The sequence below is a fragment of the Phoxinus phoxinus genome (genome assembly GCF_949152265.1).
Source record: "Phoxinus phoxinus genome assembly, chromosome: 25".
NCBI lineage: Eukaryota > Metazoa > Chordata > Actinopteri > Cypriniformes > Leuciscidae > Phoxinus > Phoxinus phoxinus.
The window spans coordinates 22,101,175-22,673,212 of record NC_136900.1 but is presented as its reverse complement, the minus strand read 5'-3'; the positions used below and the strand labels follow the sequence as shown (position 1 = coordinate 22,673,212).

The window sequence follows — 572,038 nt, the reverse complement described above, 5'->3', positions numbered from 1 at the left end:
CAGTACAGACATTATGGCAGAGTCTAAAGTCCAATTCACACTGCACCAATAGACGGGGACCAACGCCGACAATCATAAGATTACAGTGCTTTATGAACGGTGGCAAGTTAACCTTTAAGAGAACATTTTCCAAACCCCCAAAGTTCACAACACCTTTTTTTAATGACTTTCTCTGTTCTGTATAACACAAAATAAGAAATTTAGAAAAATGGCATATTTTTGTCCGCATTTCCTTTCATTGAATGGACAAAAACAAAACTTTGATTAAATATCTGCTTTATTTTTTCTTTTGAAGAAAAAGTCATACACATTTAACACTAGAACACAAGGTCCTTTTGACCGCTAGATTTCAAACTCTACCTATATCTTTAATGATAAATACCCAATTGAGAGATTAATGCATTTATTGTATTAGGATATCTTTTAAAAACAAAACAACACCAAACTGTACATTTAAACAAGTTTGATAATACATTTATAAATAATAATATCATTAGTAGCCTACCGTAATTATCGCATGTTCACAACAGATAGGCTATATTTCAATATCCATTCAACATAACTCAGAACAAGATAACAACAACTAAAAGTATCTTATTTAATTATGAAACATTTTATTTTAATATAACAACAGAGAAAATAGTCTAATAACTTGTATGTAATAGAGAATATCTACGTAAATATGTAACGTAGTAATTATTAGCCTATTTCTGATCAACAAATTTAATCGAATATACTTTTTGTTTGTAGAAATTAGCATTATGCAAACACCAAGGACCGCTACTGACCTTTCTGTTGACAGCGAGAGAGACAAAGGTCAACCGCGGGAAATGTAACAAAAGAATACCGCGAAATTCAGTGCGGTCAATATGACCGTCTATGGCCGAAATAGGTAAATATGTTAATTTGTTTTTTGCCTCATGTGTAATTTATATGAAAAACATTTCAAATGAAAATACAGACACTTTTAGGAAAAGTCAGGACTTTTAGGACTAACTAGAAGTTATTGTATAGATATAAAAATTAAAACGGTCAAAATGACCGCCATGGCCGTTCTAGGGTTAAAACGCCGCAAGAGTTAGAAAAAACTTTTGTGTGAACTATCCCACATTACTGTCGACTTATTCACTTTTGTTATATTGTATCATGTATATTTGCTCGCTTAATTGTCACTTGCACGTTTCATAATGTGTTTGAAACCGACTTGCCATATTGCTTTTTTACCTTCTATGATTCAAACATCCAAAAATAACCAAAACATTGCAGAGACCTAAGGTAAAACAGTTAAAAAACATCAGTTTGGCAGTGCATACAGAATCATCACTACAGCTTTGTTTCGTTTGAGAAAATGTGCGGATCGGTGACAAAGTAATTGAGTCCCATGAGTGACACCATGAGTGACAGATAAAACCGCACCCAGTGGCCTTAGACTGTTATTACTATACTATTACATGTTATTACATATTAATTACTGTATATCATAATTCAAACCAGTGAGGAAAACAACGGGATGAGCTGAACGAGTGAGAAGAGAGGTAAGAGGTCAGGAGCAGATCATTGCGCTGGTGGGCTCCCGCAGAGAACTGTCTGTTTAGACCAGCGATTATTTATGAAAGCCATCCGGCCCCTGGGCCACAGATGCCACCGGGCTGAAGGGGATAAAAAGTTGGTCATCAGGTCAAGGGCCAAGGGGAGCATGCAGAGAACAGGTGGGGTGTACAGAGGCTTCTGGAACTGACTCAGGATGGCCCACACCTGCCCTGACTGTCAATCAGCAGGAGCCGAAAGACAAGAGACACTGGAGTACTACTGTACTTGTACATGGTGTCTTCTCTGGATTTTCCCCTTTCGCTGGTAAGTCTGACTGACTGAGTCATTGAAGAGCTGGAGTGAACATTGGATTCTTCTTAAATGTTTTTACAGTGGACATGGCCTTGTCTTGTTCTCTAAGATAAGTATATCTAATGGGTAACCTCCAGAGATGTAATATGAAGAAAAACTAGAGTAATATTGAAATATTATGTGAAAACAAATAGTTTCCAAAACTTCTGCCAACTTTTCAGAAGGCAAATGTTGGTTTTCAGAGATTTTTATTTTTTTTGTTAACCCTGTGTTTAGAGTATATAACTTTTTTTGGAATTTTAAAGAAACCACTAATAATAAATCTACTAAAACAACTGAACTCTACAATAAATGCGTCTTTTTGTGATAAAAAAAAAAAAAAAATACTGGGGAAAAAAACTCTCCAGTAGGAAAAGGTGTCCTAAAAATAGGCCAGTTTCCCTTTTAGAAATTATTATTGCAACACAATAAGACATTAAACCCAAAAGGCGAGGGATCAAGAAACCATTGACAACATCAAAAATACCATCCATGAAACAACAATGCCATTAATGCATTTTTCATGCAAGACTTTGTAAAGCACATCTTTTAAAAACACTTTCAGAACAAATCCCTGATGGTTCCTTGGCTACAAGGAGGTTATAACTTCTCATTTTCTTTCCTTCTGCATCCTGTGAATCACTCATACATCCATGTATCATCCATCCATCAATGTGGGACATCCAGCCCGGGCCACGGTAGCAGTTCCCATTGGTTTCGGACAGCTAATGCCCCTCGTGAAACGGCACCAGCTCTTATAGAGTTGCCCGAGCTGCCGGCCGGACCCGTGTGTGCTGGGTGGGCAGCAGGTGCGAGCGTGAAGGACAGCTCAACTGCTGCACTCTACGACACACACACACAGTACATACACACACGAACACATGACTCTCAAAGTGAAACTAAACTTTCTAAGAAGCTACTTCTGCAACATCAAAGTACTTTTTTATTGTTGGATGCAGGTTGAAGGGAATAAGTCTGAATGCAAGCCCACACTAATATATATGTGCACAACATTAAAGTTACTTAGTTCTGTCCGCTGTTTACATTAGCACATATTTATATATATATATTTAATTTTTTACTTAAAATATATTAAAATTATCTGCAATAATATAATAATATCATATTTTAATAATTTATATGCAATTTTACTGTAATACATTTTTTTAAATGTATTATATATGTATATATATATGAACAGTATATGCAATTATCTACAATTATTACAATAATATAATAATATAGTACATGATTATTACAAGTATGCATGGTTGTATTATTCCAGTTGTTTTTGTTTAAATAAATAATAATTTAATATAATGATATGCATAAAACAAAATTTCCAATTATTTCTGATGATCTTAGACTCGTGGACCCCGCTGTGTATTCAGAATGTTTTTGCTTCATCACTTTGGAAACATGGAAGAAGTTTCAAGGCCTCTGTGGGTGTAGATAACGCCTCGGGCCCTAGAGGGCGCTGTTCCATATTTGTGTTGGCTGGTTTTAAGTCAGTGTGTGGTGTTGAGGCCATGAGGGACTTTGGGATTCTCCAATTGCAGGCAGGCAGACTGGCTGGCACCCCAAATGTAGCTTCTTCATCCTGGAGACAGCTGTTGTCTTTGTGACGACACTAGTGGCCAATGAGGTTTGGGTCCGAGCTGGGGGTGGTGGGGTGGAGATGAGGCTTATGGGTTTGAACACGATCAACTGCTGCAGAATCGGAGGGGGCTGTTGGCCGTGGACAGTAAACACCATTCGAAGCCCTGCCGTACACTGGAGAGCAGCTTCACCGAGCGCAAATATACATCTTGACACTTCCTCCTATGAGAATACAGTCTATATTTTATCTATTCTCATCGTGTCAACGGGTGGTCCAGGAAGTTCCTGTCAGATCCTTCAAATCAAATGGGATAGTTGCTATATTTGTCATTTACTTAGATGGGACTTCACATCGACAGAGTAATAATACCATTGAGAGATGATATTAGTACAGATGGATTTTATACATTTAAAAAGGTTTTTTTATAAATATATTTCAAATGATGCACACTTTATTACATATCAATGGCTCAGAAAAGCTCAGAAAAGCTATTTTATTCTACATACTGTAAAGTGGGTAGCCCCTCATGGTGGCAGCCATTTTGAAATCACATGACCAGGCATGTCTTGAATAATTCCTGGTGTCTTGAGTTCAGGGATGCACCAATATTAAAAGTATGTCCAATACTTATTAGATAAATAGCCTATTTCAAAATTGTATACTTCTTTATCTAAATTAAAAATCCAGCACTACAAAATGCAATCTAACTAAAAATGTAATTGCTTCTATATCAGTGTACGAGTGTAATGTATGGTATATGAAATAAAATCTATTTAAATATCCAATTTCAGTTGATACCAATAAATTAAAAAAATCTCCAATATTCTCTGATAACCACTATTATACCAATGCACAATATTGCAAATTGTTACTTGAGTTAATACACATAAATTACCTTATTACCATGCATTATTATACTGTAAAATGTCTAAAGTGTCAAATTTAATTCTCTCCTCACTCCTAGGTTAAATGTTGTCAAAAGCCTTCAAACGATCAGGCTTCCTGATAGGCTTCCACTTCTAATTAATGAAAATGCTACATGAAATCTTATTGGTCAGTCATAAAATGTATGTTTAATTTATTTAGTTTTACATTGTTTAATAATATTAATCAAATGTATCTTAGAAATGGGCGATTAGATGATTTGTACATAAATGATATATATATATATATATATCGGGTTCACGGTTTGAATAGGAAATACAATAGGAAAATTTGTCACACTTTAAGGATCAATTCTCACTATTAACAAACTATTATAATCGGTTAAATGATTATTAGGCTGCATAAATTAGGTCAGCCGGAACCGGGAACACGTCCTATAACACCTGATGTACTCGTTACATAATATGAAGAATGGCATCTACGCTAATGTTAGTCTTTCTGCTTATTCCGAGGTTTACTGTAGTCAGCCGGATCCGGCCCGTATCCAGATCAGATGGAGGACCTGCGCCTAGACACGACCACAACACATCCCTGAAGTGTCAGCAGAGATTGTGTCAACTAGACTCTCCCCTGTGAAGGCCTCATCGACACGACAGCCATCGGCACTGATCCTCAACAAACCCGTCTCCACACCGGCATGACTCCGATCTTCAACCAGATGGAACTGGATAATATTCTGATTGTTCTGACCTGTAAGGCTCGATGATTTGCAGTTGAAAAAAAAAGCAACTCCGAGTGGAAAAAGCGCCCGACAACATCGCGTTTTTTTCCGCTGTCCAATCGAATGAATGAAGAGGCGGGCCTTCCGTTGTAGTGATTAAAGCTACAGTTGCTTTGAACGACGGAGAGTGCGATGATGGAGGATAAACTTGTGGTGCTCTCGCGGGTTACCAGAAGCTTAACGACTTCACAAACCGTAACTACCACAATGTTAACAGAAAGTAAATAAAGTGAATAACTGATTTGAGGTTTACTTGACTGGACGGACAGCTGTTTTGGTGGTTGCCTAGCAACATAAAAAAACGCAGCTCACTGCTTTTTCTGTGTGGTCGGGGCCTAATGCTGCCTGAATCATAATCATAATCATAATCATACACTGTTCGGTCATTGGCCAGAACCCCCGCAGACAACTCAAAGGAAAAACTTCCCTGTTTTAAGCATATCTTTGTCGTGTAAACGTACACTTAGTCCCCCCCCCCCCCCCCCCTTTTTGACAGCCTCTGTTTCGCGAATTACTTCTGAAGGATCATGTGACACTGAAAACTGTAATAATGCTGAAATCTCAACTTTTGCATCAAACTAGATTTTTTTTTTTTTTTTTACTGAAATAATATTTCTCAATATTACTGCTTTTACAGTATTTTTGATCAAATAAATGACATTTTTCCAGAGAATATTTGACTAGTAAAAGCCAATTATTTTGTTTTGTAAATAACATAATAGCTTTACAATATCCCATTGTTTATTTCAAACATGAAAATATACTACTGCCTTTATAATTGGGGTCTTACAAGGAGGGATGTAAAATGTTCAAACCCCCCTTAAAATAATTAGTTAATTATCAGCAATCAAAAAAAAAAGTTCCAACAACTTTCTGACATCAAATCCAGAGCTTAATCCCATCAGGCGGAATAATCCAGGGAACAGATCGAACCTGTGATCCCCCAAGCAGCAAGTCCTCGGGCTGCACCTGCCTAAACGATGAGGCCGGCGCTCTCTCGCACTCACAGAGCTGATGCAGTCCACAGACGCTCTCGCTCTGGCTCTCACTGCGCTCATTGTTTCACGGTGAGGAGCATACACTGTCCTCTCTGATTCCCGTGACTATAACAGCAGCTGGTCGAGGCTTACTGCCTCAAAAACTTCATAAATCTTATCACTACAGTCTATCTAGCTCTGCATCGCACACGAAAAAAGAACAATATTTGCAATGATCATCCTCTGATATGTTGCATAAGAGTCCAGCATAACACTTTTCTGCAAATCTTCTATTCATTAATCACAGGATAGGGATCTATAATATAAATAATGATTTATTAGCTGTCTGTCATCATTAATGTAAATAAATATCTAATATATTTCACAAATATTACGTATATAAAGTTGAAAAAGGATGCACGCCGACTCAAGGCCAGTTAAAGAGACAAGAAGTGAATTGAAACTGAATTAAAGTTAATCAAAGTGAATGTGAACAATTATTTGACCCTTACACAATACACAATTACTTTATGAATTACAATAATAATCAAATATAATAATTGTAATTTACTACCATAACATATGTTATATAATATATAACATGCCATGATACTTAATTTTATTTTATTACATTCTTTATTAGTATTATTATATTTGGTATATTATAACAATGTATTATTTATATACGTTAATATACATTCTCACATATAGTATGTATGTATACATTATTACTGTACATTACTATTATATACAGTATGTATTTATATACATTATATATGTTAAATATTATTACAATTTAAAATGACTAATTTATATATTTTGATATATTATATTTAGCATAATTGTATCACACTATTCCTCAGAAATGCCTCTAATATGCTTTGATGCTCAATAAACTTTTCTAATTAGTATCAATGCTAAAAATAAAAAATAAAAAGTTTCCGCTGCTTCTTATTGTCGATGAAACAATGAAACAGTTTCCCCAGGATTCTTTGATAAATAGAAAGTTAAAATGACCAGCATTTATTTATTTTGTAACACTCTAAAATAATTTACTGTTACTTCTGATCAATGTAATGCGTCCTTGCTGAATAATACATTTTGAAAGAAAAAATACTGTCCCAAATTCTTGAATTGTTAATATTTATTTATCCTTTACACACACACACACACACACACACACACACACACACACACACACACACACACACACACACACACACACACACACACACACACACACACACACACACACAACACACACACACACACACACACACACACACACACACACACACAATTAACTAAATAACGTATTAATCCGTTATTATAAAGTGTTTCCAATTTTAGAACCTAGTTCTGTAAATAATTCAATTGTAGATGATGATAAATGTCAATAGAAAATGTTGGGAAAACATTTTATTTGTAACTCAAATGTGTACCGTATATTTTGCATATTCAATCAGGAATGAATATTCAAACAGCATAATTAACTACCACAACACATGCATAAATGTTTATTAAGCTTAGTTTGTTGTCCTTTCAAAGACAACGAGTGAAAAATCCCCTCAATGACAAGTCACTTATCAGAGCCCACTTTCACAGACCCTAAAAGTGCCTGATTGGGGTCATTTACAAACAGGGGGAGGAGGGGTCAAGCGTGGGAACACACCCTAATGTTAGAATCAGGTGGAGCTGCTTCTTTAATGACCTGAGCATGGACAGCACTGTGAAGAGCAGGCCTGCTGTTGGCAGCGCAGAGAAATGGACTGACCATGTGACAGGAAAGAGAGTGCATGACATCTGTCCCCCGTACACCTCTGAGGAAGTGACCTGCCACCTCTCACACACCCACAGGACAAGTTCCTTTTTGTGGAGGTCGTCTTTAACACACTATTTTGACAGCAGGAGAGGCAATGATGATCTGTGAGGACGTACATGGTCTTTTGATCTTCACAAGCTTTGTTTAAAGGCTGAGTGGAAATCTGTGGGCCAGAGATCTGCTAGCAGCTATGCTAATGTAGCTTTACGCATAAAAAAGCAGATCTGACCTATGTCTTGTAATTTGTAAAGAAAAAGACTGTAAAAATGCAACAGTAATTGGTTAACTGTACGTTACTTTACCATAGGCTACTGTGGAAAATGTAAACAGTCTAACATTATATTAGCATTATATATACACGCAGCTAACAGGGAATGTTCTCAGAACTTTAGTACTACCACAAATGTTATTTCTCGTGCCATTTATACGGCAAAAATAGTTTTTGCGTGCATATAATACACAGTTTTCGCGTGCATATGATACGCACTTTATGGTGTGTAATACGCACGCAGTCCCCACCCCTAATCCTACCCAAGGGGTTTCAGTGCGTAGCATATGCACGCAAAAAACATTTTGTCGTATAAATGGCACGAGAAATAACATTTTGTGGTATAGATATGCACTTCCATGAGATCGTGTATGACATTCTGGCAAGGTTCTCTCAAAATTATGAACAAACTTTCTTCCTTCCTTTTCACAAGATGTAAAATAAGTCTTTGATGTCCCCAGAGTGTGTGTGTGAAGGTTTAGCTCAAAATACCCCACAGATATTTTTATATAGCATGTTAAAATTGTCAATTGAGCAAAAAGGCACTGTTTTGTGTCTGTTCCTTTAAATGCAAATGAGCTGCTGCTCCCGGCACAGGGGGCGGAGCTTCAACAGCTTGCACTCACACAGACATGCACTGAAAATGTCACAAACTTTTAGCCTTTTATGTTCAAACCGGAGTCAGACAATGATGGAGAGACTCAAGAAGAGTGACAACACGCAGATGTTGTTTATGCTCAAACCGCAACATTACACACTAAATAAAGTTAAAAAAAGTGAAATCATAATCAACCACCCATTTGACAAAAGTACATTCAAGTACGTTCAAAAGTAGCATTCCCATAATTTTTGAAGAATGATAAAATGGAAGGTTCCCTTAATGTTCATATTACCATTAATAAAAAATACAAAAAAAAATATTTTAAACTGGATGTTTTGAACGTTCAGAGAACATCCAGAAATAAAAAATTTCATTAATTAATGGAAATGTTAGCAAAATCTACCATATAATTTATGGTGACAACACAAAACAGTAAAAGAACAATCCCAGGAAGCCTTGTGTGACACATGACATAAATCACGTAAATCACATGTGATTATATTTCATTATCATATATTTGATTGTTTCGTCTTATTTTTTATAATTAATGTACATTAGGGTGTTTTGCAATAGTCATCTTGTGGTTTGTGTGTATTTAAAACAAATTCAGTTTCTTAGTACTATTACAGAAATCGTATTGTTTCATAAATATATTACTGACAAATATGCATCACATTAAATGTACTAGTTTGTTATGTTAAACTGTAATCCAGATAGATGAAAATGTTATATGCAATTCAAATACATAATCTATAGGTGGGATTTCTTTCTCTTTTTTTTTTCTTTTTTTTTTTGCATTTTATAAAAGCAAAAAACCACTTAAGTTCACCAGATTTAAACTTTTGAACGAAACAATATCCATTCATATTTATTCACACTCAATTCAAATTCTACATCAATGCACCAGGTCACAGAATTCAGCATTTGATCGTTATTTTAAAAAGTATTATTCACTGTGATAATTAGTACTAATTAAATTAACTATTTATTGAAGATCAGTGTCTTTTATTATCTTTTATTGCACTTGTGACTGTTGTGAAAACGATATCAACTGAAGCTTGCTTTACTATGGTAAAACCACTGTAACACAAAGTCTCTTAACAAACTGCTTTAGTAAACAATAGTCGGCAACCATTAGCCTAGCATTAAATATTGTACTTTCTCGCACAGATAAAGTTCGAATTTGAGAAATCCACACGGCCTAAAATGCTACAATCGTATCCTTTCATCTTGTAAAAAACATATTTGTTGATATTCCAGAGGGCAAATCCCAGTTCCATTTGCAGGAGGTCAAGGCATCTTTCCTCCCTCTTGCTGTATGTGTTTCTGATGATTTGTGCAATTAGCTCACTGTCAGCGTTGACAGGCCTATGACAGACTCTGTCACTATACGCCCAATGCAGAGGTTTTCAAGAACACAGCGGTACAGGAGCACTTTAGCCGCCCCATCTGGTCCGTCTCCAACATCACAGGGAGTGTTTGCTTAAATTGTTAGTCCATTAAGGGAGCAGAACAGAGAAATTTGAAACTAATGATCCAGGAGGAGTGGGACTATGAAACGCTAGAGGCCACCGCGCTAAGCTATACTGGAATAAACAGAAAATAATGTATTTTTGATTAGCTGTGTTAGATTTGCTCTGCCCTGGACCTCGCATGTGTGGATGTCCTAAGGGTCCTTGATAAAGAAAAGGAAAAAATAGGGATGTTTGTGGGTTATGTGGAGTAGGTGCTTCTGCACGGTGGTTCCCTCCATCACTGCCTGTTAAGCAGAGTAGGACCTCGTCAGCCCCGCACCCTCCAAGGATCCAGCAATGAAGACCGTACCCACCACGGACCCTGAGATAGACCCCACTCCTGCTATGGAGCCAGAGCCAGCCACCATGTCCTTCCTGGTCATCATTTCCATCCCAAGCCCAGAGACTACCTCCAGATCCACCCAGGAGTTAGTGATTGTGGCACAGTCCATCCCCAAGCCAGAAGCTGAGCTCTGGCTCATTGATTTGTGGACAATGGAGCCAGTTCCCAACCAAGTCCCAACCCCCAAACTCTCTCCTCTTCAGTCGGACCTATGGAATTACCTAGATGACCCGAACCCGCTCAAAGTCTTCCATACCCCGTTATTTGCGTCCACTCCCCTGGATCTGCCTGCTCAGGTGATGCCACTCAGCTCCTCAGCTCTGGCCTCTCTGCTATCTCTGTGCATCTCTCTGGCTCCGCCTCCCTATTCCTCGCTCGGCACAGGGATGCAGATTCCCTGGCTTCACTTCAGGCCTCCAGGCCTATGACTTCACCTCGGCCCATAAGCCCGTCGGCTCTGCCTTGGCTCTAGGGCTGGGACAATAAATAGATGCATCGTGATTCGTGGTTTGATTCCAATATTTTTTCGAATGCATTGCCTTTATCTCTCGAATCGATTCTGAGCTTAGTTTTTAACCACACGCTCAAATGCTCACGAAGAAGATCGCTCGTACGTTCGGCTGAGTCTGAGAATGTACTTGCACCTCAGAATGCTTTTATGACGTGAGATTAATGTAAACATAGTGTATTTTATTAAAAGGATAATTTTAGTTAGCTTTTATTTCAATACTTTCAGTTAGAGTTCATTTTATTTTAGTTTAGTTTTGGTCTTAGTAATTTAGCTGTAAATTATTTTAATTTCAGATTTAGTTGTAGAAAATTACACAGTATAACTCAAGTTAAACAACTCAAGTTTGATTTTTTGTTTTTTACCATTATTTCAATTAACAAAAATACTTGTAATAGTTTTAGTATATAATAACAACACTGGATTAAACTGCATTTTTCTTTCATTTCTAAATAAATGAATAGAACCTTGGCGATGTTATGACAATTTGGAACGGACATATGTCTGACTTTTAAAGTGAATAACGTATGTTACCCGGTGAATCATTAAATGTTCTTTCTACACACACCCCTCACAACCCTCTTAACAACTGATCTCAGGTCAGCGTAAATGGTGATTGACAGACCGAGTAGGTGTTTGATGCCCAGCACATTTAAGCATGTAATGCATGCATCATGCAGAGAGTCTAAACAGGCTGTAGTGTTGGCTTTGGACCATCTACACCACATTGGATGTGATTTCACCCTAGCTAGATCTAAAGCTGCAAACCAGAACAAACTGTAGTTTTAATGTATTTCACAGCAATTTCAAAACCAGCTTTACAGCTAACATACTTCGCAATGCTATTTCTAAACATCAAGGAGAACATCAGAGAGGGTTTTCCCACTTACAAAGCATGTAGAAGTCTGTAATTTGTATCATACTGTAGGTACTCTTCAACTGTGAGTGACGGAATCTAAAACAAAAATTCAAAAAATCACATTGTATGATTTTTAAGTAATTAATTTGCATTTAATTGCATGACATAAATATTTGATACATCAGAAAAGCAGAACTTAATATTTGGTACAGAATCCTTTGTTTGCAATTACAGAGATCATACGTTTCCTGTAGTTCTTGACCAGGTTTGCACACACTGCAGCAGGGATTCTGGCCCACTCCTCCATACAGACCTTCTCCAGATCCTTCAGGTTTCATAGGGCTGTCGCTGGGCAATACGGACTTTCAGCTCTCTCCAAAGATCTTCTATTGGGTTCAGGTCTGGAGACTGGCTAGGCCACTCCAGGACCTTGAGATGCTTCTTACGGAGCCACTCCTTAGTTGCCCTGGCTGTGTGTTTCGGGCCGTTGTCATGCTGGAAGACCCAGCCACGACCCATCTTCTTACTGAGGGAAGGAGGTTGTTGGCCAAGATCTTGCGATACATGGCCCCATCCCTCAATACGGTGCAGTAGTCCTGTCCCCTTTGCAGAAAAGCATCCCCAAAGAATGATGTTTCCACCTCCATGCTTTACGGTTGGGATGGTGTTCTTGGGGTTGTACTCATCCTTCTTCTTCCTCCAAACAGGGCGAGTGGAGTTTAGACCAAAAATTCTCTATTTTTGTCTCATCAGACCACATGACCTTCTCCCATTCCTCCTCTGGATCATCCAGATGGTCATTGGCAGACTTCAGATGGGCCTGGACATGCGCTGGCTTGAGCAGGGGGACCTTGCGTGCGCTGCATGATTTTAATCCATGACGGCGTAGTGTGTTACTAATGGTTTTCTTTGAGACTGTGGTCCCAGCTCTCTTCAGGTCATTGGCCAGGTCCTGCCGTGTAGTTCTGGGCTGATCCTTTACCTTCCTCATATGATCATTGATGCCCCACGAGGTGAGATCTTGCATGGTGCCCCAGATCGAGGGAGATTGGCCGTCATCTTGAACTTCTTCCATTTTCTAATAATTGCACCAACAGTTGTTGCCTTCTCACCAAGCTGCTTGCCTATTGTCCTGTAGCCCATCCCAGCCTTGTGCAGGTCTACACTTTTATCCCTGATGTCCTTACACAGCTCTCTGGTCTTGGCCATTGTGGAGAGGTTGGAGTCTGTTTGATTGAGTGTGTGGACAGGTGTCTTTTATACAGGTAACAAGTTCAAACAGGTGCAGTTAATACAGGTAATGAGTGGAGAACAGGAGGGCGTCTTAAAGAAAAACTAACCGGTCTGTGAGAGCCGAAATTCTTACTGGTTGGTAGGTGATCAAATACCTATGTCATGCAATAAAATGCAAATTAATTATTTAAAAATCATACAATGTGATTTTCTGGATTTTTGTTTTAGATTCCGTCTCTCACAGTTGAAGTGTACCTATGATAAAAATTACAGACTTCTACATGCTTTGTAAGTATGAAAACCTGCAAAATCGGCAGTGTATCAAATACTTGTTCTCCCCACTGTATAAGTGTGATGTGATGTGATACTTAAGTGTACTAGTTATTATTAGAAACTTTAATTGGTATTTTTATTTTAGGGGGAGAAAAATCTTCACAAAATCCATGACAGCTGAAATAACACTGTCACTGACCAAGATAGGATTCAAATCTAATTGGGTCATTAACAGATCCACATAACTAAAACACAGGATTAAACCATAATGAATTTCAGCAAACCATTTGGTAAAGTGTGACATCATTAATTGAGTTCTTAAAGGGACAGTTCACTCAAAAAAATATTCAGATATGATTTACTCACCCTCATGTCATTCCAAACCTGTGTGGTTGTGTGGAGAGCAAAATAAGATTGTTTTGTAGAATATCGCCACAACTCTTTTTTCATACAAATTAAAGCGAATAGTGACTGAAGTCTAGTTTAATGACTTCTTTGTAACAACATTTCTGTATGTTATCATACAAAGCTGTCATGTGGCTTCAGAAGAACTGGAATATAGAATGTGATTTGAGTTAACTACTTACAAAATACCTTTTTTGGAGCTTGAAAGCACAAGTCTCCATTCACTTCCATTGTATGGAATAGAGCCACCAAGACATTCTGCTAAATATCTTCTTTCCATCAAAGAATAAAATATGTTTGAACTGCTCATTTTACTTTTTTCATGTGTTTAATAAAACATTTTTTGAATTTAGAATTGCCTCTGTTTTATTTACAAATTGTACGATCTAGGTTTATGGGTGTAAGGGAAGGTCAACAGTGTAATTATAGATGTCATTACAGATGTCATTAGATATTTAATTTAAATATAGGTATCTAAATGCATGTACACGGTAAGTGTATTGTATTAGATTATTAATTTAAATGTTATTACATAGTAATGAAAGACAAAATATAAAGTGGATCCAATCTTTTTCCATACTTTGCATGACAAAGGACTTCTAACTTGATAACTCATAGTTTTAATATTTTCTTACAAGGTTCATATGTACAGAAATCTTCCCCAGTTCAGCGTTTCTCCAACTTCCTGTTCTGCGGGTCATTTGTCAGCATTAACATGGATCATGTCCAGAGCAGTTGAGTAAATAATGGCTAGAATCATCGTGGCATATCCATTTCTACACCTAAATCACAGAATGACTTTACCTAAAGATAAACAGAACAATGAAAGAGAAAGGAAAATATCTGTTCTCAAAATGTATCTACATTCAAAATTTTAATTTTTGTGTAACTTGACAGTTAAAAGACCATTACCCTAAGCCAACGGTGAGAGTTTGGGGGCGGGGCTATCGGTTTGGTTGACCAATGGCATACAGAGGGTAGGAACAGGAAATCAGATTGGGAAAAAAAGTAGTTTGTAGATGCTAACGGCGGCAAACGTACACACTTAAGCTTAAAGGTACTTACTTTGAATGATAATTTACATGGTTTTGCCATTAAAACAAAAATTGTTATGATTTGAATTAACATAAAATGCGACAATAGTATCAAGTCTTTTTTGCTTTCCTAAACCCAAATCTTTAATCAAATTTTCTCTCGATGAAGGCATGTGCTTTATGTACTTGTAGCTTGTTGATGCCAGTGTATTTACAAGCAGAAGATTAGAATGATTATAAAGCTTCATCCCTGTCTGGTTCCTGACTGGGTGTCTGACCCTCAGCCCTGATTCCACCCCTTACTGGCTTTCTCAGCTGCTGATATGCGTGTTATGTGAGTATGACTTGACTGTTCTTATTTTGGTGCATCACTATCAATCAAACTCCTGGATGGGGAAGGCCAACTTGACCCCGATGCCCTGAGAAACCTGAAGCGAGGTGAACAGGAATCTCCCCGTTTTTTAAAGCCAACTGGACCAACAAGAGTCTTGAAATAAACTGGAATGGACTGGTTAGGAGAGGTTCTGAAGAAACTTTGAGGTGTTTCTTTGACAAAATAAATTATTAAAACATAAATTTCTCATTTTCACTAGTTTATTTGTCAATTACCAATGTTCAACAGTGTATACACATGAATTACAATTATGTCAGTTTTCTGCCTTTTATCCCCTGAAAGTTTAACAACATTTAAAATATTATGTTTGTGATTGATGGCAATCATTCTGTGGTGGAAATGACATTTGGAATGTTTTTGAAAAAGAATGGCCGACTTCTTTGTCTTGTTAAGCATTTTATGTATCCTTAAAACACAAAATTAATATATTATCTATAGATATTTTATTTTTGTATAATTTCACAGTGTGTAAATTTAATTGGAAATCAAGCACAATAAAAAAAAACATTGGGTAATACTTTAGTTTAGGGTTCAATTCTCACTATGAACTAGTTGCTTATTAGTATGCAAAGTACTAGCATATTGACTGTTTATTATTAGTACTTATAAAGCACATATTGATTGGTGTGATTGGTCTACTCTGCTCTGATTGGTCAGGTGGCCCAGTCTGTTATGATTAGTCTACTCTGCTCTGATTGGTCAGATGTCCCAGTCTGTTGTAATTGATCGACTCTGCTCTGATTGGTCAGATGGCCCAGTCTGTTGTGATTGATCTACTCTGCTCTGATTGGTCAGATGGCCCAGTCTGTGGTGATTGGTCTACTCTGCTCTGATTGGTCAAATGGCTCAGTCTGTTGATTAGTCTCTGCTCTGATTAGTCAGATGGCTCAGTTTGTTGTGATTGGTCTACTCTGCTCTGATAGGTCAGATGTTTTTAAAATGTTAATAATTTTAATAAAAATCAAATGCAGGGACATAAAGGTGCCCAACATTTGTAGATTCGCTACTTAGTCACTTCCACCACTGCATTCTAAGCGAAACCTGAATCATGTTGCTCACGCATTTGCTCAGTGATTATCACCATACCAGAATCTCAAGCAATGGGGTTTGGGCTTCATCACACCATAACACACTCATGGGACTATTTATCATGTGTCTTGTGCCACAGAAGGTAACATTTTTTTCACACTTTCATTCGAAGTGTTGAAAATGTCCTGCTTAAAATGGAGTAGCCAGACGGAGCATTTAAACGGTGTTTTCATCAGGTTCCACTGCGTTTCCACCTCTCGGGTCCTCGCTGTTGATAGCTAAGAGGATCTTTAGCTTTTTTGTTTGGAGCTAGACTGACTCAGATTGATGTCTTGGAGAAAGTCACTAGTTAATTAGAGAGAAAGCTGTGTAATGTCACGGTTCACATTGTCCCGAGGGGCTGGAGTGAGCGAGGGGTATAAAGTTGAAGGAGGGTGAAAGAAAAAACAAGGATATGATCATGACTTTGTCACGTTCATGCTTTATAATCCGTTTAGACTCCAATCGTTCAACAAAGTTTCAATGAAAGTTTGCTTTTAGGACATATACGAAGTGTCCTGCCTATAGAAACTGATTTTTGAGACATTGGCTTGATTTGCATGCAACCAAACAATCTGTTAGTTTTCAGATAGATGGCTCAATCGGACTGAAAAACCTTCCTACAAACACCTTAATGGAGCCGATTGAGCTTGATCTGAATAAAATTGCAATCGGATTGAAAGTGGTGGTGTAGATTTGAAATAACCCAATCAAGTGGAAAAAAAATAAACATGTACACACTTGAATCTGATTATTTTCTAAATCGAATTCGAAAATACCTTGTGCACATACATGCGCGTATCTGCAATGTTGTCATTGTCATGTGACCTATCCATCAGTTGCGTCGAGATCCTCTCCCGTAGCCTCAAAGTAAAGTGACCATCGAATGCGCACTTCAGAATCTCGCAGTAGGACCTCCAGGTAATTTTAGCCTACTCTTTTATGAGTACTGTGAATTCGGACATACTACTTGGCTCACATACTGTTTTTTTGCCTACTATGCAGTAGGTATGCGAAAGTATATGAAAGTCAACGGTGTCAAATATTGCTTTGGACCCCAATGGCTTTCACTGTATGGACAAATCCAGTTATCTTCCTAAGAACATCTTTTTTCTCCCCCACAATAAAGAAAGTTTGAAACAACATCAGTGTGAGTAAATGATGACAGAATATGAATGTTTGGGTGAACTATCCCTTTAAATAAAATATGGCTTCACAGTCACTAATATGAACATTTGAAAGAGTGCAACAAATGCCCACCTTAAACCTCTCATCCCCAGTCAGGGGCCACAACTGAGACCCAGCTCCTGTCTGCAGACTCCTGGTAACTGAAACTACAGCACAGTTGGACAACACAGCATGATAATTGGAGAATTACAGCTGTTAGTCACACGAAATACATTGCAGTTGTAGGTCTGGGACCTGGAGGTCGAGGCACAGGAAGCTGAAGTGTAATTTAGAGGCAGCCAGTGCCAATTTCATACCCACAACCCCCTTCATGAAGTCCACCTGTTAACTAGACCCTTGTCAAGCAAAGACTAAACATAATCAATGAATAATTAATAACAATTCATTTTTGCTATCTTGGCATGTCTCTCGTCATTTCTATTGAGATTAATGAGTAAGGCTTGTCTGATGTGTGCTATGAAAGAAACGGTTAATGTGCCACAATAGCTGCCCGACGAGCACTTTAACCAGAAAGAATTTGCTCTCAATGTCTGTTTTGAAGATGTGTAGTTACTGGTAACCAGACACACTTTATAAACCTAAATATATAATAATGTTGTGTATTGTCCTATCCATTTTATGTAAAAAATTATTTCCTCACCATTACAGCTCAGAGAATCTGAGAGGAACAGTATAAAAAAATAATGCAAGTGTCTCATGGGCTTTTTTTCTTTCTTTCCTGTTAAAGTAGTTGATCCTGAATCTTAAAAATGCACAAGACAATGACAAAATGGAAAGACCAAACAAAAGCCACAACATCTATTTGTATGTGTAACATTTGTAAACAGTGATATATGAATATATAATTGTCAAAGTTATGTTTAGTTTATCTGTGCTTTAGGGCCAGTTTAGGCCTGTCTTTCCTGGTTTGTCTGTCTCCATGGTTTTTCATTGATTGGTTAGTTGAACACCTGTTGCTCGTACTGTAACTTTGATTGGTTTGGTTATAATGGAGCTTCTTTTCTGTCAGTCTTTGTTCAATCTACATTTTTTTTTTTAGTTGGTTGTTCTGTTCTTGTTTTTGGAAGCCCAGTATACTGAGAACCTTCGTTTAATATTAACTTAGTAAATAAAACTTAATCCTACTCTACCTCTTCTCTGCATCAGCCAACTGTGACAATAATAAAAAATGCTGTGTTGTTTCAACCCAATTTTGGGTCAAATATGGACAAACCCAGCCGTTGGGTTCAATTTTGAAATTAAATTTTTAACCCAACGTTTGGGATTTGTCCATATTTGACCCAAAATTGTGTTGAAACAACCCAGCATTTTTTAGAGTGTAATAATATGTATTATCTTGGTCTCCTGTCCATGCCACGGTCAATAAAAAAATTAATAAATTTTTTTAAATAAATAATATTAAAAAAATGTATTAAATGAAGTACAAATGCAAATAATTGAGTACAGCAGAATAAAAACAATTCAGAATTCTTGAGGGGTCTTTTTTTCGTTAAACAACTTTTAACTTGATCCTGCAGATTCACAATGTACAAGAAACTGACAAAACGGCAAGATGCAAAGCAAAAACTAAAGCATCTATCTGTATGTGTAATATTTGCATATATATACTGTATATATTTGCAATTAATCAGCATATCATGACATGTTTCCTTTTTTACATAATTTCATTTCGATTTATTATTGTGAAACATTTTCTCTTGGTCGCTTATCCATGGAGCTGTCAATCACTGGTAAATGCATACAAACTTAAAAAAATCAAACCAATAAATAAATACATAATATTTTTTTAAACTGCAGTTGTGCAAACTCTGTTGTTGTACTTGTAATTTTGTTGTACTTGCTGAGCTTTAATGGTGAGAAAATCCGGTAGGGTCCAATTCTCACTGTGTTAACTAGTTGCTTATTGCCATGCATATTAGGATATTGGCTGTTTATTAGTACATATAAAGTTTATATTAATACCTTATTCTGCATGACCATATTGTACCTCCCTTAACCCTATCTCACACCTAAACATAACCATTACAACAACTTTCTTACTTACTATCAATAAGCAGTAATTATGGGTTTATTGAGTCATAGTTAATAGTTAGTTAATAGTGAGAATTGGAAGTGTGACCAAAGATCCTTATTATAAATATGTATGCGGATCAGAGGTTATGATATAATGTGCAAATCTTTTTTTTAAACCACCTTTAAAAAACAATGAATTGTAGTAAATGAACACATTAAACTCACAGGCCTAATGGTGTAATATTTATTTTCTGTATTGCATGGTCTTATTGAGCTGTTTTGTATGTGTTTTGCAGATGTGTTCAGACCACCTGTTCGGCTTTCCTGTTTCAGAGTAACCTGTCCAGGAAGGTCATTGTGCTTTCCAGTGAACAACAAAGCACAATAGTCCTCAGGTCAAGGGTGAGGGGAAGATCTTTAGTCATAGCGCTTGATAACATCAATACAATCTCACTTCAGAAGATTAGCAATAAGTAAATCATACATTATGAGTCATCTGTGTATTATAACGGTGGTGATAATTGCGAAGAAAACAAAACAGCAAAAACTATAACGTAAACAAAGTAGTTCTTGGGGAAAACCCCAGAGCTCATATGGAAAGTTAATCTGATGGCACCTCTCTATAGTCCCTTCGTTCAGCCTCCCCTCTAAAGACCCCCTGCAGGCACAGGGCAGGGTGGGGACAGTCCGACGTGATTAACACCCAGGCGGGAACAGCATGTTGGAACATGTCTCTTCCTGGGTGCCCTTCCTTTGACTGAAAAGACAGATCTAAGGTCAGTTCTCTTTTCCGTTTGCTAACACATGCGTCTCCGAAGACTGTCCTCAGATCAGAGAGGACGGGAGCGTTGTGACAAGCGATTCTCAAGTCAGCGCTGCAGCGATTGGGAAGAAGCTGGAAGTGTCGGTCCCACAGAACCAAACCTGTCGAGGCTACTGAGGGTGATCTAATTAGGGTCAAAGATTTGTTTGCAGAACAACGCAATGTGGTGGACTAATTCAGAGCAAGCTCATGAGAAAGCAATGAACTGGAAGTTCTGAGAGTTGAAAAGTGAGACAACTCGTTTTACCATTGAGTTCATAGATCAGGAGAATTTCAACACAACACCTACACCTACAAGACACATTTATTTGAGATGCAAACTGGCTGAAGATATTAGTCTTGTTCAGTTGAATTAAGTGAGTTTATGCTGAAAAATATCTGCAAATGGAGTAAGACATTTTATTTTTGTAGTGAAAAGCTATGGATCATCAGAAGTGCTCAAGATCATGTGCTGCTGTCATCAATAGTATAAAACATGTACTAACACGTAAAAATAGTGTGATTTATTTACAATAAATAATACATTTAATTAAGTCAACCAATACGAATTAAAATCATTTGTATTGCTCTAAAATGAGAAAAATTAAAAAATGTAAAACACATGAAAGTATCATAAAAGTATCATAAAGTGGTCCATATCACTAATGCACTACATTTTGGGTGTTTTGAAGCCATATGATAATTTTGTGTGAGGAATAGGGTTGTTTATTGTCAAGGATCTGCCGATACGATACAAATCAGGATGGGGTTATGATACGATATGTTGCAATACATTGCGATATTTCTTGTTTTTTAATTTTAGAGAAACTGTCATTAAGAACACAACACATATGCATTAAACAAACCTGAGAAAAAACTTCATTTAATCAAAACAGTGTGATCTGCAGTTTCATTTATATAATGGTTTGTGCAATGAAGGATTCTTTATATATCAGTCTTTCCAGGATTTTGCTATTCTGTGATTGCAGAATTTAATGGAAAATCAAAGAAACTCCGCAATTTTTCTAATGATTTAGACGCCTAGTGTAACGGGGTGGCTTCAAAATGCAATGCAAAGCAATAGGCCTACAATGATGATTGAAAGATAAGCATTTAAGCATCCCTCAAAAGCCTGTTGTATTATTAATTGATTAATTTTAACATGATTGGTATAATGCTAATGATTTTGCTGGTAGAGATTTTTCAGCAAAGTTGTTCATGTTGATGATTTATGATAAGTCCTTAGAAATTCATGTATTTTGTACAGTAGGCTTTATATGGATAAGAGGACAACACTTAAGTTTCTCTTTTTTTTATCTCAGTGTTCTCTTTTAATAAAGGCCTTCTGAAGTGAATTGATGTGTTTATGTATAAAGATATCCATATTTAAAACTTTATCGACTAAAATAACGAGCTTCCAGACGGCTGTACGCATCGATTTACGATAGAAGAGGTCAACGATTTACGACCCCTGACCCGACGCACAACGCAATGATGAACGCGGGAGCGCAGAGGATAGAGCAAAAATTTTTTTTTTTTTTTTCTTTGTAAGGTAACTGTATTTTAAATATCTACAATTTAAAGAATGGTTGTCCTGGCATCTGAAGTTGGACCGCTCACATAATCCTTACCAGGTGGATGGGGAGGTGGTGGTGGTGGGATGGACCCCTAATTATAAGCTATTGCTTCTTGGGAGTCCATTTTTTTCACAATAGGACACAATTGTTTTTCCTGATCAGTTGGTTAGGTTACATGAACCGTGGTGAGTACTATAGTAGTATTCCTTGGCTGCTGAAAAGTAATATGTAACTTGTCACCCTTGTTATGTTGGTACTTCCAACATGTAGCGACATATGCAATGTGTGAAATTGTGGGAAAATAAAAATAAATAAATAAAAAACACCAATCACGAATTAGACGTCAAAAAAGACAATTTTTTTAAAGAGAAATGTCAGAGGACCTTGAGTTTGTTGCCCAGCCTGGTTTGTTTGAACCGCGAGAGGCGTTTAAACTTACGATACTCCTTCATACGTCATACATGCGTCACTGGTTACTCTTGTGGCGTAAGTCGACTTGCGTAGGCCGTCTGCCGGAAAAACTAGTTATTTTAGTTGATAAAGGTTTAAATAAGGATATTTTTCTTACACAAACACACCAAATCACTTCAGAAGGCCTTTAATAACCCCACAGAGCCGTGTGGAGCACTTTTATCATGGATAGATGCTCTTTTATCATGGATAGATGCACTTTTATCATGGATAGATGCACTTTTATCATGGATAGATGCACTTTTATCATGGATAGATGCACTTTTATGATGGATAGATGCACTTTTATCATGGATAGATGCACTTTTATCATGGATAGATGCTCTTTTATCATGGATAGATGCTCTTTTATCATGGATAGATGCACTTTTATGATGGATAGATGCACTTTTATGGACAGAAAATGACATTCACTGCCATTATAAAGCTTGGAAGAGACAGGACATTTTTTAATGTAACTCCGATTATATTCATCTGAAAGAAGAACGTCATATACACTCCTAGGTGTGAGTTGAGGGTGAGTAAATCAGGGGCTAATTTTCATTTTTGGGCGAACTAACCCTTTAAACCTGGTTATACATCAGTGATGTCAAATGCCATTGCCTTTCATAAGTCTTGTGGCTAATGCGTCAAGTTTGAATATCTTTTTTTTAATGTGATTAAAAATGATGATCATGAATATTTGACAGCCGTGGAAAAGGTTCCGGGGCTTAGAATATCAATATAGTCTAATCTAATTACACTATAATTTAATATAAATACAATAAAACATATTGCACTTGAAGTCACTTCTGTGTTTTGCATTATTCAAAGTTGTAATATTCACCCTAGAACATTTCCAAGGCTTTGCCAGAACTCTCTGAAATGAGGAAACTGCCAAAAAGATAAAGTATTAAGCAAACCCAAACTGATCAAACCTGAATTTGTATACAATCAAAACAGAGAAATCTCTACTAACGACAATTTTTCCCACATGCCTTGGATGTCAAAACATCTGGATATCTGGTTTCGATTTTTTTTTAAATGGATTAAAGAAACACAACTACATCCCAAAGACCAGACCAACCAATTTACAGCCCCGTCTGCCACCCAGACTAAATACACCTGGATGTGGCGCAATTATCCACACTCGCTCACATTCCACCGTACATGGGGCACAAACGCTTTATAACGCTCTTTAGGCGCACCAAGCATACAGATATACAGGTTGATATTAAATCTGATACCCAATGGTGTTTATCCTGCCAGACAGGGCAATCCAAAGCTGTAAAACACATTGAGGTTTAACTACACGCCATTGTTATCCAGTATGAGACTGTGAGAAAGGCAAGGTTCAGCGTGTTTAGTCCTGAGCTCGAGCACGGGTTGTGTTTCAAGTTAATTAACTCGATGGCAATGATCACAGTAAATCTGTGAAGTATACATTTTCAGTGTAATACATATTTGAACAAATTCAAGAAATAATTCAATTAGAATAACAATTTCCTTAAATTGTGATATTATAAAGCCTGTAGCTTATTTATATTGCTTATATTTTTTAATTAAAATGGCAAAAATCTTGTTAAAATTATAAATTATAAATGATATATTATATAATAATATTATAGTATAATAATTTTAAAAAAAAAAATTGTGTGTGTGCGTGCGTGCGTGTGTGCACGCGTGTGTGCGCGCGTGTGTGTGTGTGTGTACTGTGCATAATTATTTTGGATATATAAATACACACACATGCATGTATATATTTAAGAAAAATGTGTTATTTATATACAGTATATACATGCAAATATTTTATATATATATATATATATATATATATATATATATATATATATATACATTTTTCTTAAATATATACACATGCATGTGTGTGTATTTATGTATGCAAAATAATTATACACAGTACACACACATATATTATGTATATATAAATGTATTCCTGTGATGCAAAGCTGCAAATCATTAGTCCAGCCTTCGGTGTCACATGATACTTCAAAAATCATCCCAATGCTCAAGATACATTCCTTATATATAACAATAATAATAATGTGTAAATACAATAAAATAATATAGATAAATTAAACATAAATTGACCAGAGGAAAACCAGTTTGAACACTTGACCATTTTCGTGAAACATGCATTGGAATGCACTGTATAGTTGTGAGAGATAAAGTCAAATCCGACTATATGGCACTGAGCATAAGAGCTCATGTAGGAGTGGATGTGCAGGATATGATCGCATGTTAATGGGCCGTGTGAATGCAGCGTGGAGGATGGGATTGGGCATGGCATGGACCCTTGCAGAACGTCCCCTGTCAACACCTCACAGAGCCTTTCCATGCCACCCCACATGAGCGGTTAACTCTTTAAGCCATCGAGAAGCATTGTGCCAAGCATTGTGGAGCAGATCAGAAGACTCATCCTGTTTTCATTCTGATCAAAACAGAAAATCACACAATGAATTGGACTCTTTTAAGTGTATTTTAAAATATTTACCACAAAACAAAAAAATTCTGATTTGACCATAAAAAGTAAATTTCGCTTTGTATTCCAAACAAAACACAGCATTGAACGAGTTTGAGCAAATAAGGATGAGTAAATAATTCTAAACTATTCATTTAATGTAGATCAAGCTTTTGGTCTCTGACGAAACAAATATGAACTCAGCCATATCTCTTCCACGGCATCAAAGCTTTTCTCTTCGTGACCGGCCCTATTGGGACAGGGGTTGGTGGAGGGCCATGACCACAGCCCCTCAACATCTCTCATCGTTTAGACCCGATCGCCACTTCGTTGACATTCCTCCCTCTCCCGGCAGAGCGCGTTCCCATTTTCCGAGCTCAGTGCCAGCGGCGCAGACCCCCCACCCTGAGGCTGGCATCGTGCCCACATTAAGTGCAGAACAGGCTGGACGGCGCCACTGGCGCTTAAAGAAACATTTAATGTTTCACAAGGCTGTAGGAGTCAGGATTACACTCTGCCGTTCTTTAAACCCTGCGGTGCGGGAAACAATCAGCTCATGGCTATTTTGCTTCGGTACATGAGGGCACGGCTTGTTACGAGACCCGGCATTGGGGAACGGATCCAGATCTGGTAGGGCTACACCTGCACCTGGCATGGGCATGAAATGACCAATAAAAATCAAGAACTTAAAAATGTTCCCAGTGCAGCCAGACATTTGATCTAACCGAATGCAGCCCAATGCGTTTACATTTTCAAACTGCTTCAGAAATCATAATAAAAAACATATCTTTGAAAGGCTGGACTGGGTCAGGGAGCCCCTCAGAGGAGACACCAAAGATGGCATTCAATGACAAATGACGGGAGCATTGCAGAATCCAAATGGCGCTGTCAGAAAATGCACAGAAGTTCTGCCAAAGCACTCAAAATCCCCCAAAACTATGCCCACTCATTGCATGTTGTACTTAGGATAGTTATCAAGTCATTGCCATTCCCATTTCCCCCTTTATCCTTACAAATTTGTTTTGGAAAAAAAAAAAGCTCCTATTTCACCTCTTGGAACCTCAACAGTGCCTCCAGAGTTCAGCTTTGCGCTTTAATGTGCAAACTCGGTTCAGACTCTTTTGCTCCGTTTGACCGAGGCCAGTTGGGGAGATTTGGCAGATGGAGCAAGTGCTGATAGGACAAGGTCCATAATGTTGCACACGCACACCAAAGTTTTCAGTAATGGCAGCACTGACAAAAGGAGAATTATGAGGAGATGGCGTAGCTGAGAGGTTGCCAGAGGGGAACTAGCATTTTGGACATGGGGGATATTAGATGTCAGCATACCAAAGGGACTGAATTCAAGCTATCATATAATACATGACCTACACACGTAAAGGGATAGTTCGCCCAAAAATGAAAGTTCTGTCATCATTTATTCATCCTTGTGTCATTCCAAACCAATAAGACACAACAAGCAAAGTTGTCAACCAAAGGACATGGGATATATATATACGGTATATATACTTTATATTTCTTTCTGTTGTGTCAAATTGAACTGGGGATCAATTAAGGAACATCTAAAGTATATATCATATATCTGACCACTTGACTCATGGATTCATTTTACGATGCCTTTATCAACTTTTTGGATCTACTAAGTTTTGGCTTCCTGAACTTTCAATTGAGGGATAGAAATGTATATAAGTGCATATTACCAATTTGGAATGGCATGAGGGTGAGAAAATTATGACACAATTGTCGATTTTGGTTAAAGTAACCCTTTAAGATAAACTGTCAATCATGGCATTGATCGTTACTTGTAATTCAGTTTGAATCCAAAAAATGGCCACTTTTTGGTTCTTTGTAAAACTCAAAACTCAGGGCACCTTAAAATAGTCTTTTCACAATCTCTTTCTCTTACTTTCTCTAATTTGTCTTTTAATATTGTCTATCAGTGAGCATTCATGCGTTTTCTAACCCAACACCGTCATATCCACAACAGTGTCATTTCCATTACATCTCAAATCATGTTTAAAATGGTTTAATAGCATTCTGTTGTAGAAATTACATTTGAATCATATTTGGAGCAAAAAGCTGAGGCTAATTTCATAGCTAGCATTTGATGAAGGCCTAAGCTAAATACACACATTTAAACCAACACTTTTTTGATCAATTTAGAAAAAGTGTATTCATTGTGGTGGCAAGGATTACTGAGAGACAGAATTAGACCGGGTTAATGAATCAAACTGGTTTATGTTTTTTCTATGTTTTACAAATTATTAGAAAATAAGAAAATAATTCCAGATAGTAATTTATAATGGCATAGTTTAAATTAAAGTTTTTTTTTTTTTTAACAATCCATGGGACATAAAATGTCATACATAAGAAAACACACATACATGTTATTCTACTTTAAGTTGTAATTTACAGCATTAAATGGTTACATGAATGCATTGCATGCCAACTTTGAATTAGACTTCAGTCAGAAGATAATTATGTTAATGACCAATGTTAAACACCTTATGTGTATTTTTAGGCCCCAAAACCTGAATGCTATTGTGAGGTTCACCCTGCATGCTCGTGTAACCTAAGCTAGCAGTATTACAGGGGTCCCGACACCTCGCATTAGGAGGGGAACTGCATCTCTCTGGCTATAAACACCAAGGTGGACTCATAACTGTCCACACCAAGCACATTCCAGGGCTTTTGTCACAGCCACGCTTCAGATTAGCATTAAATGATTTGGGTACTGAGAAAGTAAAAGCAGGAACTCTGGGAATTAAGAAGTAAAACGTATATGATTTAAGTGATTGTGAATGGACAGAAGATTAGGCTTGCAATCTTTATGCATTGCCTATTCAAATGCATGTAGACTAGAGGATGGTGTGATGCTGCCATGCATTTAACATTGATCGTAGAAAAGTGTGTACGTTTGATTTTATTTAAAGATATTTAAAAATTCCTCTGGACACACACACACACACACGCACGCACGCACGCACGCACGCACGCACACACACACACACACACACACACACATATATTAGTTACTGACACAAAATCATTTTTAAGTCTCAATTGTCATTTATAAAATTTTCAGTATAATGGTGTCAATAAGAAATGACGCAATCCAATGTAACTAGGACACATATGTAAACTATAACATAAAATAAAATATTCAACAACTGCACAACATTTCACAATGACTGAATTCCTGAAAATGGGAATTGTATACCTGCATGCCAACAATCAAAATCAAATCTTTCAAAACTGTGCCACTTTGTGTCAAATACCCTTAACACACACTTAATTAAATTCGTTTTTAATTTTTTTCATCTTGAGCCAATGATTTAAATTTTTATCATGAAAAAAATAAATATATGTATATTACTAGGCTAAGTAATAATAGACAATGTATTATTGTAAGAGTAGTTTCTCACTGTGACAACAAATGTTTCAATAAAATAAATGTTGTGCTTAGTTAGATGTAACTAACAATGGGAACCATTTATATCTGATGTCCTTTCTAAACAAAAACCCCTAAAATGATCTATGTAAAGTTCAAACACTTCTGTAAAGTGACTGTCCCTTTAAGGACGCACCCAATGTTAACAGATTGTGCCAAATGTTATCAAAGACCTTCATCTCAGCTCTCTCAAACTGTAGGTGACAGAATCAAGATTCTCTCTTCCTTCCATACGATTAGTGACAGCCAGTAAACAAGCCGAGGGGGGGAGAGATATGCCCACCTCACTAATTACTGTAAATTAGTGTAATTAGCAAGAAACACCTTCTGTTTCACACAATCCCTTCTCAATATGCATGTGACATCCATTTAGCATCAGTCTGTTAATGCTACAAATGAGCCTTTTAAAGTTAAAAGTGCTAACATCTTACTAGGATACTGCACATTTTTAAATTACAACATGAACTATTTGTCAAGTTTAGGGCACTGGACAAGCATTTCTTAGAATTCTATTTTTAGAAAGGACCAAGCTAAATTTCAGTCATTTCAAAATACAATTAATGACACCATTCATTGCATTCCATTCCATTGGCAAACAATTAAGACACTCAAAGGTGTGAATCTTGCTGAGTGAAATTGCCACTGGTAGTAGCACACATTCCTTACATCACCTAAAGCCTACATTTGGGCCACCATGCATCTCAAACCCTTCCACCATTTGCATGTGACAAAAAAAATGTTGCAAAATGGACCACCAAGACAAAAGCAACAAAGCTTTGGAGGTGACAGCAGCTAACTACAACAGAGACATCACTCCGGGCCATCTCCTCCTCATTCTTGGCCTCCAGTAGCTAAATTTGGCAGAAGTCGGTGTGTCTTCAGGCTGGTTTTCACACCTGTCACCCTGTCACCATCCAGGTCCCAAACTCTTACGTTTTAATGTCCTGTTGTCGCAGGGCAGAGTCTCTGTGTGTGTTCCTCGGGACTCTCCCCATGGCAAGCTTACACAGGGAGATCAAAGAGAGAACACTATGAAAATATTGAAGCGCTGTGATCTTGGTCAGACCGTTGAAGGGTAGACAGTGGCCCCAGCAGAGAGACACTTCTGCTACAAGTGTCTTACAGCGGAATCGAAAGATGGAAAGCTTGAATGACTTCCTTTCTATTGCTGGAGATTCTCAGGACAACTGTATTATAGTGCATTTTATGCACATACATACATGAACGCAATGACTTCCAAAATGAATGCAATGAGACATGTTTTTGCCCATTGGTGTGTTGATTTGTTAGATCTGACTAAAATTATGTTTCTTTAATGGATTGCCTTTTCACAACTGCCAGTATCTCGCCACCCAAAAGTGCCACCCAAAAATATATGAAATAATATTTCATAAGAAAGGATATTCTGAAAATGGCTGTCTCAACATGGTTCCGAAATTCTGATTTTGCCATTGCCAGTTGTCTGGCAATCAGAATAATGCATTAACATGATGCATATAATCAGAATACAACCAAATTTGAATTAACATTAAAATAATCTTGTGCATGTAATTGCTTTTACTGATTCAACTATAATCAACCTCTTCAATACAATAAGATGCTAAAGAAACCAATGGATGTTCAAACAATACTATTGTGGATGTTCAAACAATACTATTGCGCTTGTGTTGTGATCTATCTATCAGCAATTTACTGATATTACAATTATAATTGAGAAGATGTGCCCTATCAGTGCTTTTATGTCTGAGCTGGTATGAAGAGGACTTTGGAACCACTAAGAGGTGAAAGACCACACAGAAAGCACCCTTTCTCTTTCACACGTACCACACATTGGAATGACCTCATGCCTAACCTATAATGTAACGACGTAACTCTCATTCAAATATTCTGGAATATTTGGTATGATTTTTATGGAAAAAGAGTCCCTCTTGTCTTGTCTAGTTCGGTGGTGAAGATTGGGGTGAGTATTATACCTCATTACATCAAAAAGGTATTCTCTCTGGTCAGATAAGTAAAACTTAGAATAGACCAGTGATGTATCTGATGCTCATTGACAAGCATCGATGCACATGATGTTTGTGTCAACAACCTGGACTCATTTATCTGAACTGGACGAACATGAACACAGCAAAAACAGTGACCTATGACAGTTCCCAGCAGAACTGGTCTCTGGGTGGGCCAAACTGAAGGTGTATCTTGATGACCACTAGTGTTGTTTTCATAGGGCTCCTCTTCAAAGCGCATGTTTACAGGGGTGCCAAAGATTGGGCACAGAGCACCAGGGATTCTGACACATAGGGACACACACAGAGAGAGAAATAGGACGGCTTTGGACCCCATTGCCAATCCACATTTCTAGCTATCCACATTTTCCACAAAGTGTTCAGTTTCATTCATGTATCTCATAGAGTTTCCATTTAAAGTCCTACTGAATTCACCTTCCCCCAACTATCCTCTGGCCATCTGACAAACATACATCCACACCATGACACTTTATACACCTTTGAATGTCCATTATCATGTGCTGTTGCCCAATACGTTTAAGTCTAACGGACACAAGAAACAAGTTTTGGGCACTGCCAAATTCTTGTTGCCAGAGAGAAAGTGTTTGTTGAAGTATGTTGTTCTCTTGTTCAGCTTTCTTCACCTTACGAGTTCACACTTACATATAATTTGAGGGGGTAAAGTTTAATGCGTATTTGACGTGCTGTCCGGGGGGGGGGGGGGTCCGAGCTCGGAGTTCGGCCCGAACCCAGAGTACTCCCCCCGTATGTAATTGTTTTCGGACTAGAAGCGTGGAGAAGGGCTGGTGGAGGGATGCTGCAAAACTGTCAATGGAATGAGGTGAGACTGCTGAGTATATACCTCTTAGCTACCATTGATTGCTGAGTGCTCCCCACTTGCGTTAATTTATCTGAACGTGCTCCTCCCGAACTTTGTTAATAAAACATAATTTCATGTTGATTGCAAAATCAATGAGAAACAAGAAACAACAAGTATTTTCCATAAGATTGAGAGGGCTAACAAATTCTAAGCTAGTGGCTACATGGTCATTAATAAGCAAGGTATAATGAAACTCATGAGTAGGAAGTGGGTGGCTTGAATCCCCACAATGCATTGACAGAACAGCTATGAAGCTGAGATAACTTTCATATGGTACAGGCGTCATCATCACTATTCACAGAATCTCTACTGAAACCTGAGCCTGTGATCAGGGCAGCGGTGCCAGAGCTGTACCTTCCCAAACATCCCCCCCGGCCTGGGCCAACTCTTTCCTCCACAACATTCAGCATGACTCACATTCTACTCAACGTCAGAGAGCTGGAGCCTTCGTGCAACTTTACAGCCAAACGAATGGTGTACATGTTCATGTAGCACCTCTAACATGCAAACATAGATGTATTACATCAGTGAATCTTGGTTATTGAAGTTAATTATTATATTTGTTGGTATAGTGAGGCATTAACCTATTGTCCCAGTTGGTACAGTGATGGATGCTAAATTTAACTATTCAAAACCTTTGAATGTTATTTTTTAATAGTGAAAATAACTTTCTAAGGCAAGCATTGGCTTAGGGTTAGGGATTTGAGCAGATCCTTAACATTAGATACTAAACTCTGGATTGTAAGTTCTTCTGTACTGTATGTGCTACAGACATGAATGATACCTCAAATCATGTGGCTTGTTGAGGAGAGGTGATCTATTACGTTTCAAAGCAATCTGGCATACAGCTTTTGCCTAGTGGGCCATTAAATGGGGGGGGGGGGGGGGGGTAATGACAAAAAAAAGAACCTGTTATGGATACAAAAGCTTGTCAGTGAGGCAGTGCCCTCAAATATATATCTTTTCAACCTTATCTACCACTAAAGTGTGCATTTTGTTACTATAAGAGTAGATGAGGGGGGGGGGGGGGGGGGGACAAAAGTGTACTTTTGAGGGTATTGCCCCAATAACAGGTTAAAAAGTTTTTTTTTGCACACTTTTATGACAGTGTAGCATTCAATGGGGAGTTTCATAAGAGTTAGCTTATATAAGAGTTAGCTAAGTAGTAACTCATAATACTGAAAACAAGAAGGCATCTGATCACCTGAGATCTGCGATTCTACTGTCACACTTTATCATTCCCTAATTCGTAGCACGTAACGTGGAGGATTTCATTACACACAGTGAAATGCTGTACTCTATATTCGTCTCTTTAATGAGGGTCCAGCGTTCCACAGAGCTTTCAGCCTAATCATTGTGTCTCGAACAACTATGCCTGGACACCCTCTTGCGCGCACACATATCATATCCCCATAACGCACGCTGGTCGTCAACAAGACGGCATGCATCTGACTCACAGTGCTTTTAACTACACCTTTACCAACACTACAAACGACAGTCACGAGTTGGAGACGCACACTCCGAAACCCCCTTACACAACCATAAAGGCCCCCATAACAGAGTCTTTCCACTGGGGATGACTTTAGGGATGGTGTCAAATGCCAGCCATGAAAGAGCGTGCCGACCGAAGGATTAGCTTTGGAGTGTTATGATCCACCATTGTATTTTTCTTTGCCCTTCTTTCCACCCTGTTTAGATGGCAATTAGTGAGCTGCCAGGCTGGGCCAAGTTGTGCGGGTGACGTTACCGAGTATTGTTTATAGACAGCTGCTGGCCCCGATAAAAGCTAAGGCCCATTGATGTATTCACCAGCTGTGCTTGTAAGCTACAGCCTGCCTCCACTACTCTGTCAAGAGCTGTCGAACCTGAAGAGTGACCCCTCATTTAGCTCGCCATACTTAGCATTGACAATTTGTCCGTTCATTTTGAATAATAAATGTGCACAGTATGTACTGGGATTCATAGTTTGAACAATTGGTTTATTTTGAAGGTCCCCTTTAGACATTGTGTTGATTATAAGTAAAGTTGCACCTACATGTCAACTAACTCTCATTAGAGTTAAAGTTGAGTATTAGTAGACTGTTAGGAGTAGGGGTAGGGCTGTGTAATATAAGGGGTTCGGGTTAATAGAATAAGTTGACATGTAAGGGGCTTTCGCACCGGGTGGTTCTAGGAACTTAGTTCAAATTGGTTCCCTGAGAAATAATGGTTCCCTTAGGAACATTTTCCTGTTTGCATTCGCACCGCCAGTAGGAACTCTGAAGTTACGTAAGCCGCACTTATTTTGACGGCGCTGAGAACGCAAGCAGAGCCTGAGCACACAGTGCTCCCATTCTCCGTGTTCATTAGTTTACGATCTGTCTAACAGTCCTGTCAAATACATAATTAGATAGAACTGTTATACATAGAAAGTAGACAGTATATGAAAAGGTATTAGTGTATGCCGTGTGGGTGATGTCCAGTGTTGCTAGCTGAGCAGAAATACATAATCATGTTTCGTTTGTCCCCTCAAAGTTTTGTTGGATTTTCTCCTAAGCGTAAGGGTTAAAAGGCTGATCTATCACTGTTTTCAATGTTCGTAGAGTTAGTTTCTGGAGTAAATATATAGGCTATAATCTGTGTGTTTACACTGCTTTTTTTAAATGGCGGGTGTTGGTGTTTTGCATGCGTTCGGCCAATACATGTACACTAACATCACTGGTAGTTCCTATAGTGCTGGTTTAGACACTGGGAGATAAATTAGTTCCTCCAAAAGGAGTTCCTAGAAATGAAAGCTTTAGCGTAAGTTCTGCCAGGAAGACTCAATCAGCGCGTCATAATACTTCACTTCTAACCAATCATGTGCTAACACTCACAGTATAAAATATTGGTACTTACATTCGTCTGAGTTCGCAGATGCTGACGCTGCCAATGACCTCCATCCTCCCCAACCACCACCAGGATGGTCCCTTCCCCTCCATCCTCCCCACCACCACCAGGATGGTCCCTTCCCCTCCATCCTCCCCAACCACCACCAGGATGGTCCCTTCCCCTCCATCCTCCCCACCACCACCAGGATGGTCCCTTCCTTACCTACAGGGGGGTCGGCTGCGCCCCTGCCTTCGTCTTCAGGCAAGATATGCAGATTCCGCTACCCTCGCATTGCTCTCTAAGGACAAAGAACTTTATAAATTCATGCTTGCTGGGCGTTTAATAAATATACGCTGTTATATCAATTTATCTCCCGAGTCTTTCTGGTAGAACTGACATGCAGTGAATGAACACTCGATCACTTTACTCGCAGCCTCACAGGTTAATTAGCTCACTTATACTATATGCAATCTATATAAGATTAATAAAATACATAAGCAACACAAATTTTATATTACTATTGCATCTGTACAAAATAACACCAATTCACAAGTTGTATGCTATAGTTGGAAAGAGTAAATCATATATGCATTCATTACTGTTTAATATTGATTAAGATTATTTAATATGACAGATGATATATTGACCAAATGTAAAGATACACAAAATCGTCAAATCACAAAAAACTGTAAAAAATGAGCAGTGGTTGCTAGGGTGTTTTGGCTGGTCGCTTACTGACTGAAGTCAAACAATCCCTATACCCCACATTTCGCATTTCATTGCTATTTTTGATTTCTGGATATAGCTTGGATATAAAGCTATACACCCACCCACACACACACACACCAAATTAAGACATGATTAAATAAAGATAATACTATACACAACAAAACTGTTGTTAGGTGCAGTTCCACATTTCTCTCCATTTTGGATTTAACCAAAATAAACCTATAAATATGAGTCACGCCCAATGTGTTAATGCGTCTTCTCTGTGAAAAACAAGTTCCTTGGCGCTGTGATAAATTCTTAAGTCTCAGATGAGCAGGAGCTACATCTTATATTTTGAGTCGTGCGATGAGAGACGGGCATTAAAAGCAAAAGGCCACATTCCGATGCTAATGCAGTATGAATTTACACACACACACTCCCTGATGCCCAGGATCAACAACCACAAAAATAGCTCCACAAATGAGATGGTAAACTATAAAGGATCAGACACCCTCATTAATCTGAAATAAAACACTTGGGTGATTTTTAAAGAATGTATTAGAAATATGAGACAATATCCTTTAACAATTTAGACTGTAATTGATAAAACGGGGCGGATTAACATAGCGGGAATAATGACCCAACTGGGCAGCCCGTCCAGACATCTAAAGAGGAACACTTCTGAAAGGACTTCCCCTAATTACTGCGACTAGCAGGATTTGGGATGGTACAACAAAACTGTTTTTTTTTTTTTCGAACTGCAATACTATGCTTAGTATATTAAAAAATGTCACTGAATATTGATTACTTTTTTTTTATAGTATGTTTAACTATGCATTATATAATACATAAAATACATGAATATTTATATTATACATAGTTAAACATACAATTTATACATTATATAAATTTGATTAATCGCATCCAAAATAAAAGTTTGTGTTTACATAATAAATGTGTGTCTACTGTGTATAATTATTTTATATATATATATAAATACACACACATGCTTGTATATAGCCTATTTAAGAAATATTTGCATGTATATACTGTATATAGATTTATATAAAATTTATATTATATATAAATATTTTATATATAAATAAAAAAATCTTAAATATATACAATACAAATATATTTACAAATACAAAATAATTATACACAGTACACACAAGTGTATTATGTGAACAGACTTTTATTTTGGATGTGATTCATCGCGATCAATCGTTTCAAAGCCCTAGTCAATATATATATTTGTGACTTTTGGTGTAAAAGGTGTTCCTCATTGTAGCTTTTAAATTTATATATATATATCATTTTAAAAGCTTCAATGAGGAACACCTTTTACACCAAAAGTCACAAATGTATCTGCATGGTTCAAAATAACCACAGAATGATCACAGCTGGAAGATAATTAGCATCGTTCTACACAAGAACCTTTAAAATGATTTAGCTCATGCTAACCACCACACTAATTTTCAATAATGGATGCCAGAATTGTCCTCTGCCTGGTCAGAAAATGATATCCCAATGGGTTAAACAGTTAAGCCTCTGCTGCGTTTGGGTAACATGAAGGGGGAGATGTCTAGCCAGGATGAGCCACCCTAGACTATCAATAAGTAAAGACAATACTCAGTCTTTAACAAGGCCAGACACTGCAGCTATAGAGGCCTCGTCCCTTTAAGCCGACAGAGTTGAAGTTATGCAAGACAAGCAGCGACTTTGACCGACTCCTGGATGACATATTCATAAATCTGTTTTTGGGGCTATAATCCCTGTAATGCTGCAACACGGACGAGCCCACATGTTCAACAGAACCCTCTGTCCACTCATTGTCCATTGTGTAATCCATTGGTAATGTAATCTAGCGCTGGGCCTGTCCAAACACAGAGTCAGGGTTGTTGTAAAAATGTCTCGTCAGGGCAGTTCACTATCTTTACAGCTCAAAGCAGGTGTGGAAAGCACTCGTCCAACTCAACTCGTCCATCACCAACACGCATCAGAGCAGCATTTGTAGGCCTATGCATGTCAATATGTGCTTAATGTTTGTTGTCATGATTGTTGGACGTTGATATTCCATGTGATGCTACTGTAATTGCAATTGGTGTCATACGAGTTTACACACACACTCACACACACACATATATATATATATATATATTATTGAGCCAACATGAGCAAAACTTACTTTAAGGATGAATGTCACAAACACATCAAGAATCAAGAATGGATCATATTTCACATCAAAAGCGAAATAAAAAAATAAAAAAGGTTACATAGCCTAATGTATATACTGTATTGTTATGTTATGTTTGTTATTGACACAAAATATATATTTTTAAATAAACATTTTTGTTTTTATTCAATTGATCTAAAGTGAAAGTAAATACATTTATGTTACAAAAGATTTAAAATAAAGATAAATAAATAAATACAAGATTTTCAAATAAATGCTATCCTAATCAAAGAATCCTAAAAGTTCAGCTTAGCCTTTACAGGAAAACGTTTTAAAATAGAAAACAATTATTTTAAATTGTAATAATATTTCACAATTTTACTGTTTTAGTGTATTTTGATAAAATAATTGCAGCCTTTGTGAGAGAAAGCAATCATAAGAGATTCCAATAGGTTGAATAATTGAATAAAACTATGGAATTAAACCTGACTGAAACACCAGATAAAAAGGTTAAAGAATAATCAAATATATATAAAGTCACACATTGTGGTCACTGGATTCACACAACTGTATAAAGAGAAGTCAAAATAATATTTAAAAAATGTATGGAGAATATTTCAGGTGAGGCGATGAACAAGAAAAGGAAAAGACCGAAAGACTTGAGTGCTTTTGGACAGCTGCACTAAGAAACTCACAGACAAAGACAAAACATGGACAAAAGGCAGGTGGTATCCTTGAAGGAGGTCTACAGCAAGCTTCCCAAATGTATGACAACTCTGTAGCATAGTTATCTTAAGGAATACAACACATACCCTCCACACTATAAGGCCCACAGGTTGTGACCTGGAGTAACTCAGAAATGTGAATCACACTTGCAACCTTAATTCCACATTCAAACTGAAATTTAGCCTGATCCAGCTCTGTTCCCCCTGAGTGTGTCTGTAATTTGTTACACTTAAGTTCAGCTCAGGTCATTGTATATGTGTCTGAGAGGTGCAGAGGTCAAGTCAAGGGTGCAGGTCCTGTTGACCCAATGCTCCATGTACTCTGAGTGTTCCCCTTTCTTCCATCCAGACCCAACTGGCCCCCGGGGATTTCCCAGTCCCTCGTGTCAGTCATCCGCACTGAGGAGGGCCCAATGACACGGGCCACTGATGAAACAAGAGACGAGTCCACCAGGGAAGAAGGGAGGGAGGGAGGGAGGGGGGGGGGGGGGGGGCATAGCGAAGACCCCAAAGACAACCGAATGATTTGGTTTGAGTGGAAAAGGAGTGTGTTGTCATTCACATTGCATGACTCTTTTTGGTGTTGTGCTAATACTTGTTGCTTCATAAAGAGGAACTAGACTTGATATAAATTACTAACACAAGTCAAATTTAACTTCTTACAAATGGACAAAATAGCGGCAAAAAAAAAAAGATTGGATGGTAAACCAATTCATCCATTAAAGATGGATGAATAAGTTTGATTGAGTATACAATCCAATCACACAAATGTGAAGTGAACCCTTATTTAAAGGTCTCTAATGATGTCCGGGTGTTGCTTCTGGAAGTTGTGTTGCTCTATTACTGTTAATTCTTACCGCGGCATTCGGCACTATTGATCATAATAGTCTCATTGATCACCTTAGAGTTTGGTATTCAGGGTTTAAGCCTTGGATTGGGTTTCCTCATATTAAAAGGATAGGACTTTCTCAGTTAGTTTAAGGAACTATTGTTCTTCTGTTGCCCCTCTTGTGTGGAGGGTTCCTCAGGGCTCAATTTTGGGGCCAGTCTTGTTCTCCCTTTGCTTCTTTTAGGTACGCTTCCATGACATTCATTTGATGATTCTCAAATGTATCTATCATTGAAACGTGGGGAATTTTCTCTGTATAAATGTCTGACTGAGTTTATTCTATTTGGTAAAAAGGAATGTGTGGAGGATGTTTATGATCGCCTGGTTGCTTCCAGGGAAAAAAAAACTTTCTAGTGAAAAAACCTTGGTGTCATTTTTGACTCTGAGCTGACTGTAATGTATTGTATCTGGGTGTGATCCAGGTCTCTCTCACACCCGCAGCTTGTTCAACATTCAGCTGCTAGGTTTCTAACTGGCACTAAGAAGAGAGGGCACATACTGTAACTCCTGTACTAATCAAACTATACTGGTCACGTCACTGGTCATTATATGTTACAGAAATCATTATCAATTGCTGTTATATGTATTCAAAGCTTTGCGTGGCTTAGCACCTGAGATTTTTTTTTCTGATATAATCAGTCTGCATCAATCAAATAGGCTAGGTCTCTTCATTCAAATTATTATTATCTTTTATATCTTACTGTTCATTGATATTGTTTGAAACGTAAAGATGACCAGGCCTTTTCTAGAAGCTCTTGGAATAAGCTTCCCCTGTCCTTAAAAAAACTTCCCATACATAAAATGTTTTTCAGAGTGCATTAAAAACATAGTCTTCTTTAGCATTTAAAAAAGCTGTGTAGCCTAATAGTTGCTTGTTGTTTTGTGGTAGCTACTTGTTTTTACGCCTGTTTTCATTTATATTTCTTTGTACAGCACTTTGGTTCCACATTGGTCTTTGAAAGTGCTTTAGAAATACAGTTTGAGTTGAGTTGAGAACTTGTGCAAAAAGCATGAGATAAAATTCCACCTGAACATATTCTATTGTATATAGAAATGGACAATTAACAATATAAATGTCATTTTTATTATATGAATGTGTCCTTGCAGAACAAGCCCTTGATTTCTGTCAAAAATGTGATGAAATATTATTTTTATAGTTCATGCAGGATAACGAAAAAAGACAAATTTATTGTTATTGAAAAAAAATAGACTTAAAAACAAAAGATTCGGGAAAAATTGGGGAAAAACCATGAATGGCTTACCATATAACCATGTTTAAATCAATAAACTATTAAAACACATTATGTTATGTATAATGAAAAACAGTAGCCTATAGAACAGAATAAACCCTGGCTGGTTTACTGGTCTCCCACACCAGTCAAATTTAGTCATCTCAAATAACACAATACAGTAAGCTATATAATCATGTCATTAAATCAAATGACTATCAAAGTAATTTACATGTTTAGTATGTTAGTCAAAACTTCAAAGTGCACTTTAAAGCATGACACAAGATTATTGAAACACAATGATTATTCACATTCAAAACAATTATTATTGTTGCGCTTTTCCCCCATAAGTGCAACAAGATTCAGAATGGAAACAGCCATATTAATATAGGCTAATGATAATACAACTAGATCCCGTATTCTATATAATTTTGTATCAATATTGAATCAATATAACAGTCCTACACCTAAACTACAGTAGCCTACCTAGGCTAAATGTTTGTAGGGCAGCTTGTCTGCTTATCCACCCACATAATACCGGATGAACTTGACAGAATGAACGGGAAACGCTCGCATGTTTAGTCTTTCCGCGTCTACTTTTATCCAGCAGCTATCGACTTTGAATATTGGTTCATCACTTATTTCTTCACAATACGGAAAGACGACGTATAATAGCGTCATGTGAGGATATACGAAACGCCTGAGATCACCGAAGACAGGACATTCAGTAGTCTATTGATGTCCGTTACAGCGGGTAAAATAAACATGTCGGAACCGAGTGTAAAGCGAATAAAAACTTGCCTCCCTCTCTGTAAAACACATTTATCTACTGCTGGGAGTCAGGTCAGACAAAACTTCCCGACTGGTGTGGAGGAAAGTCTGTGTGGAGTTTCAACTTTACTCATGGAGGTCTCTTACAGACTGGAAGGGCTGGTAAGAAGAACTCGTCTACTGTAAACATGATGCTCATTGACAGTTATTATAACACCCCAAATAATTCGTGTACTAGTAGGCTATTGTAGAATAAACTGCATTCATTTACAGCATTGCTTTATGAAGTTAAAATAGCCTATCAAATGGGAATATCCAAATTATGGCTACAAAACACTTTGCCTTGTAGTGTGACAGCTTAATGGTTTGTTGTTGTTTTGGTGGTTTGTAATGTAGGCCGATTCTTTTTTTTAACTTTTTTGACAAATATGATAAATCATGAATATCAAATCTCACCACAGTCAAGAGGGTCTAATGGGGTCCTCTCTGTTGGCAATGAAATAGCTTATTATCACATGACAACAAATGTTTTTGACAAAACTGCTTTTACATAATAATAACAACAACAATAATAAAGTTCTTCTCTTGCCAAATTTTTGTGTATCCTAACATTCCTAAATCTTTTACTATGGCACTACATATTTTTAATAAACCAGTCGAATTTGTCTAAGTAAAGTCCACAATAACATGTAAATATGTACATATTTTTTCTAACAAACATGTAAATATATTCCCTGAAAGTAGAAATAATGGACTGACAGACTGACCCATTTCCTTCACTTACAGGAAACTGTGGTTGCCAAAATCATTACACTGTTTTCCAGTTACTGTAGTTTCGTTTTGAATCAGATCTGTCTTCCTTTCCGTTTTAGGCCAAAATCTTTGAGCAGAGTGACTTGTCTTTACCCAGAGTGGCTGCGTATTTTCATCAGGAATCAGTGAAAGAACTAGAACGGGCAGAGGCAATGCTGCAGTACCTGTCCCAGCGGGGAGGGAAATTCTGCGGCAAGAACATTCAGGTATATCGCCCACCTGTTAACCTGAGGACCGCCACAAGACTGGGCACAAGTGACCCCCATATTGTTTCTTAAAAAATAAATAGCACCTTGTGGAGCAGCCCAACAAAAATATTTTCTAAGAACAAAGACTTTTCCTAATATTCCCATTAAGTTATGAAAAAATTATTTCTGAATGTTTAAACCGTTCCGTTTTTGAAATGTTTTAAAAACTTTTTTTACTTGGTTATGTGAACGTTGATAAAACATTGCCTTTTTATCATCCTGCAAACATTTTGTGATTGGTTGATTGGTGGTTGATTGGTGTATTTACCAGTAAAGTCATTCTGGCAATTTTACAGTAATTTACCGGGATTGCGAAAGGGGCTTTTGACAGAACGTTAGGTTAGAATGTTCCTTGTTATCTGGATTAGAAGGCATCTCATTCATTTAAACTCATGTTTAAAAATGCGAAATAGAAAACTCAGATCCTAACAAATTGTTAATCATAAGCCTATTTTTTCCCAAAAAAACCCTGAAGATATCCTTTTACTCCTGTTTGTATGGGGCAGCAGCACTTAAGGGGGGTGGAGGGCAGGGAAAAAGAGAGCGATGGGGGTAAACCGGCAGGGGGTTTTGCAGAGATCTCCCCTTTAATGCCTGTTAGGGTATACGTTTCCCCTGAGTTCCAGAAAATTGGGGAGATTAATGTGAAGGCGGAAGGACAGTGCATTAATTGTAGTTCCAGATGGATTCCGTGGCACTTGCAATGTTGTCACTTTACACTGTGTCCTCTATACTGTTTTCTCTTCTTTCTATTTTTTTTTTTTTTTACTATCCAGTATCCACCCTTCCCTGATTTTATGACTCGTGTAAAATTGATCCGGACTGGGACTGGTGAGGGTCCATCAGCAGCGATTTTGAACACCTTGTTATCCGCTCCTCCGTGCTGGGTGATGGTTGTGCACACTTGGAAACAATTGTGTGCTGTCTTCGTTAAGTGTAGCTCAATTAAAATTTTACTGATTTGAGGATTAATCCATTTAGATCGTTTTTGAGTTTTTTTTATCAAAGCTCTTGAAACTATTTTAAGTTACTTAAATTACTTAAGTTAACGCCATTGTATTAAAAACATTATTTCTTTGATCAAAAATACAATAAAACAGTAATGTTGAGAAATATTAAAATATCTATTTGAATATATTATTTAATGTAATTTATTCCTGTGATCAAAACTGAATTTTCAGCATCATTCAGTGTCACACGATCCTTCAGAAATCACTCTAATATGATGATTTGCTGCTCGGGAAGCATTTCTTCTTATAATCAATCTTAAAAAAAGTAACACGTTGGTCGAAATAATACAAAATAAAGGGCTGCATCTAAATGCAGTGAAGGTACACTTAGAAAAGCTGGAAAAGAACAACCAAACTAATAATGACAAGGTCACACAATGAACAGAAAAAAACACAAGGCTTAAATATGCAGAGAACCTAATGAACGTCAGGTGCAAACGATAATCAAACAATGAGTAACCAAGGAACTGAAAACAGGAATCTAGTGAAAACCCACTGAAACATACACAACACAGATCTCCTATAACAGAAAACAGTTGTGCTGCTTAATATTTTTGTGCAAACTGATAAAAAAGATTTTCAGAAAGTATTAGGGGCTGTTTACACAAAACTTTTCAGTTTTTAGTACATTGCTGCAACTGTCCTATCACAATGAAGAAAATAACATAATTAAAAGAATGACAATCTTATTGTTATTATTTATTAGAAAAAAATACTTTCACAAAACTTATTTTAAAGGGCACCTATTATGACATTTAAAATGTTCCTAATGTTGTTTAGGGAGTCCCCAACAACAGTTTTACATGCATGCAATGACAAAAAACACTTTTGTTTTCGTATAATATGCATTTATTTTTACCTGATTTGCTCACTGACTCCCAAATGAATCGTTCAACGACTCGTTTTTCAAACCCCTCCTTTGCGCGACGCTAATCTGCGTTGATTGGTCAGATGACCCAGCAGTGTTTACAGAGATAATACTTATTTTTAACACGGAGTGCAATGATGCTTTTATCAATTAAATTGTATTATAATAATGATTATAGTCCACTGCTTTATAGTTTGTAGTAAAAAACGAAAAATAAGATGAAGAATTTAATGTTATGTTAGCGAGCATAGCCCAGAGTTCATATTGTAAAAGCACAATCAGTCTTTGTTTGCATTAGCCCGATGCATAAACATAACGTTTTTACAAACAAAAAAAATGCAGTTACGTTACTACGAGGTATTACTCTATTCTTTAGACAACTCCGAAAACAACGACAAACACTTCACATATCTCAATACAATTGCCATTGAAGACCTAGAAGCTAAACGGTGCTTACACAACAAACAAAATAATTATTAACCATGCTACATAAAATATAAAAGCAAAAATTATTAATAACACTTACAGGTTGTGATACGGAGGAGGAAGCTGATGCAAATACCAAATACACTTGGAACTGAACCTTCCTTCAATATCAGCCAGCTCGCGAATCCAAGTTTGATTGCATTTAAAAAGCAATATTCTTCAAAATGACGCGAACAAAGCACAAGGCTCGGACTATACTTCTGTGGTATAGTGAATTGTAGCCACTTAGTCTTCAAATGCTCCTCCTTGGGCAGATGAAAAAAGTTGGCTTTTGAGTCGCACTTCAGAACACAGCGTCTCGTCGCCCTGATGTTTTCCCTGCTGGCCTTGGAGCGCAATAAGTGGGCGTATCGTATTCAAATAACTTGACAAGTTGACGTCATCTAGTCAGAGAAAAAGCTTCGGTCTTCTAACGATTCATAAAAATGACTCAGAGTCGACTCTCACTTTTGAAAGACAATAACTTTATATACGGTGCACTTTCATATTTCAAACTTTGCAGGATGTTTTTGTTCACTTAGATCTATGTTACACACTACATGAAAGGTACATTTCAAAATTCCATAATAGGTGCCCTTTAAAAGAATTCTTGTACAAGAATTGTAAAATGTCATGTGGTACAACTTTTTTAATAAATCATTTGTGATATTTGTTTAAAAAAATCTAAAATCTCACCTCAAAAATCAATTTTTACCTTTAAAATGTATTATAAAACTTGGCACATGTGTTTAATTTTTTTCTTTCTTTATCATGGACACATTTATTTGCCATGCAGTGATTCTAACATGAATGAATGAATGAATGCCAAACCAATTGGTCAGAAATTTAGTTGAGAAAATCACATGTAACTTCAATGGCACTCAAAGCTGTGCTATATTGGCCTTGTCCCAAATGGCACACTTGACATAGACCTGCGTTCTCACATGCGTCTGTAAAGTCCAGAAGCCTGTAGGGTGTTTTAGGGTGTGTTCACACTTAGCAGGTTTGTTTTGATTAAAATGAACTCTGGTGCGATTGCTCTGTTAGTGCGGTTGATTTGAATAAGTGTGAACGCTGCCATCTGAACTCTGGTGCGCACCAAACAAGCGGACCGAGAACGCTGAAAAGATGGGTCTCGGTCCGCTTCTTAACGAAGTCTGGTGCGCTTCGACTGAAATATAAACGCAACAAGGACCAAAGACATGAAATCACAAGATGCTGTTTTTTTCTCGTCATTTACACTTCGGTACAGGCGTCAGAAACACCGTCTCCTCGCAGCAGATCTTCATTTGTGTGTGTGACGGAGGGATTCCAGCTGCTGTTTTGACTCCTTTACACATTTTATAAGCTCTTCATGATTTCCCTGCTGGTCAAAATACCATATTATGTACACACATACAACGAGCGCATTTAGTCCAGCACACAGCTTGTTTTGGATGTTTGGAAACATCCATCTTAAATATATGTTTTTTGTTGTTGTTGTTGTTTTTTGTATCTTTAGATTTGGTCTTAAAAATGAAAAGTGAACCAGGACGAAACATATCATTCTCTTTTTTTGGTCCAGACCTAAAGAACCAAGAGAACCGAGCTATAAGTGTGAACACTCTGTACTGACCAATCAGCATCCAGGACCGGAAATTATATTTGATAACACTTTATTTGACAGTGTCCTTGTTACACATGTTACATGTATACAGTTACTGTAGTAATATTATTCATAATTACATGCAACTAAACCTAAAACAAACCCCAACCATAACTGTAACTGTATAGTAAGTATATGTGGTTAATTATTATTACTCTTAAATGCATAATTACACTGTAACATTAACATGGACTCCTTAAAATGAAGTGCAACCCAAAGGTGACATAGTTACATTGTCTTACTCAAATAAGTACTGAGTAATATTAATTTACTACATGACCTTACTATAGAGTTATAGTTAGGGTTAGTTAGATTGTAATTATGCATAGTAACACTTTATTTTACAGTGTCCTTGTTACATGTACTTACCATAGTAATAACAGTAAATTAGGCATAATTACATGCAACTAACCCTCAATTACTCATTACTTAAATGTATAATTACATTGTAACAATGACACCTTAACATAAAGTGTAACCGCATACTGTTATTAGTACATGTAACGTGCTTAAAAAAAATGTTACCTTATATTACACCAGTTTAGCGTGTACTTCAGCAGCTTTTATAGGCTTATGACTAACTGTATGTTTGTGCGCAGAGGCCAGTCACTGAAAATGTGTGCGCCGTCCTTCCCGGTCTGGAGATCATGCTTGACCAGTGGAAGGAGGAGATGAGCGTCATGGTGGAGTTGAATCAACTGGCTCGCGAGTACGGAGATCCACACACCGCCAGCGTGATCAAAAGTCAGTTCATTGAGCCCCTCGTCCCAAAGGTCAAGCTCGTCGGTGACCTCTTGACCAGCGCTCGCAGAGTGGGCTGCACCAGTGACAGCACAGGTGGCTTCGGCGAGTACCTCATCGACCAGCTACAGGAGACCCTGACTACTGCCTAGACTTCCTCTTCGAATCATAGGAAGCATGCATGTGTATATAGCACTTTAACAGGCGAATGGGATTACGTAAAGGGAAAAGATGCACTCACAATAATGCAAGTTTTGTATGTAACAAGGAGTCACTCCAATTGTAGGCATAACTATGGTCGCACTTTAGATTAGAGAATACATATTCACCAAGTTATCATGCATATTACTAGAATATTGGCTGTTAATTAGTAAGCACATATTAATGCCTTATTCTGCATGACCATATTATAGATCCTTTAATCCTACCCAATACCTAAACATGACCACTACAACAACTTCCTTAATTACTATCAATACGCAGTAATTAGGGGTTTATTGAGGGAAATATTGAATATGTGTCCCCTAATCTAAAGTGTTAACATTATAAGGAATTCTTCAATGACAAGAATGAGAAGTTTTGATAAACTTATTTTCTCTTCATGTATTAGTGCTTCAGAACATACATTTAGATGCATTTATATATGGAACACTGCTTTTATTATCTGTGTGAGAGATTTATTTGTATTATTTTCTCAAAACTAAATATGTTATATTTGCGTATGAATTTGATTTGCGAACATTATTTCACACGAAAATGCTGTTTTACGTAATGTTAAAGTTTTCACTTTTGCATATTATCCTGCAGTGGTTTTAATAAACAATGTCCACATTTCATATGCCATTGTGTATTTTTTTTCTTTATAGCATACAAAAAGATTTTTGTCACATAGTTGTCAGGCTGATGGAGTTATTGTACACTTTTTAACATACAATCTTACTTAACAAACTCCATAGCCTGTATTCAGGCAACAAGTACTAACACCAGACAGATAACGCAGCACATTTGGGGCTTTTGAAACAGAATTGAAGGTTTTAACTCTCATCCTGCTCTTTAACGCCCCCTATTGAAGGACTGTTGTGTGTCCATCTGCTATTGTAAGAAACGCTTAATAAAATGGGCCAAATCATAACCACAGATCATGAACGGCAATTCCTTTACCTAGAAGTATTTTTTTTGTATAAATAATCAATTAATTGATTAAATAAAATAATAAAAAGCCTACCAATTTCTTTAAACAAAATAATACAAGCTAAACATTATTCAGTGTATGTTTTTATTTCATTTCTGAACAACATATAGCCTACTGATAAGCTTGTTAACATTCAATAGGCCTACATTTAAGTCTAAACTATTATTCACATGCGCATGCATATATTTATTGTTCAAGTTATGGTATTTTTATTTGTATGTATTTTATTATTTATTATTCACGTTTGTTTGAGATTCCCGATGAATGATTGAATTTAGTGTTCGCTTGGCATTGTTAGCCTTCTAGTGTTTTATTATGGAACACTTGGAAGAAAACATAAAGAAAAAAGAAAAAAAACATTAACGCATGGATTTTTTTTTTCTGTTACATTAGCCTACTGAAATCCCCGTTGTTTGTCGTCTTATCAAATACAGTATAACACAGTTATTTACTTATTTATTAGAAACAAATAACCGTGGAAAGATGCCCTTAGAAAACATAAAGGAAAGTCCTTCCTCGATTTTTTTTTTCCTGGGAAAATTCAGGAAATTGTAAAAGTAGAAGTGTTGAAAAAAAGCTGAAAAGCTTAAATCTTTGATTTGATGACAAATAAAAAAAAACATTCAGTCCAAAGTTCACGCGACAAAATAAGTAAGAGCAACTTATATCATTATTTATAAATTAATTTGTCATTTTAACATTTTTATGACGCTGTCATTAGCTGCAGTGTGCAGGCCGTCAAAGCCACGCCCTCTTTCTCAGCGCACATGATCATTGGTCAAACTGTCATCTGCAGGACACGCCCCCAGACTGGCTGGACTGTATATAAACAGGCCGTGATCTCTGACCAGCATCAAGTACCTGAAGGGTACAAGCAAAGAAACCTTTTGAGGGCTTGCGGTTATACAACAGTTGTCTCGGGCAATATATTGTTTTAGGATCTGAAGGAATTTGTCTTAATATTCCTAAATCCTTAAAAACTTTACTACTTGGGAAACAATCAAGTAGGTTAGCCTAATTATAAGCCTACTTTTTTTTCTTAGCCTAATACATAAAGATGGAGTTGTCGGATATCCCCTTCCCCATCTCATCAGCGGATGATTTCTACGACGATCCTTGCTTCAATACCAACGACATGCACTTCTTTGAAGACCTGGACCCCAGGCTCGTTCACGTGGGCCTGCTCAAGCCCGACGAGCATCACCACATCGAGGACGAGCACGTGAGGGCACCCAGTGGGCATCACCAGGCCGGCAGGTGCTTGCTGTGGGCATGCAAAGCCTGCAAGAGGAAAACAACCAATGCTGACCGCCGCAAAGCCGCCACCATGAGGGAGAGGAGACGACTGAGCAAAGTCAACGATGCTTTCGAGACCCTCAAGAGATGCACGTCCACCAACCCGAACCAGAGGCTGCCCAAAGTGGAGATTCTGAGAAACGCCATTAGTTACATCGAGTCTCTGCAGGCGCTGCTTAGGGGTCAAGAGGACAACTACTACCCTGTTCTGGAGCATTACAGTGGAGACTCGGACGCCTCCAGCCCGAGATCCAACTGCTCTGACGGCATGGTGAGAAGCCTATTTAGATGTATTGGTTTTATAATATTAGTTATTCTTTACCTAGCCTATTGTAGGCTATTTTATTGTATAGGCCAATATTACGGTAATTTGTCCGTTCATTCATTAATGGTTTATTCATTATTTATTACTTTGGCAAAGTAGGCTACATTCTAAAAAACGCTGGGTTATTTTAATGGTCAAATATGGACAAATGTAAAAATGTAAAAGTAAAAATGTAAACCAACGAACTCGGTTTGTCCATTTTTGAAGGTTGCAACAATCCGGCGTTTTTAAGTGTAGCCTATAGGTGTTTTTATTTTATTAAACATTGGAAACGTGACATTTTTTTCATTCAGCAGCCAAAAGAAATATCTCTATTGAAATATCGCTAATTACAGGCCTAAGTAAATTATTTGTTTATGTAGCTACTTTGTTAATTATGTGTCTTCATTGTAACTAATTTTCTTTTCGTGTTTTCTAGATGGATTTCATGGGCCCTACATGTCAGTCGAGAAGACGGCACAGTTATGACAGCTCTTACTTCAACGACACGCCAAATGGTACGAAAAATGTCAAGAAATACATAGCCTATAGGCTATATAAATATCGACTTACTAAAATCGTCTTAATTAAAATTATTTAAAAAATAAACATTTGAGTTGAAGTTAAATAAAATATTTGAGTTGAAGTTAAAATCTGTTATTTTGTTTCGCAGCTGACGCACGGAATAATAAAAGCTCGGTGGTGTCGAGTTTGGATTGTCTGTCCAGCATCGTGGAGCGGATTTCCACAGAGACCCCCGCATGTCCCGTGCTGTCGGTACCGGAGGGGCACGAGGGGAGCCCGTGTTCTCCGCAGGATGGGTCTGTCCTGAGTGAGAGCGGGGTCCCTGCACAGTCCCCGGCCAACTGCCCTCAGCAGCAGCCTCAGGATCCCATCTATCAAGTGCTTTAAAGATCCGCAACATTTCAAAGCAAATTGAAAGAGACAATCTGAAGCAAGAAACATTCAAATCCGATCTTAACGACAAAAGAAAGACTATTTCGATCCACTGCTGGAAACTAGGAACGAATGATATTTCTTTCTTTCTTTCTTTCTTTCTTTCTTTCTTTCTTTCTTTCTTTCTTTCTTTCTTTCTTTCTTTCTTTCTTTCTTTCTTTCTTTCTTTCTTTCTTTCTTTCTTTCTTTCTTTCTTTAATGCTGTGGAAAATCTAATTCCTTTATGAAAATGGCTCGGCAGATCAGCAAGTGAGTTTCTTAACTACGCTTATTTATATTATTGTATATCCATGTGAATATGTGACCATATTTTTTTCTTCCCTTTGTGGATATATTTTCTGTCACCATCACCTTTTTATTTCCTAATTATTCACGAGAGAATCGTAATCCAGATACGGATAGTAGGACCACTTTTGTATATGTGTAAATAAGATCTGTTTTGTTAAAGCGACGGAAACGAACAAACATATTATTGTATTTAATGATGATGCCTGTTTGAAACACTAGCTTGTTGTGTCTTGTGTTAAACTTTATATTTATACTTCTTAAATGAGTGAATGTCGGATTAATAAAAAAATATAACTATTTATACTCAAATATTTGATGGGATTTTGTGATTTATTCCATGAAATTAAAATGACACTGTTGAAAAACAAAAAATGATTTAGCGTGATAGGGGGGGGGGGGGGGGGAAGACTTGAATTGGTTTTCAGTTGAGCTCTTTTGAAGAATTTTTTATTTATTTTTATTACAAAAAGGACATTTACATTTTTAGCCTACATTTTGTCCATGCCGTTCCAGAGAACCCTGCCAACTTGAGTTTTTCTTTTGATCTTAATCAAAATAAGCGTAGAAAGCTAAACATAAAAGTTAGAGGGAGTAATTTTCCCTGCTCGAGGACTTTTGAGGGAATACCTGTTCAAAAGGGGTAAAAAGTTTTCGTTTCACATTAATCGAATTTCGACAATGCTTCAACATCCATAACCGAGTAATTTTATTCAGTTAATGTAGGCTACATTCAAATATGAATAGCCTATATGCAATATTGTTTACAATACCGATGTAATACGAAAATGTTTGATTATGTTAATAAAAATCTACTTTTTTAATAACAGATTTTTTATATCTCAGGGATATATAGGCCTATATTTCTCGCGTAAGAAATTAATAAAAAGAAAAAATAGGGCTACAGACATGATATTAGCCTATAACAACAGCACCATCTTGTGTAGCCTATTGAACGATAGCGGTAGCCTATGATGCACATCTCATATTTGTAGCTAACTGATCATCATATTGTGCATTGTCACACTGTAAAACTTATATTAGCGAATACGTTATTTTTTAGACTGTACTTTCTCATCAAAATAATTTAACCAATTTCAAATTCTTTTTAGAATTTAAATTAAACATTTTATTGACAGGATCTGTGGCTGTCGATTACCACAATATAATTTCGACTCGTACCTCAGCGTGTAGCCTAAAAACAAACTAAAAACTGACTATGCACCATGAGACATTTTGAATACTGGAAACTTGGATTTTGTTGGTACTAGCCTACTGTCGAAGGCGGAGGAACATCTGGATACGCGTGACAGGTTACACTCATGAGAGTGGATAAGTCACTGTTATTCTTCCGCCTGTCAAAGTTACATTTTACCGGCGTGACAGGAGTTGAACATTGAATATATTTGCACAGACAAGGTAAGAATCTCGAATTTAATCACTTACTTTCCACATACGAGACAGTGTAACATTATTTAGAAACCGTGCGTTTTCATTTTTAACCGTGTGGGATATAAAACTCGCGAATTTTACGCGACAGAATTTTTTTTATTGAACCTTGTTTCTGCACTCGTGGAATTAGAAAGAAAAGGTCTTGGGTGACAACCTCCAAAAACAACGATTTTATTGATGTTTAAATAAGAACAAGTACTAAGGCTTTAAGTCACACTTTATTTACATGACATGAGGAAATAAACTACAGTCCAAGACGATGAAGAGAGGGTTGATCAACATCTAGTCATGTGCAGTCAGCACAGATTGAGGGTGCATCTTGTCCATCATCATTGTGGAGGTCTTGGCCTACAGCGCAGGACGACGCACTTACTTTCTGCGACGAGCTGCGGCGCCCTTCTTGCTGCTGCAATGTCAGAGTAGTCAAAACACAACATGTGAGCAAAATTATGCTTTTATTTAACACTCAACCGAATTGAAACACACGAATATACATGTCACACCACAGCAAGCATAGCAGCTCGTTCAACCTAGGCTTCACTACGGTCTCATAGGCCTAATGTTATTTGGCAGCTCCAATCAACAATGAATTCAACAAAACTAGTTTAAACTAGTCTGCTCATCAGTCCTGGAAATCCCTACTGTTTTTTTTTCTTAGTTAGAGTTTCAATTTATTTCCATGTATTATTAAAATTAAACGATCAAAATATATAGGCCTATTATTATTTTTATGTATTTTTTTTTCATTTTTATTATTATAATTCATATTATATCTTTACTTTTTTCTCATAAACCTCCTGTCTTGTCATTTAGACCTTATAAAAAATTATCCATGCCTTAAAATAGCTTGAATGTAACTCTACACCCCTTGCCTCATTTAATATACATGGTTCTATGAATATGCAAATTAGCCCTGCCTCCACTCACTCACACCAGCTCAGAGATCCACTCGTAAACCGCATATTTGAGACTGTCTTTGGTTCACTGCAGTTTTAAGAAGAAAATACTCAACATTTTTTTATTATAAAATGAAAAAAAAAAAAAATTAAACTTATGAAAAAATTATGTAGCTAGTTGTTTTACAATAAGAAGTAATAATGTTTTCTGTGACATTAAGCATGTTATGACATCTCATAGCTTATGCATTTTATTAATGGCTTTACATGCAAAGGCAGCTTGGTGGAAAATAGAGAAACACAATGAACGATGCTAATTTTCAATTTCTGCATATTGATAATAATTGCAAAAATGTATTTCAAATGTCTCCTTGTATCTGTAAATCTGCAGATTAACATATTGCTGTTCTCGGAAAGCGAGTGCAGTGTTCTTGCTTGTTAAGGAGCCGTTTTTACACAACACCATTTTCAACTAAAAAAACGTACTCTGCGCCATTCTACAGAATTGGTTCAAAGTCAGAGTTGGAAACGTCTTGGAAAAAAAGGTGTCTTTTCCCACATTTTTTTATATATGCAAATTATATAATATCCAAGGTACACATTTCTAGTAATTGTGCAGTTAATTATCATGTTTTTTTTCAGAAAGTTTTGGAATATTTTTCCTCTCCCCAAATTTGTCACTACCGAAACAAAAAAATAAATAATTTCATAAGAAGGCTTATATTGACCTATTTATATTTTGTTTACATCTACCTTGTACATATATAATTGTTGCTATTTTTTTATTTTTTTTACGTTTTAAAATATTTCAAGTGTAATTTATAAGATTTGTTGTATTTTGAACCCAATCTTTCTTTGTAAAAGGCATTAAGTTAATCATACTGATTTCAAAGTTAAGGATTCATTTGTTTGAATATACATTGAACCAAACACTATAATAACGTCTTAGTTGATAATTTTGTAGCCTATACTTTATTTTAGACAAAACATCCATGTTTCGGTCGTGACGACACATTTTCTGTAGTGACAGTAATGTTTCGATAGCGACCAAATCACATTACAGAATTTTAGCTCGCATACTTTAACATAACTAAAACATACTAAGATACTAATGATGAAATTGTGTTTATTTCCCCCAAATAACTGATTATGTGTTCCCTTTTGTCACTACCAAAACAATGATGGCATGTTTCGGTCATGATTGTTTCGGTAGTGACAATTTAAGATACTTTCGAGCCTAGTTCAAAGATGATAACCAGCACATGGTTACCGACCACAGTTCTGAACAGGGGTGCGTTTCCCGTACAACTATATTGCTCACTGCTTAACTACCATAGTATGATGCATCGTTGGAGAAATCAACTAGCTCGTCACGACTGTTTCCCGAAACCATATGTCGCAAAGTATCGTTCAACCACGCTGGTTTATGACGTCTCGCACGTGGTGGACTAATAAATTATTTTAATTAATCTGTTTGAGATCGAATTAACGCTAGATTTTGTCATATAAGTTACAGACATGGCATCTGAAGACCATTTCTAATTTTTCTCAGTTATTTTGCTTTATTACCAGACTCAATATTTGGCTCGTTCTTACATAGTAGAGCGCGTTCGCACATGCGCAGTCTTCAAAAACGGTGTTTTAAATCTCTTGACAAACTAAAAGACGTAAATTACATTTGTATGTATTCTAAATAAATAACACGGGTTGTACTGAATGTCAGCTTGCTTATTTTGCTAAAGATAAGGATTTATTCAGTCTACATCTCATGTAAACTAGAAACTATGCTTCTAACCACAGCTCGAGAGCTGTCGCTCCAACCACACAAGTTTGCGATGCTGTTTGCGAACGTTCGTTGGAACGATGGTTTCGGGAAACACCAAATCGTTGAACTATGCTGATAACGACGGAACTTGCGACCATAGTTGGCTAACGATGCTTTCGGGAAACGCACCCCTGAACAGTTGTACGTGCATAAAAACTCAATTTTATGGAATAACAGCCAAAAAAAGTTTGCTTAATTGCAGAAAAAAAGTGTTTGGTAGTGACGTCCCTTAAAGTTACACACATATGTTCAGACTTTTGAACACATTTCCCTCAAAATGATGGTACCTATCTACAATAAAAGAGAGGCTATGAGAGAGAGGCACACAAGAATATTTCCTGATCAAAAATGTAGGGGTGTGGTTAAAATCAGTCTCAGCCAATGGACTAAAACACACACTGGTTTGGATAGAGACATGAAAATGGACATTTTTTTCATTATTTAAAAATAAAATATAAAATGGATGTGTTTTTTTGTTTTGTTTTTTACTTTAAAAATATCTTTGATTTCTTTTAAAAAGTAAAAACAGCAATGGAAAAAATTTAAAAGAAATATTTCAATATCATTATCACAAGTTGAAATTGAGGGGTTAGGGTTCGGGACAGCACCTCCCATTGAAAGTACCCAATAAATTATGATTTTATAAAGGGCTTGGACGATACACCTATCTCCCGATTCGATACTATCACGATACTTGGGTGCCGATACGATATGTATTGCGATATTATTTTTCGATTCTACAAGTATTGCGATTCGATATTGCAATATATTTTTCTTTTTTTTTAGCACTAGATCATGGGGAAAAGTTCAATCATACCCTTATAAACTGTATATGATGTATAAGATGAGTCATAGTTACAACAACAATTCATCACATCCTTCTGACTTATTTTAGAAGCATCTTACAGTATTACATTCTCTTCAATAAATGATTTATTAATAAATAAAAAATTTAACAGTCACTTGTTGCCATCTAGTGGCGAAACAATGTAATCGATAAACACGTTATTTTAATCGGCAAGTTTCTATCAAAAGCTGATTTACTTTATTTTGATCACTATCGTAGACATCAGTTTTTATATTTGAACTTTAAACTTTTTCCCCAGATAATTTGAACTATTGTATCACAGAAATAATGATACTATGAGGTTGAAAAGACTGCCGTTTCATGACAACTCTCTCCGGGTCAGCGGCAGCGCCAACACAGCTTTGAATGTTACGATAGGATTTTGTCAAAGGTTTAATATACAGACGAAATGGAAGAAGATTTTCAGTGCATTCAGTCTCACGTCGCTTCCACGCGTCCACTTGGGATATTACGTCACTCAACACTCATAGATAACGACACATTTCATCCTCTGTTGAAACGAAAGTTGCTCACTTCTGTCAACCTCATCTCTAAGCAAGGACAAAAATAAAGCAATCTAATTTGAATTAATATCGATTCTGTAATAAAAAAAATCTATTTTAAAATCGTTTAAAAAAATTGCGATACCTAGGTGAATTTTTTATATATTAAGCTTATATTTTAAACATTAGATTCAATAGATAATAGAAGGATCTTAGTAAACATCTACAATTTGTAATGCTTAAATGCTTTTTAATTGTGTTTTTTGGTTGTCGGACAGCAGTTTGCACCAATTCTGTAGAATGGCCCACCCTAGGTTCACTTTGTTTTCACCATCACAGAAGAAGATCGGTCAATGCACTGAAGCGGTCACACACAGGCCATGCACAGCAGGGGGCGCCATAACATTCAAGAAACATGCAACTTACAATTTGCCGAGCTCCTCCACTCTCTTGCGCAGTGTAGTAATCTGTAGAAGATCAGAGATGTATCAGTGATATCAAAATATACCTCTAGGGAAAACATACTGCTGTTGACAATTGGATGTACAGGTTCATAAATGTTTCCTGTCCTCTTATCTCTTTCGCTATTTGTTTTCTCACCTCATACTTTTGTTTCTTCAACCTCTCTGTGTGCTCAAATTTCTCAGATTCCAGGGTTTTTATCCATTCAAACAGCTCCTGTGCTTTATCCCTGAAGTCCAGGACACAAGACATAAGTAAGTTCACATGGCCTGGTCTCCCTTTAACAGTTTATAACAGAGTATAACTCACTTCAGTTTGTCCTCGCTGAGATGGTCGACGTTGAGTGGCTTGCGTCTGTCAGCCAGGATCTTTTTCTTCTTCTCTCTCTCTGTCTGTTTTTTGCCACCTTTCTTGGAGTCAGCCTGAAGGACAACAGAACCTAGGGTTTCAGTCATTGTTGTTTCAGTTCATTGTCCTCCGCTCATTTTTACTGTTTTAAATGGTTACCTTCTGCAGGTAGCTGCTGTAGTTGGAGCCCATGTTGGAAAGAGCTGACTTCTTCTTGGCATCTTCCTCTTGTTTCTTCTTAGCATCAGCCTCCTCTCTCTTCAGCCTCTCCTCCTGTGGGAAACATCAGGACACTCTGCCAGTTAGTGGTCGACCCATTATTTATTTTATTGTTTTGATGGCCGGTGCCGATCTCTCTGTGCCGAGATCGTTTGCTTTGTTCCGAAACAGGGTTCGGATCACTTTCACAAGGCAACAATTTGTACCAATTTTTTACCAAAATGTGTTTATGCAAGTCACATGTGAGTAAAGATGTCCTCTTATTGGTCAGAGTTTCCACTGCATCATCCATCAAGATGGATTGAGAAGTTTACTTTGCGAGCTTATTGCGGCTTTATCTGTAGCTGTAGCACAAACACTTGTGCGTCATTACGGAATCAAGGCTTGTTGCAACGCACAGAGAAAAGCAATTACCTTCACAACATTTCAAGTAGTTAACTATAACTAATGTGCTCACTCACAGAATCAGACACTGCTGATTTTTATGTAGCACATTTCCAGTTATGAATTATTAAAGCGCTTGATTTGCTGGGTAGGATTGCTTTCACACCTCAAGCGAACCGCCACAGAGTTCGTTTGCAATCGATCTCATTTTTGTCGTTCTGAACGTTACAAAACTGCGTTCCCGAACACCAGGCGTCCGCCTCCGAAAGCAAGATAACATGACCGCGTTTATTGCGTTTCGCACAAGTAATTTATTACATTTATATATGATAATTACTATATGTGGCTTGTCCGACTTCAACAACTTCCATTTTTCTTATATCTTTCTGATATTTAGCGCCAGTTTATCAGGAATTGCCGATTTTGTTCTCTGCAGCTCACCGGATGGAAACTGGTTTATTCGTTTATATGTTTTATGTGATATTCCAATTTTGCGCATAAATTAAATGAGCAACTTTGGATGGAAACCGCTAGTGCTACACACCTCGCGTCTCGCCTGGCGCTCCTTATCCTTTTCAGATCGAATCCTCTGCTGCTCTGCTCTCTCAGCTCTGCGCTTCTCCTGTTTAAAGACAGAAAACATCCACATGTTCATTTACAACTTTCTGAAGAAAGTCAAGCTAGGCTGACGATTTCTTGACTCTTTTACTTCTCGGTTTATGTTCACTCACAATTCTCGACCTGAGGGCGATGAGTTCCTCCTCCTCCTTCTTCCTGTGCTCGAAGTGAGCATCGATGAGACCCTGCAGCTCTTGTGTATCCTTGTTTTGACGTTTCTTCTGAATGTCCTGCGTTCAGACACACAAGAAACTATGTTGTTACCTCACTAACAAATACATGGCCATTTTAAAGAGCACCAAAGAGGAACAAACTCTTACATCAAAGTCCACTTTATCACCATCTGGGATCTTGGGTGCTGATGGCCTGGAGTCAAAGAAATAAAATGAACATTATATCATAGATTAAATTATTTTGATTAATGTGCAGTAATGTGCAAATATAGGCTATAGTTTCTAATACTTACTTGAACTTTGGCTTCTCATCTGTATTAAGAGTGAAAAGGAGACAAGTACATATGTTATTGTGAAATCCACTCAGGACAATTCAGTTAACGGAACACAGCAAACGTCGGAATTTTTTTATTATTATTAATTTAAAATCATTAGTTATTAAAATATTAAAGTTATTACATATCTACATAGATTTTAAAAACAAACAAGCACAGCCTTATTTTATATAAAAAAGGGACTTGTTATAATCCCAATTGAATACATTTTAATATTATTAAAGATAAAAAAATAAAAAATAAAAAAAAAGATTTTAAATAAAAAATATAATATAATTTTTTTTAAATATCAAATTATTAAAATATTTAGAGCTAAATGTGTCCAATTCAAAAGTCCTCCTTGAAGAGGCTTCTTCTTCTGAAACAGCAGCTCTGCTCCTTAAAATGAGTTGGTCAGTTTTCGGGACATGCCATGCAGAATTCAAACAGCGCGTCACTGCACGGTTGTTATCATTTAATATTATTTCACCCATTTCATTTCATAGCCTAATCTGTGAATAGGTTATTGCCCACAGCATCATAAATGTTGTCCACTAGGAGTGAATAGGTTATTTTCCACAGCATTATAGATGTTGTCCACTAGGAGTGAATAGGTTATTTTCCACAGCATTATAGATGTTGTCCACTAGGAGTGAATAGGTTATTTTCCACAGCATTATAGATGTTGTCCACTAGGAGTGAATAGGTTATTTTCCACAGCATTATAGATGTTGTCCACTAGGAGTGAATAGGTTATTTTCCACAGCATTATAGATGTTGTCCACTAGGAGTGAATAGGTTATTTTCCACAGCATTATACAGTGCTATGCATAAGTTTAGACACCCATGCTAAAGTTGCCTAAAAAGTGGAATAAAAAATCATCTTTTGGAAATGTATCTTAATGCCTTAATTTAAAAAATGAGGAAAACTCCAACCTTTAAGGACACCAATTTTCTTTGTGAATGAATAATGTATCGTAAAAAAATAAATGTTCTTCCTTAAAATATAGGGTGCATAAGTCTGGACACCCCTATGTTAAATTCCCATAGAGGCCGGCAGATTTTTATTTTTAAAGGCCAGTTACTTCATGGATCCAGGATACTCTGCATCCTGATAAAGTTCCCTTGGCCTTTGGAATTAAAATATCCCCACATCATCACTTACCCTTCACCATACCTAGAGATTGACATGGGGTACTTTCCATAAGATCATCTCTCAATGCAAATTAAACCAGCTTTTAGGCTAACTGAAATAAAACCATGCCAATCTCTAGGTATGGTGAAGGGTGTGTGATGATGTGGGGATATTTTAATTCCAGAGGCCAAGGGAACTTTATCAGGATGCAGAGTATCCTGGATCCATGAAGTAACTGGCCTTTAAAAATAAAAATCTGCCTGCCTCTATGGGAATTTAACATAGGGGTGTCCAAACTTATGCACCCTTTATTTTAAGGAAGAACATTTATTTATTTACGATACATTATTCATTCACAAAGAAAATTGGTGTCCTCAAAGGTTGGAGTTTTCCTCATTTTTTAAATTAAGGCATTAAGATACATTTCCAAAAGATGATTTTTTATTCCTCTTTTTAGGCAACTTTAGCATGGGTGTCTAAACTTATGCATAGCACTGTAGATGTTGTCCACTAGGAGGAGACTGCAGACAACTGTAACAAGTCCCTTTAACACTGATAAGGTGGGATACATCTGTAATCAACATACCTTCCCCTTCAGTGACAGCAAACATTAAACAAGAACAGAAAACAAGAACATAATAGATATTATTATTAACTATAATATCGTGGGGGACCGAATCCGCCAACATTAAAAATAAATGGATTTATAACATTTTTATAAAGTTTATGCTAAGTCCTTGTTTATGTTTTTTTTTTTTTTTTTTTTTACATTTATTTCTACATTTATATATATATATTTTATACATTAATCTATTTCCACATTTAGTTATTTATACATTTTTATGTCTGTATGGTAATTAGTGCATGTTTCCACTCCACATTACAATGTATACACTAAAGATTCAGTGCAAAGATAAATAACATATGATTTGCCTTATTGTGTAATAAAATCAATCAAATGCAATGCAAAAATAAAAACTCAAAGATGGAGAATGCAGACCAGGATGTTCTACATAAATGTATTTAAAATTTCATATTATTTTCATAATTTGATTTTCATAATTATTTTATGACCAGTGCAGAAGTATCACACATTGCACAGTTATTATTTATGTCCCATTGTGATTGCCTACTTTCACCACGTTCTAACAAGAAGAACGATTATAGGGAGAAATAGTGAACGGATACATTAAATCGTTTATAATTGTTTTTAAAAATGCTCTGGCAACAAGATTTTACAAGAAAACGTTGAAAAATTGTACTCACCCTCGAAATGCTCACTGTAAAAAACAAAATAAAAAACAGAAGTTTGATTATGCCCCCTTAGTGCACTTCATACACATCCAGTTCAATAGAAACTGTATGATACTTACACCTCCTCTGTGTCTGACATGGTGATAGTGGACTTTGAGACTAAAAGAAAATGAAATAACGATGCACAAATCAGAACCTCAAGTAAAGACTGCAATGAGTTCTAATAAATACTTACAAAAATAAAGTCTCTCTCTCTATATTTATATATATTCTCCCTTTTGCCCCCTTAATTCTGAACTACTGGGGCTTTTTGCCAAATTAAATAATCATCAATAATCTCAGTGAGGTCTGGGAATGTAGGATGCCAAAACTCCCTCCAAATATGTTCTGTATAAATTATAAGGCAACAATTAAATTTTGTTTATAGTAGTCTGCTATGTTTTTCACTTTTCAGTTTCTCAGCAGATGTGCAAAGTCATTTAGCTAAGTACTGACCTAATTTTATTATTAGCTGACATGTGAACTGGCTGTGGCTGACACTTGATCAATCATAAATGCCCTTACCCATACTTATACATGTAAAAGTTTGTTTCCACTTTGCCTGATAGATCATTGGCCTCGTCAGGACGGTAAAAGTAATCGAAAAGCTCAATAGTAAGGCACTTATATTCTTGTGTAGACAAACAAGTAGTAGAAAAACACATATCTTTGAAAATATTGTGTTATTTGCATCTTTGTAGATGATGTGTGTTGTTTCTCAATTTCAGAACTAACATTTTTATATATATTATTGCAGGACTCAGATTTTGTAACAAATCAATACAAAATCTTTTATAATTACAGGGTTTGATTAATTTAAAAATACAAATTAATCAGTTGTTAACTTCTAAATAATAATCAGGAAATGGATGTGAGCAATAACTAAAAGCATCTCGGGTCAAAAATAATTTGACTAGACAGCTGCACTTAATAGGCCCAAACATTGTTCAGGATCTAGTTTCCAAGTTCCATCTCAAGTTTTTTTTTCTTCTATATTTGGACATAGAGCGTTACGATCATATAGATTGACTAGATAGGTATTCAGACAACTTAAAATAAATTAAATGTAAATTTAAACATAATTTTAAAGCTATCCAGCTTTAATATATATATTTTCGAATTAAGAGTCCATAAATGATATTCTAACTAAATTCATTAGGTTATAAGATTTCCGCAAGTTTGTGTAAAACCTGATGAGTTCACACGCTACTTATCACAAATTGTCTTAGTCTAAACTGACTCACATCTACACACAAACTTTCCTGATTTCACAATTTCCTCACACTCTGCACTCATCCCCTCTTCACCCTTACCTCAGAAAGCTGAAAGAAGTGAGCTCCCTGCCTGCGAAGACTGGCTGTAAAGTGCAGCAAACATGCATTTCTGTTATAGTGACACCTGATCTGTGGAAATCTCCCATTGGTGGAGATTCTGTAGTGGGAAGGGTTAAAAAGGGAAGGTCCAGAACTTGGCCCAGGCGCTGAATAAGGAGCTGAATGAGGGTTTGAGGAAATGTAACAGAGGCGTAAGTTTGGAGGAGTGAGTCCAGGCACTGTTGCTATATTTGCTGTGGTACTACGTAAGCACAATTAACACATTTTCTGAAAGGGCCGAACGTGAGTGGGTTGAACTTAGCTTTTGGTGTTATTTTCATAATAGATAGATGCGTCGGATGAGGTTTTGGGGTGTGCCCCAGAGCTCGCTCCCAAGTCCACATATGTGTGACAAACACCTTACCTTTTTTCATTATAAATGTCTTGAGGTCACTAATATGCCAATACATTTCTGTAAATGATTTTAAATTGAATTCGATAATTAACTTCGCTCTCTTGGTAAAAGACATTCAATGTGGTTACAATCGTAGCCATTCCAGCCTGACAACATTAGTTAATTTGTAGAAAGATAAACACAAGAACAGGAAATACGATAATAAATAGTAAGCAAATTAATAAATAATCATCAATTATAATAAATAAATGGTATATTATAAATTGGGGCTGTCAAAATTTGCATGTTAATTTAGCAAATTTTATTTACATTTTTTAATTAAAATTTGATAAAACACACATACACACAAAAAACTACCTGAAAATCTCAAAGCCCTGTTTACAAGGTTACATGGGTCAAAAACAATGAAAACAAAAACGTTTTTTTTTTACAGGTAAAAATCAGAACCGGCCCGACTGGACCAGTAGAAAAAACCTTAGCGTTGAGCCCTGATATATTAAAGGGACAGCTTATTGTGAGATTTATGTGGGTTAATGTGAATATTTTTTTAAGTTCACTTAAATTGTTATATTTTTTAAAGCCTATTAAATGTTAAAATTGCACACTTAAAACTGAGGGAAAAAAATTATTAGAGACATCAGTATCAGTGCTGGTATCAGTGATTCTACCCTTTATTTATAGCGCTTAGTAAAAGATACCATTAAACAAATATTTCAAACACACTGTATGTTGTTTCTGTTATTTTAGATATTTAATGTGAAAATATTACAATATAAAATATATTAAAAACGTTAATGTTTGGTGCGATTAATCGCAATTAATTACAGAAAATTGTGTCATTAATTCGTTATTTTTTTAATTGATTGACAGCACTAATTTAAATATGAAACCTCTCAAACCACTGTACATACAGAGGATTTGTGAATTTCACCAGTTAGTTACATTCTGAAATGCAGTGTTTAGATGAGTTTCATGTCTGAGAGACGCTAACAAGTCAGTCACAATGTTCTCTTTTATTGTAAACAAGTGTAAATGTCAACTTCATCATTTTTGTCAGAATGATTGACGTCTGTCATGTAACACATGAGCTTATTGGTGTAATCAAATCAGTCTGGCTTTTTATTCCAACCCTTACTCCTTGCCAGAGACTTCCGTAAATATTTGGTGTGTTTAATTACGGGGTTAAGTTTCAACTTAAGTTGAAGAAAAGTTCAACTTAAAAAGTTGAATCAGCCTTGGTGCTTGTTTGCACTACAACCTTTGCCAATCAATATGAAATGTGACAAACTCTGTTTCAAATATCTTAAGAAATTGAAATGTCTCGCAAACGACAATTCACAGGGGTCTACTTTAAAGTCGACATCAACGGAATTTGCTTTAGCTTTTTCTTCCCCATTGTGACGTATATCTGAGTGAAACTGCTTCTGAAACTGCACTTGATTTTGTTCATCAGGAATTGATTGGATCATTGAATCATTGTAGTTTGCTATTTCTCCAATTTCATGGTGACTTTAAAGATTTAACCTGAAATATCCCTTTAAAGGAAACAACTGCTTCTTCTTCTTCTTAACTGTAGGGGGCGCTGTGCTTATAGATGTGTAAATGAGGGTGTGCATCTGGTGTCATGGGGGAGGGGGGCACTTGGTAATATCTAAGGTGACCTGGATCCCCCCTGCTTCGCTGACGGTTCCCTCTACACCGTCACCAGTCAGTGTGCATTCTGAGTAACGGGCTCAGGGTTTTATTTTTGGACTGCTATGGAGCCTGTGCCTTCCATTTGAAGGAAGGGGGAATAGTTGAACTCAACATGAGTCTCCCGTTCTGACAGTCCAAGCTGGGACAAGCAGGCAGCCGCCGGACACCCCTGAACAGCAGACACGCAGGTATAAAACCACAGCAAAACCGCTTGAAATTTTATTTTTGTCTTCTGGTTATTATTATATGAATACCTAGTGTGGAAGTGCATGCCATGTCTGTCCTTTGGGAAAAGGCATTAACAGTTGTAGCAGGCTAACTTTCTGCATTAGGGAGTGTAATATAACACTGTTAAAATTAAATTAGTACTACCAATATATGTTTCAATGCAACCATATTTTATGTCTAATTTATATATGTCCTTTTCATTAAAATACAGTTGCATAATTCATGCATGTTTATGTTTACAGGGGACCTTGTCTGAACTGTCTTCAACTGTCTTACAGTCATCTCTTGGTAAGTTTAAGCACACACATACAAGTGTGCATATTGTCGTAGACCATATGTCTTTACATGTACAAATCCTTTTTTTTTTTTTTTGCTAAGAAGCAATTAGGCAGTGCATGATTTTACTGCTTTGCTATTCTCGCCCTTTCCTCTTTTGAACTTGCATCTTGGAAATTCTCCAAACGGCCCAGCCTACCAGGCCCTTAAAAGGATGACCTCCTCTCATATGTGTCTCTCTGGGCTGGAGACTTCTTTTACAAGCTCTTACAGGTGGCCTACATTTGAACTGTTGCAAAAAATTGTGTTATACAGACACAAAATAAATAAAAAATTCTCTGTATTTTACACTGTAAATAATATTTGCTTAGTTTTTGTAATTTGTAGTCAAATATCTAATCATTCTTTAAATAAGATAAATGTACTTATGAAGCAGAAATTGCTTATGTTAAGAATTTCTGTGTTTGGAGAAAATATATATTAAATTAAGATAAATTTAGTTATATTTATTTATTTTTATGCAAATGCTAATAAACCCATGGATTCATATATATTATACTATATTATTGCATAAATTAGCCAGGAGATTTCATGAATATGAATACTTTTTTTAATAGTCCAGTAATAATCAATACTGTATGAAAGAGCATAAAAACAGTTCTTTGATATATGATCTTAGGTTGTGCGTCAACAGACAACACTGAATCTGATTGGTAGTACATTTTCAGTGATTTATTATGTAATTTAATGTAGCTGTCCCACCTATGGCTACAGCAGTGGCTGCCCCCTTGGCATTGGTTTACAGTGAGGGTGGAGAGTGGCACCACACTCTGTGACAGAGCAGATTACTTGCTCATTTGCTTTCACCCTAAAATTAGGCCAAGGAGCCACCCTAGATTTGTGGTGGAAGTTTACTGCATGTGAATGTGTCATAAACTTGAGTTTTACAAAATCAAAATGAAGAATCATACAAAATATCAAGTTTATTGAAAATAAAAACGTTAATGGACTATAAATCACATTCTTTTTTAACCATGATACCATTGGGTAGAAAAAAAATTAATAACTAAACAAACAGGATGATATGAATATTATAAATATGATAAATGGACTATTTCCAGTGTTTTCTTGAAAACCAAAAAAGTGTAGTCAATTATGTGTTATGCAAAACGATGAACAATAGCAAAGAGGTAAGAAAATCAATGTCATATTTGTAATAAAATATAACACACCAAGGTGTAAAACAGATTGGTAATGACTTAAAAGGCATACGAATCAGCTTCAGGAATTTGGATTATTCTACTATTAATCTATTATTTTTTTAATTCTATATAAATGTAACAATATGTCAGAGTATAAAAATAGCATAGAAAATCAATACAAAAACGTAGTTGACAAAAATCTTAACTATCTATTTGACGTTCACATTCAGTTCACACTCATACATTGTTAAAGCTACACTGTGTAGGATTTTCTCCTATCTAGCGGTGAAATTGTATATGACTACCAACTAAATATTATTTTCTAGCCCCTCCCATTCCGAGGGCGTTTTAACTCCTACGGTGGCCGTATTGATTCAAATCTGCCGGCAGTCACGAGTAATCTCCCCCTTGCATTCGTCACGGTGCAACTGAGTGTAAAAACGTGAAAAGCGAAGCTTGAATTTCCAGGTATGTCCCTCTTTGGCTAATGTATTTTCAAGATGGAGGTGCAACATGGCTTCCGCCATTCGAGCAGCTCACCCATATTATAAATGGCAGATTCTACGCTTACGAGCATACTTGATTAGTTGTAGAGCTTAGATTCTCTGCCCGAACCCGAGCCCGAACTTGACCCGACCTGGCCACTATCCTCGGGCTGGGCCCTTGATAAAAGCACGTCATGTTGTATCATGCGCAGCGTCTCCTTCACTCGCACGCACCACACCGGGACTGCTGTGCTGTAGCTATTGTGTAGCTCAAGTGCATGAAGCTTGCAGATGTAAAGAAAAATAAATAAAAACAGGAGAATTAACTTTGAGCAAGTTTGGTGGAAAGTCGGAGGTATGGAACCATTTAAACAAGTCGTGGGCAGTGACAACATATGTGTTGGCTTTGTCGAGTGCATTGTGTGTGCGCTGCTCGCCTATGACAGCAGCGCCGAACGAGAGAGAGCAGAGGAGAACCGCTCTAAAACCAGCAAGTGTGGACGCAATTTTGCTTAAAAAATATTTTATATTCTAAAACCTTGTTGAATTATATTAGAGTAGTAGGTCCAAAGTTCATTCTTGTTAATTTTCTGTGTTCATCATTGTTCACATTTTTTTTTTACGTTTCTTCATTCAGATCCACTTGCGATCCATTCTGAATAAACAAACAACGCAGTTTACATGCATTCCTCCTTGTTGCATTTTTCATTAAGGTAATTCTAAACAGATTTCTGTAACGTTAGTTCAAACAACTCGGAAATTGTAGTTGAAAACGTCAGTTATAACGGCCCACGTTTAAAAAAAATGGTCGGGTTTAAATCGGGCTCGGGCTCATAATTACAGTTAATGTGTCGGGCCGGGCCGGGCTCGGACACAACGTGCACGGGCTCGGGTAGGGTCGGGCTTGATTTTTTGGGCCCGATCTAAGCTCTAATTAGTTGGTAGAAGTAATTATCACATTAATGAGCACATATCATTTTGAAAGAACAAAGTGGTTTTTGCTAAGAATCAACTTAAAAAATTACACAGTGTAGCTTTAAAAGTGGACATAATATCAGCACAAATACTGCTAAAAAATACTGAGGGAAAAAAAATAATTCAGAGAAAAGGTTTTTTTTTATTTTTTTTTGCTTTTTCCATTATATGACAAATAGATATTAAGAAAACAACCCAAAGCCTTTACATTAGAACGTTAAAAAAAATTAAGCAATCATCAAAAATCATAGACAGATAAGCACATACATTGTATACATACATTTCAATTGTTACTTCCTTATGTTGTTTTTTAGGTATATATATAAATATTAGGGGTGGGGCGGGGGGGTATTCGATTCACATAATTAAAAAAATCCATACTCTAGAGTGTTACATTACATAAACTTCGCTGTACTACTTAAAGCTATTGACGCATTAGAGTGCTAATAATTACAATAAAGCCGCGAAAAAGGACTCAAATACTGCCTCTTAAATGCATGCGAACAGCTTATTGCGCTTGAATGGTCAAATACACACACTATAAGAAAAGTAATACAAAACCGTAATTTTTTTTTTACAATCGAATCGAAATTTGATTTAAAATTGAGAATCGAATCGTGAGTAACCAAAAGATTCCCACCCCTAATATATATATATATATAATATATATATATATATATATATATATATATATTATTAGGTGTGTGTGTGTGTGTGTGTGATAATGTATAATGTTCTTGGTGAATCTGGAAAGATGCTATTGCTGAATTAAATTCCTCACAAGTCATCGCTGGACAATTCATCTGAAAGAAAAAGAAAACAACAGTATTAGTGAACAACAAGCTTTTTTTCTGATTTATTTTAAAACTGTCTATTTTTGGAATGGTTTGCACTTTGCTACCATTATTAGCAAAAACAATCATTATTGTCATGTTCAAAGTACACAATATCTATTATTTGTTTCAGGGGGTTGACGATTTTATGGCTGGCAATATCGCCAATGCTGCCCAGGCTGGCCTGCTATCCCAGCAGTACCCACCACCTTTGCCTCCCAAACCTGGGAAAGAAAATGTCCGGCTCCAGAAACTACTCAAGAAGACAGCCAAGAAAAAAGCTGCTGCGCAGGCCTCACAACCATTGGTCCCCTTCCGCTCAAGTCTCTCTCCAGTAAATGAAGCAAGCCCTGACTTGGAGCGCAGTGATCACTCAACTCCTCCTAAAACTCCAGAGGCACCTTTCTATATTGGCACGGTACATCCGCGCTTTAACGTCCGACCACTGTATCAGCATGTTGCGTCCCCTTATCCTCATCACAGAGGATTCACATATGGGAAGACAACAAGGTTTTCACCACAACCATATGTGGCTCTGGGCCACAACGCTCCCCAACCCCTAGCTCCAGCATTTCCATACACAGCCTCACCAATACCAGGACTTGACACACATGCTACGGCTCCAATAACTATTCTGCATACTACACAAAGAGCGGAAGTCAGCTCAACTCTTACCACCCATGTAATTACCTCTAAAACTCCAAGCCCTCAGCCAACTGTTTTAAATGATTCTAGAAAAACAAAACCATTGTTTGAAGTTCCTCAGATCACCAATTATACGGCAAAGTCAGCAGGGTTGATAACACCTTATGCATCACCAACAAGGAGTAAAACATCTACTGCAGAGTTAATGAGAGGCCCAACACCAACATTTGAGGTTAGAAGGATAGTGACACCAACAACGGAAATAAGAGACAGAACACCAACCAGAGAGATCAGAAGGGTTGCAACACCGACGGTTGAAATCAAGAGGATTACCCCAACTTCAGAAATTATGAAAACCCAAACTCCAACTTCTGAAATCAAGAAAGAGACAATCCCATCGTCTGAAATGAAGAGGGTCAGTACTCCTGCTTCAGAGATTAAACAAAATGCAACACCTACACTCGAGACAAAACAAGGTACAACTCCAACACTCGAGATAAAGGGGGTTGCAACACCAACTAGAGTAAAAACACCAACATATGACTTAACCTCAACAAAAACATCTTCAGGACGACCCAAGACACCCTCGGGTAACGCATCACGTGTTAGAGTATCTGTGATTGAGATTTCAAGACCAAATCCACTTTTATTTGCTGTTTCTCCTGTTCACATGGAGGGCAGACGATCCAAAACGCCAACTTCAAGCATGGCTGGTCCACATGATGAAATTCATAAAATTTCAAATCAGGTGAATAACACCAATCATTCAGGAATATTCCAAAATGGGGACATAGATGTCAAATCAACTGAACTCTTAAAAGAAAAAACAGATATGGCCACTTCAGAAAACCTATCAAAAGTCGAGTCATCAAAGCCAAAGACTCCAATGCAGGAAAGCCGAAACCTCAATGCAAATCTACATCCAAAGACTGAAACCCCAACAGCACCCAATGTTGAACTCGCACAGCATGGTTTGTCTTCAGTTGGCTATCAAAGAACGTTATTTAGAGTCCCTCTATTTGCAGGTCAAAGACCAAAAACACCAACAGCACCTAAATCCCAAACAACATATTATGGATTGACTCCCGTTGAATATGTTGCCCATGGAGGAATAAAGAGTTACTCACCCGGTTTTAGCATTTCTACACCAACTGTACTACCAAGTGTAGAGGAAACTCATCTTCCAAAACAGGAACCATTAGTACCTCAACCTGATGAAAATGTGACCATGACAAATGATAAGTCTGAGGTAAAGCCTAAAGAGCGAGATAAAGTCCAGCCACCTCTGAATGTTGTTGTTAAAGATGAAACCGCTGTGGTAGCTCCACCTCCAGAGGTTCCAAAGGCAGCATCTAAACCAGAAGCTAACTCTGTAGAGGATGTTTGCAAGACACCTGTGCCAAAAATTCCTGATGTTAAAATTCCAACCATTGTGATATCTGTAGCTGACGCACCACCATCAGAAGCAAAAGCAGAGGCTATAAGCACTGTGACGCCAAGAGTCAGAACTCCAACCTATGGATCTCCCAGACTTTCCCAAATGACACCAACCCCTCCAACTACGAAGGAAACTCCAAAACCTGAAAGTAAGGCTGTGCCATTGCCTGACATAGACATGGGAAAGCCAGCACTTCCAAAGCTGTCGAAAGGTAAAGTTAAAGCGGAAACAACCAGAGTGCAAGAGAAACCAACCGAGGCAAACATATCTTTGTTAGAGAGAATTAAGAAGCAGAATCTTGCATCTGAAAAACCTCCTGAAAATGGAGAGGTTAAAGATGTGGTTAAGCCTCTGGCTAAACCAAAAGAAGACCAAAAGCACCTTGAAACAAAGGACACTGAACATGTAAAGGTTGAAAGAGGGGAGACAAAAGCTAGTCCCCAACAAGTGATCAAGCCTACAGTGGATATGAAGGAGGGTGAAGGCTCTTCCCTATCTGCAGAACCTCTCTTGAAGTCAAAACTCAGTGGCTGGTCTCGCCTTAAAAAACACATGGTAGTCGAAGCAGAGGAACCCAAATTTCCAGAGGGGGAGCCTGGGTCAAAGAAAGATGTCCATGCCAGCGCTAATCAAAATACAAGTGAAATGCAAAATAAGTCTGAAGACGAAGATAAGCTTAGTGAGAGCCAGGACAGTAAAGACTCCCCTAGGGCAACAAAGATGTGGGATGCTGTCCTCTTCCAAATGTTCTCCACCAAAGAGAACATAATACAACAAATTGAATCCAATAAAACTGAGGAGCAAAAGAAGATGGAGGCAGAACAGAAGACTGCAAAAGAGATTCCCTCATTTGCGCAGCGTTTGCCAGTTCTCCTGTACAGCCCGCGGTTTGATGCCAGAAGACTAAGAGAGGCAGCTTCTCGACCAGCAACAAAGATTGCAACAGTTTTTGAAATGGGACTCATTGGCCGCAAAAATAAAGACGAAGAACCAAAAGACTTTAATAGAACAGCCAAAGGCTTCAGTACTTATTAAACCACTGACATCTAAGTGGATAACACATAAATGATAGGCAAGGCTATCATTGCAATTGTAGAGTTCTGTTTATTATCTCACACAATTCTTTCCCTAAAACTTTTAATTTTATATCTTTATAACAGGTCAGTTTGTAATTAAACTAAATTACTCTCTGTCAAATGCACAATAGCCAGTAATTGCCCACTTGTCAGTTGGCATTGGCCATTTAAGTTAATAATGAATAAAGAAAATAAAAAAATATATATATTTTTGCTTAAGACTTTCAAAACTTATCTTGACCATTTTTTATAAGCATGTCAAATATGGTAATATTTTACTGATACTTGCATCCCTGAACATCTTTGTCAAAAAAAAAAATATAATAATTTAATAAAAAGAAAAATGATGACTCCAGCCTGCCACAAGTCACCAAAATCTAAGAAAATCAAGAAAGTGTTTTTGGGTATACAAATATGAAATAAATGCATCTTTTAGCTTTTAAATATTACGTTATCTTACGGCATTCTTTTTTTGACATTACAATAAATAGCACCACACCTTTTTCCATAGCAAAAATATTTTTTACAGCCAAATGTAGCTTAATGAAGGATAAAATTTATGGAGAACAGCATAACAAGTATTGTGAATATAAGCCATATATATGTATATATATATATATATATATATATATATATATATATATATACTGTATATATATATACATTTTTTATAATTCTTTCCTGTCGATCTTTAAAGATAACATGGTGTCAAGGCCAAGGGACAAACTGCTAATGTATGTTTTTTTTAAGGTGTATGAACAATTGAGTGTAAGTTTTAGGTGGGTGTGCAAAGTGGAACTGGTTAACTGTGGAAGAAAGAATTAAGAGATAGTATAAGAGAGATGTAAACAGTAAGTATGGTAAGTTTTGGAATTTGTTATAAGCCTTATTAGTACTGAAAGCAAGGCATGGTGCACTCTGCCGATTGCATACTTGGTGCTCAGTGTTGACAAATGGCTTTCACTGATGGAGCCCTAAAATAGGCCTTACAAACCTAAAAAATATAAATGCTCTGGTTTTTCCATGTGATTAAATGAATAAAAGTGAATGCTGATTGTCAACTCATGCATGTTCTCATTTCAGGCTTAGATCATGTTAAGTTGTAGGCTTGGCCTTTTTTGCATGTTTGTCTTTTGTTGCAGAAACCGTCAGACTGAGAATATTTTCTCTTTACTGACAGTGATGTGTATAATGCTTTGCATTCTAAGCTGCACTGTACTAGATTTAATGTTATTTTATATATTTTTCTAATAAAATACATGTTTTAAGAGATTATATTATTCTTATTCTTTTGTATTACATCACTTTTATGGCACTAGCCATTGAATGAAAACATTTGCATTATGTTAGCAGCTTGCTGTGATTTGTTTGAGATACAAGTGTCAAATATATGATCAAACAGTCATATGAAAACCCTGCAGATTACAAGACTTAAAAAGGTTTAAATTATTTCCAGGCGTTTTCAGATATAGCTTATTTTTAACAGGCATTATATTAGCTCTCCATAGTTTAGTTTAGATATCATACATTGGTCTTCTTAAGTATTTATGTTATATACAGGTGAAACTCGAAAATTTTTAATATCATGCAAAAGTTCATTTATTTCAGTAATTCAAATTAAAAGGTGAAACTAAAATATTATATAGACTCATTACATGGAAAGTGAGATATTTCAAGCCTTTATTTGTGATAATTTTGATGATTATGGCTTGTGGTTAATGAAAACCCCAAATTCAAAATTAGAATATTGTGAAAAGGTTTTCATAGCTGTAAGCCATAAGCATCAAAATTATAACAAATAAAGGCTTGAAATATCTCACTGTGCATGTAATGAGTCTATATAATATATTAGTTTCACCCTTTAAGTTGAATTACTGAAATAAATGAACTTTTGCACGATATTCTAATTTTTTGAGTTTCACCTGTATGTCAGGCTTTGCAAACTTTTACTGTAAGATATGAACCCGACTGTTATGCCACAACATAAGTAACAGTGTTCATTCTAATGCCTGATCTGTGGTCAGTGATATCAGATATGTAAGGATTCATGTACAGTCAGACGTTCTTTGTCTCATAATAATTTTTTGCTGTTTATGCATCTGTAAATACAGTGACTAAACGGTCAACTTCACATTATTTTTCTTAATAGCATTAAAATAATCTGAATTGTAATTCATTTACACACTGAAAGTTATCAAAGAACCCTCCCTTTATAATCGCTGGAGCTGTCAATAACACAATGCGAGATTATCAGAGTTCAGGACTCTCACCAAAACCCCCATTAATCAATGATGCTGTCTACACTGCACAATGAATTTCTTATTTACATCATGTTTGCACTGTTGGTTATGATGAAATTATTCATTACGAGTGCAGAAATTGAGTTGTAATGACGAGATCACTGCATTCATGCGCTCAACAGACATGTCTGTCATCGGCTACAATGCTCATTGCTGCAACCTTTTATGCGGCGGCAGTAGATCTAAAAGTAATACTATAATTAACACTTTTCATGATTAGTTAATCTCGACAGCTGTAACAGTAAAAACTTAAACGTTTTCAAGAGAGTTCCAGATGTACAACCCCAATTCTAAAAAAGTTGGGACGCTGTGTAAAATGTAGATAAAACAGAATGCAATGATTTGCAAATATCATAAACCCATATGTTATTCATAGAAAACATCAAATGTTTAAACTGAGGAAATGTACCATTTTAAGAAAAAAAAGAAGGTGATTTTGAATTTAATGGCCACAACACGTTTAAGTGTTACTAAAAATAAACTGCTGGGGGGAACATTTAGCAACTAATAAGGTTAATTTAAACAGGTCAGTAACATGATTGGGTATAAAAAAAGAGTATCTAGAGACTTCTCTCAGAAGCAAACAATATTTATCTCCCAAAACTCCATGCAACTGGTCTCCTCAGTTCCCAGACGTATACGGACTGTTGTAAAAACAAGAGTGGTTGGTAAACATGGCCCTGTCCCAATTTGTAATGGTCAACAAATTCAAAATTACCTTATTTTATTATACAATTTCCTCAGTTTAAACATTTTATTTGTTTTCTATGTTCTATTGTGAATAAAATATGGGTTTATGCAATTTTCAAATTCCATTCTGTTTTTATTTATATTTTACACAACTTTTTTGGAATTGGGATTGTACTTATTTCATATGCAAAGATGCTAGCCAATCATAGCAGTGGGCATTTACTTAGTATTCACTCATTATTTAATTGACATTCACAGTAGAGGCACTCCTTCCAACAGAGCATGCAAATTAAAGGACTAAAGGGGTAGAAAAATTGCCTTGTATTTCTAAATTATGACAATTTTGCTGTAAAATCATACTAACATTATAAGTGCACCTCAGGAAACATGAAATACTAATAAAAAAAATCATGACCCATTTAAACGTTCTCTCAAGGACTTTTTTACTTTAAAAAGCTTTCAAATTTGAGATTTATTATGTAAAATAGTGGAATGTGTCTCACTTGGTTTTCCATTTGGGTAGACACTGCAATGATCACCTTCAGTGGGAATCTTGTTGTATTTGCCATGGCCTGTCACAACAAACTTGTACCGTTTACCTGAGGATCCCTAAAAATATAAAAGGTGATTAAAATAAATGTTAGAGAAGGGCATTAAGTAAGTGACTCATTCCCAACCTATTTTTATGATTTTGAGGTTTATCAGTACAAGATTCTTTGAATATTTACCTTTCCTCCCAGTCCTGGCTTCTCTGCCGCAGAACCTTCTCCTATAATTTCCCACATGTTCTTTTTCTGCAGAACATCTCCAAGTTTAAGATCCTGTGAATGATAATTAGGAGGAACAATAAACATTGCTGAGAATTACTTTATTCTCCCAAATCTGCTGTTTTATTCCTGGCTATAACACCCTTTTATTGAATAGTTTACCTGCAATTTAAGACGTTCACTAAATTAATGTCTAGATCATTATCTGAGAACGTATCTGTTACGACAGTAACTCTGGCTAATATTACCCTGTCCCAACTTTTTTGAGATGGCCATCAAATTCAAAATTACCTTATTCTTTCCTTTAAATGGTATATATCTACAGTTTAAACATTTGATATGTTTTCTATGTTCTATTGTGAATAAATATGGGTAACGTTCACTTTCGAGGGAACTCTACACATGCGTCCGAATGTTGGCCCTGTCTCAACAGAATTTTGATGCTTTGAGAACAATAATACCCTCTGTGCCATACTGACAAATGCATGTCATAGTGTGAATCATGACGACCACAGCCTAGGACATAAACACCCGAGACCCTGGTGTAGAGTCTTGATCCAGGCTGTAAAATCTAATGAATGTGTGTGCCCAGCCCGCTGCATCATACACTTGGAGAGAAACTCCTGACAGTAAAGTCTTAGATGCTGCCGTACTCCTAATAGAACGGGGCCTCACAACTAGAGGCAACGGAAGGTCATGTGCCTCATAAACCATAGAGATAGCCTCAACAATCAATTTGGTTATTCTCTGCTTGGACATCGAGGAACCCCACCTGGGTAAAACGGTAGATAACACCTTGTCAGTCTTAAGCCACTGAGCAGACCTTTGGATGTAACACTCAAGAGACCTAACACTGCAAAGCACATTAAGCCTCTCTTGGGTCTGCCGACAGAAATGGAGGATGATGAATTGCCTGCAAGACTACTGAGTGTGCTACGTTAGTTGAAACTTTAGGGACGTATCCTGGTCTAGGGTGAGGGAGCAAACTCTAGGAAGGAGGAGGCAACAGAGATGTAATAGCATGCAAGAAAGCCATTTTAAGAGTAAGGAACTTCTCTGAAATAGTTCCAATAGGTTCAAAGGGTGCCTGGGACAGCCCCTTTTAGAACCACGGTCAAATCCCAGACCGGGACTCTTGCATATACAGCAGGCCTTAACCTCAATGTGCCACGAAGGGAACGAGATACCAGATGGTGTCACCCCAAAGATCAATCGCCTAAAGGTGCGTGGTAAACCTTCAACGTGGAGGGGGATAGACAAGCAGAAAAACTATTCTGAAGGAACCCCAGAACTGAACCAACCGGGCAGTAAACAGGGTCCAACTGAAGTTCTTTGCATCATAAATATAAAGTGTAATATAGTGAAGACTCTCCACTTTAAAAGCGTATAGTTTTGCCGTGGAGGGAGCTTTTAGAATTTAAGATGGTCTTAACAACCTCAGTTGAGTTCAGCATTTGAACCTTCTCAGAGGTCAAACCCACAACTTCCACATGTCCATCCGGGGATATTGGTAGATTGTGCCCCCAGCCTGTGACAAAAGGTCACTCCTGAGGGAAATCTCCCAAGGAGAACCATACAGGAGAGACAACAGTTTTGTGAACCATGCTTGGGCCGTCCAGAACGGCTACTAGCAGTAGACGAACTCTGTCCTGGCGAACTCCGTCTAGAACTCCTGGGAGCAGAGCGATCAGTGGAGATGCGTATAGGAGCAGGCTCGGCCCCGTCTGCACCATGTCATCTAAACCCAGTGAAGCTGGATGCGTGAGGGAAAACCAGAGCAGACAGTGCATCATCTCCTCGGATGTGAATAAGTCCGCTACCGCCTGGCCTAACTTCCTCCAAATCAACTCCCAACGTCCATAGTCGTGGGAACGTTTTCTAAGCTCGGGGTCAAATAACTTGCCCACCTCCCCCACCGTTGTTTTACAAAATAGTTCATTTGGACACAGAAGCAGCGCAGAGACTCAGTTTGTCTGTTTTAATGTTGTTGTTTTCATAAAAAAAATATTAATGAACTACAAACTAAGCATTCATTTTAAAGTAAGGGGGAAATGCAAAGATCTTTTATTTGTGTGTGTTACTATGTGGGTATATATCATCCATCTTATTCATTTTGTTAATAAAAGTTTGATGTTTAATATAAGCAAACTTGTCATAGTACTATTTTATTGGAGATGTTTTCATTAATAATAATGAACCGCAAAATAAGCACTAGTTTTTAAGTAAGGAGAAAAACAAAGACCTTTAATTTATTTGTGTTACAACGCGCGTATACCATGTCTTTAGTCTTATTGGTTTTGTTAATAAAAGTTCTCTGTTATATAACTGAGATTGTCATTGTACTATTTTGTTGTTTTGTTTTTTTTCATTAAAAGTAACATTGAATCAACCTTTAGCATTTGTTTTGTTCCAAGAAAGGAAAGATCTAATGTTAAAGATTAAAATAAGCGCTACAGACCCTGAGCGCTGTTAACAAATATATTTTCTTGTATAATATGCAGTGTAATCGGTAACACCAGTGTTGTTACAAGTTTGTTAATCAATAGGAAAATTTCCTCATCGGCATATCCCTTTGTGTACAGCTTAGATATCCTTAAGTAAAATGTTTATAAATGACTAGAATACGAGATTAGTTGCTGCTGAGGGACAATAGACCCTTGCTCTTTGCAATGACTGTGATGGTAGTTAATTCTTAATGTTGGCTACAGACATGATACAGGTTTACTGTTGACCACATATTGTAACGTTATAGGCTTCTTAAGGCAAGCTATTTTTGATTTATTTTTCATTTTTGCTTTTATACTTTTAAGTTGATTTTGATTAGTTATTTTTCAATCTCAAAAGAAATATTTTTATTTGTATTATAGAGAGGTTTGCACAAGAGTTAGCTCTAAACTGTGCAAACATTAAACTTGCTGAAATTGCTTTTGTCTACTCTGGAAGTCTTCCGTTAGCTCTGCTAAACTATAATTACTGTAACTGAAACGAAATATATAAAGACTAAATACAACAGTGTTAACAAAATAAAAACTAATTAAACCGAAAAAAAAAAACAATTTATTAAACTAAACTAAAATTTATAGCAAATTTGAAATTGATATTAAAATGAAAAATAATTTAATTCATTTAAAATTCCAAACCTATAATAACCTTGGTATGGATTACTTTAATAATATGTATATGCTGCTTTTGTGTCCTTTCAGAAACTGGAAATCTCCCATTCCCATTCATTGTAATTGCATGGAAGAGAGACCAGCACAGGCTTCAGAATTGCTTGTTTAGTGTTCCACAGAAGAAAGTAAATCAAACGAGTTTGGAACAACGTGTTGGTGAGTAAACGATTGTTGGGTGAACTATTTGTTTGATATAAACCAGGGGCTGTGATGTTAAACTTACATTATCCTAATGTACTTAAGCATCACTTGATTAATGATTCAAAGATAAATTGCTGTTGTGTAGCTTAATGATTTTTCTTTTGTAAAGAAAGTAACAGCAATGTTTTGTCTTCAAAAGTCTTTACATTTGACAGAAACAATGTTCATTACATCTGGATGTAAAGATTTTTTTAGACCTTAACCACTAACATTATAAAACACATATCCACATCAGAGAATATTGCAGTTTATATGACATAATGATTGATTAACTGGATTTTGTGAAAACAAGGGAAAATAAGTGAAGGTGCAGTAGATCATTCTGCCACAAGGAGGCACTATAAATGCATTATTTTGTGATTTTACTTGATTACAATTGGTATTTTTACTTTATTACGATTAGAATTTGTATTCCACCATGGATCAAATACATTTAACTCCCCAGCCCAGTGGTTAACTTTACCCAGGATCATTAATAGACTCACAGTCACAGATGGTGTGGAAGGGGAGTGTCTGTTCCCGCCTTCTGGACTTCCTTTCACCCAATGGTTGATCAGATTTGCTACTCCGACTTTCACAATGTCTGTATCCTAAAAATATAAAACCGTAGGCTACATAAATTAGGACACTTGCAAAAAAAATAGCCAAAAAATGTATTACAAATAATTAAAATGTTTTTTTTGTACGTTTTAGTTTTTACTTCATACAGTGGGGAGAACAAGTATTTGAAACACTGCCGATTTTGCAGGTTTTCCCACTTACAAAGCATGTAGATGTCTGTAATTTTCAAAAATCCCGAAAATCACATTGTATGATTTTTAAGTAATTAATTTGTATTTTAGAGATTGTAGAGATCATATGTGTCCTGTAGTTCTTGACCAGGTTTGCACACACTGCAGCAGGGATTTTGGCCCACTCCTCCATACAGACCTTCTCCAGATCCTTCAGGTTTCGGGGCTGTCGCTGGGCAATACGGACTTTCAGCTCTCTCCAAAGATTTTCTATTGGGTTCAGGTCTGGAGACTGGCTAGGCCACTCCAGGACCTTGAGATGCTTCTTACGGAGACACTCCTTAGTTGCCCTGGCTGTGTGTTTCGGGTCGTTGTCCTGCTGGAAGACCCAGCCACGACCCATCTTCAATGCTCTTACTGAGGGAAGGAGGTTGTTGGCCAAGATCTTGCGATACATGGCCCCATCCATCCTCCCCTCAATACGGTGCAGTCGTCCTGTCCCCTTTGCAGAAAAGCATCCCCAAAGAATGATGTCTCCACCTCCATGCTTGACGGTTGGGATGGTGTTCTTGGGGTTGTACTCATCCTTCTTCTTTCTCCAAACACGGCGAGTGGAGTTTAGACCAAAAAGCTCTATTTTTGTCTCATCAGACCACATGACCTTCTCCCATTTCTCCTCTGGATCATCCAGATGGTCATTGGCAAACTTCAGACTGGCCTGGACATGCACTGGCTTGAGCAGGGGGACCTTGCGTGCGCTGCAGGATTTTAATCAATGACGGCGTAGTGTGTTACTAATGGTTTTCTTTGGACTAATGGACTGTGGACATGTTGAACATGACCGAACTGAAAGGGAAAGTCTCGGTTACGTATTTAACCCTCGTTCCGTAGTCCCGTCGCCACTATTGCTGGACCACCGCTGACTCCGGGCTCCGCTCGGCTCCTCGGCGGAAAAACAAAGATGCGATGCACCTTCTGCTCATTATATGCTCGCGCTGCGAGGCAGAGCAACTGATGCAATTATCGCATGCCAATGTGCATTGGCTAGTTTTATTACACTCGAAGTAGATTGGTCTCTCAAAGCGATCCTAATCAGTACGGTACGTCCGACTACATCTCCGTTCCATCCATCAGGGAACAAGGGTTACATACAAAGACGTTTTCTATTATTTAGTAGGAAATACTTTCTTTTTTTCTTTTTTTTTTGGTGTGGGAGTAAATAAATGACCGTCTGATTTCTGACCTTTGAGGGCATTCCTTTTAGGCTGGTTTGACTCCAGGCCTCTCCAGCTTCAAAAATATTTTTTTTGGAGGCCACTGGAGCAGAGACACATGGCATATCCACTACCACTGGCTTAGTCATCTTTGCTTCTTTGGACGAGATCTGAAACACATTATGGCAGTCAGACTCAGTAAGTCAAGAGTGATATATTGTTTCTAAGGAAATGCAAATTTAACTATAGACTGTCTCAGGAGGCAGAGATACTCTAAATATAAACATCTAATCCATTAGTTTAAATGCTGCCAGAGACAGGCCTGGTAGCCCCAATAACGCTTTTACTAAGAGGCTGTTCTTAAAGGGGGGGTAAAATACTTAGTTTCAGTCAATCTCATGTTAATCTTGAGTACCTATAGAGTAATAGTGCGCCCTTCATATCTCCAAAAAGTCTTTAGTTTCATCATATTTATAAAATAAAAATACAGCTTTCCGATTCTATCCGGAAAAAGCCGAGGTCCTTGATTCTGGGCGTGGGCGGAGCTATAGAGTCAAGCGGGAGCGCCCGGGAAGGTTTGCTTATTATCGATCGTGGTGCGGTAGGCCATATTACTATATATATATATATATAAACCAACCGTTTTGCAAATCCAGCGACGACCTGGGCCTTGTTAATAAAACATTCGTCACTGAAATGACCAGAACACAAAACCGCACTTGCCACACTCCTTTGCTGTCCCGGAAATACAAACTGCATCCACTGTTCCAGTAACACTGGGTTCTTTGGGAAGCTGAACAAGGTAAACTTTCCCTCACATCCCAAAACACACTTTTTTGGAGACATTCTTGACATCAACCATTCTATTTAGCGCTGCTGATGATGATTTCCGGTAGTAGCGCGTCGATGAGCGCGGTCTTTCTCTCCTCTGGTCGACATGTGCGTGAACGCGCTTTTCCGAGAGCAATGCTCATATAAGGAGTTCCACTCTGGTCTACGTCATTAGATCTACGATAGAAAAAAACCAGCCGAAACGTGTTGCAACCCGGAAGTATGATTTTCATTACAGAAATTCTCTGTTATTCGTTCAAAATAACTTTTCAAACTTTGGCCATTATTAGCATGAGAATCCATCTCTTTAACACTGTAAACAACTCTGAATACATGAAACACCATTGTACCCCCCCTTTAAACCAGACATTAGATACTAAAATAAGAAGTTATAGTGCACACTTTGACTAGAAACTAATATATACAGATACATGAAAGCATAACATATAGTATTATGAGACTATAAATTGTACCTCGATTGCATGCGTGTATTGTTCCAGTTTGTCATCAATCTTGGGCAGGAGTACGGGTCTCTGGGACTTCTTGAAACTGTTACTGTTTTCAATACAAAAAATATTGATTGATACATATGAACCAGTGTTGTTATTGTTAACTAAAATAAAATAAAAAGAATTGAATTGAAATAAAATAAAATATACATATTATATATATGTATAAAAAACTTGAAAATTAGAAATGTTGTATTGGCAGCTAACTGAAGTAGGTTTAAGTTAAGTAATATGATTACTAACACTGAAATAAAAATAAATTAAAGCTATATAGAAATATAAAAAAAATTATAAATGCACATTACAAGCTTGAACTAAAATTACAATTAAAACTGAAAAAATAAAAATAAAATCTAATTCAAAATACTTATACAAATATAACAGTATAACACTGAAATTCAGGCAAAATGCATAAAACATATTCAGTCGTATATAATGTGTATAAGGCTACTATATATTGTACATATATAATATTTACATTTAAAAGTTACAAAATTGCAACAAGAAGGTGTAACAATTTTTTTAAATTATTATTTACATAGTGTCCTGAACTTTTTGGTGTATATTGGTGATAAGACTTGTTTAATCCACCACAATATCTTACTAGACATCAGGAAAAGCATACAGTCCGGTTAAAGACACAATCACATAAATCATTGCTGACAAGGCGATGGACAAACAAAGTATTTAGTGACCTAGGCCACCTATGTCAATATTTACGTTTAGACAACAGCCATTTTGCCAACATACTTGTAAGAATCTGCCATTTATAGCAGTCACTGAGGCCAAAAAGGTCAAGTACTTTACATTGGCCACATGCTCGTTTGTTGTGTCTTATTACAATGTTATTTTGTTGAATGAACTCACCTTTTCTTTAAAGATCGATTCAGTGATTCTGTTCTCTCTGTGATCTAGAATTTAACAAAAAAAGTTTCATATTAAAAAAAGTTGCAAGCAGAGTTGGAAAAAAAAATCTTAAAAAATTAAGCAACAAAAGGTAGTAATTTCCCCTAAAAAATAAGCACCTAAACTTATTCTAGTACAATAAACCTAACAGCAGGGAGTCAGGGACTATGGCTTTTTTCCAGCCTTTAGAATGCCATAATGAACTCCTGAGAGATATTTCACAATTCAAGAAACGCCTTGCGTTGTATTAGGATGTGTAAATCTGCTTTGTCCTCAAGAACTTCACATAAAAGTTCAAGAGGTTCAGATATGGTCACTTGTCCACACTAATACATTTTCGTTTAAAAACGCATGTTTTTCTCTCCATTTACGCCTTCCGTCCACATTGAGGGTTGTTGCAACGAAGACAGAGCATTTTGAAAATGCTCTCTTGGATAAATTTGAGAACTTTATTATGTCTGCTCTCTCAGTCTTTTATCTTGTGAACTATTTAGTATTTATGCATGTGCAGTGAGGTGATTTAAGCATTTTCAGATGTTTCAATGTGGATGAGCAACTTTTGAAAACGTTAGTGTGGACAGGGAGAGCGCGTTGAAATGAAAACGCTGGTTTAAAATGTATCCGGATAATGTAGATTTAGCGTTAAAGGCCAATTCACACTGCACCGACAGACAGCAACAGTAACTTTGATCAGTGTGTTACCCGTCAGAGTCTGTTGGCGTCTATCAAAGCTTGTTTTCTCCGACTAAACATGCTAAATCGGAAGTAGAATGTGTGAGAAGTGACGTGCTGTTCCTTGGTGACTGACGGCGTTGGTTGCGTCTGTCGGTGCAGTGTGAATTGGCCTTAAGACCTTTAGATCTTGCAATGTAGGAAGATGACTCATAAGGCTATATTACTTTTTTTCCATTTCTCAGGGGTCTAGGTTTTGTGCCCCTCACACTATGTTCTGCATCTGTGTGGGTTGACCTTGGATACCAGTGGATAAAAGCCAGCCTAGCTATAAATTCCAGCTTTGCTAGGCTCATGACCTACAGTTTGTGTTTAGACTGAACCACTAAGTGTCTGAGTAATCTTACTTTGTTTATATTGGTAAGATTTGACTAGAGACCGATCCCCCAGACATTAAAGGGTAACTAAACCCCTGTTCAGAGCCTGACTCCACCCACTGGCAATATTTGAAAAATGCTGGAAAAGTGGGCAGAGCCCAACGGACGAACCGAGGGCGGGGCTGAGCGGGTGATTGACAGACCCGCAGTGACGCAGTGATTGACAGCTGCTGTCAGACTCGCTAAGATGGAGAGTGACTGGAGTGACGCAAGTAGCTTTGCAACAGAGCGGTCATTTAAAGTCGAGGACTTTTCTCCCCCACCTTCCCCTGAAGTGGACGAATTGTCTGTGGACACAGAGCTAAAACCATATAAATTCGAGCCGCGAGCTCAGACTGCCGTGTCGCATCGCATTAACTCCCGCATCGCGATCGGCATCCGACGATGCTAGCGAAGCAGCCGCGCAAGAGAGAATGGGTCCAGTATCTGAGTGGATTATTATTACTATTGACCTACGTTAAGCATATTTTGCCGCTATGTGAAAAAAAATATCCAGCAAAACGCGCCGGCGGTTGTGGAGTCCATGCAGGAAGAGCAGCGTTTGGCACACAAGTGCATGTAAACACTAGCGCCTAATTTCCAAGTCTGGGGGAAAGTTATACAGTCCAGCAGTGCTGTTGCAACCGGCAACACTACACCTATACCACCCTAACCACTGTACTAAATACAGATAAAGCTGATGCTAAAAATCTACACTATTCTAACTGATGCAATACTATGCTACTAACTAACTATGCTAAATAACTACCTAGGCTACACGAAATAATCTAAATAACTATATAAATGCTATGCTAACTAGATGCTAAAATACGCAATCCTGATCGTTTTCATTAACGTTACTCGTGATTCCAATTTCCAACTCCTGACTCGCTACAGTGGTTTTGACGGAACCAGATGCTTTTATACTAGGGGCTGCCAGGGGCGTGGCAGAGTAGCGTCACAGAGTACCCTACGTCAGAGAGTACCCCTACTTCAGGAGATTCCGTTTAACCTGAAGAGGGCAGCACTCAGACGTTTTTACACCATATATTTAAAAATGAAAACACTTTATACTCAAATGTTAAAAAAAAGTACTCGAATCAATGAACAGCATTTATGAAGCTCCATTCTTACAGATCATTAACTAAAAAAAGTTGGTTTAGAGTTTAGTTACCCTTTAAAGAGTCTGCAGACCTATTGCCTGTGCAACCTCACCGCCATAATGCTGGGTAGTTGCCAGGGCGTTGCTATGTGGTTTTTAAGATGGTTTGTTTGGTTTCTTGGTGGTTGTCCATGCCACAAGTCTCTATGATACTCTGGTCTCTAGTTAGGGTTAGGAGTTTGTTTGTTGTGCAAGCACCACTGGATATGAAATCTACCATTATGCTGTTTTCATTTTATTCCAACTTCTGGATGTATGATCCTTTTTTTAGAAAATCTAGGACAGTTCTTTAATGAATATGTCTATGCAAATGCTTAATCATCACAAAATGTCATGTTGATTTTTTTCTGGAGCCTCTAAACGTGTGTTTTTCCATTTATTGATGAAATTCAACTCATCGTTTGTGTCCGAACTGATGAAACATCTTCAAGAAATGGAAAAATGTGTCAGAATACATTTTACAAGATGTACAACAATAAAAGTCCCATAAGTGCATGTGTAAAACACAGCTGTTTTATAATTCACTGTAAAGCAAATGCTGCAAAGAAACAAATAACAATTTCGAACACTTTTGGTAGTTCAAGCTAAGAAACAAAAACTTTAAAAAAAAAAGAAAATGGCCTAAAAAGGAACTAAACCAATTTAAAGGAATATCACAAGTTCAGTAATGAGTCACTAATGACAGTTACCAAATAAAATGACATATTTTTATTAGTTTGATTTTACAAAGGACAGGTAATAATTATTTTCTGTGATACTTAAAAACATGTTAATTTGTTTTGAACCTGGAATATTCCTGTAATTCTTATCTGGAGATCAACATATGAATATGCATGCAGATCACTTGACTCAAAAGATGTGTTCAACCACTTATAATACGTACACTGCAAACAGGTTATGATCACAGCACAACAAGCACAAGCAACTTACAAAATAAGATGGGGCTTGTATTCTGAAAAAAGAACAGGATTATTTATCATAATGTTCATAATGTTCACTGTCTGAGAATTGCTTATTTGTTGTGGTTGCGAAAGCATTTCTAGTTTTTCGTAGCGATGCAATTGAAGAAATATTTTCAAAGATTATTTACCCAAAAAATTAATATTTGCTGTTAATTTACCTACCCTCAGGCCATCAGCCCAAGATATATTGTAGGTGACGTTTTATTTTCTTCAAATGAACAGTAAAGAAGAAAACTGGTCCTTGGTGATTTGTATAATGCAAGTCAATGGCTCCTGTCACTTTGAGGGTAAAAAATAAACATATACAGGCAAAATTAAATTAATACCCATGGCTCCTGACGATACATTGAGGTCTTGTGAAGCGAAATGATCGGTCTGTGCAAGAAACTGAACATTATTTACAACATTATTATTACCTGTAATCCACAGCCTCAGCAAATGGTCCTGAGCGCATTGCACGACAGTCTGAAGCGCGAGCTTCCTGTTGCATAATGGCGAATGTGCGGGAGCAAACTTACACTTGTGCTGACACTGTGTTTGTTTACAACAGAGAGGGGGACGTGTGTGTTGTATTGTTCATCAAACTCATACTTTGTGCCTATCCTGGATATAACAACCTATCGGGAACCTCAATCAGGGAGATTGGCTTGTCACAGATTCTCAATGCTTTGAGCTCCAGTGCATACGTCACAATGCGACCGATCGTTTCACTTCAGACCTCAATGAAAACGTCAAGAGCCACGGGCATTAATTTTGTTTTGCCTGCAATATGTTTTTTTTTACTCTCAAAGTGACGATATAGCCATTGACTTGCATTATACAAATCACCAAGGACCACAGTTTCAGCTAAAAATCTTCTTTACTGTTCTACTGAATAAAAAAAGACAACTACATCTTGGATGGCCTGATGGTGATTAAATTAAAATCAAATATTTATAAATGTTTGGGTGAACTATCCCTTTACGAATATTTATGAAGATATTTACAGTTACCTTGAAAGTTGGACTGATGGGGCTTAGATGGTTAAATGGGTCATCACTATCTGTGGAAGTGATGTTTATATTCCTCGTTCTCTTCTCTGCCGCTTCCATCCTCCTCTTCTCAATGTCCTCCTTCATCTGTCTCTTCTCCTCCTGTAGTTATTAATACAAAATTAAATAGAACCTTTAAATAATGTTCTGCTTCTGGAAGAAACCTGGACAGTTTAACATTCCCACAACCAACACAGAGTGTTTGAAAAGCATTTAAAGACATATATTTGTTAACTGGGCTAATATTTGTGTTTTTAAATCAGCCACCTCTTGTTTGGCTATTTTCTGCTGTTCCTCTTCATCTCTCCTCCGCTCCTCCTCTTCACGTGCTTTGCGGCGTTCCTCTCTCTTCCTTTTCAGTTCCTCTAGCTCCAGCTCAGCCTCGGCCTGACGCTGCCGTAGGTGCTCCATTTCTTGGCTCTCTTTTTCCTGGTGGCTACGTCTAATATTCTCAAGCTTTAGCTCTGTCTCCAAACCAGCGTGCATGTTTTTCTTAGTTTCAAAGGCCTGATCTACATCTACAGTCCTGCTGGAGAAGAGTGGAGAACAGGAAAATTGGGTTAGTCTCAAAGATGGCATATTTGTTATTGCTGTGAAACAATCAGTACGTACTTTTGGACAGGCAGATATTCTGATCATCCAGTCATACATTTTTGACATTTTTGGTGCTTGTTCACAGTGATTATTTCCACACATTAGAATATGAATATATCTCTGAGAACTTTAAACAGCACATAAATATATAACAAACTGAGGTTGGTCGCTTTACGTATTAGTCAGGCTGTCTCTTTCTGTCAAAGTGGATAGTTTTTGGCCAGAATAAGCAGTTGAATGGGCCAAACCTTACGGTTAAATGTCTGGCTATACAAGAGTCGATATTAACCAGCTCCTTTAACAGCCCTTTTAGAAGCTTCCTGGCAAGACTTTTTGGCAGCTACAATATTAGGTCACGTCTATAACATATATGACATAAGCCTCTAAATTTAACAGGACTAAATTCTACATTAATTTCCCCCCTAAAAACTTATAATGTTAGTCAAATTTTCTTTTAGGCAGTTATGATTTATCAAATACAGTGACTATTTTTCAAAAACATAAATAATGACTCCTCAAAAACATTTAGTCAATACATAATTTTCCTTTTCTTTGACTCTTACAGTTAAAAAGGCTGTATTTTTAAAATAAATATATATTTTTTAGCTTTCTCATTAGTTCAGCAAGGACATTGATCAAAAGTGACAATAAAGACTTCCCTTTCAAGGGAACTCGAACTGCGTTGCAACGCTGTGGGATTGCGTTATGAAGCACGTATGGAATCAGTCCAATAGCGTGACGGAACGTAATAGGCGGGTGACGTCATCGATCAGGAAACTAAAGCACACCTGAATCAAACAGCGTCAGCTTCTGTGTCTTCAGCATGCACTCTGTGTGAATCATTGTCTCTGGTGTTTTTGTCTCTCCTTAGAAGTTGTTAGGCAGGAGTTTGCCAACGCAGCATGGCGGCTTCAGACGTGGGGTTCGCAAATGGATCTGATAGAGGGGTTTAACACGGCCCCAGCCAGTTCCCTGTCAGATCCAGCGCCTCAGTTCAGGGTTTGTGCTTTATGTATGCACTGCGGTTACTTTCGCCCAGAGTGAGACATCGGTACTGCAACTATCCAGTTCTGAGGAGCTGGATGTTGTTAGTATTTGTACAGTGTGCAGTCTCCTGCATGTGAGGAGCTTGTGGAGCTCCTCACTCGTGCTGTAGCTAAATTAAGCATTGAGTGACCAGCAGATAATCAGGAGACCAGGCAGAAAAGCAAGCTTGATAAACGCTTTCTGCACGTTCGTGTGCAGCCTCCACCGGTGCTTGCCGTTTTTTCCCAACCTCCACACTGAGGTGTCGAAGTCATGGAAAAGACCAGTTTCACACCGTGTGTTTAGTCCACAAACATCTAAATATTCAAATATTTATGGGTCTAGACAATACGGTTATGGGGCGATGCCAAGGACCGAAGAGACGCTTGCGAGCCATCTCTCCCCTGAGTCTGCATTGTCCTTTAAATCACTGGCATTACCCACCAAGCCACTCAGAAACACATCAGCTTTGGTTGGTAAAGCTTATTCGGCAGCAGGTCAGGCCACGGCATGCCTGCACACTATGTCAATCCTGCAGGCATACCAGGCCGAGCTATTAAAAGACATGAGTGAGAGTGAGGAGGTCAGCACTGACGTGATTCGAGATTTAACTCAGGCAGCAGATTTATCTCTCCATGCCACCAAGGAGACGGCCAAGTCAGTGGGAGCCCTGATGGCCACAAAGAGGCATTTAGGGCTGAACCTCTCAGGAATGAAGGAGAGAAAAAATACCTTCTTTCTGGACGGCTCTCTTTCCCCTGCTTGCCTTTTCGGTGACTCAGTAAACATGGTCATCGTAAGGTTTCAGGATGAAAAAAGCATTCCAGAAATTCCTGCCACTCTGCACTCATGTCTCAGGGGCTGCTGGGCGGGAGCAGCCCCGGCCGTCGACTTGCTTCTCACATCGGGCGCAACAAAAGCAGAGCGTCAAAAAAAAGACGGGGATGTGGTGCGGCTCTGAGGACCGTTATTGTTTAGAAGAGGGCTTCCTCTAAAAAGAAGTCCTGACACCACCAGTGTCAGGCTTCTGAGGGTAGTCCCTGCCGAGGGAAACCGCTGTTCACCTCATTATATGCGTTCAGAGGGGTCCTGTCCACAGTGGTTGGCCCTGAGCAGGCTCTGGTAATGGAACAAGAAGTAAAAGCTTTTCTGCAAAAGAAGGCTATAGAACGGGTTCCTCCTCCCAGTTGGGAGTCCGGGTACTACAGCCGGTACTTAATTGTCCCAAAGAAGGATGGGGGGTTGCATACGATTTTAGATCTGTGCCTGTTAAATCGCTCAGTAGGGAAGCTCATATTCAAAATGTTCACCCTCAATCAGACCGTGTCACAGATCAGGTCAGAGGACTGGTTTGTCACAATAAATCTAAAGGACGTGTGTACTTCCATTTATCCATCCTTCCACAACACAGGACGTTCCTGAGGTTCGCTCTCGGGGGCAAAGCGTACCAATATCGTGTTCTTCCGTTTGGCCTAGCTTTATCACCCCGCACTTTCACAAAGTGTGTGGATGAAGCCCTGGCTCCGCTGCGACTCCAGGGCATCCGCATACTGAATTATATCAACGATTGATTGATTCTAGCTCAATCGGATCATCAGGCGGTTCGGCATCGAGATGTCGTTCTCGCTCAGATGAAAAAGTTGGGGTTGAGGTTGAATACCAAGTAAAGTGTGCTGTCTACATTACAGAGGACCACTTTTCTGGGTGTGGTATGGGATTATGGGGGTCTCCTGCTCGTATTGCTTTGATTCTCTCAGCCATGAAACAAGTAAATCTAGGCCAGCCACTCACTGTAAAGCCGTTTCAAAGACTGTTAGGCCTCATGGCAGCAGCATCCAACGGTATACCTTGCTACCTGTTGTACATGAGACCATTGCAGTGGTGGCTCAGGACCAAGGGGAAACCCTCTCCGCATGATCAAGGTCACGCGGCGCTGCCTTCGCGCCTTAGTCATGTGGAAAGAACCTTGGTTCCTGTCCCAAGGGCCCGTGCTGGGAGCTCCTCGCGTCACACTAACAACGGATGCATCTCTCACGATTGGGGGTGGCGATCATGAGTGGTCGCCCAGCCCAGGGTCTGTGGCGGGACCATCATCTCTCGTGGAATATAAATGGTCTAGAAATATTGGTGGTGTTCCAGGCTCTGAAACACTTCCTCCAAGACCTGAGGGGCCATAATGTGCTTGTTCGTTCCGACAACACATCGGTGGTCTCTTATATAAACCATCAGGGGGGTCTGCGATCCAGATCCTCCTGTGGGCACAAGGGAAGTTGCTCTCGCTGAGGGCAATTTACATCCCGGGGGTATTTATATTAGGGAGCAGACATGCTGTCGAGGCAGGGGCCAAGGCCCGGGGAATGGAGTCTCCACCCCGAGGTGGTGGAGCTCCTATGCAGTGGGGGACATAATTTTGTGTTTTATATTGCGGGTCTTGCTGAAATACTTCTGTTAATCAGCTGTGGGCCAATATTATCTAAAACCGTGTCTATTAATGCAGATTTTCTGTTGTTTTTACTACTTTGAGTAAAGATAAAGGATGGAGCAAGATTACTTTGACAAACTTTAATGTTACATCAGTCATTCTCGTCAGTGCTCAGCTAACGTATGCACCGTTGTTGATAAAGATATGATGCAGTTCCCACTTGTGCACCGCAATAAATTAGAAATATACACATCTATTTGTTGATGGACAAAAACTTGTTAATGCTGATGGAATGCTGTGAGGAATTACAGTTGTTGCATCTCATAATGTACCTCAAACTGAGTAGCGTATCACTGAGAAACATCCTGCTCATGTCATCCTTGCGATAAGGGTTCGGGTTGAATAACTAGTTCTTCCAATGTTTCATAATCGGACTCATCCTCGGATTGATATGGTAAAATCAACGGTATTGTTACTGTCTTTACATTGTGTACAATCGCTGAGTTTGTCAGTGAGTCAGTGAGTCACCACTGTGCCATCTGACCAATCAAAATACAGCGGGCTTTTGGAAAGGAGGGATATAGAGAGATTGAATCATTGGACGAGTCCTTTTAGAATCAATGAAAAATGTGGTAATGTGCAATTTATATAATGAGAAAATGGAAGGGTTTTTTGATTTTTGATGTATGTAAATCTGTTGTAGGAGACCTCCAAAACAAAATTAGGCATAATAGGGGCAACTGTAATTATGAAATTACAACTTGAAAAACATAAACGGTGTTCATATTTTTGTAGAACTCGTAATTTGAACTTGTAAACGGGGAAATTTGTGAGTACTCCAGCTGGTACCATGTGACCGCTGTGCCACCTGACTGCTGCAGGTTCATGTTGACGTTGATAGTGTTCCCATAGAAACGCATAAGTCAAAGGATGTGAACAGCTCTTAGTAGAACGTCATGGGATGGTAATTACGTTAATTAAAAACATGCCGTGCATGAAGCATAAAACCTATGGGTAAGAAAGTGTGTAGAATCAAGTTACCTTGGTGATCTTTTGGTTTTAAAAATATGTGATGTAATTTCCTCTGCAGATGCCTCTCCATTGCTATTAGGTGTTCTGTCTTGCTGTAGGAAGACTTTAGATGTGTATGACACCTTTACCTCGTTCCTCTCCTCTTTTATCTGTGAGTGATGGTTATGATTTAGACATAGTAACATACATGGTAAGATGTACTGTACTTCTAATATTGTAACAATTCTCCTGGTACCTTGTTCTCCATTGGTGGTTTTATTTCCTCTTGTCTTTTGCTGTCGGTCGTGTCATCATGCCATTCCTCTGGTCTTTGACTGCTCACCCTTTCACTGATCTCCATTCGTCTCTCAGTGCTCCTCGTCTCTGGTCTTTTCTCCTCTTCCTCCCTGTCCTGAATTTTCTGATTCTTTTTGGAGCTGGGGAAGCTGGTTTTCTCTCTTTGTCTAGATCTTGCATTCACATTTTTCTCCTTCTCTTGCAACTCTTCTCCACTGCCATTCTCTTCCATTTTGTGTCGCATTCTCCGTTCCAGCTTCTGGGTCCAATCGCTGAAACCTTCATCCTCATCCACAGCAGTAGTACTGCTGGGTTTGAGTTCACTTTCGTAGCTGAAAAAAAACAACAACAACACATCTATGAGTAAAAAATCTTAGAGGCATTGCTTAGCAAATATAGCATGTGCATTTAGCTGTGGTGCTCACGTGGGAAACTAATAATTGAATATTGCTAATATATTTGTAATCACTATTTATTTTCTACACTTTAAAATAATGTGAAATGTATGTATGGTTAAAAAAACGGAAAGCAAACTGATCGCAACATTTTAGGTTTTACAGATATAACTTAAATTTACTGTTAAATTATTTTTATTTTTTTGTGTTTTTAACTGAAATAATGTAATTTACCAAATCCCACACACCAAGTCCTGCCGTAAATTTTTTCTTGTTCAAGAAGCTGTTTAACTTGTATATATGTCACAATGGATTATTGCAACTTCCGACTTTAAAAAAAAGATGGTAAAGAGAAAGTCATGATAAATCAAAGTTCATCACTAGTTGATTTTCAGCAAGCTGAGGGAAATACTATCATACACACAAATACTAAACACCATCATGATAACAAATATAAAACTAAAATATTGCAATAAACATCAATTAAACAACATAAGATGTAACATAAAACTCTAATGTACATAACTGATAAAAAACAACAACTAAGAACAGTTATTTAAACAAATAAAAAAACATCAAGTGACCAAGTGTCACCAAAGACTTTATATACAAAGACTGCACTCATGTTACTATGAACAGGAAAAATTAGCAATTTGCTAAATGAAATGTTCTGAGACGCACGCTTTATGACTGCACATTGGCTGGTCTAGCCTAAAAAATAAGTTTTTTAACACTTTTTGAGAAACAGCATTTATGAGATAGTTGTTTGTCAGATTTCATTGTTGATTTCAAACATAAAGTTGAATCCTAAATTTGGTGAACAGCTTTGGAGAATTTGATGTCTCCACATTCATAGAGATTGAGGCTGTGCTTGCATGACTGAAATAGCTGCCCGAGAGGTGTTTCAAAGATGGCGCTGAGTGAAATGACTTGCCTGAAAGAGAAGGTGACTGAGAATGTCAACTTACACTTCTTCACATGTTATTTTTTACTTCCAAAAACCATGTAACAGTATTTTACTGTAAAAAGTTTGATGACAAACCTTGATATTGGCTAGACAAAGCCTTATCTTAAAGTTGGAAATAACTTTGAAACGCTTGAAGTTTGAAGATTTTACTCAGTCAATAAAATGTTTTTAACATGTTCTTGCACATTGCTAACATGTTTTAGCAAGTTGCTAACATGATTTAGGACACTGCTGACATGTTTTATTCATGAAGGTTTTGTTCATGAACTCTTATTTTAATATAAATTTGTCTTGTATTGCCTGTGTTCAGTTTTTACATTAAATGAATATATGTTTCAATTCAATTTACAAAATAGGTAAAGTATACTCGATCATGCACTCCCAAAACGAACAAAAACTTGGCCTTTTCTTTAAGATGATTTAGACTCCATTACTTTGGGGTGAGACACTGGAACTTTTTACTAGAACGACAGGCAGACCTATATAATCACATTCATAGGGAATCTGGGCAAGTTAACAGTCAGTCAGGCATGAACGGCTCAAGTCAGTGAAAGCACCGCTTGAGCCCACACACCTGTGATGGTGTTACTTTGATGAAAGAAACTATGCGCTGAAGTCACTGTGCCAGCCTATTAACACGAGAGGCCGACTTCAAACACGTTCCTCAGAAAACAGATGTTTGAGGTGCGTGTGAGGATCTGACAGGTGGTTGTTTGTTATTGTTTTCTTTCATTTGCCATGGGCAACCAGAGGATTTTGATGAAATGCATAATGCTCCATAATGTGATCTGTTTCATGTAACTTTGAAACAAAAAACAGGCAGTAAGCCGTATGCTAGTTTAAAAAGTAGTGTAGATTAAATGCAATGCATCCCAGGATTGTGGATTGTCGCTTTACTGCATAGAAACTGTTAGAAAAGGGGGAAAAGCTTCAGTGGGGTTCATGACTCAATCTTAAAGAAGGCTTTATGACAAAGATGTTCTATATAAGGCAGTGGTCTCAAACTCAGTTCCTGGAGGGCCACTGTCCTCCTCCAGCTAATCAAGGTCTTCAGGGTTACTATAAACTTCTCGGCTGGTGAGTTAAAGCTGGTTGGAGCTGAACTCTGCAGGACAGTGGCCCTTCAAGAGCTGAGTTTGAGACCAATGATATAAGGATAAATGTCTTAAATATTTGAATAATACTTGTTTAAGGGATTATTTGTTTATGTATTTTTAGTGATAAAGCATGTTTCCGATCTGTTTAATTCATAAAAAAAATTTTTTTCAATGAATTAAAACATAATTAATTCATTAAAGCTAAATCTGTGAAGTTACCTCATGATGGGAAACATATAAGGTTCTATATGCACTTGATAAATCTCTTTAAGGTCCTATAAGGAACTCTTTCTTCTAACACCGTGTACAATTCAGACGCATTGCGATAAGATTCCAGCGACAAACTATTTTTTCACACCAGATGCGACGTGACTATCGGGTTTTAACAAAATCAATCAAAAATCAGAAGAGCATTTGGGTGGAGTCTATCTACAAGCGCACTGCACTCGCAACGAAATGGATAAGCACATAAATAATTTTATAATACAACACCATTTTAACATTACACTGAGTGGCTGAAGCAGTCTTTGTCATAGAATACACTTTGTTCACATTAAGTTGACAGTTTGGACATTCTCTTTTCCTTTAATTTATTTTCAAGATCTGAGATGAATTATCCATTGTTTCAGTATGGCAATTAAGGTCTCACATTAGAAACGTCTAACATTCAATAAAGCACATAAACAGTACCTGAGATTATCATTGTCATAGTACTCTGTGTGATGTGTTTGCAGCTGTGACATTGACTTCTGTGTGAGCTGCGCTTCAAATATTGCAACATTATTGAACCATATACTTTGGACTTTTTTGCCTAATGTGACCGCACTTTCAGAAATGCACTTTTTGTATTCATGTTGGTGTCATATGGTTTTGAAAAACTATTTTCAAGAAAAGTTCCATTTTTATTTTAAAAAGTTTTGAAATTCATTGTTCAAGGTAAAATGCAAATATCATGGATTACTAATTCATAATTATCCTTTTCCGTTTTATGTTTTGTTTTGTTTTATATGGATGTTGGTTGGAAAGTTGGTTGGTTGCTCGGATTTGGCTCGGACATGGATTTGGTAGACATACATTTTTCAAATATTTAAAATATTTGTTTATATATATATATCATTATTGTAATTGTAGGTATGAATTGCTTTTTTAATGTATTTTTGCTTAACAGGTCATGTCACTGACCCATATACTTAGGTGAAAACTATTCTTACCGTGGTAAATTTATCTAAGGGACTGTTCAAAGGGTTCGAATAAAGTTAAACACACACACCTGCACTTGAAAATCTCAAAATAGAGATAAAAAAAGCTGTTTTCACAGACACCATCAGCACCTCTTACTATTTTCTGTTCATTGCAACGCCTTGAATTAAAATCTACTTCATCTGCCCAGGAGCTGCCGGAAAGGAATGCCAAGCACATTCCACACGATTATTAAGCAGATTTTCAGCAAAGCATAACGACTGAACATCAACAACCATTCAATACAATTCAATGCAGAATAGCCATGCTTATTTACTTCCACTGAAAGCTTATTGTGTGAGTCTAGTTCAAAAACTCTTGCACATGCATTACTAAAACACACGTTTCATGTTGAACCACTCTAAAAAGTCTTAAAAATGATTCATGTGTATCTAAGCCAAGTTATCTTCTAATCTCTGATCAAGGATAATTACAAAGTGGCCCTAGACGACCCTATTTGTGCTTTGAACAGGTTGACTCAGACAGCTGTGTTTAACTTCACACATATAAAATGTGGTATGTGTGTGAGGTCCATAATGTTTCTTTGATTAAAAGCAAAGCACTGTGGTGTGGGATATGACATAACCCTTGTTCCAAAGGCATGCCCTGCTGAAAATTCTTCAGAGATTAGGTAATGATGAGAGACCAGCTGTGCCGCCCACTGTACATGTGCACGTCTTTGGTTGAGAGAAAAGAAGAGAGAAAGAAAACTAAACAGACATTCTGCTAAGTCCAACCTTACTATCAATGACGCTCCTTTTTTTCAGATATGTAAATCTAGCCTGGATGCCAGCCAAACTTAGCCCTGCCCACACTATTTTTAGGTCGGGAAGTTCGGTCTGGACTCGATCCGTTGAGGAGCTATTATGCCCGAACAAAAAATAGTTCGGACCAATCAAATTGTCAGGGCGGGCTTTATACGATGATGGACAGATGAGCAACGGTAACGTAATCATCCACGTCATCAAAAAGCGCTTGGGTTGAATTCATGGCTGCCGCTGGAGAATTGAGTTGTGTAGAATCTGCTGTTATAGAAGATATAGACAGCGCATTAGTTTTAAAAGAGGAACAGAGAACCGCGATCAAGGCATTTGTCGATGGGAAATATGTGTTTGACGTCCTTCCTATGGGTTTCAGCAAAAGTTGAATCTATCAGCTGGCCCCAATGGTCGCTAAGAAGATGGGGAGCAATGAAAACCCTCCTTAAATTCTTTTTTACAACGCCGGCAAATATAATTTACACTCATCTTCTTCTACTTCTTCCAGCGTGCGTGGAGTTGTGTTCTGTTGACAACTAAGCGTCACTCAACAAACTTCACTTACTCCGTTGCTCTGATTGGTTCTAGGTCTATCCAATTGAGTGCAGAGGCCTTTTATTTCCTGTTTCGGTTGAAACCCGCCCCATAATCACAGCCCAATGGAGCAGAATCAGACTCACATTCTGACTAGAATCTGAGTATGACGACGTCAGGCTAATGTAAATCTATTCAAAAATACATTACAAATGCAACTCACACATACTTGAATATATAATAAAATATATTTTATTCTTAGATATTGTATATTTTTATTTCAATGAAAAGCATGTTTTAAATTTCTGGTTAAAAATGTATGTAATTTTTTTGGCGGGAAGGGTTGGTGCTGGTACTCTCATAAAGAAAAAAACTTGAAATGAGCTTTAAGCCGAACGTCAAATGAACAAACAAACAGGAAAACGAATTACAAGTAACTCGAGTTATGTAATGTATGTATATATGTATATATGAGTTATGTATATATATATATATATATATCCCATGATAAGGTTTCTTTTCAAGAATGCGGGTCATGTGCAACACATTTCTGTGTGAAAAAAAAATGTATATAAATAACGTCTTAAAATATATTTTTAACATAATATATTTTAAAAGTTTTTTTCAGTATAATGGTTAATATGTATTAATGTTTTCAATGTGTAAGGAAAATATGTTGTTACTTTTTACTTGATGGTTACACATGTTTTTCAAAATCATTTGAAAACAACATGAATGCAAAGATTACATTTCGAAGAACATGGCACTTCTGTTTTAAACTAAAATATTCCTTTTATTTATTATGGACATTCTTTTTTGACCCATAAACTAAACAAAGACTGCAGTTGTTTACATGTCGCTCAGACGTCTCCTTCTGTCTAAGTGGACAGCTCTTGGCCAGAACAAGCTGCAATGAGAACCAGACATGTTGCAAGTCCACATTTCCACATTTCCATATTTCATATGGAAATCTGCCAGGCAACAAAACAAGCTTAACAAATACCAGGTGAAGTGTGAAGTATAGAATGACGTTGACACTTACAGGCTGGCCTCAGGTGGGTTCACACTGTCCTGAGGGGACCCGGCAGATCTAGACAGGCTGTGTTGATTGCGGAAAGCCTCCCGGGCCCGACGTCGCCTTTCTCTCTCGATCTCCTCAGCATCTTCGACACTTCGCTGGGCCGTCACTCTGCAGGAAAAGAAGTGTGAATGAGCCCCTTGTTATACCAGATACATTTTTCTTTCTTGACCCAGATGAGAATCGTGGTCGAATGATAAATGACCCCCTAGCCTAGAGTGTGGTTGACTATGATACATGGACCTCTTCAAGAATAGTTTGTTTAGTCCCTTGTTTGAGATTTAGAGCCGGTGGAACATCTGCTCTGGCATTCGACACCGCCAATGCTTGAGTGACAGATGGGAGGCCTATGCACACTCTCACTCAAGATACTGAGGCATCTCTGTGTTTATCTAGCCTGTAAACATACACAAACATGCTCTTCGTGTCTCCAAGACTTGGAAAAGTAGGCCAAACAAACTAATTTAATTTGCCACATGAAGCTTTATTTACTAATGTATTAACTTTGCGCTTCCTAGATCATAAGGGGGTCTATGTTATTGCAAAAATGAAAACTCTATAATCCTTTTCTCACTTTCCAAACCTGTATGACTTTTTCTTCTGTGGACCACAAAGGAGATATTTTGACGTTTGTGTGTTGTTTTGTTATCCATACAATGGAAGTCACTGGGCTCCAATACTGTGTAGATGCCAAGTTTCGCCAAAAGATATTTTTTGTGTGTTCTGTAGAAGCAAGAATGTCACACAGGTCTTGAAGGACACAGTTAGTAAATGATTTTTGGGTGACCTACCCCTTTAAGCACTCAGTCTGGATTGTGGATCAATGAAGGGTGAACACAGGTCACCAATGACCCTCAAAAGAATTTCAGGCCAGATTACATCTGAGGTCACAGGTTGCTCCAATGGCTTTACAAATTGCCGTAAAAGCATGTCGACTGATCAATATTGTCTTATCGTCATTCAAAAGAGGTTCCAGCTTGATGCCATTTGTGAACATTTTTATGTTCCACAACTTTTTATTTCAAGTTTTTATTGAATGATCTACAATATATAGTGGTGCTTCAAAGAACCAGAAAACAACATGTTGAAATTAAGAACTTATATCTGTATAATATAATTGAATAATAACTTGTAATTGCCAAAGAACCACACAGCTACACAGGAATCAAAGTTCTTCAATGAACTCCTTGATCAAAGGACCCTATTTAAAGAGTCATTGTTGTCACTGAAGAAGTTCATTGAGGAACCTTTACTGTTTTAAAGTTCTCAGAAGATTCTGCTGACTAGAAAAGTCGCTTTGCTGCAGAAAAAAATCATACTTTAATGTAGGAATTTGACTTTTTGGAACTGTTTTCACTAGCAAAGAAAAATATACAATCTAGTTGGTTTTAAATACAAGTTACAGAATAATAGTTTCTTATTTATTGAACTGTTGTAGAAACGCACATGCAGCTGGGTCATTCCCTGACAACTCAAGAGGTCCTTGATCGGCTAAAAATGTGTTTCTGATATTTTTGCTGGTGAAAGAAATACATAAATGAAGTAGAAAGGCTAAATATTAAATGTCATAGATGTATATCTACTGAGTAATCCACTAGGGGGAGGTGGGGGGCGGGGTCAATAAGTATCAGCTGTGTGCAAAGTGACTTTAGTGAATTTAACAATTTACTCGAAGCGCCATTGAGATCCCAATATCTCTGAAATTGAACCATATAGGGCCTTACAAATATGGATACCAAAAGAAAAGTTTGTTAAAAAACTAAATGTAAAAGGATATTTAGAATTGAATACATCATGAGTTACAGGCATGCACATTACAGGCAAAAACACAAGAAGTGCTTTTTCATAAACCTTTGGCATATAATGAAAAAAAGATTGCTAAAGTCAACCGATTTTACTAATAGACCTGTCAATCTCTGTGTACAAATATAATAATGATGCTATAATTTTTCTAAAGTCATTTATACCCCTTTGTAATTTGACTCCAAATCTCAGGTGAAAATTGTCATTTTATTGGTCTTCCTCAGAAAAAATATGAACAAAATCAAAAAATGTAATTTGTTCTCAATTTTTTTTTATTTGGCACGGAATCACCTAATTATACTTGCAATCGAGATGTACCGAATATATCAGCATGGCTGCTGTTACCTGTGGCTCTCTGCCTTCAGCAATACTGGTACAAACCAGTTTACTCATAACCCAACTACATCTTGAAACCAACCATACAGTTTCACAAAGGGCTTATGGCAGGATCTGATCTGTCACACACCGTTCCCGTGCCTCTGATTATAGGCTGTTAATCACTCAGACGGGATTACTTCATTTTTTGGCAGAAGCCACTTGAATGATGTCAATCCTGCCAATGATGTCATTCAACATCAGATTTATTTACCACTATCGGTCTGATTATGTAGCCTTTTTCCTTTATGTCTGGAAATACCCTTTTTAGTTATGGAAGTGAAAACAGATTTTCAGTGAGTGTGTTGTCAAACAGAGACTGACCAAATGTTTCTCAGACCCATTTCTGAATTACATGGAAACAATAAAGTGGGAGAGAAAGAAAGGAAAAAACAAACAAGAGCCTGGCTTATATTCAGCATGTATCACCTCCCCTGACAATGTGTTGACTAAACTTCCACAGCCTGCTGCCCTGGGGCAGAAAGGATTTTGGAAAGCTTGATGGATTGGGAAATGTTTTTCGCCATTGTTGCCCTAATTTAACACGGCCAAGTCTGGTCTTGCAGAGCACAGGATGAGCTACATGGGTCAGTCACAAATGGGTCACATGGAAGTTGATCTCCGACCTGAGTTTCCCTTTTCAGCTCTTAGCCTTAATTATTCAAGTCAAATCAGTGATCAGTAAATGCCAATTGTCTGCTCTCCAGACAGGGTGTCATTATCATTGATTGAAAGTATGTATGACTTTCATTATACTGTGGAACACAAAAGAAGATATTTAAACTGTTTTGACCATATAAAGAAAGTCAAAACAAGTCCAAGACATCCTATTTTTCATGTTTTAAGTCACTTTTTTTTTTTCAAAATACCTTCAATGTTCCACAGAAGAAAGAAAAGCATAAAGGTTTGAAACAACATGAGGTTGAGTAAATTATTTTTTGGGGTAAACTACCCCTTTCAAAGCCCTGTTTGCACCAGCAACTAAGCAACTGGAAGTCGATTTCTGGCAACATCAGTGTGAGTATGCTCTCCCGTGGCTTCATGGGATACTGTGCATTTCAGAATCTTGCCAGAAGTGCAATCTGGGTACTTTTTTCCTTTTATAAATTTTAGACGTATTTCATATACTGGTTTTCACCTACTATATAGTAGAGAAGTATGCACCTTTGAATGCAGCCAGAGCTTACATTTTGGGGTTAAATAAGCCCTGTTTACACTGACAGAAACTAGAAGTCGTTCATTGTTCAATAGAAGACAAGTCAAAATAGCGATCAGGTAAATGTTACTGGGATTTACAGGGATTTCACGGTTCTAAACGATGTGTCTCTGCCCAGTGTGCACATCAAAATTGTGCATAGAAAGATTATTATGAAATTCAAACAATAAATGTTGTTTTGGGACTGTTCAATGTGTATCGATACGTGAACACTGATGTAGAAACACCTCGCCCTGGTTGTAAGACTATAAACCTGACATAAACTGTAAACTTGTCCCTCAAATCTGATTGGTTGATTGGAATGTTGTTCCAGGATCAACAAAGTTGGTGATCCAAGAACATGTTGTACTCTGTGTAATCAGGTTCACCTAAAAGGTCCTAAAAGATTGTGTGACCAACACATGTGATGTTACATTTACCTCAGCAAAGTCCTTCAATCTTGTTAGCATGAAAAAAAAAAAACTGTTATAGAAAAATATCCTTGTTTTGTGTTTGTTTACAGGGAAGCAAATCCTTCTGTTTGTTATTTGAATGATGGATGCTGTTATTTTCTTCCTCTCTCATTTTATATCTGAATTGAAGGGCAGCTGTGAGGTTTATTGACTCTGTGAGTCAGATGATGTCATCCTAACGACAGATTTAAAGAGCAAAGGAGAGTTATTTTCCCAGGCATGTTAGTATCTCCCTGCTGTCAGTGTGTGGTCACATCACTGCAAACCTCACATACGTTTTCCAGTGTTCCCTAAACGGCTGAAGACATATCAAAGCACTGATCTAAGCTGTGGAAAGTGTGCCGTTATGAATCATGAGGATTGTAACATCTGTAATTATGTCATTTTATCAGAAAGCTCTAAAAATTATTTTATTTTTTTAGCACACTATAAAATGAGAGGATAGATTCAAATTACTCACACTTAAGGTTCCAAAAGAGGGGTTTTACACACTTTATTTCCCCAAAGTTTTTTTTTTAATAATTTGTTTTTCTTAGTGTGAAGGACATTTAAAAAAAATCTAAAGAACCATTTTTTCAGTATATTAATAGTGATGTTGAATGGATGTTAAAGGTTGTTTATGGAACAATAGATGCCAAAAAAAGAACCTTTATTTTCTACACTTTAGAGTGTAGCTGGTATTTGAAAATGTGCATAACATGCAACAAAAAGGCTCTGGAATGGGATTGTGTATTTGCAAATGTATTCATTTTGTATGTTTAGATTTTTATTTGAAATGTATATTTTACTTTTAAAGTGAGCTTTTTAAAAAAAAAAATTATAATGTAATTTATGTTTCTCTGTATTTCAATGGTCCAGGAATAGACACATTCTTCTAATTTCAAATGATTGACATCCTAAAATATACAGTACTAACCTGAATTTTACCTCTTATCACATTTCTCACCTAAGTTCGGTGGCTCATCTTACCCCACTCCCCCTATATATACGTCTTTAATTCTTATCTAAACATAACACAGTGCCCTCAGTGTTTATTTTACTCTGCTGCCTAAAACCTTCGGAAAAGCATACTGCCACAGGGATGGTAAAGTTTATTCCCCCTTTCATTCAAACGGCTAAGCCTTCTGCATTCCAGCAGCTCTTATCAGAGAATCGTAAATAGAAGAGCGGCTCGCGTAAAGTCCACAGATCAGGGGGTCACGGCTTTGACCACAATGAGAAAGATGTTTCGTGCAAGATACAAACATTACATTTGTACATTACAGAATCAACACCACAAAACCCAAAATGTGCATTCTGCCAAATCTAAAACGATTTTGCGGTACGCGTCAGTGTGACGTGCTGTGTGTACTGTACAATCTGTAGAGGTTGTAATGGTTTTCAAAATACTTTTACAAGTGTATACAAAATACTGCATACACAGTGTTGCAATTGATATATCCGGAACGTGTCGCAGCGGTTCTGATGAATGTAGGCCGTTAATAGATAAAGTAGCTTGATGAGTGTGAGAAAAAGCTTATTTTTGGCAGCTCTGAAAAGCCTTGGGGGAATAAATCCTGTATGCCATTAATGCAACCTGTTTGTGTTTGACAAAGCACACCTGATCCACCTCAAATCCTTTTTGTACAGAAGTGAAAAATTGTTTTCCTGATTTATCACAACATTTTTTTTCTTTTGTCAAATCAACTTATATAATTGATGTGTATCAGGTAACATAATATTTTGAGTTTCTGTTGATTAAACTAATCTCCTTCGTTGCATTAACTCAATTATTTTAACTTAAATTCACTTAAATTTGTAAGGCAACCAGGTCACATACTTTTTTTAGTTAAACCAATAATAACTTTTTACAGTGTACACATCCTGAGAGGTTACACCATGTTTGTCCTTATACAAATTGTGTGTCTTATCTTTAAACCACTCCTTTTGTGTTCCACGGGAGAAAGACAATCATGCAGGTTTTGAAAGACATGAGGGGTAAACAGTGACTATCATTTTTGGTGAACTAAGCTTTTTGTGACTCATTTTCAGGGGAATTGACAAGACCGGTTTGAAAAGATGTTGGTACACTCAAAAAAAGTTCCTTCTTAGATATGACACATTTAAATGTTGGTTGCTTTACTTAAACATTTCTAACTAGGAGTCATACGTATTTATTGAGTCTAAAAAAGTGTAATTTATAAAATGTATTTAAGTTTTATCAACTCAGTTTAATTAGATTAAGGAAAGAGGATCGCCTTCTGTGCATACAAAACAGCTGGATGTTCACCAGTGAATTTTTTGGTGTTAAAATTAGTTCATTATGAAATGGCAGTTTCATTGTTTACAGTAAATAAACAAACAGTTTTCTACCTAAATTATAGTTTGCTTGTAACACCTTTAGAGATAACCGGTCATATCAATGTGTGTCATTGCCAATGAATGTCAACAGGTCACATCTTTAATTAGGTGCCCTCAACCCTCTCCTTCCTCCCTTCTCCTGTCCCGTCATCTATCCACAATCCCACAGCACAAACAATAAACTCTCATCTGGAACCCTGACAAAATGCCAGCTTATAAAAGCCACAGTAAACGACACATCATGCATTTCTCTATAAAGACAACAAGGCGTGAAGGTGTGACAAATTGCTAGAATGTAGTAAACCGTGCTGAGAGTTAATTATTGTATTTTATATACTACATGTAAATCAATCTCAAAACGAAATCTTTCCCCTCGAAAACGAGACGACATCTCAAGGGGTTTTCCTCTTAACAATAAATTCAAATCTTAGTATGTGTTCAGGTCTTGTTAAGGTGTAAACATCTGTTTTTGCCTATTTGTTAAGCAATCATAATCACAATGTTGGCATTTACATACGTGTCGTTTCAGCTAATTTTATCAGCTCATATTAATTGAGAGACATTTGTGAATTGAGGGATTATCCATAGTTTTAAAATTATGTTTCACCAAAACCCACATTTAACTATTAAAGACAAATTATTAATATCTTCCCATAACAAAGGATGACAGGTTCTTAAAGAACACAACATGGCATTTAATATGTGCATTAAATATTTACATGAATTACAAAAACTTCAATTCAAACAATAACCCTATCATTGCCCACAAAACGGACATTAGCAATTGCAAAAAACAACAATGAAAACAAACTATATGTCCATCATCACACCTGGGATCCCAGCTGTAAACCTTAAATTTGATGCGAAAGTCTGGCACACAAATTCCTCACCTCAAGAGGTTCTGCAAACCTTCCTTGCTGGAGTTTCGTCTCATGAATGCACTTGACATTGTTCTTTCTTCTCCGAGCTTCTTTTTTTTTCTGAGATGTTTTGAATTCCGTGGAATCTGATTCACAAAGACTCCCTCACGCTCTTTCCTTGGACGCTCAGCTTTTGAGGAGAGATCCACGCGGCACTCGGTCTCGTCTCAGAGACTGGCTTTAGTCACACACTGTCCCCTCCCTCTCTCCTCCTCTTTTTTCCCCTTTCCTGCATGTGGTTCTCATTGAGAGAGCTCAGACCATAACCTAACATCTTTTCCCCCTCCTTTTCCCTCTTTTTCGGGGTCATATGGCCGTCCCAGGGGAAAATGTAAGTTGATACCCCTCACCCCATGCTATGAATCCAGCCCCCCACATGACTCCCGTCCCAAACCCAGAATTCAGCCTTTCTTTTACTCTGTTTACATTGGTAACAAAGCTCCCAGACATGCTTGCAAACAAACTTCAGGAAGCACTTTGATTCTCCCCATTGCTTCTCTCATATACTTGCAGGATCAATAATTCTTGATTATGACATAATTACACTACCGTTCAAAAGTTTGGGGTCAGCATTTTTATTTATTTTTTGGAAAGAAATTAATACTTTTAATATTAATACTAATACTTTTATTCAGCAAGGACGCATTCAATTGATCAAATGTGTCAGCAAAGGCAATTATAATGTTACAAAAGATTATATTTCAAATAATATAACTTTTTAACTTTCTGTTCATCAAAGAAATAAATCCGCAAGAATATAAAGGAGGGCATTCAGCTTTTCCATCACAGGAATAAATTACATTTTAAAGTATATGAATATTGCATTTTCATCAAATAAATGTAGCCTTGGTGTTTTTGCTCTTCATCTGTTTTTATATTTGTCAATGGTCTAGAAATGGTGAAATGGTGACCAGTCACAGCACATAAATATATAATTTCCTAAAACATTAATTCATCTAATAAGACTATTATATTGTTTTATATATTGTACTATTATCATCTTATATTATATAGCTTGAAACATTCTTTAAAGGTGAAATGTGTAATTTTCCCATTGGTCGGAGAAGCCATTTTCCCTGCCCCAAACTCATGCCATTGGTTCAGCCATTGTTTTGTTAGGTAGCTCAAAAAAACAGAGCAATGTTTTGTAACCACCACAGTCACACAGTGTTTACACTTTTCAGAAAATCAACTAACGAATAGCTTGTTTATAGTTCTCTTACGGGAGTACTCTCGTGTTGCGTAAGCTGGCTTAAAAAAAAATGCCTCGTGTTTCCAAATGCGGCCCGTGTAGAGCCCCTCTCAGCGACGGGGACCGCCACATTCTGTGCGCTTCCTGCCTGGGACGTAACCATGCGGACCACGCGCTTTCCCAGGGCGGCTGCCATGACTGTGTCGACCCTGCGGGCTTGACTAGCCATTTTTGACGTGGACCGCCATCGAAAGCAGCACGCTTCGCTCTCCCAGTTCCCACAGCAGAGGTGACTGGAGGAGTGTATTTTGCAGCCAACGAGCCTGTTATACAACCCGCTCGCCTGTACCCAAACGCCGTTTTCACGGCGACCCAGATGAATCTCAAAAAGAGCATTATGTCTGTTTGTCCGGCTCACGCGAAAGTGTTATAAATGTAGGAATTGTGCCAACTTCTCAGTGCTCACCCCTACACATAAGCACGGCCCCTTCAGTGACACAACTGATACCCATTGACCTCCCAGTAGGAGTGTTAAACACGATTACGCAGGCTAGAGCGCCCTCTACTAGACGGCTCTGTGCTTCCAAGTGGTCAGTGTTCTCCGGCTGGTGTCAGCTCGAAACTTGGATCCACAATACTGTGGGGTGTCGGAGCTTCTCCACTTCCTACAAGAGCTTTTGGATGAGGACAGGTCCCCCTCCACGCTCTAAGTGTACGTATCGGCCATAGCTGCGTTTATAAAACTAATGCATGGTCAGTCACTGGGGAGGAACGACCTTATCGTCCGCTTCCTTAAAGGAGCTAGGAGGTTAAACCCTTCTCAACCCCCTTCGGTTCCTGTATGGGACCTTTCCACGGTCCTAGAGGCCATGAAAGGTAACCCCTTTGAGCCACTACAGTCTGTGGAACTAAAGTATCCCTCACTTAAAACCGTTTTCCTGATGGCTCTTGCCTCGGTGAAATGGGTGGGTGACCTGTGAGTACACGCTCTCTGTGAGTGCTACGTGCATTGAGTTTGGGCCTAATGACTCCAAAGTCATCCTTAAACCAAGACATGGTTATGTCCCAAAGGTGCTTGCCACTCCTTTCAAAGTGCAAGTTATTTCCCTGTCAGCTCTCCCTGGGTCTGAGAGCGAGAATGACGTGAATCTCTTTTGCCTGGTCAGGGCGCTGAGAATTTACGTTGAACGTTCTGCTGCCTCCAGACAGTCAGAACAGCTCTTTGTTTCTTTTGGTGGCCGTGCTAAAGGGCTAGCTACCTCGAAACAGAGCCTTTCCAGGTGGATAGTAACCAAGACGTTTTTTTTTCTGCATAATAAACTGATATTTTAAGCAGAAAAATGACACAATTCACTTTTACTTGTCAAACTAATCAGCGTATTTCTAGCAGATTTCAAAATTAATATGTTTACACCCTCTCTGGTCTCATTTACTTCCTGGCTCACCACACACAGACACATTCACACACATAAACACATCTACTGAAGCAACAGCCTTGTTAACCCGGTAACTATGGTAAACTACGCACCATTCAGGCCTGTATGACTCTTTAGGTCTCTCTCCAGACAATAACGGCACTCAGAATTTGCAGCCCTCAACACTTTACTGAGCCTTGTTTAACAAGTCCGGCCCTCACTTAAACACTGGCCAACAAGCCCACACAGAGAAAGGGGAATTTGTGGATATCAGGAAGAAATAAAGTCATTCAGTTAAGTTATCTGAAGTTTATATTTGAGTTTCTATTATACATGTAGTTTCCATATAGGATTGTGATGATGTTTTGAATTAAAGGAATAGTAAAAAAAAAAAAAAAAAAAAAAAAAAAAAAAAAAAGGATACACAACAACAAGCTTAGTATACTTAGTTAGAATACTTAATTATACTTTTGAGTATAGGCCAAATATAATTGGGGCCCTATCTGTCAGGGTTCTGTCACTTCTGTCTAGTCTATTTCTTGGTTTTGTGACAGAGCCCTGACACTCCTGTTTTGTCTTGTCTGTGTGCCTTGTTTCATGTACTTTCATGTCATGTTTTTTCTTGTGCAGCACAGCTTGTGTTTTCCACTTGCTCTGTGCTTTCATGTTGTCATGTTTTGTGTGAACACGTGGCTTATGAGTGTTCTCATTGGCTGCGTGTTCATTTCTCGTTTAGTGTGAGCACATGACTTGTGAGTTGTTGTACTGGCCATGTGCTTGTGTTTTTTGTCATGTTTGGTGTGAGCACATGGCTTACATGAATGTGTATAGTATGAAAGTAATCTGGACGTACAACATCCGTCATGCGACTTACAGTACAGCATCAGTTGCTATTCACAACTCTCGTGGTCTCATGGGACAGTAAAGTATCCACTGGATGCACACTTCAGAATCTTGCAGAAGTAATAGGTCATCCCGGGTACTTTTCGCCTAATGTTTTATGAATAATAAATTCGGACATACTACTTTTCTCACATAGTTGTATCGCCTACTATATAATAGTTCTCAAATTAGATTGTCTTTTGTGGTGAGGATTTTCTGCAGGTTACATTGTTACACAAGGTGACAACAAGTGATTGTCTTATGAGTGAGACAATAGAAAATTAAAATTGAGCGGAAGTACGTAGGAGGGCGGAGCCAGGCTAGGACAACGAACCATCTCTGGAAGAACATGCAGTCCACTAAAATTTCCCTGGACACCTATTTTACTGATGTCTGTCAGTTAGTGGGAATATTGTATGTGTGATATTAGCTAATAGCACCTTGTTATGGAGCATTTTGAGCTAGTGGTGCTGGGGTTTTAGTAAGTGTAGTAAGTGTTAGGGCAGAAGCTGACCATGTATTTCATGGTCAATCGACCTTTCTCTTTTTGCTTGTCTCCACTAACAGATAAAATGAAAATGCTAATAATCACAGGAAATTGGCCCTGTCATCTTACAGGACTATGGGCTGACCTATGTCTCACCATTGGAATGCAGAGTTCTGCACTCCCTCACACACACAAACACAGAAAGTTTCAAGCCATTACCCACATTCCTGTTGTCTCCCACTTACACAGTCCTGCCCTCTCAAATACACATGAACACACATAAGCCAGTCTTGTGGTTTTACAGTTTTCTTTGGCAAATAAGTAACTACCTAACAACCACCCATTTTCTCCTAGTGACCACTTGAAACCCCTAGAAACCACCTCATGTTTTGCATGGAAATGCAATTTTGATTTGGAGCCAGCCATTTTTAGATGTGCAGATAATAGAATAGGGCCCAGAACATAATCCTGGGGGTCTCCGGTGAAGATATGGACTGGCTGGTTAAGTACGCCATCTTGGTTGTGACTGTCCAGATATTATGCTCCACTTACATATGGATAAATTCAGGTAAAGGTTGTTGAGTACTGAGATAGGATGTCCTGCAAAAATATATACCATCTCAATAGGATGCTATCAATCAGCTCTTTATGGGAAAGTGACTGGATGTAAGTTACTTTGAGATAGGCTAATGACAAGCCCCCTGGAGTTTGACAAAATGGCCTTTATAGGACCCTGAGAGCAAGAGGAAAACATTCTCTTCCCTGATGAGACAAGAATTGAGGTCTTCAGGGTAAGAGATGACTCAGAAGACTATATAACTTTTTCCATTGCTCTCAGGTCATGCCATAAATTCTAAGGTCAGACAGATTTGTGACACTGGCTGGTAAAGTGTTCATTCCTTTACAAAAGTTCTTTGACAACAATTGTTCATTTTTGCCAACACAGTTTTTGTCTATTTTTGAGAAATACATTTTGTCATTATAATGTTTGATATCTGAAATAACTACTTCAGCTTCAGTAATAGATTGAACTGCTGGTTGAATACATTTACCTGCTGGTTAAATTATAAATTATAGTTTATAGTTAAGGAAAAAGAGAGTAAAGAAAGAAATTGTACATTGTGCACAACTCCAATAGGTTCAATTCCCAGGGAAAGCAAAAACTGATAAGAATACAAAATGTGTTCCATGAAATTCAATCTACGTCGCTCTGGATCAAAAATCTGCCAAATGCTTAAATGTCAAAAAACAATGTCAGTCAACCTCTATCCACAAACAAAATACAATCAGCCTTTTTTAAGCCACTACATCAACACCTCTCATAATGGGGAGTGGGGGAAAGGATTCCGACATCTGTTTTTTTTGTTGTTGTTCTTTTCCCACTGTATTTCTTAAGTTGGAAGTTGGAGAGTTTTTTTTTTTACAGGGGGGACAGAATCCGACGGCAAAAAAACAGCCGTCGGAATCCGTTCCCCCTGTATTTCTTACACAAGGAGGATCTTCTAATATCTATCAAAGTGCCAGCAATGATTAGGCCCCCACAGCCTAGTGGTCAGTGCACAAACATTAAGAGCAGATCATTTTTAGGTGACGCAAGTTCGAGTCCCGGCTCGTGGACTTTTTTTGATACCATATTTTCATATCATAATAAAAGGCAAAAACTCCAAATATATATTTTTAAACTGGTACCAGGTAAACTCCAAAAAGTAGAATCAGCACTTTTTAAGCCACTACACCAACACCTTTCATAGTTGGAGTGGGGGAACGGATTCCGACAGCTGTTTGTTTTCTAAAGGGGGAACAGAATCCGACGGCAAAAAAACAGCCATCGGAATCCGTTCCCCCTGTATTTCTTACACAAGGAGAATCTTCTAATATCTATAAAAAGTGCTGCTAGTTATTAGGTCCCCACAGCCTAGTGGTCAATTCACTGACATTTAGAGCTGGTGATTATTAGGTGACACAAGTTCAAGTCCTGGCTCGTAGACTTTTTTTAATCCCATATTTTCCTATCATAATTAAAGGCAAAAACTCTAAAATATATTTCTTTAATCTGGTGCCAGGTAAGCTCCATCCCCACACAAAATAAAATAGGCATTTTTTTAAGACACTACACCAACACCTTTCATAGTTGGAGTGGGGGAACGGATTCCGACAGCTGGGCGTTTTTTTACAGGGGGAACAGAATCCGACGGCAAAAAAACAGCCGTCGGAATCCGTTCCCCCTGTATTTCTTACACAAGGAGGATCTTCTAATATCTATCAAAGTGCTGGCAATGATTAGGCCCCCACAGCCTAGTGGTCAGTGCACAAACATTAATAGCAGATCATTTTTAGGTGACGCAAGTTCAAGTCCCAGCTCGTGGACTTTTTTTGATACCATATTTTCCTATCATAATAAAAGTTAAAAACTCCAAATATATATTTTTAAACTGGTACCAGGTAAGCTCCAAAAAGTAGAATCAGCACTTTTTAAGCCACTACACCAACACCTTTCATAATGGGAGCGAGGAGACCGAATCCGCCATGGTCTCTCAGCGAGATTTCCATCCGTCAGTTCATCTCTGACGTACATCTCTGTTCAGGGAACGAGGGTTACCATACGTAACCGAGACGTTTCTCATCAGAAATAAAAATGAACAATAATTTGGAAAAAGTATCTAAACTCTTGATAATTCTATTTATTATATATATGTATACCGTAAAACTTCAAATAATAGCCGAGTCCCAAATAGACGCCTGTCTCTTTTACACGCCTGGTGTGGCTACAGGTTTGGATAAATAAAGGCCGGTCTCAAATAGAGGCCGGGTCTTTTTTTTAGTTTCGGGTTGTATTTAATCTTCTAAAACCCGTCAGATCGTCTGTTTAAGCCAGTTATATGGTGTAGATTGGGCACGCAAGAGAGCCCTGCGCATTTGGGTGGGAGCTGTTAGCGCAAGCAAGGCAGTAGGTATCGCACACCGGACGAGATGCGCCGCGCCGCGTGTATCGCACACCGGATGAGAAGCGCCGCGCCGTATCGCACACCGGACGAGAAGCGCCGCGCCGCGTCTATGTATCGCACACCGTACGAGATGCGCCGCGCCGCACACCGGACGAGAAGCACCGCGCCGCGTCTATGTATCGCACACCGGACGAGAAGCGCCGCGTCTATGACGAGTTATCACACACCGGACGAGAATCACCGCGCCGTGTCTGTGACAACTCGAGTTATCACACACCGGACGAGAAAGCACCGCGCCGCGTCTGTGACAACTCGCGTTATCGCACACCGGACGAGAAGCACCGCGCCGCGTCTGTGACAACTCGCGTTATCGCACACCGGACGAGAAGCACCGCGCCGCGTCTGTGACAACTCGCGTTATCGCACACCAGACGAGAAGCGAGCGCGTGCGGCGTTTATGACAACTCGAGTTATCGGACGCGCACTTTGTCAGTTTATGGCCAGCAATATTGTTATGTTTAAGGACATTATGGAATTAAGATCATGTCTATGTTATGATTGTACTGTACAATTAAATAGGCTACAATCGTTGCTTAGTCTACACTACAGTCTGAATTCACTTTACCTCAGAGCGTCCGTTAACTGAATTGAGAATATCATCTGAAAATCCGATAGCAGCTAGCAGCAATTTTCATTCAACCAGCTGATTTCTTTAAATGAATGTAAAGCTAAATGTATATTGCAGCGCAGGGTGAAGTCTCAACACTAAATTAAAGGCCTGTCTCATATAGACGCCAGATTCTGTTTTCACTAAAATTATATATTAGTGAGCTGAAGGTTGATATTGATTTGATATTTAATATTGATTCCTGGCCAAATTTACCCCTTGGCCTCTGTCCAACAGGCCCTCCTAATCATCCCCATATACTGATTGGCTTCATCGCTGTCTCCTCTCCACCACTAAGCTGGTGTGTGGTGGGCGTTCTGACGCAATATGGCTGCCGTCGCATCAACCAGGTGGATGCTGCACAATGGTGGTGGTTGAGGAGACTCCCCCTTCCCTATGTGAAGCGCTTTGAGGTCCCAGAAAAAGCGCTATGAAATGTAACAAATTATTAATAATTATTATATAACATAAGAAAATTCTTCCGAATTTTTTTCAGCTGTAAATGTACAACGGGTTTGATACAATTACACCGGTGAGTTTTGATGCAATGTATGGATCAATGACATGCAAAAACTTCCTATCATTACTGCCATGTTTTTTTTTTTTACACCAGGAGGTGAAGATTCTCAGATATTTGACCTGACACTGACCTTTTGTATATATTTATTATTGGGCAATCAAACTGGAGCAACCTGGGGTTAAGCTGGGTTACTGGGGTTACTCTCTGCTCGAGGCCACACTGTGATATACATCAAGCAGGAATTGAACCAGCACTCCACTCTACCACTTCAGCATCTCTCCTTCCTAAAATGCATCATGGCCCTTATATTCAGATTGTGTGGGCCAATTTCACTGCTCTCTATTTTTCCATAAATTCCAGCTTGTTTGGACAAAGCTGCTGGACAATTTTATAGTCTTTTAAAATGGAGTGAAAACCAGAGCCCATGCCATCAGCTTGAGCTGCAATCTCATTAGAGACTCCAAGAATAACACAAATATGTTTTAAAGGAATACTCTGACTAATAAGTCAGACCATCCCTGATGTGCACTGCACGGCAACACTGTAGGTACATGTCCATAACTTGTATTAAAAGATATGTTACAAATATATGGAACCAACCATGTTTAATATATTTATATCATTTTGCAATTCGTATATATAAAAGATTTAGAGACAGACATTATGAACAGAAGTTGTCAGGGTTCTGCCACTTCGGCCGGGTTTTATTCTTGGTTTGGTGAAAGAACTCCCATCGTCTGGTCTCTGTGTGAACATGTATTTTGAATTTCCCTTTGGCAGTACGCTCTTTTGTCTGTGTATTGTTGTATTGTGTAGCATGCAGCTCCTGTTTATCATCGGCCGTGAACTTTTATGTGTTCTGTGTAGCACATGGCTCATCGTTTATCTTCGACAGCATGCTTTCATATCATGTTGTGTGAACGCTCTCACTGGGTGCGTGTCCATGTGCTTAGCTCTCTATTGTCTTATCCCTATCCTTCTTGTTACCTGATTATTGTTTCATTTGCCCCACCTGCTCTCCCTCGTTACCCCCCTCATTTCCTTCCCTATTTATTCTCCTTGTGTTCTCAGGCTACGTCTACATTAATCTGGATACATTTAAACACTGCGTTTTGGTTTAAAAACGCTCTACGTCCACACTAGCGTTTGCCGACGTTTGAGTGTGGATGGGAAACTTTTGGAAAATGCCTAAAAACGCTAAATACACCTTACTGCGCATGCGTAAAAACAAATGATAATGTTATCGTGCAATTCTTCTGGCAGGATAATTTTATTTAGCAAAATATCTCAGGTCGCACACAGTCACCATATGTTTGGTCTAAAATGCAACTGCTCTCATGAATTGCCGCAGGACAGCAAATGTGAGTACATTTTCTGTCATCTTTGCAAAACTGTGATATGAAGAGTGTGTAAAGTATTTTAGCAACAGTGTGAAAGTGAATAGCACATAACCGGCACAATACTGGTATAAACATGAATATCTATTGGTACTGTACAAATATGCATCACATGACTAAACTTATGTCATCGGTTTAAATACCTCCGCTTTGACAGGCCACACTACAACGCAAAAACGGCATTTTCAAATGTATCCACTTTTCAAAAATCGTAGTTTTTCACTAATAAAAACACCATCTCAGTGTGGAAGGAAGGCCAAAACAGAGAAAAAAAATGTTTTCAAAAGAAAACGTATTAGTGTGGACAAGGCCTCAGTCCTGTTTCCTGTTGTGGACGTTTTTCCGGTAGATGTTGCAGTGTATTTTCATGCCGAGCTTTGCTACACTGTGACTGTTTCCCCTTGGGTGTATTTATTTGTTTGTTTTATTTTAGTTATTTTTGAAGTCCAATAAAAAAGCTCATTAACCTCTGCATCATTGAGTCCTCCTCACATCCCTTACCTCACTTGACAATAAGTAACATATTTTCAAAATACATGTTTTTCATAAATTCCATTGATATATCCCATATATTTATCAAATATACATTATACATGCATTTCATTTTTATGAATGAGTACTAATCACACACACACCTGCACCTCCATCACTATCATCACCAGCACTATAAAGACACACTCTTCACCTCAGTTCACCGTCCGGTCTCGTTTATTCATGGAGGACTACTTACCTTGATGTCACAAACCATTGTCTCGTCTCTCCTGTGTCTCCATTCCTGTAAGAAGAACTATTCCAATCATCACCTGCACACCGCTCTCCAAAGTATATTCATAAATCACATTATGAAATAAATGTTTTTCTCCAAAACACGTTGGCCACAATTATTGGCACCCTTTTATTAAATACTTTTTGCAATCTTCTTTTGACAAGATAACAGCTCTGAGTTTTCTCCTATAATGCCTGATGAGTTTAGAGAACACCTGACAAGAGATCAGAGACCATTCCTCATTACAGAGTCTCTCCAGATCCTTCAGATTCCCAGATCCATGTTGGTGCTTCTCTTCAGTTCACTCCACTCATCGGGTCAGGGGACTGGGACAATCATGGCAGAAGTTTCATTTTGTGCTCCGTAACAAATTTTTTTGTTGATTTTGATGTTTGTATTGGATCGTTGTCCTGATGGTAGATCCAAACACGGCCCGTTATAAGACTTCTAGCAGAAGGCGTCAGGTTTTGTTTTTTTATCTGTTGATATTTGATAGAATCCACGATGCCATGTATCTGAACAAGAAGTCCAGGACCTCCAGCAGAAAAATATGCCCACAACATTAAAGATCCAACGGTATATTAAATTGTACACATGAGGTACTTTTTAGTGTGCACCAAACCGATGTAGCCTGTTTGCCGCCAAAAAGCTATTTTTTTAGTTTGATCTGACCACAGATCCTGTGCCGTTTGAAGGTCCAGTCGTATCTGACAACTGAATTTGCTGGAGTTTGTTTTTTGGATGAGCGAGGAGCATTTTTCCTGAAACCCTCCCAAACAACAGGTGGTGATGTAGGGGTTGTTGTTTTGTGTTTTTTATAGGCTTTCTGACACCAAGACTCAACTAATCTCTGCAATTCTCCATCTGTGATCCTTGAAGACTCTTTGGCCACTCAAACTTTCCTCCTTGCCGTCCATTAAGGCAATATAGACACACGTCCTCTTCCTGGTAGATTCGTAACATCTTTAGTTTGGAACTTCTTAATTAATGCCATGATGGTCAAAATGGGGATTTTCAATTCTTTAGCTATTTTCTTACAGCCACTTTCTATTTTGTGATGCTCAACAATCTTTTGCTGCACATCAGAACTATATTCTTTGGTTTTACTCATTGTGATTAAGGGAATTTGGCCTTTGTGTTTCCTCATATTTAAACTCCTGTGAAACAAGAAGTCATGGCTGGACAATTTCATGTTCCTAGTCACCCTGGTGTGCTAAAAAAGGTAAATATGAATGGGTATATACTTCAGAATGTACTTCAGAGATATTTTATGGGGTACCACTAATTGTAGCCAACGTGTTTTGGAGAAAAAGTTACAATTACCTTTTTAATTGAGTTTATATCTCACAATTCAGTCTTTTTTTCTTCTTAAAATTGAGTTTGTGTCCCACAATTCTTCCAAAGTAAAGCGTTGTTAAAAGCGGTAGTTTTCTATGCACAACAAACTAATGGATAAGAGTTGACTATTTTCTTTTTCTTATGATTATTAATAATTTGCCCTATTCACCTTGACATCAGGTTATATCACTGACGATTATCTCAGAATATCATTCATGATTCTGTTTGAACTAATCATTCTCATTCATTGATTAGTTTCTTGTTTCCACAGCACAAATACAAATCATCATGTGCTGACAGACGAATGCCCCAATAATCTGTCCCCAGTATGAGGAATTCAGTTTCCAGAGGTTGTTAACCCTGCTGTGTTTTGGGAATAGCGTGAAGTGCATTCCAAAAGCCTGAGATAATAGCTCAGAGGTGATACTTTTTTCTAATAGAGTAATCGCATGCCATGTGGTTTACTTCTTACAAGTGGGCAAATAGGTGCAAATGGGGTTGTTGACGTCAGTGGATGTTTACAACAATTTGCTTGCTGATCGAGGCCAAGGCCAAATCTGTGCAAGAATTTTGGTGAGAATGACGAGTGTGAAATGTAATTAGTTCTAAGAGAATAAGAGAGCATGCGGTCAGGAGGCTGGGTATTTTCATTGTCAGATTCGGGAGATTTGATGAGAAACATACATGTTTAAGTTCTTTATTAACTTTATTTGTCATAAGTGCTCTTAATTATGTTTTGTTCTAAAACTAAAACAATTTACACATATTTGTACCTCAAACATGAATTCTGAAACAATCTAAATGTAAGTTGCTAACATGTTCCTATTTTTCACCTGTTTGCTTGTCTAGTTGGAAATCTGCTAACTGAACCCACATGCTAGGAATTGTTGAATAAGGACTTTGAATTCCCACCATAGGACTAAGATAAAATATATATTTTTTAAATCCCATGACATCTAAATCCCATCATTCTTTTCTCTAAATCACCATCTCTAAATGCCCTCAAATGTTTATAAAAATGTTTATGCCTCAGTTTAAACTAAAATATATTTATAGTCTGAGACTCAGTATGAGGAAACAAGTGTGTTTGTTTTCTTATGCTGGAGTACAATTTATTTTGAAGCTGTTTATTAATTGAGATCTCAAAAATATATAGATGCTTATAATTAATTAATTAATTATAATGAATTCATTTTAATTTCATGGATATTTCATAACGTGTTAGCTCACAGCCATGATAAAAGATTTGTAACTTGTTAGCTACCAGAGACATATGAGCATCCAACAACCTAGAAATATTTTCTCAAAATGCACCAAAACTTCAGACGAGAAGAAAAATGCAGAAAAATGATGCCAAAATTGTTTTTGTTTGTTTTGTTAAAAACATCTTAAAAAGTGACCACGCTCCATTTTTACGAGCATGTATACATCAGGAATGGAAAAATAGTTAATATTGCTTCCTTTCTGTTTTATTTTTGCTAAAATATGTAATTTGTACTAATCTTGTTTTGACTCCTATATGTGGTAACGAAAACACACACATATATGACATGACTTAATCTGCCCTCTAATGGCCAAATACACAAACACCAGATGAGACCCAGGCACATTCCTGTTTTGCTGATGTAATCACAATCCCACTTTCCATGGGAACAGAAGATCCATTTTTTGATTCCCAGCAAGTGCAATATCCACAAGGTGACATTCTCATGGCCTGCATGATGGCACACTCAAGACTGCAGAATCATATTTTTAATTTGAGAAACTGCATCTGTAATAATCAGGTTGTATGTTTACATGTATTTGCCACTGACACATTGGATTTCCAGTTTTTGGTTTTATATACGAACCAATGAATGGCAAGTAATCATGACAAATGTTGACATTGGCAGAACGGACAGTTTAGGTTATGTACTCATGACATCCTGTATGGAAAACTTCCTGATCTGATGTCTGTGTTATGAATGACCAGATGGTGGTAGAGTTGACCAGCAGAGTGAGTCTGGCGGGCAGCAGTCCAGTTGAAGCTGTCACTGAAACCACACTACTGTACATGTGCAATTAAATTCCTGTTCTCTCTTTAAAAAAATTATATATATTTTCTGTTATAAATGTAAGACAACACCTGTCAGTCATTGGTTACATGTGGTTGCTAAGGTGTAAGCTGCCAGGTAACCTAACAAGATGTGTTGTGATAATCCAAAATTAAAATAACGTAAGCCTATATGAAGACCGATTCAACCTGAATACATTTTGTTAATCTAAAAAAGTAATGAATTACTAGCTAATTACATCTTGAACAGTGTAATTAAATGACTGTACTAATTACTCTCTCTTAAAAGTATTGGATTACTTATTAGGCTACTTTCTAAATCCCATATCAACTTAAACCATGTTGAGTAATGCACGGATTGATATGAAACTCCACTTTTAATTCTTTTAAATAAACAAAATTCTGAATGTGATTCTAACAATAATTAGTTCCTTTGTTTGAAAGGCCATTTCTGCCACATAAGAAAAAAATGTATTTGATAAATCATCATTAGAACATTAAAAGTCAGAATTATGACATACTAACGTTAGATATAAGTCAAATCTGAGCTGTAAAGTCGTAATTCTAATAAAGTCTGAATTATGAGGTAAAATCATAATAATGAAAAACGTTGAAATTATGAGATAAGTAATAATTGTGACCTACTAATTCATTTATGTAAATTTTTGTCCTAATATGATTTTTATATTATAATTTTGACCCTTTGTCATAATTATGACATTTTATAATTGACGTTTTACAGTATGACTTAGTCAAAATTATGACTCTGAATCATTAAAAAGTCAAAATTATGACTTCTAAATAATAATTATAAAATAAGTCTCATAATTATGACAAAAGTTCTACATTACTATATAAAAGTCAGAATTATGACATAAGTCAAACTTATGAAACACTGATTTATAATTCAGATATAAAGTCACAATTCTGATCTGTAAAGTCATAATTGTAATAAGTCAAAATGATTAGTTACTAAGTCAGAAGTGTGACATAAAAAGTCAAACTTATGAAACACTGACTCATTCAGATATAAAGTCACAATTCTAATCTGTAAATTCATAATTGTAATAAAACGTCAAAATGAAGTTCAGTTTCAAAGTTGAAATTATGAGATGTGTAACAATTATAACAAAACTTAAATGAGATAAGTCTCAATTGTGTTGCCAGTCGACATTTTGTCATAATTGACATCTCTTTATTGTGACTTTTTAATTTTATGATTCTGACTTTACAATTGACACTGAATCATAATTAATAGATTAAAAGGTTGAAATTCTGACATACTAGAAATTATTATTGTATTATAGAGTTGAAATTATTAAATAAAAAGTCAGAATTATGACAAAATGTTCATAATTATGACTTAGTATGTCACAATTTTATCGTAAAGACTCTTTTTTTTTTTTTTTTTACCAAAGTATTTTTTTTTCTTATGTGGCAAAATTATACTTCTATACCTCCGTGTCTTAACTTTACCCTTATAGTTATTGTCTGTGGTGAACTGAGATTCTACAGCTCTGCAAAACCTCCGTGCAGTGCTGTGATAGTCCTGCAGTCTGCATGTTGCCTATATGTGCCAGTCAAAGGCAGCTGTTTCTCAGAAGTTCATGTGACTGAAGGGCCAGAGACAGCAGATGGGTCGTGGCATTACTGACATAATAATGCGTCACAGGAGTGGGACCTCATTAGCCAATCAAAACTCTTTCCATTCAGACCATTTGATTATAATGCAGTGTTCAGAGGGGTCAAATAAAATCAATGCCAACAATACTGAAAATATACATAAGTGATTGTTTTAACTGAAATTCAGTCTCCTGGTCCCAAGGGACACCAGATCTCATGGTGGCATGCAGTTTTCCAAATGTTATAACCCTTGTATTGGGTTTCAGGGTTTCTTGTCTACGTGCCCTTGGAAATGATGTGCCCTCGACATAGTTTGGCATCTTCTTGCATGTAGTGCAACAGGGTCAGGAGATATTCTTAGCAAGTCGACTCCTTGCAGTTCAACACTTGAGCTCCTTGGAGAAACTTAAGAAGGACCCTGAACATGGACGGCCCACACAAGCTATTAAATGCAGAGCGCCCTGACCTTACATGGAGGGAGTTGAGAGCCCTGGGTCCAGAAACAGATGTTGGGTGAGCCGGGTGTGAAAGTGCGAGCCTGAAATGGCTCAGGGTCTCGTATAGTGAGAGTGCTGGGGGTTCCTCTGTTGTCTTTGTGAAAAATGAAAAGGCCCAGTATTATTCTAAGTAAGAACAGCTGGGATGATCGAGATGGAGAGTTTATTTTTTAAATCTAAATATTTGCCGCAAGTTATACTTAAAAAGTCTCGGGTTTTACAATGGACCCCAGAAAAAATTGCATTTGCAATAATAATACACCCATTAATGATACTAAAACAAAGCATACTTATAAACAGGGTATTATATTTATATTATATTATATCTTATATTAATTAGTGGCTCAATATTGTTTATATTATATTATTCAGTGGCCCTCAAGATGACATAATTATTTAAAATAAATGCAAAAAATAGCCTGTAATTGGACCATTACCAGCTTTACCATGGGAATTATTTTTTTTATTCCATGTTTAAAGCATGAAATATGTATTTTTAGTATTTTTAACAAGAAGCATTATTCCATATTAATAACCAGTGGTTACTATCAGTATTTTACATCAATGGTTAGAGTTTGTTCATTAATGGTTTCAAAAGCAGACTGAAGTAAGACAAAATAACAAATGTACCACATAATTCATGTTTTATTTTTGGGCCATGATACCATGGTATTCTCAAGGGACCATGGAAATAAAATGGTACATGAATATGGTACTGTAATTAATAGCATTTTATATGAAAATGTGCCATTGTATTACCATACAATACCATAATAACTCTGATAATTCAGTCATTTTTCAATACATGAAAATGAGTTTAAATATGAATTTATGCCTTTCAGGATCTTTCATCAAATAAACACATACCGCAGACAAATGTATTAGTAAATCTGTTTTATTAATAGATCAAATAGATGAAAGTAAGTTTTATGTAGGCAATTGTATTAAAGTTTACATGAAGCCTATACCATTCAAAAGTGTGTCTTTTTCGAAAGAAATTTTGTTTTGCAAGGATGCATTAAATTAATCAAAAATAAATGATAATGTATACATTTCAAATAAATGCTGTTCTTTTGAACTTTCTATTTATCAAAGAAACCTGAAAACAAAATATGAAGCAGCACAACTGTTTTCAACATTGATCATAATCAGAAATGTTTTTGAGCATCAAATCATCATATTAGAGTGATTTCTGAAGGATCATGTGACACTGAAGACTGGAGTAATGAAGCTGAAAATTCAGCTTTGACATCACAGGAATAAATTACATTTGACCATATATTCAAATAGAAAACATTTATTTCAAATGTTAACAAAAGTACTGTATTTTTGATCATAAAATGCAGCCTTAATGAGCATAATAGTCTTCTTTCAAAAACATTTAAAATATTACCGACCCCAAACCTTTGAACAGTAGTGAACATGCGAATGCTATTGGCTGTTCAGTAGAGCTACAACTCTGAGCAAAAACACAAAGGCATATATGTATACACTAATCTTTAATGCCATGCCATTCAACACTCAGACAATGTACAATGTGCAAAAATAGTCCAGGAAAAATACTTTTTATTTGAACGGGAGGTTCACAGGATAGAAAGATGTTTGGCAGAGAAAATGTGAGACATATGGGAGAATAAAAACGATACATCTTAAGCCTCGGACTCAAACATCTTCTTCCTGCCACCCATACCAGCCTTGTCCTCAACGTTCTTACGCCAGTCGCCGACTTGTTCTACAGACTGTGGAACGCAAAAACATCAGACGTGAATACAATGTGCTGAGAAAGCCCAAATACATCACACTTGGAGATGTTCCCACAAAATTATAAACATGGCCAAACAAAGGAAAGAAGCATTTCTGAATCTGCAACCCACCTCTTCTTTGACCTCCTTCTTGACTTGTTTCAGGTTGGCTCTCAGATCCATGGAGACCTTGTGTTTGGAGCCCAGAAGAGCCCCAAGCATCTGATCGGCAGACATGCGTACTTTCTTCAACGCGGGTTTCTTGAACTTGCCAATCAGGTCGACCACCTTGAGCTTCAGATCCTCAATCTATATCATTATATTTTAATAAATAACAATTGGAAAAACAAATAAATGGTTGAATCACTGATCAAATTATGACACTGATGTGTCGTGGTCTTTACCTCCTTGTTTGCCTTGGAAACCTTTCCCTCCAAGTCGTATCTCTCCTCATCAATAGTGTCGATCTGTTGGTGCAGCTTCTTGCAGAGGTCCTAATACATGATATATGATATTGATTATCAAACATACAAAAATTATATAAGCATTCTATAACCTTCCTGTAGCTCAAACCGTGGAGCATGGTGTTCATTGCTTCAGTTCACAATAAAGCACCTAAAAACGTGTACATTGAATGCAATGTAACTTTATATAACTTTTAGGTTACACTGGTCTGCTTAAGACATTCTACTAACTGTAAGTAACTTAATTAATAATTTAATAAATGTGTATTAATATGTGGTCACTTAACTACACATGATCTAATTATATATGAAAGTATAATAATATGTGGTCATATATATATATATATATATATATATATATATATATATATATATATATATATATATATATATAATACAGATGAACCAACAATAAACTATACATTTTTTAATAAACAAAACTGCATTTCTTAGTCAATACTTAGTAAATACTAGACTAATATCAATATTTGCTAAAACATTTTAATATCAAAAGTTGTGTCAACCTTAGTGAACTAGCATGAGCACACATTTGAACTAACATTAAAAAGGGTTCATTAATGCTATAAGAATACAGTTAGAAAAAATAAAATATTTTTTGAGTAAGTGTATATGTTAAAGCAATGTAAAAACATGTTGACATAAATTACTGATCATATCATTTTTACAGCGTTATTGGTGAAACTATGACGTGTTCACCTGCAGCTCTTGCTGGGATCCAGGCAGACTCAGATCAGGGCAGTGTTCACTCATGTACGCCTCCTTATCAACGATAACCTGCTTGGCTTCAGCTTCCAGCAGATTGAAGGCGATGGAGAGCACCAGGCTCTGAGGGGTTAGAGGAAGAGAAATTAACAATACGCTTTACAAAACATTTATATATATAAAAAAAAAACATGTTTTATGAAATGACAGTAAAATTGTCTAACCTTCAAATGATGCCTACGGCTGGAGGTCATCTTTTTTCTGTTTGTGAAAACAAGTTCACCATGAGCATCAAACGGAGCTCTGTACTTACTCAATGGATTCTATTATAAACTATTCTATTCAAAACAAACATAACTTCATATAAAATTAAACATAGTCTATAATGTTTTACACTTTGTAAAACGTTATTCTAAACAAACAAAGAGTCCACTGCAATCAGAATCACAATACTTACTCTGACATCTTGGTGGTTTAGTGTGTTTTCACCCTGGATTGGATAGAAATGACTCATTAGATGTAGGCAGTTTAGTTAAGTGGTTAATCCAAGACAATCGCTTCTATGTGGTTTTAAACTGGTAAAGTTTGGTAAGAAATGAAATTCAATCAGGGACACCGAGTCTGTAAGTTTAGCTCGACAGTCTGAGATGCTTGAGTGAGTCAGTACATTTGACACGACTTCAAAAGGTCATAAACATGATACCAGCGATCAGCTGCTGTATTCAGAGGCTAGAAGACAAATGCGATTAAAGATTATACTATTTTATACACTGTACTTAATTTAAGGTAGTACCCTATTTAACAATCAACTTGGATGTTTAAGTCATTTCAACTTAAATTACATCAAACTGACTTAAAAAGTTAAATTAGAGTTCAATCTTGTATAACATTTAAAACAAGTTGAACATTTCTTAACTTTTTTTTGAAGAGTAAAGCAATGTGAAAACATGTTGCCATAATTTATTGATCAATCATTTTAATTATAAAAATATGATAAATATATATTTTATCAATAACAACTAGTCTAACTCGTGTTATTTAAACAGAATAAACTGTCATATCAATTAGAGCATAGAACATTTAAATTGATATTTAACTTTGAGAAAGAAAAAATTATAAATTGTATTGCTGTTGTAATATTGTTTCCTTTCAATATATACATTTGAAATCCATATAAATCTCTATATATCATTTAATACAGAAATACAAAATGTATACTTTATCAGGTAATTCATAACTACATTTAAAAGCACACTTATCAACATATTCTATGTACTCATGAATATTAAAAAAAGAGTATTTGTGTCTGGATATATATTGGATGCAAAAATCAAGCACTTAGAGCACAGTATGTCTCTAAACAACAGGAAAGATTCATCATTAACGTAATTGTTTTAGTAGATAAATAGTATCTAAATCTATGCACAAATGTTTGCATTCAAAGATGTGCCTCTGTCCTTTACGTACAGATCTACAGAGAGTTCTGGAATGACGCTCACCTAATGAGAAGAGGAGGAACACTTGGAGGAAGAACTGGAAAGACTGGTGAGCCACAGAGAGAGAAAAGTTAAATAGGATATATATGTTGGACTCTGATGGGTCAGCAGATCTTGGAAGTCCTGTTTATGGAAGTGGGTTCCAGCCTAGACCAATAAGCCGCTGAGCTCCTGAAATATCCCGAGCCCATCCTCGGCAGGGCAAAATTTCCCTTCCTTCAAGACGCATATATATGTGTGTGTGCCGTAAACGGGAGCAATGCTTAACACACCAAGATGCATAACATATCTGACAGAACAAATAAAGGCAAAATAAGGCATAAAAAAAGGCATAGCAAAATAATGAGAGATATTTCACCCAAAAAAACACAACAAAAAAGTATTTTAAGTTACTCACCGTACAGCAAAAGAGGAGATCTCCATAAATGTGAATTGAAATGCCACCCATATTTCTTCTGGAAGTTATACCGACCAAATCAAATTAAATTAAAATGCCACACATATTTCTCATGGAAGTTATGTACCAACCAAATTAAATTAAAATGCCACACATATTTCTTCTAGAAGTTGTGTACCGACCAAATTAAATTTCTTTCAATTGTATTTCAATTTAATTTAATTAAAGGAAAACAAATAGAGCAATGAAACTGATAAAAATAGAAGAAATTCAGCATACAGTAGCACTATTTATTCATTCCAGTCAAAACAAAGCACTAGTGTAATTGTGTAAGGGAGTGAAAGAACCAAACCATGCGCAATAAAACAAACAAAAAAGGGATTTTCCTCAAAAGCATTGATTTAATGGTCGTGGCTCAGCGATGATACACAATTCTCTTTCAGGACATATACATACTGCATGAAACAAATGCTCATTTGAGGCACTGAAAGCTAAAGACATAAAACTATGGCAAAAAAAAGATAAATGATAGCGTAGCAATGACGAATTCCTGCAATAATTAAACAAAGAAATGTCTAGGAATTTAGGCATCGCCCTCAAACATCTTCTTCCTGCCGCCCATACCGGCCTTGTCCTCAACGTTCTTACGCCAGTCGCCGACATCTGTAGTCTGGATTATGAGAGAGGAATTGAGTGTGAAGGAATGGTAGTTCAATTAAACATAGGCATGTGTACTGTGTATATATCAGGGCTGTCAACGTTAATGCGTTTACACATACAATTAAAGAAAAAATCCTTAACGCGTTAAAATAATTATGTGGTAACCTTGGTAGCACGCACAATTGCGTCATTAACAGAATTTACGTCACGCAGTTAGATGATCTTATAGTCAGGAGTTTATCAGTGTCGGATACTATGTTGCTGTCTGGGACGTTAGCATGGTTTTTGCCATGGTAACGGTTGATAACAGCTTCTAATGGCTTATTTGTTTTAATAATAAATATTATTTTTGATCATATCTATGTGATAAGTGATACTAAGTGATACAAATATTCATATTATTGTTTAAATTCTCACCTGTGCTACAACCAATAAGCGACAGTTAGGAGGATTTACCCATGGTAAAATCACTGTAATGCACGGCCTCTCATTGCTTATGGCATTATTATTTCTGTCAGGACCACTATCGTCAAATACGATTGACAATTAGCATATTTGGATTGGCGGTATGGTTCTGTTCTGGGCAAGAAGTTGTCCCTGCGCATCCATGCAGCCTAGCATAGATAAGAGCAGCAATAACCCCCCTTGGGGTAGACAACAGAACCAACATTAATGTACGCAGATATCATTAATTCTAGATTTTAAAGTACAGCGTAATTCGAGAATTTATTCTGATTCTACGGGAATCAAAATGCCATCCTGACGGATGAAAGGAGGAGCTGGGGAGGGAGGAGGGGAATTCGCTCCTGAGAAACGCGATAGCTGCTGATAATACTGAAGAAGGAGCTTATATATGTATACAGTGATAGACGTCGCATTCCTATAGGTAGACGTGGATCAGCTGAGAGTCAGGTGATGAGAGCTTGACTAACGTGACCTGCCAGAACTGACGCTACGCTTGATTTAGAGAACTATTCACATCTGCTCTGTACTATAACCATTCACTCACCTCCTCTTTGACCTCCTTCTTGACTTGTTTCAGGTTGGCTCTCAGATCCAGAGACACTTTGTGTTTGGAGCCCAGAAGAGCCCCAAGCATCTGATCGGCAGACATGCGCACTTTCTTCAACGCGGGTTTCTTGAACTTGCCAATCAGGTCGACCACCTTGATCTTCAGATCCTCAATCTATACACACATTAGACTAGAGTCAAAACAGACCTCAGAGAACCCAATATATAGACTCAACAGTAACATCACCATCATCTTCATCATCATCATCATAAGGTAAGTTTGAGTATTATAGTTTATAAGTTACCTCTTTATCTCCCTTGCTCACTTTGCCCTGCAAGTCATATCTCTCCTCATCAACCGTGTCGATCTGATGGTGAAGTTTCTTGCACAGTTCCTGAATGGCAACATTGAAAGAGTCAAGCTCTCTTTTCTAACCATCTTTTGCATCATAATGTTTCAAGAGTGTGCAATATAACTTTCATCATCCCTAGTCACATATACATCACTGAGACATCAGTTAAACATCTGGACAGCACTATCAACTCACTTACCACTAGCCTACAATAGTAAGAACATATTTGTTCGTACACAACCATAAATGTCAAGAAGAAAATATTTTGAATGCCATTCTAATATCCAAAAGTTATCTAAATAACATGATGATTACATAAATGTTCAATATTATTTTATTTTATTGTATTTTATTATTTTATTATATTATAAAAAATGACACAAAAGTGTAGCATCAATAAACAATATTAAGAGCATATTTGTTCGTTCACTTCACAACCATAAATGTCAAGAATTTTTTTTTTAAATGCAATTAAAACATAAAAATCGAAATATATTCCATTTGTTTTCCAGAGGTTTTCTTTAAGTATTTTCGAAGTGGCATGTATACCATGAGTGCTTCAGTTGTTTTATTTTATTTTATTAATATTATAGTTTATATTAAATTGCGAATTACTTTTCAATTTTTATATTTTCAGTTTTTTTTTTTTTTTTAGTAAATATTTTATATTTTAAGTTTTAGTAAATGTGTTGCGTTTTGTCATTTTTTGTAGTACTTAAAAAAAAAAAAAAAGTTTCTATATTAAAATGTTGCCTTGGCTACTACCTGAAATGATATATATTAGTTTTAGATAATGATAATAACCCTGAAGTTCATGAGTATGGTATTGATATAATGATATATTCATCGAACTACTGTTTTTGTAAAGAATGTACTTAAAAATTCTGTCTTCCAAATGAAAACATAAACAAATAAATATCTAAGTGATGTACATGTGCTATGAGAGAACAAAAATCATATTTTCTGTAGTTTCAAGGACTTTTAATTCATTTAGCATTCTGAACATTTGGTGAATGTGGAGACAGACCTGCAGCTCCGCTGTAGATGAGGGCATGGACAGAGGAGGGCAGTTTTCTGCCATGTAATTCTCCTTATCTACAATTGCCTGAGCAGCTTCTTTCTCCTGAAGGGTCTTTGCAATGCTAAGCAACAAACTCTGTAGGGCAAATACATATGTTAGACCCTGAATTTCATATAACACCATTACAGTGATTTTATCAGCAACACACATACTGACAAACATAAAAGCAGTCAGAAAAAATTACGCTATTGTAAAGACCTCATGTAATCACATGATGTGCACAGATTATTTGACATGTTTCTTGCCACAAAAATTATGTTTTATTTTTTATGGAAAGCCCATACTTATATTATATCAGACACAAAATTTAAATATAATTTCATGAGGTCTTTATTAAATATTTTATAATATATTATATAATATAATATCAAAAGACAAAATTCAAATATAATTTCATGAGGTCTTCATTAAATATTTTATAATATATTATATAATATCAAAAGCATCTGTGCATTATTTACTCTACCTTGAGATGGTGCCTGCGGCTCGATGTCATCTTTTTCCTGTGATGGAGGATGAAGGAATTACAATTGGAACAAAACAAGAATAGATTCCCATTTCTTTGATAATGAAATAAATTAAATAAATAACAGAGATATTCATATACTCACTCAGACATTTTGGCCCCCTGTTTTTTTCACCCCTCTACAGAGTCCAAAACAGAGCAAAAAAATGTAAAGACATTTTTAGAAAGATGAAACAACTTTTATACATTATCCTTTTGATATACAATATTTAATCTTGATTAATTCAAAGGTTCTTATGTGATACGCATTAAGAGAGATTGTGTATATCGAGTGGGCTATATTTTCTGCATTATAATTTGAAACCAGCACTTGGAAATGTCTTGTGATCCAGAGGGGGGGGGGGGGGGGGGGGGGGGGGGGGTGAATTTCCCCCTCTGATATCCAGTATCTCAGTCTCCCTGCTTCTATGCATATGCCAACAGTACCTGTCTGCAGACAGCTGTATAAATCACACAGATCGTGCTTTGCTGTATTCAGATGTCTTGCATATTCATAACAGATCCTTTAAAAGTTTAGGATGGTTCGACAGAGATATCTAAGGGATGGTTTATTTTCTTCTCTTTCTTTCTTTTTTTGTGCAAATTATTTGTTATAGTATTAAAGGGTTAGTTCACCCAAAAATTTAAATTCTGTCATCATTTATACTCACTCTCATGAGTGCGAGTTTCTTTCCTCTGTTACAAATAAAGACATATTTTGAAGAATGTTTGTTAACCAAACAGTTTCTGGGCCCCATTGACTTCCATTGTATTATTTTCTATACTATGGAAGTCAATTGGGACCAGCAACTCACAATATATGTTGAAAATATCTCCTTTTGTGCTCAGCACAAGAAATACAGATTTGGAACAACTTGAGGGTGAGTAAATGATGACAGAATTTTTAACTACGGTATCCCTTTAAGGGTATAAACAATAAATGTATTAGAAATACAGTTCTGTCATCACCTGAGTGGCATGTCAGCATACTGTACATATTCATGTTCATACAGTCATTTAAAATGTCATTTTTGTGCCAATGCTCATTTTGGCAGTCCAACACGCATTGCAAGATATTCAACTGGCATATCATTCAGTAGCAATAAAAATGTATCTTATCTTTACATGCACATTTTGAATTAAATAAATTGTCCACAATACTCTAAAATGACATATATTTTTATATAAATTAATTGAAAAAATAATGCAAAAATAATCACTTGATAAAATAAAAATATTATATAGGATATTATAAAAATAAGATATTCCTCTGAAGTTATTTTATAGTTCCAAATCACTGCTTACTGCAAACTGCTTACAGAAATACGTTTGTCATCCCAAAAATACAATCCAAAGTTCAGTAAATTCCAAGTGAATAACACCTCTAAAACAAGTCAAGCATCTTTGGATGAGACTAAAGGTAATCAAACCATGAAAAGGTAGACATTGTCCTCACCTCTATGAGAAAGTTAAGCAGCAGCTCAGCCCTGAAAGAAGAATGTCTGAAGGAAGAAGACCACTAGCAGCAGGACTACACTTAAGGACGGTATATAAGCCTGGCGTCATCATTCATTTCCCCTCTTTATGGTAAGGGACTAACCAGTTGGTTTGCCAGCCTCTTGAAATATCCACTTCTAATGTCCGCCAATCACGCTGCTTTAAATAGACTATTGGAGAAAACAAATTTCCAGATGTCAGGATAATGAAACGAACAAGAAGAATTAGGTCAAGTCAGTTGTTGAATATGATCTGATAAGGGCTGCCAGGAGTCGTTCATCTGCCAAATGAATTGATTAACATACCGGGTGTTGGAGAATAACACTTATTTGTGTGTTTATGTTTCTTTACCTTTTTTGGTTATATCTAAGAAAAACTGATTTTAAAAAAAAAATTGAGAAGGCAAGCTGACATTTCTGCCTTGCAATGATCAAGTTTATTATATGTTTAATTAAAAGAAACAACCCATTTATTGTGTTTTACAGAGGTAATGTTGTACATGTTTGACCTAACATGATCCTCTAGTTTGCAAAGTCAGCAGTGCTTACTAATAAACATAAGATCATTTACAAATACTTACTCAGTTGTTAGTGTACTATTTACAGAAACTTCTAAGGCTGCTTCTGTTGGTCATAGAGATGCTACTGCCATTTTAATCAATTCCAACAGGATATGATATACATTATGTAATGTTTTATGTTCTTATTTTCATCAAATTACAATTATGAGTTATTTTCAGTTGAGGAAGATTCTCCACGACCTTAGTCAGATGATTTAGATGACATAATAGCATGTTCATTAGACTCTACAGTTAATAAATCTGTCTCCTGCTTTTGACACAGTTAACCACCAGATCCTCCTCTTAACCCTCATGAAGAAGGGCATCTCAGGAACCGAACTCCAATGGTTCAAGTCATATCTCTCAGGTACAGTATTCAGGTTTCCAGTCATGAAAATGTTAACTTGACATAACACAGTCACTATGTTAACTTAGGTACCCATCTATTACATCGTTACACCGACTGCCCACCATGCTGACTGTAACTAATGTTTGTTTGTTGCCTCTGTTTCTATGTTTGTATTGCAAATGTAATGCGATTTGCAACTGCAATCACTCATTACTTGGACTGGGCAAATGTCCATTGTCCGTTGATGTGTAAACTGCTTGTTATTTACTATTGTGAAGCGTCCTTGAGCTTGGGAAAGGCGCTATATAAATTAAACTTATTATTATTACAGTAGGTCCTTTAGGTTGTCGTGGAGGAGTGAGGTCGCCACATCTACCTACGGGGGTGCCTCAGGACTCAGTGATTGGACCACTTCTCTTCTGCATCTACATGTCATCACTAGGATCTGTCATTCAGAAACATGTTTTTTCCTATCACTGCTATGCTGATGACACACAACTCTACCCCTCATTCCAGCCTGATCTGACGGTAGCTGCTCGCATCTCAGCCTTCCTGACAGACATTTCTTGCTGGATGAAGGACCACCACCTTCAACTCAACCTTGCTAAGACAGAACTGCTTGTGGTCCCAGCCAACCCAACACTCCAACGCAACTTCTCCATTCAGCTAGGCTCGTCATCCATAACTCCATCCAGGACAGCCAGAAACCTTGCAGTTGTGGTTGATGATCAGTTAAACTTCACAGACCACATTGTTAAAACTGCCTGGTCCTGCAGATTTACCTTATACAACATTAGGAGGATCAGTCCTTTCCTATCGGACAATGTTACACAATTTCTTGTCCAAGCTTTTGTTTTATTCAGACTGGACTTTTTTAATGCTCTCTTGGCAGGCCTTCCAGCATGGAATTGCCAATAGCCGCTCGCATCAAATTCCAGGCACTGATGTTTGCCTACAGAACAACCACTGGCTCTGCACCCCTATACCTAAACTCACTTCAGAGCCCTCTAGAAGCTTGTAGAAAGCTTGTGTTCTGCAAGTGAACGGCGCTTTGTGGTGCCATCCCAAAGGGGCACAAAATCACTTTCACTGTCCTTTTCCTTGACTGGACCATGCTGGTGGAATGACCTGCCTATCTCAACCTAATCTGCTGAGTCTTAAGCCATTTTCAAGAAAAGGCTGAATCTTTTTTGTCAACGCTTGACCCATTAATACCAACACTTACTATTTTATATATCTATTAAAATACAGATTTCTACATGTAGGTAGTATAGTATACATTTTAGTATAGAATAGCTACTAAATGTCGCTTTTATACTAATTTCCCTTCTAAACCAGTTAAATTGACTTATTTAACTTAATTATATATATATTTATTTATTTATTTGTTGTTAATTTATTTAACGATTACAATCGTTGGACGATTACTTTTGATAATCCAGCATTTAGTTGATCCTGATAAGTGCTCATTGTCACAGTTGTAAACATGACGGCTTTCTTCTTCCATGAGGGGGTTTGGCGTCACAATGGCTTTGTTTCCACATTTCACGTAGGCTACAGTATCAAATTGATTACAAGAAATCGTAGTCAGTATCCTGTTTTATCAATTGCATGTTATACAGTTATTGTACAGTTATATTGTTCATGTTATGTACAATTATGCATAACACATGGTCATGTAAATCTAGTTACGGTTTGAAGATGCAGATTACCTGCAGTTCCCACCATGACCAGTAGACATCGCTAGAGACTTCTGCAACTCTCCTTCCAGCTCTCTTCCTGATTATGTTCATCATTAATCCTTGATAAGAAGAATCAAAGGTTATGTTATTTAAAAAAAAAAAGTCTTTTAGTCTGGGACTAGGCTTAAGCCTTGTCTGTGTAACCGGGGGAAAGGGTTAGTTTTAAAACACCCAAACCAATGCCACAAGCGTAAGGTAGGAGTTTAGTTGATATTTGCACTGATATTTTTGTTTTCCACTTTCCAGATTGAGTCCCAATTCAAAGGCTGCATCCATTGTGTCACTGCGGCGTGACTAAGGCTGTCCCAATTTCGAAGGCTCCTTCAAATGCGTCCTTCGTTTCCCGTGAAATGAAGGATACAATAGACGGATCCTTCGCTGCATTGCGTACGCCTGAGTTCATTGCGCACCGGTAACGACAGGATTTTTTGCTGAATTACACTTTTAAATGTAGGTATTGGGTTTCATTATTTTTTAAAATTATAATTTTAATTTTAAACCAGAAAAGTGTCTTGTACTTGTTTAGCTTAACAGGTCAATTATAATTTATGTATATTTAATTTTCTATATTTGCTTGCTGAATGTAATGTTATAGTTATAGTGTGGCGTTGCCTATAAACCAGGGGCATATATGTGTACTTCAACCCTTTTGACATGTTTGTCTTGGATTTATTTTGACCCCCATGATTTGTAACCAATACTGCCATTTGAAATCGATATTGACATAATCATTGAAATACAGTTTTAAAAAGTAATATATTAATAACCACCATAAAGAACACTATAAATTGCATGAAAACTAGAGGATTTTTATATTTGTATGGTATGCTTAAAAAACTAAAATAAATTAGTGTCTTTATATCAGTGTCAGTTTCATAGTAAATATGTTAAAACGTATTTGAACGCATGGTGTAGTCGTACATGGCTGAAGATCCTGAACAAAAAACACATAATAGTGCAGGCCAAGGGAAACATTCAGATAACAAATACGCATATATATATGCTATCCCTTTCTTTTTGTACATTTTGTTGCAAACTTTATGTACATAATTTTTGAGCAAATGCAAACCAAGTGAAATCATATCCCAAATATAAAATTATTTTATTTTATCCACTTACATTAAATGTCCTCTAAAGGTATCAAGCACATATTTATTTATTATTTATGGGATATTATATAATACCTGTAATGCCTGCATGGATCCAGGTAGAGACAGAGGTTGGCATGTTTCTGACATGTATCTCTTCCTCTCCACCTCTATGTCCTTCACTTCCTGTTCCAGTAAACCTTTAGCGATAGCAAGCATCAAGCTCTGGGACACAGAGAGGCAGGGTGTCATTATTAATGGTCAATGGAAAATTGACCAATCAAGGAAAAAAAAACTAAAAAGGCTTCATTTTAAATCATACTGTACCTTCAGATGATGCTTGCGACTCCAGGACATCTTTTTCCTGAGGTGTTCTGAAATTTTGGGATCAAACAAATACATTGTGTAAAGCAGTAACTAATAACCACAAGACTGCACTTTTTCACATTAATATTTTATATTCAACAAACACGAACCTGCTGATCTAACACTCAAATCATGACATCAACTTTTTCCACATAAACCCCTTTCTCACGGTTTTAAATTCCGTTTATTTAAACGCTGAGCCTAACTTGAATGTATGACCAAATTATCAATTTATTTCCAATTGGATGGAAATTCTGTCATATACTAACTCGCATATTATATTATATCAAATATCGTTTAAATGTGTCAAATAACATTAAACTGCATTTAATATTTACAAATTAAATGTCCCTGATAGGATCAAAAAAGTCTGTTATAATTAGTTAAAAACAGAACAATCAACTCTTCAATTCTTCTTCTGTGTCAGGATTACTTTTAGGATGCAAATTGCAATGCCAGGTCAAAAGTTTGACAATGAGAACCATTGTGATAATGTGAGTAAATATGTAGTAAAGTCCTTTACATTTGAACAATGCTAACATCCCAGATTTAAGCCATAGCATCATTGTCTAAAGCACCAAAGAGATCCCTGAGGGTCATTTTAGACACGCCAGCTGAAGTGCTATTTATTTATTTTAAGATTCGGTCTTGACAGCAAGATAAACATTGGCGTATCACCATCTAGTCCGAACAGCCAAAACGAATCGAGTTTCCAAATCTCAAATCAACACATTATATTTCTTCTACCAAGTGTGTGTCAAATAGCGCAGTGATTTTTCAGTAGCAGTTTTTTATATTCACAAGAATACAGATTTAATGTCCCATGATAAATAAAACATAATAAACTAATTGATTTCCCAACAAATCAATCCAAGTCTGAACAAACTTTTGGTACTGAAAGGTACTGAAAAATTATATCATGCACAAACTACTTTTCACAATTTATGCTTATAAAATTGAAAATAAAGAATAAACAAGCAGTAAAAACACCTTTCAAATGCATCACAAATTTGGTTAAAATATTAAATCATCTGTCAATGCAGATGTCAAAATTTGGTCATAGGGGAATAGGGATTTGATCTCTTTCTTGACTTTCTGAGCAAAGCCAGGCATGTCTTGAAAGACAGAAACACTTTTTTTTATGGAAGTGGGTTCCCTTCCTTCAAGACGGATATGCACGTGTTGTAAACAGAAGCAATTCTTAACACACCAAGATGCATAACATATCTGACAGAACAAATAAAGGGTTACATAGAAAAATAATGAGAGATATTTCAGCAAAAAAAAAAAAATTAAGTTACTCACCATACAGCAAAAGAGGAGATCTCCATAAATGCGAGTTGAAATGCCACCCACATTTCTTATGGAAGTTGTGTACCGACCAAATTAAATGTCAGCACTATAGTATTTTTTCATTACAGTCAAAACAAAGCACTAGTCAAAGAGTGTAAGGAGTGAAAGAACCAAAACATGCGTAATAAAACAAACAAAAAAGGGATTTTCCTCAAAAGCATTGATTTAATGGTCGTGGCTCAGCGATGATACACAATTCTCTTTCAGGACATATACATACTGCATGAAACAAATGCTCATTTGAGGCACTGAAAGCTAAAGACACAAAACTATGGCAAAAAAAGATAAATGATAGCGTAGCAATGACAAATTCCTGCAATAATTAAACAAAGAAATATCTAGGAATTTAGGCATCGCCCTCAAACATCTTCTTCCTGCCGCCCATACCGGCCTTGTCCTCAACGTTCTTACGCCAGTCGCCGACATCTGTAGTCTGGATTATGAGAGAGGAATTGAGTGTGAAGGAATGGTAGTTCAATTAAACATAGGCATGTGTACTGTGTATATATCAGGGCTGTCAACGTTAATGCGTTTACACATACAATTAATAAAAAATCCTTAACGCGTTAAAATAATTGTGTGGTAACCTTGGTAGCACACATAATTGCATCACACAGTTAGATGATCTTAGAAGTCAGGAGTTTTTCATACTGACTCTGAGCATCTACAATGAAATCCTGTTTTCGGTCGAAGTCCAAACTAGTCAATTGTCGAGTTCACGCACGTGATCATAGGTAACTAAACCTATGCGCGTGAACTCGATAATCGACTAGTTTGGACTTCGACCGAAAACAGGAAGTAAATACAGGTATTTGCGCTGGCTGAAATAACATCATTTTTATTCATATCTTTCACATCTACTGCAGTCAGATTCACTCGTGTTCACTCTGAAGGAATCACTCAACATGGCTGGGCACTTGTAACGACCCATCAAGGATGTTAAGAGGCTAAAAGCAGGTTTAAAACTTGCCCCATTGAAGTGAACAGGGTGCAAATTTTAAAAAGAGGATAACACTGATTTTTGTCGTTGTTCTCTGTATTGACAGCACTCCAAATTTACTCCTTTAACACTGTTTATTAATGTGAAGCTGCTTTGAAACAATCTGTATTGTATACAATAAAATGTGACTTGTACAAATAAATGTTACTTGACAAATAAACCAAAGGAATACACACAAAAATGCATTATTAACTGCTTACTCATTTTCAATATCAATACACATATTTATTTAAGCAGCAAATCATGAGAGCTCATGATTTTTTGCCATGGTTAACGGTTAATAAGAGCTTCTAATGGCTTATTTGTTTTAATAATAAATATTATTATTTTTATTTATGTGATAAGTGATACAAATATTTATATGTTAACCTATGCTACAAGCAATGAGTGACTTGAGGCCAGTTTTACCCATGGTAAATAACCAATGCACGGCCTCTCATGGCTTCATGGTTTTAGATACTGTGACTATTCACATCTGCTCTCTATTATAAGCATAAAGGAATAGTTACAGCGTCATATTTCACTCACCTCCTCTTTGACCTCCTTCTTGACTTGTTTCAGGTTGGCTCTCAGATCCAGAGACACTTTGTGTTTGGAGCCCAGAAGAGCCCCGAGCATCTGATCGGCAGACATGCGCACTTTCTTCAACGCAGGTTTCTTGAACTTGCCAATCAGGTCGACCACCTTGATCTTCAGATCCTCAATCTATACACACATTAGACTAGAGTCAAAATGGACCTTCACTGCGTCATGAAGCATGTATGAAATCAGTCCGATGATGTGACAGAACATCATGTGACGTCATCGACCTGGAAACTATAAAGCATACCTGGAACAAACAGTCACTAGCGTCTGATAGGCTGAAACAAGTCGCTCACAGGCATGCAGGGAGTATGGCAGGGCAACGTAGCGTCTCGTCCCTCCTCAGGGAACCAGGGTTACAGTCGTAACCCGAAACATTCCCTTTCAAGGGAACTCGAGCTGCGTCGCGATGCTGTCGGAACACTATACCCGCGACACCATAGTAACAAGTGCCTGTCCGTGTGAGAATCTCTGCCTGTCCGTGCCTGAGAATCTCTCTTCAGAACTCCCGGGAGCAGAGCGATCGAGGGAGTGACCTCAGCCATGTCTGCACCATAGCGTCCAGCCCCAGAGGAGCTGGCTGACTGAGTGAGAACCACAGTGGACAGTGTGTCGTCTCTTAAGCTGCGAACAGGTCTACTTCCTCTCAACCAAAGTTTTTCATAGGAGCTCCACCACCTCGGGGTGGAGTCTCCACTCCCCGGGCCTCGGCCCCTGCCCTGACTTGACTTGCCTTGCCTTTAGAGAGAGCAAATTCCCTTGGGCACACAGGAGGATCTGGTGAGCCAGTTTATGGTTGATGTAAGAGACCACCGATGTGTTGTCCATGCGGACAAGCACATGATGCCCCCCAGGTCTAGAACGAAGTGTTTGAGAGCTTGAAACACCGGCATAATTTCTAGCTGATTTATGTGCCAAGAAAGTAGATGGTCCTGCCACTGACCTTGCGCCGAGCGTCCACTCATGATCGCCCCCTAACCTGTGAAGGAAGCATCTGTCATTAGCGTTACGCGACGACAAGAAGCCCCAAACACTGGGCCTTGGGCGAAGAACGTCTCGGTTACTAATGTAACCCTCATTCCCTGAAGAAGGGAACGGGAGACTAACGTCGACGTGACAATGCAATTGGGACAGCCTTGAGAGACCAATCTACTTTGAGAGTATTAAAACGAGCCAATGTACATTGGCATGCAATAATTGCATCAGCTGCTCTGCTTGCAGCGCGAGCATATAACGAGCTACAGGTGTGTCACATATTGTTTAACGCCGAGGAGCCGAGACTTGTTCGGCCGTACAGCGATGGTCAGCAACCATGGCGGCAGGACGTTATGTCTCCCGTTCAGTCCTTCAGGGAACGAGGGTTACATTAGTAACCAAGACGTTCCCTATCAGTCGCTCACGTTCAACGTACCATAACGTCGACTTGACAACGTAATTGGGATCCCTATGGAAAACGCCACAGTTAATGCCACAACCAGCGTCCTACGCAAGACTCTCAGACCCCCAATTGGCTGGAGCGGAAGGCCAGCGTAGAGGGAGTTCAAACTGCTGTTCCGTTATACCCCACACAGTGGAACTTTTTAACAATGTGAAAGCGTGCCTTTCCAGGGGAGAGGGACGCTGCAGAAGCCACATCCTGCCTGAAGGGAGGACTGGCCGGTTAGGGGCAGTGCAACATATGGAATGTCACTGGGGTGGCTCCAGCCTGAGAAGGGGAAGGCTACACTGGACAGTGATGGCAGAACGGACTCTGCCAAGGAAAAGAAACGGCCTCAGCACAGGGAGCTGGTCGTCGAAGAATCGGCGCAGGGATCACCCCATATGGAACCCAGCCTATCACAAGTTACACAAGCATACGAGCACTAGGCCTGGCGTCAGACGCTCCACAACGTCGGACTACCGAAGGGGTGCGGAGGTACTCAGCACGTATCTGCTCCATGTGGAAGGGGGTGGCGCAGCAAGCCGTCACTAGAGCGGGGACTTCGGTGTTACCGGCTGGTTGAAGCGAAGGTTCCGACCACAAGCTTAGAGTTTGGCGACAGTGCGTGGTAATTTGGACCCATCACAAGCCGCTCTGCCACACCCATCTTAGGACTCTATCGTGGAGCCAGTGTTGGAGCGACCTCGTATGAAGCAAACCAAGCGGCGTACAGCCGCTGCAAATGCCATATGTCCAAGGAGCCTCTGAAAAAGTTTCAGTGCTGCCGCTGTTCTGCGTCTGAGCGAGCTCATGCAGTTCAACACTGACTGGACACGGGCCTCTATGAGGCGCGCTGTCATTTTGATCGAGTCCAGCTCTCTACCGAGAAAAAAGATCCTCTGCCCGGGGGTGAGTTTGCTCTTTTCCCAGTTGACCTGAAGCCCTATGTCCCTGTGTTCACACAACTGCTCTCTCAACTGGGCGAGGATAAGCCAGTCGTCGATGTAGTTGAGGATACGAACACCACGCTTGCACATGTGGCAGAACAGAATGATTCAACAAAAGTTATCCGACCGGCCCTTCTCCGGGGAGGAGCAGCTATACAAATCTGGGTTGCCCATCTCAGGGCTGTACCTCTTGCTCCATAACCAGAGCCTGCTTGGTGTCCACCACTGTAGGGAGGACTCCTAGAAATCTGGGCGGATGAGAACCGAACTGAATTCTGTAACCCTTTTCTATTGTGAGCAGGACCCAACGATATATATTTGGCAGTAGTTTCCACGCTGCCAGAAAACCTGCTAAGGGGACCAGTCTCTGTATTGATCGAACAGCCACCTCAGGGCCCAGAAACAGCGAACCGGGAGGGAAAAACCGAACTGACTGTTCTACGACCCTCCTCGGAGGATCGTTGGGAAACGCTGGCATCTTGGTGCCCTGAAGCAGCGAACCAGCAGAGAACAACCAAACTGCTGCACTCGGAGGGTCGCCCCCTAGAGGGCGCCGAAGAGAAACGTACATATTTAATTTTCTCAAAAATTAAATGCAACCAAATATCAACCAGACAAGAATGCATGGTCTGAATGAAAGGGTGAATATTCATATTATAATCTCAACACAAAAAGAACCATAGCCTAAATAAATTCAAATTTATGAACACTGTCAGTCCCCTTTTACTAGAGCTGACTATGCACGCCATTGGACTGATTTCATACGTGCTTCATGATACAATCACGCAGAGGCTTTCTCGATGCAGATAAGGAACTCAATATATAGACTCAACAGTAACATCACCATCATCTTCATCATCATCATCATAAGGTAGGTTTAAGTATTATAGTTTATAAGTTACCTCTTTATCTCCCTTGCCCACTTTGCCCTGCAAGTCATATCTCTCCTCATCAACCGTGTCGATCTGATGGTGAAGTTTCTTGCACAGTTCCTGAATGACACCATTGAAAGAGTCAAGCTCTCTTTTCTAACCATCTTTTGCATCATAATGTTTCAAGAGTGTGCAATATAACTTTTATCATCCCTAGTCACATATACATCACTGAGACATCAGTTAAACATCTGGACAGCACTCATATAGCCTACAATTTTAAGAACATATTTGTTCACAACCATAAATGTCAAGAAGTTTTTGAATGTCATTCTTATATCCAAAAGAGAAGATTGTAACAAACTGTTATAATTATATTATATGTATTATATTATATTATTAAAAGTCACAAAAGTTAAGCATTAATAAACAATATTATGAGCCTATTTGTTCATTCACAACTATAAATGTCAAGAAAAACATATGTCAAATGCCATTCTAGTCAAATCAAAATATATTCCATTGGTTTTCCAGATGCGTCTATGGTGTAAGACTGGAAAAACTGGAAGAGAGGGCTACTCTCTGAGAAAATAAAGGAAATTAACATTTGAAATCTCTTGCTATATTACTTGAGTAAAATATAAACATAAACAAATAAATATCTAAGTGATGTACATGTGAATGACAGACCTGCAGCTCCGCTGTAGATGAGGGCATGGACAGAGGAGGGCAGTTTTCTGCCATGTAATTCTCCTTATCTACAATTAACTGAGCGGCTTCTTTCTCCTGAAGGGTCTTTGCAATGCTAAGCAACAAACTCTGTAGGGCAAATACATCTGTTAGACCCTGAATTTCATATAACACCATTACAGTGATTTTATCAGCAACACACATACTGACAAACATAAAAGCAGTCAGAAAAAAACTACACTATTGTAAAGACCTCGTGTAATCACATGATGTGCACAGATTTATTTCCTACTGAAAAGGGAGGGTGGGACATTTCAAAGGGTCAGATTTTACTTTTAATTTCGATGCCATGATGTGATGTGCTACTTGCTGGTCTATTGTAGATGGTATTAGAATGAGGGACATTCTCATCCTACAAAGCATTTGATTGGACAAAGCCATATATTTTCTTGCTCCATATTCGCAAGAGAGTAAGGAAAGTAAAAATTCCTGATAGCCATGCTGTGATTATATTATATTATAATCAGTCACAAAAGTCAAATATTATTTCATGAGGTCTTCAATAAATATTGTAAAATATTATATATAGTATCAAAAGCATCTGTGCATTATTTACTCTACCTTGAGATGGTGCCGGCGGCTCGATGACATCTTTTTGCTGTGATGGATAAAGAAAGAATTACAGTTGAACAAGAACAGATTCCCATTTCTTTGATATGAAATCAATCAAATAAGATTCAAATACTCACTCAGACATGTTGGGCTCCTGTTTTCTTCACCCCTGTAGAGAGTGCAAAACAGAGCAAAAAAAAATGTAAAGACATTTTTAGAAAGATGAAACAACTTTATATATTTACCTTTCATGCTATACAATATTTAATCTTGATTAATTCAAAGGTTCTTTTGTGATATACGCATTGATAGATTGTGTCATATCGAGTGGGCTATATTTTCTGCATTATAATTTGAAACCAGCAATTAAAAAATGTCTTGTGATCCAGAGGGGGGGGGGGGGGGGGGGGGGTGAATTTCCCCCTCTGATATCCAGTATCTCAGTCTCCCTGCTTCTATGCATATGCCAACAGTACCTGTCTGCAGACAGCTGTATAAATCACACAGATCGTGCTTTGCTGCATTCAGATGTCTTGCATATTCATAACAGATCCCTTCAAAGTTTAGGATGGTTCGACAGAGATATCTAAGGGATGGTTTATTTTCTTCTCTTTCTTTTTTTTTTTGTGCAAATAAATTTTTTATAGAATTAAAGGGTTAGTTCACCCAAAAATTCTGTCATTATTTACTCACACTCATGTTGTTCTAAACCTGTATGAGTTTATTTCCTCTTTTGAATATAAAGGAAGATTTTGAAGAATGTTTTTTAACCAAACAGTCATTCATGTTCATACAGTCATTTAAAAAGTCATTTTTGTGCCAATGCTCATTTTGGCAGTCCAACACGCATTGCAAGATATTCAACTGGCATACAATTCAGTAGCAAGAAAATTAAATATTTAATACGAATTTAGGATTAAATAATTTGTGTACAATACTCTAAAATGATTATTATTACAAATTAATTTAAAAATGAATGCTAAAATAATCACTCAATAAAATAAAATATGTATTATTTAGTTTAGTTTCTAGTTCCAAATCACTATAAACTGCTTACAGAAATGCGTTTGTCATCCCAAAAGTACAATCCAAAGCATGAGTTCAGTAAATCCCAAGTGAATAACACCTCAAAAACAAGTCAAGCATCTTTGGATGAGACTAAATGGAATCAAATCATGAAAAGGTAGACATTGTCCTCACCTCTATGAGAAAGTTAAGCAGCAGCTCAGCCCTGAAAGAAGAATGTCTGAAGGAAGAAGACCACTAGCAGCAGGACTACACTTAAGGACGGTATATAAACCTGGCGTCATCATTCGTCTCCCCTCTTTATGGTAAGGGACTAACCAGTTGGTTTGCCAGCCTCTTGAAATATCCACTTTTAATGTCCGCCAATCACGCTGCTTTAAATAGACTATTGGAGAAAACAAACTTCCAGATGTCAGGATAATGAAACGAACAAGAAGAATTAGGTCAAGTCAGTTGTTGAATATGATCTGATAAGGGCTGCCAGGAGTCGCTCATCTGCCAAATCTGTTGGAGAATAACACTTATTTTTGTGTTTATGTTTATTTATTTATTTATTTATTTTGGCTATAACTAATAAAAAAAAATGTTTAAACTTGATTTTTGTTTTCTGGAAGAAGACAATGTGCCATTTCGGCATTGTAATGATTAAGTTTCTTGTGTTTAATCAATAGAAACAACTGATTTATTGTGTTTTATTGTGCTCCCCCCATGCTTTGACCTAACATGATACTCTGGGTTGCAAAGTCAGCAGTGCTTACTAATAAATGTAAGACTGCTAGTGGACTATTTTCAGAAACCTTCAACTCAACCTTGCTTAGACAGAACTGCTTTTGGTCCCGGCAAACTCAGCACTCCATCACAACTTCTCCATTCAGCTAGGCTCGTCATCCATAACTCCATCCAGGACTGCCAGAAACCTTGCAGTTGTGGTTGATGATCAGTTAAACTTCACAGACCACAGTGTTAAAACTGCCTGGTCCTGCAGATTTACCTTATACAACATTAGGAGGATCAGTCCTTTCCTATCAGAGAATGCTACACAACTCATTGTCCAAGCTCTTGTTTTATCCAGACTGGAATATTGTACTGCTCTTTTGGCAGGCCTTCCAGCATGCACTGTCCAACCTACGCAAGAGATCCAGAAAGCTGCAGCCAGAGTGGTCTTTAACAAGCCGAAGAGAGCACACGCCACACCTCTCCTCATAAAATTGCACTGATTGCCAAAAGCCGCTCGCATCAAATTCCAGGCACTGATGTTTGCCTACAGAACAACCACTGGCTCTGCACCCCTATACCTAAGCTCACTTCAGAGCCCTCTAGAAGCTTGTAGAAAGCTTGTGTTCTGCAAGTGAACGGCGCCTTGTGGTGCCATCCCAAAGAGGCACAAAATCACTTTCACTGTCCTTTCCCTTGACTGGACCATGCTGGTGGAATGACCTGCCTATCTCAACCTAATCTGCTGAGTCTTAAGCCATTTTCAAGAAAAGGCTGAATCTTTTTTGTCAACACTTGACCCATTAATACCAACACTTACTATTTTGTACATTTATTTTGAAAAACACCTTTCTATGTGTACTGTGGTAGTATACATTTTACTTCTTTAATGTGACATTTCTATAATTGAGACTTAATTTGATTCTGACTGGATCACGAATATTAGGCGTTACATTCCAAAATTAACCTAACCCTGAATCCAAGTTTGCTAAAACAATGGCTGAATATCTGCTTGGCTATTATACAATTTTTCCTTCTAAACCAGCTAAAATTACTTGGTTATCTGTTTAGCTTAACCAAATAAATAAAAAAAATGGTATTTTCTACATTTAATTTTATATTTAATTTCATTATATTTAATTGTGTATATAAATTCGTTATATTTAATATAATTCTATATTTAATTGTACATGCAACATTATACATGATATAGCCTATAGGGCAATTTAACATCTATAGATAGTTTGTTTTGTTCCGAAACAGGGACTTTGTTTGTTACAATGTTGCATTTTCTTCTTGGTTCTGTTCGCTTTCATAAGGCAACCTTTCAAAGTGTACTAAAATGTGTTTGTGCAAGTCACATGCGAGTACGACTGACCTCTTATTGGTCAGAGTTTCCTCTGCATCATTCATCAAGTTGATTGACAAGTTTGCACCATCAGCTTATTTTGGCTTTATTTGTAAATGTTGAGACACACGCAAACACTATATGAATGTAGCCGTCACTCCCGCTGTTAAATTATGTACTACATTCGTATTAATATATTACAGCAAATTCAAACACGCTCTCTCTGGATCTCTCAGCGCTGTCTAGAGGTTAACAGAGTCAAGATAAGTTCGCACCATGAGCTTATTGTGGCTTTATTTGTAAATGTCAAGACACACGCAAATATTATATGAATGTAGCCGTCACTCCCGCTGTTAAATCATGTACTACATTCGTATTAATAATACAGCTAACTTTAATGAATAATAACTCAGCTAAGAGTCAAGACACACGCAAACACTATATGAATGTTATAATCCAGCCAGAGAAAGAATCAAGGCTTTATCGGGACAGCATTCTAGCACGGAAAAAGCACAATTACACAACTTTTTAAGATGAGGATGTGCTCTTTTGGTTTTCAAGTGTGATAACGTCTCTTGATAATTGCACTTTTATTGAAGTTTGGGTACCACTGACCGAGAGACCAGTGGCGGAACAAAAAGAAAGGGTAACAAAAGATTATCCGCCCGGCCCTCCTCAGGGGGAGGGAGTTGTGCGGTCACCATTTCCCGAAGAGCAGTAACTTCGACCTCCGGGTTGCCTGTCTCAGGGTCGCTTGCACTTCTGCTTCCCATCTGGTTTGGCAACGGCCTGGACGGGCTGGGCCGCCTTCCTGCTACCGGCTCTCCGCTGTGGCCTGGTTGGAGGCTGCTGCTGAGGCTTGGTGGGAGCGGAGGACGCCGCAGGAGGGCTCCCTCTGCGACGAGCAGGTGGAGTATCTGCGGCCAGCAGACGGGCAGCAGTCCGCCTCCATCAGCTTCTAGGCAGCCTAGAACTGTTGGGTGAAGCTCTCGACTGTATCGCCGAATAGCCCAGCCAGAGATGGCGCCCCTGGACAACCATGGGGGACATTGCCTAAACAATCGAATGTGCAGTCTCCTTCGCCGCTCGGAGAGTAAGGTCAGTCAACGCACGTAGCTCCTTCGGGAGCTCTTTGTCAGAACCACCCTCATGCATGTCCATGAGCACCTGGGCCTGGTGAACTTGCAAGAGCGGCATAGCATAGAGGGTGGAAGCAGCTTGTCCACAGGCTCTGTAAGCCTTGCCCGTGAGACCGGACAAGAACTTGCAGGCTTTGGACGGGAGCCGCTGATTACCCCGCCAGGAGGCAGCGGACACTGGTCTCATTTGCTTTGCGATGGCCCGCTTCACCGGGGGGGATATCCACGTACCCCTTAACTGCCTCCCTATCGAGGGTGGTGAGGAGGGAGGAGCCACTAGAATGGCTTCGGGCAGAAGAAGGTGCCGTGCATGTCCTAGTAAACTCCTCATGCACCTCAGGGAAGAAAGGCAACAGGGCGAGATGCTGAGAACCAGCGTGAGCCGCCCCGAGAAACCAATAGTCCAGCCTAGAAGGTTCCACATGAGTCTGACCCTTTTCTGCAGCCCGGGATAGCATAGCCGTCAACTCTGGGTCCGTCTCGGGCAACGCCACTCTCCCAGGAGGCAACGCAGCCGAGTCTTCATCCCCAGAAGACTGAAGTTCCCCCTCCGATGCTCCGATATTTGATCGTCAGCCGGAAGCCCCGAAGGAAACGGCCATGAGAAGAACCAGCGCTCCAACGGCAGCTTCACGGTTGCAGTGTTGCAGAGGCGTGAGGGGCCCACGAAGGTTGACTCGGCGGAGAAGCCCTCACGGTGATCCTCAGGTCCTTCCCACGAAGCAGATTCTTTTTTTAGTCTTGAACACACTCTGGAGAGAACAGAACAGCTCAGCTCCGAAGCGAAAGACAAAGGTGCGTGCATCCGCTTCCGTATTTATACCCGCACTGCAGGGCGGCGCGCGAGATGCAAATCTCGCACGCCAATATGCTTTGGCTCATTCTGTATATACTCGAAGATGATAGGGCTCCCTGAAGTGATCCCAATTATGTCAGCACGTCGACGTAACATAAATCGTGACTGACTGAAAGAACTTCTTTCTTACTGAACTTCACATTCAACAGAGGATGAAATGTGGTTAATTTGGACTAGTTTGGACCAGCACATAGCTTTGTTAACCGTAAAAAAAAGTTGTACATATTTAATGTCTAATATGATGTTTAATTACAGGAGATGAAGACTACACTCATGTAAGTATCTGTTTTTATTCTGCAAGAGGAAGGTCGCCCTCACATGGAGGCTGCCATTTTGAGATCACTACTCACTTTATCTTGATAATTCCCCTGTTTTCAGACACTTTTGGTTGAGAATAAATTAATTTGCCTGTGATGGGATAACTCAAGGCCTTGCCTTGCCTTGCCTTGCACAAATGTCTGATGCATAAGGCACACAAAATGTGAAACACTTTGGGAGTTTTGAAGTCACCATCTTATTGGTTGAATTCTATTTCTACAGGATTTTCAGGAGAAATCAATGTCTCAATCTGGCCATTGCCAAAGGCCAAACCACTTCATGAAGAAGAAAGCCGTCATGTTTACAACTGTGACAATGAGCGCTTATCAGGATCAACTAAATGCTGGATTATCAAAAGTATGTGAAGTATGTCAAGTTTGTGGTATAGACTCTTTAAAAGATGTCCATGAGGTTTACATGCCAGTCTGTTAATGTAGGGACATTGACTTTACATTTTCACGCCCCTAAACATGACGCTGAACAAAACAAACTGGGATTGGTTGCTTTACAAGTCAGTGTGGTGGTCTCTTGGGTGGTCCTTGGCTAATGGAGCCATCAGTCTGAAGGTCTGGCTACACGAGACTAAAACTGCATCCATATCAGCAGATGGCAGTATAACGTCCAAGACAATTGTCCACAGCCAAAAGTGTCAAATCAACAAGTGAAATAATAATAATGGTGAAATTTGCTGCCAATTATTCATTTACACCAGAACCAAAAGTGTCGAATCAGCAAAATGTAATATACTTTTGTTAAAAAATATATATATATTTCGATCGAGGCTTTTGTTTTTTTGGTAACTCTTTAGCACTCTTTGGTAACAACTTTAGACTTTGCTCACACTTTATCACACTGGCAATGTTTGGAACAGCATACTCAACATTACTTTCCATTTACAGTGTGATACATAAACCGAAAGTAACATCAACCCCCTGTTTACCAAACCAAATTTTGTACACATGCTTAGTTGGAATAAAAAAGTTAAATAACCATTCAGTATCTACTTCACTGATTTAAACAGGTAATTGACTCCACTGACTTAATTAAACAGGTAATGTAATGAGGTATGCATTATGCAACAATGGGAATACTAAAATTGACACATTTCACATAGGCTACAGTATCAAATTGATTACAAGAAATAATAGTCAGTATCCTGTTTTATCAATTGCATGTTATGTACAGTTATATTGTGCATGTTATGTACAATTATGCATAACACATGGTCATGTAAATCTAGTTATGGTTTGAAGATGCAGATTACCTGCAGTTCCCACCATGACCAGTAGATATCGCTAGAGACTTCTGCAACTCTCCATCCAGCTCTCTTCCTGATTATGTTCATCATTAATCCTTGATAAGAAGAATCAAAGGTTATGTTAAAAAAAAAAATAATAATAATCAAGGCCTAGTTTCCCAGACAGGGCTTAGATTAAGCCAAGATTCAAATAGGCCTTAGTTCAAATAGGGCACTTAGCTTTTTTTAAATGTGCCTTAGAAAAATATAACTGATGTGCATCTTGATACAAAAGTAACTGCTTTCAGTTAAAACAACTCAAACATAAAGCCTTGTCTGTGTAACCGGGGAAAAGGGTTAGTTTTAAAACACCCAAACCAATGCCACAAGCGTAAGGTAGGAGTTTAGTTGATATTTGCACTGATATTTTTGTTTTCCACTTTCCAGATTGAGTCCCAATTCAAAGGCTGCATCCATTGTGTCACTGCGGCGTGACTAAGGCTGTCCCAATTTCGAAGGCTCCTTCAAATGCGTCCTTCGTTTCCCGTGACTTGTAACCAATGCTGCATTGAAATCGATATTGACATAATAATTTAAATACCATTTTAAAAAGTAATATATCAATAACCACCATAAAGAACACCAAAGATATAAAATTTCAGGAAAACTAGAGGATTTGTATTTCTAATATGTACTGTATTATGGTATGGTTGAAAAACAAAAATAATTTAGTCTTCATATCAGTGTCATAATAAATATGTTGAAACATATTGTAACGCATGGTTTAGTCGTACATGGCTTAAGATCCTGGACAAAAACACATAATAGTGCAGGCCAACTGAAACAATCAGTTGACAACAGTTGACAGTTGTTTTTGTACATTTTGTTAAAAACTTTATGGTAGCGTATATAATTTTTTAGGAAATCATATTCCAAATAGGCTCCTCACAGGATGATTTGATTTCTAAGTGTCAAATCATCACTTCATAGGTCATCGAGCAACACTGCACTGAAACCAAGACACACGTTTATTCTTATAATAGATTAGCTTCATTGCATTCATAATTCATACTTATTAAAAATCATTTTAGAATTGACTAAAAGTAATTCCTACAGTAGCATGTTAAGTAATGTCATTAAGTGCACAATCACATCCAGTAAAATCTAAAAACAAACACACATTTGCATGACTTTTACAAAGGCAATAATAAAGGACTTTTATTATCGCAGAATTAGTATTTGTATCATCACGGGCCTACCGTACTTTATTACTCCAGTAGACAAACACCACTTGGCAGTTCATAAATAATCCTGCTCAGATTTCATGGTGAATTTTTGCTCTTCTCAATACAGTGTTAAATAGATTAATAGCGGCATCCAGAAAGCAGGTCCAGTATAGAAGGAGCATGTTAAATCCTAGGTAAGATCCAAGGTATGATTCAGGGGAGTCAACGGTGCTCACCCAAAGGCGGCTGGATTCACACGTGCTGTTGACATGACAGGCAATGAGGGTTTATAATGGCATTCTTTGATGGCTCAGCAAAACCTCAGATTTCTCTTTAAGGAACTGCTGGGTTGCTAAGACTAGTGGATCAGAGCAGCACACATATGAAATTCACACCACAAATTGTCCCCTTCTTAAAAATACCTAACCTTTAAAGACATTCTTTTTATTTTATTTAGAATGAATAGAATTTTATAGAATTTTCACCTCAGTAATGCCTACTTTCACTTATTACATTAAAAATGCTTTGTGTGGGTCTTGACATTACTCACCCGATGATCCATCAAGACATATACGGGACATCATTCTGCAAGAATTATAAAATATAATCATTATATTTTACCCTCACACTTGATATTAACCTTTTAGAGACAAAAAAAGTTCTGTCATGACAACTCTCTGAGTGTTTGGCATGATAATGTGTATGACAATGTTAATGTGTTTGGTATTGGCGGAAAAGATCTGCTACGCTGCTGTTATTGCTGATGCTGTAGGTTGTTGCTGCTACTGCAGAGTAAGTACGGGACTTGCCAATACACACACGACACGATGATGTGAGCAAGTAAGACATGTTGCTGGTTTACAATATAACGTACATAAATGACCTGTAGCATATCTATGCAGGTGGAGCTGGGGAAGGTGCATGGTCTCCGAAAGCACGCTGCACTGTTAAGGCATATGCTAACCAAGTATTTGAAAGTTGAGTATGCAAGCTCATTGGCTACTGATACAGCAGGAACCAATCAGCTGTGCCTTATAGAGAATGATGTGATTGCAGATTGAGTTAAGGACCGATCAGCCTGTGCCATCTAGAGTTTCATGACAGAACTTTGTATTTATTTATTTAAAAAGGAAGGAATCTTACCTTGATAATAAAACAACAAGCAGCAGTTGGTTTAGAATCAGAGTTAGTTATATTGAATTAGTTTAGAAACAGTGCTGTGTGTAAAGTCAAAATTAAACCTTATTGCTACCCCTTTTACTTCCGTAAAAAAAAATGTTGGGTGGGACTTTATGAGATATAGATAAATACCAGTAAAACTGGTATCAGGTGGTTTGATGATGGAAAAATATGAGGGCTTGGTCAACTGAAACTGAGGTGGCGTTTAAATTTAGTAAATACAATTTTCTTTTTAACAACATTCACAGATGTTTAATTTGCATTAAGACATAGAAAGTCTTTTGTCTAATAAAAAGTAAAAAGTGTTTTGATTCCGTGTTACTTAAACAAATTCAAGATTACAGTGATAAATAAATTTTTTTAAAAGAAAAGAAAAGAAAAAAGCAGAGAGCAACAATTATTACAGTTAGGGTGTTTATTTAGAAAAGTTATGATTTTGGCAAACAGTCAATCTGTGGTATTTCTATGGACTATAAATTAAAATGATCCTACAGAACCTTTAAAGTAGTACATTTTATTCAGATGTAAGTCAGGAAATGATCATAGCGGATCACTCATAATCGTCTTCAAGATTCAGTTTCAAACATCTTCTTCCTGCCGCCCATACCAGCCTTATCCTCAATGTTCTTACGCCAGTCTCCAACATCACGCAGTTCTTTATCCTGTAAGAAAAAAAGGGGTTTTCAGTGACCTGGAAGTTGTCTGATCACCTAAAAATAAAAATGTGGTCATCTTTTGTTGTCACCTCTTCTTTGACTTCCTTCTTGACTTGTTTCAGATTGGCTCTCAGATCCATGGAGACCTTGTGCTTGGAGCCCAGAAGAGCCCCAAGCATCTGGTCAGCAGACATGCGCACTTTCCTCAGCTTGGGTTTCTTGAACTTGCCCTTCAGGTCAACGATCTTGATATTTAAGTCTTTGACCTAAAACACACAGATAATCTCGCTGACCACCTCGGTGATGGACCACATTGGAAGGAGATGCACAAGAAACATCTTACCTCATTAACGACCATGATGGCTTTGTGCTCAAGAATATATCTCTCCTCATCAATAACATTGATTTTTTCATGTAACTCTTTGCAGAGCTCCTGTTGACAGAATAAAATGCACGCTAAAGCCTTGAACTTCCCAAAAACCTTCTAGAAGTAATAATAACCGGATTGGACCTGTAGTTCTTCTTTGGAGCTTGGACATGAAAACGGAGGACAATGTTCTTCCATGTATCTCTTCCTCTCCTCCTTCTTCTCGATGTTCTCTGCTTCCAGTAAGTCTTTTGCAACCAGGAGCATCGCGCTCTACAAGAAAATGTGATTCATTGAGAATCCTAGTATACTTTAATTTTTTAATGGAACTTTTTTGATGTTGGTTTAGTTCAACTAATAAAACAGGAGCTCTTACCTTCAGGCTGTGTTTTTTACTACTAGACATTCGTTTGCTAATAAAGAGGAGAAATAAGGACATATTTTACATTAGGATATTCACCTCTGTATTGTGCCATTGTAGTAATATTTGTACTTTGTTTACATAGACACAATATTTACCGTCCTTGCAAGGAAGCACAGCATTGATATTCGTCAACTCTTCTAATTACCGTTTGTTCTAAAGCATTATCCATAAATTCTTAAAATTTTGCAACTAATTCAGCAGCAAAACATCCAATCACACAGAATCCCTTATTTAATTGTTTCTCGAAACATGCATTAGACAGACATGTTTGACTGTTGCAACTAATCTTGCTGCTTTTTTATGATGGCGTATCATGTTAAAATGTGTCCTGCATTCTGATGCTGTGCCTCGAATAAAAATTATTAAGGCTGGAATCCACTAGATGACTTTTAAAATCTGAACAGATCTTTAAACACTAGGCATCATACACTTGCTGACTTTGTAAATGATTACCGAGAAAAACTGGGCATTATATACACAAAAGTCTGGTAGTGTGTAATTCTCAGTCGTTCAAACTCACACAGAAACATGTTAGGAGATGCATGACAATGGGCCAGATTTACTAACAGCTTCCGCCAACGCAAACCCTCTTTTGGCGTTAACAACTACCATCAGGACTTTACTAAAGAAACACAGTGAAATATTTGCGGAAAAGACCACGTTAGGTTTACACAACAGGGTTATTTTTGCGGCTGACCTTATTGCATATGTCTTTGTAGAAGTTTCCATTTCAGACGCTGGGAGGAGAGTATTTAAAAGAATCATGCAAGGTGACTTACTAAAGTTTGCGCTAGTCAATAATATGTGCGCCATTATTTAACGCCTAAAAAATCATGTCTTAAACCAGAAGCTACTTTGAGCTACTCTTGGTAGAGTGCGTTGGACATTATGAAAATGATCCGGCTGCGTCTGTGTTCTTTAATTTGCGCATCACCAGTAGATCTCGCGCAGATCTTTCCACTCCCATCATACACTATGCGATTTTCTTTTAGATATGTCAACTTTGATTTCCCAATATATGTAGACTTTCATCCATAAGGACATCCACAAGACTGCAAACCAAGCTAAACATCTGTGCAAAAGTCACGTAGTGCGTTCCAGCCTTTAGATTAGCCCCTTAGATTCTTTTTGAAGAAATGTAATATTAGAATTTGAAGAATCTCTTTTTACATTGATAGAATGTTAGCCATTCAAAATATAAAATATTTGCATTCTTTACTATAGCAGGATTATCTTTTGCGTTTCCTGGCAAAGAACTCCTGCCTTACAGGCACTGGTATATTCTTCAAAATAATGAATGGATTGTATACTTACTCAGTCATTTTGGAGAGTGTTCTTTACAACTTTTTGACAGGAAGAGAAAAGAGAAATGCATCAGAGGCCAAAAAATACACTTTATGCAAGTATGAGAACACAAATGCTTCTAGGTACACAAGCATCCTTTAGTTTCAACATTGTCACAAAGGGCTCTATAGCATGCATTAGTACAAACTGTCTTCTACTGTCATGGTGGAGCAGCAGTGATGAGAAATTTAATTTAGCACTAATTCATTAATGCATCAACCCCCAACAATACCAAGTATATCTGTCCAACAACTTCCGGTTAAGGATTTAGTAAAGCCCAAGGCTAATTTCTAGCAGGGTTTGAACCTACAACCTTTCGGGTAACCACTGCAGGTGGACACCAAATACATAGACCAGGGGTGTTTCTCAAAACCAAGAATGCAAAGAACGGACTTGTGTTCTTGGGGAGAACGCTCTTGCTAGTTGTTCTTGGAAGAATGAACTCACAAGGTGACGAGCACACAGAACGCTGCTGACAGTTTGAGACGATGTGTTCTTGCTGGTATTGCGCAATATTACCCCCGCAATATTATACATTTTAATATTTAAAATCTACACAGTTGATTTCTCGCATCAAATGTTCTCAAAAGTGAATTTAGTGATGAAATAGCGTACAAAATTGTAGAAAAACGACTTTCTGTATTGACCTGCCTCTCCTTCCTCGAAATCCGAAATGAATGCTGGGATATTTCTCCCGTCAAGTTCACACAATTTACCAACCGATGCATCCTCGGTAAAATGGACGTGTCAAGAACACTTCCGGGATTTTTAACCGTTCTAGCTAAAATGCAAACTTGTGTATTGGGACAGTACTTGGGCCACAAAAGATGACGTTTCACAAGAACACAAGAACACAAGTACAGACAAGAACACAGATTGAGAAAGGCCCCAGGGTTCCTCAAATCCGACCCTGGAGAGCCACTGCCCAGCAGAGTTTATCTCCAGCCTTAATCAAAGACACCTGAACAAGATAATCAATGTCTTCAGAACTACAGGTCATTGAGTTTGATCAGGGTTTGATCTAAACTCTGCATGCCAGCGACCCTCCAGAGCCAGATTTGAGAAACCCAGCCATAGACATTCTGATCATGTGAGCTTTTTTGCATTACCCTTAATGTCACCACATGGTCCCCAAGCCTCTTTGACTGATCCGAGAGGATTTTCTCTAGGAGGTCACTGCAATATGATCTCAAGGCCAGTACATCAGCTGCAAACACAGCCCCATACTCAAGAGCATCTCTGGGATGTCAAAGATATGACAACACAGCTCTCCTTTATTCCCAGCTAAACAACTGTCTCAAATGTCTTTCTTAATATACTCCTCCTCTGAGAGACAGACGGGACTAACTGGCTAACCGATGACAAACCGATTGACTAATTTAGTACACTTAAATGGACTCTTAATGCCTCAATGACATACTTAGAAAGCTGTGAAGACAACAGTCAGTTCTCATACGTCTATTTGAAGAAGGACTATTCTAAGTAGCCATAAGGTGAATGAGGACACATTTTGCAAAAGCATATGGCAGAATAGATCATATAGTCTAAATGCCTTGTGTGAGGGTTTGGTAAAAGAGCAACTTAAGAACTCTTAAATGTCAAGACTAATCAGTTGTCTTATCATTTAATTTCTAATTTCATGCAGAAATATGTTCCAGAGCTTCCAGATGGTTAAGGCAGTTCAAACCATTACACAATAAGAATAACTAGAAGGTCTTTGTGAATGACAGCATTGTCTTTCAGATGCAAAAGTTTATACGAAGACAGCATCGTAAATCAGTTGTTGTTAAGGAGGACCATAAGAAAGTGTTGACAGGTGGAGTAAGACTTAAGGATCAGTCTCAAATTCATTCTCATGTCGGTGTTCCCTTTCAAATGGCAGTAAACTGACATCAGCAGGCAGTATATCAAACCTGGCTTCCCTTCAGATCCCCATTCAAAACGATTTCTCTTTTTTTTAGCATTGTGTTTCCAGAAGGAAAGACTTCAGTTGAGATCAAAAAACAGAAACTTTACACGAGTTAAAATCGCCAATAATGATCATACAATGTTGTGACGACTATTTGAAGATATTTTCACTAATAATTCACAAATCAACCTGGTCTAAATGCACAATAGCTACAAAACTATCCAAACCACAGTACAACAACGAATCTAAACAGAACATATACATGTATGATCTTTGCAGATGCCTTCTTAACATTGCAAATTAAAAAGAAGAACCAATCCCCGTGACAACCTTCTCCATCACCTCCATTATCAATCCCACAAACTACGTTTTACAACTTCTAACAAATATCTACAAATAAAAATGGCATTTACAAAACTAAGACAACGAACCGAGGGAACTGCTCTCACCTTTCTTGAAGAACAGCGGAACGTCTTCTAGGGGCAGATGGCTGTCAAACCGAGACACAGGCAGCAGACGTGCTAAGAAGATATATATTGCATTCTCTGATCTCTCTGCAAATCCATGGTTTCTCTTTATGGAAGTGGATTACCCACCAAACCAATGAGCTGACAAGGTCATGAAATACGGCACTATCCCTCCTTCGCTGCGCCTTAAGTATAAATATCCTGTCCTTCAAGATAGTTATTCTTTTATTCTAAGAATTACTTTCTCACAAAGACCTCTTTGCTTCACAATCATCTATATCCATCCATCCATTGTTTCTATCTATCTATCTATCTATCTATCTATCTATCTATCTATCTATCTATCTATCTATCTATCTATCTATCTATCTATCTATCTATCTATCTATCTATCTATCTATCTATCTATCTATCTATCTATCCATACATTCATAAATAAAGAATACATTTCATAATGTGAATTACCTTATGTATGTGTGTTCAGCATCGTCTGTGTTTCCGGACAGCTGCTTCTCACAGGTGCCAGGAAGGTCACTGTACCTGTTATATTTAATCATAATAAAAACATGTTATAAACTTGTATTTACTCAGAAACCAATAATACAAACTGACAATTAATACTTACTTTTTCCACAGGTTGCTGAAGAAATAGCATTTAAAAAACTGGTTACAAGTGGTTTATGCATCAAAATGAACACAGAACATCATTCCTGCTTATACGTTTTAATGATTGTGTAAGACATTGATACATGGTTGAGAATGCACATTTCAGGTCCAATATTGAACAGAAAACTAAGTGATCACATTTACTTTCCCACAATAGCAAATGTAAATGAATGTGTTTAAAGTACAGTTTCTCGCACATTAAAGACAAGGCCAATTATGTTTATGCAGCACATTGAACTTCAAAAATATATATAATAATTTAAGCCTCAGTTTCAAACATCTTCTTCCTGCCATCCATGCCAGACTTGTCTTCAATATTCTTACGCCAGTCTCCAACATCACGCAGTTCCTTATCCTAGTATGAGTAAATAAAAATAAGATTTAGTCAGTGAGCCAATATACTTAGGATTTGAGAACAGGCCGTAACAAGGCAGTAACATGAACTGCGGAGAAAGGAGAAGAATGCAGTTTAAACGCTCACCTCCTCTTTGACCTCCTTCTTGACTTGTTTCAGATTGGCTCTCAGATCCAGGGACACCTTGTGCTTGGAGCCCAGAAGAGCCCCAAGCATCTGGTCAGCAGACATGCGCACTTTCCTCAGGACGGGTTTCTTGAACTTGCCCTTCAGGTCAATAACTTTGATATTCAGGTCTTCGATCTACAATCAGTCAGTGAGGGTTACCAATATAGAAACTACAAGATAAAACACAAATTGGATTGTAATATAATTTAGATGACATCTTACCTCCTTTGCACTCTTATTGACTTTCATTTCCAGGTCGTATCTCTCCTCGTCAGTGACATCAATTTTGTGGTGAAGCTCCCTGCACAATTCCTATAAACAAATAGTATTTATTTTATTTTATCCACTTACATTAAATGTCCTCTAAGGTGTCAAGCACATATTTATTTATTATTTATGGGATATTATATAATACCTGTAATGCCTGCATGGATCCAGGTAGAGACAGAGGTTGGCATGTTTCTGACATGTATCTCTTCCTCTCCACCTCTATGTCCTTCACTTCCTGTTCCAGTAAACCTTTAGCGATAGCAAGCATCAAGCTCTGGGACACAGAGAGGCAGGGTGTCATTATTAATCATTAATGGTCAATGAAAAATAGGCTTTCTTTTAAATCATACTGTACCTTCAGATGATGCTTGCGACTTGAGGACATCTTTTTCCTGAGGTGTTTAGAAATTTTGAGATCAATCAAATACACTGTGTAAAGCAGTAACTAATAACCACAAGACACTTTTTCATATTATTATTATTATTATTATTTTATATTCAGCATACACAAACATAAAAATAGACCACCACAGCAACTAATTTCTGTTAGTTGAACAGAAATTCCCCTAAAAAGGGGAATTCCAAATATTTACTTACTCCGACATCTTGGCTGAATTTTACTTTTTGCCCCCTGTGAAATAATACAAAATCTACAATTAATGCAAAGCACTCGTAAATTATAGTATGCAATTCATGTAATAATGAATATATTTTTATCAGCAAGGAAAAATGACTGTACATGGACTATTTAAAATGTGCTTTGTTAGTTTTTAAGCCTTATGGTTTAATAAATAAATAAAAAGTTAATGTATGGATGCATTTTATTATTTTCTCATCATTTATTCAATTATTGATTCATTCAGTTTAATAAGAGTGTTTAATATAATATAATATAATATATAACTATTTGGGAGGCTGTAATGATCGCACAGTGCAGAAAATGCAATAACAAGTCTTAATTTTGGCAAACAACATGATAGTACAGGGGAAAAAAAAACTCATAGGACACAACCACTTCAACACACATGACATGGAACAATGACACTAAGGGTTTAAATACACACACAGAGTGTGGCAAGCAGGGTGGGCCGAGAGCCGTGGGAATGAGCGTATCACCTGCGCGCTACATCAGTCTCATGTGCGGCAGTCGTCCGAGAGGGGCAGCAGCTTTACTTTTGTTTTGTTGTTTGTTTGTTTATTTTACAATAAATGATTACATTGATCGTTCATCAGTTCCCGACTCCTTCTTCCCTAATCAACGAACCTTGTTACATAGATTAATCAACAGAACTAAGGCTGTGTGTCGCATTTTTCCAGAGACTAGAATATTTATCCAATTGTTTTCAATGGGAGCACCGCATTTTTAAAACGACAGGAGTGTGGTGAGGTGCTGAGCAGAGAACTGAGCGATCTACGTTTTTGCCAGTCACCAAGATTTCAACAATGTTTAAGTTTGGGTAAAACGCAGTGCTGAATGCAGATATCACTTTTTACCCAGCCGTCCAATCACAGTGGAGGAGGGGCAGGACAAATACCACACAACCAACCGTCACTTTCTGCGTGTATAACGATAACAAATGACAAAAACAAGCACTCTTTATCCAAATGAGTGCCAGAGCAAGTATTTTACATTGTGTCAAAAATGTTATATTCAGAAATAAACTATTTGCGAAATCAGATACTAGTTACAGTTCCACGGATATTCAATATCATAGCACATATATTGTGACATCTCAACTGAAAAAAAAAAACGTTGCACCGCCAAAACATTCTCAAGCGCTCGCAGCAAGGCATTTTAACAAGAGCACTGGTGAACGCTTTGGTGGCCTAAGAACAGGCGAGGAACTAATGAGTAGCTACGGAAACTAATAATGACCAGTAACACAGGCAAAAACGAAACCAAAACACAATGAAATGAAACAGATCCTGACATTACACCCCCCAATAACAGGCCCTGATTTACTAACAGCTTGCACCAGCGCAAACCCTCTTTTGGAGTTTAAATAACTACTGTCAGGATTTACTAAAGACATGCAGTGAAAAATGTGTGCTAAAAACGCGTGGACAAAGTTATTTTTGTGGCTGAGCTTATTGCATATGCATTTGTTGAAGTTTGCCTTTCAGACGCAAAATTTATGAGAGGAGAGTATTTAAATTAATCATGCAAGGTGATATTCTAAGGTTTGCGCTCGTTAATTTACTGGTGGTTGCGCCATTATTTACCGCCCAAAAAAAAGCAAGTCTCCAACCAGATGCTAGCGACATTATGGAAATGATCCGGCTGCGTCTGTGTTCTTTAATTTGCGAGTCGACAGTAGATCACACATAGACCTTTCCACTCCTAGCATTTTCTTTTAATTGCACTCTCATGCTAATTTGCCCTGTTTAGTAATTTGGCCCCAAGTGAGGAGGGAAGGCAGAGGCTCTGGAAGCAGAAAACAGTCCAGGAAACAGGAGGAGATAACGGCGGGAGAAACTAGGGAAGTGATGACGGCAGGAGGAGCCAGGAAGGAGACGAGAGCAGGAAGAGCCAGGTTGAGACCCAGAGCACAGTCAGGATGAATGGCCATGGCGGAGTCGAGGGAAGGAGGAGCCATGGTGGATACTTGGCAGGCGGACCCAGGGGGAAGACAGACTGAAATGTAACCGATGGAAGTGGAGACCCGGATGGAGACGAAAAGTCGATGAGACTAAGCAACACTGATGGATTTGGAGGCAGAGGCGGAGCTACAGCGACGAGTGTCCGAGGAGGAGTGAGGGTGCCAGAGGACTGAGTCAGAGCCGATGGGACTGAGGACCAAGGTGGAGCCAGAGGGCAGGTGGAGCCTGATGGACCCGAAGGGGAGGAGGGACGAAGTGTAGTTGAAGGCCGTGGTGCAGGCAGAGTGACGACTGTCTAAGGCAGAACCAGAGGGAAGGTGGAGCCTGATGGACCCGAAGGGGAGGAGTAGGGATGTTAACCGATGACCGTTTGACCGATGGTTGACCGTATCACCGTTAACCGATCAAAGTTGTTGGTAGTCGGTTAAAAAAAAAAAAAAAGTGATCTCTAAATTAGGTTATTATAGACAGTGGACTAAACGCTACTACAGTTAGCCGTCATATTCCAAGATCTTTTTGTGTGAAGTGAACAAATCCCTCTCACTCAATTTTTCATAACTCGCCTGTTTGTACTTAATAAGGTTTGCAGAAAGTAAAGGCTACAGGCTAACACACTCGAGGTTAGCGCCAGCGCAGACGACAGGAGGAAGCGTGCAAAGAAGAGTAGTGTGTGGGACCATTTCACCAAACAGAATGACACAGATGTAACGTAAGTTGCAACTTGTGTGATACAGTGTTAAATATGGAAATACATTACATCTACATTTCAGTGGTAACAGATAAGGTGATGATGATCATCATCTTTCTTTATTATTGTTAGCACTAACGTTACCTCAAACTAAAGCGGCGTCTCTTCGGTTCGGAGCTGTCATTTTCTGAAATGAGCCGCGGCAATGTTTCAAATGAGCTTCTAACACTAGACAAACGCCTTTATTTTCAACGCGATCACCTTGTACCCGAACCATTTCGAAACTAAGGAACCATTTGTCCGCCGATTACATACAAGCTCCTCGGCGCCGCGTTTGCGGGACTCGCGCTGTTGGGGATTTTAAAAAAGTGACGTGAGTGGAAGGGCTGCGCCGGGGTGTGTGTGTGTGTGTGTGTGTGTGTGTGTGTGTGTGTGTGTGTGTGTGTGTGTGTGTGTGTGTGTGTGTGTGTGTGTGTGTGTGTGTGTGTGTGTGTGTGTGTGTGTGTGTGTGTGAGCGGGAGGCAGAGCGGCAGAGAAGATGCGACAGAGTTGCGAAATTGCAGGCGCGACTCGAAATAGTTATTTCAAATAGCGTAGCATATTTTAAACTAATCGGTTAACCGGTTTCAACCGGCTAATGAGGCTCGGTGGTCGGTCAAGAATTTTTTTAGTTTTCGCCATTCCTAGGGTGGAGGGGCGAAGTGTAGCTGAAGGCCGTGGCGCAGGCAGAGTGACGACTGTCCAAGGCAGAACCAGAGGGACACCAGCCCCAGGTGGAACTGGTCGACTAGCTGAAAATCCAAAGCGAGTGATCCGGGTAGTGATTGAGCCACGCCAGGTCAGGTGAACAGGTAGACTTCTGGAAAGTCCATTTATAGAAACGGCATTAAAAAAAAAATCTTATCTTTCGATTCCTTGTTCTGTAACGATTTAGGTGGCTGTAATAATCGCACTGAAATGCAATAGTCTTTACTTGGAAAACACGCAGGAGTATACAGGAACAAAACTCATAGGACACAACCACGTAAACACAAACAACACAGAACAATGAACAGAGGAAACTAAGGGTTTAAATACACAGACAGATTAATCAACAGAACTAAGAACATGTGAGGAACTAATGAGTAACTATGGAAACTAATAATCACCAGGACACAATGAAACTAAGCAGAATTAAACATAACTCTGACATATAATATATTCATCATTATGTTCAAATAAGGCAGTGATTGAGTCTTCTGGAAGTGAATCATCTGCTATTTTTGGGCAGAAGGTATAAGTTTTCCATCTCCTGAGATCTTCTGTGCTAAGCCTGTTTCTGGGTGATCATCAAAATCTTGACCCCACCTCAATTCCTTCCTTTCCAATCATCTGCATCTGATCTAACATAATGACTCAAATCATCACATTAACTTTTTCCACGTAAACCCCTTTCTCACGGTTTTAATTTCCATTTATTTAAAGGCTAAGTATTACCAAATGATCAAAATTTATTTTCAATGAAATAAATTACTTTTTTTTCCCAAAAATTCTTCAAAATTCTGTAATTTACTAACTCACATATTATTATATTATATTATATTATATTATATTATATTATATTATTGTTTAAATAACTGTGTCAAATAACATTAAAATTAATTTAATATTTACAACATAAATGTCCCTATAGGATATTTTTATTTTTTTATAATTAGTTAAAAACAAAACAATCAACTCTTCTTTCAATTCTTCTTCTGTGTCAGGATTACTTTTAGGATGCAAATTGCAATGCCAGGTCAAAAGTTTGACAATGAGAACCATTGTGATAATGTGAGTAAATATGTAGTAAAGTCCTTTACATTTGAACAATGCTAACATCCCAGATTTAAGCCATAGCATCATTGTCTAAAGCACCAAAGAGATCCCTGAGGGTCATTTTAGACACGCCAGCTGAAGTGTTATTTATTTATTTTAAGATTCGGTCTTGACAGCAAGATAAACATTGGCGTATCACCATCTAGTCCGAACAGCCAAAACGAATCGAGTTTCCAAATCTCAAATCAACACATTATATTTCTTCTACCAAGTGTGTGTCAAATAGCGCAGTGATTTTTCAGTAGCAGTTTTTTATATTCACAAGAATACAGATTTAATGTCCCATGATGAATAAGACTAAATAAAACCAGATAATTGATTTCCCAACAAATCAATCCAAGTCTGAACAAACTTAAATCATTTTATCATTATATCATGCAGAAACTACTTATCTCAAATTATGCTTACAAAAATGAAAATACAGAATTAAATAAACAGCAAAAACACCTTTCAAATCCATCACAATTAGCTAAATTTGGTTAAAATCATAAATTCCACGAAAAAAATCATCCGTCAATGTCAAAACTGTATACAGGGCAGTTGGTCAAGATTCACCCAGATGCTATTACAACATTATCAACAGGATAATGAAAGGAAAAAGCAGAGAAATCCGCATCTCACCAATGAGCTGAGGCACACGCAGCCAGAAGAATGGAGGAAGGACTGGGTCTCTGCAGGGAGCGGGCATCAGAAGTATATATTGTATTCCCCTATGACCAAGAAAATCCCACTCTCTCTTTATGGTAGTAGATCCATTCAGAGAACCAATAGAACACACACACCTGAAACACAATATCAAATCCCTCATCTCCACCCGAACCCCGTCCATATAAATAACCCCTCTTTAGATTGTGCAATTTATTTTTAATCTAACAAACTGAACCCCACACAGTGTTCATTAACCCAGGCAGTGTTCAAAAAATTGCATTTGCAAAAAATATAAACTGTTGATGTAATTGTATTACATCTTTTATAATATTCAAAATATCATATTAATCTTTTCAAGCAACAGGAATGGTGCCCCAGAAATGAAGATTTTTCCTTTTCGCAATTTAGGCCAGTCTGACAAATTAAACGAAAGGAACATCGACTGCGATTTGATCCCTTTCTTGACTTTCTGAGCAAAGCCAGGCATGTCTAAGAAGATGGAACGGTTTTTTTATTTTTTATTTTTTTATTCAGTATGCCTGTGAATACATGAGGAGTAGCAGATTCGACTTATGTTTCCAAACAGCTGCTCTGGTGCTGATGGGTACCTGGGACTGTCCCACCCCAGGCACTCAAATAAAGTGGTGTAATTGGCACAGCTGTCAAGCTAAGAGCATGATAAGCATCTGAAAATGTTCAAATTAAGGAATAATGATTTTCTGTGCGTTTGTATTATTCCTATGGGTGCTGGAATGAATAGAAAAACAATTATAATCCGTTCTTTAAAGAAATTGCTAAATATACGTGTCAACTGAAAAGAGAAAATAGATAACTCAGTTGATAACAATTACAATTGATATCCGTTCACTAGTAACTCTTTCATAACTATATCTCTAATATGCAAATCTAAAAAATGAATGATGCTTTGGATCATTGTCATGCTGGAAATTCCAACCACAGCCCAGTTTATGCTTCCTGACAGGGTCAGTCTATATCAGTTAATATCTGTACTTGTTGGAGTTTATGATACTGTATATCATAACTAGTTGTCCAGGGACTTCGGAAGAAAATGATCCTCACAGCGTTAAAGATCCACAACCATTCCTCACAGTGGGGATGAGGTACTTCTCTACATGGCAATGTTTTGGTCTATTCCAAAAAGCTTAATTTTGATCTCATCTGACCATAAAACCCAGTCTCACTGAAAGTTTCAGTAATACCAGTGGAAATTAGTAGGCCTATTCCAACAATTCAACTCATCGTATAGCCATTTTGTGATTTGTGCAGCTCAACAACCTTTTTCACACATCATATTCTCAGGTCTTTCCATAGCGATGGAAGACTATAGGAATTTCACTTCATATTTATAGCCCAGTGGAACAGGAAGTCAGGACTTATCACTTGTGTTCCTGATCAATAAGGTGAACTTAAATTCATACCATATGAATGGGAATATAGTTCAGTTAGATTTGTACTCATTAGAATGTTTAGGGGTGCCAATAATTTTGGCACATTTATATTGGAGAAAATATTGTTAAATTATTATTACACATTTATATTTTGTGTAAATTAACTTTAAATTAACTTCAAATAAAGGTTAGATTTTTTTAAAGGTTGGATTTTTGTGAATATTTTGAATAAAAGATTAAGAGGAGAAATGGCAAAAACTAATTGTCACAGTAAGTTTTGCTCATATTTACCAACGGTGCCAATATTTGTGGAGCCCACTATGTGTGAAGGTATTGGGTAAATGAGGGGGTTTTGTGTATATATGGATATATGTGGTGGTAATTGGTATACAGTACCCATTATTTGTGGCACAGCTTATACAGTATTTGGGTGTATTAAGTATATGTGAGAATATTGGGTATATAATGTGATATTGGGTGTATGTGGTATTGGTGTATTTGTGTTATTGGAGATATGTGGGTGTACTGAGTATATTTGGGTATATATGGCAGTAATAAGTATTTGTGGTACCATGTATATAAGGGGGTATGGGGTATATGTGTTGGCATGTGGTAAATGTGGTGGTATTTGGTGTATATGGTGTTATTGGGTGAGTGGCATTGGAAATATGTTGGTGTATTGGGTGTACGTTGCAACATTTGATATATTTGGAGTATATAATTTTGATATATACTCTGGCCCTTGATGTTCACTTTCCTGCAGTTTTTTGCAAGATTCAACCCTAATCAAACACACCTGAATAAGCCAATCAAGCGCTTCAGGATATCTAGAAAGTTATATATGGGTAAGTTTGATCAAGGTTGGAGATAAATTCACCATGTGGTAATATATGAAGCGATATGGGTTGTTGGGGTGTGTTGTGGTGTTTGGTATACTTGGTGATGTTGAGATTTGTGGTTGGAAAGGGTATATGGGATTAGGTATGTTTATACAAGTGAAATACGTCATAATTTCTTTTACCTAAATTTATTTTCCATGCAATACATATTGAAATGGTTTATGATTATATCACTTTGTTTTAATAATGTCATATATTTTTGTAATACATGTATAATATATTGATGCATTTTCATAATTGGAGCTCAAAAGTCTGGGTCTAGAACAAAGGTAAATTATAGAAGACATTTGCAAAGTATTAAAAATAAATGTTAAAGGTATGTTAAAAGGTTTCAAGGCAGTTTCAATGACAGCATTCTGTATTTAAAAAAAGAAAGAAAAAGAAAAAAAAATTAAAGCAGTTTTAATAAAATAACCCCCTTGAAAATAAAATTGCCCAAAGGAGATGCAGTTACAAATATTATTTATGTTGAATCTATTCACCCCAAGGTTAATTGTCTTCAGTAGAGTTAAAAAAATTGCTAATAAAGCCAGATATCCAACAGAAATGCTCCGGTCGACTAGATGCAGTTATTCGTGAAATTACGCACTTGTATCTACATCTGTCATTTATAAACCTTTACAGCTTAAGTTGTGCATTAGGTCTTCAGCTTACAATTCCAGCTTGTATGTTGTATAACATTAGAAACACTTTGAATAAAGTTAGTAAATACTCAAAAAGACATGATCTCATGGATCATTTTTTCCTAGGATTCACATGACTTGTATCCTACTCAAACAAATCACATATGACAAGAAAGTCAGTGCATTAGATTCTCTTTAATATCAACAAGTACAAATGCATTTTCTTCAAAAACGTGATACAGAAAATACATTGCCTCACATTATTCTGGTTTCTAACGCATTGAGAATGTCTTCTAGGCCAATAAAGTTAACCTGAGAATTCATATTGTTAGACCTTTATACAGGGTGAGATCAGCCATCCAAAAGAACAAAAATATTTAAATAGGCTAAGGAATAAGAATAAAGCAACAGTTCTATTTGAATCTAAATGCAGCTTTGCTAATGTTAGAAGCTAATTGCTGGCCCGTAGAAGAAGGTAATGAACACACTGATTGACGTCACCACCACACTGATTGAAGTACAGGCACTATTCACTGTGAGCACTGCTATGAAAACTTTACAACAGCTTATTCAGATGGAACTGATCTCTGCCATACATCACAAAATTACACCGACATGGAGCATTTCCTGAACATTTCAAAGCATAAAGACAACATATTTGTCTATACCTGATGAGTGCATACAGTGTGCGCGTGTGAATGTCACAATAATCACACTGGGACAAGTTCAAACAAAAGGCACCAAAACTCAGGAGGGTCTTTCTTACCAAATTGTGCACTAAATATCAAAATATAATAATCACTGCTGACAAGCACAAGCCATGTCATATATTTGAGAGCTGTTTTCCCAGGAAGCAGACGTATGTCACCAAGACACATCACACACATTTGTGTACAAATATCACAAAAACATGTTGTTGTTTTTTAAATACCCAGCAGATTCACTTACATTTAAAACAATAAATGTTGCACTGCTAGCATAGTTAGCTTTAATGATTCTAAACAGAGATATCAAGATTTGTTGCATTGGGATGTTCACTTTCCATTTAAATTGGGTTTCATTTATATCATGGAACATAAAATGAAATCGCGTCCAAGATGTCTATGTGACATACATGTGCAATCAGGGTTGTTGCATTTTTCGAAATGGCAAAATAAAAATTCAATAGAAACCATGAACAACAATCATTATAGATAAGCATAAACATTATCATAAAAATATTTGTATCTATATTCACTGCGTAACATTAAATCAAACTAAGCCATGTGTCAGCAAACTTTCCTTGTGCATTTCCTTGTGGTTAGTGCAATATCGAGCCTTTGCATCTGAGCATTGCTCCACAACTCACTTCAATTCACTTTCCAAATACCAACACTGCATAAAAGGTACAAAGTGGGCCAGATTAAATTACATAATCGCAAAATTCACATTTTCTTCCAAGCACTGAAATTAGTATTTGATCAAACATGTTGAAAATTACACATTTAATAAAAGAAGCTTAGTAAATGAAATGACTCCTCATAGAGGACTACTCTTACTGTGTATCTTTCAACCCTGGATAAATGCAGAGAAATATCAACCAATTTTCAAATGAATAAGGAAGCTAACAAAGGTTGTGCTTTTTACTGCCATATACAATGACTAATCATGTTTAGTCCTCAATCTGTTAAGAAAGTGTTTGAGATGTTTAGTTGATAGTACTCCAGTTTGACGTTTCAGCCTCAGTAGTGGCGTTTGCAGTCATATATGACATCGTTTCATCTCCTGAGTTCCCACTAAATTTCTTCCTCAGCATAAACCTGCACAGCATGGCTATGTACCCATGTGAAGAAGAATAAATAAGAGATGTACTCCCAAACAAATCCCATTGTTTAGCAGCTGCACAAAGCGTGTTTGTTCTTGTTTCATTTAGCCAGAAGCAAAATGAATGACTAAAATTTTCTATAAAATGACCACTTAACAGCACTCACACCATGACATCCAGCTCAGTTAACACACCAAAAAGCTGCCTTTCACTATTAACAGAGGAAATAATGTACAAAGTAAAAGCACAAACTACAAAAAGTTCAAATAAAACTGAGGTTCCCCAAGGTTCTCTATCAGGTCCAAGCCACTTTGCGGGAGATGGCCTGTTTAAAGCACTCTGGGTCCGTGTTCCCGCCCGGTCGAAGTGCTCTTTCGAGACTTACCAGAACGTTCTGATGGGACTCGCGAATGTTGATGGGGTGTTTGGCTCGGAGCAGCTCATAGGCGGCAATAAGCCTCATATTTTGTTTGACCATGAGGTACTGAATAATACAAGTGGGGGCGAGGGAAAAACCATCACGACAATGCACCAACACTCGCTTCCTCTTCTCCGTGGAGGCATCAATGCACTCATTGATGTCCTCGAAGCAGCGGTGCTTGAGGGCGAGGCCTTCTTGGACGGTGTCCGGAAGGTCGCTCATGTCCACTTTGAGCCGAGACCAACTATGCTTGACACCCCTTGAACAAGTGCAAGGAATGACTCTCAAACAAGTCTCCCCAGGCAGGCTGCTCATGTCGATGATGCTATCGATGTTATTTCGGCACAACGTACGTCCGCTATAAGCCGCGTTCAGGTTGCCCACATAAATGTAGTCTGTAACCTTGGATATGACCGGATCCGAGTACTGGAAGTGTTCAGAGACGCTCTGCTTGGGTTCTGGAGTCTCTGGGCCCGTCTTGGCACTGCCGGGAACTGCTCTGCGACTGTAGTTGCGCATTTTCTTGGATCCGGAGCGGGAAGGGGGGTTAGAGTCAGACTCAGAGCTGCTGTTCCAAGGAGGGGAGAAGAGTGAAAAGCGACTAGAGGACTTGCTCTTGGTGAGGTGCTCCACCGGACTGGAGAGGCCAGAGCTGGAGGTGGTGGTGGAGCCAGAAGCGCAAAAGAGAGACGCTCTTTCCAGGGAGCCTGTGCTGCTGGCTGCTCCGGCACTATGGGCCTGCTCCATCTGACAAAAAAAGTAACACCATTAAGAAAGGGGTTCAAAATGAACATCCTTCTTTGCAACAAGTTACGAGCAGCTGACTTGAAAGTACTTCCACCTACCTGAGCTTTGAGGTTGTTCTTCCATTCCTGGGTCTCCAGAGCTTTAAAGCGTCCATTGCTGTCGGAGGACACTGAGAGACACAGGGGCCGATGGGTCCTGGGCGGAAGCTGGGGCGTCAGGGCCATGGCTAGCGGCCGGGAGTCGGGCTGCTCGTTCCTATTCATCAGGTCTGGACAGGAGCCTTTGATACACAGAGTAATTGAACAGCAACTGAGACTTTTTTTAACTTCTTTAACAAAATAATTAATGTGCAGGTTTAAGCTTTGTCTGTGAAACCAGCCACTAATGTAATGGCAGAGTCCCTCTTCAACCGTGACCTAAAGTGCTCAACAAGCTGTTGAGAAACTGCTCTTAAAGGGTTAGTTCAGCCAAAACATTTTATTATTTACTCACTGTCATGTGGTTCCAAACCCGTAAGTCTTTCGTTAATCACAAATTAAGATATTTTTTATGAAATCGGAGCGATTTCTGTCCCTCCATTGACAGCTACGCAACTAACACTTTAAAGCTTCAAAGAGTTGTTCAAGAGGTTAGTTCTCGCCCATCAAGCAGGTTAAGTTGAGCTTCTGTTTATGTTCGCTGATCAATGTTTATATGTGAATAAAAGCCTAGATTCAATCTATTCATCATATAAAGCGATCATGTCTCTTCAGAAAAATTGGACTTAAACCACTCAATTTATATTTATTAGTTTTATGATCTCTTTATGAACTTTTAGAAGCATCAACGTGGTAGTTGTGTAGCGGTCACTGGAGATCACAAATTCATTTGTGGTCCAAAGATGAACGAAAGTCTTACGGTTTTGTAACAACACGAGGGTGAGTAAATGACAGAACTTTCATTTTCGTTTGAACTAACCCTTCAAGTTTCTCCCTATAAGGCACCCGTCTGTCAGTGAGCGTGTGTTTCAATGAGGACACTCATTAATGGAGCTGAGAGTTTGATCCAGGACAACACGACTCAGGCATTAATACTCCCACATATCTCACTTCAGACAGCCATTCCATCGTGTCATTGTTCCGCCAATTGACTGTGTATGTTTGTTTACACGACACAATACTAAAAAGCAGTTTAGCTTTTAAAATTTAGCCAGCTGCGACTACATTTTAAGTATCTGCACATTAGCAAAACAACCAGTCAACAGTGCTGAAAGACATTCAGACTCATGAAATAATTGCCAATTTAAATAAATTAAACAGTTCCATGCAATGGGTTCTCGTTTTAAAGAAATTAGGCATTTACAAGCATATACAATTTGTGCCCCAGATTCTCAATATGAAATTCCTTGTTATTCCGTAAGCTTTCTTTTATTTATTTGCAACACAATTTATTTCAATTTACTCTCATTACTATACTAAATCAAGTTTGTTAAGATTATATTGCCATATGGACGGAATACCTATGGAGAACACACCAATAATATATTTAACAGAAATAAATATTTGATAGACAGTGACATCCAGTATGTGAATGTCAGCAGCACAATACAGAAATTATGTCCTGAAAAATCCAAACACATGAACACAAGCTGTAGTACTTACCAGTGGCACATGCTGAACGAGAAATTGTCTGGAGCTGTAAACGATTGCGAATCTTGAGAGAGTTCAGTAGATTTTTTGCAATCATGCCTGGATGAAACAGAATAAAATACTACGGTTGTCTGAACCAGAAACAAATCACCAGTAGGGTGAAGAAAAGCAAAGATCCTATGAAATCAAACTTGGAGTTGTGTGGTTTTAGTCCATGTTTACGTTCAGGGGTGTATAAAAACTTTTATCCAATCAAATGGTCTCTAGAAAATAACAAATCATGGTTCACGGCTGTGGCGTAAACAAAAGACATCCGTATTTATTTATTTTTTATAAAAGTGGCATCGGCCAACAAATCACAAATTTAAAACAGCAAACTTTTAAACATTTTAAACTAAACTCAGAGTCTTAAAATATAAAATGAACAGGGAAATATGCTATACAGGATTCCCACACCTTCTGACCAATGAATCTATTCACTGAATATTGTAGACAGTACTACTTATAAAGTTATTAATTACATATTATAAAATCCAGGCTTTTCATGGACATGAGAAACCCTTATAATAACATCTTAGATTGTCGAAAGATAAAGATACACACTTACACCGTAAAAAAAAGTAAGATGCTACAGTAAAACCATGTTCGTTTTAAGTTACCTTACCATATGCAGTAAAAAAAATTATAGTAGATTTAACAGGACAAGTAAAAGTAAAGCAATAAGTAATAAGCAATATCAAAGACCGAAACAAACACTGAGATTTATTCCCTAATGTTTAGGCCCAAACAGTTAAAGTCAGTTCAATAAAAGCGCAAGTTTTTATTCAGACACCATAAAAACAAAAGTATGAACAAAAAAATGTGCACAGTGCAAAGACAAGGCGTTTTCGATATCACATCATCAGTGTCTTTGCATTGTGAACATTTTTAGAAGTAAAAGGAACTATCAATAATTTACAGTGGGAAACTGTAACTTTTAATAGAATTAATATTGACAGAATTATTATTATAATTAATTTTGACAGAAATGTCCCTTATAAGCCTTAATCTGAGAGAGTTCTCTTGCGCTTTAAATCCCCTCACATATTGTATGATAGTTCGATGATCTCCTTTCAGTTTTCACACAATATAATATCTTTCTTCCTCCCCATATTGCATGACTTGCATAACAATGTGGAAAACTATTTAACAACCCTGTCGGAAACTGATACCAGTTATCTAAAAAGATATGGAGAAATAAAACAAACAACTTTCTTTGAAACACTAAAATGGTTTCTTGTACTGAAATCCTATGTCGCGTGCAGAATAATTAGGAACACAGTGAAAGGATGAACTTTAATTACATGCTAATTAACTTTCTTTTTTGGTGATCATTTCCTATATTTTAAGGCACACTTGTTTCTAGTAGTCCAAGAATGTTGGTATGTTTATATTATACACATTAATTATCTATATGTGGTAGCTCCTGTAATGCCTAAAACCTTGTAATAGATGTTACATTTACGTTAAAATCCACATATTTACATAGAAGCGTGTATATAACATTGAATTACTGTCAACTGCAGCTGCTTCTATGTAAAACTGTGAATTTTACCGTAAATGTTACCATATTTAGGCTATTAAAAGTAAAGATTTTTTAGGAAGGCAATTCATCTCATATTCAAAAAGGCAGGTTTGATGAAAATCTCACCATTTTGTTTGGAATGATTTTTCTTATCCAGCTGATGAGGTGCCATGATGTCTCTGCTCCATTTTTCCAACGTTTCCATCTTCCACCCCCTGTAAACAACATGAGCAATCACGTTTATTTCTCATGATAAGTGATATTTGCAGTGTGAGGCATGCATGCATGCATATGCTGGTCAGATGTGCGACTGCAGTGAAGGGGACAGACAGACACCCCCGCACTCAAGCATTCCAGGACAGTCTGTTACAGAAATATATGCTGTGGTTTCACGATCACAGGCTGCCGAACACAGGCATTATTATATAAACGCACAGTGAATGGCTCGGGTAAAATCATCACTGCGTTAAATGAGCGTTTATGTCTCATCAGTTGTGTGTGCAGATCCATCCGGATGGATGTGCTGTATCCGAGCAAGCTATCGACTCATAACAACAGACAGTAACATATATATGACAGACATACAAGACATGTATAACGTTTCAAACCAGGAAATAGATTAAACATAAGATTGTTTTAAACAAACCCCAGCCATTCATCTCTGCAGCGCTCAGCTGAATGAAGCTCACGTGGATAGTGACGTCACGCAAGCGACATGCTACGCATCATGGGAAATGTAGTGGATATGTGGTTGGCCAAAGTGGGTAATGGGCAGACAAAACTTGAAGACATATTCATTTAAATAAAATTTAGCTTAAAAAAATACATACATAATACACACACACACACACACACACACACATATATATATATACATACATATACGTTATATATATATATATATATATATAATATATGTGTGTGTGTGTATACACAGGTTTCTTGTATACAAACAATACCGGATGCGCGCGCATCCAAGAGGCAAGACCGCTATATGTTATGCCGAGTTCTGTAAAAGAACATTGTAATTAACGTAGATTTCGCATTGTTTGTAAATTCTTGTTGACTCAATAATAAACTGAAATTTCAGAGTTGGATCTGTTTGCTTGTGTTTCATTTGCATATTAATATAACATTATATAAAACGTTAGTTAGTTGACTAGAATGAAATTGTCCAACTAAGTTTGCGAATCATAAAAACATGACATACCCTATGCATTTAGGCTAGTTTACGGCACAACAGCTCCGCGTCATCTCTGCTTCTGCTAGATATAGCCGTAAAGACTGTTGCTTTCTGCCTCTTAGATGCGCACATCTACGTGATGACGTTGCACAGAAACCCGTGTATATATATATATATATATATATATATATATATATATATATATACGACTTTGCAGGCGTTTGGCAGGTCCCAAGTTGGAATAAAACGGGGACGAGGCAGATTCAGCCTTCTGGACCCCTCAAACGACTTCTGGGCTGCAGTGAAGCGTTAGAAAGAGTGGATCCGAGCCACCAGGTAGGGGGCGCACCACGTTATAGTTCTTTATTAACCTCTGAAAACAACGGAGCAGGTCTGTGCCGCGGGTCCCGTTGGCGGCACCCTGGCAGGAACCACTCATCAAGGCAGCTGCTGGCTTGTTCTCAAACTCTGAAACCTGTTGTATGCAGTACATCTTTTCATGGAGTTTATCTTTGGTAGGGAGGTAGCCTGGGAAAACCCAGACCACTTCCGGCAAATTTAGATTTGCGCAAGTGGGTCTGGCAAAGAGCCCATTGAAACCCATTTCCAATCCGTCGAAATCGCGGCACCAATCAGAAACGTTGGGGCGGGCTTTACACGATGACGACAGAGCAGCGACGGTGACGCAGATTTTGTACATTACAGAGATGGATGCCGCCGTGGAACATCACTCGTTCGAATCAGCTATCGCGTCTGTTTCAAGCAATTTAAAATTGTCATTTACAAAAACGGTAAAAGTCGTCAGAAGCCATTGCTACATCTTCCTGTAAAACACAAACAGAGAATTGCTGAGAGTCTCAGATCTTTCTCCGTCGCTCTGATTGGTTTTAGATCTATCCAATTGCGCCCAGAGCCATTTGAGCGACGTCCGTTGGTGACGCCCCTGTGGAAATGAATTGTCTATGGCGCTTTGCCAGACCCTAACTCAGTTACAACTGAGAGTGGTCTGGGTTTTCCCAGGCTAGTAGGGAGGTGGATGCCAATTTTGTTTGTGAGTATACTTGTTTTCTCCTGTTTATTGGACAGGGACAGTAAGGGAGTGAGGGAAATATATTGTATTTTATTTTGGTTTTCTTATCTTTTCTAGGAAAGTTATTTCTAAACCCCCTTTTAGGAAGATTGATCTTTTGTTTATATTTTGGCCTTGTCCCCTCCCAAAGCCTTATCACCACTTATGATTTTGAGAAACAAACATAAAATATTTAATTCACGCCAACTGAAATTAAAAATAATCCACTTTTTGTTTTCACTAAGCTCTTGTCTACTTGTGTTTGTTGAACTGAGATCTGGAAATAGGATTGTTTATGTGTTCTCTACTTAACTGTTTTGTTACCTGCCTTCTAACTCCTAGACTTTTAAAGCTACACTGTGTAACTTTTTAGTTTATTCTTAGCTAAAAACACTTAGTTCTTTCAAAAATATATGTGCTCATTGATGTATATTTACTTCGTTCAAGTAATAAAGTATTCTCGTGAGTGTATAATATGCCATTGAAAATACATACGGGTGAGGGGTTCGAATGTCGGTCGCCATGTTGCCCCTCCATCTTGAAAGTACATTAGCCAAAGAGGGACATACCCGTTAATTCAAGCTTCGCCTTTCGCGTCTCTGCAATTCACTGGCACCGGCCCTGTTTTTATTTTTTCCTTTCCCTCTCCCTCTCCCTCTCACCTCCGTCACATCAACTGATCTCTGCTCACGGAGAAAATGATATAGCCTACAATGTAAACGTTGCCTTACGCTAGTGATGTCGTACAATATACAGAATAACGATAGCACTGATAAAAGTTACTTTACTAAGATACTGTAAGCTTGCATTCGTCTAGGAACCTGATAGCTGATGTTAGCAATGAAATGGTAAAAAAATAACGAAAACATAAAACTATTATTAATTTTACATAGATGTCATAACCTATATGTTAACTGACAAATTAAATTACTGCAAATTATAATAGTTTTCTAAAGTAACCTCATCACTTGAAGGAATACTCATGGACGAGGTCAAACTGGAAGCCATGTTAATCTTGGACTACATTGGCCACCGTAGGCGTTAAAACGAAATCGGAATTGAGAGGAACAGAAACTAATATTCACTGGATGGTCATACACCTTTTCACCGCTAGATGGGGGTAAAAATCACACAGTGTAGCTTTAAGGAGACTCGTAACAAGTGGGGGCTTGTCCGGGACTTGAACCCGGGACCTCACTGTGCTCATCTGAAGTGTGCAGAGGTGTGGCACGACATTTTGAATCAAAACGTTGCACAAATTTGCTCTAATTTTGCTCTTTTAATCTCGCCATATAGTTGCAGGGGAGAAGTGTTGAAGAGTCTAATCCGCGGCAGGAGAGCGTCAACGGTGAGAAGCCTTCTTCCTTCGTCGTCTTCGGAGTCCAGCAAGGAAAAGATCATCGCGCTGAAGGAGAAAGTTTTCAGTTTTGTTCCTTTAGTGGGTGGACTGTCACGATGTGACCAAGACAGCACACCACACATACCCCTTTTCCACCAAGGCAGTGCTGGTGCCAGTTCGGAGCCGGTGCCTACTCGCGAACCAGTTCTTTCTGTTTCGACAGCAAAGAACCGGTTCTCGGCCAGGAAAATTGGTTCCAAAGCGGCACCAACTCTTTGCTGGACTAGAACCGTTCTTTTGCCACGTCATGCTGGGGGCGGGGTTATAATTACCCTTTTTCTCGAACGTAACCTCCGTCTGTAGTAATCCAGTCGAGCTGCACAAATGTGTTCTATGCGTCGTCTTCTAATCCCAAGAAAGGATCGCATAGCCAGGAGAAACATTTGCAAAAAAACGATGTAACGTTAGTCCGCCATTGTAAATGTTTATGCTTGAAGTTGGCGCAGCCGCGCAAGCGTTTCTAGGAAAGCTAAGACGTATGGCAACGTAAATAGTGACGTAACGACGTCGTTCGCTGGGCTCTCTAGTTCAGTGGAAAAACAAACAGGTTCGGAGAAGGTTCGCAAGTTGAACCAACTTTGAACCAGCACCAGTTCCGAACCAGTTCTTTTTTGGTGGAAAAGGGGTAACACTGGGAAATCCTACCCAACCTCATGGTAATTCATAAGAATTTTACAAGGTGTTTAATTCGTGTGAATTCATACGACCTCACTCGTACGAATTAGTAAGATTTTTGCTAAATCGTACATATTTTACGAGTTGCCCAATTTGTATGAATTCGGACGAATTATCTACCCCTGAACCCGCCCCTAAACCTAACCATCACATGGGTTTAGACAAATCGTACAAATTCGTACAAGTGAGGTTGTACGAATGCATACAAATTAGCCACCTTTTAATCACTGAATTGGTCGTGAGATAGCGTTGGGAAATCTCGTAAAATATCTCGCGGTCAAACGTGATTTTAGAGTAAACAAACATGGTGGATGACGGTCTAGAAGACAGAGTGCATGCGCGATTGTCGTGATTTCTGATGGTAAATATTCAACATTTGAGATCAGTGTAGCCAATGACATTCTTCACACTCTTAACACACCTCACACCACAGGAAAATCTGATAAAATAATCTGCAGAACCATCAAGATAATCAGGACTTTACCTAGGATTGTCAGAATGGGAGAATTACACAACAATTATCTTGGATGCCTTTATCTGACCCATCTGTTTCAGGTTCTCAATGTTATATTTGAGTATAGAGTTAAAGGTGGGGTAAGCTTTATTTGAAAAACGCTGTTTGAAAGTTGTTCGGACCGACACAACAACAAACATGTACTGTAGCCAATCAGCATTAGAGGGCGTATGACTCTGGAGGAGAGTAGGGCTGGGTAACGAGTTCAATACTTTACTTTTTAGGCACCGACCGAATTGCCTCGATAACATAGAGTATCAAAAAAACATGTTAAAAGTTGTATTTCTTTGGACAAGAGGTTTATAAATGCTTCTGATGTTTGGAAATATGTTAACAACAAAAGCTTACAACAACAAAAGCTTGTTTCTACAGAGACTTTCAGCATGTTTCCTAACATCTGTCACGTTTTATGTGACGTGAGAAAGTGACATAAACCATGTGAAATCCGATTAGAGTGGTCAGACTGAAACCACATATGAATGTAGCTCAAAATAGATTTGAAAAAAATTTTTTAACTAAATATAATTGAATCCCAATTGTATATGAACAATTTCGTTTTTTTTTTTTGCTCCCCACATGGATAAAACCTATGCAACAACAACAAAAATCAGATTTTTTTTCTGCCAGTTTGAAGATGACATTGGAGTCTCTACTAATGAGCTGATGAGTTGAATCAAAGTGTTTGATTAGGAAGAGTTTAAAAATGTGTACTGTTGGTGTGCCTCCAGGAAACAGGATTGGGAAACTGAGGCTATAACCACAGTACCATGTAGAACCAAGATGCTTTTTTTGGTTATTGACTCATTGTCCAATTACATTTGCAAAGCACTATACAAAAACAAAACCTCTTGAATATATGTAAATTCAAATATACATCAAATCAAATCTCTCACCTTGTTTTGCTGCTACAGCAGATGCTCGTGTGAGAAGGCTGAAACTGCTTGTTATCTGTGCTCGGGATCATCAGAGAGCGCGATCACTTGTGAGACGCTTTCTCTGTCCTCACAGTTTAACTGAACAGCTTCAGGTTGCTGCAAGTATCCAGGAAACCCCTCCAAAGCATGATGTCACACACACCTCCTTCAAGGTTCAGTCCATTCCAACATCAAATTATCGTTTAAAACCGAAATGATCTAGTAGCCTTTTGTAATTTGAGAGACAGATAAAGTCAAGAAAAAGTGCATTGACTATGCTGCCTAAATGGATGCAATCTTCAACAAACATAGCAATGAGACAGCTTGGTATAACGGACCCTAATAAATGCAGGATCAAATGCGGTATAACACTTTATCTGCATAACAAAGGGTCGGTCTGTGTTCCTCCTCCATTCAATTGCATACAAGATCTGAATTACTTATGACCTGGTTCTCTCATCTGCTCAAGTCCGGTCCTGCACAAACACTCGCTGTATGATTCCCACCTGTTTCAGAGGTGTGGTCTCCTGAGCACAAAAGACAAGATTTCAATTACAGACGTAAGACATGCAAATGAGAAGATGTGTTTTATAAAGGCACTTAGGACTGAATCATTCAGATCTGGAGTCCAGTCGTTTGCATTACCATGTATGGCTGCGTTGTAGCTAAAGTGGGCAGTATGCAGTGTCAGTTGTCGCTTGTTGCATAACCTAAGCTGGTTATGATCAAAATCACACACATAAGCAATTCTGAGCAATTAATTAAATTGCATAAAATTTAATAAAATTAAAGTCATACAGATTTTTTTTTTAAAGTGTTGTTGAGAATGCTTTAAAGGTGCTCTAAGCGATGTCACGCATTTTTTAGGCCAAACATTTTTTTGTCACATACAGCAAATATCTCCTCACTATCCGCTAGCTGTCTGTCTCCTGAACACACTCTAAAAAAACGAACACACTCTAAAAAAACGCGGTCTCTGTAGACACCCCAGGCTCCACAAACAGCAACAAAAACAGACTGGACTAACCCGCACCACAACATAACAAACAGTGTTCCAGCCAATAACCAACAAGAATGATGTGGGGGTGGGGTTTGGGTTGTTAGTGCGCGGATGAGGAGGAGGGAGGGTCTAGCTAGCCTCTGTTTTGTTTGGCAATAGTTCGAACGTCAACAAGAAGTGACGTCACCCAGGATCACTTAGAGAACCTTTAATTATTTAATTACTGTTTTACGATAGAAGTTTTAAACAACCGACATAAATAATCAGTTTGCAAAGACTGTGTCAATCAAAGCTCAGCTTTGAGAAGGGGAGATTTACAGGTAGCCTAAAGATAAAGAGACTGAGAAGAAGAAGAACGAGAGATGGAGATGAGAGAGGAGAGCAGGTAGAGGAATAGCCTATTGCATACTGTGCTCAGAATGAGAATAACTTTATTACAATGGATTCCTATTTAACACAGATATACATAGCCCATGTTCTTTGACAATGACAGTGGAAAAATAATATGCCCCCGAACCCCCTAGCCAGATCACGTTTGGGACCTTTGTACAGTATTTATAAAACCCTGTGTACGGCTATTGCACTGAATAAAAAATTATATTTTGAAAAATACAATGAATTACAAGGCTTTACAGAACAGTGCACTATTGCAGACTTATATACTGAGGGTTTAATTACATTATTTTAAAATATAGTCAGTCGGGAACTAAAGTGGGCCGGTCTAAAGCATGAAACTCCAGGGCTGAAGGGTTATAGTGCAGCCTGCAGTGTGCCAGTCTTTCCGAAGAGCACTGCACTCATAATCTTCACTCAGGTAACTGGACAAAGCAGGAACAAATGAACCGCTAGGCTCTAAAGCAAAAAGGAGCGTGCGATGAAAATCTCGCACACCAATGCATTGGCTCGTTTAGTTTACACTCAAAGATGATTGGGCTCGCAGGCCAGATCCCATTACGTCAGTCATTTCGACATAACGTTGGAGCTTTGGATAATTTGATGTTTCCCCATTCAAAGAGATAGGAGCTGTGCTTGCATGACTGAAATAGTTGCCCAAGAGGCGCTACAAAGATGGCCGACAAGTGAAATGAATTGCCTTAAAGCTGCAGTCCGTCGTTTTTCCTCTTTGTCGCCATCTCTGTTAGAAATCTGCAATTGCAGTTATTCGCGGAATTATTAACTGTGCGTGGGTAGTAAATCGGCATGAAACAGCGCGGATGAACACAATGTATTGAGGAGAACCTGTCGCGTCGCTGTGGATACTGTACTGTCATCAGCAATGTTAGAGTATGCCTTTTGAAAGTGTCAACATTAGAATTTTCATCGGTAAATGTCATCTGAACAAGTAAGTAACATTCACTTTTGTTCTGACCAAATTCGGGGGGTGGGGGGAAGCATTGCAGTAGGCTAACGTTATATCATGCTGATTAAATCTAACGATTGCTTATATCACGTCAAAACGTGAAAAATATATTTTTTCTGTAGCCACTCTGAAGTCCGAAGTCTTTGGGTTTTACAACTGGTGAATCTCCAGTTGTCACTGGTGATTGTCGCTTTAAACTTTCGGGATCCGCCATACCAAGTGGATAAATCTCCTCCATCATCCACACACGCTAGCCGGGACTCCTTCTCTATGTGTACAGAAGTGACGTAATGACGCAAAGACATGCTCGAAATTCCCGCGGAAATCCACCAGTACCACTGGAATTAAAATCATTATTACAAGATTACCGTTTTGAATCGAGGTAAGGCAAGCAGATCGTTTTGAACACTGGCTGGTTACGTTTTTTTTCAAAAATGTCTTTTTTTATATTTTTAAACCCAAAAAAGTGCCGGACTGCAGCTTTAAAGAGACTTTAGTTCAACACTCAATTTTTGCTTATTGGTATGAATGAATTGTGTCATTGATGGTCAGAAACAAAGACATTGCTTAATGAAGTGAGATTAAATAAGTATATCTGTATTCTTTACAATATGAATTATTGCAAGTTTGGGTAATATTTTGCATTTGCATTTCAATCTTTTTATTTATTTTGAGGAATATTGTATCTGTTTTTGTGCATGTGAGGTGAATAAATGCCTGCTCACATGTAGCCTAGAACTACAATAACATCATGTTCACACACAACTCCCACTACTCCCGATATCTCTTAACATGGGGACAGTCAAGTCAAGTCACCTTTATTTATACAGTATAGCTCTTTATACAATACAGATTGTTTCAAAGCAAATTTACAGTCAGTTCAGTGTTGATTCGGGTCTGTTATTAAATGTTCATTCAGCCTGTTCTCACCCAAATGCGTCTCTATAGCACGCAGTGTGTTTATCGTGCAATTTATACGCGAAAATGAGTTTTTACGTGGATATGATACGCAGTTTTGCGCGTGCATATGATACGCACTTAATTTCGTGATATACACACGCACCCCACACCACTAATCCTACCCAAGCGTATAATACACACGCACCCTACCCCACCCTAAACCCAACCATGTGCTATCCATGCGTATACTATGCACGTAAAAACTCATTTTCGCGTATATATTACACGATAAACACACTGCGTGCTATATAGACGCATCTATAGGAAAGGTGTCAGGAAATAAATGGGAAAGCAAAGTAACTTGCTTTATTTATTTGAAAAAGTAACTCTTTTTTGTTGTAAATTTAAAAGTAATACGTTACTTTACTAATTACTTGAAAAAGTAATCTGATTACATTTCTACCATTATCCCAATTCCTTTAATCCTATGGCAATTGCTGGATTTACAGGTGGCTATATTCTGCACAGCATGGTGAACTGTAGTAAGGAATATGTCTTTGATCGGAGACCAAAGCTGCACTATGATCTCTAGAAGTAACGACTCCAAAGGTCATGTCAAGTGTGTTTACCATCTCTGCTGATCATAAACCTGCTGTGTGGTTTCCTTTGTGAAGGTTAAGGGAAATGGTCTGGATCATGGAAATTGGTCCCAAATCAGATGTAAGTGTGGTTTATATTGTTCCTTTCGAGGGCTATTTTTCCTCAGAGTGGCTTAGGCTGTGAAACAAATTAAAGCATAAACATTGTTTTTTACAAGCCACTTGCTTTAAAATAGAATCAGTAAAATTATAAGGGTTAAATGTATAACTGTTCAAAAGTTTGGGGGTTGGTAAGATATCTTGTGTTCACCAAGGCTTCATTTATTTGATCAAAACAGTAAATAAAAACTGTTTTCTATTTGAATATATTTTAATTGAATGCTAAAGCTGAATTTTCAGCATCATTACCCCAGTCTTCAGTGAGCCTCCAGAAATCATGCTGATTTGCTGCTCAATAAACATTTCTGGTTATTATCAATGTTGAAAACTGTTTATGCTGCTTCATATTTTTGTGGAAACTTTTTTTAAGATTCTTCGAACAATAGAAAGTTAAAAAGAACTGTTTATTTGAAACAGAAATCCTTTGTAACATCATAAAAGTGTTTACTGTCGCTTTTGATCTATTTGAATACATTTTAAATAAATTGATAACTATTTATAATAAACCCTTTATTTTTAAATAAATAACAGTTTTTATATTTATAATATAATACCCAGAGACCAGAATATTATTACTGTTTTTTGACTTGGGCCAGTAAAAAAACATCTAGCAGCAATTCAGAACAACTTAGCAACTGCACAAAAACACATAATGGGCTCACATTTTCTTCAGAATGTTTTTACATTTTTATTCATGTAGGCTAATATTGGAATTTTTTTTTTTTTTTTTTGTTTCATTCAGATAGGGATTTCAAAATACAACAAATTTTGGACATGTGGAAAAAGGTAAATAATGTTCCCTACCATTTTCCAGTGTACTTGTTGATGAGATGAGATGAATTCTGAATTATGCATTTCAAAATGTACCTGAGTGTTTAAAACGTGACTGTGCAAAAGCAACTAATGAATCCTCCAGCCTTTAGCATTCTGTAAAGTTGCTCAAAGGAAGAAACCTCATTAAAATGCTGTAATTGGCCCACACGTGTGCTGACAGCCTGATACTCACACCCTTATCTTGTGCTGACTGTATTCACAAGAGAAATCAACATGTGTGTGCGTGTGTGTGAACACGGCAAACCTGATACAACTGTCTCGCGTCTGTTTTCTAAACCTCAACACTGAATGCAAGGGTGTAGAATTTAACAAGGACACTAGGGACTTTCCCTACCAATATCCAGCGACTACTGAATCGTCTCTACCAGTATAAGTTTGATCAAACGATTCAAATGTATTTATATGTAACCACTGTTGGGTCTTTCCATTGACATTACCTGAGAAGTCAAAGTAAATATGTTTAAAAACTGCTCTCTAATGTGCATTTAATGCATGGACAGAGTACGAACATAAAGTAAGTGTTCAAAACACACGTGCACAGTTCAGTTGAATGATAAAGTTTAACAACTTAATGTTGTTAAACCCTGTATATCAACAGTAGCCTACACCCCAGTCAGATTTTCTTTCAGACTCATCAATGGACATTCATTTTTTAAGTAATCTAGCGTCATTAAAGTCACCATGAAATCCTTATTTAATAAGGGAATATATATATTTCATGGTGTGTGTGTGTGTGTGTGCGTGTGTGTGTGTGTGTGTGTGTGTGTGTGCGTGCGTGCGTGCGTGTGTGTATAACTATATGAAATATTGCAGTGTTTAATAAGAAATTATTTATCCATGCACATTATTTTTTTATTCATGTGTCCTCATAATATTTAATCAAAATAATTCCCCTCCTTCTTGCAGCGGCATCTCTTCTCTTCTCTCATGATGTGTACAACCTGTCACTCACAGAGATCCACCAATAGCAAACACAACCATCCAACCAATTAATAAATTCCCAGTTGACAAATTCAAGTTCGAAATCTACATTTTGTTTTGTTGAGAAGACATTTCACACTGATATAAGTCCCAATAGGGAAGAAAAGACTCTCAACTTCCATTTCATGCCGAATTTCATGACTCTAACCCCCTAAAAACCTGTAAGTGCTCTACATGCACAGCTATAACATTACAGAATTGATTCATTGAAGTCAATGTAGACTAAAAACTTGAATTTCAGTCCCTGAATTACATGTGTCTCTCAGTTATGAATGCATGCTTTTAGCTTTTAGATATTCCAGTGTAAAGTACAGAAAGCTAAATTGTAATGTTGTTGTGTTGGTTTACATAATCAAAATGTTGTTATGAGTTATGGGTTTGCAACAAAATCTACAGATAAAGGCTCTGAGATCATGAAATTGATGAGAACATAAATATCACCAATGTCAAAATCAAACTTATGCTCTTGACTGTATGTATATATTTTTTTATTCCAAGCTTTAAAACATGAGAAGAGCTTTGATCTCAATTAGGGTTTTATTTATACAAACACATTTATGTTAAGACTGACTTGAAATACAGCAGCAATATAACTACAAAAAAAAGGAGATATAAAATAGATACATGTAGCAGGAACTTATGTGCAAGAACACAAATGAATCGGCGAATCATTCTTTAAACCGCTTGATTTACATGAACCATTCATATAAAGATTGACTAATTAACAAACACCATCGCACACCTGTATGGAGGTGTGTAGGAAAAGAAGACCAAATCGGCAGGTCGACAAATCTGCACACAAGGAACTCCAGCACACTATCAGTACTTGCAAATTAATATAAAAAAACTTTTATTAGCAACGATATGCCTGATGAAAGTCGAGACCGAAACGTTGCTAATAAAAGTTTTATATTAATTTGCAAGTACCGATAGTGTGCGGGAGTTCCTCTGAAAGATTGACTAAAATGTATTGGACTTCCAAACAACTACATATGTTGGAGAAGACAATGTAGGAGACTGAATGTGATTATTCTCTTGGCTCACTACTGTAACTGTAAAGCGGTGTGCGTAATTATTACAATTACTCAACCCAAAAAAAAAAAAAAGCTTTTTGTCATTAGAATCACTACTTTTAGACATTATGAACTGTCATAAATACATGAAAAAGAATGGCAAGAAATAAGTTTTTTTTTTTCTTACTGGTCCTTAGTCTGGCATAAAAAGCATAAAGGAATGGGAACAACTTCTGGTTGTGAACATTGTGTCATGTTAGTAGAGGTTACTCAGAAGTTTTTGTTTGTAAATGGGATCTTTAACGTGTGCTTCAAGGCCAGCGTTGTGTCCACCTGTTCAGCAGAGAGTAACGTGTGCCATTGAGCCACAGGTTTGCGTGGGTTGGACAGCATATCCGCCCAGTGACGCAGCTGGTTTCCTGTCGCATCACAGCCCAGGTAGATCTTGCCAATCGCATCATTTCTGCTCATTTTGTCATGATCCCACACTGAGATGACCAGCTGGACTTTCTGTATGAGGAATCATGAGTGAAAACAATTTCCTTTCACAAATCGCCTTTAAATGAAGTGAAATTGACATGGTTGAAATCACAATGTAGGGATGATATTGTGATATTACAACCTTAGTTGTTGTTTTATATTCACAGAAATGAATCAAACCAAAGCAATAAAAACACAGCCGTAGAAAACTCGCCCAAAATTTGAGGACGAACGAACATCACAATGGTACAAATCTCCTAAACGGACATGAAAATGGAAAATATGAGAAGGGGAGGGAATTTTCAATGCTTTTGCGTTCACTTTCAAAACTTTTCAACTTTTGCCTTCCTCTGACAAACAAAGCTGACAAAGAATGCAAGAAGTTTTGTGAGCAAACGCAAAGTTTCTCTGTGGAACTCAAAAGTTTGCCAGCGAATGCAAACGCATTTAAATAAAATCCCCTCCCCCCCATCTGTTTGTCCCTTTAGGGGTCCGTACAATGATCCCTGAAGATCTGTACAATGGATCCAGATGTTGGACCCTTGATTCATCTAAGCAAGCAGTGTAGGTATTACTCACCTGAATCTGTTCAAACGATACTTCGAAAGTGAAAGATTCGTTAAAGTATGGATTCAATGTTCGCTTTTTCACTGATGTTTTCCTCTTCTTCCACTTCTTCTTATCCAGAACCAGTTGAACTTTCACATAAGGGTCTACAGAAGAAGAATTTTTTTTACTTTTAATCAATTTCTATGCTAAACCTACTCTATGGCTGCTTGAAAAAGCAAGGCTGTAACTGTAGGCTGTATCTTGAAAAAAGGAATAAAGAGGAAATAAGAACGGCAAAAGAAGTTCTAGGCCTAATTATAGCCTATATTGTTGTGAAGTAACATTTAAACTCTTTGTAAATAATATTTGATTTAAAAATATACACTCATTCACTCTCTTTTGAATGTCTAATATGTCAAAAATGTCAAAAAATTTATTGTCTCATCACAATCGGTTATGAATAATATAATTTAAATGAAATTACATTTAAAAAGTTGAGTAGTTTGCATCACTGTAAGTTACTGTGGGTCGTTAATATCCATCGTAAAACAGTTTTCAAATATTAAATGTTTAGCTACTTATATCTTACCATGCACGCACTTTTTCACAAAAACTTAAAACGTTGTGTTGGAATTCACACTCATCTTCAGTGAACATTAAGCCCCGCCTTCTTGATCTGATTATCCATAATTTTGATATTGATGAGCGCTTTTAGACCACTGAGGCAGACCAGCCTAAAAATGTACATTTTTGAACTGTCTGCCATCCTAACAAAAAATGGAGCAGTGCAGAATGGAAAGCAGCATTAAGAAATATAAAAAATATTATTGGGGACAATTTAGCCATTTCCAATTTTTTGTGAGGGAAATTTCCCCCTTTAATGCCTATTGTGGTTACGGTCCTGCCTGAAAGAATGCAATGGCTAAAAAACGTGAGTATATGACACTTTTTTCAACCCACTCTTCAAAAAAATGGCACCTTCATTGTCTTATAAGTGTGATAAAAGAGCATTCAGGTTTATCAGAAACAAATTAATGTGAATTTTATGACATTGGTTGTTGACATATCGCAGCAGTTCAGAAATGAAATGTCCAATTATTGTTATATTGCGTTTGAAAAGAACTTACCACCTACACTAAACCCAAACCGATAATGTTAACAAAAGCAAATGCATAGATAAAAACACATGTGCTAAAGGACATTTAGTTTGCTTCTACAAGACTTTGAGCTCGTTTATTGTGTACCAACGCTGTACCAGACGAGCTACCGAACGAGTTTACTAAATCAGAAACCCATACTTATAGAGCTGATTATGTGATGCAGACCTGAAAATTTATTAGTTTACAAATCATTCACTTTGGTAAACATGTTTTGAGGTCATAACATAGTTTTGTACAAGGAGCCACGCAAAAATGTAGATAGAGGCATGGTTTTCCAAAGAGTCTATGTCGTATAGTGTTGAGATGCAATCAGGAGTGATTACAGACAAGACTTTTGAGGATGTAGGACATGTGAGTGTCTCACCTGAAGAGCCTCCTTGGTCCATTCTCTTCAGGTTTTTGGCTTCCAGTACGATCACAGTGAGTTTACTACTAGTCGGGACATACCGAAGAGAAAAGCAGATCTCTCCCAGATTTTCTTGCTATTATATGGGCACAAGATGAAAGATGCCGTTAGCAGACACGTTATGCATGCTTTTAGCCTATTGACGTGCATGGGGTCAAATCGTGCATGGGGTCAAATAGACTTCATAGACAAATTTCCAGGGTGTCCTGACCCAACCAATCATCTGGTCTGGACAAGGGTTGACGCATAACCTATCACCATTGTGCCGTTGAGTAGGACCAAGGCATTCTCATCCTAGGGCGTCATATACTGACACTTTTGACATTTCGTCTACATCCAACGCACATGGCACCCTTTAGCGTCAATATGACATGCACAGAGCTTTGTTCGGTTATGGTTGGGTTTAGGTCTGGGGTAGGGTTAGGGTTAGACCGCTAGGAGGCGCCTTTTGGCCCTTATCTATCTGCGTCTTATATTGACGCTAAAGGGTGCCATGTGCGTTGGATGTAGACGATATGTCAAAAGCGTCAGTATATGACGCCTTGGGATGAGATCGGGCTGGTAGGACACTTAACATAAGGTTGCTCCAGAGGGACTCGCTGTAATTTTGCATGATAGATGTTCTATGGTGATGTGATGGAAACAAAATCCACCTGCTGAAGTCATTGTTAAAAGATTCGGTTCTTTCAAAATTCAGTGTAAGCCATACCAAAGCAATAAAAAGAGAAGTGGCAAAACAACTCTCTGGGACTCCCAACTCATTTCCCATTAGTAGAGGATGACACTTTGCACTGCAAATGAATATAATTAATGTGAACTAGCCACATTAAAAACGACATTGAACTTGACAACATGTGGATTGAAGCACTGAACTGAACCTCATGTTTGGAAGCTTTGCTCAGATCCCTCCACTCCTCGATCACATGATTCCAGTCCACTGTGGACAGATTCAGTCTGATCTCACCGATAATGTCATGTTTGGAGAATTTGTTAAAGTCGTAGACTTGCATCACCAATATCGACTCAATCAGCTCCTTCTGAGGGATCTAACATAAAAGTGGTGAAAACAACATATCAGTGTTTAGTTACTCTAACTAGGCTGTAAATGTAACTCTTTCCCCGCCATTGACGGAAATGTCCGGCTTTCTGTGTTTTCACTGTTATACGGTAGGGGGCGCTATTACGCATCTTCTGAAAGAGTACTGAATCTCCTGATCAAAACACAGGTGACGAAGAAGCAGAAACAAGCGATAGCATATGTAATATGCATATGTAAAATAACGCGATCATCACCATTTAACAGCATATAAATCAAAACTGCCTAATGTTACTGAATGAAATGTCGACCCAGGAAAGGTTAATGACTGTAAAGCTTTGGGGATGTTGATGGACTTGATCTAATCCATCTATGCTTTGATCATCATTCTGATGAAGTCTTTGATAAAAACTAGTTTTTATCCGTTTTGTGCTCAAAATGTTGCTTTTTTCATTTCATCAAATGTTGATATATAAAAAAAGCATGAAGCTAGAATAAACAGGCGTTTTGTTTAATAGCAGAGGCTCTGTTCTTTCTTTTGATATATTGCATATTCAGATATTCAAGCAAAAAGTGTCTGGCGACTTTTTTCTTTTTTTTTTATGGCGGGGAAAGAGTTTTTTCAACTACATTTTAATGAGCTTGACAAAGCTTCAGGTCTTTGTTCCAGTTGATAACAGTTTTGACCACATGAATATATGACCTTTTCATAGTGAATGGTTTATGCTTCATGGTTTACCTGATATTTGAAATGTTCATTGAACACAGGGTTAAGGGTTTTCCTGAAGACTTTCGTCTCAAATGTTTTGGACTTGTTGGGAAGTATGTAGATTTTCACATAAGGGTCAGATGTCCCTCCTGAATCCATCGCTTTCAATTCGGCAGCTTCTTTTATTCCTACGGTCAGCTGATGAGAAATATGGTACAGTACATACAGGTTTATGATCTTAAAATCAGTTTTATCTAAATGCTTATTCTTAAAGTCCACATGAATTCAAAACCCTATTTACTTTGTTAGTGCCCAAGTTAGTGCCCAACAAATAATCCACACACAAAAATAAATGTTTGTCTCTGTAATCTTTAGTCAAAATCTGTGAATGTCTTCCTCACTGGAATGATGTTCCTGTAGCCCCACCCTTTATTTTTCATAATTCAATATGTTTCACTCAGAAATATGTCACAATACTGAAGTAAAGTTGGTCGCAACCTCCGGTTCATCCAGACTTTACAGTAAATACAATTAACAGGCCTACTGCATACTGTCTATGTATGGTTTTCTGTGCTAAACAAGTTTTAATGGTTGGACTGGAAAAGTTTAATTCGGTTAATTGATAGAGTGTCTTGAGCAATACAATTAAGACAAATAATGCTGACTTAGAAGAATATAAAACATAGTTTTGATTTGGTTTAATACCTTTGGTCACTACATATTTACTTTCATAGATTCAGTGAAGATCTAAGTGTCGTTCGGGTTATTATGACAGAATATCAATGTAAATATAATATTTTCTAATACCGCTTTATAATATTCAAGACATAGCTATTTCTGTTAGTGCATTGTGCATACTTCTGATTATTTCCTCAAAAGATATGTGCATTTTGTTGAATGAATCCGAAATCAACCCCTATACCCTCAAATATGCTTCCTTTATTTGAGCGGACAGCCATTTTTTATGGTGTCCGAAACCATAGTGGACTTTATTGAGTGCACACTTTCAATCCCACATTAAGTGATTGAGGGTTTAGGGGGCACCTTCAGATTCAGCCTAGGTCAGGGGTGTCCAGTTCTGCTCCTGGAGGGCCACCGCAACAACGAGTGTACAACCGGCGTGTGCTCAACCGCTGTCCGAATTCGCTCGCTCATTTTTCATTCACTCCTTCAAACTGTATTAGTGGACTAATGTAGGGAATAGTGATTGAGGGTTTAGGGGGCACATTCAGATTCAGCCTAGGTCAGGGGTGTCCAATCCTGAGGGCCACTGTCCTGAAGAGTTCAGCTCCAACCCCAATTAAACACACCTGAACTAATCAAGGTCTAACTAGACTAGAAACTTCCAGGCAGGTGTGTTTAGGTACCTGGAGCTCCCTCCAGGAACAGGTTTGGACACCCCTGATTTAGGTGAATGAAAGTTAATAGTTCATACTTCCTGCCAGTTGAGGACACCGCTGTAAAATCAATGAAAGTGATGCATTTACCTCTGAAATGGATGCGTTGAACTCCAGTGAATACTGCAGTTTTCCCCTCTGTTGGTCTGATCCATACTCCGGATCCTCTGTGTCAAGCTGGACCTGTCAGTACATCCAGAATTCCCTTAGTGAATGCCGCCCAGAGGAGTTATTTATTGCTCAGAGGTGGATTTTCATTAACTTAACCTGTTAACTGTCACCCCCCTTTTTTTTTTATATGAAAATGCACATTCCGAACTTAAATGTTTGTAATTCAAGAATGCTTTGGAATATAGACATGAGATGGGTCTTGTTTTAAAGAAGACATTTGGCAGATTTTTGTAGAAGTGAATTAAAGATTTGAGAAAGTGAGAAAGTGAAACAGAAAAAAAGTTATAGAAGTTTAAATTTATTTTTTTATTATTCATATTTTATATAAAATATATTTTTTCAAAACCTGGGTGACTCTAAAACTGCCCAAAAAAATCAAAAACAAAAATCTGAACAAGTTGTGTTTCAAATTTTAGGTGGATATCTCAAAAAATTAGCTTTCAGTGAGATTTCGTTTGGGCGCAGTACCAAACTTTTCCACTAGACTCCATTACTGCCCATATAAGGGCGTCTACATTTCCATATATGTTTTTTCTTTATATTTAAAACATTTTCAGACCTTTTTTTCTAAAATAATTGAATGGATGCTATCTTTTGAACTCTTGGCATGAAAACAAACTGAGGTTTTTACCATTCTTTCATGATTTTTCATTCATCACTATTTCAAAATAAAGGTCTGAACACGCCTTAGGAGTATGAAAATATTCTTGTTGCAAATTGATAAATTACAGGTTCTCTGTAATTTATTTTGAAAATCAGTCACCAAATATGAAAACTAGAGACTGTAAGCTTTCAAATGATATATAGTTTGTCAAGATTAGTTTAGGTTTAGTATAGGATATTACTATTTTAAATATGTAATGACTTTGGCCCCACCTGTGGGCCCAGTGACAGTTAACAGTAAAGAAGCTCAGATATGTTTAACTCTTTCCCCGCCATCGATGGTATTTTTCCGTCATTTATGACACAACCCTTTCCCGCCATTGACAAAAATTTCAAGCAATCCATGTTTTGACTGTTATATGGTAGGGGGCGCTATTACACATATTTTAATAGAGTACAAAGAAAGCATGAAGCTAGTAAAAAAAAAGTTGTTGCTTAAAAGCAGAGGTTCTTTTCTTTCTTCTTTTTTTATATATATTGCATGTTCAGATATTCATACAACAAAATATTAAATCTGGGGGCCAAGAAAGTTTTCTGAAAATGATCAAAAATGCTGGTGGTGGCTGACAACTTAAAAAAAAAAGAAGAAAAAATTAGTATCAACTTTGTCTCTATTCTGCTTAAAGGTGAAGTAATCCCTTTGGCGTGAATGGGAAGGCTAACAGATAGCGTTCCGAGGTATTAAGCTGCATTATTATTGATCTTTTGATTAACCTCACATAGCAACAGTGACAGCCAATGGCGCTGGTTTGGAGGCGGGACTATGGTTTTTCAACCAATAGCAGATGATGGGAGTGTTTGAGGAAACCTGTTTAACAACAAATTTATTTTCTTTGCCATCTTGCCACAGAAATGACGCACCTCACATTTTAAAATCTCTCAGGAGAAATAAAAACAGACACAAATAATACATTGATATACTGTAAGACTATAGAGCAATACATGTAATGTTAAAAGCATGGAAGTATTTGAGGAGAACTATTTCACTTTGACTTTAAACAACTTTGGTTTCTTAGAAAAACTGAGTAGAGCTTGTGACATGTTGATATCTCTTCTCTAAGATTACTTTTGCTCAGACTCCATTTAAACGTATTGCTGACTAGAAGAACAAATGATCCAGCATCCACAAGCATGGACGATCATCTCTCACCAGTGATGCGGTTGTAGTTCCTGAGATCCCTTTCATACTGATCTTCTGTTCCAGCTTCTTCTTCCTCTTCTTTTTCCCTTTGCAGCAGCATTTTACACAGCAGCATATCATGCAGATGAGAATGAGCAGGAGGACGGCGGCAAATATAGCATAGATGGCCCATCTTGGCACTGTTGTGACAAAAACAACAATATTCCATCTTTCATCACGGTAACAAAGCAGCGGTCCATGTATAGCCCCATGAAACACGTCTGGAGGATGAGGCGAGACCACGGCCAGGAGACTCAGGGCAAGTTAAACTTGTAGCGAGTGAAAATTGAGAAGCAAGAAATGTGCACAAGGCGTGGAATTAGATCGGGGCCCGTGGAGCAGGTGCTGAAAAGAGGATTCATATGATATACTCACAAGGAATCCTGTCCAGTAAAGAGGGCAGGAACCCCGGCGCAGCTGTTGTGGTTTTAGTTGGTTTTAATGGCGGTCTTGGTGTCATGGTGAAATGGATGAGACCGGTGGATCACTAGAAATGCACATAGAAAAGAAAGTGGGTTGCTGGCAAGAGTTTTTAAAAAAGTTATGGTTTGAGTAGTAACTTTGTTTTGTGACACCCCCTACTGGTTAGAATGGTATTGCAACATTTTAGTCATCCTGAAAAGAATAGTTGACCAACAATGAAAGGGAGATGGAATTAGATGGGATTGGATTATTTCCCATCTGCCTTTTTTGTTGTTATCTCGGGAAGCCAGTATGTTATGCCCTAAATTAATACATGATTAACTAACTGTATTTTTCTATGTACATTTCTGAAATTCATATTCTGTAAAGGTGCTTTGAAACAATATACTGTAAAAAAAGATTAGTTGACTCAACTTAACTAATGGCGGGCGTACACGGTGCGATTTTTTACTGTTTTACGAGCTCGCAGATTATTTTTTCACTCGGGAGAAATCGAGTGCAAATCGGTGATGCTCGCATGGTCGCGGCTCGCAGCGTGTGAGAGGAATTACGAGCCGAGCCGAGCACGTTATGAGCACCTCCCCGACCTCCCGATCATTTTTAAACATGTTTAAAAAATTCGGGGAGTCGGCCCGATTTTCACCAGCGTATAGATAGGTTTACGATGACGTCACATTTCTTGCGCATCTCATTACGGCGCCATCTTGTGTGTCAAGCGTTTGTGTTACGGAGCATGATAATATCCTGAAGCAATGGGTCACAACTGTGTTGTGTGGGGCTGTACGAATCGTGCTGATCCCGACACGACGAAGAGACAATATTTCGATATTACAAAAGTGATTTATCACCAAAGAACAGAGATGGAAAGGCTTTTCGTACAAGAGATGTAACGTTTGGCTGGCGAGAATAAACAGAGAGGGCTTCGATCCTGACCCAAACACTATAAAGTCTGCTTTTTATTTCAGGGAAATTGATAAACAGCTGAGTTCCTTTAATCGCTCCGTGCCTCTGCTCTCCATCTCTCTCCTACACTAAATTAGTTCGGAGCGTTGTGGTGGTGTAGTTTTTTTACCCAGATGGTGTTGTCTTGACACTGACTCTAAATGTATCGTATAATAAGGGCTGTGCATATCAGCCGCCTGGCTACAGCGATGTGAACCGTCAATGCAGGGCTCCAGACTAACTTTTCCACGAGGGAGAGAGAGCAAGACAGCGCTTAGTTTGGAGACGGTGAAGTCTTGTTTACACTTTCGCCTGGCTACAAAGAGAGAGGGAGTGCGCGCGCGCGACCGGCTCTCTCTCTCTTTCTGCTCGTTCTCTCAGTTAAACATGCGCCCTGTCACAAGCGCAGCAGTTCGTCTACATTACTCACCGATCAAATAAGACTTTGGCGGGACAAACATTCACTTTGGCGGGCGCTAAAACAAGTAAAATGCAGGAGAATTAATGCGTGAATTTAACCGAGTAACGTTAGTAAGTTACATGACCATGCACTCTCACAAATACGACCACATACAATTTTAACTCGCACATTCTCCAAAAATGGTCGCAGTCGAATGTGTCCCTGTAAATAACCTTAACCTTGTCGCCAGGTTTGGAGGAATTTGTCATTGTTATCTCAACACAAGAGTCAAAAATACTTAAAAGGCGGTTAACATGCATGACAGCTTTGACACACAACATGGCGGCGCGCCGCAGAGGATAATGGGTAATTCGAGAAACGGAAACCCATCTATAGGCTGTCCCCTATTGCCAAATCATACACAACTGCCTCACAGGCTAGATCGATGGGGCTATACCTCAGTGGCAGCAACCACACAGCGTGCGCATACACTGTCACACACACACACACACACACACACACACACACACACACACACACACACACACACACACACACACACACACACACACTCTCTCTCTCTCTCTCTCTCTCTCTCTCTCTCTGTGCGCATGTGCGAGCGTTTGTTGAGCAGAGTGAGTGGTGCGGTGAGTGTGTGGTCTTTTTGTGCCCGCTGTGGCTTTAAAAGATATTTCCCCCCCCTTTTTTTCTATGTTTTTGTTTGTTTGTTTTATTGTTGTTTGTTGTGAAATTAACAGAGAAGCTTAACTGAGCGCCTAAACCCAGTCTTCGTACTGGGAGGCATGGCGACTCAGGGAGCTAATGTTCTCGATTCACTCACGCGGCGCCACGGTGTGAAGGTGGTAGCGGTCGGGAGCGTGGAAGAGTGTAGTGTAGCGGTTGGTGATGTAGTGGGTCATGAATGTGTGTTGGCGGCGTCCAAAATGAACAACTCAATTGTACTGTTCTTGAGTACAGTTGAGAAAGCGAATGAAGTCGTTGGAAAGGGAATAAACATACGTGGTTTATTTACCCCAGTCCTACCTCTTTCCACCCCCGCAAAAAAAGTCACCATTTCAAATGTACCCCCCTTTATTAAGGATGAGATGTTGGCGAAAGAATTGTCACGCTTTGGCAAAATGATTGCTCCCATAAAAAAGATCGCTATAGGATGTAAATCGGGGTTAGTGAAACATGTAGTCTCGTTCAGGCGTTTCACGTATATGATTCTGAACGGAAATAGAACTGATCTTGACGTAAATTTTAAATTTAAAGTGGATGATTTTGATTACACTGTCTTTGTAACTACAGACACGATGAGGTGTTTTGGTTGTGGAAAGTCTGGTCATTTGATCCGCGGGTGCCCGGAAAACAGCGCTCATCACGGCGCGCAGAATGATGGTGTGAAAGATAACGTTAACGCTGAGCAAAGTGAAGACGGAGAAGTCGCCAGTACTTCCAATGCGCCGAATTCCAGTGTGCCAAAAATAGTGTCTGTGGAAAAAAATATTGAATCTGATCTAACTAGACAAAGCGTTGAATTTGATGAAAGAAACGCAAAAAAATCCGAAATTGTAACCTGTGTGAGTGTTGAAAGAAACAGTATTGATGGTGGACAAACTGGTAACACACAAACGAGGTTAGTTCAGTCTTCTGGTACTGAGCTACAAGTGGAGAGTGTAATTCAGAGTGAGGACACATTAATGGATATGGATCAGGTGGTTTTTAAAGCACCTCTGAAGAGGAAAAATAAAGACACAACCATGGCTTTGAAACAGGCTAGAAAGAACCAAGAAGAGAATAAAGTGGACAATGAAACCAGTGAGAGCGAGTGCTCTGATTCCAGTGCCTCCGTTTGTTCTCAATCCAGTTGGTCATGTTTTGATTATGGAGTGGATGAGATCAAAAAATTCTTGAAAGTGACCAAAAATATGAGAGGAGTGCAAATTGATGAATATTTTCCAGATCTCGGAAGACTTTTGGAAAATATTAAGTGTTTAATGAGCGAAGGAAGATTTACAGATAAAGAAGTTTATCGCTTAAAAAAAATTGTCACAAAAATTCAACTCCAATTGAATAATGATGTTGAAATGGTTTAGTTTTTATGTCCTTATTGGATGTTTTGCTCTCTGTGCTGTAGTTTCTTTTTCATTTTTATTTATGAGTGAAATTCGCATTGCTTCTTTGAATGTGAATGGGGCTAGAGACTGCAGAAAGAGAGCTCAGATATATGAAGTAGTGAAACAGAATAAAATTGATGTCCTGTTTTTACAGGAGACACATAGTGATGTGAAAATTGCTGTTGAATGGGCTAAGGAATGGGGCGGTCTTCTTTTTCTGAGTCACAATACTTCACTCAGTGGAGGAGTTGCAGTTTTGTTTAATAAAAATTTTGCTCCCTCATCTTTTTCAGTAGAGGAGATTGTAAAAGGTAGACTCTTAAAGATAAAAGCTCAATTTGAAGATCATGTTTTTGTTTTTATTTGTGTATATGCACCAACCTCACAGATAGAAAGAATGTTGTTTTTAGATAAATTAAATACAGTAATAGAAAAATGTGATAATGGAGAATTTTTGGTTGTGGGAGGAGATTTTAATTGTGTTGAAAAAAATATAGATAGGAATCATGTAGAACCACATATGGCTTCACGCCGAAAACTGATACAAATGATAGAAGGGAATGAGCTTGGTGATGTATGGAGAAATTTTAATCATGATGTTAAACAATACACATGGGCGCATGCTCGTGAAAATGTGTTGTCAATGGCACGTTTAGATAGATTGTATGTTTTCAAACATCATCTTAGTTTCTTTGTAGATGGCTCAATTCTTCCAGTAGGTTTCTCTGATCATAGTTTGGTTGTGTGTAGAATGATTGTCAGTTCAGTTAAGTTAAGCAGTTCTTATTGGCATTTTAATGTGACATTGTTGTCAGATTTAAAGTTTAAAGATGTTTTTAGGTTTTACTGGGAGTCTTTTAGAGAACAAAAAGATCATTTTTCCTCTTTACAGGAATGGTGGGACATTGGGAAAGTAAATATTAGGCAACTATGTCAACAATATACTCTAAATGTCACAAAATGTTTAACTCAGTCTATAAAGAAGTTAGAAGAGGACATTTTAGAAATTCAAGTTTTAATTCAAGAAACAGGAAATCAAGACCATTTAGATTCTCTTTTTACAAAAAAATCGGCCTTGTCTGAATTCTATAAAAGAAAGGCACAGGGGGCATTGGTCAGATCACGGTTCCAGGATGTAGAACAGATGGATGTTCCATCAAAGTTTTTTTTCGGATTAGAAAAAAAGAATGGTCAAAGACGGTATATTCAGAGTTTAAGGTCTGAAGCTGGGGTTTTGTTATCAGACCCAGTCGAAATGAGAAAAAGAGCAGTAACATTTTATAAAAGTCTTTATAGTTCTGATCATAGGATAGATCAAGATATTGATGGTTTCTTCTTTGAAGATCTGCCAAAAATATCAGAAAGTGCCAATGCAAAACTTAGTGAAGATATAACATTAATTGAACTGTATGAAGCTCTCCAGAGTACGCAAAACGGGAAAGTTCCAGGGATAGATGGGATTCCCTTTGAATTCTATAAGGCATATTGGGGCATTATAGGACAAGATTTGCTTACAGTTCTTAGTGATAGTTTAGTCAGTGGTTTTTTACCACTTAGTAGTCGGAGAGCGGTTCTTACACTCCTCCCAAAGAAGGGAGATTTGAGTGAAATAAAAAATTGGAGACCAGTGTCTTTACTGTGCTCTGACTACAAAATTCTGTCCAAAGTATTGGCGATTAGATTAGGGAAAGTTTTAGATGAAATAATCAGTACTGACCAATCCTACTGTGTGCCTAGAAGATCTATATTTGATAATATTTTTTTAATTCGAGATTTGATGGATTTTTCGAAGATTGGTGGTGTTAATTTTGGCTTGATTTCCATTGATCAAGAAAAGGCATTTGACCGTGTAGAGCATGATTATTTATGGAAGACTCTAGATGCCTTTGGTTTTAATTCAGTTTTTAAAGGTTATATTAAAGTATTATATAATGACATTGAGAGTATGTTGAAATTTAATGGTGGCTTGTGTTTTCCTTTTAAAGTTCAGCGTGGAGTGAGGCAAGGTTGTTCATTATCAGGTATGCTCTATACATTGGCAATAGAACCACTTTTACAAAGAGTGAGAAGGGTCTTACATGGCCTCACATTGATGAACTGCGAAAGTACTTTTGTTTTATCAGCTTATGCTGATGATGTTGTTGTAATTGTAAAAGAGCAAAATGATGTGAACATTTTAATGACAACCTTGGATGATTTTGAAATGATATCAGCTGCAAAAGTGAATTGGTCAAAAAGTGAAGCTGTTTTAGTGGGAGAGTGGTCAACAGTGCCCCCCAGACTCCCTGGTGGTCTGACATGGAAAAAAGATGGGTTAAAGTATTTGGGAGTTTATTTGGGGGATGAGTCTTTTCAATTAAAAAATTGGGAAGGGATGATTGAGAAAATAAAGGGCCGCTTGGATAAATGGAAGTGGATCAAGAAAATATTGTCCTATAGGGGTCGAACCCTTATTATCAATAACCTTGTTGCTTCGTCTCTTTGGCATCGACTGACTTGTGTTGACCCACCACTACTTTTTCTTGCTAAGATACAATCGATGATGATAGACTTCTTCTGGGATAAGATGCACTGGGTGATCCATAACATCCTGTACTTACCAAAGGAAGAAGGTGGACAAGGACTTGTGCATCTACAAAGTAGGACAGCAACTTTTCGTGCTCAATTTATACAACGTTTCCTGACAGGCCCAGAGTCTGTAAGTTGGAGACCAGTGGCAAGTGCTATTTTAAGAGCTGCTGCAGGTTTAACTCTGGACAAATCCTTATTTTTATTGGATCCCAAAACTTTAGATGTGGAGAAATTTCCAGTTTTTTATCGGAATCTTTTTAAAGTATGGAGGCTTTTTAAACTCCAAAGGATAAGCAATCCCACATCGTTGCATTGGCTGCTGGAAGAGCCATTGCTTTATGGTGCAAGACTGGACATTACTAATGCATCAGTATCACTGACAGAAGCCTTTATAAAGGCTAAAGTGGTGACTCTTCGTCAACTAATGAGGCTGGCAGGACCAGATCTTATTGAAGTGGATGCGGTGGCAACACAATTGGGGTTTAGATCCACTCGAGTGGTTGAAAAACTTTTACGAAAGATACAGACTATCCTTACAGTGGAAGAGACTGATTTACTCAGGAAACATTGTGAGGGGGAAATTACTCCCAATGATAAAGATCGGTTTCCAAGGTTGATGGTTTCACCTAATTTAGAGGAGGATGGTGGAATCTTTCTGGAATCAGAAAAAGTAGTGGACATGGACTTTGAAGAAGTGAATGGCAAGAGATTGTACAAGTCATGTGTGAAATGTTTTAATAAAAAAGCTTTACATGGAAAAACTGATACACCTTGGAGAAGTGTGTTAGGTTTGGATGAAGGCTTTAAGCCAAATTGGAGAACTTTTTACAAGCCACCATTAAACAAGAAAATTGGAGATTTGCAGTGGAGGATTTTACATTGTATAATTGCTGTAAATGCCTTTATATCTGTGTTGAATCCTGATGTAAGCCATGAATGCCCATTTTGCTCACAAAGGGAGACGGTTTTTCATGTTTTTATGAGTTGTCATAGACTTAAACCTTTATTTGAGGTTTTACAAAATTTGTTTATTTCTTTTGATGAAGTTTTTTCAATGCAAGTTTTTATCTTTGGTGTTAAATATACAAAGAGACGACAGAGAGAGTGTCAGTTGTTAAATTTTGTTTTGGGCAAAAGTAAAATGGCAATATACATGAGTCGTAAAGACAAAATTGAACAGAATCAGGAATTTAATCTGGTGTCTATGTTTGTTGCTATGGTGAAGTCAAGAATTTTGATTGATTTTAAGTTTTATAAAGCTACTTCATGTCTTGCCATGTTTGAGGATGTTTGGTGTTATGGAGGGGCTTTGTGCTCTGTTGTAGATGACAATCTTTATTTTACTCAATTCATGTAATTTATTTTAAATAGTTTGTTTTAAATGTTAAAACACTTAAGTTGTATTAAAGGTGTTTTCAAATTCAATTCTCTCTCTCTCTCTCTCTCTCTCTCTCTCTCTCTCTCTCTCTCTCTCTCTCTCTCTCTCTCTCTCTCTCTCTCTCTCTCTCTCTCTCTCTCTCTCATGTTTTTATGTTGGACGGAATGGCTACTGTTACAGTATCTGCATTTGCACACACATTTCTGTCATTTTTCTATCTGAAGCTATTGCCTGAAACATTGAAAGCTCTCACAGAGACTGTGTTTAACCGCCAGCTCGGGATAAAATTCGTGCAGGAGGACAGTCGTGCCGTGTACCAGCTGCTTTGACGCGATTATCAGTTTAACTGACTCGTAACGTGTGCAATATCTCACGACCTCCCGAGTGTCCGAACTCGCACCGTGTACGCCCGCCTTAAGTCAAGTCATCTTGTTGCTTTGACTGAGTTAATTTGAGTCAACTTATTATAGTGTCAAGTTTATTACACTTCAAAACACGAATTGATGCATAAACTTGACAATTAACTCAGTCAAAGCAACAAGATGACTTGACTTAGTTAAGTTGAGTCAACTAATCTTTTTTTACAGTATATTGTGAAAAGCGCTATACAAATACATTTGAATTGAATTGAATATGGATAGTTCACTCAGAAATGGAAATTCTGTCAGTATATCATTCCAAACCCTAGGGAAATATAAAATTAGACAAAAATTGGAAATGAAAATGAAAAAATTAAATGAAAAAATACAATAAAAAAGGCCCTGTCTTTTGAAGCCATATGATAGCTGTCGGCATTCTGCTCCTATTCTCATATTGTGTTCTACCAAAAAAAGAAAAGAAACTCTAAATGTTTGAATCAATATGAGGATGAGTAAATAATGACAGAATTTTACGTTTGGAGTGAACTATTCCTTTAAATAGTTGAAACAAGAAAACATGAAACAAGACGGAAAAATATCCTGTCGCAACACACAAATGGCCTGCCATTAGGTTTCTGTGTGTGTGTGTGTGTGTGTGTGTGTGTGTGTGTGTGTGTGTGTGTGTGTGTGTGTGTGTGTGTGTGTGTGTGTGTGTGTGTGTGTGTGTGTGTGTGTGTGTGTACCTACCTACTATATTTTTGGGATAAATGTGTACCCAGAAGTGACCAAAACCTGACAAAGACTCCAAAAACCTCTGTCCTCATTTGTAAATCTGGTATAAAAATAAAGTAATTCAATTTTAAAAAATGTAAAAATGCAGAAAGTTTTGTGTGATGGCCATGGGGGTAGGGTTAGTGTAAGTAAATAGAATATACAGTTTGTAAAGTATAAAAACCATCACGTCTATGGAATGTCCCCATTAGCTAAGTAAACGTGTGTGTGTGTGTGTGTGTGTGTGTGTGTGTGTGTGTGTGTGTGTGTGTGTGTGTGTGTGTGTGTGTGTGTGTGTGTGTGTGTGTGTGTGTACACATATATACGGTATAGTAACTCATTCAACTCTCAGTTGCCTGACAAAAAGAGCGTTTCGTCACCACCAAAGTTAAACAACCAGTTGCAGCCGCCCATTAAAACTGGGTGTACATAAAGTGTACCGATAACATTCTTTTTCAGTGAAACAGTGATAAAAATTAAACAATACTGCATTGAGAATATTGCAGTAGAAACATTGACTATACCACAGCAAAGTAATAAAGTAGTACGAGTCCCAGTTTCGAGATTCTTATCATACCCTCAAAGAAATACGAGGAAATACTGATGCAACAAAACACACTATATCTGAAAATGACATGAACAATAATCTAGGTATGATTATAGTGGCACACAATTGCTACAAACTGAGCATAAAGAAACCGTGAACCACAATATAAAAAAGAGCCTTACAGTGACACTCACGGTTGACTGAGTTCAGTTCCAATCTTGACTCCTCGGTTGTCGTATAAAACGTAAATATTAATATTCTGAATGGTATGATATGAACACACTCCTAAAGTGTGTGAGCGAGCGGTCCAGCCACGGAGAGGGGAAGGAAGTCACTGCCCACTGAAGCTGGACCAGCTCAGGAAAGAGCCATTAGAACGAGCACTTTTACTGGTCAACAGAAACGACGACTGAGGCTTTAATCATGTGGTCAAACTAAAGCCTGCTGTTTATCTCAGTTTAGTCTTCTGCTGTTCATACAATTCAGTATGTTCAATATCCAACTCTATTGGGCCTTTTTCCTTTGAAGAGCAGCTGCCTACATATTTAATCACTTTTATGACATATCACATCTTTTTATGACAGTGATTAAAATATGAACAAGAGAGAGACACTACAAAAGGAGGGGAAAAGATGAAGAGAGACAAAATATAGGGGTAAAGAAAGTTAAATTTCACAAAAAGACAAGGGGAAAGAAGTCTGTATTATATTGTATCATCCATCCACCCTTTTTCTAAACCGCTTGCCCCATGTACAGTACAGGGATAAATAGTGCAGAACAATAACAAAATTCACTATTATGTCTGAAAACTATATGGAACTATAATTGAAAGTGGCACACAAAGTGAGCATTAAGAGCATTAATTTACTACATAAAATTGAACGTTATTGAAAAAACAGGGCATTATAGTGACACTTTTGTCACTATATTAGTTCAGTTTGGCTATTGACTTCTCGGTTGTAAAGTTTAAAACATAAAGATTTAGTTTCCAAACCACTTGTCCTGTATTGTCTCAGGGATGCTGGATCCATATGCAGGGAACACCCTGGAAGTCCATCACAGAACCCTTACAGAAAAAACACATGAACTTCACATGTGCGAAAACACAAGTGACAACATGTACATGTGCAAAAACACAAGTGACAACATGCACATGTGAAATTTAACATGTGAAATATGTGGATCACATGTGAAACGTGTTTTGCACATGGGAATTGTGTGCTTTTGGAACATTTTCGTGTGAATGAAACCCATGAGATCACATGTGAAACCTGAAAATCATGTAGTTTTTCTGTAAGGGTTATTATTATACACACAAATATTCACACTCATTGACAATTTAGTGTCTCCAATTCACCAGATCACAGAGGAAACCCACGCCAACACATACAGCAGGAGTCAAACTTATCAACCTATATTATATTATATTATATTTAGGGCTGTCAAAAGATTAATCGTGATTAATCGCATCCAAAATAAAAGTTTGTGTTTGCATAATATATGTGTGTGTACTGTGTATAATTATTATGTATAAATACATACACATTCATGTATATACATTTATATAATTTATATTATATATAAATATTTTATATATAAATATAACCAAATTTTCTTAAATATATACATGATTGTGTGTGTTTATATATATATAAATAATTATACACAGTACACACACATATATTATGTAAACACAAACTTTTATTTTGGATGCGATTAATCATGATTAATCTTTTGACAGCCCTAATTATATTATATTATATTATATTATAAAGTTCCCTCTTTTTGATGAGCCTGTATCACATATGCTCCCATTCACATTATACCTTGTCAAAAAAAACTTGTGTCCTAATTTTGTTAAATGTCATCCAGTGTCATAAGAAATACTCCCAACATGTTCTTTTGAGTTCAATCTGACTTACGTGACAACTTCTGAACACAGGCCTATACTCAACATTTAACTAGAACTTGTTAGACCCAGCTGAAACTTATCAAGAAAACATGATGAAATACACAAGAATTGAACTTGCCTTTTTCACCCTCGACTCTCAGTCCCAATTCTCCAGTTCTGCGGTATTAAACAATTAAGTCATTGTCTTGTGCTGGAATGCAAGAATAGTTGGAGACCGAGGCCAGGTCCGCTCCTCGAAGTGTTCCTTCAGTATGGAGAGAAGTGTTAGACACCTGCACCACACCTCAATAATACACAAAACTGTTTCTGCATATGCCCTAACACAACAAGCTGCACACCTTATGTGAAGACTGGTGGAGGAAGTCAAATATACATAAAGTCAAATATAAAATATTCAAATACTTAAGGAAGATCTAAATAGCAGTTGTTTAAGGACTGAACAGCTTTTTTTTATTGCTCTTGAAATACACTGTTATGCTAAAAAAAAAAAAAAAACATACAGACATGCCTGGAAATTACAACAGAAACCAGTTGTAAAATAAATATTATGGTAACCTAATTTATGTGTTGAAATCTTTGTTCGGATAATGTACAACATTTGATAGGCTATATTCCAACTATAGCTTATATGTGTTTGAACCAAAAGTTTAATTTCATGCCAACTTTAATTAAAAGTGTTAAATAGTTCAAATAATAAATTATTAAGGTTATTTTTCTAAATAAATATTTGTTTATCTGAAGAAAGTCATATGCTTTTGGAATGGCATAAGGGTGTATATATTTATATAGCGCTTTTTCTGGGACCTCAAAGCGCTTCACATGGGGGGGGGGGGGGCGGGGGGGGGGGGGGCTCCTCAACCTCCACCAATGTGCAGCATCACCTGGATGATGCGACGGCAGCCATATTACGCCAGAACGCCCATCACACACCAGCTTACTGGTGGAGAGGAGACAGTGATGAAGCCAATCAGTGTATGGGGATGATTAGGAGGTCATGATGGACAGAGGCCAAGGGGCAAATTTGCAATTAGGAGTTACACCCCTACTCTTTTTCGAAGGACATCCTGGGATTTTTAATGACCACAGAGAGTCAGGACCTCGGGTTAACGTCTCATCTGAAGGACGGCGCGCTCTTTGACATTATAGTGTCCCCGTCACTATACTGGGGCATTAGGACCCACACAGACCACAGAGTGAGCGCCCCCTGCTGGCCTCACTAACACCTCTTCCAGCAGCAACCTGGTTTTCTCAGGAGTCTCCCATCCAGGTACTAACCAGACTCAGCCCTGCTCAGCTTCAGTGGGCAACCAGTCTTGGGCTACAGGGTGCCCAATTTATACATCGGTCTGCTGTTCCTCGCATTATAGCTTTATCTACTGGACTGCTTAATCTACCAAATAAAAATTAATTTACAAAATAATGATAACAGAAGTTTAAAAAAAAAGTACACAGCAAAGTGTAGTTTGATTCTCGAATAGTCGACTCTTCTGATAAACCGTTTAAAAGGCTCACGAACTCACGACCATTGTGAATCGTTCTGAGGAATTTTTCAAAGGATAAAAACGCTGAATTATGGAAACTTGTTTAGTAGTAGGTTAGCCCACGCCACGGAATCAAAAATTAAAAAGATAATTGCAACTTTTTATCTTGCAATTCTGACTTCTTTTCTCTGATTTTATAACATGTTGACTTTATAATGTGATTAAGTCAGAATTGCAAGAAAAAAAAATCAGAAACATGCATTTCTGAGAAAAAAAGTCAGAATTGCAAGATGTAAACTCGTAATCGCGAGAAAAAGTCAGAATTGTGAGATAAAAAGTTGCAATGCTATTGGCTACCTTTTTTATTTTTTATTCAGTGGCAGAAACAATCTTATAAGTATAAGTGTAAAAAAGTATAAGTGTAAAAGTACAGCCTACGGTAGCCTATTTAATTTGTACTTTTTTTTAAATAGGCTAGGCTACTTTTTTTTATTGCGTGCAGGGTTATCTATTTTGAGTTATAAAGTCAGAATTGCGTGACATAAAGTCACGAATCCAAGTCTCACAATTACGAGGTCATCCAATTCTGAGAAAGAAAGTCAGAATTGCGAGATAAAAAGTTTTAAAAATATTTTAATTTTGTTTATTCTGTGGCGAAACCCTCTTCATGCTATGCATCATCCATAGGTGTGGTTACTGAATCAACATCTGACTCACTTTGAAAGGCTTCCGAAATTAAGCAAGTTTCTGCTCTTGCCAAATGTATCATCGACGGGTTGTTTATATGACAGAGTGGAAAGATGTGAATGTTTAATAATGGGTATTTTAATAAAGAAAAAGCTGATCAGACTGATGTTGTGCCGCTCCGCAGCGCGAGGCGGCGGCGGGTGACATTAACAATGTTGACAGTAGTCACTATTAGGACAATGCTGGCGGGAAGCACATGATGTTCTCACATTTCACTATTGCAAACAAACATATTTTATAAGTGTTCATGTAATGCTAAGCTACACGCAGGTTTGTTTTGTTTTTGTTGACGTCACGGTCGTAAACTTTTCTTCACTTCCGCATTTGTTAATAAGCGAAGGACGGATGTTTTGAAGGGAATGGAGGATAACAAGGTAAAGTCAGAAGTTACTACACTGTCCGCTAGTGAGAGCTGCAGTAATCGACGTAACTTCATAATGCGCTTGATTTACACTCATTCATTGCTTAATCTAGGCTACTCGTTTTCTACAGATTTGCACAGGTCCTCTTATGATTGCGCTGCAATATAATGACCTATTCGACTTGGACAAACTCTCAACGTCCACAAACACAGATGCACTACCCAAAGGCAGAGCATTCACGTTTATTAAGGTAGGAATACAGTTATTGGATAGCCATACTGTAGATGGCCATATTCAGATGAGATTTTATCATGATTTTGAAATGTTTTCTGAATATATAGGCAGTGCAAACAGTGAATGAGAGACTTGTGGACCAGAACAAGACTGAATCTTTGCTTTTTGAAGTGATTCTCATTGCAAAGGAGTGTTCAGAAGAATTCAAAAGGAAGATAGTTGAGAGTGTTAAGCATTATGGTAAGTTCACTTTGGCAAGGCGATTTTAATGTGGGCACTTACATATAAAATTATAATTTTTTCCCCTAATACTAGGTGCACCTAAAAATGTGTAATATAAAATATTACTCAGCCTTGCTATTTTGTACGGAGCCCCTAAAGGGACATTTGGAAGAGAAAAAAATCTGAGATGGGAGAAAAAAATTACTTGTCAATTATTTTGCGTTCTCACAAATGTTGTGCGTTCCTCTGAGAATTGAGAAACTTTCCATTTGCTTGCAAAATGTTTGCGTTCCCCCGTCGAAACTTATCCTGGTCCTACCAGACTCGTACATTTCATTTGTACAGAGAGTCTGGCCTCTCTCCATTAACAAGCGTTAACTTCCTTGAAGGCTCTGTTGAAGTTTAAAACATTGGATCTGCCCAGAGCCACTCTGGATCTGCCATTACCAATCGCTAACGTTTGGTCGTGACGCACGACTAGCGCACGACCTCAACATCATCTTTCTCAGCCACTCCCTCTGTTCGCTGATTGGACCGGTAAAAAATTGGCCGGAGAAAACCCGCGAATATACCGCAAACCCAGACGAAGTACTGAAGGAAAATGAAAATTGAGCGGAAGTACGTAGGAGGGCAGAGCCAGGCTAGTCGAAACTTTGCGTTCCCTCACAAAATGTTTGCGTTCTCTTGCAAAGAACACAAAAGTTCTCTTGAGCAAACGCAAAACTTTTTGTGAGGGAACGCAAAGGTTTTCCTTGCAAACGCAAAGTTTGTCACCTTTGGGGCTCCGTATATTTGCAATCCTGTTACAGGTTTTTTTTTTTATATACAGTTTTGACTTTTTAGTCATTTTATAGATATTCTCTAATATTTTTGTAATATTCAAACATATTTAAATTAAATTCGGGCCAGAATTACTTTTTCACGGCAAGTGATATACATTTAATGTTTAAAATTATCAAATTTTCATGCTATTTTTATGTTATGTAATTTATCTAAATATCTAAGATGTCTCATAATAATAATAAAAACATGGTATTTGTGCTGTTAACTTAATTTTATACGTTAAAATATATTTTATTTTTTACACCCTATTCTCTTAAGCAATTTTTGTTCAAATATATGCTTATTTCTTACGCTATATGCTTTTATTGCTTTGCTTTTTTTCTATCACCAGGTCTAGAAATAGGCAAATTTTACTTTTGCAAAAAGGAAGAACTCATAAATACTCTTCAATCAAACAAAGTAAAGCTGTTCGTCTCTACTGACAGGGATGCTGTCTATAATGCTCTGCATACTGGTAGATCACCTCGTGATGCATGAACATTTAACACATTATTTTTAAAGTTATTGCAAGATTTTTAAAAACCTCATCAAAAAACATTAATGTTTGCACTCTGTGTTGAGTTTAGGAATTCCAGCTGCTTTGCTGAATGATCAGGCTGATCATCACATCCTCAATAAGCTGAAAGTCATTTTCTCAGGTGATGTTATCGGTTTCTCTGAGGATACACTTGATAGTCTTTCAGATTTTGGATTCAGTGAAACCCAAATAGAGACCTTCAAAGCAGCAAAGGTAAATCGTGTAATATTTGTATTTCTACAACTTAATATGTCATATTTTTTGCTCTAATACTATGTTGTTGTTTTTTAATTAAAGACCATTAGTCTTATTAACCTAGTCTTATGTTATCAGATCCGCATGAAGGAGTTTGCCGTTCTGATTGGTCAGATGAGAAGGAAGTTCGGGCTTGAGAACAGCCCTCTCTGCACATGTGTCTTAACCGTGTGGGGCTCTCGAAACATCTGTGCCACTGCCCTAAAAACTCTTCGTGAATGGGGTCTGGATGCGGACGAGGCGTTTTGTCTGGCTGGAGCTCCTTGCAGACCCATATTGGCTGTGGTCAAACCTCACATACTGTTGGACGGTGGCCTTCACAACATTCCTGAGAGTCAGTAGCACTAGGCTTGGACACACAAGTGTGGCTTTCCTTTTTATTTTAATCAGGTGCCAATTCTGTTCTCTTGCTGTTACACTTGACTTTGTATTTATTACTCAAAAAGATTACGGTATGTTGTAAAATAAGGAGCATTCATACGAGGTGATTTGGCTTTAATAGTGATTCACATCGCTAAATATATACGGTAGATGTTCAGGGGTTTATATGAACTGTTTACAAAAAATATATATAGTATATGGTTGACAATTAGCAAACTCCACATACTGTAGGAAACAATTTAAAACAAGTTTAGACACCCCTAAACTCTGCTGTGCTCAAATGCAGCCATAAGTACAAGACAACATGTAAGCTAAATTTGAGCATTAAACATCATAACCACCAAAATCTAATTCACAGAGTTAACATGCTTGCACCATCATTAAACTTGATCCTAACATGGCTTCGGTTGAATTTCAGTAAGGCACTACTGTCAGCTAAATAGCTGTTATTTAAAAATTTTTGGCTGAAACAAATGATGTAAAACACATGTAATAATATTAAAGGGATAGTTGACTCAAAATGAAGTCTCAAAACACTGATATATATATATTTAAATGTCTCCTTGTGTTCGATAGAAGAAAGAAAGTCATACAAGTTTGGAACGACACTTGGGTGAGAATTTTCATTTTGGCCGAACCATCCCTTTAAGAGTAAAAGTACATTTCAAGCAATAATACTTGTGTATTTGTCAATATCAGTAACATTTTATGCATATATCGACAATAATGACATTGGTTAAAGTAAAGCAAAGAGTATGGTATTTTGCAGTCATGCAGTAACATTGCAACTAAAATAGGTGATTGTTCTTTGGCTCAACATAGTAAAACACTTACAGATTGATAAACATAAAAATCAACCACAGTATGAAATATAAAAAAAACGAAATAAACGTAAATATCACAGGTTTGAAATCATAGATTGATCTCTACTACTTAACAGTAAACACAATTGTGAAAGTTGCACATTCATACAAACATTTTCAGAGGCTAAAATAATACAAAAATATATTTAAGCTTCCAAAGTAAGTCATCCTTCATCTGATAGTTTTTGTGTGACAAGGCTACGGGTACCACTTTCAAATAGCAAACACTGCAATGATCAGAATACTTTGTTTGTATTTGAAATGGTATACAGTTACATGTGATCAAGTATTGAAAAACCACTCGACAGGTGTTTAACCACTGCTTCTCCTTTATGCTGAGAATATCTGATGTAGCGAAGAATAAAAATAATTCAGCCGAAAACATATATGGAGAGGTTTTTAAAAACCTGAAGTGATTTATGGTGCTCAAACGTAGATGCCTTCAGGATTCAAACCTGAGGAGATTGGACTATGTAGTCCACGGATGCTGCCAACCACAGGATAAGATAAACCCGGCCGTTTCAGAGAGCCAGTTAATGCAGCGAAGTCTGGGAAATGAAAGAAAACAATTAAATTACATATTATTAAATAACTTTGTCTAATATCTCATTTCACTAACAGGGATCTTAAGAATATTAAGTATAATCAAGGTCAAATGGGAAATTTGAAGAAGACTAACTGAAAAAACAGATATTTACATCTTTTCTTTATTACAATAACAGTTGCTTATGAATATCATACTACTATTTATGCAGTGTATATACAATGCATAGTATGCCACTTTTCTGGCTACATGAAATATGCAAATACAACAGGGCACACTGAGTTAAATACAGTACCCCACAATGCAATGCACTTGATGCATTTCCAGTGTGACTCATTTGATCAGATAGCAAAAAGTAGTATGCAGGATAATATTTCATTCCTATGTAGCCAAGCCTTTGGATAGTGTAAACCAATGGTGTCCAATCCTGTTCCTGGAGATCTACCTATCTGCAGAGTTCAGATCCAACTGTATTTTAGATTTTAATTTGCTGGTTCAGTTGTGTTCGAGCTGAACTTTGCAGAAAGGTAACTCTACAGGAACAGGATTGGGCATCATTGGTGTAATAAACTGTTTGGCCATGACTGCAGAAATAACACTTACAATACCAACTCCAACCACAAGGGGGCACTTTGGATTAGCAATATAAACAAAACAAAAAGGAATCACTTTGAACTTAGTGACATCTACAAACAGAAAGTTTGCAAGTTGCAACTAATGTTTTTTTTCCCCCGTCCAGGATTGACGTCATTAAAGTTAAAAAGAAATAACAGATTTTTTTGAACTAGACAGAGTAAATGACAGAGGTAGGACTGTTGAGTCAATCATTGCAACTATAATCTGTCACGGCACAACTCTCAGCAGTGCTTTTGAATCGCCCTCAGACTTATATGGTTTACAGGGAAAAAAAAACATTTAGCTGTCCTACCCACAAAACCCATTATTATTTTTGCTTTTTAAAAAAGCAGATACTACAAGGGCCTGCTGTTTTGGCACTGCACTAAATTGAAAACAGATGTGGTCTTGCTATTAATGACACTTGTAAAATGCACTCATTACTCATTATGGTTGAGGTCTTGTCGTCATTCATGCTGAAAGCTAACAGTATCCCTTCTGTATGGAGCAATTCTGAACCACAGACTATTTGGTTCTGATATGCGGCTTTGGATATGTTGTCAGTAAAACAGATACCTTTATCATCTCTTGTGTTGCTAGAGTCCTCATCGCCGGGCTCCACGGGCAGAACCGTGACTTTGGTGCCTGTTTGTTGAATAAACTGCTGTAGGTTTACCTGCCTCAACTCTTTAGTCAGCTGCTCCAGCTCATAGTGACTCTCCTGGTGGAAAGAGGGAGGAGAGGGTACTGAGGAAATGCTTGTGTAGTGTTGCATCTGGCATTCAGCCTGCAGCAATGCAATAACAACTGGCTAGTAACAATTCTCCAATGTACTTCCACAAAATTAGCTCAAGAATCCAAACGCATGCGTCATTTACAGCAATCACAGTTTTAGACAGAACCCTGCTGATAAGAGCAGCTAAGACCAGCATGGATTTCAATGCTAGTTAATGTCAGGTTGGTGCTAGTCTAGTTGACCATTTATTGAAGCCAGTCAACTGGCCTGGTTTAATTACTTGAGAAGTCTGATGGGGGACACTAATAAGTCAAGGTTGACTTGACTGGTCAACTGGCCAACATGCTTGGTTAGCCTGGTCCAGTTAGTCCCTGCTGGTAGATGCAAATTTGTTTTTGGCTGGCTCGTTCGTTATCGTAAATGCGTCGTTAGCACGTTCTCGTGGAGCCTTCAGATAATGCTATTTAACATCATTGTCAACACGTTTAAAGGGTTATTTTACCCAAAAATGAAAATTGTCATCATTTACTCATCCTCATGTCGTTCCAAACCTGTAAGGATTTTGTTCATCTTCGAAACACAAATGAAGATATTCTTTATGAAATCTAACCGATTTCTGTCCCTTCATTGACAGCTACGCTTTGACTCTTTAAAAGGTTCATAAAGAGATCGTAGAAATAATATATAGGAGTTGAGCTATTTAGTCAAACTTTTCTGCAGAGATATGATCACTTATAAGATGAATAGATTAATTTTAGGCTTTTATTCACATAAACAGCGAACATAAACCGAAGCTCAACTGAACGAGCTTGACGTGCGAGAACAAACAACTTGCAGAAGCTCAAACGTGCTGCATAACAGGAATGAACCTCATTGATTCTCACAGCTTCCGTTTACTACCACTGGTGTGTGAGTTCTTGAATGTTTATATGGGAATAAAAGCCTAAATTCAACCTGTTCATTATATAAAGCGATCGTTTCTCTTCAGAAAATTTGGACTAAGCAGTTCAATTCATAAGGATTAGTTTTACAAACTCTTTATTAACTTTTTGAGCTATCAAAGTGGTAGTTGCTTAGCTGTCAATGGAGGGACAGAAATTTCATAAAAATATCTTCATTTGTATTCCGGAGATGAATGAAAGTCTTACGGGTTTGAACAACATGAGGGTGAGTAAATTATGACAGAATGTAAATTTTTCAGTGAACTAACCCTTTAAGGCTACAATACAAGGCATCATACACTTTGTAAATGGTTACAGAGAAAAACTACACTAATAACACTAATAACTAACTCTAATACACTACACGAGATGAGATTCACACACTACCAGACTTTCGGGTCATTCCCAAGACAACAAATTTACACAGAAACATGCACTTCATTGCTAGGAGATGCATGAAAAATAAAAGAAATGTGTTCTAAAGTTTGCCCAAGACATGTTTGATATCCTCCGATTGGATGGACTCATAGTCTGGAGCTAAAAAATCGGCAAAATCTGACATTCGGCAGCTAGCGTTGACTCAGCCAGACTGCAAATTGATGTAAAACTGTGGGCAAAAGTTGTGTAGTGTATTCCAGCTTTAGTGCCAATGAGCAAAAATTGCGTACTTCTGGGGATAATAGTTTAATCCGGGTATTGTAGACTTCCTTGAAGCCAGAATGCAACGTACACTAATGAAAAGCAATGCTTGTCTTTATAGCAGAAATCAGAAGCACAAGACTATTGATTACCATTGCGCTCTTCAATTCTATATTTAAAATTTCATATGCATTACTCAATTTTTTGAGTTAATCTTGACGTACCTGCATTCTCTTGCACGACTCAGCCAGTGAGCGGTCCACAGCTCTTGAGCTGTTTTCAAGCTGGGCCGTGTGTTGAGCCTGAGCCTTGAGTTCTGCTTTCACTCTCTGAAGTCTAGCCTTCACTTCCCCTTCACTGGCCTGCTGGGTCTCTCTGGTTTCCTTACGCTGCCTTTGAGCCTCTATCCCTGCCTGTACACCCTGCAGAGACACCAGCCGCTGATCCAGATCCCCCTCACAACTGCGCAGCCGACTGCTCAACTCCTGGATTCGTTCCTGCAGCTGCCTCTCGCTCTCCCGCTCAATCTGGAGCTCAGTTGCCCAGAATTCCTCTTCCTCGATCTCAACCTTGTTCCTTCGCACCTGCTTTTCCAACCTTGAAGCCTCCTCTGTCATCTTCACATACAGTTCATCATCCTGTAGTCCAACTCTTTTCTCAGTCAACATCCGAAGCTCTCCCTCGTATGCATCCATCCTGCTGTCTAGAACGGAAAGAGTCTCCCTTTGCAGCCTCACCAGTTGGGTAAGATCCTCCATCCGGTTGCCTGATAAGCGAGGGGACATTGACGGCGAATTGTGGGCACTTCTCACTAAAACCTCTCGTTGTTTGGCACTACTGTCGCCGAGCCTGCCTCCACTCAGGATGTCCCTCAGACTGCGGGGCACGCCGGTGAAGGTCAAAGATTTGCGCCGTGGCTCGCGCCGACGGAGGGAACGGTCACCTGGAGCTCGGAGCTTGGCCATCAGTGGAAGGCTCTGCCGATGCAAGCCTCGCTCTGGGCCCCGAGGAGTCAGACCTTCAGTTGGGGGGTACTCGTTGAGAGAGGGGCCCGTGCGGTGTAGGATAAACTGCACGTCACCGGCATACTGCCCCCACGTGTTCAGAGAGGCCACCGGACTCTCGTGAGGAACAAGATGCCGCTCGGTGTCCCTCCATTTTTCTATCAGTGTGTAGCGACCTGTGCGACCTATAAAAAAAGAATAAAGTTTGCATTGCTGAGTAAGACTAAGATTGGAACCATAGATATGAAAATTGCACTCAGTAATTTGTTGCGCTGACTAATTACTTATTTTACTATCTAGTGGTGTCAGTGTTGTTATTGTACAAAACAGTAACGTATAGCTCAAAAGTCAGAAAATCCCTCTTTATTTTAATCTATCTGCTGTCAGACATACTAAGACTTTGTTGCTACAGATTTGCATCTTGATTCAGGCTTGACTGACGGATGGGCATTCTGACACCACTTGTTTGCTAACCACAATTCACTCTTTATTTGTTGTTGTTGTAGTTAATCTGCTCACTGTAAAAGTAAGATAGGCTATAAGGAGTTTATGTCAGTAGTTGCATATCCAAAACTGTGACCACACAGTCGAGCGATCGAGAACCGTGCAACCATATATGGCTCTCTCAGGGTTTGCGTGGCTTGTGTCGATTCACTTAAAAATCCACATTTTACATATTTACAAATATTATATAATTCATTGATGCCCATTTGTCATGTATAATACACCAACCAATCGTGATGTGGACAAAACAAGCTCAAATTTTATTGGACAATACGAAGGGGAGTAATTTCTTGGTCTTATTCATAAATCGGTTAAAAACTACATAGACACTGTTGTTGTTTTTTGTTTTTTTTAAAGGGGACATATCATGAAAATCTGACTTTTTACGTGTTTAAGTGCTCTAATCAGGTTTCTTGTGCATCTACCAACCCAGTAAACATGAAAAGGGACAACCCAGTATCTTTGTTTTGGTACTCTTTTCTCTGCAAGCATGTAAACAAAATAAGCAGATCAGATTTCGCTCCCCTTCTGACGTAGGAAGGGGATCTTATTATACTATTACAGCCCCTTGTTCTGCACATTTCCACCCACGGCGCCGCCATGATTTTTGCAAGCTACAGCAGTGTAACCAGTTCTAACGCAATGGCAAAAGTTCAAGCAAAGCATACAAACTGTTCTGTCTTCGGCTGCACAAACGAGCACGACCAAAACATTTAACAGCTGTCTTATAAAGACCTCAGGGTACTGTGTCACCTTGTGTAAAAGTTAAACATGACGGCACATGCAAGTCGATGAGGTGAATCAATGTAACTCCACAGCTACATAAATATATCCACTAACCATTCAGAAACGTCCAGGAGAAGTCAAAAAGTTGCAACCTCTTCCTGAGGCTCTCCGCAAGGCTGCACTCCACTACTGTTATTTTATTAAATTTAATTGAAATAGCGAAAAGAAAAAGACAAGAAAGGAACAATTTGCATCTGTGGAGCAATCTGGATCTGCGGTTTGTCTCTTTACAATTAAATTGCGTCGGTTTATAATCGGATGTAAATTGACTACAAAGCACTTCGCAAAACCTTTATTTTAACTAGTGTTAATTTACTCTTATTTATGTGTTGAATATTGATTTACTATTTGATGAAACTATCCTAGTTGGTTAAATTAAGTCTAAGTGTGATCTATTATGTGAAATGTAGGCCGTTAGGTCAAGAACACACAAAATGGTGACGCGGAATTACGTATAAATATATAATTATAGTGATAGATTCCCCTTTTTTTACATTTGAGACCGTGAACTCTCTGCACATCTCTGCTCCACTACCATATAATTTGCTACTTGGCAAAACAACCAAATAATTTATCTTAATATGGTTAGAGCACTTTATTTGAAGATATACTGTGTTTGAAATAATGAGAAATTATATTTTGTACTAATATTTACCCTCTGTAAAAACATAGGCATTATTCCCAAAACTGTGAAAGAGGATCGAGGTGTTCTTGAGAGTTTTTTCTTTCAGTAGAATGAGTCAGATTTTCCATGTCAGCGGGCACTTTGGTTGCGCCAGCGCGTTTCACACTAATACAAGAGGGGGCCCTTAGATTATACCAGTCTGAGTGCAGCTGAAAATAGAATCAAACGGTGACGTCGACAAGACAGGTTTAAATTAGGGGTTCAAAAACAAATCGCTTTGGGTCCCACTGGTGATGTAATTAACTGAGATCAGCATTTGTGCCTCTCCTTAAACTCCATAAAATATGCCTGATGTCTTTAGACAAGCTGTTAAACTAGTCTCAAGCCAATACAAACGCTCCTATACTTAATCTTCTTTTCAATTATAAAATGGATGATGATTACTCAATCAACCTGGATGCCAGATGGTTTCAGCATCACTGAGAATTTATGGCATCTGTCAGCAATATAGTCTCCCATTCCACTGTTGGGAAGTAGTTGTTTTGGTAGTAAAAGCTCTTTTCCAGTAAAGACCTATTTTTTCAACAGATAGCAATAGCATGACAGAATCCTTTATCACTCTTTTAATGTCATATTGTGCTACTCCTTGTACGTTGGGAAGCCTTATTCATTTTGGTGAATCAGTTTTTTCAGATGATTCATTTCATTGATCTATTCGTTTGAAGGCTTGTCCCAATTGGCACTAAGCCTGCACTTTAGTGATGCAAGGCCGCTTTTTACTGTCAGGTAGACGTCTGCTTAGCATAAGTGCACAGACTTTCAAGTGTACTTATTTATTGCAAAATAAATATTTACGAGTTAAATACTGCTACTTATAAGTATAGCTGCATTTCCATTACCCTTCAAATTGCGCAAATTGAAAATACTCCCAGTGGAAACACGTCAATTTCGCAAAAACTCCCATATATCGCAAAGTTTTTACGTCCGCATTAGGTGGTTTTTCAAGCAATTAGAAATTTTCGCGAAACTACAATGGAAACAGTTTTTCCGCATTTACAGTCACCTGGCGTACGTAAAAGTCGATCATTCTTTGAAGACGACGCGGTGTGTTTGGGCAGAAGACGAGACTGAGTTATTTATTAAACTCATTTAAGACAAAATAATTATGGGAATATTGGATTCTAAACAACAAAGAAATGCCACAATTTATCAAGACCTCGGAGCAGATAGGAGGGAGAAACACCCAGAAACAACTTATATGTGGCCGCTCCCAAGTATAAGGGGCTTTCCTTGCCATTAATACTTGGATAACACGCCTACGTCTCCATCGATTGAAAATGATGGCTTTTTAAAAAAAAATATATGCGGTGCCATGATTTTTGGATTGACTTATCGCGAGAAGAAAAAGAATCGCATAACATCATCAATGGAAATGCCGTCATTTCAGTCAATCGACAAATTTTTATCGACATTTAGAAAATATCGCAAATGTTTTGTGCAAATCTGTCATGAAACCAGGCTTATGTTTCCAATCATGAATATCAATTAGGTTAAATCAGTTTTATTATTTGTTTCATGTAACTAAGTGTTCAAGTTTGATAATGTCCAGTTTGTTAAGCCATACAAGTTTGGAACGACAATGAGGGTGAATAAATGAAAGTTTTTTGTCTTTTTTTTTTTTTTAGAGAGATTAGATTTGAATAATGTTTGCATCATTATTTTCCTGTTTATCACTGTAAAAGCTGCTTTGAAACAATCTGTAAAAAAAAAAGCGCTATATATGTAAGAGCCCTTGCACACTAAGTCCGAAATTCACGTCCGAAAAGTTAACGTCACGAGTAATCATGCTTACACACTGCCTCCGAAACTTTCGTCCGTGATATAATAAAAAAAATTTGCGTTTTTTGCATTCTTAGCAAGCATTTGAATGGTATTTTGATAATTCAGAGCCACCGAATGACGAATACGAAAAAAAATGCAAATGAAAATTTCGGACTCAGTGTGCAAGGACCTTAAAGGTGATGATTTGAATGTTCCATACAACTTCTTACAAAATTAAAGACTATATTGAAGGAGCAATTGAGGCTCCTTACCAATGGCTTGAGCCAAAGCGATGACCACTTCCTGGCAGGTTGTGGTCTCTGTGACCCCACAGACCACGCGCTGAACTCCATCGACCCACACCTTCAGCTCCATCCCGGGTCAAACTCTGCAGGGTCTGGGGCGGCTGGTCTGTGACGTCATTCCGTTCTGCTCCAAGGGTCCAGCGCTACAGCTGTCAGGCCCTCACGCAACTCTGCAAATGTACAACAAGGGTTAGGAAACACCTGGTAAGATATGTACATATCTCACTGCCTTAGGGGCCGTTTACACGACACCATTTTCAACTAAAAACTGAATACTTTTTATGCGTTTTGGTGGCCTGAAAACGCAAACTTTTGAAAACGGGTTTCAAAGTACAAGTTTTTGAAAACGACACCCTTATCATCTCTGTGTAAACTACAAAAATGTAAATCCGTGAAACGATGTCATCCACATGCATATTACGTGTTTAGTCTACAGGCTTTTTTGCAAATGAAAGTATACAGATATTAACAAGTTTATTACACAAATCTACACAATATAACATTTTGTCATGAAGAATGAAAGGTTCCTAACAACAGACCTCAAGGATGTGGTATGTTTTTCGAAGACTTTGAGTTCAAAGGTTTTGATATTTTCTTAAAGAAAGTAAAAAGGGACTTTATATCAGAGCAGAACTTTCTAAAATTGGGATTGCAGTGAATGGTTCTGGCTTTGTGAAGATTAAATTTATTCATTTTTAAACAGGACCTATTATGCTTTTTTTACATTTTCAACTCTTATTAGTGCGTAATGTTGTTGTCTGCAAACATATCTGAAAAGTTACAAAGCACAAAGTCACTCGAAAGGGAGTTATTTTCTATATCAGTGCGCACTGTTTCTGAACTCCCTGAAACGCCTCCATTGTAATCTTGAGTTTTCTTCTGGGAACGAATCATCACAATATTTCTCATAAATTATTCCCGCCCAAGGCATACACACAAATAGAGGTGAGGCTTGGTTGAGTTGCGTTAGTAGTGTGTTGAAACTTGTGGTTATGGTTAGGGGGGTGACATTTCCCAAACACACTCGAAACACTTGACCAATCACAACACACTGATCCAGCCGACCAATCAGAGAGCATTGTGCTTTTCGGAAGAAGGGTCTTCATAGAGACAAGAACTAAACAAAGCGTTACTGACAGACTGGGAAGAGAGGAGCTGCAACAATGTAAAATGTGTGAAAAACTATGGGTTTTTTTTTCATTCAAGCATGAAAACCTATTCTAGTAGACCCCAAAAACAAAATCAAGACTTTGTTAAAAGGCACAATATGGCCTCTTAAAGTCAAAGACACCATGTTGACTGGTATTTAAAGGGTAACTAAACCCTAAAACAACTTTTTTTTAGTTAATGATCTGCAAGACTGGGGCTTTATTAATGCTGTTCATTGATGCAAGTAATTTTTTTGATATTTGGGTATAAAGTGATTTAATTCTGCAATATATGGTGTAAAAAAGTCTGAGTGCTGCCCTCTTCAGGTTGAACGATGGCTACTGCAGTTGAATTTTCCTATTGGAAGTTGTGGGGCCCTGTGACGTAAGAGGGTACCAGCTAACCAGCCGAGTCAGGCTCTGACCAGGGGTTTAGTTACCCTTTAAATTAGCAAGTCTGTTCATCACACACATCTTTTGTAAGGCATCAGTGTACTTGAAAAACACAAGACATATACTTATATAGTGTCATTTCTTAACTTAACAGCAAAAGAAAGTCAAATGGGTTTGGAAAAACATAAGGGTAAGTAAATGATGACAAAACTTGGGTGAACTACCACTTTAACGCTATTCTTTTGCTGCTTTATTTTATTTTACGATTGATTCCCAACAAGAGTTCAGAACTCTCTGTTCTTCTCAACTGAATGTTTACTTTTAATGAAGTATCAAAGTGGCATTTGTGGTTAGAAAGCTATTTAAAAAACTTAACCTTTTTTGTTTACTAAAATATATAATATCCACTAACTTTACAAATCTGAAAAGCATCTGGCTAGGAACAAAGACGAGTTTTATAAAGAGAGCCTTTCCTAATCAGGAAACCTTTGTAAAAGGAAACGACTGTGCTGTTAGCAGGAGACCTCTGTGCTTCCAGATGGACACATTTCCTTCCTCAGATTTTGGACTAGTTTTCATCAGCTCTTTTTTTGTTGTTTTTAAACCAAGAGACTTCTGTCTACAAAATGATTCATTCTTTTTGAAACAACAACAACTCACACGTTCCAAAAATAGCATATTTTCCAAGAAATGAATTGGCCATGAATCCGCACTTTTTGTGGAGGTGTGCCGAGGGTGCGAAAAGGAGGAGGAGGAGGATAACATGAAAAACAGTTGGCCGCAATGTGGACGTCCCGCTGGATACAGTGAGACCAGCTGGACCTGACATTATGTTCCTCCCACTTCTGCGAACAGGTACAATTTTAGGACGATGGATTGGCAAACATGCACGCCTGAGCAGATCTTCAGGTTTGCAGAGAAAATTCAGTTTATTTTCTTAGCAAAGAAAAAGTTACACATCTGGGACTGGGTGTAAGATCCATTTGCAGATTTATTGAAGCAGTGCTGTTAATAAGACAAGGCAAACAGTTAGAGGAATATTTAAAGTCGTTCAACATAAATCAAGCTTCGCAAATCAGAAAGGCATAAGACGAGTGGAATCAAAAGAGTAAGTTGAGAGGACACACCGATAACACAACTAGAATATACAGTATAGTGCAATATATTAGCCCAATTTTGTCTCCAAATGAAAAATAAATTGAGACCCAAAACAATCTCAGTGCAGGCAAGGGAAGAGGAGCAGAGGATTGAAATCACAGAAGATTTACAAAACCCCAAAAATGCACACAAGAATGCAATAATCAAAATAGCTTAAAGGGATAGTTCACTTTGAAATAAAATTTTGGTATGTTTTAGCTTACCTGAAGTGCATCCAAGATGTAGGTGTCTTTGTCTCAGCAGTAGTTTCAATTTTTATATTTTTAGGTCAAACCGTTCTTGTCTGTCAGTCATATAATGCAGGTCTATAGGCACTGTCTCAAATAGCATGCAGAGAAAAGTCCAAATTAAACAATTCCCCATCGTAAGTGCACATTGATGGCCTAAGACACGAAACAAGTGGTTTGTGTGATAAAACGAACAGTATTTATATAGTTTTTATCTCTTTTATACAACCACGTCCATCTGATCTGTTTACTTAGTCTGCGCAAGCGCCGGAGAGCGCCGAAAGTGGTCTCTCGCGCGTGTACGTCCCTCATTGTTTACACCAGAACCTATGCACAGAACAGAGATTGTAGGTAGGACGGCTAATAGAAATGGTAGTTTGCACTTATCCGGGATGTTTAAACCGATGTAAAAAAATACATTTACATAAGCTCGCGCGAACTCATCCGGGAGATCACTTCTGGCGCTTGCGCAGACTAAGTAAACAGATCAGATGGACGTGGTTGTGTAAAAGAGATAAAAACTATATTAATACTGTTAGTGTTATCACACAAACCGCTTGTTTTGTGTATTAGGCCATCAATGTGCACTTATGACTTACGGGACTTTTCTCTGCATGCTATTAGAGACATCTCTGCATGCTTTTTGGAGACAGTGCCTATATACAGTACCTGCATTATATGACTGACAGACAAGAACGGTTTGACCCAAATACAGTGGTTTGAGAAGGGGTTCTGGGACGCAGACTATAAGATGTGTCAAACCCCCTCTCGAACTCGAGGGTTGTCAGTATTTGGAGACGGTGAGTTGGAGAGTTCGGTTTGATATTTCGCTAACTACACTACAATAGACATGGAGCAGCTAGACAGAGTTCACCCGTTTGGGAGTTTTTTAATTGTTCTCTAAAGTGTATGTTTGTAGGTTGATTTCTCTGTCATGTCATTAGCCTACTTACTTTGTTATTTCTTGGTGTCAAATCTGGAGAGATGATATAAAGAGAGGAATCGATTCAGCCCGATGACAGGAACAAATACCGTTTTTAAACACAAATTAAGGCTTTCCCTCTCGTGTTTCACAAACGCTTCCACTGCCCTCTGTTCAGTCCACTTTCATCTTTTATCCAGTCTAAAGGACTTCATCTCGCCACAACTACAGAACCACTATAAAGAAATACTACTCCACTACTTCCTATAACCCAAGGTCACTTACAGAAACAGTAGCTTGTGATTAAATATTTATTTTAAAAAGTAACATCAAATTAATGTTAAATTGACAGCGGCAGTTTTATGTAGGCTATTAGAATTGGAAAAATATAAAAATCTGATAAAATTCACCAGCTATGTTTCATTTGGTGCCACTAGGAGCAGAAATACTTTTTTTTGCATTTAGTCCATTTGTTTGAAAAGCTGCTGCTTTGTTTTTTAACTCCCCTTATTAACATTCAAAGCAATTTTTTTGTTAACGGCCAAAATGACAAGATTACACAGTCTACTTTCAAACAATTATTAGTCTTAGCTCTCCCTATTTCTTTGAAGAAGTTCTAAAATCAATACAAATCTGTTTTTTTTTTTTATTCACTCTGTTTATAGAGCTTTGAGTTTGGCTCCAGAGGCGGGACAGGGACGATTTACAGACTCTATGGGGCACTGTGCTGGAAAAGTAAAGCAGTGCAGTCGCCAAAAACCACAGTTTCAAGACAGAGCTCCTCTCTGAATGAAATACTACACCCGTCCTGCACTAATAAAATCTCCAAGCACACAAAATTATTTTTTGCACACAAACTTAAGTCTTCACTTGAAGATTCTTTGCAATTGAAAAGTCTAAATTGTTTGTTTGTTTATAGTTTTACGCCATGCCAGAAACCATGGCTATATTCATGGCAAGAAAGAGAATTTAAAAAAAGAATGATTAAAATATTGTTAATGCAATTAAAATTGCAATTACGAGGTTAACAGGTGTTTTTGGAGTAAGATACATTTCTTTTTCATGAGATTACTTCCTCTTCTTGGCCGGGTTATGTTTCTCCATGTCGTGAGGCTTCATACGCTGATATGGCATTCATTACCGTACGATCATTCGTACAATGGCAGCATACGAATGTTTCATGAATCACACGTGAACCTTGTCGTAAGTTGATTTCTGCACATTTAAATTGATAAATGGGGCCATTGTGTTTTGGATTAGTTCTGTTCCTGTTGTTCCCAACAGGAACCTTGTTTCTTTGAGTATTTAAGCCCTTAGTTATCTTTATTCTGTGTTCAGTCACTTCTATATTGAACATTGTTTTGTTATGCATCTCCAGAGTTTCTCCTACGCGTTATCTATTAAACTGTTTGTTTCTCTGAATCTCTATTGTCTTTCTTTGACTATGACCAAATCTGACAATGACAGACATTTTTTTTGAAAGGTTTGGATAACTTATTTTTCATAATTCATCTTAAAAATAGCTAATTTAGCTTGATATTAAAACAAAAATGCTTTTATCCAAAGCAGCTTAAAGATTTTATCATCAGTATTATTAAACATTTCATATACGTGTTTCCTAGGAATCAAACCTATAACCATGCTATCGCCATGCTCAGCCATTTCTGCTACAGTAACCCAATCATTTACATACAAGATATAATAATCTTGTGTTACTTTGCATTAAAATAATCAAGCCAATATTATATATGTACAAATACATGCACTACCCAACAAAAAAGTGCCTTCTCAAGTAAAAGAGGCAGTACATTGAATGTCTCTGGTTTAGTGAAGAGACATATGGTGCGGTGGAACCCCCATGAGCTCTTCTGTCGGAGCCAAAATGGAAAAAATATGGTTTATTACAACTGGAGCCATTGGGTTTCTTGCCAAATTTCTAATTTTTGATTTATACAGGGCTTGGAATAGTTCAGAATCCAGGCTGCCAAATGCGAGGACATTCAAATCACATTTTAAATTGGGCCATAAATTTATACAAAACTTCCCCACTTGGAATTGTCATACAGCATTTGCCATTTCTTCATCTCTATTCAGGAGTGAGATACTCAACAAATGTCAAAGATGCGACATTTGTAGCATGCTGCATATAATTTTCCTTCCATTTTCCCCTTTGGTGAGCAGATAAGTACTTTGTCCTTCATTTTTTACTACCCTTTAGCGTCCACGACAACAGATGGAGTCCTGCAGCCAATAGTCAGATGCATTGTGGGGGCCATTTTGTGTTATTTTGCTGCTAATGCAAAAGTGGCCTGCAGCCCTCTGTATTTTGACATTTTTCCAGGAGCGATCACTGAGGCAAGGAAGCCCAGTTAACGGATGACTTCACGTCTGCTGCATGCATATATGTTTGACTAAATTAGCCAAAATCACAAGGGAACCGTGGTCGTCAGCACAAGATGTGATATCAAAATGTGTGTAATTTAAAATTTGACCTCTATAACAATGACACCTCAGTAACAATAAATGAGATCACAAGACCATAGTAGCCTATTTGTTGGATTTTTCACAATACAAGAGCAGAATAAAAAGTAAAAACACAGAGGCTAAAAGAGCCACAGTCGCCCAATGAAGCATTAAAGGGGTGGTTGAATATAATTTCACTTTTCTAACTTTATTCCTCCCGGGTTAGTGATATCACCAACCCTAAAATTTACATAAAATTTCTCTGCCCTACATTCTAGGGGATGTCATGAAAACACAAGCATATGTCTACGTCAAGTGTGGACATTGAGAAGTACTGGAGCTACACAGGGCATTTTGAACTGTTTTGTTCAGGTCACCGATCTTAATCAGGAAGAGACGGTGTTAAATCTGATTGCCGCCTCACTACAAGCACTCCATTCAAACATCTGCACATCATGCCGAGCACAAGTGATCACTTAGTCGGTCTAAAACGAGCCCTGCAGAAGTCAATCAAGCACCATTTGTGAATGTCATAATGAAGCACTTGAGTAAACGACTGTCCATTTGGTGACTACAGTGCTGGATCCAACTCTGAGTTCATCATGAAGACTATACTGAGTTTGACTGATACAATGCTGTGTTAAATAGGACAAAAAATTGTGAACATCTCAGGATATCACATTAATAAACTACTTATGTCTATTTATACTGTAGTTGCTTTCAGACCAAGGATAACTATTGAACTGCACATCTCAAATTAACTCAACTGAGTAATATCCTCTTACCATTGCTCATACTTTCAGGCATTTTCATATGATTCAGGCATTCACATTTTCCCTAGGGAATCACTGAAGTAAGATACCCAATGTTTTCCTGCCAATTTAACTATAATCCTTGTCCAATTTTGTGTGTAAATATAAACAACACACTTCATTTCAACCTGCTTATTAAAAGCATTTGGCAAGCATTTTTCTCTTCAGCTTTGTCCATGAGGTAGAGAATAATTTGAGGTGCTTGCTAAGAAAAACAAAACTTATTATTATAGCTCATTTGTGTTAGTGATTTCAACAGAGACTTGAATTCCAAAGTTAAATTTAGGAGTAGATATTTTGTACGAGAGCTCACATTTTCTTCTTCAACTGCATAAAGGCTAATATAGAAATATACCCTCCAAATATTCCTTCATATGGGAAGCTAACTTTACACATGTGTTATGAAACCTTACTTTTGGTTGTTAAGAATCAATTGAGCTAAACCTTAAAGTCTGAGGAAAGGATCAAATTAAAAACAAATGATAAAAGATTCAAGCTTCTGCATTAGTGTCTATTCAAAACCAAAAGAGAATGAGATACATTCTTGAGGAATGAAAGTGTGTCGCTATTGCTGAGCTATTTTGGATTAACCTTTTATTCTGCTTGTACTTGCATTAGCTGCCATGCTACATGTAATTACTAGCAATTTCTCCACTCTCCCATAATTAGTTGCAGGCCTCGGCTGAAACCGTTCCAAGAGTGAAAACACTCTGAGAAATATCGACAGGGATGGCTGGATGGAGAAAGAGAAGGATGGATGGCATGAAAAAGGGATGGATGGGTGGATGGAGAAAGAGATGGATGGCATGAAAAAGGGATGGATGGGTGGATGAAGAAAGAGATGGATGGCATGAAAAAGGGATGGATGGCTGGATGGAGAAAGAGATGGATGGCATGAAAAAGGGATGGATGGGTGGATGGAGAAAGAGATGGATGGCATGAAAAAGGGATGGATGGGTGGATGGAGAAAGAGATGGATGGCATGAAAAAGGGATGGATGGGTGGATGGAGAAAGAGATGGATGGCATGAAAAAGGGATGGATGGGTGGATGGAGAAAGAGAAGGATGGATGGCATGAGAAAGATGGATGAATGGATGGATGGAGAAAGATGGATGGCATGAGAAAGATATGGATGAATGGATGGATAGATTGATGGAGAAGAGAAGAATGGCATTAGAAAGGAATGGATGGATGGATGGCATGAGAGAGGGATGGATGGACGGATGGATGGCATGAGAGAGGGATGGATGGATGGATGGCATGAGAGAGGGATGATGGATGGATGGAGAAAGAGAAGGATGAATGGCATGAGAAAGGGATGGATGGCTGGATGGAGAAAGAGATGGATGGCATGAAAAAGGGATGGATGGGTGGATGGAGAAAGAGAAGGATGGATGGCATGAGAAAGATGGATGAATGGATGGATGGATGGAGAAAGATGGATGGCATGAGAAAGATATGGATGAATGGATGGATTGATGGAGAAGAGAAGAATGGCATTAGAAAGGAATGGATGGATGGATGGCATGAGAGAGGGATGGATGGACGGATGGATGGCATGAGAGAGGGATGGATGGCATGAGAGAGGGATGGATGGATGGATGGAGAAAGAGAAGGATGAATGGCATGAGAAAGGAATGGATGGATGGCATGAGAAAGATGGATGAATGGATGGATGGAGAAAGATGGATGGCATTAGAAAGATATGGATGGATCGAGAAAGAGAAGGATGAATGGCATGAGAAAGGAATGGCTGAATGGATGGCATGAGAGAGGGATGGATGGATGGATGGAATGAGAAAGGGATGAATCAATGGATGGAGAAAGAGAAGGATGAATGGCATTAGAAAAGGAATGGCTGAATGGATGGAAAAATGGATGGCACGAGAAAGGAATGGATGGATGGATGACATGGGAAAGAGATAGATAGATAGATAGATAGATAGATAGATAGATAGATAGATAGATAGATAGATAGATACTTTCAAAGGTCCAAAAGGACATAAAAGTAGCATGAAATCAATCCAGACTTGATACTCTAAATGAAGTCACACAATCACTTAATATGATTGAACAGATCAAAATTGAAGGTCAAACCTCGGCATACGTGACCAAAGAAGACATTTAGGTCTGAGGTCGATCAATGTTTTGATTTGATGTGCGAGTGATTTAAGCCGTACATTTTGATCTGTTCTTCATATAAAGTGAACATGTAGCTTCAAACTATTTAGAATATCTCGAGTCCCTTGGATTACCTTCATTCTACCTTTGAGCCATTATTGAAGCTTGGAGGTTTTTGAGTCCAATTGACTTTCATAATATGTACATAAACAGCGGAATAATTCTTCAAAATATCTTCCATTATGTACCAGAGACGAATGAAAGGCACACAGGGTTGGAATGACATGAGGCGAGTAAATAATGACAGAGTTTTCTATTTATGGGTGAACTATCCCTTTAAGCGTCTAATACTGTACAGTTACTAAAAAGATTAGCAAGTGACTAAGCCATTGTGGAGGATTGAAGGCATGCAGGTGGTTATCCGAAGACTTGGGCCTTGATTTGACACCATGGAAACTGATAAGAGTGAGGTTACACATTCCACACAGCTGGCCACTGAAGGAGATAAGACGTTTCTGGTTCCCTCTCGCTCTCTCTAATCCAACACATGAAGTTATGTTCATCTTACACACGTTATATGGCTAAGAAATGTTATTTTTAACCACGTTTTGATACTAAAGGTATAGTTTTTTTTCCCCTGGTATACTCTGAGCTACAACAGAGTACGGATGGATATTTAAACCTCGTGTTTTGAATCTTGTTGCTTCCTGAGGGAAAATGAAGGTGCCAAACAAATGCAAAGTAGAGAAACCACACAATCAAACTGAACCTTGAAAGACCTCCCATCTGCCAAACACAGAGGAGAACTGTGTCCTCACCGAATCTCCCATCTGGGACGACGGAGGAAGAAAAACAAACCTTTTTCCCCCACCCCAGTAAAACAATAACCTGAAGGTTTGGAAGAAAGTGAGTGAATTCACAGTGAAATCTCTAAAATCTTGCTCCTAAATCCCTTGGGTGTCCTAGAATATACTTCGCTATGCTTGATTCCTTCATGCAAGTTTGGCACATTTAGCCTGTAAGAGTAAAAACAATGAGGTGCTTTCATGGAAGGTAACAGGAAAACAAAGCTTTCCAAGGGAATAAACCTTGCCAGGTTTTAAACAAAGTCCTACTCTAAGGACGTTAGATGCATGCCAATAACAGTCCACCTACTGTGGTATTTAACTACAAACCAGCAAGAGTTTGTTGAGTCTCAGCTGAGACTGTGCTTTAATAAACTTGAGAATATCCATCGACCCCCCCCCAAAAAAAACCCTCCGCACCCACAGCTAGGACGTCGAGACTGGCAGAATCACGAACATCTGGATGGCACGTTTAGCTGGATATAATACCGCCTTTGTTCTTTTGCCATGCTTGTGATCAGCAGGCTAGCTTTGAAGGACCAGCCAAAAACTGAGTTACGGGGTACTGGATGAAGTGTCAACGTGACTAAGTGGTTTATTAATAATCTCTCATCCTACCACTTTCAATAAAGTAGTTACACACTGTGATGCATTTGCATACTTGAGGAAAACATAAAAAGTGCACTAAAGAAACTGAATGAGTATTTTACGATCAATATAAAAGACAAATAACCAAATGATGAATGAACCATTAAACTTTCAATTTACATACTAATTCATTTTTACAAATATTTAAAGGATATTACATGTTTATTAATTAGCTAGATTATGGGCTGATTTGGTCCAGAAATAATATTGTCAAATAAACAAGATTAAAAAGTCTTACAAATATTGATGTTCTTCTGAAGCAGACTGATACTTCAAATATTAATAATCAAACATAATTATGTGGCAAAAAGCTGAAAACAACTAAAGTAGATTAATAATATAACCACATATATGCAAGTATACTGGTTCAAACCACTGAATCCACATATAAAGGACTTAAAAGTACTAAATAGCTCATAATGTAAACTCGCGATTTGTGTTGATGTTAATTGATACGATGCTTTTGTATACAGAATACTAAAGACGTGCTGTGTAAATACTGTTTTTAGTTAAATAACAACGAATTTACAATACAAGCCATAATAAAACTGATAAAACTTTAGATATTTAAGACTTCAGCTGTAACGTTGCACTTTAAATATTTAAGGTTGTGATGCTGAATGCGCATGATGGACAGACCTCAAACTAGGCTACTATATTTTCATTTACATTTATTAATATTAAATTGTTCCGCATGCGAAATCTTCTTACCTTTTTTTTTGTGCCTAAATGTAGAAAATATTTATCCACTTTTTGTCCGAGACGATGTTACATTGACCAAAGTTTGAGCAATAATTTAAAGGACACTATAATGTTCAGGTTTTTGTCCTGTGTTAAGTCTTACTATAAAGCTCTGTTCGCTAAATATAAATGAAAAGCTCTTGAATTTTGTCTTTGTTCACATCGCTAAAGTCTGAGAAAAGAGCGGATTTCATCCGTTGGGATCGCCGCCCCACAGGAAAAAGTTTCCTCGCTGTGCTGCCGCTCCATCCGTGCTAGTATGTGGAAAACACGACCATCTGATCTCACTCGCCGTATTCCCTCAAGTCCCGCCCTCAATTTGATCATTGTTTGCTATGATTGGTACGTCTTGCGAATCTTCCATTATCTGTCCAATCAGAGGCAGCTGTTGAGAGGCTCCTATTGGCTCATCCTGTCGCAGGAGGTGGGACTTGTGTGAATACTGGTGGGCGGCAGCTCTTCCTCAAGAGGGCGCCTGAACGACGATCTGATTTAAACTTTTTGGTATTAATTGTATTTATTTGCATACTAAGACGTATTTTAATTTACATAATTTAAGTACCAAGGAATCAAAACTTAAATATAAATAGAAATTAACCCACGGAACCTCTATTTAAAAGCATTCCCTAATATCACGCGGTGATTGGGACATTCTGCAGCGATTTGAACCACGTGACAATGACGCCAATAGTTTCTTTTTTTTAACAATTTTTTAAACTCTTTTTTCATCTTTAATAGAAATATATATATTTATATTAATGCCATGAACCAGAACAATACAATGATACATAATAATCCAAAGTAAAAATACAAAGTAACTAAAGTAAAATAAAACAGTGCCAGAGGAGAAGAACAAGATTATAACAAACAAAAGAAAAAGGGTGCTACTGTATACAACATCATAACTGTTTACAATGCTATAAGCTCTAATTGCCTTTTTACTCGTGCAATTACACAAAACAGAACAATAAAGCTTGAAATCATTTTTAAAGCGTCAATGAAGCAGTTTGAATAATACTGTACAGCTTTTATTTTTCTGCTGGTTTTATTATTATTATTATTTGTATTATTATTCCTTTTAGTTCGTTTACTTTCATTATTTAGTTTATATATCATACATATTCTATTTTTCTACTTGTCTGTTGTCTGAATGTGTTCAATATTTTAAACGACTATTGTCATGTTCATTGTTTGTAATGTGACTGGCATTTAAATAAATAAATAAATAATTATTGTTAATATTTACAGCAGAATAATAAAACAAAATCGTTTAAAACGTTTAAATACAGCTAAAACTACTTTACAAACAAACCCACAGATATACTGACCCCTTGTGTCTTTTTTAAAATTTATTTTTATTTTTTATTTCACCTAAAATATAAATTCCTGCTTTTTTCCAAAGTGTTGACGTTATTTATTTAAACACTTTGAAATATATGAATGTCTTCATTGTTCATAATGTTTTACTGGATTTTTTTATGTGTTGGCATAGGTTTTGTTTACTACTATTATGTCATTATATCGTATTGCTGTGAACTAAAACATTTCTTTGTAAGTTTTGCTCCTTGCATTTTTTTTCATTTTTTTTTTTTTCATTTTCAGTTAATCATTACATAAATACAATACGTGTTTTGTTGTTGGATTTCCCCCCATATTCTTATCTTTGAGTTTTGGTTTCCAATTGTGTGTATCAGTGGCCTATATTTTCATTATTAAAGTTACTGAAGAAGAAACAATTTATAGAGTGAAGTATCGAGTCAAACAATAAATAGGCGGGTAATTTGTATTATTCGATAATCATAGACGATTGGCTCTTGCACACCGTATGCAAATGACCTAATTGTGACTGACAAGTGGTACATCCAATAAGAATGCAGATACGCGCTGACGTACGCACGTACACGTTCCGGTTATATTTAGGGCCTATATAAGCACCAAGCCAGTCCATACCAATACTGCCCTAGAGCTTGTTGTCAAAAGCCGGTCATAGCCTAGTATCGAATATGTGGTAGCACATTCCCGTGTGCTGTTACACTAAAATTAAAGTGCATTTATTATCCGTCGTATAACCATATTTAGACTGGACTCGCCAGTGTTGATTATCGGCTAGTTATTGATCAAGCCCCACACAACATCTCACTGAAAAGGACACCGATCTGGATTATTTGTATCTACAGATGTTTCGTCTACTATAATGCAAGATGCATGCTGGTGCTCGGAAAAGGCTGCTCGACTGCTTAATACTTGTCCTTTTAACCGCCTCCACCTACTGAAAATAACCGTAAACAGCTGAAAATCGTTGATATTTTGGGGTAAGTGATGATTTAGCAGGACGCAACAGTGTGTCCGCCCATATTTGTGTAAAACAGCCTCCGAGCGCAGGCCATGTCGCCCAGAAAAAGCGTAATTGATCTGTTTTACGTGTGATATTGTTGGGTTTCAATCCTTGAAACACTGTGGCGGGGTTGTCCATGGATATATGAGGCTTTATACACGTTTTTTAAATGGATAATACCATTATGGCAAGGTCATGAAAAACGCTTGAGTCAATAGAGGCTTTTCAGACGCGGAACTTACTGCAAACCCAGATGTAAAAACAATAGAAAAACTGTTAACATATATGTTTACCGTGGCGATTAATTATATAAAAGTTAATGAGTGAATTGGTTCAATGTGAGTTATGTGTATATTTAACGTTATTTATTCCATTGTATTATTGTCATATCACGCCCAAGTGAAATTGGGGCCCTGCGATGGCGCTTAACTATACTTCTTAACACTGAACTTGTCTTAACTTGATTTAAAACTAAATCACTTTGTTTTGTTGGCATAAGTCCTTTTTAACCTGAAATGCTGCGTTTAAGATTTAACGGGTTCAGGTTCGTGTAGCCTGCTGTTGAATCTAACTTACTCGTCTTAAATTAAACAAACACGATTTAAAAAAAAAAAAAAGATTTAGTTAAGTTTTGTTTTTGTGCACCGTGTGTTAAAATATTGTGCAATAGTAATCCCCCTATTCACTATAAATTAAAGAGATTGCTACAGTGTCGAATTATGTCAAGTTGTGGTATTCTAATCGGTTTTATCGAGTTATAAATACGACAACAAATAAGTTGATGTAAAAAGCTTTGTAACATTTTAGATGGTAGCCTACTAGCATATAGATAAATAACTTAAAATTGTTATATTTGTGGACTCTACTATAGTGTAATGTCTATTGAATTTATTATGTTCACTGTAGATTAATCGGTTATGAGTTAAAGTAACGAAAAGTAGGTAATTCAAAATCGTGGTATAATATAATTAGTTGAATTTGTTTAACTGGTTTCTTTTAGTTGTATTAACAAAGTGACTCATTAAAGATGAGTCAGAGTAATATATAGGCAACTTCTATAGGCGTTAACAAATCTTATATCAATAATATGTAACTGAATCAACATTCGCAACAGAAAACAATTCTCTATAGTTTGCAATATTTTATATAGATACACATACATATACATATTATTTTATAATCTATTTGTTGTATTTTTAGAAGTAAATGCTTCAGCTTTAGGGTTGTTTACACAACACCGCTTTCGACTTTCTATGCGTTTTGGCCGTTCATTTACACAACCGCTTTGGGGGCCTGACAACGCAAACTTTTGAAAACTGGTTTCAAAGTGCACGTTTTTGAAAACGATGCCTTCATGTAAACAACATGGGCCCTGTCCCAAATGGCACCATGAAGTAAATACTCTTAGTCTTCCTACCAGTCTGCACTTTCGTGACGTAATGGCGCTTTGACTGTCGGGAAGAAGTGTGCTGTGGATGCGGGCTCAGCAAAAGTGCGCGTCGAGGGCGCATATCGGCCACAAAGGGGGGCGCTCGCAAGCACCCTCCTGAAACCTAAAATTACAAATGGGACACCCTACGGTCTAGTGGACTAAATGGACACGAGGCAGCCATTGCAAGTCCACACGATTGAAAGTGCATATGAAGTGTGCCATTTGGGACAGGGCAATAAAGGTGAATTTGTGACATTGGTGACGGGCGACATGCATATGTGTTTGCGGGGTGTTTCTTGTCAGTGACACTGCCAACTACTGTCCTGGCATGCATAATACAGCCTTTTTGAGTATTTTTTGCATATCCATGTGAATGGGGATTGCTTTGACAATGTTGTCGTCTGTTTTTAGTACATTGTTGTCGTGTAAACGTACCCATAGCTATTAATATAGTAAAACCGAAAGAGTGTATAGCTAATGCTTTAATAACAGCGTTTAAAGTCTCTCGTTATGTTGTCAGTTCAGTAGACCTGGCGTTTTAAGTGTAAATGAGATCTAAACCTTTAGTATTGCCTAACTGTATGATGTTGTAGTAGTTAAACGTAAAGGTTGTAGGTTCAAATCCTAAATGGCTTTATTAATGAACTCTCACTGTTGTGCCAAGAAATCTATACCAATAAAGACATTTTGGCAAAATAAACCAGTCATGTTTGGATCAATTCTTTATCGAACTGCTCATTGATTTTCACCACGTTGTTTTTCTGCTGCAGGTGAAGAATGACAGAATATAAGCTTGTGGTGGTGGGTGCTGGAGGCGTGGGCAAGAGCGCTCTCACCATCCAACTCATCCAGAACCACTTCGTGGATGAATATGACCCTACCATAGAGGTGAGCCATGGGTACCGCTGTCAGGACGCTTGCTTTCTACCGCCACACAAAGTACTGTTAAATGTTCAAGAGTGCTATCCGGTTATTCAGGTTTTAAAGAAGGTGGTTACAGCTGGAATGCCTTTTGTGTTTCTTCCTTTTCAGTTTTCTGGCATAGCGTCAATTTTAAACCTCTGGCCGAAAAGTGTAGTTTGTATGTTTTTTAAATGTTATTTTAGTTGTAATTTTGGAAATGTTTGTTTTGTAGATGCATATGTTACCCTGGACCACAAAACCAGTCAATTGCAATTTGCAATTGTGATTTATTGATCATCTGAAAAAGCTGAATAAATAAGCTTTCCATTGATGTATGGTTTGTTAGGATAGGACGATATTTGGCCGAGATACGACTATTGAAAATCTGGAATCTGAGCGTCCAAAAAAATCTAAATATTGAGAAAATCTCCTTTAAAGTTGTGCATTTGTTCACGATTGTGCTGCATTCACTCTCAAAAATACATGTTTTATATATTTACAGTAGGAAATTTACAAAATATCTTCATGGAACATGATCTTCATTTAATATCCTAATAATTTTTGGCATAAAATAAAAATCGAAAATTTTGACCCATACTATGTATTGTTGGCTATTGCCACAGATATACCCAATGTGACTGGTTTTGTGATCCAGGGTCACATTTTCTTTGGAATAATGAATGAACTGGTCAAAATAAGACCAGGTGCATGCATTTCGTTCACCTATTCACCCATTTTGCTAGAATTAATCAATACTAAAATTAACACTTTAAGGGGCCATTATACCATTTTTAACAAAAAAAACTCAACTTTTTATGCCTTTTGGCTGTTCAATTACATGACAACGACATTTAAACGGAGTTCAAAGAGAGACGTTGAGCTCGGGGTCTGTATGAGACTACTCTGAGACTAGAGTATTGTCATACGGTGATACATTGACATTACAGGACCATTAGAGTTTGGCTTTGTTACACTGCTCAACATGCTCGATGTTTGTCTCTTGTGCAGGACTCCTACAGGAAGCAGGTGGTGATTGACGGGGAGACGTGTCTTCTGGACATCTTGGACACTGCAGGTCAGGAGGAGTACAGTGCCATGAGGGACCAGTACATGAGGACAGGGGAGGGATTTCTTTGTGTCTTTGCCATCAATAACACCAAGTCCTTCGAGGACATTCACCACTACAGGTGAGCTAGAGTGCAGATTCAGGGGCCTCATTTATAAAACTGTGCGTAGGATCCTTACTAAAAGTGTACGTGCGCCCGAAAGCCAAAAATATTCAGATTTATAAAACCGTGCGTACGCCAGAACCTGCGCATAATTCACTTTATAAATCCCAGTCAGCGGAAGATTGTGCGCACATGCGTCTCCTCCCCGAAATAACCATATATGGAGCTTACAACGCCTAGTTTTACTATGCATATCCTCATCTGCATATCATTTGCATATGATTATTCATCCACGTGATAACATGTTTAACGGTACAAGACATAAGGAAAATATGAAATACGGATGTGCCGTCACATTACATTAATACAAATAGGCCTAATTTACCGGTAGTAGCCTATCCTTGCCTTGTTTTTGAATAAATAAATCAAATAGTGTACAATGCATTTCAGAGAAAGTTTTTCTCAATCTTTTCCACTGGCCAAATAGTATTTTTAATTGATTTATATTTGTAATGGAAACAGATAGACCTTGTTGTGCATTATATTTGCACAATCTGCTATTATCATGATAAGCATTATCTCTGTAGCCTAGTTAAAACATTAAAACACAGCATGCCAAATGAAAAGTTAAAAAGCATCGCATGCACAACAAATATGTATAGGCTATATATATTTTTAACTTTTCAGTAAATGTCATGAAGTTTAAGTGTTTAACTCCATTAATGAGCATATTTAATCTAAATGTGTATATAGTAAAACATATAAATCATTATTTTATTTAAACTGTTATTGTGAATGTGAACATGCACTGTAGCCTATTTATGATTAGGACTCATAATTAGGGTTGGGCATCGAGAACCGGTTCCAACTTGGAACCGTTTAAAAAATAACGATGCCATTGGAATCGTTTAGAAAAAAAAAATTCGATTCCGATCATCGGTTCCGCGCAAGTTTTGGTTTCCATAGTGGCCACCGTTTTTTTCGAAAGTGCTTGCTGCGCCCGCTTGTTCTGTTGCAGCCTTGGAGCACGGTAAGCGGCGCTCAAAAGTGTGGCTTATTTCATTTTTAAAAAGCCTGAGTCGGCACTCCACAGTGCAACACTTGACAAACTGCATGGTGTACAAATTAACAAGGAGTGTCCAGTGGCGTAACTTTGTTTTAAAAAGTGGGTGGGACAGGTGGGGTGGGGGTTGGTAATACAATGCTAAATCACATATATGTACAATAACATTAAGTCCAACAATCGATTTAAATAGTACATGGGGTTTAAGTTGTCGTTTAATGAGATGTAATACATGTTGTCAGTGCCAATAATTATTGTATGAATAAATGCATAAATCCGCTGCACTTATTTAACGTGTACCTTAATGGTCCAGTGGTAGAACTTTCGTCAAGCGTCTCAGATGTTCTGGGTTCTAAACCGCACTCGTATAGTTATTTTTTTCTCATCAAAACCGATTATGCTCTTCATCAGTGGTTGTATATCAAGCAGGGACACGTTTGTGTGCATTATATTTTGTGATTTGACCGGAACGAATAGAGAGTCTCCTCAACGAATTGAAGCGCGCGTCCGAGTGAAATCCGAGTCCGGTGTGCGCGAGCCAGAAGAGAAAACACTGTATCCGCGCCAATGATCGCACATTTCAGTGCTAGATCGTCTCTTATTTATCAAACGAACGACATGAATGCTCTGCTAGTTAACTGGAGATGTTTTATTTATATATGTATTGGAACATTCGGATCAAAATAAAATGACTCCGCCCCTCAAAGAATCGGAATCGAGAATCGAAAAGAACCGAAATCGAAAGGAAGAATCGGAATCGGAATCAGAATCGTTCAAATCAAAACGATGCCCAACCCTACTCATAATGAAGATTTACAGTTTTACTTCATCTGCCGTTAGATATGCGTCAGTTTCACTAACGGCCCAACGGCTTGGTGAGTGAAATTATATTTGTAGCTATTATCTTTCTGTAGATGTATAATTTTATTTTGATTTTCTGTCTAAAAGTGACCAAAAAGACATTTAACTCCAGCTCACCATCGGTGTCGCCAAACTGCTCTGTCTCCAAAATGTGCGTACGCATGGGTCAGAGTTTGCGTGGAGGTGCGCATATTTTCACGTCAAGTTTTTCTTTATAAATCCCACCTTTTGCGCAGGAACTGGCGTACGCATGTTTTCAGCCCGTTTTGTGCGTACGCACGCTTTATAAATGAGGCCCCAGGTCTGTAAGCACTAAAACGCCTCACAAAGTCAAATGAATGGTAGATGTGTGATATTCTGTGTGCTTTTGCAGAGAGCAGATAAAGCGAGTAAAGGACTCTGAGGACGTCCCAATGGTCCTGGTGGGGAATAAGTGTGATCTTCCTTCCCGCAGTGTGGACACCAAGCAGGCTCAGGATTTAGCACGTAGCTACGGCATTCCTTTCATAGAGACCTCAGCAAAAACAAGACAGGTATGGAAAACGGGGACGGACGTGTGTTGAATACAAGTGTGTTGGACAAATCGATGAAAATAATTTGGTAGTAAAATATAAGCTATTCGCATTCCCCAGTGCACAGCACAAATCATGAAAATGCATACAGTAGCTGTTACTGGCCACTTTGTTACAAATGCATTTCTATGGACGTATTGTTTTTTTTGTTTTTTTTTCTGGGTGACCCTCCTAAAAATGTCTTCATTTCAACTTTTTCGACAGTCAATATACTGCATTTCATTCACGTCATGCAACGTTGTCAATTTGCTAGGTTTTCTTTCAGCACCCCATAAATGTAATGCTTTCTCTGTTTAAAATCTGCATATGCGAATACGATTATGAGCTTGATCGCATCAGTTTGATTTAGAGCTGCACGATTCTGGATCAAATGAAAACAACAACAACAACAAAAATCTAATGGATACGATTCCACCACGATTCTGAATGGTCAACTAAACAAAATAACATGTAATTTACTAGAGCTTCTGACAAAATGTTAATTGCAGACTATTTAAAATGTTTAATCTGAAGACTTTTAAATGGTTCAATGACTCACTCACACATACTTGTTTCATTACTGTATAAATCACTTGAATGAGTGATTTAATGACAAAAAAAATATTGAACCATTACTTGTCGCCACAACAATGTAATCGATACAATCGTTTTTTTGTTTTTAAATTATGAAGGCCCAAGTTACTTTCAAAAAGATGATTTACTCCACTTCCATAGACCTCAATGTTTATGGAGCTAAACTTCTATCCCAGAACTTTTTTTTTTTTTTTAATGAATATTTGTAATCTAAATAATGACACTGTGTGGTTGGAAAGACTGTTTTTGAAGCAGTTTCATACCTACACAGGAGAACTGCTCTCTGGGTAACCGACAGCGGCAACACGGCTAACAATATTCTGGTGTGATTTGTCAAAGGTTTAATAGACGCCGGTGAATCGTTGACTTAGGAGATCATGATCTTTCAAAAATAATCGTGCAGCTCTTGTGTGATTAAAATATTGATTGCGTGAGGTAAAGTTAAATCGCAGTATTGCCTAAATCACGTTATAATTGCATTGAGGGTGCATGTAAACCTGGCCATTGCAAGACTTTTGTTTTTGACTGATTTAAAGCTGTTTAAAAAAAATATATTTTCTATAATCAATTTCCTCATCTTTTCTCCACCTCTACAACTTTTATGCTGATGCAACCAAGGCCACAATTAAAATGAACCTATAATCTGACAGTACAAAATGCTATTCAATCAAATTCTACGTCCTAAATCTATATTATTTTGCTTAGAAATGCATCATTATGGAAGTTAAATGAGTTTTGAAAGTTTGTCTTTAATATATTGTGGTGTCAAATGTGATTTGAAATCTCATTTATAAGCAAATCTATAATCGGTCGACAAAAAACAAATTGATTGAGTCTCCCTTTCAAGAACATGTCTGGGTCCCATTTCACATGCAATAAATAAATCTAATTTATTCCCTCTCAGCACATTTAATGTACTTTAATTCAAATAGATTTAGATGTAGGCCTATACTGTACATCATTGTAGCGTTTCTTGTACTACTACTTTTCTCTTTTTTTTTTCTTTTCTTTTTTTTCTTTTTTTTTGAGGTGACCTGGACTTTGTTTTGTTACATTCACACACCAGATTAAGGCATTTCGAATGTGTATAATTGTATGAAAGTTGTCCAGTGCGTGCTGTTGGTTACACTGGCTTCATGCATGAGTTTCTGACTAGCTTTATGAATGATTAATCGGGTGTACAACATCACAGAACACAACTGATCTGGCTCTGGGTTTGTGCCTGGTCTCTCTCGTGCATTTATTATCATTTGTCTGTGTTTGATTTCACCTTAAGATTAATGAATCCTTTAATGACTAAGAATGCAGATTGGATTGATTTGATCAAGGGTTCAATCACTATAAATCAGCTGGGGATATTAAACTGCTCTATCTGTCATGTTTAAGAACCAGGGCAGACGCTCTGTTCCTCGCTCTGCAGTGCTCGAATCACAACTCCTGGTGCTGGGGAACAATAAAGGCTTCTGAATTCATTTCTTTTCTCTGTTTCGAGCCACACATGCTACCCACTGGTACCACACTGCTGTCTTCAATACTCTGGCTGCAAGCTCAAATGGTGCATTTGTTTAATTTCAAATTACTTTAAATCTCTATTTTAAATCCAGTGGTGTTCAGGGACACAACTAAGGGTACGTTTACACGACAACAATGTACTTAAAACATACTAAAGTTTTTTTTTGTTTGTCTATTTATGAAGTTTCACGAGTCAAGTCATCTTCATTTATATAGTGCTTTTAACAATGTAGATTGTTTCAACGCAGCTTTACAGAGATAAACGTATAATTTAAGGTAATAGATTTTTTTTGGCTTTATAGCGGTTCTTGAATAAAGATATTTTCCAGCTAAAGTTTTGATTGATTCACTTCCGTCGGAATGATCATCAGTTATTAGATTAGAGGCCGCTAAGACGACACCGTTCTCTCTACACAGACTTTAAACACAAACCTGTGAGAAACGCTGATGGCGCTCACGTGCGCATCAAGAACTAATTCTATAGTTATGTGCGTTTGAATATATGTGCGCAGGTTTGTAATTCCCAACAAACCAAGCATTAACAAACTACTTGTCTGGCCTTAAATTTTAGACAGAATTTATCACTTCGGGGTAGAAACGCGAAACCAAAATTATCCCAACAACGCTTTATCTGTAGAGTGGTAAAGGGATCCTCCATAGGGAGAGGATAGTTGGCACTTTAGCACTGCGTTGTCATCGGGTCCAGGAGAAGGTTCTTCGTCAGATCTGGATCCGGCAGGCTGCGGGAAAACCTCGGGATAAACAAAGAGACTAAAATTAGCGTAGATGCCAATGTTGGTAAAACGATCCCAGTTCACACGGATCCGTGAGAACGACTAAACGTTATTATTCACATCAGGTCAGTAGATGGCGCTGTCACTTTGTAAAGAAAGAAACACGACCTGCTTATATAGACTGAACATGTAATACGCATGTCACAGTTTTCACAAATGTGCGTTTTTTTTTTTTTTTTTTAAATGGAGATGACTGTTTTGTTTTTAAAAGATTGCTTTTTCAGGACCCCAAAATGCTATTTTCATAACTGAACGGAAAAACGCATAGTGTTCCGGTTTTAGTTGAAAACTGTCGTGTAAACGTCCCCTAATTGAGAGACTCTTCTACAATAGTGCGAAGATGCTGCATGCCATCGAATAACCTGGCTTTTTTGTGTGTGGGAAGTTGATCTAAAAACATAACTATGCCAGATTCCCTTTAAATTTCCGGGTAAAAAAACCCACTATTAATTATACCAGCACTATGTGGGAAAACTTAGTTTCAGTGGATTCCTGAAACGCGCTGTCCCTTCTCAGTGATGATGGCTGTGCGTTCCTTAACACTGAAGGGAGTTGTGTTTTGCACTGCAGAGAGTGGAAGATGCCTTTTATAACCTGGTACGGGAGATCAGGCAATACCGGCTAAGAAAACACTGTAAAGAAGAAAAGACGACACAATGCATCAAGCTTAAAAAATGTGTTTTGATGTGAGAGGGGTAAGTTTGAAGCGCTGGCCATCTGCAGTCCAGGTGTTGGGTTCCACATCTGCTGTACACCTTTCACTTGTTCTTGGTGAATCTCACGAAAACGGTCAAAGAAATAGCAGCGTCATATTTTACCCCAAAATTATACCGTTTCATTGGGGAAAAGGCCATTTTTAAGGTATTTTGCCTGAAAATTAAAATTTATTTACTCTCACGTCGTTCAAAACCCGTAATTCTTTCGTTCATTTTCAAAATACAAATGTTTTTTTGTTTTTTTGTTTTAAATCTGGGAGATTTCTGTCCTTCCATTGATAGTCTATGCAACTACCACTTTGATGCTTCAAAACAGTTCATAAAGATATCGTAAACCTAATCCACATGAATTGAGCAGTTTAGTCACACATTTCTGAAGAGACTCGGCTTTTATTCACATTTATTGATTATAATTGTTGCACTGAATTTAATCAATTTGAATTAAATGCCTTTCCAGAATTGTTTACTTTTTATTTTTGTCCTGAATTTAATTAATGCAAATTAATACATTCCTAACAATTTTATCTATTTATTTGTAGTATTTTGTACTGAATCGAATTAAATTTTAAAATACAGGAGGAATTTGTATTGCACTGAATTTAATTTATGCTAATTATAATATTTATTTAAATGATCATTTGAGAGTAATGTGTGCTTGACTGATTATCATAAAAATGTCACAATGCAAAAAAAAAGAAAATGTATCTTTTGTTTGATTTTTGGGATGAAATATGACCGTTTCTTTGAGATTCACACTCTTATTTAAAACATCACTTCATTTCTCTTACTTATTTCCCTATTCTTTCAGGAAGGGTTTGATGAACGTGGTCTTTTTAACACTGATATGAGAACAGTTATTGTGTCTAATGTGTGGAATATGTCTTGCAAAAAGTTGGGCATAGATCTGTGAATCATCTTTGCTGTAATTCTGTACATAATCACCTGAAGTTCTTGTTTTCCCTTTTGTTTTGAAGGGTGTGGACGACGCGTTTTATACTTTAGTCCGAGAAATCCGGAAACACAAGGAGAAGATGAGCAAAGAGGGCAAGAAGAAAAAGAAGAAATCCAAAACAAAATGTGTATTGATGTGAAACAAGCCTTTCCTGTCGTCATCATAGACTCAAAAAGAAAGAAAAAAACAAGTTCCACAACTGCATTTTGTACATTACACTAAATTATTAGCCTCTCCAGATTACAGAATGGATCCATATTCTACTTGCTTTCTTAAATGAAATAAGCTTTACTTCTCGTTCGGTGCCAGTTGCCCCAAAAGTGTTGGTCCCTTGACGCCTGGTATGGCTTATTTTATCGGGTGGGCTGTCAGAACTGGTTTTTATTTTGCAGTTGGTTTTTCTAGAGTAGTTTTATAAAGGTGTGGATTTAAAAGCACTCTTTTTGGTGTGCTATACGAGAACTAGCGGTTTAGACGGGAACTTTGCATGCGAGTCGCTTGATTTTACAGGAACTGAAACTTTAAGGAATTATTTTTGAGGACCAACACTTCCTGGGTGGTGTTTTGATACATTATCACTGTGTATGACCCTGCCTTTGGATGTCCCAGACTTCCAAAAAAAAAACACACCTGCATGTGAACTTCCATTGTAGTCGGATTAACGCCCTCTCTAAAGCCATGGTAATGTGTATATGGTGAAATCTTAACCACGTTAACCTTATTTCCCTGTTTGCATGCTGTGTTCTGTTCTTTAAACTTCCAGGGAACGGTAATGCGTCGAATACTGTATAATAACCACTGTTGTGTAGAGAGGATTTTCTCAGCTGGTCCGAACTGGCCATTATTAATTTTTCAAATATTTTCCATTCTTTTTTTCTTTAAATTAAATGAATGAAATGACCTCAGTTGGTTTAGATACCATGCGGTGAAAGCAACTCAATCTAAAATCTATGATACTTTCTCATTTTGGTGCACAGGATTGTGTTAAGGGATGATGTAAAGTAACAAAAAAATGGTGATTAGGCTCTAGATGCAAAAACATGTAAGAAGAAAGAAATTGCAGCAAAATAAGACTAAGACAAAATAAGACAAAATAAGAAAATAAGAATGAAATGGTTAATTACACTTTATCGATCACTACAGAAATGCAAAAGCTGCAGTTGACCAATCAGAATCAAGTATTCCAGAGAGTGTGTAATAACGATTCGAAACTCTTTTCTGTAAAGATCTACACTAGTGAAAGCCTCACTTCTGCATTCAGAGGATGATTTATATGACGTATGAATATTTCCCTCTTGTGCCCAGCCAAACTGCGCCTTAGAAGTCTGAATCATTACTTTGAACTGTTTTTTTGCTAATGGGGCGTTTACACGACACACTTTATGCGTTTCGGACAACGACCGTGGCGGTTTGGGAACAAGTGTTTGAAAGCGATACCGCTATAGTCTCCGTGGAAACTACAAAAACGCACATTTGTAAAATCGGTGACGTCATTCGCATGCGTATTACGTGTTCAGTCTGTAAGTGTGGTTTGTCTTTACAGAGTGGCATCGCCATCTACTGGTCTGGCATGAATAATACAGCGTTTTTAGTCGTATTCGCGGATCCCTGTGAATTGGGAACTTTTCTGCCTGTGAGGACAAACTTTTCTCAGTTTGTAGTGCGCTGTCGTGTAAACGCACCCTAATTCGAGATTGGCGAACATCACTATTAGTTATTCTGATGCAAATGTATGTGGAAAAATGATTCAAACAAATGCCTTGTTGGTTTCTGCTGCCATCAACCATCATTACTCAGTTGGTTCTTCAAGCCCAGTTATAATTGATTCAAAGCTTTCCATTTCATAGAGGCAGTCGTGGTCCAGTATACCATGGTAAAAAATGTGGTTCTAGCTAGGAGGGCAAATTTCCAGCCATCACTCAAACCAAAGAGAGTGATATAAAGACTTCTTTTGTGTGGCAATACTTGTGATGTCTTTTATAGGAGATTTACAACACACAAGCAGAATATTGCTTTAAAACCTTTTACCATGCGTCCTTAACCGTCACTAGTTTTGCTTTTCTGATAATTTGACTATGACTAATACCGAGAAATCGAAATGCTCAGTAAATCAGGATGTCCGCTCTTATGCAAAGTTAAAAGGCTTTTAAGTGATTTCTGTTCCCTTTAAGTCGTTGGTTTAATAGCAGCCTGTAAACGCAAGTAGCGAAGTTATTAGATATGTTTTGAATCATTTCTGAAATGTTCTCTGTCTGTTTGTGTGCCAATTGCAAATGTTGATAAAATGGTTCATGTATATACTGTATGGACCTTGTTTTAACAGCCTTTGTACGGTTGTGATAAAGATGAATATTTTGTAAATTGTGCTTTTTTTTTTTTTTTGGTTTAATGAATTGAATGACGCTTAATTGTAATTAAGGGTCACGTGTTAACGTGTGAGAAAGTGCCGGTCTAAGGTCATCTTCTGCCTCTCCTGTTTCGGTGAATGATTGTTAGGAAGGAAAAAGCTGTTGTTAGATCAGCTCAGTTTTATAAATACAAACCCAATCTTGTTTTCCCCCATTAATCTTACCAGTCTTATTTAATGTAATTAAAAGAAGTACATCAAACCCACAGGAGAGTCTCTGTGTTGTTTTTTTTTTTTTATATATATATATATATATAATTAATGCTTTGTAAAATGATATAGAATACTGTTATGCTAATAGTCTGAAATGGATTTAAAAGTTAATTTTGCTGTTTAACGGGTTTTCTTTTTCTTGCCAAATCTCATAAAACCTCATTTAAACATGTCCAAATAATATTTCACCACCAAATTAAATTGTTTAACAATTTTGGTTACACTTTATTTTGAGGTGACAGTACTTAAGCCTAATAAACACAATGTAACTTGAGTACTTACTATAGAGTTACGGTCAGGGTTTGGTTTAGTGTTAGTTACTTGTAATTATGCATAATTTACTTTTATTACTGGTCAGTACATGTAGTAACGTGTAAATCTTAAAGTCGTACCGCAATTTTTTTTCTGCATTATAACATTTTCTTGCCAATTCACTTTTTTTTCCCTTTTACCCGTATTCTCAGTACAGTTTTGGATTTAATTTTTTTAAATAAGCCTCTTATGCTCTCCAGATCGGCATTTAATTTATCAAAAAATACAGTAAAAATGTTAATATTGTGAAATATTATTACAATTTAAAATAACAGCTTTCTATTTGAATATATTTTAAAGTGCAATTTATTTCTGTGATCAAAGCTGTATTTTCAGCACCATTCCTCCAGTCTTCAGTGTCACATGATCCTTCAGAAATCAATCTTTGACCAATTTATTGCATGCTTGATGAGTAAAAGTATTAATTTCTTTCAAAAATGTAACTGATGCTAAACCTTTGAACAGTAGTGTGTATATTTCGTATGTTTATTTGATCTGTGTGTATGTCTCTTCTGTGCCACACAGTGGCAGTGTTCTCTCATGCTGCGATATAATAGTTCCTCAGAAGCTTCTTCTGTAATGTCATCCTAACAGAATTAAAATTACAGGCACTCTCAATAACTCCCTGATTTAATCCAGGGCACGATATCATTCCTTCGGCGTAATTACATTCACCACGTGAAATTAAATATCGAGCTTGCCGTGGATTTGAAACCTACCTTTGTCTCTGGTGCCAAGATGAATAGGTTGTTCCATATTAGTTTAGCTGCCGGCGAAAAGGACACGTTTCATAGGATAAGCCATTAATAATGCAATTTTTAAATGTGATTACAGAGCTCGGATGTCATCTCTGGTGTCTTGGACGCAGTTTTACTAGGAATACCAAAATATACATGAATGTGCAGAAAACTTCGAGAAATCTCAATAAAACTGCATAGCTGGACCCTAAATTAATTTAGTTTTTTAAAATGTCACTTCAGTTAAAGTCAAGGTTCACCAATTAATGACCTTTTTTTAATTTATGATTAATAGATAATGATTTTTGGCAACGCTTTACTACTAGGTTTCATTTGTTAACATTAGATTTTTTTCATCTAATGGACTTTATTGTAAATGAGACTTTATTTATAAAGTGTTTCTGAATTGTTTGGTCCTTGGAATATTCCATTTGCATGTCAGGTTCTGTTATTTTTAATTCAGATATTTGAATGATTTTACTTATTAGTATGGAATTCCATTTCTGTCATATGAGAAAAAAACAAAGTTATAGTTAAAAGCTATAAACAAAGTTATAATTCTGACATAAAAATCAAGATTATGACATACTGTCATAATTATGAGACAGTTATTGACATAAAAAGTTGAAATTATGAGAATAATTATACACTTTTCATGACATTGTGACATTACAAAATGGACTTTTATCTCAGCTCTGACCTAATGTCATAATTCTGACTTTTTATATAATAATTGTAATTTTTTATCTCATAATTATGACTAATGTCATATTTATTTTGTCATAATGTTGACTATTTATCTTATAATTATTACTTAGTATGTCATATTTATTTTTTCATCATTTGGACTTTTAATCTCATGATTATGATTTAGTTTGCCATTGATCTTGTCGTCATTTTGACTTTTAATCTTATAATTATTACTTAGTATGTCATATTTATTTTGTCATCATTTTGACTTTTAATCTTATATTTATGACTTAGTATGTCATTGATTTTGTCATAATTTTGACTTTTAATCTCATAAGCATGACTTGGTATCTCATAATCATGTCATAATTGTGAACAAAAAGGCCATTGACGGATGGAATGATGTCATCCTGCTGACTGACAACACAAGCACTCACAGCTGATGAAATCTTTTTTTTTTTAAGAGCAAAACTTTTAGCGAAAAGCGTTACAAATTGTATTGGCATTGGATTTGCCAAAAGTAAAGACACACAGGGATGGTATATTAGTGTCTGTCCAAATGTTTTGGGGCCAAAATGGCAGAGCCCAAGTATATGATTCAGTCCCCAGCTAAATGTCGATCGTCCCTCCCCTTCAACTCTGAACTAATCCTGTCCTAACTCTTGAAAAATGTGTGTGTGACCGCAGTTGTTCATTTTACATCCTTGTCTTGTAGTGGACAAGCAGGTCACCTTAATACTCAATCACTGTCTTCTGGCTCTCAGGGTCCCCGAGACGTTTTTGAACCAAGGACCACTTTGTTTTCAGTCAGTCCCAAACTCTCTCCGAAACCCAATTTATGTTTGTTAAGGAAAGAATACATCTTGTTAACCTTTAATATAGGAACAACGGTGGCACCACCACTCTAGCAAAGAGCACAAATAGTGAGAGAAAATGGGAGACTCCATTAAATTATGCAGAAACGGGCTATTTCTACACTGTATCGTAGACTTGAGCCCCTGACAGGAGAGAGTGGAGAGGAAAATACTTGCAAAAGCAGTCGCTGTAAATCCTCCTCTTGATTCTCCTGGGTGCACCTTAGGCCAGTTTCTGTCAGTCAAACCTCCTCCACGGCTGTAATCTCTGGCCAACAACGAGAGGCCTGTGTGTCTGATAAAACTGCTGAAACTGAGAGATCCTCGTTCTCACTACCTGAGAGGACAGTGAAATGGTGGATGTTCAAAAGTTGACAGATTCATAACTCCCCAACACATATCTGTAACCACCACACTCCCAAACTGGGACAAAGATATCTGTTAACGTTGCGAAATGTTCCTGGATACAAAGTGAATTTTGAACAGTCTCTTCAGAAGTCGATACCTTCTTGCATTGTTGAGTAGACAGTAATGAGTCCAGTAAGGAGATAGTAAGGACCGAAAATAATGCAAAATCAAACACACACACTCACACAAACAAGTTGCATGGGGACTTCCCATATAGACGTATTATACTGTACAAACTATATTCTGTCCCCTAACCCTACCCATTACAGAAAACTTTCTGTATTTACATACGTCCAAAAAATAACAATCTGTAAAATGTAGACGCTATTTTCTTAATGGGGACCAAATAAATGTCTCCACAAGGTCAAAAATGACTGCCGCCTACTATGTTTGTGGACACGGACACACACACACACACACACACACACACACACACACACACACACACACACACACACACACACACACACACACACACACACAGGCTACTGCATAAATATATACCGCTAGTAAAGACATATTTATTTTATTATATTTCTAGCATGTTATATGTTTTTAGCAACAGTTCTTCTAACCCTAACTGATGGAGTGTGTAGCTTTTCATTTCAACCGTGTAGGAAGACACATCATGGCCATATTCCAGCATGGCAATGTCAAGATTCGTCAGGCTCAAATTGTGAAAGAATGGTTGGGAGGATCATGAAGAATCATTTTCACACGAATTGACACCTCTGAGTCCAGACCTTAAATTCATTGACCGTCTGTGGGTTGTGCTGGAGGAGACTTTACAGAGTGCTGGACGCTTGCATTCTATCACAACTGAAATATCATCACAACATTTATTTCCATCAATAGGTGCATACATATTTTTTGGCCTATTATTAGTGAGCATAAGTACACTGTAAAAAATTATTGTTGGTTCCTGGTTGCCTTAAAATTTTTAGTTCATTGACATTAAAACATTGAGTTAATGCAATGAAGGAGATTGGTTTAATCAATAGAAACTCAAAATATTATGTTATCTGAACTACATTAATTATCTAAGTTGATTTGACAAAAGATAAAAAAGTTTTGATTACAAATAATGAAAATATTTTTTTACAGTGTATATATAGTCAGTGCAAAGCCAGTCCTTTGGCACCAGTGGCTTTTAATTCAGTTCCCATCATTGAAGGCATGTCTCTGAGTTTAATGTATTGTGACAATGTTTCCAGAGGCAAAAAAGTATTGACAAAGTGGGTGTTCTCGAGGGGACGTATGGAAGGTAGAACAAAAATATACTAGTAGTTTAGCTGTTAAACAACTAGAAGAGTAGAGGAGCAGAGTTGTGGATGAGGAAGAGCATACATTTCATCACAGAGCATAAAGCAGCGGGACAGGGCAGTCATCAGAACAGATAAACACCAGAGGTGGACACAAGTCCATTACTTGAGCAAACGTATAGACCTCTGCTGATTCGTATTAATCCAGCATTACTGGTCGGCAGCACAAGGTTTGTTTTGCATGCTGGTTCCCAGCATGGGATGCTGCTGCTGGTTTGCTGGTCCCCAACATGAGAAGCGGGTGTACTGGTGGACCAGCATAAGGTATGGTTTGCGCGCTGGGATGCTGCTAAGAATATAGTTCCCACTATACGGTTAGAAGATGGCTGTGTCTCATGTGACCTTGTTATTTGTACACGCTGTGACTACACAAATCACACCATGTAAATAGGAAAATGTAGGCGTTATTTTGTCCCTTATTGGGGGCAGTATGCTAGCTGGAGCCGTTTACCTCCAGTCTTTGTGCTAAGCTAGGCTAGCGGTGGGTGTGTCAGACAGAGTTACGGCACGCACGGAGATGAAAAGGGTGTGTATGGACTTATCTAACTCTGGGGGATACGGTGAATAAGAAGTCCAAAAAAGTCGGCGTGTTCCTTTAAGAGCAAATTCCTGTTCAATTGAATTTTTTTAATATTTTTCTTTTTCATTTCCGGAGTTGTTTTTAGCACTAAGGTATCATTACTGATGCAAAGTATTTTGTTATGTAATTAATGCAATTTATATTTTGGAGAATGAGAATCATGGGATGATCTCCTTATAAAACAGCTAAAAATTAGTAGTGCGTTTGTGTCATGCTTTATCATTCTATACATAGGCTACAGTATCCTGAACAAATGCATACAAACTAAACTGTGCCGTCATACATTTTTAGCTTTAAAATGTTTCCGTCATGATTCTGCAATTGAATTGACACGCCCGCTTCCCGCCAATCACCATTCACCATTCACCATACTCAATGCACGAGGCAGCCGCCAGAGAAAATTATACACACACACACACACACACACAAGCACCTTCGTGTTCATAACAGGTTTAATTTTCCATAAATAATGTATATTACGGTGAACGAGTTCGTGAAAAGTATAGTTTTACAGAGAGAGAGAAAAAAAATCTAGTTTTGGTAAGTTGAAACGCAAGACAAACTAAGGTGAACCGCTAGTAGCCTACGAACTGTTTAGGTCTATTAATGCGACTTTACATGCATTTTACGTTGTTAATTCTTATGGTATGTTTATAATTTAATACGCTTATTTTGTGGACATATGTTGTGGATTAAGGAGAGTATAGCTAAGTTGTTGTTGCCTTTCATTCTGAAGAAGAGAAAAGAAGAGAATATTTGTGCATGTAGAAATAAAAATGACTGGATATAACTTTGAGAAATCGGTACTGAGAGTGTGATACCTGTATAATCAGCATTTCTGTTCATGTTATTGCCTGGTAAGATCCTGACCCGAGCAGCCTCTGTCTTATGAATGCAGGTCAGGTTTTATGGTAACCCCATCCATTTTGAGAAGAAGTTATTCAGTTCACGGATGTTTTATTGATGTCGAGCCACCCAACTAAGCCTGAAGATGCTTCACATAGAGCAAAGAAGATTCATAGCTCTGGAATAACACCTGGATCTCAAAACCTGTGGTAAGGTAGGACTTTATCATCCTCACATTATGCAACATTTACTGCTGGTAAAGTGGATTTGAACTCTCTTATTGCTTGTCTTGACAGATAGCTCTTGTGAAAAAGATTGCAAATAAGCATTGGGTTTTTTCTTTTCCTTCTATTTCTACAAGGCTTTAGCCTTGAGAGAGGGCGGAGAGATCACCATTAGTTGATGGATTTTGAGCATTGTTTGAGTATTGCATATTGAGTATGGTTTTGCTGCCTATATTAATACCTTTCAGATTTTTAAAGTCCTTTCACTTTTGCTGAATTGTCAATATTGCAAAAACTGTGGCGTTCAAGTCTTGACTGATTCACATTAAAAAATGTTGATTAATTTGTGTAACTGCAGTTGATATCACATTCACAATATCACTTTGTCATGTTCATTCATTTCTAATTGCTACAAAAGTTAAAATTAACTTTTGTGGTCAAGCAAATCTGATAAAACTGACAAATTGGGCAAAAGCTGAAAGGGGCGGCTGTCTAGCCAAAAATTGAATGTACATATTTAATATGTACATATTTAATAACCTTCATCAGTGCATGTGTGGATTGAATATAAGAACAGTCGGGGAGACTGGAGTTGGTTTGGAACCGGGTTAATTTCATGTTCATAATTGGATGCTGTCACAAAAATATGAATTTTTGCCCTCTTGATCCACACTTACTGATTCTATCATGACATAAGAAGATTAAAGTCTAGCTCGAGACAACTTTTCAAATTTGCAATGTCAAAACAAAAATGAACCCCCTCGGCTAAAAATCTTAGATAATGTGTGATAAATATGACAGAGTTTGTTGGAGATAGGAACCAGTGATAAGTGTGTGTCTGACATTTATAAATGATGTCTACCGGTAGTATAAGACTATTCACATTAGCACAATATTCACTTTTTAAAAAATTATTGTGGATGATGTGGTGAGAAATTCAACTGGAGGACCAAAAAATATCTGAAGTGCTATTTAATTGGCTATTTAATGGAAGAAGTGCTAAAGCATTATAAATAGCCTATTCGTTATCTTGTATAAAAAAAAGAAGAAAAAAAAAGATATATTTGTATATATATATATATATATATATTTGTATAATGTTTTTACTGTAATTTAATAAACATTTAATCTTTTTCCATTTGCTTTCCTTTTAAAATAAACAATTTGTACACTGCAAATGACAAAAAAGCTCCTTAAAAGTCCAGATGCATTTATTTTTGTATTATTTACATACTATTACTAATATTTATGCTAATATTTTTATTTATTTATCTATCAGTTTTCATTTTAGGTTTAGTAATATTGTTGTTTTTTTGTTTCTTTTATAATTTTCATTTTTTTTTTTTTTTGTAAATATTTAGCTTTAATCCTTTTTTTTATTTCAGTTTTAGTCATTTTGATACTTAAGCTTCAACTTATATTTTATATCAGTTAGTTACCAAGCAATATTTCTAATTGTCACTTAAAACATTTTAAGTTAAAGTTTAGGTAACACTTTACAATAAGGTTTCATTACTACTAACATGATCTACGAATGAACTGCACTTCTACAGCATTAATTTTTGTTCATGTTAATTTCAACATTTACTAATACATTATTAAAATCAAATGTTGTATTTGTTTACATTAGTTAATGCACTGTGAACTAACATGAACAAACAATGAAAAGCTGTTAACAAAGATGAACAAATACAGAAACGTATGTATTGCTCATGGTTAGTTCATGTTAATTAATATACTATCTAATGTTAACAAATGTAAAATTCTTGTAAAGTGTTGCCAAAGTTTTTTTTAAATATATACATGCATGTGTGTGTATATATACACAAAATAATGATACACAATACACACATATATTATGTTAACACAAACTTTTATTTTGGATTTGATTAATCGCGATTAATCGTTTACAGCCCTAATTAGTCATATGGACCACTTTTATTGTGCTTTTTTGATAACATTTGTATAGTTAGCCCTAGTCAAAATGACCTTTCATTGTATGTAAAAGTGCACTGTTCGCACTCTAGCAAACATTTCCTTTTATGTTCCACAGAAGAAAGAAGAAAATCACACTTGCTTGGAAAACTGTGAGGGTGAATAAACGATGAACCATTTATTTACGTGTTCATTTGCACTTTGTTGGGTTGTCATAATGTTCGTTCCACCAGAGAAGAATGAAAATTGTGCCAGCCAATTCCAGTCTCCCCTACAGATATTGCCTTTAAAAATACAGCACTGCTTTCCCCCGTGTTTGCCGTTTGTTTAGAGTAGTCAATCATGACTAATGTCAAAAACACTTCAAAACAGCACCAACATAACTATAAGTCCCATCACCCTCCTTTCACTCAGACCAGAATGATGATTGTCTGGTTGTTGGTGTCTTCTCTTTTAAACCTCATTGTTTTGTATGATAGTTCTGCTCTGCTGCTTTGTGGAAGTCATGACAAGTGTGCGTTTCGTTGTATTTGTGCGCCCGAGGGGGGCAGGGCTGGCCTCTGCATGTTTCTCTCGCTCCGTACAGCCTCAGATGGGTGATTCATACTGGTTCCTGGCTGGTAACAGGAGGGACATCCAGCTCTTTATTACCCTCATCCGTCACCATCAGTTCATCAATCCAAAGACCGGCGACTCTGACCGGTGGCTGTTCGTCCTCAGTCCCTCGTCGCCTCTTTCTGCGATGAATGGGGAAATTTATGCTGCCTTAGATGCACACAAACATGGAGGCAGAGGCCAGTCGGTCTCAAGACTGTGTCAGGGATGAGGTCCCTCGAGATTTCAGTGAAGATGCTGGCCGTTTCTTGCTCTCCAGTTTCCAATGTCCTTATTTCCTTCATCGTCAATTCGTTATCTTTTGGTTTAGTTTTAGAAGTATAACTGTTGCCAAATATTGCAAACTTGAGTCATTTTGTACACCACCGTTTAGGAGTTTAGTGTCTGTCAGTAAGGTGTTTTTTATTACAGAAAGTAATCGTGATATTAAAATGTGACGAGATTTCTCTTCGAGGTGAAAAGCTATCTCGCGATATCGCCATGACGGAGCGTGAGGGTGAAATTAGCATAGAATAGCCACCGCTATGCTCACATGCACTGGTTTTTTTCCAGTTGGATAACGGTTGTTTCAGTTGTAAACTATTGTAACCGCTAGCTGCAGTCTTTCAGTTGAGTGTTTTCTGTTAGATCGGTGTCGTGTTAGCGCCCCCCAAGTTAATAACTAATGACCTTTGCAACGGAAGTAAATCAATCAATCAAAACTAACTTTAGCTGGACAATAACTTTATTCTAGAGCTGTAAAGCCAAAACAATCTCTGTTACTGTAATTTTCTTATTATCACTGTAAAGCTGCTTTGAAACATTGTTAAAAGCGCTATATAAATGAAGGTGACTTGACTTAAATTAACACGTAATTACATTAAAGATGATTGTGAATAATACATGTAGGGTCAGTGAAAATGTATGTATAAACTGAGCTATCAGACTAATTGGGTATCTGTATGCTAAGCTAGTAGCTAACTAATACAGACATTACAGAGTTTGTTCACCCAAAAATGAAATTTCTGTCATTAATTACTCACCCTCATGTCTTTCCAAACCCGTACGTTTGTTTATCTTCGGAAGAAAAATTAAGATTCCAGACAAATCCAGAAAGCTCTCAGATTTCATAATTTGTGTTATGTGGATGAACGAAGGTCTTATGGGTTTGGAACGACATGAGGGTGAGTAATTAATGACAGAAGTTTCATTTTTGGGTGAACTATCCTTTTAATGGTCATTATAATAGTTCAGACAGTATTTATGATAACATGATTTTGTAGGAATTGTAATCAGAAGGTAAAGCGAGTACCTATTAAATGTAATTTGAGCCAATGGGATAGCTTTGAGTCCTAACAGAGACCTAATTTCGAGGGAGAACTTGATTTGTCACCCCACCAGTATAATTATATCATCTTCTGAGCTAAGTTTGCTCATGCTAATGCTAAAGATGCACCTTTGCGCTTCTCCACGTCACAGTTTATGTTCTGAGGTAACACTGGCATCTAGCAGTCAGGTTTAAACCGAAGACAAAGCCACTGGCACGAATCTTGGATGTCAACAAATAAATAAATAGCGATACATTGTTTTTGAGAATCGATATTTATGTGCATCAATATTTTCTTACACCCCTAACAAATACTGTAATTCATGATTTCAGATGTATTGTCAGTATAGTTTCTGAAACCACTGATGCAACTAATTATGCATTTGGTAAGACAAGAGCTAATAAGATGAATCAGCTGCAGTTACTGAGGTAAATACCTGAAGGACACCAAATCCTTGAGATAAATTAGTTCTTCACAAACATTTCCATCATCTTGTGGCATTCTTGTGACCTCGGCTAAGTGACTGGAATAATAATGCAAATATTGTTTCTATAAAACCAGTTCTGTGTTAGAGAATCCAACATACTTATTTGTTTTATTGTTTTCCTCCAGGTAAGTTTTAAGAAGTTCTGGTTTTCTCAAAATAATATGCACATTATTATAAATTGCATAGCCACAATGTTACGTTTTTGCAATGCAAAATTTTCCCCAATGCAGGATATGGTAATGAGTTCCCACTACAGGTACAGCCTCAAAAAAGGTTATTGGAAATATAAACATTTTATTTTAATGTGTAAATTGTGGATGGTGCTGCTGACTACTGCATAAATCCACATAAAAGTGTCACCTACAATGCATCAAGGACTTTGGCTCAATGTTCAAATTCAGACTTATTTTCAATCTCACCAGATAAAGCTCATCGCAGGCATTCATTTCAGAAAAAGATATGTTAAAGATCATGAAAACAATAGGCAAAAGTAAGCTGATTTAGTTTGTTTTGCCATTTTGAATGTTGTCCTGTAAAATGCCAACAGGCTACTTAAAATTCACATAGATCATTCATTTGTTTCTATTGCTCTCAACTGATTAACACAAGTGAACACAAATTAAAGAGGTAAAATGAGGATACAAATCACGGGACCTAAAGTTTCAATCATTAGCTTCTGAATTTGTAATTCATAAGCTCCTATAAATGGATGGATTCTGCCACAGTTTTGCCACTAATTGTTCATAAGGGGATCTATCCATGGAGACCACCGTGTAGCAGTGCACTAGACTGAATGTATAAATTAGTAGCTGCATCATGTTTACTCAACTGAAAGGCTAGTGGGGGCAGAGCCAGAGTGTGTATCCGCCAATGTTCCCTCATGAGGAAAAATTATGCTTTTAATACAAGTGACAGCGAGAGGAGAGTGTATTTGTGGGTACTGGTGGTTACCTTAGCGACAACACTGACTGCAAACACACGTATAGACTATTGCTCAACTGTGGTCTAAAAGGTTGTTTTTGGAAGAGCTATCAATTTAGTGTTCATTTAGTGCAATTAATTTTATATTTAAAAAGCAGGCTAAATTAACACATTTAACCATGAGCTGTGCACTATTACAGGTAGTTCGACTCACCAAAGCACACATACCGAGATCAGGCATCACGTTATGAGTAGAGCTGTTCACACAAGATGGGTTTTAACAGTTGGACTGTTTTATAAAGACACACGTCTTAATCATAGACTGTAAAAAAATATGGACGTAGTGTCCATGACGTCACCCGTAGGTTTCTGAAGAGCATATTTGAAGCCTAAAGTGGGCGGAGCCGGCCATCGCCTTCTTGGTCTCGCGTCACCACTCGTCACTCCCGGATAACAGAATATGGGCAAAAGGGCGGAGCTGAGGAGCCTGGCTATCTGAAACCACGCCCACCTAGCGCGACGTTATGGAGTTAGCTCCATTAGTGCATGTTCACAGAGGAAAAAAACTGGAATACAGCGCTGGTTGTTCTCTCGAACGATACTCGACGACAACGGCGGAATCCAAAGCCGCGGGCGAAGAAATGGGTGTATTAAATTATATGAAATCATCCCGAAAAAAAGCAAAAACACGGCAGAGATGGCAAGATCAGCGGCTGGAATTTGCTGAGGTGAAGTGACGGCTAACCCGCTAGCATTTACATCAGCGGGAATCCACCTGTCACTCAAAAGTGGACACACCCTTAATCTTGCAGAACTCTAAATATTAATCAACTAAACGGTTGAGTTATAAAAAAAATTCACCCCCCTCACAGTTGTTATGAAGGGCAAAATTAGTATTTGTATATTATATTTGGGGCTTTGCCTTGTCATAAGGCAAAGCTAAAAACAGGTTGCATTGATAGGCTACACGTTTTCCCATTACCATCAGTTACACTGTGATGAAGGTGAATTTCGTGTAAGATTCATAACATATACGGTGTTTGCATGTAAGAGCTTCCATGATGAAAGCACTGTTGACTCTGATGAGGACTAGACTAGAGAGACAAGTAACCTACCGCATCGTCTGCTCAAGGACAGCTCCTTGCCTTGTTTTTGCCTTGTTTGCCTTCGCTGACTGTATATGCAGTACTGGGAGTTTTGACTGCTCTTTCTCTGCCATAATTGTGATTCTTCCTAGCTTCCGTGCCTCTTCCCCTCCTCGAGTCAAACGGGCGCGCGCATGTGGGCAGTTCCTGTAGCGGCAGGGGTGGTAGCCATGGTAGCGAGGGAGAGTGACAGTCGCCCAGCCAATCATTTCATTCGTCCCGAATGGAAATAAGTAGCTGTGTTTATTGCAGCCCTGAGAGGACTACAGACACTCGATTTTTATACTCTCCTTTTCAGAGTGCTTACATTTTAATTATGTATTGGTATATAAAGACAGTTTAGACAAATTTGGGGAAAAGTTTTTTAGACAAATCCTGCCTACCCTGCCTTTAATGCAGGGAATGGTAATGGATTTTATTTCTCAAGTGTATTCCCACAGACTTCAACTACTATACTATGGGCAATTTATTGTATTTCACGTGTGTAGGGCTTTTGTGTGTTCGTACCCGTGTATGTGCACAGCAAATCTCTTCCTCATTCAAGTCATGTCACAGGCTAGACACTCCATTGTCAAACGATGCTTTCATCTGTTGGCTTCAAATATGGCTGTCATCCAGTCCAATTATACACAGAGAAATAGGTACCGTTACGCCTAAAGGATTGATTGAAGACGGAATAGAAAGGGAAGAAAGAAATGCCGACATTGATTCAAGGACACACACAGCTAAGAAAAATCAAGTGCTCTACAAAAGTCCTAATTTGTTTGGGAATTTAGGGCGTTTCTGCATTTCAGAGAGCCGATATGATGATCAATTGAAGGACTTTACTATGGCTAATTTCCAGAACCTTTAATGCAAGAAATCCACAGGCGTTACAGATGATAATAATAATATGCACTTGTGTAACTATGTTTGAAAGCAAATAGTGTGTAGTATGATAATGATTAATATGTTAATACTAGGGCTGGGTATCGATTCAGATGTTACATTTCGATTCGCAAGCTCTCAATTCGATTCGAGATTCGATTCTAAATTCAATTTTGATTCTCGATTCGACTCAATGAATATAGATTTAATACAAATCCTATATTTATAAAAAAAGAACAGTGAACATAAGTTTACAAGTGGTTAATTAATAAAAAGAAATTACCTGTATAGTAAACTTTTTTTATTTTAGGTACACTTGTACACTAAAGTACACTATTTAAGCAAAATGAGCTATTATGAAATATATTGTTATCAATGCAAACAGACGGGAATTAAAACTACTCGTTTTATGATAAGATTTTGGTCATATCACCCACTGGCCTGTACTAGCTATGTTTGAAACCGAATACTGTTCTGCCCTTATTTCTGTGGTAAATAGTATGCATACTGTGCACGTAATGAGAAATTGTTGGATGACACTGCACTTCGCAGAATACCGAATCCCGCAATGCCCGAAGAAATGTTTTGGACTTGTTGATTGGAATGTTAATAGATTTTTTTTCACCAAATGGGACACAACTTGCTGGATTAAGCAACGTTCAAAGTCATCTTACAATATTGTACAATACTTTTAATACTTTACTTTTTTTATACATAATGTGTTCTGTTTCACATACTATTAATAGTACTTACTATGTCTACAGTGTGTGCTGTTCAGTATTCAGCAAGTAAATATACCCAGCTTTAGAGAGTTCCTTATATTTAATTCTGAACTAAAGATGTTGTTACAAATCATTTAATGACACCAGAAAATACACTGTACTTATCACTTGTGGCCATTTATAATCGTCGCAGACACGTCACTCGCTGGATTTAGCGTGTAATTGCCATGAAACAAACCGATTTGAGCTGGTTTAGTGGCGTGGCATGAAAGAACAAATCCATTCATAAAGTCTCCATCAAAACCCCAGTGTTTTTATCCCTGACATCCTTAGACCTTCTTGTTTGTCTTGCAGTGATTGAGTACTTCCATCTACCACCCACTAGTCTGGATAGCAGACTCTTTTGGGTTTGTAATAGGTTCACATTTCTGCTGAGATGGCATTGATTGCAGAGGTGGGGGACTCGAGTTACGACTTGAGTTGCGAATTAAAGGACTTGTGACTTGATACACAAAAAAAGACTTTGGTACCAATGACTCGAGACTCGATTTGGACTTGAACTGCATGACTCGACAATGACTTCATAACTACAGTAATTATTATTATTTAAATCATTGCAACATCAGTTGATAAACAAAATGCAAGCCTCGGACACCGACACTACTGATCAGAGTCTGTGCGACTGCATGACAAAGAAAGAAAATGCAGTGCGCCAAATACAGAAGTTAGAAGAGAATCTCCCAAGATCATTTCTTTTGGGTATAAACACTTCAAAATTGACCATATTTATAAAGGAATGTTAAGGATAGTTCACCCAAAAATGAAAATTTGCCCACGATTTACTCACCCTCAAGTCATCCTAGGTGTTATACGACGTTCTTCTTTCAGACGAATACAATCAGAGTTATATAAAACAATGTCCTGGCTCCTCCAAGCTTTATAATGGCAGTGAATGGCCGTTTCTGTTTTGAAGTTCATCAAAAAGTGCATCTATCCATGATAAAAGTGCATCCATCCATGATAAAAGTGCATCTATCCATGATGAAAGTGCATCTATCCATGATAAAAGTGCATTTATCCATGATAAAAGTGCATCTATCCATGATAAAAGTGCATCTATCCATGATAAAAGTGCATATATCCATGATAAAAGTGCATCTATCCATGATAAAAGTGCATCTATCCATGATAAAAGTGCATATATCCATGATAAAAGTGCATATATCCATGATAAAAGTGCATCTATCCATGATAAAAGTGCATCTATCCATGATAAAAGTGCATCTATCCATGATAAAAGTGCATCTATCCATGGATAAAAGTGCATCTATCCATGATAAAAGTGCATCTATCCATGATAAAAGTGCATCTATCCATGATAAAAGTGCATCTATCCATGATAAAAGTGCATCTATCCATGATAAAAGTGCATTTATCCATGATAAAAGTGCATCTATCCATGATAAAAGTGCATCTATCCATCATAAAAGTGCATCTATCCATGATAAAAGTGCATATATCCATGATAAAAGTGCATCTATCCATGATAAAAGTGCATATATCCATGTTAAAAGTGCATCTATCCATGATAAAAGTGCATATATCCATGATAAAAGTGCATCTATCCATGATAAAAGTGCATATATCCATGTTAAAAGTGCATCTATCCATCATAAAAGTGCATCTATCCATGATAAAAGTGCATCTACGGGGGTTAATAAAGGCCTTCTGAAGTGAAGCGATGCATTTGTGTAAGAAATATATCTATATTTAAAACTTTATAAAGTAAAATGACTAACTTCCGGACAAACAAACATACGGATTCCACTTACGCCTAAAGCGCAACTTACTGTATGTGAGTAATGCGATGCACTGCTGATATTTACGCTACGCCATGACGCTCTACGCTACTTCCGACGTCACAAGTTTTGTAAGTTGCGCTTTAGGCGTAAAGACGTTTGGCTGGAAGCTAGAATTTTACTTTGTAACGTGTTAAATATGAATATTTTTTTATATCTTCTTTGCGTCAGAAGGCCTTTATTAACCCCCCGGAGCCGTGTGGAGCACTTTTATGATGGATGGATGCACTTTTATTGACTTCAAAACAGAAACGGCTTATAATCCATTATAAAGCTTGGAAGAGCCAGGACATTTTTTTATATAACTCAGATTGTATTCGTCTGAAAAAAGAATGTCATATACACCTAGGATGGCTTGAGGGTGAGTAAATCATGAGCTAATTTTCATTTTTGGGTGAACTATCCCTTTAAATACAGCATCGGACATGACTGTCACAACTTCAAACTGCATTCACCAATTTTTATGCACATGCAGTTTATGTCTGTGCAAGAGGGATACATGTGCAAAACATCATGCTTCTTTAAACAAAACTTCTTTTGACGTCTCCTTTGCCATCATTGAATTATATACAGTATGTTGGCATTACATTGGCCATCGTTCATTCTGCTTTCTAGATATTGTCATTAGGTATAGTGTTAAGATAAAAAATGGTAACAGCCAACAAAGGCTACCGTTTCATTTTAATTGGATTTTATTTTATTTTTTTTTACTTTTAAGTTGTTTAGCATTCCCCCGCTCAGATCTTTATAGCATAGCACATTAATAATTAATTGAGTTTTACCCCCAGGCTTTACACTTTTCAGCTGATCTTTTTGTGAGAACAATTTAAGAGCTCATCATTAGACCTCCTTGTTTGACTGAGGTGATCGAGCACCTCCATCTGCCACCCACTGGTCTGGGAAGCAGATAATAGGTTTGCAGTTTCCACTGAGAGAGGAAGTTGAAGCTACTCTGTGCTTTTCTTTACACTACTTCATGCTGTAATACTCTACAGATTTAAATTGTTTGGTGGATGGCGTTTAAAAGTGTGCATTTCCCTCTTTTTTTTTTTTTTTGATGTGACTTTTTTCAGCCAGATTGTAATCATGCAGATTTTACAGGGGGGTTTAATTATGCCCAGAGATGAAAAATAATAGTACCAGTCTGTTAATGAACAGCATTTAATTGTACACACGGTAATTAACACCAGCGAACGCTCCTCGCTGCGAAACGTCTATCCACGGCGACGCATAGTGCACATGCTTATACAAAGGAGGAAAAAGTGTCACTATGGAAACAAGAGAAGGAATTCTGAATGCAAGTCTCCTGAGAAACTGAAGTGGAGATAAAAACACAACCAAAAAAAAAAAAAAACAGGCCAAGCTTAGTAGTGTCTGCCACACTGGCAGTGTAATTTACAATGTCATCTTCATTTCGGGCTCTGTCTATGACATAAACAGAAAACACACCTAACCAGCTGTCATGTTTTTCTCCATGTAATTCCTTCCAGGGAATACTGATGCATCCATATGTTTATAGCACATGTGTCCATATTTACAGTAAACAAATTCAGGCAGCCATATTTGCGGCTCTCAACGCAACCCGCATTATGGCGTTTTAGCAGAGGCAATCTATTTTAATAACAGCTGCCACAGTCTTACCTTACAATGATAAATGAAAATCTAAATGACTTGGGACAGGAAAATTCCAGCGGGAGGGAGAGGTGATAGAGATAAGTGCGTGTTCGCGTGTGCTTGCGCATTGACAAACGTGGCTCTCGAGCGAGATCCTTTCTAAGAGTGTCTCCCGGTCGCCGGTCTCTAATAACCTGTGGCAGAAGCGTGGACAAGCACGCTCCCCGGTGCATGCGACCGCCTCACACTTTGACTTCTCAAACCTGTGGCTGCAGGGAATGCTAATGCTACTTGATCCCACAGCACACGCCGTGTTAGGAGACTTTGAATATAAAGCAGATTTGCTGCGCAAACAGTCGAGGCGGGCGAATTCGCTCCTTATTTTCTGTAACCAATGTATTTCGTTTATGAGGAAGGGCTCAGGGAAGTGGGGGCGTGGGGAGGGGGGGAATGGAGAGAGAGAGAGAGAGAGAGAGAGAGAGAGAGAGAGAGAGAGAGAGAGAGAGACTACGGGAGGGGTAAACGTGCGCTCTTGTAAGGATGATGTCAGTTTCTGCAGCTGAGCCCCAATCTGTACCTCACTGAGCTGAAGACTCACCAACTCATTCCTCATCTCAGATGGAGAGAGCGAGAGAGAGAGAGAGAGAGAGAGAGGGAGAGCGAGAGGGGGATGAAAGACAGAGGAAAGACACAGATGGAAGGCGAGTGGTGATGGTGGATGGCACAGGTGTGTATCAAAGGTCCCTTTTTTACTTCTCAGTGAGTTGATGCTGTAATGTAAATCAGTGACTAGATGTAATTCATGTTTTTTTTGTGTGTGTGTTGTCTATTCTGAATCATGCATGTCTGCAGGTGGTTGAGGTCCTTAATATTTATTTCAAAATATGAACAGGTTGTTTATTTAATTTTATTGCTAAATATACTCTATACGTCTGTAGTTTCAGTGTGTTGTGTTGAGTAAGTACTGTGTTTGTGTATGTGTGAAACTAAAAGTGATGTAATATGGTTTTGGTAAGTTTCTGTGGCTGTTTTTGGTATATAGTTAATTGTGAAATAGTGATACATCTGATACTAATGGTTAAACAGAAAGGCCTGGTTTTAATAGCCAAGAGCTTATTATTATTATATAACTCTTGAATATATATATATGTAATGTAAATGCAATGCTATATATACACGCAAAACTGTTCATAGTCGGTCTCCAGGGATGTCCAGCACTGTCTGTTATCTCACTGGAGGATAGAGACGAGATCAACATGCAAACAATGAATGTAATACATTGGTAACTGAGCTGATAAAAAATATAGATTTTTATTTATTTATATATTTTTGAGATTTATAATAAACATGTTTTAAAACTAATGTGTATTATATATACATTAAAAATCATATTTTTATATATATAAAATATATATGTTTATATATATATTATAATTTTTACATATTTAACATTTTTACATAATATATTTACGTGAATCAAACGGATGGATGTTGTTGTGTTTTCCTCCTCCAGTTATGGACTGTTTATCTAGCATGTCGAATGTGTTGCTAATCTGAGCCGGCGGTGTTTGTTCATCAATAGCTGCTCATTCACTCTAAAACTCTCCATTTTGTAATTGATGTAATTAAAAGTCAGTCTGTCTTCAGTAGTTTGCCGTGTACCCTGAATCACATCGCTAATCTGAGTGAGTCACAACCAGCACTGGGACTTACCATCAAATATGCCACCGCCACGGCCCGTGTCACTTCTGAGCTGCCTGACAGTTGGATTCCCTGACATTTTAAGTTGTCTGTTAGTGGGCTATACCCTTGTCAATTGTGATCTCTGACACACACACACACACACACACACACACACACGTTCACACTCAGACACATGCAATGCTAGTGCAAACCGCTCTACAGCAATCCACACTGGGGGGGAAACGCCTTAGGGCAATGCCAGTTAAGGAGAGGATGTAGCAGTGTTGAAACATGAACAGTTGCACTGTTTCAGGCTATGTCTATTAAGAATTAATGAAGTATGACATATTACCTCTGGGAAGAGACTAAACCGCACTGCTAACAAGCCAAAAATGTCTGATGGCCCTAAACGGCCATTTTTCCAATTGCGAATTAATCTTGTGCCGCTATAACTCCCAAACCTTTCAAATTGAGTTTTTAATTGTATTCACTGAGAACCCAAGCGGAGGTATTATTTTAGCTTTGAGGTGTTTAGCATTTCCCTTCGAGTCTTCTCCTGTTCTTTATGACACACCACATTAATAATTAATTGAGTTTTACCCCCAGGCTTAAGACTTGTTTTCCACTGAACTTTTCACGGGAACAATTTGAGAGCTCATCAACGCGTACCTTGGCCAATCTAAATGCGCAACCGATGCTAGATGATGGTGTCAGGGGCGGCAGCTCATTACAGAGACGGTGCTCGCTGTCTACTTTGCAGTCACCCCAATCTCAGAGGTCACGCGGCCTGATATACACCTGGTTTATTTCGGGGGGCAGCCGCAATCATCTTTAAAATCTATGTAGAACTTAAAACCAAGACCTTGAGTGAACCGTGTGCCACTGCATGGTCTCTTCAACTGCATGTTTTGAAATGAAAGACATGCACTCAAGTTCTCTTGCTCTGCTTCAAGAAGATCAAGGACTCTGTTTACCTTGGTTTGTTGCAGCGAGTGCTGACAGCAGGTGGCGTCTAATGCGACCTGCGAGACTACTCAAGATTGTAGCACCATTGTAGTTCAGATGTGCCTTTCAAAGCCCTGTGATGCAGACGCAGCTTCTCAAAGCTTTAAAGAAACATTGAGGAATAGTTTGACTGCGCAGGCTGTTGAGGGACCGTCACTTTTGTTGTCTTTACCACAGTCGCGTCTTCAAAGTGTTTTCCTCATGCTGACAGGTGAATCTGAAACTCATGAAGCACGGAGGATCGGATAGGTAGAGCTGTGACGTGGATCTTTGAAAACAATCTTTGGTCACACTTTCTATGAAGACTGCTTATGTTTTGAAGCATTATACGGTTTTAAGTAGAAATTATACTGTTTATAACTGCATTTTTATTTATGTTCACAATTTTGGGTCAAATATGGACCAACCCAAACGTTGGGTTAAAAATGTAACCCAACGGCTGGGTTTTTCATATTTGACCCAAAATGGGGTTGAAACTACCCAGCATTTTTTAGAGTGCAGTAATAGCAGTCATTTATTTTTAGATTTTCACAAGTGCAATTATGAATGCTGATAACTACCATAATAACACGGGTGGTAAAGCATTTCATCAAAAGTGGCTTGCCAATAAAAACACGACCAATACTCGCATATAGATGGTGCACATGGTAAAAACTTAATGTAAAAACAACTATAATTGAAAATTATATGGTAATTTTTTTAATATAACGTTATAGTAGATGATTAACAGTTTTAATGTAGCATTTTTACAGTTTTAAAATTAGTTTGTAACCCCCCCCCCCCCCCCCCCCAAAATTTTTTTTTTTTAATTTATCACACGAATACTTTTAATGACACTGACAGCTGTGTAATATAAAATACATTAGTTACTACTATTTATGCATTACTTATGCTCTAATTATAATGGTCTGGTTAGGAATTCTGTTTCACTTGCCATTCAATTATTAGATATAAATATTTCTATTATACCATTATCCAATTGGAAAAATATAAAATGGATTATATGTATTAAAATGGATTATATACTATATAATATACCTGGGTTGATTTACCAGAATTAGACATTATAAAGCATTATGAATAGTTTTCTAATGCATTGGTCATCATAAAAAGTGTTATCCAATTATGTTTTGCTTCATATTCAAAAAACAGTAATGGGTTGGAAATAAAACCCACTTAAATGCTGAAGTAGGACTGAGTTTGTTTTTTAAGGCAGTCCTTTGTTTGGTATTATGATGAAGTGCTGGGGGATTGCAGTGATGGCTTTTCATTCATGCCTTTATCCTGACAAAACACAATCATAACTCATGCTGGTTTACACAAGGGCATCCTCCATTGAAGGCATTACCTGTGTTGCATTTCCAGTTTTCCAGCACTGGGGAACCTTCTCATCAAATCATCTTTACTCGTTATGATGTAAATGGATGACAGCTTGGTATTATCCCCCAAATGAGCCATAAATTAACAGCAAAATGACTCACCCATCCCCCCTGATTAAATATTGTGTTGTGGCATAGGGAGCCGAAAGCTCTCCCCGAACCAAATAGTCACATTTATCATTTTTTCTCCCGCTGTCACTCTCCATCTCTGACATTGGGGCAATGTGATGGAATTCCTAGTAATTTTCCATCAGTGCCAAAGCTGTGAGTGGCACTATACGCTGCTGAATGGGGACTGAGGGTTGCTGGGATTGAAAGGTGAGATTGAAGATGGCCTCTGTTCCCTTTAGACTCCATGTCATTACCGCTGACCAGTCGCCCATTTCTATCTGGCCCTGATCTTCAGCCCTCTGTGAGTGGCAGTATGGCGAAACTGATGCTATTTTCAGGGCCAGCCAGTGATAATGTCACTCCACTTCAAAGAGCAAAGCTGTGCTGTCTCCCAGGAGATTTTGCTCAAAGATGAAATGATCAGAAAAGCCCTGACAAGGAGATGTACAATTATTGCTTGGCACCAACAAACAGCACTGGGAGAAAAAGCAATGAGAAGTTTTTTTGTTTTGTTTTTCTTGAGTGATTGTCAATAATGCAAATCAGCTGCCCTGACCATTTGACTTTTTTTTTATTTTTTTTTATTCTGCATATAAATTCACCCATTAGTAATCAGTTACTGTAGTTTAATGAGCACCTTGTATTGTGGTAAAATTTGCTCAGAATAATTGAACTAATCACTGTTTGCATTTTAAATTAATTAATTGCAAATTAACATTTTAATCATGAGTTTCGCTGCATATTTGCTTAAACCCAAAAGAGTAATCAGTGGCAATTACAAGATTCACGGCTCCAGAAGCTTTTTTTGTGCATCACATGGTATGATTGATTAATGCATTAGACCTCACTGAAATAAAGCTGTCTTGGAAATGCCTCGCTCTTGACGCTTACTGTGACAGATTATGAATGCCTCTATGATAGCTAAGATCATAATATCAATTTCACACTATAATATCTATCTTTCTGCCTGCTTAGCTTTGTCATCTCCTTTTTAAAGTTATCAATCCTTTTCCTTCCTCTCTTTCTTCTACCAGGTGCCTCCAATCCGGGCCCCTACGTCTTTGTTGAAAGCCGGGGAGTTCCCTCACTGCGGCGCTCTCATTACAGTTGTTGTGTCTTATGGCTTTTTATTCCTATGTGATGGTGAATACGGCTCATGTAGGGATACAAGCCACTAAACACACAGCCATAAATCAGCTTGAAAGGACTTGTGTGTTAGTCCTTTTCTGAACAACAAATAAGTAAAGTTAATCAAACTTTCAAACTTTATTTCCTGTTGTTTGTGATGTGCATTTGTTTAAACAGTAGAAGCTCTTATTTGGGTAATCATTGTGTATGGATGATTATGCAATGATGTGCCATTGTTTTTTTTTAAAGCAAAATCAGTACTGTTTATTCAAGACTCAAAAGAAAAACCCAGTTATTCAGAGTTATCGTCATTAGATCATAGTGTGGAGTGATGATCATGGCGGGGAAACTATTTAAAGCAAATTAATAGATTTATGAATTCAAGTTTGCATGAAAACAGTGGGGTTCAAAAGTCAGACCATACTGAAAAATTAGGATTCAAAATCTAATTTAAACTTGGAAATAATCAAGGTTACAAGGTCAAAGTTAGGATTTTGAGATACTTTACAAAAAAATGTGTTAAACAAATAAACAAATTTGTATACTAGGATACTATTTAGAACATTCTCAAATCATGCTGAATAACATGATCATCAGGTTTTACACAACACACTTACACAGTTCATATAAGCTTGAGTTTTTCACTCTAATTGTTATGCTTATGGTATCATTTAAAAAAAAAAAACTAGTGGTCTTTGTTTTGGACCCCACTATTCACCTTATTTTTCAGATAAGAGATTTGTTACACGATTGCTTTTGAATATGTCATGTCATATCTTTGTCCGGATCAAAGCTGTCATTCTCCCTACTAAAAACAGGTTGTCAACCCTTGATGGCTCTGATCTTCACATTTTCATTGTGAATGTCAATTTAAAGTGATCATTAAATGTGAATTCAAAGGATACAGTGCAGTTCTTGACTGATTAAAAAAAACCTTGTACTCTCCATTTCTTATTGCACACTTCACACAGTTAATTCTTATAAGTTATAAGCAAGCACACTTTCATTTTGACAGATCCACAGCATGAAATAAGGAAACCACCAGAATGACAAAGAAACAAAAGACTTGATGCAAAAAAATTTAATAACCAAGTTTATATGATGCACTTTGTGATCCACTCATAGCCTAAGCCTTCAGTAGGCTTTGTATTTTTTTTTTCTCTCTTCATCTTTTGCACATTATTAAAATAGAACTTTGACATTATGCATTGCACTGGAAATAATCAACCTACAATATTATACAATATAAGATACATATAAACATGATAAAGCACCTTTTGTTCTTGTAAATAGTAATTATTTAAGAACTGGGGGACATATAGATGATCATGTGTGGGGTTTGTGTATGGTAACATCAGTGCATGGGAAGAATTCTTAAGGGTTTCATGCGCAATAATAGCACCTGAGTTCATATTATAGATGAAATCAAACTAAATACAGTTTCGGAAAAGGCTTTTCCCTTGCCCTCCTCTGAACATATCAAATTAGGACACAAATAAACCCTTCCTTTTTGATTAATCTTACACATTATGTTTGTGTAATTTCCTCTAAATTTCCGAGTACCAGCAATGATTGAATGTGTAATTGCTACATGTTCCCTTCAGTTATAAGACATTGTGTTCACATTACACAAATAATAATATTTATAAAATAACATAGCACCAATTAGTGATGATACAAAAGCTAATACTAATGAGTGTCTCTGCAATACAGTAAAGTAAAAGAGTATGAAGGAGTAATTCTCTGAAGAATATATCAAATAAAATAAAGCACATTGACATGATCCAGACTTAGGATGTCTTTTGGTCCTGTTGCTAGGAAAACATCCAAGAACATGTAATGTTAAAGTGTCATGCATTATTTGGAAAACAAATATTCTCAGTTCATTTTCAAGTAAATTATTTCCCAAAAACGTTTCTTTGTTGCTGCTGAAATACAGTCTCTTAGAGATAATGCTCCACTATAAAATAGAGAAAATAAATTTGTAACCAACATATTCATCCTATATTCATACATTTTGTTGTTGGTCTTCACATATATGTAAATACACATTTACAAGAGGAATGCAATAAAGTGACTAAACAAGGAGTTAAATGATTTCACAGAGGAGGGCCATACAATCCAAGTATCATGAATACACTGCCTTAATCACATGCCTAGTGGATCACTTAATTACCTCCTCGTTAATAGCATTCATTTAATCCTTAATTGATTCAGAAGAGTCCTTCCTTAAAGGAATTTTAAAGCTAGTTAGTCTTTGGCCAAACAGCTGGCTGAGGAGGTTGTTCTGTGACTCTGCAGTACGGTATGAGTGAGTCTCTATGGATCTGACCCCTGGCTTGGACCGTGATTTGTTAAATGAATTGTTCATGGTGGAGATCCTGGAAGAAGGGGAATGGATGGGTCTCCTAGGAATGTTCTTTTTCCCTTTGCAATCTCCGGTGAAGTGACGTACAATCTCAACCTTTTTTGGTGAGAAACTATCTACAGAACCTTTCTTCATGTGAAGGCCCAGATTAGATGACCCTATTTTATGCTTGGAGATTATTTTGTTACTGACTGTGTCATCCTTTACTGATGTAAGCACTGGATAGTCATTGGGAAGTTCATTTTTCCTTTGTCCATCAACATTTTCAAACCTGCTGGGTCTGAACTTCTTTTTGGCCCTTGGGTCAATTCCCAAATTTTCCCTTGCAGTTGGAGATTGCGTTCTCTGAGAGCTGTGAGGTGTCTTGAGATCTTTCCTCTTCTTATGTTGCTTGGTTGAATCCTTGTCTTCACATGTATTAGAGATGTTGGTGTGATGTGCACAATCAGTGGTACTCAGGTTATTTTCAAGACTTTGTTTCATAGTTTCCTCAGATTTGACCATAGTCATGTGCTTAGTCAGAGCAGTAGTCAGCTGTTCACTGTGGTGAGTCTGAAAATCTTGTGTATTTTGATCCTGCTTCACAGGTGAGAGTTCAAAGTCATTACAAGATGAGATCCCTTGCATTCCTTGTTTTGGTAAATTTATGTCTGTTTGACCGCATAATTGAATGGTGCATTGACTTGAATGCCTTATTTCCCCTTGTTCACTTGCATTTTCAAGACTTAATGAAGGGTTTGTCTCCACTGTGTATTCGTTAAGTTCGGTAATGCTCGAAATGCCAATCTCAGAAACTAACAATGTTGTTGGAATGGTGGAACCGTCATCTTCTATTTTAACATCACAAGTCTCTGTCAGTGCTCTTTTGTCTGTTGTAATGACTTCCCCGGGCTCATCTGATTCCATTTCATAAGATGGAGAAGAGCTTTCATTTTCTTCCTTCAGCTCTGTTGATAGAAGACTCTGTTCCGCAGAATCTGTTTGCACTGTACACTCAATAATATCCCTGGCAGGGAAGTCCTCAGCCTCATCTTCAATTTTCACACTGGTATTGTTTGTTTGCGTTGAATGTTCCTCAGTACTGTTATTTACAGTGTCATCTATGATGGGCAACACTGATTTGATGCCTTGCATATGTGACACTGTGATGTCTAAGCTGCTCTCAGTTGCTTTCCTTTTCTTGCTTGGTGGTGTGTCAGATTTATCATCTTTTGAATTAAAAGGCTTACAAGGTCTCACAACTCCCCTGAACTTGAAGATCTTGTTCCCTCCAGTAAGGTGTTTCTCCATGTGACGATCAAACTGTTCCTTTTTTGAAAAAGTGTAGTTGCAGGTACTGCAGATGAACGACTTCTTGATTACATGCATGACATCAGCACAGAGTTCACAAGTATATAGTGTGGTGTGCTTTGAGTCTGGCTCATCTGTCTCGCCATGTTCATTTTCAAGGTGGTCTTTAAGCTCCTTTGCCTCTTGGTAGGATACTGGGCATTTGTGACAAAGGAAAATCTTTTGCAAGCTGTGGACTACTAAATGGCGTTGGAGCTTGAAAGGCTTTGGAAACTGCTTGCCACAGTGGTGACAGTCCCTTGAAGGGTCCTTGCAGTTAGGATGCATCTCAGCATTTTTAGAAGTCTCTGCTTTAGGTAGAACCTCAAGCGCTGTCAGTGCGCAATGCTTATTTCCTCCCCCAATACTCGTTTTAGTCTTCAGAATTGTGGAAGACTTCTCTGGAAGCTTTGGCTCTTGTCTATTCACATCAAACGATGTTCTTCTCTCTTCCTTAGATGATGGTTTAACATTGTCTCTTGCAGGTCTGCTGTGCCGATGCTGCATTATTGAAGATATGAAGTTCTTCACAGCATTTTCTTGCATGAAACACCCAGGCATGTCCAAGAGGGAACCCTGAGACTGCCCTCGTCGTGCAAACTGTGTGGCATGCTCACGCAAGTGTTCATTGTACATCCAGACATCTGAAATTTCTTTCAAACACATGCCACAAGTCCAAACACCTGCTTTGTTTTTGGCGTGTTTCTCCCTGAGATGGTCCCTAAGCTGTTCCCGGGAGGTAAACTTGCGCTGGACACACATATAGCAAGTTGGGGGAGGTGATGGATTGTGAGAAAGCTTGTGGAAGTCGAGCTCACCTAAGGTGAGAAACCATGTGAAACACACCTTGCATTTGTACTGCTTATCCTTTGGTTTGAGTCCAGGCTCTAAGCGTTTCCTACACTTCCGCTCCATAGGCTTTTTGCAAGGTCTTACAGGGTCTTTCAGTTCTGTGCTTGCAATTGTTGCAACCAAAGGCATATCTTTCTCAGGCTCAAAAAAGGGTACAGGAATCTGAATTTTAGTTTCATGGTTTGGTATCTCAATGCTTGGTGAACAAGAAGCAATTTTTTTAACACAGACTAGTTGGAGAGGGCAAGCTGTATCAGGAACCTCTGGTTTACAATCTTCCTGAGGAATTGATGACACTGTGTTTTCTGGCACAACACAATCATGTGAATCATCCTGGTGCTCTAAGGATTGTCTAATTGTGCCCTCATTCTCACATAATAATTCTTTGATCCCAGTTTCTGCATTTTCCTCGTAACCACCCTGGTGATCCATTAGGCCATCTTCTGAATGACAAGCGTTCTCTAAGCTTTTGGGAGTCGTCGCATGCATATTATCATTGTCGATTGATATGGTTTCATATTCACAAGGGTCATTTGTGCCGTTGGTGAACATGTGTCCCAACTTGTTTTCTTTAGACTCTGCATACTTGTCAATAAAGGCACCAGTGGGAGGACTGTCTAAAACTAAACAAGACAGTTGTTTTTGCTTTTTGTTGCTTTTACCATAGACCCTTGCACATTTCTTTCTTTTCCTGTCGTCATTTCTTGGGAATAACTGAGAAAAAGTATTTTCATCATCAAAGAAAGCCTTAAGATCAGGTCCCATTTCTAAAGTACCAGTAAGCATGTGACTGTCTTCTGTGGGAGAAGAGGTATTCTCACGCTTAATATCCACAGAAGAATCCCCAATTGGATAGTGATTATCTTCTCTCTGAACATATTTTGGGTTATCACAATAATTTACAACATCGTCAATGTCATATGTGTCAGCTTTCTTATGCAAATTGGAAGGCTCTGTGGAAGAAATTGTTTCTTCCTTTTGCTCTTCAGTGCTGATAGTTATCATGCTCTTCTGTTCCTCTCTCACATTGACTTCATGATAGCTGTGACTGCTACCCGGAATCTGTTTTTCAGGTGACTTAGGAGAGTTTTGTTGCACCATTGAGGGGGAATCTAGAGATATAGCCTGCAAAATATCTGTTTTAGGAGTACTGAGTATTTCATCTGAAAAAGTGTCTTGCTTTGCCAATTTTGGAGAAAACATTTCACTGCGTGTGTCCATGGTATTGATACCGTTATTTGCCCTCTCATTAACAAGAGTTGTCTGATCAGTATCACAACTTTCTGGGATCTTTGACATATCAGAATCACTTGCAATCCCTTCGAAGATCAAATGTGCATCTTTTTTCTGTCCTTGTCCATCTGAGATTTCATTTCTGTTTAAATGTGAAAGAACTGCTGGACCCATAACATCCATGCTATCTTTCAGTGCTTTTTCTGTTGGGTGTGACATATTATAAATGGGCTTAGACACTTGACTACTCATATTTACATTTTCAATGGGTGAAATCCCTTCAGTCTTGACTACATGCTTCATGGCTTTATGTCTTTTAAGTCCAGGATGTGTACGAAAGAACATTGCACATATTTCACACTGAAATTTTCCATGAATTGCATTCTGTGTACCACCCTTTTTAGGTGAGGATTTTGTCTCACTTGACCTTAGACTCTGTCCTTCATTTTGGACAGATGTGCATGCAAGACCCACAGATACTGCTTTTTCACAAGGTATCAGAAGTTTAGATGTCTCCTTAACATCTAACATGGTGGACCTCTGCATTGCATCATGCTCATTGGTGATTATCTGATTGTCCATCTTCTCAGAATCTACTTTCTTCAGAAGTGTGAGTTGCAGATCCATGTAATCAACAGTTTCATGTGGAACATGAGTACCATTAACATGAGTACCATTCATGTAACTCTGGTTAAGTTTTGAGACTTGTTCAGAGTCAATTGTAGTGACATCCTCAACATAATTACTGCAGGAAGCTGATACATTTGAATATTTAATATCATTTTGGATGTTTTCATTTATAGCGTTTTCGGCTATATCAAGTCCAATCAAGTGGCCCTGGATATTTGGCTCTGGTTCATTTGCATTATACGGTAGGCTTGATGACAGAGGTTTATCAAGAGACAAAGCACAGGCATTGCGCATGTAATTGTCTGTGGAGTTTGATTTTACATCAGACTGGTCATTTCCTTTGTTTAAACATTTAGAGGTGAAGTTGTAGTCATTGAAGCATGTTTCACTGTAATTCAGGGGGCTGAGTTTCAAATCATACAGTGGACCTGTATCCCGAGAGCCATCCAATGGCCTAGAATGCAGAGAAGTCTCACCAAAAATTTGCTTTGAGATGATGTCCTTCACAGCCAACAGTGTTCCAGAGCTAGAACTTTTACTCTCCGTGATTTTGACTAAATCCTGATGGGGAACAAATGAATGATCTAATTCTGGTGTTGCTGAATCAGAAGTATCTACTGACCCGCCAATTGTTTTGTGATCTGAGTTTTTGTCTTCCAGGTCTTGTCCGTTTTTGCTCAGTGCAGGGGTAACTGTGCCTGGTTGTGACCAATTATCTTTCAGTTCACAAGGGCTTTGGATAGAGTTGTGAGAAAACTGTGGTGCTTGTTGAGTCACAGTATGAAGTTGAGGACTTTGCTCAATGTTCTTCTGTTGATTCTCTTCACATCCTGATTGCACAGGAAATGTCATATCAGGCATGGCTCTCTCCACACTCTCTGTACAGTCATGTTCATCTTGAACTACAGGAAGATGTTTAGGAGAAACCACCCTTTGTCTATCATTTAATTGTGAATGGGTTGACAAATTGGCTTGACAAAGAGGAGACTTGATGTTTGAAATGGGTGTTTGGATGTTTGTATCAGGACAGTCTGTTGTTCCACCTGTTTTGTCAGATGCCTGCCTGTTGCATTTAGAAATGAGTTCTGGCTTTGCAGTTAGAGCTGAATCTTCATCACATTTCTGTGTTTTTTCAACACACAGCATGTTTTTGTCTTTTGGTATGGCTGGGGATGTTGAAAAGTGTGATATTTTGGAGAAGTCTGGACTATTGTTAATATACATTGAGTATTTTAAGTCAAACTGTGTATCACATTCAGCATTCTCGGTTTGGCTGACAGATGACTCACGCTTGTGTTCATATCTAGAGACGGAAGACTTCACTGAGTCAATTTCATTTGAGTTCACACAGCATCCAGTTTGTGGACTCTGAAAGGAGCTCTCAGCAAGCTGTTGTTCATTAGCTACTAAATCTTCATTATGAAGTGTTTCATTACTAGTCTCATTTAGGCTGACTTTTGTTTCATTTTCTGACTCTGAAATGTTACTGGTTTTCTCTTCTATTTTATCTGAAAATGCATTTGTCTCCACTGAAAACTTTGTGAGCTCTGCTTCTGTGTTTCTAAATTCTAAATATTCAGACTCAATGTGTTCTGAGTATTCATTGTCTTGTTTTTCATGTTCCTCTGGAACCACACACTCTTGATTAGGAGATGACTGAGGTGATGTAAAACCTGACGACAAAGAATCTGAGATTACTTCCAGGCTCTTCATCAGATTTTCTGTGTAGATTTCATGTTCAAGCATCTCTTCTGACTTGTCCAAGCACTCATTATTTTCTGTTTTGTCTTCTTGTTGCAGAGGTGAACTGTTTTTGGTGTTCAAATCAGTGAGCCCCATGCTGCCCTTTATATCCAAACGTTCATGTCCTGAATCAGTTGGTGTGTTGATAGTAGATAAATGTGTTGGTGTATGAAGACCTTGCTGTCCACACATCAACCCAAATGAGAGTGGACTAGACCATGGTAAGTCAGGTTCTGAGAACAGTGCTGAATTTGAGTCTACTGGTCTGGCAATATTCAGGTTCTCTGAGGAACAGTTTATCTGCAAGCTACTGCCCTCATCTTCACTTTCAGGGTCAAGTCTCAGTGGAGAGAATTTGCTCATGGTAAGCTGTTTTGTTAGCTCACCGTCTAATGGTGGAGGGCTGCTGAGCTTGGCTGTTTGCAGCTGACTCTCAAGCTCTGTAACAATTCTTTTAATTTCCAGATCATCAACTGACACGTTGTTGAGATTAGGAGTGTAGTCCGTTAATTTCTCTGACAAAACAAATGGGACATAGTTAAAATTGGTCTTATTCTCATTTGAGTCAGAGTCCTCTTTGTACTGAGAAATCTCATCTGGTAGCACAGGACTAACATTAACCATCAGATTCCAGTCTCTCTGTTCTAAGAATGGTGAGAATGACGACTCAAAAAGTTCCTTCTTATCGGTTGTGATTTCCAAAGGACTGAAGCTCTCTTTGACAAGCTGAATATCTGGATAAAGATTGTTCTCAAAACCTCCCACAGAAAGGTCGCCAAACATTGACGTTGTGTCAAAAGAAAGAGGTGATTTTATAAGACTTTGATCATGTTCCGAAGGATAGGGAATGAGACATTGCACATCCTTTTGAGCTGCATCATGGACTTTTGAAGGTGATAAGCAGTCTTTGTCCACAAGTGAAGTGCAAAAAGGTGGGGGTTCAGAGAATAGATAATTTGAGCTTCTGTTGGCTTCCTCACTTGACGTATTATCATTGATGGCTTTCTCAAAAATGGGTGCTACAAATTCAGAACTGTCTGTTCTCTTGTGGGATTTACCCTTTGATGCAACAGCGTCTTTTGTGAGTGTAAAAACATGGCTAGAATCTCTATTGTTTGTCGTTTCTATTGGACTCAGTGTTATGGCAGACCCTCTTGGTGATGTGATATTTTTTGGGTAATCTTTTTTGAATGGCTCCTCCGTGGTTGCAAGAATTCCTGCCTCAAAATCATAGTGGTCCCCTTTCCCCTCTATTTCCACTCTGGTGGTTTTGAATCTTGCGAGGCTGACAGTACTTTTAGTCATTGTATGCTCCGATGCAGTCTCTTCAGTCTTACAGATAATGCTTGAACATTTTGAAGTAGTGAATTGATCATTGTGCTCAGTGAGTAGTATCTTATCAGTGCTGTACCTTTTTGTATTTTTTGTGAAGGTCAAAGCAAGTGATGTGCTAGACTCTTTCCGTATCCTTGTCGGGGATTCCTTGTACGCATTCTGCTCAAGCGTGTCTTGATCTTTCCTCTGTACTTCGGTTCTTTTTTCAGAGTCTGAATCTGTATGATCAATACTTTTTGGGCTGCCAATGCTATCGCTACAAATACTTATTGATGTGCTGAGTTCACTGCTTGTGGAAGACCTACTGCTCCGTCTTCGTAGCCTTTTGTGACCTGGGTTGTCTTTCATCAAGGATGGAGAGACATCAAAATCTTTCTTGGGATCAAAGGACTCATTTTTGTTTTGTTTCCATGAACTTTCCCGGCTCTTGTCAGCACAAATCCTCCCCTTACACTCTTTAGTGTATGTGTATTTGCAGCGAATGCTCTGGCTGAGACGTCCCTGACTGGCTATCTTTACAGGCTCACAGTCGTCATCCGAGTCAGAAACGTAATCATATTCCCTGAAAGTAGGGTTCTGCACTGCGGGAGTCACTCTCTCCATCACAAGTGAAAACTGCATGTTTTTAGTGCCCTTTACATGGAGTTTATGCAACTTGTTCTTTTGTTGAACAATTTTGTGAATAAGCTCTTTACTCCAGCTTCCACCACCTGTCCTTTTCCTTTTTCCTTCTGTTGCTATTGGTTTCTGAGCTGTCGGACTTTTGTTGGCACAGGTGGATCTGGGACATGTTGTTTTAACTAAAGCTGTGCTGCTTTGCAGGCTTTTAAGCCCACATCTTGCAGAAAAATTGCTTGATAAAAGAAACTTAGAACTGTAATCATTTTTGTGTTCTGTTTGTTCTGACTTTCTTGCTTCCCACTCCAATTGTGTGCAATTTGACTCCTGTGACTGGGACTTGGTTGGAGAGGAGTCTGCTTTAAGGCCTTCCTTTCGTATCAACTCGTGTTGGCTTTCTTTGTAAGGGATATCTGTGTGTTTGCTGTCTAAACTAAGACTGTCTAAGTCTGAGTCAAAAGGATATTTGCAGTGAGCTTGAGATCTCTCACTAGATGTTGATTCATTGTTAGTTCTACCTTCAAATATCGTGGAGTCTTTTGTAGTCAAAGCCTGTCTTGTTGATGTACATTTAGTAGTGTTGAGGTCATCATCAACAAATGCATCAATAAAGCTGCTATCAATTTCTGCGTTGTCTGACTGATAGCCTAGTCCATTCAAAGCTTCTGTGATAAGGCTATCCAATTTGGGATCTTCCATATCTAAATCTGGTAAGGGTGCAGATGGTAGCATCAGTTTCATTGAATCATCTTTTATATCTCCTTTGGTTTCATTGTCTGGCACTATTTCCCCATTCTTGTTCAGTCCAAGCAGAGACAGATGCAAATCTGAAGAACTTCGCAAAATTTCATAACTGGATCCAGATGACATGGCTTTTGTGTGGTCCGTCTGAAACTTCCTTATTTCTTCCACTTTTGGCACATCTTTTAAGTCATTTTGTGCAAATGTTTGCTGTCCACAGTATTGCTTATGTTCAAGAAAAGAGACAAGGTTATTAAAATTCTGATCACATTGCTTGCATGTCAGAAGCACATCCAGTTGGTCAAGGTTTGCTGAGACTAAGGATGTGGCAAGTTGGTGGGCAGAGTATGGAGGCGGGGGATGGTTTTCTGTTCTGTAGGTCTCCAAACAACCTTTTCCATTGTCCATGTTGGACTTTGAATGCCTGTTATGTGGCATGAAACTTGCTGTGTTTTCTTTGGCTCTTTCTTGTTTATAGTGCAAGTCTCTGGAAGCTTCTGAATAGTAGATATGCTGGTTAGTGTTCATGTTATTAGATGATATCAATACTTTATCCTGTTGCTGCTGGAAAAACTGAGGGGACAGGACCTTTGAAATTTGGCTATCATCAGAGTTACTGTTGACAGAGTTTGTGGAGGCAGGGGAGAGTGATGAACACGTACTGCTAGATGCTGGATTTTGAGTGGGTGAACGTGAAGGAGAGTCATATGGTGACACCATCTTCAGCCCTAAGGGTGCTACATGTAATGGATGGTAGCTACAGTTTCTTGATGTCACTGGCACTGGGTGGTTAATACCAAAGTATAATGACTTATTCTTGGCATCACCCACCTGACCTTGATTTGTATCCACTTCATTTGTAAAATGACTGGGTGGAATTGTGTTGCAGCCTTGCTTGAAACTGTCCTGGTTTTGGTTTGAGAAGCCATCATTTTTATTTTTGTTGAGAAAGTTGTTAGAATCTTTATGGTTGATGTTTTTGTGTGGCTTATTGTTATCTTGCCAGTCTGATGGGCCTATCAAAAAAGTAAGCTGCTGATTGCTCAACTGCCTGGAGAGATCAATCCTGTTTTGGTTTGGTATTGCAGTTGTGAAGCGTATCTGCTGCCAAGGCATACGGCCATTAATACCAGTGTTTTGTCTTTGTTCTGGTGCAGGTTGGTACTGAAAGGGGTAAGGCGTGGAGGTCTGGTCTATAAGTGGTGGTGAAAAGGTTTTGTTTGTGCCTTCCCATGGGTTTGATACCCTGCCGTGGTGTTTACTGGCACTTTTGTCAAGAGGCCCTGGGCTGATGTGAATACCATTATGTGGGGGGCTAATTACATGTACTTGTGAGCTTGAACCTTGTGCAATATTTCTAATATGATGAACACTGCCTTGAATAAGAACTCTCTGGCTGGGAGTGCCATTTTTAAGATGGCAGCCTCTCTTGCCTACTACTGCGAAACCTGTGTCCCTGCTGTCTATTGGACTAAAAGACTCAGATTTATCTGAAACACTCTTACTCTGCTCTGTTTGCCGAGTACTTGATGCTGAGCTCTTGTCATTGCTGGCAACAGAAGATGACATACCATGTGGTGTCTGCATGTACTGGGGTGGTTTATGGTGTAACTGGTATGACTGTCTATCCTCTACCTGGTCATTGCCAAACTGTGCACTAATTTGCATAGCCTCATGACCCTCTGAAGAGGACGGAAAGGAGAATGAATTATGGGAAACCTGATTAGGGGCAAGAGAAATATCATTGTAGTCTTGAGACTGTGTATTCCGATCACTGTGAAAGGAATCAGAGGCTGACTCCTCTAACAATGGGTATCCATACTGAAATGGCATAGGCATAAAACTTCCATTGGTCTTGTTCATGTCCATAAGGTTGTTTGGCTTTTGTGAAGTAAGGGAAAAATTTGTGTTTCTGAAAGACCTATCTGGAGACTGCCACGTGTCTGTTTTACTCAGCTGAAAGTCGGGGAATAAAGTTTCATTGGCAGGTTGTGTACTGTTGCTCTCGATTGGGATGGGCTTCTTTTGCGGAGTAGATGGTGGATTCTGGTGAGCAGGTCCCCCAGAGGTGGCACCAACAGCCTGTGAGGTATAACTTTGGGAAGTAAGGTTAGGTGAGCCCTCATGGAAGTACCTGAACTGTAGTTCTTCCTGCTGCAGTTCGGCCTCTCGCTCTGGAATACTTGGCACATGGAAGCGGTAGCTGCCTGAGACAGGACCTCTGTTGGACTCAAGCTTCTTTGGAGGTGATACTTTCTGCTGGGGATATGCTATCCCAATTGTGGGATTTGAGCGTGGGTTAGTAATACTCAGTCTGTACAACTGCTGTGGGTTGCCACGCTCTTTCCCCGGCTTTCTACTCTTGTCCCTATTGCGACTCTTTCCACTTGGCGACTGAGGGCTGTCCTTGCCGCTGGGCCATGTCCTGTTGCTATTGAACGAATGATTCTGCAGTGACTTAAAATCAATCTTTCCAGCCTGCTGTGGGCGAATTACAGCCTCACGTTGCTGCGTGTTGTCCTTCTCTTTTTCTGCAAACTTAGCAATATTGTTCACAGCCTGTGGCTCCAGACTCACATTTTGAAAGTGCTTAGGGGACTCTGTTAAGCTTTTGTGCTCCACAGCCCCCTTATCCTGTTTTTTGGACTCATTATCCAGCTCTTTGGCAGCCAAGGACTGTTTAGTCTCTTCAGTCATGATGCCAATGTGGCTAGTTCAGCACGCTGGTCCTTATCTGCACAGGCTGTGACATGGACACATTGTGTTTCAGTCAGAATCAATAGACCTGCAGGAACAGAAGCTTGATGTACAGGATTATTTCCTCTCTCTTATTTCTTCATTTCCCTGATGATGGAATGTTCATGTCGTTTTTGTGATCTGAAAATAGAAGAGAAGGATAAGAAAATATTATTCTCACTTTAATTTTCACATTAGGTAATATTGCTTTACTTTACAAATATGTAATATACATAATGCTACAATACTTTACAATTCAATAATTATAAATAAATGTGAACTGTAATTGCATATGAATGCAGAAATCTTGCTCAGGTGGTAAAATGTTTATTTTGTAGCATTGGGATATAAACCGAGACAAGCAATTCCACTTCTCACCTGAGGAGGGCAGAATTGCATCAGTTTTTGCATATACAGTAGGTCTACATCTCAATCACATAAATCAACAAGAATTGCAATTTAAAACATGAAACTGTAAACAAAATTTACTGCACTAGATACTACTTCATTAAAGATTCAGTTAAAATACTTTTAATTGTGTATGACCTTCTTTGGGTGCTCCAGACATTGCTTATATTCAGGTTTACATTGGCTAAGAGTGTTTTGGCTGTGGCCAGACTATAAGCAGCTGAGATTTTGGCAGAAAATTGTAATTTCTCTGCTCGGAAAATCTGTGCATACAGATTTTCAACTGCGCAATTTCAGCAGCTGATACTATACAAAAAAAAGTTAGAAGTCCAGGGAGACTAGAAGTGCTTTTTGCTTTAAGACCATTTGGGCGTGGAGGAATAGATAATAACAGGACAATTCTTGGCTTTTTTTCCCTCGCTTAAACATATCCACAAAAGTAAAAGTAGTCAAAAATAGGATCACAGATATGGCAATTGAGGAAAGTATGACTTTGTGCAGTTTATTTTTTATTGGATTTTTTCTTCTTCTGTAATGTCCTATAGGCAACAAATTCTGAAATACAACCCACAATGTGATTGTTTGATTATTTTCCGTGTGCACCCAGCATTCATAATTGCATGGTGCAGGCTAGGGATGTCAGGGTGAGGAAATTTTCACAACGGTATATCGTATGTTATATCACTTTTCACTTTCGCTGTTGAATTTGCGATCATGCCTACTCTGTCTATAGGCCTATAACTTGCGGACCAGACATCAGGGAGACACTCTATATGCGGGGTACTGAATCGCATACTTGCACACTTGCTTTTCACTTTCGAATTTGTGATCATGAGTAATCTGTATAGGGAGCAGCAGTACTGACTGCACATTTTACAAGATGTCAATGATGCTCTGCTGCTCGTGCTGTATGGAGCAAAGCAGACAATTTCAGTTTATAATTGTAGCGTCCATTGTCCAACTGAACTAAATGGCTGAACTAACACTGACTACTGCAGCAAGCCTAGTGCAGGCCCGAAATTAGAGAAACCTCCCCATAACCTTTCATCTCATTCATACCTAACACAAATAAGTACATTGCTGTATGTAATTCAGAGATGGTTTGTATGAACATTTGCATGTGACAAAAAAGGCTTTAGGGAACTGTGTAATCCATCTTGACATCTATTTACTTCCATCATCTTAGATGTCAGTACATTACCTTTAGCCTCTCACACATAGTTCTTCCACAATCACTGTTTTTACTGTCAAATTTAATATGCTCTGTATATGCAGTGCAATCAACTTGTGTGTCCTTGACATGGCCACGGGCTACAGAGCTGGACTCATCTCTCATTAAAATGGCCAGGTATGAGAGCTCTGCTATGACTCGTTATAAAATGTGAATTGCGCATCAGACTTCTTTTGAAGCAAATGAGGCATTTTGATAGACGGGCAATTCATAATGTTGAGTATAGAGTGAATATAATCACTGGTAAAATATGACAGTATGACTGATAAGGGTGTGGCACAACATACCTGGACCAAGAACAACCCTCTGAGGCACTGTTAGAAAAAAAATAATATATATATGCCTATATATATGCCTATATATATATATATATATATATATATATATATATATATATATATATATATATATATGTGTGTGTGTGTGTGCACATACACGCATACACCACACTTATTGACTCCCAAGAGCGACTGATCTTAGTATCCCGTTGGCAGAGAGACCTGGAAATGACAGACCATCATTTCCAGTCAATCTCCACTGTTTCACCACTGAGAAAGGACATTTAGAGAAGGTTGCTCTTGTCTAAGCATATCAGTCTATGACGTTGCATAAATAATAAGCCCATTTAAGAATATTAAAGATGGTAAAGGAGTGAAGCCTGTAACGAACACCTAATGTTACACACTGTTCATGACATGAATGTTGATGTGCCTGTAAGATGACAACTTCTATGGTTTACGTTATTGTATGCATGCTGTTATTTTCTTTTCCTGTTTTATACTCGCTCTTTTACATGTATGTGAGGAGTGTGCAAACCATCTATAAAAAAAACTCATGGGACTACCAATTTATTTGCCTCTTGTTTTCCTTCTCGCCTCAGACGCCTCTTGTTGCCTATTTCATCTGAAAGACGTCACAAGCTGTTAAAAGAAGTACCTGCTCATTTTTGGAACTGACTATTCTGTTTGTTGTTGTTTTTTGCTGCTTCAGGTCTATCCTTACCTTATGCACCAGAAAATTAACACACCTATTTATTTCCTTTTTCTTTGCTCAAAAAAGGATTAATGTCCGTCTTAATATTTCAAGTAGTAACATAACTGAACCCAAGGTTGATTTTGGAAGGAATGCATTTTAGGGTTCAGCTAAATTCTTCTTTTACAAATACTGTCTGATCGCATCTAATCTCTGAAAATGATATCAGTTCAAAGCCTTGTTTCAGATGTGTTTTGTGACAGCTACGTTTTCTTCAGTGAATCGCTCTGCATTCAGTGTCACGCTTCTCAAAGGCTTAATCTCTTCCATCCTGTCGTCCACCTGGCTCTGGTATTTAGCAGGTTGGTCTGGAGTCCAAGCCCTGCCTGGGTTTGGATAGGACTGTGAAAAGTCACATCCCCCCTTCAGCTCCTGTCATAGTCAAAGCTAGTGTGTCTGTTCGTTTCCCTGCAGCCTGAGGGATGACTCAACTCCACTCGACTGCTGGGAGCACCCTGCAGAGGCTAAGCTTGATCTGGCCGGGAGCCATACATCACGTCTCCCTTGGTGTTTGCCCAGGCCGGCCAGCCCCCTGGAACGGCCACAGAGGGAAACACAAGCTGACTGTGACAACAAAGACCACAGTTGCAGGAATCGCAGGGGCCTACTAAAAGTATCACCAAAGCCAGAGCTGTCAGTGTACAAAGAATGCAGGGTCATTTATATCCTCACAACTGTCAGTTTGACTTCCCAACCCTATCTCCATTATTCTTGTAGCCAGTCTTCGCCACACGCAGACCATGGATTAATGCCCTTATCCATATGCCATTTAAAGTATATATTTAGTGACACTTTATCTCTCTGGTTAGAGAAAAAAAAAAAGTTTATGAGAACGTGGCCAGGAAAATAAAGTGTGCCCATCACACATTTCATTACAAACTATGACTTGATATGAAATCCTGTGAGAGTTGTCTGAAAATGGCTCCATAAAACAGCATTTTAGGCAGTTTTATAAGTCAATTAAGGCAAGCTTGTGTGTTCCACAGCCCTGGTGTCAAATCAGCCTGCCCACACACTACCAAAAGCTCCATATGGTTGAATCACATGCAGCTTAGGGTTCTTTTTGTTTGTGCATCAAATTATATGCATAAATATTTCTTGGCATGTGAACACAATCTCAAATATTAAGGTTTTGGTGTGTCTTTAGCTAAACAGGTTAAATGTCTGTGAGAGGACCTTAATTTCCTGGGATATATTTTTTCCTCTCAAGCAGGATTTACTGGTCTGAGCCACAATAAAACACTCCATTCACACCTCTGAGAAAATATCCTGTCAGTTATCATCTCCAATTAAACCTCCATTAGTTCTCTTCTGTCTTTTCCCCCTGGCGACCCTTCTATTTATTACGGCATATGGCACCCAAGCAATTACCTGTCCATTACTTCAACGTAAATTAATTATAAATCATATTTATAACCTTGAAGTGTGAACTCCTGCGACCTGGAATGATTTGTTTGTTACTAATGGTATTGATTTTACTCCTGTGTGTAACTTAAGACTAAATTCTGATAAATGTACACATGATTCACACCTGATTGCACCCTGATTTTCTCGCCAGCACTTGTGAATAATGTTACAGGAAGCCAAAATTATAATTTCCTTTCCACTGAGAAGGAAAACACTGGCTTTAGCTAAAGTCTCACACAAAGGACACTGACATGTTAAACAAAATTAAAAGCTTCAACGTCCATCTTTTATGCTGTCACACACTCACATTCTAGACTCATGTCCCCACATAAGTACCTCCACACACACTCCATTCCCAAACCTAGTGTGCTGCCTACATAGACAGGTTTGACTGATTTGAAATGCTCTAAAAAGATAGGAAATCTGTGCATCATTCTTGACATAAATGACTTTTCACGTGAAGCAGATGATAGACTCAACACTGCTATGCTAATGATGCAGCACTTTAATAATTCAGCCTGCCATTTTTCACTGAGCTCTGTGCACTGCATTATGGGATTGCTTTTATTATGTGAATGATACAGTATATGAGGGAATTTGACCAGGTGGTTGTGGCTACCTTCTGAAACAGCTTTTTTTCTGAAACGGCTTTTACAGTGGGATTGTGCCCATGCCTTAAAATGCTCCCTATATAGGTAGCTCCTTGGTTTTGGATCAGAGCCATACACTAAGTATGTATTTGCCATTTACAGGGAGCTCTACATGGGTTCAACTGGCATTTGTAGGAATGGTGAGCAAGCTTCCAGACAAAGCTACAAAAACAAAGAAGGGTCCACCTGGGACAGCTCTGCTAAAGTCGGCACATCCTCTAGATCCCTGCACCTTTAAACACAAAGGCTCCTTGTATCTCCCTGTAAGCCAATAAGGAGTGTTGGTTGGCCCCACTGACACTGTTGGCTTTTTCCAGATGCTCACTATGGCAAAAGATCTCCTCAAAGACAAGAGAAGGGGAGAGACAAAGACAACAGAAAGAGAGAATCTGAAGGGCTTTGAGGATTATGACAGACCCTCATGGGATAATGGGACTGCCTCTCTTCTCTCAGGTAGCAGTTAAATCGCTTTAAGTCTGCACTGCTCACGCCAAAAACACAGCGACTGGCTAACGGAGTGCCAGCTTTTACGCCCACACACCTTGGTGCTCTGCCAGAGAACGGGACTATTAGCTCTTTTTATATTATTTTTTGAAAATATCTATTATTTAAGCAATTTGCTTGAGTTTTTAGACACAAGCTAAAGTCAACAATGAGAGACGGCACTTTTCAGTGATGTGAATTAACCAGTATAATTTCTTGCGACACTTAAAAATAACTCCCATTTGGTCAAATTGATGTGTTTGATATGCAGATATTAAAGAATGCTAATAGTAGCTTGGAAACTAAACACAGCTGCAGTAGCTCGCAAACCCATTTATTTTTAGCTTTTGCCATGCACGATAGCTAACGGGTACCAGAAGGAAGTATGTAAGATTTTGTTCCGCTCTCAATCAGGGAGGGTTTTTAAAGGTTATATTTCAGGATTCTACAAGATTGCTGACATTTGTGCTAGACGGTTACCTCATAACCGTCCTATCCAGAAATATGCTGAGCAGTGTGGAGAAGAATTTTAGATAGGATGCATTTGTGCATGTCTGTGTTGTGGGGGTAGACCAGAGCATAATACCAGAAGCTCCCCTATTGCCCCCCTCCAAACTTTCCCTTTCCACCCCAGACCAGACCGTTTTTACTATGTAATTTCTGACCCTGTCTGTTTCCATATTGCTAACCACAGCATTCCATAAACATGATGGAATCTTTGTTGCAGGCAGTTTAAAAAGAGATTTTCCCCATTTTTGACACAATTTCCCGTAGGCCTACAAGGATATGGAACATTACTCATGAGTCGTGCAGCAAGCTAGAGAGAAAATGTCTTGCGTGAACAATAGATGTTTAAACTAACACTAACAGGACATTAATAAGTTGAGAAGGGGGTCAGGCTCCTGTTCTGTTATGAACCTGTTAACCTTGAAAATTATTAGCACTAATTAAACTCTTCAAAATATCAACCTCCACTGCTCTTTCCTCTTCCAGACTGGAGGAGTTTGTCACTGTTCAGAATCGGCGTTATTTTATTAACCGTAAAATGAACTTCATCAAGGACAAAGGAAGAAAGTGATACATGATCGCCGCTAATGACCAAAATGTCCCCAAATGCTCTTAACTGGATACAATAACTTCCCTTAGTTCAGTCACAAAGGTATAAAGGCATCCATTTGAGCCTTGCATGAGATTATATTTATTCATTAATATGTTACAGCTATTTCATTCATATATAATGTATATTCTCCACCTCTTCAACTCCACTTCTTAATAGACCTTTGTTTTCAGAGGAAATTCTCTTAATAGTTGATCATTTATTACACCGAAACCCTCTTCAAATAAAGCTAAAATCAGACTTATCCATTGTGATGATTGGCTTTCAGCCTAAGATCTTGCTTAGAGAGATTGAGGTAAAACACTGGCCAGTGGACATGACTCTAGAAGCTTCGCTGAAGCCAAAGATAAGTGAGTTCTAGAAGTTTGGCAACGATTGCCGTTTACTTCCACTTTTCTTTCATATCCTCTCAGCAGCTCTCAAAGACGTAGGACAGCCCAGCGCCACATGAGCTTAACTCCCTTATTCTTCGGCTCAGTGCCTGTATCAACTGAAACGCTGTATGTTCAACTGACGTTGAGGTTCAGTTAGGGCCAAACGGAGGGAGAGTGGCAGGGCAAATCACTCAGCGCCCAAAAGGGGAATTACCTTTCCCCAAATAAAACCACAATTATAAGCAGTCACATTACATCACTGTAAAGGATGTTTTTAAAAACTCAGACCCTTTATTTGGGCTTTTCTCTGTTTGTTAAACAGGTTCTATTAGACAAGAGTGGAGGAAGGGGATTGAAATATGTCAATGGCCAGATTTAAACCTGTATTTCCCACATGAACACCACAGCTCAACACATCTGGAGAACATGCTAAATGCTACACTATGGCTTCAATGTTTTTTTAGCACATATTTCAGCCTTGCTATCATGAGAGCAAGAAAATATGATTGTCAAAGTCTACAACTGAGTTTGGTGGGATGTTGCTTTGTGGTTGCTAAGGTGTTCTAAAGGGTTTTAGCCTGTTGCTACTCTATGTGGTTGATTAGTGGGTTTTAACATTGTTATGAACTAGCTTAGGTGTTTGGGGTTGCTGCTGAAAAAAAAGAGAATATTTTAATATTGTTAATATTGTAGCGTTATGTGCAAACTTGTATGCAATCACAACTGTATTGTATAGAGCAGGGGTAGGCAACGTCGGTTCTGGAGAGCCACTGTCCTGCAGAGTTTAGCTTTCACCATAATCAAAACACCTGAACCAGCTAATCAGTGTCTTCAGGATTACTAAGGATTAGTAGTAAAAGTAAAAAGGATTACTTTTTAGGGGTGGAGCTAGGGCTGGGCGATATGGCCAAAAAAAAAAAGATCACGATAATTGTTTTATATCAGTCGATATCGATAATTATCACAGTAAATGTCAAATCTTTATTTCTTTAAAGTATAAAGGCAGATTTTTGCTCCCAAGTTAAAGATGTAGAAACCAGAGCGTTAATTGTGGTTTTAAACTAGTTTGTATTGTCAGATCATATCATGTCAAACACTTGCCAAACAGGTGAACATTCATAAATCTGAGGTAGAACATTCAAACATTTGTCATTTTGTCAGTTTCTGGATGTGCTAATGGGGGATATTGTTTCAAGTCTTGAAACAGGTTTGAGGGACATAAATCTCTCGGATTTCATAAAAAACATATTCACTTTTGTTCTGAAGATGAACGAAAGTCTTACAGGTTTAAAATGGTATGAGGGTGAGTAAATGATCACAGAAATTAAATTTTTGGGTGAACTAACTCTAGATAGTTAGACAGGACAGATGTCTAGTGTTTGACTATCTGTACTATATGTGCCTTTGATTTTCACTATCTTCTCAATAAAGACAACAGTGCATCAGTGGTTATATTTTTGTTGGAAAGAGTGTGAGCATGAGGTCTTTGTTCTCTGAGTTTTAATAGATGTATTTTTACAGTATTGGCTTAATTATTCTGATGCATATATATGGCGTATTCCTTCACAATTGTTATTTAGTGAAATCTGAAATTTAACAACACAACTCAACATATTACAATGCACACATAACACAGCTCCACAACACGCATACAGTACGCATGCATGTAAACGTAGCATAATGTGTAATGCATTCAGATTCTATGCCTTTCCTATATTACCTGAAAGGATTGATGAACAGGAAGTCAGACATTTCCTATAAAGTCAGCATCATCAACTCTGATTAATGATGTGGGAAGAGGGGACAGGTAGTGAAAAAAGTCATATAATCCTACAGTATACATAGTATTTTCATATTATGGCTTCTGCTGAAAGATACAATCCTTCATGTCAGCTAATGACAAACTAAAAGAGTGCTACCTAATTACTGTACAACTTTGCCAAACACCATCTCTCCTTATCAGAATATTGGCTGATATTTTAAAGCACAATTTACAAGCAACAAAAGTGTAAAGACATTTTAATAATCTCAGCAGTGGGTTTCTATTAAACGTTCATACTTTTACCATCTAAAAGCAGTAATTCCTACCCCAGGAGGTAGTATGCAGGTACCGGAGAGGATACGTGGAAAGATTTAGATTTTGTTAATAACAATAGATTAAAACTAAAAAGACTAATCTTCTTTAAGTCAAGAAAACAAAATACATTTTATAAATTTGCAAGGATGGCAGTTGTAGCAAAATATATGTGGAATGTTTTATCTAAAATAAAACTTCAGCAACTTTAATTGTTAATCATAATGCTAATCAATATTGAATATAAATTTGAGTTTTTAGAAACACATTTCTAGTTTGTGTAGATTTGTTAGTTAGTTGTGTAGTTTGTGTAGGGGTTTGAGCCCTACTGATCGGGCCGTGGGGATGCAAAAAGGTTGTGAGATACTGATCTAACTTTGTGAAAATATGGATTGGCTACTTTTGTGTTTACTTTTAAATAAAGAATGGTACCTTTCAGGGCCTTTTGATTCATTAAAAAAAAAAAATCCCAGACTCACTAATTCAGGAATTCCTTCAATTCTGTGAGAATTAGCTCAGTAAGGTGGTTTTGAGTGTATGGGTCTTGGGAGGGGGAAGGGGTGGGGTGTTTGTGGCTTTAGACAGGTCAAGTTTATTATTTCCACACAGGACAGTTGAAGTACAATTCAGGATCAAAACTGTGGCATGCAGCAATGTACTTGCTGTTAAAAGTTTAAATGAAAGGGGAAGGGAGTGAAGTTTAAAGTGAGGCCTGAAGGTGAATGCTTGAAAAAAGGGGTGGTTAAGGAGAGGAATTTAATTTTGTAATTTTGTACAAATTCCAGGCCTGCCACTAAAGCAGCCTCTGACTCCTTAAAATAAAGGATGGGCGTCAGTGTGACGAGAGCCTCATTTAACCACTTGTCATTATTCAATATTTTAGTCACATTCTATTTAAATTGTTCCTGCTGCAGGCCAAAGAACAGTAGTCAACTAGCCAACAGTAGAAGGGAATTCCAGGCAATGAACGGGTGAGTCAGTTTGTACCCACATTTTCCTTAAGCATGCCTCCTTTAAATAGTCTAAGGAAATGTCCAAATGACCTAATTACAACTCAGCCTTTTCTAAGTATACCAAGTCAGTGTGTGATGCTTTATTGGAAGAAGATGACAAAAAAGTGCTATGCAGCCACCTAATACAATTTATTCCAGATAATTTTGGAACAACGGATCACTGAAACGTTTATGAGTGCTTTTCTGTCTGAAACCGTGTCTTATAGTAGTGAAAGCTTTGACTTTTTGAAAGCTTTGGTGGTATTTGAACTTTGAGAGCTGCTGAATTGAATAGCAAATCTCAATTTGGGCACAGACAAACATGTAATATGTGAATATACGCACAAACCCACATGTACATCTTCGATAAAAGAACCACAAAGTACCTCAGACGAATCTTGTTGGCCACTACAAGAAACAATAACATGCTTTAAACGGCTCAGTCATACTGCAATTATGGAATTTTGCAAAGTGTTGAGCTGGTGACAGATGCTGTATGAATACAAACAGGCAATGGGGAAACACAGTTATGAGACTTTCAAACCTATACGTCTAGTTTGAGTAAAAGACATACATTCAGCTTGTGACAGAATGTCATTTCTTTCTCAAAAAATTGGTAGTTATGCTGTATACTTCGGTGACTGAGTTTGCCAGCTCTGCTGCTGAATGGCTCTCTCTCACATGTTGAGTCTTTTGAGGCTGGCGGTGGGGTGCTGGTGCATGCTGGGATGTCCCTGGTGTGAGCTGCTGTTTATGTGGCCTGAGGACTGCCTGATGTGTCGCTGCGATGGAGTGAGAGACCACTGTTGAAAAGAGTCTCTGTGCAGTGCTGCAAGATCACCTTACACAGCCACTTCCTGCTTCCGCCCCCTTTCCTCACAAGCAGCCCAGTGTACCCACTTGGCCAGTGAGAAAAAAAAAAGTCAAAACAGAGGGGTTCAGTACGCCCGGCAGTGTAGCACAGGACCCCATTCATCTTCCTCCACTGCTCCAGGATGACTTTATTTTTCAAATTCACAAATATTTCCCTGTGAAAGCCCCTGAGGTTCAGGAGCAAGCATGTGCTTGACTTTCCTCTGTCTCTGATCTGAGGCCTCTGAGGCACCGCTTGGCTCCTCATTGTGTGTGTTATAAAAATCCTGTCATGAGGGTGATGTGCAGTGTCAGTCACTGTGAGGGGTCTTGAAGGGGCTATGAAGGTCTATGAAGATGTCTGTGGCAAGTCGAGGAGGTTGCCTTTCCCAACAAAGTGAATACTTGAAGTCACTCCAGACCTGGTGGTTTTTTGGGGTGAATGGGTGGTCACTAAAACGTGGGGGCGGTAGGATAGGTATGGTAACAGAGTTTGGTAGAAGGGGTATCGCTATTTCTGGAATTACAGAGCACCATCTGGGCCCAACCATAGCTTTAGAGACAAGACTGTGAAAGTGGGGCACACCTTATTTATGTAGAGGTCCTTGTCCAGGTGGAACAGGGAGTCAGGGGTGTTTAAGATTCCTGGGGAAATGGCAAAGTGGGTGAATAACTGGGAACACAAACAAACCTAGGGGCATTAATGACGAGGCTGGCGAGAGCCTGGATGTTTTTCCTTCTCTACTTAGCTCATCTAATGAGAGTAAGAGAGAAAGTGGGGGCTTTGAGAAAGAACCAATTTTTTTCTCCTTCACTACTGTTTCCATACTTTCCGTCAATGGACACAGCTTAGATTTCTTAAAGCTTAAGGCACATTTACACATAACAGCACCCGATACGGCTGCTCCTGATGGGGGGGATAGGAAAATATTCACCCAGCACTGTTGGCTTCCTCCCTGGGCTACCCCTTGGATGTCAGCCCCACATCACTGAGAGAAGAATGACGCTCTGTACAGTGGCTGCATGGGGCCATTCATAGCTGTGAGTCTGGCCACAGACAGCATGTACGACCAACTGAGATCTTCTGGCACAGAACTGGTACTGATCCACTCTCTGTAGCACAGAACTGGTATTGATGGTCCACTCAACACAGACAGACCCAGTAGTCATTCTCATACGCTGGTCTAGAGTCAGCAGGGTCCAAGTTTGCTGGCAGAGGCCTCATTCAGTCATGAGTGGACCTGTTTATTGACAGAGTGACTGGATTGATCAGATCCCATTAAAACTTCCATCATTCTCAGTTCTCTTAACCAAATATTTATCCCCATTATGCTAATAGCATAAAGTACTATGAATATAAAAATACTTTCTTGTGGAGAAGTCCAAGGTAGCAATACTCTCATGTAATGTGGAGATTTGTTGTGGTTCAAAAATGCAGCAAACAAAATAAGTCAATGAATCGAAACAGAATTTTTAAATGCTAATCATCCCAACCACAGGACCAGGGATGAGCAACTTCTTACTGGAGGGCCACCTTCTTGCAGAGTTTAGCTCCATGCCTAATAGGGGTGAACATGGCACATTCCGAACCGTACCGAAACCATGACGCAAAAACCGTGATAAAAAAACAACAACTGTGACTAATTTGAACTGTTACACCCCTAATACCTATTCAAATACACCTGCAAGCAATTTTCAAGTAATCCTGATGACTTTGGTTAGCTTGATTAGGCATGGCGCTAAACTCTGTAGAATAGTGGCCCTTCAGTTGCATCTTCCTGGGTTAGACACAATACAATGGGCTAGTTAAGCACAGACTCAAGTGTACTGTAAGTGGTTGCAGATAAAAAATTATTGTAAAGAGTTACTTGCTAAACATGTCTAACTTTAAAGAAATGTCACACTAATTCACCAGATCTGTGTTACTTTTCCTTCTCATATTAGAACAACTTTCAGGCAGCATTACTTGTCCGAGCCTAGGTGCCCAGAGGTGAGCCTCTGTCTGTGCCCCCCTCCCCCTGCTGCGTGGGCAGCTTTGGCTCATTTTAGGTATAGTGAGTATGAAACTGATGCCCAGCTGCAACAAGTGTCCTCTGTCTATTAGACCACTGTAGACTTTTGGTGGTTCAAGAAAAGCAGCCAAACCAAAAGCAAGGCCTGGAGCTAGATTGAAGGTAGAAATAGTTACTAATTCATAGTTTTCATGTTACGCATGCCACAAATAGTGCATACTCTTAAGCATCACTCAACTGTTTAATTTTATGGTATGGTCTAGTGGAAAAAAAAATAGATTCTCTGATGCATCACATTCCAGAATCGATTCTGAGTTTAGTTAACAGTAGATACACAATGGCACTTTGTGTGCTCTAGAAACAGCCGTAGTCTGCTTGCTTTCAATTCCACACACAAACACAAAAACCCTCGAACCATCCATAAAATAGTGTTCCATAAAGTTTGAAAAGGTTGAAGCGAAATACAAGAGCAATCGCGGGCTTTATTGCAGCTTTCCAGTGTTTTATTTTTTCAAATGCTCTACAAAGGCATCGTTTTTGTCGTTTGGAATGCAGTAAGCCTATTTCTATACATGAAACTCACTTACTGACAGCTGCTTTTAAAAGCTCACATGCGCTTTGCGAAGAGCACACGTGGCATGCGGCTTTGTGCTCGGAGTAAGTAGTTAAGTGCACTTGCATTTCAAAATGCCTTTATGATGCTTAATTAATGTAAACACAGTAAGTTATGTTTTAAGGGATTAAACAGACAGGACAAAACATCTGAATTCAGCCTATTAGATCTGCTCTTAGAATAGAATAGAATGAGAATAGAACCTCATTTATATAGAGCTTTTTTATATGTACTACTTTACACCCAAAGCGCTTTACTCTTGACTAGAAAGTGTTCAGAAATTTGAAGCACTCTGTTTTTTGCTTGTAATATATTTCTTTGTTTTGCTTTATTTACTAGTATTTGCTTTTCTGTTGGAAGCTATTTACAATTCAATGTTTAATTCTTATTTTTTTAAAGCTTAAAATGAGTAGTTAAATAAGAAAAGTACAGCTAAATGGAACATTTAAAGTCTAATTAAACTAATTCATAAGAAAAAAATATATAGATCAAGAATTGTTTAAAAATTGGATCGTGAATCGGATTAGATCGCGAGGTGCCTAAAGATTAAAAAAGAATGGTCTGGGCTGGTAACTGAAAGTTACTGAAACCTCACAAAGTGCCATCTGGGAAATGTGCACTGGAGCAAGGTTTCTACAAAACTGACCCTGTTATAGCTTACTGTAAAATGTAAAATAATTTGTGTAAATTTGTGTTTAGTTGCTTCCCAAATACCCATACATATACTGTAGCCAACCCTTACAAGGCATTATTTTTTTTTACCATCCCAGAAAACAATGAACAAAGCACCAAAGGGTATTCTTAATAAACACTGTGACCAATTGATTAATACTGCCACAATTACAAAACCTACTTATTCACAAGCCTGGAAGTAACATTTAGTTTCCATACAAGAGTGAGCAGTACTCCAGGCAGCTGTTTGCTGATAAGGACTCTAGGGCCTCAGGTGAGAGTCAAGAGACCCTTCTTACAACAAAAAGATCTGCACAGCAGGTTGTAATCCTGTTCCACTGCACATTATTCATACTTTCCCTTTCTTTTTATGCCTGTTTTTATAGCTGGACACTACACTAATCTGTTCAAGCCCTTGACTCCAGTGGATATCAAGGGAGGTTTCATAATTTCTCATTTTCTTCCCTCATAGTCCAGTCCAGCTGCCCACAATGACAAAATCAAAGTTACTCCTATACCTACACCTACAGCTGGTTAAATGCTTCCATATATGGCAGTGTGAAAACAATCAGTCAATTTGGGGAAACACCTCTACAACTCAAATAAAAATACAAGGTCTCAAGTCAAGATATTTATAGCCAGGACTGATTTGTTGATGAACTTTTGGATAAAGGTTGCCTGTCAGGCTGCCAAGCTCCTAGCCCTGATCCAACCCCAAATCTTACCAGTCTGTATATATTTCAAATCTATTGAAGGACATTTTATATAGAAAGTATCCTGTTAATCATCTACTGCATAGCACCAGAACAAAGGAAAATAAAGAAAAGGAAAAGTGAGCATGTTGTAAATGTTATCCAATGCGAAAGACGAACAGTCAGAATGGGGTCATAAGGTTAAAGGGCTGGCATAAAAAACACAAACCGACAACCCAGTAAAAATAGCTGTAAACATCACAAAGACATATGGATCTCAGCAAGTTAGTTGACAATCTTTATTATTCTATTTATAAAATCATTATTGTAGCTAGTTATGGTCAGGATCAACTTTGTTATTAGAATTCTGCAATGTTCTTGCAAGTCTCAGAGTTGTTATGTTAAGGTTTATGTGCAGGTTCCTTACGAAATAAATCTTCTGAAAGACAAACAGATCGGCTATCCATCCAATCAAAAGTGAGAAGTGAGGAATGCTGGGTGTAAATTATGGATCACCTCTCCATGTGAGCAAAGCACGCAGCGATCACACCCTGGAGCGCCGCTGATGAATAAACCATTTGCCTTGAGGGCCACTGAGGAAACGCTGTCACAGGCCATTACAGGGCTCAGCAGCAAGGACAAACTAGGGTCTGTGATTCCACTGCTCTCACTCTCCCTTCTTTCATTATGTGTATCCCTACCTCTCCATCCAGGTCAAGAAGTCACCCTTGTCCCACAGCTGCTTTTGTGCCTCTCTTTTTTGCTTCTACCCACGTTCTGTCATTCCCTAAGTCTGCTATAGCGTTGGCAGGATCGGAATCCCACGGCAATAAAGTTGTATACCAACTACAGTTAATTGGTTGAGGGTGGGGCCCGTGCTGGGCCAGCGAAAGGCCAACAGTCAGGCCCAAATCCAGAATAGATCCTTTTCATGTCTCTGCCCCTCAAATTTTCTAAATTTTTCCTTACCTCAGTTGGACAAACAGCTTTAACTTCACACGCAAATAGAGTTGCCGTCTGGGTACAGTAAGAAGTACACTACAAATTCAAACCACTTGTTCAAAGCTAATTTGACTTGAAAATGTGCAAAACAAGTTTGTCTATTTTTGTACTCTTTTTAAGAAGGGAGTAATATGAGGGGGGAAAAGGCTTTTAAGAATCCAATTTCTAGGGGAGTGACCCAACTAAAGTCTCAGTTCTCTATCAGGCACTCTGACTCCAAATGGGAAGGTGATTAAAATGATATACTAGCTCGTAAATTTTTTTGAGAGGTTTCTGAAATGTTAAAAGTGTCCAGCCACCCTGCAGTAAGAATAAGAGTACCTTCCCAAAGGCTCCTAAAAAGGGACAGGAAGAACTGCTTCATAAGATACTGATATGAGCTTTTATCTCTGCTGTGGGGTTTGGGTGGTTTGCAGGGGGTCGTTTAAATTCTGTACAAAATATTTCACTTTAGTTTGATGAATGTTACTACATATAGTCTTTTAAAAGCTGGGCCTGAATCTGTTCTCTGCAACTTTGTCAAGGAATTTGTGAAACCGCGGCTGAGCAAGTCATTCACTGCCAGTCAGCTCTGTAATTCCTCCCCACCTGTGATGCGGTTGATCCGTTCGGATGGTATTCCGTTTAAAAAAAAAAGAACAGATTCTTATGGTGGAAAGAATTACACTCCACCGTTATGAAAGTGCCACCTATGACCTGCGTGTCTGGAAGACTAGGAGTTTTAGCATAGCACACGTACTTTGCGTTAATGCCATTAAACACATTTATCAGCTAAGCAATGCTATGTTAGGCTAAGTCAGGCTATGCACGGTAATTGCATCCTCTGTAATCGAGTCCTTGGCAGGCGATGCACTGCTCTTTAAGTCTAAGCAGACGTCTGAGGCCAATGTAATTGCTGGCAATTGCAGCACCACACAGAGGACAGTGAGGAGGGGGAAGAGAGAGAGAGAGTGAGGAAATGAGGAGTCCTCACCTCAGCAGCTCCTGTTGAGGCTGGAATGTTGGGCTTGGTGCAAGAGAGGCTGCCAGCATTGCTATGCAGGTCAGTGGGAAGGAGAGGGAGGGAGATACCTGGGTAGATCCAGTGTTCCTTCTCTCAAAATTTCTTTCCACTCTCTGTCTTTATCTGTGTCCCTCTCAAAATAGAGTAAAAAAGGTTGTATTGCTGGAATGTAGTGCCAATCCATTCAAGGTACTTATGAAGTACACATTTACTATATGAAAAAAATATATATAAGTAAAAGAGGTCAATGATGGGGATATTACAAAAAAAAAAAAAATCATTTTGTACATTTTCAAGAAACAAAAATGTTTTGTGCTTCACCACAAATAGTTTTTGGATTGCTTAGTTTGTAAATGGTCATGGTTTGTCTTGCCCTGGTATTTTCAATTGTAATGAGATACTTTGCCAATTAATCTTCTCATTTTAGGCTCCAGCAGACCTTCTGGAAGAACTTCTGAAGAAACCAAATTTCTTTGGTTTAAACTGTTTTGGTTTTATTTCCCGTGTTCCATGTGCTTCTAGGTAGTTTCAGAGCTCCAGACTGAGACTAAATGGTATAGTATTAGCAACGTTTGTTATATTATTAATTTAGACATGCAATAAATGTATCAAACGAGTAATGGAATATAATTACAGTATTTTGTGTCAAGCAATATTTGTACATTTGTATTCATACTACTTTTTTTTTCATAACAAATAACAGAATCCATATAGTTTTTACCATTGCAATGAGGTGCCATGCATGGTTTTACCTGTGGTTATCATGATCTACAAATGTATGATGCAATGGAAGACCAATTTTAATAAGCAATTGCATTAACAATTTTAATTTTGTTAATGAAAAATACATTTACAACCGCATCCCAGCTCAAGCTACTGATAGTGTCAATTTAAGTTACTGTAAAATGTGCAATTTCCAAGAGACAAAACATATTATATTATTAACAACTCTTACTACCCTGGTGCTACCAAATCAGGTGCTGGTGCCATGATCTGTAGAACACTAGTGCCACTGCTCTGAAATGTTGTAGCAGTGTGACTTAATGGTCTCTTTCTATTCTCTCCCTAGTTTCTTTTCATTCTATTGAAACATTTTGTATGGGCTGGCAAAATGAGCTCTTGACTCCTACAGAGGTCAGGGCAATTGATAGATTTCAAAACCAAAACTAATCAGCATCTATGGCGTGCTATTTTTAATGTAATTGTTGATATCATTAGGGCCATTGGCTTCTTCGGAATTTAAAGATATTAGTCAATTTCCGGTTACCCATCAAGAACTATCACAAAACACTGTTATTATGGCTGCTCTTACAGAGTATTTACAGAGTATTTAGTTTTTGTGTGATGTGGTCATGGTTTGAATTCAGGTCTTTCATGGGATCTGTGTAAATTGGTTTCCAAAGTGCCTTTTTAAGATGATATTTTTTTGAATCAACAAGTTTTGTAGTGCATTTATGTCCCCTCCAGGCTTCTCTAACTAGCCTAACCAGAAGGACTTTCATAGTCAACCAGCTTCATAAGAAAGAAAAAGCTATTACAGCAGGATCAGCACCTAAGTAACCAGGACTAACTAGCCTAAACCAGCATGATAATTAGTTTCTGTTTTACTTTACAGCTGATAGGTGAAGGTCTTCTCTCTTTTACTCACCACAATTCAATGTCACCATCTGTGCTTATAGTTTCTGGTTTTCTTCTGGAACTTTTCTCAGGACTTCTGAGTAGTTTGTTGACAGAGTTGGTCTCCCTCTATAATAGGTTTGCACGGTATACTGACACTATATTAAAAAAAAGAAAGGGAAAAAAGGACTGTATCAACGTCAAAGGGTTGGTATCGGTCCAACTCTACTCTAAATCATCTTTGAGCTACTGGACAGAAGTGGAGGTGGTGAGAAGTTTAGGCTTGGGGAAGAAGATCAGATTACCTTTCATTTTTTCGACCATTTATGTATATAGTGTGCAAAAAGAATATCTCTGGATTTGCAATTACATATTCATTATGCCTGCTTGCTCTTGCTGGAAACTCAACTTCCTGGAATTATTCTAAGGCCCTGGTCGTAGCGGCAAAATGCTTTTTTTTATGAGAGAATTTCAATGTATATGCTAGATAAAACTAGGCCCAACTAACCTAAACCTAATTCATAATTTACAAATCCATAACTTATAGAGGTTTTCTGGCTTAATTCAGACTATTAAACTTTGTAGATGCTGATGGTTGCTGCTTGGCAGCTGCTAGTTTATTAGCAATTCAAGTGTAATAAAATCGTTGTGATCTTTAATCAAAATGTAATAATTAGCTTTTTCTCTAAAATAATTTTACTTTTCCATTTTTAAGACTGTGCCGGCTTATCATGTAGCCACTGTTCTAGCAGATACCCTGTTTTATTGCAAATACGTCATATTGTGGAAAAAATGACGCAAAGTTCGCAATTCAACAGAAATTCACAATGACCTTACAGCTAATTAGTCAACTAATCATTTAGCCAACCTACTGACTAGTTGATTTTAAGTCTGAAGTCTATTATTGTGCTTCAATAAGCTACAATCAAGAAAGCACTTCATCTCACTTTACGGTCAAAATGTCATCCAGATCATTATCTTGTTGTCTGCTATTTTTCTTCTCCTGTCTCTGTTTTTCTTTCTATCTGTCTTTATCTTCCTCCAGATACTAGCCCTGGGGGCCGGCCATGTTTATGCCTGTACAGGGTCCTGAGCTTTTGGATGTGTGACCTCAGATTTTCACAAAGGTCTATGAGCCAATTCAATGCTTAAAATGCTTGGCTAGCGGGCAGAAACAATGTGACATGTATTCCAAAGGTGTTCTTCAGTATCTTAAAGGCTGTGAAAATTGTTGGTGGGGAGTGAAAGAAAGAGTAAACAGGGGAGGAGAACGAAAAGAGACACATGGCTTGTAGTAAATTAAACAGATGGAGGGAAAACCAAGTGGCCTAAGATTCATAGCTACTTAGGGATGTAAGAAATGGGAGGTTGAGGGAGATAGAGAGAAAAATGGCTATGCCATTGGGTCTAATAAAACTGTGTCTGTTATTGCATGTTTCTAAGCACTAGGTGCTTTTACAAGAGTATAAAGACTCACAAAAAAACAGGTCAAAAGTAATGGTGTAATGGTGACTAATAATGATATTGGTTACTATCTATCAAGCTTTGACTCTACACTACCCAAAAAAATTATCTTAATATTATTTGTGTATTATAAAGAGATGAACATGTTTGATTATTGCATGCTGTAAATGTGTGGAAAAATAATGCAAAAATTGCTTGTTGGAGAAAGAAGCAATGCTACTAGAATAGGTAGACTGTTTTAAAAACAGCTGAGCCACTGTCTTGCTAATGAAAAATGTTTAGTTGGCTTCTCCCCTACACTGGCACACAGACACCATACAGACGCTCGATCAGAGAGACCAGACTTTAATAGGCATGCCAGTGGGCAGCTGGCACGGAGCAGGGTGGCTATTTTTAGACTGAATGGAGATTAATTTACGTAAAAAAAATAACTTTCTTTCTTTTTCTCATTCACCCTGTCTGTTTCTGCCTTTGCGATCAGGGCCTCTGTGGTGGTTCTCACGTTTCCCTTTTTCTTTCTTTCTGCCTCTGTCTCTTATCCACTTTCTTTCCATATTTTCCACACATTCCTGTTTTCCTCCTCTCTCTCTCCTTACTCAGCCCCTTTAAATCTGATGTAATGCTTACCCCCAGATACCCTCATACTCTGCTCGGCGCGAACCAGCTGCCAAGACCCCTGCTTGCATCTGTCGAGCGATCTGTATCCCTTCTTCGACACTCATAACACGAACGAGAGAGAAAATAATCTCTAAGGTGGTCAGAATATGCATAATGTTCTGGCCGGTTGCCAGGGCATTGTTATTGTTTTTTGGGTGGCTGCTAGGTTATTACTTGCTAACCCACACCTAATTTCTACTCTATTGTTACCCTTAGTAGGGGTGGGCAATGTGACCCAAATTCTTATTTCATGATAATGATATACAGGTGAAACTTAAAAAATTTGAATATTGTGCAAAAGTTCATTTATTTCAGTAATTCAACTTAAAAGGTGAAACTAATATAGTATATAGACTCATTACATGCAGAGTGAGATATTTCAAGACTTTATTTGTTATAATTTGAATGATTATGGCTTACAGCTTATGAAAACCCCAAACTCAAAATTAGAATATTGTGAAAAGGTTTTCATAGCTGTAAGCCAGACAGCGCGCACATATAGCGAAATGAGTTCTCTTTTGCTGCTTATTGCATTTCAACGGTTTAAAATCACTGCAAATGATAACGTCACATGAGTGTAACCGCGGTAGAGGCAATAGTCAGATTTCAACTGGTTAATCGTGCCTACTGGTATATCGCGGCCAACCCTTACGGATGGCTTCACATTTGTAATGATAATACATTTCTACTCTCCTTTGGCCTCAAATTATCTATTGTAAAAAACAGTGTACTAATCAAAACATACGGGACCCTGGTAACAGGACCAGTACAATTTTAACACTATAAAACATTATACTTTGTGTTTGTGCGAGTTTAGGCCTGCTCATATTACCATTTTGCCAGACTAAGAATTGAAAGTGATGACGAAGCTGACTTCTGCATTCACACACACATGCCATCATCTCACAAAACTCCTGTCCCAGGTGCTGCAACAGGGGAAACACGCTCCTTTGCCTTTTACAGGGCTCTTTCGCCCTGACCCGTGACACTTTATTGGGACACAGACTGCAGCTACTGTAGCAGTGCTTACTGGTTCAGGCTAGAGCCGAGCGAGCTGCCCTATGATTCACAACCGCCAACGATAACCTGCCAATCACAATCAACTTCTGCATGAAAAGTAGGGGTCGAAACTCAACTCAATGCAAATAATTGAAAGCACATGTTGTCATTTTTTTTTTTTTTTTTTTTACCACTGCAATTATTTGGGAATGAGCCGCAATATTTTGCTGAGTGCAACACACAGAGCTCCCCGCTCCCCGGGAGAGAGTGGAAAACTCCGCCTCAGCAGTACCGGTGAATATCTCTTATAATGATAGGGGCAGGATAAAATAGACGACTGCTAGCATGCTATTTAATAACCAGAGGGAGGATAGAGTCAGGGGCGTAGCAGCCATTATAACGGGCCCCCACCCCCCACATTTCGGGAGATAATCATTACAGTTGAGTTTTGCTTTGCTGCAGTGCAAATAATAAACTAGGTGGCCACTTAAATGACAGCTTTAAGACTAAGCAGACGTCTGATACACCCAGACTGCATTGGCAGTTGACCAAGCGAACAATCAGTAAGCGATAATATCTAAATAATATTAAAGTGCCATGCTGAAAAGTTTTATAATGTACCCCCGGCGCCGAAACCCCTGCTTACTGCTGCTCACGCGACGCTCCTGCTTGATCGGTATAAAATCAGCAAAGGTCAGACTGACCGGTCGGTCGCCGGTAATGGCCGATCAGCCAATTCCGGTCACCAGACGATGAATTGGTGCATCTCTACTGTAAAGCTTTTTTTGAAACAATCTGTTTTGTATAAAACACTTTATAAATAAAGGTGCCTTGACTTTCTAACATACTCGGCGTGTGTAAGGGTATACGGTGTGCGTGTTAGATAAAACCAACCCCTGCTCAGGTGCATCATGGCAGCTGTCACAACACGAAACCTTTTAAGCATTCTTAAGTATTCCTATTAGAGGCATCACATACAGAGCCGTTTGTGAACAAAACAATTCCATTGTCGAGGGAACTATGTCTAAGGAGTTTCACCTTTCTGGCTGTTTTTAAAGCACTTATGTAGTTAGCATTCTTGGAGCTATGTTTCACACATGGCATTTGCTACCTTAAAGAAGTTTTGAGGACTTCTTGTATGCCCTTTTTTGCCTTTGATGTAAATTGACAAATAAAGCTGTAACTATAAACTAGCCTAAATTGCATAATACCGATATGAATACTGGAAAATTTCAAAGGCCAACAAATATATGATTATGCTGTTCAAATGAGATGATTTAATTATAGTAGGTAAACATCTTCACTTCCTAGGGCCCCGCAAACACACCAAATTAAAAATAAGTTACCATAAATGGTCATTTTAGAAATGTGTCTATGGGACTAATCTTAATGTCCCGTCTCAGAGAACAGCTAAAGGCAAACACACTCCACTCACATGGACACCCACATACACAAGACAGTGGGACAACCGCAATCATCAACTCATCACTTTGGACTGTCAAAAGACCTAAGTGTACATTGATGTCTGATCAGATGGTGAGGGTTCACAAATTAAAGTGTTTATTCTGTGGCAGAAGCCTCTAGATAGCTATTAAGTTTTCATACCAACATCACATGATGGGGAAGTTTTGATGCCCATGTGTGTCCGGAAGAATCCAGTTCTTTTATCCTGAGCCATCTGTGTTGAGAAGTCACAGATGGTTCATATAACAAAAGCTTTCCCCCTCATATCCTTGGTTATTTAGAGCCACACATTTGATAGGAAATCAGACTTCTAGGGATTGTATGGAGATTGGACATTAAAGGGTCTTGACCTTAACAAGAGCCAAGATAATGCTAAATGTTAAAGATTGTCAATACAGATAACAGATAGAGTCTTGGTTTGGGGATGTACATGAATGTACAGCCTAAAAAGGATGGGAAGCCTAAAGTTTTAACTTTGAAAGTTTGAATAAACGTTGAGGCCCTTCTTTGCAAAGTTCTTTGCCATGACAATAGTTGACCTAAAAGTGAACTGACCGTAGAGAAAGATGCCCACTATATCTCCACTTGTAATGTGATGTTTTTCTGTGAATTTTGTACAATGTTATGGTTACATTTTATTCCAGAATTACTATCCTTAATAAGTCGCCTTGGAAAACAGAAACTGCCCCGTGAATGAAAGTAAACAGAAAAAGTTAATCTTATCTTCCCTATAGTGATGTACATCCAAGTTAAACAAAAAAGTAAGGCGGCACTTGATTTTATCCATCGGGGATTGATTGGATTGTTGGATCATCAATTTCTAATTGCTGCGATCTCATGTGAGTGACAGGATAAAAGAAAGGGATTATTGTCTAACTGGCGAACACGTCATCAGAGAAGAGATGTTGCAGGGGGAAGAAAGTTATTTTTTATGAGTTTATGACGGCATGTGATTTGTTCGTTTTTAAACGATGATGTGCACAGCTAAATAATTTATAATAACCACTGCTTTATTCCATAAAAAAAAAGAATTGTCCATTTTGATTTTATTGTGAGCAAGAAGTAGAAGAGTGAATAATCGCACTCCTTGACCTCATGACCTGGTCAGTCTACCTCAGGACACTCCACATATGGGACTTTAATATGAGGGCTTTTCCAAAGAAGAACCTGTTAGTACTTGTCATAAAAGCATCTAGGGGTGCACACATTAGCCTGAGGTAAGAGAGAAAGTGACACTTGTGGCCGCCACTCCCTCCCTCTGCTGTTAACCTTCCCTTTTACAATTTCACCCCTCCCTCCCATGGTATTCTACCCATCAGACCTGTTCACTTTGTCCCTTTCCTCATTTTTTTCTCTTGCTCCCACCACCTGTTCCTCCTTTTCTACACCTGCAATGTCATAAAAACAGCTATGTAAACTCGTTTACTTTCCATGCCCATTTCTTTCAGCTTGCACACAGATGGAGCATCTCCAGTCGCATCTTCATGTCATTAATGTCCTTAACACATTCCAGATCCTGTATCTGTTCCATCCATTGAGCGGCAAATACTGTTGACCAGTAACTTTTCTATAACCTCAAGTGGGTCCTTGGTGGCTTACAAATCCCAATCCCTCCATTGAGCCGCATTCTGATTTCAGGAAGTTAATTTTGATTACATTTAAATGTCAATATGTATATGTGAATATTTAAAGGATAATTCCGGTATTTAACACCTTGAGTCTATATTATAGTTTGTTTTGGATGAACAAGAGTGGTGGACAACATTTTTTTGACAAGGGTTCCTCTCTCGAGTTTTTGACTATAATAGAATTGGCCATGGACCCATTTAACATTGGAGTCAATGGGCATGTCCGAAAATGTCATTAAAACAGCCAATAATGTTCGTTTACAAAACTGTTAAACTCACCGAGTGGTTAGTGGTGTTCGTTGATGATTATAAACAATATATCGTCGCAATATATGATTCCAATCCGTTTATTTTGCTATAGTGGAACTATTTTTTCAGACACTTCACAACCGTGTAACTTCCGCTCAATATTTGAATCTGAAGCGTTAGCACACTCCCGACCACTTGATGGCGATAACCGATGTTTATGTCTCGCGGGACACTCACGGTCACAGTCGAGTTCAACTTCATATTGCACTGGTCAGTGGTCACGTCTTTCAATATTTTCAAGGTTTTGTTTGTTTATTTCGCTTACTCTCCCGGAGCACAGTTGCTCTGCTCGCTAGCCTTATGAGAAACGGAAGCGAGCAAAAAGACTACATCGACCAAATGTAAACAGCCCCCTTTCTGTTTCCAGTAGCGCATTTATATTAACGAGCACTCAGTCCTTCAACAGAATTCAATGGGATTTTACAAAATGACGACTAAAACACGACATAAACTGTATTTCGCAACACTTTTTGTTTCTGGAACATCAACTAACATCACTAATCACTCGGTGAGTTGCACAGTTTTGAAAACTAATGTTAAAGGTTGTTTTAATGACATTTTCGGACATGCCCATTGACTCCAATGTTAAATGGGTCCATGGCCAATTCTTTTATAGTCAAAAACTCGAGAGAGGAACCATTGTCAAAAAAATTTTGTCCACCACTCTTGTTCATCCAAAACAAACTACAATATAGACTCAAGGTGTTAAATACCGGAATTATCCTTTAAGTAACTGACATACCTAAGAAAGAATGTAGTAAGAAAGAAACTTCTTGCCATGAAATTGAAAATAAGCAATAAAGCTGCTGGAAGCCATTTCTGCAGCACTAGTGGGATGAACAGGTACTCCAACAACCCTAATCAAACAATTTAACCAGTTCATCAAAGTCTTAAGAATTACTGGAAAATTCCAGGCAGGTGTGTTAGAGCAGGATTGGTGTACAGCAACTACAGGACAGGTGGATGCATGAATACAAGTAGTGATGGACAGATGAAACAGCATTGAGATGGAGGTGCAAAAACAGAGTTGAAAGGAGAGGGAAGTCCGGGATTGAGTCTTTCCCGCAAAATCACTGGCGCTGATGTATGAAGCATGCTACACTGACGCTCCAAATCTATCACCAAAGTCATAGACGCATGATTCACTTCAGCCAAGAATCTGCATTTATGAATGATTGAATTGTGTGTGACTGTTAGAATATACCTCTTTGCATACTTGTATCTCAGAAAGCCTCTGATAGTCTGCTCTCATGTGAGTGAGTCTTGTGTATTCTATTCAGATTTTGGACAATTATCTTTAAGTGGGCAGTCCACATTGCAGTGTACTCTGGCCACGAAACACCTACTTACACACAAAGTGAAATCACATTTTGTTTATTTCTGCAATATTTACTCTGGTATATCTGAAATTGGCAATTCCTCAAACAATCTGAATCTACAATTGTGCTCAAGGACATCTCATTAACTTGCTACTGAATGTCTCGTATGACATTTGGACAACAAAATTCGGTGTGTAACTTGTCCTGCACATCAAACTCCATTGAGGAGTCTGCAATTACTTTTCTAAGCAATCAGACTTACCGTTTCAATCGACAAACAATGTAATAGCAGAAAGAAAAAAAAACTTGCATCCAAGGAGTGATCTGAGAAAAATCTACAGGAATATCAAAGACTTGGTGATGGGCTTGTTTTGACTTGAGCAAGTAAAGCACCAAAATAGCACTCGAAATACCCTAGCAACCACTCAGACCACCTTAGCAACTGCATAGCCCAACGCATGTGGCTCTTTTCTCTTTACAGGCAAATATCACTGATTTCTTCAGCTACTGACATTTGTAGACGCGAAACATTGTATAATGCCTTTTACTCGCCTTTGATTCCCTGTGGGAAGAGAATCAAAGTGGTGGTTCGCTATGCATCAAGGGATGTTTTCAAAGATTTTGTCTACACACAACCGCTTGCTTCCTCACGGACTGTGTGAATGTTTATGAATGAGAGCTGCTCGAGGGTGTGTACAGGATTTGCCAAAATGGCTATGTGGTGCACATTTGTCTCGTTTGGTGTGTGCCAGTGTTTACACAGCCTCATAAACAAAGACGACCAGCCGGAAGTGCTCAGCATAGATGCGCCTGACCTCTTTCACCAGCTAACTAAGCCGTTAAGAGCCACATGCTATCTTTAACCCTACTGGTGTGTGTGTGTGTGTGTGTGTGTGTGTGTGTGTGTGTGTGTGTGTGTGTGTGTGTGTGTGTGTGTGTGTGTGTGTGTGTGTGTGTGTGTGTGTGTGTGTGTGTGTGTGTGTGTGTGTGTGTGTGTGTGTGTGTGTGTGTGTGTGTCATTGATGCCGAGGAGATGGTAGTAAGTTTTAAAAAAAAAGAAAAGTGCAGTGCCTCGGTCACAACCAGCTGTCTGATACATCTCAGCACCGGTAACATCAAGAAGACCACATACATAGTGCACATCAGATAAACCAACATGTTTATCTAAACTAGACACACTACATTTGCTTTTGACAGACAATATACACAAACGTATTACAATTCTTGAGCACACTTTGAAAAAGATACGCAAATAGAAACTGATGACATAGCACTACTAGTACTGTGAAACCAGACATATTTGCTTTTTCTGATGCTCAAGGTCAAGAATGTGACGTGGGCTTCTGGATCACAGACAGGAAGCTAACTAGCTATCAAAATTGTATCTAATTTAGCTCAACTTTTTAGATGTTCCTCACTAGATAACCGCCTTTTCCAAGCACTTTACAGTCCTTTGAATAACCATATTGATCCGTGCTTAGAAAAAGAAAAAAAGTCTCCCATTTCCCACGGATCACTCCTGAATAAGCCGTTTGAACCGGTTGTGCTTACTCTGACCCAGCAAACATGCGTGTTTGAGGCACAAACACTGCAGCGTCTGGGCGCACCCATGGGGAATGTGACATCAGGACCTGACTATAGCAGCTGGGCTCCATGCAGCATTTACAGGTTAAAACAGTGCCACGTGGTTTCCCCACACATCTAAGAACTGCCCTGGTGGCACAGACAAGGCCAGATTCAGGTCATCGAACAGGACAGAGCCACTATAATGGATTCGAGAGTGGATACATGCAAAACCTAGTGACCTGTCTTCTTTTTTATTGTCTACAATGGTAGCTTGCTTCTATATCACCATCTAAATGAAACCTCTAATGTCACTGATTTAAAAAGCCTCTTCGCCTGCAGCAACTCATTCATCCAGAAATGAAAATTGTCATCATTTGTCATTGTCAACATGGAGATATATGTTCTTAAATTTCTTTTTTTGTGTGTGTGTTCCACGGAAGTCATTCAGGTTTGTAATGACATGCGGGCGAGTAAATTATGACAGTTTTCATTTTTGGGAAGCATATTACAGATAAATAGCACTTTTCAGGTTAAGGGCACAAAAGACTGAAAGTTGATTTTAATAGAGTCTGATTTTAGCATGTTATTAAGTTAAGCACAAAATACATAGCCCAGCAATATAAGGTGAAACATGAGAATAAAATGAGATTAGAAAAAAAAAAAAACTATTTTATATTAATGCATAATAGGGATATTTCCAAAGAATGTGAGCAATGGTGTCCCAAAAATCCCTTTCACAAAGCTATTAGCAAAGTGTACAGATGATGGTCATTTTAATCAAGTCATTGCACACAGTGTGAGTTGAAATAAGTAGGGCTGATAGATGATGACCACCTTCATAGGGAATTTGCCAAAGTGTGTTTGTCACAATACATGAAGGATTCCTTCTAAGGCAGCATCACAAGACAAAAGTTAACTACAGCTTAGAGAGAGAAAGAGAGATATATGTTAAAAAGTAGCTACAAACTATGAAGTAGGTAGCAAAAAAGAATGCCAAAGATTTTTTAAGACTAAATATAAATAAACGCTTATGCAATCTAACAAACAAGTGTTCTCCAAGAAATATGAAAGAATGTGCAAACAAATCATTGAATACTGAATTAAGTGTTTGCATAGTCTGTACAAACACAAACACACACATCCATTCAAACTAAACCACATTTCTCTGCAGTGTGAGGTGTTGGGCTCAGTACAGTACAGAGGTTTGAGACAGGCAAAGTGACTCAAAGTACAGTTATTACAGTTACAATCCTTTTGGAATAGCCGTATTTTAACTTTCCCCGCCATTGACGGAAATTTCAGGCTTTCTGTGTTTTCACTGTTATACTGTAGGGGGCACTATTATGCATCTTCTGGAAGAGTACTGAATCTCCTGATCAAAACACATGTGAAGAAGAAGCAGAAACAAGCGATAGCATATGTAAGCAGCTGCATATGTAAAATAACACAATCATAAACATTAAAACAATAAACCAAAAGTGCCTAACGTTACCGAATGAAATGTCGACCCAGGACGAGGTATAGGACTGTGAAGCTTTGCGGGTGTTGGTGGACTCGATCTACTCCATCTCCATCGTTCTGAATCCGATCTGGATAAAGTCTTTGACAAAACGGGCTTTTCTCAGCTTTTTGCTCAAAATGTTGCTTTTTTTATGAAACTTACCCAAATTCAAGTGTTGATAAAATAAAGAACGCATTAAGCTAGAATAAATGGGGGGGGAAATTAGAAGCAGAAGGTCTGTTCTTTCTTTTGATATATTGCATGTTCGGATATTCATACAACTAAATAATTTGGGGGCCGTGGAAATTTTGTGAAAATGATCAAAAATGCAAAAAAAAAAAAAAAAAAAAAACCTTGCGGGTAAAGAGGGTCGTGGATTTGCTCCTTGTGGGGTTGAATCTTTAACCTTCCAGTTCCCAGCTCAGATCTATTCCACATATTAATTTAGCCAATCAGAATTGCTCATAAACCATTTCCACAGGTCTTTTGGTCTTCAAAAAGAAAATTTTCCCCCCCACGAAAGACATGACAGTGAGTCCTCTAAAGAGCTCATGGTGGTTTTCTTCTTTGAATAGAGCATGACATCAGCTTTGGGCAGGTCAGCTGTCTGCCTGAGCAAAACAAACGTGTCTAAACAATGCCACATCTGGAGATGGAGAAGGGGGATTGAGAGAGAGGAAAGAGTATGGAAAAGAAAAAAGAAAAACAGGGGGAGGGAGAGAAAGTAGAGGAGGAATGTGGCGGAAGAGAGTGGAAATGAAAAAAAGGGGAAGCAGCCAGCTGTTTTGGACAAGTGCCAGAGTGTCTGGAGATGTGCAAAGCTCTAGTTTACGGGAGATTCCCTCAAACAGACCTTTCTGAAGAACGTTTAAACCCCCAGCCATGTGCCTGAGAGGAAGAAATAGCATCTCGTCTACCTCACTCTCTTAGTCATCATTAACACACACACACACACACACACACACACTAAATTACCTCGAACAGTTCAGATTTTGACAACCCACTATTCTTGTACTTTTGTACAAATCTACACACTCACACTTTTCCATCTAAATAAATGATTTAATCCCAATCTGAATTTTAAGGCACTATAATTTTTTTGGCAAATAAAACAAAACAGATTTTCTTAAGAATAACCTCTTGTCATGAGTTGCTAGCAGGTCCTGAATGGTTGCTAGGCCATTGCTAGATTTTGAATGATATTGATGCTTAGAAAAGTAATAAAACACTCAATCAATAAGCTACACTATTTTAAATTACATTTTTAATGTTTGTAGCACAAACTTTTATGTCTTAGCAAACACTACTAATTCATTACTAAGTCATGAAGCTGACACATTTTCAAAGCAGTCCTCTCTGACATAAAAAAAATTAGTTGTGTGTTTGTAATTCTGCTTGGGTTTAAATGTGGCAGCATACAGTATGAAACTGTGTTTAACTGACTGCAGACACAATTTTCTCTCTCTCTCTCTCTCTCTCTCTCTCTCTCTCTCTCTCTCTCTCTCTCTCTCTCTCTCTCTCTCTCTCTCTCTTTCTCTCTCTCTCTGTAAACCCAACATTATGGGGACAAAATGTCCTTTTCCTTGTGGGGACTTGTTTTGGTCCCAATGAGGAAAACATCTTATAAATCATTCTAAGTGGTGTTTTTTAAAATGCATAAAGTTTTCATTGATGGGTGTGTGTGTGTGTGTGTGTGTGTGTGTGTGTTGGTGCGACCGGATTATGAGGACAAAAACCATGGATACATACCGACTCTATGAGGACATACCGTAACTACGAGGACAGCACTAATGTCCTCATAAGTCGAGCAGTGTAGAAAGGCTTATCAGGCTGCGCCTAACCACCTCCCGCTTTTTCTGAAAATGTCCTTATAAATCCGTTGTACCCGTTTTTCAGTGTGTGCCAGTGTATGCTCAGAGTGTATAATCTCCCTCTATGTGAAAGTCGACGCTACTGCAGTATCATACACATTTCATACACCCAGACCACGCCCAAGCGCGATTCATTGGTGGAACGCTGGAATCCTCGTCAGTGATTGTCTATGTGAAATTCGACGCTAATACACCCAGACCACGCCCAAGCGCGATTCATTGGTGGAACGCTGGAATCCTCGTCAGTGATTGGCTGCTGGAATCCTCGTCAGTGATTGGCTGCATTTCACACCCGTCAAAGTCAGCGCGCCTGCGCCTCTGATCTTCTATCGCAGACGTGTGGTGTGACGGTGTGAATAATCCACTGTCTATGGATTAATCTGAAGGTTAATCATCATCATGAAAGATTAATTAGCAGAATTCGAGCGAAGTTGACGAGCTATAGTGGGAGATTTTCACTTTATCACGAGGAAGGTAAGTGCGTTTATTTATATATTCTACCTTTGTGGAGTTAAGTGAGTCAGACAGTTTTGAATAACTTTAGTTACATTAACGTTACTTTAAAAGTGGCCATTAATCGGGCTAATATTATAAGTCCATAAGCAGTTAAAATGGCGTCTCCAAACAACTTGCACATGCTATTCACGTTTTTTGTTTTGTTTGGTACTTAAACGAAATTCTCTTGTTGTTCATAGATACATACAAGTATTAGTATTAGTTGATGAAAGATACATCTCCATGGATGCTTGAGAGAATTAATTTACATTTTGAAATAAATCAAATCTATGTTGTCATGTCATCATGATGACTGGTAAAGTTGAGTGGATGCATTTACAGTTTAATACAGCAAGATACAGAAATCTATTAAATAAACAGAAACGAAACTAATGTAAAAGTATACTTTCATTAATGTAATGTTACTGTCATTAGAATGACTTGAAAAAATATTTAGTTTATTCATTTAGGGCTGGATATTAGCAGACATTTTATGATTCAATTTTAATTCACATTCTTTCGATTCTATTTCCAATTTGATTTTACATCTATTATTTTAATGTAAATCAGGTGTAATACATGTAACATTTTCTAAAACTTTCTCTCTATAGTTAATTTTTGTAAGTAACGAGTTTAGCTTCGTTTGATCTGAGGCGCCACATTAAAGAGTGATAAAATGCTATTAAAATGGACTGAATTTGAAATCGGAGACTGTTTCTTATCAAAAGTAGCAAGCCTCAAAACCTCACTTATCAACTATTTATGTGTAACATGTTGTATTTATTGATATAGACTACAGTCTGACAATAATGTACTGTATATAAAGCATCTATCTATCTATCTAATATGTATATATATATATATATATATATATATATATATATATATATACACACATACTAATTATGTTGTCTGGAATGTTTTCAGTCAACATGTTAAGAAAGAAGAGAATAAAACCTGAGCAGGATGCAAAAGAACACATATTGTCGGGCAAAGACAAAGCCTTCATTGAGGGACGACAAATCAACACATTCAAAGGTAAATTGTGCACCACAAGGCAATCTGACTATGTTCAGACTGCAGGCAAATCAAATCATAAAGTAGGCATGCACTTGTAAGAATGCAAAGTAGGCCTATTGCTGGCAGTATGGACATGATCTTTCACATTCACACATTTTACCCTTGGGTAAGCCGCTCATTTTCATAAAGGTTAAGAGATGGAAAAAAAAAAACTTTAAACAATTTTTTTATTATTATTATTTTAAAATAAATACTTAGCTATGTATACAGAGAATAATGTTTACATTATTCTCTGTATTCATAGTTAAGTATTTATTTTTATTTTATTTTATTTGTTGTACCTAATTTGGTTACAACCAAATTCAACTAGTAGACTATATCACAGTGAAAACCAATGCTTGATTTTTTTTTTTTTTTCTTTTTTTTTTCTTGCACCTCATATTACATTACACAGTTTTACAGGATTTAACTCTTTAAAAGGATAGGTTGGTTAGCTGTGTAACATATAGGTGCACTTGGATTCATGTTTTATTTGTATTATTATATATTATTTTGCTCTTTTAGGGAGAGGTGTGTTTGCACTTGAGCACATTGAACCATCCACCTTTGTTGTTGAATACCGTGGGATTCTCTCTCAAAGTAAACATGTTAAAGATGTTCAAGGCAACTACTTGTTTGACTTCACATGGAATGGAACACGTTATTGGTAAGTTTCTTTTTTGGTTTATTTATTTATTTTTGGTTCATATTCAGAGCAAACTAGTTGCATGTCATTCTAATAAAAACAGTTATGCTTATGATGATTATTATTATTACTATTATTATTACAATATAGGGCTGCACGATTTGGGGAAAATGTCATATTGCGATTGAGGTCAATATTGCAATTGGAATATGCAATTGCGATATAATAAACAAATGGTTTCATGAGTCTACTTGCTTGGATCTAAAGCAAAATGCACACACCGATTAGTGATAATTCTGAAATGTGTATTTCTCAACTCAAACTAGCAACAACAACTAAATGATTGATAACATCGAAGCCATTGATTTCTGGATATAAATTAATCCACCCCCATTAAAAACATTAATTATAGCCATCCAACATTACAGTGATTCCATCATTACAATTGAAAGCTATAATAAAAAAAACATTTATTAGACTTTATTAAATATAACAGCTTTTAATTTAAGTGAACTTCAAATAATCATCACATAAACCCATAATAAATGTCATATTTACCTGTGCCCTTCCTGTCTTTCAGGTATACAGAAATTTAATAAAGTTATCAAACATAATAAATAGACTAATCCTTATTAAAGCTACATAAGTTCTTTAGTCAAGAGCAGTGAGTAATTTTCTCTGTCCCCTTTGTTCTTTGATTAACTTTACTGACAGAAAGCTTTGGCTGCTGGCCCTTTAAGAGCAGCCGCTGCTGACAGAGACGCGGATCTCACATGCGCCTCATTCTCTCACAACTCTATACCTCCATCATAAGACTGCTCTTATGTTATGAAGATACTCGACAAACGACATTTTGGCATAATTGTGTGTTATTGTTCGTTCAAGCGCGAAAGAGAACTGTATTTCTGGCGCGTGTCTTTCTATGAGTCACAGTCGGACATTCAGCGCTAGGCTTGGGAATCGGTTCCAGGTTCCGGTTTGGAACCGGTTCCAAACGTTCCGATCCATCGGTATCGTACACGTCCACACGTTAACGATTCCACTAACGATTCCGAATGTTCCTTTCCATTAGGCTGGGCGATAAATATATTTTATTGATTAACTCGAATGTGTAGTGTACGTCGATATGTTTGAATGAAAATCGGTTTTCTCTTTAACATCCGCCGACGCTCGGTCTGGGCTCCCGTAGTTCCGAACGCGCTCAGCGCGTTTGCCATAGAGATACAAAAACAACAAAGCAAATGAACAAGACCGCGGCTGCACAAGCACACCCGCCAAAAACATTTACAAACTGAATCTGCACGCAGGGCTGCCAACTCTCACGAATTCACCGTGAGACTCACGCAGTTGTCACTTTCCACACGCTCTCACGCCACACATCCATTTTCTCACGCAGAGAAAGCACCGACAGAGAAGCGTACGGTACTATTGACATTAAACTAATTCCCAGCTCTCAGATTCTGTCAATTTAATTACAAAATTCAAACAATAAACACCGTTTTGGTGCTTGTAAATTGACATGACAGATTTCAGTTCAAGCGGCACGTGAGCCGATCATCTGTTAGGCTACTACTAAGTTAATAGTAGCCTAAATTAACTTAAGTTCGAATGATCAATAGGTTATTTGAAAGATACAGTTCAACTTACGAAATGTAATAAAATCGATCGATCAAGTGTTTTTCAACCTCAGAAAGAGGTCCATAAACACTAAACAGCTCAGTCACGTAATGTTAAGTTCACCGGAAAGCCATTTAATAATCACAGCACGTAGGTAGACTTAAAAAATTGTCTGTTGAGAGGAGTATTTTGCTAAATATAATATATTGCATATTTATTATATTTTTACCTATATCATTAATATATTATAAGGTTGTCATAAAAAAACGCATTTTATTATAATTTGAGATGCTATTTTTAACCTTTAATAATAATACCAGCTGACAGGGCTCTGCATTAGGTGAGATTATTTTGGGAGGAGAAAAATTAACATATTAACGCATCTACTGTACCTAATATTTATCCAAAGGAATCGATATTGAATCAAGATCAGAATCATTGTTTTAGAAATGTTCACTTTTTCTTTTACAGAAGCATTCAACTTCTGTATTGATATTCCACACTTGGTTTTCATTCTCTAAAACCACTTTAAATGAGACATTCAAAGCCAACAACTCTCAAAGCCACCCTGTAAGTGTTCAGCAAATAGTACAGGAATCGATATGGGAATCGATAAGGAATCGCATCGATAAGCAGACTTGACAATGGCATCGATATCGATAATTTCTTAACGATGCCCATCCCTATTCAGCGCGCTCTCTTTTGACTTGTCTCGCATGAATGGTTTTAAGCAATCGCATGAGAGCATTATCATGTAACACTAGCCAAAGGATGACAAAAAATAACAGATGCTGCGTTAATTACGTACCAGCCCATTGTTTATTTTACATAAAATCGCAGCATTTTGCGTCATATAATTGCACAGGCTTGACATCGCGATTGCGATAAGATTAATCGTGCAGCACTATTACAATAGCAGATTTGCTATGGTTCTCATAACATGAGGAACTTATTAGTTAGTGATAATCAATAACATGGTTATTTTTCAACTGGGGTATTATTGTTTTACCTTAAGTGGATCATCTGACCTATTAAATTCTTAGGAAGTCAAGTTAACTTTCACAATGTGTATTTGAATATAGGTTAAATAGGCCAAGGTTAGCCTAACCCAAATGTTCAGTTAGAACCGTATGTTTCAGTGTGTGTCTATGTTTTAAGTTTCTTACTGCACTATTTTTCACAACATAGATGCAACAGAGTACGGTGGACATTCACTTGGACGACTGGTGAATGATCCAAATTGCAAAGTCAAGACAGTCATTGTTGACGGAAGGCCACACCTGTGTCTGTTTAGTATAAGACATATCTTTCCAGATGAGGAGGTCACATACAACTATGGGGATTCCTCTTGGCCTTGGCGTTTAAGGGTGAGTCTCTTAAAGAATTTATCACTGAAAGTCAACCATGTTCTGTATTTCATGAATGTTAGTTTTTTATATGATGCAGATTATTTTTAAAAATTCTGCATGTCTGCTTTGTGCACGACGGAGCAATGAAAGGGACACTAGATATTTAGACTTTGGTTGATACTAGAATTAGTTGCGGTGACCAATTGGCAAACATCCTTGCCTCAGTGTTGTACCTGTCTTTCTCATAATTACAGGAATTGTGTGACGAGACATCAGTGGCTGTGACTGAATGCAGTGTGAATCCTTCCTCATCAGTGAAACAGAAAGTAAGTGAGCGCATGTTCCTTCATTGTTTTCTTCTCTTTGACACAGGCAATGTTAAGTGTAGGATGGTTGGGTAGGGCTGGGTACCGAGTCTCGATACTTTTTAGGTACCGACCGAATTGCCTCGATACTATCGAGTATCGAAACATGACATGTTGTTCGGTTCCAGATTTCGATACCTAAGGAGTTAACTCGTCAACGTCAGTGCTCAAACAAATACATATGAAATGCACAACGACACACATAAAGTCGCTCACGCACATACACGCAAACTCTCTTCACACGAAACGCGCGGAACTCTCCGCGCACACTCATATGAGACGCGCGCGCGCGCACGCACAGACTCTCGACACGCATACTTATGAGACGCGAGCACACACACACACACACAAACTCTCCGTGCACATATTCATATGAGACGCGAGCACACACACATAATACCTTAAAGATGTGGAAAAGTCGATCAAAAGTGTGGCTACATTTCTCCAGGCTCGATGCCAACAGCGCAATGCAGTATTTGCGGTAAAATAATTGCTGCAAAGACCGGTACCACGACAAACACGATGAAGACCTTGACAGAGCACGGAGTAAACATAAGAGCAGAAAGTTGCTTCGTCTTCGACTGGTAAATGAAGAGATACCTTGTTGATCACTCCAGTGTTTATATTGCAATAAATAATAACCTACTGAATGTACACTGCCGTTCAAAACTGTGTTGGTTAGTCAGAATTTTTTTTCAGTAAGGATGCATTAAAGTTATCAAAGGTGACATTAAAACATGTGTAATGTTACAAAATATTTAGTTTTTAAATAAATGCTTTTCTTTTGAATTTTTTATTCATCAAAGAATCATGAAAAAAATTATCATAGTTTCCAAAATATTAAGCAGCAAACTGTTTTCATACTTCTGAAGTTTCATGTCACACTGAAGTAATGATTTTGAACATTCAGCTTTGACATCACAGGAATAAATTACATTTTGAAATATATTAGATACGATTTTAAATTGTAATACTATTTCACAATATTACTAAAGTTTTACTGTATTTTTTTATTTAAAAATTCAGCTTTGGTGAGCATGAGCACTTTATAAAAAAAATGTTATTCCTTTGTGCACAGGCTAAGGAGCATGAGTCAAACTATTTAAAAAAAATTATAACTAAATAAAAAAAAAAAAAAAGTTTTTCTGAGGTAATATGTTATGTAATCTTGTTAAAATGGATTTCATAAAATTGGTATCGAAAAAAGTATCGTTAGGAACCGGTATCGAAACTGAGGTATCGAAATTGGCACCGGATCGAAAGATTTTGAACGATGCCCAGCCCTAGTTGGGCACCATACTAGACTGGTTGACGTGGACTGGTGTCTTAAAGACCCTGTTGTGACGTCTCAAATTCGAGTAAAATGTACCTTGCTCGGTTCATTCATTTTCATAACTCGTGCGTTGGGGGATGGGCATGACACTGACCTGAAATGTAAGGACAGTTCTCCACTACGAGGACCGTCATGTCAGGGATAGGGTTTGAGGAAAAGATGTTGTTTTGGGTATGTGTCGGCTGCTTTATTGTGGATAAGCTGTAGACCCAATATGCACACTTTTCAATCTGGATATGCTTTGTGACTTTCAGTCACAGAGACGTAAACTGTTAAGGCCCATTCACACTAACCATAACTGTGTTAGGGTCCAACCAGCAGACGGTAACGTTCTGTTTATTGTGATCGCATCTTTGACTGCCGCTTATATATTGAAGCATGTTATAGCAGAATTGATTCCGATTGGCTGTCAATTAAGCAATGTATCGCAATACAAAAATGCAACAATATATATTGTGGATAGTGACAATATGTATTGTGTATAGGACGCCCAAAATAAAAATTACTGTTTGAGGGGAAACAATCAAGTTTACAGAGTTTTAGTGTCAATACTATATTAAACTACTATATATATATATATATATATATATATATATATATATATATATAATGCAGTGGGGGAATATTTGTGGGTCCTGATAATGCTAAATGTCTTTTGTTACCAGTGAAAAGTGGCCTTCATTAATTTAAATATATCTAGTTGGGGACAGAGTGCAAGCATATTTGTCTAAAACAAATCCATCCATCCATCTTCTTCTGCTTATCCGGGGCCGGGTCACGGGGGCAGCAGTCTAAGCAGAGATGCCCAGACTTCCCTCTCCCTAGCCACTTCCTCTAGCTCTTCCGGGGGGACACCGAGGCGTTCCCAGGCCAGCCGGGAGACAGTCTCTCCAGCGTGTCCTAGGTCTTCCCCGGGGTCTCCTCCCGGTGGGACACGCCCGGAACACCTTCCCGGGAAGGCGTCCAGGAGGCATCCGGAACAGACACTCCACCCATTTGCATTAACCCTTTGAGCCCGACGGCATCGTCCACGACGCCACACGACTCCTCCGATAAATATTTATATTATTTGATTGATTTTCTTACCGTTTTTTGCAGCAGAAAGCTAACGAGCTAGCCGTCACGGGGGTGTCTTTGGTGTCTTTCTAGCCTTTACAGAAGTTTTTCTATCCAGCCTGGAACTTGTGCGTCCTTTCAGAGTGTTTCAGCAATAAATCCAAACGCTTATATCCAAGTTTTATCCACTTGATGTCCATAATTTATACATTTTCTGTAATTTTTGCCGCTAGCTCGATGCTAGCTGCCATTTTGGATATCACGTGATTCTTTGCGTAAGGTTGTTGACCAATGACAGGCTGATCCGTCGTCCACGTTGGTGTGCGTCATTACGCATGAACCAAGGCTGATATTGTAGAGAGAGAGAGAGAGAGAGAGAGAGAGAGAGAGAGAGAGAGAGAGAGAGAGAGAGAGAGAGAGAGAGAGAGAGAGAGAGAGACGCACGGCACAGTGGTTTCGAGGGGAGAGAGACGCACAGAGAGACGCGAGTTTTGAAGAATACACGGAGAATAATGGATCGTCAGAGATTGAGAAACATGGATCTAAATCAAGCGCTTGCCTTTTTTGATGCCATGGAGGATGATGGATTTTCTGGAGAAGAGAGCTTTTTGACTGATGAGGAACTAGATTACCAGGATGGTCTAGACCCTGCTGAAGAGCAAGTTCCATTTATTTCTTTACTGTAAAAGTATATTAAAAAAAACCCCGAATATAATAAAATATAAATTTTCTAAATATGTAATAATAAGTTCTGTAAAAGTAGTATTTCGTTTTCTATGTTTGTTCCAGAGTAGTATGAGTTGTGGATTACACTTTGTCTCTCAGCCATTGAGTTTACCTAGAGATACAAACAAAGGATAGTGGGGGGTTGGTCACACCTTTTAGCTGTGGAGAGAATGTCTCAAGGATGTTGTAGTGGGGGGTTGGTCACACCTTTTAGCTGTGGAGAGAATGTCTCAAGGATGTTGTAGTGGGGGGTTGGTCACACCTTTTGGCTGGGGAGAGAGTGCTCCCATTCTCCCATTCTTCCGCTGAGGAGGGTCCTCCCACTTCTGCTGCAGCATCCCAGCCTCCCACTTCTGCTGCAGCATCCCAGCCTTCCACTTCTGCTGCAGCATCCCAGCCTTCCACTTCTGCTGCAGCATCCCAGCCTTCCACTTCTGCTGCAGCATCCCAGCCTTCCACTTCTGCTGCAGCATCCCAGCCTTCCACTTCTGCTGCAGCATCCCAGCCTTCCACTTCTGCTGCAGCATCGCAGCCTTCCACTTCTGCTGCAGCATCCCAGCCTTCCACTTCTGCTGCAGCATCCCAGCCTTCCACTTCTGCTGCAGCATCCCAGCCTTCCACTTCTGCTGCAGCATCCCAGCCTTCCACTTCTGCTGCAGCATCCCAGCCTTCCACTTCTGCTGCAGCATCCCAGCCTTCCACTTCTGCTGGAGCATCCCAGCCTTCCACTTCTGCTTCAGCATCCCAGCCTTCCACTTCTGCTGCAATATCCCAGCCTCCCACTTCTGCTGCAGCATCCCAGCCTTCCACTTCTGCTGCAGCATCCCAGCCTTCCACTTCTGCTGCAGCATCCCAGCCTTCCACTTCTGCTGCAGCATCCCAGCCTCCCACTTCTGCTGCAGCATCCCAGCCTCCCACTTCTGCTGCAGCATCCCAGCCTTCCACTTCTGCTGCAGCATCCCAGCCTCCCACTTCTGCTGCAGCATCCCAGCCTTCCACTTCTGCTGCAGCATCCCAGCCTTCCACTTCTGCTGCAGCATCCCAGCCTTCCACTTCTGCTGCAGCATCCCAGCCTTCCACTTCTGCTGCAGCATCCCAGCCTTCCACTTCTGCTGCAGCATCCCAGCCTTCCACTTCTGCTGCAGCATCCCAGCCTCCCACTTATGCTGCAGCATCCCAGCCTCCCACTTCTGCTGCAGCATCCCAGCCTTCCACTTCTGCTGCAGCATCCCAGCCTTCCACTTCTGCTGCAGCATCCCAGCCTCCCACTTCTGCTGCAGCATCCCAGCCTCCCACTTCTGCTGCAGCATCCCAGCCTCCCACTTCTGCTGCAGCATCCCAGCCTCCCACTTCTGCTGCAGCATCCCAGCCTCCCACTTCTGCTGCAGCATCCCAGCCTCCCACTTCTGCTGCAGCATCCCAGCCTCCCACTTCTGCTGCAGCATCCCAGCCTTCCACTTCTGCTGCAGCATCCCAGCCTTCCACTTCTGCTGGAGCATCCCAGCCTTCCACTTCTGCTGGAGCATCCCAGCCTTCCACTTCTGCTGCAGCATCCCAGCCTTCCACTTCTGCTGGAGCATCCCAGCCTTCCACTTCTGCTGCAGCATCCCAGCCTCCCACTTCTGCTGCAGCATCCCAGCCTCCCACTTCTGCTGCAGCATCCCAGCCTCCCACTTCTGCTGCAGCATCCCAGCCTCCCACTTCTGCTGCAGCATCCCAGCCTCCCACTTCTGCTGCAGCATCCCAGCCTTCCACTTCTGCTGCAGCATCCCAGCCTCCCACTTCTGCTGCAGCATCCCAGCCTTCCACTTCTGCTGCAGCATCCCAGCCTTCCACTTCTGCTGCAGCATCCCAGCCTTCCACTTCTGCTGCAGCATCCCAGCCTTCCACTTCTGCTGCAGCAGCCCAGCCTCCCACTTCTGCTGCAGCATCCCAGCCTCCCACTTCTGCTGCAGCATCCCAGCCTCCCACTTCTGCTGCAGCAGCCCAGCCTCCCACTTCTGCTGCAGCATCCCAGCCTCCCACTTCTGCTGCAGCAGCCCAGCCTCCCACTTCTGCTGCAGCATCCCAGCCTCACACTTCTGCTGCAGCATCCCAGCAGCTGCCAGGAATAGGCTAGAGGATGGATACCCGACCCGAGCCCGACGGGACCCGCCGGTACCCGACGGGCCGGGCCGGGTTCGGACAGATATTTAGAAATGATGGGTCGGGTCGTTCGGGTCGGGCTCAGTCACATCAGCGCGAAGACATTGAACATTTTAAATTTAAAACAGGTTATTATGTAGGTAGCCAATGTGCCTGATGCTTTCACTTGATGCAAACGTTCGTTTTTGTGATTAAAATATATGTAAAATATTACCATAACGTCTGTCTTCCTGTGTGCGGAAATTTGTTTATGTAGCCGTGGCCCGTGACAACGAAACACGTGCATGTACGCCTGTGTTACGTGCGCTTGTTGCTCCGCGCGCTGACACGCTCATCTATTGACATTTCTGAATCTCTTCCTTAAGTTGCTTAATAAAAGCGGGCTTTCCACACAAACAAACGTACATGTGTCATTAGTATGAGAATAAAAAAAACGGGATTTTAACTTTCGGTCTCGGGTCGGGCTCGAACATAAATATCTGTATGCCTGTCGGGTTCGGTTACTGCTCTGTCGGACGCGGGCCGGGCTCGGACAGAAAAATTCGGCACGATCCGCACTCTAGAATAGGCCATGGACGGCTGCAGTCACGGTCTAGAGGGAGAGCGCGGTCAAGGTCAAGATCCAGATCCGGCAGCTTGAGGGGTCGACAGAGTCCTGAATCCACAAGGTCGAGATCTAGATCACCACAGCCAGCAGCCCCAACTCCATCATGGAACAGTAAGAGTCAGCCAGACATCCCTCCAGTGCCCAAAAGGTTCGTCCCAACAATAAAGCCGGGACATCATCCATATACACACCATTGGACCTTTTCAAACTTTTTGTCAGTGACAGTGCAGCAACCACTTTGTGGACTGACATTTAGGACTGACTTTCTTTTTTGCACTGGTGAGACTGACAAATATCCGGGACTACTGGAGGACAAACACCATTTTCAGCCAACAGTTTCCCCACTCAGTGATGGCACGTGACAGGTATCAGGTCATTTCCTGGAACATCCACATGAGCGACCCTGATGAAGATGTCCACAACGACCGGAAGAGAGGGACACCAGCTTATGACCGGCTGTTTCGTCTGAAGCCCCTTTTAGATGACATCAAACATGCATGCAGAGCATTTTATCGCCCACGGCAGAACCTTTCAGTGGACGAGAGGATGGTGGCAACAAAGGCTCACACTGGCATGACGCAATATATGAAGGCGAAGCCAACTAAGTGGGGCTTCAAACTTTTTGTGCTGGCAGACAGCAGCATTGGGTACACTTTAGACTTTGCTGTATACACGGGGAAGTCTGTGTTTGCTTCTGGTGTAGGACTGGCATACGACTCGGTTATGTCCCTCATGAACAAATCATTCCTAGGGAGTGGCTACAATGTGTATGTAGACAACTTCTACACAAGTCCAAAGCTGTTCATGGATCTCTACAGCATGAACTTTGGGGCATGTGGCACCTACAGGGACAACAGACGAGGATGCCCCCGCACAACCACAAATGCCATGAACAAAAAGGATCCTAGGGGCACCATCAGGTGGATCCGTGACGGCCCTCTGGTTTTCGTAAAGTGGATGGACACTCGGGAAGTCTCTGCTCCACAATTCACCCGGCCTTCTCTGGCAACACAGTTCAGAGAAGGGTAAGAACTCAGGATGGAGGCTGGAACACCAAATCCATTCCATGCCCAACCCCTGTCACTGAATACAACAAGAATATGGGAGGTGTTGATCTTTCTGATCAACTCATCCAATACTACTCAGTTCACCAAAAACCATTTCAGTGTAAAGTGGTCCTTTTCGTGTTACACAGGACCAGAGACTAGTTTTCCCTGTGTGCTTATCTGCTGATATTTCACATGGTCCGAAACTGTTTAGATTGTAGGGCTGGAATACATTTTAATTGTTGCTTTTTACCCCTCAGGAAAAAGCCAAATAAATCAGGATGAAACTGAGAACTCCAGAGGTATTTAAACATTTGGGTATATTAAAGTTATTCCATGTATATACATAGGTGTATAGGTATACATATGTATGTTTGTTTGTTTTACAGAGACCAAATTGAGGAGAATAGTGAAAAGGCCATGGAGCCCAAATGAAGTGAATGCTGTCATGAAACATTTCAGAGTCCATATTTCAAAGGGACACCTTGCAACAAAGGCAGAGTGTGAGCAGTGCAAGACTGCAGAGGACCCTGTTCTGAGAGAAAGAACGGCCCAAAATATTAGGGATTTCGTGAGGAACCGAGGTTTGATGTTGAAAAAGAAATCATCTTAGAGTTCTTCGAGAGATCAGTGTTGCCTTCCATTAAAGGTTGTATCAGCGATTTTAGGCCCAAAAAAGGCCCAAATATAAATGATCACATTCATCTAATTTTTCCTAACGATCCGCTAGCTGCCCGCCCCATAAGTATGCCGTCCAAAAACCGCGTCTCTGTAGGCAGCCTAGGCTCTGAGATCTGCACACAAAAGGTGGGGGTGTTGTGGTTTGAGATTTTGCGGTGATTGGTTGGAACACTGTTTATTTTGGTGGTTGGTGAAACCCATTGTTTTTGTGTGCAGATCTCAGAGCCTAGGCTGCCTACAGAGACGCGGTTTTTGGACGGCATGCTTATGGGGCGGGCAGCTAGCGGATTGTTAGGAAAGATTAGATGAATGTGATCATTTATGTTTGGGCCTGAAATCGCTGATACAACCTTTAATGTCTGTGGGTTTTGTTCTCTAAAGTGTTTTTGGGCCAGAAGAGTGTTCAAGACATCCTTTTATTTACTTTTATTAAAACACTGTTTTGAAAGAAATTTACAAATACATGCATTTACTTGAAGGCAATTTAATTTGGTTTTATTTCCAGTGTGTTGCTGTGGTCATTTTGAGGCACACTCCCTCATGCACTTTAGTCCCATAATGGTTAGAGATGTACCGATTACAATTTTGTATTGTAATCCAATTCCGATTTTTCCAAGGTTGACCCGCCGATACCGATTTTAGCCGATTCCGATTTCATTTTTTCTAACCACTTAACAGCACACACATTTATTTTCTATATGTTTTTTTTTTTATAAAACACCATATACTTCTACCCAAACTGAATAATAAAAACAAGTTTAAATGGGTGAATTTTCTATAAATATTTTTGAGTCATTTCATTTTCTTTTCTGACATAGCCTATTCCAGTTCTTGTTAAAACACACTAGACATGCAAATTCAGTGCATTTTTGGCACTTTTTGTGTGAAATCATATTTATTTTGCACATCAAAAAAAGTGTGCTTTCACTTTAATTGAGTGTGAGCAGCGCAGCAAAAATAGACTCTGCGCTTCACTGCTGCTCACGCGACGCTCCTGCTTGACGCTCACGCTCTGCTCCTGCTCCCGGTGTGATGCACTCATTGATTAACATGCACGCCGAAAAAAATACGCGCCTCTCATGCTTGCGGTGTGAAACTGACGTAATTCATGAGGTTTTCTACATGTGCGTTCCGTGTGCACGTGTGATGCTGATGTTGCGCGATGTTAATCATGCGGCGCCAGAGTGCGTTTGACCGGTATATGTCAGACTGACTGGCCGATCGCCGGTCATGGCCGATCACGTGAAAATCGGCCAATTCCGGTCCCAAGCCGATCAATCGGTGCATCTCTAATAATGGCCTTATTAGACCTCAGTTGTTGAGCCTTTTTTTTACCATTTGCAAAATAAAAATTGCCCTTTCAGTTTAATTTTGTTAGTTTTTATTGGCTGTCTAGTTGCATTTCTTCATCTAATTGTCCTTTAACTAGTCTTCTATGAAGTGTAAAACTTGCTGATCTTTAATCCTTTTCTCCAACCAGGTTCATTTTGCACCACGTGTATATGTTGGTTGATATAGCAACAGCACATTGTAGCACTATTTCCTTAGGTGTGCGTATTACTTTTACAGGTTTAGTGGCAGCAAAAAGATGCACAATCATTTGTGAATTCACTCTTTAACGTAGAATAGTTGATTTGGTTTAGTATGGTTAACTCTAATACAGGTACTCCTGCTATGTGTGGAGTTAATTGTGATGTCCATTTAAACCCAGTTTGTCCTCATAATCAAGGGTTAGTCAGGTGTTTGTGTGTGTTTGAGAGTGTGTGAGTGAGGTCCAGTTAAACCCAAAATGTCCTCATAATCAAGGGTTAGTCAGGTGTTTGAGAGTGTGTGTGTGTGAGCGGTCCAGTTAAACCCAAAATGCCCTCATAATCAAGGGTTAGTCAGGTGTTTGTGTGTATGTGAGAGGTCCAGTTAAACCCAAAATGTCCTCATAATCAAGGGTTAGTCAGGTGTTTGAGAGTGTGTGTGTGTGAGCGGTCCAGTTAAACCCAAAATGTCCTCATAATCAAGGGTTAGTCAGGTGTTTGAGTGTGTGTGTGAGAGGTCCAGTTAAACCCAAAATGTCCTCATAATCAAGGGTTAGTCATGTGTTTGAGTGTGTGTGTGAGTGAGGTCCAGTTAAACCAAAAAATGACCTCATAATCAAGGGTTAGTCAGGTGTTTGAGAGTGTGTGTGTGAGCGGTCCAGTTAAACCCAAAATGTCCTCATAATCAAGGGTTAGTTAGGTGTTTGAGAGTGTGTGTGTGTGAGCGGTCCAGTTAAACCCAAAATGTCCTCATAATCAAGGGTTAGTTAGGTGTTTGAGAGTGTGTGTGTGAGCGGTCCAGTTAAACCCAAAATGTCCTCATAATCAAGGGTTAGTTAGGTGTTTGAGAGTGTGTGTGAGTGAGGTCCAGTTAAACCCAAATGTCCTCATAATCAAGGGTTAGTCAGGTGTTTGAGTGTGTGTGTGAGTGAGGTCCAGTTAAACCCAAATGTCCTCATAATCAAGGGTTAGTCAGGTGTTTGTGTGTGTGTGAGTGAGGTCCAGTTAAACCCAAATGTCCTCATAATCAAGGGTTAGTCAGGTGTTTGAGTGTGTGTGTGAGTGAGGTCCAGTTAAACCCAAATGTCCTCATAATCAAGGGTTAGTCAGGTGTTTGAGTGTGTGTGTGAGTGAGGTCCAGTTAAACCCAAATGTCCTCATAATCAAGGGTTAGTCAGGTGTTTGAGAGTGTGTGTGTGAGAGGTCCAGTTAAACCCAAAATGTCCTCATAATCAAGGGTTAGTTAGGGTTGTGTGTGTATGCATGATTCATATGGTTACAGATGTACAGTTAAACCCAAATGGTCAGCAATGTTCATTTAGATACTAATACCAAGTCTTGAACAATCTTCTCTTTTCACATTAACAAAACCCAATCAACTGGAAATATTTAGCTTTATTCAAAACTATCTTTAGACACAACTTCTTAAAATCTAATGAATAAATTAAGACTGACATTCAAGGTTCAATTATGAAAAATACTTGTGGGTGAATGCATTCGTCAGTGATGGTTAAATAGTAAACTCTCCTTTTGATTTTTGATTTTCTTAATTTTTAAAGCTAAAATATTTCCGTATTTCACTTTCCCTCTTCACTCACTTCACACCTGTAAATCTCACATTACAAACTCAGGTTAGTTTTCTGAAATCTCTCTTAAAGTTTAAGCCAGGGTGAACAATTGCTGATAATTTCTTGTTTTGTTTTTCTATATGCTGGTATTGAAACAAACTTAAGTGATGTGGCACTCTCATGGGTAAAGTTAGTCCAGGTTATACCAGGTTAGTCCTCATAATTAATGGTCAGATGTGTGTGTGTATGTGAGTGATGTCCAGATAAACCAGGGTAGTCCTCATAAATCATAATTAAATCAGGAAACGCCCACTCCTGCCCTGTCCTTACAGTGCTTTAGTTTGTCAGGTCTTCATATTACCAGACTGTTTCATTAGAATTAAATTCTGAGCAGTCAGATTTTTACCCCATGCCATAAGGAGCAGTTTAATATTTTTTATTAATGTCTATGACAAAGGGAAAGGTGGGTCCCCATAAACCAGGATGGATCTTTTTAGGGGGAAAAGTCCTTATAAAGCACCCGTACCAGTATGTGTGTGTGTGTGTGTGTGTGTGTGTGTGTGTGTGTGTGTGTGTGTGTGTGTGTGAGAGTGAGAGAGATCTTTATGTTTATATCTTTGGCATAGCTGAGCAAAACTAGTACCACAACTTTCACACGTCCACACATAAACGCACTCAGCAAGAGGCCAAATCCCTAAACTGTCATTTCATGTGCACAATACTCTAAACACACATCCCTGATTATAATGCCCTGTTAAACATTTAGAAAGCAGATTTCCCACAATTAGGGCTGGGATAAACGATTATTTTTTAAACGATTAATCTAGCGATTATTTTTTCGATGCATCGATTAATCTAACGATTCTTTTTCCCAGTCCGATTCGATTCGATTATCGATTGTCTGCCCATTAATTGACTATAATAGCAATTTATACATGTTGATTTACATGTCTGAATGAAAAAACATGAATTCCTTAACATTGCAATAGCCTATATGTTTATTGCTCTTAAAATTCCAAAATAAAACATTGTACAAGTGCATGCATTTCTTAGTCAGAGGTAGCATTCAATAAAACCTTGATTAAATATCAACAAGTAGGCAAATCAAATCCTATGTGTGTAACATACAGATTTCAGATTAATATATTCGTTTTCCTTAAAATTTGAATTAACAGAACAACTTAAACACTTTGCAGTTTGAATGATGCCCTGTAAACAAAATGACGGAGTATGTTTTTGTTTCCACTGTTCGATCGCGCCTCACACTCACACACACACACACACATAATTAAACACTCTGCGACTTTGCGATCGCGCCTCTCTCTCACACACACACGCGTACACAAATATAATCAAACACTCTGCGACTTTGCGATCGCGCCTCTCTCTCTCACACACACACACAGACACACACACACATAATCAAACACTCTACGACTTTTCGATCGCGCCCGCGCCTCTCTCTCTGCCGTGGTGCTAGAATGGAAGGCCATCTCCATTTTGCAAAGACGACATATCAGGGAATTGTTTCCTTTTTAATTAAATAATTCCCACACATTAGAGGAACGAGTGCGTGCCGCCTTGCACATCTGAAAGTCTGAGGAGCGAGTGGTGTTGCTACTACTCTCCGACGCCGCCATTTTTGTTTTGGGTCTGACGAATCGACGTGCATATTTTGCGTCGACGTATTTTTTGCGTCGACGTCATCGATGACGTCGACGCGTTGTCCCAGCCCTACCCACAATGCTTTTGTACAATGTAGTCATGCTCTGCCATATCCCTCGTCACAACAAATATCTTGGGCAAAACAAAATACACTTCAAAGGCCGATATCAGGAATCATTCAACTTCAGACATTTAGACAAGTAATACTCTTTCCTGTATAACCCTTCATTTGCTTTATCAGGACACCCCAATTTTACTGTCTGTCTGACATATTTGTGCTTGCTCAACATTACTTCAGTTGATTCTAAAGAAGTGGATTTCCCTTAGGCCACGCTCAAGTCTATTGGATTATTTTGCTCACTTTATCATCTGCTAGTTGAAAAGGATAAGTTTGATCACTTGAAAAAGTTACTTTGTGAAGCATAATACTTAGAGTTAAGAATTTGTTCAAATAACTAACTGTAAGTTTGAACAATCGTAATGATAATAATGCCTGCCTTCATAACACAAACCTAATCTGCAAATTGTTTCTTTGGAAGGTTTTCTAATCACATTAAATCAAGACCGGTTTTATAAGGCTCACCACTTGAGTTAATAGAGGATAAAATACTATTAGAGGCTAATTTTTTCCAAATTCTAATAGGGAGCATGCAATTTTTATTTGTTTTAGGGGAATTATGCATTGGTAACTGCTGATCTCCTGAGCAGTTAAAGTTAAGAGCTCTGCTGCTGGTTCCATTACGGCTCAGAGTTTGTATGTGTTTGCACGTGCACGAATGCAATGGCTTCAGGAATCCTCACAGGATAGGGTTAGAGTTACAAATCGTCAGGCAATGGTCAAAAGGTCAGACTAGATTGTTACGCCCACCCAACTGTAGACCCCCGGTAACAGTGTTAACAAGGAATGTGTGAAACAAACAATCATATGCACCAGGAATACAGACAGAGAACAGTAGACCCTGTTGGACATGGGTCTCCCTAACCCCCCGTTGTTTTGTTTGGGATGATACTCTATATAGATTTCAACAAAACGGACCAGGAGACAAAGAATCTCTGTTGGATGTAGCCCAAGAGACTGCTTGGCATTTTGCAGTTAAGATACCACAAATCCTATATAAGCCTATGGAAGACGGTAGACCATGTCTGGACAGGCTGGATTGACTCTGGGATGTTCTGCATTGCAGTGACCTGGCGTTTGGGGCCATTGGGAAGTCGGAAATGCTTGATGGTTTGGATGGGCGGATTGACTCCAGAACATTTTTACTGCAGTTTTTACTGGTATCTAGTGGGGCTTAGTAACCAAATACCACTTCCTTCGCTCCAGTGTTCTGGACAGGAACTTCTTTACTTGATGAAGACACATTATCCAGACTATAGTGAGTTTCTCTCAGCTGCTGTCAGTAATACAGTTAGGCAGGAGACACTGGGACAGGAAGAACCAGCTATGGTTAATGCTTTCATGCTGCATCCCTTGGTCCATATGTCTCTTTATCTCTCAGAATATTTGTCACTCTGTTCTTGAGTCCTTCTATTATGTCCATACATCCCTTTATCCTTGCATCTCTATGTCCCTGTCCATATGTCCCTGTGTCCTTCAAGTGAGACTACCACAACTTAACCAGCCAAACACAACCATGAATCTCCCCCTCTCTCTCTCCACCTCCACTGCCAGCTCTGGAAAGTTCATTTGTGACAGTAGGTCCGTCTCCTTCGCTCTGCACGTGTTTTTTCAATTAGCCAAGGCTCCTGTACACTATTCAGAAGAACATTTGGGAAGCCATAATTCTCATGGCCCTGCACAAAAACTAATGGAAACTCGCTTAAGATTTTTCCGGGGGAGGTTTCAAAAAGAGCCATTACCCCAAGAGGGGAGCGGGGGGGGGTGTTGTATTCATCCCAGAGATGAAGGGATGAATTGGCCAGAAGATTAGACAGACGAACGGATGGGTGGAGTGATGGACGGATGCATTACGAGTGAGAGGTCAAGCTGGCCTTTCTGAGGTAAAAAGAAGTCAGACAGACGTAGAGATACTCAGAATAGAGGTGAGTGGAGGAGGTGAACGAGTGCACGGATGGAGAGATTTTCCTCAGAATGCGGATGAAAGCTGGCCGGTCCGGATCTGGAGCGGGCCGCAGGGAGAAGGGACATGTCCAGAGGACTCAGATCAAAGGAGAGAGGCGGCTGAGAGACAGATGACGGGCCGTCCTCTCCCCTCCATCCCAGAGTCTCTATTTACACAGATGAGTTTGAAAAGCCTTCAGCAAGATTCTGGCCTTCAGCACAGCAAATAAACACACACACACTCATATAAACATGCTAATGCAAATTCATTCACACACACCTGACGGCGTATCAATACTCACAAATGTTTACATGTGCACGTGTGTATATTACACACTCACATTAACATTCTCCACATTTTTTGTACACACATACCTAAAATATACATATCATATACATCTTTGTACTTCAAGTTAGCTAAAACTCCTACAACTGCACACTTAACATACTTCTGTCTACTAAAGTCCTTTACATAAAGTAAACCTCAGCATTGATACATGGAAATCAATTTCTTCTCTAGGCTGTCACAACCATACATAAAGTCATTAGTATTGCTCCTATTTTTATAGATCTTGACATAAAATGGTTTTGTAGGAAAAAAATAGTTTAAAAGGCTGCCTAAAAGTGCATATTTTAGGTCAGTGTGTGTGTCAGTGTGTGAGGACACAGACCCCCCATGCTGACAGACAGACAGACAAACAGACAGACAGCCAGACAAACAGACAGACAGACAGACAGACAGACAAACAGACAGACAGACAGACAGACAAACAGACAGACAGACAGACAGACAGACAGCCAGACAAACAGACAGACAGACAGCCAGACAGACAAATGGCTACTTTCAATAATAACATTAACATTGGCATTACAATGACAGCAGCAACTCTTACCTACATGCTTGTGAAGTCTGGGAAAGTGAGAGGTTCATATCTGCCGCTGCAGTTCCTGTGCTGCACGTTTAGACCCAGAGGAGAGGGGGAGAGAGAGATAGGAGAGAGAAAAAGAGAGAGAGAAAGAGAGAGAGTGCAATGGAGCAGCGCAGCCCCCAGTCCCGGCACTCCAATTCTACGTTCTGAGGATGAAAAGAGAAGTCTTCATTACCAGCTGGAGACCACGCCTCCACCTCTCCCCTCTTCCCTCCCCGCCGCTTCCCTCTCCCTCCCAGCCAGTAGCAGGACGCAAAGTTTGTCCCAGCCAAGAGAAGGCCGGTGATCTGCCAAAGCAAACCTTCAACCACAACCAACTGCCAGTACAGTGAGAGAGAAGGCTATGACAGATCCAGTCGAAGGGAGCACAGTAAAGGGGCTAGACGCACTTTTTGATCAGTGTTGTTGAACTCATTTTAATTAAGGCTTGCTGTAGGAAACGGGACATCAAACGGACTGTCGGTTTATGGGAAGGCACAGCTCGGAGCGCATACACATTTGTGTGTGTGCCAATGTCCTCTTTCATGCAGAACCGGTGTAAAAAAGAGGATATTTTGCATTACTTATGAGTCAACTTTGAGTTTCCCCTCTCCCTCTTGTCATCTGTCTCTTGCTTTCCACTGTTGCCAAAGTGAATGTTATCCATGGCAGTCAAGAAAATCACTCTTTTTAGGAGAGCTGCATGCCGTCTGTAATTATAAGTGGGGTTGGGCATGAAGTCTGCCTACAATCCCAGCTCCGATGCCACAACACACACACACATATACACGCCCTAATGGGAGTGTGAGCCAAACCAGGCCAGTGTGCTCGCACTCCTCCACTCTGAGGCACAGCATGACAGTTGAGACTATATTTTTAGCATATCCAAAACCTTTTTTTTTTTCATATTGAAATTTTCATTGGAGAAATTATGTTTGCCTTGAAAAGACACAATCAATGGAAGCATTCATGGCAAACGGAATATAAAAATAAAAAACTCAGACGCTCCTTTTCCCAATTATTTCTGTCCATGCATTACAGGGCTATTTTAAAGTGAACGTTTAAACTTCTGGGATTGTCCTAATTGAGTTACCGGTATGCAAATGAAGTCTGGGGTTGAAATGAAAGCTAATGTTCTGCTACCGTGATGTGTCAGTGCTGTGGCTGTGCCTTGCAAAACGCTCTTTTCATCCTAAATGCACGCAACTGTTTGTTTGCATCGCTGTCATGGAAATGAAAATTAAATCAAGTCGTATAACTCTTTGGAACAAAAGAGAGACATGGAATTCAGAGCCAATATGAAGGGAGAGATATAAATATGATTTATATTCTGTTTTATTATCTGAAAGATTTGTCAGTGTTCTGTTTATAGTTGTGGCACATGCAGTGAAATTTGATTGAGAAGAACAAAACCTGAGAATGGTGAGAAAACATGGAGAGAATTAAAGGGCAAGTTTAACTAAGCTTTACGATATATACTTGTTCTTCACAAATAAGGCTTCAAGTGGAATCACATCTTATGTCTGTGCTTCCTTTAATACAGCAAGAATCCTGTGTGTAATTCCTCTCCTCACCACAAGAGGACCCCTTGAGCAGCTTGTGCATTTATACTCCTGTAGGAAAGACTTTCAGTCAAACTGTTTGCAGTGCAAGTTTCAGGGATGGCAGTGAAAGATAAAACAAAGTGAATACACAAAAAGATTAAAGATTACCAAACCACATTTGTCTTGACCAAAAAAGTCTGCATAATGAAAAACCTATATACATTTATGTTTCATAGTTTATGTTTACATGATAAACACTGCAAAATAACTTGCAGAGATTGATGATTATTTTATACCTACCAGTATTTGAATTCCTGATTCTGACTAACTTAAGTGTGAAGTCTGGGGACGGTTGCATAAACTGCTAAAAAAAAATTATAATCTTTAAGACTGGACATAACTTTATGTCAGTCGGGTTTACATAAAAACGTAGATTGGTCAAATTTGATACTGAAAAGTAAGACTGATTACACCTAACTGACTGCTAATTGTTTTTACTAGTTCTTAAGTCACAGTCTTCACATAATGGCTATGTTCATGCAACTGGCCCCAGGTCTTCAAATGAATTGCCTTGATTTTGCTTGGATCTGCCTTTTTGGGCATAATAATATGCTAACAGACAGTGTTGGAGGTAGTAATGCACTAATGTAATCAGATTACTTTTTTTTAAACTAGTAAAGTAACAGATTTAAATTTACAGCAAAATATCTGAGATACTTTTTCAAATAAGTAACACAAGAAATGGTGAGTTCTTGTGTTTTGTGCATCTCGCTTGCACAAAAGATTCAGTATTCCTCAAAATGAACAAAACAGCAAAATGCAAACTGGGAATATTACGCAAACCGGCAATAATTAAATGTTAAATTACACAAATATACTTTATGCATTTAATCTCACTTTATTAACCAATGTCTTAGCTGCTGACCTTCAATGACAATTCAATCATTCTAATAAGCTAAAAATTCCTTTTGATAAACATCAAATATGCATTTCTTTCTTCTTTTTTTTTATTGCTGATGTAAGAGTGTAGAACTTTCTTCTTCTGCGATATAGAACAGCAGAAAGGTTTGTTTTGAGCTGTGCCATCTAGTGTACATGAGTGAATTTCCATTTCCTTCAGCCTGAGGCTTATTCCTTTCACTTTTGGTGTCAAAGAGGGAAAAACAAACAAGCAAGCCTAGCCCAGATTAGAAAAAGTCACGCAAAAGTAACGTAACACATTACTTTAAGTAAAATGTAACTAACACAATTAGTTATTTTTTAGGGAGATATGGTATGTCTTTCTGAAACAGACGGACGTAGACAGAAAAACTAGTGGTTGATTTATGCGGTTATGAACTGTGATTGAGGTGAATTGTGACAGTTTTCCCTCTAACGCCACTGACTTTTAAGAGAATGATGATTTGACCATGTGTGCTGAATGACTCATGCCAGATCACTAGCTGTGTGTAAAAGATAAAAGAAAAGAAAGAAGTAGATAAGTCCAGCAAGGCTCACGTGTGACAAAAAGCTATCAATACATTTGGAGTCGCAGTCTACAAATTTCTGCAGTTTTATCAACATTTGGGCCAGTTCTTCAAAGATGGATAAGTGTGTGTGTCATGTTTTCGCACGTTAAAAAATAAATACGACCTCATGTAATGTCGATCATGCTTACACACTGCCTCTGAAACTTTCGTCCGTCGGGTTTGATTTTTTGCATTTTTTCGCATCCGTAGCAAGCAGTTTGAATGGTGTTTGAATGGCGTTTTGACAATTTAGAGCCACCGAATCACAAACACGAAAAAACGCATACAAAAATTTCGGACTCAGTGTGCAAGGACCTTTATGGATGTGTTTGAGGTATAGAGATTAAACTAAGGCCCTGTCCCAGAAGGCACACTTTATATGCACGTACGGTCTTGTGGACTTAAAATGGCCGCCGCGTGATTGTGAAGTCCACAAGATCGTAGGGTGCCCATTTGTCATTTCAGGTTTCAAGACAAGTCACATTTATTTATATAGTGCTTTTTCCAATACAGATTGTTTCAAAGCAGCTTTACAGTGATAACCAGAAAATAATGCAACAACGTTTTTTTTCCGGCTGTACAGATCTAGAAGAAAATAGTGTCATTGTCCAGCTTAAAGTCCCTGTAAAGTCAAAATTAAGTATGTGTTCTGTCACACCACAGAAAAATGTGTTATTAGTCACCCAGCCAAATTTGAATGATAAAAAAGCCGCCAAGTAAATAAAATAAGCTATCAAAATCTTGAAAAAATGAGCAGTATTCTCTGCTCTCAAACGCTGATGTCCGCTGGCTGCGCTGAAACCACGCCTACTCGCAGGACGGGAGGATGAAGGCCGAGGCGGGAGATTCGGCCACATTCACCAGTAACAGCGGATTACCAGTTGTCTCCGACAAAAGTTTATAAAGCTATCTTGTGTAAAATGATCACCACAGAGGCGGGTGTTGGTGGTGATCCTCAGCTCTCCATCAAGGTGACTCTTCACAAAATTAATACACCTCTTCTTGATATGGTCGTTTTTCAGAAATTTAAATAAGAACACCTGTTCTTCAAAACATCTGTTTTGTAAGTGATCGCATCCAAGGATTACGCATTTCTGTGACGAAGGCATAGCAAACTGTAGGCTGTTGTAACTGATTGAGCGGCGAAATGATGCAAATGTGATCTATGGTTAGGGGAGGGGCCAGCCTCAGTGGCTCCAGTGTGTCATATACAGTAGTGTCATTGACAAAAAATCCTAAACACAGCAATGGTGAAAAATGGTTTAACGGTCTAACCCCGCAATTCAGTACTTCACAGTCTTTGTAATGTGTTTTAGTAATACCTTTTTAACATTTATAATGTGTTTAGATTTTTTTTTTAGAATTATTTTTTAGATATTCACTCTCAATGTGCACTTTAACTGAGCCCACACTGGTGCAAGCTTCGCAGCAGACTTCTACTCAACAGTCAAAGCGGCACTACATCACGAAAGTGCGGACTCGTAGGAAGACCGCCAGTGTTTGGGGTGCCATTTGGGAATGGGCCTAAGTGTTACGGTAGACTGAGCTATGCCCTGAGGAAAGCCATAACTAAGCTGTCATTTTTGAGTTTCAGAGTCAGGAAGGCCACTGGCCAAGTGGGGAATAGATTGCCCATTTCACCCAGTAGTCCCATTTCTGAACCCTGAGGGGATGTATTTTCCCACAAGCATGCTCAAAGGGTGGTATAAGACATGCTAAGTGCAAAAAATCTGGGGAAAATGTGTCAAAACGAACATTTTAATTTGTTTTTCAGCTGACACTTTTATCCATGTAACCAAGTACAGTCACTCTGTAGCTTGGACACATAAACTTTTAGTTACCAGTCATGATCTTTAATCACTAGCTTTCACCAAGATTAGTTATTAGTTTGAAATACACAGATGAAGGGCACTTAGTTGACCTGGTCTTGACTGTAATGAGCTGCAACTAGACTGACAACTAAATATGGTGGAAACTGCTGCACGTCACATTATAGAGACCTAGCAAAAGCAACGCTGAACACTGGGGACAATACTAGAGCAAATTTGCCAGTTTCTGGAAAGGGACTGCAGACAAATGCTATAAAAGATATTCAAATGTCATACAAGTTTATAAGTCAGGCACACTGTCTGATTTTTACAGTCTTTTAAGATTGTTGCGTGTGCACTGTGCGACATCAAGGATATTTTAAATCAGACTGTACGATTCACATCATAGCCTTGATTATGATCCCAATTTTCCTGTTGAAATCTTGTAGGAGGAGTCACACTGCATGACTTCGACGGCACCAAAGGCCCAGGTATACTTCACTTTCCGTGTTCCACTACATCTCGTACACCACCGCGGATGGACGTGTTCGACACATGCACAGTTGCTTATTTTACTCTACCAGATGTCAGAGGGCAGCACTGAGTTATGTTTTTAACAGGACATTCGCTGGGATAGACAAAACAAGACAAGTAGCGGTTCCACCATTGCATGCAAAGTTTAGAACAAAAACACGCTTTCTTTGACTACTGCGCAGTACATTACACCTAGTCGCGGGTTTTCAAACCTGTCCTGGAAAGACCCCAGTATGCATCACTCATCTAACACACTTGATTCAACTCATCAGTTGATTCAACTCATTAGTAGAGACTGCAAGACCTAAGTTGGGTGCGTCAGATAGGGGAGACATACAAACTGTGCCTCAGAAGAATGCAGCACATAACAATTATTCCTTAATTGCCTTTAGTCTCTAGGCTTTGGAAAGTGAACAAAGGCTGTAGGGGATCCCAACAAACAAGCCCATGACCATTGTTAGTAGTAGGTACTTCTGTCTTGCAAGGGGAAAAATTATGATATTTGCCCAATACCCTCAAATCAATGCAAGTTGTAACGAGTATAATGTCAGGAGAAAAGAATCTCTCAGCAGGTCATTACTCACTGCATGAATAAATCAAAAGGGACACTCATGACATCATCAGAAACACCCTGATGTGAGAGAGATTACGAGCACAATCAGTCAAGATCTTTTTTAGAGACCGGTCTGGCAGAAAAGAACAAATTGTCTCGGATACACTAACACTTTTATTGGTGGGTATTCTTTTGAATTCTTGTATAAGCTAATAAGTTCAAAATGTTATTTCACAGGTACAATAGTTGAGCCCATCTTGATGACACTACACCGGCTGCCTATACAAGCTTGTATAAACACAATTCTGTTGCTAGCTTAACAAAACTCTAATGACTAGTGTCACAACATCTGAAAGATCTCTCAACACTATATTGCCCATAATATCATCTACGCCCACGGGATCCAAGTCTACTATTCCAAGTACAAATTAGGGATGACAAAAATTTTGAAAAAAACTGAAGGAATTCCATTGAGCAAAAATCAGAAACACTCTGAAACTTTAAGCCAAATGAATAACTTTTCCTGCATTTGGTTAATGTGACTCTTGCATAGCGGTAATTACTCTCTACACTCAGAGAAGAACAGCTGTATTAGTATCCAAAGAAACAAACTGTCAACCTGACCCTTACTCGAGTTTGTTAACCGTGTTATGGTGGGTTGCTATGGTCTCAGGGAGTTGCCCCCTGCCTCAAATATTTGCCGGTTTGACATAATTAGGTCTGCTGGAGTTGTCCTGGTGCACGGCTGGAGACCCAAACTAATTAATTGTCTTGCAGTGTAATTACCCAAATATCTCATCAAATCTCCTCCCTTGCCTTTGGGAAACTTGCCCTTGAGGCCTATCCAACCTCACACAGCTGGCTGCGCCAGTAACATCAAGTGTGTTTGAGTTTACTTCTTTATGCCAGCACCCCACACATGGACTTTCTAGCTAGTTCACTCAATACTCTTACCATCTGCAGCTACCAAACTCCACACAAATAGACTAAATAGCAAATGGCCCGACAGAGTTATTCATACAATGAACTGTAAATAAACCCCAAATCTAATGACTTTATAACCAATTATCCTTAAACTAGCTATAATTAAAATGCAACAAATACTGAACTCTCCACTACCTATTATACTTTTTGTGATTTTACCTATACTTTAGTGTGTGAAATAGCTGCCATTAGTTCTGTGACGTAGCTACGTCATCGTGTAACACATTTACACAGCCTAATCGCTGCCTGCTGGATACTTTGGCTCGCCCTCAAACAAAGGTAATTATAAGGCAGGTCAGTGTATTATTTAGATAGTTTTTGCAGTGGCAGAAAGTAGCTTGTTCGCTAAACCATTTGACTGCATCTTTTGTGAAACAGAATGACAATATCAGATTCCAAGAAATCATCCCTCCTAAAAAGGTATGTTTTGCATGCTGGGACCAGCATGGGATGCTTGTTTGTTGGTCCCCAGCATGGGAAGCAGGAAAGCTGGTGGATTATCAAGACAGCTCAGTTTAGCTTGAGAGCAGCAGCATGACTGTTAGTCCACCAGGACAACACCAGCTCTAATCAACATAAACCAGCCTGGACCAACATGGAATTAATGCTGGTTTATGCTGGATTTTTCAGCATGGATATTCATATTGTAGATGATCATTACCCCAAATTGCTGTCAACTTTTAAAAGTACATTACCACAAAAGGTGACCTCTAGGCTAACAGACATGAGATAAAAAAAAATAAAAAAAATCTAATTTTGCTTTCCTGGTGTTTTAAGAACACCTTAGAAATTATACTCACAGGCCTCATTAAATCCAAATGGGTAATAGTATAAGAAAAGGTGAATCTTTATTGACATTCTAGAGGCTCTTCGTAGGCGTGAAAAAAAAATCTAAACAAGATTGAAGAGAGAATGATCCTGTGCATATACACATACTAATACTGAAATTCCACCTTAATCTCCAGCTAAAGTTTGAGAAGGTTTTACCTAACCCACTAAAACAAACAGTCGAATGCACCACAACTACACAACACAAGGAGTTTCTTTTGAAGCATTTAAGTGAAAATAAGAATTAAGAGCTGACATAGGATTAATGATTATGCAGCTGAAGTGCAGGTACAACAATTCTGCACATTTTACACTTACGTTTAATTTAAAATTTTGCTCAAATGTAATACATTCAAGTGGAAAACCAGGACCTCTAATACACAGTAATGATTTGGTTTGGCCAGTGTCAAAACTGCCCAGCTTGTTTTGGCAAGAGTTGATGCAAACCAAATGCATTATTGATGCAGTCCAAGTAAAATCAATATTAAAGTTAATAAGCCATGAATTTTGCTTTATTAGAGAGATTACCCTGGATTAGAGTATTAGAGGGTATAAACCACTGGACGTCTTGACATGCATCATTTAAACTTAACCAGGGCATTTCCATTCCACAACAGTACAGTGTTTTTTAAGGGTAATTTACATGTTAGCATATTGTACAGAGTTGGTGAGATTGAGAAAGCGAGAGAGTTAGGAGAGGGTGTTGAGTCAACACTGCCCCCTCTAAAAGAGCCCATTCATGACAGACCATCTTGCATTCTGCTGCTATTTACAACAGTCCAGGGTTTCTTTTAACTCCTGTCCTCACTGGCGTTTTCATAGTAACTTCACCCGACAGCAAACTCACTCCAGAGCACACACACACTAACACACACACACACACACACACACACATACACACGCACTATTTCCATACTGGATCAGTTTAGTCTCAGTAGTGTGGATCTTAGACTTAACCAAACCATAATGTCAATAATGCTTAGAGGAGACAGACCCACTCTCTTTAATACTACCCATAATTCCATCGCATTATTGGAAAAATTTCACTCAAGCGTGACTCAAATAGGAACTCTCTCTATGAAGCCTGTCTATTTAATGCATTCTAAAGGTTGCATTCACCAAGGTCTTGGTGATGGACATTGCAGTCTGTTCATGGCTAAACACTTAAGATTGATTCATTCTTTTTTTAACGTTACATAATGCAAATAGTTTGTCGCAGCTAGGAACCAGGATTTGCTAACTGCTACTACTAATCGGCAGCTGAGTTATTAGGTGGAGGGACATTTCATTCTTGGCAGCATTTGGTTGGACGGCAATTTGGACATACCCATGAGTGCAGAATGAGTCAACCCACCATTTAAATGCTAAAATACATTAGCAAGTTTTAGGAGTACACTAGAACAAAGACCTCAAAGCTAATACACATGGACAAAACCCCACAAAAGTCAATGCATTGTATATACAGTACTTGCTCCAAAAAAGTGCTTCCTATTTTCACTTTCAATGAAAAAGACTACATGGAAAGGTGGATATAATTCATTGTTGAAATTCTGATGGCATTTACACGTTTCCAATACCCCAAAAAGATCAAGGTACAGCAGTATCAACTTTGACCCAGTTGTTGCTGTGCTGTGACCTTTCAAAGTGCAACCAATGGATAATTTACTTGATGTAACATTTTGTGAGCAGTAAATAATGGTAAATAATTTAATTTTTGGTTGAACTATTCCTTTAAGAATTGGATTGTTTTCATTCATGCTGGTCTGTAACATTATTACATCGACTCGATGGGGATTTGGGAGAGTAAAACATACATCCATAAATTTTTCTCCTTACTAACTTTCCATGAAAATGAACAACGATGCATTCTTTAACTCCTTCAGTCTCGTTTAGTGGAGTCTAGGCTGCATCATCTGTGTGAAACAATTACTACTTGAGATTTCAGGATAATTTTAAGCAGTTTGGTTCTTATTTTGGGCTTGTAAAAGCTGCTAATCTTAGCTCTGTAAACTGCAGATGTGTGTGTGGCCTAACATGCACAGAGAAAGAAAGGGATTTGCGAGCAATAAGCCAGGAGCGTGTTAACCTTTGAGTCTGTTTCATGTTTTCATGGATTTATTAGAGCCCACGGAAATAATAGATACACAGTGTGTCTTTGAATACCACCACACCCACTGCAGTCAAATCAAGAGCGTGCCTTCACAAAAGGAAAAAAAAAAATCTGAATGACAGACAAGTACATACACACACCCACATATACATACCCCAAAAATGTATTGAGCACATTTGGCATCTGCTGTACTCACAAGTCAGTGGGTGAAAGAAACAGCCTGTTCTTGGGAGTGAGCTTATGGACAAGACAACAGACCCATTCAACAATTACACACGGAGTGGAAGAGCTGCAAATGTGTACTTGGGTCTGATATTTTTTATTGCACAAAGTTTTTTAAACTTTAGATAAATATGTTTAACTGACTTAAAAAATAGTGAATTTGCTCTAAGTCTTGTCGACAATGTGAGTAATACTGTGACATCACACCTGGTGAAGTCAGAGTGATTGACAGATTCATTGTGACATCATGCTCCCGAAAAACTTCATAAAGTATATAGATGTGAATCCTACAGGATGTGTATGAACTCTCACACCGCCTCCAGTAGGTCTGTGTGTGGGTATGTGGTAACAATGGTCTGTGGGTTACTGCCGGCAGCTTTACCTCGTCATCCATATAAACCTTTAATATGAGACCTTTAAGCTACAATCTACCATCTGAAGTCACTGCACCCTGTAATTGACCTTAAAAATACTTTCTGAAGAGGTCGGAGGCAATGTCATTGGCCAAAGGCCCATGCAGTGGATGCCTTGCCAGAGCCCAGAGGAGCCTGGGAAGGCATAGGAGTGTATATTTAGTGCCCTGTCCTTTGAATGGGAACAAGAGACGTACAAATAATGCCCGTTTGTGCATAAAACCGCCCGTGTTCTTCCTGAATTGTCCCGTATGAGGCACACTTGTGTTTTTCCCAGGGGGCACCACGTCTGTAGAGTTAAATTCATCAAACCGTTGAAAATGGCCTTGAGTTATCATAAGTCAACCCTTCATTTCAATAGACGACTATTCATTTCTCACGGGCACTGGAGGCAATGGAAAGGTCAGTTCAAGTCTCATATCTCTCTCGCGGCATGTGTGAACGAGACACCTCATATTTGTGAGAGACAGAAAGGTCTTTAACTTTCCATCGCGCAAGAAAGGCCTTAAACCGCACCTTAAATTCCAGAGCTTCTCTGTCAGGCCGTTATATTATTCTCCATTACATAATTTGTGGAACAGCTTATAAATTTTAAATTGGAAGCACATCACTGTGTAAAAGTAGGATTTAATAACTGGGTGAATCTCACGAAACCTGTCAAGTAAGCAGGCCTGGGTCATATTTCACACCAAAATTAAATTCACACTTAAATATATTTTTTAAGAAAAAGAAGCCCCTTTACTAAGACAAGACAATACTGGCAAAACGGTAGCGGTTTATTTTAAAGTCCTGTTCCCCATGTACATACTATGTACTTATAGTAATTACAATAAACTATGTACTAACCCTGAACCTACCCCTATTCCTAACCTTAACCCATGTAGTTAACTTATATTACTCAGTACTTTCAAAGGGTAAGCACTGTAAGTACACATATTGTAACAAAGTGCAAACCGGCAAAACCATTGGGGGTTTTTCATGCTCCGGTCAATTTTGTGCCATTTTGCTTGTATAACATCTTTCAGACCTGTCTACAGAAAACATTCAAAATACACATTTAAGTGTTTGTTTTATTGATTTCTATTAGTTTAAAGTTTTGCCCTATTAACCTGTGGTCTCACCTTATTTGAAGTGTCTTTAACTATTATGTACTAAGATTTAAATTAAAAATTGTATACTATGCACTTATTGTGTACATGCAAGTGTTTATGTTGTGCTTATATTTTAAAAAAGCCTGCATGTAATTACATGTCTTAGTAATTACTCTAATGACATCTATAATTACACTGTTAACCCTTCCCTTAGACCTCAACCCACCCTTAAACTAACCCATACCACCCAACCTGTCCCTAAACCTACCTGTATCCCACCTTGATGGCAGAAAAGTGTTTTGCAATACAACATGAAGACAATAAGTATATAAGTACATAAGTACATAGGTAAAGACATCTAATATAAAGTGTAACCTTTTTCATTACATTAAACATATTCCTCCATTTGATTATCTTTATGTCAGGATAAACCGGACTCAAAGACAAAACAGTTGTTTATTGAACAGATGGATGAATGGCACAATGCAGGTGAGTAAATGGCACATAAACAGTTTTTGAATGAATGCTGGTGGATAACGTGCTTTTTTTTTATGATGATGGGGGAACTGGATAAAGAGACCAAACTATTTTGGTAAACTAAATCCACAGCTTTCAGCCACGAAGACGAAGGAGATTTTTGGAGAGATGAAAAAGAATCACAAATGAATCCACAAAGGAGTTAATGGGATAGTTCACCCCAAAAAAAAAAAAAAAATGTTTTTACTCAACCTCAAGTTGGTCCAAACCTGTATGAACTTCTTTCCTCTTTTGAACACTAAAGAAGATATTTAGAAAAATAAGGGTAACCAAACAGTTGATTGAGCCCATTGACTTCCATATAATTTTTTTTCTTCCATACTATGAAAGTCAATGGGCCCATAAACTGTTTGGTTACTGACATTCTTCAAAATATATTATTTTGTGTTCAGCACAATAATTACAATGAATCAGTGCCATTATAGTGTTTCTAAAGCACTTCTTTTAATTCATGCTATTTTTTTTGGGGGGGGGGGGGGGGGGTTGTTTTTATTTTCAAATGATTTAATATTAAAATTATTTTCATTTAAGGGTGAAATGTGACATTTTTGTGAGATTCTTTCACACTTACTCTCGGATGTGATAATAAATTACTGACATCATGTGTAATTACTTAGTCTGCTTATAACAACAATGCCATCATTTGATTGGGTTATAATAACGCCTCTAGTCAGGCAACATGAAGAGTGATAGCAGATATGATTTACTTGCGAGAAACTTTGTAAAATCATCTGGAAAATGGCCAAGTTACACTACCCTCGAGGCAACGTGAAACGACAACAACAAAAACGTTCATTTCTTTTACTTCGATCCTTTCCAAAGGGGGAGAGAATCCCAGCGTTTCCCACAGCAGTGCTGCAGGTTTTCCACGCTCTCCGGCGACAGTTTCAGTGGATCGGCACATCCTTGCCCAGATGGGCCGAATGAGGCCGTCTGCCCGTTCGTAAAGGACGAATAGAGTTCAACTCTATAATTTGGTTCAGATGAGGTAAAGCAATATTTCTAGATTAATACAAGCCATATTCCTGTGGAAACTATTCCCTTTTTTCTCCCCTCTTCCCTGTTTTTTTCCTCTTCTCCCCCTTCATCTTACATGTCCAAAGACTTTCTTTGGCTCAGGATGAAAGGGAGGACACAGATTGTGACCAAGAGAGAAAGAAAAAAGATGAACACTGGTCTTTTTGAAGGTTACACAACACATCCTGGTCACAACTATTACTGCTCTCATCAAAATACTCTAACTGTGATTATCCCAATATCTCAGTTGACAGCTAGCATTATGGCAGCATTAAACCACTTAAATGCAATCATGTTTTGCACCTTATCACTTTGCATTGCACCCTTGTGCGGTCATCACACAAGGAACCCATTATCTGCACTGTTTTACTCTACTAACATGTTCTGTTTAGAGACTCCAATGCAATTTCTTTTCAGTAGCTCAAAAACATACATCCCTGGAGTCACTGGCTCCTCAAACATGAGGTAAGTGAAATTCATCAGCACATGAGGGTTAGTTAGCCTCATATTTGTTAACTTGTTTAATCTAGAGGCAGATGCTATTGATGCAGTTCAGAAACTATTTGTTGTGGTTTACATTACATTTGGCCTGTAATGAAAGCGTGAATGCGAGCAGTGGCCAGACTAAAGTAATAATTGAATCCACTGCTTAGCTTGACATGATCCTTCCTGACTTGATACAGCATGTGACGTTTTCTCAGATTGTGTGTCAATTATATCTGATGAGTTATTGAAAGGACAAAAGACAGACAAAATATGCCACATAAATCATTTTTTGAAAATATAAGCTTGACGGAGCAGTGGCCAAGCAGTTAATGCATAAAGCTACAACACACTGAACTCATGTGGGTCATGAGATTTTGAACAGTTCCCAGATCCTGCACCTTTCTACACAGATTTGTCTCTTGTGTTGAAAAAAATAACAGCAGTGAGGTTGGGAAAGACATGAGGGTGAGTAAATAATGAGAGAATTTTCTCATTGGGTGATTTATCATCTTAAATGGCGTCCACTTTGTACCTATGAGGACAAAATTGCTCTTTGTTCCATGTTAAATAGTCCTTTTCCCTGAAGATCTGCCATGTTGGCGAGAGCGTCTTTTCTTCTTGCCCTGTCAGCACGGTCCTGGGCCAGACCCCGAGCTGTCCATTCATCTGCCCGTCATAAACGAATATAACAAGAATTTTCCTATTGCCCTTCATATTTTCACTAGTGCTCCATCATCGTGTAGCACATTTTTTGTAGCTCCGTCCGACCCCATAGCAGGACTGTGACGTCAGGTTTGGGTCTCCTCATTGGATAAGGTCTCTCACCCACAACTCGAACTGCAACCAAAAGAACTTTGTCTTTTAAATGGGAACATGAAATTAGAGGTGAATCAGCGCTGGCAACCATGTTATTATATACTTTTCTTCCCCCTTTTCACCAAAATGATTTCAATTGATCTACATTTCCATGAAATCAAACCAAAGTCTGGAATATATGGCTCCACATCTTAAAGACAGGATATCTAACTTACCATCTAACAAAATTTGAGGCCTCAGATTTTTTCCCCTCAGTCTGTCTCTCTTTGGTGGTAAAGCTGTAATTTTTCAGATGCACATCCCACAAAATTGCATGGAGAGATGTTCCCATTTTTTGGTCCGTTGGAGAGTCATATTAAGCATTAGACTTCTAAAAACATCTTCTAAAAGACAGCCATACTGTAGTCTTCATGCTGACCTGTACATTAGATGTGACCTAGAAGATGTAACATTTGTTCACCTCGGCTTATACCAGCTGAGGTTTGAAAACAATAAAGCATTTGTTCACGCTAAATTTGCGGAGCCCTATCATACTGTAGCTAATATTTTACAGATGGCTAGCAGACTTGTTCATTCATTTGAACCTCATCTCCTGCCAAAACAACAATTTTGTTTTTGACTTAAACGTTTATAAGCTTTAAAAATTGTTAAAACATATTTCAAGTTGGAGAACGGGATTTGTTGTGTCATTGACTTTCAGTTACTGCGAACATTTTGTTCACATAGTTTATTGTTTTATAGTTTATTTAATTTGAATCCTCAATAGACATTGCCTAACTACAGACTCCAGATGGAAAATCTCTCCATGTCATTTAACTTGCAAACTTTGGGTATTAATGGTTTAAAAGTTGAATCTCAGTGGCAGTTTCCTGGTTGGCGCAGGACCACACAGAGGTATAACATTTTAAATATCCCATCTTTTATCATCAGAAGTTTTTGAATCAATAAACTAAATCAAAAATGCCATGTGACTAATCACTCCAGAACCACACGAAAATTACTCCATGACATCTCCTAATTCTCCAAAGAATGCCACAAATCCTTTACTACATCAACGGCCCCAATAACTACATTTCACACTTTTAAGAGCCCTACACAAAAAGCAGGAGCTTGTAAATATCTTTGATAATTAAATGAATTACTTGCGAACAGACCGAGATTTCTGTAAAACCATCAAAGGCATTTGCGTGGATCATTTTTGTGAATATGGTATACTATCAATGTACACCTGCTTCAACACAGAGACTATTGCACCGCAAATGGTTTTCAGAATATAAGGAGTGAGAAAAGACCTGGAATGAGTCCGACCCATTAGGAGATAAAGGCAGCATCATTGGCAGGAATGAAGACTCATGTTAACTGTTGACTCAGTGTACTAACATAATGTTTTCACATAATCCTCATTTAAACTGCATAATCGCTGCTTAACCCTTTAATCTCATCAGGAATCAAACCCAGAAACTGCTTCGCTTCAGCTTGTTTGATTGTATCAGGTTTTATTACAAACATTATATCAAACAATCTAGTTTTTTCTTCTTCTCTGCAAATGGTTTAATTAATTCAGATGTTAAAAAAGCGCTTAAAGTATATTCAAACTTGGTTTTGTAATACAATTTTAGCATCGCACCATGTGCTAACCACTAGGGCAGGAAGCGATTCTTTGAGACGCTCAGGGGATTTAAGGGGCCGTTTACAGGGCACTGTTTGCAACTAAAAACGGAAACTTTTTATGCATTTTGGTCGTTAATTTACACAACAACAGCGTTTTGGGGGCGAGAAAATGGCAACTTTTGAAAATGAGTTTATAAGTGAACGTTTTTTGAAAACGATACAGTTATTGTCTTTGTGTAAACAACAAAAAAGCGAATTTGTGAAAACGGTGACATTATATACATGCATATTGCACATTCAGTCTATCGCTGTGTAGTGTTTCTTTACAAACTGAGATCACCAACTACTGGCCTGGCAACATAATACAGTATTTTTAATATTTGATCGCTATAGCATACAGATAGAGACTTCTTTGAGACAATGAACACACGATTGCGACAATGTATGACGTGTGCAGGGAAGACTGAAACTGAATGTGGACTGAATTTGCACCACAAAACAATAGAGACAATTCACTAAACGGATGCTTAGACGATTACAGTAAACATCAGATAGCGTTTTAGAGTCTTCTCAAAATGACATTATCTTGAAAAACATTTAATAAAACTCAGAGTTTTAGACTTATCGTCTTCCGATTTGAAATATAACATGGTCAGACATGTGGCTTTAGCTGCAGTGCATTTCTAGTTTAAAACAATGCCAAGTTACATTTTCTTTTCATAAAGATAAAAAAAAAAAAATCTAATAACTTTTTGAAGCTATTTATTAAAACATTTTTTTTATAATAATTCATTCTGACTTAACAATAAACTGCTATGTGTCCGCTTTCAAATGAGAAAGCATTTCTGCTTTGTCGGTCTCTGTTTTAGTTTGGGTATGCCATTTCTTGTGATTTTTTCAAAAGCTGGGGTGCAGACTATCAGGTTAAAAATCTTTAAAAACCATATATTTCCTATGGTAATTTGCCTGTATTGGCTGTAAATTGTCTTTTCCTTCTAAGATTTAAGTGGTTACATGCTTTCTAAATAAAACATAATATCGTTTTATGCATGTGCTTAAAGGCTTTAATACGCTTGAACCTCGATAATTGCTGCCCGCAGCTAGGCTATATTTATAATTGCCTCTGCATTATAAACTATAAGAAAAGCTATTCGAAAAACTTTAACACCGTTTTTTCCCCCTCAGGAAAGAGTTGTTACCTTGGAAAGGAAAAGTTGCAGGATGTGGAAAACGGCCAGTGTGTCTATTTCAATTAACCGATTACAATCACCAACACAGATCCATCTTAAGATACAGATATCACCTAACCGTGTACATAGAAGAGTTGTACTGATACTGATCTACAATACAAGAGTAATGTAGCTGCTGAACAAAGCTCAGGCGTGATTTGTGGCCGGCACAACGGCAGACGGTTGATGCACAGACACAGACACATATGTGCACACATGCTCGCAGGAATCCACTGGCACGCTGTCATTATGGCTGGATATGTGTGTAAACATGTGGCAGCGGGGAGAGTGTCAGTACCGACAGGAACATCTGAGCTGTCAACAGAGGCTCCCGGTCACTGAGAGCGAGATAGAGATAGAGAGAGAAGCAAAACAGCTGGCATTATTACGCCATTGTCAAAACAGAAGTGCTCGCGGGAGGGCTGCCAGCAGCCATCAGTGCGCTGCAGGAAAACCCAAATCATCCGTACACTCTCGCTGGAGCAAAGGGTGACGACCTCTGTGACCCCGGGGCTGTGTGTGTGTGGGGGAGGAGGAGGGTGTACAGTGTGGCAGAGCAGCAGGGGGTTATGGGATACACCTCCAAAACTTGTTTTTGGAGAATGTGAGAAATGGGGGAAAAAGAGAAAGAAATTCAATTTAAACCAAAAATGGGTTTAAGAATCGTTTGATGTTCCACAAAGAACTAGTTTTTCAGAAGTAGAAATAGCCCAAATACTCTTGATACACAATAGTCCAAAACACTGATCTGAAGAAACGATCATGTGACATATAATAGACAACTTCTCAACTGGGAAAAACAACAACGACAAAGAAAAAGATTACACTCAAGAACCCTACAAAGTGTAATAAACAAAAACACAGATCTTATTTTAAGTCTTTGTGCAGGAAAGCAAGACCAGAATAGGGACGCTAACGATTAATCAACGATCGATCAATTTTCGATTATAATTTAATCGATGAAACGCATCGATCAAGCAAGGTCATGCGCATGCGTGCTGCTCAACCGGGAAACACGACTAAACCTGTTATTTAGACTAAAAACCCTTTTCATTCATTTAGTGAGGAATGTGTTTAGAGCAGCATTTACACACCCTGTCGTGCTGTTGTCTCTATGCCACTGCAGTGGACACATATTGCTGTATTAAGGCTAACGGTTAATTAATCGTTCATTTAAAGAATGACCGATAATGGGAATTTGTGTAAATTGACACCCCTAGACCAAATATACATAAGCAAGACCAAATATAAATATAATCCATTTCATTTTTCCATTCAAAAGGTCAGTTAATTTTTTTTTTAATGTTTTTGAAAGAAGTCTCTTCTTCTCACCAAGGCTGCATTTATTTGATCAAAAGAACAGTAAAAGCATAATATTGTGAAATTATAATAGAATTTAAATGAACTGTTTTCTATTTGAATATATTTTAAAATGTAATTTATTCCTGTGATAACTCCAGTCTTCAGTGTCACATGATCCTTCAGAAATCATCCTAATATGATGATTTGCTACTCAAGAAACATTTATTAATATTATTAATGTTAAAAACAGTTGTGCTGCTTAATATTTTAAGACCATTCGATGAATAGAACGTTCAAAAGAACAGAATTTATTTCAAATAGAAATCTTTTGTAACATTATGAATGTATTTACTGTCCCTTTTGATCAATATCCTTTGCTGAAAAATATTACTTAAAAAAAAAATTGAAACTTTATATATTAATAGCAATCTATACAAAAGTAAAGGGAAATAGCTTTTAGTATACAGAGGACATTATATTATTATTTTATTTGTTTAGATTTATTGTCTGACTGATCTTATTGCCATAATGGGGTATATTGGTAAACCTGAGCTCAGTTTGAGACATTGAGATCTCTTCTGAAACACAAGAGAAAGGCACGTGTGAGAAGATTTGAGCATTTTCTCAGGAGAAAAATCTAAGTAGACAACTCCATTAAAGATCTAATTAGTGATTTTTCAGTGCTGTGAGTACAAACGAGTAAAGCACATTTGTGGAGAGGGATCCTCGCACGTTCAGACCAGCGGAATGTGACCTTGCATTGTTGAGCGCATCTGAGATTTATGGATCTGCTGCAGGGGTTTGCATGTGGCAAACAGATGGGGGCATCGGGATCATCTTCTTTTCTCCTCTCGTTCTCACACGGTCTCTCTTTTTGGCAACTGACTGATTCTAAGCCACCGGTTCACCTCCCCCAACAAAACATGTCACTCAGCTACAGTATCAACACACACACTTGATCCAGCACTCCTCACTCAACCCTCCTTTTGTCTATTAAACAGCACCTTCCATAAGCACTACCCTCAGTGAACTCTTCAAACAATCCCTGTCACCTTCTCGCTCTCCTGTGGCTCATCCAACCACGCCACACACTGTGTGACCTTTCAGTCAACCTCTCAAAGAAGTCAATTTCTCACTGATCCCTGCGTCAGTTTCCAGTTTTCTCGCCCATTTCAAACAAACGATCTCTGATCTACATAAAGCAGCGTAAATTTGACGCCGACTGTCTAAAACGCTTCCTTCCTGTGCACATCTCCCGCAATTGTCTGTGAAAGGGTTTGACATTTGTTTAACGACATAAAATGAGATGAGTCGTTTGTGGTCGTGCAAATCAGGCTGTTCAGGCTTCAATGCTTTTGGTTACTTAAATATCTGGTATCTTTACAGTGAGTCTAAGTGCTGAAGATGGACAGACCCAAACGCAGTCAGAGAACCTTCTGATTCCAATTTAGCGCCGTTCTTTTCCCATTAGACACGGCGACATAAAGGCTAAGACATGCGGCACGCACTCAAGCACGTATTATTAAATGGTCCAGCACTTTTATTACTTTGGTCATTTCTCAAGATATTTCACTTGAAAAGATTTTCAATTGTTTTTGGAACTGGGGGTTAATTGAAGTGAAACCCAAATTGCAATATGGTTTTAACATTAGCATTTTAAAATTAAGATATTAAGGCAGCTAGAGTTGTAAAAAGTACAGACTTCGTTACCAAGTCGTTACTGAATTTTTTTAAATGTGACGATATTTTATCGTCACATTTTGAGCGATCTTGAATGGATTCTTAAACACCTCTGATTGGCCATTGGGTTGATGCACTCAACATATATGTCTCTGATTGGCCATTGGGTTGACGTGCTCAACATATGTCTGTGATTGGCCATTGGGTTGATGCACTCAACATATTAGTCTCTGATTGGCCATTGGGTTGACTTGCTCAACATATATGTCTGTGATTGGCCATTGGGTTGATGCACTCAACACATATGTCTCTGATTGGCCATTGGGTTGATGCCCTCAACATATATGTCTCTGATTGGCCATTGGGTTGACTTGCTCAACATATATGTCTGTGATTGGCCATTGGGTTGATGCCCTCAACATATATGTCTCTGATTGGCCATTGGGTTGACTTGCTCAACATATATGTCTCTGATTGGCCATTGGGTTGACTTGCTCAACATATATGTCTGTGATTGGCCATTGGGTTGATGCACTCAACACATATGTCTCTGATTGGCCATTGGGTTGATGCCCTCAACATATATGTCTCTGATTGGCCATTGGGTTGACGTGCTCAACATATATTTCTGTGATTGGCCATTGGGTTGATGCCCTCAACATATATGTCTCTGATTGGCCATTGGGTTGACGTGCTCAACATATATTTCTGTGATTGGCCATTTGGTTGACGCGCTCAATATATATGTCTGACAATGATCAACACTTCAAAAACACGTTGTCTTTGACGCTCTTTACCAAGCGCTTACATAGATAAAGCGGATCCGTCTATCAGCGGATACATTAGGGATCCGCTGATATGCGCCTGCTTTTAAACGCTCCCGTGTGCATCTGTGTAAGTGCTCGGTTAAGAGCGTCAAAGATGTCATTATTGATCATTGTAGCCAATCAGAGACATATGTTGAGTGTGTGAACACAATGGTCAATCGGAGGTGTTTAAGAATCCATTCAACAGCGCTCAAAATGCTGGTATCGTCACATTTTTAAATTTCAATACCGACTTGGGAATCAACATAAAACACTGAGTTTAAGATGAAGTGCATTTTTGTGCCTCCGGTGGCACCAAACAGAACTGCAAAAATTATAATTGTTTGGTGCATTTTTAAGCACAAAACCTAAAATGTTGCAGCTTGTTGAGTAGAAATGCTCTTCTAGGTGACCAGATTTACAATTTTCAACTGCAAGGCAATAAAACGGCCAGAGAAAAAGATTCATGCATTCACACATTCAAGCCCCGGCCATATCTAGAGGTCAGAATGTCATGGGGACTTGCTTTTTTAATGTGTACAGTAAGCACACACCCAGAACACCTTTAGCACTCACATTACCTTTAGAAAAGAATAAGATCTGGTTTGTTATTACTTAAAATTCACACACACACAGCCTATATTTTAACTAAATATGGTTTCAACCAGGGACTCTCAAAGATTTTGAAAAAAGTAAGAATGAAGACAGACAAAACAGAGCAGATTCTCCCCATCTGCGCACCAAGCATCACAGAATTACGGAGGGTCACTCAGGCCAGACCAAAATGAAAACAAGGCTGGAAAACATTACATTAGCTGTTCTCCATGGCGACCGCACTCAGCCGAGTGAAGCTGTCCGTCCGTCAAAGGTAAAGTCGTGGGATCAGGGTACAGTATTTTATACGTCTAAACCTCACAGGTCCTTGACATGTTTACAAGCATGCAGATTCTATCTGGATTCAATTCAGATAAAGACACAATGTTCCTCATGAGCGCACATGGAAAGCACATCCCAGATGGAACCAGGAGCCATTTCCATTTTCTCTCATAACAAAAGTGTGAGGGAGGTTAGTGTGTAGTGGTCCGTGGTGAAATAGGGTGGACCTCAATGTCTACTCTCAAATGTGTGATTTATTGTCAGCCAAAAGTTTCATGAAAACAACAAAATTCATTTATAAATAAAATAACCAATGAACAAAATATGAAAGCAAGCAAGCAACTTTATGTATATAGCACATTTACAAACCACAGACGTTGCCCCAAAATGCAAAATTAAGATGTAATATTACATGATACATGGCAAACACAACTAATTCAAAAGCTAAATAAAATAAATACATGTTTAAATAAGACTTAAAAGTGGCACTTTATGAAGCTGACCTCATGGGGAATGGGAGACTATTCCAGAGTTTGGGACCTAACACAGAACAAACACAATCTCCTTTCGATATAAAAGTACAGCGAGAGACCTTTAAAAGCAGCTGATCTGAAGACCTGAGCTCTAGAAGGAGAGAGTAGGGAATAAGAAGATCACTAATACACCGGTGGCCAGATCTAAAAGTGCCTTGTAAACATACAGGAGAATTTTGAAATCAATCCTGAATTTAACGGGAAGTCAATGTTAGGATGCCAGTACAGTGGTAACATGGTCCCTCTTTCTTGCTCCCGTTAAAAACCTTGCGGCTGCAGGCGGGCTAATGCAGTCTGGGGGAGATCAATATATAAAGAATTACAGTAATCTATCCTTGATAAATAAGGGAATGAACCACAATTTACAAATCCTCCCTGGAAAGAAAGTGCTTGACTTTAGCAATTGATCTCAAGTTAAAAAAAGTTGCCATTAATAATGGCAGTAAAGTGATGAGTCCATAATAACCCCTATACTCCTATGTTCTTCGAGCTTTAAGGACAGGGAACCTAGCTGACCAGCAAAGGTAGGTGTGACATGAGAGAAACCTACAATACAAACCTAAGTTTAACTCTCATTTAATTCAGAGAGCCAGAGCTTAATGTAACTGTAACATTCATGTATCGAGGAAAATAACATCACATCATCGGCATAACAATGGTATAAAAAAAAATATATACTTAGCTCGGAGGAATCACTATCATTCTTAGTGAATCCCCCTCAGTGTGTGTGTGTGTGTGTGTGTGTGTGTGTGTGTGTGTGTGTGTGTGTGTGTGTGTGTGTGTGTGTGTGTGTGTGTGTGTGTGTGTGTGTGTGTGTGTGTGTGTGTGTGTGTGTGTGTGTGTGTGTGACACACTGGGCGTGCAGCCATGGGGAATCACCTTGGGGTGATGGAGGGGGAGACCTGCTCTGTCTGGATACATCACACAAGCACAGAAGACGTTTATGACCGTTCGCAGGACCATCACCGCCAAGCCTCTGCACCATGACATCTCATTTTCCATTCTGTAATGCCTTCATTTAACAGACCTGAAATGTGCTTTGCATTTTCTATTCAAGTGGATTTAGAAATGGGAAAACTGGACTCTTGATCACAGTGAAAGGGCAAAGATTCGCTTATTATGCCTGATATGAGAGTGCGTGAATAACAGTTTGGCTGACCGTCTGAGTGCTCTGGATGAAACCCAGATTAACTGTTCATATTAAAGCCTCTAAGAGCGAGTCATTAATCATTATTCTGGCTGTATTAATAGCAGTACTTGCTACGTCAAGCAACATTATTATTGCTTATACTCTCGGGGTTAGAGGATTCATTTTAAATTATCTGAATTACGTTGCTTTTGCATGCAGGGTCCAATCATTTAAAAAAAAAAAAAAATGTATTTAGGGCTGGCAGTTCCCGGTTTTTATAAAAATATATTTTTTGATTTTAAATATATATAAACATACTGTAATGCTTGAAAGTTTGGGAACCCCTTGCAGAATATGTGAAAATGTGAATAATTTGAACAAAATAAGAGGGATCATACAAAATGCATGTTATTTTTTATTCAGTACTGTCCTAAATAAGATATTTTTACGTAAAATATGTTTTCACGTAGTCCACAAGACAAAAAAACCAGCTGAATTTCAACAAAAATTCTCATCTCATTTCAAAAATCCTCCATTTCAACAAAACCTCGTCTATTCTAACCAATTAAATACCATAACCATGGTCACAAATCAGTCGAATTTTCAACAACGCACAAGTAAATGGACTTACAAAGTCAGTGAATTGCAAAGCAGAACTGGCACTAAAGGATCAGTGACTGTTGGTCTCAGTGTGAGTAACGTAACTACATGTGTCTCTGTTGATGTTCTGCAATCTCCACCCTCAAAAACTACAAAGGTAATGCATAACCAGAAGTTCTTCCACCTAAAATAGCAGTCCCACCTCAAAAGGACGATTTAGTCAACTACAGCATACTACTCATTTTTAGTGATTCATGAAACAGCTTAACATAAATACAAGCTTCGCATTTCTGCTATAAATCCTTTTGGCCCATTTGCCTCCTAAGCTTCCATTATGAGGCTATTTACTGTAAACACGTCGCCTCTTCTGAGAGTAATCAGCAGCACGCCACAGATACAGTACATACACATTGAGTTGATAAAACCCTGAGATATTTCTTCAACAACTTCAGGATTTTGGACCAAAAAGATCATTTCGAAATGGCACCAGATCCACATTACTTCTCTTAGAAAGTCTGTGATTTCTCAATTATAACCTCCCCAATACACAAACCAATACACAGCTGCATTTAGGCCTAAAGCGTGTATAAGTGTGTACGTAACAGTGTTCGAATTTGTGCTTTTTTCACATGCCCTCCCGCTGCGCCTTATGATCTTGGCAGGAGGGCGTCTAATTTGGGTGAGGATGCAGTCTGGAGCCAATCTAGCAGCTCTCTCTTTCCTTATTTCTCCTTCCTCTCGCTCCCCTCGGAGCAGGGCGGGGCTCGTATAGTTTTACTGCTATCATAATAAACATACAATTGATACAGGAGGTGGGCCGGACGAAGCTTGATGCTGTAAAGTCAAGAGCCTACAGCAAGCAACAACCGTAGCAATCACAAAACCCCTCCATACCTCCCCCAACATCCTCTTCTTCTCTGGTATAGAAGGAACGACTGTCTGAGCGTATAGACAAACCAGACGTGAGCTTTATGTTTATCACCCTCCCCCCCGGAGCGGACGGGGCAAAAAGGCGATTAAACATTTCCGTTATCAGCCAGGCGTGGCCAAACGAACCTACACGCAAACACTCACACGTCACGAAACGTATACAGTACCTGCAGGCAACATGGAAACCAGATACCGTCAAAGGGCGTCATTTACGAAACATGAGTAGGATGAATGTGCAAACTGGTTCAGAAAACGTTCTTACATAAACTGACACGTTGAATTTTGTAACTACTTATGTAACATTGGTTTTAAGAATGGTTTAGAAGGAAATGTGTTGTTGTGTTGCATTAATGAGACCCCACAACAAGTCAATTTGCATACCATATATGAAAAGGACATACTGTGTTGGCGTTGTTTAAAATTGTTACTTGTCAAATGTTACTAAAATGTATTAAAACTATGAACTACTCTAGTATTGTGAAATATTGCCATACCTCCAAATGAGATAAACAAATTTCAGAGCAAATTGTTCGCAAAACAATTGTGCTTCAATTAACGCAAGAATGTCTTTGCGAAGAATTTATTCAGAAATTAGTTCTGCTCATATGGATGTCCCAAGGACTGCAACCGCATGTTAGTTTGCACACTTAAAAATTGGACGAATCGAACATACTGTATTGTGTTGCTGGTGGTAAATGTCTTGCTTGATCATTGTTACAAAAGTTGTTTAAGTATTTTATCTTGGGACACAGTAGCTATGTTTCCATCCACCAATTTTATGCGTAATTTCATCATTCACAAAAAACACTATGGAAATACGCCAAAATGAGCACAAATTCTAAAAATGTGCATAAAAACGTATGCGCTAAATTGAGTCGGATAAACTTTTTATTCGATAAGAAAGCTCGATGCACATCAAAAAAGTAATCTGAAATCCTAAATTGTTTGTTCTAAAATACCTGTCGTCAAAGTGGTTCAGTACAATTACCTCCCAGAACGGTCTCACACGACTGTGTTCCCAAACAGCAGGCGTCCGCCTCCGAAAGCAAGATAACTTTATTGCGTTTCGTCTGCCCGTTCTTCGGCACATGTCATTTATTATATACAAAATGATCAGTGTTGGACAATGCTACTTGGAAAATGTAGTGAGCTAAGCTAGCAGTTACTCCATATTAAATGAAGCTTCACTACACTGAAGCTACACCCCATGGAAATGTAGCAAGCTAAGCTACATCAACATTGCAAAAGTAGTTTACTACATCTAAGCTATTTTTTTATTTATTTCATTTTTATATTGAACCAATTTAATTCCAAGTCAATGTCTCAGTGATCAATAAAACTGTCTGTAAAACAGATAGGCAGGCATAATTGTTCAGTTCAATTGTTTATTCAACAACTGTTTCAAACCAATTTGGCAACACAAACAATAGCATAACTATATAAAACCATAACCACAATAACTATAACAAACCAGGTGTTGAGAGTGTGCGCATCTTTCCATCAAGTAAATTTCTCTCGTGTCAGCCCAAGGATTGGTACGTGATGTCACTGCCCGGAGCAGAAGGTGGCGGTAAATCATCAAAAAACTGGTTGCCAAACGCCATAAAACATGAAGCCGTCGTCACCATCATACGGAAATACTTATGTCGGCTACACAGGTCCGTGTTATCCAGGATTAGTGATCCTTAGCAGTTGTATTTCTGATTTGAGCTTCAGAAATGTTTGGGAAAATGTAGCTTGTGTGGACGCAACCGCACTACTTGATCAACAAAAGAGCTTCGCTACTGAAAAGCTATTTGATTCAGAAAACAAAACAAACCCCTCTAATGAGAAATTTAGTTAAACTAATAACGTCACTACTTGTAGAGACGCTACTGCCCAACACTGGAAATTATTATACAAAAAGTGTCTTCTCCTACTGCAGCAACTTCCATATTTCGTACTGATATTTAAGGCCAGTTTAACAGGAAATGGCGATTTTGTTCTATTCAGCTCACTGGATGGAAACGCTGATTTATTCGCAAATTTTTTGATGCAATATTTTAATTTTGCACATACAGTATGTTAAATTTGCAACTTTGTATGGAAACATGGCTACTAATCAAAACACATTTCAGTGTAAATTGTTTGCAAAACCATTCTTGCATAAATCAGTGTTTTTATGTAACAATTTACATAAGAATGGTTTTGCAAACGTTTTATGTCGAAATTTGTTCTGCTCGTAATGGGGACGAAAGACTGTGGTTGCATGCTAGTTTGCATATATGATATGTTTGAAAAACATTCATTGCATTGCTGGTGGTAAAATAAGAACACTATTTTTGAATAAAACACTAGGTAATGGGACTTACTACCATACACAAGAATGCAAACAATTTACACCAAAATTAGCTTTATGTAAATCACCATTCACAGAGAATTGTATCTGCTTGAGCTCCGATAATGAGCTCCAAACATATGCCAATTGTCTTACTTCTTGACACAGTCTCCTTAGTTGTTAGTGTTGCTAATTGTTAAAGTATGGTTTAAATCTACATGGGGTCCACCACCTGGAGGCCTTTGATGTCTTGTTTTCAATGTACTACGATTTGGGACTTACATATCCTAATCTAATCCATACTATAGTGCAGAGAGTATGCAGGATTCAGCCTGGGTCTGTCTGGTAAAGCATTTTATAGGATTTTAGCAATGGCTGATGCTAACATGCAAAACAAGAATGCAATCAATTTACCATCAACTGTACAATTACAAAAAGGACAATCTACAATATTCACAAAGGAAAGCAACAGGGAACTACAACAGCCCAGACACATGAATGACAGAAACATTTTATGTTATAATGGTCCATTCAGGTCTGTTACCACAACAAATCTAAAATTACTGGACTCCAACTGAGCGTGCATGTGCTTACTGTTGAGCTTTAAAACAAAAAAACATCCAAAAATAAAGTCTTTATATAATCCATACTACACTGAAATATGAACCACATAAAAGAGAGCTCACAGACTGGCTGACTTGGAAATAGTTTAAAGGATGAACAAAAATATCAAAGCCCTGCTGATATTGAGCTTTGTTATTTATTAGGCTTTGTTACCTTCGGCAAATGCCGAACTCTGGCATCATCTGTGTGCTAATTGACATGGGAAACTCATCTGCGTATAATTTAAGTGGTTTACGATGTTTGGTTGTTGGTGCAACATTGCAATTGGCGGGCCTGATAACAACCACTTCCGATTCCCCTGAAAGAATCCAACTTCGTTCGAAACAATCTATCAGTCTACAGTAATTGCTGTGCTTATCATTGATGAAAAAAAGTCTAAAAGCTCATGCAGCGTCCCGCTAGCGTTGAGCCAAGAAATCAGCTTTAGATGACCCAGAACTAGCGATGAAATCTCCCCCAAAACACTTTCTCTATTCCTGGTTATGTTAAGTCCTGAGGGAAGAATTAAAGTTTATTGGCCAATGTTAATTCATTAGTACGTATTGCCCCAATTTTCCATAAAATCATGTGACAAAGAGCAGACTGCTCTTCTTCAAAAGCCGTTCATAATGTTAAAAAATGGAGCACAAAGAGTAAACAAATACATAATCCAAGTTAAAAATGAATATGAATCTGTACTCTCGAGTCAAATGAGGTGATAGCAGCATGTTAACCTTTGGAGGGGACGGCCTATAACAGATTATAAAAGAAGTTTGAACAACACAGCCTCTGCATGTCACACACCTCATTTATTTTGGTGGTACCTAAACGCCAAGCGGATTATCTTAACTACATGTTCTGACATCATGTGGATGGGCCATCAGCCATTTGCTTGACACAAAAATGTGCAAAGCAGCTTGATTTTGCCTTGAGCCTCACTTCAGTCGTAGGCATGCTGATGGAAATCTCACCCCCACAAGACACATCATGCCAAGTTAAACATTGGTTGATGTGTCTTGATTGATCGCGACGCATTTCAATGTTTTTAAGTTAAATATATGATGCACATTATATAAGAATGGGATTTGAGAGCTAGAATAAATGCCAATATTTCTGTGAATAACAGATTAAGTTGTTCTGTTCGTCACACTGACCTACAGTATTGTATGGGTTCAAAAGATTTGCAATACAGCACATTAGTTATAAGGACTATAAAATGAAGTGAATATAAACAGTGATCACTATTTTCATTGTTGGAAAAAGAGCAGATTGAACAATCTACTAAATATCTTCTTTTGTGTTCTGCGAAAGGATAAAACAAATTGTGGTTTCTGCCCGTCTGAAAGTTGATTTTAGAACGCCAGGGTGTTGCTATGTGGTTTCTAAGGTGTTCTGGTTAGTCCATCGCTATGTCGTTGTTAGGGGTCACTGGCCCAAATTAAAAGAACGAAAACAAATTTCCTGCTCTAAATATGGCTCATTAAATATACATTAATGGGATTTTTCACACAATCTACAGTATCATCAAGTTACTGGCCCAAGTAAAAAAAACAAAAACAATATTCACGCTCTAGAAATGGCTTGGGGTTCCTCATATATATACAATAATGGGATTTTTAGCACTTACCAGGAACATATCACAAGACCCATCACTCCTAATACAAGCCACATGATTTGAGCTATAATTTCCGCAGAAAAAAATCTTTTTCAAAGTTGTAATTATTAAGATAGATAGAATTATTGGAGTACTTTTTGCAGGAAAATAGTATTTCAGACTTTGGGCCAGATTTACTAAACAGGGGCAAATTAGCGTGAGAGCGCAATTCTATAAAAGCGCCGATGGGAGAGGAAAGTTCGGCATACGCGCAGTCAGATAATTTCCGTAATGACAACACAATCTGCCAAGAGCAGTGCAAATTAGCGTCTGGTTTAAGACATGCTTTCTGGGTCGTTAAATAATGGCGCAAACACCAGTCGATTGACTAGCGCAAACCTTAGTAAATCAACTTGCATGATTAATTGAAATACTTCCCCCTCATATATTTTGGGTCTGAAAGGGAAACTCCTACAAATGCATATGCAAAAAGGTCAGCCACAAAAATCATTGTGTGTTTGTGAGAGAGAGTTTAAAGGGACTGCAATGAAGACAGAAAGGAAAAAACTCTGAGAGGGCAGGTGACACGCTGTGATGAGTTCAGTCCAGAGCCGTTATTAGAGTAATGAGAACTACACAGGGGAAATATTGGCATGAACCCAGACAGCTGAATGAGAGAGAGAGAGAGAGAGAGAGAGAGGGAGAGAGTGGGAGAGAGAGAGGGGGGGGGGGGGGGAGCTGAGGTGAGAGGTTACATGAGGAAACAGGACTGTCTGGACACAGATTTCACTTCATACACTATTTAAAAGGCCATCTGGTGGCCACAATCTCAAACTCCTCTCCACATCTGCTCTTCATTCCCTATCCTCATTCTTTTATCCTTTCCTTCCTAATCTGTTCCTACAGTATATTATCTCTAAACACTCTTTACATCTAGTAGCAATCCAAATCATCAAATAATACTTGCAATATCCCAGCACCACTACACCCATCCTCGTTAAAACACGGCATAATCCTCAATCACACTTGATCAGTAATTAACTTCAGCCGCTGATGTGACACTTCCAACTTTTATGCCATCAGATATTATTATAGGATGTGCTCCAAGACTCATCTCAATGTGGATTTATTTAGTAATGCCTATTTTGTCCTTTTATTCTAGGACTATTTGTTCACGTTCCATGGCTCAGAGAAATATAAATGTGTTTACATATGCATAACCACTGTAGACCAGACACACAAAAACATGTCACCTAAAAACATGTGTGACTTTAAACATGGGAAAACACACAGACAAACTCTACAAGTGCTATGTTAGGTTGAGAGTTGACGTTCTTGATGCTGGAAATTTATTACTCGTATAAAGTTCAGCAATTAACTGCCTTCTATTTATGCAATTATGGATTAGAGCAAAATATGTAATTATACACCACTGTACAACTTCGGCAGCCACAAAAGTCATGTATGTTTTGCAGGAGAGGTTTCAATATGCACCATCTGGTTTGATAAAAAAAAAAAAAAACTGCTTGAGAAAATATACTACAATAACAGTTACTTTAATAAATCTTATAGAAATATTTAACCCCTCATTTTAAGGCTGTGCATCATATCGAGGAAGGAATAAAACCTCTTAAATTGTACATCAAGAATATTCCACATAACTCATGAAGTGAAATAACAGAGATGTCTAGATATACACACACAAGATCTCAGAGTTAAAAATCTGCTAGTTGCTGGTGAACAGTAGCCTTCCCAAAGAAACCCTGACGCTAACAAACAAACAGTGTAACCTGGTTGTAACTGTAACTGTAAATGGTTGTAACCTGGCACTGCCAACTCTTTACTTTCCTGGAATATCCATACTAGCTTCCAGTGACAGGACTGAGCACGCATTAATGGAAATTGCCAAAGGGGAGAGCAGAGGAAAAGATGGGAGGTGTGGATGCAGGTTGCCAGCGAAAAATATCTGAGATTCCAGTACCTGACCTGACCTCTGTACGTGACCTCCCAACGTGACTTACCTGGGAGGCTTCCTTTATGAGCAACCAGGGGACAGTAAATCTATGAATAAAAGCTTAAAATTGGCTCAGTGTCATGTACAGGAATTATATATATATATAGTCTGTCAAGCGATTTTCAGCATTTTTATCAGGCTCCTATGGGTTCAGTAATTTCACTTTATTAACAATGAAAAGGTTATTAGTCAGTTATTGAAATGCCTTTTCAAAAATGGCACTAATAAGAGTAAAATGAAAAACATAAAAATTCTTATGTAAAATAATATTCTATACACTTTAAAAGTATATTGTTAAATTATTATAACTTTAAAAATAAATTAAAACGTATCTAAATTTGGCAGTTAAAAAAAAATAATAATAATTTGGTTACCAAATACATAAAAATACTGAAGCAGCAAGACATTTCTCACACTTTTATGAAGTATCAATATAACCACCTGATATGCAAGTCAAAGTATACTCTACTAGTGATATCCCATTACCACACTTGTGCACTGCAAAATAAAGTCACTTCACTTTAAAACTTGCATATTTAACAGTACACACACACTGTTTATTGCACTTCTCTCTGACAGCAAATGTCAGCCCTTTAATGATGTATGCATGGATAGAAGTGCTAACATCACATACAATCTAGTTACAATTGTACACACATCTTCAGGCACAACTATAAGCTGTTTGTGTAAATTGTGATAAAGTACAACAGCCATGTCCGCAATAATTCACACACAGAAGCATCAAGTGGATAGATTGAACCCTCACCTTGCAAGCAGCGCTGAAACTCCCAGCAGCTCAGTGTGTGTGTGTGTGTGTTCCTGTCCCGCTCCTCTCACTCTCACTCTCAAACTGACGCCTCTCATCCACAACTCAACGCACGGCTCTCATTACACTCATATGCAAGGAGAGGGCGAAAGAGAGAAGAGAACTAGTGAAGAGAGAGAGAACTTAGCCCAGCCCAAAAAGATAAGTGAAGCTGGCAAGGCTGTCCCAAGCTTGAGAAACCTTTTTGGGTTACTCATTTCTACCTTCATTTCAGACTCTCTGCTGACAATTCCATTAATAACTGTTTCTCTCCAAAGCCTCAAAACACCTAGTGCTTCCACCTCTCAATCTATCAGCTCTCTGGAGCAGCTTTTCCTCTGCAAACGTCTAGCCTTCACTCGCCACTCCTTTACACACGTTCTCTCTCTCTTAGCAGCTGGAAAAGGGAAACACACCTGCCCGATTCTTATTAAAGGAGGTGATGACTCCCTATGAGGAGAACTTGCTGAAATCCTCTTCCTTTTTTCCTTTTCTTTTCACGAAAACTGATGACAGATTCTCTAGAGTTGGGGTACTCGAACTCGGACTCGGACTCGAGTCCGGTCTCGAGTCCAATTTTGAATGGACTCGGACTTGTCACGCACTCGAATGAATTTGTACTCGGACTTGACACGGACTCGGGACATTTTAGACTCGGAAAAATGTCCGAGTCCAGTCGAGTCCGGGCACTGGATGACACAAAACTAAATTTTGTGAATTTGTTTTATTCAAAAACGAAACGAAACAACGTTGTTTCAGCGTTGAGCATTGTAGCCAATCACAGTTAAGTGCATAAACACAGTGGCAAATCAGAGGCGTTTTAGAGTCCGCATGCAAATAATTCGCTCAAAATATATGTTTAGAATCAGCACGATCTTTATCCTTTCGCAAATCCCCTCATAAACAACAAAGTCTCTCTAGACGCAATATAAGATATTCACTGTGCAGTGCGGACAACTTCAGTCAGTGTTTATGACGAGAGTTTTAGGGAGGGTGCCGAACGCGGTAAGTGATGGGAGCGCTGTTGACAATCTAAATAGTTTTGTTTTTCATACTTCTAGAGGACCAGTGGTTACATTCACACTGTAAATTATAAATATTGATAACTGCATTTAAATGTGGGATTGAATCCACTTAATTTTTGTCCTTTGAGTCATGAAATTGCGATGATTTGACACATAGCAACATAAGAACGTGATAACCATAGCAACATTTTGGCGTCTAATAATGTTATCATTTTTGTTGCATTTATACTTTAGTCATAAGTTAACATACTCCTTGCAGAATCTCCAAAATGTTATTTTTATATGTTTTTTTAATAAGACGGATCATACACATTGTTTCTATTTAGTACTGCCCTGAAAAAGCTTTTTCACATAACAGATGTTTAATAGCCTAAATAAAACACAAACACAAAATAAAGACAAATTACATAGGCTCGATTTTAATATTGTGTCATTACCTGAATGATCCACAACTTTTTTTTCTTTTTAATGGTTGAGGAAAAATCATCCAGCTCCTGCACATTCTTTGCTTTTCCAGCATCTTCTGCATATTTGACTCCTTACTAGCAGTGACTATGATTGTAAGATCCATACTTTCACACTGGTGACAACTGAGGGACTCATACACAACTATTACAAACCCTGCAAACATTTAGTGATGCACAAGAAGGAAGCATCCATTAAGAGCCAAGAGGTGTAAACTTTTGAACTGGATCATTGGTGTAAATTTGTCTTATTTGTTTAAAAATGCATTCAATAATTTAGTCCAACCCTTCAGAGGCTAAATAAGATATTAGCATGTACAACACAATAAGAAAAATTTAAACATCATCATCTTGCTCAAAAGTTTACCCCTGGCTCTTAATGCATCGTGTTGCATTATTAAGCATTACCTTGCAGATTCTAAAAGATGTACAATAGGTAAACGTATGACTGTAACTATACATTGCAATCATTTTGTAAGGTTTAAAATATTAATTTAAGAGCTCAGTGTTGAGACCTTTCGCCAGGATTTGATTGACAGGTGATCTGACCAATTATAATGCAGATACACGCCATTTTTGTTCGACAAACAAACCAAATCAGTTAGTAGATTAAAGGCAGTGGACTTGAACTTGAAAAATAGTGTGTATTGATTTCTTTTTTAGAAATTTGTGCTATAACTAGAAGAGATTATCAGTTCACGTGCTGCTTGAACTGAGGCCTACACATTAAAGCACCACAAAACAGTATTTATCGTTTGAATTTCATAAAAATTAAAAAAATTGAAAGCTGAGACTTTATTTCAAACCAAAAGTACCCTGCTCTGTCTTGTCTGTTGGCACATTGTTAGTGTCCTCTTTGCTCCGACCGAGAACATGTGGAGTGAGAGAGGAATGTCTTGTCGGACGTAGCAACAGTAACCAAGAGGGGCGGGTCTTTGTGAAAGGTCAATTTCAAATCATTTAAATCTTTGTGGACTCGGCCGGACTCGACTCGGACTCGGATGTTAAGGACTCGGACTCAAGTCCGACTCGACCCTCTTTGGACTCGGACTTGGACTTGTACTCGGTTGTTAAGGACTTGGACTCGACTCGGACTCGACAAAGGTGGACTCGGACCCAACACTAAGATTCTCATTAGCTTGTACTAGGGAAAATTGTTCTCTCTGTATCACTGTTGTTTATCTTCTTTTCCTTTCTTTAGATTCTTTTTGGATTTTTATCACATTTAATTTGGGATTGGGAAACAAAGCAAACTGGATTTGAGGACTGTGCCTAAATGATTATTATCCTACAGATAAGCATTACATTACCTGACAGTATATATTAAGAATCTAGGCAATCTAGTAGATATTTCAGCCCGATCTCATCCCAAGGCGTCATATACTGACGCTTTTGAAATATCGTCTACATCCAACGCACATGGCACCCTTTAGCGTCAATATGAGACGCAGATAGATATGGGCCAGAAGGCGCCTCCTAGCGGTCTAACCCTAACCCTACCCCAGACCTAAACCCAACCATAACCGAACAAAGCTATGTGCGTGTCATATTGACGCTAAAGGGTGCCATGTGCGTTGGATGTAGACGAAATGTCAAAAGTGTCAGTATATGACGCCCTAGGATGAGAATGCGTTGGATATTTCCAAGATTAGGACTTTTGCACTTTCAACAAATCCTCATCCATTTCATCCAGCTAAAACGTTACCTTGGGTGGCATATATCCGTAAGCAGAATTTGCAGCAATGTTTATTACACCATAGCAAGTCAAATCTTTGTCAACAAGTCATCAATATTTGTATGATCAACAAATGCAATATGCAATGTAATGTAACTAAAGAGGGCCAATAACTGAACCCTGGGGGACACCTTGATTTGGGGAGCAATAGATTTGTAATTCTGAATAGGGATAAATATGTTCTGCCTATTAGCTAGGACGTAAACCAGGAGAGAGATGTACCAGTGGTTCCAATAACAAAATAGAGCAGCATTGTACAACTAGAGGTACCAGAATACACAGAGGAGATCATTGACAATCAAGAGGAGAGCCATCTCAATACTGTGCATTGGACTGGAAATAGGAGGAAGTGTATACAGTATTTGAAGCAAAAACTCTTTCCAGGGGGTATGACCAGGTGGGAGAGATCATGTATTGGTCTATAATTACAGAAATTGAATGGGTCTAAGCCAGATTTCTTAAGAAATGCAAGCATTTTTTTTTTTATATATACTGAAAGAGTAACAAAAGCAAGACCGTTTTTTCAAGTGAAAAGTAAGAACTGACACTTCGACAGAAACAAAGCATTTGGGAAGAGATCTAATGTGAAAGAACTTTTCAGAAAAGTTAGATATAAATTGAATTAGAAAAGTATGAACACTCCTTTCCTCAGAATTTTACGGAGGCAGATTAGCATGAACGGGGGTCTGGGTGAGCCTACGGACAGTAAGGCAACTGTAGAAGTTTCCTGCAGATGTTTAATGACCAGAGTTTATCATGACTCCGATATTCCCATGGTGAATGAGTATTGAAAGCATAAGAACTGACATCTGTACGGTAGCTGGAGATGGATAGATGGACGCTGTTGCAATAGGATTTTAGAGAATGGAGGCTTACTGAACAACTGTACTGGATTAGATGGTGAGCAGATAAGGTGAGCATGATACTTTGGCAATATGTAAAATGTAATTATTCCAACCAACCAAGTAGAAGGTACAAATTCAAGCAAACCAACAGCACCATGTGAGCAGCAGCTGCCACTTCGGGACGCTCCAGGGAAGAACTGGCATCACATCTCATCACACAAATGGGTGTTTCTTCAACTATCTTCGATGGGCACTATTGGTCTTTTAGACTTATACTACTTTTAGAAATAATTTTTCACAAATATAGTTTGTCCACCAAAAATGATATAGATTTTTTTTTCCTGAAACATTTCCACCACATTGAAATTTACATCGTATTACAAACCATGTCTAAAACCATTCTCAGATGGAAATTATGTTTTAAATGAGTTCAACTTTGTTAGAAAGGCTCATTTCATAGCTTAGCATTTTATGTACAGTTTTTGAAACAGATACATAATATTTTCACACTTCTTTCAAATTACAGCTATTTTTCAACTTGGAAATGAGGCCACAAATGAACTGCAAACTTCCATAAAAGTATAAATAAATATTTTTCAATAAATATTGTAATGGTTCACTCTTTGTTCAAACTATCATAGTTTAAATACTATTGTACTACAGGGCCGTTGAATGCTTGAATATTATTGGTTGACGAACGTTCTATGGTGTGCAATTATTTTCAGGGAACAGCACAGCTAAAGTAGTTCCAGGCAGGTCTTGATCACATTACAGTTCCATATCACTCCGCTTCGCGTCGTGACCGCATTACCACCTCGGGTGTGCATTATTTTTCTAATAATTCAACGGTCTGTCGTCAATTATTCCTTACATAATTCATATATTTATTAAGGATAGATAAATTGGAGTAGACTGGAAGCAAAGTAGGTGAGAGAGAGAGGGGTGGAATCAGAAAGGACCATGAAGTGCAACCACACCATGTTTACGCACTCGTTCACGCAGAACGCATTTTTGCAAGGTCTGGAGTTTTTTCAAAAGTTAAACTGATTTTAACTTGAGCGCCACGTTTTTAGAACGCTGTCATGCGCGAGGCGCAAGATGTGCGTGCAGCGGTTATACATGTCCGTCTAGCGTGTGTTTACATAGAAAAACAATGGAAAAGCAGCGCATTTGCAGCGCAAGACACTTACTTCATGTTGTAACTTCAAATTCTTCATAGGAACAATAAATTTGTTGTAAGTTGCTTTGGATAAAAGTGTCAGCTAAACTACAACTGGATGGGCTCATGCATTGGGGAGCAAGGCCAGCCGGTCATCATCCAGAGGTACACCCAGCTTCCTGGAACATGCATGTGTGATCCAGGTTAAGCAAGTGAGAGATGCAATGGTGGGCTCATGGCAGCGATGACTGGTGTGCAATAAGCTCCATATGTGCCTAAGCACACGCTGCCAAAAGAGCTGTTTTCTCTCAGTCACATGCTGGGATATTGGACGAGGGCCAATGATAAGAGGGACGGGGCTACAATAATTGAAATGTGCACATGCCCTCCCATCAGACAATGAAGTGTTTAAAAATGTTACTTTTTAGAAAAATATTTTGAATTGAATTTGATTTGATATTTTGTGGTAAAATAAGTGTTTATAGACACTTTATGAGTGATCTGAGGGTCTGGGTTGTTTTAGCACATCATTGCCACATAGGTAAATATGCTTTTGGGAAATGCTAACTTGAATAAAAAGTTTCTTTCATTTAACTCAAGTTGAACTTGTTTCGGGAACAGGGGGTCTGTTTTTTATCTCAATTTCGATCTCTCTTTTTTTGCAAGCTATAAATGCTCAATTTTTATCCAGTGTTTTTCTTATTTCATTCTTTCCAATGTTTTGAACTTTGTGGAGTGCTAAAACATAAAAGGATGAGATACTGTCAAATGGCAGAGACATGGCGTAGTTCTGGAAAACAAATTAACAAATGTTTTACAAATCCGAAGCCAGGTTGGTAAAACTCAATCATATGCAATTCTTCTTGGCTGCCCATAACAGATTTCTTGTTTAAATCCGCATAATCCAGTTTTAACGTCCATTACGGAGCCAGCTGTTATCAGTCGATTTCCACTCACTATCTTGACTATTTTTGCTGGAATCAAAGTAGCAGTGATTGTTCAAGAAACAAAGCCATGACATAAACTGAAGCAGAACTTGCAGTGGTTTTGGCCGTGAGACAGGCTTCATGATCACATAGTCATAGAATGTTAATAACAGGAATCTAGAATACTTTTTACTGTTCCATTGTATAATGTCTTTGAAAAGTTCTTAATCACAATTCAACTTTATTTTACACAAAGTAGTATGTGATTTTGGTTGAACTTCCCAATGAATTTTCAAATTCATGAAATATATCATTAAAGGTAACATTTACTTAAAATATTTTCACCTATCTAGTTTTAATGTAAATATAATTAGGAGTATAACAGACTGTAGAGGAATATAGAAATTGTCGCATAGAAATGGTCAGCAAGTAATCTTTTCAGTAAAATCATGTTTACACACATACTGTACTGTTTACGTGGCTATAATATTGAAATAACTAATTGTGACTCTAGGCCTTCCTTCCTGCAAAACTGTTGTTCTCATGCATAGCTTGAGACTGCAGACTGACTGGATATGGTTGGATGTAGAGTGATTAACCCTTTAGCAGGTGTACATGTAGATGTTGCCCAACAATCTAAACTCAAGCAATAGTGTTACGGAAGAATCTGCTCAGATGCATAAGGAATGTGACAGATGAAGTCTGGTTTTCAGCTGTGATTGTGCAGCACTATACTGTTCCCTGAGGACACTTGCCATGAATGCAGAATTATTTGTTGTGTGAATCCCTCCTCTGATTGTGTTCACCATCAGTCAAAGCCATCACTTATGGGAATGGACGTGATATGACAGGATGTGGAAAGATAGTCTTCTTTGGCCCTCAAGTACAGACATAATGCTTGAACACCTCAAATTGCCTGCGCAAGTAGGTTAAGATGCATACAAGACATGATTTGGCTAAATCTAAATGCATCTGGTTGTTCAGGCCACATACAAAAAAGTTACTTCTGTCAAGTGGAATTATGTCAGCATACAGAAGTTTAGGAGTCCTACAGAACTAAGCAAGCTACCACGGATGAGACACGAACAAAGAAACCTCAAAAGCCAAACACTAATTACCACATGGATGGATGGATGGATGGATGGATGGATGGATGGATGGATGGATGGATGGATGGATGGATGGATGGATGGATGGATGGATGGATGGATGGATGGATGGATGGATGGATGGATGGATGGATGGATGGATGGATGGATGGATGGATGGATGGATGGATGGATGGATGGATAAAAAACACTCAAAAGCCAAACACTAATTACCATATGGGATGGACAGATAAACAAAGCGAGGTAGGTAGGTAGGTAGATGATAGATAGATAGATAGATAGATAGATAGATAGATAGATAGATAGATAGATAGATAGATAGATAGATAGATAGATATAGTCTATCTTTGCTAGTAAAAATAAAAGTGGCACAGTTTACCCCACTCTTCTCCACTTTATGGAAGCGTTTGCTCATTTCAGTAGCGGCGCCTTGAGTTATAACCAATTCATGATGCGATTGCTGTGGTTGGTAATCAAAGGCGAGATGGTCGTTATTGTTTATTAAAGCCTTTGACTTATGGACTGTGGCTTCATATGGTGGGTTCCTGCACAGTTCAGCTCTCACAATCAGTCTTGTGCCCCCGGTCCTCGACATCACCACAGATCCTAATTAAAAGCAGACAGAGGGCTGCATTGTCTGCTGTACAAAACAGTGGCTCTAGTACAAGACGTGAAGAGCGCGGTGGGGCCTTTATACTGTTTATTGCCCTTTATAGAGCTAAATATCTGGACTTATTCTCTCCTACACACTGGTTCTCTCTCTATCCTGAAGAAACATGTGCTGTCCATGTGCACACACACACAGTATACAGCCTGCTGTGCATTAGACAGGCAGATGGGACGGTTAGTCAGCCAGGTGGGTATTAAAGGTGTTTGTCGGTATGTCAGAGTGCATCAAAGCCCAGCACATTCCAGCAGTGCACATTAAACACAGACAGCGCTTATCTTCACTTACACGGGTATAGAAAAAGGCTAGGAATCCATCAGTGCAACAAAAAAAAACCACTCTGACCACTCTGACCACTCTGAAAACATAATGAAAAGTAAAAGTGTAATATTTCAAGATATCGTATCATGAGAAATCCAGTCCTTTGAAAGGAAAGATATTAACATTTTATGAAAGCGTACAGTAACTTTCAGAAGAAATACCATCAATCTACACTCCATACACCCTAATGACAAAGCAAAAAACTGATTTGTGATAACACATATTTATGATAAATTTAAAACAAAAATGGAAAAATTATATTGCATAAGTATTCATACCCTTTTCTGGGACACTTGAAATTTAGCTCAAGAGCATTCAAATCCCACTTGTAGATGTTACTACACTTCAGGTGGAGTTAACCTGTGGCAAATTCAATTGAATGGGTATGGTTTGGGAAAGGCACACACCTCTCAAAAAAAGGTCACGCATATCAAAAGAACTGCCTCAGAGACAGATTTATATCAAGACACAGATCTGGGAAAGACTACAAAGAAATGTCTGTTGTACTGAAGGTTAACAAAAGCATGTAGCCTCAATAATTTTTATTGGAAGAAGATTGGAACAACCAATACTCTTCCTCCTGGCCAAACTGAGTAATCAATGGAGAAGAGCCTTGGTGAAGCTGATGGTCACTCTGGTTGAGCTTCATGATCATATATGGAGATGGGAGAAATGTGCAGAAGGACAAACATCACTGCAATATTCCACTGATCTGGGCTTTATGGCAGAGTGGCCAGACTCAAGACTCTCCTCAGTTAAGACGCACGAAAACCCACTTAGAATAAAAAATAAAAAACATCTAAAGGACTCTCAGACTGTAAGAAACCATCTTCTCAAGTCTGATGAACCTCAGTTCCAAGCATCATGTATGGAGGAAACCAGGCACTGCTCATCGCCTGCAAAATACCACCCCAACAGTAAAGTATGGTGGTGGCAGCATCGTGTTTTTCAGAGAAAGGGACTGGGGGACCCAGAAAGGAAAGTTCAACACAGCAAAAGATAGCCTTAATGAAAACCTAGTCCAGAGCATTGACCTCAGACTGGGCAGAAGGTTCACCTTCCAACAGGACAATGACACTAGAACACTAGACAAAATGTAAAATCCATGCCAAAAAAGTAGGACAATGACTTCAGGTTACAGCTTGAGCCATATGTGAATGTGTGAATAAAAAGGCTGAACCGACATGCAAAAAATTCAGCTTCATATGTGTAGATTTCCCTTAAAAGAGCCCCATAATGTAAGTTTGACTGACAGGTTGAAGATTAGATCAGTGATTGGTTGAGAAGAAGGTTCTCCTAAGGGTCAATGTTTCAAATCACACCTGCTTCCATTATTTTCGTGCTCTCGGCAAAAGCAAGCCAGTCCAGACAAGCAATAAATGAACCTGAATCGTTATTCACAGCCCCCTGCACATTCACAGAAAGACTTTTTTAGGTAAGAGAAGACTTATATTTTGCTCTATTCCTTTGGGGGGCTTATGGTAGAGAAGAAAAAGAGAATTAAAAAGCTTCTAGTCCATATTGGCAAATAATAGCCAGGGTTTCCTTTAAAAAAAAAACAAAGCAATGTTAGACTTGCAATGAATATCCACGGCTGGTGTTTTTCAAGTACAACAAGAGCGGACTTGGTTAACATGTTGACTAATAGCTTTGTCCTTGATGCATATCGCGTTTTGAACTTTTGTTTAGGGGTTTTGTGGATCGGGAACTTGAAGATGGAGCACCAGGTGGGGTTGAGAGTGGAAAGCCATGCATGAATCTTCCTTCTAATGTCACTCGTAGCATGCATCAGTTCATCAGTTCAACGCAGGTGTCACTTATGAGGTTACGGCATGCTTTTGTAAGGCAGGACAACGTGCTTTAGATGCATTACGAATCCAGAGGTATTTGAATTTCATGCTAAAACCAGTTCTAGATGGACCTTGACCTTTATCAGTCATACATTGGCAGATTTTAAGCAAAACAGCCAGAAAACAATTCAAAACATCTCATTTTTTTGCAGCTGTAGGGATTGAGTTTCAGGCAGATTATGGGTATCATCTGTCCTGACCTTTTGGCAACGGCAAAAAGGAAACGGGCTGTCGTCGGCTACTTTGGTTTGTTTGCAATCTAAAATGAAATTTGCGATAATGAACTTCAGATGCCATTGGAAAGCTAGGTGTGCTGGCACTGCCAGAATGCTGAGGTGGCGCTTTGAGTCAGAGAAACACACATATACTTACTGAATTATGCTTTCCACGGCCTGTTTGGGAAACCAGAGAGAAAAACCATCATCTGCATCTCAGTATGCCTCGGCATCAGACGCGACAAGAACAATAAAACGGAGACATGTGACCAATCTGCTTCCATTTAAGAGAGGATTTGGCCTGGAGATAAAGCACTCCCATATGAGTTGTCCTCTTCTGCTTTAAAGTTATTAATTGGAAGCGAGTCAATTGATTGTGATGTTCCAAGCGCTGATGTTAGAGCGAGTGAGGAGAGGACAGAACTGCTGTGCTAAGGTCTGCTCACATCTATTTTTCAGAATTTTTCCACACAAAAATACAAGCTTGTTATGTTATTTAACAAAGCAATGAGTTCTCACTGAGACTGAAATATTTTACAATTATAATTTATAAAATATTTTAGACATTTGTGTCATTTAAAAGACATTTATTTACAATAAATAAGTTATCAATTATTTTTATAATTAGCGATTTACAAAAAGTGAGGCAATAATACTCAATGAGGCAATAATATGAGAAGTGCTAAATATCTGACAATTTGAAAAACAACGTGAACGGTTTTTGCTTTCAAGGGGAAAAAAAGTATATATTTAAGTCTACAATTGTATATATGGGATTCAGCTGAAGAATTGTGGAAGTGCAATTTTTTTGGTGCCTAACTTACATTTCCGTACTAAAAGGAGCAAGAATCTAAACATATTTGTTAAAATTTAGTTAAGATTCAGCTGAACACTTAATTGTTATAAATGTCTTGGTTTTGTACCAAAAAGTGCAAAAGTGTAATAGTTATGAGATTTGGTATGAACAGGTCTTCAGGAGCACTATACTAACTACCAAATGGAGTAGCAACAAATTAAAAGAAAAGAAATAATGAATATTGTTTGTTTACTTATTGTTTAATAACTAGTCTAACAATTAAATCTATTATTCAGAGAATGTCAAAAATATGCTGCTATGGATGTCAATATAGTTATTGTTAGAGTAATTGTTCTTGGAGTGAAAGGGCCTTAAAACTTGATATTAAAATACCTTTAGAATTGTAATTAGAATGTAATACCCTATAACCTATACAAAATACAAGAAAAATAAATGTTGACAGGTTAACTGTACAGTCCAAAATGTCAGATAAACGATTCAGATACTTTAAAACACACACACACACACACACACACACACACACACACACACACACACACACACACACACACACACACACACACACACACACACACAAACACACACACACACACACACACACACACACACACACACACACACAAATAATTCATAACGTTTGTTCATTGCAATTCTTTTGAAAAGACACCACGTCTGTATGGCTTCACTTTTTCACATTCTCCTGCATAAATCACTTGATCTGATCCCTTTCAGTGATCAGATGATCCATTCATCACACAGCTCAACTCCTGAAACACACACACACACACACCGCAGCGGCTGATTTATTATTTCCGTTAACCTCTCTTCAGTACATTCAATTATTCATGAATTAACCAACTTTGGAATATATTTGCCAGCACTAGACATCGAAAACCCCAAGAAACCTACTGCACACGAAAACTAGAATTTAATTTTGACGAATACACTGGGCATTATATTGGTAAAGTGCAAGCAATTCTATAGGAATAGCGATGGAGTGGGACAGATTTGGACAGTGGAGACAGTGCTCCTAAATGTGGATCCTGCCACATAGATACCCTGGCCACATAGAGACAGAGAATGGACCACAGACCACAGAAACATGCAATTATCCCAAACAAGGAGGACTGGCCAAGCTCTTCCCACTGTGATGGACAACAACAGCACATATACATGAGCGCAAACACACTGAACATACAAGAGCAGCCACATGACTCTAAATCATCACCTCTATAAATGCCTTTCATAATTATAAACAAACAAACGCACGCGTTAAAACAGATTTGGGGTGGTGACCCAACACAGTACCAAAATTATCATCCAAAACTACACAAATTTGTAAGCAATGAAAGGTATTTGAATACATGTGTTTTATTCTGAAATGAATCACAATGAACTAAAATAATAAGACATCAAATATATATATTTTTCCGCATTTGATTGAACATAAATCTATCGCTGACCTCAAGTCTACAACAATCATATTTGGCAATTGAGTTTGTCAATTTGAGAGACTTGCGTCTTTGACTCAAGATGGGATGTTAAAACCTAAACTGCTTCAATTAAAATCCCTCAAAATCTCCATACGGTCACGTTTAATATCAATAAAGATGAAGAAGATGCCAAAAGGACCAAATAGCAATAGAATTATTTTATAAAACAAACTTGGGTAATTCCACAGAAGAGAAACAAAACGAAACGGCGTGTAAGACACAAACAGTTCAGAACAAAGAACTGATCAAACTGCCTTGTCCACACTAAGTTTTCATTTGAAACTGCATCTTTTTCTCTCCGGTTTGGCTTCTGTTCACACTGAGACTGCGTTTTTGTCTTGCGAAAACGCTTTCCCAAGCGGATACATTTTAAAACGCCGCTTTCGCGTTGTAGTGTGGACTGTGAAAATGATCATGTGACGCACATTGAACCGATAAATATCTATGTTTATACCACTATTGTGCCTGTTATGTGCTATTCACTTTCACACTGTTGCCAAAAATATGTTACTTTGTACACTCTTTATATCACAGTCTTGCGAAGATGACAGAAAACTTACTCACGATTGCTGTCCTGCAGCAAAACATGAGAGCAGTTGCGTTTTATACCAAACATGTAATGGTGAGTGAGTGCGACCTGGACGCATCAGTGAATGTGAGATACTTTTGCTAAATAAAATGATCCTTAGCAAACGTCCCACTTCGGCAACACCTCCTGCAGCAGACATGCAGAAACTATCACTTGCGGACACGTCTGCCTGTGAGCATACGTAGTCATTCCTGACATACCTGCAGCGGTAACTGAGTGTCTATGGCACGTTTGCGCTCTGGCACGACACTGTGCGCTAGGTGCTGAGGATTACCGAGCTATGTTTCATCAGCCCTGGATGACGTCCAACAATATCTGCCGCAGCTGCTTTTCAAGGACCCGCCGAGAGAGAAGGGGAGCTAAGTGATCAAAGACGAGAGAGATGCTTTGGGTTTTTTTACCGAGGCCCACATGTTTTAAATAAGAGCGTCTGCCCACAAGCTGGACACTAGCACATTAGCTGAAGAGGCCAAACAAGTTCCATCATGCTCTCCTTTCTTTATATTTATATCCATCAATGTATGATTTTGTCTTTATTTCAACATCCTATCAGTGCTGTATTACCATGTCATAGGTGGCTGTACTGGTGCTTTTTTTTAAAAACATCTTATTGTTACAGCATGGAAGTATGATGTATTTAACTGAGAAGTTGACCTAAAATGGCCCAAAAATAAATCAGGGCTATGATAAGTTAACTAAAACCAATAAAAAAATAATAAAAAATACTTGAATTAAAACCTATTGTAAGAAAACTTGTTATTTCAGTTTAAAAAATAATAAAAATGATATATATATATATATATATATATATATATATATATAATAACTAATAATGACAAAAACAACCAAATTACGAAAAAATTTAAATGAAAAATTTAAAACCAAAATCTATTTCAAAATAATAATAAAAACAATATTATCTTAATGATACTAAAATAACACTAAAGTAAATAAAATTAACCCAAAGGAAAAAAAATCAACCTGCAATAATATAATATAATATAATATAATATAATATAATATAATATAATATAATATAATATAATATAATATATGGAGCGGGATTTTGGACCAGTGAGATTTCCCTGTGGATGAAACTACAAAGTCATACAACAAAAATAATAAAGTGACTAGCAAAATGTTGCTTGTAATGGACAGAAGTCCAAATTAACATCAAATTTCGATTTTATTTATTTATTTTTTTCTAGTGTTGTTTCATGTTGTGTTTGGTGACAGGTTACAAACACATTTCTTAAACCAAAAATAAAACACAATAAAATTGAACGTACAAGTACTGGCTTGCAGCTGATGTCTTTCAACAAAAGCTATCGTCGTCACCTTCTTCCATTCCAGGTAGATTTATTAAATGTATGTGTCATTGACACTGCACAGTTCCTGTAATATCGGACTAAAACATAATAAAACTAAATTGAACTATTTTAAGCCACTTTTACTACGTTATCACAGCTCTTCACGCAAGGACACAGTGTCCTGAGCTCTAGCAGACAGCCAGTTCTGTCCAGAATCACAAATGCTCTACCATTTCTCACCTTTTTAATGAGAGACTTTAAAAGATATGACTTTCCTTCTAGGCATTCAATGTGTCTTCAATTACTTCAATTGACTTTGCCGCCATCTTTGAGGAAAACAGTGTTAGAACATGCTGATTAGTGGAAGCAGAAATGTTTGGTTTATGGTGACAGTTCATGCTGTAATACTATAAAAGTAAAACTATGCAAAAGGACTAAATACATTTTACTGGCACTCTAGTTATGTGTTATATGAAACAAATTTGAACCATTGGTCAAATTGTTGGCCAGATTTAAATGCAGTATAATCATCAGCAGACAATGAAAGTCAATAGACAGATCAGAAGTCTGCTTGTGGCGAGGAGGGCAGGGGCCGAGAGGCGTGGGAATGGAACGAGTCGTGCAAGGGTTAATGAACATCACCTGTTTGACACACCGAGTCCCACAGAGGAGAAGGATAAAAGGAGGAGTGACGTCAGTTGAAGAAGAGAGATGACCAGGCCTCGACTTTATGTTGTGGTTTTGTTTGTTTTTTATGCGGCAGTCGTCAGTAAGGGGCTGCTGTTTTATTGTTTACGTTTGGTTAGTGTTAATAAAGTTGCGTTGAACGTTTGCCGTTTCCTGCCTCCCGCCTCCTCCTTCCCTGAATCTTTAACTTTGTTACATTGCTCAAATGAAAAATTAAGGAATAACATAAAACAACCTAAAAAATGTATGGATAGACGTATACATTTCAATGTTTTGATATTTGTACTTTAACATTTGGAAAAATAAGTATGTAATTTTTTTTTTTTTGCAAACACCATTTTATGTTTTGGGGAACAAGGGGCTGATGAGGGACAGGTGCGGGTGACTTGTTGTCATGGGAACTAATGAGGGTAACTATAGCGACAAACAAGGTAAAAGGCAAAACAGTAGCCAAAACACAGGAAGTGAACACAGAAACAATGGGAACTGAGAATACACTCCACGGAGGGTGTGGCAGGCAGTGCAAGTGGCCAGGGCGGTGAAGTTGAAGAGCACCATGGCAGAGCATATGACCACTATAGCCAGGCAGACAGGGCTGAACTTCCCCATGGCGGAGCAGATGAGCATCCCAGCAGATCAGACGGGACAGAAGACCCACACGGTGGAGCTGAAGACCACCTCAGTTGAGTAGACGGGACTAAGAGCAGATGACCACCACAACAGTGTGGACTACCAGAGTGAAGACCACCAAGGGGTAGCTGAGGGCCACCACATTAGATCTGGTGGAACTGGAGACCACCACGGCTGATCAGGTCCTCGATGGTCATAAAGGGACCAGCAGGATGTTCCAGGTTGACCTCTATGGTCATTTCAGGGCAGACAGGCAGTTTAGTTACGACCTCTGAAGTCATGTGGAGACAAACAGGAAGTTCAAGAACAACCTCTGTGGTCGCATCAGGGCAGACTGAAATCTCAGGGACGAACTCCGTTGTCATATCAGGGCAGACAGTAAACTCAAGGATGCCCTCCATGGTTGAGTCAAAGCAGGCAAGAAGTTCACGAGCTGGAACCGACACAGGACTGGACTCTTGGGCAGAAAAGGGCTCTGGAGCAGAGTTATGGGCTGGAGCGCGTTCACGGGCTGAAGAGCAGTCTGTTGCCCAAACCCACACAATGGCTGCCATCATTACAGAGAGTACAGGTGAACAACCTCTGGGACTGACTGCGCGATACCGGTGGGCTAGATATGTCCGCTGCTTGCACCGACAACAGCGGTGTATCCGCCAAACAGGAAGCCAATCTCCAATGCCAAGGAATCCCCTTGGTATCTTCAAATACAACGTTCATAACAGCCGTAAAAACTGGCATTGCATCCATGACGGCTGGAGACTCTGGCGTGGCATCCATGATGGCTGGAGACGCTGGCGTGGCATCCATGATGGCTGGAGACTCTGCCGTGGCATCCATGACGGCTGGAGACTCTGCCGTGGCATCCATGACGGCTGGAGACTCTGCCGTGGCATCCATGACGGCTGGAGACTCTGCCGTGGCATCCATGACGGCTGGAGACTCTGCCGTGGCATCCATGACGGCTGGAGACTCTGCCGTGGCATCCATGACGGCTGGAGACTCTGCCGTGGCATCCATGACGGCTGGAGACTCTGCCGTGGCATCCATGACGGCTGGAAACTCTGGCGTGGCATCCATGACGGCTGGAGACTCTGGCGTGGCATCCATGACGGCTGGATACTCTGGCTTGGCGGCCATGACAGCCATGTTGAGAGTGGTACATTCATCCTCTGCGACTCCTGCAGTGAATGCAGAGCCATTTTTGGTCAGTCGTTCTGTAACGTGTGAGAAGGGACGAGGCAGAGAGAGAGAATCCAGATGCAAGCACAAGTTTATTAGCAGAGTAATCCAAGAACAAGAGTATAATCCACAAAGAGAAGACAGGGAGGCAACGACAGGAACACACATACCGGAGCAACGACCGACAAACAACAACAACCTGAAGCACAGAGGTTTAAATAGACAGGTTAGCAAGGGGCTGATGAGGGACAGATGTGGGTGATTTGTTGTCATGGGAACTAATGAGGGTAACTATAGTGACAAACAAGGTACAAGGCAAAACAGGAGCCAAACACAAGAAGGTGATCACAGGAACAAAGGTAACGGAGAATTCACTTCAACATAAAAGTCCTTACAGAACACAAGACACAGCACAGGGATCGTAACACTAATGCAGAGTTCACACTGCATGATTTAAGTAGTCAGGTCACTGTTCTTTTCACACTACGTGACTATCTGGGGTAACGTTCAGTTGCTGCTGTGTTCACACTGCATGACGGATCGATCAGCGACAGGAGTTTTCACATTGCATGACTTAACAAAAGAAAGAATCGCAAACTACGTTTCACAACCAACATCCCGCTGTCCTGTATCTTGCTCTCTCATTGGCTGTAGGTCATCACCGATGTAGTTTTCAGTCAGAACACATTCACACAGCAGGATTTTGAATCGCCGACAGGTCCAGATATTTAGCATGCCAAACATCTCACGAGCGTCGGCGACTCGTTGGCGATTCTCAGATCGCATTTTTGATAATTCATTCTTCTAGATTGTCACTCGCGTGAACGAGCACCGGTTTGCCTGTGATTTCGGGCATTTGTCGGCGATCTCCCAAAACCTGTCGGCGAGCGAAAATCGTGCCTAAAATCTTCTCAGTTCTCACGCATCCGTCGTTGCGCTCTCATGAACTCACGTCAGAGGCTCACACAGAAGAATGGTAAATGGTAAATGGACTGCATTTATATAGCACTTTCACAGACCCAATGGCCACCAAAGCGCTTTACAAGTTGCCTCACATTCACCCATTCATACACCGACGGCGGTGTCAGCCATGCAAGGCGCCATCCAGCTCGTCAAAAGCAGCTGGGGTTAGGTGTCTTGCTCATGGACACCTCGACACTTGGTCAGCCGGGGATTGAACCACCAACCTTCCGGTTTGTAGACAACCTACATGAAACACTGAGCCACTGCCGCCCACCCACATGAACCACTGCTGCCCACCCACATGAACCACTGCTGCCACTGTCATTTCAAGAAAATTGTGTTGAATAAAGTTGAATAAAGCCTTTATTTTTGGGGGCGGTTTGCGCACAAAAACTATTCTCGTCGCTTGATAAACTTAAGGTTGAGCCACTGTAGTCACTTTGACTATCTTAATTTGTGTTCCGGAGTCGAACGAAAGTCTTACGGGGTTGGAACAACGTGAGGGTGAGTAATTACTGACAGAATTTTAATTTTTGGGCGAACTAACCCTTTAATGAAGAATGTCTCGTCTTCTGTCCAAACATATCGCGGAATCTATGTCAGGTGACCTTTAAATGCGCAAAAACTTTTTTCATTGCAGTTTTGAGAAATTAGACCACCTCATGCGAGCGTAAAAACTTTGGTTTCTTATATATGGGAGTTTTTGCTAAATTTACCTGTTTCCATTGGCCATACTTTCAATTCAAAATTTCAATTTGCGCAATTTGAAGGGTAATGGAAACGTGGCTTATGTGACCTTAAAATGAAGCGTTACCAAATAAAGTTCCCCAAAAAATCTTACCGACCCCATATTTGTCTTCCTTAGCAGTTAATTTGGTATACAATGTTTCAGATAAAGCCACCCTTGAATTAAAACAACAACAAAAAACTCTGATTGGTTAGAGTACATGTCAGTGAAACAATCTATTCCTGTCTAAATGGGTGGTTCTTTGCCAGAATATGCTCAAATTGTGGCCAGACTTGATTCTGCTAGTCTCAATGCATGACACTACACTGTGCCAAAAAAAACACCCTTTAGCACTGACTTTACTCAATATAGAGCACGTCCACCCTTAGCTTATCATGTAAATATACGTACATTAGGTAAACTAACTGAAAACAGATAGAACTAATTCTCTTACTGACAGAATCCATCAAACCTAAATAATACAAACTAACTGCAGTGACAGACATAATCAGGTCACTGTCAGTTATTCCACTGATCTAATATCAGACCCTTTAGTTCTGCATGAATACCTGTATTAAACAGCATGTCTGAAGTATATGAGTTTTCCGCTGACATTCTTCCTGCGGAATAATACAGAGTCATGTTTCAAGTGCTGCAAAAAAGCACCTCCTTCCATGGAGAACTAATGACACGATCTATCTGTCAGTAGATGCAATAACTGTAGGCTGTCACTCAATACTATGGTCCCGCCCCCTCCATGCCCCTCCACTCACCCTGAAGCCTTCTAGACCTGTCAATAACCCTTAAGAAGGGGAGGAGGGGAGGGGTTTTAAGAGGTGAAAGACAAATATCTCACTCAGCATGACATTGAGTGGTGGGGTTTCCCTCATGTACTGCATGACTAGATTAAACCTCAAGACAGCATTTATAATGAAGGAGTCAATAACTACAGCGGCTCAGAATACAGGCCTCCAGGTGGTTGTCACAAATGCAAATAAACGCCTATGAGGCTGTTTATACAAGACTGGAATGATGAAGGTTAAAGTTCTGTAACTCGAACATGGGTTGTCTATCAACCACTTAGGCATAAAGGACAAAGTGAGAATCAATTTAGAAAAGAGTCATAGCTTTAAAGCCTATATGAATTCAACCGCCAGTCAAAAAGCACAAAAACTTTTTCAGCATCATATATAGTCATAAGTGTTGACGATCACGGCGCCATTTTAAGTGAATTCACCTGAAGACTTCTCTCAAATCCCATACCAGCACAAATCTCTGCCCTTGAAGTTCCAATAATTTAACCTTTAACCCTCATTTAAAGATTTCTCAGACTGTCAACATGAATATACATGCTCTCCCAAGCCTCTTCACCTCCCCCCAAAACAGCACACATTTTATTTTCTTCCCAAGCCACAAGAGTGCGTGAATGATGTGCCCAGCAGAAAGCCTGTTTTCTTAAGTTTGATGCTGATGTCCTGCTTTGAAGCCTATTTTCTCACAGACAAGTCAGCGACACCCTAACTAGACATGACATATTTTTGCTGAAATAGGGTCCCCAACAGGGCACGGCTTATTAATAGACATTTTTCACTTCAGCCAGTGCATTCCTCAAACACAAAGCTTCACTTTGAAGAGAAGATGGATCGCAGCAGATAACTTAACATATCTGACATGTGGGACACAGATTGTGCTTTAGGAGCGTGAAGATGTGAATGCAATTATTTGATTCCACATGATTTCAGACGTATGTCTGATTAAGATCTACAAACATTCAATGGCACAACAAAAAGGTCCTTTTTGCAGACAGTGATGTGTGAAATTAATACATAGTAATAATGCTGTAATAATACAGTAATAACAGTCCTGTCACTGACTGTCGCCGTCGGTCTGTCAGCAGAGTCTCTGTTAGTCGTGCATTTCAGATTAACCTTTGGCCTCGCTCTTTGATGAACTTACGAGGGTGTGTTCACAGTATCTCTCAACTACTCTTTATTAAGAACTACGGAATTTTTTTTTTTACCCCAAGGCTTTTAAGAGGAAAAAAAAGGTCACCTATTTAAGGCTTAATCAACCCAAATTAAACTTTTTGGCATGAAAAATACAACTTTAAACTGAACCCTAAATATTGTTCTAAAATAAAAAGGTGTTTATATGCTTTTATATTTTATATGCCACTTCGGATAGGGCTTCTTTCATATGGAGAACTAGGAGTACCATTTAAAAATTAAATGAAAGAATTCTCAATTGATGAATTTAAAAAAACTGACAAAGCAACTGACTTTTTTTTTTAATAATTACCGTATTATCCGGACTATAAGTCGCTCCAGACTATAAGTCGCATCAGGCAAAAAAATGCGTCATGAAGAGAAAAAAACATATATAAGTCGCACTGGACTATAAGTCGCACTGGACTATAAGTCGCATTTATTTAGACATTTATTTCACAAAATCCAAGACCAAGAACAGACATTTAATCTGGAAAGGCAAGTTATTCAGCTACACAATAGCACACAGAACAACAGGCTGAAGGTGTCCGGTATGTTAACGTAACACATTAATAGTTATTCAGCACAATAGCATAAAGAACATATACCTGGGAGGCTGAATAGGCTAAATTAACATTAGCCAGCGAGTCCAAGTTACCGGTAAGCAAGTTCACCAAGCTCCCGATCTCATTCCACAACACTGGATACATTGAGTTCTTCCCCGGTGTCGCTTCTGAACAACTCCGCCAACTAGAGCGCCCTCTCGCGGCTGAAGACGGTAATGTTTTCTCTTGGTTCATCTCAGTCAGTATGAATTAATTTTGATATATAAGTCGCACCTGACTATAAGTCGCAGGACCAGTCAAACAATGAAAAAAAGTGTGACTTATAGTCCGGAAAATACGGTAGTAGTTAAAAATTTAAAAAATGAATTAAATAAGGTTTGAAATGTATCTGTCAATAAAAAAACACAATGTGTTTGGTTACATTTAACTTGGCATTTAGAATTGAATTACATTTAAAGCAGTTTTAAATGTCTATTAATTTGTCAAATGATTCGCTGTTATTTTACTCCAACATTGAACTAAACCTATTTATTTTTTTAGGCTTAAGCCGTGTGTCCACCAAAGTGTTTTTTCACGCGGCTGGCGTGTTTTTTCAATTGTTTTCAATGGGAGCGCCGCGTTTTTAAAACGGCATGAGCGTAACGAGGCACTGAGCGTCTTTTTCACGCTGATGCGCTGAGCGTTCTGCATTTTTTTACCGGTCGCAGAGAGTTGAAGAATGTTCAACTTTGGGTAAAACGCAGCGCTCATCACTGTCCCTTTTTACCCGACCGTCCAATCACAGTGGAGGAGGGGCGGGACTAATACCACACCGACCAACTGCTACATTCTGCTCAACAGATGACAACAACAGGCATAATAACGGAACAAAATAATTTAAAACAAGAGCCAGAGAAAATACGTTACATTGTATCGACATTTTAATATAGAATCAACACAGAAACAAAATATGTGTGAAATGAGATACTAGTAACACTTTCGTGGATATTCCGTATCATAACAAGCAAAGTGTCTCTCAACTGAAAAAATGGTGCGCTGCCAAAACGCTCCCAAACACCCATAGCACGGCCTTAGGGTTAAATTGGTTATTTATTCCTTAAAGGACAAGTTCGGTATTTTACACTTAAAGCCCTGTTTACAGATCGTATCTGATGAAATAGAACGGTTAAGATAAAAATTTGGACACATGCTCCTGTCGCGAGAATTTTAGGTTTATTTAGCTTTTGTGGACCTATTTTGCCAAGCGCGTCACACCCCTGATTCTTCCGTTGAGAGCTTGAATAATAGACACTCAAGCCCAGTTGGTGGCGATAATGCACCTTTGCCAATTGCAAGCAAACCACTGGCATATACACAGAACAAGCAGAAGATCGCTGTCTTCATTGAAAGCATTACAAACAGACAGCTAATAATGGGGCGAATTTGTGCAGTTCCGAATTGCGGGAAGATTCGTGGCAAAAGGAACACCACCAAGTGCCTGTATAAGCCTTGAGACAGCAGCAGCTTCGGCAACAGGCGTAACACTGGACACCGTTGTCAACTGCAGTTCAAACTCTGCCTTTCTTTGCAGAAATTCCTCCTCTGAATATTCAGGCTCAAACCTGTAACCCTGTCCATCAAAATCGATCTCAAAACCGTCATCCTCCCATATAAATGTCTCGGAATCCATTTCTAAGTTGACACAGATAGCTTCGATCTTGTAAAAATGTTTAGATAGCTTAGCCTACGATACCGCGTAAGCGACTGCATAAGACTACAAAAAGCATACAAACAACCCCATTTCCGTTTCCCGCGGAGTAATACCGTAACGTTACCTCACACAGCGAATCCAATACAACTTAATGGAGTTGGACAAAAACTAAGATAAAACCTGTTGGAATGCATCTTTTTCAGCGATTTTTGAGTGCACATACCAGTGAACACCCCTGACCACTCGGTGAGTTTCACGTCTTTGTAAACGAAAGTTTAATGTGTTTTAGGAAGGAATCTTCCAGTGCACATAGACAACCATTGTGGGGTTGGGGGGGAAAGCGAACTAAACCTAAAATTCTCGGGACAGGAGCATGTGTCCAAATTTTTATCTTAACCGTTCTATTTCATCAGATACGATCTGTAAACAGGGCTTTAAGTGTAAAATACCGAACTTACCCTTTAATTAAACTTTATCAAGTGGCCCACCCAGTTCTTCATACTGCTGAATTTCTCCTGAAGCCAAAAAAAAAAAAAAAACCTCCACCAATGTCCATTATATGTTGAAGAATGTCCAATGGGTAAAACGCAGCGCTCATCACTGTCCCTTTTTACCCGACCGTCCAATCACAGTGGAGGAGGGGCGGGACTAATACCACACCGACCAACTGCTACATTCTGCTCAACAGATGACAACAACAGGCATAATAACGGAACAAAATAATTTAAAACAAGAGCCAGAGAAAATACGTTACATTGTATCGACATTTTAATATAGAATCAACACAGAAACAAAATATGTGTGAAATGAGATACTAGTAACACTTTCGTGGATATTCCGTATCATAACAAGCAAAGTGTCTTTCCACTGAAAAAAAGGTGCGCTGCCAAAACGCTCCCAAACACCCATAGCACGGCCTTAGGGTTAAATTGGTTATTTATTCCTTAATTAAACTTTATCAAGTGGCCCACCCAGTTCTTCATACTGCTGAATTTCTCCTGAAGCCAAAAAAAAAAAAAAAAACCTTCACCAATGTCCATTATATTGAGCTACATGCAGTACATTTCATGGCAGCAGCTTGAAGGGTTAATTCCTACAGTGGCTGCAGCCTGCATCATAAAATGAGATCCTTTGAACTTGCCATGGCCGGAACAAAATATGTAAATAAATGTAAAACACATAATCTTTATTTATCAGACCAATGCCAGACAGATGGATCGGCCCACCTGGGAATCCTGCCGGCTCTCCAGATGTCCAGTCCGTTGCGATCTGCAGGCCAGATCCGAATGAAAAGGACCATGAGTGTCTCCTTAAACGCACACAAAAAAAACTCAATTTATATTTTCTTCCATTAATCAGTCGGACATTATAACAGCAGGGAGACAGATTGACAAAAATGGAAAAGATTACAACTTTGATCTGTAAAATCTTGTTAGTAATTACAGATCAAATACTCTATAGGCACTTTTCCACCAATGGGCCACACTGGCCAAGCCGGTACGGATACGGTATCATGTTCCACTCTGGGGCTGATAATGAAGCTCATTGCAATGTAATATAAATGCTTAAGTCGGAAATGCAGTGTATAAAGCGCTATATAAATAAATGTGACTTGAATCATCCTTTATGAGACTATAAACAAAGATTTACGGAAGCCATTTCTAGACGCATCTGGACGATATGACCATTAAAAATTATATTCATAGCTGTAACCTTACGTTTTAAAGTTTCTTTTAGCTATACAAAATAATTAGTTTGACGGTGACTGCTTAAACGGTGTTTACCAATTTAATATTTCCTTTATGTGCAAGCTGTTGTAGATTACAAAAGACAATAATGTTTCTACCTCATTCATTAATTAAAGTATAGTTTTAGACCGTATGTTATGCATTATGAAGCCAATGTTTGTCTTTTGCGCCATAATGTTTTGAAACGGTAGAAGTCAGAATGTCCTTTCTGGCTCTGAAGTTTTTCAAAGTCCCTTTGCGGCTTCCAAACCCCATGTCTCTGGCCTATACTCACACTCTATTTATGCAGGAAAATGAAGTTGAACACTTGGCCCCTCCTAAATCTGTAAACTACAATTAAGCTAAATTCCAAGTTTATTTCCAAACGCCGTCCTTGTTCCAGACCATGTGAGAGGCTCGAGTCTAAAATTATAACACTTTGGGTCAGGCAGGCTTTGGGTCAGCCAATTCCTCTACGTCTGTCTCTGAGCATGAGAAGTGGTTAAACATACTTGTGTCATCCGTCATGGGCAGACACATTCAAGAACTTGATTTAAAATATGTATATACAGATGATGTGATTACGTCTGCCGTCAATCCATACCGTTTTCTTTTATCAGTGCGCATTCGGGTTTTGATTGACAGGCATGTAATTGGAAATCAGTGTCACCTTGTCATTTCACAAGATTGTTGTCTTTCTTGCGGCGACCCATAGTCAAAAAGGAGAAAACAAAGTGTACATCTGACAGGGGAGGAAGGGAGTGTGAGGCCTACATTATGCCTTCATTGCTGTGGTTGGAGAGGACAGTTGTGTAAAGACGAAGCGTACATGTGCCGTCACAGTCACACTGTCTGGCTAAGTAAATTATATGGATTTTAGCACACAATATTCTTGCAATTCTGGCTAAATTATATTTTATAATACATATATTATATATTCTGGCTATTTAATAAATAAATATTCAATATTCTCTTTTATAATTTATTTCACAGCCCTAGTATAATGTGTGTATGAGATCACATATCTGAATCGTATTATTTGCAGTTGTTTGTTCACTTTTTGTGCATATATAGACACTGGGTCTATATATGCACAAAAAGTGAACAAACAACTGCAAATAATACAATGATATGTGATCTCATATCTAAATATCAAAGAACTCCCGATTCAAAGGCTTTCCAGCAACAATAGAAACACTTTTACACTTTTTGAGAATACCACAAAAGAGTGCAAGTTTTTACAAAGTTTCCATTCAATTGTGTGGTTTTATTGCTTTATTCTTTCTTTTACGATGTTTACTGTTTATTCTGCATTGGCATTAAGGCTCTGAACACAAGCTCTCTTACGCCTTCCGGAAGGAATTTATGAGACCAGAGGTTCATGCGAGGCACTGTCATTCCTACAGACGCGAGACTGGGACGGCAGTTGCCCTAGAGATTAATTATACCTAACCTGGCAATCCAAGAGGGCAAAACTTCATAGTGGAGGTCTGCTTCACGTGTGCTGTAATCCCCTCGAAATCAAAGAGCTCTGAGATCAAAAATGAGACACAATACTTCTATGTTTCGTGCTGTAATCCACATAGTAAGCAGAAAGACATGCTTAATCCCAAGCAGGTTCATATGACGTAAGCCACATGTGGTGCAAACCTGCACAGATCTGATGTAGGCATGATGGAGAGAGATTGAGTGACAAGTGAGACAGATAAAAGGACAGACAGGCAAAAAGACAGAAAAGAGGAACAGCAAGCCAGAAAGATCGATAGACTGATAAGTAGACAGACAGATGGACAGAAAAATAGACAGATGGACGGAAAGAAAGACAGAGACAGACCAACAAAAGTACAGGAGAGGAACAGACAGAGATATGATAGACCAATAGAGTCTGTCTATTTTTGTTTATCTGTCTGTTTTGTTTTTTTAAAGGAAAAGAACAAAAACTGAGACGGACAGATGGATAGATAAAACAGACAGAAGAAAAGCCAGACAGATAGAAATAAGGCTAAGTAAATAGACAGACAGTTTCATCACAAACTGCTGGTTGGGAATTCCTGTCCTAAAATACGACAGAAAACAAATGTATTGAAACATCCATTAGTCATGGACGTGTGGTACATTATTCTTTTGCAGAAAAAAATAACGGAAGATCAAGGGGCATGTTTTTTTTCAACGTTGGGAACAATCTGAATCAAATTATACAGCTAAGATGACTAGACAATTACTTGGACTGAAACAACCACTTCAAACAAAAGAGAGCAAACAGGTTACAGGTTTTCAGACATGAATGACTTGAATCATTCATTCAGTGCTTTCCTGCCAAAAATGAACACCATGCATCTCTCAACACTTTCTGCAGGCAATTCAAGCCACACAGATGCGGTTAGATAAACTCAGCTTAATAAAAAACATACAACTGAAATTGATTGGTCTTGATATATAACCTTGTGGTACTCCACTGGCTGAAGGAACACGTGTGTCATGCTGTCTGGAATCACCCCCCTAACTGCCATGACACACTGATGAGTCATTCCCAGAGTGATTCCCACAAACACAGATCATGCGCAATACTGTGTGTGGAAGCAGGGGGCTGTTCCATAAACCAAGATTAGAGTATAAGCCAGACTTATTTTGGTTAGTCAGACTTATTGTCGGTTGATTCTGTTTCATAAAGCAAACTTAAAATAGTTCAAACTCAGTTACCCTGGCAACTTATGCTGGGAAACTAGCCTGGACCAGGGCAGGCTAACTGTCAGGCTAAGCCTCAGTTGTTACACAGATCCTCTAACACTGACCAATAGGAACACAATTACTGACAATCTCTCATACCATTATTATTTGACTTTATTAACCACTATAAGTCCAAAAATAAATATACAGTAAAGAAAATCAACTTAAGGCTACAATGATAAATTAGACAATATAGACCTAAAAACATATATATGTCGGGGTTTATACATATATATATCCTACAGGTTTACTTTTCTTACTGGGTGAATGTTTTGTGATTTAATTAGATAGTTTTAAAAATTTATGAAACAACATTTAAAACAAATAATTACAAAGGACAGTATACATTTAAACTGGTAAGATGAATCTGAGCTTAGTAATTGTATTAACCTACACTTGATTTACCCCATTACAATAGTCCCTTTACAGTTATTATCCTAAAAATACACTAAATTGTAGGTTTAAAATTCTAAGGCACATCTAATGTCCAACAACCAATATTTTAGCATATATATATATATTTTATGTACTTTATTATGTCTTTCAATTCAAATACATTTAACACAATTATACAAATGGATAGTTCCTTTAAAGACATAATATTTTCCCCCGATAAATCTTATTTTTCCTTCTACTTTTTTCTTTTGTGATAATACCCACCAACACCTAAAAACTATTAGAACAACAACCATTAAGTACATAGTTAGACACTTTTACATATGAAAAAAAATGGAAAAAATAAAACATTCACATATTTATATCAAACTCTTATAATGACACAAAATTCATAATAAGTTATTAAAGTAATATTATTTAAATATTAAATAAGTAAATAAATAAAATAAATAACTAGAATTAAGGGAGGGAAGGTTATTTAGTTATAGGCTAATATGTATTCCTTTATTTTATGGTATATTCTTTGATTTTAGAGTTGCAGATATCTTTTCAAAATGTATACTTTTGCTCTTAATTTCATGTTATCCTCTCCATAATGCACTGTATAAACTAAATCTAACCAAACATTCTTGCTTTCTCCAAAAAAAAAAGATTGCTTTAAAAGCTGTAATTCTCAGCATTCTAATTAAATAAGTATAAGTCATCTTTTTTAAGTAGCTTAGGTCCTAAACTCAAAACTATATTTTGTATCTTTATTATATTTGGTTTCTTAAAAATGTCTTCCCTGAATTAGGCCTACTTCTGTTCAATTGTTTTATTATAAGTATAAAATATATGAGTTTAATGAGATATAAGTTCACTGCAACTGATCCAACCTCCTAAAGATAAATTATTATAATTAGAAGATATTTCTGGTGTTATAAAATATCGCATAGCCTATTAATTTTCAAAGCAAAATGTATATTAGTCAGAATTATTGCGCTCCGATTTGGCGCGCATGCGCGCAGCAGCGCTCGTTCAATGTGAAGTTTACAGCAAAATGGAACTATTTGCACGACTTTCTAAGATTTTCAGATGGAGAATATTCCTGTGAAATATAAGTTTTGCAAACACCATGTCTCAAACGCATAAAACAGCACAAAATATATGCAGTTTGATGGTGGATCGATTTGATCTGTGATCGACCTCCAGGGCTGCTTAAGAGACGCGTGCACACGCAGTTATCTACACTAGATAAACCTGGATCACATTAGTGGGATTGCGTGAACTTGAATTACCTTTTATGAAACCGCTTTAGCCCCAACTTATTTGTTAGGTTTATTCAAGTCGCGTTTTGGACTTTAATCCCCGCTTTTCTAAGCGGCTTTTATGGAACAGCCCCCAGGAGAATTCCCAGAATTATTTTGTAATCTCAAAGTTTTAGCGCGGTTTTCTTGTTCTGTTTTTCCCCCCCAATTTTTAACAAACTCACAGTGGCGCATAGGCTTCTTTAACAGACAGCGGGTTAAAAAAACATGTTAGACATCATGTATACAACCTAATTAATATCCATGAGTCCACCACACAACACAATGACACCTCTGGGGTGTAGAAAAAGAGAAAACACACTCAATAAACACACTAACTTGTGCCTTTCCATTCAGGAACATTCATATGCATTGTTGTGCTTCTACTTGTGTGTTGAGTCAGCACCAAACAGCCTCTTTCTATTCAGTCTGAATGAAAAGACCGAGGCAGGAGACATGTGAAAGTAAACGAACCTCTTGTGTTCAGCAGCGTTGTTACACAGTGAAGGTCTAATGGTTCCACACAAAATCTAAACACATCCAAAGATAAACAGCTCAGTTTGGCCTACAATCACTGGGACGAGAAGAATCAACATATTTGTCAGGTCCTGACATTTATATTATAGTAAATTCAATGCATATACATATTACGGCTGTCAAGAGATTAAAAGTTGTAATCTAATTATTACATGATGTGCCAATTAATAGATCGAATGGAAATGACCCCCAAAAGATCATTTAAAGTCATTATTGTGTTAAATGAGAAAAAGCGTCAAATAGACATTTCAAAAAGTAGCTTTAGAATTAAATATTTAGAAACATAGAATTCATCACACACGCAGTCTGATCACCATGGACCATATTTTCGCCTCATCTAAGGAACCAATCACAGAACGGGGAGGGAGCAGCAAGACGATGACGACATCTATGCGACACAACTAAGCAGTTTGTTTATATCCATATATACCTTCGACCCTCATGTTTATCTTGCACAAACGGCAATAGTCGCTGAACGTCATTGTTTACACAAAAATATCTTACCCATCGTCTTCTTCCTTGTCTAATTTATGTCGCTCTACATACGTCATCTGGTATAATGGAAACGATTGGCTATGAGCTACGTACAGGCGCATTTGATAGACATTCTTAGCACCCAATAAACGGCGCCGGGCATTCGTAAACCACGCCTCAAATACGAGAAAATGCACATGTGGTTCCCAGACCCAAGTCTCAACGAGAATTGGGTCTGGCGTTAGCCAGGCTAACTGTAAATAAGAAACTAAAACTGACATTAGGGGGCGGTACCTGTCTAAATAAGTAAGTCATTGAGTCATTCATTGATTCGATTCGTTCAAATGGCTGATTCGTTCAGGAACTAAGTAAATGGCTCTCTTTTTGAATGGGCCATTGAATCATTGATTTATCAAGCGATTGATTCACTCAAAACACAGATTCGGTCAGTAATGAAACGCTAATGAGTGTTGCTCTGTGATGCACAACAATTCTGCTCTGGGTTTACAGGTAATATTTTTGTTGGAAACTTAATTACGAAAATAGCAACGTGTAACTAAAAAATAAACTTTTACCAAAACTTTTTACATTGCTAAAAATTATTTCTTTAAATAAAAGCAGTACTTTTGAACTTCCTGATTTTTTTTTACAGTTACCACAAAAAACATAAGCAGCACAACTGTTTTCAACATTGATAATAATAATAAGAAATGTTTCTTGAGCATCAAATCAGCATATTAGAATTATTTCTGGAGGATCATGTGACACTGAAGACTGGAGTAATGATGCTGAAAATACAGCTTTGCAGTATTCGTCTCAGTATTCGTTTTTTTCTGCATTTTTAATCAAACAAATTGAGCCTTGGTGAGCATAAGATATTTCATTTAAAAACATTATTTATTTATTTTAAAACTTACTAACTCCAAAGTGACAGTATGGGGTTGTTATTTGACCAAACCATGACTTTACAGGCAAATTCACTCAACCCTAGGGAGAAAATTTAATCATAAATGTCAAATGAAATACATGAATATAATAAAACATCCAGCGAAAAATGCATAAAAGCACAAGTATGTGAGTGAATGCACCTTTTTGAAAGCAAAAGAGTCACTGATGGATTGAACCAATGCTGATTCTCTAAAGAGGCTCTAGCATGTTTTAAACAGAAAAGACTGAATTACAGAGAGGAGAATTACATTTTTGAGACAGAAACAAACAAAAAAAGAGAAAGGAGATGAGAGGACTGGGAAACAGATGAATAGAAGATGTCTGAATCCCTTTTCGGCCACAGACATAAACAAACTGAGAATAGTTGACTGTTGCCATCCTCTCAGAGCCCCAGTTCGGTTAAACAAAGACCGAATCTACCTGGACAGCCATGCTTTCTCGCCCCATGCTAACTCAGTAGAGAAATCCCTCATAATCTGTAGTTAGATATTACTCACCGTACAATTATGATTCTGCACAGATCAAATAAGGCAACTGCAGATCTACAGACCCATTCCAAGTGTTTACAGATATGAGTAAGGCTTCAGACATCTCTGCTGATTCACTGTCTGAGAACATTGAGCTATCAAGCGACAGACTTTTTCCACCCGTTTGGTACTTTGTGTGTCAATATGTCAGGGGAGGTTGGATAAAGACAGGGGAAAAAGTGCAGAACATCCAGTAAGAGATGACTGGACCAAAAACTAATAGTTGGCCAGCTTTGCAAATAGACATCCATTATGGATTACGCTCGTAAACATCTGTCTGGAAACGGAAAGGTCAGCTGAATAACTCCATATTGTACGAAGTTGGATACAGCTTGTAAATTGTTGGTTACAGGAAGTGACACTTACTCTGATAAATTATACTTGCTTTTAAAAATCAACATACATCGCAGTTTGCAACCCGTTTTACTTTCATAAACGCTCGCATTTGAATATTTTGTTTCACTCAACAAAAAAAAAAAAGTAGGTCAAGACTTGAATTTATCCTTTGGGAATTCATTGGATTGGGGAAAGTGGGCGTTACATAATGCAGCCAGGTGATTGGAAGGAAAAAGTTGGATCGGTGACATCAACCCGAAAAGGAAACAGGGTCAATGTCATGCTCCTGTTAAAACAAATGTCTGAAATTCTGTTTGAACCAACCTTTCTTTCAAGTGAATCTTTCAAGTTGCATAACGCAATTCTCAACAAAACCCGGTGAAAACATTTGGAACGGGCCGTGAGTATCTGCATGTTTTGGACACATTTCCTCCTGTACTGCGCACATGTGGGTTGACAATCATACGCCAAATCAAAAAAACGTCACATGCTGATTCTTTTCCAGATCACGCTTGAGGTCCATCCATCAGCGCGGCTTTTATATGTGCCAATCTGAAAGCATAAAGGCTGAAAAATGTTTCCACTTATTGTTTAAAGGACGGAGGATTTCGGAGGATTCCAGAAGGGTCTTAAAGGGTCCTCTGAATTGCTTTGACTTCTTTAATCTCTCTTAACTCACTGCAGTGCCTCTGAACACCATCATCCAGCCGTGTCGCTTTGAGAGACCTGCTTTATCCCTCACGCTGTCAGACGCTCAACCCCTCAAGCATTCAGAGGCTTTTTCCAAGGTCATATCTCAAAAAACGTTTGCACTAAAACGTTTTGTTTATTCATGGTCCAAGGGCCCTAGATGAAGAACGACAGGTTCAGTGGGGAACCTGAGATTGGTCAACATGATAATCTTGGACCTGGTTTTGATTAACAAGCTGCCTACAAAAGGCATCTCGGGTCGTTTTTCATGTGCAAATGAAAACAACGCTTTGAGGGATAGATGTGCAGCCCGTTCAATAGCTTGTACTGTCTTAAGGCCATAATTTTCACTGGAAAAACGATTTTCCAATGTTGTGGGGGATGAATGATCGACAACAAGGTAGATAACAATACAGGCCATTGAATGGACTGCATGTCTATGCCTCATTTCCTCACTCATTTGCATATTTTATTAAATATACTGATTAAGGTTAATAGTCCTGTTCTTGACATGAAGCCTGTTCCAAAAGTGTAGGCAGCAAAATTACGTTGCTTTCTAAAGGTGTAGCCACATTTACCATTGCTCTGTGAAACTTCCTGAGCAAAATCCAGTCATTTCGATCGGTGCGATTTCGCTTTGGTTTCATCATTTTGGCCTTCAAGCAGGAGGAACATTCAGAATGCATTGCAAAAAACACAGACATAAAGCCAAAATGGCCAAAAAGTCAAGAAAATTGTGTATTAAAAGGGTCAATAAGAGTGCTGCATGGATGATGTATTTTTATAGGCCAAAACCGCAAAAACAAGTTAGCATTTAAACTCTTTACCAGTCCAATCGTCCTGAAGTCAATGTGTGTGTGTGTGTGTGTGTGTCTTTTAAAGATTATCATGATGAACAAAACATTAAAGAATCATAAACTGTTGTTGGTCTCAAAGCTTATTATCTGCAACAATCAAAAAAAAAAATATATATATATATATTTTTTTTTTCCCCCAAGGGAACCAGGGTGATAATGCAAATTCTGTGACATGATGTTCCCTTTTTTAAAAGATCAATAAGTCTCGTAAAGAACAGTCAATAAGTTTTCCTTTCAGAAAATGTGACAATTTCATCACAAGAAGAGTTTAGTTCAGGTTGTAAAATGTCATGTGGTGCGCCTTCCCTTATACTTGAATAAATGAATGAATTTGAAATGAAATGTCAAATTCTTAAAAAGATGTGTACAATCATATTTATTCAAGGTGTAAGTATATTATATTATTATTTTTTGTACTTGATGGTTTTACCACATGACATTTTTAGCCATTAAACAAACTTTTCTTGAAAATGGTATAAAGCTGTTTCAAAACCATATGGAACCAACAGAAATACAAGGACATGTCTTTTAAAAGATTTTTCCTTTTCTTAATTTTTGTGATCCATAAAAAATTGTTGACAAAAGTGTGTCTAACATTGTAGGTCACATCACTACGCCAATATGGCAGATTGTATTCATACTACACACCTGCATACTTTTTTTAACAGCTGAGCTCTTCAAGTTTAGTGTGATTTAGTGGTTCCACTAGGTTTTGGAACACCTCTTAAATCTGAGATGAAGACAATTGCAGGAAGATCAATTGTAATTCACTGCAAGAGAGTCTGTATTACGTAAATGACAGAAGAGAATAAAAATCCTGATTTACAATGAAAAGAAACCTTTTTTTAATGGCAGATCCTGTCTCGCTGACTATGCACTGGCCTACTAGTCACTCACAAGTCTGTGACCCAGATTCCCTGTTGTTGTCAAAATACTTCGTTCTCATGTAACTCCGCAAGACTGTGAGAAAGCCGGACGTGTTCTGAAGGACAGCACAGATCCGGAGACTCTCACACACTTTGTGTTTAAAAAACAGCTTCTTAATCTTGAGCCAAACAGACAGTCTGTCCAAAAATGTGCACAAGGGCAAAATTAAACATCATTGCCAGGAACTAGGTCAGAAGAGCAGCATTTTTTTGAATGAATGCGTGAATGAACTCCCTAAAGACAGTCAGAAAACACACACGACCTCCCCTGTGCCGGCTGACTCACACCATTAATGATAAAAACACATAGATAGGCGTGACAGAATGTAGTACACACTGCGGTCTGAGCTCACCAATTACTGATTTACTCACACTAAACTCTGGTGCTCCTCACGTGTCGGTCAAAAATGAAAGATTTTTTATTGATTTTTTTGTCAATGAAATGAATGTACTATTTGATCATATTTTACTTTTTTTTTTTTATAATAAATTATATTTACGCTGTATTTATAATCAATTTATTCACTTTTTGAGCATAGACCTGAACATTTAATTTCCAAGTTAAACTGTGGTAAATGCTTTAGAGCGCAGACTTCAGTTTGATCTCTTTTCAAAGACGACACTTGGCAGATTATTGCTGAAGTGATTTTTTTTTTTAAAAGAGAACTTTATTTTAAAGTAACAGAATTTTGCATGAAAATGCTCAAAAATACTAATTTTCAATTTTATATGAAATACATATTTTCAAAATCACATTTTACTCTAAAACTGCAATAATATCAAAGCCATAAATCTGAACAAGTTCTGTTCCAAATTGTAGCTTGATGAGCTTTCAGTAAGATTTTGTTTGGCCGCAGTACCAAAAGTTTTCACTAGATAAAATTTGTCTCCAATTAATTTCCTATGGGGTCATTTTTTACACAACCATTTCACCTTTTCAAATCATGTCCATGATTTGTTTGTGTGTGTGTGTGTTCACATAGCAAGTTCCAAAACCTTTACCAAGTTCCGTACCATTCCAATGAAGTAAAAAAAAAAAAAAGTTAATTTTTCCCACAAAAAAAAAAAAAAAAATGACGACGAAGACCAATTAACTTAACCCGAAGAGGGTTAAGTAGTTTGGACAACAACATTGTTTGTGGATGGGTTTCATAGTGGTTCAGGATCTGAGCAGCTGACTGAAAGATTGTAGGATTGAACTTCTGTTACACTATTAATGTTCATTTATCAGCAAAAGATCTGGAGGGCTTGCTCATCCTATCTGTCTGACATCTGCACAACTGGCTTGCTCTCCTTAAAGTTGACTCTTATTTATGCTATCATTTATTAAAGAGGTTTGGCAGATTAACTGGAAAAAGTTACGTTTTTTTTTTTTCCTATGAAGATCCTCAACTATTCAGATCATCAGAGAATGTCATTTAAAACACATTCAGTATTTAGAATTTATTTAGTTGTTTATTTAGTACATTTATTAAGTAGTAGTTGAACACACCTACTCAATTGTATAATTATTACAAAACAGTTTTGCAACCTCTAGGTATTTATGTGGACAAAACGAGAACAAATTAAAACACCAACTCGTTTTATTTAGTTAAAGGACAATTCCGGCGCAAAATGAACCTATAGGGGTTAATAATAACACATGGGTACCGAGTCGACCGTTCTCTGGGATGTGTTTTCATGATAATCGAATGTACCCAGTTTTATCTCTAAAAACTGATTAGCTTATAACGCTAGTACTGTATATGGGGCATAGAATAAGTAAAAAGAAATCGCTAGTTAATACCACTAACAAGGCTCAAAATAGCCTCAAGCTAACACGGTAGCATAATGAGTGTCCCTACATGCAAACCGAAGCATTGACAACTTTGTAAGTGTACAGACAACCTATAGTGTCAAAACCACACAGTGTCTTCTTTCTAGAATATTTTAAGGAATACCACTTTGTCATCTAATGAAGCATTACGCTTTTAAAACAATTCCTGATGTATTTATGAAAAGGTTAGCTGTGTCAATCGAATTGGCCATGTCTCTTCAGAGTTAAAATATAGAATTAGTGAGTGTGACAGTGAAGTGAGAAGATCCACAGTAATGAGCTCTTCCATTTAGATACAATGTTCTTATTAAAACACTGAACCATGAGCCAAAACAATTTACTAACATTAGTTTTGGAAACAGCAATATTTCCAATGATTCAAATGAATCATACATTCACACAAAACATGCAAACAATTATGTAAAATTTAATATTTAATTGACATTTTTAAAAGTTAAGTCTACAAATAATAAAAAATAAACGATAAAGCATGGAGAAAAGTTCCCAAAGTTTTGTCCAAAAATTTGTTTAAATTTTGTTTTAAATTAAAACAAAAAGTAAATTTTAATGTAACTTTAAATATTAAGTAAATTTTTATTTAAAAGTACAATTTTAAGATAAAGAAATATTTTAGGTTTAATAAAAAATACAATTAAATAAAAATAATTCCTGGGACATAACACGTTTAAATTAAAATGTTCTATTCGAATGTTCTTTTTCTGTCAGCAAGTTTAAGCAAGGATAGACAGACACTTCACAGGACAGTCTGTGAATGGCACAAAAGTGCAGCCTCAGGATTTACCACAGGTTTGAATCAGCACCTCTCTGACATAGTCTCAACAAATACTGAGCGCCATGGACATCACAAACCTGGAATTTTTGTGAGTTGCTGTCCCGTGGAAACCGCCTGTATCCAAAGGCCAACCCGCAAAGATGTATCACCTGGTGCACGGAGAAGAAAAACGTAGATCCCTGAGCAATGGAAAAAGTAATGCCGTCTAATGAGTCATCGCTCGTGCTATTTCACTTCCTAGACAGGTTGGTGCTTGGAGACTTGCAAAGTTTACCTTCGACATAAAATGTCTTTTGCCAGCTGTTGGCAGACTGAATTCAACCTCCTTTCTCTTTCAAAGTACCGTGGTGTGATAACACACTCACTTCAAGTTCAAAACATGAATGACAAGCTTCCAGGTGCATAGAAGCTGCTGCAAGAAAAAGTGAGGCCTACTGTATTATTTAGTCCAAAAGGCACTTTAGACCGATCAGTGTATTACATCAAAGTCCCGCGAGAGCAGACGGCTCAGTATCCTTTCGAATCTCTCACGGTACTTTAATGTCATACACTCATCGGTCTGAATGAATGAAATGAAACGCAATGAAATTGTCATTCTGTGATAAAATGATGCACAAAACAGAAAATCCGGTTTATTTACATTTACTCATCCTCGTGTCGTTTCAACCCTGTGTGACTTTCTTTCTTTTGCGCAATTTAAAAGATGATATTTAGAAGAATGTTGGTACTTGAACTGTTTTGGTCTGTAAATATATCAAAATACCAAATTATACGCAGCTTCTGAAAAAAACATCATGGCCGTTGTAGCCTAAAAATCATTTAGCACAAAAATGACTTTAAATTATCTTTTGGGGTTAATTTTCTGAATCCCAAATCTGAATTATTAATTAATCATCATTAATTAATGAATTGGCACATCATTTAATTAATTCGATTCTTTTTTTAAATGATCGCTTGACAGCCCTAATACATATTATTTATCATGGTCCCCAGGATAAAAACCGCTCATGCATCATACTAAATGATGTTTGTTAGAAATATAAAAATGCAGAAGGACTTCTGTGATGGGCTTAGGGTTATATGATAGCATAAAAATCCTTATGTCTATGCAAAGTCCCCAAAAAACATGGAAACCCAAACGTGTGTGTGCGTAGTACATGAACCACAGTTTGTATATGTGAAACACACATACCAGTGAAGAGTTTAATTTAGATTTTTTTTTAAAGTCTATTCTGCTCACCAAGGCTGCATTTATTTGATAAAACACAGTAAAAACGATTAAAATGTACTTTAATGTAAAATGTAAGCTGAATTTATCATCATTACTCCAGTCTTCAGTGTCACATGATCCTTCAGAACTCAGTCTGATTCGCTGCATAGAGAAATCGTTGGTAACATTATACATCTATTTATTTTTCCCTGTTGAAAAAAAGTAATTTTCGATCATTTTAATGCATCCTTGCTGAATAAAGGCATTATTATTATTAGATTCACTTCTTTTTATTTTAGCTCAAAATTTTTAATGATAATTATTACATTACATAATTAATTGCGGCTGCCATCTTCATGTAAATTCGATTCCCTATCAGTCGGTCACTACTACGTAGGTCGTGACCGACCAATAGGAATCTCGCTAGAGAGCCGATCTACTTCGAGTGAAACTAAACGAGCCAATACACATTGGCGTGCAATCATTTGCATCAGCTGCGCAGCCTCGCAGCGCGGGTATATAACGAGCAGCTGGTGATTGCACTGTAGCTTTTTGCTTCGGAGCCAACCGATGCTGTTTAATCTATCTAATATTGAGTGATCAAACAACGAGCAAGCTCTTCAGGAAGATCTCTCGTGTCTGGTACGGGCGATACAGCGCAGCAGTGGGGTCGACTTTATTTTGTTTTTGTGTTTCTGAGCAAAACAAAAAAGCTGTTTTCACAGCTGGTAACGGTGCGCCAAGAGCGTTAAATAGCCGTTCTTACGGCTGGTAAGACCGCCGTGAAGAGAGACAGCGCACGACAGGTTGAACATTTCTGTCTGTGTCCGCTGCGACCGTTCCCCTGCGTGCTTCAGTACCAAGAAGAGCATTCACCTGAAAGAGCTTACATGGGTGTGAGTTGCGTCTTTCTAAAGATGACATTCCACCCGTGTGTTTCTGGATGCGGTCGTTTCCTGTCCTCACTGACGGCCACGATCACTGTCTCGCATGCCTGGGAAACATGTGAGACTGTGTTCGTGGGTGGTTCATGTTTTCGCACGGGAACATGACCACGTCGGCACGCCGGTTGACTCTGCTTTCTCCGGAAAGCTTGAGTCCCCTCTGTTGTTGGCCAGCCGCTGCTTGTGTGTGAAAGCACAGCTGCAGGTCTGCTCGACACTCTGGGACACCAGCGTGTCGTGTGCCGTCGAGCTGCCGGGCTGCAGCGCGGGTTGTCACGGCGACCCAGCGCTCGCTCGGCGCTCTAGGTGCGCGGTCCCCATGTCTATTCTCCGTTGTAGCGCCCTCCCTGGTGGCCACCAGGAGAGGTCTACTTCAGTAGAATAGCTTGGGTGATCCTGAGAGCTGAGGGCTTCTCCTTCGGGGAACCAACCCCCTAGGGCCCCTCCCTCTCTAGCGCATCACAAGCTGTGCAGCTTCTGGATGAGATGGCTGGTCCTTCAAAAAAAAAAAAAAAAAATGGAGGAACCTAGCGTTTCATTCAAGGCTCCAGCTGAGGGCAGATGTCGATTGCTACATCGGAGAGAGGGGCTGTTTTGTTCTGGAAATGAGGATGATGTTAAGTTCCCACTGTAATAGTGTGTGTGCTTATGCTGAATCAGATTCAGAGCGGACAGCCATGCTTTCCCGGGTCTTTCTCGGACGTGCATTGAAAACTTAACAGTATGGAGCTATATTGGTGCCAAAAATATGGAACACCAAAAGTGCCAAATTCTGCATAAAGTTTTCACCTCTCTCACTACCCTCGATAGTGGGGTGGCCGTGCCTCTGGCAGGCCACCTCTACCCTGCATGCGAGGCCAAGGCACTCTTATTGCACGAGGGTAGTTCTGAGCCGGGGTTGAGCTGCGCTTGTCGACTGACCGTGTTCAAGTCACAGTGCTGGCCCTCGATCAGACGATGTCCACCTTGGTGGTCCAGAAGCCCCCCTGGCTGTCCTTGTAGAGGTGTGAGAGCTCGTCAAAGTACGCTTTCTCGATGCTCCATCTCATAAGGTGGCCTTTTCAGCGACACTGTTGAGAACTGGCCCAGCAGTTCTCCACAGTCAGCAGGAGACTGAAGCGCTTCCCCTGACGTACCACCAGAGTACCTCGTGGGCTGCCCCTCAGTCTACTCGTCGCCAAGGGTGTCATCCCCTGCAAAAAAGAGAGAACTCCGGCACAGCCTGCTCTACTGTGTCCGCTGCAGGAGGATGACACCACCCGTCTCAACCACTGTTTAAGTGGTCGGTGAAACAATCACTGGAGACGGGTGACCCGGAGATGGGTGGAGCTGCTCTCTCCCAGTAGAGGGCTGGGAAACTAATCTTTTGAGTCAAAATTCTGTTCCACCACTGGAGTCACAGTGGTTCCCAAGTTCTCAAAAAAAAAAAAAAGAGCAGATCCTCTATCTCTGGGTCTGAAGAGGGTCTGGAGAGTAGTGGGAGGAGAAAATCCTCACCACCTCATCCGCCTCTTCTGTCGCCAGCGGGCAGCGCAGTGTGTGGTTCGAGAACGCAACCAAGCCGCCTCCTGCACCTCCTGCCTCGTGGAACCAGGTAAGTGCTGCACAGCACACTTAGACGACGCTACGGACCGCCTCCCCAAGAGAGCCTCCCGGGCCGCGTCCCTGTGTTCCACCTCGCTGCCCCACTCCGGGTACGCCTACGGTCCCTTTGGTCCCGCTTGTACGGTCTCTGCGAGCCTGGTTAGCGCTCCCCAGTCCGTCTCGCTGGCTCATTCGGACCATCAGGCTCGGCTATGCGATTCAGTTCGCCCGGCATCCCCCCAAGTTTCGGGCCATCCACTCCACTACAGTGAGAGCAGCCGATGCCCATGTCTTGCGTGCGGAGATCGCAGTCCTACTGGCGAAGGACGCGATAGAGCCGGTCCCTCCAGCCGATATGAGGTCAGGACACTACAGTCCCTACTTCATTGTACCCAAGAAAGGTGGTGGGTTACGACCGATCTTGGATCTGCGAGTTTTGAATCGGAGCCTCCACAAGCTACCGTTAAAAATGCTCACGCAGAGACGCATTTTCAGATGCATCCGTCCCCAAGATTGGTTTGCAGCGATCGACCTGAAGGACGCGTACTTTCATGTCTCGATTTTTCCTCGACACAGGCCGTTTCTGCGCTTTGCGTTCGAGGGTCGAGCATATCAGTACAAGGTCCTGCCCTTCGGGCTGTCCCTGTCTCCCCGTGTCTTCACGAAAGTCACGGAGGGGGCCCTTGTTCCCATGAGAGAACAGGGCGTTCGCCTCCTCAACTATCTCGACGACTGGCTCATACTTGCACACTCTCGAGATCAGTTATGCGAACACAGGGACCTCGTGCTCAGGCACCTCAGCCAGTTGGGCCTTCAGGTCAACTGGGAAAAGAGCAAACTCGCCCCCGTGCAGAGGATCTCTTTTCTCGGTATGGAGTTGGATTCGGTCGCACAGACAGCGCGCCTCACAGAGCAGCGCGCCCAGTCGGTGCTGAACTGCTTGAACACGTTCAAAGGCAGGACGGCGGTCCCACTGAAACTTTTTCAGAGGCTCCTGGGGCATATGGCAGCGGCAGCAGCGGTAACCCCGCTCAGGCTGCTTCATATGAGACCGCTTCAGCACTGGCTTCACGGCCGAGTCCCGAGATGGGCGTGGCATCACGGCACTCACCGGGTGGCAATCACACCGGCGTGCCGCCAGACCTTCAGCCCGTGGTCAGATCCCTCGTTCCTACGGGCAGGAGTGCCCTTGGAACAGGTGTCCAGGCATGCTGTGGTATTCACAGATGCCTTTGCCACCGGCTGGGGCGCCACGTACAACGGGCATGCAGTGTCAGGGGTGTGGACGGCTCCCCAACTGCATTGGCATATCAACTGCCTCGAGTTGCTAGCAGTACATCTCGCTCTGAGCCGCCTAAAGAGGCCGCTACAGGACAGAGACGTGCTGGTCCGTACGGACAACACAGCGACCGTTGCGTACATCAACCGACAAGGTGGTCTACGCTCCCGTCGCATGTCGCAACTCGCCCGCCATCTCCTCCTCTGGAGTCAGAAGCATCTGAGGTCGCTTCGAGCCATGTATGTCCCCGGTGTGCTCAACCGTGTGGCCGACGAGCTATCACGAGCTGTGCTCCCGGGAGAATGGCGACTCCACCCCCAGGCGGTTCAGCTGATGTGGAGAGAGTTCGGGGAGGCTCAGGTAGACCTGTTTGCCTCCTCAGAAACCACCCACTGCCAGCTGTTTTACTCCCTGACCGAGGGAACACTCGGCACGGACGCACTGGCACACAGCTGGCCCCGGGGCCTCCGCAAATATGCGTTCCCCCCAGTGAGCCTACTTGCACAGACCTTGTGCAAAGCCAGGGAGGACGAGGAGCAGGTCCTTCTGGTGGCTCCCTATTGGCCCACCTGGACTTGGTTCCCAGAACTCATGCTCCTCGTGACAGTCCCTCCCTGGCCCATTCCTCTGAGGAAGGATCTTCTGACTCAGAGACGGGGCACCCTGTGGCACCCGCGTCCAGACCTCTGGAAACTCCATGTCTGGTCCCTGGACGGGATGCGGAGGTTTTAGGTGACTTACCCCCAGAGGTACTTAACACCATCACTTCTGCAAGGGCGCCGTCCACGAGACGTGTGTACGCCTTGAAGTGGAACCTGTTCGTCGAGTGGTGCTCTTCTCGCCGAGAAGACCCCCGAAGATGTTCGATAGGGTCCGTGCTTTCCTTCTTGCAGCAAGGGTTGGAGCGAAGGCTGTCTCCCTCCACCCTCAAAGTACATGCTGCCGCTATTTCAGCCTATCACGACCACATAGATGGCAAAACCGTTGGAAAGCACAACCTGGTCGTCAGGTTCCTTAGGGGGGCGAGACGATTAAATCCTCCTCGACCCCCCTCCATACCCTCTTGGGACCTTTCCCTGGTGCTTCGAGCACTTCAGGATGCTCCCTTTGAGCCATTGCAATCAGCGGACCTAAAGCTTCTCTCCATGAAGACTTTGCTGCTGGTTGCACTGGCCTCTGTCAAGAGGGTAGGGGACCTGCAGGCATTTTCGGTCGACGAATCGTGCCTAGAGTTTGGGCCGGGTGACAACCATGTTGTACTGAGACCCCGGCCTGGCTATGTGCCCAAGGTTCCTACCACTCCCTTCAGGGACCAGGTAGTGAACCTGCAAGCGCTGCCCCTGGAGGAGGCAGACCCAGCCCTGGCTTTGCTCTGTCCCGTTCGCGCTCTGCGTATGTACGTGGACAGAACTCAAAGCGTCAGGACCTCAGACCAGCTCTTTGTCTGTTACGGAGGCCAGCAGAAGGGAAAGGCTGTCTCCAAGCAGAGGATGGCCCACTAGATGGCCATCGCCTTGGCTTACCAAGTTCAAGGCGTGCCCTGCCCGCTCGGGTTGCATGCACACTCCACGAGAGGCGTTGCATCCTCCTGGGCGCTGGCACGTGGCTCCTCGCTAACAGATATCTGTAGAGCTGCGGGCTGGGCGACACCTAACACGTTCGCTAGATACTATAGCCTACGTGTAGAGCCGGTCTCCTCCCGTGTTCTCACCCTAGACGGGTAGAAGCACTGAGAGGCCCGGCTCTGTCGGCTTGCTGCACCCTACTGTGCACCCTTATTCTCCAGTGTGAAAAACCTGTGAGTCCTCCGAACACCCTCGGGCCGGACATGGCGGAGCGTCCGGTGCCAGGCCTGTATCCGCTGAATCCTTGAGAACCGGATATAGGCTGGGTCCCATATGTGTGACCCTACGGGGATCCCATATGTGTATATTCTCCACGGCTGCTCCTAAACGGACGCCCGTGTCTTTCCCTTGGGCTAAGTCACCCATTACTCATATGCTGTACAACCCTCGGGTTAGTCCATATGTTATCTCCACTTAACTCCTTGAGAATGTGGTTCCGCAGCGTTCCCCTCCTTCAGTTCGGGCACGCTTTCCCAGTGTTAATCTCACTGTATGGGTTATCACGGAACAACAGTGACAGGTTCACTCTGTGTAAGCCGCCTCCTATCGTCCTTCCAGGCAAGAAGGTGTAGAGGCTTGCACAGGGCGCTGGATGGGGTGCAGCAGCTGTGGCGCTTTGGTAGGGATTCCTATTGGTCGGTCACGACCTACGTAGTAGTGACCGACTGATAGGGAACGTCTCGGTTACGTATGTAACCCTCGTTCCCTGAAGGAGGGAACGGAGACGTAGGTCCCGTCGCCACATCTGCTGCCGCCCGCCGGGGCAGCCAGCTTATCGGCTTGGCTCCTCAGCAAAAAACTACAGTGCAATCACCAGCTGCTCGTTATATACCCGCGCTGCGAGGCTGCGCAGCTGATGCAAATGATTGCACGCCAATGTGTATTGGCTCGTTTAGTTTCACTCGAAGTAGATCGGCTCTCTAGCGAGATTCCTATTGGTCGGTCACGACCTACGTCTCCGTTCCCTCCTTCAGGGAACGAGGGTTACATACGTAACCGAGACGTTTCATGATGTTTATAAAAGTTCTCAGTGGCTCATTTCAGATCACCATATTACAATTTATGACCGTTGTTAAAGAAAATACTTACCAACCCAGAAATCGCTAGCAGTTACGCTGCTATGCGAGCGATGTGCAATGGGCGCTCACTGTTAGACTACGCACTGCCCAAACCCTGACCTCGACATCCTGACGCTCTACCATCAGCTCTGCGCAGCATGAGCACCGTCTCTGCTTAAAGCCTCCGAGACGCTTTTATTCGGCTATCAACGCCTCAGAAGCTCTGACCTTTTCAAAAAGAGTCTCCGCTTACACCCTAACCTCAAACACCATCAGGCCTTCAGAGTCTGGAGAGCTTTTTCTCAGTTGTCTGCACCTCTTGAGTAATGTCTGATAGTAGAAGATAGTAACAGGCTTAAAATAGTGTTAACAGTCTCACAGTTCAAGCACACTTCCCTGCGGACTTGCATCAGGGCCTGAGAGCGAGAACGAATGTGCCTGCAGAGGTTAAGCTTGTTGGGGATTGTGAGAGTTTGAAAGAAAGTGTGTTTATGATAGATTGACAAAGAAAGATAAAAGGGGTGGAGAGAGAGAGAGAATAAGTTGATTTGTGTATGCGTATGTAAAAACACAGGAGGCTATTGAGTTATTGTAACGGCACTCTGAAATATACGCTACTCATAATTTAAAGCAGTTAAACAAGTCAAGTTCTACTTTGGTACAGTTTGCTACTTTGAAAACAAAACTACATATCAGATTATATATTTGTACAATCTCAGCAACATTTACCAAGCACAAAAAATATATGGATGTATAAGCGTATACAACTGTGAATAAAACTAAGCAAAACACAAGAAACTCAGTGATCTAGAGTGACAAAGAAACTAAATATTCAACTAAAAGAAAAATAATAATTTGAAGAATGTTGGGAACCAAACATCGGAGCCCAATTGACTTTTATTTTATGGACACAAACTGCTGAAACATTCTTTTAAAACAGAAAAAAAGAAGTTAGTCATATAGGGTTTCAATGACGTAAATAATGACAATTCGTATGTTAGTGTGAACAATCTCTTTAAAGGGGTGGTATAATGCTCTTTTCACAAGATGTAAAATATGTCTTTGATATCCCAGTGTGTGTGTGTGTGTGTGTGTGTGTGTGTGTGTGTGTGTGCGCTTGTTTATGTGATTTATGAGGACACAAATGTGTATAATGACATGTGTATTACACTGGTAATACAACTTAAACGTGGTTTATGAGGACAAATAGCTTAAAAAACAATGTTTTATTAAAAATGTAAAAATGCTGAATGTTTCCTGTGATGGGCAGGTTTAGGGATAGGGACAGTGTGTGTGTGTGTGTGTGTGTGGGCTTGGTTTATTATGCATTGTGGGAACCGAATGTCCCCACAAGGATAGTAAAACCTGAGATCACCTCCATTGTGGGGACCAGCCAGCGGTCCCCATGAGGGGAATGGGTTAATAAACATACTAAATTATATATTTTTGAAAATGTAAAAATGCAGAATGTCTCCTGTGATGGTTGGGTTTAGGGATAGGGGCAGTGTAAGGGGATAGAATATACAGTTTGTACAGTATAAAAACCATTACGCCTATGGAATGTCCCCACAAGGATAGAAATGAAAGCTTGTGTGTGTGTGTGTGTGTGTGTGTGTGTGTGTGTGTGTGTGTGTGTGTGTGTGTGTGTGTGCTTTTGTTTATATTACATTGTGGGAACCAAATGTCCCCACAAGGATAGTAAAACCTGAAATCACCTCCATTGTGGGGACCAGCCAGCGGTCCCCATGAGGGGAACGGGTTAATAAACATACTAAATTATATTTTTTCGAAAATGTAAAAATGCAGAATGTCTCCTGTAAGGGGTAGGTTTAGGGATAGGGGCAGTGTAAGGGGATAGAATATACAGTTTGTACAGTATAAATTCCCATTTTTACCATTACGCCTATGGAATGTCCTCACAAGGATAGCAAAACCCCCTTGTGTGTGTGTGTGTGTGTGTGTTTTTTTTTTTGTGTGTGTGTGTGTTTTCTAGGAGGGAGGAAGGATATGGGATACAAACAATTAACAACATAATGCCACAATACAAGGCCACAATTAATTTAAGTTTTAGCTCAACATACCCCACGGATATTTTTATATAGCATGTTAAAGTTGTCACTTTTTGAGGGTTTAGCAAAAACGCACCGTTTTGTGTCTGTTCCTTTAAATGCAAATGAGCTGACCAATTATATCAGCACTTTTAATGGGTGGGGCTTGTTATCAATAAGTTTATGTCGTGTTCCCGCCCACTATGGGCATTTTATCATAAAAACAGCTAATAAAATAGCTAGAGCTTTTCGCTATGGAAACCGCTAGTAACATTAATGAGGACATCGTTGCTAATTTACTATCCACACAGTTTTCAAGATGAACTTTTAAATTAAAGAAAAGTTGGAGTTAATCGCAAAGGAAGACCTACACTAGAGCCAAAGCTTTTGAAAGCATTTCGACCCCAGCAAGATTAGATATTAGAAGAGCAGATATTAGATGACTGATTTTATTCTGGCCACCGCTGCCACTGCTTTATATGTTAAGCTTGAGAAAACAGTTATTTTGCAGAAGTACTAGTCAGTCTGTAAATGTAATAACTTCGCCACCATGCACATTTGCTGTAAATCTGCATAAAAGTTACATTTTCCCCAAATCATACATTTAAGACGGTCTGATAAATATATTGAATCGGCTTCTGTGCCAGTCTAATGATACGATTTATTATCAACATATGCGGAAATGTCTGTAGCTAATGTGCTTTGGTCTGAGCGCTGTCAGGATGCGTCGGCTTACATTAAATTATGTTTGTTTTGAGGCCAGTTGTCACCATATTCCACTGAAATGACACAGTGATTGTGTGATGCAATTCTTTGTGAAGATGATTTGCATTTCATAAATTTTAGTTTAATTTTGGTGATAACTCTCACGCTCACTCTGAAGTTGGCTTGTGGCATATAGTCAAAGGTAACATGCAGTATTATAGAAGAGGACACTTTTTTTACAAGTGGATGAGAGGGCCAAGGTTCAAGAGTCACGGGTCGCTACTGTATATTTGTAATGTATTATATGTCCAATTAAAAAAGAACATTTGGTTTCAAAAAGCAATTGGCAATTTACTTTACATTTATTTTGATACCTGAGTTTTCCAAAGTTGAGTACCGGTAGTCATGTTTTAAAACATTCAGTTATGCTCATATGAACAGGATGTTTATTATTTGAATAGGTTATGTAACCACTAAAAATTAGTCACACAGGTGATACGACATACAAACCAATAGGGGTGTGCAAAAAAATCGATTCACGTTTGAATCGCGATTCAAGCTTTGCCGATTCAGAATCGATTCATAGAATTTTCAAAAATCGATTCATATATATATATATCTTTTTTTTTTTTTTTTTGCCGTGTTAATATTGTCCTGAAATGTGTTTTGCTCAGCATTCCTATAGATGGGACTCATGCTATATGCCGGCTTTGCAAAGCAAAAGTTAAGTATTTTGGAAACACCACAAACGTGAGAAATCACCCAGAGATTAAAATTAAAGACGCGGACGAACAACAACCTGTAACTAATTTGCCCGTCAACCAATGCACTCTTTTTCAATGCTCTAAACTCCCACCGAACTCTGAACGGGCAAAGAAAATAAGGCAATCCATAGCCTATTGCATTGCAAAAGACTTACGCCCTTACAGCATGGTAGACAATGATGGCTTTCGATATATGATGCACATAATTGAGCCTAAGTATTCTATACCATCTCGTCGCCTTTTTACCGAAAAAACGATACCTCAGCTATATCAACAGACAAAGGAACAGGTCACGGTCGGCTTGCAGAAAGCAATACGAGTTGCATTAACCTGCGATGCCTAGTTTTATAAAGTTCAATGTGCCCAGTCGTGTTCACATTTCAACAGTTAACCTAGTAGCCTACAGCACTTTAAAGCTAAATGAAACTTGAAATGTATTTGAAAGCTGGCCAAAGCTTGGCACTTTGCACTTTTTAGTTGAAAATTTTCTTATTTTTGCATGAAGACAAAGTAATATCAAACTACATTGAGTTTTTTGTGTTTCTTTTCTTTAAAATTGTATGTCCACTACAATCAATCACATAGGAAAAATTAAACTACATTTTACATACTGTGAATCGTTTTTTTTTAATCGAGAATCGTTTTGAATCGGAAATCGATTTTGAATCGAATCTTGAGCCTAAAAATCGGAATCGAATCGAATCGTGACATTTTCTGAATCGTGCACCCCTACAAACCAAAGTTCAGCATATAACACAATGGAAGAGTCAGGCTCGGTTGCAGTCTTGCATGGCAACAGAGAAGGTCATAGAAAGGAAGAAATTCAGATCGATATCTCTGTGACATCGGATTGCCCTGGAATAGTTGAGCTGACAGGGAAGTTCACGCCTCTCAAACTAAACACTGTTCTGCTGCAGACCCACGTCCTCATATTACCAATCTCACTCCAGACACACACAGCTCCTCATTAATACTGGATCAACAGAAAGAAGTGTATTTCTGTTACACAAGAATGTGAGGCCAGACAAGGTGAAAGAAAATATAAGACCCAAGTAAAGATACTGGCACTGAAAATGTTGAATATTTATGTTACTAACCAACAAATAGATAAGAATTAAGAGTCATTTTTACTTCTTCATTTTCAAAGATGCTTTTATCAAAAGTGACAAAGCGCATTCAACCATGTGCTCCCTGGGAATTGAACCCATGACCTTTGCATTTTGATAACACCATTCTCTACCAATTGAGATAAAAGTAGTAAGAACTAGAAAGATTAAAAAAACAAGCACCAAATAACATACAAATAAACCTTAAAAACAATAGTGACTGTTTTCGAGCAGCTCAAGAGCTTATTTTTAGCCAATTTGTTTTCCATTTCGTTCAAAGATAAAATTATATTATTTACAAATTTTACATATACAAATGTTTTCGCAAATGTTTTGCATCAAAAGCAGCCTGTGAAATAAAAAAAAAGATTCCAACGGCTTTAGATGTTTGGATGTTTTCAAAACCATAACACTCATAAACAAATACTGCTTTGATAAATGAGCTTTGTTCCTATTGTATCTTGCCACAGCAAACTTTCCCAGCAAAGCATTTTATGTCGTCAAATTCTGCAGTTCACAATGTTTTCAACCCAAATATAGACATATTTGAGTTTAAACTTTAAAAATATTTGTATATACTATTATTATTTGTTTTTGTGCAAAAACTAAATACTGCTTTGGTTACTACAAATCGTCTGCTTTAATGAAGATTGTTTTTGTTAGCTTGTAAAGCTAATTTTTTTAAAGAGTAACTTTACTATTAAACTACTTTAAATGATGCACAGCTAAGTAGCGAGCGAAGCTATATCTTTAGGTTATTAGGCATCACTGAGGCTGTGTACAGCGGTTTGCCGGTAAATATAAAGAATTAATTACAATAGAGCAGTTCTGCTTTTGAATATATAACTGTTGCGCTGTATGTAATGAGATCCGTTGATAAATAGTGTAATTATTGTGCAGTATGTACCTTGTGGAAACAAAAATTTCTTTTTTTTTTCTTGCAGGATTAACAATTATGTGCTTTTGAAACCTAAATGTCCCCAAACATTGAGCCGAAGTCAGTGTGTCTGAATCATGTCCGAATATAACAAAAGGAGAAATTAGACAGACTAAATATATAAACTCATGAAGTAATCAACATGATTTGCTTTTACCTACTGTAGTAACAGAAGGGTTTGCTGAACTATACATATGAAGATCCAATCATATTGTAGAAAAATCATGTAATGAATCATGTCACCTTTTCCATATATAATAGAACAGTTTCTATAAAAACACTCTTTTTGCTGGTGGGATTCTCTCTGAAATTGGTCTGATGTCTTCCGGCTATGATTAAAGCATATTCGAAGGCATTTTCTGGAGTCTGTTTGATTATTGCTGCGCACACTAGAGATCTTAACTCTACTCTCAAGTGAAAGTGTTTAGTGGAGCAGGTTAGTGGAACATTAAATATTTGCGTTAATAAGCAGTTGAACAGGTGGAAATTAACCTAAAGAAAATGGCGGGTGAGCATGTAATATTTCATATTAAAATAAATAATGAGATAAAAGATTGTCTAGCAACTGACTGGACAATCATCGTGACCTTCGAATGTAATTGAGCATGTGTGAGAAGCGTTGGTTAATGTGAGTATTAATGAATGTGTTGATGGCCGTGTGTGCCTGAGCTGAGTCCACAATATAACTGAGCATAGACAGCAGGCTACTTGTTATCATTTCAAATATTTTTCTTCCACATACCCAGGTCTAACTCAAACAAACGGCTATAAATTAGATTAAATGAGGCTAATGACATTGATAGCTCACGGACAAGAGGAGAACAGTGATGCCGTCCAGCACTGGAAAAGTGTGAGGTCAAAGACTTTATAACAGCACTGAGTCATCACATTTAATACAATACATAACCCTCAATAAGATACAGACACTCGAATAGTGATGAGGACTAGATTTGAACTCTATCCTAATGGAAAAAGGACACTATGCAGCGATGAATCATGCACAATATAATAACCCAGGCTCGTTGAAAAAACATGCCTGTGGCGACATTTCAGCAAAATGATATTACGTTGCCTTTCATTTCGCAGCACTTTCAAATCTATATTTTCAGTGAGTGGCGCTAAAGAGTGTTCAGCTGGCAACGCTTTATTACGTTGGTAATTGTAGGTATCACGGCAGTTTGGAAATTAAAGGTTAATAATCTATCACGTACCACTTACACTAAACCTAACCGATTGTGATAACAGAAGCAAGCGTGTGACACAAACACATGCTATTTTAGTCTTTATTGTAACGCGTGTTTTAATAGGACTTATACCCAAGCAACTGCATCGCGGGTGCAATGCTGTACCAGGCGAGCTACCGAGCAAGTTTACCACATCATACACGCGGAGCTGATTATGTGATGCAAACGCTTAAGATATATTCATTTATAAATCATGCAGTGTAAAAGTGTGTATTCATCTTTATTCATTTCTTTATTCATAAATAATCTGGCCATGTGATCATCATTTGTCAGAAAAGGAATAAAAGTTGTTGGTGTTTTACTGCCTCTAGTGTTCATTTCCACTGGAAACTGCAGTGGTTTTTATGTATTGGTTCGTGTTTGGAGATTTTGGCACGTTTGGCCAATGAGCCTATGTTGCAAAATAACCAGGAGCTTCAAATCAAGTCTATCTGTTGACTATACTTGTTATTCAGCAACAGTTGTGAGTTAGGTTTGAATGTTACTCTGAGAAGATTGATACAAGATGGTGGACGGTGCAGGTGCAGAGGCCTCTCGGGCCCCATTACAACACTGTTCTTTTTGTTTCTTTTTGGGACTACTGTATCTTTGCTCAAAATCTTGAAACACTGCGGGATGCTAGCAAAGAATGCAGTGGATAGCAACATCTTACGGTAATGGAGAAAGTACATTTTTGGGATATTTTTAGTGCACCAGACAACAGTCAAAAGAGACTTTGACAGGCTTGACTGACAACTACAACATCTTAACTATATATGGCTACTTCTTGGATCCAAAATGTTCATCATAATTACTTGATATTGTGATATGGCTTAGTGTAGTGCTCCCCCTCCCCCAATTTATCTGCCAAAATAAAAGAATGATTGAATGAAGACATGTATATAAATATATTAGAAAACACTGTACTGTAAAAAAAAATCATATTTGATAATATATATTTTTTTATTTTACAATGCAATGGTAAAATTACAATAGAATATATTGTCTTCTAACAATAAGATTAATAATAACAATAAAACTGGGATTTTTATTTAACTACAAACATAGTATTACAATTGTAATAATAATAAATATGACATTTTACAATAAAAACATAATTGCAATAGTAATATATTTTATATTTAGAGTTATTATTATATCATTACTAGCTATATTTATAAATTAGATTTTTATTTTACAATGCAATAGTAATATTACAATAGTAATTATCTATTAGCTAGCATATTATTATTATTATTAACAAAAATGTAAAGCAACTAAAGCAGACTAAAATATTTGAGTCCATTTTAAAGTCCAGGTTTTGTGTGAATGAAAAAAGAACAGACCTTCACTTCCATCTGTCAATATAGATATGTACTGTATCATTCATCATACTGTACATGCATATACACACGCCTGCAGCCACCAGATTTCCACTATGCCAGCCTGAGGTCCTGGCTGAAAACTATGATCCACACACTGTTCATATTCTCAGTGCTGATTTCCCATCTATTAGTGTAGCCAAGACTAACCATCAAAAACACCAGTGCCTTCTGCTCCCTTTAAAATCAAGGATCACTTCAACAACAATAATCTGTCACATTACCAGCATCAAAAACACCAGTGCCACTTCTCCTTTTCAGAAGTGCTGGGTGCAATGACGCATTCATTTTTTTCTCTCTTTCGCACAGGCCATGTTTTGAAAGACGATGTCCTGTAGCTTACAAATGTAAATAAATAAAAATGTATAAAAAAATGTGATGATGTCCGACTCGTTTTATGAAGAAGAAAGCCTTGAGTTTTCAAAAAGCATTAGACATATGACCCACTATTCTGCTTCATAAGTACCATGTTGACAATATGACATGATGTGGTTTAATGTACCTAAACAATGATTACCAAATTTATCTCTCATATTGCTCCTCATAACCACTGAAAATGGTAAAAAAAAATCTAACCCAAAGTCCAATTATTATGGATGGTATCTGACATTAAGCGTTTTTGCTTCATTGAGGCTATTGTAGAAAAAAGCTTAAAGGAACCGTGTGTAAGAAATGTATTTAAATTAATCATAAAATGGCCCTGATATGTCAGTAGACATTAAGAAATCATGTTCATTTCAAACTTATATCACTGACAACAGTAGTCCGGCCAGGATATTGTCATTTAAAAAGTGAAGTTGCCGCCCTCAACTGATGTTGATGTTGTCATGTTGTGTTTTGGCCTGAAGCGCCACCCTCCACCTATCGACCAATCACGAAGTCAGTGGTGTTTCGGCATCCGGGTTGTCAGCTCTGCTCTAGTCTGCTCTAACTCAAGTCGGATAAAAAATGTCTAACGTTAATGCCTATCTGGCAACCTCGAGTCAGGGGGGAGAGGGAGGGGATACACCGCTCTACAGTAATTTGAAAGTGATTGCAGTACCAGTTTTGGACACAATCTTACATACGGCTCCTTTAACGGTTTCATGTACCTAATAACGATCAGTGATCACCAAATTTCTGGTTTGATTTTTTGACAGTTTTAAGTGGTTATGATGAGCAATATGAGAGAGAAATTTGGTGACCATTGATCGTTGTTTAGGTAAACCACGTTAAGCTTTAAAAAAAAAAGAAATCAAGTGGTCGGTACAAAATGACTCATGCCGAAATCTCCACCGTCCCCACCGAAATCGACGCCTATGGTTTGCTCCCTTTAAAATCAAGGATCACTTCAACAACAATAATCCGTGAGACGTGGAACGGCATTCTTGATATAATTCCTCCCAAAGTCCCTGGCTCGGACGGCGTCCCCCGTCGTGTGCTCCAGAAACATTCTCACCATCTCGCACATGTTTTCACTGACAAATTCAGCGTTTTCCAGATCCAGGCTGTTGATCCAACGTGCTTTCAATCTACCTTCATTTTCCCCAAAATCTTCAAAAATGAACTTCAATGAATACCACACATACTCACTTTACCAAGTCAGTCACCATGAATTGTTTTTCGAGGTCAGTTATGGTTCATAAAGAGCCTTTCATTCCAGGAAGGAACTCTATAACCAAGAGTCTTTGGTGAGGAGAATAACTAAAGAACTATATTTGACCACCAATTAAAGCTTATATGTGCATAAATAACAGGCATCATTTCCAAACAAATCAGCCCCGTATGATCATCAAGTCTAATAGCACCTGACATGCACAGTAGCACACAAAACCAACATATTACACCCTTGCAAATGAAAGGGTTAAACTTTCTCTTATTGAATTACTTCTACAGGATCATCTAATATCCCTGCAGAGAGAAAGAGGAACTCAGGAAGCTCAAGTTTTGAATTCAATAATGTGGCCTCAGAGCAAACGTGCCATAAAGTTTATACTTCTTACTAATAAAACGTCATCAGAGACTTTCCTGTTTTGTCTTCATGTCACTATTAGCGCGGACGTTCACTGTGACCGGCTCAGTTCCTCCCTATGTTTTCTTTACCAGGTAATAATGTGGAACATTCATTCTGTGGCCCTCAATTCTGTACGTTTTTCATCGTGATAGGAAATACCAGGCATAAACTCTGACCCCACAGTCTGAATGTTAAATGCCAGCTACTGTGAGTGAATTATGATGATGAACAGAAAGCAATTTCCACAGTTTTAGTCTTACTCGAACCAAACCCAACCAGAAGGAATTCAGTTTTTAAACTCCTAACCGTAAGTATTAAACATACACTGTAAAAAAAAAAATTACATCCCCAAGTCAAAATTTCCTAGTGACTGGTCTCATCTAAATTTTTCAATTAGTCTGACCTATTATTTCTCATTGAGCCAATGTTAACAGACTATTGCAACAATTCATTCAATTTATTTTACAGAATTTCACTTGGGCCAATTTAAAAATTTAGATGTGACCAGTCACTAGAATATTTTGACTTGGAGAGGTTACATTTTTTTTTACAGTGTAGTGACTTGTTTGTCCCTTGAATGATTCTCAAATCATGCGGCTTTGGTGTTGAATAAAGATGTGCAATTACTTATAAAAAACAATTGGACAAGCGATAAAATCGTGCATAGTCATTTCTACAGACCACAACATCAATAGCCCACATACCCAGACACACTGCAGCTAATTTCAGTTGTCAGTTCAGATTTTAGTGCTTAATCTTGTTCTGTAATTTAGTTCAGTAATTTACGGGAGTGACAACCGCATTAAAACTGCAGGTAGAGACAACCGCATTTACAAAAATTCAAAGCATTGTGTATGGAACCGAACGACTAGTTTTTAATGATGTACAACGAGAGAGAGATGACAGATGATAAAAAACTCTGATGCACTTTAAAAGACGTATTTTAATTTACTTTATAGATTTATCTCTTGCCTATATGTGAGGGGAAATCACAGGGAAAGCGGTATACGAGCTTTTGAGGGATAGTTCACACAAAAATGAAAATTCTGTCATCATTCAGTCAATTGACCCATCGAATTCAGTTTGATTGACAGGCGATCTGACCAATCATAATCCGCCGAATCCTCCATTTTTGTCCGACACAGCAGTCAGGATAGTTAGTAGATTAACATTGGAGGATTTGAACTTGAAAAACGTGTGTGACGTCTTTCCGTGGTAAAAACAACATTCCTTCTTATGTTCATTCATGTTTATTTGATGCTATAAATTAACTAGAAGGAAGAGATGATCAAATTTCTTTGAAAAATGACCAAATTTGAAAGGTGAGACTGTTTAATATCAAAAGTAACCTGGTCTGTCCTGTCTGTCAGCGCGTTGTCAGTGTCCTCTCTGCTCCGCGATGTATGTTTCACGGCGTGAGAGCGGCGTGGCTTGTCGGACATAGCAACAGTAACTAAAGGGGGCGGGTCTTTGCGAACCGTCAATTGAGGAACAGAAATCTCTCAGATTTCATATTAATGAAAGTCTTTCGGGTTTGGAACGACATGAGGGTGAGTGAATGATAACAGAATTTTCATTTTTGGGTGAAATAACAATTTCATCAAATCATTCCTGTTGCCAGATCTTGCTAGCAAATTTAGCGAACAAGAACAAGCCCATAAAAACTACTAAATGAAAATAAGACCTGTTATAAAAATATTGCGACATGCACCTACTCACTTTAATAACTCCATAAACTAGATAGCCAAACTTAAACCTCAAAATTGCTTATAATAAGTAGACATGGCAACATGGCAAGAGTTACTTAGTGCTTCACATACTTAGTGATTCGCAAACTTTAATAGTATTACCTAGACAACATAAGCAACCTGTGAAAAAGTGATTCATTTACAAACAAAACAATTAGCAAATTAAGTAAAAGAATCAAATTCCAATGCAGTCTAAATGAACGGCCGAAAAAAGTAAAAATGACACTGAAAAACTGTGCAGGCCCGCACGCGCACGGCCACATGAGAAAGCAGGCGCGAGCAGAGGCCTCTTCAGGAAGATTAAAAGGCCTTTTTCCATTCTGCAATGGAGCGCAGGGGTAGAAGGGCCACAGAGACGATCTCATTACAGACTAACACGCAGCAGCTGTCCTCCTCTCACCATTTCCTTTTATTTTCCAGACATTCTCAATGCTTGGTTAAAGTGTTTTAAATCAGACACTTCTCTGGAGGCAATATGATTTATTTTATTGTCCCTCAAGTGTTCCACTGACTGTCTGACCCTCGATGACCTCTTCGGCTCCCCCGTCGCTAAGGCAACACTCTTTGTTCCTGGCCATTACCCTGGCTCTGTGATCCCGGGCGTATGGAGGACTGTTAATGTAACAACACAAAAACATCTGAGGGAAAATAGTATTAGCTGCTTCTATAAACAATTTTTTCCCGTTCTTCGTCTCGTTTTTTAGACTCTCGCGGATTCTTTCTGGGATAAACAACCCGGCTAGATGTGGAGGAAGCACTTTGCGGCCGGTCCAATGAGATAATATATCATTTTTTTTGGAAGGTGCTAGAGGTACAGATGAGATATGAGGCGTTAAAAGCTGCAGATATGCTGAATGGGTCAGGTATTTCTGTGTGGGAAACAGCAGCAAGCATAGCTTCATTCTCAGAGGGATGGACTGGGATACAGAGGGGATGAAAGTCTCTGCTGGTTGAGTTACTACTCGTGGTGGCATCCAAATAATTCTCGACACGAAATCAAAACTGATCCTATATGTGCTTTCTTAAAAACGCCCCTAGTGAATGATTCAACAGTTACTGTATGCTAAAGGGAAAAAAAGGTGTGCTCAATCCCAACCATTCTTTCAGAGTTTGAGCCTGATAAATCTTGACATTGTCATCCTGGAATATGGCCATGATGTGTATTCTTATATGGATGTTTAAGAAATAAAAAGCTACACACTCCATCAATTGACCACCCACAAAGACCCGTCCCCTTAGTTACTGTTGCTATGTCCGACAAGCTACGCCGCTCTCACTCTACACCATGATCTCACGCAGTGAAAAATACATCGCGGAGTAGAGAGGACACTGACAATGCGCTGACAGACCGGACCAGGTTATTTTTGATATGAAACAAATTTGGTAATTTTTTAAAGATATTTAAACAATAAATACCGTTTTGTGACTCTTTAATGTGAGTCACAAAGCTGTAGAGCTTCAGTTAAAGCTGCTCGTGAACCGATCATCTCTTCCTTCTAGTTCATTTATAGCATCAAATAAACATGAATGAACATCAAAGGAACGGTTTTCAAGTTCAAATCCTCCAATGTTAATCTACTAACTCTCCTGACTGCTATGTCAGACGAAAATGGCGGATTCGACGGATGGCGAATTATGATTGGTCAGATCGCCTGTCAATCAAACTCCCTGCGAAGCGTCAATTAGGGTTAGAAGAACTGTTGCCAAACATTTAACATGATAGAAACATATTAATCACTGGAATAATGATCCAATCACAGACTGCATTTGACTATTTAAATCCAAACAGCAAAAAAAAATCCTTCTTTTTTTGGCTGGACAGTGTATAATCACAATTTAACTGTTTTCTATAGTAATATATTTTAAATATACAGTGTCTTCAGTGTCAGATGATCCTTCAGAAATCATTCTAATATGCTGATTTGCTGCTCAAGTAACATTTATTATTATTATTATCAATGCTGAAAACAGTTGTGCTGCCTAATATTTTTGTAGAAACTGACAATTTCTTTTTCAATATTCTTTGAAAGTTCGAAAGAACAGCATTTATTTGAAATATAAATATTTTGTAACATTATAAATGTATTTTACTGCAACGTATGATCAATTCAATGCATCCTTGCTGAATAAAAGTATTACCGTACTTTCTTTAAAAAAAAAAATCTTACTGACCCAAAACTTTTGAATAATTGTTACAGTATGTGTCCCAACCAGTCTGCCCCCCCTCCCACCCCCCAAAAAATTGGCTCCAAATCATAATTTTAAAACCAGTTATTTCTTAACACTTTCAAGGTGAAAAAAGTTGGAAGAAAGCTCTTTCACGGTGAATAAAGGAATCGCATTTACTGTAAATGTCTTAAGCCCAAAAGCACATTTCTTTTTCTCTGTGTTAATGACTAAAGACTTACACACTGGTCAACATTTTCCTATTTTATTCACACAATGGAGTCTATTCAGTGAAATCAAAAATATAGGTACAATTCCAAATTATTTTCAACATTAATAAACACTGATGGCCGTGCTGAAAATAAGCATATGAAGTTTCAACCTTCTAGTTAACCGGGAAGAGTCTTTGGAAAGGTCAAACTAATTTGCTGTAAGCTTCTGAATGTGAATTTTCAGCTACTGCAAAATAAGAATAGGCTGACAAACCATGATTTTTATAACTAGTTATTTCTTAAAAACACATTTTAAAGGTAAAATAGTTCAAGAAGAGACTTTCATGTTGATTTTATACTGATCAAACTGAAATGTGCTCAGTACAAAATCAGGGTTTCTTATTTTCAACCACTGTGTGCTAACGGAGAACTTGAATAACTACTGGTCAATGACACAAAGTACACTTAAGAGTCTGGAAATTAGGAAATGGCCAGTATGAGCTAAGACATGAAAGTATTCAAAGGAGCCAATGACGTACTGTCCCATAATACACGTCTCAACACTTACTTTATACAGCTATTAATTACATGGAAAATTCGCTGCTTGACCCTTTGGGATTTCCCATTTGTTTTACATTTGTATTTAATTATTTTACATTTGGTCCATATTATGTTTGGATTTTAAGTAATTGAATAGACATTTTATCTAAAGTTTGAACCAACAACCTTTCGGTTACCAGCCCAGATCTATAACATGTTAACCATGACCTGCCGAAAACATGGCGAGGAAATTATACCAACTCTCCACAACTGACGCTAGTGGTTCCTGGTTCAACACCAGCTGGTTTAAGGGTCCAATTTTTCCAGCCTTGTCTTCGGTGGAAACATCCGGAATAAGCCCAGACTGGGCACTGCCATACCATGCTGGTGGAAAGGGGGCACATTATTCATCATGAATGGAACAGCATCCATGTTTAGTCCAATTAAAGGTACAGTTCACCCAAAAAATGAATATTGTTCTAATTTATTCACCCTCATGTCATTTCAAACCTGTATGACTTTCCTCCTTTTACAAAACACAAAAAGATATTGTGAAGAATGTTTCAGCGGATGTTCAGTGGAAGTCAATGAGATCCAAACGTTTCAAGCTCCAAAAAGGATATAGCGTAAAAGTAATCCAAACTCCAATGGTTTAATTCAAGTTTTCTGAAACAATACAATCACTTAGCACAATGAAAAGAGCTAAATTGAATTGGTTATTCACACACAAATCAATTAAAATCACTAAACATTAACTAATGTACACAGATCCCAAAACCAATATGATGACACCATAATAACATTAAACCTCACCTGTGTCACTTAATGTAACATTATGACACAAGAACCAATGAGGTTTGGCGTTATTGACATTTCACCATATTTGATTTGGTACATGAGTGAATAAATACTTTAACCTCTGTACTGTTCACCAAAGTCATCATATCTCTTATCAATCATAATAAACGAATCATTTTTAAACTACTTTTACCTGTATGTCCTTTTTGGAGTTAGAAACTTTTGAGAACAGGAAAAGTAATCAGTTCCCAACTGTTACCAACTTTCTCCCAAAATTACTTTTGGAAATGACATGAAGGGTCAGTAAATAGTGATAGAATTATAGATAATAGATATATTATAGAGATAACTACCCTTTTAAGAGATTGTATAGCGACAGAAGCAAGCGTAATTCCCAAAAAAATCAAGAGCGTAGAGACATCATAAATATATGTAGGTTTACATGTTCTCTTTCCAGAAGCAGTAGTTCTGGAACATAAAGTGCTATGACTTCCTATGTCTTTCGTGATTTGTCAGGGTCTGTTGATTGCCTTTGGAAGAGCTTCCAGAGAATCCACCTTAAACTTTTCTTCTGGAACCGCTTTTTTTTCCATCAGGGGAAGAGTGAAGTCTTTGCAGTTTGTGTCATGGGTTATTTAGATTTCCACTGCCCCTCTATGTGATTTGAAGTAGAAAGCAGGGAACACGCAGCACCCCACACCGAAATTTAACGGCACACGAAGAGATGATAGTTTCTCCAGATGGAACATTCATTTGAGAACCTGTGAGAGATTTACACCGAAGTAAATCTAAACACTATTACAAATGACCAATACAGAAAGAGGGGTAACCCAATGCCTCTACTTGCACCCAACACAGGAAAAGTGCTGGCGTGTAGATAATACATGGAAACATGTAGCTCACGATAAAATGTGTTTTTTCTGAAACAGATGAACCTGATCTCTGTGCGCCAGCGATGAAAGCAATGCAAATTTTGACAGTATTACTGTGTTCTCAATCTCTCTGATGGCGGCTTTCCAAATCCAGCACCAATGTTCCGGGGAAATGGGATTGGGGAAAGCATTTCACATTCGTCTGCGGCAAACGAACTCCAGCTGAACGGCAATCAAGGGGAGCGCGCAGGCCCATCTTTAAAAGTCCAAGAGGGACAAGCCGTGCCATTTTTGCTCTGACCGCACAGAAATCGAGTGGGCAAGTTCGCCGACAGTGCGTCCAGCACTTAACACGCATGGTGTGTGGCGCGTTCCTTGTCCGCAGATGTGTTTGTGTTGGGCCTGAGACTTACACTCTCTGGTTTGCCTTTCTTCAGCTGTGCCATTGTGTGATGGGGAAGCTCCAGTCGGTGCAATGCGATGAGCTTACGCATGGACTCTTCCAGGCATGTCTTACCACAGAGCAGTTGATCTGATACTCCCCGTGATGGCGGGTTTGGAGGCCACTTTGTTTGGGGTTAATGTAACACCCTCTTCCCGGCAAAAAGAGCATTGTGGGCCAATCGTTTGAGTCACTAGTTGCTTATGGGAAGACCACTTCTGGTCATTCAGTTCCAGGAACCTGCCACTGTGATATGGACGTATTGGATTTACTGCAGAACGTTTTTGATTTCCAATGCCAGGTCGTGTGATGCATTAAGGTAATAATGCTCAGCAAGTTGTCCAACAGCCACCCAATCAGTAAGGTTGTGAAGTTGCGGACAGCGTTCTTAGCTTCAGCTGTTACTTTTGTTAAAACCTTCTTGGAAAAATTGTATCTTTAAATTAATCTCCAAACTGATTTAAATGCTAAAGATGGACTGAAATTTCAGCTGCCAAAAATGTCTCAAAACTTTCACGAGAGGCCAAAAACCTTGGCTGAAAATGTGCACAGAAACTGTTTAACGTCCAATAAAAGAATATTTGACATGGACAATAAGCAGTGAGCTCAGGAAACGATCAAGGACTAATTGGATCTAATGTGAATGACTAAGGATGATACATCCAAATCCAAACATCGTCTGGACATCACAGATATCTATTATTTTTGGACAAGAGTTTGTTTAACAGTAATATTAAATTTAGCAACACATACAGACTACATATTAACTATTGGTAGTCAACTAGTGGGCCAGGGCCTATAGGGGGTCTCAAGAAACTTGTAAGCGGGCCTTAAGATGACTAAAATAATTTAAAATAGGACAAAAATTTAAATGTTATATATTTTTTATAATGAATATACCTTTTATTTAGTTATGCCAAGATCTAAAATATTTTATTGGGCAAACTTTTTTTTTTTAAGAAATCCTTATCACTTATCTAGTAAATCACGGACAATTAAATGTCCTTATTCCTTTATATCCGCGGGACTCGCGTGTGGCGCTCATATCTGTCTCTTATTAGCAATCGCGACCTGGTTCATACCACAGTCATGATAGAAACATCAATGTATTCACTCATCCATAAACATTATTAGATCCATCAGCTTGACGACAAGTTCCATGATTCTGCTTATCACTACGTCATCAACCTACGACTTTTGTTATTCTAAGAGGTTAGCAACCCCTAGCGGCAAAATAAATTACATATTGTAGCTTTAAGTTTTCTAGTATATAAAATACACTAAAATATATTTTTGCTATTCCAAGACAATTGAAAAACAAATATACAAAATAATTTTTACAAGTAAAATATATTTTAACAAAATGGATTGTTATTCCAAACAAAAGCCATTTTATAATTATATCTTCAGTGTTTGTTGGAGTGTGTCCATCATTTCCATTCCAAAAAGTGCTTGCAAAATACGGCACTATGGCAAAACAAGTCCTTGATACTGAACACGTATGACAAACACTTACTGAATCCAGAAACTCCCTAGAGAGACTAGATACAACAAATATCACACAGTCCAGAACACATAATAAAGTAATATTCTGCAATACGACAGAATGAAGAGAAGAGCAGGTGTGCACAATAAACAAGGGGAAAACACTTCCTGGAGTGCCGCCCATTCGGTAGTGGTCATCGTTTACAACCTACTCTCTGGAAAGAGAAAACTCCTATAGGGACTCAGGGAATAGGAATCACAAATTGCTGTGGTTTGGCAATCACTCCAGCATCTTCATCATCATCCAGATTTCCACGGAAGGAATGAGATGAAATTTCACAATGTTTTTATTAGTGCTTCATTGTTGTATAATGTATGTAAACAGTTCCTAGATCATAGTCTGTGAAGACAATCACAGTTTGTTTGACTTTGGAAAAGTTTCCAGTTCCTTTACCATGTGGTAAGTTCAAATTTGTCATTCAAATTAAGCACAGGCACTATAAAAACATTTGCATCTTTATTTCACGGAACTCAAAAGGTGTCAAATTGAATGGCCGATTGAGCTCTACAGGAAGGTCTATGAGAAGGTAATGCCAAGAGATGCAAGATTGGGTATGTGTGAGGGTTTAACCGGGTCTCTATCTGTATGGCCAGATGCCAGTGCGTGAGGAGGAAGTTGGCGTATCTCCAGCCTATAACATGAACAGCTGGCTGTGCTCCAATACAGCTGGGAAGAAAAGTGAGTCAAATGGTACCGTAACCAGGGTCACCACTGGCCACTGCAACCTTCTGAAAGATTTATCAAAACGGTTTGATACATCACTTCCTTCTCAAGTTTGCAAATACATAATATAGTGCTGCTGTAATTTTGTGTTTTTGATACCCTGGATCCCTCAACAAAAACCCTAAAGGATTTTTCTATTGGCTTTTGGATTATTGAGGAAAATAAGCTCTGTGACCAACAAAATTTTATAATTTATAGATGTTTTGTTCATCATGATCTTCACACATGGACATTTTGAAGCATAAATACAATCGCCAAACGTCAAAAGCTAAATGTACTGTAGACTGTAAATGAACTACACTACGGTAGTATGACTTCAATGTCACCATCACTAAGCTTCCGACATCTCTTTCAGTCTTTGTTTTAAAAGACATTTTCCCTGAAAGTCTGAATAGTTTGCAAGGGCGATTATAAACACGGAGGCTGTAGAAACGGTCTAGTGAGTAGAAAAGTTTTCCTGTTCGCTGATGACGTTTAATGTCCTTGGCGACTTACAGTATGTAGTTCCATTTAGTCACTTGGTAGCAAACAACTTTTTTCAATACAAATATATATTTTTTTCAATACAATCACAAGTAACTGTAAATATTACTGTTTAAATAGCTAGTTTATAAATGTTTAGAACAGTGAAACCATGCCTTGATCATTTTGAATAAGATTTTTTTGTTCATTTCTTTAAAAAAAATGTTTGAATATATTTTGTTGCAGTAAAATTATGGTTGTAGGGACAGTGATGATGTGTTTGCACAGTTATTAACACTGTAAATTTAAAGTTATTAATGTTTTCATTAAAATAGTTACACTATTTTAAGGTGTCATTGTTACGGTGTAATTATATATGCAAGTACTGAGTAATATTAAGCAACTATGTACTTACTGCAGGGTTAGGGTAGGTTTAGGATTTGGTTGTGGGTTAGTTGGATGTAATTATGCAGAATTTACTGTTATCATTATGGTAAGTACATGTAACATATATAACAAGGACACTTTAAAATAAAGTGTTACCAAAAAAACAATTGTATGTATCTTGTTTATACTGCTATACTTTGTGATAATATTTCCTTGGCATTACATTTCAGAAAACTGGTTAATTATGCTGTGTGAGTGTTTCTTCTTGACAACATCTGATACAATACACTGACATCTTTCTCTCTTCTGACTAAAGTTATCAAAATCTCATTTTTCCATTGTTTGTAAAGTCATAGAAACGCAATCATGGATTGGTTTTCTTTTTGCTATTGGAGCAAATGGGAAAACAAAAAAATTTATATTTTGTTTTAGTTTCCATTCACCACTAAGTTTACCCAACTATGATGACTTCTGCTTCTGAGATGTGAAAACTGACCTTTATTTTCACGTTAAAACAATAATAAAACACATTTTTGCGATTGCAACTGGGTGGGTAAACTCTGCCTATGCGCAAACGGCCTTGTGGCACTGTGGAAAAAGAAACCATACTGGTTTCGCTCCACAAGCCAGAGCACTTCTCCAATAATTTGAGATGTTTCCCCTCATTTTGAGTCTGCTCTGCATACCTTTCAAAAACAATAACTCAAAAGCAACTTAGCATATGCTAGGCAGCCACCACAAGACATAACCAACTAATTACGCAACATCTCACATAGCCTGATCATCTACAGCACCGTGATTACAGGAAATATACACACGACTAAATGACACAGATGTCAACCGACTCACTGGAATGGAAAGAATGGAAGCATAGTATCATGCTAATAGCAGTATGCTAGTGAACGTTTACTGTAACGAATCCAGCTGCGCAATCCAACCAATTTGTCGTCATAAATCAAAAGGGGTGGCCAGGGCTTCAGAGTGAAGGCACTTCTCTCCATTTAAGACTGCGAATGCGGAAAATTATTTCGTCACACCAGTGACACTGAATTCCGATCAAAGCTCAAGAAGTTGGAAGAATCAGAATTGGTGATTGGCGCCTTTGTTGCTTTCTGAGTCCACATGTGTTCGCTCAGCCTGAAATGAACACTAATATGAAATAAAATCCAGAAGTATAATCTGTAATTTTTACGGGTTGTCAAAAACGCATCATCCGGGAGACTTTTGGTGATCGGTGAAGTTTCACTTTAAGTTATGCAGGCATTGTCTGGCCTGTTTACACCAACACCAATGTTGGGCATGAAAATGTTATACAACAATTAACAGATCACCAGTCAAAATGCATTAAATAGTTATGAATGTAATGAAACTTAAACTCACATATTTGCATACAGCACATATTCACATATGAATATTCATAAACTACTGATCCGTTTAGCATTATTGACTGATAGGGTTATTATAAAGTGTTAGCAATATATTTGTGTTAGTCAGATGTTCAATGAAAATGTTAAACATCAAAAGTAATACATTATTTCTCAAGTATATCTTATGTTTCTGAATTCTGTTGTACTTTATTCATTTTTAATGCAGTTTTTATTCAAAGTATGTGTTGTATACTGTGAGACGCATATCCAATTTCATATTTTTCCATAACACATTGTTTTACATTGATCTATTCCTGGTTTTATTGCAAATAGCACACTGGTTACTACGCCAGAACTACGGTGCATTCTCAAGGGTATTTCTTTGCATGCATTGAGAAAGTCTGAGAGTTATGTTAAATGAGGCCTGAGACGAGACGAGATAAAGCAAACGAGAGACACGGAGGCAGGAGCGCTGGCGTGTACCATTAGGCTCTGTGAGGGTGAACAGTGCACCTGTCCTGCTGTCTTACAAAGTCCTCATTGTTCCTCGTCGCTCACCTGTCCGTGGGTAAAGGGGCCAAGCGACAGACCTGATTTACCCTGGATTCCAGCACCCCGCCTCGGCTGACCCTCCCTCTCCGGCCCCGTAACCTCTCCCATAATCCCACCAGAACAACATCTCAGTGCTAATGCTTTGTTCCTCACTGCACCCTCACTGTAAAAAGAAAAGATGCTGCCTTACATTTTTAAGTACAATCAACTTGGATGAAGTCATTTCAACTTTAGCAACTTCAACTTTTTGCAGTTAAACATTACATTTAACTGCAAAATGAGTTGAATCTTTGAATTGGTTTAACTCATCAAAATAAGTTAGGCATTATTCAAATATTTTTATAAGTTATACAATGTAAAAATATACGTTGTCATAAATAATTCATCATATCATTTTTCTCCTCAAATCAATTCTTATTATTGCTATAAAATTTGGTAACACTTTAGTTTAGGGTCCAATTCTCACTAGTTGCTTATTATCATGCATATAGGATTTTGGCTGTTTATTAGTACTTTCTAAAGTACATATTAATGCTTTATTCTGCATGAGCTTATTCTACATTCCTAATCCTACCCAATTTTAACCCAATACCTAAACGTAACAACTACCTTACTAACTATTAATAAGCAGTAATTAGGAGATTATTGAGGCAAAAGTCATAGTTAATGGTGAGAATTGGACCCTAATCTAAAGTTTGATCAATGATTTTATAATTGTGATTTGATGTATTTACAGTGCAGGTCAAACAGTATTTGATCGAATGTAAGTGTTTATGGGGAAATCTTACAAAATATGCCCTGAAAACATTTTACATTTCACCCCATATTCCAAAAAAAAGAAAAAATTCTAGCAGAATTTTTTTTTAATATATATATATATACGTTTTTTTTTTTTGCAGTTCTCATTACTGACATAAAAATCATGTTTTCATTGTAATGCTATAGTATATACATTTTCCGTAATTTGTTTTGAAATATGTATTGTGAAAAAAAATGCTATACAAATACATTTGAATATGTGTGTGTGTGTGTGTGTGTGTGTGTGTGTGTGTGTATGTGTGTACATTTAATTGACATACTATAAACATGCAAAAAAATATGTAAAAACATCTAAAATATTCTACAATAATATATTCTAAATAATTATTATGTATAAACACACTCACATTTATATTATATATAAATATTTTATATATAAATATAACCAATTTTTCTGAAATATATACATGATTGTGTGTGTTTTTATATATATAAATAATTATACACAGTACACACACATATATTATGCAAACACAAAACTTTTATTTTGGATGCGATTAATCACGATTAATCTTTTGACAGCCCTAATATATATATATATAGTATGGCTAAAGACCCTTTTTAACTTGAGCAGAGGTGTGTAGTACTACTGTTAACCATCTACTATCTTGACAGACATGTGAAAATGCATTCATGCCAGGATCCGTGTGTTCATACAAGCGCACACCTCATGTCCACCCAACCACAACACCCTCCCTACTCCCTCCTGCATCCGTACCCAGCGCCAAGCTCCACATCCTGGGGTTCCCAAGATCCCCTCAGACCCATAACACCGTGCTCCAGGCAACGAGCCAGCAGCGATCCATCAGCTTTAACTACTGCTTGAGCACGGTGCCAGGCTTAGTGCTGTTTTATTTTTACCGTGAACTACTGGGGACCTGAAGATACAGGAAAGGAAAGGGGGAGAGATCGAGAATAGGACAGGATTCCGGCTCCGTTCTCAACATCAGCCAAAGTTAACAAAAGCACCCTGCTTTTATCCACTGCTCCTGAGCTGAGTCCAGAGCCCAGCCCCCAACTGACGGGGGAAAACAACGAAAAACAATCAGGACCCTGGATAGTGAAGTTTCAGGGTATATGGAAAAGGCTTGGAATAACGCCAGTACTTTACAATTCATATTTCAGCTGACAGCTAAACTTCATATATCTGTAGATATTTCAATTTGTGGAGATAAAGTGGAGTGTGAAAGACATTCTCAGGCATTGAATGATTTAGAGAATCAAATAAGTTAACACACAGCATACAGATTTATTCACTTTCAGATTGGGAAACTCTGAAGCTACCTTCATTCAGCTTATTTTGTTAAGAAAACATGAAATCTAGTTTATATTTCAGAGTAACAACAGGCAATTACGAGAAAGTCGCAACAATGGAAAATATTCGCAATTGTGAGATAGTCGCAATTACGAAAAATAGTCTCAGAGTGAGAACATTACAATTATGAAAAATAAATTATTTGCAATTGTGGGTCACAACAACTAGAAACCTGCAATTTTGAAAAATACTTGCAATTACGAGAAAGTACATTTTTAGAAATAGTTGCAAATGTGAGATATAAAAACACAATGAGAACATTTCAATTATAAAACAAATACTTTGTGACTTACTTTCTACTTTTGCAATTGTGAGATATTGACGCAATTACGAGAAATAGTCACACAATGCATAAACAGTTGTAAATGTGAGAATATAGTTTAACAAGAAAAATTGTGAGAAATACAGTAATCACAACTGTGAGATTGCATTGCATTATATAGTCGCAATTGAGGGAAATATATATATATTTTTAAACTGTGATGTAAGTTACATTGCGGGAAATAAATCAGTCATATTCAGTCACATGCAGTCATACTGCCAGAAATTATTGTGAAATATCAAGTCACATTTCAAGAAAGTCACAATTGTAAGAAATAAAGTTAAAAGTGTGAGATATTAAGACATATTTTGAGAAATAAACAAAATTCACAAGACACATTTACATTATGTAATCACATGTACCTCAAAATATGTATTTCCAACAATGTAGCCTATTTCAAATGTAAGCCAAATATTTCACAAGAAAAAAGAACAATTGTTAACAGACATAAAATTGCATTTAAAAATTGGTGGATAGCAACAGTTGCTAAGGTTGGATTTGTCAGTATTGTTTTTGAGGTGCTATTTTGAATGCACTAGCATCAATCCGGTGGCCTTTTGACTAGGAAAGAAACACTTGTAGTTGAATAAAAAAAAAAAATTTGAATTCTCTTTTATGGGTCAAACTCAACCACGATCCATCATAAAAGTGTTTCAAAAGCATGTGCTTCTGCACAAATTGGCAAGAGAACAAAAAATTACACACTTATGACCCATAGACATTTGTCTCCAAAGATCTGTCACGATTTTCCAGCGGTATTGTTAAAAACCAAAAAGAAAAAAGAAAATCACCAGCTGTGCCCCTGACCGCCATCCAGCATTTTAAAAGGGTCCCAATGTCCTTGTTTAATTTTAAACCAATGTACCACCTTAAAATTATACAGACCCACAATAACTTATCACATATAGGGGGGGAAAAAACTATATGAGGCTGGAAAAAAATGAATGCTGGAGCCAGATGGAGAAAACAATTCTTTCCCACAGGATGGTGATACAAACGCTGGCTCTATTCGAACAGTTGGGAATGAAAAGAACAAAGTGTGTTATTTCAGCGTTCTGCGTGTCTGCCATGTTTTTGGATACAAAAATATAGCATATGCGTCTCAAATAAATAAATGATTAATGAGAAACAGTCATATCTCACTGATGTGGTGAAAGCTTGCCACACTTACGGGAAGTTACCACCCATATGTGACTTCTTTAATGGTGCCAAATCATTTGTGGCATTCGTTTGGCTAAAGACACAGTGGCTCATGTGACACTTCTGAAACAGAAGTGAAACTTTATCATTTCAATTTGGATTTACAAGCACTTGAGCCTATGCCGTGTCACACTCAACTACTCTCTCCAGAAACTGCATGAGAAACAGTATGTGGTGCGCAATTACATTATTGGGATGTGACCTCACTGCATGGCATGTTTAATTCAGCATAAGCAAGCACTGATCTTTAGTTTTTGATCAACATCTGTGTTATTTAAAAATGCACTTTTTTTTTTTTTTTTTTAATGATCACTGTTTCATGTAATTTTGTCACTGAAATGGGGCTGTTCACAAATTACATTTTTTTTGTGCATTTAAAACTGCAAAAGCCATGGCAGTGGAATGGAAAATTAATGCAAATACATGTTTTTCAAAAAGTAGAACACTGTGTCATGTGAGATGCTTGACACGAGACTTGAGCAAGCCGGTCAATGACGTCCATGTACACTAAAACATTCTGGGTTGTTTTAACCCAATTTTGGGCCAAATATGGACAAACCCAGCCATTGGGTTACATTTTTAAATTGCATTTTTGATCCAACGTTTGGGTTTGTCCATATTTGACCCAAAATTGGGTTAAAACAACCCAGCATTTTTTAGAGTGTAGTGCATGCTTGCAGAGAAAACAATGGAAAAGCAGCACAGCGGAACGCAAAACCGCATTTAGATAACAATAATTTTGCTCTAATGTATGAGTCTTATAGAAAATATGAGATAAAGCACATACTAGTTACGTGCTCAGAGGAGATTGGTGCGCTGTTGTAGTTTTTACTTTCGCTCTCTCCATTATCAACTCTCAGGGCGCTGCTATTGGCTGATAATGCTGTCTGTCATCATATTGGCATTGGCACCTGAATGGGCGTCCCTCCGATAAAAGGCCAACGCCAAACGGAAATGGGAGAGAGCAAAAGAGACCAAAAGGAGTCTTTGGTCTTGTCACGCTTCGTTGTCAGCGTGTCTTGTTTTTTAAATTTAGTTTATATTCATTTCAACATTTACATTATTCAAATCAAAGGTTGTATTTGTTATCATTGGTTGTATTTGTTATCATAAGTTAATGCACCGTGAACTAACATGAAAAATCAATGAACAGCTGTATTTTTATGAACTAACATTCACAAAGATGAATAAATACTGTACAAATGTTGCTCAGTGTTAGTTAATTTTAGTTATACATTAACTAATGTTAACAAATGAACCTTATTGTAAAGTGCTACCATCTCATCTTCTGTCCAATCAAATGCTCTCTAGAATCAAAAGCGTCCCGCTCCATATGCTATAAATACCACCTAGCCAAAACGACACGGAGCAATATGGGTTGGAGATGTGTGTTCGGTTGCTCAAACGCTCGAGATTTATTCCGTTTTGCAACTGTACGTTGGTTAGGAATGAAATGGCTAGAATTTATTTACAACTCTACAATTGAATCCAACATATCATCAGCGCTCGTATTCGCTTCCATGGCGCTGTCAAGTACGACTTGCAGTCTGTGAAGTAAACTAAACGCTATTGGCTATTTGAAAAGGGGGAGGAGCCATTCAATATGTCCGGCCTTAGCTCCTGTTTCAGTGGAAATTACGTCAATGCATCAAACAAAGCTGCGCGTTCCAAGGCACTTCAGTGGGTCTTTAAGACGAATACACTTATCCAATGCAATGATACGCATCCGTTTTCTTTCTCAATTGTTAACAACACACAACTTTGTTTGCGAGGATACTCGCCGAGATGGGCATTTTGAGTTAATTCTGCGTGCTTGTGTCCGTTCAAGCTCAGAAAGTAGAGAAAGAGAACGGTTCACGTGTTGTCTGACATAAACACATCCTGCGATGTGACATATCTTTTCCGATAAAACAATATATCGTGAAGTCCTAGTTTTGTTTTATTACTTTCTTTGATGGGACGTGTTTTATAGACTCTTAATTGTTTCTTATTCTTATTATATAAATGTGGTGAATCATCCCCACCCCACCCCACCCCAAGGACAAACTAATTTTTACTTGTAAACAAAAAAAGATTTAAAAGGAACACGCCAACTTTTTGGGACTTTAGCTTATTCACCGTATCCCCCAGAGTTAGATAAGTCCATACAAACTCTCGTCTCCTCACTACGGTGCGTCTCAGGCGCTGCGAGCAAATCACTCCGCACAAGTAGCAGTGCTTCGCCTTCTGAGAATATAGTTCCCACTATACGGTTAGAAGATGGCTGTATGTATGGACTTATCTAACTCTGGGGCATACGATGAATAAGCTAAAGTCCCAAAAAGTCGGCGTGTTCCTTTAAAAAATAAGAAATTTAATGTAATGCTGCCATGCAAGCTCATTAAATACGAGTAGTATGGCAGTTTGCCATTGAGAACATGCCCACATCTCTTTCTTTTCTTCTAAGTGAAGAATACGACTCTGGCTTTTAAAGGCTTTGGCAGCAGCATTGCTGGTCATGGTCAGACTCAGAGAAACAAACCTGACTTCAGATGCATATCAGTTCTCTGCTAATAAATCTCTGTAAATGACCTTTGAGGATTTAGTGCTTACGTGAACGTTCACCGCAAAGCCTCCGTCACTCATAAAGTCCCACAGACTCTTATGTCACCAAAGGCACTAACAACTGTTGCAGATGGCGGGCCATCCATCATAACATGACAGCAAACTGTGCTCCTGTACACTTTCATGAGGACTTTCCCACATATATTCAAGCACAAGGGTTTATGCTAAGTCCGGGTCTGACAGCGGTGCTCTCTTAACAGGTATGAAGTGAAGACACAAAGATGAATTACGTCAGAAGGATTTTCAGAATTTCAGAGGGGGAGACATTGGTCACTTAAAGATACTGTAATGTAAGTTTTTGACTGTAAGAAAGAAGAAAATCTGTGAAGATTCTCCTTATGTACGTGATGCAACCAGATTTCTCAATCGGTTAAGATTTAAAATCTCCTGTAGTCTAAGGACTTTTTTAAATCGCACAGTGTGCACCCGGCTTAAGACCATTGCTTAAGAAGTTGAGGTAGTAGTCGACGGTAGCCATTGACTTCCATAGTATGAAGCAAAAATATTATGGAAGTCAATGGCTATTGTCAACTTTCTGGTTACCAACATTCTTTAAAATACCTTATTTTGTGTTCAACAGAAGAAAGAAACTCATACAGGTTTGAAACAACTTGAGGGTGAGTACGAGTACAGTAAGAGTAAGAAAAAAAAGAGTAATTCATACAGTAATGCAGTAGGATACCATGATTGTTTATACAGTAAAAACATCTGGGAAATATAACAGTTTGGTCAAATTTAACAATTTTGGTAAAGGGAACACAGTGGTCAGGCAGACGCGGCAGAATAACAAAGTTAATAATGAGAGAACAATCTGTGCCACAGACAAGAGTGTTGAGTAAGTGCAGGTGACTCAGCTAAAGATGCTGCCCAGAACCAGTCACACTGTGATCCGCTGGCCTGCTGTGAATGCTATTAACACCTTGAGGAACAAACACGGGACACCAGAACATCAACCCCTCTGCCAGTCATTTACACCCCAGAGACCGGGGCGGAGAGGAACGACTCATTTTAACCTGAAGGTTTGTCAGTGTGTGCTCACACATGGATGAAAATTAGGTGGAGCTCAATTCTCACCTCATATCCAAGCACAACACTTAAAGCTCACCGTGGAAAAGCTGAAATAGAGGTTCTAAAAACCCAAAAGCCCATTTGCATGTGTTTGGTACACAGCTGCATTGTGTGCATATGTTGGCTACTTCGGTTAAATAGAGCTTGGGCAATATATAAATCCATTGTCCTGAAAAGTACTTGGCTGTGGGTAAAAAAAAGAAAGAATTTGGCCATAGTCAAAAATCACATAATGTAAAGTTGACTGCCAATTCATACAGAAAACAGAGAAAGAAAAACAACGTAATATAGTTCTGGACAACAGATGGATGTTTAAAACGGTTCTGCATTGGCTGACGTGCTCCACGATTAAGATTCCCAAAAACTCTGATTCATTTCCGCAAATTGGTTCAAATTGGTTTTAAATTAACTGATTCAGTCGTTCTTTTATATCATCACATGGTCTCTGACTGGAAAAGGGTTTGCCTCTTTTAATAATAATTATTATATAATATTTAATACATTTGAAAGTTTAAAATAATTTATTCTTAACATTTTAGCCAATCAAATATTAAAGAGATTGTTCATTCTATCAGCCAAATCCACAGATCACTTCAAATACTCTTGATATATTGAAATATCAGCTTGGTTCTTTGACTCACTAATACGATAATATTATTGGTTTGTTGCTAAATAGGAGTCAGACATGTCTTAAAGAGTTATTGGTTCAGTGAGTCAGTGTGTTACTAAAGCCCTTTTCACACGTTTCAATTTCTGCAAGGACCAATGAGGTTCATTCTCGTGTTACGCAGCACGTTTGAGTTTCTGCAAGGACCAATGAGGTTCATTCTCGTGTTACGCAGCACGTTTGAGTTTCTGCAAGGACCAATGAGGATCATTCTCGTGTTACTCAGCACGTTTGAGTTTCTGCAAGGACCAATGAGGATCATTCTCGTGTTACTCAGCACGTTTGAGTTTCTGCAAGGACCAATGAGAATCATTCTCGTGTTACTCAGCACGTTTGAATTTCTGCAAGGACCGATGAGGATCATTCTCGTGTTACTCAGCACGTTCGAGTTACCGCAAGGACCAATGAGAATCATTCGCGTGTTACGCAGCACGTTTGAGCTTCTGCTAAATGTTTGTTCACGCGTTCACACGTACATGAAATCAGATGTAGTAATTTATGCATATTTGGCGTGCTGTCCGGGAGAGGGCTCCAAGCTCGAAATTTGGCCCAAACCCAGAGTACTCCCCCCTTTACTGGGATAGAAACCAGCCGAGAGTGAGGTGATGGTGGAGGAATGCTGTGAGACTGTCATGGGACAGAGGTGAGGGAAGGCATCAATTCATATGGATTAGTTTTACGAATCCATATGAAGCGTCAAAATGCGGCATCAAAATATCTTCATTTGAGATAGATGCCTGTTAAAACCCCAATGATATAAGATGGAAGGATCATTACTGTAGATATCCATCACATAATTGGAGTTGCTGCTCATGGGACTCACAAGGATGAAAGTGATAACTTTTCAAATCCTCTCCTGTAGTTGTAGCCAATGTCTCCAGGATAGACGCTATGGAGACTTCACAAGCGGATCCACATGTCCAAGCGTGTGTACGCATAATCGTACTGTAAGTGCACCTCAGGACCTTCGCTTTCATTATCTGACGTCATGTTTCACAGGTGTATGCATTGAAGAAGATTTAAAAAATAATTTTATAATAAAAAATAATACTTTTAGGTTTTCCAATGGAATTGTAAAAGATCTGTCGGGATAGAGCTAGAAAGCGATGCCATGCTGTTTCCACTCATTCGTACATGTAATTCATACAACTAATATACCGTTTCAGTATTTATAAACATAGTATTTATATTTATTTGTCCATTTTGCAGAATCAAAATGTATTTGATGTTTAGCATTTTAAAGTTGTCATGAAAAGGGAAGTTGCAATCATCTTTTCTTCTCTACTGTGTTTGAGAAGCTGATTCACAAGACAAAATGTAGGGCGGGACTATTTTTTGTCATGGGAAAATGATTGGATGGTTAAATGGTTGTGTTTTGCTATTGGTGGATTTCTTGTGAGTGACAGGTTGTCCCGCCCTCGCACCAAAAACATCAGAGAAGAGATTTCGCTGACAGAGGGAGGGGGAGGTATTTTGAATATAGATTAAAAAAAAATAAGAAATGATGATATAAACAGATAAGTTTATAATAAACACTGCAATATTTCATAAAAAATAAGAATTGTCAATTTGGATTTCATGGTGATTTCTAAGCTGATTATTGACCACAACAAACGATTCACGATTCAAAAATCATAATTCAAGATAAATGCATAAGAATTGCTGAGATTTTGAGGAGATTTCTTTAAAGTGATGAATTAGGAAAACAAGTGAATCATTGCAACCTTACATCCAACAGTAACTGCCTATTTTTGTAAGAACAGTGATTTTGCCACACAAGAGGTGTTCCGATGGCAGTGGTATAAGTGAAATTAAAGAGGCAACATTTCCGAGAGGGTTTAATGCACGTTAAAGCTCAACATATTAAAGCATAGGCTAACACACTAAAAGTCTGAGATGCTGCGTCATTAGAGTAACAGCACCAAAAATGTCAGTTATTGGACAACTAGTTGACCTCTCATGATTATAAGAGCACACCAGGTGACACTGTCCTGGGGCAGCAGAACGGTAACTGCTTGCGATCCATGGTCCAATTTGGATACGGTTCCAAGAAACCACTGCTCCATCCATGAGGTCGCACAAGTCCATACCCGTCTTCTCTTTGACACCCAAGTATCTCTTGCGCTACAAATCTTCAGTCCCATCCAGGACTTGAGCCTAAGGGGTGGGAGATGCGCCGTGTTCGGTTGCAGTGGGATATTTAGATTCGTACAGCTTCAGAACAGCATTCCAACTGTTCCAGGTGATCCGTTCGCCTTCAAAATGTTGTGGCCAGTGGCTATATCAGGTGTACGTGACTCTCGGATCAGCCAAAGTGAGGGAAAGTGTGTCAAGCTGAAAGAATGTAGACGGGGATACAGGTGAGGAGAGGCTAGGCCATGTGTGTTGGTGATACAGCATCTCAGCCGTACTTCAATCTAGCTTTATCCGTAGATGACAATGGCCCTTTCATGACATCTGTCACCCCTGGCCAGACTGAAATTGCTATTGCGGTTCCATTCTTCAAAGAGCTTGTTATTAGCTTGCCCTAGGAGCACGAACCAGTTAGCCAACAGCCCTGAGAGCAGAAGGATATTAAAGAAGCTAAACTCTGGGATACTCTGCGAAATGCCCTGTGGGACTAAAGCCAAAAACCTTTCGGAATGATGCTCAAATTAACAGAATGTGGAAACCAAGAACAAGTCGGACAGAATGAAAAACATGGAGAAGTGACGATGGACAATGAGAAAAAATATATATAAAGCTTTCAAAAGTGTTTGGAATGAAAAGACTGGTTTAATATGTACTGGAAACTGTGCACTACATACTGTATACTGCATACTAAACTACTTAAGTACTACTGACTTACTCTAGTTGTTTACACCTAGGGAAACGGGACAAGGCGGAGGGTTAGCTCTTATTTAAAAAAATAACATTTTATGCCGGACTCTACCCACAAATCCCTTCCACTGCTTTGAACTGCAATTATATCAGTTTAATTCCTCTAATCCACTGGTGGTGGCTTTGATCTACCGTCCTCCTAAACCTTGCAAGGATTTTATTGAGGAATTTGCAGTCCTTCTAAGTGAACTTTTTATTAAATATGACCGACTGATCATTATTAATTAAATATTCACATTTGTTGTGGATCTGACTCTCTGTCTAAGGACATTTTAAACCTGGTCGAATCATTTGATCTCATGCAATGGGTGAAAGGCCCTACTCACATTCAGGGTCATATGTTACACCTGGATTTGTCTATATGATATGATCTTAACTTCTCTGATCATAAGCCTCTTCTCTTTACTGTCCCTTTACATGTTCAGCATGTAAAACCAGATGGCGCAACCAGATGGTCGCGTGTGTTTAATTGTAATACTATCAATCATTTTTCACAGTTATATAGAGGATGATGGATGGTGATCTTGTGCTTTTTAATTCCACTTGTCTTAACATCTTAGAATCTGCTTCTCCATTGAAATCTAAACCTACTAAAGTTAAAGCAATATGCCCTGGTTAAATGAAAATACTCTCTCTCTTTGGCAGAAATGCCAACAAGCAGAACGTACATGCAAATGGAGAAAGTTCAAACTTCAAGTTAACTATGAAGCCTTGCAGGTTGAATGGTCTAATTTCCAAAAAGCAGCAAATATTGCCAAAGCCTCTTTTTTCTATTGTTGATTCGGTTCTCAATCCACATGAAAAAGGTCAAATAGCCATCATCTTTAACACCTGAATACTTTCTCAGATTTTTCCTTTCTCGCTCATCAGAGACCTCAGACTGTCACAATTGACTATAACACTCCCGAATCTCTTCCCTGCACTCTCACCTGGAGTGGTTTTGAACCCATCTCACTGCCTGCCCTACAAGAAACCATTGCTCAACTAAAACCTACTTTTTGCTCATTTGATATCATTCCCTCGTATTAAAAAAAAAAAACCTGTTTGATACCTTGAGGCCTAGTCTTCTGGAGATTGCCAATAAATCACTTAAGTTTGAGTACAATACCAGCAGATCTTAAACATGCATCGGTGGTTCCATCTCTAAAGAAGCCAAATGTTGACCCTGCTGATCTTTCAAATTATAGGCCCATTTCTTTCAAAAATTCTTGAAAAAGTTGTTCAACTCCCATTACACTCTTTTCAGCTTCAAAATTCTATCTATGAAACATTTCAGTCAGGTTTTAAAACATTTCACAGTACTAGGTCAGCTTTATTAAAGGTTTTAAACGATATCTATATGGGTAATAGTGTAATATTGGTGATGTTAGATCTTACTGCTGCATTTGACATAATCGATCATGCGATTCTCATTGCCCATCTCGAGACCTGGAGAACAGGAGATTCTCTGTTCGTCTTGGCACTCTCGTGTCATCAGCTGCCAACACCAATGGGAGGTCCCACAGGGATCTATACTGGGTCCTACCCATTTTTCTCTATGCTCCCTCTGGGCTCTATTTTCCGAAAGCATTGTATATTCATTGCTACGCTGATGACACCCAGATTTATTTGCCCCTTAAACCCTCAGGCAACATCAGATGGAGTGTTTGAAGGATATGAAAATCTGGATGTCATCAAATTCTCTCAATCTAAACGAAAAGAAAACCGAAATTATATTATTTGGTCCCCCTAGTGGCATTCCCACAAAGTTTGTTAATGATCATCATGTCACATCTCAAGCATCTCAAGCCAAAACTCTTGTTAAAAACTTAGGCGTTTGGCTTGACCGTGAGTTGAAACTTGACAAACAAGGGAACTCCGTGGTTAGATCTAGTTTCTTTCATCTCTGTCTTCTTTCCCAAATTAAGCCTTTTCTCTCTTTTCAAGACTTTGAGAGAGTAATTCATGTTTTTATATAATCACGTTTAGACTACTGTAACTCCCTGTATTGTGGAATGAACGCTACTTCCTTGGCCCGTCTCCAGTTGGTCCAAAATGCGTCAGCAAGACTTTTATTGGGCCCCTGTAAATTCCCTCACATTACTCCTGTGTTAGGAGCATTGCATTGACTGCCTGTGCGGTTTAGAGTGGAGTTTAAAACCATAGTTTTAGTTTTTAAGTCCCTAAACAACTTAGCCCTCTCATATCTATCTGAACTTCTATCTCTACGTAACCTTCTCTTCGCTCTTCGCTCCGGTAGTCATGGGTTGTTAAAACCCTAAACTCATGCATGACAGATTTTGAAATCTTTGAACTCATTATTTTTCCATTGCTTTTAATGTTCCTTGATGATTATTTTTGTATTTTGACTTCTGTTAGTATTTTGATTTTCTTTTGCTATTTAATTTGAAAATTGTCTCAGATTTTTTTAGTGAAATAATTTTTCAAATGCTTTTGCTTGTATTTATTTTAACGATGTTGTAGAGCACTTTGGTCAGCTGCTGCTGTTATTGCTGTTATTACCAAACTTGAAACTTTTGTAATAATCATAACAAAAATATGTATTTTTAATATTTAAATGTAAAAACAACAATTATTATTATACAATATTTGTACATGTCAATTTAAAAGTTAAAACAAATACAGTGGTAGCTTAATAATAATCATTTCTTGATTTAATAAATAACAACTTATATTATTATTATTATACAATAATATTTTACAATAAAATATATATACAATAACAGTTAGTTGTTATTTAGTAATAATAATAATAATAGAACAATTATTTGTAATATTTAAATGTAAAATAATCGTAATAATTATTATTATACTTGTTATTTTTTTACTTATTATTATCAAAACAGACGGCAATATAAAGATTACAAATAGATTAGTTCCATGTTTCAAATGTGCCACAATAATGTTCTTGTCAAAAGAAGTTAACTTTATTAAATTAAAAGGATTTAGGCTACTTTTCAGCAGTCTGTTTGATTAACCATTTAAAAATAGATCTAAACATGATAAATCTAAATAAAAATATATTAAATAAATAAATAAATAAAAAAGTAAAAGAATCCGGTAATAAATATATATACTAAATAAATAAATAAATAACATATATCCTAAAATAAAATAAAATATAAATAAAAAAATATCCTAATACATTATTTCACTTCCATAATATGACATTTCCAGGGTTAGACTTAATTGCATTAACCAATAGGTCGGAAGTGCCGAGGCGATGTCAGTCGAAAAGTAACTTAGCAATTGTCAATGCCTCTGAGAGCAATCGTTCATAAGCGATCATCACAGCTTATAAATAAAACTCCATGTGCTGATCTAGTGTCACAACTCTCCAACCCTTTGTATCAAATAACAGTAACATGAAGGCGGTCTCCTTCATGGCCTATTTTTAAAACCTCAGATGTGTGACTAACTTTCGCACCACAGATTCTGAGCTCATCCTTCAGTGTGGAGATCTAAACAGTGGAAAAGGAAAGCGGATCGGCCAGTTATAACATAGATCCTGTAGGCACTAATTCAGGAAAAGCCACACTCCAAACAGGCTTCAGTTTCAGCATAATAAACAGAAGGATTGTTGGTAACTCCACACAGATGGGACAGTTTTCCACACCTAGTGCTGGATTTGGTGTTTGCTCACCACACCCCGTCCCACCATAAAATGGACACAGTTCCCATACTGAGAGCTTTAAAGGGCACAAGTTAAGCTTTCCATTTTTGAAACATACTGCACTTTATGACCTTGGCCTAGAGGCACAGTGCATTCTCTAAGGCAAAAATGTGTGTGTGCGTGCGTGCATGTGTGTGTGTGCGTGTTTGTGTATGTTGCGTGCGTGTGTAAGTGTGTACACACATTGACATTGTGACAGACATCACATGAACATGGTGGTATATAATCTCATATACAAATATTCACACAAACACACAAATAAACCAATAATCTTTGAAATAACACAGCCCATCCCAGGTATGGCCTAAACAATCTCATTCATAAACCCTAACCAAACAGTGTATGTATTGAAACACGATAGATTAATACATGCATTTATGTATGTTAACTAGATGTGTGCATTCAAATTGTATTTTAACTATACATTTTACTATTATAAATGATAGTGAAATAATTATACACTAATTAAACGCCAAATACCTCATTTTAAGATTATCCTATTATTGTACTGATGTTGAAGTGAAATGTAATAAGTAATTTATGATTCTACTACTACTAATAATAATAATAATATATTTGTATTTATATATAATATATTTTAAGATAATTATTATATTGCAATAATAATGGTAAACTTGTTTTGAAAATATGTAAATGTAAAAATTATTATACATGATTTAATAATAAGAATTTTAAATATTTAAATACGAACAAAAAAAAGTGTATTACTATGACTACTACTACAACAAATCAAATTTATTTTAGTGGATTTTTCATCTTCAATGGAAACGGTGTCTTTTGTTAATGAAATTTGGGTTTTAACCCCATTGCGTCTGGCTTACTGCATTCGAAATTTGAGCATTTGTGGAGATTTGTTTCTACCTGTACCACAGGTGTCAGGCACGTTACACAAAGTTTGTTATACAACCCTTACACAACATTTCCAGCAGAGAGCACAGCCCAGTGTGCCTGCTCAACGGCTCCCCGGGGCCCGAACATCCATACGGTACATCTGAACTGACAGATTCAGGGCTGTAATGATGTGTAAATAAGTGCAGGAATGATGCACTGAAGGCTGCCTTGCATCTGCTGTTGCTTTCTATAGATGTCAAGGGGGTCATTAGGAGGGAGAAACTCACCGACCCTCCTCTAGCTTCAAATACAAGTGATATCTGAAGTATACAAATAAAAAAAAGTCAAATTATACAATATTAAAATATTCGCTGGATTTTCAAGTTTTAAGGTTCATTCAATTTTCTGCATTTTTACACTTAAAAAAAAAACAATAATAAAATGATTTATAAGCTTTACTTCATGGGGACCAAAAAATGTGCACACATGGTCAAGGATTTCAGATATCGCCATCTTTGTGGAGACATTTTGTCCCATTAACATAAGGTTTGCCTGAACCACACACACACACACACTCGTTTACTTATCTAAATGGGGACATTGCATAGACTTCTAGTTTTTATATGCAGCTAGTTACAAATATTATAACCTAACCCACACACAAACCCTACCAGAGATTGGAATAGTTTTTTCCTGTTTTTGAAAGAAGTATTTTATGCTCACCGAGGCTGCATTTATTTGATTAAAAACCCAGCTAACCTGTAATATTGTGAAATATTATTATAATTTAAAACAAAGTTTTCTATTTAAATATATTTTAAATTGTAATTTATTCCTGTAATTGTAAAGCTGAATTTCCATCACCATTAACCCCATTCTTCAGTAAAAAATCTTCATAATATGATGCTTTGATGCTCAATCATCATCAGTTATTATTGGTACTCCAATAATGGTTCTTATTAAATATTGAAAGTTTTGCTGATTATTTTTTTTAACATTTATTTCATAATTCTTTAATGAATATACAGTTTAAAATAACATTTATTCTTTTTTAAATAGAAATCTTTTATAACATTAAAATTCCTTTATTGATACTTTTGATCAATACTTGCCGAATAAAAGTATTTTTATATACATTATATATTCTTTTTTTGGTAATCTTATTCACCCAACATTTTGAAATGTAGTGCATTACTGTTTCCACAAAAATATTAAGCAACAAACTGTTTTCATCATTGATAATAAAAAAAAAATTCTTGAGGACATGGTTATTTTTTTATATACTATCAATGGACATATTTTGTCCCATTCCATCAATTAACAATAATTGCAGCAAAATCATGGAGTAACAGTCTCGCTCTCACAATAGTGCCACCCATTCTAACTTGTGACAAGAAAAAAAAAAAAGAAGAGGCTGTGAGTCTTTAAGTGTGCGCAGCGGATACGAAGTGTGTGGCGGAGCTCCAGGAGTGAAATAGCAGTGGGGGAGCCGATATTGTGAGATTAAACGCATGGCCTGAGCTGCACATGAAGAGTTTGCCACATTCAGTGTGAAAGCTTGCAGTGCTGATGAAGTCATAGACGTGTTGGGGAAACATCAGAGATTTACTGCAAGTCATCAATCAACTCGCCGCCCGCCATGACCAGCCAAACTGAGTTTAAGGAGGCAAAAGTCACATTCATTTGACTTAAATAGCATCTCAATTACAATCACACATAATAGGGCTTTTAAACAAAATTGACATTATAAGCTCTGTCAACCCTGTGGCGTCTTGCATCTTGGTGGTGTTAAAATCTTCAGATTTGGCTCCTGCTGCGCAGTTGATGTCTTTAATTAGCGTCTGTCCGGCCCCAGGAAAATGAGAATCCTGCCGGCATGAATGTTGTATGCCATACTGCAGTTCTGCATTTACTTAAAGAAATAGTTGACCAAAAAAATTGCAATTCTGTCAACTACACAGTCTCAAGTTGTTCCACTTTGGTTTAAGAAACGTGTTTAAGAAAAAATTATGTGGATGTCGAAAATTAAGTTTATTACAGCATAGCAATGGCAAGGTACACAAAGCACCTCGGGTTCACCGGCGTCAGAATGAACCCAGAACATTCAAATCTTAAACCTTTTATCCTGTTACACTTTATCACTCTTGATCAGGGCTCCAGACTAACTTTTTTCACTTCCGTCCTGGAACCGTCCTAAAAAAAAAATGTAACCGTCCTAAAGTGAATGTCAACCGTCGCAAAATAAACGTATAATACTGACGTATTTACAGGACTAAAACGTAAAAAAATGTATGTATTGACAGCACAAAAACGTAATTTATTTACATATGAACAACTCTACCGGATCCAATTGCACGGATGCACATCCGATACATACATCCGAACTGTTTAAGACATAACCAAGTTTACGTGAATACTCTCCAAAACGGACATTTCGACATAATGTGGCATTCAGACACGAAAGAGAGCTCAATTCAGTACAGGTGTCTATGTGCATGGCTGCACGCTTCGGGTCGGGTGTGTGCGCACAGGAAACCGGACCGAATAGAGCTCTTTTTTTGCGTCGTCACTCTTATTCAGATCTATATGTCTGCTCTACTCATTCTCCCAGACGTTTACATTTTTTAACGTTTTCTGAGACATACAGCGCGAAATATGTACAACAGCATGAGAAGACGCGCTCCGTTGTAGTCAGCGCTTGGTCGGTTAATTTTGGCATTTCCTAAGTAAGTTACCCTAATAGGCTAGTAATAAATTAACACACATATAAAAATGTCTTTCGTCCTGGAGAATATGTCTGTTCGTCCTAAACACATTTGGACGCCGTTAGACTCGAGCCCTGCTCCTGATGTAAATGAAGTTGCTCTTGTTGTAACAGCTGTGATCTTAATGTTAATGAAGTTGAGACACCCCATTGTCTGAGAAGGTGCTCTGAGTCCCACACCCATTCCCATTCTACAATTGATTACCATTTGCTCAGGATGTGATCAACCCAAATGGTGAAGAAACAATATAACTTGACTTCCTTCATCTTTATGATTATTAAGCCATTTTGGGGATGAGCTCATTCGAAAATATATTTTGGAGCGGAATCTGGGTTGAGGCAGACTGCAATATCTTACATGTGTAACATAAAATTAAGATTTTTGTAAAGAATTTATACACAGGTTTTTACCAAACAATGGCACTAAATAGTGAAATTATGACTAAACCGACTGAAAACACCAAGAAAGCATAAAAGTGGCTCTGTATATAAAAGTCATGATAATGATTGAGAGGAACAGACTGAAATTTCAATCATACAGCAGTTCATTGAGTCAGATAAACTGAGATTCATGAATGATTCAGTCCAATCTGTGAACAAATCAGTTTGATACATGAACTATCCATTGAGTCAAATTTGTGAATTGGATTAATTGGGCTGGCTAAAAGGAATGATTCTTTCACTGATCCGGTGATAAAAGATCACTGGAGGGTCAATTTTCACTCTGTTTCCTATGCAAACCCATTGTGTGATTCAGAAGATGCGGAATACACCGCATGAAACTTAGGCTATAGCCTCTCTGTGTCTTCTGAAGACAAAACAATTGTGTGAGGAACAGACTAAAATATAGGCCATTGACTGGTGCACTGAGTCAGTTTACCTCAGATTCATGAGTGAATCAATCTAATCCAGGGGTTCTCAACTTCCTAAAATCCATATTGCGATATACATTGCAGCCTCTTGCGATAACGATATATATCACGATATATAAATTATAATAAAACCATTTCAGAACAGGTTACACAGACCCTAAGGAAAGCCAAACAATTTTTATAAAGAAAGAAAGAAACGGTGAATGTAGTTTTGAGAACATTAATTGTGCAAAACTGTAATTATACAACATAATGTTGCAGATAAATAAAATGCAAGTACACTAGCTGCAGAGACTTTGTTTAAATATTAATGTTTGTTTAAATAAACTAATGTTTAAATATTATGGCTAGCAGCTTATAAAAACCCCAAATTCAAAATTAGAATATTGTGAAAAGGTTTTCATAAAGCTGTAAGCCATAATCATCAAAATCATAACAAATAAAGCCTTGCAATATCTCACTTTGCATGTAATGAGTCTATATAATATATTAGTTTCACCTTTTACTTTTGCATGATATTCTAATTTTTCGCGTTTCACCTGTATACAGTACGTCAACTAAAGAAAATGCTTCAAGTATAAAAGTTTGTTTACAGTAGTGCCATGCCATAGACAGTAAAAAGTGCAAAACAGTGCAGAAGGCACTCCAAATGTAGTTTGGCAATTTTTTTTAAAGGACACAAAAGATGCAAAGGGCAGAAAAACTGATGTCTTCTCAGTTAAAAAGCAACACAACAACGAATCTTAAAATCGGGCACACACAGAGATGATGTGTTTACACCACTTTTTTCTGAATTCGCGCTGGTATTCAGTGACATGTTTAGTTTTGAGGTGGTAGAACAGATTAGTCGTGTGTGTTACCGAACTGTTGCCCCACACACTCTGTATAGTTTGCTACTGCTCGTCGGACGGCTTAAATCCGAACCAATTCCAAATAATGGATGTTGCATCTTTTTCACCAGCTCCTCCGTTTCGCTTTCAGCCATGTTTACTCAAGATGACGACGAATATGATGCGTTTCAGCCGGTTGCAGCTCGTGGCTCTAATTTTCGCGGGTAGATTGCGTCATTAACATGCATTATCGTGATAGTGCAATAGAATTAAAATCTCTATCGTAGGCCAATTTTGTATCGTTTATATCGCATATCGTTTATATCGCCCATTACTAGTCCACATTCCTGCAGATTTTTGCCAACCCTAATCAAACACACCTGAACAAGCTAATCAAGGTCTTCATGGATTTCTAGAAAGTTATAAGCAAGTGTTTGATCAAGGTTGGAGCTAAACTTTGAAGGAAAGTGGACCTTGAAGGCCAGAGCTGAGAACCCCTGGTCGAATCGGAGAAAGAATCAGTCTAAACCATGAACAAATCAGTCCAATCCATAAATGAATCATTAAATCCGATTTGTGAACTGGACAAATCGGGTTTATTGAAAAGCACTGACTCAAAATAATGAATCATTCACTGATCCTGTTCACAAGTTTAACTCAGAACATTCTCAGAAGGAACAACTTAAATTTCTTCTTTTTTCAAACAAAGCTATTGTATGATTTCAGGAGATGTGAAATATGTTGCGCGAGACCGACCGGTTATGAAGTAATATGATAATGATTATGTGAGGAACATACTTAATATTTAGGTCACTGACCGGTTCAATGAATCAGCTGACCTCAGATTCATGAATGAATCAGTCCAATCAATGAATGAACCACTGTGTCAGATTTGTGAATCAGATTAAATTGGCTCTTCGAAATTCATTCACTGATATGATTCACAAGTTAAAAGCTCACTGGAGGGGAAGATTATCAGAGTAAATAATGACTTTCAATTTTCCATCTGTTTTTTCAAGCAAATCTAACGTACGACTTCAGAATATGTTGTACAAGACATATAAACCATTGTCTTCTGAAGTCATTTGATGATTATGTGAAGAACAGACTAAGGCTGTGTCAGAAAAAAACAGGGAACAGCCATTTGTAGTGGTGTCCGAAACCAAAGTGGACGTTACTCATTCAATCCCACAATGCACCACAATAACTAGTGTACAACCGATGTAGACTCAACGGCTAGAGAATACCCATAATGCACTGTGAGAGTCAAGAGCAGAATTAATTCCCGCATCTGACCAGATGGCGGCGCCTGCAGCCAAATAATACGTTTGATCCATGAATACAAATAAATCTCTAAGTTAATTGTGTGAATCTGATTAACCAGGTTAATCACTGATCCGTAGATCAAGTTCACGAACTCAACTGACTCAATGATTCAGTTCTGAAATTAACAGCTCACTGGAGAGGAAGATTCTCAACAAAATGGTAATTTTTGTGTAGTTTTGGAGCTTAAAATACTGCGGTTGCAATGAACTGTTGTATTTGTATGGAAAAGACCTGGTGAAGATTATTTTTTTTTTTAAGTCCTGCTTTGTGTTCCACAGAAAAACAAGAGCATTTGGGTTTGGGACGACACAATGGTGACTCAATAATGAAAGAACATTAATTTATTTTAACCATCCCTTTAAGTTTGAAGGGAAGCTGCAGCGCAGTGTTGACTGCTGTGTCGTAGTTTGGCTTGGATGCAGATTTGTGGCTAAATAACTGGCAGGAACAAGACTGGTCTGTTAAGTACATGGAGAGAACTTCGGTGGCTACGGGCTTTACGGGCTTTCAAGAGCAGGGGAGACGGAGGACGACTGGGTCTCTAAAGCTCTGAACATTACTCACGCTAAGCACGCTGTCAGACACCAGGACATTCCTGTTTGTTTGGGGCATTGTGGGAAAATGACAGTGGTTTTCAAATGCTATGTTCACAGCTCCTGAAAACTGAACTGTTTTCCAGCTTGTGTGAAAGTTTATCTCTCGTAAAGGTGTCAGAGAAGGCCATTAATGCTGTGAAAGAGCTTAAAGCGAAGTGCACACTTTATACACTGTGAAACCTTGTAAAAGCCAGGCAATTTTTAAAGTAATGTCTTACAATAAAATGTTGTGTACTGTGAGTACTGTGAATTTTACTGTGAAATCAATGCAGGCCAGGTCATTTTCAGTCACTATTCAGCTCATAACTCAAAGCTACGCCTCCATGTCTGCAGCCATCTTGACACCTGCGGTGTTACTGACGGTTTATTCACCACCAAGAAGAAAAAAAAAAGCTTTATCAGAGTTGATAGCTGCCTTCATTAAAACTGCTCTATATTAAAGTGATAGTTCACTCTAAAATTAAACTTCTGTCATCATTTACTCACCCTCGTTTCATTCCAAACCTGTATGGCTTTTTTTCTTTTCAATGAAACATAAAAGGAGAAGTTCTGAAGAATGTTCACGCTGTTCTCTTCCACAATGAAATTGGGCTGCCAATCTCCAATTAGGACAAAAAGCACATAAAGTATCATAAAAGTGGTTCATACATCTTAAGATAGCTTTGTGTTAGGAACAGACTCTAATTTAAAAGAATAGTCCAACGACAACAAAAAATTCGGGCATCATGTAACATGAGGGTTCACGTCTTTGAAAAGCTTTGGATCCTCAATGTTTGGTTCAGCATTCTTTAAAACATCAATATAAGTTGGGAACAACATGAGGATGAGTAATTGATGACAGCTTTAATATTGGGGTCATAATTCAGAGAAAATCTTGCTTGTCATTCATTGGTCACCATTCACTTATATCCACTGGAGAAAGAAACTTATGTAGGGTTTAAAAGACGTGAGAATGTTTAAACAATGCCTGAGTCTTTAAAATAAGAAAAAACATACTTTTTTTGTTGCATTTTCTGTGCTATGAAATATAGCAGCAACGCATCACAGTCAGCACAGCAACCGCCACCTACAGATAGAAAGCATTTTTTTTGTTCTTGCACAGCCAGATTAGTTTAGAAAGTCTGAGATGGAAAAGTCAAAGTACATTTTAGTGCGGTAAATGGGTGCTAACAACGTCTCTTTGCAGGCAGTTAATTTCCAGCACATTAACCCTTCTAATAAACGTCAGCGTCAAATACGGCTGGCACATTCACACACACAACCATTTCCACCAGAAATGTTATACTTTTAGGCCAGCTAATATGAGGGGAAAGAAAAAATAAAAGCAAGCTGACTGACAGTGACACAACAAAACCACCAGAACTCAAAAGTTTCCATCAACAGAACTCCACAGGATGGATGGTCAAAATGAATATGTTAAATAGGGGCTTTATTATGTGGTATGCTGAACCAAATAAAGTGTCTTCCACGACAAATATGTGAAGATTTTAAGTAAACACAGAATGCATGTTCTTTAAGAAAGCAATCTAGAGGAAGAACAAGCAGGCCAAATATGATATGAATGAATATTTACCATAATTCACTCCAGAGATAAAGACATGGGTTAATGCCCCTTTCTGTCAAGTCTGAGAAAGTCTTCATTACACTGAAGTGGGAAAATAGCCTGGACCACCATGAAATAAAAATCAAATGTACTGTAGACATGGCAGACAAACTGAATGGCCTGGAATAACAGAGTTCATAAAACTTGCAAACTAATTGAAAGCCTATAAAGAATGAAACAATCACACGCGCACTCACACTAACACACACACGGACGCGCACATATACTGTGAGCTGATGAGAGTAAAGCATTTCCGTATGGACACGTATGTCTTTGCATATCTGTTTTTATGTTTATGTGTTGTTGACGGGGCAGTCTGTCCCGGGGGGTTTGTTGTCGAATCTGGTTTGGTTTATGACTCACTTTAAAGATTAGCCTCGTTATAAAACTGCCCTCACAAGCTACAGTAGATTTTACTGCTTCCAATTGCCGCATGGAATAGTGGGATATTATATAATTCAACATAATATTGGGGCTCACAGAGAAAAACGGAAAGTCCAAAATAAAATAGAAATTAATCGAAGCAAGGAGCAAAAGGAATGCCAGGCCAGCAAAGCGAGCCATAGGGTATAATTGCAAGCCACAAACAGCTGACAGCAAGGACAGATAAAGAAAATAAGAGTTAGAACCCCATTCATTCATTAATGATGGCAATTATTATGTTACTGAATAATATGGACACTCGTTATGTCATGAAATAAGTATGCAAACATCTATAACCACTAAAAGACGAACGTCTGAACCACTCCTGATTTGGCTGAAGTATTTGGCGTAACTAGGGCATTGACCAATATGGAAATAATCAGCGAAATTACGTTAAAAAAAGAAACATTTTATTATTCCTCGGTTTCTCCCACTGGTACAGATGTGAGGTTCATAAAATTGCAGACGGGTGCTGTGCCCTGGGCAAAGAGACAGACAGAAAGATGGATCGAGAGAAACAAGGTAACCACAATGAAAACAGTAACAGCCGGGCCGTCAGTGTGACAGTTCAGCTGATGTATCAACACCTTCTTTGTTACGATTTCGCATAGCTGACTCTGGATATTTGATATGCAATTATGCATCATTTCAAGCTAATTTAAACTCAAAAACAATGGACTAACTCAACAAAACCAAACTCGGCTGGAGAAAGCAACACCTGAGGCAACGTCTACTTTATCAAACAATTAGCCATGAGCAAAACAATACTTTGTTGACATGCTATATTAATTTAGTCAATTTTGCTTTGCATGCAAGTACATAAGATGACAATGTAACAGACAATGTTTACATTATATGTATGTTGGAATACATTTTGACACCAAATGCAGGGAGAACTTTTTGCATTGTTAGTTGATTTGTATGCTTGTAATGAGCAGATTTTTGGTAGAAGTACTGTACTTACTAATTCAAACTAAAACAAACTAACACAAATAATTAGGGATGTGCACGAATATAAAAATTTTCGAATATTCGATCTGTGATTATTATTAGAAAAATAAAATACTATTAGAATTTTATCGAATTTATGAAGCCGTAGCCTAAATGCTTTGCTGGCCGTAAATGCAGTGAATCCCTGATAAATCTCGCAGTTAATGAAGGTTAACTCGCAGTTATAATTAAATGCATTGGGTGGCGCTGTGGCGCGTGTTTAACAAGTGGTTTGTATTTGATCACATAATGTCGTCGTCTGCCTCACGAAGTTTGGAATTAGGCTACTAGTTGAAAATGATGTTACTGCATCACGACTGCAGGTAATAAGTGCAGTTGTAGCGCGAGGGATCCGAAATAACTTAGAACACCGTTATCTTTGTCTCTCTGAAACGTCTGTCAGCGCAGCGCGTTTTCTCACTCGAGCATAAATTGCGGGCTGCGCCCCATGCATGTAGATATTATTGTTTTTCTCAACATAAACGTGAAACAATATAAACACGATAATCATATGCTAACTCGAGTGTATGTGTACGTTCTGTACGATATCTGGCGCATCTTTATTTTTCTGTTTGCGCTGCTTGAGCCTAAATCCTTTTTTTCTTTATACATTGTTTACACATAGGCCAATTGTTTAATGTTTTCAACTAAAAGAAAACTTTAACATATATTGTTGTGTATATTGCCTAATCGTAAGCTTAAGAAATGGTGACAATTTTTTTTTTTTTTACTTAAAAAATAACGTCTTTTTCGTTAAACATCATTTAAATAAACGAATATTCGATAATTATGAGCCCAAATATTCGAATGCAATATTTTTGAAAAATGGCCATCCCTACAAATAATAGTGGAGTATGGAGTGCCACAAGGCTCTGTGCTGGTTCCTTTGTTGTTATTCTTGTTGATGCTTGCTTTAGGTCAGGGGTTTCAAAGTCATGACTCAAAGACAAAAAAATATTCAAGGAAACTTGAAAGTAAAATATACTAATAACTTGAGAATCCGTGTAATGTATGCATAATATTCTTTTTTCTGCTACAGTAGGAAAGATGGAGTTGTTCATTTGTTTGGTAAATCAGTAAATATTTTCTTATTCACAGCATTCAGCACGCATGCATACCTGCACATTCTTGCTTTTCATGTGAAATCTGATCTCCTAATGATACAACTGTTCAGGGCAACCTGTTAATTTTCCCTCTGTGGGGTTTTCATGAGACTTTCATGTCAATGATGACAACATGGACAGGTACATGGAAAAATATTAGAAGTAAACAGAATTTCCACTGAATGATTAAAAAATTTACTTAAACTAATGCAAGTTTCTTCGTATATGACTGAGAAGCAGATCTGTAAAATAAAATGAGCTGTTTCCTTATGTTAAGTTTTTAAAGTTACCCAGCAAAGAGCAGTGAGTGCTTTTCTCTTGTTCTAGTCAATATTATAGTTAATACATATAGTAATAAATCATTTTTAATTTAAAGTAATCAATAAATAGCCTACAAATCTACATGATTAAGAATATCAATACATTTCATGTTTTAATAGAAGCATGAGGTTGATTCTGAACTTTATAAACTCAAAAAGTGCATGTGTTGTGAATTCACACTCAATGGATACACCAAGGTTTAGAAATAAAAAATAAATAAAAATTGGCCCATTTATCCTAATGCTGTTTCCAAAACAGGTCTCAACCTAAATGAGTTTGACAACCCTGCTTTAGGCAATATTATTAGGAAGCATAAAAAAAAGCATTGTTATGCTGAATTGTTTCTTCTCCAGACCAGATGTTATTATTTTTCGGTCTTCTTAATCTCAAAGTAGAGATCTCTTAATCTCTGTAGAAGTGCTTGGATCCTCTCAAGGTTTCTTCCTCATCTACTTAAACATCCTAAGGAGTTTTCCTTGACACCATCATCTTGCTTACTGGTTTTTTTTTTAAAGTAATTAAAGTGTAACATGTTTTAAATTATGTTTTCTAAAAAGTGCCAAACAAATTGACCAATCAATAACTGAAAGCCATGCTTTACTATAACCTCCGAACACTTCTTGTGCAAGCCGTAGGAACTGTTAAACAAAACCCAGTGCTGATAGATGATTTCAACTCCTATTCTGTGGTTAAAATAATTTACTAACCCATCTCCACAACTGGACGAGGTGTGAGGTTGATGATTAAAAGTCCATGGGCTGAGGAGAGTTTAACGACGGACTACCAAGCGGATGAAATGTGGTGTGTGAAAGACCATTGTTATTATGGCAATAATTCAGCATAGACTGAAATTCTAATGGATTGGAGGCCCCTGTAAAATATGTGAACACACACACCCATACACACTCATTCCCGTCACAAAATTTCATCCATATTTTTGGGATGGAAAAATACTGCAAATAAAAATAATGTTTTCGAACGCAGCACAATCTGGCCTGGTTCGACTGATTCCATCCTCAAATAGGGCTCGGGTTGATTTCTAAACTTTCCTTTGCTCTGATCTTGCCTGAAGTCAGATTATGTGGTCACTTGGACTCTCGTCCACACAGTTACGATGTTATCACACACCGTTCCATTCTGTATAAACAAAAACATAAGCTAATTGGGACAAAAGAGTAACATTAGAAGCAGATAGAGGGGAGAGTAAGTTATAAATAAAATTACAAAAAACAATCCATCAAACCAACAACAAAAAAGTCATATATTCTCTTTTAGCAGTTGACATTTGGCTTACTCTACTGGCTTTGAGAACCAAAGCAAACTGTAGACTGTTTAGCTCTTTTTAAATGACTTGATCAACCAAAACAACTGGCAGAGGATGTCTTCTCAGCAGGGACGTTCTGCTGTTGCCCTACACTGACACAAATCAACCATAAAATACAGAGCCATAAAACTTCCACAAGTCACATAAAACTTGATATCAGCACTAAAAGGTTGTTGTTATTATTCAGAAAACAGGAGTTCAGAAAACAGTGAATTTTAACACCGCAAAAGACTGTAGTTGTGAGAATGACATGTTTCAAATAGAAAAGACCCCATGAAACTACTTGAACAACACAGGTTCCTTTCCTGAAACAGGAAGTTGGGGTTGAACATACAGATCATCCCTGTTTCAAAAGGCTATACCCACAAACACAATTTGCTGTTCACTATTAGGGCTTCATGATGAATCAAAATAAAGGAAAGACATCATTAAGTAAACTTCACGGATTACTTACACAGAGAATATTTGTTTTTGATATAATTTACATAATAAAAAAAAGAGACTCCAAGTGTTGTAAAGACATACGTCTCAAGTCTTGAACGAACGTGAGAATGAACGTCACATTGAGAGAGACGGCAGAACGCGCATCATTTATTTTCTTTATTTTACGAAAAACAACATTTTGTTTTTATTTTGAGTGTACACAAATAAAAGAAGACATTTAACGGTTTTGAATGATGTATAACACTTATATGTAAGATCGAAATCTGCAGAGTATTTTGAGTCTCTTTTGCACTGATAAGAAAAAAAGCGAGCAGATCACGCCGGCGTGATTGCCGACCCCAGAGGGTTAACCCTCATGTGGTGTTCGGGTCAATTTGACCCGGAGAAGATTTTCTTTTTCCCGAAAATACTAGTTAATGTTATTGCTTTGGACTGAAACTTAGTGACTTTGTTCCCAAACGGTATAACTAAATCAATTTATTTTTATTTATTTTTTCGTTTTTTTTTGTGTGTTTTTTTTTACCTTGTTACAATTGTGGTGTTCCCGGTCAAAAATGACCGGCCTATAAAAAATTGCTTATAAGTCACTCATTATACCATATTTTCACCCAATCTTGGATTCAATGTTTGCATCTGATTAATCGTGGGCCTCATTTATCTTAGAGTAGGCATCAATTTTTTTGAGTAAAAAACAAATAATTTATGAGTAAATTTGGAAATATGAAAAAAAATATGAAAAAAATGGCTACTGTTGATCACACTAGTCTACTCTAATGTTTCACCAGGAATTTTGTTTTGAAACTTTTGTTTTGTAAAAAATATGGCACATAGTCACACTTGTGGTGTTCCCGGTCAAAAATGACCGGCCTATAAAAAATAGCTTATAAATCACTCATTATACCATATTTTCACCCAATCTTGGATTCAATCTTTTTGTCAACTTGTTCTCTTTCAATTAGAACTGGTTTTATATTTCTGTTTGCATCTGATTAATCGTGGGCCTCATTTATCTTTTTAGGAGATTTTTATCTTCATATTCTTAAAATAGCTAATTTCATATATAACTCCTCAACCCTGTAGTTCTTTTTTAACCTCTCCAACTTTATAGAAAATTATATTTACAGTAGTCATGTCTATCAAACACAACCTAGGGAGGCCTTTCTCAGGCATGCGAGTCATCACGAGCGTATGTGCTTGAGTCTGTAAGGGAAAGGCTGCACGTCTTTTCTGACAGAAGAGGGGGAAAGGTCATTGCGCAAGTACTTGTCCGCACTTCTTTGATCGCTCCGTGACTAGTTTGATTGACAGAAGACGCTGTCAGAGGCCTCTCTCTATATTGAACACAGCATTCCTTTAGCAGAGAGACAGAGTCCCTCTGTCAAGGACCATTACTGTCCGTGAGACTACCTACATATTAGTTGAAGTAGGGTGTGCACATCTTTCTGGGTCCTGGTCGATGATGGATGCCCAGACAATTACAGCAGACTGCAGCCTTGTTCTTCAGATTTATTCAAGTAATAAAATATCTCTGTTTGCCATTGGTTTATAGAGATGATAATCCAAGTCTAATTGGTTGGTGAAAAAGAGGTTTCATTACCGATGTATCTTTAACAGGTTCATTTGTGCAATTATATAATTTAAAAAAAACAATTCAATAAAAAATGTATTAATCATGCCCTTGTCCCGTACATCAATCCTGGATTGTGGCTACAATCATAAAGATTAATTAAAGTTTGAAGCACAAGCAGTAACCGACACTACAAGAAACGTGTCAGCCCAGAATTAGTAAAAAGCTGCCTGAAAAAAGGACAGACAAATGGATGGACAGATAGTATAAAGGGATGGACAGAGAGACCACATGGACGGATACATTGGACAGACACATCAGTAGAATTAAAAAAAGCTATTTCACAGGTGGATAAATAGGATGGGACATGCAGAAAGATTGACAGTAGACGGACGGATGAAAGGAAGAGACAGACAGTCAGATAAATAGACTGACTGAAGAGAGGAACTATCCAACAGATGGATACTAGATAGACGAGAGATAGACAGATGGACAAAAAAAATCTGGATGGATGGATGGATGGATGGATGGATGGATGGATGGATGGATGGATGGATGGATGGATGGATGGATGGATGGATGGATGGATGGATGGATGGATGGATGGATGGATGGATGGATGGATGGATGGATGGATGGATGGATGGATGGATGGATGTCTTGACAACTTGGGTTTTGGAACTGTCAACAAAATAGTTGCCAGTGGTAGTGATTTAAAAATGTATTCATAAATAATTGACATTATAAAATTAGAATGTTAGGATAAATGTTTGCTCTATTTTACATCACAGAACAATATTAAATATGGACGTGATATATTTTCAGCTCAATAAGCCTTTTCAAAGTTATTTGTGTTAAATGATGCTGCAGACTGCTCTGTCAGAAACTCACCAATGCCACAGAATGTACCATCAGAGTGGAAACTATTTCTCTCCTTCAACAACATAACAGACCAGCTTATGCAATAAGAGACAAAAACAACAATAAAATTCATAAGTTTGTTATCACAAAATGTGCATGGTAAAAAAACAGTGCAGTAAAGGTCTCAGACCAGACTCTACTTATTTTTGATAATTTTGATTTTATTGATAGCATAGGACAGAGACCAAATGCATACCATATTCTTTTTGAATGAAGGTGAAACAGTCACATTCACTAATAATTGCATACGCATGTTCTTTTACTGGCTGTGCACAAAAGGTTCTCAATTTCAGAGGAATTCACATACATTTTATATTTAAATTCTTATTAATAATAATAATAATAATAATGCATTATTAGAATAATAACATTTTAATATTAAAATTAAAGTTATTAGTACTTTTATTAATCTATGAACTAGGCTACTTAAACGATTGAGATTTAATAAATATTAATAATAATAAACCTTTGTATGATATTGTATTTTTTTCACATAATAAATACATTGATAAAAATAAACAAACCATTCTTTACAATAAATATTATCGTATACCATAATGGGTGAAAAAAAAAAAAAAACTATTCACCTTTGTTACACAGGAAAGTGTCTAGCCAAGCACACTGCTGGTCTCCACAAACAAACACACACACACACACACACACACACACACACACACACACATTATACAGCCTACAGGTTCCAGCATATCTATAAATATACAGGAAATCCCAATAAATACATAAATAATAAGCAGTTGTTGCCCTTGGCATACGGGTTTGTTTGAGAATATCTCTGTATATTTAAACTGCCACTCGAAGCTCCTGGACGGCTGGTTATTTGAGGAGAACTCTATACTCTCCATTCATGGACGCAGACCTCAGCCACACAAGCGGGAATGAATCAGGGTCTTTGACAGGGTAAATCAAATCAGCTGGAATATTGATTTATGTATCGCCATGTTTCATGACTCTTTTGCGCAATGACGTACACAAAACCCAAGTTCCAGAAGTAATTATCTAAAGATTTCTTTGGAACATTAAAGAAACATTACAAACTAGTGGAGGGTCAGCGGTCACCTCAGTTTGCTTTGGGCCTGTACGGCAGCCAATCAAAAAGCAGCACAGTGATCGAGCAATAAGGTGCTTTATGACTGCTAATAATAATCTATGAACTTCCTGTGCCAGTTTCCTTTCTCTTGTTTTTTTTAAGGTTTTTTTTTTTCTGTCTGGGCCAAAGCACGACGAAGAGAGAGGAAAAAATCCCAATCCAACGACAAAGTCCAAGGACATGTTTTGAATTAGGTGCGTTTTTTGACAGCGAGAATTAAAATGGGATCGTATTTATGGAGTCGAGAAGCTGACGGTGACATAACACTGAAGCCAAAGCTAGATGAGTTCCCTCAAACCATCTTGTAGTAGTTAGTAAGCTAAATAAATCCTTGATGTTGGAACCTTGAAAAGAATATTTACTCCTCGGCAGCATTTAGATTGTATTTGAAACCGTTTATATTTACTTAAAGTGATAGTGCACCTGAGGATGGTGATTTATAATGTTTAGCTTAAAGCATAAAGATTTAAAGGGCACCTATTATGACATTTAAAATGTTCCTAATGTTGTTTTGGGATTCCCCAACAACAGTTTTACGTGCATGCAATGTCAAAAAACACTTTTGTTTTCGTATAATATGCATTTATTTTTACCTGATTTGCTCACCGACTCCCAAATGATTCGTTCAACGACTCACTTTTCCAAACCCCTCCTTTGCGCGACGTTAATCTGCGATTAGTCAGATGACCCATCAGTGTTTACAGAGATAATACTTATTGTTTAACACGGAGTACAATGATGCTTTTATCAATTAAATTGTGTTATAATAATGATTATACTCCACTGCTTTGTAGTTTGTAGTAAAAAACTAAAAATAAGATAAAGAATTTAATGTTATGTTAGCGAGCATAGCCCAGAGTTCATATTGTAAAAGCACAATCAGTCTTTGTTTGCATTAGCCCGATGCATAAACATAACGTTTTTACAAAAAAAAAAAAATGCAGTTACGTTACTACGAGGTATTATTCTATTCTTTAAGACAACTCCGAAAACAACGACAAACACTTCACATATCTCAATACAATTGTCATTGAAGACCTAGAAGCTAAACGGTGCTTACACAACAAACAAAATAATTATTAAGCATGCTACATAAAACATAAAGGCTCGGACTATACTTCTGTGGTATAGTTATATGAATTGTAGCTACTTAGTCTTCAAATGCTCCTCCTTGGGCAGATGGAAAAAGTTGGCTTTTGAGTCCGTTTATATACTGTCTATGTTTGAGTCGCACTTCAGAACACAGCGTCTCGTCGCCATGACGTTTTCAAGTTGTCCCTGGCCTTGGAGCGCAATAAGTGGGCGTATCGTATTCAAATAACTTGACAAGTTGACGTCATCTAGTCAGAGAAAAAGCTTCGGTCTTCTAACGATTCATAAAAATGACTCCAAGTCGACTCTTACTTTTGAAAGACAATAACTTTATATACAGTGCACTTTCATATTTCAAACTTTGCAGGATGTTTTTGTTCACTTAGATCTATGTTACACACTACATGAAAGGTAAATTTCAAAATTCCATAATAGGTGCCCTTTAATTTAAAGACCATTTAATTCATGCTCTACGTTTTTTTGTTTTTTTTTCAGTAGTGCAATCTCTTTGTGAGAAACAGATAAAGATCTCAGTCATTATCTACTGAAAATCTTCCCGTACACATGAAGCTCTGAAAAACATCAGCAAAAGCCATTGGTTCTCTCCAACGTTATTATATTGACTCAAACTAATATAAAACATTTTTATTTAAGTTGAAATAAAATAACTAAAATTAAACAAATTAAAAACTAAAACTTTATTTTAAAAAACTATTGTCAACAACAACAAAACTAAATAGACAAAAAAAAAAACTAAATTTAAAATGGAAACAGAAATATGAAAAATAAAGTCTAAATCAAAATATTGACAAAAACTTTAATAGTACATCAATGATACTAAAATAAAACTGCTCATCTCTAACTCTTGTGACTGACTGACTGACATCCAAATTAGTTATGAAAAATCTGGTAGATATCAAATAAGTTGTTAAATACAATGTGGCCGATAGCCAATAAATTGCCAAAACTAAAATTCTATACTATTTTGTCTACATACATAATACACAAAAATCTAAGCTCAATGGTTTTAGGCAACAAAACATCAGTGTCATGGAAATTAAATAGATTAAATTAAATAATGAAATGTGAAATTAAATGTGAAATTAAATTAAATTAAATAATGAAATTAAATGAAATGAAATAATGAAATGAAATAATGAAATTAAATGTGAAAATAAAATGAAATAAAATAAAAGCAAACAAATCTCCATTTTTGAATACAAGCGCACATCTTATTTATGTGAACATCTCCCCTAAGTTCCAGAGTGGCTCCACGAGTCGCCAACATTTAAAAGCTTTCCTTTCATTTGGAAAATAACATCTGCACGAAATGACATAATCGTCGCTATTTGCCAGTTGCATCTTTTATCATCAGTGTTTTCATCATCACAGATGCATTACAGTGCTTTTAATGACGGCCGTAAATAAAGCTCAACCTCTCGTATTGAAGCCACCGCTCATAAAGACACAAAGAGCCTGAAATTCACAGGCCGATATGAAACCGGCTCCAGCTTTGACTCTGATACAACATGAAGTATCTGACAAGGGATATGCTTCAACTGGGGTCTGGATAATACCACAGTGAAGCAAAACCTGAAAGGATTCCTGAAGTGTGAGGAGTTCCTGGATTAATATCGAACACATGTCCGGAGGAGAGCAGCTTCTTCCAGTGGCTGCGCTTCAGGATTAGGAGAAGCGCTCTCATGGAAACAGTTCTGTTCTTCTTTCCACTCACACTTAAGCCCCTTCCACTTGCCTCAAATCAGCCGTCACATATTTCAACTGCTATTTTTCTTTCAACGGGAACCATTGAGACCGAATGATAAACAAGGCGTAATGTACGAAGAGGGAGAAGACGACGGTTTTCTGGCTCTGCTGTTCAGAACGAACTTTCCAAAACAATCCTGACGCACCACTGCCGTCTCCACCGAATGGTGTCTGGGGTGCACAAATGTGCCTGAACACACACGGGTGGCCCTGAAGAGATATGCAGTCGCATTCGTAATGTTTTCAGGTGTTTGTTGCATGTGGTCGATCTGTTGAAGTGATCACAGTATGCACACATTTCTCTCTCTGATGAGACTCTCGATCTTTCTGAGCTTCTGAACATTGGGTTTCCATTCCAAGGTATCTCTGGAGACTGGGACTGCATGTCTTTGCAGTGAAAAAAAATCATTACATAATACACTAACTTCTGAGAAATCGATACGTACACAGTCAGAGTGCTTATGGACGCGTCTTGTCTAAGACACGTCAGGGAAACAAGAACACAACATAAGATCTGGTATTTCTTCTGGAGTGATGAGGGACCTGAAGATTGAGACCATGATTTTCCATTACTTTATGTCTTAAACAGCACAGACCATGACAACTCTGGTCCACTTGGTATCCATTTCTGATTTGTTGGGTAGTCCCGCTCACACTGCAATTTCGTTGGACCGTTCCTCACACATATTAATGAAAAACATGGACGAGGAGAGACTGATCGTGGAAGTTGGATAAGAAATACTGAAAAGTATATCACTAGGAACACTCTTAGAAGAAAAGGTTCTATATAGAACCTTAAAAGGTTCTATAGGCACTTCGTATTTGGAACCCCTAAAAGGTTCTATACAGAAACCTTTTTTTTCTAAGAGTGTAGAACCTTTTAGGGGTTCCAAATACGTAGCGCCTATAGAACCTTTTAAGGTTCTATATAGAACCTTTTCTTCTAAGAGTGAATGCACAATACCGAAAAACTTCAAATAATAGCCCGGGCTTTTTATTTCCTCAAATCGCCGAACTGTACCGGCTTGTATTTGAGACAGGCGTCTATATGAGACAAGCCTTTAATTTAGTGTTGAGATGTTGTTCGTTGAGTGTAGGCCTAGAGATAACGATCCAAAGAGCATAGGCTGATAGACGGAAAGCATGACAGAAGGTTACCACATTATATTACGTTTTATTTATAACTAATTGTGTTTAACAAAACAGTTAATGTAGGAATTAGCCTACTATATTACCATATGTCTAAAGGGAGTTGCACACAGGACGAGAAGCGCAGCGCATTCTCTCAGTTTATTGCCAGCAATATTATGTTTAAGGACATTATGGAATTAAGATCATGTCTGTAGCTCTGTACTGTTATGATTGTACTGTACAATTAAATACAATCGTTGCTTAGTCTGCTGTCTGAATTAACTTTATCTCAGAGCGTCTGTTAACTGAGAATATTGAGAATATCACCTGAAAAAATCCAATTACATCAGCAATTTTCATTCAACCAGCTCATTTATGTAAATTAATGTAAAACTAAATATATATTGCAGCACAGGGTGAAGTCAGTATATACATAACGACGATTTGAGACAAATAAATGTAAATTTAATCTAAAACAATAACCCTTTAGATTATTGGCAGCAGACGAAATGATGTGACAGCCATGGGCTGAACAATACAGGTTACCGGTAATATCCATCGAGCCTATGAACTTGTTGCCCGAAACACATCAACAAGAAAGAATGAAGGTACCCTGTAAAACAACTGCAATCAAAATGACCCTGTTCATCACTATCATCATAACCGCAATCCTCAACAACAAGTTGATTGGCGAATTCCTCCTCCTCGTCGCTCTCCTCCACTTCTCCCTCTCCGGCCTCCGCTAACTCTGCCTTGCTTGCGTTAAAAGCTCCCGTCCAGATGCGCAGGGCTCTCTTGCGTGCGCAATCTGCACCATATAACTGTCTTAAACAGACGATTAGAAGATTAAACACAACCCGAAACTAAAAAACAGACCAGCTCTATTTGAGACTTGGCTATTATTTGAAGTTTTACGGTATATCTGTACTATTTCGATTATCAGACGATATTAGAGTTTGTTTGTTTTTACCAATAACGATTATAATTGGATATTTAATTGTTGAACCTCATTTTCTCTATTTATACATTTAGACTACATTTGCAGACATCCACGCTTAAATTAGTCTTTAAAAACATTAATAATTTAATAACTTTGTTAAATGTAATCCTCAGCAAATCTCAAAATGAATATCCATTTTCATACTACACATTAACATGTTTTGGTGTCTAAATTAATATGTAGCATTTAAACTACTAATTTTATATTTTAGCGTTATATATTATTAATTATTTTTAACAAATAGTATTGAATTTTAATATCGGCCATAACATAAAAAATAAGAAAAATCGGCTTATGCAACAGTGCCCATCCATTTTCAGCAAGTTTGGTTGCAGAACAATTTTTTAATCTCCTGTTTTCCCTTGGAAAAGTTATCAGTACTTTATGTGTGTGTGTGCGTTTGGGTGGGAGACACAGCGGGAGAAAGAGACTGTGTGCTTTCCATACATCATAAACCAATTTTGTGGCAAAAATTTTTTGAAATTTGTCGTTTTTGTCCGGTTGTTTGCTATGTTTGGTCAGTGTCGTTGTGGGTTTTGGTTCTTTTGCTGTTGTAAGCTGTAAGGCCCTTTGAAATAACTGAAGTCATTTGGCGAAGTGATATAGAACTGTGATGCGGTCAAAACCTGGAACTACTTTAACCGTGTGTTTCCCTGAAAATAATTACACACCTTAGAACATTCGTCAAACCAATCAGATTCAAGCATTCAACAGCCCCGTAGAATAATATCAATTAACAAGACCAATCAGTCTTAATGGTTCAAATTAAATTCCCCTATGGAGAAAATGAATTATATTTTTACTTCAGGAATCCAACTATTGCACTATTATCCAGAAAAAAATATATCTGTGCATTACTATACACAACAATTCTCTTAAAGGAGAACTCAATTTTAACATTGAGCTCATTTTTTTGTAAATTTGGAGTGCTGTCAATACAGAGAACAACGACAAAAATCAGTGTTGCCTACACCGTGTTATCCTCTTTTTAAAATTTGCACCCTGTTGACTTCAATAGGGCAAGTTTTAAACCTGCTTTTAGCCTCTTAACATCCTTGATGTGTCATACAAGTGCCCAGCCATGTTGAGTGATTCCTTCAGAGTGCACACGAGTGAATCTGACTGCAGTAGAAGTGAAAGATATGAATAAAAATTATGTTATATCAGCCAGCGCACATACCTGTATTTACTTCCTGTTTTCTGTCGAAGTCCAAAGTAGTCGATTGTCGAGTTCACGCGCGTGATCATAGGTAACGAAACCTATGCGCGTGAACTCGACAATCGCCTACTTTGGACTTCGACCGAAAACAGGAAGTAAATTTTGCAAATTTTAAAAAGAGGATAACACGGTGTAGGCAACACCGATTTTTGTCGTTTTCTGTATTGATAGCGCTCCAAATTTACAAAAAAAATTAGCTCAATGTTAAAATTGACCGGAGTTCTCTTTTAAGTTCCACAAGGAAAACCATAAAAAGTTGCCAGCCGAGGAAGCATCATGAAGTCATGAAAGGGTGCCATTTGTGACTTTAAAGGCATAATCAATACAGGATTTGTTTTCCATTGAGGTGAAGGAGGGAAGAAACGCTTCATTTCCATCCATCCACGGCAAATCTTTGCTCAGCAGGCCTTCCTGTCCACAGAAGTCAGAGCCGAGGGATGAGTGCATCTATTGCTTGCCCTCAACATCTCCAGCTCCAGAAAACACTGGTTTCTTTTCTCTTTCCACAGCTGCTGGCACCTCTTTGTGTCTCATTGAGATGGGAATAGGATATGTGACCTGTTTCCCAGCCTTGACATTTGTTTGCCATTTGAATGACATTCAGGATTCATCAAAAGCCAAGGATACCTTACGTACGATTAGCAGAGAAAAAGACACAGCTGGAGGCAAGACTTCAAATGGAAGTTTTCTTTGTTTTCTTCTAGCTCTCGAACTCATATTTATCTTGGTCTGCATTAAATGAAAATGTACTCATATGGATGTATCTCGAGCATGTCCAATATCACTTCCATTCATTCACTATAGAACCCACAAATCCAGGAGCCAAGATGCAGCAAAAACTTTCCACACGCTCTTTTTTTTATTTACTGAATCCCCAGTCTGACTAGTTACTGTGTCAAACATTATTCCGCTTTTTATTTTATTTTATTTTATTTTGTTGCAGACAATCTCACAATTTTCCCCTTGCGTAATATCCCTCAATAATATGCTCTCTTCCCACAGCACTCCCCGAATATCCCACAACACACTTAATTCCAGAGACGGCTCCAAATACTCCATAGTATTTACATGACCTGACTGCGGAGATTTCGGTTTGCTTCTTTTACCCCAATTTTATGTCCCGAGGCGAGTCATTTCAAATACCAAATCATGGGCCCAACACATCTGATGTCACTACATGTCAGCACTTCTTGTAATGTAAAAAATTGAGTTTTTCCACATCCCCAGAGCTCCATTAATAAACGCAGTTGTAGTTTTAAAGCGTATTGAAACCGCAGCAGGGCACCATTATGGACCAGAAAGGTAATGGAAAAAAATCGACATTCTCTTCTCCTACAAAAAACAGCGGTCATATCAGAAATATTCCACACTTCAATAGCTCCATATGTTCTACATAAAATCCCATTCCAGAGACGTGCTAACCAAGCACCACCTCCCGACATAAGCGCTCGTCTCAAAAGTGCTGTTTTTCATCTGACATCCCATGTAGGTTATTAACGTTTAATGGCTGCAGGCTAGCCAGTGATGTATTATTTCAGATGACACATCCATAGCTCCATTCGCACCTGTGGGAGGTTTCGAGAACACGAGGAGTCGTTGTATTCCTGTGCACATCTGTGGAGGTTTTTGAATATGTGGAGATGTTCGGTCAAACACTGGAGACGGTGTGATTCATCATTAATTGAATGTTGGAGATTCCTCTGCGTTAAAACCTCAACAAACCACAACATCCAGAGATGTGCAAACCGTTGTGGGAATTGCTTCCCTGACGATGTGAATCACGGCTCTTGGGATGAGCTGAGCAGACATGGACACCAGCTGCAACCCTCAGCTTGAGCAACCGGTGAATTGGGGAGGGAAAACCATATGACAGAGAGAGAACCAGACGAGTGCAAAACAAAACAACTAGTAAAATACAATATATACTCTCACAGATCATGAATAAATTTCATAACACACTAAACCTTCAGAAATTTAGATTCGCAACAGACTCTCTGGATCCTATTATGTCCCAAGACACTGCGGCTTTCTCATGTACCAGAGTTAGGATTATTTTTGGGTTATTGATTACAAGTACCCATTCCCTATGAGATCATTAGCAAAGAATACATTTACATGCGTCTCAAACCTATCCGATATGGATTGCAGTGCAATGCGTCTTAACACATTGAATACATAAAAATCTTGTAAAAAGAGCATACAAGCATCTAATTGTTTTAAAATGTACTACTCCAATTATACAGTAAAACAAACTCTCTAAGATAAACAGCATCAGGCAAAAATGAGCACCGCAAATCCTCAGGTTAATCTATCGTGTTTCTATTATGGATGCAATATGACCATTATTCTATTAGAAAGACTTCTTGAGGAGAGAAACAGATTGAGAGACTGAAGGCAGCCCTCCTGTCTGATATACAGAAGCTTTACTGCTCTTGGCTTGTGTTCTACTTAACGTTCTTTACTTTTACAGACACAGTATATCAGTCATACACCTCAGCCCTCCACTCAGGCACTTCTGAAGTCACAGAGCGACCAAATGGTTGCATTTTGCAATGCAACTTCATTTAGTTAGAGGTCGCACTGGTGCAACCAGCACGTTGGCAAACTGATATGAGCTGCCATTTCTGGTGCACATAAGAAACATCAAAATGAAAGTGGAACAAAATCGTGCTACTCGTTTGAGCTGCGTGGACCGTTTATCAGGATTTTCAATCCACAACATTAACCATGGATTTAATGTAGCAATGCTAACTGTAACCATGGTATTGTGGCAGAAAGAGTTGAATGTTATTTTACATTATTTATCTCAAAAACAACCTTTTGAAAGTGAATTTAAAGCACTTTTCAAAGGACTTTCAAGTGCTTCACACTTTGTCCAGCACTTCGAAGCTCTAAATATTATACAATTTTAATGTATTTTAATGATTTGTAAAATGAACACTTGATGGCAAACAATCACTTTTATTTTTTAAAAAAAGACATGAAATTACTACTAACAAGTAGATGACGGCAGATGAGTACGACTTAGCCATTTCCACTCCCAAATATATGGGGGGAGGGGGACGAGGGGGATCTTCACATTCTGACTGAAAGCAAGTAAAAAGCGCTCTTTTTATAATGAGATTTTACCAAACCAGGTACTAGCGCCACCATCTGTAGAAATGAGTGGCTCTAGTGCTCTCAAATGTTAGGAGCACTGAGTCACCCATGCCACAGCTACAAAATAGTTGAAGGAATAGCTCACACACAAACTCTGTCATCATTTAGACTACTCACCCTCATGTTGTTCCAAACCTGTATGACTTACATTCTTCTGGGATTACAAAAAAATATATTTCGAAGACTACCTCAGTGCCTTAATGTTGTTTTACACCCCACTGACTTTCTTTATATGGACAAAACAGATCAAACTTTCTTTAAAATGTCTTCTTTTGCGTTCCACAGAAGAAAATTCCATTTGGATTGACACCTGGGTCATACAAAAACATCTTCTAACTACACCAACACATAGGGTGCCATCACATTTACTGTTGAGCTGGTGTGTGTGTGTGTGTGTGTGTGTGTGTGTGTGTGTGTGTGTGTGTGTGTGTGTGTGTGTGTGTGTGTGTGCGTGCGTGCGTGCGTTGTATAGGAATCCACACACTCTGAAATTTCACACAAGGAAAAAAATCTGAAAGATTTCCTCAATTTTTTGCTGACCAACAGAAAGCTGATTTGTTTGAAAGTGACTGTGTGATCTGAGCTCTATAAATTGGTACACAACAACTCTTGCAGTGCCTGCAAGTTCTGCAATATTGACTACAACTTTACACTTAAAAATGTTCAATTTAATTGTTCATGTTTTAATTTATATTTATATTAAATGACACAAATATCTGAATGTAAGAATAGTTAAGCCAAACCAGTCGGACAGATCATAATACAAGTACAATTTTGACAACTTGTAATACCAAGCTTGCATTGTAGCAAATGGCTTACTTTAACAAACAATTATTTTATATAGGTCTCCAAAACCACTGTAAAGTCATTATACTGTAGAGTTTAACACAGTGAGTATAACTTTCAGGGACACAATTAAAAGATGCTAACAACTTTCAAGCTTAGTTCTCAATTGGCTGCAACAGGCTAAAAACTAAACTTAAGTAAACTGCCCATTTTGCATTTATTTATTTGCACTTAATTGCCTAGTGGATAGTCATATGTATATGGATCAATATTTAATATATAGACCATCATATATAGCCAAACCACTAGCTAGCCGGTTAGCGTAAGTGAATAGTATTATGATATAGTATTATCTCAGTTTAATATACAGAGACAGACAACTATAAGTATTCATCATTTCTGTAATTCTCTTTGGTGCCACTAGTGGTGCAAAAAATCACCCCCTCTTCTTTAGTAAACCATAAAACCCCCAGACTGTCACCCATTAAACTGTGTAATCCACATTTAAAGATGTTTAATCCGAGATGCCGTTTTCTCAGAGAGTTTGAGCATACATTAGGCCCAATTTGCAGCTTCAGTGGCGACGTCTGTCCCTAACCAAATAAGACCGTTCAAACCGGATACACATGCAAAGCAGCTGAACAAACAGACGATACATTACAGTGCAGTTCTGATGATGCTGACTGCTCTGCACATTGAGAGCCGAGTAAGGAATAATGTACATCCGACCGGTTGTTATCTCAGAATAAACCCTGACAGGGTGATCAGGACCCCGACTCGAAGCGAAGATTTACGAAATATTGATCGGAGTCAAAATATTTTATTAGGTCTTTAAATGCAAAGCTTCCACTGAGAGAGCGCTTGCTAGCGTGACAAGTTCAAACTAGTATCTTATAATCCAACAGTGTACAAAACTATAGTCGCAAAATGGCAGCAGCTGCATTTGTATGAAACAAGAGAGAGCAAATCCATGATACTTGATGACATAATTAAATAACTCTACACAAAATATTGATTTGACTGTTTTAATATTTTATTAGCTCACCAAACACAAAACTTACACAAAGAAAAGACTTCTGCTGCTGAAATATAGTAACTCGGATGAGCCTGTTTTATCAGTTTTCAGCGGCTGTTATCGGGGAATAACATACCACTGAATGGCGTGACTGACCAATGAGAATTAAGTATTCCACAGAGCCATGTAATGATGCAACTGCATAATATGCACAACAAAATACTAGTTCTCCGCTGATGAATAAAAACTTGGGACTATAGGAACAGGGGCAGTCCTTTTTCCACAGCCTCTGAGATTTGCCAGAGTTCCATTCACTTTCTTGGCTTTTCCACTGACTGGCCTGTGTAGTTTCTCGATTTTTAGTGTGGACGTATCAGATTTTGACCGAAACCGAAGTCATGGCCCATTAGGGCATATTAACAACATCGCACCTTCCAATCCTGTGATAATCCCAGGCAACTTTATACAACGCAAACTCAGCTTTAAGCCCCCAATAACCCTCCCACACAAGCTAGCAGCCTGCATCTGTTACTCGAGCAGGCCGCAATTGCACCCCAGTTGCCAATAGATGTACGTGTGCCCCATATGTCAGCCTGCAGACGTGCACACCAGAGAGTTCCCACCACACAGCTTGTATTTTTTTTTTTGGGCTGAGGGAATTGAGTATTGCTAAAAATTAATGTGCATGTCTATACAGCACACCGTTTCAGCAAATGTGTTTGTTTACCCATTGTAAATCTGCTTAGCATATCGTATAACTTGTTGAAATGGGCCCAGCTCTGTGTCAACATGAGCCACTATTTGATGCAGTGCGCGCTAAGTGACCCTTTTACACACTTCTAGAATAAGCATACCTGGTACGAACCCAAACATTTTCTATGCGAGACCATAAAAATCAAAACAAATTGAGAAACATCAGCATCCCATTTGACTTCCGTAATCTGACATATTTCTGAGTAAAACAGGATTTGATTTTTTCCATTGGGAATTTTCTTTGGGGTACATACCAAAATGAAGCCATTGTTTGGAATGGAGGTGTTGAAAATAGGGGCAAGAGGTCAACGTTTCCCTGGTTAACGGTCCCCATACTCGGATTCATACAGAACACACTGACGTTAAGCGATATGTACTATAGCAAATCTTAAGTTCGAGTGTGCTCTAGTTTATGCTCTAGTTTCATGTTTCTTTTGTATCTGGTTCATGTTTGTCAATAAAACTGCACATGGGTTCTCAGCTTCGACTAGCCTTCAATGGACTTAGTAACATATATTTTGCCAGCATACTTATTTTTAAGTCCTCTTAAATGCATTTTACCCGTCTGGTGCCTTTCACAGTAGAAGAACATAAATTGAAGTAAAGGCCACTGTATCTGCTCTCCGTCTTGCTTAAGACACGGTAAAGTCTGGTATGTGAAGAAAGTTGAAAAAAATGTGTGGGACAAGTTACGTCCCTGTTTGCTTCTCGGAGGGGTGTGAAAGATGGAGAAAACATTAAAGAACAACAAGAGGGTCATCTAGTCTAGAACTATTTTACGTAACTCCTTAAAAACAACTTCAGAACACTGGAAATCAGCCTATATCACTGTACTTCATTAGAATGATGCTAAATAATTGGGCTAGAAACTATAGCATCCCAAATGACTACACTATGTACTTGGGACTACACTATGTACTTAAACTACACACTATGTAGTCTAATGTTTAATGTATGACATTTAGAAAGCTAGTTTGTCATCCAGCATTGCGTCTAAGTAGAGTAGGTCTGGTTACACTTGTTTGAATCTTTGAATCTTATGTTTGACACGAATACTACAAAACGGCCTAGAATAGTGTGTGATAAGTATGTGATTTGGGAAGCAGACATATAATAGCTATAATAACCGAGTGATATCCATTCAAAAACAGCATCCACCGAAATGAAATCTCTTAAGTAACTGATTTGGACATTCAACATAGGTAGCAACAATGTATGCAACACAACATGCTCACTCACAGTAAGTCTCAACTCACAATTGATTCCAGTAGTTTAACATTAGCATGTTGCTAAGCTAACAAAACAATACTGTTAATAAGGCTAAAAACACATAGCACACAAATATTGTGCGAAATTACTAAGGAAATTATTCAGACTGAAAACTTTTCAGTACCAAATTAAATATTTATAGTCCATCTGCCAATTTTACTTTATTGTGTTCATTGCATTCATTCTGGGATTGCTTTGTCCACAAAAGATATGTGAGATGTTGGCTTGAATTTGACCATAAGAGATGTCTCAAAGGGCAGCATAATGTTGCTGTCTAGCTTTTGGAAAGTCTTCGATTCAGCAGTTTACTTAGGATGCCTTGAAATGCTTTCTAGATAGGCAGCTCACTAGATTTTGAGACAGAGCTAATATCTCTTATGTAAATGTCTAGACCCCTGGCCAGTAATAGAGGAACCACGAGTTGGGAAATGATTAAAATATCAGATCCAATACATCAATGTGACAACTAGTAAGCTAATAAACGAGTTCAAAATACCCATCAATAGGACAAATGCATAATAAACAGATGTACATACACATTACCCAGCAGGAACAGAAGTTTAAGAGATATATCAAGTCACCACAGGGATGTTCAACATTTGTTTCCACACAAGAATTAGATTAAATAAGGATCCACAGAAGCTGGGTGAAAATTATTTGGGGGAACGGGTTAGGACGAGTGCAGCAGTCCACAATTGACTAGAAAAAATCCTCAATGTCCGTCGCTGTGGCTGACCACTAAGGAGTCTCTTCTTTCTTCTGGAAACATAAACAATGAAGCTTTAAAACCTAAATGGTTTTACCAGCTCTGCTACCGACTACGCCAAGCCTGGGGGTGTTTTCCTGCCTGCACCGTAGACACAAAACAAACAATGTTCAACTCAGAGAGTTTGTGAGAAAATGTGACTAGCTGATTTAACTCTCATTTGAGATTAAAACGATAATGCAGTGATATGCATAACTTACATGGACCTTAATTTTCAAGAGAATCGTAAGGGGAATGCAGTTAAAAAATGGTTAGACTGTAGTGGCGTATCTACAGCAGGATGTCAGCTTGTAGACATCTAGATATATGAAGCAAGCATTTAAGTTATGAAAAGAAATATTATTCAAGTTATATTTAGAGAGGAAAAATTAGTTTGTTTCTCAGAACACCACTGCAATCATGTAAACCACTTTAATATACATGGATGTGATGGGGAGTTAGTTAAAAAAATAACTACTTAATGCATATTTTATATGTAGTGGGTTTGTAATGTTCATTTATTTTTATTATTTTGGCTGACGTCACGGCAGAATGCTTCCCACGTAATTTCCGCCTAAACAAGTTAAAGGGTGCGTGCCGCGAGACATGGTTGTTTTTGGCGTGGCACTGGTGTGAGCGTGGAGAGCTGATGCATGCTGTGTGTACCACTTGTATCATCCGCTTACCTGTTTGTGTTGCTGATAATACCCGGGTAGGTCGTAGGGCTGTCACTTTACGTTCAAAAATCCATTTCACAATCGATCGGAACAACCAACACAAGTTTCGAAAATAAAAATAGGGAATAGGCCTTTTAACGGCCTTCTCTCGTCCAGCTCGTCACGATACGCCCGCAGCGAACGCGCGTCACACAGCAACTGCAGGCTCTGACAAACACACATAACAGCAAATTATACTTCTGCATAATGTGTCTCTTTTTACAACAAAAATGTGAATTCTGCCGGTATTCAGACAGGCTCATGCATACAGATACAGATACGGGCTACTGGCTACAATCGCCTACATAGGCGAAATTTGTTTGACATTTCTAGTAAACACAGCCATGTTGAAGCCTGCAGTAATGTTTTTCATTGACGTTATGGCTGTCCACTCTGCTTATTGTTTTGCACTCCCGTTTGTCATTGTGCACGAAACTTCACGCCAATAAATCATCAGAAATATTGCTGACTTGCTCAAGCGCCCTCTTTTACGTTCGTTCAAATGCCTGTTAGTTGTCCGTGGATTTGCCTATATTTGGCGTTGAAAATGGAAACGTCTTTAGACATGGAAAATCTATTTTACAATCGATTCAATGAACACTTATGTCTCAAAAATCGAACAGGATTTTTTCACAAAAGCGACAGGTCTAGTAGGTCGTTTGATTTATGATGTGCAAAAAGCAGAATATTGTGTGTGCTTGAGCATGTATGTTTTTTAGTTTTTTTTTGTAGTAACAAATCTGTCACCTTGCTAGTACTGGGTTGGACCCTCTTTTGCGTTCAGAATTGCCTTAATTCTTCGTGGCACAGATTCAACAAGGCGCTGGACATTCCTCAGAGATTTCACTTCATACTGACAGGATAGCATCATGCAATTGCTGCAGATTTGTCAGCTGCACATCCATGAAGCGAATCTCCCGTTCCACCACATCCAAAGATGCTCTACTGGATTGAGATCTGGTGACTGGAGTCAGTTTCATTACAGTTAACTCATTGTCATGTTCAATAATCCATTTTTAGATATGACGTGGCGTATTATCCTGCTGCAAGTAGCCATCAGAAGATGCAGTGTGGTCATACAGGGATGGACATGGTCAGCAACAATACTCAGGTAGGCTGTGGCTTTTAAATGTTGCTCAATTGGTACTAAGGGACCCAAAGTGTGCCAAGAAAATATCCAACACACCATTACACCAGCATCAGCCTGAACCTCTGATACAAGGCAGGATGGATCCATCCTTTAAAGTTGTTTGTTTCAAATTCTGACCCTACCATCTGAACGCAGCAGGAATCGAGACCCATCAGACCGGTCAGGCCCCCCGTGTGGTCTTCTGCTGCTGTAGCTCATCTGCGTCAATGTTTGACGTGTTGCTCTTCTGCAGACTCCGGTTGTTACGACTGGTTATTTGAGTTACTGTTGTCTTTCTATCAGCTGAAGCAGTCTGGTCATTTTCCTCTGACCTCTGGCATCAACAAAGCATTTTCACCTACACAGCTGTCACTCACTGGATATTTTCTTCTTCTTTTTTCCAGACCATTCTCTGTAAACCCTAGAGATGGTTCTGCGTGAAAATCCCAGTTAACCCCCTGAGGTCGGCAAACGCGCGGGCGCGTTTTGCTCGTTTTTTTTTACATAGCAGCAAAATAGACCTAAAATACTCCGTCGGTTTTGGTCATACAGACTTAAGAAATATGAAAAAATTAGCTGTTAAATGTCTACTTTTTTATGTGTCCACTTACAATCGAAATAAAACATTGTGCTTTTGTAAAATAAAGAAAGTAAACAGGGAGTGCTTTATGCCTCTCCGTCTCCGTGAACTTTTTTTCTGAAGCACTTCTCTAAACTCAAATAAAACTCAGCGAATACTATTCACTCAGACATGAGCTATATATCTCTATAATCATTTAAGTGTGTAGTTTTAAATTATCTAATTCAAATCTAAAACAAATATTCTCTGTTTATGTAATCTATATAAAAAGAGCGAGAGATCAGCTGTGCTCATTATCTTTCTGGCACCTCATTACTCCGCTAATGTGACACGCCCATCGAGAGCGCGCGCTATTCAAACACAGATAATCTGGAGCAACACATGCAAACCAGTCAACGCCCACAACAGCTGGACAACACACTCGCTGTGAGGAATAGCTCTGCTAATAATATCGTGATTATCCTGGAAATTTTACCTCAAACGTGCTGGAGTAGCCGAACAACGGACCCAGCTGCAGATCATCAGTAAGTGCTTTGTTCTAATCGTGATATGAACTGGTGTCTGTAATCCGCAAAAGACTGTTTAAATTTGAATCGCGTTTCTGTGTTTGAATGAATGAACGGCACATGTGCATGCGTTTGTTTACTAACGTTACAGCTCGCGCGTGTCTGTGTGTGTGAATGAAATATCTATTGCCTACTGAGATGAGTAAAAATCGACTGAATACGTTGAAATAAAATGTCTTTGTATAAGCAACATTTTAAACTGCAAATTAACATTTATGCCCTAATATAGGCTATATTATAAAAGACGATATGTTACAGACGAAATATGAAAGAAGTTTGTATTGCCACATCAAAACCTAATTTCCAAGGTGCAAACAAAATCTTAAAAGGTCAATATAAGCCTTCTCTTTAAATTATTTTTGTGTTTTATTAGTGACAAATTTGGGGAGAGGATAGCCTACATAATCCAAAACTTTCTGAAAATACGAATGAGAATTAACTGCACAATTACTAGAAATGTTTACCTTGGATATTATACAATTTGCAAGCATTACACAGTTTGTGGAAAAATACACTTTTTTTCAAGATGTTTCCAACTCTGAACCAATTCTGTAGATGTGTGTGTGTGTGTATGTATGTATGTGTATGTATATATATATATATATATATATATATATATGTGTGTGTGTGTTGTCTTTGCATTCTGTGTGGCTCAGTGACACACTCAGTGAAAGGCTCATTAGTATGCAGCATTAGCAGCTCTTCTTTGTCTTCTCCAGGTGTGAATGAGGACATTATTCATGACCTTCTTGGATCATTCACGCCCCCCTGCATATTGCCTTTCCAAACAAAAAGTGTCTTACAAAATTTAAATCAATCTATTGTTTAATGTGAACGATTAGCCCGGATGATTTTCAGATCATTTTGAAGTAAATACTCTAGCCGACAACATCCATTAGTCAACAGTATTGTGGGAATATGTGAAGTTGGTCGTTTGTGGTCTTATATCAGAACATTTAAGTTTGAGTTTTTTGAATAACCACGCATAAATAATATTCTCTCAAAAATGCAAACATGTACATACATGTTGCTCACATATTATGATAGTCATGTTCGTGCTAAATAGAGTGTAATTACACCTTTGCCATTAATATGTTTATAAGCAACTGAAAAAAATAAAAATATCAGGGCATTTCAAAACATCTCAAGGACCCCAAAAACACCTTAGACTCCAGAGGGTTAATCAGCCGTTTCTAAAATACTCAGTAAAATCAAAACTAGCAATTTGACAAAAAAATAAAAAAGTTATTGATGAGATGACAAAGGCAAGTCTTGCTCAATTTGGTACTCATTGTTTCCAACATCACTTGATGTTAAAGAAAATTAACTGTGATTTCATTGTTGGAAAGGATGCATTGCATTTCCCTGTGAGAGAAACCTTAGGTTTCAAAAGTACCGGAAACATGTATTTGAAACGGCATGCATCGCAACAATGTCCTTCCCTGGAGTCGATACTAGTAGAAGCTAATGCGATTGTCATCATATGGCTTTACTTTCCCTGTAAGCTCTTACCGAAACACAATATCTGGCAACTGCTCCCAAAAACAAGAGGACTTATTTCCCTTGATTTTTCAGGATTCTGGCTCAAAGGGCAGGCCGAATCTGTGCGAATCCCCGTCTGTTGAGCGCACAAGGGGAATGTAGCACTTTGGTGCAAGCTCTGATACCTGATTGCTCTGGCAGGGATCATGTGGATCTGCACAATGGACGCTATCCCAGTTTCCACACAATTCCCGAGCTTCCAGCCTCGAAAGAGCTCTCAGACAGACATGCTCTTCAGTCCTGAGCTTAGGACACATCCTGCAGTGCTTACACTCTTAAGCTCTTGTTCTTTCACGCATTTCTCCACTTCACTGCGTAATTGGTTCTGGTTTAAACCTGGGCTGTCAACCTAAAGATTGCAGATAATGAGATGATCTGGGGGAAAAATAATCAAAAATACCACACACAACAATTCTCAGTAGCTAACTGCCAGGATATCGAAATTTTCTTGCCTCAGAATCAGGGTTAGGAATTGAACACTGAGCCTTCAAAACTGGTTAAAAAAAAAAAAAAAAAAAAAAAAACAGAACCAAATGAAGTCCAATTCCTGTATGACTCATCTTTTCAGCCAGTTATTTTTAGTGAATCAAAGACATACAGCTGCAGCCATTGTAGTCAGGTCGCAGAACAAACTCATTTTATGAGCAGGTTCTTTTAGTGAATCAAAAACATACAGCGTGACCATTGTAGTCCAATTTCCGAACAAGTGAATCGTGTGAATTGAACACATACAGCACAATCATCTTTTGAGTTAATCAAAAAAACACAGTGCAACCATTGTAGTCAGAATCTTGAACAACTGAATCGTATGAGCAGGATCTTAGTGAATCAAACACATACAGCATAACCAGTGTAGTACAAATCCCAAAACATACGTATTTTGAGCGGGTTATTTTTTAGAGAAACAAACATAGCACAAGTAGAGTAGTCAAATTCCCCAACGAATTAATCTTATGACCTGAATCATTTTAGTGAATCAAACACAACCAGTGTAGTTCAATTCCTGAATGAGTGAATCTTATGAGGCAGTTCTTTTTAGTGAATTAAAAACATATATCATACAATTTACTGAATTACGCTGTACTTGCAGAATAAATAATCCTCAATGATAGGTTAAGGAAGCAAAATATTCAAGGAGTCAGAACCAGAATCAATAAATTAATATTTAAAAATGTATTCTGTCCCAACAGGGCTGTCAGTCAATTAAAAAGTTTGAATCAAATCCATTACATGCTTTGCAGATTAACTTGTTATAAAAAAATATAACAAATCACATTTTTTTATATAATACGAATCACATCCATACTTTACATTTTTTCCTTTGTTTTAGGGGGAGACATGACCCGGCCATTTCTTTGTGAGATTCACTCATCCTATCCTCATTACACCTTTGAGCGGAGTGTTTAACCTGAGGTTCCCCCAGTACGTTTTTTTAGATAAAAGCTTCTGCTGAAAGACAAATAACTCAAACTAATCCTTTTGCTTTCTTTGTCTCCTAGTGCTGAAATCGGACATCATTCACACAAGAGGATATTTGGATGTTCTAACATGCTTACACTTTGTAAGAACACTCATTTATTTGTCTTTTCTCTGTGTATTTGGGGAGAGACGTATGTTTCTTTTGTGCTGACACTGGGTAGTCAAATGTGTTTTTCTGTCTTCTCATCTTCTATCTGCTGGTTTATTTTGTCTTAACTAATTCGTACATCACTCTGTCTCTCTTGAATTTCTCTTTCTCTGTATTTGTCTAACTGGTCGTTCACACAGGACGCTGATTTTTTCTTTCCACCTTTAGCTGCGTTATTAATCGGAAATCAGTTTGATGGCAATAACATGGTAAATATTACAGGTTCTCTTTTATTTTACTGTATACTATTCAGTCCCGTTTAACATTTTCTGTCATTGTAATTCCTTACATGTTTTAGCTCAACATATTTTGTATGCTTAAACTGACAAGCTTAGTTACACTGTCCATCATGCTGTCTTGAGCTCTGGCTTTCAAATGGTTTAAAAATAAATAATTAAATATTAGGATTATTACAATCATCAACAATTTTATCTCTTTATATCTCTTAACCCAGGATCGTGAAAAGACGTTAGAGAGACGTGCATGTGGCAACATTTCTGCAAAATGAAATTACATCGCGTCTTGTACGTTTTGCGACACTTTCAAAATGAAATGTCCAGCATGTTCAGTTTGATCAAAAACAGAAGAACGTGAATCTGGCAACGTTTTATTACGTTCACAGCAGTTCTGGATTGAAATACCCGCTAAGTGGTGCTAAAAGGTTAATGCTCCATCATGTTTTAAATCAAGTACCACCTAAATTAAACCTTAAACAAAGTCTTTGAGCTCTTTTTTCGTGACTCATGTTTCATGGTGCAATGCTACACGATACACGCTGAGCTATTTTAGCATGTCAGAAAAGCAAATGTGATGCAAACTTCAAAATGTTTTCGTTTACAAATCATGCACTATGGTAAATAGTGTTTGAGGTCATAATATAATATTGTGCAATAAGTCTTTATTAATCGATAATCTACCTCTGTATGATTCAAAAGTGCTTAGGCAGCATCCATATATGATTTTAATAATACATAGAGGCCACACTGAATGTGTTATTATTGCATACCGTGTAAGGAATAATTGACGACAGGCCGTTGAATTATTATAAAAATAATGCACACCCGAGGTGGTAATGCGGTCACGACGCGAAGCGGAGTGGCCGTTACACCTCGGGTGTGCATTATTTTTCTAATAATTCAACGGTCTGGAGTCAATTATTCCGCTTATACTACAGTTACCACACCTCGAAATATTGTTCAGATGATGTATTTCAAGACGTTTGTAAAGTTTTTGTCATTAAAACGCTCTTGTATGTAGGACTAATTCCTTGCGCATCTAAACCCATGCTCCGTTGCTAATTCCAAAACGTCATTTTAGAGTTAGTAACGGAGGTTTGAGCGCTGATAGCAGAGTAATGCTGGACACACTTAACGACTAGAAACATTCTCTGACTGTGAATGCAGCAGATTTTAAACACCGCTGTGAACACAGACTGAACGCGCTGAAAACGCGTGCATGATCAGTCATAAGTATCAAATTACATTCATAACCGGCCTTAGAGAGAAGCATGTGCGTCAATATTATTATTTATTTATTAATTCAATTCGTTTTAATTAATTCGTTCATTCTTTTTTTCTATTAGTGACAGTAGACTAGACTAATAAATGAAACACAAAGCCCTTTTAACAAGTAGGCTATAGGCCTATCAATTTTATTTATTTGTTATATTATCTTCAATAATTACGAAAACCCGTGCAACAGGACTATCAATTTATTATTTATTAGGACTGTATAGCCTACTTTATTTATTAAAATTAAACTGCATGTTTCCATTAATTGTGAAGTTAGACATTGAAAATTGCAGATCAAGCGCATGGGGCTGCAGTGTCTCTTGTTATGAATTGTATCCTCTTTTCCGTTATTACAGTTGACTACGCGCAGTGATATGGAACTGTAATGAGGTCAAGACCTGCCTGGAACTACTTTAGCCGTGCGGTTCCCTGAAAATAATTGCACACCTCAGAACGTTCGTCAACCAATCAGATTCAAGCATTCAACGGCCCTGTAGTATAATTTAAAATATACTACAATACGCTGAGGTACAAATAGTATCTGCCACTATTTGCACCAAATGAGATGTGGCACAGCAGTCCTTAAAGTCATTTTATCCCTTAAAACTAATCTTTGATCACCAAAATGACGTTTAAACCTTAAAATAGCTTTAATGTGACTACATCCTTGCTCTATTTAGTATACGCGGCTGCACAATATTCACTCTTTAAAACATCAGACACATAACAGTAATTAATATGATTAGCCTTTTGCTTGACTATGTTATCGAACAGCTAATAACGTTTTACTAATGTTACACAAACTATGTACCCGTTCGCCATCTCAATCTGCCTTCTAACAATCATCAGAAACGCTTTGAACAACTCAGAACGTCAGTGAAGAAAGGCATATAGTTCATGATAACATCGTAATATATATCATACACCCACTATATATTGCTAAATCTACCCGCTTTTCCATATCAACAAAACATACCAGGATAACCTGGTTTCTCTCGTGACTCCCCTGCTACTTTAGCTGTTAATGATATGCTAAAGCCCGCCGGCACGTGGACCTGATTGGTTACAATATAGTGTGTGACGTCAGAAACACCAGCGACTTTTCAAATGCCTTTTTTCACTGCAGTTTTATGGAGAAAATACTCAGCAATGGTGTTGACTAATGAATTTGCACATTGTTTGTGTTAAAGCACATTACAAACACCACATAGACATATAAACAACATTAAAAACTTGATTTTCACCTTAAGTCTCATTATTTGCACCTCGTTCTCTTTTCCTTTGTAATCAGTCTAACTAATGTTCTTTTTTTAACTGCATGTCCCTTTAACTTGGGCAACTCCTTCCTAAACTGTGAGCTCTCCGTGACCCCAGCGTCACACTGCCGCCAAAACAAAACGGAGAAGTTGTGCGACCCAGACCATAACCGCCAACATTACGCCATTGTGGCCTCTGTGCGTCGGGGTTTAACTGGACTAAGAGGAGAGTAAATTGATTGGGACTGACTGGCTCATAAGCTTATAGCAGCTTACAGCCAAATCTTTACATCATCAGCACTGAGGTTTTACTGAAGATGACGCCAACCGCTCTGGAACACATTTGCCAATCACCGTTACAAGCAACTGAGAGGCTCAGGAAATTAGCCCAAACTTATATAGGCAGAGTTGAAAAGCATGCGAGAGGTTGAAAATCAATGGTCTTGAAGGACAGGTAAGGAATGATCAGAATGCAACTTTTGTTTCCAATTCATATTTGTTAACTACCGTAATTTCTTCCACCTAATTTGCAGCTTTTTCATGATTCAATATCAAACAGCTTAAAAATAACAACAAACAAGCCAAAAGAATAAAAGATCTGTACTCAAACTGAAGTCTAAAACCACACAACTTTGGAAAGGATCGATGCATTCAGATATACAAATTGCGTCCAATTGTAGAGGCTTTAAATTGAATTAAAAATATGATATAATCACAGAATCCCTTTCTTCACATTTAAGTGACGTCAAATGTTTACAGAGTGGTTTATAAATCTAACCCACAGTGCTAATTTACTGTAGATTAGCTGTAGCCCACCAGATATAGAGTTTCTACAGAAATCTAGAAAGATGATCAGACATAAAAGAAAAAAGCACAGCCTACCTATTGATGTATCTTTCATTTAAGGATCCCGCACCAGAAAAATCCACAAATCTGGAGATAAAAAAGAACAAAACAAGGTTAGTGACGCACTAATTACTAATACTTCACTCTAATCATGTGCATATTTTAAGTTTAGTTGTTACTAGACTTTGTGAGAACAGGCATTAACATGTTTTTTTTTTTTATCAGTCAGATTTAGACATTAGCAATTTCACCACATATGACAGCAAAGCAAGAACTTCTGGACTTTATCAAACTATCAAATAAATAAATAATAATGAAATCCAATTATTAAATTAGCCTAATGAATTATAAATTAATCAGGTAAATAATTAATTTTAAAAAACTATGTAATTTAATGAGTTCACCTAAAAGATCTACAGTACGTTTACCTACAAGATACGTTGTTCACCTAAGGCTACATTCAGATAATGGCAGTCCCAATCAAATTTTTGTGCATATCCGACTGAAATCTGATCAGATTTAGTGATCAGTGTGAACGGCAACAACAACAAAAATCACATCAAATGCGATTACAAATCAGTGTCGTGCTAAATTCATATGTGGTTTAAAATCCTATTCGAATCGCATTTCTGGAAATCCGTTTCAGTCTGACTGCTCAGATCGGATTTCACAGTTTGTGACTTTCTGGCACCACGTAAAACATAAAACGTCAGACATTGTTATAGGAAACATACTGAAAGTCGCTGCAAAAACCAATCGAGCAGAAAATGACAATATAACGAACATGTTGGAGACCGGTGGAGACAACAGCACGGAATAAAGCCGCTCATACCGGCCTCCTACGGTTCTGCCGCTGCCTCAGAAGACGCAGTAGTTAACACACTGTCATGTTGTAAATAAGACAGCATCTCTATTGCAAACCTGTCCATGTTGTGTTTTTTGTTGCTGTTTTTGGCGTATGCCTATCCAACACCATTGCCATAGAAACCAATGCAGATATTCCGGAAAACTAAAGAGCACCATGGACACATAAATCCGACATCAATAATTTTAGATCAGATTCCAATCAGATCAACAATATTTGGATTTGGACTGACAGTGTGAAAGTAGACTAAGAGATCCATTCACTTACAAGATTCGTTCTTTTACAAGATTTCTTCACTTTGCTCAAAAACAATGATTCCTTTATAACCAAAACACTACTTGTCTGGTTTTATATGTCCATCTGAACACTTAAAAAAACTTCAGCGTTGCTCTTTAAAACCATTTCTTTGGCTTTTACAAACCATATGTGCTGGACTCATACAGAAACACCTGCTGATATGCTCTACACACATCCATCAATGTCTCATTGTTATTACTGATTAGCATATGGCAGTGCGTCAGAAGGTTACTCCATTGTGCGTTCTTGGCGTAATCGGCAGGATTGGGAGAATAAAGTAAGTGCTATGATAAGTTTCAGCTGAGCCGAAGCATGAGACACCACAAATGGCAAAATTTGGGTTGTTATGACATGCACATACATCCCTTACCTCTAACCGCTCTTCCTTATGCAAACGTCTGATACACACACTCAGCTGGACTTGGAAGCCAAGCCAGCATGACCCTTGGAAAGCACAAGTGGAACACATAGGCTAATTGAATGAGCAACAGCTTCTCCTCAGACCAAGACACTTTTTTGGCGGGAAAATAGAGACTCAAATTGGACAAGGGTTCTGCTTTTTCTGGGGCCTTTTATTCCTGTTGCGCTCTTGTTCGGTGAGGCTCTCACCGTTCTTTAACTATTCCCCCAACGCCACGGCACGTGTAATGTCATGAACCTTCATTATTCACCGCTCAACAGAGGAAAACAACTTTCAGATATAATAGAAATGGAAAGATTTGCTCCACTAAGCCCCTGCTGGCTTCGGCAAGACTCTTTGCTTCCACTCTTAACTTCTGCCAAATTCTGGAGAGCTGTTGACTTGTCTGGTATCGCTCCCCAGCCAACGTGAACATGTAAGATCTCTAGAACCAAAGTGGGAACCACTGATATAAATACTAATGTGGTTTGTACATGCCCTAGCATTTTGAAGATCAATGTTGCCTGCAGATGCCAACGTATGGTGCGTTTCATTTGCAGCACGTCAATCAAAACAGCGTGGCGTATTAAAGTAGAGAAATAGGATTAATCTGTGTGTAAACTGCCCATATTTTTACAAGCGAGTTATTTGCAAACGCAAGCTAAAACACTGTTGTTCAGTTTTCAGAAAAAAATGCATTGGTGGAATTGGCTAGGCTACCTAAAACAGAAGGCAGAATGTCAAAAACACGAAGCATAACAAAAAAACAAATCATTAAACAAAAATTAAACTAATTTTGTTTAATGGTGCCCTAGTATTTGAGGTTGTATGGATAGCCAATTCTAAAACATTAACCCACATAAGGCAAACATATAAAATGCTCTGTGTCGTTTCTACACACACAAACTTTTTACTGGAAATACAACCCATATCATTTATATCTCACTGAGCCCACGATTTTGTGCATTTGAAAAGGAGACGACCACCAGTAAGAAAAGCAATGGTGAAGCTTAAGACGGATCAGGCTCAAAATGAGCACTGCCTTTTATATGTGAGATTAAACTGTTTACACAACCTAAAATGTTCCTCTCTGTCCTCTATAGTTACTCAAAGGTTTGTGTTTCAGTCATGTCCCTTGTAAATCACTGTCATGTGTTCAAAGTGCAGAGAGTCTGAATTAAAATCAATCTCCTTTAAAATGACTACCTGTAAATGTATTGGTCAGTTGAAGTCTGCTTTTATGATCATAGCCCTTTGGTAATTGCCTAACCTGTTTAATATACATAAATATACTTGACTAGTTATTTTTCCATTTAAAGGATCAAAAAACATTTTTAAAAACAAAAACAAAAGAAAATGTGTATTTCCTATATTAAGATGTAGGCTATTAATGTGAGAAAGACTTACATAGTGGAGTACAGTGCAATTTATTCAAATAAAAAAATAAAAAATAAATGCATTTACATTTCTGAGGGATCATGTGACACTGAACACTAGATAAATGGCTGCTGACAATTCAGCTTTGATCACAGGAATAAATTACAGTTTCTGACACCTGTCACCAAATGAATCTGCAAAATAATAACACATAATAACAAAAGGAAATGACTCCCCCACATCTTACATTGGTCAGGCAAACAGAGCTCTTAACATCTCTGCATATTAACTTCAGCATCAAATGAAGTTCTGAACATTATCCAACAAAACAAAGGACATGACCCATAGTGTTTCATCTCAATAATTAGACACACATCTCCAAGTCAAATCACCATATCTGTATAATTTCCAAACATGCGTCTTCCTGAATCACTGACTCTATACTGTTATTTCATACCACTATAGACATCTAAAAAGATCTTCATCTGTGAGAAAGCACTTTTGCTTCAAGCAACATTTCTTAGAATAATACAGATGAAGAAGAGTTTGACAGCTTCCAAACAGCTTCTCCAATGCAAACAAGCAGCATGAATCAGCTCTGGCCAATGACATATTAATCTCACTGACAAAAGCAGAATCCCCCAAAAACCAAATTGTGGAGCTTTCTGCGGTAAACCCAACATATCTCCAAGAAGCCAGCAGACTAAGCTAAAATCCAGACGCAAATGACACCACACTTTCCAAACCTGAGGGCCGGACCAAGACACATGCAAAATTAATCATAAATAATCAAAGTAAACAGACTGAAACAATAAACTCCCCTTTCTTGCTGCTTTTAATGCAGTCGTAAAGAAAAACCAACGAGCCAAAAGATTTCAAACTGCAGCGTATTAAAAGGATAGCTGTGAAAATGTGAAAGGTTTTTTTTTTTTTTTTGCTGGTTTTTACCTTCCAAACTGATTTCTTATGCGAATGGCTGAATCAGTACCAAACCGAATCAGTATCAGGGCCAAACAGCCAGGCCTAAAAACAGAAAGAGGAAAAGGAAACAAATGAAAGAATATCCACAGAGGGTATCCTTTTTTTTTTACAACTTAATCGACTGAATCCAAAAGCAGCAAGACCTATGGAAGACTACAACTACAATAACACATAAAAACAGAACTGCCCTCCAGCGAACCGATCACAAAGTCAAAGGAAAGGGTTCAGCGGTTCTGGTTTTGGACAATGATGTAAGACGACTGGCTTCAGCACGAAGTTTAAAGCCGAGTCCAAACAGAGCTCATAAGTCTGGACGGTTAGAAACAAGGCGCATGAACCTAGGTCAGGGGTTCGTACACTGTGGGCCGCATACTAACGGGCCAAGAAGGATTCTAAGTGGTCTGCGACTTAAATATTTTACTAACATAAATGATTAGGATAAAGGTGGACTCTTTTTTTTTACAGTATTTTACAGTACGTGCACTTACCTAAGAAAGTACTGGGTAATGTAAGGTAACTACTACATGGGTTAAGGTTAGGTTTAAGTGTAGGTACAGGCCAGGGTTAGTACCTAGTTATTACCCAATTATTGTAACTACTAACATGCCTGTATAATAAACTGCTACCAGGATGAATTTATAAAATGAATTAGCTGATACTAGAAGTCTAGTTCATTTCAATTAAATAAGAAAAACATAGCCGTCTGAGAAAATGATGGTTTGGTATCAGATAGATTCAGCTATTTTTGTTTAAGTGGTATGTCACTAAAAAAAGTATGAGAAATGCTGATTTTGGTCAACAAACCATGTTTATGAGTACATTCAACCAACAGGTCAGGTCTGCAATGACGACCCGACATTGCCAAACTGTTGGATCTTTGCATCAGGCTCTTCTTGCTATTTCATGTTCAGTATTATGTTCTGTGAAATTTGGGTGCCAGATTTGGGCTTCAACTTAATGTAGACTTCTGTCTCATAATGTCTATGAGAAATGTAAGACAAATTCACACAAGAGGTTTATAGAGCCAGTATTAAAAGGGAGATGAACTGCCAAATTAATGTTCACCAAACATCTTTGTAAATGTAGTCAAAGTCAGTTAAAAGAAAGAAAGTAAGTAAATGTAACGGAGCGGCTGCCTCCCCCATATTATTAGCGCCACCTCATCCCTTAAATCAGTTGTTCTCAAACCTGTCCTGGGGTCCCACCACCGCATCACCTTTTGTATGTCTCCTTCATCAGAAACACCCAATTCATGTCTTGCAGTCTCTACTAATGAGATAAGTTGAATCAGGTTTGTTAGGTGAGGGAGACATGCAAAATGTGCAGTGGTCCCCAGGACAGGTTTGAGAACCACTGCCTTAAATCACAGTCCTTAGCCAGGTTTCCGACAGGAGTGGGTATGAGAGAGAGGAGGGGTGCAGTAACAGCCAGGACCGGCGGCGCGTGATGACGCACACCTGAATCAAATGTAGCCTCGTCACTGCAGCTGTTTGTTAAATGCCGAGCGTTTACCTCGGACATGCACTCAGGAGGAGAGCGGGGAGGGATTCCCGTGCCAGCAAGCTACAGAGTTGCTAGACCCGTTACCCTGAGCAGGATGCTGGCGTTGCCGCCGTCAGGCTGGGATTGTCGGGCCGCCTTGCCCCTTTACTGCCACTGTTCCAGGGAGCACTATGAAGAAGCCGCCGTCTCTCGAGTCCCAGACAGAAGAGGGGAGTGCGTGCCTCCGCCGCCTCCTCTTACCTGGGACGAACCTCCTCGACACTCCCTGCCTTCATGACTCCCACTCACAGCGAGGAGACTAGATAAGCTGTATATTTGGAAACTTTTAGGTCCGTGGACACTTTATTCTCCATTTTGGACATTTTTATGCTTTATTTTATGTTAAATAAAAGCCTCTCAAACAAACACAAATAAATAAATGTCTGTTAACTTAGTAAACACGACTGTCCTTTCATTCATCAAGTTGAAATTCAACTTTGAACAATATGGGAAATCTTTACGTATTCCTCTAGAAGGCTGGGAGGGGGAAAAAAGGGTTTTGCTTCCAAGTTTATTTTTTATCAAAAGCACCCAATAAATCTGTCTAGGGTTGAGGCAAATGTTCAGAGAAGTAACAACAGCCCTATGAAGACTTGAACACAACATCATACACAAGGAGTTGAACGGCCAAGCCCTGCGTGTGGACCCCTCAGCCATAAACCGCATCCTAAACCCCCGACTCAAAAGCCTGCAAGAACATCTGCCCCTGTGGCAGGAAGATGCTGCGATCTTCTACTCCAATGTCCACTAGTGAATGAGAACAAGAGAGTTGAATACAGCAAGTGTTTGGCTTGGAATACTGGAAACCACAAAAATCCTAAGCCCTATTATTGTGTGAAGTGTGGATCAAAGTTATGGATCCCTGTTGGAGCCATTAATAATAAAAGAAACGTGATAGGCCAGCACATCCTTTGGAGTTTAACATGGATCTCCTACACACGGATCTACTGTTTTCAGAGTCTCCTACAGAAGCCCTTCGTGATTCATGTTCTCTAATGTGCGTGTGTGTCTTGCCGCCATTTTGTGTTTGTAAAGTGTAAGGCACTATGATATCCGTTTTAGTTTTTCCCAAACTCAGTTTTATTTTTGGCCCAAATTCTGTTTAAATCTAACCAAACCAAACTTTTGTTGAGTTGTCGTGAGGAGTTCCTGCATATATATGATACAATGGTAGTTTTTAATCAAATTAAATGGTGAAATGTTCATGAAGTGACTTTCAGAGCAACTCAAGAGATAAAGTCTGACATCATAGGGCCCTAAAAGTGGCTTGAAGGTTACAAGTTGAGGTAGACGAACCCTTTGAGGTCTCAGTCTGCTAGGAGCCGGTTCTTTCAGGTGGTTGTCACTAAGAGCGGGTGTAAGAGCGAGGCCGGGGGCTTCAGCCCATCAGCTGGAGGACAAAGAGGGCCAGTGTCTCTGTAGGGATGGCCTACCCCTAGTAGGATTGATGGGGTGGTGTTGAAGGATGGAGATAGCAACCAAACAGACCATCTTTCACAGCCTGACCACTGCCAGGGGCTTGTTTGGGGGCCGTGGCCCCCGTCAACACCTCTAAGCCCTGGCGTGGACAGTAGGGCTCTCCAAACTGGCCCAGCCGTGGCCTTTATAAGACAGACAGGGATAATCCAGCCACCTAAACCCCCTCCCCCCCACAAAAAAACGTTCAACAATTGCGCGTGTGTCCGGACTGTAAGACATCTGTTATATTTGGATGAGAAAGAAAATAGCTGTACTTCCATTTGAGGAACTGGATGGATCAAATGTGATTATTTTCCAGTGTGTGACAGAGGACGGTCTCTGGAACAATGCCTTACTCTCTTCTCTCACAAAGAAAAAACATCCTTCACTTCCAATAATGGCTGAATAGCAGCCAAACCATATTTGATAGACTTAAAATCAACTCTTAAAAATGCCTAATTGTGGTATTTCAGAGCCAATGATGAATAAGGGTGTCCAAAGTAAAGATAATGAAACATCCTATATATACAAAAAATATAGTTTAAATGCTTGTGCCAAGTTGTTGGTTTCATATGGATTCGAAAAACATTTATACAATTTTCAAGAAAGGTTTCAGTTTGTGGGAGTCAATAGCCTCGTGGGCAGCACTTCGAGATATGGTCATGGTACTTTCGGATCCCGCATCCCCGTTTCTCTCCTACATATCTCTACCGCTTTCTGTCAGAGGTCTACAACCATATGCAAAAATGCCTTGTATAAAATGTTAATATTTGTTTGGCTAGACCTCATTTTCAGAGTCATTAAATATATTTTATTTTATTAACTTATAACTTGATTATATTATATACTTGAATACACGTGCACACATCTTAATCATTATTTTCAAAAATATTTGTAAAATATATATATTTTTCAAGGTAAAAAGTAATTTTACAAATACGATTAATTAAAGGATAACTTTTTTTGGGGGGGGGTCACACCATATTATATTTTACAAGCAGATCTAAATTTAACAAGCAGATCTAAATTTAAAGTAAGAGGTCAAATTATCTGATATTTTAAGAGATTGACCTTGACTGACCTCTGTGGAATCATTTCCTGTTTTATAGCTTTATTTTTATTTATTTTTGGTTGCACTACGTGTTCACTGATTGTATTTCTCTTAAACTAATTATTTAATTTAAAGTCACCCTGTGGTAAAAATCAAGTTTTTAATGTTGTTTATTTGTCTATGTGGTGTTTATAATTTACATTAAAACAAACCATGTGTAAATTCACAAGTCAACACCATTGAGTATTTTCTCCTTAAAACTGCATTGGACCAAAGACAGTCTCAAAATCGAGGTTTGAAATCGCTGGTGTTTCTGACGTCATAAACTACAGTGTTGTAACCAATCAGGTAAACGTGTGTGATCGTCAACGAGTGAATCTCTGAGCTGGTGTGAGTGAGTGGAGGCAGGGGGCACTGTCTTGTGTAAATTGATTTATGTATTTTTAATTGAATAAAGAAATAAATGGATCTGGTCAAACAAAATGAGCATCGAACGAAAAGTTTAGTAATGTAAACGTTGTGTAACAACTTTTTGACTGTTCGCTTTGTTCTGGTTTGTTTCACACTACCACCCAAATCTTAAAAGTGTGGAAAGATGAGGTAGAAGATAAATTGCTCATTGTTTCGGAAGCATTTGGCAAATAGGTCAGGGAACGGAGACACCGCATTCCCCCCAGGGAAACTCAAAAAGCAAAGCACATAAAGCCCCCCTTTTCCATCTTCCAGCTTTCAGAAACAAGTTTCCCTTTCATAGGAATTTATCTGCAATGCAAAGCAAAGAAATGAACACCACAGTGTCAAACATAAGCAAATATGTCATGAATTATATGATGGCAGATAGATATTATGCAGGACAAAATTGTAGGTCTGCATAATTATGATTTCAAATGATCTCTGGATGATTGACGGCGACGTCATGAGGTTTTGATAAAAGCTTTGAGAAATTCTGAGAAGCTCTGGTTTGTGGACAGGAAACGAACCCTGAGGTTGGGTACAGTTTTAAATGTTTTTTTTTTCTGGTGAACATTACCAATTATATGCTTTAATTTGAGCCCTTAGGCAACCCTAACGCTAACCTTTACCCTACAAACCTAAGCAGCCGATCATCTCATTAACTCTCATTTACCAGTGGAAATAGGAGTCACAGACAGCCAAGACATTTGCTCCAGATAAAAAAATGTCAATAAGCAGTGATATTCTCCAGACCAGAACGCATGTGGAACAAAACACTGTAGATCAACTGCAATCTAAATCCCCGTCGGCTTTGAAGATCTCAGGCTGACGCGACCCGAGGGCAAGAACTCGCTTTTAATGAAGAGTCGTTTTTTTTACATATTAAAGGTGAAGTAATTTCTGAATGTTAAAAAACTGCACAGACAACCATAAATAAGTCTAGTAGATTCATTTCCATGATTAGTGTATACACTATTATACTTCATTATATTTCATATTCTTCACACAGGTCTAATATTTCACAATTTTAGAAATAAATCTAAGTTTGAAAGTCTGGGTCTTGGATCAGGGTAGAAAAAAAAACTAAATGTATACAGGTACATAAAAGTAGCCAAATGAAAAGAAAATAAAGTTTTCATGACAGTTTTAATGTGACCTACATTTAACAAAAAGTTAAATTCTGCTAGTTAAAATTTAAGGTTTAAACTGCCAATCATCCACTTTTTGCCTACGCCCCATTACACTTTGCAGGGATTATGGGAGTAACTTCTATTAAACTCTAAACAATCAGTGAAAGGTGCGCTCTATAAATGATAACAATAAACAGCATTTTATGTGCAGCATTATTCAATGTGTTGACGTAACTTCCACAGAAACAGGAAGACAGGCCGGGAAATATCAAACAGCTCCTCCCCTTTTAAAAAAATAGCATTTAGTTTATATCACAGCTCAGTAAAGTCGCATTTGACAGCTTATGACAGCCAAACTCTAATAGATTCCCCTTTTAGATTTAATATGAAACTGTTACTAAAGCATGACAGTGAACATATTCATGCGGAGGATGTGTAGTTTGAAAACTTGTGTAATTTATGTTGGCGCATGGCATCGGTGTAATCTACAGTCACTATGTTAACTTAGGTACCAATCTATTACATCGTTACTCCGACTGCCCACCATGCTGTCTGTAACTAATGTTTGTTTGTTGCCTCTGTTTTTATGTTTGTATTGCAAATGTAATGCGATTTGCAACTGCAATCACTCATTACTTGGACTGGGCAAATGTCCATTGTCCGTTTATGTGTAAACTGCTTGTTATTTACTATTGTGAAGCGTCCTTGAGCCTTCTACTTGTCAGTGCCGTTTCTAATACAGAGTCTGTCTAACCGCTTCTCTTTCGAATCTCCTCCATATCACTTAAAGGGCACCTATTATGGAATTTTGAAATTTACCTTTCATGTAGTGTGTAACATAGATCTAAGTGAACAAAAACATCCTGCAAAGTTTGAAATATGAAAGTGCACCGTATATTAAGTTATTGTCTTTCAAAAGTAAGAGTCGACTCTGAGTCATTTTTATGAATCGTTAGAAGACCGAAGCTTTTTCTCTGACTAGATGACGTCAACTTGTCAAGTTATTTGAATACGATACGCCCACTTATTGCGCTCCAAGGCCAGGGAAAACTTGAAAACATCAGGGCGACGAGACGCTGTGTTCTGAAGTGCGACACAAAAGACAACTTTTTTAATCTGCCCAAGGAGGAGCATTTGAAGACTAAGTGGCTACAATTCACTATACCACAGAAGTATAGTCCGAGCCTTGTGCTTTGTTCGCACCATTTTGAAGACGATTGCTTTTTAAATGCAATCAAACTTGGATTCGAAGGAAGGAATATTGAAGGAAGGTTCAGTTCTAAGTGTATTTGCATCAGCTTCCTCCTCCGTATCACAACCTGTAAGTGTTATTAATAATTTTTGCTTTTATATTTTATGTAGCATGCTTAATAATTATTTTGTTTGTTGTGTAGGCTAAGCACCGTTTAACTTCTAGGTCTCCAATGGCAATTGTATTGAGATGTGAAGTGTTTGTCGTTGTTTTCGGAGTTGTCTAAAGAATAGAGTAATACCTCGTAGTAACGTAAATCTGCATTTTTTGTGTGTAAAACGTTATGTTTATGCATCGGGCTAACGCAAACAAAGACTGATTGTGCTTTTACAATATGAACTCTGGGCTATCGCTAACATAACATTAAATTATTTATCTTATTTTTCGTTTTTTTACTACAAACTATAAAGCAGTGGACTATAATCATTATTATAACACAATTTAATTGATAAAAGCATCATTGTACTCCGTGTTAAAAATAAGTATTATCTCTGTAAACACTGCTGGGTCATCTGACCAATCAACGCAGATTAGCGTCGCGCAAAGGAGGGGTTTGAAAAATGAGTCGTTGAACGATTCATTTGGGAGTCGGTGAGCAAATCAGGTAAAAATAAATGCATATTATACGAAAACAAAAGTGTTTTTTGTCATTGCATGCATGTAAAACTGTTGTTGGGGACTCCCACAACAATATTAGGAACATTTTAAATGTCATAATAGGTGCCCTTTAAAATATAGCATTCTGTGCAGAATTCAAATGGGTCCGATATGTTTTGTGATCTGCGGAGACGCGCACATATCTGTGCTCTCGTGTCTCTGGACCGGAGCAGACTGTGTGCGCGGTGCAGCAGTTCGCGTGACATAACACAAAACCAGACTTCAGTCGCCCAAAAAGCATCATTCCCTATCCCCTATATAGTGCATTATGGGCAAAATTGTGATGTGAACAATTGACCAATTTCAGCCGCAGCTTCAGTGTCTATTTCTAGTGTAGGGAGCGGGAATCTTCAGATTCTAGAGAGCATTAGATTGGACAGAAAATCTGATAAGAAGCTGAAGTGCAGAGTGATGTCTTCAAAAACCATTGAATTCCTTATGATTGAACGCTTAAATCTTCTAAATATGAATTCTGTCATTGTTTTGGAGCACACTAGCTTATAGATAACCTTAAGGCTAACATATTCATACTAAAAGCCAAAAACCTTCAATTTTGATTTCATGGGGACTTTCAGAAGAAGCAGGAGAGGATTTTGTGCCAATATTACAACTATTGCTTAAAATTGTGGTTGATTTGAACAAAATCTTATCATTGAACTCATCCCAAAACATGAATACGGTCTCAAATCATCTGGCATGTTTAATTTAGAGTAATTAATTCACTGAGTGAGTCTGATTCAAACCACTAAGACACAGGCCAGATCGAGATTGCTTCGTGAATCTTTTTAAATGGCTTCTTAAAAAGAACCGTTCATAAGAGTCATTTGTTTGCAAATTGACAATGGCAGATTATATTCAGATTTATTTGTCCAACTCATCCTAAATCATTTGATGCTAGGAACCAACTCAAATCATGTGGCTTAGAGAAGCTCCAGGTCAGGATCAGATCCTTTATTTAAAAAGACATATCTTCCTGCAAACATGCATATTGCAAGTCAGTTCTGATCTAGTCTGCTCTGGTCTCGACTGTAGTGGTGTGGGGCTCTTCCCCATACAAAGCTCTCCTGAACGGTTCTTCTCAAAGTAATGAAGTCACAGTGTTCAAAGACTGTGTGACAGCTAAAAGATTGCTCTGTCCCGTCCAAATCTCCCATGGCTCTTAACCGAACACAGAGCTGCTTTGCAGATAGGAGCACTGTAAAATGTATCCATTTGAAGAAGGCTGTTGTCCAAACGTCCACGTGCATAAAAGAAAAACACAATCATTATTACTCTCACATTTCCATATGCAACTGACCGGGCCGTGACCGCTCAGCTGACGATTGGTCCCATAAATCTTTGACTAAAAAAGGGACCGAAAGCAGTTTACGACTTTATGGCCTTATTTTCCATTCCAAAATCCTCAGGCGAAATGCAAACATTGCAAATGAAGAAACACTCAAATTTAGGGTACTTAATATCCTCTGTTTCTGTTCTGAAGGACAGAAATACCTTTCGATTGATCAAATGTGAAATAACGAAAAGCATGAGCCAAAGGAAACCACTAGACTGATGCAGAGCTGCTGTTCGGGGTCACGCTATTGGACTGGACAAGATCTTAAAAGACCTGGAATAAGATGTTGGGTTGGATTGAGTTGAGCCGATTTATTGGAGCAGGCAAGGACAGGTCTAAAGCTGCAGTGCCGAAGGAGCAAACGTGTTGTTTTTGAGACTCCAGCCCAGTTGATGGATGTTGAAGCAGGTAGGAACTTGCTTTGAGGAGATAAGAATCAAATTCTCAACCCAAAACAGCCCAGAGCAGCATCTGAAGCAGGACCGAAGACCTTCAGATGAGCATCCAAGCTCTCAATCAAAGATAAATCGTAGTAAAAAAGCATGCTTTTATGTCATTTAAATAGCTCATTAGAAAAGAAATGAGTAAATATCTGTCATTCATCAAACATTTCTATCAAAACATTAAACTGCACACCTGGTGTGACATCTGTCTCTGCTTGTGAAAAATAAAAATAATTTAGTTTATGCAAAATGCAGTTTTATATTATTTATATTCATTAGAGACCGCTGACTCCGCCTATTGCACTTAAACATTTTAAATAATCTAAAAAATAATAATAATACTAGTTGTGACCCAACTAACAGGGAAGGTTTTCAGAACATTGGGTAACGTTCTGGCAAGGTTCTCTCAAAGTTATGAACAAACGTTCTTCCAATAACGTTAGTAGAATGTCCTCAATGTTAGCACAAAAACGCTATTTATATAACATTCAGAGCGTTTTTTTTTTTTTCTGAAATGTTTTAGTTTGGACGTTTATCTAACATTTTAAATGTTACTACTTGCTTCAGAACAGTCAGAGAACATTCAAAAGTAACGTAACAAAGAACGATGAAATCGAATGTTTTTCGTAATGTTCTCGCATAACCCAAGAAAAAAATGCTTTTAAAACATAAAAAACTGGATGTTTTAAATGTTCAGACAAAATTCAGAAATTAAATTTTCATAACTTAATGGGAACATTAGCACAACGTTCTTAGAACATACAGTATTTGTGTTAGTTGAAAAGCAGACTTTTTTTGACATGCAAACAAAAAATTGAGAGCAAATCTTTTTGATACTGAAAAAAAGTTTTTCGAAACAAACTCCATGCCTACAAAGATATCTTCTTTTGGCCAAATTCTAAAGCATCCTACATTACATTCTGGAATTGCCTTTTTAATGTATTGCGCCAAGCACTGTGAACAATACATACAAGATGGCAGACGAAATAAGTGGTAAAAATAACAATTGCAGTCATTATCTATGCTAGAAAACTATTATCTATTTCATATTATCTACCGTATTTTAGAAAACTACCTACTTAGATTTCCATGTAGGCTACCTTTTTACTGGTCTTGTTTCTACAAATAAAAGTGCTAACAATAATGCCAATCATACAATAATATGATCCTAGGTGGCAGGAAACTAATAAAGGTTAAACGTGACGCCTGCAGTTGCCTTTGAACATTGTAACTGCAGACGTGTGAGAGCTTTCAAAAATCTCTGTCAATCACACAGATACTCGACTCTCAAAGTAATAAGAGAGAAATCTTATATAGGGAGAGAAACTAAGAGTGAATAAAAAAAGAGCAGCAACTAAAAAAACTGCACCAATTACTAAATGACAACATGATCAGATAGTTTAAAAAAATTGTTTAAATAAAAATGGCATACCCCAAAAAAAAGATTGTAACATGCAGCTCTTTTGCTCACAACATTAAATGAAATGCTACCCATGGGGCACTGGGAATGATGGCCCCTGCACGAAAATTTTGGTCCATGTATCATACGGTCAAGCAATAATTCCATTTAAAAAAACTAAACAAAAAATTACACTGTCAATATTTCGTTTTTCTGTATGCACTAAAAAATTAAAGCTGTTATTCTGAGCACATTTTGACCATTTCATTTCCCACTGAAAAAAAATTGTCTCGTTTTGAAATCTATTTTTTTGTGTGATTTACAAATAGCTTCAATATTTTATTTACATGTGGGCGGTTGGCTAGCGAAACTTCTGTACAGCATTACTTCTACGCCATTACCAATGTTTTTACACTTTAATAAGATGGTGACACTTTACAATAAGGTCTCATTTGTAAACATTAGTTAATGTATTAACTAACATAAATAAGCTATACATTTGTTTCAGGATTAATTAATCTTCGTTAATGTTAGTTAACAAAAATGCAGCTGTTCATTGTTTATTCACAGTGCTTTAACTAATAACAAATACAACATTTGATTACAATAATGTAGCCTATTAGTAAATGTTGAAACTAACATTAACTAAGATTAATAAATGCTGTAGAAGTATTGTTCATTCTTAGTTCATGTTAACTAAAGAAGTTAGCTAATGTTCACTAATAAAACCTTATTGTAAAGTGTTACCAATCAAACATTGTCAGGAACCACCACTCACTGTTAAATCACATAAATCTTGACTCAAAAAATAATAATCTGAAGTTGTTTAACCCCTAGTCCCTTGTTTTTCCATGTGCCATTGATCAATGCAGTATTTCCCTAAAAAGTGAAACGTTTGGTTAATACCTTGCTGCATTGCCGCTATATTGCAGTGATATCTATTCTGAAGTGATCAGGGAAGGATCGGAGCACTGGGACATTGCTCAGCAAATTTATATAGGTACAAAAGTTTGAAAAGGAACAAAAATGTTCAATATTTAAAGTGCTGTACCAACTCTTTATGAATTAAAACAGTTCACCATCATCATCATCCGATCAGATGATAGGGAAATTTCAGTGCCGCCCACATGTGCGAATGACACACACACATATATATATATAAAGGAGATCCAAAATCTCATTGTTTGTCTGTTACATAAAAGTTATTCCTTTTCAGATAAAAAATAAGACCAAAATAAAGACCAGCATACAGAAATATTGACAATTTTTTCATTTGCTAGATTGAAAAGAATAATTGAATGACCAGTTTTGATACACCTTCAAATTGTTTATGCTTTCATTGTCCACATTGTATAATAAAAAGTCAACAAAGCACAGACCCAAATGGAAGTATGGAAATTATGTATGACCATAAATATGAAACAAATTGAAACTCGAAAACTAGCACTTTCCGAATCTAAATGACTAATATGATTGTGCATTCAAACTTTTGACTGGTGGTGTTTGTAAAGGAGAAAAAAAAGATACCATGCTTGACTGGACGGTAGTAGAAAAAAACCTTTGAGATCTGATTGGCTGATGAATGAAATCCAAGGAAAAATTAGCAAACCGAGAGCGTCGTAAGCCAAGAAGCCGCAGAAGGACTCAAGGTAATGAGCATTCCTCAAGGGCAGTTTGAAATCGCCGCTCTCAAAGACAAACACAAGGACAGCGTGCATAATCGCAGCAATCAGCTGACGGCAAGTGCTCGGGAATCGGCCACACGGCGTACTTTGCAATCAGCACGTCCCCCAAAGCAGTAGCTCCAGATGCTTCTAGTCAGCTGGGTGCTGTAGACTCGTGACCTGGCCCCCTTCAGATCCTGCCGGGGGGGATGGGGCGACATCACGGTTTGGTAACGTAACCACGTATCCCCGGCCTCAAAGGAAGCACGGGGTGTTTGGGAAAGTACTTGAGTAAGGAAGCCAGATTCGATCTTTTTTTTTTCTTGAAAACACACCTCCCTCTGTGCATAATCACTTCCATCTGCAGAGGCCAGATGGGAGAAAAAAAACAATAGTCCGGGAAAAATGATACATGTCATTACGAACCGTATCGTAATTTCGAAAGCATTCAGAGTTTCGATCAAGCGGCAAAACAGTTGTGCATGTGAAATCGTTTGAGAGATCGGTAATGAAACTGGTGTCATCCCTGGGACGTCCCCGATCCCGCGCTCAAGAGACCAGATCAGGACTCTCTTAAACAACGCAGCAAAAGGCCAGACCTCAAATACTGTGGTGTGATAAGCAGTATGCTATTTTATCATCACCTGGAGGATGATAAATGGGCATAAAGTTTCCAAAAGGGAGTTTTCGCAGCAATGCCGTAGAACCTTTCAGCAAAGCGTTCTTAAAATAATCATTTATTCAGAACATTTAAAAGATCTAAATACAATTTTTCCACTATAAAGAACCTTTTGTGGAATGGAAACATTCTATGGATGTGAAAAATTCTTCATGGAACCACTGATGCCAATTTTAAGAGTGAAGAACCATTTTTGGAAGAACCTTTCAGTGAACTATTCTTAAAATAATCTAATTTCAATAACTGAAACTTATAATTGTTCATGTCATAGTTACTGAAAGTGGTTTTAGTTTGAAAAAATTATATAAAAATGTAATTTATTAATTTTTATTTTCTATGCAGAATCAGTCCTATAGAAAATTCACCCCAATCATTCAAGAATGATTAAAGTGTCATAATGCCTGCCTATGTTCTACGTTGTCCACTAGGGAACAACTTTACCCGCCCTTCAACGTGGGATTTGCAAAATGCTTGCTCTTGAAAGATGGGTCAGTACTCAGTTTATTTGGACCAGCTGGCTCCTCAGAATCACAACCTGCAAGTATGATTAATTATTGATGTATATATATTTTTTCTACCGGGTGTTCAAAATATGTAGTTTTGTGTTTTATATGTAGTAGGTCTTAGGCTAACCTGTAATCACCCCAACTCACAATAAGAGTGGTTCACAGTTCTCTACTGGACCAACGATTTTCGGTGGGTCAATAACCAAGACGACACTCAAGTACCCAAAACTCGATAAATTAGATATAAATATAACAATTCAATTTTTTATACAATCATAATATTAAAACCCAGGGGGTAACAGGTTGATGCAATCATGGCAGGCACTATTCGATTACTCAGATATTTGTAATTAATGATAACCAGCAGTAAGTTAACGTAGAAAATAATAAGATATCAACAAACAGGTATATTCAGCACGGGGTCTTGAAGGTTGTTAAATACTTGGATTAAATCAATTCATGTGATCACCTCCCATGCATAATTTCATTGCACTGCAAATCTAAAAGCCATATTAAATACCACACCAATAAATACACACCAAATATCAATCAGGACATACCATCAATACCACTCATGCTAAACACATAGCCGCCGTCAATATACAGTACAAGCGGCATATGAGAGATAATAACCTGCCCACCCCCTTACTCACACACACGCTCACTTTACACCCAAATAGTGCCGGGGGACCAGTCGTTTCACACATAAATTAGGGCCTCCCCGGTGAACAAAGCAATACCAACACATACATCAACAAAACAGTAAAAAATAAGAATGTACTGCCGGCTTCCTTACCCGCTACCGGACGTGGGTTACCGCGTTCAGGGAACTCAACGGCGGCCGCCAAACTTAAAGTGGGGAAAACCCAGCAAAATGTCCCTCCCAGTCGATTCTCACGCGTCGCACAACGATCTCCAACCCACGTCCCGGCACGGCAGCCTCGGCAAGGAACTCAGAAGCAGCAACAACAAGAACAAGATAACCCTCCCAAAAAAACAATACATCATACCTTTATAGTTTTAATCCCTGATTGCTAATGCAACACAGGTGTTTCATGAGGAAAACACGGTGGACGCTACTAGTTTCGCCACTCCCCTTATTTGGGATGAGCAGCTTACAAACCGGCTAACTCACGCCATTACTGGCTTACTCAAATAGTTAGTTACTGGCTTACTCGAATATGTCATATTCCTCCGCTGTGTCTGTCAGTCATTCACTATTCAGCATTCAAACATTTTCCCCATGTACATGAGCAAGCACATACAGAATGATGTGTCTGAATAATGAATTATCACTATTAACTATGACTTTTGCCTCAAACTCCTAACTTTTGCTTAATAATAGTAATTAAGTTTAGGTATTGGGTAGGATTAAGAAATGTAGAATATGGTCATGCAAAATAAGGGATTAATATGTGCTTTATAAGTACTAATAAACAGCAAAAGTCCTTGTAATATGCATGCTAATAAGCCACTAGCTCATAGTGAGAATTGGACCCTAAACTAAAGTCCAACCAAAAGGTTAATAGCACATGATCACAAAAACACAAAAGGACTGGAACATTATTATGTGAGAAAATGATTCAAACCTTGGGAACCTGAGTCAGCTGGGCATTTCCTCAGATTGATCAGTGGCTTGTTAAGAGTACAACATGTTCATGGTCACCTCTGAACAATTATTGAGACAGACTTCTGGGAATGAATATTGAGTGCACAATGTATGCTTTGGAGGTCTACAAAGTTAGCTGTGAACTCCGTAAAATCCCCAAAACTCACTGCGATTATGCTTTAGATAGCCTGAGTCTGTTTCCACAGATCAATCATTCAACAATAACTCTACAATCCTGGCCAATCAGATATTATAAGGTCATTTTAAAACACAGTTGTATATTTTCTTTGGTGTGTTGATTGCTTAAAGCCTAAGAAGGTGAGGATGTTTCGAAAGAGGCCTGCGTGCTAAAGTCAAATTGAAATGATGATAAAAGAGCAGTGGACTCATTGTGAGTCACTTCCAAATTGGTGTCAAACAGTAAAAGCGTCATTAGCGAACAGCTGGACAATGAGTTCAAACATTTTCCAGAAAAACTGCAATTGATACATTTCATGCTGGCAGGGAACATTAAGATATGGAAACAGATTGCTAAAAACCTCTATTTTGATATTAAGGACAGCATGTCAACTGCATAAGACAAGACAATACAATACAATACAATCTTATGCCAATGTATCATAATTCTTTCCATGAATATTTTTTAACTAAAATGTGCATTTAAATTGAACAGCAGTTCAATAAGTAAAGGAAAAAGTAATCTAAAAAAGCTCAAACTCTCAAACTGACTCAAAAACCAAACCAAGGAAGGTCATCTCAATGGCTGCTGTTCAGCTGGCAAATGACCACCCAGACGTATGCAATTCAAAACCACAAAAGTATTATTCAGAATTAATAAACAATTAACAGAGAATTAAATGCCATTTCACAAATCAATCTATCTAAGCTCAGCATATACTAGGTCCAAAATAGGTCCAGCATCACCTCTTTTTTCACAGTGTCTGAAACGGATCAAATAAAGCATTATCTCTAAACTCATCCTTTCCAAGAGCCTACTCTACTCTAATTGGTCAGATGGAACAGTATGTCATAATTGATCTACTCTGCTTTGATTGGTCAGATGGACAGTATTTTGTAATTGGTCCACTCTGCTCTGATTGGTTAGATGGGCAGTCTGTTGTGATTGGTCTACTCTGCTCTGATTGGTCAGATGGGCAGTCTGTTGTGATTGGTCTACTCTGCTCTGATTGGTCAGATGGGCAGTCTGTTGTGATTGGTCTACTCTGCTCTGATTGGTCAGATGGGCAGTCTGTTGTGATTGGTCTACTCTGCTCTGATTGGTCAGATGGGCAGTCTGTTGTGATTGGTCTACTCTGCTCTGATTGGTCAGATGGGCAGTCTGTTGTGATTGGTCTACTCTGCTCTGACTGGTCAGATGGACAGTCTGTTGTGATTTGTCGACTCTACTCTGATTGGTCAGATGGACAGTCTGTTGTGATTGGTCTACCACTTAAAGCACGAGTCAAACCAAATATTAATTTCCATATCTGAATTTCAGCTCTGGATCTTCCTCAGCACTTGATACACAGTGATAAGAACAGCAACCATGGCATTGGTTTTACCGTATCAATCAAGCTCAAGTCCTCATCCTTTTGAAGTGCATGCAAAGTGGATTTGCATTTACAGCGCAGAAAACTGCATTTTCTCGACATGTAGAGAACTTGAACCAAACTCTTACAGTCTCAGCAACAACTCCAGTGTTTGAGGGTCAAAGCAGGCATTGTTCAAGGGCAGCCAATGAAGGCACACTGACATTATACACATTTTTGTTATAAACCTACATAGGTTCAAGCTGGAAGTAGGCTAAGACTGGAATTACTGACGAATAGTTTCAGGCAGTTCAGAATCGGTTCTTTCTTTTATATAATAACTCCATTTATCCAGCACTTTGATCTTTGCAGACCTTTTACATTCACAAACAGCTTCACAAATTGCACACTACAGTATAGTATTATCCAGAAAAGCATAATAGGTGCACTTTAATAACTTTTGTCTTAATATGAAATTATTCAGCTGTTTTCTCCTTGCATATTTACAGCAAACAACATAGGTCAACCACGTCACTCACAGTATGAAATGCTACACTCTCGTAAAAACATTTAAAAGTAAAAACATTAATTGAAAAGTGGACATCCTTTCCTAGAGTTGTTATTCCTCTCATTCTTTTGACATATTTCCAACTAAATAATCCATCCTTGTGAGAGTGATCAGTCCATTGGGTACCAGTGGACCAATCAAATTGTAACAGCAGACTGAACTTCAAGAGGTTCATCAAATGGCTGCCTTTGGGGCGCATAATTCGAAAGTCTCTCAAGCGTGCTGAGGACTCTTTCTGGACAATGTAATATCCTCCAAACATGCTCTAATAGCATCTGTTCACTATAAAAACATAATGCCACACTCCATTCTAAGCATATGATGCAGGAATACACAACAAACAGTGGATTATTTCATGTGGTTAATGACTCAAACCAACAGACGAGATGCAAGCGAAAAAAGGCAAATATGTCGAAAAATAAAAGTAAAGACCTCATGTAAGAGGGAAAATCCAACAAAATAAATTATGTAGAGCTATATTTATGAACAAAAAGGCCTTTTATGGTTCTGGAAGCGTATTAATAAGACCATGCATCTCCTGCAAGGTCAGTCAGTCAGTAGTTTTCAAGGTACCTCAGAAATTTAATTGCCTGTTAAAGACAACTATAGTACAGAAATAAGCCACGCTGAGTGAAAATGGCATATGTTCCAGCACATGAGTTTCATTTTGAGCGATGCCTTGGAATCGTCACAATCCATCTCTTGCGCTGTCACAACGGAAAAAAACAACCTCAATCCTTCTGTCTGCGTGAAACTAGAGCAAACGCAGAGGCGCAATATACGCACATGCATGCTGGGACGTGAAGTCTGAGCGTCGTCCAGGACCGGAGGAGGGAACACAACTTACAACCCTAAAAAATCAAAAAGCATGGCATACTTTAATGAGGCAAACGAACATTTATGGGAGACTGCTATTTCCAGCCAGCTGGATCCTGGAGCTCAGAGGCGCCGCGCGCTAAAGTGACACATTCATGAGAGGAGAGAGTTACTCAACACCCATGCATCTGCACGTGTTCGCGTCCTTTAATAGCAAATCCCGCTGGACACTGTCAGTGCTCCCTGTGGAGACCAATCTCTATCAGAAAGTAAGGGATACTAATGTAATTCCATTTAAACTTTCACCTCATTTTCATTTGGGACCATATTCTACACAGGCTTGTGCTACTATAACTTTAATAATAATAATAATAATAAAAATTTATTTGTATAGCACTTTTCATACATTTAATACAAAGTCTTTCATTTAAGACTTTCTTTCTTTAAATTACCTCTGTTGTGACTGGCTAACCATTATACCATTCAACAGCACACACCAAGTCGCTGAATACGCATTGATATGTAACATGAACTGTAGAGCTGCACGAGTCTGGATAAATTGAGAATCATGATTTATTTATTTTTTTTTTCAAACTCACAATTCTCCCACAATTCTGAATAGACAACTTAACTGAATAAAAATGTACTAGAGGTTCTGAAAAAACTGGAAAAAAAACTGATCTTTATTTGAAGCGTCAAGTTTTTGATCATATTTTGATTACCGTAGATATCAGTGTTTATCCAAACTATAAATATTTAAGACAGAAATAATGATACTGTGTTGTTGAAAAGATATACGGACCACTCCTCTCTCTGGTTCAGCAGCAGCGCCAACGCAGATCTGAATGTACTACTGTGATCGTACTTGTCAAAGATTTAATTGACAGCTGATTCATTTTCAATTAGGAATAAGATCGTGTGGGTGTTTGAATCGAGATCACAATCTTTTACCGATTAATCATAATTTGTCATGACATTTTTTGTCCAAGATTCTGGAATAATTTACCTGGAAATCATAAGAATCAGATTCAGGGCAATATACCGGTAGAAATGTGATAACTGGTAATGTAGCAATGCTAACTGTAGCCATAGTATTGCGGCAGAAATATTTGAATGTTTTTTTTACATTATTCATCTCAGGGTTCGTACAACCTTTTGAGAGTGAAATTCAATCAAATGTGTTTTCCAGCACTTCAAAGCTCTAAATATTAACCAATTTTAATGTTATTTTTAATGTGATGGTTTGTAAAACTAAAAAAGTTTAAAGATTTAAGAAAACTAACACTTCAATATGTAAGAAAATCACTTTTATAAAAAAAAAAAAAAAAAGACAAACAAAAACTTTTCTTCAAATTGTGACTAAATTCCACAAAGCAATCGAAGACCTCATTTCTGTCCTAGAGGTATCAAATAATTTGCTGGCGCCACCATCTTTAGAACTTAAGTTCTGTTGTTCTGGAGCCCTTGCCACTGACCATTTACCCAATAATAGTATTTTGACACCCCGGGTTGGCAGAACACACAGCACATTGCAACCATGGAAGCCAGCAAACAAACTGGGTCAAAGATGGCAGTTACATTTCTTCAATCTGGCAACATGCATGAGGGTTGAGTCTGAGGTGAAGGGGGAAGGGGAAACAACTCTCTCCAATAATTTTAATTTGGACTGCAGTACCCATTTCAACCACTAGCAGTCAATATTGCATACTGCACCTTAAATACAGCTTGTGTTTTCTTTTTCATGGCTTACTGCCCCTAAATTGTTATAGTCAAAATGCCAGTCAGGGTGAGCATACAACAGTCTGTTAGGTCTTAAGTGAACATAAACCACTAGGAGAAAATCAGGATGAGAAAATAATTAGGATGCATTAGGTGTAATTTATTTGATGAAAGAATGAAAAAAAGATACATTAGGTCTAATTTTAAACCTACACCAATTCAGAGTATGTGTAAAGCTGAACACATACCCTTTCAAGGTGTACTCCATTTGATAGAGTGCATGAACACAGGCGGTCGACACATGCACACTAGAAAGTTGGGATTAGTGTGTAGGGAGCTTTGACCCAGCCCAGAATCCCAATGACAACCACATTCCAGTCATTCTACAAAACAAGTGTGGAGTTCTTGGATTTCCAAAGATTCCAATCTCACTCCAAATTGCACTTTTACGGAGTAAAAAAAAGTGTAAACCCACTGTCCTTTCCTTTTATTTCTTTAATTCTCTCTCGATTTCTCACCTCATTGAACGGTTTGTTTCTCGATCTCTCGTGCCGCCACCCCTCATTTCTCCAACCAAAACAGCACAGCATCTGTGAATGGTTTAACGCACCCCAGTCAAGGGCAAACAGCATCCACCATGTGTCCCTGACCCCAGCTACCGTGGCATATGTGAGCAGTTTAACACACGGCTGGGGTCACACCTCCACTGACCGCTCCACCCGAGACCCCCGGCCACACACACAAACACAACCCGACGACAGCAAAGATGAGCCTGTGTGAGGAAGGCAAGAATAAGATGGATGAACTTCCCTCAAATACATACACACACACTCCGTGTCAACCTGTCAAGGCTGGACACATGAACTGGGTGCTCGGTAAGATATAAAAACATGGAGTGTTTTCTTATCTAACTCAGATCACATTAAAACAGCAGCTTTAGATGAGGGCTGCGAGTGGAAACGTTGAGTGATGTGGAGATGGCAACGGTCCAGCACCCTTTGACGTGAACCGTCAGACACCTCAGCAGGAACTCAACAAAGCTGTACGAACAAGAAAACGGATTAACTTCCTAACTCAATAATCGTCATGTGCTTTTATGACCGCATACATGGCCGTGTTATGCGAAATCCATATTCAAAAGCATTATGCTACATCTGTAGACAGCTACACTGATACACTTTGTAAAGAGGCCCACATGGAATTTGCATTTTCCAGAATAAAAAAAAATCTCATGGAACTTTTTCATTTCTTTCAAATATTTAAACTTAACTTTCTAAAGTGACCTTTTTTAAAAAGAGTAAACTATATTGCAAACAAACATTACACCGGAAGTCATTCATTTCCAATGGCGAGTAGTACGGGAACATTTTGGGATCCGATTTTGTGGCTAGACCGCATGCGACTGGATATGATGCATTTTAATCAAAAAGTGTAAGGTGAGAATTACCAACATTTATGCACTAAAATGTTAATGTTAATCTTTATGCTGCGTTCACACCAAACGCGAACAGAGCGTCTGGCGCGAGTGGTTTCAATGTTAAGTCAATGTAAAGACGCGTTTACGCGCGTCTAGAGGTCCTGCGGCACGAATGAGGCGTTTAGCGTGGCGTGGAAGACGCGAATTGAGTGTCTGGCGCGGTACGCGCAAGTGATTTTATTTGGTACTTTTGTGCATTCACGCATTTGACACGAATTAGCGTCTGACGCCCGAGTTGAAAAATCTGAACTCTGGCGTCAATTCGCGCTGCGTTAACCAATCAGGAGCCTGCTTGCTGCTGTCACGTGGGGAAGTGACGTGATAAATGTGGGCAGGCCCGCTTCTCAGTTTATAATGTTATTTTATATGTTTGGCCTCAATAACTTATTTTATATGTTTGGCCTCAATAAATTATTTTGTAATACGACTAAATGCCTGGTGTGGTTCTAATGTACAACAAAGCAAATATTTTATCACATAAAATGAATGAAGACAACCAACATACTTTAGTGTATAAGAACATAGTTCGTGTTAACAGTGTTGGGTGAGAGAGAAAACAAAAACAAAATAAAAATCACAGGACAGGTTAATAACGTACGCTGCTGGTCTGCTCTCCAGAGCAAATACAGAGCGGTGACTCTCTCGATGAATCCTCGATCAACATCAGCCATCTTCCAAACAGACAACAGCCTAGCACTTGCCCCTCCCACAAGAAGTGGATTTCACCTCGTCTATTTCGCTTCAAACGCTTGCTTTTTACGCGCGTCCTTTTCGCTTTGGACGCGTGAATGGATTCAAAATGTTCAAGCGTCCAACTAGACGCGGTATACGCGAATTTCGAATTTAACACTATTCGCATTTGGTGTGAACGCAGCATTAAACACGATTTCTGTAAAATGGGCGGTTACGAATCGTTTGAAATAACTATTTTATAATTATTTATTACATAATCATTTATGTTAACCCTAGAAAATCTACTATGATTTATTTTATTTTTATTTTTCAAATGTATTGCTGCCTTTTCAGTTAATGTGAATTTATTCATAGACCGGCTTAACAGGATATTTAATGAGAAGAAAAAAATGTACGGGCAGGACTTATCCATAAAATAATTAAATACATAGTAATACAATAAACAAAGTTCTTAAACATTGATAAAAAATTGCAAAGACTTTTTTTTATTTTGGAATAATGTGATTGTTTATGAAAAACTGTAATGTGTATTAAGAAAATAAAGTGTGTCAATTTTGATTTGAATTTGCCAAACGTAAAAGGGGAGTGGGATATATACTATTTAGCATATTATTTTTATTATAATAAAAGCAGCAGATTTGGGATCGGTAAACATTGCGAGCTCGATTCGAACTCATCATGAGCATCGTAGCTACAAAATAAATGCACACTCTGATTCCTCCCTTGGATCATGTTCAAGACCATAAACAGCTACTATTGAGTCACACAACCCTAGAAACCTGGCAAAGAAACCTCAGACGGCAATGGAAAGTCTGCAGAAGTGAGCAGGATTTGTCCACAGGTCGATAAGGAGGGGATTCCATTGTGTCATTATGCCGAACGTCTGAGAGCGGGGAAAAGGCACATGGTCTAAGATTATTAGAAGGACGGCCGCAGCACGAGGACTAACTGTAGGGTCTCGTAAATCATCTGCCACATCCTGAAAACATCAGACGAGCCCACGCACATCTCCAAAACACACAGGATATTGGAAATCACGTTCACAGAGCTTTATTTGGCAAAATCGGCAGAGGGAGAAAATAATGAAAATTTACAGACAACTGCATTATTCTCCACTTTTTCATCCTAAATCCATGCTGCACATGACAGTTTCAGCACGTTCGGGAACTTTGATGTAATATTGCCAGGGCTGAATTATGGATCGGGCCAGTGGGGCCAATGCACCGGGACCTGTGACCTCCAAGCCGTGCAGTCCGAGATTGCCAAAAGTAGGAGGACCACTAGGGCCCCCAGTCATGTAATGCATGTCCAGTTATCTTGAGCTCCAATCAATTGAATTTCTCAAATATCATTCAAAGTTTTTAAAGCAAAAAAAAAAAATCTCTATTTATATATATATATACAGACACACACAGAGATAATGTATAAATGTTTATCGGAGTAGTATCTCCACATATGGTTTGAGCTTTCTCAACTCAATAACTCAACTTGAATTTTATCACTCCCTAGCTGGGGAGAAACATCTAAGAATGCTAATATAATAATCTACATATTTGAACTACTGATTCAAATGTCTAACAACAACATCCAAGACTCTGTTTTTCCTTGCCTTGAAAAATGTTCTGAAAATTAAGTGAAATAATTACTTTGGCTTCGGCTCGTGATAGCTTCGTGAAATGTTACGTCTGGCACGGAGTTTGGCACTGACTTATGGACACTGGAAAAAGAGCAAAAAACCTGCTAAAAAAAAACTTATTTATGTCTAGAAAGACAAAGATGGAAAACTGACAAGAGTAGATTGAAGACGATGCAGTGATGTATTAAGGGAACCTTTGGGTGTTTGCAGTGGACTACATTGGTGTTTCCCAACCTTTTAGGTCTTGTGTAACAACAAAGCCCCATCTGTAGGACTCAAAATACACCTTTACCAACACCAACGGGTTCCAATTTAAGACGCGAGTGAAATTGACCTGCTGTCTGTTAGGCTTGAAATGAAACGAAACAAAAAACAGGGAAAAATGGTACAAAAGTTGACATAAGTTGACAAAAGTTGACATAAGTTGACAAAAGTTGACAAAAGTTGACAAAAGTTGACAAAAGTTGACAAAAGTTGACAAAAGTACACTGTATAAATAAATGTAAAAAATAAGTTACAGTCTGGTGAAACCAGCCAGCTGTTGACATATCCTGCACTATGAAGATTTTTGTCCAATCAAATGCTTTCTAGAATGATAATGTCCAACCTCCTAATGCCACTGATAAATAAACAAATACATAATGTTTTTCATTTATTACTATTATTTTTAGATTTATATATTAAATTATCATTTAGAATATTTAAAAATAAAAATATTAACTGAAAATTTTGATTAATCACGATTATTTATCACGTTTAAAAAAAAATGGGAAAATAAATAAAACAAAATCCTGATTAGTCATTTATATATTTTAATTACAATATATATATATAATTATTTACATAATATAACTTATACATTTTCAAAAATATTTAAACAAATGTAAATTATTATATTTATTATGTGTTTTTGTTTTAACCCTATAATGCAGGAACCAAACAAACATCCATTCTCCACCCACGGTTCGGCAGGCACTTGCACCGCAGTTCATCTCAAATCTGACGACGCATACGCATCTATAATATGTTTTTTTGAAAATAACATAAAACAGACAGACAGAGTTAGGCTAATGCATGTTTCTGTCAATGGATACGCATTCTGGCTTCCTCTAAACTTTGTTCAAAAGGAGTGGCGTATGCTCTAATATGATTATGACCAGTCATTACGCCGTCATCACACAGGTGTTGATAGCACACAAGTGCAGGTGATACCTAAACAGCACACGTTGCTATCTGTGTTTAAACTGAAGTCATTTAAGCCGTGCCAATTTAAATATTCAAGCACAAGATGACGCGAAAGAAAACTCTGGAGGCGTGCAAACTTATCCGAAGTGTGCACACGGAAAGCCACGTCTCAGACAGCGGTCAACATGTCCGCCTTGGACCGTCTTTATTTAATTTACAGTGTTGATTATGTGCAATGTTTTGCATTTGATTAGTTCTCAGGTAAAGAAATTAAATAAAAGTACTGTTAGATACATGTAAAAACCTGAAAAGCACTATTTTATTTGTATCTTTGCTCTATTGTATTTATTTGTGTTGTTGCTTTGAGTATTTGTCCTTATTTTATTTATTGCACATACTGAACCATACAGAAACCATGATAAAAACTGAACAGTGAGTAATGTGAACCGTCTCACCCCTAATAGAAATATAGAAGGGATGTGGGCATATTAGGACATGTGGCTGTCATGTAAAAAATGTTTATACTGACCAAGAAATATAAAACAAAACAGTGATGGGAGTCAGAAACAAGTTTTTTGAGGAATTCTTTGAATATTAAATAAATATTTGTATTGATAATCACACCCTGTCAGGTCGATTTGACCCCCTTTATGCATTCTAGGGTTAAGAAACCCTGCTGTACACATACCCACGGTTGGGAATCACTAGCTTAGATGATTTATGACAAAAACAAGGCCATGTATTTAAATCACAGAGATAAAAGGCTCACATAAACATCTCTCTTATAAGCAGAGCGTTCTCAACTGCTCGCTCTCATGGATCTGACAGCAAAGTTCATCAGCGTTTCATCTCTGTAATGTCTGTGATGTCATCTTCAATCACAACAGGAACGGTTATTCTTTAGGCCCCTATCTGTGGCGCCAAAAAATGATCCTTCCTTTAGCCTATTTATTATTTCCAGCTTTCAGGTCATATTTCTGCCATATCTGATATCACTTGATACTACATAATGAGACGCCTTGATCAGCACATGCACTAAACACTAAACTTTTTTTTTTTTTTTTTTTTTTAAGTACCGAGTGCAAATCAACAAAGTGCTATGATTGCATGATTTCAGTGAGCAAGAATTCTCCAAGAAACTCCACAAACATTAAACGCTGTCTACTCCTTTCCAGTGTGTAAATAACCTAGTTCAAGCTCCAGAAACTGCATCCATCCAGCAAAATGCCCTTCCAGTCGCTCCAACCGTGCTTATGGCCTCCCCCCTAGTGGCAGCAAGCAGTATTGGATGAAGTAGAAAGGGATAAATACAGTTCCCATGGCTGGCGATTCTATAAATACACACACAAACTGCATTAAGATCAAACCGATCGGTAGTAAACAAAAATGTTTTTCACGACCCAGTAAATGTCAACCGGATCGGGCCACCTTACAATCTTCTGTCAGGGTGAAATACTTTCCTTCAGGAGATAAATCAGCTCAGATTTAGGTGTTGGAGCATGTTCAAGGTTCAGAAGATGCATTATTATCAGACGGCTCATCTTGGAACATGTTTTTGCTCTGGAAGAGCGGAGAAAGACGGGGGAAAGGGGGTCGTTGTGGAAACGAAAATGACGCTAAACTGTAAGTTTCCTGTCGGTTGATGTGAAGGACTTTGTCATTGAGCAGCTTCAATGCTTTGAAGCAGGTATTGAAACAGTTTCCATCACAGACTGTCTGAAGATGCGGAAATATGGATTCAGACTCAGTCAAGCTCATGAATCGTTCATAAATCGTACACAAACGAATCCTCTTCCAGCTGCCACTCATTTCATGACGCTCACCTACTGGTGTTTATTATTGTAACAAGGTGAACCGCCATTGTGGAAAACATTCACTGGCATTTTTTAACCCGGGAAAACATTCATTTAGGCGTCACAGTGTGCTATTCTCTGGACAAAATAGCTATTTGTCATTTCAACAGCCTTGTTTTTCTGATGGGGGTTTTTGATGGTGCTCACAGGGGTAGAATTTGGGATTAGACAGGCCGACAAGCCAACGCAAGAGGGACGTGAAAATACATCAATAATGGATGTTATGACCATCATCAACGTAATAATAAGGATCATTCTGTCTACCTCAACGACATATATTTAAGACAGGGGGTGGATGGGGGACAGCAGTGCTCTGTTTTTACATTCACTGCCTGAAGACTCAATTGAAAGACGTTAAGCACAGTCTGATTTACAAGTAGGGTTGGGTATCGTTTGAGTTTTAATGATTCCGATTACAATTCTGCTTATCGATTCCAATAAAAGGCATTTATTGTGTACAAGTCTTATTGCAAAATATTTCATTGTAGCCGAATACCATGAACAAAAATCAACAGGCTAAAGAACAGGCTAAGGAACTTCTGCCTATGGTTTAAAAATAACATCGCAAAAACAACGAGCCTAACTAATCTAAATGTATTTATATAATTAAAAACAAACACTCTTTTTTTTTCAAATCGCACAAATACAACTGAACAAAGATGAAATTGAAAAATAGTGTTTTAAGATTTTCAGATATTCAGGTACAGACACTAATTAAAGGTAGGGTAGGTAGGATTTATATAAAAACTTTTTACCAAATTTGATTAAACTTTCTATATATATCGATGCATAATTAAAATGTAAGTACTCTGATAAAAAGAGTATAAAAATCGAGTGACTCAAGACCGTTTAATCTTCATTAAACACAGCTCATTATTTCCATTCGGGACGAATCACAGGATTGGCTTGCGCGACTGTCACTCTCCGTCGCCATGACTACCGCCGCTATTACTGGCTCTGCCCGCGTGCGCGCAGTCGCGCACCCGTTTTTAGGTGGGAGTGAATGGAATTAATGAGCTGTGTTTATTGAAGATTAAATACACTAGAGTCACTCGTTTTTTTTACTCTCTATTTCAGAGTACTTGCATTTTAATTATGCATTGGTATATAAAGACAGTTTAAACAAATTTGAATAAAAGTTTTTTTTAGACAATTCTGATCTACCCTACCTTTAAATGTAAAATAACACTGCACTTTATAAATAAAAATGTAGGCTACATTACACAAATAGTTACAAAAGTTATTCAGTCAAAAACAACAACTTAATTTTGACAAAAAGACACGGAATACAACTACTATCATGAGGTGGCTTTCTGTGTGCTCAGCACCAAAAAAAAAACAGCGCATGGGTGGCGCTTGAATGGTTTAGGGCCAATCCCAATTCTACCCCTTACCCCTTCACTTACCCCTTCCCCTCTGTTTTGCTCGTGCACGTGGAGGGGTAGGGCTGTCTCGATTCTCTTTTGGTTGGAGGGGAAGGGCTAGGGGGAAGGGCCAGATAGCCCTTCAAACGAAGATTTTTCGGGACCACACTTCAAACGAAGGGGTATGAGAAGTGTCACTGCATACACCGGCTACAGACGCAAAATGGCTGCCCAAGCAAAAAATTAGACCATAAATGTAAGAATTGTTGACTTTAATAAGTATTTTAACGACAAATAATGATTTGCTTTATGTTACATTCAATCTTGTGTTCATATTTACGGTCAGTTCCTTCAAAGAAACGTTGAACGCACATGAACGCCACACAATGTCGTATTTCACACAGTTTCACACAGTAAATAAATAAATAGGTCAAAATAGGACAAACATAGGTCTGTACCTCCAACGTGTTAATACAACACCACAGAAAACAAGTCCTGTGCATCTTGGAAGTTTGTGATCAACATCGGCGCATCTCCTGTGACGTAGGCGACGACGTATAATGACGTGTAACGGTGTAGTAGTGGTGTCCCATTTCTTAGGGGAATATTTTCACCCCTACGCCTTGCCACTCTGTTTCAAGGGTCAAGGGGAAGGGGAAGGCGAAGGGTTAGGGGTAGACGAAGGGGAAAGGGGTAGAATTGGGATTGGGCCTTAAAGTCATATTAAAATGCACACGAAGGAATCGACAAGAGGAATCCATTTTTTTTTTATAACAATTTTTGATTCCAAACCCTAATTCACAAGTACTGATTCAAAAATTACTTCATTTTCTTTTTAGTGAATAAAAAAATAAACAAACACAGTCAAGTTCAAATTACTCTTATAGAGAGTTTCTATTAATGAATTATTCACAAATACACTAGATACGAATTTTTCACCGAACAAAGTCACTTAATCGACACCCCGAAACTTGCACAGTTACAGTATATACCTCTCCGTGGGCTCTACATTTTTCTCTGTAAAAAATAATGAAAACATGGATTGCCTGAAAAAAAATCTTGTCAATGAAAGATTTAGGTCGTGTGTGAAAAGTGTTTTTTCACGCGGTTGGCATATTTTTTTCAATTGTTTTTAATGGGAGCGCCGCAGCCATGAGCGTAACGAGGCGCTGAGCGGGGGGGGTTTTTCACGCTGAAGAGCTGAGTGCTCTGCGTTTTTTACCGGTCGCCGAGAGTTGAAGAATGTTCAACTTTGGGTAAAACGCAGCGCTCATCACTGTTACGTTTTACACAACCGACCAATCACAGTGGAGGAGGGGCGGGACAAATACCACGTCCGACCAACTGTCACAGCATTCTTTCTGTACAACGACACCAACCAGCAGAGCTAACCGAACAGAAACTGTGCCGCGGATATTCTGTATCATAGCACCAAAGCGCCTCAACTGAAAAAACACTGCGCTGCCAAAACGCTCTCAAGCGCACACAGCTAGGCGTTTTCAGCAGGCTAAAAACGCTTTGGTGGACACACGGCCTTAAAGACAAGTAAACAGTCATAATAAATTTAGAACAAATAAACAAATGACAATAGCGCAACTAAATACAATAGAACAAATGTCCAAATCAAATAAATAGTGCGATTAGACAAAAAGAAAACTCAATTCAGTAACAACAGTGCACAAGTAATTAAATGAAGTCTCCTTCGTGTCTTTCGCTTAAAATCGCTTAAACGTTTAAATTGCCATGACCTAAAAAAACGTGCAAACGATAAACTTTCACGACGCCACGGCTCTGGCCTGATCAGGGCCAGTGACCGTCAACTGTCCCGAGTCTTTCATCAGACAGTCTTTTATTGTGAAGCCTTGAAAGGAAAGGTTTTTTTTTTTTTTTTTTTTCTTGACATGTGCAGATGATCACCGTTAACCTCTCAAGCTGACACTCACCTCATCCAGAAAATGACTGCAATACCAGACTGTCAATCAGACGCCTTTGAGCTCATCTCTGCACTGCTGTCAATTAACATTTACTATCAAACACTACGTCTAGACAGATTGGGGTAAAAGAGCTGGCAGAGGAGTGTAAAACAATGTGCTATCGCTCTCAAGCAAACCACAAAGGAAAAACACAACTATCATTAAGCGTAATAAATCTTTCATAAGTAGCACGCTAACAAAATTGTTAACAGAGTGCGACGTCGGATATACCTTGAGCTATATTCTCATGTGTGAAGGTTCAACCGTGGGGATTTTCCATCATTCTAATGGCTTTTTCTCTCACCAGAAGTGATGATTGTTGTGTAATCTTGCATCCATGTCAAACTGCACTACAGCCTGGAGCCAGTACACAACTATAAATTAGACTAGACAGACAAAAAAAATTTAATGCCAAATGTCTCCGGATACCATCTAAATGTATGTATACAACATTTAAAGCTACCCTTTTTACCCCCTAGACAGAAAATGACTGAATTGACATTACACAATCCAGCCACATATCAGCCATATAATTATTCGGCTGATACTACTTTCACATCTAATAACTGATCACCAGGCAAACAGAATCGGTCTGCTTTCAACAACAAAAATAAATTAAAAAAGCTTTATCAATATATATTTTCAATTTTCAGATACACTGGACAAAGGTAATTAAAAAATGGTAACATTTGAGTCAAAAAAATATTATTTAACATCACTGAACCAACTAGGGACTGACAATATTGGAAAAAAACTGACACTGCGATATTTTGTTTTTCTGCGATATATTGCGATATATAATAAATAAATAAAATCCCCATATGACTTGAATAGCTCTATTTGGTAAGATTTAATCATTTGGGGTGATTTTGTATTAGAAAATAATAAACAAATTACAAGCATAGATAAACACAATAGAACAAATATACTAATGAAATAACCAGTGCTTTATGTTTTACAGTATTCAGGTACAGAAATTGAATAATCAAATAAAATATAAAACTGCATAAATTCAATATAATTAATGTTTATTACAGCTACAAAAGTGATTTTCTCTTTGTATTTTTTGTTTGATTAACATTGACGCATACGGGTTTATTAGGCTGCTGTCACTTTAAGACCAAATGCACGGATCCAATATACAGATACGTATCGTTTTATTTCTCAATAGTTTCGGTTCACTTTAGCCATAATCGGCTGTTTACATGAATGCTCACCGAGACGGGCATTTTGACATAATTTTTGCATATGCGTGTCCGTTCAAGCGGAAATAGGCGAGAAAGAGAACAGAATTCGGTGTGCGCGTGTTACCTGCGCGCAGAAAACAGCGTGCGAGTTCTCTTAAAGGGCACCTATTATGACATTTAAAATGTTCCTAATGTTGTTTAGGGAGTCCCCAACAACAGTTTTACATGCATGCAATGACAAAAAACACTTTTGTTGTCGTATAATATGCATTTATTTTTACCTGATTTGCTCACCGACTCCCAAATGAATCGTTCAACGACTCGTTTTTCAAACCCCTCCTTTGCGCGACGCTAATCTGCGTTGATTGGTCAGATGACCCAGCAGTGTTTACATAGATAATACTTATTGTTTAACACGGAGTACAATGATGCTTTTATCAATTAAATTGTGTTATAATAATGATTATAGTCCACTGCTTTGTAGTTTGTAGTAAAAAACGAAAAATAAGATAAATAATTTAATGTTATGTTAGCGAGCATAGCCCAGAGTTCATATTGTAAAAGCACAATCAGTCTTTGTTTGCGTTAGCCCGATGCATAAACATAACGTTTTAACAAAAAAAAAAAAAAAAAATGTAGTTACGTTACTACGAGGTATTATTCTATTCTTTAAGACAACTCCGAAAACAACGACAAACACTTCACATAGGCTATCTCAATACAATTGTCATTGAAGACCTAGAAGCTAAACGGTGCTTACACAACAAACAACATAATTATTAAGCATGCTACATAAAACATAAAAGCAACAATTATTAATAACACTTACAGGTTGTGATACGGAGGAGGAAGCTGATGCAAATACACTTGGAACTGAACCTTCCTTCAATATCAGCCGGCTCGCGAATCCAAGTTTGATTGCATTTAAGATGGTAAAGCAATCGTCTTGAAAATGGCGCGAGCAAAGCACAAGGCTCGGACTATACTTCTGTGGTATAGTTATATGAATTGTAGCCACTTAGTCTTCAAATGCTCCTCCTTGGGCAGATGAAAAAAGTTTGCTTTTGAGTCGCACTTCAGAACACAGCGTCTCGTCGCCATGATATTTTCCCTGGCCTTGGAGCGCAATAAGTGGGCGTATCGTATTCAAATAACTTGACAAGTTGACGTCATCTAGTCAGAGAAAAAGCTTCGGTCTTCTAACGATTCATAAAAATGACTCAGAGTCGACTCTTACTTTTGAAAGACAATAACTTTATATACGGTGCACTTTCATATTTCAAACTTTGCAGGATGTTTTTGTTCACTTAGATCTATGTTACACACTACATGAAAGGTAAATTTCAAAATTCCATAATAGGTGCCCTTTAAAGGGGGGGTAAAATACTTAGTTTCAGTCAATCTCATGTTAATCTTGAGTATCTATAGAGTAATAGTGCGTCCTTCATATCTCCAAAAAGTCTTTAGTTTCATCATATTTATAAAATAAAAATACAGCTTTCCGATTCTATCCGGAAAAAGCCGAGGTCCTTGATTCTGGGCATGGGCGGAGCTATAGAGTCAAGCGGGAGCATCCACAACATACAAACTGCATCCACTGTTCCAGTAACACTGGGTTCTTTGGAAAGCTGAACAAGGTAAACTTTCCCTCACATCCCAAAACACACTTTTTTGGAGACATTCTTGACATCAACCATTCCTATTTAGCGCTGCTGCTGATGATTTCCGGTAGTAGCGCGTCGATGACCGCGGTCTTTCTCTCCTCTGGTCGACGTGTGCGTGAACGCGCTTTTCCGAGAGCAATGCTCATATAAGGAGTTCCACTCTGGTCTACGTCATTAGATCTACGATAGAAAAAAACCAGCCGAAACGTGTTGCAACCCGGAAGTATGATTTTCAGCACAGAAATTCTCTGTTATTCGTTCAAAATAACTTTTCAAACTTTGGCCACTATTAGCATGAGAATCCATCTCTTTAACACTGTAAACAACTCTGAATACATGAAACACCATTGTACCCCCCCTTTAAAATCGCTTATATAAACTGACAGGTCCTAAAAGACGTGAAAATTATACAATTTCGCTCTAGGATAGTTAAACTTTTAAATTAATCTGAGCATCTTGTGCGTTTCGAGTTGTGGCGCCTGATCAGTACGGATCAACTACAGAGCGATCCATATATACTTGACATCGCACATCCTGCGAAGTGACTATCACAGATGCGCACATCGCGATATCAATGCTAAAACGATACATTGTGCTTATTTATTTACACAAACAAGAACTTTTTATGGGTTAAATGAGGTAGACATAGCTCTTTAAGGAAACAATTGCAGGTTACCACTTTTTTACAGTGTATTTGTAAGGAATTTTTTTAAAATATTGTGTTCATGAGTGTTAATTTATATTAAAATCTTGTCTTTTTTTATACTCTTACGTTATTATCATATTTTATTGTATCATGTTTGCCATAATTAATTTAAGTACCGTATATGCGTTAACAGATATTAGTCAAAAGAAAACCTCTATCAGTTTACCACTAATATCTGTTGTTTCCCTTAATTTTGCCAAGTATGACATGTTTCGGGATCAAAGCCCTTATGTGTTTGTGAATAATAATCCTATCAGCCAATCAAATTGTAAAGATATGAAACAATGAGTACGGTAAAGGGCTTATACAACAACAGCCAATAAGAGCCAACAACTCCTAGAGAAAGTAACTGCCAACCAATTTTATTGATGAAGAGTTTGTCAATGATAATTAAGAAGACATAAAAATATTTGTTTAATTCAAAAGATAAAGAAATATTGATAACGATTACTTGATTAACAATTAAATGTTAAAACCAATGAAAAATGCCATGACAATAAAAATAATGAACACTGCAAGATGTTAATAAAATACTGTTTTAATAGGGATTTTGTTTTTAATATAGAAGTCATTCTAATATTTATATTTTACTAACATAATTAGAAAAACTTGACATAATTTAGAAGTAAAATATGAAAAGAATAATTAAAATAATCCAATATTCAAAATATTTTTCTCTTCTTTTATTCAGATTTATTGATAATGTTACAAAAGTTTTCAAATAAATGCTGTCATTTTGAACCTTCTATTTATTAAAGAATCAAAGAAGAATAAATTGCCAGCGTTACCCAAATAGTAACTGTTCTCAACATTGATAATAAGAAATGTTTGTTGACCAACTTGATGCATTTAAACAAATTTAAAAAGACATTTCCAACGACAATATCTGAACACTGTCCAGGAACACGTCTTGTACTTGGCAAAGTCACTGTAAGCGATATCCATAATAAGGTCTATATATATGATGTATACATTTAGAGCATTAGCGCTGCAGCAAACGTTGTTATAATGACAGTTTAGAGCCAGATTAGTGTGTTTAGGTTACACGAGCGAGGAGGAAGTTTTTGACATGTAGGCTTGACTAGTTGTTTCCTAAACAGAGGGGTCTGTTTCTCTGACACGGGCCGAGCTGACGGATACAGTCTGTCCCGCCGATTCCCTCAGCCGTAACCGTAGCGTTATCAGAGATAGGAAGTGCAAGTGTTATTGTTATGAACCGGCGTCTGGGTGGTCGGCCGACACATGAGTACATCACGCTCCTTCAAACAAAAGAGACTTGTAGAGATACAGTACGCTGCAGACGAACACTAACAAAGCTACCGAGAGTTTATATCGTGTTGTTGAACATAAAGACGACATTCAAAGCTTCGGCGCATGACCGTTTTTACACAAAAGTGTCCAAAACAAACAATACACGCCTGCGCGATATTGCCACAAGTGCAGACACAAATAAGCCTATAGTGTAGATCTTCACGATTTGCTATAGTATACACACTTTAGACGCACCCAACGGAACGAGAACATGTGCGTTGAGACATATACGTACATTGCTTCAGGCCTGATACTATGGCACAAGGCCAGATCAGACCTGTCCAAACTGCAGGAATGCGTCGCTCCACCCAAGATAAGCAGGTAGCGGCTAAAAATGACCTGAAAACAGAGCGCTAGCCAGAGAGGATGAGCCCAGTCTGTTGGGTTGTTTTTTGGAGTCTGGAGTCCAGAATGTCCACTTGTTGATTCTTCTTCGCATTTCTGAAATTATTCGGCTAGCCATTTGTTTTAGGCACACAAGATCTCTTTTAGGTTGTTCATCCAAAAGAATTTAAAGGGTAAGTTCACCCCACAAAAAAATTTTTTCGTCGCAAAATGGAGATTTTCTGAGTCATGTGCTGCTCGCTCTTTTCCATGCAACTATAATGAATGAGGACTAAAGCTTTAAACCAAACATTAAAGCACTATAAAAGTGATTCATAAGACTCGTGTGCTGTATTTGAAGTATTCAAAGTCATTTGACAATTTTTGTGTGTCAAATCATCCAGTTATTCACTGAAAACTCGATTTCTGCTTTAGCTCTCCTTGGCAAGTTCATATGAAAAGTAACAATGTCAGATTTTCAGTGAATCAGTTGCTCCCGTTCATAAAACCTGAATGATTAATTTGGTCAGAATAATTCTAATGTCAGATTTGTGGAAAAAGCTTTTTTTTTAAATTGATTTTCAATGAATCAATCGCTTCTGATCATTAAACCTGTAAGACTTCAGTTACTGGCTTTTCTATCATTCCCTTTGAATGTATCAAAAGTATCAAAATTACTGCTAATGACTAAATAACTTTAAAAAGGTATACTATGCATGTGTTATTTTACATTTGATTACTTTATTTCTTTTCTAATCTACCAAATCTGTATCTAGCTACTGTTAGATCGCCCTGAAAAACAGTTTATTTACTTTGTATCTTTGTTCTATTGTATTTATTTGCGTTGTTGCTTGTAGTTTTTAATATTAGTTCTTATTTTATTACAGACTGTTTTCTAGTATTTAATAGGTTTTTTTTTTTTCATTTGCATTGTTCTTGCATTTCATGTAAAAAGTCTGGCAAATATAATAAAAAAAATGTACTAGCCAATAACGACTGTGTCTGTAGAGGGTTGATGTGCGTTCACAATAATGAATATGGGACCACTGATATAAACGTTTTGTTTTATATGTACAAAAAGCAAAAAGAATAAAAAGTGGAGATAAGTTTAGAAAGCATGAAGCACTCAGTCTGAATGACTTTGTGATTTGTTACAAAAAGTGGGCATCAAATATGCAAAACACGGAAGCTCGAACGTGTGTGTGACGCGATACAACTGGTTCTCGAGCGTAACGCACGTACACAAGCTTCTTCTTTTCCTTTTAATTCAGATTAGCAAACTCACATGAAAGTGCATACTGCCACCTACTGGACGACACTTGCATGACTGCTGGTGTCATTTATTTTCCGTCAGCTGTCATGCAAGTGTCGTGCAGTAGGTGGCAGTATCTGAATTAAAAGGAAAAGAAGAAGCTTGTGTACGTGCGTGATGCTCGAGATTGGGCTTGGAATAGCCGAAAATGCTTAATCGGCCACGGTACCCATCCTTGAGATCGGCTCGGGACATCCCTAATCCTGATCATAAAAACTGAATGATAATTAATGATTCTGAATGATTCAATGATTGTGTCTGAAAGTCTCCAATAGCAGATCAGTGAATGAATCGTTCTTTACAGATGGACCTTGTCAAGTAAATCAATTGCTATTGCTATGAATGATTAAAAATTATTCACTTTTTAAAAAATTATTTACTTACTGAAAGAGCTTTGTATATTAAATATATTTGGTTTTATCTTAAATACGGAGTAAAAAAAAACACTTGATAAGCAGCGCAAGCATTTTCCCATGGAGTCATCAAATTTTTTTATCAAATTTATTGCTCAGCTATCATTTTGGATAAGAGCTAGTCTGGATTTGCTCTGGTCTCGAAACACAAATCCATCCACATCAGACTGGATCTGATAGCAGCCTGTGTTCACCTCTCATTCTCAAGAGGCCCGTCCCAATGAAGGAAGTCAAAACTACAGCCAGACATGAATAAACAATGCAAACAAACATGACTAACCAGAAAGACCGTCCATGACACAATAAAACGGGGAGATTGGCCGTTTGCCCTGAGATTAGCTGTCTATTTAAGAGGAACACTTCGTACTGTCAATAAATCATGTTTCAGTTCATACTCATTTTATTGCTCAGAGGTTGCCCTTTTATATTATCATCAACTTTTGACATCAATATCATCTCAGATGTTTCTCCTAATAATCCTTATGCTATAGTGTGAATGGCACAGCTTTAATCATTTGGGGGTTTTGGGGGGAATTTAATGGGAAAATGTTGAAAAACTTAAGCACAGTTTGAGAGGAGACAAATGTGGGATTACTGCAGTGTTTATCTCAGAAGAAAAAACATTTGCTCTCATTCATCTCTTTGCTGTATATGAGAGGAAATTGAGTCATAAAAAGAGATCTTATTTGTGATTTTACTATGAGCAAAAATAAAATAAAATTGTAAAAAAATCATTATAAAAACGAAAAATTATTTATTTTTCTTTTCTTTTTTTAAATTGAGGAGTAAATATTTGGAAAAAACTAATGAATTCTGTTGCCAATCATGACAATTTCAGAATTCAACAAATCTAAGTTTAAAACAATTCTTGTGAAAGATGTTTACAAAGACTTAATGACTTTATACATTTATAAATATTATTATTATTATCATCATCATTTTTTATATACATACATGCATACAATAACGTCTTAATATATTGTGTTACTATCTTACGCAATTTTGCTCCTCAAAAAAAATAATCTTGATTTAAGAATGTTTACTGTATTTTTACTGCAAAACCAAGCAAAGTACTCAAGACGACGATTTCTTGCATTTTAGATTTCAATCCCAGTTAAAGCCAGTGTTATTCTTAACTAAAACATTACAAATAATTTTCAATAATTGAAATAAAGTTGAAAAATACAAATGTTAGATGTAAAATACTAAAACTGAAATCTACGTGTTTAACACGCTGTAGGCTGCTTGGTTGTCATTACATTTAATAAAGAAATTGTCATTTAATAAAGAAATGAAAAGAAACAAAACTACTTTGCCATTGAAAACAAAACTGACCTATTTTAATGGCTGCAACATAGGGCAGGCTGTGCAATGGGAAACAACGGGCTCCAGTCGGACTCGGGCTGAGAAATCTGATGAGCTGTCGGACACGGGTCAGGCTAGCCGCTACGGCCTGCGCGTCTCGGGCCAGGGCCGGGGCCTAGATTTGAGGCCCGTGCAGGGCTTTAATTTCAGTCTTTCTACTTCAAAATTTCACATTTAATTCAATGTGTTACTTGCCGATTCGTTGTAGTTTTGCAAGTGACCGACAGTAACTCTTTTTCAGTGCTGGTTCAAGCGTGCCTCAGGCAGTTGAATGAAACCTTAGAATAAATAAGAAATGTCCATTTATTATGCTATTTTATGGGACCACCACACTAATGGATGGCCTTATCTGGAAATGTTACCTGCTCCACTATAGACAGCAGATCCTACTGTATATCAACACAGATTACAGATGACACTCAGCGTGCCTGTGGGTGATAGAAGACAGAGGAACAGCACATGAGAGAAGTGGAGTCCTTGACAGCGCATTAACGCACCTGCTGCTCCATGCCAAAAACAGCATTTGTAATCCTATTTTCGAATGTTATGGTACTTCGGGCCAAATCCCACGAGTGACTCAAAACACTTTCCCCTTGTCACTGGCCCATATAGTGAAGACAGGTACACAAAGAGCAGAAAATACCACATTTCATCTCTATCGCATTATGCCTATACGATGAATCACTGATTCAACATGGCCATCCGCCAGCTTTCTCAGCTCTGCCTTGGCTTGTGTCGAAACCAACAAGGACGTGAATGTGTGACTGTTGAATTCTGGTACCGTTTACCTTTCACTGCAGCGCTGGCAGCTTTTTCTCCATTCGGCAGACAGTTGCATCTAAATTCACCTCAGCTCTGCGTTTTCGGACTGCTTAATTGCCTCCAGAAGTCCTGAGCAAGCGAGTTTAATCTCCAAGCGGAGCAGGTGGACTGCACAGCTGTACTGGGCCAAGAAACCAGGAAGTCCAGGAAATGCCTGATGAAAATCACGAACACAACAAGCCAGAGGAAAGAGGAAAAAAAAAAAAAAATCACAAATGAGAAGTCAATTTTAAGTCTCAATCGGGTCTCCTAGATAGCCATATAAAGAGAAGAAATAGAGACTTGGAATCAAAATATACTGCGTTTCTTTCCTTGATAGACATTCCTGTGGCCTGATTTATGAATGTTACGTACAAGATTTCCCAGAAGCACACATTGGGATTTACAGAATATAAACTTTCCGTAGACAGCAATGAAAATGGTGAGGAATTTTGGTCCCGATTCCTTGTAATTGTTCCATTAACGATTTTAGTACTTTTGAGGAGTAAATATTTGGAAAAAAATAATGAATTTTGTTGCCAATCGATGACATTTTCAGATTTCAACAAATCTAGGTTTAAAACAATTCTTGTGAAAGATGTTTACAAAGACTTAATGACTTTTCCCATTATTTTATAAGCGCCGTAAATGTAATCCAATAACTGATTCTAACTATATATTTAAAAAAACGACTAAAATATTTAAAATGTGGTACCACATGTCATTCGTTCATTGAACCAGCTTATAAGAACCATTTGTTCAAGAATCGAACTACACCAGTCAAGCTGTTTGTTTTTGATTCACTAAAAAAAAAAACAGCTCAGAAGAGTCATTTTTCATCTCTTTACAAATCACCAACATTTGACTCAATAAAACTAACAGTTACTATCCTATATATATTATATTTTTTTAAATCCTTGCTACGTTTGCATAATGGTTGCCTATATTGTTGATTTGACTGCTTCTATTGCTCTCTTCATTTGTAAGTCGCTTAGGATAAAAGCGTCTGCTAAATGATTCAATATACCGGTAAATGTAGGCCTAAATGATTCATACTACACAAGGTTTTTGATTCACTAAAAAGAAAGGGCTCATAAGGTAAGATAATTTTTTTTCAGGATTCATGCTAGGGATATATGCACGTGACAGTGATGATTTTTTTTTCGGACCTGAGATATGATATGATTGATTAGCGTTAAGACCACACCGGCGAAATAAAGTGAAACTAAGGATTTAAAAGCACACAGTGATGCCTGGAAACACTTTGATCATGTTAATACAGTTAGTGCAAGAAGACCAATCCGCCATACACATAACATTATAATGAGAATACTATGTAATAGAATGTTGTAAATTATTTGTGCCTTAGTTGCCCGTTTCAGCGTTGTTATTACAGGAAGAGCCCATCCAAAACGTGAGTTACTACACGTCAATTTCACAAGTGCATTTGAGTCCTTGAGCAGGTGTAAGTTGTAATATTACTTTTATGTTGAGCATATCTGTTTAATCTCATATGGGATGTGTTTGGTTGAGTTTATTAACCAGCTAACAAAGCCCTTCAGTTTGCCAGTGTTAATTTATTCTTCAGTTTCAGCACAAATGCAATATCTGACATTATTGACTGTAATTGGGCATCCCTCGGAGTTACCAATGAAGTATGAATTAGGCATGGGCATTTTAATTTTCAGCACTGATAGATCTCAAAATTGAGTACTTGAGTACTCAGTTTGAGTTTCATTCACTCAAAAAGTAGTGGCCGATATATAGTTTTTTCTGTTTGGCAGATGCGGGACTTTTATTTTGATGGTGTGCCAGACTTTTATTTTGATGGTGTGCCAGACTTTTATTTTGACAATGCTGAGAAAGGCAGAGCCTGAGCAAGCAGTTGCCCATTAAGTCATATTAATGTCAATTTCACTGTGTGCTGTATGTAAAATTAGTGTAACCTTTTCTTTATTAGAAAAAATAAGAATCCCAGAGCACGCAAACTTACCAGATTACTGAGTGCCCTGTTGAATACCGGGTTTACTTCCTTTTTATTCATATTTTTTCAAACAGTTTCTTTATTTGTGAAAAATACTGTAATTATAAGAACGAACGACCAAACAAACGATATAAACGAACAAACAATAGAAACAAACAAACGATAGATAGAATGAACTAACGATTGAAACAAACAAACAATAGAAACGAACAAACGATCTATCAATAGATAGCCATCCTGCTCTCTATAGCTCCTTTCACACAGAGATTCCGGAAAATACACGGATAATGTGTCACAGGATTTGTCCCGGGATCGTTTGATTTTGGCTCATTCACCGGAATCTGTGAGTGCGTTCACACACATCCCGTAAAGACACGTGACGTCAGGATGTGACGTGTAACGTACGCAAAGAAAACACTGATTCGGTTGTACACTAGCGCATCGCGTACCGTTCCACAAAGCTGGCGAACGATCTCAGCTTCAGCGCGGATAGTAAGGAGCTCCCTGGTCTCTGCTTCACTCCAGTTTGCAGACATTTTTTCGTTCTTTTTTTTTTTGATGACGAACACAAACTTTCTTCTAAGAGCAACAGAGTCGCACGACGTTAACTACGTCATTACGATGGCACGTGAGTCATCACTACGACACACCCCTTACGGCATTGGTCCTGGCTTTTGTTCACACAGGGCGCGTTTCGGGACTGATCCCGGAAATGTTACTAGGTCCCCATCCCGGCATCGATCCCGGCATCAATCCCAGTACGTGTTTGCGTTCACAGAAGGCACTCTAGCAGTTTTACGGCAATTTTCCCGGGATCAACGCGCTGTGTGAAAGGAGCTTAAGACATCGGCATCGCCCATCAAAAAAACAATATTTGGTCAACCACTAAAAAGAACCAGCTCATAATAAGTGTAATTTGATCAGGATTCAGACTACACTGGTCATGCCGTATGTTTCTGCTTCCCTTAAAAAGAACCAGCTCATAAGAGCCATCTGTTCACTTAGCATTTGATGGTTAGCAGTTCTACATGGACAGAGGAATGCACGTTTGAAAACAACTAATGAAACCGAAAGTCATGAAAATCATACAGTTTGGAAGACGGAAAAAGTTCTGCATCTCAGTTTGCATCAGTAAATACGTTCACACCACCTGCACACACTTTTGACAATGCAAATGAACTCCTCTGGGAGTGTGAGCAAACAGGCGCCACAAGTGGCCAAGTAATGAACTGAGGAGAATTATTTAAAGCTCTGCTTTTATTTCACCACATTAAGAATAATTTTACATCCTTATATATAGAGTTAAGCACTAAAATCAGACAATCATCATTCAAAGTTTATAAAATTGCCTGTGAATTTAAGCAATAGCTCACTTGTCTCTGGAAATATCTTTTTAAAGCTGTCTGTACGAGACAGATGACAGTGTACAGCCACATGTGCTGTAGCACTGCACAACATTACACAGAAACGGGCCGTCTGTCCCACTTAACCCTGACCCCCATCGAAATGATAACCCCGTCTCTGGCCTTCCCAAGTCTGTGTTTAGACAAAATCAGTTGGACACGATCTGAACAAGGCTATGAAGAAGCAAGAGCAACGAGTTTTCTTTATAAAACTGTCCTCTGAAAAGTCGTGGGACTGTGTAAAAAGCAGGGCTACTGGGAAACAATTGAAGAATAGCTAAAAGTAAGCAGACTGAGGGTCTTCCAATAATGAATAAAGAGCACAAAGCCCCAAAATAGACATCTGCCCCATTATAGGACCTAGAACTGAGCAGATCCTCTGGTTGATAGGTCAGAGTAGGAATGGAAACGAGTTTTTATTTATTCACTCATTTATATACACCATACACCCAGAGGGATGTGATATCGGATGCCAAAGTTTTACTGTACTCGATAAACAGCAACATTGCAGCATGCAGCCGGGAATGCGGCACAACACTTGGAGAGGATCAGGGCATTAATGCAGGCACTCGACCCACAGGGGAGAAAAAACTGTTTTTGCAATTCCACTTTGTGCCACTGCAAGTATTCTGAGCTATGAAAGATCAACCCATATGAGCAACAAAACTTTCCTGTGGGAAGGTGGACGACCAGGTGATGAAGAGAGTGTTGAGAGGGAAAAGGAGACAACCTGAGATATAGGCAGCGGCAGACAGTCAGCGCATGTTTTGAGGTCAGTTCTGGCCAGAGGGGTTTTGTCAAAGGCTTGTATCTGGGCACCAGTGTATCATCAGTCAGGGCAGACATTACTGCTAAAAGTCATTATTACTGCCAGGCTGCAAATCCCATGTTCCTCAGCTGTTTGATTCCATCTGGAAAGAAACCAGCTGGACAGTCCACATCATTTATCAATCGTCTAGTCTGCTGAAGAGGAAGTTCTGCTGTGCACTTTGGATTGGCTCTAGAGCATGCAACAGTGTTATCAAAGAACAACAGTGAGAAAAGAGACGGAGATACGACAAGAAGTGGGGCAAAAGAGGACAAACTAAAGTAAGACAGAGTAAGAATCCCATAGTAACAATGGAGGGGCTAGAGTCATATCTTGAGAGTATAGACCTGAATATCTTGATAGTGATAATAATAATAAATCACCTAGCAACAATCCCGAACACCATAGCAGCAACCACATAACAACATGATAAAAAGCAATTAAAACATCTTCCTGTAGTCAATAGTTGTATCCCTTAAAATCATCAAAATTAAATATTTAAACGTTTTTTCCTTGAAAACAATTTCTTTATGCCTTAAAGACCCACTGAAGTGCCTTGGAACGCGCAGCTTTGTTTGATGCGTTGACGTAATTTCCACTGAAACAGGAAGCTAAGGCCGGACATATTGAATGGCTCCTCCCCCTTTTCAAATCGCCAATAGCGTTTAGTTTACCTCACAGACTACAAAGTCGTAATTGACAGCGCCATGGAAGCGAATCCGAGTGCTGATGATACGTTGGATTCAATAGTAGAGTTGTAAATAAATTCTAGTCATTTCATTCCTAACCAACGTACAGTTGCAAAACGGAATAAAACTCGAGCGTTTGAGCAACCGAACACACATCTCCAACCAGTGGCGTAATTTTGTTTTAAAAAGTGGGTGGGACAGGTGTGTGGTGGAGGAGGTTGCTATACAATGCTAAGATATATGTACAATATGTACAATACCTATTTTCAGAAAATATAACATTACGATGTCCAGAAATGAATTTCAATAGTACACTGGGTTTAATGTGCCATTTAATGAGATCAACTAGCCTAATATTGTTAGTGCCGAGAATTTTCACGCAAATAAATCCATAGATCCGCGAATGAAGCATGTGTACTTTAATGGTCTAGCGGCAGAACTTTTTCCAAGCGTGTCAGAGGTTCTGGGTTCTAATCTGCACTCGTATAGGTTTTTTTTTTTCCCAGAATAGTCCTTTTTTTGCTCTAATTCGCCAACGAAAATAGTTCCAAACAAAGATGCAACAGAACCGCTGTGCATCTCTGAGCAACACCGGTGATACGTCCTGAATGAATCAGCATTTTTAAACAAATCAGTTGAATAAATGATTCAATGACTTCATTAGGACAATGACTTGCCGCCACCTACTGGCAGTTTTAGCTTTATATGTAATGCATTTCTTGCTTTTTTTAATCCTATATCAATATTTCAAAATATTTGTTAATCTTATAGCATTATTTATGCATTTGTAATTGCAGTGCAAAGATCTGAATGGTGCTTCAGATGCAGCTTCTGTGCCACTTCTGCCGTGCAAAAATTGAGTTTGTTGATATTGATTCCATTTGATTATCAACAGCTTATAAATGTCTTATTCTAAATTAGCCTAATGTATTGATTAAACGTAAGAATTTGACAAAAGATGATGCATACATCTAATAAGGGTAGAAAACCTCTCCTGGAAATCAGTTTAAGGGGCTAATTTTGCCTCATAATAGGGATGCACCAAATGTTTAGCTACCAAAAATTGTTAGTTGCGTCCCTAAAGATTCTGCAGGTGTTCCTTGATGGGGGAAAAGGAACCATCAAGCCCAGTTAAAGCAAAAATAACTATATTGTGATTGTTATCGTGAAATAAAATGACTCATATTCATGATATAAAATGCCACCACCGTACAGATTATGAAGAATATAAATAGCTTTGGAAGTCCAGCTAAGTTACCAGCACAGAAACACACTCAGCAAAATATTGTCTAATTATCGTGATTGACAAAATCCCAGGAAATATCTTAAACACTGTTTTTTGTCAATATCACACACCCCTACTACATCTATATATTATGGTTTTGAAAAGTGATGAAGTGTATTCCCACTTCCCGGCATGAAAATAAACGAGCAGAGGAGCAGGGGTTGAGCTGCGGGTTTGTGTACGACAGAGTTTTGCGGGTAATCCATCATAACGCCGTCATGTTGCATACTTTGAGGTGGCTGTATGGGGATGTATTTAGAGCTGTAAAACAACCCAGAGGCCAGATCTACAACAGCGTCACAGTAAAGCGGCAAGAGGGAGATGCTGGGAACAATTACAGTACGGTAGTCTGGTTCTATATGCCAGCATGTATACAGAGGAAAATCGTGCACAGGTGGAATCTATAAAGCCAGAAATGCTTGCTAACCATTTATATGAATGGAGGATTCATAAAAAAAATGAATACACTGTAATTTAATCACCCTCATGTTGTTTCAAAACCATTTGACTTTTCATGGAGCATAAAAGGTGTGTTCTGAAGAACACTTCATTTCAATATAATGAAAGTCAATGGGGAACGGTGCTGTCAAACTTCAAAAGAAAGCAAAAACAGCATAAAATAGTAATAAAAGAGGTCAGTGTGATTCATGAACTATGAATATGACTGGATCAGTGGGGTATGAGATTCATGAATGAATCACTCATGAAGTGATTCATTGGAATGTTCTGACACACGAAAATGATGCATTGATGAATCAGACATCATTACTTTTCTCATGAAGTCCAACAGAAAGTGCCGAGGCGAGTAAGATTTTCATTAAATAATAGTTTTTTTGTAACACAAAACTTGCACAACTCAATTGGAGCCATTTTATGATGCTTTTAGTGTAATTCTTTAGGCTTGAGAGATCCAGTACCCTTTCATTGTAATCATATATTTCACAGAAGAGTGGTTTGGATAAATAATGACACAATTTACATTTTTGGGGGTGAACTATTCCTTTAAGGTCACATTTTTTCTGTTAGCGTTTTAGAAGTTTAATGAATTTTAGCAAGCACATAAACAACCCCCATTCACTTTTGGTTTGTCCTTTTCCACCCTTTTCCTTTTTGCCATTCCCGTTTGTTTTAAATCAATATGCAATCGCAGCAAAAGGCTGTTTGCATTAGAAGTGTTGTTTAGATTTTCAGGCGAGCCACTGACATCACCGGAACGAGGGTCTTGTGACCACATTTTGGACTCTTTAAAACAATAGGAAACAGTCCATTCTGTCGGCCATTTAATGTGAAAGGGGATTTTGCGGCTTGCTTTAGTGTTTGATGAAATGTAGACATGCTCATTTGCACTTGAAGCTGTTCCTGATTTTGAAGACTTGCTCTGAGTCATATGAACATGGTGGATTGATTACGAAAATGCTGCAGACAATGATGTTTAAATTGTATTCTCTAGCTCAATGACACTGCTTTTGTCTAGTCTAGCAACGCCTAACAAAGCCTGATGTAACGGTTGACTGTCCTGGAGGCAGCTGTACAGACTCCAAAGTTTTGCTCTTACTTTGCACAATGAGATTTGTTGTAGAAATTCAAAAACACAACGCAGCAGTTGATTTGCTGGTTCATCGCATCTTTACTGACCTGAACTTGCGCTTTCACAGTGTCTGCACTGTAATTGCTGGAGAGCATCGTGTTTTTGAGGATCTTGAGGCCTTGAACCTTAGCACACATTAGTTTTATGATCTCTTAATGAACTTTTTGAAGCGTGAGTGTCAGTTGCGTAGGGACAGAAATCACTCAGATTTTATATATTTTTTTCTTTTTTGGGTGAACTAGTTATCTCTTCAAAGTGGCAGACGACAAAAGCTGCAGCGTGCACGATGAAAAAGATATTGCACATTCATGTGGACACTAATATAGTTCTCGTTCTTGGTGTGAACGTAGGGCCCAATAATTTCTGCAATCACGGAATTGGCAAATTACCGCGGAATCTTGTGTGATTAACACGGAATTTTGCATATTTGGAATGAATTCTGTTTTTGTGTGGGAGAAGAACGTATGTCTGGGGGAAATGCAGACCGGGGGAAGCAAATCTGGGCGACACAACCCCTCCTGTCATTTCTGATCGGGGGATCGCTTCAGTCGATTTAACCTGATTTCTATGGCTGAATGAGGGCTTAATTAAATGATAAGCCATGCCCATTCTGGCGGGCTCTGGCGCGAAGTGGCCTGATTGGTTCGCGCGTCTGAGCCGCCTCGCCATAGGTTCGTGCAGTTGCCAAAGCACAGCCAATGGCCGACGCTCAGCAAACACAGCTGCACTGCGTTTTAACCAGTTAATATAACCATTCATATTTTTAAGCTCATGAGCATTAATATTTTGTTGTTACTTGGAAGTACGAGTGCAGTGTTATGTTGCATCATGCAGTATTTGTCCTGAAAAGTACTGATTAAATGTGATGTTTGTCACTTCAATAAATTTAAGGTCATTAATTTTAATAATTAACATTAAAAGCACACTCTTTTTACGACTAACATAACAGTAAAGGGTAAAAAAAAAAAACGGAATTCCCAAAAATAAAAAACGGAATTTGGGAAAAAATAAAACGGATTTTATAGGGCTCTTAAAACAAACTAATTGTTTGAATCATTCTAATGAGTCATTTATTAAATTAACTCCCTGAATGAGTCAGAGCATTCCTGAATCAACATCTGACTCAAACCATAAGATTTCACTACTTTCAGTGAAATTATGAGTAGTAAAGTAAAGATGAAATTAAACACATACATTACTGTTACATACATACAGTAATGTTGGTAACACTTTACAATAAGGTTCATTAGTTAACATTAGTTAACTACATTAGTTAACGTTAACTAATAATGAACTACACTTATACAGCATTTATTCATCTTTGTTAATGTTAACTTCAACATTTACTAATACTTTATTAAAATCTTGTTAACATGAGTTAATGCACTGTGAACTAACATGAACAAACAATGAACAGCTTTATTCATATTAACTAACATTAACAAAGATTAATAAATACTGTAATAAATGTATTGCTCATTGTTAGTTCATGTTAGTTAATACATTAACTAATGTTTAATAAATGAACCTTATTGTAAAGTGTTACCGTAATGTTTAAGATATGCTTTTGCACCATGGCTTGGTGATAAATTCAGATTTTATTTTTTTTAAACAGATGCATGATTAATTGCACTTTTAATACTGCATAGGCAGCCCTAATTTCACATATATCATGTGTGTAAGCAAGCAGTGCATCTGTGTATTTATCACGTAATGGTCCCCTTGCTAAAAGCATCCTTTAAATGCATCTGTCTTGCATCAGCACACATTAGCGGATACATGTGCCAAGAAGCAGGCAGAAACGCTGTAGCTGCTTTCAATATTCTCTCCATGAAGTCGAGCTGACAGATCTTCAGTCTCACAGACTTTCGTCATCCCACCAAGAGAACACAACATCCAGAGCTCAACAACAATGACATCTAACTCGGTCAAACAAGAACATTGCCCGTTTAGATCACTGATCACCATCTGTGCAGAGAGGTTGCGGGACACAAACCATGCATGAAGCATGCTCGCATATTTTGCGCATTTGTTCATGACAGAATGCAGAATGAAGACAAATTTACTCCTTATCGAGGTACACAAACAGGTCACATAGATCGGATTGTGGATTTCCCATTTGGGAAGGAATGTGCATGATATAAAATTGGGATTTAAATGAAAAGACGATTATGTACTGTAGCATTGGGAATCACAATGAGAGAGCTCTTTTCTTCACAGAAACAATCTGCGTGCTTGAGAAATTCTCTCTTGTAAATATTTTGCTTTCCAAAAAAACAACCCTTTGAGAGAAAAAATGCTTGATATCAAGGGACTTTCCAACCCTGCAAGAACGCCATATGCTTTGTATCGTAACACACAAATCGGGAAAAATATGAATACACTACCATTCATAGTTTGTAATAATTCCGATTTTTGAATGTTTTTTAAGTCTAAAAAAGTAATATTGTGAATATTACACTTTAAAATATATTTAAAAAAAATTATACATATTAAAATGTAATTTACTCCTGTGCAGCAAAGCTAAATTTTCAGCATCATTATTACAGTCTTCAGTGTCACATGATCCTTCAAAAATAATCATTATAATGTGCTGATTTGAAGCTCAAGAAACAACAACAACTAATTATTTTTGAAAACAGTTTTTGCAGCTTAATATTTTTGTGGAAACCGTCCCAGATGGATAGTAGTGTATATATAGTGTATATGTAGCTAAGAGACGCAATAACTTTATTTGATGAACAGATTGAACTTAGACTTTTATTCACATAAACATTCATCAACGCACACATCAGTGTGATAAATGGAAGCTCAAGTATGTTCACTGACGCGCGAGAACCAATGAGCTTCATTCTCGTGTTACGCAGCACGTTTGAGCTTCGGCGAGAACCAATGAGGTTCATTCTCGTGTTACGCAGCACGTTTGAGCTTCAGCAAGAGCCAATGAGGTTCATTCTCGTGTTACGCAGCACGTTTGAGCTTCAGCAAGAGCCAATGAGGTTCATTCTCGTGTTACTCAGCACGTTTGAGCTTCAGCAAGGACCAATGAGGTTCATTCTCGTGTTACTCAGCACGTTTGAGCTTCAGCAAGGACCAATGAGGTTCATTCTCGTGCGAGTTCATTAATGTGTGAATAAAAGCCTAAATTCAGTCTGTTCATCATATAAAGTGGTCTTGTCTCTTCAGAAAATCTGGACTAAACCGCTCAATTTATATGGATTAGTTTTACGATCTCGTTATGAACTTTTTGAAGTGTCAAAGTTGCGTTGCGTAGCTGTCAATGGAGGGACAGAAATCACTCAGATTTCTTTAAAAATATCTTCATTTGTGTTCCGAAGATGAACGAAAGACTTAGCTAACGTTCCGGGTTTGGAACGACATAGAGTGAGTAACGGTAGTGACAGAATTTTAATTTTTCAATGAACTAATAACGTTAACTGTTAAAGGGGTCATGACATGGGTTTTTTATTTTATTATTATGTTCCCTTAGGTGCAATTATAGTATTACTATAGTTTTTTTTACAAAAAACTTTTAAAATGTAGTGATTTATGACCTTTTCCCACCCTGTTTCTCATCCTCTGATTCAAACAGTCTGTTTTGGGGGTGTTTCCCCTTTAAGAGTTCAGTGTTAACGCCCACTGTTATGATTGGCTAACGTCAGTGCCTATGCATCAATTATTAACGCCCCCAGCCAGAACATTTGCGGATTCAGCGTATTTAAAAAGTAGTTTAAAGTTTGAAATACATTACTTACAGTTTGCGTCGTCGTTGTTGAGCCCAGAATAGTCGGCACGGACTTATCTTTGAGCAACAGTTTTCTGGCAAAGCCAGCATCATTTTGGGATTTGTTCTCAAAACAGTCATCCTTCAAATGTATAGAACAAACGCTTAAATTAACACTGCCGTGACTGGGACGTCCGCAAAAAATAAAGTGCATCCATTTTTCCCTGACGACTGGATCTTTCGCAGCGTATTCAAAGATGTTGTTTGTCCACAGCCAGGAACAGCACATCTGCGTGGCATCGTAATTTCCCTGTACACAGACCCACTCGCTGTCCGTCGACTGAACTGAGGCGCGCGGGCGCGACAATGATACGAAATGAGCGTAGTTGTCTTGCGCTTTAAGCGTAGTTGTCTTGCGCTTTAAGCGTAGTTGTCTTGCGCTGGAGGCGGTCATATATGCAAACGCTGGTACGTCACTTCGTACCGTGACGTCACTTCTTACCATGGATCCAGAACGAGCTGTATTTAGAGCTTGATTAAATAAATTATTTGTTTATAATGGGGAGGACGTCTTAAGCTATGAAACTTGCAGGACGTTTTAATGGTACAAAGACCTTTTATATACCAAAAGATCAAGGCAAATTTGGTTTCTCATGTCATGACCCCTTTAACGTTACCCTTAAAGGCAGTGTATGTGCTTTCACATCAGCCTACAATTAATATACCTAAATATAATTATTTAACTAAATACCTTTACAAATACAAATAGTAAGTTAAATCACTTATACCGTTTATTTTAAGGCATTTATCACTATTTAACGTTACTAAACAATGACCCTGTTTGTTGATATTTACCGTACACTTTGTTCAAACAGCCACTAGGTCCATTTACATCATGTGTAAACTACAAATAATGGATTAGAAGCGAAATGTTTTTAATCCGGGTTATTTTTAAGGCAAAACGCGACCTTTTCTACACCTGAAGGATGGCGTTTATTAACGTAAGTTACAGCAAATAGCCTTTTCTTTTTTAAATGAGAGACGAACATGTGCTATCGTCCGCGACGTCATTAATATCAGCAATTAAGAATGTTTTGACAAGAATAAGGATAATGTATGATAAATAACTTTTTTTACCTAAGTGTAGCCTCCACACATCGCGTCGGTGGCGTCATCACTGCGTCCGTTAACAGGTGCACTTGGATTGGATGAGTATCATTGTTTGTTCATTGTAAATGATACGACCTTGCTTAACTTCCCTGAGCTTGTAGTTATGTATAAGTTTGCAATTTATACATAAAAAAACTTGGATTGGATGACCTGTGGGTCAATTGATTCATTCAAGTGACTCGAATCTTCTTTAGGATTCGTTAACTGATTCGTTCAGCGATTAATTATTTTCAAGAGTACGTGAGCAATAAAATTATTTAAATCATTTAACCATTATCCCTAATATGAATCAAAATAGCCTATTAACAAGAAACAAAGAAAAACACTCATTTTTCTTTTTTCAGTTTGTTAAAGTGTTTAGCCTACGTTTAGCCTATTGAGAAATACACGTCAAAGCTACATGTCATTGTTCTAATTTGATTTGTATATATATATATATATATATATATATATATATATATATATATATATATATATATAATTATTTTTTATATATATATATATATATTTTTTTTTTTTTTTTTTTTTGGAGTGTGTTCAATTACATTTTATGTTTTCTTTCTGTTTAGAGAATTGTGAAATTTCACTGGTATAGGCAGGTATGACAATCCCTAATGTAAAAATAAACATGAGTTTTGTGTTTTGCTTTTCAACCACTGAGATCCTTAACTTGGCAGTTTCTTTTTTTTTTTTTTTTACATCATCCAATCCTTTTGATGAGCAACAGCTGTAAGTCCACTGTAAGTGTGGACATACCAGCACAAATGAAAAATCCTTTGGCCAAAATACCTGGTGGTCTGATTATCCACCCTGGCATCCGCCCCAAAATATTTCTTTTTGAAATGTACCAGTGTGTAAAATGATCAGCTTTTTCTGCGTACCTTCCTGCGTAATAGAAGCGCATGACATTGAAAGTAGAACTAGGCCTACATACTCTTTAAAAAAAAAAAAAAAAAGGATATAACTCCCAAAACCAACTGTGGCAACCAAACACAGTTCTTTTAGTTGTTTATTTAGGAATGAGTTTATCTAGTTTACGTGTTTGCCTGAAAACAAATTGAATATCTTTAAAGATATTATTCAAAATTCAATGACTTCATCCTCAAAGGCTCTTGTTGTATCAACATCATAAACACAACTGTTTCCAAGCAGACTGATAAAAACTGTGTCCCCTTTACTCCCAGAAGATGCGTAAAGTCAGCCAATCAGATTAAGACTTGCCAGATTGAAAAAATACTTTTCAATTTTGTGAGAAATATGCATCGGAATGTCATTGAGCTGTGTGCGGTCTGTGAATGTGCCATCTGATGTTGTAGTTACGGCATCTACCAGGCACGGGCAAACTAGTGTTTTCAAGTGTTTTTCAAAAAGTTTCTCATCCATTTGGATCCATCAGGATCCCTGTTGCAGGTTCTGTGGGGATGAGGAGGAGGACCTGATGCATTTGTTTTATTTTTGCCCATATGTGGCTAAGTTTTGGGTCAGTATACAATTATGGTTAAGGTCTATGGATATTGTTTTGCAAATCACACCTCAGAATGTTTTGTTATGTGTCTTTGAGGGTAAATGCATACACTTTTTGAACATGATTATTTTGATGGGTCAAATTTTTATTTTTAAAGCTAAAACTGTATCAAATTTATGTATAAAACATTTTAGGAATAGAGTATTTCATCAAATATATGCTGGAAACAATTATAACAGGAAATAACAACAGAATAACTGAGCATGAAAATAAATGGAATGTCTGCTTACTTGAGTTAGAGATATAAATATTATGTGTACTTTCTTAAAGATGCGCCATGTGTCATGGCATATATGTTTTGCTAATTCTGTGGTATTTTGTTTATTGATTTTTGATTGGTATTATTGATTTATTTACTTTTTTAATTTGTTCTTATGTTATTCGGTTTGCCTTGTGCTTCCTTCTATTTAGATTTTTTTTGATAACACTATGAATGTGTGTGGATGATTGTGGTATGAATGCATGGAGAGGTGGGTGGGGGGTTTGAAGCTTGTCTTGTCATTTTACTCTGTAATAATAAAAAAAAAGAATAAAAAAAAAAGTTTCTCATCCATACTGAAACATCGGAAAAAGCTAAAGTCAGTTGAAGCGTAATAAAAACTTGTTACAGGGTTGAGGGATAGGGTTGTGGGTATAGGGTTAGGGCCATGGTTCTCAAACTTTTTTGGTCACGCCCCCCTTTTAAACCTTCTTGTAGCTTCATAGACTGGGTAAACCTAGCCCGATCTGCCGGCGATTTGATTTCGCCCTGCAGACCTGTACATTTATCGATCCTGCTTCCTTTCCAAATTTGCGGGAACCAATCACAAACTGGCTTATCCACCTGACGGACACGCTATTGGCGGGTTTAACACGATGACGATAGAGAAGCAACAAATCTAATTCCTTTTAACCTCTCGACGATGCTCATATGGCTTCTTTAGTTTAGCAAACTAATCGCTCGAGTGGGTGTAAATACCACTCCCTTTCACTCCACAACCTGCAAAAATCTCTCGATGCCATTGCTGCTTCTGCAATCTGCAAACCGCTGATCAACAGTGTTGCCAACTATTTTCAGAGGAAAGTAGCTAACGCCTTCCCTAAAAGTCGCTAAATGTCGCTAGATGACGTCATACGTCATTAGCATATTCATGACGTCATCGCGTCGTACTTGCGTTCTGCTTGCCTAATGTGTTTTCTCTCTAAATTAATGCTCACATAGGCCTACTGTATTTAATATATTGTAATATAATATAATATAGCCAAATGAAAAATAAAGCTGTTCTCATTTCCTATAGCCTATATTTTTTTGTCAGACAATAGGCTAGAACGACTATGATATAGGTCTAGTGAATGACAAAAAAAAAAAAAAATTAGCCTATGGGCATATGTGGAAAATTATCTGAATTGAGAGTTCGGGAACCGGATGAACTAAGCTCTGTGATATTAGTGATAGTCTATTAAGTAATAAGCACAAGAAAGAAAGGAACTTAAAATGGTCCAACTAAATTCTTTAAATAAAAACCCAAAGAAAAGCAGATAAGTGATAAGTCTGTGGAAAAACACTGCTCATTCACGTCTGTCAGCAGCCGTGCGCTCAACAGTGTAGACGCAGCTACAGTGAGTGACGGCAGGGAGAAAGCAAAAAAGTCGGGGTCTGAAAAGTCGCTAAAAATAGCAACAAAGGCTTAAGTTGGTACATGAATCCCGCACATGCGCGATTCATGTGGCGGAGAGGTTAACATCTCCTGCTCTGACTGCAGCTGGGAGCGGCTGCTGCGCGAGGACTGGGCCGCCTGTGAGTGCTTTGGGACGCGGATGGGACCCACGGCAGCACCCGCTGTTGAGAAAACGATATTTGCTTTCACATCAGAGAGTCGCCAAAAGTCACCAATAACACCAGAAAAAGTCGTTAGATTTGTCGCTAGTCGCTTTTTTGAAAATGTGTCGCTAGAGGGGTCTGAATACTCGCTAAATATAGCGACAAAAGCGCTAAGTTGGCAACACTGCTGATCAATGCTCCAAACCAACACGTTTGTTTTGTACAAACTGGAGTTTTTGCGTCTGATTGGTTGAAGGACTATCCAATTGACCCTTCGCAGGGAGTTGATTGACAGGTGATCTGACCAATCATACTTCGCCATCCACCATTTTGTCCGACAAAGCAGTCAGGAGAGTTAGTAGATTAACATGGGAGGATTTGAACTTGAGAGTGTACTGACATCTTTCCGCGGTTAAAACAACATTCCTTCTGATGTTCATTCATGTTTATTTGATGCTATAAATGAACTAGAAGGAAGAGATGATCGGTTCATGAGCAGCTTTAACTGATGCTCTACAGCGATCTGTCAGACACATTAAAGAGCCACAAAACTGTATTTATTGTTTACATTTGTTTTAAAAAATGACCAAATTTGAAAGGTGTTTAATATCAAAAGTAAGCTGGTCTGTCCTGTCTGTCAGCATCATGTCAGTCTCCTCTCTGCTCCGCGATGTATATTTCACTGCGTGAGAACATGATGTGTGTGTGAGAGCGGCGTAGCTTGACGGACATATCAACAGTAACTAAAGGGGGCGGGTCTTTGCGAACGGTCAATTGCATACAGAGTCATTTGAACTCTGCCCGTTGATCGCGCCTCTTGTGCAGTAGAAATACAGTGCAGACTCCAGACTAATGTTCAATCTTAAAAGATTGAGCTTGGTCTGGTGATAGCCAGACTTGTAGCTTCACACATTAGGCCCAAAATACATTCACTCCTCCTCGCTGGACGTCTACGTCATACATCATGGCGCATCAAATTTGAATATGTGCTTATTCAGATTTCCCAAATGAGATTTGAGGAATACAATGCCAGTACAGTAGATTTCCAGTACATTCTTCCAGTGTTTTTTTTTTGTGATTCGTAGATGGAAGAAAGGGGGTTTGGAACGACATGAGGGTTGACAGAATTACATTTTTTGACCAATCTTAATACCGTGCTGCACATCAGAATAATAAAGTACAAGTAATCTTTTTGTTTAGGCTTGATTGCTCGAGGGATTATTGACGCTTCAGACTGTCTTCCCAGATTAGACTTCTGGCTCCGGTTCCTTCGCTCTCTTACATAAGCATACATACTAATTAGACCTGATTGGACTTTGAAAGGTTTGAGCCAAGAAACTGCATAATCTGTCATACAAAAAGAACAAAAATTCAGTTCATAGTCGATTGACAGTATTACATATGATTTATAGCCTTGCATAAGAGATAATCCTTTTCACAACATGCCTTGAGGTGCATTACGCTCAGGATAAATGAATTGACAGGCTACGGTGGTTCCATGAAGATAGATCAGATTTCGTACTTGGATCTTGCCCAAGGGCACTGGAGAGTGCATTTGCAAGTTAGCAACCGGTATGGAGTGTATTAACGGCGTATTAGATAGGGTTTCAAGGGCTAAGCTGTGTTTCCGGCTAATCCATAGAACTGGATGCAAAGACTTCCTTCAAAACTGCTATTTTTTATGTCTTTTTTTTATGACATTAATATACTTCCAGAACAAATAGAAGACATAAATCAGAGTTAGCATCAAAGTTATTTTAGGTCATGGGACAAAAGCTAAGACTAGATTCTGGCAAAACTCTCCAAAAATAAAATGGCACAAATTTTCCCCCGTTTGGTGGAAATCTCATAAATTTCCTTGAGAAAAAAAGCAAGATGTGCCATCGCTGCTGCCAATGAAGCTGCTTGCATTAATTTACAGCTTTCTGAGATTCCGAGTTTTTGTATCATTGAAAGAGGAGAAGCCCTCACACATGATGAGAAACATGAGACTGGCCTGGCAGCACTTCATGAGCTCGATTTGACAAAATATAGCCAGACTGAGAAAAATGAGGTCAGGACTCCCAAGTGGGAACTCGTTTTGGCTCGGTTAATGCATAAAATTCACACTTTTTCTGTCTGTTCTTCTCTCACCAGCCCTTATCAAGAGCAGAACACACATTTCGGTTATCATCAACATTATCGTCTTGGTACGAGGAACGAATACAACCCAAAGAGAAAGCTGCCAGTATCTGCACATCTACTTGTTTTGCTGGGAAAATATATATATTTAGTAGAGAATTCATGCTAATACATTTTCCTGACAATATTTAAGAAGCTTCATGAGAACTGATTTTTAAAGGTATAGTTCACCCAAAAATGAAAATCCTGAATCATTTGCTTATATGTCATTCCAAGACGGTATGACTTCTGCAGGACACAAAATAATATATTTTCATAAACGTCTCAGTGTATTGGCCATGTAACGGAAGTAAAAGTAACCACAAAAGAAAATCTTCTTTTGATCACAAAAGTAACCAAACAGTTTCTGGTCCCCACTGACTTCCATTGTATTTTTTATATATAATGAAAGTCAATGTGGACCAACAATTGTTTGGTTACCAACATTCTTCGAAATATCTTCTTTTAGATATTGTAGATATATAAAAGCATCGCTTCACTTCAGAAGGCCTTTATTAACCCCCATTACTTTTATGATGGATGGATACGCTTTTTGGAGATTCAAAAACTATCTATTCACTCCCATTATAAAGCTTGGAAGAGCCAGGATATTGTTTAATATAACTCTTATTGTGTGTATTGATTGCGTTTGAAGCGCCATCAGCGTTTCTCACAGGTTCGCGTTTAAAGTCTGTGTAGAGAGAACTGCAATGCAAATTCAACAATGAAATTGGCTCTACAGGACAATTTAGTTCAGGAACAATTTAGTTCTTTGGAAGCATCTGCCAGTTGCATGTAACTCAAGATATTCTTCAGAAAAAGTGAAGAACATCTTGAAGCACCAACCTGTTGACTCTCTTACAGCCAGCAGAAGTGAAACGAGGCTGGGAAAGGCGAGTGGAGAGATCAGCGATAAGTGATCTGACCCAGATCAACACCCCCCGGGGGTCGACCCCGCGTATCTGTCTGTCTATAACAAATGAGAGCGTGTAAGAAGCACAGAGAAATCACAAATATTTGTCCTACAAGACATTCCATTAATAATAATTAAATCACAGCAGCATACGGCTGGCAGCACACCGGCCACAACCAAACACACTCTCAAAGGAACTGTTCCCCCGGCGTGAACTTTTGGCAGTTGCGCAAATTGGCGTAACAGAGAGTCAAAATTATGAAATGTTTTAAGTGAAGCATGTCTCCTCTGCCACATCTGGCATGATCATATTTGTAACTATAACACAGATAGGGGGAAAGAAAATTAAACACAGCTTTGCCAAGCCCAGTTGAATTTTTAGTTCAAAGAAATGTGCAAATGACAGTTCTTCCTGCATTCAACAAACAAGAGAACTTTTCCCATGGAATAGCAACATGATTCCAAACAGACATGATGCTGCAAGACCCACTCTGACAAAAAAATAAAAGCATTTAGCAACTGATATATAATCAAATTGTTCGTTTTTGGCATTCTGTGATTCTCAGAGGAAAGGACTTTAGCTAATACTGACACATTATTGAATAAACCATGCCAGAATAAAAGTGTGGATGACAGTTGAGTCACAGTTTCCAAAACGTCCATTTCGCAGGTGTTTGTTTTGCCGTTCTTAAACTGATCGAAATTGGTTCGAAGTCAGAAACATGATGCAGATTTTTTGGTCTGGACCGATTAATCTGTTCAAAGATGTAATAGAAAACGTAATTTATACACACAATGGCTTATAAAAACAACTTTTCTGTGATGAGCATGTTCTTCATTTCTGAATTAAAATGAGTTCTTAAATAAAAATGTAGTACAAATAAATAAATAAATTATTTTGATGTCTTAATGAAGAAAAAAAAGCCATTAAAGAATTTGCTGAAAAGAAAGACTTATTAAGTAATTTGGAATATCATTTGTTTATTATTTCTTAGAACTTGTGTCTGCCAATCAAAGTCATGTGGTGCAACCGACAAGCAGAAATATGCAGGAAAATTAAATAATCAGGAAGTGATATCATAGAGATGACCTCAACTGACCCTCATGTGCCAAAGTCAATTAGTCTCAGAAAAAGTTAAATAATTAGACCTTTTTTAATGTCAAAGTTATTTCAAGATGTCATGTGGTGTGACTCCCCAAAATTGTAATTATATTTATGAATTAATAAATTGCGTGAATGTTTTTAGTTTTTTATTTATTTATTATTATTCTTTTGTATCATTAGTGATGGTTGTAAGACATACTAAAGGCTGGTTAGAACAGACGCATTCACAAATATGACAGTAATCCAATTACATACTGTCTAATATCTCATATTTCTTGTCCTTTTGTGTTTATATAGTGTTTCTGGTTTTGTTGAATCCCAGTGATTTCATGTTTTCTTTTCCATTGGTTTGGCTCTCACGTCTGTTATTCATTCCCGATCAGCTTTTTATCGATATTGTCACATTGACAATCACACAACAATACAGCTGATAAGAGCACGATTGGATCTGTTCTTCAGAAACGTCTCCCAAGACTATCAAGAAAGATTTAGCAGAATTCTTCCATAAGTAACCCTGATGTCTTAACTTGACCAGTGCCATATCAATAAACCCCAGTAGGTTGGCGACTGATCTCATCCCAACTTTTCTTCTGTTCCAGAAGTAGCCGAGAGCCAAAAAAGCTCTTTAATGTTTTCTGCAAATGAGGCATATAAGTGCAGTTTTATACAGTGATCTGAAGGTACAACTGCTGTACTTCTATCAAACTTTGTAGCGCACACACATTTTGCAGACACTTTAATCCGAAGCAATTAATTTTTGCCAGTGTATGGTTTTCCTGGGACTCGAACCCATGACCTTGGCGTTGCTAGCACCATATTGTAGCCTATGAACGCCTCAACGCCTTGCTGAGACAAAACAGACACTGTTCACGCTCACCTTGGCCGGATATGGTGATTATTTGTTTTGAAATGAATCGTATTAATGTTGGCTTGAGTTTTATCTCTTTCTGTTCTGTTGCGGAAAGGCCATTACAAGTTCAGGGAATAGGGCTATTTTTGAAATTTTGGAAAGCATCATGTGTCTGCCATATGTTGTTTTCATGAATTTATGAATCAAAACATTATTGGGACAAATGAGAGTGTCTGAGATAAAGTAACGAGAAATTGTTTTAAAAATGTTGTCTGCAAGTCTGCTCAAATGTACTCTTTGTATTCGGGCCCAATCATACACGGCGCAATGCAGCTCCAAGTGTTTTTTCTAGTTTGAGCCTGACGCAGTTATCATTTTCACATCCTGCGCCACATTGTTTAAATAGCAAATGCATTTGTGCCCATTTGTGCGCCCATGGGCGGCTGGTCTGAAAATGAGGTGTGTTCAGGCGCATTGTTGGCGAGTTGCTATTTTGATGAAACTGAAATAGACTGCGCCATTGACCGACTGAAACCTGGTCTAAAGTCAATGGCGCAAAACATATTTTGTTATTTAAAGATCCGTTTGCGCTCTGGAGAAGCGTTCGGTTTTTCCGCTTGCAAATTCCACCATGTAAATAGTGAATCCACCACGGTGCGTGCGCAACTTGGTTTTAAAGGGAATTGGAGATGAGACTCTGATTGGTTTATTGCACATTACGTCCAAAACACACCCATTAATCATTAAGAGAATAGGGACAACCCTTTTAGACCATGCGCCGGGTGCGCCAACCATTTTGCCCGTCGTTAAACTAGCAAAAATGGATTCGGACACGGCCTCAGTGCACTTGAGCCGTGCGCTTAAGACCATGCACTTAGATCCTTAAAATAGGGCCCTTCATGTTGAATTTGAAAAACTTTTATGTTATCCACAAACGATTATTTTTAATAACTCTAAATATGTCAGGTGGTGTAACCATCAAGTAAAAAGTCAAATATTTTCCTTACATATCTAATTTTCACACGTCATAATTTTAAAGATAATTGTGTAACTTCCCCAAAAAGGATTTTAAATATTACGGATGTCAAGCGATTCAAATCAAATTTTAATCTAATCTAAATCTAATGTGGTGATTAATCTAATTCAACGCCAATCATATTTGGCTGAGAAATGGTCCCCAAAAGATCATTTAAAGTCATTATTATGTTGCAATCGAATAGACATTACCAAAAGTAGCTTTAGAACTAAATATTTGATTTAATTCAACATAGAACTTTTAGGCTACAACGGCCATGATCTTTTTGAGAAGCTGCGTATGAATTGGTATTTAGATATTTACAGAGCATACAGTTTGGTTTCCAATATTCTTCAAAATATCTTTTATGTTCCGCAAAAGAAAGGTCATATAGGTCTGAAACGACACAAGGGTGAGTAAACATAAGTTATAAAGTTACATTTATGAGGGGGAAAAAGTCAGAATCGTGAGATAAAAAGGCGCAATTACTTTTTTGTCCTGTGACAGAAAACAAGCTTCCATATACAAGAGTAAGCCAAACTACTCAAAAAGGTTTTCTTTTCAAGAATGTCATCCTTGTTTCTGTTTTTTTCTTCTTCATTATGAAATCAAAACAAATGTATCAATTTTTACATTTATGTCACCAAATAGTTCAGAAGTCAAAAAGCATGCATAGCAACTCCATAACAACCACATACACACCAAGTTTGGGGTCAGTAAGATTTAGAAGTTTTTGAAAGAATGCTCACAAATGTATTTATTATTGGTATCAAAATAAATTTAAAAACAGAACAAAAAAATTAAATATTATTACAATTTAAAAAAAACTGTTTTCTATTTGAATATTATTTTGAAATGTAATTTATTCCTGTGATTAAAGCTGAATTTTCAGCATCATTACTCCAGTCTTCAGTCACATGATCCTTCAGAAATCAGTATAATGTGATGATTTGCTGCTCAATAAACATTTCTGATTATTATCCATGTTGAAAACGGTTGTGCATCTTAATATTTTTGTGGAAACAGTATTACTTTAGTTTTTCAGGATTCTTTGATGAATAAAAAGTTCAAAAGAACAGTTATTTGAAACAGATCCTTTGTAACATTAAAATGTATTTAATGTCAGCTTTTGATCAATTTAATGCATCCTTGCTGAATAAAAGTATAATTTTTTTATTAATGACCCCAAACTTTTGAACAGTAGTGTACCAATGGATTATGGATAATGTCTTCAGAAATCAGACTTACATTAGCAGCCCATTATTGTGCTCGTCCTTCATCTGTCGGCTGTAACTGTATACGGTCATTGCTCAATATTACACGCTTCCAGATTAATTCCATTTTTAAGGAAGGTAAATTAAGTTTTTCTTTCAGTTCTCTTGATGATCTGCACAATTCGTGCCCAAACTATTTAGTTAATGAGTATAGGGTGAGTCATTACACATCGCACATGCTTTTGGTTAGAAAACAAGTGTTAACTACAGGACATGCTGAGAGTTCTGAGGTTCAGGGCAGGTCTGGGAAAATCTTGAGACCAGCTGCTCGAACCGGATTACAAAAATGCCAAGAAAGGGTCTGGGAGAAGATCTATCATCTACTTTGTGTGTGTGTGTGTGTGTGTGTGTGTGTGTGTGTGTAGTATATACACTTTTGATCAATTTAGTGCCTTAGTATTAAGTTTAATACTAAGTATTAATAAAAAAATTACTGACCCCAATCATCTCCTGTGTGTGTGTGTGTGTGTGTGTGTGTGTGTGTGTGTGTGTGTGTGTGTGTGTGTGTGTGTGTGTGTGTGTGTGTAGTATATACACTTTTGATCAATTTAGTGCCGTAGTACTAAGTATAATACTAAGTATTAATAAAAAAATGACTGACCCCAATCATCTCCTCTTTGTGTGTGTGTGCGTGTGTGTGTGTAGTAAATACACTTTTGATCAATTTAGTGCCTTAGTATTAAGTTTAATACTAAGTATTAATAAAAAAATTACTGACCCCCATCATCTCCTCTTTGTGTGTGTGTGTGTGTGTGTGTGTGTGTGTGTGTGTGTGTGTGTGTGTGTGTGTGTGTGTGTGTGTGTGTGTGTGTGTGTGTGTGTGTGTGTGTGTGTGTGTGTGTGTGTGTGTGTGTGTGTGTGTGTGTAGTATATACACTTTTGATCAATTTAGTGCCGTAGTACTAAGTATAATACTAAGTATTAATAAAAAAAATGACTGACCCCAATCATCTCCTTTGTGTGTGTGTGTATGTGTGTGTGTGTGTAGTATATACACTTTTGACCAATTTAAGTGCCGTAGTACTAAGTATAATACTAAGTATTAATAAAAAAATTACTGACCCCAATCATCTCCTTTGTGTGTGTGTGTGTATGTGTGTGTGTGTGTGTGTGTGTGTGTATGTGTGTGTGTGTGTGTGTGTGTGTGTGTGTGTGTGTGTGTGTGTGTGTGTGTGTGTGTGTGTGTGTGTGTGTGTGTGTGTAGTATATACTGTATACACGTTTGATCAACTTAGTATAATAAGTATTAATGTGTGAACCTGATTTCACCAAGGGGAACAACATTCCAATCAACCAATCAGATTTGAGGGACAAGTTTACAGTTTATGTCAGGTTTAGGCTTACAAGAGTCTGGTCCTTCTACATCAGTGTCATTCATCTGTCACTTCCCTCTTATTTTAATGATAACTTATGGGTAGGGTTAGGTTTAGGGGGGATAGGGTTAGGATAAAAGTTTCGGACAGGAATGTTGTTCCAGGATCAACAAGAACGGGTTTAACTCGGCAAAATCATGACGTGCATTGTGTATTTGGAAGGTGGCTTGGTTAATTTTGTATCTGTTCTGTTAAAAATGGTTAACGACAGGACATTGTGTTCAGCACAGGTTTGGGAAAGTCCCAGCGTTTATTTAGGTCTGGTAAAGTTTCTCAACATGCCATGGATCTCCATCGCTCCAGCTTTCATCCACCCACACAAACCAGCCTTGATGTTTTGGCTGTACTTTTAAAACATTAAATGATGCTCATTAAAAGGATGCTAATTAATTGTTGATTCTGCACACTTTGTCGGGGTAAACAATTTTCCAAAGGCCGCATGTGTACAACACTTGACAGATTGTTCCATGGACAAAAGCAATAAAACACTTTCAGAATGAATCCAGCCACTTCCCGCATAACAACCAAAGTACTGGAAGTAAAAGAAAATCCCATTTATTTGTCCATAAGAGTTATGTTTATAAAACAATAACATATAAACCTTTAAAGACAAACCTTCCGTGAGCTCAAAGGTTATCAATATATGATATATGCTTCTGTTCAAGCCATCAGCGTTAGTTCAACTTCATTTTTAAAAAAAATTTATCAAATCAGTTCCTGGTGCAGAACTACATTACCCATGATTCCTGAAGAGAAATATCAACCAATCAAGAACTGCAAGAAAGAAAATAAGATTCCTACAGTGACCGCCACTCCCATAAAACACAGCAAATGTCTCTCAATCTCACTACACTCTCAAAATACTATATTTGAACGTGAATATTTTTTCATAAGCTTAAAATATATTGTTTCAATAACTTTAAATCAGTGGTTTTATATTTTCCATTTTTATTTGATTAGTTAATTCACAATGCAGCCCGCATTAAACAATGATAAAATGCTAATTATGAGATATTTATTATTATTATTACATCTGTATAATATAAATTATTATTATTATTAATATCATAATAATGCCATCAGGGATTATTTATACATTATTAATAATAATAATGATAGCAACAATACACAATAATATTTATCATTATTACCATCATATAATCTTCGTCATTATTATCATTACTATTATTCTAAATAATTATTTCGGTAACACTTTACAATAAGGTTCATTAGTTAACATTAGTTAACTACATTAGTTAACGTTAACTAATAATGAACTGCACTTATACAGCATTTATTCATCTTTGTTAATGTTAATTTTGACATTTACTAATACTTTATTAAAATCTTGTTAACATGAGTTAATGCACTGTGAACTAACATGAACAAACAATGAACAGCTTTATTCATATTAACTAACATTAACAAAGATTAATAAATACTGTAACAAATGTATTGTTCATGTTAGTTAATACATTAAATAATGTTTAATAAATGAACCTTATTGTAAAGTGTTACCATTATTTCTTCATTCTCCTATTTTTTTTTTGGGGGGGGGGGGGGGGTAAAAGTGGGCGTGCACTCGCTCTATTAATGGTTGTGAATGGAAATAAAGTGATTTCAAAGCGATTTCATGGAGTCTTTACAGTGTTGACAAAATGACCAAACAATCATTACGCTTTACAAAAGAAGTTTGACTTCCTTTGCAAACATTTAGGCCTACCATGGTAACCGTTCAGAAAGTTATAAGGTTACAAGTTATTAGGTATTGTTACTACTGTCAAATCAATAATTAACAGCTAGGCCTACTGGATTACGATTTCATAACATTTCTGCCATTTTAATTAGCTGATAATTACTAAAACTGAAGTAACAACTGCAGTAAATTGCGGTTATCATGTTACTATTGTAAATTGGAGTGGCTCAACATGCAGCAACATCAGTATGTTGACCAAATAATCAATCACTGAGTGCTTAAAATCTATTTTAACTTACTCATTTTCACACAAGCATTATAACTCGTTGAGGACTACAATCAAACTGTCGGAGTTACTCACGCGCTGGACGCTGTTCAATGAACCTGTCATGTTATCATATAGACTACGCATGACGCTCGCGCGCGCTTTACGTTCCTGTGACGACTCATTGGATGCGTCACGCGCTGAATATGTCTGCGGAAGGAGCGGGACTCACCCGTGGGTTAAAGTGTCGGCGCAGACGAGCGGAGAAAGCCGGAGGAGGTTCAGCCGCGGGATCCTCTGGAGCAGAAGCGCATCTCTGAGCTCTCCATCCCCGCGTCAGAGCTCAGCCCAACCAGCTCGAGCCAGTTAACCTCTCCCTGACCACAACTTCACCACCACTTGCAGTCCTAAAAAACGCTTGAGCATGCAGAAATAATATAGGCTATTATTAGGTAATAATAAAACAGTGGCCTCAAAATGTACGAATGTATCACGTGATAAAGGCACATCAGATAAGTGGGATTTATTGTAAAGAGAACAAACAAATTGTATATATTCATAATACAAAACACTATATCCTCAGATTATGAAGCTGCAGTAGTGAAATCAGACTATATGTAGGGCCTATTGGCAAGACAAACTATTTTAATGGAAAATATTTTTTTTAATATCCCCATAATATACTTTTTCAAAAACAAAACAAATCATTAATTGAATACAACATAAGTATATATACCTATATACTTATAAAAAAACATATACCTTATGCACATGGAAGTTACAGTTGTCTAATTTTTTTATGGTCAAGAAATTACTCAGAATTGTTGTATTTTCTTTCATTTTTAAAAAGTAGCTATTGCTAAATCAGGGCCAAAAAAGCACAAAAAAAAAACATTTGTAATTTTAGAAGAGATAACTTAAAATGACATTGTTACTTAACTCGCTCAAACTGCAATTTTTTGTCATTTCTTTAAAAAGAATTGGATCAGCATCAGCGGCGTCTTTTGGGAGTGTTGCTTGGTGTCTTAAATGATGTAATGATCGTTTTTAATCAGTTTTCAACGCAAGGTCTAATCATATATTAAAAGATAATGTGCACTAAATGGGTTGAGAAATCAATCGCTCATGTAGGTCATCGTGGGTACCACGTAAATTTGCGTTCTGATAAGAAGATCCTGCAAATTCACATCAGGCATGAGTCCGCGCACAAAAACATGAGCTCACTTGAATGATCATACACAGAACTTGAACCCATGGAGTCAAAAACATAAAATACACCACTGAAAAAGTCATAAAAAGTGTGACCTTGTCTCCTGTTTGCTGTGCTCGGGCCAGACTGCTCCACGTCCACGTTATCAGATCAACAAGTGTTGAATTATTTTCTTGGAGACTGACCACTTTCATGTTTTGGCTTGGAAAAATAGTTTCTCTGCATTAGATAAAAATTATAAATAAATAAAAATCAGAGTGGACATGTAGGTCAAGCCAACGAGTACATGTCGTCTTTTCATGGTTTACTTCTGTTATATAGAACTGGGGCTTGAACTCTGTAACATCTAAAAAAAAAAGTGTTGTAGTTTAGAAATAATTCTATAAAAGGGTACACCAGAGTTTCAGAAATATGTTCTGCTCAAGCTCAAACACATAAACTTTATTCATTATAATTTGATTGTTTCCATAAAATAATAACAATCCAGGATGGAAAACATGATGGAATGTAACAGGATTTAAAAAATGATAGGATTCAAGAACGGAATGTTACATTGGATTCAAAATTATACAAAATGGATTAAAAATTATATTTTAAAATGTTGGAAGGATTTTGAGTAAAACATCTGTGGAAACCACCCAGATGCTCCTCCAGTACCAGAGTGTCAATTTACCCTTATTAGCTGATCATTCTGATTATGTTCACGATGGACACATTTCTACCATAGATCTCCTCTGAGACGATCTAGCGATCGATCAGGTGTTTTCAATCTCATCTGAAATGAGCAGTGTTGGGGGAACGCAAGTAACATGCTTAACGCAATAAGATTACTTTTTTTATCTAACAAAGTAATGCATTACAAGTAACGTGCATGAATCAGATTACTTTTTGATCTAACAAAGTAATTAATTAATGTGCATTATGTAATCAGATTACTTTTTGATGTTACAAGTAAAGTAATGCATTACAAGTAACGTGCATTACTCGTTAGATCAAAAAGTAATCTGATTACGTAATGCACATTAATTAATTACTTTGTTAGATCAAAAAGTAATCTGATTACGTAATGCACATTAATTAATTACTTTGTTAGATCAAAAAGTAATCTGATTACGTAATGCACATTAATTAATTACTTTGTTAGATCAAAAGGTAATCTGATTATGTAATGCACATTAATTAATTACTTTGTTAGATCAATAGGTAATCTGATTAATGCACATTAATTAATTACTTTGTTAGATCAAAAAGTAATCTGATTATGTAATGCACATTAATTAATTACTTTGTTAGATCAAAAGGTAATCTGATTAATGCACATTAATTAATTACTTTGTTAGATCAAAAGGTAATCTGATTACGTAATGCACATTAATTAATTACTTTGTTAGATCAAAAAGTAATCTGATTATGTAACGCATTACTTTACTCGTTAGATCAAAAAGTAATCTGATTATGTAAAGTAATGCATTAAAAGCAAACTAACATGCATTACGTAAACAGATAATTGTTTTATCTAATGAGTAAAGTAATGCGTTACAAGTAACATGCGTTACATAATGAGATTATTTTTTTATCTAACGAGTAATGCATTACAAGTAATGTGCATTACATAATCAGATTACTTTTTTAATGTAATGAGTAAAGTAATGCATTAAAAGTTACATACATTATGTAATCACATTACCTTTTTGATGTTGATGCACATTACATTCTAATAACACAAATACATTTATTCGCAGTAAAAATGCTGATTAAGTGTTTTGAAAAAAGTAATAGCATGAATTGTAGCTGAAATATAGTCTCCTAGGATAGAAGGAATTGGTGGAGCAACTTGGCATTTCTGACTGGCCATTGGCCATCTTGGTTTGGTGGGGGAGGGGGTCAAAACATAACAGCTTGGCACTTGGTGTCAATGTATGATGCACTTGTGTCCACTGTAGAGATTGATGTGCAACTATGCAATCAAACCCATGCAATTGCCAGAAAATGCTTTTTGAAGGTGTCCACTGACCACTGTGCACGAAAGGGTTAAAGAATAATTGGAATAACAGGGTGGAAAGTGATGTTGAGGACATTGGGGAAAGGATTACTAATTAGTATTAAAAAAGAAAGCCAATTACAAAAAAGAAAAGAGGGTATTTTTCATCCAGAGACGTGGTAAAAATAGCAACTTTGTGCAAATCGAAGTGAAATGACAATGGCATTTTTATTGTGATAAAAGAAAACTGATATGATTTCATCATTAAAAACTGTGAGTTTGACATTTTATCCAATATATAAAGACTAATATAACATGAAAACTGCCTAGTGGGAATTATCCCATGTACAAATAGAGGTTATCGGCACCCCAGAGAGAGGCAACCAAATCTGTGTCCCGGGGCCGACCCTCAGTATGCGTTCTGAAAAGCCTCCAGACCCTTAAATTCTGGGGTATTTCATCCATCTTCTGGAATGAGGGAGAAGCCGACTAGGTCCTATTAGAGAAAAGGGAATCAGTGTTGGGTTTTACGGGGGCTACGGGGACACCGTAGTCCAAGTTCTGACAAGACCAATACAGAATGGTAGTGAAGAAGGAGGGAAGCTAAAAAAAACACCAGACACAAACCGAAAAAAGAGTGGGAGGAGGAGAACAATCGGAAATCGGAAGAAAAAGAAAGGGATGGATGGATGGCGTACAGAAGACGGGTAATAGGAGACTTCGAGACTAAAAGAAAACAAAAGGAAATAGAGAGATGTTTTATCAGCGTTAATACGGGTTGTTTCTGCACGCGATCCAAAATACACCATTGCGTTATAGTGTGCGTGGGAAAACTCAACAAAACGTTTTTTTTTATTGTCCTCGCCCCTGCCCCAAAGAGACAAATAATCTGACGAAAACACACAACAGCGGGAAAGGATGAGTAAGAAGCTCACAAGTGCGTTGTGTACCTTGCCATGACAACAGCCTTAAAATTCAAGACTTTTACAATCTGGGATATTCCATCCGGAATGGGGGAGAGGTTGACTTAGTCCCATTAGAGACGAGGGAGTCAGAGTAGGAGTGGGGGGGGGGGGGGGGGGTCTCTAGTAGAGAGAATATGGTGATCTAACAAACCAAAAGATTTTCACACACTATTGTGTTCTGGTCAACTAAAGCAAATCATATAAAATAAACATAGCAACCAAAATCATCGCCGCTTGCTTCTAATCACTCCCACTCATTAGCTTGCAATCAATAAACCACAATGCATGTGATGACTGATCAGCGGCGGACCACAAAATCAACACCGACACTTAATTTGCAATAATGTTTGTGCTTAATGGCTCTGCTTGGAACGGATCTGTTTTGAATACTGTGCTGAGTATGGGCTGTTGTCAGGAAACTAAACTTGTGTGCCAAGCGTGTCCTCATGACTTACCAGAAAACGTAATAATTATTTGATGTATTTTGATGTAATAAAAATATATTATATATATAGACGGTTTCATCGAACGCACACGCGTTGCCACGGTTACGCGCCTGGCCCGAAGTTAACTTCCGGTCTGTGTTTGTTTATTGTGTTATCTGGCTAGTGGTGGCGAAATTTTTGTGTAACAAGGCTTTTTGTATTTTATTTAGCTTGTTATTGTAATGATGTACTCTAGAGGGATCAGGCAGATCAGGAGGGATCGTCAGTTAATCAGTGTCGCTGTCGGCGTTTACATTTGTTCATCAAGTGCTCTCTGTATCTGGATAACTGATCGGATTTCAGTTTCCCGCAAAATATTGAAATTAGGTCTGTAATAGGCCTTTATCACGGAGTGTAAAACCACTCTTGGTTCATCTTATATCAATGCCCATATAGCACGGGATTGTGATTTATTAATTAGCCCAAATTAATTATAAAATTATAAAATATAATTAATTCATTATTTTTATGATTTGTTGTTGCATAATAAAAACTGCGTGTGCCACATTTATTGTCAGATTAATGTGCTAAAAACCCTGACTCTGCATAGCCTATCACAAATTTTACAGAATAGACTGGGCTGATGTATAAAACTATACTCAGGCTCGACACATAACCATAATACTATATCAAATATATAACTCGGGGCTATTAAGCCTTTTCATGTGCTTGTCCTGCGAATAAGTGAATCGGTCATTCACTTTTTCAAATTCAAATTTGCTTGTTCAGAAAAATATAGCCTATATATTATTTTTTTTTGTGTTGTAAATATCATTTATTCTGAAGCAACATTCTCATCAGTGTTCAGTAAGCTTTGACATAGGCTATTTAAATCTCCATATTTAGGATATTTTAGGCATTATTCCCTAGTCATTTTAAATATATGCTTCATCTTTCATTTAAATTTTTTACAATTTGATCACTAAATTAGAATAAGACGACACTGTCAAATTAAATAATTTACACTGAAAAAAATACAACTGCATTAAATAATGTTATGAGATTGTTTTAAATATTTTTTTTGAACAAATAACAAATGTTAGAAAGTTACTTTTTAACACGAAACTAAACCACCAGTAGGAATCAGTAATGAAAACACGGTTACGTGTTCCTGTGAGATGCGTTATGGTTCTGCTGTGATCTTTGTTTGGAACTATTTTCGCTGCTGAAATAGAACAAAAACAGTCAATTGTCTAAAATGTAAGTGACTTAATATTAACTGAAATCAGTGTCACATTTTCAGCAATCTTGCTCATGTGATGTTGTTTAACTGTAGGCTATCATGTTATAAATATAAAAACTCAGGATAATTTTTTTACCGCAGTATTTTAAATGAGTTTCTGTGTGTGTGCTTCGCTCATTTGCTTCACTTTCTCATGAGGCAATGCGAGTCCGTCCGTCAGTACATTATTTATATCATTCGACACTTACACTAAATGAATGCTGAATCATTCTCACGTTTTTGGTGATTCCCTATATAGTTATTTTGTTGTTATTGACGTTTTAATTAGGCTAATTGTCCTGTCGGGCAAGTAAAATTCACTCTCACTTGTTCAGGACAAGCGTTAATGTCGAGCCCTGCTTACGCCTACGCTTCCCCCCACTTCTACGCTATTGTGACAGGAGATTATAATAAACATTCTGAAACAAAAACATAGAACATTAAAAATAAAAATCATAGTGTATTTCAATTATTCCTCTGGCAGTATAACTTTAAGTCATTTTAGCGTCAGCGCGCAGCTCTTCATTGAAATCTCACTACTAATTTACACCGTCATACACATTGCTGTCAATGACCTCATTCTGATAATGTTGCACAATTAAAATGAAAGATGACGCATAAGAAAGATAACGCAGCCTCTATTGTTAATGATTCTTTGCAGAAGTCTACCGGAAGTTAAGTTTGGGCCACAAAGGCGCGCATGCGCAGTAACGGCTGTTTATGTTGTTGCCGTTGAAACCGTCTATAAAATGATATATTATAAAACGGTCAACGGAGAGTTCCAGTCCTTGATTCTGATTGGTTGAGCCGTGTTCAAAGCCGTTGTAAATTACTCAACAAACACACACACACACACACACACACACACACACACACACACACACCTGTGACCGCATTAGGCCTACATTAGTGTTAGGCTACTGCGCAACTGCCGTTTGTGATTCTTTGTTCCTTCAAGTTGCTTAGCAACCTCGTTGAAACTACATTGCTTGGCGGAGGAATAAATGTGTTAAAGTTATATTTTTTGTTGCTGGTGTTTATTTTATTAATAAAATAAATACAAAAATTAATATTTTGATGGAGTAACTGTTTTATAAAAGCAATAAGCCCCTTGAAGCAGTGTTTTACAGTGGACTTCTAACAGCAAAAGGGCGTTGTTAGGCACGATGGTTTCGTGGGGATTATTGCTTTAATTAGGCTAGTTGTTTCCCCTCAGAATATCAGCCAGTTTACACTCATATTAATCACTGTTTCTTTCTTTATACCTAAATTTCACCTTAATTGAAAATAAATGTTATTTTATTCTAAGAAACCCGGTTCAACCTTTGTTAGACCATTTCAACGGCTATTTGTAGATGTAAGGAAGTGACGTGTTTGGCTCAGACGTTTCCGGTTAGTTACCAACACTCAATCAGATAATGATAATGAGCCGTCAGACTATTCAGGTAAAACGTTTACGCACCAAAGTATTACTTAAAGGGTCCGATGATTTCAATTATCGTTTATTTTTAGTTTTTTGAAATACTTTAACTGTTGCCTTTTGGCTAGACTTAAAAAGTACGAGCTTGTTTTCATGGATCTGCGGTTCTAAAATGGCGCCACCGGAAATGCTTCAGGGCCAGACATGCGCAGTAGCATTCCAACGCGTTTGTTATTGTTTACGTCTTTGAAATGGTCTATAAATATGACTTTATTGAATATTTTGTAACCCCAAAATATTTAGAATGTAAAAGAGTTGACACAAAACATGTTTTGAAAGAGAAATATATTAGCATTTTAAAAATATATATATACAATTACAAGGAACACACATAATTTACAGTCTATGAATTCCAAACTTTCTGTCACAGGGTTGAAATAATGACTTTAACCTTAATAACAATAAGTACCGTAACTACTGATACTTGGTAAGACTATTAACACATATTTATTTATAATTTGGGGTCATTTTAAAATCTGCTATTGAAAAATCCACTAATCTGTTTTTTTATTCTTTTTATTACACCTTAAAAAAAAAAGTTCAATCAAATGAGTGACTGCTTCCAGCTTCATTCATCTCACTGAAAATGCATAGGCAACTCAGGCACATTGCATTGTGGGATATAGTGTACTTGTGTTTGGTACTCTGTCAATCCGGTATTTTATGGAAAATTTGCATACTGTCCCCTGTTTACTTACTTCATGCTGAAATAATAATAGACATAGTGTGAAATTCCACAGGTGAAATCCAGTCATTTCAATAGGAATCCACATGATCGGGAGTTTTGAATGAGGGCGAAAAAGTTCCCCATATTTGCTCGTGTTCAAGTGGGTTGCATTCATTCTTCACGATTCGTTGACCAAAGGAAATCTGTTTGGTGTGCTGACAGACTGAGGTAAAGCTGCTCTTATTTGTTACTCAGGACACTGTATGTGGAAACAACGGGCATTTATTCATTTTGAACAAATCCTTCATACACAAATATATATATATATATATATATGAAAAAGTACATATTTCATATACTACGTTAACACAGTTCACCGTCGTCATATTACTGTGTATAAGTAAACTGCCCTACAAAAGCTCCACAAAACTTTCAGTAGTTGTTTTTTTCTCTGTACAATAAAGCTATTTGAAACTAAAAATATTTCGACTAACCATTCTGAACACAAATTGATCATTGATGAATGAAGAGGGGGCGGACCTCAAAACATACCCCAGTCTTTCACCAATACAAACACACACATACACACCAAAAAACATCACAAAAGGATAGCAAAACGGAAAACTCTTGGATTATGAAATATGAACTGAAGCTTATTTTACATAGCTGCTGATTCATAATATATATGATAGTCAAAGTCTACAAAGTGTGATGCTGAAATGACACATGGGGAGTTTAAGTGACCGCTTGAAGCCCAGGAACTCAACCGTCTGCTTGAATCTTTCGTCAACCATGCTTGTTCCTTGCATATGAGGTACTTCAGATAGACCGAAGAGGAAAAGCCTTCGGTTTAGTTCAGTGCCAGAGAGATTAGATGAGCTGGAGATGAAGCCAACACTGTTTATATGTTACTAAGCACACTGCGACTTGTTATTGGAGGGAAACGGCCAGTAGTTTCCGAACCAGCCGACATGATGTTACAACAAATTGCATTTGTTTGACTTGGATTTAGTCGATAATTGTTGACTGACAGCGGTGGTTTCGGTTGAGGATGAGCTTGAGTGGCCACGCTTCTTGGTTTCGCCCTCTCCTTGACGCTCTGGCCCAATATCATTGTTTATGAACATGTGAGAAGGTTTTTCAAGTGCCTGGCATCTGGATCTGAACCACCTCTCCGTTCTCGGCTTGTTGAAGCTGAATGGCCTCCTTCACGTCCATCTCCGCCTGCAGACCCGGAGTCAGAGCTTCAGCCTGAGGACAAAACACAGGCCATGAGCTTTAAAGTGCTAGTAGAAACATGACATGCAACTGCAAAAATAATGATTGTTTTAAACTGCTTTCCTGAACTTTTTATTGGAAAACAGACAGTCCTACCTGTTACAACAGGTTATGTAACACTACACGTTTCTTTTTTCACAAATACTCCAAGCACAACTATACAGTATGCTTACAAAATCTTCAACAAATATATAAATAAAAACTTATTTTATTCTTATTTAAATTTGTTGAAGATTTTGTAAGCATACTGCATAGTTGTGCTTGGAGTATTTGTGAAAAAAGATATGTGTGGACATCATTTTTGGCCAGGCTGTCATACAAAGAAATGCCAAAACAAGAGAGAACCAACAAAATATTAATAACTTAATATGTTGTAGTCAATGTATAAGATAAATATCTTCCCCAAATGTCATGTTTTGTATATATATACCGGTATATATGATCTGCTATATATATATATATATATATATATATATATATATATATAATATTAGAATAATTCTTGAAGGATCATATGACATTGAAGACTGGAGTAATGGTTGATGAAAATCCAGCTTTGCATCACAGAAATAAATGATATTTTATAGTATATTAAAATAGAAAACCATTATTTTAAACAAATAATATTTCACAATATTCGTTTTTTCTGTATTTTTGATCAAATAAATGCAGGCTTTATGAGCAGAGACGTCTTTCAAAAACATAAAAAATAGCAATGTTTCTAAACTTTTGACCTGTGTGTGTGTGTGTGTGCGTGCGTGCGTGTGTGCGCGTGTGTGTGTGTGTCAAATACTTCCTATTTTATTTTATTTTTGGGGGAATTTGATTGACTTGAGTGTAAAACAATATAAATATGAAGCCAGTACATTATTATGACATTATTATTGTTATGACATTATGATGACATTTGTGCACAGCTGACCGCACATCATCTGAATTCCACATGAATGCGCCGTGTCAATAGTGTCAACACTGAACTGATGCACCCGACACGTCAAATGCATTTAAAACAAATCTCCAACAGAAGTATCTGTCTGCGACACGGCCGTTCTATTAAAATACCGTGTGTATACATATCAATCGCCACACTGCACATCCCGCTATTCGCCCAGGCTTAACATGTCCCACTTTTACCATATTGATGAAGGCAGTGAAAGCAGACGAATACAACGCTGACAGGTGTACAGATTGATACAGCAAAAACAAAGACCAATACAACAACAAGAGATGGAAAAAGAGGAGAAAAGTAAAGGGTCAGAAAAAGGCTACACTTTATCTCAGTCGTCGAAATAAAAACACTCCCTCGAAAAAAAAGAAAGATGGAGGGAGTGATGCAGGGGGAGACAACGCAGGATGAGTCACTTCAGAGTATGCGGAGTGAGTCATTCGTTCCTCAACACACGCCAGGGGAACAGACCGCACACCTGCACGGTGCAAAAGCTCAAACTGTACTCAAGGGCACGGCCCAGAAGTGCCATGACTCTTAAAACACAGCCCGTCTGATGCGAGACACTCGCGGGGCTGTGCTTTTCATCTGAGGTGTTAAGTGCAAAGTCCTCAGGGGCCGCTTTCCCGCGGCTCCACAAGAGGGCACTCATTAGGGCCAATGAGGGAGTTCACGACTGAATCGTTTAGCAGAGTAAGTGAACTGACACTTCTATCAGACTCTACAGAGAACAGACCTTCCTGGCCGGAAACCTCTCTTTATTTTCAACCTTTTTTTTCTATCTGTGGTGATCAAATGTGTGATATGGAAACTATTAAATGAAGTAAAAAAAACATGAAAAAAATGAAGGGGTGTGTACATAAAAAAAAAAAATGTCTGTAAACACTACCACATGTTTTTGAGCAGCAGATTTCAACAATCCTGAAATTCACATAGAAGGAAGCGCAGTGACCTCAGGATGGCGGTTGAGTGCCAGCAGAGCATCATCTATGTGAGGAAAGCTGTCTGAAATCATTTCAGAAGGAAATTAAATGATTGAACTGACTACAAATTGCCCAATTATTAAGCTTTTCTAGAGTTTAAAATCAACCTAGTAAAAAAAAGATATACTTTTGATGTCATTTCCTGGCTTCTTAGCGTCGAAAACCCTGTATCGGCCTTTGATGTTCCTGGTCAAAAAATGACCGGCCTTTAAAAATTGCCTGTAAATCACATTTGTTATGCAATATTATCACTAAATATTGGATTCAATCTTTTTGTCAACTTGTTTTCTTTCAATTAGGACACAAAAAGTGTAACAAAGGTGTAAAAAATCATGAAAATACTTATTTATAATACTTAAATACTTAAGTTATACCCAGGGTGAGTAAAGTCAGTCAATTTTAGTCCAATGCGATAAAGTCCTAGCATTTTCGGGTCAAGTAGGTTTTAATGGGTCAGAAAATAAAAAATAAATAGCTAAAATCCTTTTAAATATTGAAATTTTAAGTTATTATTAATTTTTTGGTAATCATTATATATATATTTTTTTTTTCCCCTGATGCCCACATAAAGTTCACTTATAAAGTACATTTAAATTTACTTGATTTTTTTCTTGAGGGCCACTAACCTTCTTAAGTTTTTATAAATTTTTTGTAATCACGTTTTCTCTCTAATGTCCACGAATACAGTATTTCTTTATTATTTTACATATTCCAATTTACAATTTTTTTTTTCCTATTCAGCTCTGTGAAGCAGGAATTTGGACCAATGAGATCTCACTGTGGGTGTGGCTAGGATCAAAGAAATTGATGAAAAATCTAAATAACAGTTGCTACTGGTTAGGACACATTTGACTTAAATTCTGAATATATTTTTTCACTCTACCTAAAGTTTTGATGTCAATTTGAAAGAATATGAAATAAATAAGGCCTATATCCAGCTAGTGATGTTTTTTTAAACGTATTTAAGAGTTAAAAGCAAGCAAATTTGATTTTAAATGTTACAATTGAAAAAAATAGACAGCAAGATATAAAGCATAAAGAAATGTCTCCTTGAGACATTGACAAGACTAAGTAACGTTGCACCTACACGTCAACTAACTCTCATTAGAGTATTAGGACTGTCGGGTTAGGGTTGGTAGAATAAGTTGACATGTAGTTGCAAAGTTACTTATAGTCAGTAGATTGTCTGTTGGTGGAGCATCAAAATAAAGAGCTAGCAGATTTTAACAGTCTAATAATACTCTAAAAAGAGTTAGCTGACATGTAGTTACACAGTTACTTATAGTCAACAGAATGTCTAAAGAGGACCATCAAAATAAAGTGTTACGGAACGGATTTACATGTAAACAAATGTCCCACCGAATCATCTTCCCAGAAACAGCAGGTACCGTATATACCCGCATATAAGATGAGGTTTTTGTCCTAAAAATAGGCTGAAAAATGGGGGGTCGTCTTATATTCGCGATATAGACAAAATCACGGGGGGAAAGGGAGAAAGAACTAATTAATATGAAATAGTGACTGAAACGTGACCCAAAACCAGCTTTCCCTTCCAAGATGGTAATCTGCACAAATTTTTTTCCACAAAAATCTCTTTTTGTCCCAAAAATAAGTCTGGAAAATGGGGGGGGGGTCGTCTTATATTCAGGGTCGTCTTATATTCGGGTATATACGGTAGTTTTCTACGAGCTCATGCCATAAACATTAGTTTCCTCTGGCAGCTGTTTATATTCGATCCCTGTCACAATAACGTCACAAAACGGCAGTAATCTATAATCGATTCGCAGAGATTTACTCGGTCGATTGCGTCAAATGCTACGCATGTGGCGTTCTGCGCAAGCATCAAAGTCCATTAACAACTTTCCAACAGCTTTGATGTGTACAGTATAATTGCAGAGACCATTTGGAAGGCGTCCAGACC

General features: G+C 38.1%; 17 protein-coding genes across 38 annotated transcripts in view; 6 read left to right on the top strand and 11 right to left on the bottom strand.

Moving 5' to 3' along the window:
• Positions 1–40,408: 40,408 nt before the first annotated feature.
• LOC306993694 (ferritin, middle subunit) lies at positions 40,409–47,566 on the top strand. The gene is made up of 3 exons (XM_079603692.1): positions 40,409–40,802; positions 41,513–41,659; positions 46,289–47,566. Exons 1-3 carry the CDS (start codon positions 40,608–40,610, stop codon positions 46,580–46,582), a joined length of 636 nt encoding a protein of 211 aa, XP_079459818.1. The 5' UTR covers positions 40,409–40,607; the 3' UTR covers positions 46,583–47,566.
• A 908-nt stretch (positions 47,567–48,474) lies between these two features.
• Positions 48,475–50,778, top strand: myod1 (myogenic differentiation 1). The gene is made up of 3 exons (XM_079604163.1): positions 48,475–49,189; positions 49,662–49,740; positions 49,896–50,778. Exons 1-3 carry the CDS (start codon positions 48,680–48,682, stop codon positions 50,132–50,134), a joined length of 828 nt encoding a protein of 275 aa, XP_079460289.1. The 5' UTR covers positions 48,475–48,679; the 3' UTR covers positions 50,135–50,778.
• Positions 50,779–52,071: 1,293 nt separating this feature from the next.
• tnnt3a (troponin T type 3a (skeletal, fast)) lies at positions 52,072–62,333 on the bottom strand. Its single transcript, XM_079604135.1, has 12 exons — positions 62,247–62,333; positions 61,014–61,053; positions 60,907–60,920; positions 58,485–58,503; positions 58,339–58,384; positions 58,132–58,248; positions 57,945–58,022; positions 56,957–57,070; positions 56,759–56,871; positions 56,588–56,678; positions 56,414–56,454; positions 52,072–52,322 (listed from the first exon to the last, which is right to left on the bottom strand). The coding sequence occupies exons 2-12, from the start codon at positions 61,031–61,033 to the stop codon at positions 52,286–52,288; spliced, it is 690 nt and encodes a 229-aa protein (XP_079460261.1). The 5' UTR covers positions 61,034–61,053; positions 62,247–62,333; the 3' UTR covers positions 52,072–52,285.
• Positions 62,334–64,296: 1,963 nt separating this feature from the next.
• Positions 64,297–72,787, top strand: prr33 (proline rich 33). Its single transcript, XM_079604127.1, has 3 exons — positions 64,297–64,544; positions 64,827–64,872; positions 68,489–72,787. The coding sequence occupies exon 3, from the start codon at positions 68,504–68,506 to the stop codon at positions 71,471–71,473; it is 2,970 nt and encodes a 989-aa protein (XP_079460253.1). The 5' UTR covers positions 64,297–64,544; positions 64,827–64,872; positions 68,489–68,503; the 3' UTR covers positions 71,474–72,787.
• lsp1a (lymphocyte specific protein 1 a) lies at positions 68,191–105,793 on the bottom strand. Of its 2 annotated transcripts, none has more exons than XM_079604128.1 (13): positions 105,574–105,793; positions 98,462–98,608; positions 92,389–92,761; positions 92,163–92,302; positions 87,347–87,608; positions 87,041–87,181; positions 82,798–82,841; positions 81,895–81,976; positions 80,620–80,760; positions 79,131–79,235; positions 75,233–75,325; positions 75,008–75,113; positions 68,191–68,325 (listed from the first exon to the last, which is right to left on the bottom strand). In XM_079604128.1, exons 1-13 carry the CDS (start codon positions 105,630–105,632, stop codon positions 68,300–68,302), a joined length of 1,719 nt encoding a protein of 572 aa, XP_079460254.1. In that variant the 5' UTR covers positions 105,633–105,793; the 3' UTR covers positions 68,191–68,299. The 2 variants fall into 2 exon arrangements, with proteins under 2 accessions (XP_079460254.1, XP_079460255.1); XM_079604129.1 differs by having other exon boundaries at positions 87,347–87,605.
• Positions 105,794–122,934: 17,141 nt separating this feature from the next.
• Positions 122,935–126,433, bottom strand: LOC306993924 (troponin I, fast skeletal muscle-like). The gene is made up of 7 exons (XM_079604138.1): positions 125,814–126,433; positions 124,772–124,804; positions 124,539–124,575; positions 124,309–124,437; positions 123,532–123,621; positions 123,260–123,436; positions 122,935–123,124 (listed from the first exon to the last, which is right to left on the bottom strand). The coding sequence occupies exons 2-7, from the start codon at positions 124,777–124,779 to the stop codon at positions 123,035–123,037; spliced, it is 531 nt and encodes a 176-aa protein (XP_079460264.1). The 5' UTR covers positions 124,780–124,804; positions 125,814–126,433; the 3' UTR covers positions 122,935–123,034.
• A 153-nt stretch (positions 126,434–126,586) lies between these two features.
• Positions 126,587–134,004, bottom strand: LOC306993925 (troponin I, fast skeletal muscle-like). 2 transcript variants are annotated; one of them, XM_079604139.1, is made up of 8 exons: positions 133,935–134,004; positions 131,274–131,484; positions 129,924–129,957; positions 129,779–129,815; positions 129,259–129,387; positions 128,184–128,273; positions 127,877–128,053; positions 126,587–126,877 (listed from the first exon to the last, which is right to left on the bottom strand). In XM_079604139.1, exons 3-8 carry the CDS (start codon positions 129,929–129,931, stop codon positions 126,791–126,793), a joined length of 528 nt encoding a protein of 175 aa, XP_079460265.1. In that variant the 5' UTR covers positions 129,932–129,957; positions 131,274–131,484; positions 133,935–134,004; the 3' UTR covers positions 126,587–126,790. The 2 variants fall into 2 exon arrangements, with proteins under 2 accessions (XP_079460265.1, XP_079460266.1); XM_079604140.1 differs by lacking the exon at positions 133,935–134,004 and adding an exon at positions 133,651–133,771.
• Positions 134,005–136,914: 2,910 nt separating this feature from the next.
• LOC306993923 (troponin I, fast skeletal muscle-like) lies at positions 136,915–157,163 on the bottom strand. Of its 5 annotated transcripts, none has more exons than XR_013796570.1 (11): positions 157,087–157,163; positions 154,699–154,727; positions 153,337–153,373; positions 153,105–153,233; positions 152,937–153,026; positions 152,683–152,859; positions 151,309–152,599; positions 150,792–151,019; positions 149,560–149,648; positions 144,095–144,305; positions 143,034–143,063 (listed from the first exon to the last, which is right to left on the bottom strand). XR_013796570.1 is itself a non-coding variant. In XM_079604137.1 (9 exons), exons 4-9 carry the CDS (start codon positions 143,037–143,039, stop codon positions 137,118–137,120), a joined length of 528 nt encoding a protein of 175 aa, XP_079460263.1. In that variant the 5' UTR covers positions 143,040–143,063; positions 144,095–144,305; positions 149,560–149,648; positions 151,309–151,950; the 3' UTR covers positions 136,915–137,117. The 5 variants fall into 5 exon arrangements, 1 of the variants encoding a protein (XP_079460263.1); XR_013796571.1 differs by having other exon boundaries at positions 150,995–151,019; XR_013796569.1 differs by having other exon boundaries at positions 149,560–151,019.
• A 184-nt stretch (positions 157,164–157,347) lies between these two features.
• On the bottom strand, positions 157,348–164,515 carry tnni2a.1 (troponin I type 2a (skeletal, fast), tandem duplicate 1). 2 transcript variants are annotated; one of them, XR_013796568.1, is made up of 8 exons: positions 164,331–164,515; positions 159,161–159,194; positions 158,919–158,955; positions 158,709–158,837; positions 158,516–158,605; positions 158,252–158,428; positions 157,730–158,125; positions 157,570–157,644 (listed from the first exon to the last, which is right to left on the bottom strand). XR_013796568.1 is itself a non-coding variant. In XM_079604136.1 (7 exons), exons 2-7 carry the CDS (start codon positions 159,166–159,168, stop codon positions 158,030–158,032), a joined length of 537 nt encoding a protein of 178 aa, XP_079460262.1. In that variant the 5' UTR covers positions 159,169–159,194; positions 164,331–164,515; the 3' UTR covers positions 157,348–158,029. The 2 variants fall into 2 exon arrangements, 1 of the variants encoding a protein (XP_079460262.1); XM_079604136.1 differs by having other exon boundaries at positions 157,348–158,125.
• A 2,954-nt stretch (positions 164,516–167,469) lies between these two features.
• On the bottom strand, positions 167,470–174,217 carry LOC306993920 (uncharacterized protein). The gene is made up of 5 exons (XM_079604134.1): positions 174,099–174,217; positions 173,579–173,667; positions 171,901–171,987; positions 170,359–170,540; positions 167,470–170,260 (listed from the first exon to the last, which is right to left on the bottom strand). The coding sequence occupies exons 2-5, from the start codon at positions 173,655–173,657 to the stop codon at positions 169,388–169,390; spliced, it is 1,221 nt and encodes a 406-aa protein (XP_079460260.1). The 5' UTR covers positions 173,658–173,667; positions 174,099–174,217; the 3' UTR covers positions 167,470–169,387.
• An 11,291-nt stretch (positions 174,218–185,508) lies between these two features.
• On the bottom strand, positions 185,509–205,520 carry syt8 (synaptotagmin VIII). 3 transcript variants are annotated; one of them, XM_079603271.1, is made up of 9 exons: positions 205,345–205,520; positions 194,179–194,290; positions 193,774–193,943; positions 191,880–191,972; positions 190,423–190,590; positions 189,526–189,693; positions 188,606–188,723; positions 187,112–187,245; positions 185,509–186,562 (listed from the first exon to the last, which is right to left on the bottom strand). In XM_079603271.1, exons 2-9 carry the CDS (start codon positions 194,261–194,263, stop codon positions 186,323–186,325), a joined length of 1,176 nt encoding a protein of 391 aa, XP_079459397.1. In that variant the 5' UTR covers positions 194,264–194,290; positions 205,345–205,520; the 3' UTR covers positions 185,509–186,322. The 3 variants fall into 3 exon arrangements, with proteins under 3 accessions (XP_079459397.1, XP_079459398.1, XP_079459399.1); XM_079603272.1 differs by lacking the exon at positions 205,345–205,520 and adding an exon at positions 203,497–203,621; XM_079603273.1 differs by lacking the exon at positions 205,345–205,520 and adding an exon at positions 203,509–203,619.
• Positions 205,521–207,546: 2,026 nt separating this feature from the next.
• On the top strand, positions 207,547–211,509 carry LOC306993403 (cytosolic 5'-nucleotidase 1B). The gene is made up of 6 exons (XM_079603134.1): positions 207,547–207,828; positions 207,947–208,066; positions 208,158–208,290; positions 209,447–209,569; positions 209,682–209,845; positions 209,966–211,509. The coding sequence occupies exons 1-6, from the start codon at positions 207,814–207,816 to the stop codon at positions 210,227–210,229; spliced, it is 819 nt and encodes a 272-aa protein (XP_079459260.1). The 5' UTR covers positions 207,547–207,813; the 3' UTR covers positions 210,230–211,509.
• Positions 211,510–211,541: 32 nt separating this feature from the next.
• On the bottom strand, positions 211,542–231,471 carry rassf8a (Ras association domain family member 8a). The gene is made up of 5 exons (XM_079603133.1): positions 231,101–231,471; positions 219,619–219,821; positions 214,831–215,795; positions 212,867–213,011; positions 211,542–211,679 (listed from the first exon to the last, which is right to left on the bottom strand). The coding sequence occupies exons 2-5, from the start codon at positions 219,719–219,721 to the stop codon at positions 211,558–211,560; spliced, it is 1,335 nt and encodes a 444-aa protein (XP_079459259.1). The 5' UTR covers positions 219,722–219,821; positions 231,101–231,471; the 3' UTR covers positions 211,542–211,557.
• A 1,552-nt stretch (positions 231,472–233,023) lies between these two features.
• kras (v-Ki-ras2 Kirsten rat sarcoma viral oncogene homolog) lies at positions 233,024–246,625 on the top strand. 2 transcript variants are annotated; one of them, XM_079604259.1, is made up of 6 exons: positions 233,024–233,442; positions 235,668–235,785; positions 236,809–236,987; positions 239,267–239,426; positions 242,915–243,039; positions 244,035–244,525. In XM_079604259.1, exons 2-5 carry the CDS (start codon positions 235,675–235,677, stop codon positions 243,032–243,034), a joined length of 570 nt encoding a protein of 189 aa, XP_079460385.1. In that variant the 5' UTR covers positions 233,024–233,442; positions 235,668–235,674; the 3' UTR covers positions 243,035–243,039; positions 244,035–244,525. The 2 variants fall into 2 exon arrangements, with proteins under 2 accessions (XP_079460385.1, XP_079460384.1); XM_079604258.1 differs by lacking the exon at positions 242,915–243,039 and having other exon boundaries at positions 244,035–246,625.
• A 23,823-nt stretch (positions 246,626–270,448) lies between these two features.
• znf469 (zinc finger protein 469) lies at positions 270,449–559,259 on the bottom strand. 11 transcript variants are annotated; one of them, XM_079604121.1, is made up of 6 exons: positions 559,133–559,254; positions 532,260–532,447; positions 489,317–489,367; positions 334,820–335,001; positions 301,231–301,357; positions 270,449–283,109 (listed from the first exon to the last, which is right to left on the bottom strand). In XM_079604121.1, the coding sequence occupies exon 6, from the start codon at positions 282,927–282,929 to the stop codon at positions 271,581–271,583; it is 11,349 nt and encodes a 3,782-aa protein (XP_079460247.1). In that variant the 5' UTR covers positions 282,930–283,109; positions 301,231–301,357; positions 334,820–335,001; positions 489,317–489,367; positions 532,260–532,447; positions 559,133–559,254; the 3' UTR covers positions 270,449–271,580. The 11 variants fall into 11 exon arrangements, 7 of the variants coding, with proteins under 7 accessions (XP_079460247.1, XP_079460246.1, XP_079460248.1 ...); XM_079604120.1 differs by lacking the exon at positions 301,231–301,357 and having other exon boundaries at positions 559,133–559,259; XM_079604122.1 differs by lacking the exon at positions 301,231–301,357 and having other exon boundaries at positions 334,824–335,001; positions 559,133–559,259.
• On the top strand, positions 315,373–327,215 carry LOC306993795 (uncharacterized protein). Its single transcript, XM_079603868.1, has 6 exons — positions 315,373–315,510; positions 316,057–316,198; positions 318,983–319,161; positions 319,398–319,469; positions 326,682–326,723; positions 326,811–327,215. The coding sequence occupies exons 1-5, from the start codon at positions 315,439–315,441 to the stop codon at positions 326,694–326,696; spliced, it is 480 nt and encodes a 159-aa protein (XP_079459994.1). The 5' UTR covers positions 315,373–315,438; the 3' UTR covers positions 326,697–326,723; positions 326,811–327,215.
• A 7,916-nt stretch (positions 559,260–567,175) lies between the features above and the next one.
• banp (BTG3 associated nuclear protein) overlaps positions 567,176–572,038 on the bottom strand; it is a 45,911-nt gene continuing 41,048 nt past the window's right edge. For both annotated transcript variants that reach the window (XM_079603594.1, XM_079603595.1), the window contains exon 13: positions 567,176–568,161. In XM_079603594.1, the coding sequence (XP_079459720.1) occupies positions 568,051–568,161 (111 nt within the window). In that variant the 3' untranslated portion in view covers positions 567,176–568,050. The remainder of the gene's footprint in view (positions 568,162–572,038) is intronic.

Coding starts and splice junctions, on each gene's coding strand:
- LOC306993694 (XM_079603692.1), top strand. CDS start 40,608: ATGTCCGTTACAGCGGGTAAAATAAACATGTCGGAACCGAGTGTAAAG. Junction 40,803..41,512: donor CTTACAGACTGGAAGGGCTG/GTAAGAAGAACT, acceptor TTTCCGTTTTAG/GCCAAAATCTTTGAGCAGAG. Junction 41,660..46,288: donor TCTGCGGCAAGAACATTCAG/GTATATCGCCCA, acceptor GTTTGTGCGCAG/AGGCCAGTCACTGAAAATGT.
- kras (XM_079604259.1), top strand. CDS start 235,675: ATGACAGAATATAAGCTTGTGGTGGTGGGTGCTGGAGGCGTGGGCAAG. Junction 235,786..236,808: donor AATATGACCCTACCATAGAG/GTGAGCCATGGG, acceptor TCTCTTGTGCAG/GACTCCTACAGGAAGCAGGT. Junction 236,988..239,266: donor GAGGACATTCACCACTACAG/GTGAGCTAGAGT, acceptor GTGCTTTTGCAG/AGAGCAGATAAAGCGAGTAA.
- rassf8a (XM_079603133.1), bottom strand. CDS start 219,721: ATGGAGCTGAAGGTGTGGGTCGATGGAGTTCAGCGCGTGGTCTGTGGG. Junction 215,796..219,618: donor CGCTTTGGCTCAAGCCATTG/GTAAGGAGCCTC, acceptor CTTTTTTTATAG/GTCGCACAGGTCGCTACACA. Junction 213,012..214,830: donor AGTCGTGCAAGAGAATGCAG/GTACGTCAAGAT, acceptor TCTTTCCACCAG/GAGAGTCACTATGAGCTGGA.
- LOC306993925 (XM_079604139.1), bottom strand. Junction 129,388..129,778: donor GCCGCAGGCACCATCTCAAG/GTAGAGTAAATA, acceptor TTTGCCCTACAG/AGTTTGTTGCTTAGCATTGC. Junction 128,054..128,183: donor TGAGCAAGGGAGATAAAGAG/GTAACTTATAAA, acceptor ATGTGTGTATAG/ATTGAGGATCTGAAGATCAA.
- myod1 (XM_079604163.1), top strand. CDS start 48,680: ATGGAGTTGTCGGATATCCCCTTCCCCATCTCATCAGCGGATGATTTC. Junction 49,190..49,661: donor CCAACTGCTCTGACGGCATG/GTGAGAAGCCTA, acceptor CGTGTTTTCTAG/ATGGATTTCATGGGCCCTAC. Junction 49,741..49,895: donor CTTCAACGACACGCCAAATG/GTACGAAAAATG, acceptor TTTGTTTCGCAG/CTGACGCACGGAATAATAAA.
- prr33 (XM_079604127.1), top strand. CDS start 68,504: ATGGCTGGCAATATCGCCAATGCTGCCCAGGCTGGCCTGCTATCCCAG.
- syt8 (XM_079603271.1), bottom strand. CDS start 194,263: ATGACACCAAGACCGCCATTAAAACCAACTAAAACCACAACAGCTGCG. Junction 193,944..194,178: donor TTTACTGGACAGGATTCCTT/GTGAGTATATCA, acceptor TTGTCACAACAG/TGCCAAGATGGGCCATCTAT. Junction 187,246..188,605: donor GGACCAAGGAGGCTCTTCAG/GTGAGACACTCA, acceptor CTTCTTCTGTAG/ACCCTTATGTGAAAGTTCAA.
- lsp1a (XM_079604128.1), bottom strand. CDS start 105,632: ATGTCAAGTGCATTCATGAGACGAAACTCCAGCAAGGAAGGTTTGCAG. Junction 87,182..87,346: donor AGAAAATAGCCAAACAAGAG/GTGGCTGATTTA, acceptor TAATAACTACAG/GAGGAGAAGAGACAGATGAA. Junction 75,326..79,130: donor CTTCCACACCATCTGTGACT/GTGAGTCTATTA, acceptor TATCATTCACAG/GATCTTAAACTTGGAGATGT.
- LOC306993403 (XM_079603134.1), top strand. Junction 208,067..208,157: donor GAGCATTCACGTTTATTAAG/GTAGGAATACAG, acceptor CTGAATATATAG/GCAGTGCAAACAGTGAATGA. Junction 208,291..209,446: donor TGAGAGTGTTAAGCATTATG/GTAAGTTCACTT, acceptor TTCTATCACCAG/GTCTAGAAATAGGCAAATTT.
- LOC306993920 (XM_079604134.1), bottom strand. CDS start 173,657: ATGGAAACGTTGGAAAAATGGAGCAGAGACATCATGGCACCTCATCAG. Junction 171,988..173,578: donor AAATCATTCCAAACAAAATG/GTGAGATTTTCA, acceptor TGTTTCATCCAG/GCATGATTGCAAAAAATCTA. Junction 170,541..171,900: donor TCGTTCAGCATGTGCCACTG/GTAAGTACTACA, acceptor TGTGTATCAAAG/GCTCCTGTCCAGACCTGATG.
- tnnt3a (XM_079604135.1), bottom strand. CDS start 61,033: ATGTCAGACACAGAGGAGGT. Junction 58,023..58,131: donor TCGCCCTCAGGTCGAGAATT/GTGAGTGAACAT, acceptor GTCTTTAAACAG/GAGAAGCGCAGAGCTGAGAG. Junction 56,679..56,758: donor CTCAGCGAGGACAAACTGAA/GTGAGTTATACT, acceptor CCTGGACTTCAG/GGATAAAGCACAGGAGCTGT.
- LOC306993923 (XM_079604137.1), bottom strand. Junction 138,477..141,622: donor TGGGCAAGGGAGATAAAGAG/GTAACTTATAAA, acceptor ATGTGTGTATAG/ATTGAGGATCTGAAGATCAA. Junction 137,205..138,299: donor AGAAGGAGGTCAAAGAGGAG/GTGAGTGAAATA, acceptor CTCATAATCCAG/ACTACAGATGTCGGCGACTG.
- znf469 (XM_079604120.1), bottom strand. CDS start 282,929: ATGACTGAAGAGACTAAACAGTCCTTGGCTGCCAAAGAGCTGGATAAT.
- tnni2a.1 (XM_079604136.1), bottom strand. Junction 158,429..158,515: donor TCAATAAGAGTGCAAAGGAG/GTAAGATGTCAT, acceptor GACTGATTGTAG/ATCGAAGACCTGAATATCAA. Junction 158,126..158,251: donor AGAAGGAGGTCAAAGAGGAG/GTGAGCGTTTAA, acceptor TACTCATACTAG/GATAAGGAACTGCGTGATGT.
- LOC306993795 (XM_079603868.1), top strand. CDS start 315,439: ATGCAAAAGAACACATATTGTCGGGCAAAGACAAAGCCTTCATTGAGG. Junction 315,511..316,056: donor ACAAATCAACACATTCAAAG/GTAAATTGTGCA, acceptor TTGCTCTTTTAG/GGAGAGGTGTGTTTGCACTT. Junction 316,199..318,982: donor TGGAATGGAACACGTTATTG/GTAAGTTTCTTT, acceptor TTCACAACATAG/ATGCAACAGAGTACGGTGGA.
- LOC306993924 (XM_079604138.1), bottom strand. Junction 124,438..124,538: donor GCCGTAGGCATCATTTGAAG/GTTAGACAATTT, acceptor CTAACCCCTCAG/AGCCTGGTGCTCTCCATCGC. Junction 123,622..124,308: donor GATCCCAGCAAGAGCTGCAG/GTGAACACGTCA, acceptor ATCATGTATTAG/GACCTCTGCAAGAAGCTGCA.